This window comes from Anabrus simplex, chromosome 6, assembly GCF_040414725.1.
Source record: "Anabrus simplex isolate iqAnaSimp1 chromosome 6, ASM4041472v1, whole genome shotgun sequence".
In the NCBI taxonomy this organism is placed as follows: Eukaryota; Metazoa; Arthropoda; class Insecta; order Orthoptera; family Tettigoniidae; genus Anabrus; species Anabrus simplex.
Genome location: NC_090270.1, coordinates 174,530,075 through 175,106,790, shown reverse-complemented (window position 1 = coordinate 175,106,790; position 576,716 = coordinate 174,530,075). Strand labels below are relative to the sequence as shown.

The 576,716-nt window shown below is 39.8% G+C and overlaps 3 protein-coding genes and 2 non-coding genes across 7 annotated transcripts; 3 read left to right on the top strand and 2 right to left on the bottom strand.

Moving 5' to 3' along the window:
* Positions 1 to 57,808: 57,808 nt before the first annotated feature.
* LOC136875623 (uncharacterized) lies at positions 57,809 to 149,101 on the bottom strand. Its single transcript, XM_067149161.2, has 3 exons — positions 148,095 to 149,101; positions 101,902 to 102,081; positions 57,809 to 57,957 (listed from the first exon to the last, which is right to left on the bottom strand). Exons 1-2 carry the CDS (start codon positions 148,912 to 148,914, stop codon positions 101,912 to 101,914), a joined length of 990 nt encoding a protein of 329 aa, XP_067005262.2. The 5' UTR covers positions 148,915 to 149,101; the 3' UTR covers positions 57,809 to 57,957; positions 101,902 to 101,911.
* TRNAA-AGC (transfer RNA alanine (anticodon AGC)) lies at positions 131,600 to 131,672 on the top strand. Its single transcript has one exon. It is a non-coding gene; the product is annotated as a tRNA-Ala (tRNA).
* Positions 149,102 to 250,041: 100,940 nt separating the features above from the next.
* Positions 250,042 to 250,123, top strand: TRNAS-GCU (transfer RNA serine (anticodon GCU)). The gene has a single exon. It is a non-coding gene; the product is annotated as a tRNA-Ser (tRNA).
* Positions 250,124 to 323,925: 73,802 nt separating this feature from the next.
* On the bottom strand, positions 323,926 to 407,117 carry LOC136876263 (ubiquitin-conjugating enzyme E2 J2). 3 transcript variants are annotated; one of them, XM_067150069.2, is made up of 6 exons: positions 406,378 to 407,117; positions 388,984 to 389,109; positions 388,496 to 388,604; positions 368,290 to 368,418; positions 356,852 to 357,079; positions 323,926 to 324,229 (listed from the first exon to the last, which is right to left on the bottom strand). In XM_067150069.2, exons 1-5 carry the CDS (start codon positions 406,494 to 406,496, stop codon positions 356,855 to 356,857), a joined length of 708 nt encoding a protein of 235 aa, XP_067006170.1. In that variant the 5' UTR covers positions 406,497 to 407,117; the 3' UTR covers positions 323,926 to 324,229; positions 356,852 to 356,854. The 3 variants fall into 3 exon arrangements, with proteins under 3 accessions (XP_067006170.1, XP_067006169.1, XP_067006171.1); XM_067150068.2 differs by having other exon boundaries at positions 356,886 to 357,079; XM_067150070.2 differs by lacking the exon at positions 356,852 to 357,079.
* Positions 407,118 to 407,295: 178 nt separating this feature from the next.
* On the top strand, positions 407,296 to 546,998 carry Pink1 (PTEN-induced putative kinase 1). Its single transcript, XM_067150067.2, has 9 exons — positions 407,296 to 407,866; positions 421,229 to 421,385; positions 445,254 to 445,476; positions 465,985 to 466,164; positions 481,944 to 482,066; positions 498,997 to 499,171; positions 515,216 to 515,461; positions 525,248 to 525,349; positions 544,646 to 546,998. Exons 1-9 carry the CDS (start codon positions 407,465 to 407,467, stop codon positions 544,847 to 544,849), a joined length of 1,812 nt encoding a protein of 603 aa, XP_067006168.2. The 5' UTR covers positions 407,296 to 407,464; the 3' UTR covers positions 544,850 to 546,998.
* Positions 546,999 to 576,716: the final 29,718 nt, after the last annotated feature.

The following is a 576,716-nucleotide window of genomic DNA, read 5'->3' as shown; positions in this document are numbered from 1 at the left end:
CAGTTGCCGCACTTGGAATCTCTGGAGGTCAGTTCTGGTGCTGTTCAGATTGCTGGAGATCTATGAAGTCACGTTCATGAGTGATATGACATATCAGGTCATTCGGCTACCAAGAAATGAAAAACCAATTTCACAATTATTAGAATGTTATACGCAGGCCATATAGTTTTACGTTGTAATAATTTGCATTCCATGAGCCCAGAGCCTTGTTTTAACGACGGTGTTGTAATTCCACTTTTAAGGACAGGAAGAAGAACATTTAAATGAGAGAAACTCTGAAGTATACCTGAACAACCCTGAATTTGCATTTTTGGAAGGATGAAGGGTGTAATAGAATAGAATAGAATAGAATTTCATATTGCCTGAAGCTAGGGGGAGAGCACTCTTTTGTTGCAATTCATTAAAGTTTGATACATGCATTACATCTTGCTATCATAATCATTTGACTGTTACTACACTATATAATTCATTTTGTCCCAGACGTTAACTATGCTATATTCCCTTTCCTTAGCTTATTTAATGCTTATTTTTGTGACACAAGTCTTTTTGGAGTATCCTACCATTAACAACATCCTTAATCTGCTCACCCTCCAAGGTTGGCTTTTCCCTCGGACTCAGCGAGGGATCCCACGTCTACCGCCTCGAGGGCAGTGTCCTGGAGCGTGAGACATTGGGTCGGGGATACAACTGGGGAGGATGACCAGTACCTCGCCCAGGCGGCCTCACCTGCTATGCTGAATAGGGGCCTTGCGGGGGGATGGGGAGATTGGAAGGGATAGACAAGGAAGGGGGAAAGAAGTGCCCGTGGCCTTAAGTTATAATTACAAAATTATTATTATTATTATTATTATTATTATTATTATTATTATTATTATTATTATTATTATTATTATTATTATCTGTTTACCCTCCAGCGTTGGATTTTCCCTCGGACTCAGCGAGGGATCCCACCTCTACCGCCTCAAGGGCAGTGTCCTGGAGCTTCAGACTTTGGGTCGGGGGATACAACTAGGGAGAATGACCAGTACCTCGCCCAGGCGGCCTCACCTGCTATGCTGAATAGGGGCCTTGTAGAGGGATGGGGAGATTGGATGGGACAGGCAAGGAAGAGGGAAGGAAGCGGCCGTGGCCTTAAGTGAGGTACCATCCCGGCATTTGCCTGGAGGAGAAGTGGGAAACCACGGAAAACCACTTCCAGGATGGCTGAGGTGGGAATCGAACCCACCTCTACTCAGTTGACCTCCCGAGGCTGAGTGGACTCCGTTCCAGCCCCCGTACCACTTTTCAAATTTCGTGGCAGAGCCGGGAATCGAACCCGGATCTCCCGGGGTGGCAGCTAATCACGCTAACCACTACACCACAGAGGCGACGATATTATTATTATTATTATTATTATTATTATTATTATTATTATTATTATTATTATTCCTCTATTTAGCATGATTAGCTGCCACCCGCGGAGGTCCGGGTTCGATTCCCGGCTCTGGCACGAAATTTGAAAGTGGTACGAGGGCTGGAACGGGGTCCACTCAGCTTCGGTAGGTCAACTGAGTAGAGGGTGCTCGATTCCCACCTCAGCCATCCTCGAAGTGATTTTCCATTGTTTCCCACTTCTTCTCCAGGCAAACGCTGGGATGGTACCTAACTTAAGGCCACGGCCGCTGCCTGGTGCAAAAATGCAAAACCACCGAATATCATCTTCAGAGTTGCCGACAGTGAGGTTCGAACCCACTATCTCCCGGTTGCAAGCTCACAGCTGTGCGCCCCTAACCGCACGGCTAACTCGCCCGGTGCGACTGTTCATTCCTCGCGGCGCTTCTCCAGCTACTGTACTTCTTCTCAAGTGTGTAATACCTATGATCGAACTCTTGGTTTGAAATTGTAAACTTAAAAGAACAGGTTTAACCTCTCGTGATAATGAAGAATAACATTTTGATTATACTAATCTCGGTTAATATGTGAGAAATGCCATTGCTTTCCCGCTAACACGATTCTTCCTTGAATGCTCTGCATTGAGCGAAGGAGACCGTGAATGGTGTGATGGACCAGTTGCGTGCAAATTTGAACCACGGAGTTGCGACAGGCAGAAGTTAAATAAAATGTGAAACCCGAGGGCAGTGTTAAACAATGTACAGACCGGATATTGTGTTTGGCAGTTGTCAGCCTCAGGCTAATGGCTTCTTGTCATTCTTCTAAATATACTAGCGAACAACAACAATTGGTTCCTCAAGCCCCATTCATTGGTGATGTGGACTGGAGGCAAGCCAAATGCTAGGTCCCATTGATGACTATCGACTAGGATTACCTTCCCATATAAAGTTAGTCTCCCCTCACTCCATTCATTCATTCAACATTTCCGCCATCATTTCTTCCTTTCAGTCCTAACTTCCTTCCTTCCTTCCTTCCTTCCTTCCTTCCTTCCTTCCTTCCTTCCTTCCTTCCTTACTTTCATCTTCCTTTTCTTCTTCCTTTCGTTTTCTTCTTATTTACTCCATTCCTCCTTTCTTTCCTTTTCTCCCTTCTTTCCTATTCCTCCTCCTTCCTAACTTTCTACTTTCTTCCTTATTACCTTCGCTCACACCCTTTTCTTCATTCCATCCTTATGTAGTTCTCTCAATTTTTCTTTCTTTCTTTCCTTCTTTGTTTCTAGCCTCCATTATTCCCGTTCTTCCTTCTATAACGGAAAAGAAACCCAAAAATGTAAACATGTGGAATCCGTTTTCATAGACATGCCTCACTTCCGTTGGTGAGTAACTAAATCCAATGAGAGGCGGCATCTTCTAGATATTGAAGACACAATTCCAGTGCTGGTAGTGGTTTTCTTTTAATTGTTTCACAATCTCACTTTAGATAAACGCCGCTGCAGTATCTTGAGGGAAGTTCCGAGGCCATCTATCGTAATTCCAGACTAAAAGTACAGTTACCCTCCTCTTATTCTTATTCTTCATCTGCTTACCCTCCAGGGTTGGTTTTTCCCTCGGACTCAGCGAGGGATCCCACCTCTACCGCCTCTATGGCAGTGTCCTGGAGCGTGAGACCTTGGGTCGTGGATACAACTAGGGAGAAGGACCAGTACCTTTCTCAGGCGGCCTCGCCCGCCATGCTGAATAGGGGACTTGCGGGGTATGGGAATATTGGAAGGGATAGACAAGGTAAGGAGAAGAAAGCGGCCGTGGCCTTACGTTAGGTATCATCCCGGCATTTGCCTGGAGGAGAAGTGGGAAACCACGGAAAACCACTTCCAGGATGGCTGAGGTGGGAATCGAACCCACCTCTACTCATTTGACCTCCCGAGGCTGAGTGGGCCCCGTTCCAGCCCTCGTACCACTTTTCAAATTTCGTGGCAGAGCCGGGAATCGAACCCCGACCTCCGGGGGGGGGGGGGGGCGGGCAGCTAATCACACTAACCACTAGACCACAGAGGCGGACACAGTTACCCTCACTTACTCTAAACCACAAGGACAGAGATCAAAATCAGTTTTGCACTCAGAAGATGACAAAAAGTATGAATCATGCAAACCATCAATATTATCTCTTGACTTGTCGAACCATACAAGAAAACTACATCAGAACTAGTGAGATTAAACATTTCCCATGTCAGTGAACTCGCAACTCACTAACTCACAGTTAGTCGGAACTGAACAACGTTCCACAGTAACAACAAACAAATCATGTTTAGTTTGCTTTATCATCAGCAAAGTGACGATGGTTTTAATTACAAAAGATTAAACACAAACATCCGGAAACCTAGCTCGTACTGATATTAACTCAAAAGACTTATCCTGCAGCTGGATATGAGCGTACTGGACCGCAACAATGTTGAACACAGGCATTTAAACACAGAAAAGCATAAGAAGGCATCCATCCTAACCAGCGAATGCTATAATTATATGAATAAAGAGAGAATTTCAGCCTTCTCGTTACAACATTTATAGTACAAGAACTTTCATCAGAAAATTTAGCTGCCTTTCTGTCATTTCTGAATCTTCTTAGGAGAAATCTAGCTTCCTTTTTTTCTTTTATACAGAGTTGACAACACTGCGAACATTTCGGAAGAAATTTTGGCAAATATTAACTTCAAGTAATTCGTGTTCCAAAAAATACCGAAAGGTAGCGCCGCATACATGTTTACTTCAACCCGGGGACAATCAAGCAACATTATCCAAGAGGCACATTTTAAATATTAAAACTGATGTATACTCGAAGTACCTACTACCACAATCCTTTTACAAATAAAGAGATGTACAAGCAAGCGTAAACCCACCATCCTGGGCCCAATGTTTGGGAAGCCAGGCTCAGCCTGTCACAAGTCAGGACAAAGGGCGAGTGATAGAGGAGTAACACCTCTTTAAAAAACCTTGGTCCAGCTGACCCGGCTGGTAGTCCCATGTAAGGGTCTCTTGCCAGGGTTACGGTGAAGACCTCAACGACAGTGAAGGTGGAGAAGAGGGACTTCGGAACGGTGGAACTGACGGACGAGGCAACCCTCCTATGCGGGGAAAATAGAATAGGAACTGCTGCCTTGTGGTCAGAAGTGGGAACTTCAAAGGCTAAGGGAAGAAACCCCAACAGAAAATCAGTAGGCCTGGCTACTTAGAAGGCAGCCCCTTCACCAGGCTTTGGGTGCTGAAGGCCAATAACCTACACACCCGAGATTAACCTATTACAGAAACATCAACGAATAGAAGCCGGATGGATAAAATGGATTTGACTTTTAGCATGAAATCGGACACGAGAATTGGAATGTGGAATGTACAAACAATGTGGCAGGCAGGAAGATTGGCTGAAGTATCTAGGGAGATGAAGGGTTGGACATATTAGGCTTGAGTGAGATGAGATGGACTGGATTTGGTGAGATAAAGACCCAGGAAGGGGACACGCTGCTGTACTCAGGAAGAGAAGAAGAACATAGAGAGGGTGTTGGATTATTGAACACTCAAAAGACAAGGAAGAGTTTGATAGAATGGTACCCAGTCTCAGAAAGGATTCTAGTAGCTCGATTTGCATCAAGAGTAAGACCATTTACAGTGGTGCAGTGTTGTGCACCAACAGAGGCAGGAGAAGAAGAAGAAGAAAAAGAGCAATTTTATGGTCAGCTACATCGATCCCTGTTAAAGGCAAAGAAAAGGGATAAAATGGTCGTGATGGGAGACCTGAATGCGAAAGTTGGCAATGATAACCAAGGAATATAAACTATAATGGGAAAACATGGTATAGGTAATAGAAATGAGAATGGTGAAAGGCTTATTGAATTTTGTAGTAACCACAGGTTGGTGATAGGAGGCACTATCTTCCCCCATAAGAATTGCCATAAAGTGACGTGGGTTTCCCCTGACCATAGCACGGAGAATCAGATCGACCATTTCACTATAAGCAAGACATGGCGAACCTCCCTTTTGGACGTGAGGAACAACAGGGGGGCAGATGTGGGAAGTGACCATCACTTAGTAGTAGCTACGCTCCGACTTAAGATTGCAAGTACTAGGCACATTCATCAGAAGAGGAGGATAAAGTATAACTGGGATAAACTGAAGGACAAGGAGGTGCAACAAAATTTTTCACTAGAATTGAATAACCGATTCCAACAGCTAAGAGAGGAAGAAGGACAGGATATTGAACATAATTGGAAGAGCATAGAGAGTACCTAGATTAATACCTGTGAAAAGGTCTTGGGCAAAAGGGAGAGAGGAAGAGAGGAATGGATTACTTCTGAGACATGGGAAGCCGTGAATCAAAGGAAGGAATGTAAGAAAAGACTCAATACCGCAAGAACACAAGAAGAGAAGGCACAAGCTAGAACTAACTTTAATGAACTTAACAAAATAGTGAAGAGGAGATTTCGACGTGACAAGCGAGCATTTATCAATAATCTTGCAACACAAGCTGAGACAGCAGCACAAAACAATGATAGTAAGACCCTCTACCACATTACCAAGAGACTAACAGGAAAGTTTTCTAGATCTGACAAGCCAGTGAAAGCCAAAGAGACCGGGCAAGTTGGCCGTGCGCGTAGAGGCGCGCGGCTGTGAGCTTGCATCCGGGAGATAGTAGGTTCGAATCCCACTATCGGCAGCCCTGAAAATGGTTTTCCGTGGTTTCCCATTTTCACACCAGGCAAATGCTGGGGCTGTACCTTAATTAAGGCCACGGCCGCTTCCTTCCAACTCCTAGGCCTTTCCTATCCCATCGTCGCCATAAGACCTATCTGTGTCGGTGCGACGTAAAGCCCCTAGCAAAAAAAAAAAAAAAAAGAAAGCCAAAGATGGGAGATTATTGTCCACACAAAAAGAACAGCTAGAAAGATGGAGAGAACACTTTCTGGAGATCTTGAATCGTGAAGCAATCGAGGAAGAAGAGACAGAGGTGATGACCGTAGAAGAGCAGGAAGATGTTGCTATCAGTACAGAACCGCCATCAAGAACAGAGATCCAAAGGGCCATTAAACAACTAAAGAATGGCAAAGCGGCAGGTATGGGCAATATCACACCAGAGGCCTTGAAAGTGGACTTGGGTACTTCAGTCGAGATTCTGTTCCCACTTTTCAAGAAGATTTGGGAAGAAGAGAAGATCCCCACAGATTGGAAGAAAGGATTGTTGATTAAGCTTCCGAAGAAAGGAGATTTATTGGAATGTGATAACTGGAGAGGGATTACCCTCCTTTCGATACCAACTAAGGTACTCTCACGAATAATTTTAGAAAGGATCAAAAAGCGAGTTAACTCAAGGCTGAGGAAAGAACAGGCAGGATTTAGAGAAGGTTACTCCTGTACAGACCAGATCAACACACTGCGCATAATTATAGAACAATCCTCGGAGCTGCAGTCGTCACTGTATCTGCTATTTGTAGACTTTGAAAAGGCATTTGATAATGTAATGAGGAAGAAGATGTGGAAAGCCATGAAAGAATTTGGGATTCCAAAGAAAATTATAAAGATAACCCACGAAATGTATGAGAACTACACATGCCAAGTTTTACATCAGGGGATGTTGTCTGAGCCCATCCCAGTAAACACAGGGGTTAAGCAAGGATGTTTGCTGTCACCAATACTATTTCTGATGGTGCTGGATCTTATGATGAAGAAGGCAATGAATCGCCGAAGAGGAATTCAATGGGGACTGACAGGCAGGTTGGAGGACTTGGACTTTGCGGATGACTTGTGTTTGTTAGCCAACAGTTTTAAGGATATGGAAGCAAAGCTGAATGATTTAAAAACCAAAGCATCAGAGGTGGGATTGAAGACAAATGGAAAGAAAACCAAGGAGATGCGTTATAATAACCGAAACAAGGCACTATTATTTTTAGGAAACCAAGAGATCGAACAAGTCAACCAGTTTTGCTACCTGGGAAGTATAGTCACCCCTGAGGGAGGAACTATAGAGGATATAGGAAATAGAATAAATAAGGCTAAAGGAGCATTTGCAATGCTGAGACCAATCTGGAAATCTAAGGAACTTAACACCTATACCAAACTACGCATCTTCAATACAAATGTCAAGTCAGTACTGCTCTATGGGTGTGAAACATGGAAGACTAACAAACAACTGATTAGCAGACTTCAAACATTTGTGAACAGAAGTTTGAGGAATATCCTGAGGATACGGTGGCCACAAGTAATCTCCAATGAAGAACTATGGAAAAAAAAAACATCAAACACTCATTGATATTGAGATGCGTCGTAGGAAATTGAAGTGAATCGGGCATATATTACGGCGAGATAAAGACAACATAGCAAGACAAGCCCTGGAATGGAACCCACAAGGTAGCAGGAGAAGAGGCAGACAAAGAAACACATGGAGGAGGAGTGTAATAGCAGAAGGTATGGAGAAAGGAGGAAAGACCTGGACAGAGATCAGGACGATGGCGCAGAACAGAGTCCGGTGGCGGAAGTTCGTTGATGCCCTATGCTCCACTTAGGAGATACAGGAAATAAGTCAAGTAAGTCAAGACAAGCAAGCGTGGATTTTAGTTATAGATTATGTGACTCACGATCAGTTTTCATGAACTGAGTCGCACAGTCGGTAGAGGGTTATCCCTCTGAACTCAAGCTGAAGGGTTCGATCCCAGCTCAGTCCATTGCTATTTGAAGGTGTTGAAGGTGGTCAAATGCGTCAGTCTTATGTCGATATATTTACCGGTACGTAAACAAACTTTTGCGGGACAAAATTCCGGCCCCTCAGCGCCTCCAAAACCGTAAAAGTAATTCGCGAGATGAAAAATCAACACTATTATTATTATTATTATTATTATTATTATTATTATTATTATTATTATTATTATTATTATTATTATTATTATTATTATTATTATTATTATTTCTTTCCTAATCTGTTTACCGTCCAGGGTTGGTTTTTCCCTCGGACTCAGTGAGGGATCCCACCTTTACCGCCTCTATGGCAGTGTCCTGGAGCGTGAGACTTTGGGCCAGGGATACAACTGGGGAGAAGGACCAGTACCTCGCCCAGGCTGCCTCACCTGCTATGCTGGACACAGGCCTTGTGGGGGATGGGAAGTTCGGAAACCCATCCTTCTTATTAGGAAAAAGATTCATAATGGACATTTTCATCACAGCGTTGAGGCCTCGGAGTCACCTCTATAACAATTAACTTCTCTTGGCGTTAATTGAATAGGTATTTATAGTGTACCCATATTAGTGTTGAAAGTATACTTACTTGTCACTTGGCAATACCTGGCGTAGAGAAAGTATTGATAAATCCATTAATTGATATCGGATTTATTTTAAGAATCATATAAGCGACCTTTTTCTTTGGATTCATATCTGCTCCATCACAATTAACCTGCCAGTGCCACTTACTGTACTCTATACACTCCGTAACAATTCAGAAATCTATGCTGACATGTACGACCTCATGATTCTGAACGCAAAACTTTCCTTAATTTTACACTAAATTATGTCGTACAATAATCTGGCAGACTCTCGGCCCTAATATTTTAGAACTAATTTGTAGCTGTTGCCCTGGAATTATAACTAGCAAAGACTAGTTTTATCATTAAACCCCTCCTTCTTGTTGGGGACCAAAATTATGATAGATAACTCTTTCATCGCCTGCGTGCGCGACGTGACCGTGTTTTGTTTGCTTTGCAGTGACTCTCGGGATATAAAGCGCAGTGACGACATCGCCGCGGCCCGGAAGACATATTTCTCCTTGCCAACAAGCAATACGCGCCCGTGCCAAATACAATTCATCTAAATTTATAAATTACTTAGCACACTTCCCCCCTCACGCTCTTTCTTAAAATTGGCTACAATTAATAAGAAAAGCAAAATGAATATAGGACACGATATAAGTTTCTTTCGCCTGATCTCCTTTTTCACTGATGCGTAACCTTAGTTAATTTATAAAATAGAATGCGATGTCAACAAAAATTTGAATGTTCAGCCACCTTTTGCTCGTAAACGAAAGCTTTTAATACTGAGAAACAGACACAAAAGGTAAAGGCCAGAATAGCAGAAACATACGATTGAATAATTGCTACTGCCGATTCTAATGTTGTGAGGAATATTTGAGCAATAAGTAGGGTGGAAAGTGATGAGATGACTAGGGAAGGACCAGTATTTCCAAGTAGAATAAGAAGTAGATGACCAGCAATTATATTGGCTGCTAAGCGGAGAGCTAATCCTGGACGTCAGAAGTTAAAGAATCCTACTCTTTAAAGAGAACTGAAAAAGCATCATCTGTTTGAATATACTGTAGGCCTACTTATAACATAAAACACGTGTTAATACTACTTTCTTTTTCCCACAAACTACCTACTTTCAGTTTAAATAATGCAGCAACTAATTTGAAAAAAAAGCACTGTATGTCATTCTCAAAGAATTTCTTCGCTAAAAAATGAAAAGATACTCGGAGGAATTGTTCAAAGGGAAGATGTTTTCTTTCAGCTTCAGTTTCCTTTCTTACTTGCCACTGCAAAGACTGAATGTCGCAGGTGGTTAAATGTTTGTCTTTAAAGCTCAGTATTCTAGGACTGAAATCCCAGAGCAGACAGTTCACTTGTAAGAGTTAGAAATCTCATCAGTTCTTAGACATTGTCAAGCTGTAAAATGAACTATTCTCTTTATCTCACAAATTGAAGACCTGTAACGTGAACTATTTTCCTTCAACTACCAGCAGCAGTAAATGAACTATTCACTATATCACGTAAATTGAATTTCTCAAATAATTTAAATCAGAATAATATGCAAGAACCTGCAGTCGCTTAAATGCGGCCAGTATCCAGTAGTCGGGAGATAGGAGGTTCGAACCCCACTGTCGGCAGCCCTGAAGATGGTTTTCCGTGGTTTCCCATTTTCACACCAGGCAAATACTGGGGCTGTACCTTAATTAAGGCCACGGCCGCTTCCTTCCAACTCCTAGGCCTTTCCTATCCCATCGTCGCCGTAAGACCTATCTGTGTCGGTGCGACGTAAAGCAACTAGCAAAAAAAAAATGCAAGAACCGATACATTGACATTAATATAAGCAAGTAATTCAATCTGAAGAATGCCGCGTAACCATACCCTCATGCTTGACCCGCCATGTTGAATCTCTAGCCTATATGACATCGTCCGTTCGCACCGTATTGGATCTTTAACCACAATGACATCGTCCGTCCGCGAAGGCTCGATGGAAACTTAACCTCCATTCACCTCCACAGAGTTGGTGTCGAACATGGTAAACGGATATAATTGCTCGTAATAATAAAACTCGTAGAAGTCAGAATAATAACGAAACTCTGGTGAGTGTAGCAGCTGTAATATGGCGTGCCTTTTATCACGTGGTGACGGTTGAGCTGAGATTCTGGGAATCGGACGGTCTATGCAATATGACTGTCGATCCTCTTGTTATTAATCCGAATTATAGGAGCAACAGTAAGAAAGAGGGGAGACCACGAACCTATTACGCTGGCGAAGCAGGGGGAGAGGTGATACTCCCACGTGGCGCCTCCCAGGTGGCGGATCGGGGGGTCCTAACCGGCTTGCCGGCGGACTTGAGCGAAACAAAACAGCTCTCGCAGACCAAACACATATCCCCCTGTGGGTGTGGGACGCAGGCGAAGAATACACCCACGGTATCCCCTGTCTGCCGAAAGAGGCGACTAAAAGAGGCAACCAAAGGATGGTCGAATTAGAACCATGAGACTACTTGTAAATAGTACCACCACGTGGGGAACACCATGGATCGCCTTTACTTGCGCGTAGTACGACTATGTTAGGTACACAATAGGTTTGTGATTAGCAGCAACAGTGTGTGAATCAGGGTGGGTTTTACAGAACTTGTGATTAGTACCACTATATGAGCGACACCATGGGTGAACGATACCATGGGTCTGCCTTGCCTATGATTAGAACCTACTATGTCAGGAACACCACGGGATATTACGAGTCCCTGTGATTTGTACTCCTATGTGAGGAACGCCATTAGGTTTGCGTTGCCTGTAAATGGCACCGCAATATGAGAAACGCCATAGGTCTGTTATATGTGCCATTATGAGGGGCCGATGACCTAGATGTTAGGCCCTTTTAATCAACAAGCATCATCATCATCATCATGTTCGACTCGTTGGCTGAATGGTCAGCGTACTTGCTATTTGCTTTACGTCGCACCGACACAGACATGTCTTATGGCGACGATGGGATACGAAATGCCTAGGAAGTAGAAGGAAACGGCCGTGGCCTTAATTAAGGTACAGCCCCGGCATTTGCCTGGTGTGTTAATGGGAAGCCACGGAAAACCATCTTCAGGGCTGCCGACAGTGGGGCTCGAACCCACTATCTCCCGATTACTGGATACTGGCCGCACTTAAGTGACTGCAGCTATCGAGCTCGGTGGTCAGCATAGTGGGCTTCGGTTCAGAGGGTCCCGGGTTCGATTCCCGGCCGGGCCGGGGATGTTAACCTTCATTGGTTAATTCCAGTAGCTCGGGAGCTGGGTGTTAGTGCTGTCCCCAACATCCCTGCAACTCACACACCACACATAACACTATCCTCCACCACAATAACACGCAGTTACCTACACATGGCAGATGCCGCCCACCCTCATCGGAGGGTCCGCCTTACAAGGGCTGCACTCGGCTCGAAATAGCCACACGAAATTAATCATCATCATCATCATCATCATCATCATCATCATCATCAAAGAGGGGACAGAGAGAGAGAGAGAGAGAGAGAGAGAGAGAGAGAGAGGAATTCGACCTGGAACGAGTTCGTCCTTAAACAGATTCTAATTAGGTAAAGTGCCTTTTTAAATTGTCTTTCATATTGCCTTTTAAAAACTTTATTTCCCTTATAGAGTTTAATTTAATTTAATTATTAAATGTCAAAAGTGTGAATTTTTCCTTATATGTGTTGCTGTGAATGTCTACAGTATTACGTATTTACTGTACATATTCGGCATAACCTCAAATCCATCAACCTATATCCAGATGTGATGCATGTAGTTTATTCCTCGCGGACAGTGAATATATTTTGTTTCGTATCCATAATATCATCATTGTTCGGCTCCACGGCTAAATGATTAGCGTGCTGGCCTTTGGTTACAGGAATTCGGGTTCGATTCCCGGCAGGGTCGAAAATTTTAACCATCATTGGTTAATTTCCCTGGCACGGGGCTGGGTGTATGTGATGTCTTCATCATCATTCCATCCTCATCACGACGCGGAGGTCGCCTACGGGAGTCAAATCAAAAGACCTGCACCTGGCGAGCCGAACCCGTCCTGGGATCTCCCGGCAGTAAAAGCCGTACGCCATTTCATTTCATCTGATAATATTGCACCCCAACATCATCTGCTCCTCCTCAGTTTTAGAATGCGCCGTGATCTCTATAGAAAAGCCCTGAAGTCTATGTCTGAGAAAATTAAGTGGTGGAAAATAAATCAGCATTTTACCCAGCTGAAAATCTCACTCGGCCCTTTAGTTGTACAACATGGACAAAATATCAACGAGGCCTGGACAACAATCACTGAACACATAAAGACTTTAGCCATGACTATTGTGGGTACAACAAAACCTGGATGTCGTTTCAGCAACAAGGAGGTTTGGTGGTGGGAAGAACATGTACAAGATGTCATTAAAGCAAATAAATTAGCCTATAAGACCTGGCTGAATTCGGGAGCTGATGGTGATCGTCAACAAAACAGACGACTATAGTCATTAGCAAAACAGGAAGTTACAAAAGCTAAAGCAGAACATTATAGAGACGTGTATGATAAACTCAAGATCCCACAGGGAGCAAAATATATTTACCAACCAGCGAAAAATCTTCACGGTTCCACAGAAGATATTGGACTTGTCATGACCATAAAAGATGAACACCAGAAACTACTACAAAGACTAAGTGAGATCCTTGACCGATGGAAGAAACATTTTGAAAAAATCTCCAATTAATAATTCCTACACCCACCAGTACCAACAGTAGATTCTGTGCATGGTCCAGCTCCACCCATCACGGTTGCTGAAGTATGTAGAGTTCTTCATTAAGAAAATGAAAAACGGAAAGGCTACTGGACCGGATGACCTTCCATCAGAGGTGTGGAATATGCTTGGACCACAAGCAGCTACGTTCCTGGCAGACTTATTCAACAAGATCATTAATGAAGACTGTGCCCCTTCCAGTTGGCTTACCAGTGTTACGATTCCCATCTGGAAAGAGAAAGGAGATGTCAAAGACGGCTCCAACTATCGACCAGTTCGTCTGCTTTGTTCTAGAATGTAGATATTCTTTTATCTGGTTTTTGTTTTTTGTTTTTCTAGGGATTTTCCAGGTATCAAATTCTTTGGTACCAATTTTCAAGTTTTTAGAATACCGTACCTGGAAAATGCCTTATTAATTCATAAATGTTTTCATTTTATACCTTTTTATACGCTTTTCGTGACATAATGGTACTGAGACGTGAAGGTTCTGTACTCGATCGTGTCCTAGACGCACACCTTCGTGACATAGTCCAGATTACCCCAAACCAATGGAGCTTTGTGAAAGGAACTAGAACAATCGACGCTATACATGCAACACGTCTTTTGATAGACCGTCACAATGAAAAGAAGAAACCACTCCACATCGCTTTCTTGGATCCCGAAAATGCCTTTGACAGGGTGCCTCATGATCTTATATGGCATGCACACAGGCTGCATGGTGCACCAGAAGTATATATTCGATGGATCCTGCTTCTGTATCGGAATGCCACCAGCTCTGTCCGATGTGCTGCTGGAATGTCTGCACCATTTCACATTCAAGTTGGCGTTCATCAGGGATCGGCTCTATCTCCGCTTCTGTTCATCCTCTGTCTCGAAACCATCATCACAGAAGTGTTAACACCACACCCATGGACTCTACTCTATGCTGATGACGTTATGGTCGCCTGTGAATCCCGCCAAGATTTACAACAGCTAGTTCAACATTGGAAAAACTCCTTGGACAGATATGGCCTGCGACTTAACGTCGGGAAGACTGAGTACCTAGAGTGTGGGGTACAAAGTGATGGGTCAATTAACATGGACGGAAACATCTCAATTTAAATATCTGGGATCACCTATCCAATCGGATGGTGACATGCTCCCGGATGTTCGAAGCAGAATAAACGCTGCCTGGATGAAGTGGCGTCAAGTAACAGAAGTCCTTTTTGATCGGAAGGTGCCAATGTACCTGAAATCCAAAATATATAGAACGATCATTAGACCAGTGGCACTGTATGGAACCGAGTATTGGCCAGTTACAAGGGGGCACGAACAACAGCTGCATGTCATGGAGATGAAGATGCTTCGCTGGCCATTGGGACTCACTAGACTGGACCATCAGAAATGAGGATGTTCGGATGGCATTTGGTGTGGCCCCAATCCCTGAGAAAATGAGAGAGAATCGTTTGCAATGGTATGGCCACGTGCTACGCAGAAACGTTCTTTAGTTGCGAGAAGGGCATTACACTTAAGTCATGAGGGCCAGAGACCACAAGGGCACCGAAGAAGCTCTGGCTCGACACTCTGCGGGAGGACATGCATGTGGCGAAAGTTTCTCCTAAAGATGCACAAGACCGCATCAAGTGGAAACAAAACTGCACAACAGCAGACCCTGCAATTAAGCGGGATAAAAGCGAAGAAGAAAAAATTGCGAGGGTATTTAAGGAGGGCTTTGACTAACTTACCTAGCACAGAAAACTTCATAAAGATGGAATTTTATGTGGCGTCTAACTTTAAACTCCCTTCTTGGAGGCATTCTTTATAACTTTGGCTCCCTTCTTTTTGTCATTATCTTCTAGTGGTTATACGTCGCACCGACACAGATAGGTCTTATGACGACGATGGGATAGGAAAAGCCTAGGAGTTGGAAGGAAACGGCCGTGGCCTTAATTAAGGTACAGCCCCAGCATTTGCATGGTGTGAAAATGGGGAAACCACGGAAAACCATCTTCAGGGCTGCCAACAGTGGTATTCGAACTCACTATCTCCCGGATGCAAGCTTACAGCCGCGCGCCCCTAACCGCACGGCCAACTCACCCGGTCATTATCTTCTACTGGTCTTCTAAATCTTAGGTATCTGGAGCTTACACTGGGAGGTTTTGTTTCTATACCTTTCATTTCCGTATCTGCCTGCGGGTCTGTTGTTTTCGCGATCGTCAATGCTTGTTCTTTAGGTACGAGAATTAAGATGCCTTCAATGAAACCAACTCAATCCTGTGAATTTTTCAGTTCCAGAAAAATTCCTTTTATGACGTTCCAGAGCTTTCTATAGTGACAGTAAATCAGTACATCTGGGCCTGGCGCATATCTACTGCTAGCTTGTTGAATAGCTTCATAATTGGTCGACCACACACCATAGCAGACTTCCGTCCAACAACGCTTCTTATAGCGAGCAGGATACGACCTCGCCTGGGAGAAAACAGGTTAGGTCAAACATGTGCTATTCCGAATAGGACAATAGCCCATATCTACAGGCGATAAGGAACGCATTGTTATATAGTGAAACAAAATTTGATATACCAGGAACAATTTTAAAAGCACTTGATAGAGTGCACCATGGATACCAACTAAGTGTAGTGCAACACATGGGCTCCCCCTACTCGCTGTGTTAGGTAATTGAAAAGTAATATCAGTTTGCTCATTCTCGTGTTTTGGCGAATGGCTACTTCACTCGACCAATCCCTATTAAAACATCAGTAAGACAAGGATGCCCACTACCAATGATCCTTTTCACGTTAAGTGCAGAACTGTTTATAAAAGCTGTTCACAACATCCTGGAAACTGTTCCCAATGAGAATAGATTGTCCACAATCAGAGCCTACGCCGATGAAATAACTCTATTATTACAGACTCCAGTCGTTGTTCCACAGCTAACACAGATAATAAATACGTATGAAAAGGCTTCAAACTCGAGCATCAGTTACAGCAAATCTGAACTCCTACCACTCGGAAGTACACCTCAGGCAAGTAATAATAATAATAATAATAATAATAATAATAATAATAATAATAATAATAATAATAATAATAATAATAATAATAATTTCGTGTGGCTATTTCTAGCCGGGTGCATCCCTGTAAGGCAGACCCTCCGATGAGGGTGGGCGGCATCTGCCACATGTAGGTAATTGCGTGTTATTGTGGTGGAGGATAGTGTTATGTGTGGTGTGTGAGTTGCAGGAATTTTGGGGACAGCACAAACATCGAGCCCCCGAGCCACTGGAATTAACCAACCAAGGTTAAAATTCCCGACCCAGCCGGGAATCGAACCCGGGACCCCCTCTGAACCGAAGGCTAGTATGCTAACCATTCAGCCAACGAGTACAATAAAAGAAATAATCGAAACTAACTGCACATCGATTATTCATAATGTTCGGTACACTCTGTTGATACAGTTAAGTAAGAATATGAACATTACAGTATACAACGAGTACGGCATGTACATTTATTTGCCCTTTCCAAATTATGGAACACTGCGCAAGTCTTACCGATGCCAGAAAGTATAGTCCAAAGAATCGAGCTTTTTATCAGTTACCGTTTATAGCGGGACTATATCCTCCGTCTAGGGAGGCCGCAAGTGTGAAAGGCAGCGGATCAGGGAGGTTTAGGCTACATACATAGCTGTATCAAAGAAATGTAAATCACTCCCCATCAGAGAAATGCTAAGAGCGATCAGAGGGACATAAGTTGAACACGATATTCATTTTTGGTCCTCTATGCAACAGAACCGTACGCCGCTTCCACGCTGCTTCTGAAACGTTATGACGGCGACGGACAAATTAGGATTCACAGACGACTCTTCTCCCATCAGGCAGATAATTTACAAACATTTAATGGCGAAGAATGATATAACACCGCACATTGTTCGAAAGTATCCCAGTAAAAACTGGGAGAACATATGGACACAATTCAAAACAGCATATATCCCAGCGGAGTGGACGGTGGCCACATGAATGAATGAAACCATTCCCATAGAAGAAAGTTTCGCCATAATATGACACAGTCTCTCCTTTGTAAAAATGTTCGTTACTGAATACACAGTTGCATAGACTTACTAACTGCGAGAGTAATTCTGGAAGTGGATCAGTACATCGTTCAAGCGCTTGATCGGATCGGATAATCCCAGTGATGTACATCGAACAGTGTTGGTGTTGTACATTGTTTGCTAAAAATGGCTTAGCAAGGAACACAGGAATATTGTTCACTGACATTGTTTAAACAATTTCTAAGAACTACGAAATGTAAGTTGGCAAAAAGAAATTTCCCATGTGCTCAGGAATATCTTCAGGAATCCCCCCTGTAGACTGTGATCCTCAGTAGTGTCGCGCGTTCAAACCCGGCAGAGGGAGTCGGATTTTTGAAGAGCCGAAAGAAGTTCATTCGACACTACTTGTACGATGTCGGCATGTAAAAACATTTCTGGTGACACATTTGGTGTTCTCCGACAAAATTTATTAAAACGCAGCCATGGACGCCCACGAGAGTTTCGGTTTACTTTTGCCATCTAGTAGGACTAAAGTAAAATGGAACGTCAGAATTGACGAGTAGACAGCCAGATTGCGTCAAATTTACACGGTAGCTGAGGCCATACGATTATTATTATTATTATTATTATTATTATTATTATTATTATTATTACACAATATTGTCTAAATTATAGGATGTGATTTGTGAAGATGATGTAAAATAGTGAAATATTAGTTTATGATAGTGTAAAATTTTAAGTGAATCTCGTACGGAAAGCTAAACAGAAAAGTACACTCTTCTAGTCAAGTTTATGGGCGTCTATCAAACTAAACTTTTTCACGTCTTCCTTTCGTATTTTTAATAAATAGTCAAAGAACAGTGTCGTTTATTTCTTAAAATTGTATTTGTAGAATAGTACAAAAAAAATGTGCACATATAGTAGCTCTGTAACGAATGTCGTGAGATAGCTGGGTGACGTGAAAGAATCTAAAGAGGATAAAAGTGACAAACTGTTATGGTTGGTGAAGTGCAGTGCAGTGTTTAAGGTTATATTATGTGAAAACAGAATGTCGTTTTTACTGTATAGTTTATCAAGCCCATCTCTTTTTTTTTTTCGGAAAAGTGGCAAGTTCCATTCCTTTCCTGTAATTATACCTTTCTAATTACAATATCGAACGAGCAAGTTGGCCGTGCGGTTTGGGGCGCGCAGCTGTGAGCGAGCGTACGTTCGGGAGATAGTGGGTTCAAACCCCACTGTCGGCAGCCCTGAATATGGTTTTGCGTGGTCTCCATTTTCTCATCAGAAAAATGCTGGGGATGTACCTTAATTAAGGCTACGACCGTTTCCTTCCCATTCCTTGCCCTTTTCCATCCCGTCGTCACCATAAGACCTATCTGTGTTGGTGTGACGTAAAACAAGTTGTAAAAAAGTACAATAACATTCTTTGCTGGATCTCGAACATGTTGTCTAAAAGTTGTGTATTTTTAACAAAACCAATAAAAAATTAAAGGAAAAGAACAAGAGGTGACCAAGCGAGGTCGGATAGGAAAGTTTTAAGGACGAGGCGCCTGGTACAAGTAAGCGAAAGAAATGCCAGGCTGAACTAGGGAACCTGCGGTCGCCAACCCACGCTCTCAATGTGAAAAGTCCCACGGTATCCTCTTAGTTGCCTTTTGCGATAGGCGGGAGAAACCGTTCTGTATTCTAGCACCTCCACCCATATGGGGACCACCGCAGGGCCTGATGCAGGTCTTTCGAGGTGACCACCCATGGTCCACCTGAGCGTCTATGAGGGTAAAGCTCTAGCCAGGATGAAATCTAACGTTGACACAAACCCTCAGTCTTCGAACCAGAGGAAATAACCAAAGAAGGTTAAAATCCTTAATCCGGTCGGGAATCGAAACCGGGATCCCTTGAACCAAAGACCAGCTAAATAACCAATAATATATGGAGGCGGACAAAGTAGCAGTGGCCAAGCCTTTACCAACGAAAAATCGATCTCTACGCTTAGATTCAGCACAAACATTAACGTTCCGGTTTTACGTGTGAAGTCCCGTAGAGAAACGCCTCGTCGAAAGAAGGCAAGCGACTTTCGGGAGGAGATCGTACAAGGGCGACGACAACTTGAACTGTGGGGACAGAGTTGTAGGTCATGTAGCCTTTGTGGGACTGGGGATGGGGGGTGAAGCTATCTACACATCAACGATCGTCTGTCTCCCTCGAGGCTAGGTCGCAGTCCTTCTCTGCAGAACCCTGCAGAAAGATACTGGGTGTATGTGAAAATGAAGACACGACAAAGTTCCAAGATCGCCACTACGATATTATGCTCCACAACGATCTGCATCAAATAAAATCTCATCTACTTTACGACTTTAGGGATGTACGGTAGAAACCCACGTATCCAGACTGTTTATCTACATAATATTTCAACATTAAACTCACTCTTAAAAATAATTTCAAATCTAATATGAATGATCTTTTATGTTAAGGGGATTTCATTGACAAACCGAAAATTATTTCATTCTAAGATGATTATTCTGAAATTCTTTGAATATTATGAAATTATTTGAAATTAAAATCAATCATCTTAGAATTAAATATTTTGATTTTGTCGATGATATCCTCTTGATGTAAAACAGTCGTTTTAAGAATACTGCTTTGTTATGCTTGTCTATGAAAAATAAGCGTGGATGCGTGAATCTGAATATACTTTGAAACAAAATATTATTTCCCTTTGGAGAATCTATTTTGATTTAACAGGTATAACTGTTTTGATTTAATATTATTACGTGCCAGCCCCGTGGTAGCCTTTTTTCAGTACTTCCAGGTAGGGGCTAGTGACTCAGGCGACCGGTGATCTCCCAGCCGGCTTGTGGGATGGGGCCGGCCTCTCCGTGTATTGTTCTCGTGAGCTCATTGGAGATTCAACGAGAATGTTCTGCCTCCAGTCACCTGGCGAAAATTCTGGCTCAAATCACCCGAGCTATAAAATGGGAGGCTACCGAGCTCGATGGCTGCAGTCGCTTAAGTGCGGCCAGTATCCAGTATTCGGGAGATAGTAGGTTCGAACCCAACTGTCGGTATTCAACTGTATTCAAAAGCAGGACGATACTCACAACAGCAAACATTTACCTTCACACTCGCGATAGCGGCTTCCCTCGCTGACGCACGCCGAGCTACAATCCACAGAAATACACGAACACACAGTACAGTCTTCCGTTCCGTAGTCTCCAGCCCACCCACTCACTGGTCTCTCCGACACTGTTCCTCGTTCAGACCTCGGTGGGACACTAGCAGCAGCCGACACCTATGTCGCCCTCAGCCCAGCCACCGAACCTTAATACATTGAGTCTCTCACTGACTTCACCACGGAGTCCAATGCTGACCGTGACTCTAGCACGGAGCCCAACTGTGACTTCGATTCCAACACTGACCGACTGTCCGCGGCTAGCCTCCTTTTTTTTTTTTTTTTTTTTTTTTTTTGCTTTACGTCACACCGACACAGATAGGTCTTATGGCGAAGACGGGACAGGAAAGGGCTAGGAGAGGGAAGGAAGCTGCCGTGGCCTTAATTAAGGCACAGCCCCAGCATTTGCCTGGTGTGAAAATTGGAAACCATGGAAAACTATTTTCAGGATGGCTGAGCTGGGAATCGAACCCACCTCTACTCAGTTGACCTCCCGAGGATAAGTGGACACCGTTCCAGTCCTCGTACCACTTTTCCAATTTCGTGGTAGAGCCGGGAATCGAACCCGGGCCTCCGGAGGTGGTAGCTAATCACACTAACCACTACACCACAGAGGCGCACTTGTTGTAATTTACGTACTATTTTGTTCGGTACTCTTAATAGATTGTAAAAGTATTTACAATGTGTAATAAAATGTACATAAACTGCGTGTGGCCGTGGCCTTAATTAAGGTACAGCCCCAGCGCTTGCCTGATGTGAAAATAGGAAACCACGGAAAAGCATCTTCTGGGCTGCCGACAATGAGGTTCGAACCCACTATCTCCCGGATGCAGGCTCACAGCTCCGTGCCCCTAACCGCACGGCCAACTCGCCCGGTGGTGCACGTCTCGTTCGAGCCGGATGAACGGGATTCGGCTGTATAAGTAAGACGGAAAACAATTTTTGTAACAACTTCGATCATGCTGCAGGTAACTGGTTCTCATCAGAGAGAAACTGGTGTAGATTGAAGAGTAAAGTGTGGTGCCTCATCCAAGGCAGGGCGTTGACGGTACGATCAAAGTCTGCAGCTATGCTAGAAGATTACTGAACAGACATCATGAGCAGAAGTTTACATGCGGTAGGGTGGCTAGTTTCACTCCGCTGATCCCCAGCCAATACATGTGCTATGTGCCGACAGCTACGTTGTTTGTTAGGGCTAGCCGGGTAAGAAGCAGGCACACTACTACAACAAGGACTGCCTGTATATTTCTTCTTCTTCTTCTTATGCCCGGTTTCCGGAACGTGAGATATCGAACCTATAGCGGTATCGAATGGTTAACTTGTGTTTTGGCGTTGCACGAACGTAAGATACATCTATCGGTTCGATAAATCGCTTGCTAACTTAGAGGACCCTGAGCGGGAGATATCTATTTGTTAACTTGGTGGGCGCGTGCGCAGTATTTCAGTATCAGCAACTAACATTGTGTTTGTTAAAATTTTATATGGCTTCCTCATCTTCTTCCGACGAAGAAATTATAGAAATGGTCAACATTCTAGAACGACCTCGAATCATTGTCGGCCTAATGTTCTAATGAAGTATACAGTAGTGCAAATGAATTGAAAGACAGATTGAGGCTAAACAAATTACTGTCATAAGTTTGGTAGAGGTTACAGGCGACAATTTGCGTCCTGTGACAAATAATTTTCCATTGTCCCCTGTTGATCAATTATTAATTATGATACCCTTTAAGATTCAGTACTACTGAGTCTTATCATATTTGTATCTGTGACTGCATTCGTGTCCATAAAAGCACTGGTACCAGTAACTGAGTATAACCGATAATTGCACATTATCGTAGTAGGCCTACTTGCATTGGCACTTTTATCGTGGGATTGTTTTTAATTAACGATATTACATTACAAGGAACGAACAGGTTATATAATTATGTTAATTACCCGATATATATTTTGTAATAACAGGAAGGATATACGGTATACTTATAAGCCTCAGTGCAAACTGGATTGCGCGTGACATGTGTCACTCGTGTGCATATTTCATTAGAAATCCTCAAACAATGTCAAATTCTTCTGACAGTTCTTAAATACCACGAAACTGACACCCACGTCTGCAAGAACTAGTTGAATACCCATTTCTCGCTGCATAGCAAAGATGGGATAATAGGAGCTGCACAGAAAGCTCACATGCGATGCATTACTTGTGCGCATGCGCCTGACCATCTAGGAACACACCTAATGCACAAAAACAAAGCAGTACGAGGGGTGGCATCTAGTGTGTATTCATGAAACTTGATCAACGAGCCAATAGTTGACAGTTCGATAAGTTAGCTGTTGTTCCACTGTGCAACGCAGCGAAGATTTATCGAGTCGACAGCTCTAACAAAGCAATAGCTATCGGAAAGATATTTCACCATTCCAGAAACCGAGCATTAATCTGTTTACACTCCAGGGTTGGTTTTTCCCTAGGATTCAGCGAGGGATCCCACCTCTAACGCCTCAAGGGCAGTGTTCTGGAGCGTGGGACTTCGTGGGTCGGGGGATACAACTGGGGAGGATGACCAGTGCCCCTTCCAGGTTGCCTCATCTGCTATGCTGAACAGGAGCCTTTTTTGGGGGGGGGACGGGGAGATTGGAAGGGATAGACAAGGAAGTGGCCGTGGCCTTAAGTTAGGTACAATCCCGGCATTTGCCTGAAGGAGAAGTGGGAAACCACGGAAAATCCCTTCCAGGATGGCTGAGATGGGAATCGAACCCTTCTCCACTCATTTGTCCTCCAGAGACTGAGTGGACCCCGTTCCAGTACTCGTACCACTTCTCAAATTTCGTGGCAGAGCCTGGAATCGAACCCGGGCCTCCAGGGGTGGCAGCTAATCACGCTAATCACTACACCACAGAGGCGGAAACCTGTATATTTTCTTTCTTTCTTTCTTAATCAGCTTACCCTCCAGGGTCGGTTTTTCCCTCGGACTCAGCGAGGGATCCCACCTCTACCGCCTCAAGGGCAGTGTCCTGGAGCTTCAGACTCTGGGTCGGGGGATACAACTGGGGAGGATGACCAGTACCTCGCCAAGGCGGCCTCACCTGCTATGTTGAACAGGGGCCTTACGGGGGGATGGGAAGATTGGAAGGGATAGACAAGGAAGAGGGAAGGAAGCGGCCGTGGCCTTAAGATAAGTACCATCCCGTCATTTTCTTAGAGGAGAAGTGGGAAACCACGGAAAACCACTTCCAGGATGGCTGAGGTGGGAATCGAACCCACCTCTACTCAGTTGACCTCCCGAGGCTGAGTGGACCCCGTTCCAGCCCTCGTACCACTTTTCAAATTTCGTAGCAGAGTCGGGAATCGAACCCGGGCCTCCGGGGGTGGCAGCTAATCACGCTAACCACTACTCCACAGAGGCGGACTATTCTTATTAATAACGTACGCAAATAGATAAAATGTTCTTTGTTAACAAGATGTGGGCATCCCTTGTAAGGAGCGTATTTAGAAGTGAGTCCAGGGGTTCTACACCCAACATCCTACCCTAAATGTTATCTCCCTTATTGAATGCTCATTGTACTTACAGATACTTCATGCTGGAAACTGATCAACATAATATTAATAATGGATAATAATAAATAATGTTATTGGTTTTACGTCCCATTAAGTACTTTTACGATTTTCGGAGAGGCCTAGGAGCCAGAATTTTGTTCCGCAGGAATGACTTTATACGCCAATAAACCTACTAGCCCGAGGCTGACGTAGTTCAACACTTTAAGTATCACAGGACTGAGCAGCGATAGAACCAGTCAGGGTGGGCTCACAGTGTGAGTCACTCGGCACTGTCCTCTATGGTTACCGTTGCCTGTATAACGATTTAAAAAATGACACTTATATTCAAAAATTATGTTTCCAGCAGGGAAATACAGGCTCTTTCCTTTAGCTTGCTCGGCAGCACCACTCATAGCACGGCACGGCTGGCGCAATGACACTCCGTCGCTAGCCGGTATAATGCGCGCTTTTCCTCCCCACTACTCACGGCAATTCACACTAATAGAAATCCATTTCTAGTGAAACTATTAGTCTAAAACCTACCTGGCATTACATTTGATGTTCAAAATGTTGTCCCTCAGCCAGTGGCGGCGCGTGGATAAAACGTCTGGAGGTTCACCGCTGTGGAAAATAACGTGTTCAGATTATTATTGTTACTTGATGTTTACATAGATGTAAAATAGTGACATTGCTTGATTAGAAACATGACTTTGCTTTGCAGAGACACGGCTACAGCTCGAAGAAGTTACCAAAACAATGAAGAATGAAAGGCAGAGGATATGAGGTGCAATTACTTTAAGCTGATCAAATTTCCCCACATTTTGAAGACGTTGCTTACGTAGGAATAACTTCTTCAAGAACGTGTTAGGCAGACTACCGTTATTTATTTGTTGACGTATTTTGCTGTTTACTTTTCATAAAACACGTATTACTAACGAAAAGTTTCATTTGATTACATAAACTTAGGCTACTTACGCCTATTGATGCTATACAAACCGTAGTTAGCAAAATATTCTGGCTCATTGCGGTTAATTACATCAGAATGGCAAAATCGCCAAATTAAATTCCCTTCAAAACCTACCACATACGGCAAATTTTAACCGCGCGCTCTGTCAATGCTTCGGCTAATTTCGGTACTGCTCGATGTAACTCGTGTCTATCGCTGGTCCAGTTGCCAGCGATTCCTGGGCTATGTTTTCCCTGCACCTCACAGCCCCTCGCCATACGCACCCTCCTTACGTCTCACGGGCCCGCGCGTTCAGTTCTGAAATTGAACCTCTTGCGGAGAGCAACCGAGTGTTGATGTCAAAAATACCGCTACGCGCGCTGATATACAGAGCAAATTTAAGGAATAGGCTCTGATAAATCATTTTACCTAGACTTATGTATTTCTAGGGGGTTCACTGAACCACTGAACATATAGAACGCGCCGCCACTGCCCTCAGCTGTCAAACACGCCTGACACCTCGTAAATAGGTTTGCAGACACTCGACGAATCTCAGCTCGTGTGATGTTCGCAATAACTTGTGTAATGTTCTCTTGTAGTTCTTCTCTTGTGTGAGGATTGTTCACATACACTTTTCCCTTCAGCATCCCCCATAAGCAATAATCACAGGGATTTAAATCAGGAGATCTAGGGTGATAATTAACCACACGATCTTCGAAAACTTCCCGTATTACCTCCATAGACCGATTAGCAGTGTGTGCCGTCGCATTATCTTGCATTAGGTAACCATTACTCCTTTCTTCTTCCGTCAACTCTTGAAAGAATGGTCTGAGAATGAGGTCTATATATCGATCAGCATTTATTGTTTCATGGAAAAATATAGGCCCTATAATTCTGCGAGCACTTATTGCGCACCAAACTCCTATTTTTACATCATGAAGTGGACGGACATGCAGCTGATGGGGATTTTCTGCACACCAGTAGCGATTGTTTTGACTATTTACATAGCTACTTAAGTGTAGCCATGCTTCATCACTATAAAATAAAAGTTCTGAGTCAACATACCCATCGTGAACTGATTGAAGCAACCAGTCACAATACCGAACCCTAGCGAAACTGTCAGGTCCTCTAAAATATTGGGCAGGGGTGGGTTTGTACGGTTTTGCTTTTAACAGTTTTGTTGCTTTGTGGGCAGAAGATAATGACACATTAGCTTGTACGGCGAGACGTGACAGGGATTGTGTTGGAGTTCTTTCCAAGATAGCTCCTATTTCGTCAAGCTTTTCCTCTGTTAAAACGGTTCGTCTCCTGCGTGATTTCTTGTTAAGTGTACCGGGAGGTACACCCCAACGCCGCGCATTTAAATCTAGCGCCTAAAAGAACTCCTCTACTAGAGAAACCGTGAAACTACACCAACTTATAAATTTACTCAGAAGATGTCACCACAGAAATCTGATGTAATTTTATCATTGTGAAGTTTCCTGAACTGACTGTATTTCTACTTGTTTTGTTTGCCATTCATCAAGAAGCTTGGACTTTCTTCCATAGATGTCACTACAAAACAACTATGATCATGCACCCTGGTGCGAAGTGAAATAACTTTTGATTTAAAGGTTTTTTTTTAATAATTGATGTTCATTTATTTTTGGGTTGGCAATATTTATCTTTTATTTCCGCCAGTTTTGAATCTAGCCAATCCCTAATTTCTGTGATTAATTTTCTACCAATCACAGTCTTCTTCTTCTTCTTCTTCTTCTTCGATTTTGAGTGTAACTTTCAAACTGACCAATAAACATGGCGGGGTGTGGCTAGTTTAATCTTGAATGGTCTCGAACTTTCCCCAAAGGTTTATAATTTGCGGATTTTCTCGTCTCTTGGCCAATTGATCGTAATCTAACCTAGTGTGTGTGTCAAAGCAGGAGGCGGGCGGCGCCTCTTTCATCAGGCAGCAGTACTTCGACAAGGTAATGGCCACATAACATCTTTATTTCTTGCTAGCTCCGCAGTTTAACCTGAGAAAAAGGTCCGAATCATTAACTATGTAACCTAGTTTTCCTAAAAATGTAACTTTCTGCCGGCTAATATAAAAATTTCATAAAATATTTAACTGTAAATCGGGGATTGATGTAGCCTCTCGAGCTCCCCTTCATATTGGTTTGAGGTGACTACGTTTTGTAACTGGATTTCTTCCTTTCCGTAATGCATTAATTTATTATACGAGTCACCTCAGTAGTTTGGGAATAGCCCCTGTTTCACCGGCCTAGTGCCCTTTAGGTTTTAAGTGCTCATATCTAGGAGTGCAAGCATTCACCTCTATTCATTTTGTGTTCGGCCATTTATTTAACCGTTTTTCCTTTTACATGAAGGCCCAGTAGGTTGGGTATTAAATACCCCTGTATAATCATTTTCCTATTGTAAGTTGTGCCTTCAGAGGCCAGAATTTGTAAGTTGATGTTGCCTTGAATAGGCTTGAAAAACTGAGAGCTCTTTTTCAAAGTAAGATTACTGTATGCCTCTTGAAGGCTAGATGTTGTATTTTGGGAGCAAGTGCTCCATGAATTTAGGGGATTTCTGCCCTTTGAACAAATGTATGCTCATCTGTAAAATTTGAGCTGGGAACTCAAAAATTGTAAAACTAGGGGCTTGTAGCCCAAGAGTGTTAAAGTTCTGAAATCTTGGATTTTCCTAAGTCTTGTTTCTAAATTGCTATGTCATTGTTATCTCATTAAGTGAAAAGTTCTTTACATTGTAGTTAGACCCATTCACCCCGGCACCTTCTTTCACCTCCGCGTTCCACATATCTCCGGAACATTAAGAATGGGCCCGGTAGTGCGGAACTTCTTTACTAATCTACGTACCGTACTCCTATGGGAAGGGAGGATTCCAGGAAATTTGCGAATGAATCGAAAGCGGCAATCTGAATAAGAAGAATGCTTCGCATAGCACAACACAATGAATACATGCTGTTCTACTGTATACATCACTCGTTAAACACACAATTAGTATTCCTACAGAAACTACGCTATTTTAAAGCGAACACATTGAACACGCTACCAATGCCGCAGATGAACTGAACTATTGCTGTGAATCAATGGTTATCGCTACCATACTGCATTAGATCATCTTAGCCAGTCATGAAGCAATATATCTCTCGGCAAACGAGTCACCCGGCCGAGCTATCGCCTTCCGTGCGTGTTCTCCTGACACACGGAGCAGGCCATAAAAAAGACCCTGCATAATTTACATTCGACCTTGCATTCAGGAGGCAGTGGGTTCGAACCCCCACTGTCGGCATCCCTGAAGGTGGTTTCCCGTGGTTTCCCATTTTCATACCATGCAAATGCTGAAGCTGTATCTTAATTTGGGCCACACCGCTTCCTTCCCACTCCTAGCCTTTTCCTGTTCCATCGTCGCCATAAGACCTATCTGCGTCGGTGCGACGTAAAACAATTGTAAAAAGAAATACATTCACTGAATAATACTATTCAGTCTGCAGAAATTGAAAGTATTCATGATTTTTCAATAGTATAATATCCAGCGCTGGAATACCACACCTCTCCAAGATGCTGGCTAGGGCTCTGTTCAGACACCACTACAAGCAGAATGTAATGACAGTGCACTAGGGTAGAAAAGTATCTCCATTGCCACACTTATAATATAAAAAGAGCAATTTAGAAATATAGGTTGAGCTTCTATTGGCAGTCTACAGTGATCTACACTCGAAATGGGAAATGTATCTTCTCTTCGTTTTTTATGAGCCGGGGAGGTCTACAGAGGAGATGATATTGGATGGAGAAAACACTGTACTGAGAACTTCAGAGTGCGTGATAGTCGAGAGGCATACTCACTGGATGCTCAGCAACGTGGCTGCGGTTCGAACCTCGGTTAATGCAAGTGAATGTTTAAATGAAAAGGCACGTCCCTATGTATCGTATTTCACATAAAACTGGAGGTCCCGTAGCTAAAATTAGGGTATCAAGAGTCGCTTATAACTAGAAGCTAGCTTCCGTGCTTTTTGACAATTTTAGTGGTAGAATATTTATACAAATACGTTAGCAGATGTATATTTTGTTATTTACAAATCCACACAATATTTACATAATAATAATAATAATAATAATTATTATTATTATTTTAAATATTATTATTATTATTATTATTATTATTATTATTATTACAACTTCCCCCATGCGGATGATACAGTAGAACTTGCTTAATTGGAATTCGTGAATAATTCGAACTTTTCTCGAGGTACCTCAACATTCCTATACAACACATTCTAAAACATACGTGTTTAATTAGGATATTATTTTGTTTAAGTCGAACTCTCATGTAATCAAAAAATTGTGTTTAAGGGTGATTGAACGCTGTCTGTGTGGAAGGGAAAAATAGTATATAATCGTGCTGATGCTGGAAACGGAACTGTGGTTTGTCGTGACTCACCTTGTCCCGAGATGTTCTGGACGATTTGTTCTCCCGAGCGGCTTGGAGAATCTGTGGGTTGGGTGCCCTGAACCATTAAATGAAGTACTGAGTCCCATTTAATATGATATATATTTGAATTCAACTCTGACTTCCCAACTACCGTACATATTTACAATGTCTATTTACAGCATATTTCAGTGATGTGCCTGCTCCGGAAGCTTTTAGAATACTGACTTCCGACCTGGGTAGAGTCTATGTTGAAAACCTGAGAGTTGCCCTCTAGCTTGTCTCTAAGCCTAAGTCCGCATCTCCCACTACTGTCTGAGAGACTAAGTCTTTCCAATATCACTTCTAACGCGGCTATGTCCTACTCCTCTCTCATTCTGAATGTAAGCACCTCCAGTCTTACCACCGACGTTCTTGACCTACGTAGAGCGTTCTCCTGTCCAAGACTAAAGATATCCCTTAAGCCTCTGCAGCTTGTATATATATCCTGGTCTGGCCCTTGCTAACTAGTGAGAGGGGGAACTCCCACCCTAGTACTAGTCTACCCCCAACTGGGATCCCTCTCCAGTATGTGGTGCTATAGTGGTCAATCTCAGAACCACTTATTCTCTGTCTCACTCAGCCTAACTCATATCTCTCACTGAGTGGAATGTTTTGCCATGAAGTGGAGATTTTCCGATGCTCCATCCTTCCATGAGTCATGTATTCTTTCCTTGTCTCTCCCAATGCTAATTATTCTGAATGCTGGATTTGTGCTTGTAGCTAGCCACTGTTCATTTACTCAACCCTTGGTCAGTTTCCATAGATAAGATTACAACTCAATAACAAGTTACTCATAAGCCTTCCGTAGCAGGACTTGAAGAACAAGTAATTTCACATATCCAATTCTAAATGTTTCAAATATAAAGTAGCACATTTTACACAATTAATAACCATAATTCTTCTTGTAAGAAAACTCTTTATCCTTTCGTTTATACATTCCTAGTGGTCTCCTGTACTGGGGATCCACTAGTTCAATTCTAATCTCCTTAACTTAATATATGCTATGGGACTTAATATACCTTGGTTCGATTCCCGGCATCGGTGCCATCACGACACCTCCCTTACCCGGGAAGAAATGGGCGCAACACATTTGCGTCCATTTCGACTATGAGGAACTCACAGCCTCGCTTCTGATGACCTTAACGGTCTCCTGGCTATTGGTGGTGGCGTGCCTCGTTCTCTTATCTCGTGTGAACTTGCCTCGATAACTACTACTTCTCGGGATTCCACAGGTGAACTGAGACGTCTCTCAGTGAGCCTGGGACTTTCCAGTCTCAAAAGCCCCGCAGGTGAGTCAGGACGTCTCCCAACAAGCCTGGGGTGCTGAAATATCACATTAACATTCTCTTCCGAGGTTTTCGCCTTACCTTCCTTATTGATTACAGTTTGTTTGATACAGATACTTGGACAATGCTCCTTCGCATCGTCCATACATTTACTGAAAGAGTATCCTACCTTTCTACAGGAATTACAACAACAACAATTACAACAATAACACCATATGAATAAACCCACTATACTCACCATGGTCCAGACTATGTATCTATATATATTTACATGTTGATACATGGCTTTTTGCCTTATTTCTTCCTCTTTTTGTCTGACCATGTTTTCTACTTCCTCTGTCTTATGGGTAGCCCAACGTAAGTCATCGATGTGATTTAACAAGTTAGTTGTTGCTACTTTATTTAACTCAGGGACCTGATCTAACCTTAATTCACTGTCTATCTGCTCACAGCAATCATACTGTAGTGCTATCATTGGCACTAAATCCTTGTCTTGCGTACTATTTATTTTCCCTACTCCCTGAATTTTACTATTTGGGCCATACAGTGTACACATAGGACTTATTTCTATCGTACCTGTACCCTTAAGCATGATATCACTAGTAGTATCTTTGCACATGCAAGTCACCTTTTTCTCTTCAGGGGACACATATATATATTTATTATTCTCTATGAGAATCCACATCAAGTCTCTAACGGGCAACACGCGTTTGGCACAATTTTCAGGCATTTGATTGACTCCACTAATTAATTTAACAACACAATTATTTTGCGTGTGCACCGTATTAATTGGAAACCTTACCTTGCATAATTTCCACATGGAAGTTACCTGTTTGCATTCGTTTAATTGTTCTTCACTCAATTGCGCGAATGTTTGTTTTTCCTTATCCATGATTATATAATTCTTTTCCTCGTTCACATACACGTAATGATTAGGGTTATTTATCACTTGAGTAGGAAAAGGTATCACTTTATACAATAAATAGGTTGTCTTATCTGTTAAGGGTGTTTTCATTACATACACTAAGAAATTTTTACTTAAAAACACTTCTGCTGAAGCTACCCTGTATATAAGGTAGCCATAAGTCGACTTTAATTCAAATGGCAAGGAAATACCTCTTGGAAAACCTCCCTGCGCTTTTCTATAGGCCTTAATGATCTCATCTGGTGTAATTATCTGAGGATGTATTATCCCAGACTGAGCATTCATAATACCTTCCAATACTATACTATAATGATCATGCAACTGCATTAGAAGACCTTCAATTTCAATTAAGTGTCTATTAATAGCTATCTCCAATTCTGCTTGCCTAATCGCTCCAGCTACTTGGAGTGTTTCATTCTGTAATTACAATCTAATTTCATCTAAATTCTTACTGATTCTAAGTTCATTTGCATTTACCTCGTAGATGGTGCTGTTCATGGTTTGTAGGGTGGACTTAACAACAATCATCTGCTCTTTAGCAATTTTCATAATAGAGAGCTGCTCCTTCTCTAGCTCAGAAATCTTTCCCTCGTATCGTTCTGCATCGTCTTCGCTAAGTGTTCCAAATAACGTTTTCGCTATTGATCCTACGGCATTAATTAATCCTCTCCTTCGTCTATTCCCTTCTTCCCTTGCCACGCCTTTTGTGATCCTATTAATAACATCTTTTGATCCCTTTATTCTTTCCAAATGTGTCTGCAGCATATTTACGTCCTGCTGGCAAGTAAAATTTGAAGTAACTTCTAATTGCAAACATAGCAACCTCGTTCGTCTCACATATCTCTGAGCTAGAGCAAATGTTTCTGTCAGCTGATTCAAATTTACATACGTTACTAGGGTCCATTCTGTAGTATATAACTGCACTTCGCCCTGGTCATCGAAATATACACCAGGTGTATTCTCATATGGCGTCACTCTGACGTCTGTCACCTCTCCACCTGCCTCGAGATGAGACGACATCATCATCCACAGGGTTACTACGATGTGGAACCAACTCGTTATTTCCGCCATCGTCTTCTGTCAACTGTAAGGTACGACAGGAAATTCGTTACCTAACAATTATAAATTTCCCCAAACTTACTATTACTTAACTGACTGTTTACATTCCCGCATTATTAACCTAGCTAATTTCCTTTATTTGTCTACCTCTTTTGCTATCCCACTTAGCTCTCACAGGAACATCCTTAGTCTATTTTTGTGAACCTTTGTTCTCTTTCCCTTTTTGTTCATTTGTAAGGTGCAATTTACACCTGATACGCCTACTATAATGTATGGACCTTCAAAAGGTGGGCTCAATTTCCTGGATTTCCCTCGTCGCAGTGCGTCATTACGTAACAAAACTTTATCTCCTACTTGGAAGGTTACTTCGTTTTGCTTCTTGTCATAGTCCTGCTTCTCTCTTTCTTTTCTCTCTATTAAGGTTCGTCTTGCTGCCTCGTGGTTTCTCCTTAACTGCTGGGTTAGCTCCTCAACCACTGTCTGATACTCGTTATAACCTGACTCAGGTGGTTTTTGCAATACTCCTGGGATGTTTGCCTTCTTACCGAATATCAATTCGTAAGGCGTGAACCCCGTACTTGTGCTCTTGGTCGTGTTGTAGACAAAAGCTGCCGTTGGGAGATACCTGTCCCAATCGTTCTGTTCATTGGCACAAACATAGTGCCTAAGTTACTCCACTAACACTTTATGGGATCTTTCAATGCTCCCATTTGACTGTGGCCTGAACGCTGTGGTGTGAGTTTTCTGTATCCTCAACACCTTACAGAGTGTTTTGAACACCTCGCTCATGAAGTTACTACCCTGATCAGTCAATATCTGGTTCGGTATCCCGTATATACTGATGACATTATTTATTAATGTACGTGTCACCGTATCTGTTTCTTGATTTGGCATTGGACTTGCCACTAGATACTTGGACAGCTGGTCCTGGCAGGTGAGAATGTACCTGTTACCAGCTTCCGTCAAAGGCATAGGGCCTACTACGTCAAGCGACATCTTCTCGAAGACTGTGCTTGGAGTATCTGTAATTACCATGGGGGCTCTGATGTCTGGCCGAGTCCCCTTATTTCGCTGACATGATGGACAAGAGCGAATGTACTCTTCTACGTCCTTTTTCATACCCTTCCACTGTATTCGCTCGCTCAGTCTTGCGAATGTCCTCGCAATCCCTTGATGGCCTCCTATTAATGAGTTATGACACTCCTTCATTATGGCTAATTTCTCCTCCTCTCTTAGCCCTTCTATTTCTCCTTCCGGTGAACTACCTTCGGGCTTGGATTCCTCTGCCTTAGCGTCCTCGGAGCCCTCGTCCGTGGTGTAGCCGACTTCGATTCCCTCTACCTTGGCGTCCTCGGGTTTTGAACTCGCTACTCTAACCTTAACGTCACCAGGATACTGAGTGTCTCTTCTGACCTCCGTCTGGGGTCCTTTCCGAGCTGAACTGACCACTCTAGTTTGGCTCTTCTCTACAATGGGATTACGACTCAGGGCATCGGCGTTACAGTTCCGCTTACCCTGCTTGTATTCTATGACAAAATCGTACTCTGCCAGCTTTAACCTAAACTTCAGCAGGCGTGAAGACGGGTCCTGCACATTGAAAACCCACTTCAATGGCTTGTGGTCCGTCACTACAGTGAAATGCCGCCCAAATAAGTACGGCCTGAAATACTTCACTGCCCACACTATTGCCAATAATTCCTTTTCGGTTACACTGTAATTTACTTCTGCCTTGTTAAGCGTCCGGCTTGCATAGGCAACTGGAAGATCTTTCCCAATGGGTCCTTGTGACAGTACTGCTCCAACCGCCTCGTTGCTTGCATCAGTGGTAACAACGAAGGGTTTTTCAAAATCTGGATATTGCAGTACAGGCTCCTCTATTAGCCTTCGCTTCAGTGTTTCAAACGCTTGCTCCTGTCTGTCTCCCCACACAAAGGGAACGTCTTTCTTTACTAATTCATAAAGTGGCTTTGCAATTTTACTATAGTTAGGGATGAACTTCCTATAGTACCCACTCAGCCCGCAGAACTGCTTGATCTGGCGGCTAGTGGTCGGCCTGGGAAAATCCCTGACTGCCTGGACTTTTTTTAGCACCTGGGTGGACTCCCTCTTCCGTGATTACGTGCCCTAAATATGCCACCTCGGCCCTTAAAAATTCGCACTTATCAGGCTGGAGTTTTAAATTATTCTCTCGCAGCCTCTGGAGTATTACTCGTAACTTGGCATTGTGCTCGTCTACTGAGCTACCATACACAATTATGTCATCCAGATAACATAAACATTTAATGCCAGTTAACCCTGTTAGCACAGTGTTCATCAGCCTTGTGAATGTGGCTGGGGCATCTCTGATACCCATCGGCATTCTCTTATATTCATACTTCTGCCCTAGTGCTGAGAAGGCGGTCTTGGGCCTATCTTCAGGCTTCAGTAGCACTTGGTAGTACCCACTCGCTAAATCTAGAGTCGAGAAATATTTAGCCTTTCCAAGGGCATCTAACAATTTGGAAATTAATGGTAGGGGATAACTAACTCCTATTGTAACCTCATTTAATTTCCTATAGTCTATAACGACCCTCCATTTCTGTATGCCTGAGGCATCTAGTTTCTTTGGGATTAAAAGTAACGGCGCATTCCAGGGTGACACACTGGGACTGATTATGTCATCCTCCAACAGCTTATCTATTTGTTTTCGTATCTCTCCCTTCTGTGCTTCTGGGAGCCTATAGGGCCGTACGTTAATAGGAGGTTGTTCCCTAGATATTGGAATCTCATGCTGTATTACCTTCGTATGGGTCAACTTGTCCCCCTCTAAGTGAAATACATCATCATACTCTGTACAGATGGCCAATATTTTCTCTGCATCTACCATGTTCAAATGGTCTATCCGCAGCTGTTCGGTCACTCTCTGTGAGCGCAACTTTCCGAAACCTAAACCATTGTCTTCGGTCTCCTTGGTTAGCCTTACCCTTTTCCCTTGTGACAGGCATGTGTAATCAACCTCATGAATGCATACCACAGGGCTCTGTATCTCTACTTCTTTCTCGGTGGTGTTAATAATGCTTACAATAGCCTCATTTCTCTGGGACCTGGTTAAACATTCGGCTAAATACACCCCTGGTGCTACTTCTGCTCGCTCTATTACGCCAACAGGTAGATTCTTATTTACCTCAATGGCCACTACCTTCTCGGTCCTAGGTTCGAGACGGATCAGCTTTGTCTCTCGAGCCCCCATTGAGTACCTGGTCCCTTTTAATATGACGTAGCCTTCCTTGTAATTTATTACGCCATCTGACAAGAGGTCCTTCCCAATAATGCCATCTTGGGTCAAGTTAATGTCTTTACCCACTACATGGAAGGTGTGACTGGAACCACTTATCCCAAACCGTACCGTACCCTTGGTATATAGCTTGCCTTCACTGACCCCGGTGAGTTCTATGACATGTCCCCTCATAATTGCGCATACTTTTGGTACGCTTCCTTCTTTGACCAGGCTAATTTCTGACCCTGTGTCTAACAAGAATCGAAGTGGTTTTCCTCTCTGGACGATGCTAAGTAACATTGTGCCTTCGTCATCTGAACTTTCGAGACTTATCTTTCTACGGGATTCCGAGGTTGTCTCCGGCCTTCGGTCCCTGCTTAGTTTGTTGCTAACCTGGTTTTCATAGCCTGTCCTTGGCTACGCACTGATCCAAACGGGCCCTCCTCGGTTTGTTGCGACCCCCTGTCACCCTCGTCTCCAGACCTTCGGAAGACTTTCATGTCCGTTCTCCCTGTCTGTTGACCCATTGTTTTCGTGCGACAGTACCTCTGTAAGTGCCCCGCTTTCCCACAAGCATAGCACTGTTTAGTGGACTGTTTACCAAGTACATTTCTCCAACAGTCCCTTTCCAAGTGACCATCTCTACCACACGAATAGCATCTCGTTATTTCGGTATGTTGTCTGTTAATCGGTAGCCTGCAATTTTCTTGCTCATGCCCTTTCCTGTGGCAATTGTAACAAGTTCGTGTACCCCTGGTACTCTCCCTCATGCCCGCCTTGACTGTGCGGACCGTTCGCGTTTCTACACCTACTTGGTCCCTTTGCTTCTTTCGGCAGTCTTTCTCTATGTGCCCTTGTTTCTTACAATACCGACACGTTAGCGTTGTCGGTGATCTTTTTAATTCTGACTCTCCGATAGGTTGACCCTGTGTTTCCTTTCTCGGGCTTGTACATTGCCTAGCTAGGTGGCCCTCTTTATTGCAATTGTAGCAAATCACCCTAACCATTGCTGTTCTAGGCTTAGGATGCCACCTTCCTTCTGGTTTTGCTACATTAGGCTTGTTAGTTTCAATTCTCCGTGTGAACCCTAGTGTGTTCCGCCTACTTTGCAATCCATCCTTAGCCTGTTTGGATATAATGACTGCTTCTTCCTGCCTAGCTATTGCCACGGCTCTTTCAAATTTTAAAGGTTGCTGATCCTGCACTCTACATTGGATTCTTGGGTTGTTTAACCCTTGTGTGAAACTAGCCACTCCTATCTTTCTCACGCACTTCAGCTGTGCCTGCCTATCCTGTAGGCATTCGCCCTCTAATAAAGCATCCCTGAAAGCTGACGCCATCGTGTCTACGCGATGCGCCCAGGATGCTACACTCTCTCGCGGTTCCTGACTGCTTTGGAACATTTGGCAGATATATAGATCTAACGTGCCCTGCCTACCATAATATTCATTTAGCGCTACTTTAGCGTTCTCCCAGTTAGTAATATCAGCTCTTACCAAGAGCTTCTCTCGGGCCTTGCCTGTAATTTTTGTCAATATATATTTAAAGAAAAGTGCCTGATCATTCTCCCTGATCATGCGTACAGCCGCATCTACGTTGGCAAGAAATTCTCGTAGTCTGTCTGGCTGACTACCGTCAAATTCTCGACCAATCAGTCTGTGTCCCTCTACTACAGTTACATACGGTCCTTCTAAGCTACGTGCATCATCATCATCATCAGCCTCTGCTATCTGAAATTCTGGCCTTCCTGCATTTAAATCTACATCCTCCTCCTGACTTGCCATACTGAATTAAAGTGGACTCACCCTACGATGTCTTCTGTACTGCTGGGCTTGTTGGCTGCGATCCGTGTAGGCTGCTTAATAGGCTGCTGGGCTTGTTGGCTGCGATCCGTGTAGGCTGCTTAACAGGCTGCTGGGCTTGTTGGCTGCGATCCGTGTAGGCTGCTTAATAGGCTGCTGGGCTGCTGGCTCCCTGCAGCTGGGCTGGATTGTGGCTCCTACGATGCGCGGTTCGATCTTCTGCGATGCGCGGTTTTCGAACAATCTTCTTCGGTGCGCGGTTCAATCTTCTGCGATGCGCGGTTTTCGGACAATCTTCTTCGGTGCGCGGTTCAATCTTCTGCGATGCGCGGTTTTCGGACAATCTTCTTCTCGAAGTGCGCGAACATCGGACTGATATGGTTCTACTGTTCGTCGGAGTTCGAACTAAGGGCACCCCACATACCTGACACCAAAACGTAAGTCTGTCGTGACTCACCTTGTCCCGAGATGTTCTGGACGATTTGTTCTCCCGAGCGGCTTGGAGAATCTGTGGGTTGGGTGCCCTGAACCATTAAATGAAGTACTGAGTCCCATTTAATATGATATATATTTGAATTCAACTCTGACTTCCCAACTACCGTACATATTTACAATGTCTATTTACAGCATATTTCAGTGATGTGCCTGCTCCGGAAGCTTTTAGAATACTGACTTCCGACCTGGGTAGAGTCTATGTTGAAAACCTGAGAGTTGCCCTCTAGCTTGTCTCTAAGCCTAAGTCCGCATCTCCCACTACTGTCTGAGAGACTAAGTCTTTCCAATATCACTTCTAACGCGGCTATGTCCTACTCCTCTCTCATTCTGAATGTAAGCACCTCCAGTCTTACCACCGACGTTCTTGACCTACGTAGAGCGTTCTCCTGTCCAAGACTAAAGATATCCCTTAAGCCTCTGCAGCTTGTATATATATCCTGGTCTGGCCCTTGCTAACTAGTGAGAGGGGGAACTCCCACCCTAGTACTAGTCTACCCCCAACTGGGATCCCTCTCCAGTATGTGGTGCTATAGTGGTCAATCTCAGAACCACTTATTCTCTGTCTCACTCAGCCTAACTCATATCTCTCACTGAGTGGAATGTTTTGCCATGAAGTGGAGATTTTCCGATGCTCCATCCTTCCATGAGTCATGTATTCTTTCCTTGTCTCTCCCAATGCTAATTATTCTGAATGCTGGATTTGTGCATGTAGCTAGCCACTGTTCATTTACTCAACCCTTGGTCAGTTTCCATAGATAAGATTACAACTCAATAACAAGTTACTCATAAGCCTTCCGTAGCAGGACTTGAAGAACAAGTAATTTCACATATCCAATTCTAAATGTTTCAAATATAAAGTAGCACATTTTACACAATTAATAACCATAATTCTTCTTGTAAGAAAACTCTTTATCCTTTCGTTTATACATTCCTAGTGGTCTCCTGTACTGGGGATCCATTAGTTCAATTCTAATCTCCTTAACTTAATATATGCTATGGGACTTAATATACCTTGGTTCGATTCCCGGCATCGGTGCCATCACGACAGGTTGTTGGGAAGCCAGAAAAACGTTAAAGATTTTGGCCGCCTCAGGGTATGTTCCTTAAATAGAGTAGCGAACTCTTGAGTTTCGGGAACCGGAAAAATACGTTCATTAGATCTAATACCACAAATCTATGTAATGTTGACTGACAGCTGCCATCAGATGAAAAGAGAAATATTGAAGGTATGCCACCTGAATTAAACATTTTTATGACGCCCTTTTCAATCAATTTTGAGCAGGCTCCAGTCAAATTTTTATGATATCGGAGCGAGAGTAAAACTAGGTCGTGGTTGTTCGATGTTGCGTTGAAAGCAGTGTTATGCATTCATTCTGCTCAAAGAATTTTCTCTGACATCTCTAAGTTAGTCATAAATACATTTTATTGTGATATTCCTAAAAGGCTGATTAAATTATTGAATATTACTTCTATGTCTCACAACACGTGCTGTCCATACACCTCACTCCCCTCCATCTCTTTCCCAGTGTGTAATACCCGAAGTTCGGTTGTAGCTTTCGCTCGCTCGGCATCGCCGCCCTGCCGATCGCCCCTCAGAGTAAGGAAGCGCTCGCTTTTATGATACGTGTAAGCTGTACCACAAATACAGTCTCTGCGGAAAGATACGTGTAAGCTGTACCACAAATACAGTCTCTGCGGAAATATGTATGCACGTGCAGTACAAGCTAACAGAAGCAACAGAGCGTAAAATATATCACTGTATTTATTTATGTATTTAATTCATTTTATTTATTTATTTATTTATTTATTTATTCATTCATTTGGAAGCCTCTGTGGCTCAGGCGGCAGCGCGCCGACCTCTCACCGCTGGATACCGTGGTTCAAATCCCGGTCACTCCATGTGAGATTTGTGCTGGGCAAAGCGGAGGCGGGACAGGTTTTTCTCCGGGTACTCCGGTTTTCCCTGTCATCTTTCATTCCAGCAACACTATCCACTCCACATTTCATCTGTCAGTCATTAATCATTGCCACAGAGGAGTGCGACAGGCCTCGGCAGCCGGCACAATTCCTACTCTCGCCACAAGTTGGGGGCTTCATTCATCCCATCCCTGACGGTCATTGACTGAAAAACAGGTTGTAGGTTTTCATTTTTCATTCATTCATTTATTCAATTATCTTTACTTTCAATTGGCCTTGTTATGTGTACTAAGTCGTAGAGTCAGTTTTGTTTTATGTTATTCTTTGCGAAGCGTCGCGTCGCTTCCCAGCTGAATAACCGCAGTTTTCTTTTAATCAACTTCTAAATCATTCCTGGCATTTTTATAAATGCCATCTCATGGATACAGCAGAAAATATACTTTCGCTATAAAATGATGCATGCACCGGGCGAGTTGGCCGTGCGGTTAGGAGCGCACAGCTGTGAGCTCGCATCCGGGAGATAGTGGGTTCGAACCCCACTGTCGGTAGCCCTGAAAGTCGTTCTCCGTGGTTTCCCATTTCACACCAGGCAAATGCTGGGACTGTACCTTACTTAAGGCCACGGGCGATTCCTTTCCATTCCTAGGCCTTTCCTGTCCCATCGTCGCCATAAGATCTCTCTGTGTCGGTACGACGTAAAGCAACTAGCAAAAAAAATTATGCATGCAACGGACTGTTAGAGTCAAAAATGTTTTAATGGTAATCTTCTGCCTGCAAATTAGTAATAGCAACTAAAACTCCTTTTTCTGCCATGTTTAATATTTCTGGCATTATTTCCTTTCTAATCATGACACATCGGGTCTTGGCTCGTGATGTTGTTAGGTCATTCAAAAGGTCAACAGCATCAACATTACCATATTTTGCTCCAAAATCAATAGCTTTGTGACAAGTGTGTGAATTGTGGTCTATTGAAGATATTAAATGGTCTTATATATCCGCAGCACTTACTTCAACGCAAGCATCTCAACAAATGTACCTCATCTCAGGCGTTACACGAACTTCATTCGTACTAAAACTCAATTGAGAACGCAAATGTCTTGCAAGATCGGAGGACCAACCTGTCTTCTTAAGTTTATTGTACAATTTGCTTTGTGTCGTACCGACACAGATAGGTCTTACGGTGACGATGGGACAGGAGTGGGAAGGAAGCGGCCGTGGCCTTCATTAAGGTACAGCCCCAGTATTTTCCTGGTGTGAAAATGGGAAGCCACGGAAAGCCATATTTAGGGCTGCCGACAGTGGGGTTTGAACCCATTATCTTTTGAATGCAAGCATACAGCTGCGCGACCCTTAACCGCACGGCCAACTTGCTCGGTCTTAAAAAATGTAATTGTTTTATATGAGATGTACTGGACAAATCCCATGTATTTTAAAGTACAGTATTATTATCACTTACTTCTTCGTTCAAGCAGAGCTTGTAACTGCATTTCCCCCTTTTTCCCCCTATAAATTCTTATGATTTATTTTGAGCATATAATTGCCGGGCTAAGTTGCTCGGACGGTTGAGGCACTGGCCTTTTTACCCCAACGAGGTAGGTTCGATCCTGGCTCAGTCCGGTGTTATTTGAAGGGGCTGAAACGCGTCAGGGGTATAATGAATAGGGTTTTAACGTTTAAGGATCTTGGTATAATTTTGACGGTAAGCTAAAGTTCAACAATCATATCAATACAATAACAAAGAATGCTAACCGAAAGCTAGGATTTTTGATAAGAACTTCGAGACCATTTACTCAGCCCTCTGTACTGGATAAATTATATATTACCTTGGTACGAAGCATACTGGAATATTCTGTAATAATCTGGAGCCCGTTTACAAAACAACAAGTGAATGCCATTGAAATTATACAAAACAAATTCCTACGTTACCTTTATTTCAAAACTTTTAAGACTTTTTGCCCTTTCGACACATCAACCCAGTTATTAAGGAATATTTTTCAATTTACTTCATTGAAAATCAGACGGTCCCTAATTTCTATACAAATACTAAGAAAAATTGTAATAGGACGATTTGATTCCTTGGACCTGTTAAGATGCATTTCATTCCATGTTCCGCAGACAAGATCACGTCAGCACCAATTATTTCACGTTCAAACGTCAAGAACATTGCATCAGTCAAATTCACCTTTCGTAAAAATGACAACGCTTTACAATACCGTAACAAAAGAAGTCGATATATTCACCAAATCGGATAAAGAATTCAGTAAGAAACTAGACGCCTGCCTTTACAATTTGTAAATTTTTGATAATTCCTTCTTTCTGGTATTCTTCATATTTCCCAGTGTACTCATTCATGTTTTAAGTTTCTTTGTTTTGCATTGTCTTTTGCTTTGTATTACAGTGTGATTTCTTAGTGAATTTTTCATTTATTATCAACTGTAAACGGTATCATATATAATGTTAATTTTGTTCTATTTTGTTTTTTGTTCATTTTTAACTTTGTTTTTGTTAAACTTTAACTTCATAGATACAGATTGTTACTGAATGTCAAGAAGGTACTTAATTGGGTGTAAAACCTGTGTGTATGTATGTTGTATGTTGGGTATTCAGCCCGAAGGCTGGTTGGATCCTCAACAGGTTCACCATTAGCTGTCATAGATGGCCTAGGTGTCACTGAAGAGGCGTACTAGGGAAATGAGGAGTGAGGTAGTTTCCCGTTGCTTTCCTCACCGAGCCAGAAGTTGCTATTGCACATCAGCCTGCCAAGCCCACTGAAATGCATGCACCAACCGACCCTATGAGCGACATTTTCACACCATTCATAGCAGGGACTGGCTGCATAAGGAATGGCATTACTAGCATCACTCATACCTCAGCCACTTTCATATTGTCAAAGCCAAGGAAGAGACTGAGACAGGTCAATGAAAGTAACAATTTTATTCTAGCCCATACCAGAAGACATAGCGCACTGTAAACACTACATCTTGCCAGCAAAGGCATAAAACCTGTGTACTTTCAGATAAATAAATAAATATGGAAAAGTTTCCGCAGAAGCGTTTCATAAGAACCCAGTTTGTAAAAACTACTGATTTTAAGTACGTTCCAATACAAGTCAAATACAACGTAAACATCTTTTTTAATGCCACGCGTTGCACATGTATGTTAAGACAAAATGTGTCGGTGTTTATGTTAGACCTAAGTCTGTAAATGAAGAGAATGTATTTTTATAATGCAGTACCGTATGCTTTTCTTGACACGTGCCCTGTATGTGTATGTTCAGTCCTCAGCCCGAAGGCTGATTGGATTCTGAACAGCTCTGCCATCAGCTGTTATATATGGCCTAGGCATCACGGAAGAGGCGTACTAGGGAAATGAGGAGTGAGGTAGTTTCCCGTTGCTTTCCTCGCCAAGCCAGAAGTTGCTATTACATATCAGTCTGCCAAGCCCACTGAAATGCATGCATCAACCAACCCTATGAGCAAGATTTTCACACCATTCATAGCAGGGACTGGCTGCATAAGGAATGGCATTACTAGCATCGCTCATACCTCATTCACTTTCACATTGACAAAGCCAAGGATAAGACAGAGACAGATCAATGAAAGTAACAAAATTGCTCTAGCCTATACCAGAAGACATAGAGCATTGTAAACACTAGGTCCCGCCAGCAAAGGCACGAGTATGCCCTAATAACCTAATATTACTCTGAAGTAATAGAACATGTTCAATAAAGTCATTCATTAAATTCATTCATTCGTATGACCATGCATTAATTCTAGAAAACCACAAGACGCAACTTCCGGGATACTATTACCTGGTGTCACAACTTACGGTTCCGGAATAAAATATCTAGAATCTTCACTTTGATACGTATGTTGCTATTGTTTCTAGCTGTCAAACTTGGATTAACCGTACTTCTAACATTTAAGAATTGTATTCAGTGTTTTGTGCCTCCTTTATTTTTTAAATTTGGAGCTGTTTACTTACTTGCGCCGGGTTCTTCAATTGAATAAAACTAATACTGTACTTTCCCTCACTGACAAGAAATTAGCTCTAAAGATTCGTATGCCCATTTAAGCACTTCCCATTTCAACCAGGAAGCAACCTTCATTTATGTTGACACCCAACAACAAAAAGTGGAAACAGAAAGCAAACATTGATGTTCTGCTGAATCCTGTCTGTCAATGAGGCTGGATTTGTTTGCTGTCGTGACCTCGTTAAAACTGTTCACTTGCAACACTTCCTGCACTGTTCCATATCAGGAGTTTGCAACGATAACACAAACCTACATCTATAACCGTACGCGCACGAAGAAAAGGACCATGAGAATATTTTTAATTAAAACTTTCAAAATTCATTTCTAAAATAGAAAGTTATGTGAAAAATGTAAAGCATTATAGTCATTTGATTACACAAATACTAATCATTGTGTAAGATAGTATGCCGCTCTGGCGTACCTCCCAGTTGAAAGGTTGACGACGCATCGTTCATTACAATGGAATACTCTCATGTGAATGAAAAATTGCAATCGTTCCTGGATTACTTTACTGATCAATGGATGGATAACCCATCTATACCAAAAAGTACCTGGAAATCACTTCGCCAAAGATATAGAACAAATAACCCGGTGGAAGGCCGGAATTCAAAATGACACGAGTCTATCATCCCAATGTATATTTTTTGTACAAAAAATAAAACAGGATGCAGAAGAAATGACAACAAAACTGATGACTATGGATATCGGTCTTCCAGCAGAAAAAAGAAAGAAAAAGGTTGTTGACTTGGACAAAAGAATCAAACAGTGTATAGAGAAATATTTATAACAAGACATTTTCAAATGCCTTCGTCTGCTAGCCTATATAGCGAAATTTGAATAAAAGAGAAGAAATTTACATACAGGCTTGTATTGCAAATATTAAACACATGACAAAGTCAATTAAGGCTGCAAAAGTAATGTATATAGGCCTATTATAAATATTAAAAATGCTGCAAAACATGTAAATAGTACACATTTTGACGACCCTTACAAGGTAGATGACAACGAGATTGACAAGGCCGAAAGGCCGCTTATTTATTGCCAGACTTGGTTTGTAATAATTTATACCAAATCGGTTTAGTGATATACACTGACTGACAGAGCAAATGCAACACCAAGAAGGAGTGGTCAGAACTTTATGCCAATTGCAGGGTAGACTGACGTCACTGAGGTATGCTCATGATGTGAAATGCGCCGCTGTGCTGCGCACGTAGCGAACGATAAATGGGACACGGCGTTGGCGAATGGCCCACTTTGTACCGTGATTTCTCAGCCGACAGTCATTGTAGAACGTGTTGTCGTGTGCCACAGGACACGTGTATAGCTAAGAATGCCAGGCCGCCGTCAACGGAGGCATTTCCAGCAGACAGACGACTTTACGAGGGGTATGGTGATCGGGCTGAGAAGGGCAGGTTGGTCGCTTCGTCAAATCGCAGCCGATACCCATAGGGATGTGTCCACGGTGCAGCGCCTGTGGCGAAGATGGTTGGCGCAGGGACATGTGGCACGTGCGAGGGGTCCAGGCGCAGCCCGAGTGACGTCAGCACGCGAGGATCGGCGCATCCGCCGCCAAGCGGTGGCAGCCCCGCACGCCACGTCAACCGCCATTCTTCAGCATGTGCAAGACACCCTGGCTGTTCCAATATCGACCAGAACAATTTCCCGTCGATTGGTTGAAGGAGGTCTGCACTCCCGGCATCCGCTCAGAAGACTACCATTGACTCCACAGCATAGACGTGCACGCCTGGCATGGTGCCGGGCTAGAGCGACTTGGATGAGGGAATGGCGGAACGTCGTGTTCTCCGATGAGTCACGCTTCTGTTCTGTCAGTGATAGTCACCGCAGACGAGTGTGGCGTCGGCGTGGAGAAAGGTCAAATCCGGCAGCAACTGTGGAGCGCCCTACCGCTAGACAACGCGGCATCATGGTTTGGGGCGCTATTGCGTATGATTCCACGTCACCTCTAGTGCGTATTAAAGGCATGTTAAATGCCCACCGCTACGTGCAGCATGTGCTGCGGCCGGTGGCACTCCCGTACCTTCAGGGGCTGCCCAATGCTCTGTTTCAGCAGGATAATGCCCGCCCACCCGTCCACACACTGCTCGCATCTCCCAACAGGCTCTACGAGGTGTACAGATGCTTTCGTGGCCAGCGTACTCTCCGGATCTCTCACCAATCGAACACGTGTGGGATCTCATTGGACGCCGTTTGCAAACTCTGCCCCAGCCTCGTACGGACGACCAACTGTGGCAAATGGTTGACAGAGAATGGAGAACCATCCCTCAGGACACCATCCGCACTCTTATTGACTCTGTACCTCGACGTGTTTCTGCGTGCATCGCCGCTCGCGGTGGTCCTACATCCTACTGAGTCGATGCCGTGCGCATTGTGTAACCTGCATATCGGTTGGAAATAAACATCAATTATTCGTCCGTGCCGTCTCTGTTTTTTCCCCAACTTTCATCCCTTTCGAACCACTCCTTCTTGGTGTTGCATTTGCTCTGTCAGTCAGTGTATAAGCGGTTGAACCAAAACGACATCTATAGATTCTCTAGTCTAAATTATAAAAGAGTTTGCAATCTTTTTTTTTTTTTTTTTTTTTGATGGTTTCTTTAATGTTGTGAATGTAATACATTGCGTACTGTGTGGCGGCTACTAAAATGGTTTTCAGCAGGGTGACCACTAACACGGTGGATTTTTTCAATGTTGTGAATGTAATACGTTGCAGGCTCTTCCTAGCCACCACACGGTGGCTACTAACACGGTTTTCTGCAGTTTGGCAACTAACACGGTGGCTACTAACACGTCACCAGTAAACAAACAAGTATATTAACACATTGGAAGTCTTCATACAAACCAGTTTCCGTACTTGTGCTATAATAGTAGCCTAAGTAGCTTCTATGTCGGCTTAATTTAGCAGATACTGTAACCGTATCGCCAATATACGGCGTGGTGGTACGGTTCAAATACTTTAATCTCTCGGTATAGAGTTCAATAAATATTTTGAGCACTGTCTGCAAATAGCAGCAATGAATGCTCTATAAAACCATAGATAGACGTATATGTTAAAATGTTTATTGGCTGAATGTACAGCGCTGAGGCCTTCGGGTCCCGAGTTCTATTCCCGTTCGGGTCGGCGGTTTTTAATCGAGTCCGGTTAATTCGTCTGATTTGGTGACTGGGTGTTTGTAATTGTCCCAACACACTCCCCTTCATGTTCATACATCACACCACACTATCAATCACCGCAGAGAGGCGCAATAGTGAATACAAACCTCCACATAGGGCTGGCGTCATTAAGGGCACCCGGCCGTAAAACAAGACCAAATCCACGTGGGTATAACACCATTTGCACCTGGGACCCAATTAGGATGTGGAAAAGCCGTAGAAGGAAAAGAGTGAGAGATAAATTAATATGTTTTCAATCTGTTTTACGTCACACCGACATGACACAAATAGGTCTTATGGTACTCTAAGAGTATCATGTCTTTAAGTACGGGCCGTGAAAGCATTAATGATAAGGTCTTATGGTGACGATGGGATAGGAAGGGCCTAGGAGTGCAATGGAAGCGGCCGTGGCCTTATTTTCCTGGTGTGGAAATGGGAAACCACGAGAAACCACATTCAGGACTGCCGACAGTATGGTTCGAACCCACTATCTCCCGGATGCAAGCTCACAGCTGCGCGCCCCTAACCGCACGGCCAACTCTCCCGGTTATGACTATTTTCTACAGACGCTGACGTCAAGAATTCTAAAAATACTCACCGTTAAATAAGTATACAGTTTAATCAGTGTTCATTAAGCACTGAATAACTGTAAACTTTTTTTTTTTTTTTTTTTTTTTGCTAGTTGCTTGACGTCGCACCGACACAGATAGGTCTTACGGCGACGATGGGACAGGAAAGGGCTAGGAGTGGGAAGGAAGCGGCCGTGGCCTTAATTAAGGTACAGCCCCAGCATTTGCCTGGTATGAAAATGGGAAACCACGGAAAACCATTTTCAAGGCTGCCGACAGTGGGGTTCGAACCTACTATCTCCCAAATACTGGATACTGGCCGCACTTAAGCGACTGCAGCTATCGAACTCGGTATAACTGTAATTATTATAAAGGCAATGCTATTAAATTACCACGATGACATTATTATTATTAATTATTATTATTTTAGGCCTACGATAGAGATGACTTTGCATCGCTTTTTGGTAATCCCAATTTATTAATGAGTTGTACACATTGTAAATCTGTTTCAAAGTAAAAAGTGTTTAACTAACCATAATTTTAGAGTGTTTTTGTTCATTTTGAGGGACTGGGTATTTTTATGGCTTTCATTACATGTTGAAATACTTCCGGAAGTTTTATTGCGTATTTATGGATTTTTAAATACCTACATCTTAGGCATATTTTTTTTTAAAGCAGACTTCAACCATACAATTTTAGGATGCACTAGATACACATCACAAGTAACCAATTTATATCAAACGCTTATAAAACTGAAAGTTCCACTTCCCACGTCCATTTCGTTGTTGTTAAGCACCTACGACATTCATATACATCAAGCAATAGCCAAATTTTTAAGTGAAGCTATTTTATCATTGTGATACATTTGTTCTATAGAAGTAGTCACAATGCCATGACAGGTCCCATATTGTAAAGATGTTGCTCCTTGACCTTCCTGTTTTAATAAACCTACGGAGCTGGCAGCATGGTCTTCCAGACCGAATACCAAAATGTTAATTAAAAAAAAAATGTTTTCAAGAGAAGCCCTACTGTGCTGATACTTCATGGCTGTCCACTCTTCACCTCTTGTGTTTCCTTCAGCCTTTTCATTTAATCCTTGCGCAAAATGATCCTTGAAACATCCCCTCATTCTCTTTCCCTTCAACTTGTCTAGATCCCATCTCCTTACATTCCTTCCTTTGTTTTCATTTTCTTCAAGTTCAGAAGAAATTTCATGACCATTATGTTGTGGTCAGAGCCCGCGGCTGTTTCTGGGAAGATCTTTCATTACAACACCTGGTTCCTGAATCTCTGCCTAATCATAATGGAGTCTATTTGATGCCTTCCAGTGTCTCCAGATCTTATCTACATTTATAGCTATCGTTGGGGGGGTGTTTGAAGTAAGATTTAGCAAGGACTAAATTATGATCGGTGCAGAATTCTAAATTCCTTTGTGCCAGTCCGTTCTCGTACTGCATTACCTTCTCTTTGTTGGCCTTCCGCTGTATTCCAGTCTCCCATCACTTAGATTCTCATCCCCTTTTACATATTGTACACGGCCGGAAAAAAAATACATGCATCATCCTCATGGACTGTGTTGAGTGGCACCGGGGTATAATATGAGCATACTGAGCGGTTATTGTGTTAGTGATTCATTTGTCACGGACATCGACGATCAGATGGCGCTCAGGAGGCCTGTCCGTGTGCACTCTGTTTTGACTCTGCAGGCAGAAACTGTGCTGAAGTTCGAGGTGAACAGTGTTTGCAACATTCATTCGAGGGTACAACCATGCCCCGCCGACAAGTATGTGCCGCTATTGAACAACTTGAGCCATTTGAAGGGGGTCGCATTGTGGGCCTGCGGGAAGCTGGATGGACGTATCGACGGATTGCTGCACATGATGGGCACAACGTATCGGTGGTGTGTCGCTGCTTTCAGCAGTCATCTGTGGAACATCCCCACACCCGACCAGGCTCCGGACGTCCGCGTAGTACAGACACAGGCCAAGATGGACGCATTGTTTGAGCAGCAGTGGCCAACCGAACATTATCAATCACATGTTGTACCTGTTGTGTCACCAAGGACCATTGGGAACCGTCTCCTTGCAGCAGGATTGCGGTCATGTGTGCCTCTGGTCAGGCTACCACTGACATCACGACACCGCCAAGCATGGCTACTCCGGTGTCGTAAAAGGGTTGACTGGAGAGGGGAATGGCGCTCTGTTGTCTTCAGTGACGAGAGTAGGTTCTGTCTGCATACAAGTGATGAACGTACATGTGTACGGCGTAGACTTAGTGAGCGGCCTCACGACACCCAAGTCCCACCCGAGGCTTCATGGTGTGGGGGGCCATCAGTTATAACTCGCGATCACATTTGATGTTTCTGCAGAGTAACGTAACCAGTGCCCGCTCCATTGCACAGGTTGTTGTCCCCGTGCTACTGCCATTTCTTCGAGAGGAAGGTGATGTGATTTTTCAGCAGGACAATGCACGTTCACATACAGCTGCTGCGACGCAACATGCTCTACGTAGTGTACAATAGCTCCCTTGGCCAACAAAATCACCGGATCTCCCCCCAGTTGAACACGTATGGGACATGATGAAGCGGGAACTTAGGCGTTCTCCAGATCCTGCAAGAACCATGATCGAATTGCATCAAAAGGTGCAAGATGCTTGTGACTATCTATTGCAGGATGCCATCCGGCACCTTTATGATCGTTTGCATGCGCGAATACACGCCTGCACTGCCGCCGGATGAGGGGGGTATACGGTGTATTGATGCTAATGTTTGGGTATCCTTTACTGTGACATCTGTGTTTCATTTGGTCTGAATTTGTAATCATATACTCCTGCAGCGGTGAACTACCTGCCATATCGCTTGCGAATACAATGACCTTGTCCTTGAGGAAGTTGCACGCCCCCCCCCCCCCCGGCAGTGTATTAAATCTTGTATCTCTTCATAGGCCTATATTCTTTCGATCCCTTCAGAATCTGCTAAACTAGAAGGCATATAGACCTGCACTATTGTAGTGGGCATTGGCTTCGTGTCTTATCTTGGCAATAATAATCTGTTCACTATGGTGGTCGTAGTAGCTTACCCGCTGCCCTTTTTTCTTATTATTAAACCAACTCCTCCATTAACCCTGTTTGATTTTGTGATAATAATTCAGTTGTCAACTGACCAAGAATACCACTCTTCCTGCCAGCTGTCACCCAAGTATCAGATGTCCTATCAAATGTTTATCTAGTCCTTGATCACGTGAGTTACAATGGCCGGAAAGCACCCAGATTATTTTATTTTTGCTAGTGGTTTAACGTAGCACTAATACATCGAAGGTTTTCGGCGACGCATGGATGGGGAATTGCTAGGATTGGGAAGATAGTGGCTGTGGCCTTAATCAGTGTTTTTATTTTTAGAAAATGTGGCTGTACTCACCAGAACTACTTCATAAGATGAATCTCACATTTTGTTCTTATCTCCAGATGTGCCATTTTCTTCTCTTAGAATCTGAATAAATTTTCACTTCCATCTGATATTCTTTTCCTAAACTTCCTGGCACAACTTACAGCCTACCAGCTTAGTTTTCGCATAAAGCCACCCGTTTCTCTGGAAAAAGTCGTTTTTCTGAGTTACTGTCCAACAATCAGGCCCATCTTGAAGTACAATAAATCTATCGGTACTTGCGATGTTTTCTCATAATCACTTAATTCACTGTTCGCAGGTTCAGGAGATACTTCAAAAATTCGCTATGCTTTTTTTTACTGTGCACTGGTACAAAAGAATTAGTTACTTTAGTCATTTCACTTTAATTTGTGAACCAAGTGCACTCCTTGCTCCTACTAAAACAAGTGTTTTATGCTTTTCAAATTATTACAATGAAAACAGTTCACTCTAAAAACTTTATATGTTGGTATTAACAGCACTAGTTGCAATACGGATACCGTTAGATTGTTCTTAATAAGAACAGTTTGTCTGCTGAAGTGTGAGAAAACCAACCCCTACACTACTTTTTTCTAGAAGCCAAAAATGTGGAAAGACAAGAAAGAGCAGGACGAAGATTACTTTTTTAATTCCGAACTGACAACACGAAATGGTTAAACGGACACGAACGATAATTTTAGAACGGCAGTTTACAGAAACGTCAATCATACGCTCGTACGCATTATATGTAAAGAAACGTAAATTAAAGCAGACAAGCAAGCTTGATTTTGTGATTGGAATGTACGAATAATATACTATCCTTTTCCTTAGACATGATATGGGCTTTTTGGGCTTATGCCGTATCAATACGTCCAAATGCCCATATGTCCGGCTCCATGGCTAAATCGTTAGCGTGCTGGCCTTTGGCCACAGGGGTCCCGTGTGCGATTCCCGGCAGGGTCGGGAAATTTAACCATAATTGGTTAATTTCGCTGGCACGGGGGCTGGGTGTATGTATCGTCTTCATCATCATTTCATCCTCATCACGACGCGCAGGTCGCCAACGGGAGTCAAATCAAAAGACCTGCATCTGGCGAGCCGAACATGTCCTCGGACACTCCCGGCACTAAAAGCCATACGTCATTTCATTTCAATGCCCATGTCATGTCTACAAGTACGGGCCGTGAAAGCATCAATGTCAACATATCCATTGTTTGTTTCTTGAAAAAAAAGGTGCCGAAACTGCGTACCGTTGCGTACCGCCACAAAAATAAAGCTTTATATCCTTCCTTCTTTCTTTCTTAATCTATTTAACTCCAGGGTTGATTTTTCCCTCGGACTCAGCGAGGGATCCTACCTCTACCGCCTCAAGGGCGGTGTTCTGGAGCGTGATTTTGTGTCGGTGGCACCATTGGAAAGGAGGATCAGTACCTCGCCCAGGCGGCCTCACCTGCTATGCTGAACAGGAACCTTGTGGGGGGATGGGGATATTGGAAGGGATAGACAAGGAAGTGGAAATGAAGCGGTAGTGGTCTTAATTTAGGTACCATCCCGGCATTTGCCTGCAGGAGAAATGGAAAGCACGGAAAACCACTTCGGTGATAGCTGAGGTGGGAATCGAACCCCGCTCTACTCAGCTGACCTCCCGAGGCTGACTGGATCCCGTTCAGCCCTCGTACCACTTTTCACATTTCTTGGCAGAGCCGGGAATCGAACCCGGGTCTCCGGGGGGTGGCAGCTAACCACACTAACCATTACACCACAGAGGTGGTCACAAAAATAAAGCACTGACCTTAATTAAGGTATAACCCCAGAATGTTCCTGGTGTGACCCATAGAAATTAATTATATTAGGCCTATCAATACAGATGTTAATACATAATAGACGATTACTTACCTAGTGTTCACTCACGCGTTAATAGAGATCAGACGTGTCTCCGTACATCTTCAGTCAGTATCAAAATGAAGATGGGGTTTTCCAATGAAGTATTCGACGCACAATACAGCGTAACAATAAGCATATTTAACATCATAAAATTCTGCTTTTAAATAAGTGTCTTTTTCAGACATAATCCGTAATTTAGGCTAATGCTTCCTTTGGCAGGTATTCTCTAAATGTATTTTATCTTGAATTAGTTTCCGACAGCTTGAAGAACTACACAGTTATAAATTAACTAAATCGAAACTGAAAAGGAATGGCTTCCACTACAACAAATGATTGTGACTGATCGTAATTTTCAACGTCGCGACCTAACTTCTTAGCGTAATATTTCTAACCGCATCTACTACAAGTTTGATCATATGCATAATTTTACACGGAAAAGTATCCTACAGCCGTTTTCTATTGGAGCTTTCCTACGAATGTTCATGCAATTCGAAGCGTTCGAACACAAATACTTCAAATAGTTCAATACAAAGAGCCTTGGAGGCGTCGAGAATCGAACCCGAGGCTTCCGGATTACAGAAAAGACACGCTACCCCTATACTACTGGGCTGACTGGAATGGAATCCGAAATATTATATTAATTACAGGACACTGAAAATTGTCATTAATCTGCTGCTAAGACTGCTCCGTGTCCGACAGTCGTTGGCTGTCTCGAGCATTCACGCTACCGCAGGTTGACACGATGAGAACATCAGCAGCAAAAAGTGAGGCTGTGAAGTGACATTCTCCACGCAAGTGTTCAGTGAGCACACCGCTCTATCTCAAGTGAAGGTTACGTTTGTTGCTCGATGTTACACCAGCCGTTCGCCGAAAAAAATTGCACGGTACTGCTTTCAGCAATTTTCACCGCTGAAACTATCGTTATGCCTCTTATAAATTGAGAACTTACCTGCAATGATCATTGTCCTTCATATTCACAGCAAGCGACAAGCACACAAGTCGGAAAATATTTATACTGTCGGGGCTCTTTCTTTCTTTCTTTCTTTCTTTCTTTCTTTCTTTCTTTCTTACCAATATTATTTACCACTCATTTACGGCTGTCGCGTAGGTGGCAGATACCCGAGCAATTGTTTACCTAGCCTTTTCTTAAATGATTTCAATGAAGTTGTGAAAGTACCGAACATCGCCCTTCGAAAATTATTCCAGTCCCCATTTTCTCTTTCTATAGGACTAAAAGAGTATTTTCCCCAATGTCTTTATCTTCATACAATCTGTCTGTCGGTTAGGTCATCAGCCCAGAGGCTGGTTGGATCCTCAAATAGCAGCACCAAAGGTTATGCGGTTATAAGGAAACCCCAAAAAACCAATGGCAGCACCAAGATGAGGCGTACTAGGCAAGATGAGGGGTGAGGTAGTTTGCCATTGCTTTCCTCACTGGGTCAGAAAGTACTATTGCAGCACGACTGACCCTATGAGCAGCACCTTTCATAACACTCAGATGCACTAGTCGTGTTCCGAATGTCATTACTCAGCACTACCCATACCCCAGCAACTTCCATATTATCACAGCCATGGGTCTTGACTGGGACTTCGGTGGAAGCTACACTTTACTCTAGCCTGTGCCAAGAGATGGATGCAAAAGTACTGCATCCATCAAGAAACGACAGCAGGCAGACTTCATACCATAACGAATAGAAAAGAAATGGTATCACTGGCGAAGTGTGCCTGGTCCACCGCAGCGCAACGCTGGCTCTCGCCTTGGATTCAAGTTAGCACCAGCGCTTATGAGACTTCAAAACTCTTGCGACCTGTTTTACATGTTAAAACACCGTCACCGAATCCACGGGACCTCCACTTTTACGTGAAAACCGAACCGCAGCGATGTGACTTTTCATTTCAAAAATCCACATGTATTAGCCGGAATTCGAACCTCGGCTACCTTGGTGAGAAGCCTGTGGCGATGCTAATCGGCTATTATGCCTCCCACGAACGAAGCGTCCGTGACCTTAATCAAGGAACAGCTCGCGCAGTTACCTTATGTGAAAACGGGAAAGCATCTTCAGAGTTGTCGATGGTGGCGTTCGAGCCCACCACCTCCCGAATGCAAGCTGACAGCTACATGGCCGTACCGCAGAACCAACCCGCTCGGTACCTCAATATGAATTCTTTCCATCATTTCGACACCCACTCCAAATAATTGCTCGGACAATACCTTATTTCCAGTCCTGGCGTATCTTACCCAACCCTACACCTGATTCAAACTACTCTTTCTGCCTGTGACTGCCTAACGAGTCAATTTATTCAAAAGGGCATGAGTTCAATTCCTTGTGAGGAAGATGAAATACCTGATCGTATTGCGGTTTACGGAGGGAGTTTCAGTACTGGTGTACTGCTTACAGATTGCACAACATCATACATGCAACCAAAAGTTTTGGAACATTTCCCCGAAGAAAGATCCAATGTATGGAATATCCTCTGGAAATGTGCAAGGTATGAAAGGACTAGAATTAACGGCGTGATGAAAGGGGAACTAGATTTTTACATGAATCTGCCTGACAGGTATGCTCATTTCGAAGACTTTTAGACAATGTGATCCAACCGTTGAGAACAAGGTGTACCTTCAAAATAAGTTCGCCAGTCGGCGCAAATATTGTTTTATCTACATTAAATATATAAATGCTATGATATACATACATACATACATACATACATACATACATACATACATACATACATACATACATACATACATACATACATACGTACATGTATTCGTACATACATATTCACTATAGACTGTTATGTCTATCGACGAAGGTTTTCGAGAAGAAAACGCACCAGACACGAAATTTAGAAGAAATCTCCATGCAAATGCGGATCTAAAGAAAAATTAAACATTGAATATTCTTAAATGTTAAAATGTAACTACTGTTTATATTAGTCTGGCCAGCCCCGTAATGAAGGAATAGCGTGCCTTCTTCTTTCTTGGAGGAATCAGAATCGATTCCCGCTTAGTCCAGCGATTTTAATTCCGGACTGAGAGTTGGAACGGGGTTCACTTAAGACTCGTGAGACCAAGTGAGGAGTCGTTTGATAGGAGAGACAATGGTATGGTCACGGAAGCGAAGCAATACGGGTGAGGCTATCATCATGCTGACCACGTGACACTTCAAAATCTGCAGGCCAAGACCACTTAATGAGCTGTCTGTAACGGATTTGTTTTGTTGATGTTGGTCTACCAAAATCAATTCTTCCAAATACGTTGTGGCCTCACATTTGTGGATTTTAAAAACAACAAAGTTTGTAGTTTTACGTGTGTTGATATCAGGATCATAGCCACGGGACTTCCAGTTTTACATGGAATTCAAACCGTAGGAATATGACTTTTCGTTTCAAAAATACTACAGAATGCAAGTGGAATTCAGGACATAAAAAAGCAGATTGAAAACAGTCCTCCCTGTAAATAGCATCGATGGACTACAGTAAGACTAATGATATAACAGTTTATGATAATCAAACAACGGAGAGGTCGTTTTAAGTACAACCATGCATTAAAGTAATATCCTTTCATATTCCAATTAATTTTTTTTTTTTTGGCATAGAATACCGGATACATTTTTTGCGTTAAAATGTTACGCTAGAGCGACAGCTCTTTCACGCTTGTGCTAAGGTCACAAAATAATAGTTTTTGAGGGACATAAAGAATTAAACGATGATAGAACTAGGACTTGAAGTTAAGTTCTTTGTAAGTCGAAAAAGAGAAATCGCTACGGTGCTAAGACTGCAAAGTAAAAGGTCTTTGAGTGACCTCAGTATTGCTAAGACTTGATGTAAAGGTCTTTGAGAAATTAATAATAATAATAATAATAATAATAATAATAATAATAATAATAATAATCGTATGGCCTCAGCTACCGTGCGTAGACATTTTAAGTTGTCGCCATCTGGCTGTCTGCTCGTCAATTTCGACGTTCCGTTTTACTCTAGGCCCACCAGATGGCAGACCGAGTAAACCGAAACTCTCTTGGGCGTCTATGGCTGAGATTTAATTAATTTTGTCGGGTTAACACCAAATGTGTCACCAGAGATCTTTTACATGCCGACATCGTACGACATGGAGTGACGAATGGATTTTTCTCCGCCCTTCAAAAATCAGACTACCTCTGCCGGGTTTGAACCCGCTTTCTTGGGATCCGGAGGCCGACACTCTACCACTGATCCACAGAGGCAGCTAGAAATTAAGAATTAAACCTGCGAAGCAAATTTCACAATGAATTGAGGTAATATGGTATTGTATTACACAACATTCATTTGAAACACTGCCACATTAATATAAAGGGCTTGAATAATAATAATAATAATAATAATAATAATAATAATAATAATAATAATGAAGAGTCTTCAAGACTTATTTTAGTTATCGTTTCGAGGATTCTTCAGGACTGTTCATGAAAGAAACCCGTTATATAAGGCGATATTTTATTACATTTTTCTTATAAAATACAAGTAAGAATCTCATCTTTATTTGGTACACAACTTTTCTGCTGGGAAAAGTCCAATAAACGCTGGAAGCTGCTCGTTTGATATCAGGTCACTGCTGTTGTCGATACTCTGGAAAGAAACAACAGGAGAAAAATTAGAAACAGCACAAAAGAGAAATATGATTTATTTAACCATCAACTTTCAGTATATACAGGCTACCAACAATGGACAAAGCGTACAATAGTCAAATGTAAAATAATGTACCGAATAATGTACAAGCGACAAAGCTGACAACTAACACGCGTCATCCGTAGGCTGGTTAAAGGCAGGCTAAAAATCTATTACAAATGACCTTCACAGGTTATAGATATGAGATTTCACTATTCCCACTGAACCGCGTTTTTATAGATATAAGGTCTGAAATCCTGTCCTTTGGTAAACTGAACTGTTTCCAGAACTTGATGAAGAAGGCTGGCACAGTACCTCGAGTTCGAAGCATTAGCGCTATTACCTCGATCTCATCAAGATGGTAACAGAGTAACAATCTCTGAATCTAAGGCTCATACACATGTCTGTGTCCATGCATCGGGTAGCTGAAAGTTGCTGAAAGACTAGGCGTAGACTGATACGCGTAATAACACCCAACTTTATCTTGAACTTGCCTTATATTTTCCGAGTGAGGGGGCGGTGCGGTTAGGTGTTGCGTAGCTGTGAGCCCGAATTCGGGAGATGGTGGGCTTGAATCACACCGTCGATAATCCTGAAAGTGGTTTTCCACGGTTTCCCATTTTCACACAAGGCAAATGTTTTGGGCTGTAATTTAATTAAGGCAACGGCCGCTTCCTTCCTAATCCTAGCCCTTACCCACTCCGGTATCCCCGAAAACCTCCCATGTGTTAGTGCGACGTTAAACCACTTGCAATATAAAGTCTTACATTTGTGCAGATATTCATCTCTTTCATTCTGTCATCCCCATGGTGTAGGGGTGTGGGCTAGTTCGAGGTCCATTCAGCCGACGAAACAACTGAGGAGCAGTCTGATGGTGAGATCGATCCCGGTCTAGAAAGCTAAAAATAACGACCAACAGGATTGGTCGCACTGACTAAATGTCACATAATCTGCAGGCCTTCGAGCTGTGCAGTAATCGGCTGATAGGCCAAGCCCCATCAGGACTTGCAGTGGCAAGGGGTTTGTTTGTTTTCGTTCTGTCACTAACATAAAAAAGAATTGGAAAGTATAATTTGAAACATGGTATAGTATTAATTTATTAGTTGTGAGCGGAAAGTTGAGTGGGGAAGGGGCTGTAATTATTAGCACAGAGGCTAAGCTATTGACTTTCAATTCGGACGGCCGAAGTTAGAATTTTCACCTGAGGAATTCGATCTCCCACCACTGGTCAAAACCTAAAATGAGATAGGATGGATTTAGCAAACACATAAATGTTTAAGATAAGCTTAAGATTCTTACAATACGTATGCAACATTTAGTATACCATCTCAGGTTTCAAAAAAATTCAGGTTTCGCCCGGCCTCAACTGTGTAATTGGTTAATCGTTGACCTTTTGAAGGGAGTTTCACTCCGGCTGATAGGAGAGTTCAGTGTCGTTCCCTTTCATCACGTTAAATATGTACTGTAGACAAAATACAGTCATCCTGGTGACTCCTAAAATGTATTGAAAGTACGTTGAATATAACATCATTGCTATTATTAGAATTGTTGCATTATAATTATCATTAGTCTTATTATCATATTATCGTTTCGGCAACTTAGAACCACGGTTAAGATTCTTGATTTAGAGTATTCTGTCATCTTGGTGAAGAATTCATTCATATCTTCTTCCTTTGGACCACTTTGCGCCTGTTGTTATTATTATTATTATTATTATTATTATTATTATTATTATTATTATTATTATTATTATTATTATTATTATTATTATCGGGTTTGAAATCAATAAATGTCATTTATTGTTGTCTTGTGCCAGGTTCAGACGGTAGAGAGCTGGTTGTCTGAACCCAGGATGGTGGCTTCGATCCCGGTATTTGAAGGTGCTCATATATTAAACTTCAATCTCATGACGGTGTATTTACCGGCTCACAAAAGAACTCCTGTAATACAAAATTCCGGCACTTCGGTGTCTCCGAAAACTGTAAAAGTAGTTAGTGGGACGTAAAATCCCGGTCTAGAAAGCCAACAATAACGCTCGAGAGGATTTATCCTTCTGATCACACGAGACCTCGTAATCTGCAGGCCTTCGAGCCGAGCAGCGGCCGCTTGGTAGGCCATGGCTCTTCAGGGTTATTGCGTCATGATGTTTGGTTTTGGGACGTAAAACATTTTCCTTACCAAGCATAACTAATGACTGTTATGATTATTGCAATTTAAAACCTGCATGTAATTACGCCAACGGCGTAGCCATGTTGAAACATGAGATTTCCGAAGTTAAGCAACATTGGACGTGGTCAGCAATTTGAATAGCTCACGTGCTGTTGGTTAGAGGAGGAGAGGAAAGGAATTGGCCACCCTACCGCAAATAAACTATGGCTCAGGATGCTTGATCAATGGCTTCTGGCTTAGCTGAGTACTGACTAGGTCGCCAACGCCCAGGTTCGGATAAGGCCCTTGGTTCCTTTTACATATTACAAAGTATATAAAGTCAAGTAATCTCAAATTATCTTATCGTGTAATTTAACCTACAGTATAAACTTACACCTACGGAGTTGATAACTTCGCTGTTGTTAAAATAAAACACAAAGTATGCAGTCATTATGTAGATTAGATATAATGGATATTGTCAAAGAAAATAAAAGCGTAAATTTACATCCACAAACTCAGAACAATATGTAATTTCAAAGTATCCATGCAATCAGTAAAAAGTAATCTTATTTCTGAATATATTGAATGGCAGTTCTTTCAGATCTGATGGTCGTTTATTATGCATTTTTAACTGAACAATGAAATGGCTTGAACCTGTCTTTTGTAACCTATAACGAGGTACATCGAATTGGTTAAATGAACTCGTATATATTTGTTTAATTTTTCTATATTTTATTTTTATTTTGTTTTTCTCGAGAAGTGCATTTTAAATATATGTATTCACAACAAACATGACAAAAACTTCAATAAAAAGACGCCTACATTGGGCAATCATGGGCAATTTTGTAATACGGAATACCGTGTTCTGGAAAAGTAAAACTTCAGAAATTCGTCAGCATTTTTACCACAGTAGACTTCCATATTGAAGAATACTGCGAAAGAGTGCAAAATAGGCCCTGGAAGGACATTTACTGGGAACTGTTCTTCTTGCTCTATTCGCTTTAAAATAACAATCACCACCACACATGCATCACTAACTTGGCGTATTACATCACTAAATTTATTGTCTGTTTTCCTACACCAGTACTGTAAACACATCTTGCTTCAAAGACCCAAACCACAGAACAGCACAAGAGAAATGTATTCACATCCCGAAAACAAACTACTGTACTTAGAGAGCTGTGTGTCAACTGCGACTGAGTATACAAACATGAGCCAATTAGCTGATGAGAGTGATGGTATGGATCGAAGTAAGATGATGAGTTCAAAATCAGGTTGATTTCAGTTCTTGTCTGTCGTCTGTCTGTCACTGCATCATGTGAAAACAACTATAGAGAGTTCTGGATCAAATTAGGAATTCGCAGTGTGCGTACAAATCTTTGCCCTCGCAAATTGCAGGGAAGTATCCTATTTTGGTCACATTCTGATGTGACAAATCCTGATGCAACTGATAATCCCACTCCGGGAAGCGCAAAATAGGAAAAATCGTTCCATGGTGGCCGCCAACCTTCAGTGAGGAGGAAGAACCAGGAGAAGTAGTCTGGGTACACAGTTTCATGTGCTGAAAGGAAGGAAGTTTTGAAGAAGATTGGAACTTATGATGAAAAACATTCGCTTTCTGTTCGTTTCTGGGAAAATTAAAACTTGCTCCAAATATAATTTAGAGCAAATTATGTTCTAACGTATTCCTCTCAGCGACCACTATTTGAACAGCCATGTAAACGCGAAACTTATATGTGGCAAATGCTTCCCTTATAAATCCGTATAAAGTGTTATAGTTTCGTTTATGCCTTTTATGTGTTCACTATTTTGATGTAGGTAGTTTCGTTTGTGTTTTTTGGGTGTTCACTATTTTGATGTGAATTTTGTGACTTTTCAAGAGAAATTATCCGGTTCATTCACTTCTGTAGTTCGTTGCACTTGACTCCAATCTACTCTCAAAACCTTCCTGTAATATTTTAACTTGTTTGCATTTCTGCTTTCGTTCGAATAACTTCAGATGTAGATGGGTGTCTGAAGGGCGGAAAAAGGTTCATTTGGCATTTCATGTCGTACAAAGTTGATATGTGTAATATTTATGGTGACGCATCTGTTTATTAGAAAGAAAGAAATTATAAACTCAGCCAAAAGTCGCTTGCCCAACAGCGGAGTTCCGGTTTCTTTGCCAACTGATAGAGTAAAACGGAACGTCAAAATTGACGTTAGGCATCATAAATGGCGTCAAATCAAAATAGCTGTGACACAGAGGTGAGAACACATTATTATTATTATCATCATCATCATCATCATCATCATCATCATCATCTTCCTGTTACGGCCTGCTAGGGACCATTGCCAATTTCAATTTCTTAGCCTTTGATGTTTCCTCTTCCTTTTTATTTTCCCTTTTGTCCTGAATTCCTTCCATATGTAACACTTTATTTCTAAAAAATACCTCTATCTCTGATTTTTCTCTTATATTATTTTTCCAAATCTTTCTTGATTTCTTGAATCCAGGTTGTTGACTTTTTCTCCCGAAGGTATTTTAACTTCTGTTTATTTCTGCATTTGTTCGAATAATTTCAATTGCAGTCGGTTGTCCGAAAGGACTGTTGATCTGTTTTTGTACATCCTAAAAATATGCCCAAAAATTACAGTCTCACTTTTTTCCGTTGTATTTTCTATGCTCTGATAGATTTCCTGATTACTTCTTAATTTTCACAATTCTGCCCTTTTCAATGGACCCAGGATTTTTCTAATGATTCTTCTTTCTAATATTTCAAGGTTATCTAACCTGCAGTGTAATACTAGGCGTCCGCTCGCGTATAGACATACCGGTTTCACTACTGTACCCGCTCGCGTATATATACCGATTTCACTACTGTATCCGCTCGCATATAGATATACCGATTTCACTACTGTACCCGCTCGCATATAGATATACCGGTTTCACTACTGTACCCGCTCGCATATAGACATACCAGTTTCACTACTGTATCCGCTCGCATATAGATATACCGGTTTCACTACTGTATCCGCTCGCATATAGATATACCGGTTTCACTACTGTACCCGCTCGCATATAGACATACCAGTTTCACTACTGTATCCGCTCGCATATAGATATACCGGTTTCACTACTGTATCCGCTCGCATATAGATATACCGGTTTCACTACTGTATCCGCTCGTGTATAGACATACCAGTTTCACTACTGTACCCGCTCGCATATAGATATACCGGTTTCACTACTGTACCCGCTCGCGTATATATACCGGTTTCACTACTGTACCCGCTCGCGTATATATATAACGATTTCACTACTGTATCCGCTCGCATATAGACATTCCGGTTTCACTAATGTATATAGTACAGCACCTTATTTTAAGACTTTTCTCGATAAGCATTTTTTATTGTAAAAATATTTGTAATACCATATGCCCTTTCCGAGCCTCCGTGGCTCAGCCGGCAGCGCGCCGGCCTCTCATCGCTGGGTTCCGTGGTTCAAATCCGATTCACGCCATGAGAGATTTGTGCTGAACAAAGCGGAGACGGGATAGGTTTTTCTCCGCGTACTCCGGCTTTCCCTGTCATCTTTCATTCCAGCAACACTCTCCGATATAATTTCACTTCACCTGTTGTCACTAGGGCTTCATTCATTCCATTTCTGACCCAGTCGAATGACTGGAAACAGGCTGTGGATTTTCACTTTTCATTTCCATATGCCCTTTTCGTCTTGCGTATCCTTTCTTCTATAGCCGACTTTTCTAAACCATTTTCTTGAATTACCACCCCCAGATATTTGAATTTCTTCACTTTCTCTATTCGACCAATAGATTTACGACGTACAACATCGTAAAGAGAAGATTAAATAGGACGTATACGAGCAACTATTTATCATTCGAAAAGTATTCGGAGTCATCTTTTACATTAACGTTAGGGATCATGTTGTCACTAGGGTACTAAATAATTTCTGAGCAGTTTTACGTTCGTAATACATTTGGTATTCTCTACAGAAATTCTCAATCCTGTTTTGCTGGCTTTTCTTCCAAAAGATTTGTTTGTATTGCTGCATTTGTTAGGTTTCCGAAATTATTATTATTATTATTATTATTATTATTATTATTATTATTATTATTATTATTATTATTATTACTTATCTGCAAAGAGTTTTAACGAGTATTCAGCATTGCAACATGAAATCTCATGGCAAACAATTTTGTATTTACGACGTACAACATCGTAAAGGGAAGATTAAATAGGACGCATAAGAGCAACTATTTATCACTCGAAAAGTATTCGGAGTCATCTTTTACATTAACGTTAGGGATCATGTTGTCACTAGGGCACTAAATTGGCGCGATATGAAGGATGCTAGGTATCTTTAAATACTCGTGTCGATATCAATTCGCCAAGAATTCCGAACAGTAAGAATACATTATACAACTTCTTAAAAGTAATTATTTATTGTTCAACCGACAGTTAAAATTTAAAAAATGTTGTATTTCTCCTATTCATAACAATAACAAATTGCATTTACTAATTGGTACGTAAAGCTTAGAAATTTCGCAAGCTAGAGTGTGAAATAATTAACGTCCTTTGAAGCAGCTTGAGATATGACTAGCCAGGAGGCCGTGATCAGCGTGCTAATAACAATCACGACAGAAGGGATGTGGCAACAGTGGGCGTGCAGCTGCTAATGTCATTCAGGAGGTTTTGGTCTGCAGCGCGTCCTTCCCGCTCATCCTCACACGACGGCGCGGCGGCAGGCACCTGCACAGCCCAGCCACGCTCTCCTCATTTAACTCTGGGCCTCAGACAGGCTCTATCTTACTGTGAAAATTCTTGCAAGTAGCTCTCTAGGACTTCCATCCAAGTCGAATTCGCATTCTGCACAATTGTATTATTTATTTATTTATTTATTTATTTATTTATTTATTTATTTATTTATTTATTTATTTATTTATTTTATTTATTTATTTATTTATTTATTTATTTATTCACTCGTTTTGTGTCCACCGTCGATGGGTTAGTTCCCGTAATATTGCACGGTAATACCGACTACCAATCGGCAGCAGATGAAAAACAGCATGCCTCAACTAACAACTATAGGCAGTTATTGTTAACTGCATTCGGGAGATAGTGGGTTCGAACCCCACTGTCGATAGCCCTGAAGACAGTTTTAAGTGGTTTCCTGTTTTCAGGCCAGACGAATTCTGCTGCTGTATCTTAATTAAGGCCACGGTCACTTCCTTCCCATTCCTAGCCCTTCCCTATACCATCGTCACCACAAGACCTATCTGTGTCGGTGCAATGTAAAGCAAATCGAGAAAAAACTTGCTGTTAATAAGCTTTAGAGGCTTAGGACTTTGTAGGCCAGCGCATTTAGTTTCTTCCGACTCAGCGATATTATGGCGTTCGATGTCTAGGCTTGCAGCCGTCCGCTCCTTTAATAATCCCCCCCCCCCCCCCATCATTGGGAGGAGAGATCATTCTTTCACGTTTTTTCTCATTGTTTCGATTATCTTCATTACATTTCTAAGCGAAAGGAGCTAAAAACCTCGCGGTGTTGCAGGTTATAGAAATAATCATGACAACCACCATCCAGTTAATTCATAACCATGACGACTGTCCAAATCGTTGGCTGAATAGTCAGAGTACTGGGCTTCTGTTCAGAGCGTCCCGGGTTCGATTCCCGGTCGGATCGGGGATTTTAACCTTCATTGGTTAATTCCAGTGGCCCGGGAGCTGGGTGTTTGTGCTGTCCCCAAAATTCCTGCAACTCACACACCAAACATAACACTACCCTTCACCACAATAACACGCAGTTACCTACACATAGCAGATGCCGCCCACTCTCATTGGAGGGTCTGCCTTACAAGAGCTGCACTCGGCTAGAAATACCCACACGAAACGAAATTATTGTTATTACCATGACGACTAAGCAAATTTTCAAGTCTGTGATACTCACAGTGGACTTCGGTAACAATCTACAGTATATACATAAGAGTTTTGTCTGTACATTGCTCAGAATTTAAAAGGAATGGTATTTCTGTATCGGTCGTGTCCACGGTGATAAGGAAACGCGCTTTTTAATTTTCCGTCATTTCTGTCTGTCTGTCTGTCTGTCTGTCTGTCTGTCTGTCTGTCTGTCTGTCTGTCTGTCTGTCTGTCTGTCTGTCTGTCTGTCTGTCTGTCTGTCTGTCTGTCTGTACGCGCATCACGAGAAAACGGCTCAAGAGAATTTAATGAAAATCGATATATAAAGTCGGGGAATACGTCTCTACAATCTAGGCCATAAATAATTTTATTCACGCTGAGTGAAATGGTAGTTTAGGGGAAGGCCTAAAATTTAATTCTCAAATATTTATGTTATTAGTGGTCCTATCGATAAATACTTCATAACTAAAGTGATATAGTTTTAAATTACCGATCATTTATGTCTTATACATTATTGCCGTACCGGCTGTGAAAGAGATATTCATGAATTTGGATTTTTGTTGCTAAGTCCATATCAGCACCGAGTCGCGAGAAAATGGGTAAACAGAATTTAATGAAAATTGGTATGTAAAGTCGGGGAAAAAGGAACTACATTCTTTACCCTGTAAATAATTTTATAAGATGCCCTAATATCACAGAGTCGGAAGAAAACTAAATGTGAAGGCCTACAATATAGAAAGCTCATAAAACTGATCAACAATAACATTACATTGATCATTGTTTGTTGTGATGTGCTTTGCGTCTTCTGCTGCCATTCATCTCAGATAGATGGGATTACTGCAACGTACCGAATATAACAACCTGCCTGAATATTGGCGGTAAGTAGCTGGGGAGTTAGATCTCTCTCTTCTTTAGCATGCCATTTCTCTGGTTCATAAATTTTCTGATACTACTGGTACGTAACACACTGGTTCATGATAGCATTCCAGCTATTCAATCCCCACTCTGAGGCACTGATTGGAATAAGCAGTGTGCACATTTAACGTAATAATGGCAGAGGAGTGTTCGCGGCTCTCTGCGGCCTGGTCATTCCAGCACTGGAACTTTGGAACTGTTAGATCGGCACCGTAGTACTGTTCGTTAAAAGTCAGAAAATGTGCGGTTTTTCATTTGATCGGGCATTTTATATGATAACATTGCATTCGCTACATTCCTACTGAGGTCATTGTAATTACCTATGCTTACTTCAGTTGGGAAAACAGTCTTTCTGAGAATTCCGTAGCAAAGCACTGGTACATCAGCTAGGAAACCCTAAATTCGTGATTATCTCATCTATTTCAACTCACACGGTGAAAATGCAGATAAGAATATCGGAAGTTAGATTTTCTGTCATTTTTGGTTACGTACACTTTCTTAATAGATCTAATATGTCTTGCGATATTTCGAAATTGGTGAATAACGGTAATAATCGTGAATATCTCCCTCGTACAATAAAAACAGCTCAAGCATAAAAAAATTGAAGTTTGTACAACTTCTATTATTTACTTATTTATTTATTTTCGATACAGGTTTGTCCGCCTTAATATCGTTACGTCACTGCATACTAATCAAGTGAGTACTAATCAAGTGATACATAGCATAGACATAGTGTACAACCCGGCTATCTCCGAACTTCAATATCGAGTTTGGGCAAATTCTGTTTAAGCCGATTCCCCGTGATGTCGTAACAGACATATTGACAGACAGAAAAAAAAAGTGAAGATAACAGCGAAATAAGAGGCAAAAAATTAGAAGTGCACGCTGTACAGAACAAAACTATAATGTTACTTATAGAGATAAATTAATAGTGCTACTAATAATAATCAGACTTCTGTAGAAAATTAACATAACGACACAGCAATTAAATAGAAAATTAACATAACGACACATCAATTAAATAACACAAGCAAGAAATTAGATTTCCTGTCATTTTTGGTTACGTACTCTTTCTTAATAGATCTAATGTCTTGCAATATTTCTAAATTTGTGAATAACGGTACTAGAAACTTCGACTGTGATTGAATAACATAAATGAACTAATATGAACTATAAGTGAAACTGAAAAGAAAACCTACAACCTATTTTTCAGTCAATGACCGGGTCAGGGATGGAATGAATGAAGCCCCCCATCTTGCGGCGAGGTTAGGAATTGTGCCGGCTGCCGAAGCCTGTTGCACTCCCCTGAGGAAATGATTAATGACTGACAGATGAAACGAAATGATAGTGAAGAGTGTTGCTGGAATGAAAGATGACAGGGAAAACTGGAGTACCCGGAGAAAAACCTGTCCCGCCTCCGCTTTGTTATTATTGTACCGGGAGGTACACCCCAACGCTGCGCATTTAAATTTTGCGCCTAAAAATAACTCCTCTACAGGAGAAACAGTGAACTTGAAACTAGACCTATTTAAACCTTTACTCAGAAGATGTCACTACTGTAATTCGACGTAATTTTGTTATTGTGAAGTTTCCAGTACTGTGTGAATTTCAACTTGTTTTTGTTTTCCGTTCATCAAGAAATTTGGACATTCTCTCATAGATGTCACTGCTAGAAAACTATGATCATGCACCCTGGTGCGAAGTGAAAGAACTTTTTTGAAGAAGTTTTGTATTCATAAGTTTTTTTACTAATTGATGTTCATTTATGTTTTGGTTGGCAATATTTATCTTTCTTTTCCGCCAGTTTTAATCCAGCCAATCCCTAATTTTTGTAATTAATTTCCAACCAATCCCGGATTTCTTCTTCGATTCTGAGTGTCACTTTTAAATTTGACCAATAAAACTCTGTGGGTGTGTCTTGATTATTCATGAAAGGTTTCGAACTTTCCCCGAGGGTTTATAAACTGCGGATTTTCACGTATCTTGGCCAATTGATCGTCATCTAACTTAGTGTGTGTGTCAAGCAGGAGGCGGGAGGCGCCTCTTTCATCAGGCAGCAGCTCTTCAGCAAGGCAATGGCCGGCCATCTAACATCTTACTTTTTGCTAGCTCCCAGTTTAACCTGAGGGAAAGGTCCGAAGCCTTAACTATGTAACCAACTTCTCTAAAATGTAAGTTCTGCCGGTTAATGTAAAAATTTCATAAAATCTCTAACTGTAATTCGGGGATAGAGAGTGATGTAGCCTCTCGAGCTCCCCTTCATATTGGTTTGAGGTGACTACGTTTTGTAACTGGTTTTCTTCCTTTCCGTAATGTCTTAAAGTATTCTTATACGAGTCACCTCCATGGTTTGGGAATAGCCACTGTTTCATCGGCCTAGTGCCCCTTAGGTTTTCAGACTTCATATCTTGAGTACAGATACACGCCTCCATTCTATCTGTGTTTCGGGCCATTTACTTAACCTGTTCTTTTCTACTACGGCCCAATAGGTTGGGTACTATTTACCCCTGTTTCAAATTTTGTAAGTTGTGCCTTGATGGCTAGTAATTGTAATTTTCTGATATTGCCTTGAGTAGGCTTGAGAACTGAGAGCACGTTAGCTCTTTTTCTAGTGTTGTAAAAGTGCCTCGGGGAGGCCTGATATTGTACTGTAATTGCTGGAACTAGGGCTCCATGTATTAGGGGATTTCTGCCCTTAAGTAAAGTTATGATCTTTGTAAAGTTGAGCGTGTAGCTCAGGAATTAAAGTGAGGGCTTGAAGCCCAAGATCTGTTTATACCACCAATCTTGTCTTTCCTAGACTTGTTTATTGCTACTGGTACCTATTACATTGTTATTTGTTGATTTTTTAAATTCAAAAATATATATAACCTTTGTTACAGTTTTAATTTAACTTTGATTTTATAGTTAGACCCATTCACCCCGGCACCTTCTTTCACCTCTGCTGGTCCATGGGTATCCCCGTAACAATTATTATTATTATTATTATTATTATTATTATTATTATTATTATTATTATTATTATTATTATTATTCAACTTCGCTAATCGGCCAACTAGGGACCACGATAAGCATCCCTTTACATTCTGGCATTTGTTTTTTTTCGCTTGACCCACATCGTCTTCATCAGCTGACTGTATTTAGCATGACGTTATTCCGTCCTCGTCGCACCAGTTGCCCGTTTTTCGTCCCAGAAAGTCCCAAAAGTCTTGATGGCTGTTCTGAAAATACATAGAACTTATGCATCTTCTGCTTCTATGCCCAGTTCTTAAATATCTTTCTTGACATTAACTTACCATGGTATTATTATTATTATTATTATTATTATTATTATTATTATTATTATTATTGTAGTATTCCTACGCATATATGCATTTTACCGGGCGAGTTGGCCGTGCGGTTAGGGGTGCGCAGCTGTGAGCTCGCATCCAGGAGATAGTGTGTTCGAACCCCACTGTCGGCAGCCCTGAGATAGTTTTCCCTGGTTTCCCATTTTCACACCAGGCAAATGCTGGGGCTGTACCTTAAGGCCACAGCCACTTCCCTCTTCTAGCCCTTTCCTATTCCATCGTCGCCATAAAACCTACCTGTGTCCGTGTGGCGTAAAGCAAATTAAAACCAACAATAAAGTGAGCGATAGTTAGACTCGGTATTAATTACCTTAAGCGTATTTACTCACAAATTCAGGAACATCAGGCCCATATTATTTTAACCCCAAGTCATAAATAGACAAAATGATAGCCAAAGCCCAGCTGCTAGAGCACTGAGGGTCATTGAGTGCAGGCATAAAAATGAGTTTCTGGCAAGGGAGATGGATATAAGCAACTACTGTCACAAATGTATTTGGAAATAGAGAACTGAGGAAGCACAGTTCATTCACAGAGGCTTGAAGACTGAACGCTCAAACGCAGGGCTGCCGACAGTGGGGTCCAAACCAACTATCTTCCTAATGCAAGCTCACAGCTGCGCGACTCTAACCGCACGGCCAACTCGCTCGGTACATTTAAATTTAATTTATAATTAAAACATTTTCCATTACATGAACATCCACGTGATGATTCATATTCACGGCTTGGTTCAACCTTAAATGTCCATTCCTAACTTCGCTTTTATCTTCGTACGGCGAATACCTTCTTACAACAGTTCCCGCATGTCCATATCAGTTATAATTGCTGTCACTTCCATATCAGTTGCAACCAGTCGTCGTCGTCATCATCATCATCATTATAAACATACATATGCACAAGACTATTACGGATTTCAGCGTTCACTGCCTACAGTACCTTTGGCAGGACAGAGTGTTCATCTATACCTCTCTTCACTACGTCCATCTGTCTAACCAAAGCCTGTTTCTACCTTTGGAGTCACAGTTTCTTTCTCACATCAAAGTACACTAGTTTCACAAGCATATTCCTCAAAGAAATCGAGTCATGGATCGTTAAGATGATTGACATAGACTACTCCCCTTACATTACTTTAGAAGTATATATTCTCTGTCCCTTGGATGTTATCCAGAATAATTTGTAAAAGAGTAATTCGCCATTTGGGCTACCTTTCATGTCATTAGTTCTTACATCTATCTTCTGTATCGGCGACTTACATCTGTTGTGGGGGATTTCCACATCCTGCAGGGAGGACTCGCTACTTTACGGTAAATTAACTATCTCTTCTTTGTATCTCTGCTCTTTGATTTTCATCCAGAACTGTAAGGCGCCACTGGACTGGATAATTCAGTCAACACTTCAAACACACGTATGAAATATTGAAGGAACGTTCTGTTAAAAGTGCCTGAAAGAAGAGGTGTCTGTGTGTTTGAACGTCTGACGCATGTCTGTACTCCACAACCTAGTTTCATACATATAGGCAATAGTGGGTTAGGAAGAAGGATGTTTTGGCTAGATATGTCCATAGATATGGATCAAAAATAGCATGCAATGGTCCACAACATGGTGTAACAAATATACGTAGGAATTTTATCGGAGCCACAGTCACTGTTGTTGCTGTTTTATTTTGCGTGAATATACCGCATGGGTGTTAGAAATAGGCTAAGTGAATGTCCAGAATTTGGGTATTTTGCGTAGTTCTCCTTTTGCGAATGCTGTCAAACCACACTATTTCCAATCCTCTGGATGTATGTACTTACATGGACTAGACGGATTACAAGTTACGAATGTTTATTAATTTTTTAACAAGACAGGTACTGAATAGGTGGACCCATTAATAAAATTATCTTATGAGAATTGAATTTATATGGGTTAGACGGAGGCAGTAGAGGGACTCGACTGAGGCTCGTGGCGTTCAGCCCCCTCGACTTTCTCAACGTGTATGTAGGCTCTCTTACACTCAGCCTTGGATATTTCCCTCTTCAGTAGACTTCAACCTTCTCTAAATTAAGATACTGAGACATTTCGGAAATAGTCCACACATATTTCACATTTTTAACGTATTTAATCAAGATTTCTCGTCAATATTATAACCGATCTTGATAGATATCACGTAGACGACTATGAAGTGATAAACATGCTTTTATCTGTAGTTTATAACGATTAGTACTATCTAGAAACAACAGATTTACCAAGTACTTAGAACCCTCCACATTTCAAATTGTTTTAGGAGAACAAACATGCAATAGAATGTTGCCAAATTATGCTGAGTACACATTAAAGTTAATTATGATAAAACTTATAACGTGAATGAACAGATCATAAATAACATTTTCAATTTATCTTTATTTAATTCTCAGGGGAATAGACTACAACCTTTCAATGCGGTTTGCCGCTTGAACTTACTACTTGAAGAAACATAAGGCTGAAAATTTGAAAGAAGAAAATAGTCAGTGAGAGTGTTCGGTACAGGCCACATAAGCTGATATAAGATGTGAGGAAAGGGAAAGAAAGCAAGAAGACAAGAGGGGGATTAATAAGTAATGAGGATAGATAAGAATATGGACAAGAATACTTGCTGATAGAATTACATTTACATGAAAGGCCACTCAGTTGGGGCATGCAAATTTATTATATTTCCTATAATAGTCACACAAAGAATAATATGATTAATTACTTCAGATAAATTTATTTATTTATTTATTTATTTATTTATTTATTTATTTATTTATTTATTTATTTATTTATTTATTTATATCGTTTCAGAAGCATAAATAAGTTTAAAATTAAAGATAAGGAAAAAACATGAAACTCCAATACTCCAATGGCGAAGAGCCACATTAAACTATGTGAGCCCAAAACCTTGCAACATCAAATGCATTCGGCTTCGCTTTAACCACGTCTTCTGTTGTGCAGCTGAATGGGCATGAACTGCATTGCAGCAAATGGGCTGTGGTCTGCTCTTCTCCACATACACACAAGGTACTGTCCACTTCGAAACCCCATTTCTTCTGGTTTATCCTGCACCGCGTAACACCAGAGCGCAGTCTGTTCAGAGAAATGAGATGCTACGAAAGGGAGAACAGTATGAGATATTGGTATTTATACGTTTCACCAGCAACTTTTGCGGTTTTCGGAGACACTGAGGTGTCGGGTAGTTTGTACCATGGGAGTTTTTTCAGATTGCCGGTAAATCTACCGACAGAGGTTGGCGTATTATACGGGTAAAGCTCCTTCAAATACCACTGGATTCAGCTCGAATCGAACCCATAACCTTGGGCCCTATCGTATGAACCACTCAGTCTGACAACGAGAAGAACGGCGAAAGAGCAAGACGAAGAAGGAAGAGCACATGAAAATGAAGGATTGAAGCAAGAGAAGAAAGTAGAGAATGGTGGCTCGTTACATGAATGGGAAAAATCAAGAAGTATATTAAAAATAACCATGGCATATATTATAATTTAAATGCCTATCAAGACGACTGTTGCCTATCCAGATGACCTACAAGCACCAGTGTGTCACGTCAACGACACGACGACACCTTCAGTCGTACTGCTTGGTTGCCGTGAATGGCTGAGCTGAGTTGCTTAGGCGAAAGAGCTCTGACCTTCTGAGTGCTAGCTGGCGGGTTCGATTCTGGCTCAGTCCGGTGGTATTTGAAGGAGTTCGAATATATCAGCATCGTGTTGGTAGATGTACTGGCAAGTAAAAGAACTCTTGTAGAACCACATTCCGGCACCCAGGCATCTCCGAAAATCTAAAAATATTTAGTGGATCGTAAAACCAATAACACTATTATTATTCGTGACCGGGTCTACTGCCTCTATTTTCTTTTAAACCACTGCCTCTAATATACAGTTTCTCCGTTGACTCACGGGGCTGAGTGAACACTGTTCTGTCTTTCAGTCTGGCCGAGTAGCGAACCCTTGACCTCCGGTAAGAAGCATGCAAAGCAACCCATACACTATGGGACTGGCCATTAAGTATATAAGCCTCTCGTTATAACAAAATAAAAATGTTCAAGCCCCTCGAAGAATAAGAATGTCGGGTAAAGTACGGGAAGAGTCATAAGTGGAAGACTCCGTAGGAGTCACAAACCTAATATTATAGGGTTAGAAAGAGAACAAGACTTGTCCAAGCGAGACTAGATTGGAGAGATGAAAGAGTAGCCAAACTCAAGCAGCCTAAGTGAAAGCCATGTCAGACTCAGTTGGAGCCACAGGGTAATTCCTACGTCTCACAAGCTGCGAAGCCGGGAGGGTAGAAAAAGAGGCGTAAAATTATTATTTTAATGAAATAGAACAGGAGAAGAAATGATGCTCAATGACACTAATACAGGTTGTTTTTCAGTAATAATAATAATAATAATAATAATAATAATAATAATAATAATAATAATAATAATAATAATAATAATAATCGTATGGCATCAGCTACCGAGGTGCAGAACTTCTGAAGTGGTGCCACGCAGGCGGTGTGACTATCAATTTCGACATTCCAAGTGTGCTCCTATCTAGTAACGAAATCGGAATTCCACTGGACGGTTCCTATGTTTGGTAAAGTGATTGCACCACCAGAGATCTTAAACTTATCAACAACAATGCCATGGTACTACAAGATTTTTAACTACCTTTCAAAAATCGACTAATTCAGCCTGAATTAAATCTGCGAACTTGTGATCATTAAAGTCGAATACTTTACAACTGATCGACCGAGGCAGCAAGATCTTCTGTGACGGTGCATAGGTAAAAGACAGGGACTAGCAAATTAGCAACCGTGGATTGCATTAAGGTACAGCCCCGGCAATCGCCTGGTGTGAGAGCTGCTGGCGGTAAGATTGGAAATCACCATCTCCCAAATGCAACGGCCTCTACCGCCTTGCCAACTCATCCAACACGCGAAGACGACTGAGGAGGGAAATGTATGAATAAGAAGACGACATGCTGATGATTCACTTACCGTATCTCAGGAACAAAAGTCACTCCCGGAAGCATAGACTTTAAAACTTGTTGCCAGATTTGATGACACACAATTACGGTTCCAGTTAACTTCAAGATTTACTTGGCACTCGTCTGAACTCCATCCGCAGCGAGGTTCTTAAGAAAAAGGCTGCTTTTATCTCCCGACTCTAATGAATGAAGAGACTGTGTTCAGCTTTAGCTAGCTTAAAAGGACCATGAAATTTGTGAGGAAGCCGATCTCTAGGTAATATAAAATATTATGAATTGCTTATGTATTTATAAAGTGCGAGCAACAGTTTTCCAGGAACTGACGTCAAAAGTGTTACAACATTAATAACAAACAGAGAGGACTCTTTGATCTCTCCGTCTTGGGTTTCAAAGCAGTTGACTGACAGTACACACTTATAGGCTGCCAGCTACCGCGGTAGAAAAATATGCACCAGGGGCTTTACTACCGATAGTACAGCACCAGGTGTATCTATACATGTAATTGTTTGAATAAAAATATCTAGTCTCAATGGATAAAGTCCTCAAGGAGTCCGTGATCATCATAAAAGATGCCTTTCTATATGGATGCCCTTCCATTACTGTTTTATTCACTCCTGAGTGTTTGTAGCGAAGTTGGCTAATCGCTTGCTTCCTATGCTCTCAAGCACAAGTATTGTTTGAAGGGAAAGTACAACCGAAAAACCATCCTCTCGTGTTCAAGATTACGGTAAGGATTCCCACTGCAGTTGACTGATGTATCAGACTGGATAATTACGAGAGTCGCGGGTCAGTATATTTACTGGCACGTTAAAGAATCCCTTTTCACTGCAGAATTACGGCTCTCTGGCGTGTCAAACTCTGTATCTGTTTCAGGAGTATTATTATTATTAGTAGTAGTAGTAGTAGTAGTACGGTAGTTTTTCCTTTTGCTATTTGCTTTACGTCGCACCGATACAGATAGGTCTTATGGCGACGATGGGATAGGAAAGGCCTAGGAATTGAAAGGAAGCGGCCGTGGCCTTAATTAAGGTTCAGCTCCGGCATGTGCTTGGTGTGACAATGGGAAACTACGGAAAACCATCTTCAGGGCTGCTGACAGTGGGGCTCGAACCCATTATCGCAGGTTTACTGGATACTGGCCGCACTTAAGCGACTGCAGCTATCGAGCTCGGTAGTAGTAGTAGTAGTAGTAGTAGTAAAAATCCCGCTGAAAAACAAGCAGCTTTATTTATGTCCGTTTAATGTCTCCCATTGGCATTTGTAGGACGTTAATAGAAAAGGGGGTCATTTCCATGGCTCTTGATATCAAGTAGATAGTTTTCATTTGAAGAATCCTTACAGGATTAAATTACTGTATTAATTATTTTTTTAAACATATTAAGTAAATAATGGGAGAATAGACATCCTAAATACTTGAAATGATCGACTTGATCCAGTGTCGTGTTCTCGGTTTCTTCTCAACTGGCATCACTTAGGAAATGCTAATTTTCACGTCATACTCGCAGCACCTCTTTCCAGTATCCATGATATTAGAATGAAACTGTTCAGCAGGCCTAGAAATCGGCAGGAGTAAATTACTTACTACATTTCCACTCCCTTCCATGTTATACCATTTTTTATATCTTTTATACCCATGTTGTATACTATGAACAATTACAGCCTTGTCTAACCGCTGTGACGACTTTGAAACAAGAACTCATTCTACAATCAGTTCTCACTGAGGTACTTGTCAACATAAATGTGTTTGATTGCCTGGAATAATCTACCCCTAAGCCTGTTACCCTTCAGTATGACCAACATAGTTTCCATTGCTATTATATTATATGCCTTTTTGAGATCTACAAAATAAACATAGCCTAACTCTCTATTCCTCTCGTAGCATTTTTCAGATACGTCAGGTATAATGAAAATCTGATACTGAGAGCCCCTCTGTGGTCTGAAGCCGCAGCACTGGTTGAATGTAGATGATTAAACTTTAATCGAAACCTAATTCTAAAACTTTTTCTACGGATGTTTTCGACAAGGTAAGTTAACAAGCAGACTTCCCAGCACGACGTCAAGTGAGTGTGTAACCTGTAGAGGTCGCTGGCTCACCCTGTATGTTCACTGGGTTATATATTTTGGATTGTGTTTTTGAGTGTTACCCATTTCATGAAGCATAAGCTTTCTGCTTTGCTAACGACCGTACCACTTCAGCATATCACTACAATCAGATTTCCAGCGTCATATGAAACTATCTCTTCATTGTTCTTTTTTTTTTTTTTTTTTGCGTTTATAACACGAAGCGTGGGACGTTTTCAACAACTTTATTTTTGCTTTACGTCGCACCGTCACAGATAGGTCTTATGACGACGATGGGATAGGAAAGGCCTAAGAGTTGGAAGGAGGCGGCCGTGACCTCAATTAAGGTACAGCTCCAGCATTTTCCTGGTGTGGAAATGGAAAACCAAGGAAAACCATCTTCAGGGCTGCCGACAGTGGGGTTCGAACCCACTATTTCCCGGATGCAAGTTCACAGGTCCGCGCCCCCAACCGCACGGCCCGGTGTTTCCAACCCCTTTTGGGACGTTTCCATACCATATATTATCTTCCAAACTTATTTCATCCAGCCCTTCATTTGTTTTCTGCGTTTATAACATGTAGCATGGGACGTTTTCATCACATTTTGGGACGTTTTCAACACCTTATGTCATCTTCCTGCTTTATTTCATCCAGCCCTTCAGTCATATTCTTGATTTCAAACGTATTACATTGGACGTTTTGAACATTTGCATCGACTTCCCGCCTCATCTCTTACCAGTTTTTCGTTCATTTTCTGCTTTTTAAACGTATTCTATCGGATTCTTTAAACACATTATGTCGACTTCCCATCTAATCTCCAACCAGCCCATTTTTCTGCGTTTCATATGTATTACCGTACATCGGAAGTTTTCATCGACGTTCTGTCCGATCTCATACTAGTTCTTCGTCTGTTTCTAGGTTTCCAACATATTGCATCGGACGATTTCAACGCATTACATCGACTCTTCCTTATTTTTGTGATTTGCCTGTTAATTTATAGGAGGCATAAACTGGAGTGATTTCTGTAAATGAACTGGATTTAATTTCGTTTAGTCTAAATTTGAATGAGGGCGTTCTAAACGGAAACTTGAACACGTAGTGGTTCTCTCATACAAACCCAAACCGAATGCACGGTGCTTGTACTCTGCGCTGCGGCAGCTACAGTATGGGAAACGCGCGCAAGCAGCGTGCACGTGTTCGACCTGGCAAGCATGAGTCGCCAGGCTGAATCTCAGCTGTTAACATGCTGAGGCAGTTATCATTGTAACACTGTACTTTCGTATTTGTTCAGCAATTTTCTGGTGAAGTGCCTGCCACCTTGATAAGCACAGATTCACGTAATTGTAAATTTGACATTACTGGCTCAGTGCTCAATGAAAATGCGCGCGCACGAACAGTTTTAACAGAGCAAAAGCTAGATGACATTAGTGCAAATAAATCACTCACAAAATTAGCACAAGTAGGAGTTTTGCTTTCTTCTGCACACAGAGCTACAAAGCTGTTACATATCAAATCGCACAATCTTGGCTTATATCACCAGTAAACCAAGATGATACTGGTGATGATTATTGTTTTAAGAGGAAGTAGGCTACAACTAGGCAACCATCATCTATAACAACACTAATCAGATAGAAAAATGGAAAGGATCCGACAGTTTGAAAAATGAAGGTATCGGCTAAAGAAAGAGAAGGGACACGAAGGGCGTGAAAATGAAAGACTCTCTCGGCCTCGCAACCTAATACTGTCAGGGTCGGAAAAGAACAAGAGTTGAACAAGGGAGGTCAGAAGGGTAGATGAAAATGAGCCTGGCAGAAGTAAGTTGAAGCAATGGCAGGACTCGTCTCAGTGCCCCATGTTCGCTAACACACGCTCCCAAGTTGAGAGCCCTGGGAACCCTTTTAGTCGCCTCTACGACAGGCAGGGAATACCGTGGCTGTTATTCTACCGCCCCCACCAACAGGGGTAGTAAACAAAGATTTTGCTAGTCCATCTTAACAGAGATTTTTAAGAGCACATGAAATAAAAAAGTAAAAGGAACAAGGAGAGAGATAGTATGCAAATGACTGCGAATATTTGACGCTTTAACTCGATCACTTTCAGCAAAGAAATTTTCTTCTCTCACATTATTTTCACTTCTTTTATCCATTTTCATATGTATTGAAGTCACAACAACGAAAATATCAAGTGAGCCTTTTGCACATGTGGATTAATAGTCGGTTGTAGTCAAGCATTAGCCTACTGCTAGGAACAAACCCAAACCAAGAACATATGCAACAGACCGATTCTAACCTCCATTTGTATCAACTGACTAATGAACTAATATTATTAGTGAAGATATTTTATTAGTCATGTGTAAATCTTTGTGAAACAGAATTTGGTTAACTAATAATTATTTTTATGAGTTCCAATATTATTAGCTAATATTATTAGTTAGTTTTATGAAACAGTGCCCTGGTCGTGTAAACAGTCACAACTCTGGTATGCAGAAAATCCTAATGGTGTTCATGAAGTCCCTCATTAAGATAGGAAGATCGGTGTTTGGTGTGCTGTTAGCACAAGACGAATAATTGCACCAATTTTTTTCGACACAACAGTAAATACAGGAAGCGGTACCAAGATGATATTTTGAGCCGTTTTTCCATCAGTTAACGGAAGAAGAAAAATCGCGTGGGTGGTTTCAACAAGATTCAGCCTCTGCTCATGCAGCAGAATATTCCCTTCTTACAATCTCGGAAGTGTTCGCTGACAGAGTGATCAGTGCTGGTCTATACCACCCCCTCCCCCCTCGTTCTCCAGATATAGCAGTGTGTGATTTTTTTTACTTGTGGAGTAAACTGGAATAAAAAGTGTATCGAACAAATCCTCACACATTGGAAGAACTGAAAGAAAACATTACGAATGAAATCAGAAATATTACAGTGGTTACCAGATACATTGCCTGTATAAGCTAGGAAGGACGCCACTTCCAGCATCTTTTATAAGGTAAGATTTCGTATAAGATTGTATACACGCTTAAAGTTCGGCTGAAGCAGCTGCCGTAGCGCAGAGTACAAATACAGTGCGTTCGGTCTGGATTTATAAGCAATTTGCTTTACGTCGCACCGACACAGATAGGTCTTATGGCGACGATGGGATAGGAAAGGCTATGAGAGGGAAGGAAGCGGCCGTGGCCTTAATTAAGGTACAGCCCTAGCATTTGCCTCGTGTGAAAATGGGACACTACGGAAAACCATCTTCAGGGCTGCCGGCAGTGGGGTTCGAACCCATTATCTCCCGAAAGCTGCGCGCCTCTAACCGCACGGCCAGCTCACCCGGTGGTCTGGGCTTATATCAGAGACTCTATTACGAGAGGTTTCAAGAGACTAAGAAGAATTTTAGTCGGAGTAGCTGACTCGCAGTAGTTCTAAATGATTGGATATATGAATTAATTCAACTGATGAACTGATCATCGAAGATGAACTTAACTTCCCATCATTTGTACAGACTATTGAAAAATTTTTAACTCGTTTATTTCCGTACCGAGCTCGATAGCTGCAGTCGCTTAAGTGCGGCCAGTATCCAGTATTCGGGGGATAGTAGGTTCGAACCCCACTGTCGGCAGCCCTGAAAATGGTTTTCCGTGGTTTCCCATTTTCACACCAGGCAAATGCTGGGGCTGTACCTTAATTAAGGCCAAGGCCGCTTCCTTCCCACTCCTAGCCCTTTCCTGTCCCATCGTCGCCATAAGACCTATCTGTGTCGGTGCGACGTAAAGCAACTAGCAAAAAAAAAAAAAAAAAATTCCGTATTGAATTATTTCTGGAGCACGTACTTGAGAAGAGCAGTTTACAAGCTGATGATATCCAGAAGACGAGAGAATAATATATCTTCAGCCAATAGGACGTTACTGACCATTACCCGGCGTGCCAAATCCCTTCACGGACATCATCAGACTGGTGCAATTTAAGCGACCGCTCTTGGTTTATGATAGCAGCATCAAGTTGTAAATAGCGGGCACTGTTGAAAGATGGGACAGCCGCTGTGGAGATTAGACTAGGCTATATCTGAGCACAGAGTATGGCAGTAGAAACAAATGAATCTCGCGCCGCGGTACTCACACAGTTAATACCCGCCATACTTCTAACATAGCTGGTCTATTTCTGTCATTTCAATCTTGCAGTCAATTAATAAACAAACACTTACATCAATACTAGGAGCTTCTAGCAGGATTATTTCACTGTGTACGGCGAGGGCCCCCCCCCTCCCCCCCACTTTGTGGAGAAAACATTACACTTTATTCCATTTTAGCCAGCTGAAACTAGGATAAAAATATAAGCAATTTGTACGATCCCTCTTGTCTTATCAGATAATTCTTCCGTTTAGCGGAAATACGCGTGCAGCAGCGTATACCATGTGCTATGAGAAATGGTAGCAGGGTAATATTTATTTATTTATTTATTTATTTATTTATTTATTTATTTATTTATTTATTTATTTATTTATTTATTTATTTATTTATTTATTTATTTATTTATTTATTTATTGCCAAGATAATGGACACTGAGGTAGGATTCACCCGCTTGCCGCGCGCGTTCGTCAGTCGTCTCTTTGGTGTCAGCTAGTTTCTTAGTGTGTAGTCAAATACTAAATGATTTTTTGTTATATAATCACGCCCTAAGTCTATTTAACTGTAATACGTGTGTAGGCTAATATTGTTCCTTTGGTGAAAGGTTCATTGTATGGTATTGAATCAAAATCTCAAGAAACTTTTTTTTTGCTATTTGCCATTTGCTTTACGTCGCACCGACACAGATAGGTCTTATGGCGACGATGGGATAGGAAAGGCCTAGGAGTGGGAAGGAAGCGGGCGTGGTCTTCATTAAGGCATAGCCTCAGCATTTACCTGGTGTGAAAATGGGAATCCACGGAAAACCATCTTCAAGGATGCCGACAGTCGAGTTTGAACCTACTATCTCCCGGATGCAAGCTCACAGCCGCGCGCCCCTAACCGCACGGCCAACTCGCTCGGTAAGAAACTATTAATACCGCACTTAGGTTGGTATACTGTAACCTTTACCTCTCTGTTGAAATTCGCCCAGAGAGCATCAAAAAACTTACAATTTTGTAGCTTTTTTAAAAGTTTTGATGTAGGCCTATATACCATCCCGCCCCAGCCCCGCAAACCCGGAAACTTTTTGTTGTCTGTAAAATTGTTGCCCCCCCCCCCACTTCATATTCCAGTCGTCGCTACTGTATATTACTAAGTAACAATACGAAGCAGTTCATAGCCACTTCATGTAGACTATGAAAGTTCAGTGGATGGTTAAGTTTTCATTACTTATCACCTTACTAAACCTATGCACGGGCTTAAGAGAATCCCGCGGACCAATATCTGAAATTTGCATGCGTTCGTCGAGTTGGGACTCTAGAAAAGAAAAATACATTTTATATTATTTCACTCTATACATACGACACATTATTACCTAGCCCTTTCCCAATTACTTGGCGTTGGAACTGCATGTGGATCAAGTCTAGTTTTACAGTCTTTTGTGAAACTAACTCTTATGATGATGTACGTATTCACTATCATGTGATTCTGAAGTGGTTGGGAGTATGGTGTGTTGTGTGTATATGAAGATCTGTAGCCCATATTAAGACGACCAAACATCCAGTTCCCAAACCTAAGGATCTAATCAGATATGCCTAAAATATAACCGAACCAGAGGCTCTGTGAACCGAAAGCTAATACGCCGACCATTCAGCCAAAGAGCCGTATTATTATTATTATTATTATTATTATTATTATTATTATTATTATTATTATTATTATTATTATTATTCCTCTCGTCTGTTTTAGGATAGATATTACGCTACATACCGTTCTGCATTTCATTTTACTGTAGTTATTATTATTAATAATAATAATTAATAATAATAATAATAATAATAATAATAATAATAATAATATCGAACCAATCTAGCACAAAGGCTCTGGATTCTCCCTAAACACCGTAAGTGTATGAGGTGATAAAAGGGCAAGAATTGCATTGCCTAGTCTTCTTAATATTATTCGAAGGAGACCAAGTGAAAGCGGTTCTACATCTCGTCTGTCAAAAAAAAAAGGGAAAGGTAAACCTTATACCGGTGGGGGTCGGAAGAGAACAATAATTAACCAAGAGAGTTCGGGAAGGAAGGAATAAGGAGTCCAGAGTAATCTCCGTGCAGTCTACGAAGTGAAAGAACAGCTTCCAGTTTCCGCAACCTTGACTCTAAGAAGATAGCCTAGAGTGATTAGAACTACGCCCGACCGCCTTTGTCCTAGGATTTAACGTAATTCTCATTTCTGATGTAGGCTGGGTGAACCCAGAGCCATGTGACTCTTCAGGAGTGAAAGTCTGAGGCGAGAAAATGGAAGCAATGTCAGACTTATCTTGGACTCCACTGTCGTCACGTCACGTTTCAGAAGTTGGAGCCTCTTTGTTTTCAGTTGGGCAACTAATGAGGGCACCATGCATAGATAACAAGATGAGCTATAGGTTCTTATATTTTAAAGCATACATGAAGTGCAAAATCCTGGCGCATGGCACAGTAATAAGAACAGTACTGTAACTATAGTCTGTTTTTTCCAACAAAGAAAATAACAATACAGATTTGGCGAGAGTGAACAAACTGGCAGTTTGCTTATTTCCTGTTGGTGGGATTGCCAGCTCTTCCAAAATGCCCGGGAGGCAGGTGAGGTGGCATGGCCGAGGTAATGGTCCTCCTTCCCAGTTGTATCCCCGACCCACAAGACACTACCCTTAAAGCGGTAGAGTGGGATCCTTCGCTGAGTCCGAGGGAGAAACCAACCCTAGAGGGTAAACTGATTAAGGAAGAAAGAAAGAAAGAAAGAAAGAAAGAAATGAACTGATAGTGTGCTTGTAAATTGAGTTTGAAATTAAATGTTTCGAACTGCACACATCCCGTAACCATGATCGTCGTCGTTAAACGTCATTGAATACTCAGCTTGTGTCCGCCTCTGTGGTGTAGTGGTCAGTGTGATTAGCTGCCACCCCTGGAGGCCCGGGTTCGATTCCCGGCTCTGCCACGAAATTTGAAAAGTGGTGCGAGGGCTGGAACGGGGTCCACTCAGCCTCGAGAGGTCAGCTTCTCCTTCAGGAAAATGCCGGGATGGTACCTAACTTAAGCCCATCCCCCACAAGGCTCCTGTTCAGCATAGCAGGTGAGGCCGCCTGGGCGAGGCACTGGTCCTCCTCCTCACTGCCCTTGAGGTGGTAAAGGTACGATCAATCGCTGAGCCCGAGGGAAAAACCAACCCTTAAACGGATTAAGAAAACAAAATGCAGGTTGTAAGGTTCCCTAGTTGCATTGCTGTAGATTATTTATTCAAAGAAAGTATAAATATATTCTGAAGTAATAATAATATGGCCTCGAATACGGCGTGCAGATAGTTTAACTTGACGCCATTTAGGCTGCTTGCATGTCAGTTCTGACATTCCGTTTCATTCTACTAGATGGCAGAGTAGGCCTAAACTGGACCTCATTTGGACGATCTACGGCTGAGTTGTAATAAATTTTGTGGAGTAAATAACAATGTGTCTGCAAGCCATCACACGATATGGAGTGCCGAATGAACTTATTTCCGCTCTTCAAAAATCGACTACCTCTGCCGAGTTTGAGCCCACAATATTCAGGTCCGAAGGCGAACACTCGACCACTAATTCACACAGGTGTGTTTATTGAAAACGATTGATAAATCCAGTTTTACAGCCATTTTTAAATGTTGAAGCGACGCAGACAGGTCTTAGTGTAACATTGGGATTGGATGAGTAAAGGAAGCTCTACCGCTTAGCATTTGCCTGGTGTGAAAATGGGAAACCACGGGAAACCATCTTGAGGGCTACCGACAGTTGAGTTCGAGCCCACTCCAGTACCTTCCAATTGTGAACTCATAAATGTGTGTGACCTAAACCACTAAGCCTACTCACTCGGTTTGTATAATTTTGTGTTATTGTACGTTTCGTCGACTTTGAGCCATGAGTAGTGAATGATTCTTTATTACTTGAAACAATATGCAGTTTAAAGTACTGTATGCTCATGTTGTGAATCAGTGTGCGAAAGCAATTACCTTCAAATCAGCTAAATTGATTTGGCAATGCAGCGCAGCTATTTGACTCACGTACCATATTTGCCATGTTCTTACTTACGAAATTCCAACAATAACTGCCCACCAAGGTTATCTACTCACTCTCAATGTAACACTATCACTAGAGGTAAACCAGTCACATCTTTCTTTCTTTCTTTCTTTCTTTCTTTCTTTCTTAATCCGTTTACCCTCCATGGCTGGCTTTTCCTTCAGGCTCAACGAGAGATTCCACCTCTACCGCCTCAAGGGCAGTGTACTGGAGCGTGAGACTTTGCGTCGGGGATAAAACTGGACAGGAGGACCAGTACCTCGCCCAGGCGACCTCACCTGCTAAGCTGAAAAGGGGCCTTGTGGGCGATGGGAAGATTGAAAGGGATGGACAAGGAGGAGGGAAGGAAGCGGCCGTGGCCTTAATTTAGGTACCATCTTGGCATTTGCCTGGAGGAGAAGTGAGAACCACGGAAAACCACTTTGAGGATGGTTGATGCGGTAATCGAACCCCCTCCTCTACTCAGTTGAGCTCCCGAGGCTGAATGGACCCCGTTACAGTCCTCATATCACGTTTCAAATTTCGTGGCAGAGACAGAAATCGAACCCGAGCCTCTGCGGGTGGCAGCTAATCACACTAACCACTACACCACAGAGGCGGGACCAGTCACATACAAGGACAAGGTCTAGAACTTTATTTTACAAGTAATGAGCAAAGAACGAATTCCTCATGTACAGCATTGGTTAGTCACCTGACGTCCCTGACTGATGGAGCTGTAAGAACGGCTCACTGGTACTACTCGAGCCTTAACCGAACTCTATGCGCCTCGCTGGTCCAGCCAGCTGATATCTCTGCTGCTGAGAGCCAGAATGAAAGCGCCTCTTGTTTTTTGTCTGGCCACAAGCAAAGTAAACATGAGAACTTCACAAAGAGAACACGACGAAATCTCCCCCCTAACAAGTGTTTATGTGTTTGAAAATAGTGTGTGAAAGTTTATAACGTGGAGACCCGTGTAGGGACGGTAAATGTACGTGGAAAGTAAGGGGTGAGTGAGCTACCCAAACAAACAGCACCCCACCTAATGTAATGTAAGTCTACTGACGACAAACAGAGCGTCATGTATAATGAAGAGTTTATCAACAATGAAGAAATTATCAAAGTATGCAAAATAAAGCAATTAGGTCCACTATTTATAAAATAATTGCATCGACTAGAATGGTCAAGAATGGTAAATTTCCTGGAAAAATCACTTAATTAACAATTTAGAGTATATTTATAAGGTTTTTGCTTCTGGAACGTCCATTAAAGATGTCACAGAAGCAAGTAGTGGACTTACAGAAAATGTTACAATCTTGTTAGACTGCTTTAAAAGTTTATGGCTTACGGGATTCCAAGAACTAATGGAGAATGTTTGATCACTGTATTTAAACAAACAACTAATTCAGACTCCATTTGTAAAGAAAAACATGTTTATCACAATAATATATTGAATTATATTGCTCATCAAGTCAGCAAATCATTCACATTTCAGTTAGAATAAAATGTTCTGTGAAACTTCAGAACTTATGCGTTTGATGGAAGCCACTTAATCCTTAATTTTCCCTTTTCAAATCCTCCATTTTTTTTAATGCATTAAGACTGTGCAAGAATGCTCGTCTTTCTGGTAACACAATGGCACGACTCGCAACAATGTCTAAGAAGTCGCAAGTCGTAGAGCTTACAACACCTTTTCTTTTAAAGCATGGCTTTTTGTTCGAGAACATATATCGGCTTGCCAGTTCTGTGATTTTTTTTAACAGTACACCCCATGGGGGTGAGTTACATGTACCGTTGTGTGAGGGTGTTGTCTGGTGTGTAGGTGTAAGTGTACCGGCTAGGAATGGGGAGGAAGTGGCCGTGGTCTTGAGAAAAGTTCCATCCCGGCATTTGCCAGGAACTGAAATGGGGAGCTACCGAACAACCGAAAAAATTTCTAGGATGGCCGACAGGGGATTCGAACACATGTGTCGTCGCCACCGCCCCCCGAGTACAGAGCTAACAACCATAACTGGTCGTTCCGCAACACACTGAACTAACCTGTATGGTACAAGACCATTAATTCATTTTAATCCATACATTCTGAAATGAATATAACAATATGAATGAAGAAGATATTCTTATATGCACTCCAGAATACTATCTAGGTTTTTCCGAAGTGAATGTAAAAAATTATATGTCAACACACTCTATTTATACAAATCCACAGCCGCAGTGTCCTTGGCGACCAAGGCCTACGGTAACGACTAATGTGACGTCACTTCCTTTACACATTTTCACACATTACACACATTTTCGGATGGCGCCCAACCATAAGACACATTCAAGTGAAAACAAGACGTCTTTTCTATAAAAATCAAGAATGTCATATAGAACTTACACAAGCAAGATTCGATCTAACGACGTCTCGCATAACATGAGTAAGCTATCCCATTTAAACGAGCGCTCTTCGTTTATCTGGTCTATGTCCAATATGTCGACAACCGACTGCAGTAACACAGTCGGTTAGTCGCTTCGTTCTGTCGTTATGATAACGGGCTCGATTCTGACTGAGGTCGGTGGTTTTTAAATACGATTCCATGTTGTTGGCTTCGGATACGTTAAAGAAATGCTGTAGGACAATATTTTCAAATTAAAATCTACAGCAGAGCTTCCCGAACTATTCAGTCCGCGAGCCCCATGAAAAAAAAATCACGGACGCTCGCAGAGTTCTTAAATAACACAAAAAATTTACAAACTTACAATCAAAAGGCTAAATTATACTGTAATATCAGTACCATCAAACACAGTTTAATATTCGCAAATCAACTCCGCAATGCGGGGTTTAATGTCTGATAATTTCAATAGTAAATCATTCTGAATCTTGATTTCTTAATTTCGATATCAAATACATCAGACGGGAGAGAGTAGTTTCAAAAACTGAGGAAAATATTTAAGCACTACAACGTCTTTCTTGAGAGTTCAGGATAGTCCGTCATTATGACATATAACCACAAGTCAGCAAGTTATACTTTAACTGTGTCCGACTCGTTGGCTGAACGGTCAGCGTACTGACCTTCGGTTCAGAGGGTCCCGGGTTCGATTCCCGGCCGGGTCGGGGATTTTAACCTTCATTGGTTAATTCCAGTGGTCCGAGGGCTGGGTGTTTGTGATGTCCCCAGCATCCCTGCAACTCACACACCACACATAACACTGTCTTCCACTACAATAACACGCAGTTCCCTACACATGGCAGATGCCGCCCACCCTCATCGGAGGGTCTGCCTTACAAGGGCTGCACTCGGCTAGAAATAGCCACACGAAATTATATTATAACTGTGAAAACTGTGAATTAGCAGTAAAAAGTCCCTCCAACAAACCTTCTTCCTACAGTATGAGAGAGGCTGGTTGATATCCCATCAGCAAATGGATTCCTTATCCACATTTCACTTTTATTCATCATCGGGAAATACTGCATTAGCTTGCAACCGCTACGCAACCAGCGATGCCAACTCGACACTACTTTTCTTGACATGTATCAAAATCTAGCTACTTTGGTGCCAAATCAGCTACATGTAATACTTTATGAATAAACGCATGCGTCGCCACCACTAGTTAGACCAAGAATGTGTGAGAACATTACAAAATTAAGAAAATGACTGTATATTCATTTTTTCTTAAGTGTGTCTGAGGACCCCCTGACCCCATTTTGAGCACCTCTGATCTATAGCAATAGAAGGGACGTCGTTTAATAATAATAATAATAATAATAATAATAATAATAATAATAATAATAATAATAATAATACCAAGCTCGATAGCTGGAGTCGCTTAAGTGCGGCCAGTATCCCGTATTTGGGAGATAGTAGGTTCGAACCCCACTGTCGACAGCCCTGAAATTGGTTTTCCGTGGTTTCCCATTTTCACACCAGGCAAATGCTGGGGCTGTACCTTAATTAAGGCCACGGCCGCTTCCTTCCCACTCCTAGCCCTTCCTTGTCCCATCGTCGCCATAAGACCTATCGGTATCGGTGCGACGTAAAGCAATAATAATAATAATAATAATAATAATAATAATAAATGTCATTATCCACCCCTGTGGTGTAGTGGTTAGTGTGATTAGCTGCCACCCCCGGAGGCTCAGGTTCGATTCCCGGCTCTGCTACGAAATTTTGAAAAGTGGTACGAGGGCTGGAACTGGGTCCACTCAGCCTCGAGAGGTCAACTGAGTAGGAGCGGGGGGGGGGGGGGGTCGATTCCCTCATCAGTCATCCTGGAAGTGGTTTTGCGTGGTTTCCCACTTCTCCTCCAGGCAAATGCCGGGATGGTATCTAACTTAAGGCCAGGGCCGCTTCCTTCCCTCTTCCTTGTCTATCCCTTCCAACCTTCCCATCCCCCCACACGGCCCCTGTTAACCATAGGAGGTGAGGCCGCCTGGAAGAGGTTCTGGTCCTCCTCCCCAGTTGTATCCACCGACCCAAAGTCTCACGCTCTAGGATACTGCCCTTGAGGTAGAGGTGGAATCCCTTGCTGAGACCGAGAGGAAAACCAACCCTGGAGGGTAAACAGATTAAGAAAGAAGAAAGAAAGAAAAAAGTTATTCCTGATGTTTTGTGTGGATAATAGAAATAACTGATCTGTATCATATTTTCAGCCATTGACGAATAACTGTAGATGACATGGGCTGTGGAAGAGCTGTACTAAAGTACCGTATACAACTTGGACGGCGGCTTTAGACTGATAGTGAGTCATAACCTCATAAGCAAGGGAGATGGGTTATACTCTTTAAACAGCGCAGAACTGTTCGCATCAGAACGATACACACCCACACCACATTATCTTCGTAGTAAAATGATTCTTCTGATACCTAGCGCCATCTCCATGTGTTCGATGACGTTATCTCTGACGTCAGTGTGGTGATATTGTGTTTCTTCCCCGACTGATGGCTCGCGGATATGTTCTCCTTTCGCGTGTTCTTGTTAACGTAGTCTAGTAAGTCTTCGGAGAACAGAACAGGAGCAAACTGAATAGACCATAACATCTTCAGAATGTTCTTAATACAAGACAATTTTTCACAAAATCTTCTTTTATCCCAAAGGAACCAATGACATATACTAGATATCTCTCTTCTTAGAAATTGAGTAATAATTAATGCAATTGATAAAAGGGCGTAAGTCCATTGAACCTAGTTCTGAGAAAACTGAGAAAAGGGGTTTGTATCCTGCGTTATTCCATTACGGAAGCAAAAACCTCTTGTAATAAGTTTGGCTACTTCTGACCGACCTATGTAACTCCAAAAATTGAATATAATTTTTATGCTCAATGTGAATTGACTTACGTTCTTTTAGCAGTTCAATCGCTTTTGCACCGAGCTCGATAGCTGCAGTCGCTTAAGTGCAGCCAGTATCCAGTATTCGGGAGATAGTAGGTTCGAACCCCACTGTCGGCAGCCCTGAAAAATTGTTTTCCGTGGTTTCCCATTTTCACACTAGGCAAATGCTGGGGCTGTACCTTAATTAAGGCCACGGTCGCTTCCTTCCCACTCCTAGCCCTTTCCTGTCCCATCGTCGCCGTAAGACCTATCTGTGTCGATGCGACGTAAAACAACTAGCCAAGAAAGTCGTCTTTGCTTATTGCATTTGTATTTTAAAAGTGCCATTCTTTGAAAATTAGCTTTTATTTGGGATATTAAATAAAGTATTTATTGGTAATTGTAGCAATAATGCGTTTACATTAATAGAAACACAGTCAGTCTCTGAAAATTAAAAAACAAATTATTTTTCAAAGTATGAAGTTTATCTAAGCCAACAAGTGTTTACATTATCATATACTAATACTAAAATATCCCCAGAAGACATAGAAAGGAATATTTACATTAGCCAATCCCCCTGAATATCAATGCAGAATGCTTTTTAGTGTTACCCTCTTTATTCTTTTAAAACTGGATAGTATAATCAGTGTTCATCACCCACATCCTACAAACAATCCACATTGTTCCCTTTTAGAACATCTTTACAAAAATCGTCTTCTTCCTTATCCTGCTGAATGTATGATAGGAACCGCTCAATATCCTTCAACCTTTTGGTGTAGATGGCAACAGAACCCTCAGGGTAGGCCAAGTTATGTGGAAGCGTATTGTCTCCTGCACCTGGCTGAATTAGCTTAAATGTGTGTTTCACAAAACTCCCAATGTAGGGAGAAACAAAACATCCAGGACTTACTGCCTTTTAACACTCCATGAAAAAACTGACTCTCCTGAATAAGCTCGAGATTGTCCAGGATTGAATGCCTTTTACCACTAAAGGATGGGTATAACCCAGTGGAACAGATTCGTATACAATCTGTGACAATAAAGTTCGGTGAATAGTCCTGTACTATCAACACAGATGAACAATGCACGACAGTAACCTTACTGTCCTTCGAAATAGTCCCCTCCCATAACTATGCACTGCTGAGATCGGCGATACATGTCCTGGAAACTTTGCAAGAAGGCTTACTTTGGGATGGTATTCAAAAGCCTCGTCACGTTTCGTTGGATGTCAGGAATATCGTCAAATCTCTTTCCTTTCAAAGCGAGTTTGATGCGTGACTTTTCGGCTCTGACCTTTTTCCGACGAGGGGATCCCGAAGAACGCCATTCCATACTTTGCCGTTTCGTTTCAGGGTCGTACCTGAGACACCAGGTTTCATCCGCAGTGACAATACAGTTCAAGAAATTTGGTGTCGCATCCACCGTTTCGACAAAATCCTGTGAAGCCTCTAAACGTGCCTGCTTCTGATCGTCAGTTAAATGATGTGGCACAAGACGGGAACACGTTTTCCTCTTCCCTAACTTCTGGGTAACGATTTGTCGCACGGATTCTCGGTTAATCTGCAGTTCATCGCCGATCGTTCGTTATTAATGTCCTCACCTTCTCAATGATTTCGTCACTAACAGCGGTCGCCGGTCTTCCGCTACGGGGGTTGCCAGAAACGTTTTCCCGGCCTCCTTGAAAACGGGCGAACCACTCGTACACACACTTCAAGGACAGTGCTTGATCTTCATAAACACGTACCAGGGTCGCATGCGTTTCTTTCGGTGTCTTGCCAAGCTTAAAACAAAACTGTACATTGATCGTTTGGTCATTCATGTTCCTGTTCGCAGTTCAGAACCAACGCACTAAACATGCGCTGTGTCAAACAGGTCTTACACGGCACACATACGATGCTCAACTGAACAACGTTGGAAGCAGGTGGTCAAAACCTGCTACTACGCAGGTGCACGTTGTGTGTCGCCAGTGTTGCCGGATCGATCGTTCTGACTTCATTCACCGAACTTTATTGTCACAGGTTGTATATAAGTGAAACCCGTCAAAATGTGGACTTTCGCCCTTTTTACAATTCACGATTCAACCGTCACTGAAAATGCCACATCACAACATGAGTGAAACATCTGACAAAGGAAATAAATCGTCGCGGCCCACAAGGAGAAGGCATTAATAATGACAGTGGATTTGTAAACCTACGAAAGACGCTAAAAGCAATGCTGCCTCAAATTCTGAGGATGGCTTAAGTAAATATAATATTGAGTAAAGAATGAGAAGTAGGCCCATTTATGGGAATGAGAAAATCAAAGCCTCCCTGTGCCTCACAAACCTATACCTTCGGAAGGGAAGAACAAGCATATCAAGAGAATTCCGATAAGGAACAGAGAAGCCTTCCAGAAGCAATTAGTGGCAGCTGTGCTAGACAATTGGTTGGGTGCTGCATCCTGTGCACAAGATTTTGGGTTCGAAACTTAACGTAGATATTCAGAAGAAGTTTGTTTCAGTAGGCTTTATATCCCATTTAAATAGCCCTTTTCTGCCATTCCAATGTCTTCGACAATCAAATACAGATTATTATTACAGTATTATTATTATTATTATTATTATTATTATTATTATTATTATTATTATTATTATTATTATTATTGCCATCCATACTTGACACAGAGTCCCATGGTCAGTATGCTTCGAACCACACTGTGTACACCACTGGACGGAAATCAACTACTGTAATATGAATCTACAATAGCTAAGAGTTTCTCACATTTCATATACTCGTTTGTCGATAATTCAATGTTCTTTCAATATAACGAACAAAGCTGATAACTTCGTAGTTTTTATCTCAAAGGCTCTCAACTCTGACACGTATGTTGATGACCTCGGATCCCCCGAAAGAGTCTGGTATTGTCAGCTCTTCTCTGTCAATCTTCCTATCCAACCCCTCTTGATTAACTCTTACTCGTTTCCGAGTTAGACTCCCCGTCAGCGAGCCCTCTAAAGAAAGCGGGTAGTCTGCGTTTATCCCCAGAGATTCAGGATTCGATTTCCGGTCAGTCCAGGGGTTGTAATCCTAGACTGAGAACTAGAAAGGAGTTCAGTCAGCCTCGGGAGTCCAATTGAGGAGCTGTCTGATACAAGAGGCCACGGACCTGGTCACGAAAATCAAGCAGTAGGCTGAGTATATCACCACGCTGACCACGTAGTATTCGCAATATCTGCAAACTGGGTGGCGGTTATCTTGGTAGGGACTACACGTGCCATGGATTCTTTTAGAATTTCCTTTACGTCGCAGTGACACAGATAGGTCTTATGGCGACGATGGGATAGGAAAGGGAAGGAAGAGGCCGTGGCCTTAATTAGGGTACAGTCCCAGCATTTGGCTGGTGTGAAAATGGGGAACCACGGAAAATCATCTTCAGGGCTACTGGCAGTGGGGTTCGAACCCACCATCTCCCCAATGCATGTTCATAGCTGGTCACCCCTAACCGCAGAGCCAGGTCGCCCGGTACTTCTTTCAGGGAGTCTTTCATCCTCATGGATTTCCATGTTATCCCTTCTTAGTCCGATAGATTCATTCTTTGGTGGCCCAGACCTCTTCCATTTAGGAATGATCACGTTGAAATTTTTCTTAAGAATATAATCACGTCAAATTTACTAAGGGAGATGAGATGTTCGATAAATTTTCAAGTTCTTTGAAAATGTTTAAGACTGGATAAATAACTGATAGAGTCACGCTGGGCTACAGCCGTAAATGCATACCAGTGGTAAATGAATGAATGACTAAATGAATTAATGAAATAAACTTGTTGTCTTAACTTCAACAGTGGAGGCAATCATCCGTGGTTGCAAGGGCGCACCCAGGACATTTTCTTACGAGGGATCCTTTTATTTATTTATTTATTTATTTATTTATTTATTTATTTATTTATTTATTTATTTATTTATTTATTTATTTATTTATTTATTTTGCTAGTTGCTTTACGTCGCACCGACACAGATAGGTCTTATGACGACGATGGGACAGGAAAGGGCTTGGAGTGGGAAGGAAGCGGCCGTGGCCTTAAATAAGGTACAGTCCCAGCATTTGCCTGGTTTGAAAATGGGAAACCACGAGGGATCCAATGAACAACAAGTTCTAAATACAAATTATAATGAACATTATTTCTTGTATTTCTGAATATGTTATTTCAGTTGCTAGTTGCTTTACGTCGCACCGACACAGATAGGTCTTATGGCGACGATGGGACAGGAAAGGGCTTGGAGTGGGAAGGAAGCGGCCGTGGCCTTAATCAAGGTACAGCCCCAGCATTTGCCTGGTGTGAAAATGGGAAACCACGGAAAACCATTTTCAGGGCTGCCGACAGTGGGGTTCGAACCTACTATCTCCCGAAAACTGGATACTGGCCGCACTTAAGCGACTGCAGCTATCGAGCTCGGTATATGTTATTTCAACATCAGCATTAATGCAATGTCGACATTTCGAAAATATATTTGTAGATAGTTGACATACTATGAAAATTGTGGTCTTTCAATGGTATACCACAATTGTTTAATCAATTTAATCTATAAATAGCTTTTAACCCAGTGTGAAAAGCATTACATTATACTCATTTCCTCGTTTACTTATTTTAAATGCATTGTATTATTCTTAGATTCTTCAATCTGGCCAAACTAATTCATGGATAAACAATACATTTATAAATAATACATTTAGAAACTATCTGAAAAGGAAACGATGATAACAAAATTATACCCAAAAAGAAACAACTAAATTAAAAAATGAGTGACATGTTTCGTTCTTAAATCACGCTCGAAAATATTTATGTTTAAATTCTGTTTTAATTCTTAAATACTTAAAGTTTGGAACTTATCTTAATGAAGTCCTCACTTCTCTTCACTTTGGTACAGAATGCTACGAAACATGCAATTCTGTTTTCAATGATTTCCTTTCAGTTGATTTCTAAAATTACTTATTCATAAATTAATTCTGACAGGCTGAAGAAAAAATGAAAAAATAGCTTCAAATATTACAAGAAAAGTAAAATTATGACAAAAATGTATGTTTGGCTTTCTGGCTGAGGAGGATCCAGACCCAGTGGACCACTCCTGTCGGTGTGCTCGCGGTTGGCTTGATACATCAGATACATCTTGATAAATCTGTGACACATCTTACCTCTAAAAGAAAAATGCCCAACTGATCATAAAAGTACCTGGATTTGAGGGTTGGTCCGAGGTCTACTCAGCCTACACGACAACAATTGCAAAAATCGGTGATCTCCAATTTTCTTAAATAATTGATATTTTATGTGTACTGGGTGGAGAAATAGATGTGACACATTTGGTAAAAAAACGTTCACCTTTAAATAACATCTCTGCCGTAGAGACGGACTTCACTGGATCACGAATTTGCATTTTAAAAAACGGCCAAGTCTAGATGGCAATAACTTTACCTATGTGTCAGTTGTGAGAAAGGAAAGTACGAATACAACTGAGGAGCGCCGGAACAAAAGCCGATAAATCCACTTTTGTGTTTCGGGGAGGAAATTTGGGTTAAACACACATGTTGCTACAAAAATAATTAAACAAAACTAATTAAATATACATTTACAAGTCTTCTGAAACGCATCGGTTGGATCACAAACCGATAAATCCTGCAAAGTATTACCGGTATTATAAAAATTAAGAATATGAACAAAATGTAGAAGGAAAGTGGAAATGTGCTTAGTAAAGTATTATGTATTGCGGAACATCACATCTCCTGGAGAATCATACAAAATCGTGATTGGTATAATGGATGTCAAACTATGTAATTTACAGAAGTACAGAGGATTTCAAGGAAAAGGGCAGAGAGGACGAACAGAAATATTATTCAAGTAAAATACTTTGTAGGAAAGAATTTATTCAGAAAATAAAGTGTTTTGTTTAAAGAGGGGAGGAAATCGTCCACAATCTTTGAAGACATGTAGTCCACTAGCTCAAAATAAATAGAAGGTGATAGGTTTGATGGTCAAGCAATTTGGAAAAGACTGGACAAATTCTGATGATTGTTCTGGTACAGAAACCTGTTTTAGGATAATATTAAACAATGAAGAAATGGCAAACAACGAAATGAAGATGAAGAGAGTGATTGTTTGAAATATGACATTTCATCTTTAATATAATAAAACTGCATTTGTTTGCAGTAACTAAGTGGTATTCTCAAGTATAAATGCTTTCTATTAGCGACTTGACTAAGTATATCCGCTGCGGTCTGATCAAAATCCCATAACTCCAGACAGTCGGATCAAAACCAGGTAACTCCGTTCTTGAGTCGAATAACTGGATAATTAACATGGATATTTCACTTTTTAATGAACTCTCGGAATAGTATTACCTGTTGCTCTGTCTGGTATAGTTTTATCCTTTATAATTTGATTAACCACAGCTTTATGAATGTTTATTAGATTCTCTAATAAAGGCTTTTCTGGATGTATCGGGTTTTGTTCTGATGCTACTAAACTCCCTGTTGCACGTGTGAAATCGTAGCCTACCAAGGTCCAATGCCAATCAAGATAGTTAAACGTAAAGATGTGCAAAAGCTTCCATAACAATGCGTGCTAAAGTGTTAACAGGGTATTATATAAACATTATCCGTAAATCATGTAGAATTACAGAACAAGATTTGATTTGAGTGAGACTAAAGACCATAACAATGGCAAGATGGAGAATAACGATGTTCCATTTGTCATTTTTGTGTCGTTTAAATTAGCCTTTTTTTTCTGTATTATCTTTAACATGGAAATAAAAATTAAATATGTGTATATATGCATATACGAATATATATAAGACTTCCACATTTGCAATGGTTAACGATACAGTTGTCTTATTTGGAAAGTAAGCCGAGAGGAAAATGGGTTTCATTGTTTTGTTTTCAAGTAATTAACAAATAAATACCATTTTAGTATGACTAATACGGCACCAGATCTTTTCGGGTAAAGAGATAGTTAAGTCCATCATTCTAAAAAGTGTGCATGTGGCCTACAATACGAAAAGCACAAAAAACAGGGCGCATTGGCCGTGCAGTTAGGGACGCGGGGCTATGAGCTTGCATCCGGGAGATAATAGGTTCGAATCCCAATGTCGGCAGCACTGAAGATGGTTTTCCGTGGTTTCCCATTTTCACACCAGGCAAATGCTGGGGCTGTACCTTAATCAAGGCCACGGCCGCTTCCTTCTAACTCCTAGGCTTTTCCTGTCCCATCGTCGCCATAAGACCTATCTGTGTCGGTGCAACGTAAAGCCACTAGCAAAGAAAAAAAAGTTGGTAAACCATACAACACTGCTGATAATTACCGTATATTTTATGTGAACAATTTGATTTGATATTCATGCACATTTGGAAGTTAGGGAATGATTTTATTGTCACCTGTAAAATTTTACGTTGTAGACTTGACCGGTTTTTGCACCGAGGTAATCAATTGAGGAGCTATCTAACAGTGAGATGGCAACCCCGGTTAAGAAAACCAAGAATAATGGCCGAGAGAATTCGTCGCCCAGACCATGCGTCACCTCGTAATCTGCAGGCCTTCGAGCTGAGAGGTCGCTTGGTAGGCTAAGGTCCTTCAGGGCTGTAATGCCATGTAGGTTGATCATTCGAGTGCACAGAAATCTACAATTCTCAGCTAGGCGGTAGCTCAAAGGAGACTTCTGTACTGAGTATGACGGTGTTCTCCGAAGTGGGTGCGCTCTGATTCATGCTCAACTCTTGAGTAATGCCGCTCAAGTGCCACGGAGATAAAGTACTTGTGATGATCTTCAAGAGCGGCGTGTGGGAACCGATCGGTCTTACAAGCTATCAGCAGATGCCCAGCTGATCAGCATACCATCAGGAGGCAAGCTCGAATCTCCAAATGTCATGACATTACGTACGTGTTGTTATGGTGTCCGACATGTTCGTATGTAGCCAGAATACAACTGTTGATAGGGACCACGTTAGAGGAGGATAGCTCCGTGAAGTATTGTCCAACATATAGTCGCCTACCTTTTTCAATGAAAAACTTGATCTCGTGGGGTTGGATAATAATAATAATAATAATAATAATAATAATAATAATAATAATAATAATAACCAAAAGTATGTAAATTCAGAACCTCCACTTCCACTAAAACTAAATAATACCCTCACAGCTCACCAAATTTCAACAGTTTTATGCAAAACAACCGCGTGTTTGTATTACTCAAAGGCACTGAGGTTTTAATATTGCAAGATGTGCAGTACGCAGCTCGTAAATTTCACAGTCTTCAAAATAATCAAGCACTGAGATCGTTCCTACAGTAGTTATTCACAAGAATGTTGGTAAAGTCTAGTTTCAGATAATGGCCTTGATATTTACACACTTTGATTTTTGTTTTACACTTAATATTAACAGCGAGAGCAGAAACACATGTGCAAGATGATCGAACTTTGACTAAATTCGAATCTTGTTCTTGATTAATTCGGCATTTTCAAGCGAGTATAGGCAGTCAGCGAATCGCTTTTATGGAATCGTTTTCTCATCTTTGTGAATAAGCCACGTATATTATTATTATTATTATTATTATTATTATTATTATTATTATTATTATTATTATTATTATTGTGCCGTACATATTATTATCGGAGAAAATTTCAGGGTGCTCACTGTTTAACTTGCTACGAACACACCTCATTTCATCATTTCACTTGTGTCAGTGGTACTGACTTAGCCGTTAGTGCACGACAGATTTTCGATATGGGAAGTACGCCCTGTGGTCCGATTTCACCGCTAACTGTAGGTACCGTGACTTCTCCTCAGAAGATTTTATGCCAGTAGCCAGTATCCAGTATTCGGGAGATAGTGGGCTCGAACCCCACTGTCGGCAGCCCTGAAGATGGTTTTCCGTGGTTTCCCATTTTCACACCAGGCAAATGCCGGGGCTGTACCTTAATTAAGGCCACGGCCGCTCCCTTCCCACTCCTAGCCCTTTCCTGACCCATCGTCGCCGTAAGACCTATCTGTGTCGGTGCGACGTAAAGCCAATAGCCAAAAAAAAAAAAAAAAAAAAAAAATGGAGGAGTTTAAATGGCATAAGACTACAACCTTGTCTGCTTGCTCCTTAGCCACTCGTGCCTCCGTCCGTAAGTGAAGAGGCTAGTGCCGGAAGAAAAAATACAGAGAGCATGAAAGCAGTCTGGCGAATAACTCTGTCTCACACAAAGCACACAACGCTCCCTCTCATCCACCTCTTACGTGCTGCTTCCTAATACAATTTAATTGTGTTGCGAGAACGCGTATGAGAGAACAAAATTCAACCATGTTCTATGATTTACTTCAACGGTGGCACTGATTCATGACCATAACTTACTATCTGCGTCTGACAGGAAGTCGCGGCAGGTTGTGCGTGACAGACAATGAGATCTCTCTCAATCAATGCATGTTCCTCATCAAACTGTTCATTATGCAGTATATAGAGTAAATGTTGAATAAAGGCACAATTGCACGAGTACTCTGAAACTTTACGACAGCACCTCAATTCGCAAGTCATCGTGGACGGAACAGATGTTTACTGCCAGGCCTTGAGACTTGAGACAGGCGCGTGTGCGGCAGCCATGCTTATCCCTCTCACCTCTTACCCCGCAACCCTCGCGACTTCTCGTCAGAAGACCATAGTAAGTCAATTTAGTATACAGAAACACCGGATCCCGTGAGATCTCCGAAGTTAAGCAACATTGGGCGTGGTCAAGATTTTGATGGGTCACCACGCGCTGTTGGCGAGGGATAAGGGAATGGAGGAGCGGAAAGGAACTGACCACCCTACCGTACGTAAACTCCTGCTCAGGCACACCTCTGCGGAGGTTCGGACCTGCCTTCGGGCAGAATACACCCTTACTTACATATGAACATGGGTACAGAAACGCTTTATTTCCATGTCAGAACTCATTTTCAACAACTCTACAGAGTACATTAATCTTGGGAAATACTCAGGAACAGAACGTACCGGTATACCTCACAGGGGGCCGATGACCTGAGATGTTAGGCCCCTTTAAACAACAAGCATCATCATCATACTACATGAAACGCTTTTATACTTGAAATGTTCAAAATGCCCTGCTTTAGCACTGATACATGCATCAACCCACCGTGATGATGATGATGATAATAATAATAATAATAATAATAATAATAATAATAATAATAATAATGAGCAAAGTCATCTCCGTACCAGGCCATGAAGGCCCTGGGAGTGGGGGAAACTAAAGGCTCTACGCTCCACCGCCTTTGCCCCCCCCCCCCAGCAATTAACCTGGTACTCATTTTTCGTGTAGGCTGAGTGAACCACAGGGCCATGTGCACCGAAGTGGAAATCTCGTTTCTTAATTTTTTCAACTTCCTGACGGGGAATCGAACCCACGTCCTTCCGGGTGAACCGAGCACGCCTTTATCGCTTCGGATAATAATAATAATAATAATAATAATAATAATAATAATAATAATAATAATAATCGCTGAGTGATTGCGTGGTGGTCGAGGTTCGAACCTGCACTAGGCTTCTCCGGAGGCCATATGCCATGATTATACCAAGGGATATTAAAGGATGAAGGACAGGCCTATATGGAGAGGGGATTAGAGGTATTGCCGGCAGTAAAGGAAGATGACAGCGAAACGGAGGAAGAATTATTATTATTATTATTATTATTATTATTATTATTATTATTATTATTATTATTATTATTATTATTATTATTATTATTATTATTACAGGTTGAGTAGCTCAGATGGAAGAAGCGCTGGGCTTCTGAGCCTAAGTTGGCGGGTTCGATCAAGCTCTGTCCGATGATATTTGAAGATGCTTAAACACGTCATTTTCGAGTCGGTAGATTTACCGGCATTTGAACAACTCCTGCAGAACAAAATTCCGGCATCTCGGCGTCTCCGAAAATCGTAGAAGTAGTTAATGGGACATAAAACCAATTTTAAAAATACTGAATTTATCTTGGCACCCTTCTTTTATAGCATTGAAGGTACTCCGAATATCAGTTGTACAGACTCCACTGACTTACTGTTTTCTATGATCGAGTAATAACTTGTTTGCCTACCTGTGTGAGATCAGACGTGCCCCCCTCCGCCATTCCAGTCCCCTTCCATTCTCCACACGCTGAACGCGTAGCTCAGGCGCTCATGGGCCATGTACGTGCACGATGACGTCACTGCAGCCGCCGACATGAGGGCCAATCGCGTGCTGGGACTGCATGGACCGGAAGTTCGCTGCTCACTTGCTATACAACACACAACAATTGATTATATTGTTGCTGAATTATTCGCTGCGTGGAGACTACAGAAACATTGCCAAACTAGAAATATGGAAAAGGAAACGGGGGAGGGGATGGAGGCAAATTGCCCGCGATATCGAATTTCTTGTGTAGTTCGCGTGATTGTTGACTTGGAAGCACCATGAAATAAATATATACCAGAATATCACACATTAATTATTAAATTTAAAATGCATACATTACTAATATGTGGCGGGCAATTTTTGCATTGACAGCTTTTCTGTATTTAAAAATATGTGTAACATAGCTTTACATGCTTTATGGAAGTGTTATTTCCCAGTTACACAAACACTGGGATGGAAAGTATTCCTGAGTCTCATGCAATGCTACTCGTAATACTACTCTACTCTTTCTCCGGCATACGCAAGAGGAAGGTATAATGTGTAGCTGAACCACAGTAACAAACAATGTTCACATACAGTGTTGAATGAGATAGAAAGTTGAGCTGTAACTGCTCTGCTTTTCGGTTCAAGGGGAACATTACCAGAAAACATCCTATAAATTAGAAAAAAATTTGTTCAACATGATGAAACAACAGTTACAAAATATTCTGAAGAAATTCTCAAAAATAGTTTGAATGAATTGCATGGGAATAGTTAGTATTAATAAAATTTCTTATCGTATTTTATCAGTAGAATTATTTTGGAAAAAACAACTCTATTTTTAATTCATTCTGTGTTACTTTGGCAAACCTAGCTGCCATTATGTAGGTTAATGGGTCTATTGGGTTTTGATAAAGAAATACTGTAAGCGTAATGTACACAATACTAAGCACAGTGGATAACTGAATTTCTTTGTACAATTTGTACTTTAGCAAATCGAATAATCGGCTTTCAAATAGCATTGTCGGTGACGTCAAAGATATCACATTGAACTGGAAAAGTGAACAAAACATGCTACAACAATGACGGGATTATTTATTTATTTATTTATTTATTTATTTATTTATTTATTTATTTATTTATTTATTTAATTTATTTTTTATTTATTTATTTATTTATTTATTTATTTATTTATTTATTTATTTATTTATTTATTTATTTATTTGTGTTAACATTGCCTTTTACGGAGCTTCGCTACAATTACAAAATCGAGTACATAATACATACATACATACATACATACATACAACTTTAACAAACAATATAAAGAGACTGACAGAAAGGAAGAAAGCAAAGGAATGTCTGTCTTGCAGAAAAACTAAGCATCTTGAAGTATAAACATTATTTTTTATAAATTCTAATTAGTACATTTAAATAATAGCATCAGTAATGAAACTACAGTAAACAGAAATACTCTACGCATTACACAAAATGCATAAATAAAGACGTCAGGTATAAATGAATGTACTAGACATGCAGATAAATAAATAACCAGATATTCTGTTCTCTCTATCCCACTGTTGGTTCTTAATTAATTTTCAGTCCGTCAACAAAACCTGTTTGCGATTTCAGATTATTTATGCATTTATTTATTTATCGTATGCCTTTTAGAGCCGAGAGTGTCCGACTGTCTGACACCTATGGGCGACTTGCGTGTGTGGGTGTGAGATGATGACGATAATGGCGAAGGGAGAGGGTGAAACCGGCTGTCGAATAACACGATAGGGTCTGCCCGTCCGACGGACGAATCACTATCACCAGCGTCATATGCCGTTCTCCAAATTAATAGAGTCGAACTTCGATATCTCGAACCTCCATTACTCGAATTTTCAGTATTTCGAAGTAACTTCAACTTCCTGGCCCTCTGTGCTATTCTTCGGGGGTCTTTATTTCCCTATTGCCCGAAATTCGATAAGACGAATTTCTCGATTTCTCGAAGCAAACGTTCCTCCCCTAGAAGCTGAAAATATCTGTAACTCGAATTTTGTACAATTTTGACTGTGCAATACAGCATTTAAGGTTTGTGTGTCATTGTTCCATAACATAACAGCTTCCGGGCCGGCCTGTATGTTTATATGGCGGCATATCTGTTTTAACAGCAATAACTGCTATTGAAAACTATATGAAGGAAAATAAGTTTAAGAGAAATAAAAAATAAACTGATATTTTCCCAGGTATTAACGGAGGTATGCATCATGTTCCTTTACTGTATATAGTGTATACAGAGTTGCTTCGATAAGTGTTGTAATTAAAATGATAAAATACTTCGAGTGTGTTTTCATGTCCGACTCATTGGCTGAATGGTCAGCCTTCGGTTCAGAAGGTCCCGGGTTCGATTCCCGGGCGGGTCGCGGATTTTAATCACGTGTGATTAATCCTTCTGGCTCGGGGACTGGGTGTTTGTGTTCGTCCCAACACTTTCATCTTCATATTCAGACAACGTACTACACTACCAATCACCACAGAAACACGCAATAATGATTACTTCCCTCCATATAGGGTTGACGTCAGGAAGGGCATCCGACTGTAAAACAGGGTCAAATCCACATGTGCGACGCAGTTCGCACCCGCGAACTCACAGATGTTGGAAAAGCGTCAGTAGAAGAAGAAGAAGAAGAGACTTCGAATGTGTTTTTATAGGTCTATGCTTAAACAACACTGTATACGGTATCAACCCGCAGATTCATATTATTCAATTACGTGGAATTGTCTATATCTCGAAATTTCGATAACTCGATATAAAATGATTCGAGATATCGAGGTTTGACTGTACTGCGGAGAGGTTTGGAATTGGACCCAAGCTATTGGCACGCAACCTGGTGATTAGTATACAACCACCTCTCCTACCATACCGGCCATCATTCTGATGGTGACTTCTTTCCACCAGCGGGACTCGAACCGGCTAACTACGGTGCCATACCATACAGACTTAATGATCATGGCCACCAGGCGAACTGCGATTTCAGGTAAACACATGGAAATAGCAGTCTTTCTGTTGGCGCAACTTCACTGGTTCACATGGATGCTTTTGTGAGTGAGATTTGCTCGATAACACTGATATTGATCTTCAAAGCCGCAATGCTACCATGAAGCTTCATGCACGCATCCACTATCACTTAGTGCTGCAATGTTCAATAAAATGATGCAACACGTCTGGTTGAGAACTATTTCCAGTCTTTTAGCTCCGGACAATTTTTATCCTGAAATGCTCTACTCTACTCTCAAGTCATTCATACGTCATTTATACTTACAATATTTCTTTATCACGTCTCATAAACTTGTTTAATTACTGGGATAGGCAACTAAAATTAGTGTAATAAACGCAGTTTACAAGTGAACTTCCTGTCTTACAGCTCCCCTTGTACATGGGGGATGGGAGGGGGTGGTAGAGTGTCACCATCGGATCCCGAGACCACGGGTTCACATCCGGCGCAGGAAATCGGATTTTCATGGAGTGGACAAATATCCATTCGGCCCCCTATGTTGGAAGATCTCAGCTATAAGAGATCTCTGTTGACACATTTGGTATTTATCCGATAACATTAATTAAAACTCAGCCGCAGATCACCATACAGAGATCCGATTTCCTCTGCCACCTGGTAAAGAAAAATAGAACGTTCTAATTGACAAGCAGACAACTTAAATGGCGTCAAATCAAAATGCAGCCATATGGTAGTTGAGACAATGTTATTGATATTATTATTACTGTAGTTGTGGTACTGTCTTATTAAACACCATATTAATATATATTACGCAATTGCAGAACTAACATTCTAAAGGGGCTATGTGCCGCTTTTTCAAATTACCGAGCTCGATAGCTGCAGTCGCTTAAGTGCGGCCAGTATCCAGTAATCGAGAGATAGTGGGTTCGAGCCCCACTGTCGGCAGCCCTGAAGATGGTTTTCCGTGGTTTCCCATTTTCACACCAGGCAAATGCCGGGGCTTTACCTTAATTAAGGCCACGGTCGCTCCCTTCCAATTCCTAGGCCTTTCCTATCCCATCGTCGCCATAAGACGTATCTGTGTCAGTGCGACGTAAATCAAATAGAAAAAAAAAAAAGAAACTTTTTCAAATTTCGGTTGGGGTCATGTAACGTCAAGACATGTTCTCCTTTCCTCAGATGTGTAGGTTCGACTGCTCTAATGTATTGATTTAATGCAAGGTAACAGTGAAGAAAAAGCTGTCGGTTAACATTCATCTAAGAAGATTAAAGGTCACAACAACAAAGTGATAGGTTTACCATATACATGTTCGGCAAAGAAATCCCTGCTAAAATATGTCTGTTTTTAGAGGCACACGCAGTGTTGAATGCATTGAGCATAAATATTTGGTATCAGATCATAGTTTCCTGGCCTGTGACCACCATTTCGCTTTAACCGAAAAGCGCAAGAGGATACTGAAATCATATGTACCTGATGATGTAAAGGAAGTGATTGCATCATCCCAAACTTCTCACCCCTTTAAAGTACAGACGACATCGCGTGACTTCATTAACTTCCAACAGCAGCTGATAGCGTGTTAAATTTATAAAGTATTACATAAGGTATTCGAATTACTCGTCCCAGTATTGTGTATGTTAAAAGCATTCAGGCATAGACGATTCCAAAAGTGATAAAACCATTTTTTAAATCATGAGCATACATTACAGAATGTGACGAAGATCACAAGAATTCCCCTGACAAAATAAAGCAGGATCAGGAAGAAATGATTCAATATCTCCCAAAAGAACATCGCCGGGTTGAAATGAAATGAAATGGCGTATGGCTTTTCATGCCGGGAGTGTCCGAGGACAAGTTCGGCTCGCCGATGCAGGTCTTTTTGATTTGAAACCCGTAGGCGACCTGCGCGTCGTGATGAGGATGAAATGATGATGAACACACATACACCCAGCCCCCGTGCCAGCGAAATTAACCATTTAAGGTTAAAATTCCCGGCCCTATCGGGAATTGAACCCGAGACCCCTGTGACCAAAGGCCAGCACGCTAACCAATTAGCCATGGAGATCGTCGGGTTTATGGTGTTTTGTAGTGAAAGAAGATAGAGATATGTTCCTTTAGTGAAATAATATATTGAATTTACGTTATTATTATTATTATTATTATTATTATTATTATTATTATTATTATTATTATTATTATTATTGTATTATTATTAATTTAGAAACATTGAAGTTAATACCATTTACATTTAATTTTGTCAGATACTGAAGCTGTATATAGAGGATGGAGCCCATGTTGTTGCTTGAGGCATCAGTCCATAGACTAGTGTGATACAGCACTCCATGCCATCCTATCCTGTGCTAACATTTTCACTTGTACGTATCTACTGCATCATACATCTGCTTGTCATTTTCATACCTTGTTCTACCCCTACCATTCTTACCGCCTTCACTTCCCTCAGAAACCAACTGTACAAGTCCTGGGTGTTTTAAGATGTTTTTTTTATCATTTTCTCTCTTTTTCTGCTCAAATTTAGCCAAATCGATCTCCTCTCATCAATTCGATTCAGTATCTGTTCATTCGTGATTCGATCTACCTATCTCACCTCTTCTGTAACACCACATTTCAAAAGCTTGCATTCTCTTTCTTTCTGAGCGAGTAACAGTCCCTTTTCACTTTCATGCAATGCCATGCTCCAGACGAAATTCTTCAAAAATTTCTCATTCCTATAGCAATGTTCGAAGTGAGCAAATTTATTTTCTTAAGAAAGGCTTTCCTTGCTTGTGTACGTCTCCATTTTATGTCCTACTTACTTCTGCCATCGTTAGTTATTTTGCTCCCCAACATAATTAATTTACTTTCTTTAAGACTTCATTTCGTAATCTAATATTTTCTGCATCACCATATTTGATTCTACTGCACCCCATTTTGTTTTGGACTTTTTTTCATCTTGTACTCATTTTCTAAGACTTTATCCATACTATTTAGCAATTTCTCCACATCTTCTGCAGACTCGGATAAAATAACAATATCATCGGCAAATCTCAGAGTTTAGATTTCTCCACCTTGGACTGTGATTCGCTTTCCAAATTCTTCTTTTATTTTCTTTACCGCCTGTTCTATATAAACACTGAAAAGGAGGGTGAACGAACTGCAGCCTTGCCTGACTTCTTTCTGGACTGATTTCTTTTTCAAAGTCCTCGACGATTCTTATCTCTGCAGAATGGTTTTTGTACAGATTTTAGCTAATTATTCTTTCTCGGTATCTGACCCCTATCAGTTTTAGAACACAAATAGCTTGGTCCAATCAGCATTGTCGAATGTCTTTTCTAGATCTACGAATGCCATGTACATGGACTTGTTTTTCTTAATTCGATCCTCCCAGATCAGACGTAAAGTGAGGATTGCTTCACGCATTCTTACATTTCTTCTGAAGTTAAACTGATCTCCCAACTCATCTTCAGCTTGTCTTCCATTCTTCTGTTAATAATAGGAGTTAAAATTTTCAAGCGTGAGATACTAAACTAATGGTGCAGTAGTTTTCACACTTGTCAGCACCTGCTTTCTTTGGAATAGATATAACAACCTTCAATCTAAAATCAGATGGCACTTCTCCTATATCATACATCTTACACACTAAATGGAATACCTCGCCTGGTTGCCTAGTTGTACTTCCTCTTTAAACAATAATCACCACCACCACCACCTAGGGTTGCCAGATTTCCGGATGGCAAATAAGGAACAGTCGCTCGATTCCAGATAGCAAATAAGGAACACTTCCATCTCCTTGCCATATAGCGCTAAATTAAGGCACCATAGCCATGATTAAGAGAAGAGACCAGGGTTATATCAACAAATAAATACCGGTAATAATATAACAGCGTCAGCGTGAAATATGTAGGTACTTAATTTATTACAAACTAATAATGCGTTAGTCTTTACATTGAAATTAACATTTCACAAGTACTTGTCATTTGAAGAAGCAATTTGTAACAATTTCTTATTCAACAAAACTTTCTTGAAAAATTCCTTACAATTCTCATCATAGTTGAAGTACACAAGTTCATTTTTTATTAAATCTACTGAGCATCTGTTTTTCTCATCTCTCCACTTTATTGCCATTACTGAAAATACTCTTTCAGTATATACATTCGATAGAAATATACTTAAGACAGACTTAAGTACCATCAAAATGTTCTTCAGTTTTTCTGGGCCAATTAAACCGGTGATATATACCCACCTATCTGGCATTGTTTTACTTAGGATAGCTAGTTTTAGCTTTTCACCAACACCACTCTCACTAGAAAATCAAATTGACTATTTCTACAAATTCTGAACACATATCATCAATATTCATATTTTCCTGTAAATCTAGTGTCTCCACTACCTTTAAAATCTTGCTGAACTGAGGTGAGTTTTTTTTAGAGTTATACAATTCATCAGTGAATAAACATTACAATCATCACTAAAATCAAATCATTTACATAGATACTTAACACAAACCTCATAGGCATGTATAAAATCATTTTCACAGACCTTAACTTCCCCAGTAAACAAATAATTCAATTTACTTAATGTGCAAGTCACTTTGTAACCAAAAATGTATTTCCCCATTCTCTGTTCCTGTTGCATTTTCAAACTTTAGTAGACTAACAGTATATACCTCACAGATTGTCAGATCACTCTTTTCAAGACTAAGAACTGCCTTATTGAAAACATCTGCTAAATGTTTCGAAAAATGTAGATACAATTCTACTAGAAGTGTTTGCTTACCAGAATCTGATTTTGAGGAACCTAACGAATATTTCTTAATGAATACTGGGCAGTCTTTAACACTTGAAAAATAAGATACTATCGCTGGGAGGTTTCTCAGCAGTCTTTCAATAACAGGCTTTATAGAAAGCCATCTTGTTGGCACATGTCTTAACAAATTAGCGTATTTAATATTAAGAAACTGAAATAATTATTTTAAGTGTAAAACTCTTTTTGCTGAATTTGAAAAGTAATCGAATACCGGTACTTTAATTATCAACATTTCAATATCAATTGACATAGAATTCATCCCAGCTTTACATGAATTGCGAACAACATGTGCACAACAATTAAGACTTGACCAAGGTTGGATTTTCTGCCTTTAGGTGTACATATACAGAATGTTTTTCCCAAAATTAGAAATTGTGTTGTCAGCAGTATAGCTTGAAATATGGGACAACATTAAACCATGTTCCGAAATTCTGTTATAAATTTGTTGAGACATTTTTATAGCACTTTCGTCCGCATCTTCATATAAGTCTGTTACAAATGTATAGTTTTTCGTCGAAATACCTCACAGCTAATGGGAAACACTATGAGAGAGCAATTTCTTGTTTACCGCACACGTCCTGCTTCCGATCACAATGCAGGAGACTCATGCTCTACATGTCTGCTAGTACCGCTAGCACACTGCCAGAGGCGCTGTTCTCAACTGTGATGGCAGATCATTGGTCAGAAATCAGAATACAGAATATTTTCATCATAACCGCGCACTTTTTCGATACTATACTATTGTCTAAACCGCGATATTAAAAAAAAAACGGAACATTGGGCGTACGGTTTGAAGGGTGCACCGTACGCGGAACAAAATGAGGAAAAACCGTATTGTTCCGGGCAAAACCGTACATCTGGCAACCCTACCACCACCACCATGCTGGTTTCTTCTAAGGCAGTCAGTAATTCTGAGGGTATGTCATCAATTCCAGCTGCCTTGTTCCTATTGAGGTCACTCAATGCTCTCTCAAATTCCGACCTCACAACTGGGTCTTCCATTTCATCGGCATCAACAGCCTCTTCTTGTTCCAGAACCATATCATCTACTTCTTTACCTTGATACAACTGTTGGGTACGTTCCTGCCATCTTTCTGCCTTGTCTTTTTACCCTAGAAGTGGTTTTACATCTGAGCTCTTAATATTCGTACACCTAGTTCTCCTTTCTCCAAAAGCTTCCTTGATTTTCCTGTATGCAGCACCTGCCTTTCCGACAACCATACGACATTCAACATCCTTGCACTTCTCTTTCAGCCACTCTTCCTTAGCTGCCCTACACTTTCTATCTACTTCTTTTCTGACCTCATTTTTTCATTCCCGTACTTTCGTCGTTTGTCAATCAGGTCTAGTATATCCTGGTTATACCTTGATTCTTAGTTGATCTTTCCTTTCTTCCTAGCCTCTTTTCAGCAGTCCTACTGACCTTATTCTTCACGACTGTCCGTTCTTCTTGCATTGTGTTTCCTTCAGCCTTTGCATTAAGTCCTTGTGCAATATATTCCTTGAAACAATTCTTCACACTCTTTCCTTTCAACTTGTCTAGATCCCATTTCCTTGAATTCCTTCCTTCCTTCCTTCCTTCCTTCCTTCCTTCCTTCCTTCCTTCCTTCCTTCCTTCCTTTCTTCCTTCCTTCCTTCCTTCAATTTCTTCAACTTCAGATGTCATTTAATTACTAACAAGTTGTGGTCAAGAGTCCACGTCTGCTCCTGGGAAAATCTTGCAAACCAACACCTGGTTTCTGAATCTCTGCCTAATCATAATGACGTCTATTTGATACTTTCCAGTGCCTCCAGGTCTCGTCCATGTACCTATACATCCGTCGTTTGTGGTGTTTGAAGCAAGTATTAATGAGGACTAAATTATGAATGGTGCAGAATTCGACCAGCCGACTTCCTCTTTCATTCCCTTTCATTCCTTTTACGGGAATATTTTACAATGAGTAACAAGAACTCAGGCGTGATTTTTTCAAACCTTATTGCATCGTTGTTCAAACGTCTTCCTTTGTATACTTGTTTCATGTGCTGTTTTCATATTTACGTTTTACACATCTGATCGGGAAGTTAAGGGGAACGTGCTAACTATACGCTGCCTGGCTGCTGGCGCAGCTCGTTACAGCCTGGTTGGTCCACGTCCGCTGCTTCGCTCCTCCCTATCTCTCCGCCACAGCCCGATACTCCCGCGGCACTTCTAATTTTACGACTATTTATTTGTTCAATTTTGACGTTTAAACTTGTGCTGGGTACATGCAGTTTTCACCTTAGAATTCTACTGCCTCCCACGAATATTCCTACCAAATTTCAATCGAATCCGAGTGTAACACATGTATGTGTTCCCTCGTGAGTATCAACAAGTTTCGTATAGCTGCTGTTGGGCCACACTGGAGAGCAAAACTCAGATGCTGAGAAGACCAAACTGAGGGCGGTTGTGCATAGAGTGCCAGCCGAGGAGCCCCATGTAGTGCCACACAGCTTCTGAAGTTTGTTATTTCTAGATTTCAGTTTTTGTTCAGATGTTTCTTGAAAGACACAATTCTGTCTAAAATGATCCCCAGATAGTTGGATACATTGTTGTGGTTCAAAAGGTTGTAGCTTATTGCATAGGTGGAAGTAAGACACTGTAGCTGTATTTGGGTTTGCCGTCAGCCTCCAATTGCGGAAATACTCATCAAGAGTGGCTAGGTCATTAGTTAAGGTCTGTGTTGAGTAGCAAATGCCCAGTCAGCCGCATACCCAAACCGTAACGATGTAATATTACTCGTATGAAAAGTCAATTGCTTTCAAAACAAAAAGGATAGTGGGAAATTCTTGCCCCCCTTCCTTAGAGATGCGTGTAATAGGCAATATTTTGATAGTTCTATGCTAGGGTTTAACATTGGAGTAGTAGCAGTCGTTAGTGCCGTAAGTTCGATGGTAAAAAACGATCTACGAACGAATGCAATTTAATTCACAGTTACAGGTCCATTAAGTTTAAACAAGGCCATCTTAAATTCCAGTCTATGGCAATAATAGATTTGGCAACATGACGGCCATCCACAAGACACGTGTCCATCAAAGTACAGTAAGTGTCGTGGCCTTCTCGTTATTTTTCGGACTACACTTCATGTATTTCTATACAGGCACACCTTAAATTGTTCCTCTTACGCTAGTAAATATACTGTATATTTTTCAAAGCTCCTGCAAGTAAAATTAGGACCATAGTGAGACAAGTGTCCGATCGACTCCTTGGCTGAATGGTCAGCACTGAGGCCTTAGGTTCAGAGGGTTGCGGATTCGATTCCCGACCGGGTCGGGGATTTTAATCATGTCTCATTAATTCTTCTGGCTCGGGGACTTGGTGTATGTGTCTGTCGCAACAATCTCCTTTTCATATTCGGACAACACACCACACTACCCACCACTACAGAAACGCGCAATAGTGAATATCACATCCCACCCCATGGAGTTTAGCGTGGTAGAATAACATCCACGGTTTCCCCTGCCTGTCGTAAGAGGCAGCTAAAAGGGGGACCAGGGGCTCTGAAATTTGGAGAGTGGATTGACGACCGCTGTTCTCTTAGCTCAGTCTGGCATTGCTTCCACGTATCAGGCTTCTCGCTTTCATCTTTCATCCGACCTCCTTTGGTTAACTCTTCTTTTCCAGTCCTGACGGTGTTGAGATTGCAAGGCCTAGAGAGTCTTGTCATTTTCACTACCTTCATGACCGTTGCCTTTCGTTTGCCGATACCTTCATTTTGAGTCTCGGATCTCTTCCAATTTTCCCTCTGATTAATGTTAATAGAGGACGGTTGTCCAGTTGTACTTCCTCTTAAAACAATAATCGCTACCACCACCCCATATAGGGTTGACACCATTACGGGCACCCATTCGTAAAACTGGCCAAATCCACACCAGGAATAGACTTCAAGAAACTGAGAAAAGGCCAGACAGAATAAGAAGTGTTTAAAGTACGCAGATAGATAAGCGGAGCGTGCGATACATAAAGAGGCATATTTTCACACACTATATGACTCGATAACGCGGTTCGGTTCACCCGGAAGGACGTGGTTTCGATTCCCCGCCAGGAAGTTGGAAAATTAAGAAAAGAGATTTTAAGTTCTGGAAAGTACTCAGTTCATTCAGCCTACACCAGGAATAAGAATTGGTTAAATCCTGGGATCATAAGTGGCTGGGTATAGAGCTAAGCACTCCATCGCCTTAAATGCCGAGATTACACATAGAGGAAGCCTTCCATTCCTCCAGAGGCCTTCGCAGCCTGTACGGAGGTGGACTTGGCTCTGGTTTAAATTGAATTATTGTATCAGTATTCTGTTTAGGATCGACAGTATATCATCCTTACAAGCTAGTTATCAACTTGACCACACCAGTCCTGTACATTAGCAGAAGTGTGTCTCCTCTCTTTTCAGCTTATCCCAGTTATTTCTGGAGTCGCTGGAGCCCCCTGGCTCATTTTAGGTTTTTGGTCAGAGGTTTAAAGGCGGATGCCCCTTCTGACACCACGTGATATTTCAGTCAAAATTAGAACTCGGATGCACCAAGGTCGAACCTCGTCTACACGAATGGACAGCCAGCAGCTAAGGTAAACTTCCTTCATCTTATTCCAGAATTCTATGAGGTTCACTCTCCTACATCAGAAATAGGTATCATGTTAATTCCTGACAACAAAGGCAGCCAGTCACAGAACTTTTTTATTGCTTTCATTCCTCCCCCTGAAGGGGTGAGACGGGCCACCCAGAGGGCAACATCTCCCTCTGGCCAGGAGAGGGCATGATAAAGGAGAGAAATATAGGTGAAGAGGGTGGAAGGCTATCGGTTTTGTGGGCAAGGGGGCATGATAAGAGGGTATACTACAGAACTGTTCACTGTATGCCATTAAGAGCTATTCTGACTCATTTTGGGTTTTTGTGAAGAGTTTAAGACGGATACCTTTCTTGATGCCACATATTCTTCAGTTGAAAATTCCAACTCGGAATCGACAGGGATTTAAACCTCAATCGTACGCGTGGAAAGCTGAATCTAAATCTAAATCCACAGCACGTTTCGAGTCACTCGACCGGGTCAGGAATGGAGGGTAGGAACTGCGCCGGCTGCCGAACGGAGCAATGATTAATGACTGACGGGTGAAATAAAATTATATTTAAGAGAGTTTCTGGAAAGAAAGATGACAGGGAAAACCGAAGTATCCGGAGAAAAATCTGTCCTGCCTCCGCTTTGTACAGCACAAATCTCACATGGAGAGACCGGGATTTAAACCACGGAACCCAGCGGTGAGAGGCCGGCGCTCTGCCCCCTAAAAATGCCCAAAATGAGTAGTCGTTATCAATCTCTACTTCAGACTCTTCATAGTGATGTTCTTTAACATGCGGCTCCATGTTTAAACACCTCTTCAACAGATTGTGCCGGGACTCGGTTCCGTAACTCTGAACACAAGGGGCGCCGGTCTGAAGTAGGCTACTAGGAACTATTCTGTGGATGACAATAATTAAGACAAGGAACAGTGGACTGAAGTTAGCACTGTATCTACTTTATCAAAGCCTGATGTTCATCATCGCCGCCGCAGTGAAGTGAATAAGAGGCGTGAAGACACCAGCAGTAGCAGCAGGGCCAAGGAACCATAAATATTTGGACTGGAAGACTCCATCTGAAAACCTTGAAAGCCAAACAAAATACTGGAACACTTTTTTGCTCTCGTATTTTTTCTTTTTGTTCTTTAGGGTTGAAGACGAGCTCGCATATGTTTTATATAACGTGTCTATCCCCTTACAAGGAAACTTTATCCCAAATTCCTTATACGTTTTAGTCAGTCATGCACAGTACCGTTGTATTGCCAACTATCATTCGACTGATTCTGTACGACTTAATTAACAAACTCACAATCATCGATTGTTTTTGGTCCGAACAAGTTGGCCATGCGGTTAGAGCCGCGCAGCTGTGAGCTTGCATTTGGGACATAGTGGGTTCGAACCACCCTGTCGGCAGCCCTGAAGATAATTTTCCGTGGTTTTTTTATTTTTACACCAGGCAAATACCGAGGCAGTGCCTTAATTAAGGCCATGGCCGCTTCCTTCCCACTCTTAGACCTTGCTTATCCCATCGTCAGCATAAGACCTATCTGTGTCGGTGCAACGAAAAGCAAAACATGTTTTTGGAGGTGAAAACAAGCTTCCATGTGGTTATTGAGGTAGTAGTAAGTAAACTTTCGTCAGATTAGTCCTAATAAGTATGAAACTTGCCGTTCTGAGCTGCTGGAAATATAATCTTTTTTCATTACTCCTGCACGCAATTGTAAATGTAGAGTGGGTTATTTCTATTCGATGGACAGATGAGAGAAACAGAGTATGATATGATTTTAGTTAACTAAAACTTCAAACTCTTAAACAGCTTTAAGTTTTGTGATTATTTTTAAACAGGCCAGGCATTTTATAAGAATATGCATGATGTTTTACAGTAAGAATAGGACTAATTATGTTCTCGATATATTTAACGTGACAATTACATGTATTAAATATTGTTTGTTTCAATATATTGTTGCTTTCAGTGTATAATTTCTCGCATAATATATCGAGGTGGGGGTCGTAATTAACTCAGTAGCCTAGTTCTTGGGTTCCCACCTGGAAAGCTGACGTTTGAATTCCACTCCATCCTGGGTTGAGATTTTCATCTCAGGAACCATGAGGCGTCAGGAAGGAAATCCGTCTTAAACCGAAACCAAACTGAGCCTGGGTGGCTCCAGCGATCGCAGAAATAACTGGGAGAAGCTGAAAAAAGTTTCATCCGGCTCCTTGGCTTAAGGATTAGGTACTAGCCTTCCATTCAGAGAGCCCTGGGTTCGATTCCCGGACGGGCCGAGGATTTAAATTGCGTATGGTTCATTTCTCTGCCTCAGGGAGTGGGTTTTTTGTGTTTCACTTATACTTGTATGTTCATCTGTACACAACATAGTCACACACTAGGGGACCAGTGAATACATCCCCGCCGGGCTGAGTGGCTCAGACGGTTAAGGCGCTGGCCTTCTGTCCCCAACTTGGCAGGTTCGATCCTGGCTCAGTCCGGTGGTATTTGAAGGTGCTCAAATACGTCAGCCTCGTGTCGGTAGATTTACTGGCACGTAAAAGAACTCCTGCGGGACTAAATTCCGGCACCTCGGCGTCTCCCAAAACCGTAAAAGAGTAGTTAGTGGGACGTAAAACAAATAACATTATTATTAATACATCCCCTCCAAAAAGGGCTGACGTAAGGAAGGGCATCCGGTCGTGAAACAGGGCCCAATTTGTATCACGTGCGTGCACCAATAAATTGAAAAAAATGGTCAAAAAGAAGTAGGTAAATGTATAATTACACTTCTTCTTCTTCTTCTTCTTTTCTTCTGCTTTATCTGTTTACATTCCAGGGTCGGTTTTTCCCTCGGACTCAGCGAGGGATCCCACCTCCGCCGCCTCAAGGGCAGTGTCCTGACTATAATTACTCAATGTCCTACATTTTAAATCTTTAGGTCCTACATTGCGTTAAAAACATCTGGTTATCCTCTGTAGCCTACAGTATGTGTCTAGGAACAAAACACTTGCATTAGAACTTAAGGAAACAAACATTTGTAGAAAATAAGTCTTACTGGATGTATTTTGGCTCTTTAATTTATTTTGAAGAACGTGATGATGCGATTCACCTGTTTATCGTCCATGACATTTGTATAGTCCGCCTCTGTGGTGTAGCGGTTAGTATGATTACCTGCCACCCCCGGAGGCCCGGGTTCGATTCCCGACTCTGCCACGAAATTTGAGAAGTGGTACGAGGGTTGGAACGGGGTCCACTCAGCCTCGGGAGGTCAACTGGGTAGTGGTGGGTTCGATTCCCACCGCAGCCATCCTGGAAGTGATTTTCCGTGGTTTCCCACTTCTCCTCCAGACAAATGCCGCGATGGTACCTAACTTAAGGCCACGGCCGCTTCCTTCCCTCATCCTTGTCTATCCCTTCCAAACTTCCCATCCCCCCCACAAGGCCCCTGTTCAGCATAGCGGGTGAGGCCGCCTGGGCGAGGTACTGATCATCCTCCCCAGTTGTATCCCCGACCCAGAGTCTGAAGCTCCAGGACACTGCCCTTGGGGTGGTAGAGGTGGGATCCCTCGCTGACTCCGAGGGAGAAACCGACCCTGGAGGGTAAACAGATAAAGAAGTGCTAGGGGCTTTACGTCGCACCGAAACAGATAGGTCTTATGGCGACGATGGGATAGGAAAGGCCTAGGAGTTGGAAGAGGCCGTGGCCTTAATTAAGGTACAGCTCCAGTATTTGCCTGGTGTGAAAATGGGAAACCATGGAAAACCATCTTCAAGGCTGCCGACAGTGGGATTCGAACCCACCCACAGCTGCGCGCCTCTAACCGCACGGCCAACTCGCCCGGTCGGATAAAGAAGAAGAAGAAGGACATTTGTCTAATAATATGCATTTATCGTTTGGGTGGTGAGGGAACGATAACTCGCTCAGTCTGGAAGTCACACGGCGTTGGAGGATAAACTTAAAAATTCCTTCCTCTGGGTTATTCCTTATTCGTTCAGTCTTACGTTCTTCTTCAGAAATTTTTTAAAAAATGGAATGGAGGCGCCAGGTATCGATACCGGTACCTCTCGCATGCTAAGCGAGCCCTCTACCATCTGAGCTATGCCCCCTGAATACTTGTCTCTTTATTGTCATCTTGTTTACATGATTCATGAACGTCTTTTAGACGATGGAGGAGTGATGTGTTCATTTCTGAGTCAGCATAATTCAGACACTGACGTTTCTCGCGCGTAGTTTGTCCTAAATTGGCATAAGGGATAGTTGGTTTCCGGGTTCCTTTGTTGTTGGAGATGGTCTATGGAGAACAAAATTATTTCTACCCTGGACTTTCAGACATTGGAAGAGATATCATCTCAACTCTTCCCACAGTCTGAAAGAGGAAACCACGTGAAGAAGTTTGAAGGATTAATGATGACGTGGTTCGATTGCAGCGTTTCCCTCATCCACGAGTGCTGAGTTAACAGCATAGCTGCAAGCTATAATCTACCTGAAGGAAGTGTGTATTTTCACCATTGGCTACACGTTATAATAAAATACATCTGAAGGCTGAAGGAAAATTGTATTTTTGCTGTTGTCTATACGTTGTAATAACATAGTTCTTCCAGCGCAATATTTGAAAAAAATTATTTCTCTACCTGTACTACTATGAAGAGCAGACGTTTGTAAGTTCGTTGGTAGAAGCTAATATTGGGCACCATTCTACCACAGAAAATCTACCACCATTAGAAACGTACTTTCTCCTGACTATAGGTTGAATATAAAAAGCTAGCTTATTAGGGCAGCAGATAGATTTAAAAATATGGAGCAAATTGGAAAAATTATGCGTCCAGTACCATTAAAGGTGCGTAAGCTGCCTGAACCGTTAGTATACTTAGAATTATACTTTCTACCAAAAAAAATGTCCACATGCATTTTCTTCGCAACTCTCGTGTAGTTCTTTCTTAATCTGTTTATCCTCCAGGGTTGGTTTTTCCCTCGGACTCAGCCAGGGATCCCACCTCTACCGCCTCAAGGACAGTGTCCTGGAGCGTGAGACATTGGGCCAGGATAAAACTAGGAAGGAGGACCAGTACATCGAGCCCGGGACCTCGGATGTGTCAGCTAACTACACCACAGGGGCGGACGAGAAGCATATACTGTATGTCCACATATAATTTCTTCATACCTCGAATAGTTAGAAAATGCATTTTTACATGTTAGAGGAGCATTTCAAACACACGTCACGAATGGCTCCCACGTCGAGCGTAGTGCAGCTGGGTGAAATAGTGACTATTTAGCTCAGGGCTCCAATGACCAATCCGGTATAACAATATCAGGAACTTCAACCTATCAACAACAGACTTTCGCCAAAGTACGAACATCTGTTTTCATTATTTATCGGAATAGCCGCTCAAACATCTTAATAGCGCATTTGATCCGAATATCGTGCTTCAATAATACATTTTCGTAATTGTATTATTCTAATGAAGGCGACAGCTGGGATATTTTAGATGGTGGCTCAAGGAGTTTAAATACAAAAATAAAACAGTACATTTCCCTCCTGAAAGTTTTGTTCACTGTAGTCTATAGGTTAAAAGAATACCTAGGCCTATGCATGTATTTGATTTTTTAAAATATATTTATGCACTTTTATTCTCATTATTTCATTCTGTAGTTATTCACTAGTCCGCTTCTGTGGTGTAGTGGTTAGTGCGATTGGCTGCCACCCCCGAGGACCGGGTTCGATGCCTGGCTCCACACGAAATTTGAAACATGGTACGAGGACTGGAACGGGGTACGCTCAGCCTCGGGAGGTCAACTGACTATAGGGGGGTTCGATTCCCTCCCCAGCCATTCTGGAAGTGGTTTTCCGTGGTTTCCCAATTCTCCTCCAGGCAATTGCCTCTTAAGGCCACGGCCGCTTCTTTCCCTCTTCCTTGTCTATCCCTTCAAATCTTCCCATCCCACCCCCACAAAGCCCCTAATCAGCATAGGCCGCCTGGGCGAAGTACTAGTCCTCCTCCCCAGTTGTAGTGGTTGTTGTTTTAAGAGGAAATACAACTAGGCAACCATCCTCTATATAACTCTAATCAGGGAGAGAACATGGAAGGAATCCGACACTCCGAAAAATGAAGGAATCGGTCAAAGAAAGACAAGGGCCACAAAGGCGTGAAAACGAAAGACTCCCCAGGCCTCGAATGCTCTAATATCGTCGGTGTCGGAAAGAACAAGAGCTGACCAAGGGAAGTCGGATAGGATACTGTAGATCAGGGCCTCTCAGGGTGCATGCACCAGTGCATTGCGCTGTGCACGGTGCAAAAGACGACTTCGCTTGGCTGACCAAAGTGCAGACCCCCACTCGTCGATTTGGAGTAATAGCGCTGTCTCTCTCTTTCCCCGCGCCTGTCTCGCTCGCTCCACCTGTCTCCCTCTTCCTCACTTGCTCCGTAGCACTCAAAATCCGAGCCGAGTTGAGCCGAGCTTAGCCGAGGAGCCCAGAGACGAAGCGTTGGTCCGAGCCGAGCGGGACCAATGCACTGTGCACAGGAACTCTGCGCTTTAGTTTGCATGCGTGAGATTTTGGGCGTTTGAGAGGCCCTGCTGTACACGAAAGTGATGAGCGTGGCACAAGTAAGTGGAAGCAATGCCAGGACACCGCTAAGGGCCTATTGGTCGCCAAACCAAGCTCCCAAGTTAAGAACACCTAGGGCCCCTTTTCGTCGCCTCTTACGACAAGCAGAAGATACCGTGGGTGTTATTCTACCGCCGCCACCCACACGGGGTTAATTGATGCAAAGGCTGGGAAGATGTATATAGTGTAACAGTCAGTCGATTTAATAACATCCTGGATACCTACAATAAATTATGAAGGACCAAGTGAGTGGCTATGCAGCTTTGGACACTTCGCTGATAGCGATTTTAGTCAAGCAGATGTGAGTTTGCATTCGGGAGATAGTTGGTACGAACTTAATCTGTTTACCCTCCAGGTTTGGTTTTCCCCTTGGACTCAGCGAGGGATCAAACCTCTACCGCCTCAAGGGCAGTGTCCTGGAGCGTGAGGCGTTGGGTCGGGGGGATACAACTGAGGAGGATGACGGTACCTCGCCCAAGCGGCCTCACCTGCTATGTTCAACAGGGGCCTTGTGGTGGGATGGGAAGATTGGAAGGGATAGACAAGGAAGAGGAAAGGAAGCGGCCGTGGCCTTAAGTTAGGTACCATCCCGGCATTTGCCCGGAGGAGAAGTGGGAAACCACGGAAAACCAATTCCAGGATGGCTGAGGAGGGAATCAAACCCGCCTCTACTCAGTTGACCTCCAGAGGCTGAGTGGACCCCGTTCCAGCCCTCGTACCACTTTTCAAATTTCGTGGCAGAGCCGGGAGTTTAGTATTTAGCCCACCTTTCCCTTACTGTTTTAAACAGATGAAGACAGAAAGCAGACACAATGGATAGGAAAAAATTAGGTCTCAAGTGGGAAGAAAAAGTAATACCTTATCGCTTTCTAGCTATGATCATAAACGCTCATTTCTCAAGAGCAGATCTTGGCTTTTTAAAGGGTTGTGAAAAGAAGGAATGGTTGCGACGTTGCGTGAGTATCTGTCATCAACATAAAGGTGCTCAAATACGTCAGCCACATGTCGGTAGATTTACCGACACGTAAAAGAACTCCTTTGGGACTAAATTCCGGCACTTTGGTGTCTTCGAAAACCGTAAAAACAATAACTTTGCTATTAATCAAATTTAATGAAAATAAAAGTAGTGCAGCTCTTATTTCAAAACGTAGGCCTACTAAGACTGACCCTCTCCCACTGATCGCCTTTGCCGAAGTGATCCGGTGGAATAATAAAACCAAATATCTGGGAGTTACCCTAGACAGAGGACGCATCTTCAAACATTATATGAATTCAATTTCGGCCGAAGCGAACAGACGCTTATTCTTCTCCTCATGAAAGCCGACCAAGGCCTTAATCTAGAAAACAGACTCACGCTGTACAGTACAAGACCTCCCTTAGACCAATTCTCGAGTATGCCAATACGGTCTGGGGAATGGTAACCAAATCCCACCTGGATAAGACGCAGCCCATAAAAAATCGTGCGCTGCGTCTTATATCTCAGGTGCACACTGGTTAGAATTGATTCGTGACATCCATCAATCCCTCAAGATTAGCACCAGAATCAAGAAGACGTCCCGGAAATTCTACTCTGTACTAATCCACAAACCCAACACCCTCATCTGCACTTTGGGAAATTACCAAATCCTTTTTTTTTTTGCTAGGGGCTTTACGTCGCACCGACACAGATAGGTCTTATGGCGACGATGGGATGGGAAAGGCCTAGGAGTTGGAAGGAAGCGGCCGTGGCCTTAATTAAGGTACAGCCCCAGCATTTGCCTGGTGTGAAAATGGGAAACCACGGAAAACCATCTTCAGGGCTGCCGATAGTGGGATTCGAACCTACTATCTCCCGGATGCAAGCTCACAGCCGCACGCCTCTATGCGCACAGCCAACTCGCCCGGTGACCAAATCCTTGGCCTTCACTATAAGCGTCCCAAGGTCATCTTAGATTAGTCACCCCCAAAAGGGTGCAGGTCATATTTTGACCAGTCCGATTCCGTTTTAACAGATTCTCATCCTCTCACACCAACGCAGCTCAGTAGACTGTATTCTGAAATAGCACCCAAGATCTAATTCCGGTCGGAGGGCAAAAATCCTCATCAGATTCAGCGAGCCCGAATTCTGTTTGAGGCATGGTGGCCAGTATTCGAATCGCCGTCAACCTCGGCGGTGAAACGGGTAACGCTATTAGCTGACGTCTTCGGAGACCCGGGTTCGATTCCCAATCAGGAGGGCTGATATGTGGTTAAAAAGGCACACACAACTAACCTCCTTTGGGAACAACAACAACAAATGGACCGCTAATTCATACTTAACAGCGGATATGTTGATAAGAAGGAAGCAATACCATTTACTGTTGTTTGTCACATCTATTATAGTAACTAACACGTCATAAAACTGATAAGATAATGCTCCTCGTGATTAAATTAATCACATCCGGAACATCTTATTCACGATTTGCTCTAGGGGGTTTACACTCACGTGATGATTTTAAAAAAAATATTATTTGGCTTTAGATCAGTTACAGGCCAAACAGCCACCTGGATATTACAGTACGCTGGTTTGAACTTTACAATTCAATACAAGTCATTGTCACAATGTGAAATATACATACATATAAAAGACATAGATGTTGCGCATCATTACATTAAAATCACATACATTTCCATTGAAAATCAATCAAATTTGTAGATAACTTGTTGTTAAATAGTTTCCAATAATAGTATACACTTTTTTTTTTTTTTGGTCGCCAGTAGTGTATTTACACACGTTGGTAACTGTTGCTTAGCGTGAAGCAGAGCTGTAATAAACACATTTTGCTGTTGGTGGTAATACACTCACGTGATGATGATCATCATCATCATCATCTGTTTACCCTCCAGGTTCGGCTTTTCCCTCGGACTCGGCGAGGGATCCCACCTCTACTGCCTCAAGGGCAGTGTCCTGGAGCTTCAGACTCTTGGTCGGGGGATACAACTGGGGAGTATGACCAGTACCTCGCCCAGGCGGCCTCACCTGCTATGCTGAACAGGGGCCTTGTGGAGGGATGGGAAGATTGGAAGGGATAGACAAGGAAGAGGGAAGGAGGCGGCCGTGGCCTTATGTTAGGTACCATCCCGGCATTCGCCTGGAGGAGAAGTGGGAAACCACGGAAAACCACTTCCAGGATGGCTGAGGTGGGAATCGAACCCACCTCTACTCAGTTGACCTCCCGAGGCTGAGTGGACCCCGTTCCAGCCCTCATACCACTTTTCAAATTTCGTGGCAGAGCCGGGAATCGAACCCGGGCCTCCGGGGGTGGCAGCTAATCACGCTAACCACTACACCACAGAGGCGGACTCACGTGATGATAAAACACATAAAGGAATCCTGCATCTCGAGATTTAATAGAGCCACGTAAAAGCTAATAAGACTCGTTTTTATTTTTCCAACTTTCACACGGTGAGAAGAAAAGAATACGCCAATGATGATGGCAGGTTTCTCGCACAACCAGTCTAAGGTAACACGCTAATAGGCCAATACTTCGTTAGTTTCAATATACTAGCAATAATCTTGTCGGAAAATGAGAAATGTAAAACATATTGTGGAAACTCAAATTTACGATCTACTTCAATGTAAGGGAGTTAAAGAATGGGTAGACTCGATGTAAATAAGATCATTAAGGTCTGTATATTAATAACTACGGCAACATTTTCTCACTGTTATCTGTTTCATGAGTTGCTATTAAATAAAATGCCATACCTTATGCTAATTTTACTGTAGGCTTCGTCAAACTCGGAAACCTCCAGTTGAAGACAAAGTTTATTTTAAAAATTAGTTATCTAGAACAGTAGAGTACAACTGTGTTCGGCGTTCAGGCCAACTTGTAGCTTCGGATATGTTTGAAGGCAGGAGTAAAATTTCATCATCATCATCATCATCTGTTTACCCTCCAGGTTCGGTTTTTCCCTCAGACTTAGCGAGGGATCCCACCTCTACCGCCTCAAGGGCAGTGTCCTGGAGCTTCAGACTCTTGGTCGGGGGATACAACTGGGGAGTATGACCAGTACCTCGCCCAGGCGGCCTCACCTGCTATGCTGAACAGGGCCTTGTGGAGGGATGGGAAAATTGGAAGGGATAGGCAAGGAAGAGGGAAGGAAGCGGCCGTGGCCTTAAGTTAGGTACCATTCCGGCATTCGCCTGGAGGAGAAGTGGGAAACCACGGAAAACCACTTCCAGGATGGGTGAGGTGGGAATCGAACCCACCTCTACTCAATTGACCTCCCAAGGCTGAGTGGACCCCGTTCCAGCTCTCGTACCACTTTTCAAATTTCGTGGCAGAGCCGGGAATCGAACCCGGGCCTCCGAGGGTGGCAGCTAATCACCCTAACCACTACACCACAGAGGCGGACGAGTAAAATTTACTATTTAATATTTAATATTTTTCAGTTTGAAACTCATATTCGTTTATATACTGACGAAATTAGTATGCATGCTACGATTAAAACTGATATAGGCTACATTTCTGATAACGCCTTCTACCCCTTCTACGAGCTCACGGTGGATAATAATAGCACCGCTAATTGAGGAGAGTGGAAATAAGATGATGAATCATATTGACCTTCGGTTACTACCAAGCTGCCTGTTCATGCTTAGTGAGGGTATTATATCTGATATAAAACCTTAGTTCTTTCTTTATTCTTTTTTATTTTTTATTTTATTAAGTTAATTTAGAGTCACTTTAACCCTATTATTCTTTCTTAATCCGTTTACTCTGCATGGGAAGAGTGGAAGGGATAGATACGGTAGAGGGGAGGAAGCGGCCATAACGGTATTTGCCTGGAGGAGAAGTGGGAAACCACGGAAAACCACTCTACACAGTTGACCTCCAGAGGCTGAGTGGACCCCAATCCAGCCCTTGTACCACTGTTCAAATACTGTTCAAATTTCGTGGCAGAGCTGGGAGTCGAACCCGAGCGTCCGAGGGTGGCAGCTTATCACACTAACCACTACACCAGAGGGGTAACTTCCTCTTAAGCGGATTAATATATATATATGGACAGGAAATGGTCTGAGGACCGCCATTTACACTGACTGAAATTTCGGCTTTGTATGTTTTTCTCGCCGCCTCTGTGGTGTAGTGGTTAGCGTGATTAGCTGCCACCCCCGGAGGCCCGGGTTCGATTCCCGGCTCTGCCACGAAATTTGAAAAGTGGTACGAGGGCTGGAACGGGGTCCACTCAGCCTCGGGAGGTCAACTGAGTAGAGGTGAGTTCGATTCCCACCTCAACCATCCTGGAAGTGGTTTTCCGTGGTTTCCCACTTCTCCTCCAGGCGAATGCCGGGATGGTACCTAACTTAAGGCCACGGCCGCTTCCTTCCCTCTTCCTTGCATATCCCTTCCAATCTTCCCATCCCTCCACAAGGCCCCTGTTCAGCATAGCAGGTGAGGCCGCCTGGGCGAGGTACTGGTCATACTCCCCAGTTGTATCCCCGACCAAGAGTCTGAAGCTCCAGGACACTGCCCTTGAGGCGGTAGAGGTGGGATCCCTCGCTAAGTCTGAGGGAAAAACCGAACCTGGAGGGTAAATAGATGATGATGTTTTTTCTCTCTTCTGATAACGGAAAACCCGTCACACTTATTTTACCAAACTTCACATTTAGAGTCCGCAAATTAGAATAGGTTTCAGAATGCATGAGATTTTGAGCAACACCCAGTAAACCGAGAACTTATGCCAGTAAACTTTTCTACAATTAGGAGATACGAATAGTGTCAACTTAAACCGAAACATTTTCATTTGCATGCATGTCTTCGATAACTGAGTCGAGTAGCCACGGATATTAACGCGCTACAGCTAGGGAGCCATGCTCTGCATTCAGGAGACGTGTGGGTTCGAACCCCACCATCAGCTGTTCTGAGAATGGTTATCTTTATGGCTTCTCATTTCCACTTTCGGGCAAATACCAGGAGAGTTCCAATTCATAGGCCACAACCAATTCCTTCCACCCAGTTTCATTCTCCAGCATTCAATTCATCTTCATTAGCTCCTCAACTTAAGTGGCGTCAGGAAGGGTATCCGGACGTAAAACATGTCATGTAAGTTTATCTCACCTCATCCCCGACTCCTTATTAAGGAACAGGACTAAAGGACTAAAATGGGTCGGTATTTTATGCGTGTCGACCAAGTCCAGCGGGATGTTACGGGAGCGTGTAGGCCTGCTCAGAAGCAGCCACCAAGCGTGTCGACCGTCCCAGCGGGATGTTACGGGAGCATGTAGGCCTGCTCAGAACCAGCCACCAAGCGTGTCGACCGTCCCAGCGGGATGTTACGGGAGCGTGTAGGCCTGCTCAGAAGCAGCCACCAAGCGTGTCGACCGTCCCAGCGGGATGTTACGGGAGCGTGTAGGCCTGCTCAGAAGCAGCCACCAAGCGTGTCGACCGTCCCAGCGGGATGTTATGGAAGCGTGTAGGCCTGCTCAGAAGCAACCACCAACATCCGTGTTTCAAATTTATACGCCTTTTCGTCCGGCTCTATGGTGTGCTGGTCTTTGGTCACAGGGGTCCCCAGTTCGATTCCCGGCAGGGTCTGGAATTTTAACCGTAATTGGTTGATTTCGCAGGGACGGGGGCTGGGTGTATATGTTGTCTTAATCAGCATTTCATCCTCATCACGACGCGCAGGTTACCTACGGGAGTCAAATCGAAAGACCCGCATCTGGCGAGCCGAACTTATACTCGGACACTCCCGGCACTAAAAGCCATACGGCATTTCTTTCTTTTTTTTTTTTTTTTTTCATATGCGTTTTCATCATATTGGAAATATTTCGAGTTACAGAGATGTCTATGCGATTATATTCTGACAGTCAAGAGCTTAGAGTACATTTCTGTTCCAGAGGTATAGAATAAGTTAACTATTAAAATGTTAGATCGGATATTAAATCTCCTCAGTCTTTGTGATACCTAGAAAAAAAAAGGAAAAAAAACTAATCTTGGTTGAGAATCAGTGAATGCCAAAAATAAACTTGCTCGAATGTCTGAGAGCAAGCCTGTAAGAGAGAACCGATGGAGTGAACCGAAGCAGCGTCGTCTAGAGCCCGAAGTGCTCCTCAGTGGAGCTGAGCGGGAGGCGTGACAGGATTAGGAAGAGTCTGGCAGAGCCTGTGAAAACCAACAAGAGCTGCATAGCCTACAACGAGCTAAAAAGTCCTCTTTCTAGCTCTAGAAAGGCAACTCAGACCCAATGGCATTCTACACCCCGGACAGCTGAAAGTGATGATAAGTTGACGAAACTAGCCTCAGCCTCTGAGAGTGAATCTAAGTAAGGAACAGATTGCCGACAAGTGCCTCGAAGTGTTGAATATGGAAAACCTCGTCAACAGTGCCTTCAGGCTGATCAAATGCGTTGCACCCAATCAAGAGGCTCCCAAAGGGATCAAAAAACACAGAATTAACTGGAGTTTTAAAATAAGATCTGTACATTCATTTTACTTTTCTGCCACAAAATTGATTTTGCAAGGCTGGTGCAAAAGAACAATTACATTCAGTAACCTAGTGTCAGGCTCCATGGCTAAATGGTTACCGTGCTGACCTCTGGTTACAGGGGTACCTGGTTCGATTCCCGACAGGATCGGGAATTTTAACCATCATTTGGTTAATTTCGCTGGCACGGGGGCTGGGTGTATGTGCCGTTTTCATCATCATTTCATCCTCATCACGACGCGCAAGTCGCCTGCGGACGCCAAATCAAAAGACCTGTTCCTGGCGAGCCGAACTTTTCCTCGGACACTCCCGGCACTAAAAGCCATTTCATTTCAGTTAGTTAGTATTTTAACCACCGCTATCACCACCACCACCACCACCACAACAACAGCAGCAGCAGCAGCAGCAGCAGCAGCAGCAGCAGCAGCAACAACAACAACAACAACAACATCCGGCCGTAAAACTGGACCAGATCCACACTTATGCCATACATCATACCTGCGATCTCACGAGGGCCTAATATTTCATAAACCGATTTATAAAGAAATTCGTTTGGAATCAAATTACCATTGATCTCCCTCTGTGCAAAACGTGGAATTTGTACCGGCCGTCACAATGCTCTGCTTACACATCATTGCACAATCAAGCAGTACTAAAGAACGCGTGTATGTGCGTTCATCGCTTCTTTCTACGTTTTATCCGTTGTAGGTGTAATTTCGATAAGTAGTTTTTAGGTTAAGTACCTGCTTGTATCTCAGCTTCACTCAATACTCGTCTCATACATTTTCCCGACAAAACCAATAGGCTACTTATCGTAAAAAGTAAATGTTTTAGTCCCTCAGTTCACTGATTTTCGGAATAATTATATAGGCCTCCTACATCTCCAAAAAGTAATTAATGAACCGATATTATTTCAAATACAAGTTCCTATCGTCTGGTTCCTTGCTTCAACGGTCGGCTGCGAGGCTTTCGATTCAGAGGGTACCGGGTTCAATTCCCGGCCAGGTAGGAGATTTTATCTACGTCTGATTAATTTACCTGGCTCCGATGAAGGACATTCCTCTTAACACACGTCACACGCAACATGTCACACGATCAACAACCACAGAAACGCACGTCAGGAAGAACCAGCTCCTAATGTGTGACACACATCCCACAGAGAACAACGAGTGTCAGAGGAAAAATATTATGTCAAGACTGTTGGGTTCACTGATCTTCACAACACAAACTATTCTGAAGCTGAAGACGCTGAAGCTGAACCTGCTAAAAGAGGAGAAGTTCTAGATCAGTCTGTACTGAAGTTCATGCAAGATCTGGAATTAAACATGAACAAACGCGTTGGAATCTGTTTTGAATACGTCTGACATGTGAAGTGCAGTAACAGAGGTACAAAAGGTGACATCAAATGGTACCAGTGGCATAAGCAGGATCGACCGATATTGAGTTCGCAGTACCGGTACACTACAGCATTTGCAGGAATGGTAAGTTCAGATTACAACATAAAATCCAACTATAGAGGTTTCTTAGAAAATAGATTCAAGACATCTGTTGGTTTTACAATTATTTCTGTGAATATTCTTCTTCTTTATCTGTTTACCCTCCAGGGTCGGTTTCTCCCTCGGAGTCAGAGAGGGATCCCACCTATACCGCCTCAAGGGCAATGTCCTGTAGCTTCAGACTCTGGGTCGGGGATACACCTGGAGAGAATGACCAGTACCTCGCCCAGGTGGCCTCACCTGTTTTGCTGAAAAGGAGTCTTGCGGGGGGATGGGAAGATTGGAAGGGATAGACAAGGAAGGGGGAAGGAAGCGGTCGTGGCCTTAAGTTAGGTACCATCCCGGCATTTGGTCGGAGAAGTGGGAAAACGGAAAACCACTTCGAGGATTGCTGAGGTGGAAATCGAACCCCCTTCCCGCCCGACTTCCCGACTCCGTTGCAGTCCTCGTACCACTTTTCGAATTTCGTGGCAGAGCCGGGAATCGATCCCAGGTCTCCAGGAGTGGCAGCTAATCGCACTAACCACTACAGCACAGAGATGGACTTAGTATTTATTTTAGTATTTTTCTCGTTGTCCGAAATTTGAAAAGTGGTACGAGGGCTGGAACGGGGTCAACTCAGCCTCGGGAGGTCAACTGAGTAGAGGTGGGTTCGATTCCCACCTCAGCCATCCTGGAAGTGGTTTTCCGTGGTTTCCCACTTCTCCTCCAGGCGAATGCCGGGATGGTACCTAACTTAAGGCCACGGCCGCTTCCTTCCCTCTTCCTTGCCTATCCCTTCCAATCTTCCCATCCCTCCACAAGGCCCCTGTTCACCATAGCAGGTGAGGCCGCCTGGGCGAGGTACTGGTCATACTCCCCAGTTGTATCCCCAGACCAATAGTCTGAAGCTCCAGGACACCGCCCTTGAGGCGGTAGAGGTGGGATCCCTCGCTAAGTCCGAGAGAAAAACCGAACCTGGAGGGTAAACAGATGATGATGATGATGATGATGATTTTTCTCGTTTAGTGGTTCGAAATGTAATGCACATTATCAGGTAAGAAAAAGGAGTACGGTATTTTTTATTCCCCCCCCCCCCTAAAGTTGTGTAATAATACGGTATTTCGCTGTTACATTAAAAAGGGAAATCCAGGGAAGGAGCGTAGCCCTATTTCACTAACAGGTGCGCAGCCCCCCCAAACTCCCGCCCCAAGACAAATCCTTGATCAGTCCCTGAATAGCATCAAGGGGTCTGTTCAATGCCTAACGTCATCATCCGACAGACGAATCACTATCAACAGCGTCATGTTCCCTCACTCCATATGAACACTGCGGAGAGATTTGTAACTGAATCCAGACTTTTGACACGCAATCTAGTGATTAGAAATGGTATACTATCACCTCTGCTAGACTGCCGGCCAACATTTTCATGGTTAACATTTTCGACCAACAGGACTCAGACTCGCACTCGAACCGGCTAACCACGTTACCGATATCAGACAATATTATGACGCCGTAACGATCACGGCCATCAGACGACGTGTGAAAATTCAAGGAGTAATAATAACAGATTTTCAATGTCCCTCGTTCTCGCGAGTTCTATCAAACACTAAATACAGTAAAAGGTGAGAGAGGGGGGAAAAGGGTTTGACATACTTGCTTATCAATCAGTATTGATTGATACACCGAAAGAATATACCAGTCCCATACAGTCGCATGCACTTGACTTTATATGTGCCTAGGTAGTACATTGCTTCCTCGCCGGGGGCGTAGCTCAGATGGTAGAGCGCTCGCTTAGCATGCGAGAGGTACCGGGATCGATACCCGGCGCCTCCAGTTATTTTTAATGGTAGTTTATTCAACGGCGCGAAAGCTTCGCATTAGAACATCCATTTATGAACAACAAAATTCTCGAATAGCGCAATTCATTTGCTTTAAAATAATTATTCATTGTCATAATGAAAGCGATTTCTTCACGCTAGTGTCTTGTATAGTGTAGCCAATATCGTCTGCAAACTTCGGATTCTGAGTGATTCGTACAGCTTTCTAAGTGCACTGGAGTGTAAGGGTTTCATTTTTAATGTTTTTACAGTTTGCTTTAGGTCGCGCCGACACAGATAGGTCTTATGGCGACGATGGGGCAGAAAAGGGCTAGGAGCAGAAAGGAAGCGACCGAGACCTTAATATTATAATAATGTTATTATGTTACCTCCCACTAAGGTTTCCGGAGACGCCGAGGTTCCAGAATTTAGTCTCGCAGGAGTTCTTTTACGTACCAGTAAATCTACCGACACGAGGTTGACGTATTTGAGCACCTTCAAATACCACGGGACTGAGCCAGAATCGAACCTGCCAAGTTGGGGTCAGAAGGCCAGCGCCTCAACCGTCTGAGCCACTCAGCAGGTACAGTCCCAGTATATGTCTGGTGTGGAAATGGGAAACCACGGAAATCTATCTTGAGAGCTATAGACCATGGGGTTCAAACTCACTATCTCCCGCTTTCAGGAACGTAACTTAACTACTCGCGTACGAAGATAGCTTACGTGAGAATTCTGAAACAGCACATTCGTTTTAGTAGGCTTATTGCATATTTTTTCCGCAGTCTGAGTTAGCACGATAATTTACTTCTTTACATAGCCTCCACATGTATCAGCCTACGACTAACAATTAATTTGTCTCTAATTTGCATATTATCCGATAAAACATGCGTCAGAAAGACGAAACATTCTTTCAGGTAAACTAAATGGGTATTTTCGTAGGAAAATTAATTCAGAATCTTGAATGCATGCTCATCATTTTACTGATCTCACCGCACAACAGATGGTACAGAACATACGTAACCTTTACAAACATTCATAAAGGTCAACGATAAATTATCAGAGTGGAAAACAATAAACACAGGAGTAAGACAGGGTTGCGGTATTTACCCTCTCCTGCTCATAATCTATATGAATGCTCTCATACGAGAATGTAGAGAAAAAAGACATGGTTCCATTCGCATGAACAGAAATCTACAGCTGGACATAATATTATTTGCAAATGACTTAGTGCTGGTCGCCACCTCAGAAGATGATTTACAGCATTCAATCTATAACCTAAACCTGTATGTATGTTCAGTCTTCAGCCTTAAGGCTGGTTGGATCCTCAACAGCTCTGCCATCAGCTGTCAAAGATGGCCTAGGCATCACTGAAGAGGCGTACTAGGGAAATGAGGAGTGATGTAGTTTCCCGTTGCTTTCCTCGCCGAGCCAGAAGTTGCTATTACATATCAGTCTGCCAAGCCCACTGTCATGCATGCACCAACCGACCCTATGAGCAACATTTTCACACCATTCATAGCAGGGACTGGCTGCAGAAGGAATGGCATTACTAGCATCGCTCATACCTCAGTCACTTTCATATTGTCAAAGCCAAGGATAAGACAGAGACAGATCAATGAAAGAAACAAAATTGCTCTAGCCCATACCAGAAGACATAGTGCACTGTAAACACTAGGTCCTGCCAGCAAAGGCATAACCTAAACCTAGTCCCAGAAAAGTACTCATTGGAAGTATCCCCTGAGAAAACTAAGATAATGGCTTTCTGTGGCAAGGAACCAGTAAGAAGCAAGATCTGCTAAAATAATATTTTGGAAAGAGTAAATGATTTTAAATACCTCGGCTACAAACTGTCTTTCTTTGAAGAACTGGACATACCCGAGAAAATCTCCAAATTCAACAGATGTTTGCGAATCATCAATAAAGTTTTTAAACCATCATTAGTTCAAAAACACACTCGTACAAGAATCTACAAAACCTTGGCAAGACCTGTAGTTTGCTATGGAAGGAAGTGAAGCGTGAACCCTGAGGAAATGCGATGAGATAGAAGAATAACTACAGCTGAAATGAAATACATGCGGCGAACAGCAAGAGTCACGAAGTGGGAACACACAGGAAATACAGAAGTGCTGAATGATCTTAAAAGCAGACCTGTATTGGAATACATACCACAGAAATTGGCTAGAATACCTAAACAGGATGGACAGAAACAGGGTCCCCAAAGCAGTCATAAACTACTGCCCCGATGGGAAGAGATTTCTGGGACACCCCAGGAGGAGATGGCGTGAAAATGCAAATATTTTGTATAGTTCTTCTATAGGACTAATACATGAAAGGATGATGAAAGGATGATGATGATGATGATGATGATGATGATGATGATGATGATATAACAATAATAATTTCGTGTGACTATTGCCTGCTGCAGCCCTTGTTAGGCAGACCCCCCGTCGAGGGTAGGCGGCATCTCTAGTGTATAGGAAAGTGCGTGATTTTGTGGTGTTGTGTATAAACTGCAGCAATGTTAAGGAGAGTACAGGCGCTCAGTTGCGGTAATTAAGATTAAAATCCCCGACCAGCCTGGGAATCGAACTCGGTGCCCTCTGAACCGAATGCAACTACGCTGCCCATTCAACCAATCCCTTTGTTTTTCTCGGATAAAGCGTGCGCCAAGACACAGAAAAGCTTTTTTTTTTTTCACTAGAACTCTGCTAGGAAGAAAATGTTTATGAACTGTTTTTTTATATAAATTGAATTCTAAGTAGATTTTGCTTATATATATTACATTTGGTGGTAAGAAAATATCCAACCTACGTTATGCAGACGATACTGCACTAATTGCCACTGGTAAGAGGAAAATGACTGGGATCATTTCGCTCAGTGCTCATCTTTAATAAAACTAACAGAAAATGCAGCGTATTCACTTTTGAGGATTCCCGACACACAATACCTACGACTTGCTCTACTCTTTTTTAGATTATCTGCTCCCTTGATAATCTTGAAGAAATAAGATTTCTGGAGGTGAAATATTTGCTGAATTTGGTTGGGAGATTCCCATGATTAACCTGTACATACGAGCAAACTCACAAACTTTCTCTCTTTATTATATTACAGTTCAGATTACGTTTCCTAGCCGAGGTGGTAAAGCCATGCTCGATTCACCCGGAAGGACGTAGGTTCGATTGCCCGACAGGGAGTCGAAAATTTTAAGAATCGATATTTCCGCTTTCGGAAGTGCACATGGCCCTGAGACTCGTCCAGCCTACACCAAGAATGAGTACCGGGTTAATTCCTGGGGGGCAAAGGCAGCCAGGCATAGAGGTAACCACAAAGTCTGGAGGTTACGGATAGTGGAAGCCTTTACCTTCCACCCCTCTAAGGACCTTCAGATCACGTTTGGTGATAAAAAAAGTAAATAATGATTGCTGATAGAGCCGAGAAATTAGTCAACACAGACATCTTCAAGGAATTGAAGAACGTCTCCAACCTTGGTTCAGTAATTTCCAGTTCAGGTAGCTGTGCTCCTGAGATTAAGAGAGTAACACCCATGGCCAAAAAATTCCATGACGAATTTGTCACATTTATGGCAGGTTCCCTCTACCCTGTTACTTCTGAAAATGAGAATAGTATCTAGTATGGTATTTTCACTTTTCCTCTATTGAACCGATACGTGGCCTCTTCGTGCTACAGACCTGAAGAAAATCGATCCTTCTGAAATGTGGAGCTGGCGAAGAATTTTACGCATACCTCGGACAGCATTCCCATTATAAACCCCTCAACCAGAGAATCATATTAACATCAATATGCAAACAAAGAGTTTTACAGTTCTTTGTAGACACAATGTGACGTGGAAATGGCAGCATAGAAAATCGTTTTTACAAGTTGTTTTACGTCTGCTTTACACAGATAGGTCTTATGGCGACGATGGGACAGGAAAGGAGTAGTAGTGGGAAGGAAGCGGCCGTGGCCGTAATTAAGGTACAACCACAGCATGTGTGTAGTGTGAAAATAGAAAACCACGGAAACCATATTCCGCCACTACGGCATTCCTTAACATAGTTTACACCAGGCAAATGCCGGGGCTGTACCTGAATTAAGGCCGCAGCCGCTTCCTTCCCATTCCTAAGCCTTTCCTATCCCATCGTCGCCATAAGACCTATCTGTGTCGGTGCGACGTAAAACAAATTGTCAAAAAAAAAAAAAAAACATAGTTTACATTAGCAGATACAAAATGATTAGCATCGGAAGATATTTAAGGTCTCCCACTCTGGGGTCCATTTCGGCACTTTCACTTTTATAGGGTCTTATTTCATGACTATCATTATATATTCGGCTTGCAGACACTCATCGGTTCATAATCAAAGATGAACTCTTCAGACTTAACGAACATTTGAGTTTCATATCGGTGAAGGTTACTATTTCGCGACCACTAGTACAATTATTCAAGGCGTTATGTTCAGTCCGTTCACAAATTAATAATAATAATAATAATAATAATAATAATAATAATAATAATAATAATAATAATAATAATAATAATAATAATAATAACCGTGCCCGGTCAGCTTGCGTGGGGGTCTAGCTCTGAACTGAGTAGGAGTTAGGCATAACTCTATGTAAGACACTGGGGTGGGGGCCCTCAACCCCGACACGGCGCGTCCCAATGGCTGATAGGGAAAGTTCCTGTAGATATGCAGGACAGGTGCGAATAAGGCATAGCCAAATAAGCACCCGCGGATCAACTGAGGGAACAAGGAAAATGGTCAACGGCCTCGATGGCATAAGAGGATTCATCCCGATGGCGGAGAGGGCGGAAGAACTGACTGAAATCCACTTCGCGTCTGACTTACAGCAAGCGGCAAAGTGGTCAGCGTCTGTTCACCAGAGGTGCGGCTGGAAATGTATGTTCTGGAACTATCCACTCCAGTCCTATGAAACTGGACTACGGTCCAATACTTGGATAATCAAGTACCATGATGCGTGGCAGAAAACAAATTTGTACCCCAGGTGGTAACCAATCCACTGCTGACATTAGCAGCACAACCAGACTATCGGATTCTGGGGAGTCTGGCTGGACACGCAAACAGAGGGAGTCGGAGACCTCTGGCCAACTTCGCCCAAACAGCAAAACATTTTTCGGAACACTGAACATAAATTCTCTCTTGCGGGCAGGGAAGTTGTACGAACTAGAGCAAACCCTAAATGATAAAAAAACAGAAATACTGGCACTCCAAGAAACGAGGCTGACTGACGAACACGCAATGGATTTCGGGAACTACAGACTCATCAAAAGTAAAACAGACAAACGGATTCTCAAAAACACACCCCATTTAGGAGTTGCATTTGCAGTCAAGAAGAGCATACTTAACTCAGTAATAGGTGTGAAATGTGTAAACAATAGGCTAATGACAATCACCCTAAAGTGTGCAAACAAATCATACACACTGATCAATGCACATATGCCAGTCAATGAAGACAATAAAACAGATCGCGAGAAGGTAGACAAATCCTGGGAAATACTAGAAGAAACAGCATCAAAAATTCCTCAAAACCACGTCAAAATTCTGTTAGGAGATTTCAACGCTCAGCTAGGCAAGGAAAGGAAATACAGGAAAACAGTTGGAAAATTCCCAGCACATAAATGGACGAACCAAAATGGACGGAGATTAGTCGAATTCTGCAGGGCATTCAACCTTAAAGTCATGTCGACTCACTTCAGGAAGAAACCTTCTAAACAAATGACATGGAGGTCACCCAACTCCCTCTTGGGCGAGTTTCAAATTGACCACGTGGCAATTTCGTACCCAAACCACAGAGAAATTATGAATGTCCAAGTAAGGAAGGGTGCAAACATAGACTCAGACCACTATCTGACAAGAGTCAAACTACAGTTGATACCCCAAAGGTTCAGAAGAAGGAAGCAAATAATTCCGAAATTTGATACCAGTCAGATCCAGCCATCTCTCACCGAAGAATTAGAGAAAAAGCAGTCCAACAATTGGCAGCAACTCAAGACCAAACTAATTGAAACAGCACAAACACTGATTCCTCTGCAGAAAAGAAAAAAACACCCTTGGTGGAACGCAGACTGTGAACAAGCCATCCAATCCCGGCAGAATGCATACAATAAGTGGAACAGCAAAAAGACCGATAAGAATCACAAAATGTTTTTGGCAGTCAGGAAAGAGGCAGCGAAATTAATCCGACAGACCAAAAGGAAATTCGAGAAAGATCAACTACTGGAAATTGAAAAGGACTTCGAAAAAAACCACACACGAAATTTCTACAAGAACTTCAAAACAAAGCTAACAGGGTATCAGCCACAAAACCTTTGCTTTAAGAAAGTAAATGGGCAATTTGCACTGAACAATCAAGAAAACTGCACCGAACTTGCAAGGTATTTTGAAGAACTGCTTAACTGCCCAGAGCCAACACAAAGATTTCCACCGCAGGAACCTGACTTCACAAACCCAAATTCAGTACCACCGGATGAAGAAGAAATTACCAGACAGATAAAACGACTTAAAATGAATAAAGCTGCAGGTGAGGATGGGATCATAGCAGAAATTCTCAAATCAGCAGGCCCAAATACTATAAAAGAATTCACCGGTATCATCCAAGAGATTTGGGAAACAGAACAAATTCCAGAAGATTGGAAAAGTGCACTAATTCATCCTTTACATAAGAAAGGAGACAGAACAGATGTAAATAACTACAGAGGAATCTCATTGGTATCTGTTGCCTACAAAATTTTATCTCAGTGCCTTCTCGATAGAGCCCAACAGCAACTAGAACCAAAAATTGGAGAATATCAAGCAGGTTTCAGACCAGGCCGTTCATGTCCAGAGCAAATTTTGAACCTGAAGTTAATCCTAAGGCATCAGAGAATTTGTAGCAAAAATGTAGTTTGTACTTTTGTTGATTTCAAAAAGGCCTATGATTCAGTTGATCGTCAATCACTGTTTCAGATATTAAAAGAACAGGGTCTAGACCGGAAAACACTCGCAATTGTAAAAGAGACATTGACAGACACAAAATCTAAGGTTAAATTCATGGGGGAAATCTCAGACCCTTTTCCGATCAAAACAGGAGTAAGACAGGGAGATGGGCTCTCTCCACTACTCTTCAACTGCGTCCTTGAAAAGGTAATACAGGAATGGCGCAAACAGAAGTCTGCCCTCAAGATTGACCAACCAATCACTCTTGGTAGGGGCAAATTAGCAGTAGACTGCCTGGCATTTGCGGACGATCTGGCAATCTTAACTCGTGACGTTTCAACAGCCATAAACCAGATCGAACTCCTGAAAGAAACAGCGGAAAAAGTCGGCCTCCAAATATCGTTTGAAAAAACTGAATACATGACCTGCAGCAAAGAAGCCCCTAAATTCATGGAGACAAAATATGGCAAAATAAAACGGGTCCAGCAATTCAAATATCTCGGTGAAATAATTCAGGAGAATGGAATGGAAACAAAAGCCAATGAAGTTAGATGCCAAAAAATGGAAACTGCGTATAGACTCACCCAAAATATCTATAACAAAAAGTGTCTCTCCAAGCATGCTAAACTAAGACACTATAATACAGTTATAAAACCAGAATGCCTCTATGGATCAGAGACACTAATTTTGAACAGGAAAACTGATCTAGAAAATATTCAGAAAAAGGAACGCAAGATCATTAGAAAAATTTTAGGCCCAAAACTCGTAGATGAACAGTACCGCCTTAGAGGGAAACAGGAAATCAAACAATTTTCTAACATTCACAGCGACATCAGAAAACGCAGATTAAGATTCTTTGGACATATAAAAAGGATGAACCCAGATAGACTTACCAAGCAAATAGTTGAATTTTATGAAAACCGAAGTAAAGCTGAAACGGACACAATAAAATGGATTGGCGAAATTAAAACAGATCTCAAACTGGCAGGAATTACACCTGAAGACATCCATAGCCGGGTTATCTTCAGAACCAAAGTTCATAAGTGGCAAGTTGACCAAGAGGAAAAACCAAAGAAGAAGACCGGAACAACATGGTCTCAAGAGAGAAAAGAAGCACACAGCAAACGAATGAAGGAAGTGTGGGCACAAAGAAAGGCAAATGCCTGTCTCTAAGTACTTTGCGTAGTCCTAATGGGCTCATTCACAATATATATATATAATAATAAAGCACCATGAGAAGATGATATAGCAGCTGAAATGTGAAAAATAGGTGGTGATAGCCTAGCTCAGTAATTTCACACCATTATTGAAGATAACTGGATTAGAGAAAAGGTGGCGAGTGGAAGAGTGCATTAATACATCCCTTGCATAAGAAAGGGGATAAAACTGATGCCAATAACTACAGAGAGATATCACTGTTACCAGTTACCTTAAAAATTCTCACCAAAGCACTGTTCACAAGACTTGAGAAGCAAATAGACCACCTAATAGGTGAATATCAGTCAGGTTTCAGAAAAGGAAGATCATGTGTAAAGCAAATTTTTAATCTCAAAACCACCTTATAAATACGTAAAACTAGACAAACTGTGACAGATTTTGTAGATTTCAAAGAAAAACATATGATTTATTAGATACACAAACACTTTTTGATGTCCTGGAAGAATTTAGAGTAGATAAGGAAACAAGAAATTTGATCAGACAGACACTGACTGACACTACCTCGAAAGTTTAGCTCAGGTGAAATTTCTGAACCTTTTGATATTAAGACAGGGGTCAGACAGGAGATGGCTTATCTCCATTATTGTTCAAACTTGTGGTAGAGAAAGTAGTCCGAACCTGAGAAAAGGAAACAAAAGGGATTAATATCGGCAAGGTAGATAAAGATAAAATTCATATAAAATTTTACCTTCGCAGATGATCTGCTAATTCGTTCTAACAATAGGAAAGAAGCTGGAAAATCTTCATGCAATCGCATCTCATATACGAAAACCTAATACATGGAACGATCTCCTCGATACTTGGATAAACAGCCTCTGGTAACTCAATCTGGCAAAATCCCTCAGGTAAAGGATTTTAAATGCTTGGGGAAATCATCCAACCATCCCGATTAAAGCATGAAGCAAACAAAGAGAAAATTTCTAAATTACAAAAGGCCTACAGGATCGCATTGAACAGGTACAACAAAAATCCGATATCTCGCAACGCTAAAACACTATAAGACGTTGATTAAGCCTGAAGCATTATAAGCATCAGAAACCTTGATAATTGGAGGCAGATCACTAAATCATTGGCCCAGCATGCATAGTAGTGTGGATGAAAATAAGGTCCCCGGAGTTATACCAGCATTCTGATTAAATATTAGACACTATAAGACGATTGAAAGTTTATGGCCATATTAAAAAAATAGACAATGAAAGACTTACTAAAAGGATATTTTGGCCTTTGCTGACAAGATGTGTTTACAGTGCACCATGTATTCTGGTATGGGCTAGAATAAAATTGTTACTTTCATTGACCTGTCTCAGTCTCATCCTTGGCTTTGACAATATGAAAGTGGCTGAGGTATGAGTGACGCTAGTAATGCCATTCCTTATGCAGCCAGTCCCTGCTAAGGTTCGGTTGGTGCACGCATTTCAGTGGGCTTGGCAGACTGATGTGCAATAGCAACTTCTGGCGCAGTGAGAAAAGCAACGGGAAACTACTTCACTCCTCATTTCCCTAGTACGCCTCTTCAGTGACACCTAGGCCATCTATGACAGCTAATGATGAATCTGTTGAGGATCCAACCAGCCTTCGGGCTGATTACCCAACATACATATAAAAGATATTTAATTGTGCCTCCTCACTAAAGGTCAATAATAGGTTAATTGTAGAATCAAAATTGAAAAGTACCTTCAAGACATCAACATAACAAGTGAAATTATATGGGACAGGCATAGCTTTAGAATGTTGGTGAACAAAATAATTTTACTGAAAAATCCAACATGAGAAACAACCCCACATGGAAGGAAGAGTGGAAGAAAATTCATAGCGACAGGATGAAGAAATTCCAGGAAGAGTAGAAAGCAAATTCATCTGCTAAATAAGTTCAATCGCACTCCTTAGTTGGGCACAACGTTGTGAAAAATGAACATAATAATAATAATAATAATAATAATAATAATAATAATAATAATAATAATAATAATAATTAATAATAATAAACTTTGTTTTATATCTCGCTAATTATACGCCGGAAATATTTTTCCGAAGGATGTATTTTACGTATTCGAATAACTGCTGAACGTACTTAGAGGGCCACACCGATTTAAATGGTCACGTTTATGAGGTTCACCACTTACTGAAATACAAACTTACAATCAGTGAGCAAAGTGTGAACAATTTATTTTGGTAAATGGTTTTGTAAAATGAGACTGAAAGTATGGCTTTGAGTTACGAGAAAATAAACGGGCTTTCGATGTGGTCCATGATCAGTTCTCACATGAGAACTTAAGTCCTCTGTTATCGTTATTTCTTTTCTTCTCCATCTCTTGAAAACTTTGACATTTTGTATCAATCTTCTGAAAGTTGGTCCGTCTTATTTTATCTTCTGTTATCCCGATAGCTGCGATATATTTATTTATTCCTCGGGTCCACTGGTCGCCATTTTTGCTCTTATAAACATGACTGAAAATTCGTTTGATAAGTGACCTGTTATCCACCTTCATAAAGTGACCAAAGAACCTCATTCTGTTCTTTCTGATCGTGTCCGATATCCATTCGTTTTCTTCGTCTTTGTATAGCTCTTGATTCCTCCTACGCCTTAAACTCTCCTTTCTCCATTTGCAACGGTCGTAAATTTGCCTTTCCTTTTTCTCTTCTATTCCTCCTCTTTTCATGAGCATACATTATGTAGCGCAGAGGCTCTTTGGTTTAACTATATTACATTAGGCCTATTTGATTTTTGTTTTGTTTCAGAAATTCGTTTTACTGTAGTTATCCTTAGTAGGTTATCAGTTTCAATTTTCTCGCTCATGATTGGTTTGTTTCTTCGTCAAGCCTATTGATCTGGATTACTTCACCTAGGTAGTCAGTTTAATACCGTAATTGTTATTTACGTATTTAATCCGTCCATCCTCCAGGGTGGTTTTCTCATGGCTGGAATCAGTGAGGGATCCGACCTCTACGCCTCAAGGGCAGTGTCCTCGAGCGTGAGACATTTAGCCCGGGATACAACTTGGGAGGAGGAACAGTACCTCACCACGCGGCCTCGCCTGCTATACTGAACAGGATTCTTGTGCGAGATGGGACTGGAAGGAATAGACAAGGAACAGGGAAGGAAGCGGTTGCGGGAAGCCATGGAAAACCACTTCAAGGACGGCTCAAGTGGGAATCGAACCCCTCGACTCAGTTGACCTCCCGAGGCTGAGCAGACCCCGTTCCAGCCGTCGTACCACTTTTCAAAAATAATCACACTAACCACTACTTTATTTTCACTGTCAACTTCTTTTACCACGGAAAACCATTTCAAGATGGCCGATGGGGAATTCGAACCCACCTATTTCCCAGGTACAGAACTAGCAGCCATAGCTGGCCGTGCCGCAGCGCATTGAGTTAACCTGTATGGTCGGTGCTGTACCGTAATTAAGACCACGATCGCTTCCTTCCCAATTCTATCTCATGGTTGCCATAAGACCTGTCTGTATCGGTGTGAAGCAAAAATAATAAAAAGGCATAATGGGTGAAATTGTGCGGGCTAGGAATAGGAATAAAGCGGCCGTGACCTTTAGAAAGCATTTGCCTGAAGTTGAAATGAGGAAACCACGGAAAACAATTTCAAGATGGCCGAGGAGGAATTCAAACCCATCTATTTCCCAAATACAGAACTAGCAGCCATATCTGGCCGTGCCGTAGCATACTGAGTTTACCTGTACGGTCGGAACTGGTAAACCCATTGTACTGTACTGAAAATGAAATGGCGTATGGCTTTTAGTGCCGGGAGTGTCCGAGGACATGTTCGGCTCGCCAGGTGCAGGTCTTTCGATTTGACACCCGTAGGCGACCTGCGCGTCGTGATGAGGATGAAATGATTATGAAGACGACACATAGGGCCTACACCCAGCCCCAGTGCCAGTGAAATTAACCAATGATGGTTAAAATTCCCGACCCTGCCGGGAGTCGAACCCGGGACCCCTGTGACCAAAGGCCAGCACGCTAACCATTTAGCCATGGAGCCGGACTGTACACGTACTGCCCCTCAAATACATAATCGCAGCAAATATCTTTCATTCGCCTCATTCAGTATGTCCGAACTTACGCTCGCACGTTTGCTCCAAACTTTAGTCTCTGAATAAGGTGGCCATGTGGCTTGGCTTACGTAGCTGTGAGCTTGCACTCGGGAGATATTGTGTTCGAACCCCACTTTCAGCAGCACTTAGGCCCTAAGGTGGTTTCCCGTGATTTCCTATTTTCACACCAGGCAAATGCTGGTGCTGTACCTTTAAGACCACGGTCGCTTCCTTCACAATTCCAGCCCTTTTTTATCTCATCGTTGCCGTAAGACCTGTCTGTGTCGGTATGAAACAAAGAGAATTTTAAAAAAGCATAGTAGAAACTTCGCTCTTCGCTCGTAACCCCAGTCGACCTGGCTACTGTCATGTGTGTTATCTCCAGCATTCTTCGCAATAGGCCTACATACCCCTACAGGCTGCCAGCATTGCAGTGTCGTAGGAACATTTTCAAATGCGTAAAAATCTAGTCTTTTTCTATCAAATGTAAATTAAGTTATGTGGAATTTCTACATTGTAGACAATTTACTTTTAATTAAAACATACCAAACTGGCAGAAAATATCAATAGCGGGCTATCTCTAATTGTTACGCACGGTATAATAATAATAGTAATAATAATAATAATAATAATAATAATAATAATAATAATAGTTCATTTTCTCATATTCATATGGGATCACAGTAGCGCCAAGTCTCTTCAGGAGACGTAAGACCTGATACGCTTCCTGTTATTACACGCTAGTTATAGGGAATAATTCAGTGGACGTCGAACCGAGGACACTCCGATTGAGAGCTGAATGGCTATACCACTACGCTAGTGCGTACTTAATAATAATAATAATAATAATAATAATAATAATAATAATAATAATAATAATAATAATGGGGCTGGTGACCTTGATGTTAGGCCCCTTTAAACAACAAGCATCATCATCATCAATAATAATAATAATAATAATAATAATAATAATAGTTCTACATCCCAATAACTACTTTTACAGCTTTTGGAGACGCCGAGGTGGTGGAATTTTGTCCCACAGGAGTTCTTTGACTTGCTGGTAATCTACCCAGGATGACGTATTTGAGGCGCTTCAATTAATTTCGGGATGAACCTAATCTGAACCCGCCTACTTGGGCTCACAAATCCAGCTCTCTACCTTTAATAATAATAATAATAATAATAATAATAATAATAATAATAATAATAATAATAATAATAATAATAATAATTTAAACATGTCTGTGCAAAAGATGAAAGTTTTGACACACTAGGTTTTTTTAAATTAAAACATCTTCGTACATAATCAATTAATCGAACAAGTAGACTATCTAATTGTAACACCTAGAGTGTTGATATGATATAATATGACAGAAAATGTACATATTTTTTGAGATTAATTTAGGAATTTCTGTAGCCTGATAAAGAGAACTTTAAAGAATTTTAAGAACGAAAACATAAATTAAGATTTACAAATCCCTAGCTATCCCAAAACTTCTGTTTAAATGTGAAGTAATTATAAACAAGGATAGGCAAAAAATATAGACAAATTAAATTAGATAGGATCTATTGAAAATTACACTAAATTAGACCTCTACAAAGCAAGCAAATATCAGGCACGATCAGGGAGTCAACCCCATTTTATGAATTACTGACCGAGCTCGATAGCTGCAGTCGCTTAAGTGCGGCCAGTATGTTAACCAGTATTCGGGAGATAGTGGGTTCGAACCCCACTGTCGGCAGCCCTGAAGATGGTTTTCCGTGGTTTAATATTTTCACACCAGGCAAATGCTGGGACTGTGCCTTAATTAAGGCCACGGCCGCTTCCTTCCCATTCCTAGCCCTTTCCTGTCCCATCGTCGCCAAAAGACCTATCTGCGTCGGTGCGACGTAAAGCAACTTGCAAAAAAAAAAAAAAAAAAAAAAAGAATTATTGAGAAAACAAACACAACTGGTAGGAATATCTTTAGCTTACAGAATGTCCGATAGTAGTATCTATAAGCTAGTTAGTTCCTTAAATTCAGACTAGAGAGAAAGACTGGTCCGGCTCCTTGGCCTGGGGTTCAGGTTCAGAGAACCCCGGGCCGAGGATTTTAAATGCGTAAGTTTAATTACTCTAACTCGGGGACTAGTTTTGTGTTCGTACAAACAACACACCACTGACCACAACAGAAATGCGCAATAGTGGACAGGGGTGACGTCAGGGGCGGCAGGTGATCCAGTCGTAAAACTGGGGCAAATCCACAAGTGCCGAGCCCAATCAGTTGGGAAAAAGGCAAGGAAGAATAAACAAACTATAGTGGATTTAGTACTGTTTTACTGCTGGAAGCCCTTCCAGACGTCAGTCCTATATGAGGGATGTATTCACTATTGCGTACTTCTGTGGTTGGTGTAGGTGTGTTATGTGTAAATGAAGATGTATATTAAGATGATGACAAATACACAGTTGCTGAGCAAACAAGACTAAAATCCCTAAACCGGCCGGGAAGCGAACTCAAGGCCTTCTGATCATTCAGCCAAGAAGCCAGATTATTATTATTATTATTATTATTATTATTATTATTATTATTATTATTATTCAATTGGCTTTACGTCGCACCGACTCACATGTCTTACGGTGACGACGGGATAGGAAAAGGCTAGAGGTGGGAAGGGAGCGGCTGTTGCCTTAAGCCCCAGCATTTGCCTGGTGTGAAAATGGGAAAACACGGAAAACCATCTTCAGGGCTGCCGACAGTGGAGTAACTCACTATCTCCCGAATGCAAGCTCAGAGCTGCGCACCCCTAACAGCATGGCCGACTCGGTCGGTATTATTATTATTATTATTATTATTATTATTATTATTATTATTTTCGTGGTCCTTTCTTCCGACTAGTATTGATTCATGCCCCTCCGAATTCATGCATATATATATTTATTATGCCTAATATTCTATCATCTTAATAGTTTTCATACCAATGAACACAAATAATTTTGCATTTCCTGTCATTATTTCAACTTGAACCTAATAATAATAATAATAATAATAATAATAATAATAATAATAATAATAATAATAATAATAATAATAATAAGTCAAAATAATCATCACACATCACGCACTCAACACAAAGGGTAACTTCGATACCAGTTGTACAGAAATGTCAAGAATAAATAAATAAATAAATAAATAAATAAATAAATAAATAAATAAATAAATAAATAAATAAACAAATAAATAAATAAATCAATCAATAAATAAATAAATAAATAAATAATACTTCTTAATCATTATTTTTGCGTGGAATTGTGCTAATGCACCAGGCATAAAGTCTGTGAGCTAAGATGATCAACTGGTTAAATGGAAATCTCCTATTCATTTGTAAACCTGCTCTCATGAGGGGATTTTATCAGAAACGTTTCCCCAATAAGGCGATTTTGAGAGTACAAGGTGAATTGTACGGCACAATTCTTCATGAAAGAAAGATTACATTTAAGTTTTATATTCAATTAATTTTCTGAAATTTGCTGAAATTAATCTCCGCTGTAACGTCCAAAGATGTTTAGTTCAAATCCCGACACTGGCGGTGTCTATTTATTTCCCAGGGTTGTCTCACACAAACTCTCCAGTGGAAAATGTTAAAGGAGAACATTACCTAGATTCCCTGACATAGGTCTGAATTCCTTTGTGGAAAATATCAAGGGAGAACATTATTTTGTGATCTCTTAAATCTATAGGCCTGCCACGCTAACCACATGGCAATTACTGTTGCACAAACAACTAGGCTATAGACCTTGCAATAATGTCAGAAATCGGACGATCTCTACATAAACAGGTACTGTAGATCTATACGGATGACTCAATCTAAATTTATTTTTCAAAATATTTCAGAAATAAATGTTAGCTCCAAGCAAGCAGACCTTGTCTGATTCAAGCAGACGTCATAAAGACGGTACCTAAAGTGACCACCGAAAATGGTGTTAAAAAAGTGGTATTGTAAATCTGGGCAAAATGTATAATTGCACTGCGAACTTCTTCATTAATCCCAGCAAAAAATATCTAAAACCTTCGATGCTCTTAGATGATTCAGACTAAAGAAATACTCGTCTTGGAGAAAAGCAAAATGAGACACAATCCAAGTTTCTTTTTTGCATCTTCTTCAGGTTAAGATCAAATAAGAACAGCTATGAAATAAATATTAAATATTAAAAATACAGATCCAAGTAACTTCAATATTTGAAGTGTGATAACTTACCCGTCTCTTCGGGGTCTCCTTCCAGCTCCCCTTCGTCGCAGTGCAACACTTGGTATAAGAAGTCGATGTACCTGGCCGCGAGTTTGAGTGTCTGAATTTTGGACAGCTTATCTGAAGGCAGTGTGGGGATGATCTTCCTCAAAGAGGCAAAGGCCTCATTAAGGCTCTGGGTCCTCTGACGCTCCCGAACGTTCGCCATTACCCTCTGGCTCTGGAGTTCCTCCAACGACTGAGACTTCCTGCGCACTTTGCTGCTCAAATGTTTCCCCGACACCTCACAACCCTCCTGCTGCCCCATGTCAAACGGATGCTTCCGTTTTCTACTCCCACCTTTGATGACTGATTCATCCGCGTCATCAGAGTCAATCATTTTTGATGATGTAGGCTGTTGTAACTTACCGTCGTGTCGATGATGTTTTTCTTGATGGTACGGTAGTGGATTGAGTAAGTAACTGCTAGCTGAGGGGTGCTGACAATGGGCGTTGAAGTGAGAACTGAACATGAAAGGCTGTTTCGCACTGGAATGGTTTTCCAGGGAGTGATTTGGTCTGCTCAGATCTATTAGCCGAGATGAGGGATCTGATAGTGTATATGACGTAGATGACGGATAATCATACCGAGATGGTGACGAGGAAGCAGAAGATACATTTCGGATTACGTTATTTTCAAGATTTTGTCCGTGATATTGCATTTTGTTACGCAGGTTGTTAGAGTTTATTGTTGCTGAACTGTTACACGTGGTCATAGACAGCATATTATGATCACCACTGTCTAAACCTTCACAGCTGATACCTTGATCTTCGATTTTGATTAAATGCATTTGAAATGTTCATAACACGTCAACCAGTGAGTAACAGGTTACGCAGATTAAGTTCTGCAGAGGCACACACCAAACTACAAACACACGGCAGGACAACTCGTCAACTGACAGACACTGCTCAAGCGAAATAATTTTAAAGGCAGTGACACCACCAAGAAAATAATCCAGCGTAGCGTTTCTATTGGCCTATGATTCAGTCAAGATCCACCTTCCGTGAGCGACTGTAGGCCGTAAGAACCGGACCTCTCTGTGTTGTAACTGCTCTTCTCACAGGCGGTGCCTTTGGGGAGAGGAATGGTATGAAGAAGGGTGGGGAGGGAGGGGGCGGGGCTCAGTGTCAGACAAGGCAAGGGGAGAGGAAGCTAGGCGCAGAAGCTTTCCCGCCTTACGTTACTGCATGACATGATGAAACCACATCTCAACCCATTCATAAGACCTGAGATCTACGATGATTAGGCCTATACCTTTCGGTATGTCTAACCATTCTATAACTAATTCCTTTCAAAACACTATCAGTGTTGAGACACGGCGGAGTGCCAGCATTTGATCTTAAAAGAAATTTCTAACGCGCTAGTACATCTCCTGACACAGATCTCTTGAAGTTCAGCGCTCTTAAAATCTTAAATATCAGCGGTTTGGTCGGGTTCTCTCCTGCAGCCTTGAGCACAACATAGAAGTATATAACCAACTAAGCAACCAGCTGGCCTCTGGCAATTTTCGGAAGTTAGAGGATGTATGTTAAAATATAGGGGCAGTTTGTGTGTACTTCCCGGTCTAAAAGGCCAAGAATAATGGCCATAGCACCTCCTAATTTGCAGGCCTTCGAGCTGAGCAGCGGTCACTTTGTAAGCCAAGGCCTATACGGACTTTTTATTGTATACTTCATTTGTATTTCACACACAATAATCGTTTAGAGACATTGCCCTTGTTTCAACCCCCCGTCTCTTGTCTCGTTTATTATTATTATTATTATTATTATTATTATTATTATTATTATTATTATTATTATTATTATTATTATTAATTCGCTCCATTACTTAAAATAGTTTTCTTTAAATTTCTTACATTTAACGGCGTTGAAACCCTTGTAAATTGAAAGAGTATAAAAAAGTTTTTCTTTCTCCTCTCTCTGCGCGCGCGCGCGCGCGCGCGCGCGCGAAGAGTGTGTGTGTGTGTGTGTGTGTGTGTGTGTGTGTGTGTGTGTGTGTGTAAGTGAGCTAGTGATTATCCCATTGAATTAGAAGATATGTGTTAACGGGATCGTTCACAGGAGTTACGCGTATACGTAGTCTATGTAGTAATGCTAACAAGGTGTAAAATTGAATTATGTAACACACGCAGATTTTATTGTGTTCAGTAAATTATACATATTTAATCCACGGCGATATGGACACTTCTGTGTAAGTGGGGCTTGCTCTTTCTCCATCTGCCATCCACAAATTGTAGCAACATTTTTTGTAAAATAAATAAATAAATAAATAAATAAATAAATAAATAAATAAATATTATATTAGCCTATATTATGTAATATATTAATAATATATTATTATTATTATTATTATTATTATTATTATTATTATTATTATTATTATTATTTCTGAAGCTAAAATTAAGAACTTTTGCTACCTCAATATCTCATTGATCGTACAACAGTAAGCTATGTACAGCCCCTCAAAAAGAAATTAATGTGAACATGGTAGACTATAGTAGACCTACAAGTTCTTTGCAGATAGGTCTACAGTTTTCTCAGAAACAATTGAATTTATGGATATGTTTGTTGCGGATATCCACAGGGTTTGTAGGCCTATCTTACAGTAGGCCTACATGTAGGTGAACTACATTTTGATAACAATTACAATAATAATAATAATAATAATAATAATAATAATAATAATAATAATAATAATAATAATAATAATAATAATAATAAGAAGAAGAAGAAGAAGAATGTTATTTGTTTTACGTCACACTAACTACTTTTTAAGGTCTTCGGAGACGCCGAGGTGCCGGAATTTAGTCCCGCAGGAGTTCTTTTACGTGCCAGTAAATCTACCGACACGGGGCTGTCGTATTTGAGCACCTTCAAATACCACCGGACTGAGCCAGGATCGAACCTGCCAAGTTGGGGTTAGAAGGCCAGCGCCTTAACCGTCTGAGCCACTCAGCCCGGCGATAACAATTACATGTCTGATAAAAATGTTAATGCGAGGAATAAACAATACCATATTCCTTGAGCCTGCGTTGATGTTTTTTATTTATGTATGTAACTTATGTATTTATTTATTTTAAGAGAATGCTAACAGAAAAAAGCATAGGCCTGCTTATCTATTTACTAAAAGCATAAGCTAAACTATTACAGCACTTACTAAGTAACACTATTGTCTGTTCGACTTTTTACCTATTTACTACAGACTAATACAAAATTATTATTACGCTATACAATTCATGCATGGATAAAGTAAGAGTGGAACTAGAAATTGGAGTAACTACTCACGGAGAAAAACTGACATGTTAAAAAAAATGGCGTATGGCTTTTAGTGCCGGGAGGGTCCGAGGACATGTTCGGCTCGCCAGGTGCAGGTATTTTTTTATTTGGCTCCCGAAGGCGAGGATGAAATGATGATGGAGATGACACATACAACCAGCCCCAGTGCCAGCGAAATTAACCAATGATGGTTAAAATTCCCGACTCTGCCGGGAATCGAACCCGGGACCCTTGTGACCAAAGGCCAGTATGCCTTGGAGTCGGACGACATGTTAAGATTTGCCGATGACATAGCTTTAATTGCAGAGGAGAGCGAGGAAGATGTACAAATGATTTTTCATATGATGAATAAAAAACTCGGTCCACCTCTGTGGTGTAATGGTTGGTGTGATTAGCTGCCACCCCCGGAGGCCCAGGTTCGATTCCCGGCTCTGTCAAAAAAAATTAAAAGTGGTACGAAGGCTGGAATGGAATCTACTCAGCCTCGGCAGGTCAACTGAGTAGAGGGGGTTCGATTCCCACCTCAGCCATCCTCGAAGTGGTTTTCCGTGGTTTCCCACTTCTCCTCCAGGCAAATGCCGGGATGGTACCTAACTTAAGGCCACGCATCTTGAGGTGGTAGAGGTGGGATCCCTCGCTGAGTCCGAGGGAAAAACCAACACTGGAAAGTAAACAGATTAAGAAAGAAATGATAAAATACTGAAAAAAATAATTAATGAATGAAAAATGAAAATAAATAAAGATAATACAAAAATTAGTATGCAGCAGACGAAAAATAAAACTCTACAGAGATAAAATTGGGAAACCAAACATTACACGAAGTGTCTGAATTTACATACTTAGGAAGTAAAATCACGAGTGATGGAAAAATTTGTCGTGAGATACTGAGTAGGATGTCCGGCTCCGTAGCTAATTGGTTAGCGTGCTGGCCTTTGGTCACAGGGGTCCCTGGTTCAGTTCCAGGTAGTCGGGAATTTTAACCATAATTGGTAAATTTCGCTGGTACGGGGGATGGTTAAAATTTTTGTATTATCTTTATTTATTTTCATTTCTCATTCATTAATTATTTTTTTCAGTATTTTATCATTTCTTTCTTAATCTGTTTACTTTCTGGGGTTGGGATGTTGTCTTCATCATCATTTCATTGTCATCACGACGCGCAGGTTGTCTACGGACGTCAATTAAATTGAAATAGGAAATAGCGTGGTTCAACCTATTCAATACAAGTAAATAAGAAATGTAGTGTTACATTGTTATTTAATTAGAAGCGGAAGCGGTACCGGTTTCGACCACCAATCTGGGTCATCATCAGCCGAATAAAAACACAACAACAATGCATAGGAAAACAAGAAATTAAAGGATGAGTCTTTCACAAAAACAGATGAAGAAGCAATATAAGATAATGGGAATTAACACTGCGCGATTTTAAATCGTAAAATCTAGAAGAAGTAGAACGTCAGTCTCATACTTCAAAATCTAGAAGAAGTAGGTCAGTCACATACTTCAAAATCTAGAAGAAGTAGAACGTCAGTCTCATACTTCAAAATCTAGAAGAAGTAGAACGTCAGTCTCATACTTCAAAATCTAGAAGAAATAGAAGGTCAGTCACATACTTCAAAATCTAGAAGAAGTAGAACGTCAGTCACATACTTCAAAATCTAGAAGAAGTAGAACGTCAGTCTCATACTTCAAAATCTAGAAGAAGTAGAACGTCAGTCTCATACTTCAAAATCTAGAAGAAGTAGAACGTCAGTCTCATACTTCAAAATCTAGAAGAAATAGAAGGTCAGTCACATACTTCAAAATCTAGAAGAAATAGAAGGTCAGTCACATACTTCATATAAGTGACTGACCTTCTACTTCTTCTAGATTTTACGATTTAAAATCGCGCAGTGTTAATCCCCATTATCTTGAATTGCTTCTTCATCTGTTTTTGTGAAAGACTCATCCTTTAATTTCTTGTTTTCCTATGTATTGTTTTTGTATTTTTATTCGGCTGATGATGACCCAGATTGGTGGTCGAAACCGGTACCGCTTCCGCTTCTAATTAAATAACAATGTAACACTACATTTCTTATTCACTTGTACTGAATAGGTTGAACCACGCTATTTCCTATTTCAATTTAGTTGCGATACAGTTCAATACGGAACATCATGAAATTTTTATCTTTAAATACGGGCGTCAAATCAAAAGACCTGCATCTGGCGAGCCGATCTTGTCCTCGGACACTCCCGGCACTAAAAGCCATACGACATTTCATTTCATTCAATAGGATTGCTCAAGCTAAGAATGCTTTTAATGAGGAGGAAAACCTATTTACAGCAAAAACCACAAGTCTTTGTGTGAGGATACAACTGTTGAAGAGCTATGTATGGAGTATTGCTTTATATGGAAGCGAAACTTGGACATTAGGTGAAAGGGAACAAGAAGAGACTACTTGCATTTGAAGCTCGGTGCTATAGGAGATGATTGAAAATCAGTTGAAGAGAAATCGTCACGAATGAAGAGATGTTTAGAAGAGCGGGAGAGAGAAAATGTTTTATGACAGAAATAAAAAGACGGTGGAATCATCTAATAAGTCATATTCTTTCGACAAGATGGGTTGTTGAAGAAAGTAGTAGAGGGTTTCCTAGAGGAAAGAATTATAGAGGACGACCAAGATTAGAGTATGCATACATGACGCAAATATCAGATGACAGGAAATGTGATTTCTACTAGAGATGACGGAAAAATAAACGTAGCAGTTACTTTGTCACAATTACATGCCCGTCACTGTTACAAATGTAATGAGGACAAAAAATAACTGGTTGCCGAGTAACGACAAGAGAATAACGTACTAGTGAAAACAGTAACTGGGAAGTGGTAACTGTCACTAGTAGCAGCTTACAGACGCAGAATGTGACCTTCAGAGTTCAGATCGTACGCATGTCTTCCAAGTGACAGCACTTTCGTAGGAGATTGCTTTAAGTCAAATACGCTATAGTGTATAATATACTCTATAGTGTATTTGTTTAAGTTGCTGCAGTCGTCTTGTAACTAAAGTGTAAACTGTTACGACATATTCAACTGCTCAGGGGTAATCGTCGACTCAGACATCGCGCAGGGCTACCTACATTATAATATTATTATAAGTTTCACCCGTATAATTTTTCTTGTAGGCCCTACCATAAATAAATTAGTACGCTAACTTTCCGTATTGATATTATAGATAACATATTATAGATAACATAACATTACTTCATTTTACTTAATCCTCTTTTACCGATTTATGTCGAGGTTTGGCAGGCATATCATCATGTTTTCTTGTCTTCTATCCTTGATCGGGGCATTGTCAAACTCACTCCTCGAGATGTCAGAAAGACGCTACCGTATGTTGTCTTCTCATTTCATCCGTTGTCTGTCTCTCGTTAACTTTAGACTATAGCAAATAGCAATGCGTGTGTTGCTGCACCGACTTTCAACAGTGTACTGATGCGTGCGCGCATATGCGAGTGAATGAATGGGACTTCGCAACACAGCTGTAACGAGGAAAGCTTGAAGCCGTGACCAGGCTGTGACCAGTAAAAGGTGAGTAATGTTGGACGTTATTTTTAACCGTTACTTTTCACAGTTTCTTTACTGTAGCAGTGACAGATGTAGCAGTTACACAAAAAATAACTGTTTGTCACACCTCTAATTTCTACTACGAATTGAAAAGGAAAGCAGAGAAACGTGGAGAATGGAGAGCTGCTGCCAACAAGCCTCACGGATTATGACTAGAGAGAGAGAGAGAGAGAGAGAGAGAGAAAGATATACAACTCATAACAGGCTTTCAGTCTTACAGTAGAACCCCAGAGATGAAAGCAGTGTGGATTCAGATTAGCAAGCAGGAGATGGGTGTGCCGAGAATACTGATCTAGCTTTAGTCTCGTGCACGCTGTTTACTCGGGTGAAAATAGCGTGTGGCCTCCGGTGAGGACTAATGCAGGTATTTCGAGTTGACACCCTGTACGCCTGTGAGGATGACACCCTACCTAAGATAAATTCTAATGTTGAAAATGGCACAAACACCCAGCCCTCGAGCTAGAGGAATTAAACAATGAAACTTAAAATCCCCGTTCCGACAAGGGAATCGAATGCGGGATCCCTTGTACTGTACCAACGGCCAGCATGCTAACCATTTAGCCATGGAGTCGGACTGTTTATTCGGTGAGGTGGTAAGACACACGATGCCTGCCTGTCTGTCTGTTAGGTCATCAGCCCAGAGGCTGGTTGGATCCTCAAATAGAACCACCAAACGTTAAGCGGTTATAAGGAAACCGCAAAAACCAATGGCAGCACCAAAATGAGGCGTACTAGGCAAGATGAGGAGTGAGGTAGTTTGCCATTGCTTTCCTCACTGGGTCAGAAAGTGCTGCACGACTGACCCTATGAGCAACACCTTTCATAACACTCAGATGCACTAGTCGTGCTCTGAATGTCATTACTCAGCACCATTCGTACCCCAGCAGCTTCCATATTGTCACAGCCATGGATGAGACTGGGACTTAGGTGAAAGCTACACTTTACTCTGGCCTGTGCCAAGGGATGGATACAAAAGTAATGTATCCATCAAGAAATGGCAGCAGGCAAACAGTATGCCTATTGATAACAATTTCTCTTACCAGTGACGGACATAAAATATTACCGTAATAGGCTTATAGACATATTTCAGTACGTAAGTTAATATTACATTACTGAAAACATAATAAATTATAATTTTTAATAAAACAGGAAAACTAGGCATCCGAACAAAATCTGTCCGGACACCGGGACAACAAACTAAAGAACAGTACTGACCCGTTCAGAACGAGACGCCTGTTCGCTTTAAATAATAATACGTAGGAGTTATGAGATTTTTGTATTTTAATGACATCTTCCTGTTCACCATAATAAGCCTTCTGTTCTGAAGCTAGCGGGTTTGATACCGGCTGAGTTCGGTACTATTTCAGAGTGTCTTTGTCTTTCAATAGACAACGGTACATTAAAAATATACTTGTGCAACAAAATTCCGACGTCCAAGTCTGTTAGTATTGTTAGCGGTTAGAATGAACTTAAAATAAACAGTTATTATTATTATTATTATTATTATTATTATTATTATTATTATTATTATTATTATTATTATTATTATTATTATTATTATTATTATTATTATTATTATTCCAAGAGTTCTTGAGAACAAGAGAATCAAGAAAAAGCAAAACAAATTACCATTACTATTACAACAAATCTGTTTCTTTTAACTGACACCTATTTTATCTCATTTTGGCTTTCCAAGATAATTGTGCAGAATCTTAAATTATATATCTCCTGGGCCTATGTTCTTTTATTTGTGAATAGCAAATACAACTAGTGCTAACTGGCAGATTTCGATCTTCTTCAAGACAATACGTTTCCTTGACGAGGACTATGTAACACAGTAGTCAAAATATCACCTTATTTACCATGCCAGCACGGAAGAAGAACACAACTTGTCAGTTGGTAATGGCCTGTGTAAAAGATAGAGGTAATGTTTGAAGTTCAAAAGTCGATATGGTTGTAGGCTATACACGTTTTATCAGGGAATTCATGAACATTACAAGTGTAGTTCAGGTAATACAGAAATAGGTTCCAGTAAGTTTCACAGTCCCATTGATATTAACCTGCAGTACTATTCCGAGTGGTTTTATTCTTCTTCTTTTGGATGCTAGCACGTGAGATCATGCGTTGTTCTACTGTAGGCCTACGTGAAATATTTGTAGATGGTCTCTGTATTAGTATGGTAACAAAATGATCAACACCATCTTCCTACAAGCTCATATTAAGATGTTGTTGGGCCTATTTTCACTAATTTGACAACACCGTGCAAAACCGAGCCAATGATGCTTTCACTTCGTGTATTTCTCAAAGAAAAAAATTGTAAACCTTTGTACAATTTCCCTTCCATGGTGTAATAAATATACTGTGATACGCAATACAGGTTCATATCATGAGACTTTGTAAATCTTCCAACACTTTCTCTTTTAGTTAGAACACTGACGTAACACCAGAAGCGAAGCGGTTCTGCTCTCCTCTTACGGAACGTTTTTTGTCAAGTCTGGTCGGGTCCCCTGGAAACAAAGTTTTGTTGTTGTCATACCCGAAAAATTCTCCTTTTTTCTTCATGGAAGTATGGTACCATATCATCGTGACAGAAAAAAAATACTGGTCCTATCTACCCTCTCTGATCTACTCCTGTGAACTTACCCGAATATACTGGTGTACAAAACTAGACCAGCAATTAGGAAATGCTGTTCGTAATATTTCCCTGTTAGAGATTTTAAAGATCAGAATATCGGAATTTTGTTCTAAATAGTATTCTTTAACGAGTCCCTAAATCTACTAACATGTGTCTCTTGCATTTAAACAGTCTTAAATGCCAACCGACTGTGCTGAGGATCACACCTGCGACCTTCAGCATAGGATGGAACCATTAATCCAACTACGGAATATGTTATTTCCATGAATTTATTCCAAATTCCGTGGCTGAATTCACACGGTAATGGTGACATGTTAAACATATTTTTCTCCGGAAGCATATGACAGAAGTATGAAGTACGATACAACTGAATCAGATCGAGACACAATGAGGAAGATTTACGAATGCATAGCCGACGGTACAGTTTCTTGTCCAAATTTTTGCGAAATTGCATTCGATTCTCGGTTACAAACTGTATTCCCGTAGGACTAAACATCCAATTTGGTCTCTCCTCTTATCGTACGATAAATATGTAGGCCTATACGGCTTACACGATCGGAAACTGCAGTCCTACAACTTTTGTTATACAGGCTACAATTTTTCGGTAGCCCTAATATCAACGGAGATATTTAAGAGTAACCGTTTTGATTTTTGTATAAATTCCTATTTCATGCGCCATATGCACCTGATAACACAACACTGAATGAGGAGATTCCAAACACGCAGTCTGCTTGCAGATGACCAGCCATTTTAAAGTTTTAGGAACATAAGCATACACACATACACCTTCCGATGATCTGTACCTATTACTTATGAAACAAATAATTATCAAGAAAAGTTTCTGAAATAGTAAATGTACAGACACACGCCACCCATACAGTTTTATTTATGCAGTGTAGATAATGTTATTGGCTTTACGTTCCATTAAGTATCGGAACTTTGTCCCGCAGGACTCTTTTATGCACCAACAAATCCAAAATACCAACACGAGAGCCTACATAATATTTTGAAATGTGGTGTTACAGAAGAATGCTGGAGGACAAATGGGCCTATCAGACCACAAATGAAGAGATACTGATTGGAGTCGGTGAGATAGGAAAGATATGGCGAAATCTGATCAGATAGGTAGATAGGACGCATCTTGAAATAGGCCTACTCGGGAATATTTGGTGAATTTTTGAAGGAAGTGTAGACGGTAAAAACAGCAGATATAGATCGAAGCATGAATACGACAAACACATTAGAGTAGATGTAGGATGTAGTAGTTACGTAGCAATGTATAACACTGGTTAGGGTGGCATAGGGAGCTGCATCAAACCAGTAGCCTATATGGACTGACGACCCAACAACAACAATAGATTGTATTATTATTATTATTATTATTATTATTATTATTATTATTATTATTACCATAGATATTCGATGAAAGCCGGTCGCGTTGTGTAAGGGTAGTGTGCTGTCTCTTACCCGCAGGCCAGCCCAGAGATGTTTACCTGGATCTGTGGGCTGGTTCGAGGTTAATTCAGCCTACGTGATTACTAGAGGTGGGAATTTGCCTATTTGCCTATTTTATTCGTGTGTTCAGAAACGCATCTTTTGAGATACCCCAACAACAACAAAACAACAATAATAGAATAGGGTCTCTTTAGCTAGATTTTGTTGGTTTCATTGTGCTTATAAATGTTTATTTCAGGGGTTTGTGCCTGTTTGGAGTAGAATTGCCTATTTGATGCCTTTTAACTGTATTTGAAAGAAACCGGTTTCCTTCCAATGCATTATATTGTAGCTGGGTGTGCTCGACAGAATTATCTCCTCGATTCTCAATATCTGTTTTCCCCACGAACAAAAACGGGAATTCTCAGAAGTCACCAGAAATAGTGCTTTTGAAATTTCCATCAAGAGAAACAAGGAACAATTTGACCCCGAAGCCTTCAACCCCTCCAACGTCCTAAGAAATATGCCAGAACCAATCAGCGTTGAACTATGTTGCACAACCTATATCCCCTGCCTCCCTCTCAGTGCGAACTGTTGTACACGTACACTTCATCTTCAGAACGCGTTGTGATTTATTGTGAAGAAGAAGAAGAAGAAGTAGTGTGTCCGCGGCAATGCAAAAAAGAAAAATCGTCAAAGTCCTACTGGCTAAGGCAGTGGATCACAGGGGATCCCAATTTCACTACGAATTGAAGGGTGGTCTTCTGCCAAGCTTGCTGTAAACAGGTACGTTCGTTTGTTCTTTTTATCTTTTTTGTGATTGAGAATTACGATCGCATTTCATTGTACCATTTATATGCCTATTAATTTATGTCAATCAATCAATCAATCAATCAATCAATCAATCAATCAATCAATCAATCAATCAATCAATCAATACTGATCTTCATTTAGGGCAGTCGCCCAGGTGGCAGATTCCCTATTTGTTGTTTTCCTAGCCTTTTCCTAAATGATTTCAAAGAAATTGGAAATTTATTGAACATCTCCCTTGGTAAATTATTCCAGTCCCTAACTCCCCTTCCTATAAATGAATATTTGCCCCAGTTTGTCCTCTTGAATTCCAACTTTATCTTCATATTGTGATCATTCCTACTTTTATAAACGCCATTCAAACTTATTCGTCTACTAATGTAATTCCACGCCATCTCTCCGCTGACAGCTCGGAACATACCACTTAGTCGAGCAGCTCTTCTTCTTTCTCTCAATTCTTCCCAACCCAAACATTGCAACATTTTTGGAACGCTACTCTTTTGTCGGAAATCACCCAGAACAAATCGAGCTGCTTTTCTTTGGATTTTTTCCAGTTCTTGAATCAGGTAATCCTGGTGAGGGTCCCATACACTGGAACCAAACTCTAGTTGGGGTCTTACCAGAGATTTATATGCCCTCTCCTTTACATCCTTACTACAACCCCTAAACACCCTCATAACCATGTGCAGAGATCTGTACCCTTTATTTACAATCCCATTTATGTGATTACCCCAATGAAGATCTTTCCTTATATTAACACCTAGATACTTACAATGATCCCCAAAAGGAACTTTCACCCCATCAACGCAGTAATTAAAACTGAGAGGACTTTTCCTATTTGTGAAACTCACAACCTGACTTTTAACCCCGTTTATCAACATACCATTGCCTGCTGTCTATCTCACAACATTTTCGAGGTCACGTTGCAGTTGCTCACAATATTGTAACTTATTTATCACTCTATAGAGAATAACATCATCCGCAAAAAGCCTTACCTCCGATTCCACTCCTTTACTCATATCATTTATATATATATGAAAACATAAAGGTCCGATAATACTGCCTTGAGGAATTCCCCTCTTAATTATTACAGGGTCAGATAAAGCTTCACCTACTCTAATTCTCTGAGATCTATTTTCTAGAAATATAGCAACCCATTCAGTCACTCTTTTGTCTAGTCCAATTGCACTCATTTTTGCCAGTAGTCTCCCATGATCTACCCTATCAAATGCTTTAGACAGCTCAATCGCGATACAGTCCATTTGACCTCCAGAATCCAAGATATCTGCTATATCTTGCTGGAATCCTACAAGTTGAGCTTCAGTGGAATAACCTTTCCTAAAACCGAATTGCCTTCTATCGAACCAGTTATTAATTTCACAAACATGTCTAATATAATCAGAAAGAATGTCTTCCCAAAGCTTACATACAATGCATGTCAAACTTACTGGCCTGTAATTTTCAGCTTTATGTCTATCACCCTTTCCTTTATACACAGGGGCAACTGTAGCAACTCTCCATTCATCTGGTATAGCTCCTCCGACCAAACAATAATCAAATAAGTACTTCAGATATGGTACTATATCCCAACCCATTGTCTTTAGTATATCCCCAGAAATCTGATCAATTCCAGTCGCTTTTCTAGTTTTCAACTTTTGTATCTTATTGTAAATGTCATTGTTATCATATGTAAATTTTATTACTTCTTTGGCCTTAGTCTCCTCCTCTATCTCGACATTATCCTTGTAACCAAAATTCTTTACATACTGCTGACTGAATACTTCTGCCTTTTGAAGATCCTCACATACAAACTCCCCTTGTTCATTAATTATTCCTGGAATGTCCTTCTTGGAACCTGTTTCTGCCTTAAAATACCTATACATACCCTTCCATTTTTCACTAAAATTCGTATGACTGCCAATTATGCTTGCCATCATGTTATCCTTAGCTGCCTTCTTTGCTAGATTCAATTTTCTAGTAAGTTCCTTCAATTTCTCCTTACTTCCACAGCCATTTCTAACTCTATTTCTTTCCAGTCTGCACCTCCTTCTTAGTCTCTTTATTTCTCTATTATAATAAGGTGGGTCTTTACCATTCCTTAACACCCTTAATGGTACAAACCTGTTTTCGCATTCCTCAACAATTTCTTGAAACCCATCCCAGAGTCTGTTTACATTTTTATTTACCGTTCTCCACCGATCATAGCTACTTTTTAGAAACTGCCTCATGCCTGCTTTATCAGCCATATGTATTCTGGCAAGTTTTTTTTGTTGCAATGATGTATTAGTCGTGGACTTTCAATAATTTATTTTGCTAAAATGTAAATAATCATTTAATTATTGTACGAGGAGTTAGGACACCGGTAGTCTCTTATCACGGATGGGATGAAAATTAAAAAAAATCGGTATTCTGCACTGTGATTCATTTCCTGTGAAAACATTTACAGCTGAAATGCAATTTTTGAAACTCTTTTATTTTTCAATCGTTAGTAACTTTCATCAGACATAGGTCCTATGTAGGCTCTAGTGGACTCTATTACGCTTCCGCTAAGCCTTCGCGAAACATAGGTTGTAGATCCAATGTGGTGCAGCTAGGAGGCTACACATAGGCCTACAACATGGCGCGGCTCGGACGATGTCACAGTGTGTTTTATAAGGCTGCCAAGACTATCTTTACAAGACCAGGCCAGTGAAAAGACCGTTGGTCTGCGAGGTGAGGACCGGTTAGTAACCGTTGTGCTGGGGGCACCCAAAGAGAGTCTGTGGGGCTTAAGCTTCCACACCCACTAGCATCTCCTAGTCCTGCTAAATTATGACAAAAAGTAAGGTTTTGGGCGCATGCCACGACAATTTCAAATTACGCAGTTTTCTAATTTTCAACGAGGGTGGCAGCCTTGTGGGCACACATGATGCAGGATCTATTGCAGGTAACAGAAAATAGTCTTCATGACAGCTGACCCAGCTGACAATAGCCAGCGAATAGCAACAAATAAAATGTTCACAAATCTGAGATTTATAGTGCCTCCGTTTTAATTTTTCTATATAAGTAAGAATACTGCTAGGGGCAGCTGGATTGGTCCATGAGAAGTATAAAGGAAGGATCTCTCCACTACGCTACTCAGGTATCGTTTCACGTCATTTTTTTTTCATCCGGTGAACTCGACACGATACTGCCAAATTATAATTGAAAAATCTTTCCATATTTCCATGTAAATTGCGAATTCCCTTGTTCCTACAATAAATTTTTGTACAATGGAAATATCATATCTAATAGCTTTTTCTTTTCTTTATGAAACAAATGCATTATGTACTAAACATTATTGCCAATTAGCCCAACTGTAGAAATTTAAGATATAGGAACATTGTGATTTAAGTCAATTTTACTTTTTTTCGGATCAAATGTGAAAAAACCCATATAGATCAACATAAGAATACTGCGATGTATCTGACACGAGTACAGAAAGCTGTATCAATTCAGACTTTCTACCAGTCCACTGTGAACAGTTTTCTTCAGACCTATGCATTGCAATGGTGGGAGCTAATATCCTCCTTCAAAAACTGAAGCATCCAATATTCAAAGAATTTTTAAGAAAATACAAGAGTAAAGTAATACTATATCCCTCAACGCTACAGAAGAATTACCTGCAGTCATCGTACTTATCGATTCGTTTAAAAGTTACTTTAAACCAGTAAATACCAAGTTAGATTCAACCTATGTTTCAATCTTCTCTGTGAATGAGAAGTGGTTACACTACTGTTCAAATTTTGAGAATTTTATTGCACTGCCCTGACAGTTGCCCAGTGCCTGTAGGTCATTCTGACAATGGATAAAGAGGATGCTGTCTGCATAAGAGAAGCTAAGAAAGCCTTGTCCTGCCCATCGGTTCCATCCGAGTTGGCATTCCTGAAGACAAACTGCAACAAGTTGCCGGGAGCAATCACCGAGTTGGAGAAGAGTGGCATGCCACTGGTGGAGCCATTTAGGATTGTGAAAGAAGTCAGGGGAAGTTTTGACCGAACTCTGGGAAGGTAGCCGTTGTCAGCGAAAAGTTCGCTAGGGCCCTGCAGCGGAATTCGGGATGGAATGCGATGGTAAAAGTAGCCAGGATCCTACGAGGTGAGGTAGATGAAACAATGGAACTATAACCAGATATAGTGGCTTCAATGAAGTTTTGTCGGATCACTTCATGTGATGTTGAGTGATCTTTCTCTCACTTATCAGTACAAAAACATTCTGCATGACAGGAGAACAAAAATGTTACCGGAAAACATTGAAAAGTTTCTTGTTGTAAAATCTTTTCATAGTAATTGAGTGTGTAATTATAAGTACATTTTCATGCCTATTTTGTTGCCTATTTTACTCGTTAGTGCCTAATTACATGCCTATTTTGGCTATTTTAAGAATCTATATGTGTGCCTGTTTTAACTGTTTTTAGTACCTATAATTCTCAATTCTAGTGATTACAATTGAGGAGCTATCTGACGGTGAGTTAGCGGCCCCGGTCTAGGAAGCCAAGAATACCAGCTGAGAGGGTTCGTCGTGCTGACCACACGACATCTCGTAATCTATAACCCTTCGTGCTGAGCATTGGTCGCTTGGTAGGCCAAGGATCTTCGGGACTGTTGTACCATGGGGTTTGGTTTTTTAATATCCGGTGAAAAATCAACGGGTTTCTTTATGACCGTAAAATTGGCCACATTGGCATTTGTTGGACATTTACGTGGCCCTTGGTATCCAGAAGACGGTTTTCATTTCAGTAATCTCTATAGGAAATACAGTATTAACTCGATTGGATTGTTAAGCAGGAAATTGCACGTTAATGAAATACGTCCATGTAAACGATATTTTTGTAAATAGCCTTTCACGTCCTATTACGTAGCCTCGTTGCACGCTGTACTTAGCTTCACAGGTCCTTCCAGATACCCAGACAACACTTATCGATAGGTCCATCGGGCCTTGATTACAATTAATGACAGTTTAGCTACGCTGCATAGATGGGTTTGAAAGTGGTGCGCTTTTTGAACGGAATCGAGTTGGCCAGAATATGATCTGGACCCCGAAGTGGGAGTGTTTAGGTAAGTAAGGATCTGGGCATCTTGTACCTTAGGTCTTCAGTAGTGTAGTTTCCCAATGAGAAGATGAGTTCATTGGAATTGGCATTTACACCAGAATAGAATTTCCTGGATGTCTTCTGGATTCTGGAGAAAATTTCTTCTATGCGTAGATCATCATGGATTTCCCCATTCCGTTCTACCATCGCGTGCCAGATATCATACGTAAAGCTTTATTCTGAACGAGCTGTATTCTGTCAATGTGAGTTTTTGCTGCGATCCCCGAGATGGGACTTGCATATGCGTATGGATGTTTTGTACTACGTAGGTCTGTTTTCTAGATTGAGCCCATTGTCGGCTTTCTTGATTGGAATAATTTCTGATAGACGACGGATCGCCTGGGCCGAAATTCTGATGTCATGGTCTTTGAATGTAAGTCCTCTGTCCAGGGAAATACCCAGAACCGGGCGAGTTGGCCGTGCGCGTAGAGGCGCGCGGCTGTGAGCTTGCATCCGGGAGATAGTAGGTTCGAATCCCACTATCGGCAGCCCTGAAGATGGTTTTCCGTGGTTTCCCATTTTCACACCAGGCAAATGCTGGGGCTGTACCTTAATTAAGGCCACGGCCGCGTCCTTCCAAATCCTAGGTCTTTCCTATCCCATCGTCGCCACAAGACCTATCTGTGTCGGTGCGACGTAAAGCCCCTAGCAGAAGAGAGAAATACCCAGATATTTGGTTACATTTGACCATCTGATCACATCGCCGAAAAAGATCAGTAGTTGGGGGCCATCTCTGGTGCGTTTTGAAAAGTGTGGCACTACTCTTGGTTACATTAATTGTGATTCTCCACTTTCGAAGGTTCGAAGGTTCTGGCGGAGAGAGCTTTCTGGAGACAGATTTGAACTCTGGATGTTCGGCCGATATCTTCCTTCTATAAAGGGTCGGAACGTTCCCATGCTCTGTTACGTTTAGTTTTAAGAGGGACTGGTGATTACTTTGCTTAGTCTCTTAGAAAGACAGACACCACTACAATCATCATAATCATCATCATCATCAGCAGCAGCAGCAGCATCTTATTCTTCTCCTTAACCTTTTTACAATCAGTTGGGGTTGGTTCTTCTGGTTGTTCTCCTCCAATATCTCCTGTCTTGGACCTTATCCTTGGGAATTTGTGATCTCTTGTCAGCTGTTCGACTCTGAGCATAACGTAACCCTCAGGTCTCTTCAAAGTCTGAACTGCAACGCTATTGCGGATTCTATCCAGGCGAGTTATTCCACGATCTCACTGCAGCTTTCGCATTTCAGCAACATTCAGTTTCTGCTCGCCTTTCTTTTCGGTTGCCAAAGATTTAGAACCAAATAATAAAGGTGGGTGAGCCAACATTTTGTAAATCTTGCCTTAAAGTACAAGGGCATCTTCCTGCCGCATTAATCTTACTAATCAGTCTGTCTGTCATCTTGTACCCCTGAGCCTCTATATACGTGAAGGTACTGTACTTATTTTTAGATCATCATTACAATCACCGGCTTTCCTTTGTTAAAACAATAATGTTGACGAGTGCCACCCCTCCTCCCCCGCGGTGTAGGCAGCGTGCCTGCCTCTTGAGTGGAGGACCCGGATTCGATTTCTGGTCAGTCCAGGGGCTTTAATTCTCGAGTGAAGGCTGGATCGGTGTTCACTCACCACGTGAGACCAACTGAGGAACTCTCTGAACCGAGAGGCAACGGAACTGGTCAAGAAAGCCAAGCAATGATCTTCGTCTGAGGATGTCGTCACGCTGACCACGTGGGACTCCAGGATCTAGCTGGGCAGCAGTTTCCTGGCAGTCTGTTGTGCCACGGGTTTATTTGTTAATGTGTACTTTATTCATGTGTCATTAATTCACAGAATGATTCGACAATCATGTTCAGTCAACAAACGAGTATTTCCTATACTCAACAGTTTATGAAGATTTTAAGAACCGGGCGAGTTGGTCGTGCGGTTAGAGGCGAGCAGCTGTGAGCTTGCATCCGGGAGATAGTGGGTTCGAACCCCACTGTCGACAGCCCTGAAGGTGGATTTTCCGTGGTTTTCCATTTGCACACCAGGCAAATGATGGGCCTGTACCTTAATTAAGGCCACGGCCGCTTCCTTCTCACTCGTCAGGCCTTTTTTTATCCCATCAACGCCATAAGATCTATCTGAGCCGATGAGACGTAAAACAAGTAGTAAAAAGAAGTTAAGAATCATTTCCGCCACACAGTTACATATTCCATTTGTATGTATAGATGCAGACTAACAGTTACACGAAATGTAATCTTTGTGTTATCTAGTAAGAAAGAAGGCTGGCTTCGTAGGCCAACTAGAAAAAAAAAAGTAAGGGGTGGATTAGTTGAGTGACATCATCGCTAAGGAGATTGCTTGCTGTTGATGCTTGTTGTTTTAAGGGGCCTAACATCGAAGGTCATCGGCCCCGCTAAGGAGATTCTAACCCCGACTAATGTACGGCAGAATTTTTCAAATCCATTATTCTACTTACGATTCTGTGCTCCGTTATCCAATTACAACTGCAGCTCCCCCTTTATTTTTCTTTTAAATTAAATGCCTTTTCCAAACCTGGACGTTAACTCAGCTAGGCCAGACACCTCTGGTCAAGCATCCTTAGATAGAATTTACTTGCAGGCTGACCAGTTCACATTCACTCCTCCTCTAGCCAACAGCACGCGAGCTGCCCATCCAAGTGGTAACCACACCCAATGTTCCTTAAGTTCCTAGATTTCATAGGATCCCGTGTTTGAACATGGCTCATGGCAATAGGAGTAAGAAAATAAATTTTGTCTTTTCGTTTTGTAAACTCCTCAATCAATCACCTCTGATCTGAATTTAGGGCTGTCGTCCAGGTGGCAGATTCCTAATCAGTAGTTTACGGTACCTAATCTCTTAAATTATTACAAGGAATTTAGAAATGTATCGAACACCTCCCTTGATAAATTATTCCACTCCCTAATTCCTCTTCCTCATACGTGGTGGAATATGTTTGGTGATTACCTAAGAGCTTTCTTTTTTGCTAGTGGCTTTACGTCGCACCGACACAGATAGGTCTTATGGCGACGATGTGATAGGAAAGGCCTAGGAGTTGGAAGGAAGCGGCCGTGGCCTTAATTAAGGTACAGCCCCAGCATTTTCCTGGTGTGAAAATGGGAAACCACGGAAAACCATCTTCAGGGCTGCCGACAGTGGGATTCGAACCCACTATCTCCCCGATAGCCGCGCGCCTCTAACCGCACGACCAACTCGCCCGGTACCTAAAGACGAACAACGCTAGTGGCATGTGATTGTAATGATTGCAGTGGACGGGTGTTCTCTTGCACGGTTGTTGGTCATCCGTGACTGGGGGCGAGGGATCCCACCTCTACCACCTCACGGCCATTGTCCTGGAGCTTCAGACTCTGGGTCGGGGGATACAACTGGGGAGGATGACCAGTACCCCGACCAGGTGGCCTCACCTGCTGTGCTGAACAAGGGCCTTGTGAAGGGATGAGAAGATCGGAAGGGACAGGGTAGGAAGCGGCCGTGGCCTTAAGTTATGTACCATCCCGGCATTTGCCTGGAGGAGAAGTGAGAAACCACGAAAAACCACTTCCAGGATGGCTGAGGTGGGAATCGAACCCACCTCTACTCAGTTAACCTCCCGAGGCTGAGTGGACCCCGTTCCAGCCCTCGTACCACTTTTCAAAGTTCGAGGCAGAGCCGGGAATCGAACCTGGGCCTCCGGTGGTGACAGCTAATCACACTAACCACTACACCACAGAGGCGGACATGTAGTATAAATACGGTTGTATAATATGCACTGGGTATACAAAATATACTAACATTATTGTACTATTTCAGGAATTGGAATATCTTTGGATTTATTTTCCTTTTTATAGTACAGTAGGCCTACTTTCAACTAACTCCATATAATGATTTAGATTACAATAAACGAATACGCTCTCCCCAGTTGGTAGCCATCCGAGCCATTCATTCAATTCCTCTTCGTATAAACAAATATTTGCCCCAATTTGTCCTTTTGAATTCCAACTGATTCGTCATATTATATTTGCTACTTTTAAAAACTCCATTCAGGAAAAATGAAATGGCGTATGGCTTTTATTAGTGCCGGGAATGCCCGAGGACAAGTTCAGCTAGGCAGATGCAGGTCTATTTTGATTTGACTCCCGTAGGCGACCTGCGCGTAGTGATGTTGAAATGATGATGAAGACGACACGTACACCCAGCCCCCGTGCCAGAGAAATTAACCAATTATGGTTATAATTCCCGACCCTGCCGGGAATCAAACCCGTGACCCTTGTGACCAAAGGTCAGCACGCTAACCATTTATCCATGGAGCCGGACATTCCATTCAGGCTTATTCGTCTACAGTTTTAATGTCATTACACGCCATCTCTCCACGAAACCTGTACTCTTTAGTCGAGCAGCTCGTCTCCAGACTCTCAAGTTTGTCTAATGTTGTACCGAGCTCGATAGTTGCAGTCGCTTAAGTGAGGCCAGTATCCAGTATTCGGGAGTTAGTAGGTTCGAACCCCACTGTCGGCAGCTCTGAAAATGGTTTTCCGTGGTATCCCATTTTCACACCCGGCAAATGCTAGGGCTGTACCTTAATTAAGGCCACGGCCGCTTCCCTCCCACTCCTATCCCTTTCCTCCCACTCCTATCGCCACCATAAGACTTATCTGTGTCGTTGCGACGTAAAGCAACTAGCAAAAAAAAAAAAAGTTTAATATTGTGGTGGTGGTAATTATTGTTTCAAGTGGAAGTACATCTACTAGGCTCCTATCTCCTTTTAACGCTAATCAGACGAGAAAAAGAAAGAGGTCTAATGTTTAGAGAAATTAAGGTATCGGCGAAAGAAAGCGGGCCGGACTGAGTGGCTTAGACGGTTGAGGCAATGACCTTCTGATCCCAACTTGGCAGGTTCGATCCCGGCTCAGTCTGGTGGTATTTGAAGGTTTTCAAATGCGTCATCGTCGTGTCGGTAGATTTATGGGCACGTAAAAGAACTCCTTCGGGACAAATTTCGGCACCTCAGCGTCTCCGAAAACCTTCAAAGAGTAGTTAGTGGGACGAAAAAACAATAACATTATTATTAAAAGAAAGCGGAAAGCCACGAAGGACGTGAAATGAAATACCGAGGGGGTTTAGGTTTGAGCAAGAGTGGTCAGACAGGAGAGATGAAAGTGAGGAAACTGTCACAAGTATGTAAAAGCATGCCAGAGTTAGCTAGGTGCCCGATGGTCGTCCCCCAAGTTGACAGCCGCTGAAGTTTAACCCTTGTAGTCACCTCTTACGACGGGCCGGAGGTACTATGGACGTAATCTTATGCTACACCCCCACGCACTGGGGAATTAAATGCTATGGGATGTGTAGGAAAAGCCACCCTACAGCACTTCAGTAAACAGTTGATGTATCTGGAAGACATTAATCAAGTCACCAGTGTCAAGGGTTGGGCAAATGCCGTATTCGCAGGTCTCGTTATACACAATTAAGTGGATTTGACTGGAAATTTCAGCATGAACTGTAAGCTCTGACTTATTCCATAATGTAAAATATCTTCGCATGATACACTCAAGTGAATCATTTGTTCCTCCGTCGGGACAACACTATTTCAGTTGATTTTTTTTTTTTTTTTTTTGATCGTACTGCTATTTTCACACAGATCAGTTTCGTCCCAAGCTCATTCCCACATACTTCCTCAGTGGGCCTGGCGGTCCTTTCCAAAGGAAACAACCGCAGTTTAAAAGACGTCACAAACTCTGACAAGAAATAATTTGCAAAGTAATTACTGTAAAGGTTTTTTGTTTGTTTCGCAACCGAAATGCGGTCGCCCGTACAGATGGGACTGTTACAAAGGCAAGTCGCTTCAGAGATATTGTTTTGGCAGAACAGTTTCTGTTACTGTGTCTTTATTTAGTGTTTCTGGTCATCAGCTCTGTCTCTTTATGCGTGTGTGAATTCAGATTATCGTGTACTACTACGCTCTGAGTACTTTAGTGACCTGTGGTGTAGCGATAGTGTAGAGGCCCCCGCTCAGGCCTACAACTGTTATGGGAGGTAATGAACCGAGTTACAGAAAATTAATCATTGCAGACGAGGATCGCTGACCATGTGGCATTCCAACATCTGCAGGCAAACTTCAGTCTCTGTAACCTGCGTCTGCCTAGGGGAACGTGACTTATATAGTGACTTAACTGCTCACTTTCAACCCGATTCCCGGTCGATCCTGGCTTGGATTTGTCCTCTGAAAAATCACGTGATGTGAGGAAGGGCATCCGGCCACAAACTCTCAGTTAAAATCCAAAATGAGCCAGGGGTGTTCAGTGACCCCACAAATACCCACAAACACCGGGTATAAGTTGAAGAGAGTAAACCTGCGTATGCTTAATCTCCATGTAGGTTATTTGCGACGGTCGCGAGATCAGACTTCATTTCCTCCTAGAAACGCTCCCTGCTTCCTATTTTCTAAATTCTTAATAAAATGGATGGTTGGTTTTCGTTACACAATTTGTTATGAATTTATTTTTAGATGATAGGGTAGGGGGCCCTACATCCGGACGATTCAGATGTTTTGGATAAGCACATAGCAGTGAATATTTCTACCACTGAAATATATACAGTTTCATACACTATGCTTTAATGATACTAGTGGGTTTAATAACATTTAATAACGTTTAACCAGCTTTGAATATATCGTTGGTATGTATTAATGTCAGGAATTGGGAACAATCGAGCGTACTGAAATAGGAATAAGTCTGCCCATCATTCAGAATTCGCGCCATGATCACAGCTGCCGTGACCTACTACTGCCCACACATTGCCTGGTTAAGCCTTTCGTCTTCCATACTACAGATTCTCTTACTCTCAGGTTGTAGGCTACATTTTCTCAATTTAAGTGGAACTAAAGATCAGAATAAATATACAGTTTCTTTTGATATTGTCTGGAGCAAGAACCGCGCGACTCCTGCCATTCGCTACCGTTTCACTGCACTGCAAGAGGGTGCTGTCGTCTAGTTATCTGTTTCAAAAACACATCTGACGCTCATTTCAAACTAACTGATGTACCCGTGCTTCGCTACGGCATTCTCAGACTGTCTTTGTAACAAACTTCCTAACTGAAGTCAACTTAGGCCATTACAAAAACGTCAGTAGGATGTAGCTATTAAAAGCAATGTTATCATATAAAATACTAGATCAAATGAAAAACCGCACATTTTCTCACTTTTATCGAACAGTACAACGGTGCCGATCTAACAGTCCAAAGTTCTAGTGGTGGAATGACCAGGCCGCAGACAGCCGTGAACATTGCTCTGCCATTATACCGTAAAATGTACACACTGCTCATTCCAATCAGTGCCTCAGAATAGGGATTGAATAGCTGGAATGCTATCATGAACCAGTTTGTTACGTACTAGTAGTATCAGAAAATCAATGAGCCAGAGAAATGACATGCTAAAGAAGAAAGTTATCTAACTCCCCAGCTACTTCTCGCCAATACTCAGGCAGGCTGTTATACTCGGTACGACCGGGCGAGTTCACCGTGCGGTTAGGGGCGCGCAGCTGTGAGCTTGCATCCGTGAGGTAGTGGGTTCGAACGCCACTGTCGACAGCCCTGGATATGGTTTTCCGTGGTCTCCCATTTTCACACCAAGCAAATGCTGGGGCTGTACAGTAATTAAGGCCAAGGCCGCTTCTAGCCCTTTCCTATCCCATCGTCGCCATGAGACCTATTTACTGTATGTCGGTGCGACGTAAAGCAAAAGAAATAATACTCGGTATACAGCAGTAATCCCATCTATCGCAGATGAGTGGCAACAGATACAAAAAGCACATCACAACAAACAATGGTCAATGTAATGTTATTGTTGATTAATGCTATGAGCTTTCTGCATTGTAGACATTCACATTTAGTTTTCTTTCGACTTTGTAATATTAGGGCGTCTTACAACATTATGTATAGCGTGGACTGTAGTTCCTTATTCCCTGACTTTACATACCGATTTTCATTCAGTTCTGTTTACCCATTTTCTCGTGACTCGGTGCTGATATAGACTTAGCAACAAAAATACAAATTCATGAATATTTCTGTTATCATAAAAATATTTGAGAATGAAATTTTAGGTCTTCCCCTAAACTATCATTTTGATCAGCGTGAATAAAATTATTTGTAGTCTAGATTGTAGCGACTTATTTCCCGACTTTTCATACCGAATTTCATTAATATAGGACCACTAATATTTGAGAATTAAATTTTAGGCCTTCCCCTAAACTGCAATTTCTCTCAGCGTGAATAAGATTATTCATGGCCAAGATTATAGCAACTTATTCCCCGACTTTGAATACCGATTTTCATTCAGATAAGGCCACTAATAACATAAATATTTGAGAATTAAATTTTAGGCCTTCCCCTAATCTACCATTTCTCTCACAGTGAATAAGATTATTTATGGCCTAGATTGTAGCGACTTATTTCCGGACTGTACATACCGATTTTCATCAAATTCTCTTCAGCCGTTTTCTCGTGATGCGTGTACAGACAGACAGACAGACAGACAGACAGACAGACAGACAGACAGACAGACAGACAGACAGACAGACAGGCAGACAGACAGACAGACAGACAGACAGACAGACAGAAAATACGGGAAATTACCGATACCGAAATACCATTCTTTTTAAATTCTGAGCAATGTACAGAAAAAACTCTTATATATATATATATATATATATAGATAGACTAGCAAGATACCCGTGCTTCACTACGGTATCATACTGAAATTTATAATTGGATGCTTTACGTTTTATATATAATCTGCCGAAATTCGCGATCTGACTCGTTTTCTGAGAGAATCCACCAAAATTTGCGATCTGACTCGTTTTCTGAGAGATTACGGCAAAGTTCCTCCCATTGTATTATTATTATTATTATTATTATTATTATTATTATTATTATTATTGTTGTTGTTGTTGTTGTTGTTGTTGTTGTTGTTGTTCTGGACCCCACAGCAAGATGCGAGACGGCTACTGGGCGGTAAATTACATCTGCTGCCATTGCCATTGCTGAAAATGTGACCAGCACCATTATCGCGGTCAGGCAAGTGCGCGGGATTTCTGGCGATGCGAATGACATACTTTCGTGCAATACTGACGTTACTATAGAGGTGAACAATTGCACGGTCAACCTCATTCCTATCGTTTATTTCAAATGTGTTTAAATTTTTATTTATATGCCAGGAGAATCTACTGTAATCTAAGAACATTCTCCAAAGGAAAAGATGGGTCTTGAAAACGAACCCAGGAAAGAATAAAAATGATCTGTTTATGATCAGAATAAGTACATTGAAAATCCACAGCCTGTTTCCAGTCATTCGACCGGGTCAGGAATGGAATGAATAAAGCCCCCATCTAGCGGCGAGGATAGGAATTGTGCCGGCTGCCGAGGCCTGTCGCACTCCTCTGGGGAAATGATTAATGAATGACAAATGAAATGAAATGATATTGGAGAGTGTTGCCGGAATGAATGATGACAGGGAAAACCGGAGTACCCGGTGAAAAGCCAGTCCCGCCTCCACTTTGTCCAGCACAAATCTCACATGGAGTGACCGGGGTTTGAACCACGGAACCCAATGGTGAGAGCCAGCGCGCTGCCGCGTGAGCCACGGAGGCTCCTTATAAATACATTATGAACTGTACAATCAATTGGTCTCACCTCTTTTTTCATCCCACCGCCGTTGATTTACACTCCCCCCCCCCCCCCAAAAAAAGTGGCGCGTTCCTTTTTGTTTAAAGGAGATTCCAAATACCAATGTTCACGTCTGTTACATTCAGTTTTGAGATATAAGAATCCCCATAAACATAATTACCTGTTTTTCACTTCCTTTCACCCTACCCCCTTAAGTGAATTTTTCGGCAAAAATACTTGTTTCTAAATATTCTAAATACCAATTATCACGACTCTAACATCTTCAGTTTTTGAGATATGTGCCCTCATGAAAGGAGTTTAACTTCTTTTCACTCCCGCCCTCCAAGATGATCCCCACCCCCCAAAAAAACGCGTTTTTCTTTGTTTTTAAAGGAGATCCAAATACCATTTTTCACGTCTGTAACAACTTTAGTTTTTATTAGATGTAAGTATCCCCATACAATTAATTCAATTCATTTTTCAATTCTTTCACCCCCTCCCGCCCCCCCCCCCCCTCCTTCATTGGATTTTCCCAGAATACGTGTTTCTTTACTTTTAAAGCAAATTCCAAATATCAGTGTTTACGTCTGTAACATTTAACGTTTCTGAGATATACTGCAGATATAATCTTTCTAAAAATTAACCCCAATTTGTCACTCCTGTTTAACCCCCATTAATTGGATTTTCCTAAAACAAAAAAATACATGCTTCTTTATTTTTAAAGGAAATTCCATACGAATTTTCAGGTCTGTAATATCTTCAGTTTCTGAGATATAAGTATCCACATTAAAAGCATTCAACCCCTTATTCACCCTTTTTCACCCCTCCTATTGGGATTTTCAGAAAAAAAAATACATGCTTCTTTATTTTTAAGGGAGATTCTAAATATCAAATTTACATCCCTAAACTTTTAAAATTTCACCCCCTTTTTCAGCCCCCCCTATTTGGATTCTCCAAAAACAAATACAGTAGTACATGTTTCTTCTTTTTTAAAGGAGACCCCAAATACCAATTTTCACGTCTGTAATTCTTCAGTTTCTGAGATATAAGTATACTCATTAAAGGCATTCAGCCATTTTTCACCCCTTTTCAACCCTCCTATTAGGATTTTCCGAAAAACCAAAAATTACATGTTTCTTTATTCTTAAAGGAGATTCCAAATACCAATTTTTACATCTGTAAATTTTTAAAGTTATGAGATATAGATACACTCATTTTTCAAAATTCACCCCCTTTTCACCCCCATTATTTGAATTTCCAAAAACAAAAAATACGTGTTTCTTTATTTTTAAAGGAGATCCCAAATACCAATTTTCAGGTCTGTAATACTTTCAGTTTCTGAAATATAAGTAGCCTCATTAAAGGCATTCAACCCTCTTTCACCCTTTTCCACCCCTCCTGTTGGGATTTTCCGAAAACAAAAAAATACGTGTTTCTTTATTTTTAAAGGATATTCTAAATGCCAAATTTTACATCTGCAAACCTTTAAAGTATTGAGATATAGATACACTCATTTTAAAAGTTAACCACCCTTTTCACCCCCTTAGCGACGGAATATCCAATAATCCTCCCTTAATGAGCACCTACATGTTAATATGTATGTATCCCCAAAATTTCATTTCTTTATGTCCAGTAGTTTTGGCTCGGCGATGATGAATCAGTCAGTCAGTCAGTTAGGACAAGTTCTTTTATATATATAGATGTAAACCACATAAACGTTGCAAGTGTCCGGAAATAGGAGCTGTCCGGATATTGGGCCTCCTATCCTATTCTTTTTTCAAAGTGTAGTCTTCGTATTGCTTTGACTTTTAAAATGTCGTGGAGTCATTTTCACAGAAGTATAAAGGATTTATTTTTCTTCTTTCCTAATCTGTTTAAACTCCAGGGTTGGTTTTTCCTTTGGACTCAGTGAGGGATCCCATCTCTAGCGCCTCAAGGGCAGTGTCCTTGAGCGTGAGACTTTAGGTCGGGAGCATACAACTGGGAAGGAGGATCAGTATATTGCCCAGGTGGCCTCACCTGCTATGCTGAACAGGGGCCTTGTAGGGGATGGGAAGTTTGGAAGGGATAGACAAGGGGAAGCGGCCGTGGCCTTAAGTTGGGTACCATCCCGGCATTTTCCTGGAGGAGAAGTGGAAAACCACGGAAATCACTTCGAGGATGGCTGAGGAGGGAATCAAACCCTCCTCAACTCAGTTTACCTCCCGAGGCAGAGTGGCCCCCGTCCAGTTCTCGTACCACTTTTCAAATTTTGTGACAGAGCCGGGAATCGAAACCAGGCCTCCAGGGGTGGCACATAATCACACTAACCACTACACCACAGAGGCTGATATAAAGGAATTACGTTATTAAAATATGGAAGTATCTTACTTACCGCTGTTTAGGCCTACTCATCAATTTCTTGCTGAAATATCGTTGAGAACTTCCAGAATCATATAAAAGTGAGAGAATAATTTGTAAACAATAGGCCAACGAATAAATGATGATGATGATTATAATGATAATAATAATAATAATAATAATAATAATAATAATAATAATAATAATAATAATAATAATAATAATAATAATAATAATAATAATAATAATGTACTTCTTCAGCTTCTTGTCCTTTTTCCCAATTGGATAAAGATCTGATAATGTTTTACGACCGGGTGCCCTTCCTGACGCCAACCCTACATGGAGGGACGTTTCTGTGTTTCTGTGATGGTTGATAGTGTGGTATGTTGTGTGTACATGAAGAGGAGTGTATTGGGACAAACACATATACCCAGTTCTCGAGTCAGGGAAATTAATCATACGTGGCTTAAGTAACAATCCGGTTGGGAATCGAACCCGAGACTCTCTGATCATTCATCCACAGAGCTGGGCCTTGGTTTACCTTGAGTACGGACTGAAAATGCTTGAACATCGTGGTCAACCAACTGAGGGTAGAAGAAATAGATCCCTCGTTCCTGTAACTATATGGTGATGATGATGATGATGATTATGATGATGATAATTGCTGTTTGAAGGGGGCAACATCTAGGTCATTGGTTCCTAGTTAACTATATTTGTTCATGTTATCCTACAGCACAGAACCAAAGAAGTGCTGTTAACACTTATTCCTATGAACCCGTTATCAACCAGTAGCCACAGCTGGTCTTGACATACTACGACAGATGTGAGGACATTGACACTGGCGAAATTCTACTGTAGTTAAGGACATTGCCTCTGTGGGAAAGAGAAAAAATTCTTGCATAGGATTATCCTCAAGGGTAGGCTTACCTCACAGTACAATATTATCCCGAGAACTAGGGGAAGTGAGCTCCTGAAAACACAGGTAGCGCTCGCCGACAATAGGCTTCCGAGTACCGCAAATGGCAGGGAGTTTCCCGTGTATGGACACCTGACATAGTCACCCTTGGAGCGGAGCGGCACTGATAAAACATGACAAAGGAGGTAAGAATTCCTAAGTTGCCACTTTTCAATCGTTACCCAAGTACAATGATTTCTAGGACGTAAAGTAGGAGTTCAGCAAAAATATTCGGGAGATGGTGAGTTCGAATTCCGTCAGCAGTCCTGAAGATGAGATGTGCTTTCGTTAAGTCCACGGCCGGTACCTTCCCATTTCTAGCCCTCCCCCATCCTTGTGTCGCCGAAAGTCTTCGATTTGTTAATGCGACATAAAACAATTAGCGAAAAAAAAAAAGAAAGAAACAACATTCAGTTAAATGTCCGCTACCTCGAACGATTTTAGCAAATCGTCATTTTGCTTGTAAAAACTACCACGTGAAAAATTAAAACACACGACTGATGTTACCTGAAAATTTTACCAGTAACATCGAAGCATTCACGCACAGTATGGTAGAGTCCGGTTCCATGGCTAAACGGTTAGCGAGTGGGCCTTTGGTCCACGGGCTCCCGGATTCCATTCCCGGCCGGGTAGGGGATTTTAATCGTAACTGGTTAATTCCTCTGGCTCAACTCCGTGCGCACGCCGTCTTCAATATTATTCATCACAGGTACGGTCCGATCATCACAGAAACGGACGTCGCCTTTAGGCCTCTCCGGAGGCCATACGATAGTATCATTATTATTATTATTATTATTATTATTATTATTATTATTATTATTATTATTATTATATTTACAGTATCGTATACGCCCTAATATGTGTCATGGGTAGTAGGCCTACTTTTTTGAGAAGTTCGTCACAGGCGCCGCGACAATGAAGTCCATTGATTATGTTAAATTTAACGTCATAGTTGAATATGCATTTATGATTCCAATTCTTCTTCATTATTATTATTATTATTATTATTATTATTATTATTATTATTATTATTATTATTATTTCTTTATCTGCTTACCCTCCACGGTTGGTTTTTCCCTCGGACTCAGCGAGGGATCCCACCTCTACCGCCTCAAGGGCAGTGTCCTGGAGCGTGAGACATTGGGTCGGGGGATACAACTGAGGAGTATGAAAAGTACCTCGCCCAGGCAGCCTCACCTGCTATGCTGAACAGGGGCCTTGGTGGGGGATGGGAAGATTGAAGGGATAGACAAGGAAGAGGGAAGGAAGCGGCCGTGGCCTTACGTTAGGTACTATCCCGGCATTTGCCTGGAGGAGAAGTGGGAAACCACGGAAAACCACTTCTAGTATGGCTGAGGTGGGAATTGAACCCACCTCTACTCAATTGACTTCCCGAGGCTGAGTGGATCCCGTTCCAGCCCTCGTACCACTTTTCAAATTTCGTGGCAGAGCCGGGCCTCCGGGGGTGGCAGCTAATCACACTAACCACTACACCACAGAGGCGGTATTATTGTGGAAGCGTGCTACCGTCTTAGTCAGAGGACCTGAGTTCGATTACCAGCCAGTGTAGGGATTTTAATGCTGGACGAAAGACCGCGACAGGGTTCACTCAGCTTCGTGAGATCAACCCCGTCACGAAAGTTAAGTAATATTCCTGAAGATATCGTCACGCTGACCACATGACACTCCAATATTGTCAGGCCATCTAGCTTGGAAACAGTTGTCTTGGGAAGTGAAGGCCCAAGATGGGTTGTTTAATAGTAGGCCTAATGGTAGTGGTTCAATTTTGCTCAGGCTACGTCGCAGCATGGGCGCCCGCAGGATCTTTTCCAGGAGGGGGGGGGGGGGACACATTAACAATTTTCTTGAATATAAAAACCAATATAACGTCAGCAACATTAAATTGTTTAGATAAACTTCCAGTTATAACATACGCTAGATGACTGTCAGTAATTTCAGTTTATGAAATAATCTGGTATGATATTAAACAGTTGAACAACATCTTTAGAATTCCAGGGGGGAAGGCAAGTGCCCCCCCTTGCCCCCCTCTTGCGGGCGCCCATGCGTCGCAGCGACACGGATGTGTCTTATGGCGACGATGGGATAGGAGAGGGCTAGGCGTGGGAAACATGCGAGCATGGCCTTAAGTAAGGTACAGCCCCAGCATTTCCCTGGTATAAAAATGGGAAATTGACCGGGCAAATTGGCCGTGCGGTAGGGGCACGCAGCTGTGAGCTTGCATCCGGGAGATAGTGGGTTCGAGCCCACTGTCGGCAGCCATGAAGATGGTTTTACGTGGTTTCCCATTTTCACACCAGTCAAATGCTGGCGCTTTACCTTAATTAAGGACACAGCCACTTCCTTCCCACTCCCAGGCCCTTCCTATCCCTTCGTCGCCATAAGACCTATCTGTGTCGGTGCTACGTAAAAAAAATTGTAAATAAAATGGGCAACCACGGAAAACCATCTTCAAGGCTGAGGTAAGTGGGGCTCGAATCCACTATCTCTCGAATGCAACCTCACAGCTAAGCAACCTTAACTGCACGGCCAGTTCGCTCGATGGTGGTGGTGGTGGTGGTGGTAGTAGTAGCAGAAGTAGTGGTATAAAGAGTTTTAACTTATGCCATGATGGCGCCCAGTGCACCAATCTCGAAGGGAAGCACGGGACTGGGTGATTTCTAAGATTCAATTATATTTTTATCGGGTGAGCGGCGAGTACGTCATCAGATGCCACAGTAATAATGAGCTACCTCGGTCCGGATCATACCCGAGAACTTCCGCTCATGAATGAGACAACTGTTGATGATTCACTAGGTTTGTTCCAACAAGAATGGGGACAGTTTGCAAACTGGCTGACGCATGCGCAGTAAGGAAAGAGCGTTCCAACAAACTTCAAACTCAAACGCGGACTCGGTTGTTCCAACAGACTATGGACCGTTCATGAACCAGTTTGCGGACTGGCAAAGCAGTTCGTGCTCTAGAACAAGTACTGTTCGTCAGAGCCATGCGCAGTACACCAAAATAATGTGAGCTGTGCATTGTGGTCCATAGCTGTCACTTGGTGAAGCGTGAACAGCTGATCGGTATCATCTGGAGCGAGCAGACGACATGTTACACGTACAATTAAATAGAAGTACGACGTTGTTATACAATTAGACAGTAAAAGTTAAAGTTATACAGTTAAAAAGTCATATTTGACTACAAACTAATAAAGTAAGAGGCACAGATAAAAACGAGAATGATGCATGACGATTTTGAAGGCGGTTCCTTGAGCCACTAGCTCACTGGGACATTCTATAACCAATAAATAAATAAATAAATAAATAAATAAATAAATAAATAAATAAATAAATAAATAAATAAATAAATAAATAAATAAATAAATAAATTCTGATGATGATCTTATGAACTCGGATATCTAGGGATATATTACAATATTGCAAAAGCGACAAATGAAGATTTAGGCAAGTCATTATTTATTTATTTATTTATTTATTTATTTATTTATTTATTTATTTATTTTCACTACATGTACGAGTAACTCATAATTTAGTAACCAAAATTGTCTTTCTCTCTCGCTCTCCGCCTATAGAAGGAACAGTACCTCGCTATGACAATGAAACGTTCAAGGAGCATTTTCGCGTCAGTAGGGAGATAATGGAAATATTGCAGAACGGTATGAAAGAAGTGACCAGTACAGTACAAACATCAGTCTGGCCAATATGGAAAACTTTCTGCACTGAGTCGGGTTTGTCTGCAGCTGCTGCAGTAATAATAATAATAATAATAATAATAATAATAATAATAATAATAATAATAATAATAATAATAATCGTTAAGTGTTGCTTTTCCAATAAAGGTTCAAATTTTCCTGTGGTTTACTGGGCATTAGACTGCAAGTTTCCGGGATGTTGCAGATCGGTTTGACATTTCTTTGAGCTCTCTACATAGAATTGTCAAACGATTGACTGTCTTCATTAGCAACTTATCTCCACAAGTGATCACTTGGCCTACAGAAGCTGAGAAAGTAAATGTTGAGCATCATTTCAGGGAAAGTGGATTTCCAGGTGTCATTGGTGCCATAGGTGGCTGTCATATTGAAATTGATAAGCCTGCAAATGATCCTGACTCTTACATAAATAGAAAAGGACACTATTCCATACAGGTATATTTTATTTATCAACATATGTCTTCATAGTAAACTACTGTTGTTATTAATGAATGCAAGCTGTTTGTCGCCCCAGGCGAAAACTTTGGATGTGTTTCTGAGTATTTTTTAAATGCTATTTGTTCGGGGCGTCGGTCCATGTGGATCTTTTGCCCCTACTGGCACCATATTGTATGTGAGGAAAGGAAGATTAAGGGCATCATTACAATTAAAGAAACCCTGACCCGGTCGAACCCGGGGCCGCCGGGTGACAGGCGGACGCGTTGCCCCCTACACCGCGGGGCCAGACTAGCAGAGTATTTAGAAGTTCACCTCTTGGCAATTTAGAAGAACAAATGTGATCAGTATTTTGTTTTAGGTGACAGTGGCTATCCTCTGAAGGGAATCGTCTACATCATCGGTTTTTACGCGGCCAGTACTCGTGGTAGAATTATAAATTCACGTAATTCTGGAATAAAGTAATTATTATTTTAGAAACAGGTCCATTAGTCTATAATTTTATTAGTTGAGTCATTTTAATGCAAATTATCTTCCATTGAATAGGCCCAACAAGTTGTTTAGCAGAGATGAACAAGATCAGCTGTTTGTTTATCCTCAAACAGGAATCTCCCACGTAATTGTGAACGCACGCGCATTGTAGTTTTTCTTGACCGTTCACGAACTGTTCCAACAGACTGCTGTTTAGCGACAGTTCCCAACGAGTACATAGCTCGAGCATGCGCTTACATCAGTTTTGACTTAAAGCGTGATTCAGTTTCTGCAACGTGTCTTCATAGAGTCGTGCACTGACGGTAGCCCCATGCTCGATCACATTCGAGAACATTGGTTTGCATCGAACGATGGCGTATATTCGTTCGATAGGCCTAGCCCGTCAGCTTTTTCAAAAATGGGATTGACCATCTCATAATCCTGTGGGATACACGCCTTAACAGTTCCGGTGATTAATTTTGAGGTACAAAATGTTAATTACACTATTTGGGCAGGTGAGCCGTTTTCATTTTACTATCCCTTATAATGTCAGCAGTGCCTGCCTCTTACTCGCAATCTGTGAGTGGGGCGCTAGAATAACATCCAAGGTACCCCCTGCCTGTCGTAAGAGGTGACTAAAGTAGGCCCCAAGGGCACTGAACTGGGTGGGTTGACGACCACGGGTCCCTTAGCTGAGTCCTAACATTGCTTCCACTTACTTGTACCAGGCTACTCACTTTCGTATATCCTATCCGACCTCCCTTGGTCAACTCTTATCCTCTTCCGACCTCGAGTGTATTCGGTTGCGAGGCCTAGGGAGTCTTTCTTTAGCCGATATCATTTTTCGAAGTGTCGGATCCCTTCCATTTTTCTCTCTGATTAGTGTTATATAGAGGATGGTGGCCTAGTTGTATTTCCTCTTAAAACAATAATCACCACCATCACCACTCTTACCCGGAGGCCCCGGGTTTGATTCCCGGCCAGGTGAGGGATTTTTACCTCTATCTGAGGGCTAGTTCGAGGTCCACTTAGCCTATGTGATTACAATTGAGGAGTTATCTGACGGTGAGGTAGCGGCTTCGGTTTAGAAAGTCAAGAATAACGTCCGAGAAGATTCGTCGTGACGATCACAGGACACCTCGTAATCTGCAGGCCTTCGGGCTGAGCAGCGTTTGCTTGGTAGGCCATGGCCCTTCGGGGTTGTTGCGCCATGTTTTTTTTTATATGTCAGTGATGGTGGAGGTATTGGGTTTCGACCAACTTTCAGGATGAAAACTCAATATACGTACACGAGTTTTCAAATGAATGTTTATCGTACTTACGTAACTACAAAGCCTAAGTCCTCTATGGCAAAATCAAGCATTTACATTGCCCTATATCTTTATATGTGGGCTAGAACAGGTGTTTTAAGGGGAAGTACGACGAGATAAAACTAATCAAAACAGAAAATGTAATTGGCCCAGTCGTTCGAAGAATGAATGTAATGGGAAAAGTAAGAGAACTACGAAAAGCGTTAAGATGAAAGGCATTCTAGATCTCGCTAACCTAATACCATCGGGGTCGGAAATGAACAAATGCTGACAAAGGGAGGCTGGATAAGAAAGATGAAAGTGGGGAGCCTGAAAAAAGGAAGTGGAATCAATGCCTAACTTCCGAAGGGGCACAGTGGTCGCTAACCATGCTTCCAAATTGACAGTCCCTAGGAGATCGCCCCGTTTATTTACCCTTTACGACAGGCAGGGGATACCGTAAGTGACGCTTTATTTACCTTCAGGAAATAGGTTTTAAGTAGCAATTTTCTTTCATAAAATAGGAAGGTTCTTCCTGCCTTCATACATCGATATTTCCTTTCTACACTATATCGAAATATTCGTATTTAGAATTCGACCGGTATTCATCAGACACATTCTTAATAACTGTTGAGACAATTTAATACAGTTTTCAGCTTATCCTATTTAATTCTTAGTCAATCGGGTCTCGCTGATTCATTTAAATATGGGTGGGAGTTTCCCTCGCTCAACTCGGGGTTTGTCCAGGGATTTTAGGCTGCCTGTACTTCCTGCGGCCACTGGCTCCTAGAGAAAATTCTTACGAAGTTTTAAGGATTCGATCTCGGGACACTTGGGCTGAGAGGCTGTGCTCTGTGAGAATCTGCCTGCCGAGTTAGCGAAAGCGCTCTTTGTTTATCCGGAAGGAAGTGAGTTTATTTCCGCGTAAGAATGTAGTGGAAATTTGGAACGAGACTTTCACGCAAAGAAAACTACATTGTCCTGTATTCTCTCTACTTAACAGTAGTGTAACGGGTTCATTTTTCGGCGACAAATGCGGCTGGCCAAAGTTACAGTATATGATCATTTTATCCGACTTACTGCCGAGGTTATGAATAGGAACGAGCCTTTGCCTTCCACTTCTCGGGGCATCCACAGCCTTACAACAGACATGTCAAGGACGCTGGCCGCTAGAAATGGGTTGCATCAATCGTGGCAAACGGCTGGGTCAGTGTCCTGTACTCACATACAGTATAAATTATACTGTATCTATTGAACAAACAGAACAATACAACCTTGCAATCAGTCGCGGTGCCGCGTCTGTGGTATAGTGGTTAGTGTGATTAGCTGACACCCCCGGACGCCCGGGTTCGATTCCCGGTTCTGCCACGAAATTTGAAAAGTGTTACGAGGGCTGGAACGGGGTCTACTACGCCTCGAGAGGTCAACTGAGTAGAGGGGTGTTCGATTCCCACCCCAACCATCCTCGAAGTGATATTGCGTGGTTTCCCACTTCTCCTCCAGGCAAATGCCGGGATGGTATCTAACTTAAGGCCAAGGCCACTTCCTTCCTTCCTTCTTCCTTGCCTATCTTTTCCAATTTTCTCAGATCCCCTCCCCCTTTCCACAAGGCCTCTGTTCACCATAGCAGGTGAGGCCGCCTGGGCGAGGTACTGGTCCTTCTCGCCAGTTGTATCCTCCGACCCAAAGTTTTTCGCTCCAGGACACTGCCCTTGAGGCGGTAGAGGTGGGATCTCCCGCTGGGTCCGAGGGTAAAACCAACGCTGGAGGGTAAACGGCTTAAGAAAGAAAGAAAGAAAGAAAGAAAGAAAGAAAGAAAGAAAGAAAAAAGAATGCAAGTTAAATAAAATAAAAACGGGGGCAGAAAGCAGCCTGGCTTTTAGTTAGGTACCATCCCGGCATTTTCCCGGAGGAGAAGTGGGGAAACCACGGAAAGCAACTTCGAGGATGGGTGAGGTGGAGATCGAACCTCCTTCTGCTCAGTTGACCTCCCGAGGCTGAGTGGACCCCATTCCAGCCCTTGTACCACCTTTTTCAAATTTCGTGGCAGAGCCGGGAATCGAACCCGGGCCTCCGGGGGTAGAAGCTAATCACACTAATCACTACACTACAGAGGCGTACTAACTTACATTCACAAGAACATATTTGATATTAATAAATTAAAGGCCCCAGTAATGACAAATAAACAGGTTTTCACTTTTATTTTGTCAGATAATAGAAAACGTAGGTAAACACAGATTAACAAACAGACCTTATAAAAGTGAACACATACATTCAAAACATGAAACCTACTTTTCCCTTGCATTTATTGTGATTTTACTCATTATGTTTCGATTGTCTTGTCTCTACAGTTATGTATTATCTTTCTTCTTTCTTTTTTAATCTGTTTACCCTTTAGGGTTGGTTTTTCCCTCGGACTCAGCGTGGGATCCCACCTCTAACGCCTCAAGGACAGTCAGTGTTCTGGAGCTTGAGACATTGGGTCGGGGATACAACTGGGGAGAAGGACCAGTGCCTCGCCCAGGAGGCCTCACCTGCTATACTGAACAGGGGCCTTGTTGGGGATGGGAAGATTGAAAGGGCTAGACAAGGAAGGGGAAAGGAAGCGGCCATGGCCTTAAGTTAGGTAGTCTACCATTCCGGCATTCGCCTGGATGAAAATGAAAATTAAAATCCACAGCCTTTTTCCAGTCATTTGACCGGGTCAGGATTGGAATGAATGAAGCCCCTTTCTAGCTGCTAGGATGGGAACTGTGCCGGCTGCCGAAGCCTGTCGCACTCCTCTGAGGCAATGCTCATTTAATGATTAATGAAATGATGTTGGAGAGTGTTGCTGGAATGCTTTTTGCTACGGGCTTTACGTCGCACCGACACAGATAGGTCTTATGGCGACGATGGGATAGGAAAGGCCTAGGAGTTGGAAGGAAGCGGCCGTGGCCTTAATTAAGGTACAGCCCCAGCATTTGCCTGGTGTGAAAATGGGAAACCACGGAAAACCATCTTCAGGGCTGCCGATAGTGGGATTCGAACCTACTATCTCCCGGATGCAAGCTCACAGCCGCGCGCCTCAATTGCTGGAATGAAAGATGACAGGGAAAACCGGAGTTCCCGGAGAAGAACCTGTCCCGCCTCCGCATTGTCCAGCACAAATTTCACATGGAGTGACCGGGATTTGAACCACGGAACCCAGCGTTGAGACGCCGGCGCGCTCCACCTAGCCACGGAGGCTCTCCTCTGGAGGAGAAGTGAGAAACCACGGAAAACCACTTCGAGAATGGTTGAGGAAGGCATCGGACCCCCCTCTACTCAATTGACCTCCCGAGGCTGAGTGGACCCTGCTCCAGTCTCGTACCAAGTTTCAAATTTCGTGGCAGAGCCGGCAATAGAACCCGAGCCTCCGGGGGTTGCAGATAATCACACTAACCACTACACCACAGAGGTAAGGTAAGGGTTATTCTGCCCGAAGGCAAGTCCGAACCTCCGCAGAGGTGTTCCTGAGCCGGAGTTTACGTGCGGTAGGGTGACCAGTTCCTTTCCGCTCCTCCATTCCCTTACCCCCCCCCCCCCCACCAACAGCGCGTGGCAACCCATCCAACTCCTGACCATGCCCAATGTTGCTTAACTTCGGAGATCTAGCGGGATCCGATGTTTCAACACGACTACGGCCGTTGGCGGACTATTTTTATTTTTTAATTATTTAAACAGTCATCACAACGTGCAACCTTCTTGTCCCACCTGTCATTGCCCTATGGTGTTACGCTAAAGCTATAAACCAAACCATCCACGTTAAAACAGTGGCCACGGCTATGGTCAGTGAACATTCTGACATGCCTTCTACAGGGAGATGGCTCTCTTTGGAGGGCACTGCAGTTCATCATCGATTCTCCACTCCTGGAGGCCAGATAACGGAATGAGCAAGCTTCCTCCGAGGCTTGTTCTATTGTTGTTCATTTTTCTCTTCTGCTGACTTGCTATACCTAACACAGTCGAGAGTTTTCCTGAAATTCCGAACTCCCTTAGTCTCCCTTAGGCAGCACATCAAGTACTTGAATGCCTCATACTCGAACCGCGCCGTTTCAATGGTCTCCTACCCCGCCGGAGCTGCCATTAACTTCAGCGTAACCCTGGCAAGGGGCCCTTCAACGAGCAACGAGCTGGACTAAGGTGTTTCATTGTTTTTAAGAGGTTTCAATCCTCCATCATTTACCCTTTGTCTTGGCTTGTGGCCTCTCATATATTGGGCCAAGGTTGGCGAGTTCAATGCAGTCATATGTTAGAATTAAAAATCTTATTTTCTCCAGCATAAAGTGTCCTCCAGCCCACTATACAATTCTGTACACATGTCTGCACAGGTAGCAAGGAGTTTTAAAAGGTTATACTTCAACATTTATGAAAATCACTTTTAAGCACTTAGTGTTGGCTAGCTAAAAGACCCTTCAAAATTGTAAAATATGTAAATGATAATTGGAAAGATTGAAGTAATAATCAATTCTTCAATGGTTATTATAATAGAGTCCAGTTAATAATAATAATAATAATAATAATAATAATAATAATAATAATAATAATAATAATACCCGTGTGGGGATTTACCGGTTACCTCCATCGGGCGCGTCCCATTGGAATTGGGGAAGCTCGCTGGCTCTGCCGCCAGCAGAGTCAGAGGGTAGTAGGGAAATAAAATACCACCGTGAAAAAAAACTGGTCCCTTGCTAGGGTTACGGCGAAGACTGGTAAATGACCAGAAGCCAGAAAACATCTTCAGGCAACCTCTAGGGCTAACAACCCTAGTTGTAAAAGGATGGGTACCCGTCCAAAGCAAAGTCAAGTCAAAAAGCATGATGGCACAACATTTCAAGAAACATACCCCAGGGGGTAAATCTTCGGATAAATCCCTCGTTGTGAACGCCACGGCGCACGAGTCTCGTTCGGATTCTGGGGGAGACTCGACATCATGCAAGAGACGAGTCGGAGCGTCTCGGTGTACCCCAAAGAGTCAAAAACTCAGGCCAAAATCTAAAACCTTGCTAGCAACTTTCAACATAAATTCACTTACACAAACTGGCAAGCTGAAAACCCTCACCAAAGCTCTTCACGAAAATCAGATATCCATAATGGCCCTACAGGAAACAAGGTACCCAGATGAAGAGATTTTTGAATCCGAAGGCTACCGATTTTTCAAGAGCAAAGCGCAAAGAGGAATCCTCAATGGAGCTGTGATGCTTGGAACCGCGTTTGCTGTTAGGAACCAAGATCATTAAATCGGTTGCAAATTTCGAACCTGTGAATGACAGATTGTCTATACTCACAATTAAATGCGCGAACAAAACCTACGCCCTAGTTAACACACATGCTCCTACAAACGATAAGAACAAGTCTGATCCAGACGAAGTTGATAATTTCTGGGACCTACTGGATGAAAAATTAAACAAAATCCCCAAACACCATGTCAAGCTTCTTTTGGGTGACTTTAATGCCCAACTAGGTCGTGAACAGAAGTACAAGAAAGTTATAGGAAATTACCCTGCTCACAAAAGAACCAATCCCAACGGCAAAAGACTGGTGTCCATTTGCGAAAATCACAACCTGCAGGTCATGTCGACCCACTTTCGCCATCTATCCAGAAAGCAAATGACTTGGCGTTCTCCCGTCCAAGCTCTCGCAGAGTTCCAAATTGATCATGTTGCAATCTCCAGGAGAAACAGCCCTGAGATTATGAATGTCAAGGTAAAGAAAGGCATCAATGTGGCCTCAGATCATTATATGTCTCTTATCAAATTCAAACCAATTCCCACACACACAAGGAAGACAACCAAACAGATCACACGCTTCGACAATGATAAACTTCGGCAAAGGGTTGAGGAGTTCCAGGAGAAGGCTAGACCAAATGACTGAGAATTTAACAACGCCAAAAGTCTCCTTGTTGAGGCCGCCAAAGACGTTGCAGAAATCAAGAGAAGCAAAAAGCATGCCTGGTGGAATGGTACCTGCGAATCAGTCCTCCAAGAAAGACTCAATGCGTGGAAACAGTACTACTCTACGAAATCAGAAAATGATTGGGAAACCTACAAAACCCAACGTACCGAAGCTGCTAGGATGTTCAGAACTGAGAAACGTAAATACGAAAAATCTCTCATTGAAAAGATAAAACAAAACTTTAGGAAGAATGAAAGCAGAGAGTACTACAGAGCCTTCAAACGGAAACTCACTAGCTATAAACTACCATATCTATGCCTTGAGCGAAAGGACGGCTCACTGGCGACGTCAAATGAAGAAGATTGCAGCATTCTGGCAGACTACTTCAAGAATTTACTTAATTGCTCTAAACCGCAAAGCCCCATTGAAACCAAGGACCCCTTACTCAGGTACCCAGATTCTAGACCACCCGACAGAGATGAAATCAAGCGCCACATTGCCCGTCTCAAAAATAACAAAGCGCCGGGGGAAGACTCAGTAGTAGCAGAACTATGGAAATATGCCCCAGAGGAATCACTTGATATCTTGCAAAAGCAAATAGAAGAAATTTGGAACAAGGAGACCCTACCCGAAGATTGGAAAATAGCTTTGATCCATCCATTACACAAAAAAGGCAGCATGAAGAACATCAACAACTACAGAGGAATATCTTTGCTAGCCGTGACTTACAAAATTCTATCACTTGCCATCCTGAAGCGTTTGGAAGCACAAGTCGAACATCAAATAGGTGAATACCAAGGAGGGTTCAGAAAAGGTCGCTCAACAGCTGAACAGATACAAAATCTCAAAACGATCATCAGATATTGTACACTAAGGTCCAAGCAGTATGTATCTGTTTTTGTGGACTTTAAGAAAGCGTACGACTCCACTGACCGGGAAGTCCTGCTAAACATCTTAAATGAATTTGGAGTTGATTTGAAACTGCTGGCATTAATTAGAGCCACCCTGACTGATACAAAATCCAAGGTGAAGTTCCACGGATGTCTCTCGCATTCCTTTGACATCAAAACAGGAGTCCGACAAGGTGATGGGCTATCCCCGATACTCTTCAACTGTGTTCTTGAAAAGATCATCAGAACCTGGCGGGTGAGATCACAGGAAACCAACTACAGTCCATTGAGAATAGGAACCAAATCTAAGGGGATCGCAACAGACTGCTTACCATTTGCCGATGATATTGCTGTTCTCTCAAACGACATAGAAACCGCTAGAGCTCAAGTTGAAATTTTAAAGGAAATTGCCGAACAAACTGGTTTGCAGATATCGTTTGAGAAAACAGAAGTAATGACTAACATCAACGAGGCTCCACAAAAAATCCATACAAAATATGGGGACATCACCCGAGTAGACAAATTCAAATACCTGGGTGAGATCATCATGAAAAATGGACTGGACAAAGAAGCACTTCAGGAGCGAGTACGCAAACTGGAAATAGCCTACCAAACATCCCGCACAATCTACAACAAAAAATGCCTTTCCCAAAACACCAACATACGTCACTATGAAACAGTTCTGAAGCCAGTAGTTCTATATGCAGCCGAAACCCTGTCTCTAAATGCCAACAAAGGACTCCTTGAAGAACTGGAGAAAAGAGAACGCAAAATTGTGAGAGGAATCTTGGGATCAAAGTACAGAAATGGAGTCCATCAAAAGAGATCCAACAAGGAAGTCTACAGCAAAATAGAGAAAATTACCGACACAATCAGAAAAAGACGGGCACGATTTTACGGTCATCTGAAAAGAATGGACGGAAGAAATTTAACTAAAGAAATATTTCACTTTTTTGATTCAAACCCCAAAACCACAATTCCCTGGTTTAGGAATACCGAAGAAGACCTTCAAATGCTACATATCTCAGCTGAAGACGCCCTTAACAGAGATCTCTTCCGCAAGAAAATATTGACGAACGGGCTAAACCGAGACGAGCAACCGAAGAGAAGACACGGTGCCCCTTGGACAGAGGAGCGTAAGCAGGCCCACTCACAAAGAATGAGGGAAATTTGGGCTCTAAAGAAGGCCAAATTCAGTGTCAAATGCAACAAGACTTAACGTGGTCCTTGATGGCCCCAGCGAATTATATATAATAATAATAATAATAATAATAATAATAATAATAATAATAATAATAATAATAATAACACCACGAACCTACTACGCTGTCGTAGCACGGGGAGAGGTGATACTCCCACGTGGCGCGTCCCGGGTGGCGGATAGGAGAAGTCTTAACCGGCTTGCCGGCGGACTTGAGTGAAATAAAATAGCTCTCGCGGACCAAACATATATTAGAGGCGGCTGACAAGCAGAAGCCTTAGCTCAGCCAGATACCGTCTTGAGGCAACCTCTAAGGCTCATTTCCTTAGTTATAACATCGGATCGACAATTGGCGGTCTCCTCATTACTTTCAATCTTTTAGCGTGATCGAAATGTCAGCTGGCAAAGAAACTACCCCAGGTCCTAGTGATTGCACTAGGTTTTCTCGGTCAGCGGATTCTGGGGAACAGGGAACATCATGCGGGAATGTATCGGAGCTTCCCAAACCTCTTCGTCCCAACTACAAGCATTTTCTTGGCACCAACAACATCAATTCAACATCAATACACTTCTCAAAACTGGAAAATTGAAGCAATTAACAGACATGTTGGACAGACTAAATATCTAAGAAACCAGGTATACGGATGAAAATCACTTCGAATCAGGCAACTACAGAATATACAAAGGTAAACCAGCAATTCCAGTCCTTAACACAACACTACAATTTGGCACCTGGTTTGCAGTAAGAAAGAATATCATAAATTCAGTTATGAGTTTCACATCTCCCTCTGAAAAAATGTCAGTGCTAACAATCAAATCAGGAACAAAGCCTATTCACTAATCAATGCTCATGCACCTACAAATAATTACAACCAAAAAGGACCCAGAAAAGGAAGACTTCTTGGAACTTCTAGAAGAAACAGTACCCCAAAATCCTAACCATCATGTCAAAATTTTGATGGAAGATTTCAACGCACAAATAGGCAAAGAAAAGAAGAACAAAGCCACCGTAGGACTCTACCCTGTCCATAAAAGAACAAATAACAATGGAGAAAGATTAATCAACTTCTGTGAGATCTTGATCTGAAACTAACGTCAACACATTTTATAGTACGCCCGCAGAAGAAAACAACCTGGAGTTCCCCGAACATCCATTTAGGAGAGTTTCAGATAGAGCATGTGGCTATTACAAAAATAAACCAGAAGGAGATCATGAATGTAAAAGTCAAGAAGGGTATCATCGACTCTGATCACCACCTATTTCTAATCAAAGTGAAGTTTCAACCTAACAGACGCAAATGTAAATCACGGAGAAACCCACGAATCGACCCAGAGATTCTGAAGCAAAACTCAAGCTCTTTCCTGGCCAATATCTTCGAGCAAAATGCTACTTGTTGGTCAGAACTTAAAGAAGAACTTGTAAAAGAAGGCAAGTGCACTAACATGCCTCCGAGGAAACGTAAACATCAGTGGTGGAACGATACTTCGCATAAAAGCGTGGCAAGACTGAAATTCAGAAATCCACAGAGAAGTGGCATGTCTTCATTAAAAACCAGAAGGAGACATCAAATTATAGGATTCCAAAAACGTCACCACGGTCAGGTCAGACTATAGAAATAGAGCAAGAGTTCGAGAAAAACGACGCTAGGAACTTTTACAGAACCTATAAAGAAGAACTGATGAGTTATAGAGCACCCACTCTATGTTTTAAACGACCGGATGGGACTTTAGAAAGACCTTCTAAATTGAGAACCTCCTACTGACCGACTCACTATTGAAACATCAGAACCAAATCCAGATTCAGAGCCTCCAACAGTAGAAGAAATTGAACAAATAATACATGAGTTATTAAACAGCAAAGCTCCATGGGAAGATGGTATAACTGCCGAAATGTGAAAAAAAAAATGGCAGAAATCTCGCTCAGAAAATCCATAAAATTCTTGCAGATATCTGGACCAGTGAAATAACTCCTGAAGACTAGAAGTGTGCAATAATTCACACATTACATAAGAAAGGGGATAAAACTAACATAAATAACTACAAAGGTATTTACTGTACCTTCCAGCAGTCACCTAAAAAATTCTTTCAAAACTCCACCTCAAGAGACTTGAAATGCAAATAGTTCATTTGATTGGGGAATATCAGGCAGGGTTCAGGAAAGGCAGGTCGTGCCCACCTCAAGACCGCCCTACAAATTCGTAAAAGCAGGCAAACGGTGATTACTTTTGTAGACTTCAAAAAGTCATATGGATCTATAGATAGACCGAAACTTTTCCTTGTACTGCAAGAATTCAAAGTAGACAGGAAAACAAGAGAATTAATCATGCACACACTAACAGGCACCACTTCCAAGGTTAAATTCTTAGGGTAATTGTCTGAACATTTGATGTTTAAACAGGAGTCCGATAAGGAGATGCGTTATCCCTTTTATTATTTACTCTTGTTTTGGAAAAAGCGAATAGGGCTTGGAAAAAGAAGTTAAAGGAATAACCCTTGGCAGATTACGTGAAAACAAAATTAATTTACAGTGTTTGGCCTTCGCTGATGACTTAGCAGTGTTATCCAATAACAGGCAGGAAGCGATTCCATCCATTGAAAAACTCCATGAAATTGCATCGAGATCAAGACTTCAGATCTCATATCAGAAAACTCACTAAATGGAAGGATCACTTCGATACCTAGATGGGCAACCAATGAAAACCCAATATGTCAAAATATCTCAAGTGTCTAAATTCAAATACTCTTGGAGCAGTCGGTCGAACCTTAAGGACTCAATCATGAAGCAAACAAAGAGAGGGTCTCTTAAACTACAAAGAGTATGCAGGCTCACTTGGAGCAAAAATAATAAAAAATCTATATCCCGAAATGCAAAATTAAGACATTATAACACTGCAATCAAGCCTGAAGCACTATATCATCTGAAACACTGATCTTTGGGGGCTGATAAATGGCGTGTGGACTCCGAAGAGGCCTGGAGCAGGTTTTTTGATTTGACACCCGTAGGAGATCTAGATCATTGATTCAAGATGTAGAAAAGCAAGAAAGAAAACTCTTAAGGACAATTTTTGGACTAGTCTCTACAGGGGGAATTTTTATGATAAGGAAGTCTCATGACCTGTACCAACACTCAGAGGAAAAGACGTTTGAAATTTTATGGACATATTCTCAAAATGAGTAATCAGAGAGTGACCAAAATAATTCTGAACCTAGCCCTATCAATGAAAGTAAAAAAACTATCGGCTGCTCGAAGTTGGAAAAGATCTTCAGGAAATAGGCATCACAGATGACATTGTGTTAGACGGATATAAGTTCAGAAAATGAGTCGACAATCACCGCTTTAAACATCATCCAAACACTACCACCACCAACAATTGGTCAGAAGATGGCAAGAAAAGCCACAGCGAGAAGATGAAGAGAAAAAGGCAACATCAGCTAAATAAGTTCAATCGCACTCTTAAGTTGAGCATAACGAAGAAAGAAATAATAACAATAATAATAATGTTATTTGTTTATTTAATTTCTTTACTTACAGATTCAAAGAGACGTCAGAGAGTCGGAATATTTCCCCACAGGAGTTCGTTAACGTGTCGCAAGGCAATAACTCCAAATATCCCATTTGAACATTCCTAAATGTTACTGACCTCAGCCAGGATCAAATCCGCTATCATGGGAGCATAAACAGGACTAATCTACTGCACCTATAAAGTTGGCTTGTCACGTGTGTATCCATAACGAGACCAAGATAAACCCTCCATTTCTTGGCTTACGTCCTTACAGCTGTTAGTCTTGGCAGCACAAAGAACAGTTCAATTCAAGTTCTGCTACGACATCGCCTTGGCTATTAAACTTTACAAGAGTCCAACTATACAGTTCGTTCTCATTTCATTTTCTAACAATTTTACCTGTTTTTGATTGGTCAGTTATTGTACAATTCCAGAAAACGCACGTAATAGTCCCTTCAGCAGTAATGCCCTCTGACGGAGAAGTATGGTAGCGGAAGAGAGGCAGGTGGTGGGAATTTTGTTTTAAGAGGAAGTACATCTTGGCAACCATCCTCTATTAACACTAATCAGACAGAAAAATGGAAGGGGTCTGACACTTCGAAAAATGAAGGTAACGGCCAACGAAGGACAAGGGCCACGAAGAGCAGGAAAATGAAGATACCGTAGGAGTCGCAAACCTAATACCGCCGGGGTCGTAGAAGAACAAAAGACGGAAGGGACAGAACACACTTCAATTAATGTTAGGTAATCTTTTAAAAAAATTTGTTTTACTTCGCAATGACGTAGATATGTGTTATGGCGATGATAGAATAGAAAAGGTCCAGAAGTGGGAAAGTTCCTTTTGGGGATCATTGTAAGTACCTAGGTATTAATATAAGAAAGGACCTTCATTGGGGTAATCACATAAATATGATTGTTAATAAAGGGTACACATCTCTGCACATGGTTATGAGGGTATTTAGGGATTGTAGTAAGGATGTAAAGGAGAGGGCATATAAGTCTCTGGTAAGACCTCAACTAGAGTATGGTTCCAGTGTATGGGACCCTCACCAGGATTACTTGATTCAAGAACTGGGAAAAATCCAAAGAAAAGCAGCTCGATTTGTTCTGGGTGATTTCCAACAAAAGAGTAGCGTTACAAAAATGATGCACAGTTTGAGCTGAGAAGACTTGGGAGAAAGGAGACGAGCTGCTCGATTAAGTGGTAGTCTATGTTCCGAGCTGTCAGTGGAGAGATGGCGTGGGAGGGCATCAGTAGACGAATAAGTTTGAGTGGTGTCTTTAAAAGTAGGAAAGATCACAATATGAAGATAAAGTTGGAATTCAAGAGGAAAAATTGGAGCAAATATTCGTTTATAGGAAGGGGAGTTAGGGATTGGAATAACTTGCCAAGGGAAATGTTCAATAATTTTCCAATTTCTTTGCGATCATTTAAGAAAAGGCTAGGAAAACAACAGATAGGGAATCTGCCACCTGGGCGACTGCCCTAAATGCAGATCAGCAGTGACTGATTGGAAGGAAGTGGCCGTGGTCTTAATTAAGGTACAGCCCCAGCATTTTCCTGGTGTAAATGCTTGCTTGTTGTTTAAAGGGGCCTAACATCGAAGGTCATCGGCCCGCCTAGTGTAAAAAATCGGAAACAACGGAAAACCATCTTCAGAGCTAACGACAGTGGGGTTCGAACCCACTATCTTCCGAATGCAAGCTCACAGCTGTGCGACCTTAATTGCACGGCCACTTGCTCAGAATTTTTAAGTAATCAGCCAATGTAATTTGGCTCCTTGGCTAAATGAATAGCTTAGTGGTCTTCGGTTGAATGTGACCCGGGTTCGATTCGCCACTGGGCAAGGGGATATAACTGCGAAAGGTTAATTCCTCTGACCTGGGCTCTGTTTATTTGTGTTCGTTTTGATAAATTTCTCTTTATTTTCATATTGTAGGCCTACCACACATCACACTACTAACCACTACAGAAATACACAACAGGGAAGACATCCCTCTACATAGGGTTAGCGACAGAAAGGGCATCTGGCCGTAAAACTGGAAAAAAGCCAGAATGAAGAATATTCTCGTTATTTGGAACGGCTTGGTTCCACATCTTGCATCCGGGGGATAGTGGGTTCGAATTCCACTGTTGGCAGCCCTGAAGATGGTTTTCCGTGGTTTCCCATTTTCACACCAGGCAAATGCTGGGGCTGTATCTTAATTAAGGCCACGGCCACTTCCTTCCCACTCCTAGGCCTTTTCTATTCCATCGTCGCCATAAGACCTATCTGTGTCGGTGCGACGTAAAGCAAATTGTAAATATATTTAAAAAGGTCCACTTCGTGTAGTTTCCCGAAAAATTGGCTTTTTAAAAAACGTGCTGTGCGTCGCACCGACACAGATAGGTCTAATGGCGACGATGGAACAGGAAAGGACTAGGAGTGGGAAGGAAGCGGCCGTGACCTTAATTTATCTAGTATGAATATGGGAAACCACGGAAAACCATCTTCAGGACTGCTGACAGTAGGATTCAAACCCACTATCACTCAAAAGCAAGCTCACAGCTGCGCGATTCTAATCGCACGGTCAACTCGCTCGGTGGCGATTATACTAAAACTTAAAATTCAGCGTTCGCCTCGTAGGTGTAGTGGTTAGTGAGATTAGCTGCCACCCCTGGAGGCCCGGGTTCGATTCCCGGCTCTGCCACGAAATTCCAAAAGTGGTACGAGGGCTAGAACGGGGTCCACTCAGCCTCGGGAGGTCAAATGAGTTGAGGTAGGTTCGATTCCCACCTCAGCCATTCTCGAAGTGATTTTCCGTGGTTTCCCACTTCTCCTCCAGGCAAACGTCGGGATGGTACCTAACTTAAAGCCACGGCCGCTTCCTTCCCTCTTCCTTGTCTATCCCTTCCAATCTTCCCATCCCACCGCAAGACCCCTGTTCAGCATAGCAGGTGAGGCCGCCTGGGCGAGGTTACTGGTCATTCTCCACAGTTATATCCACCGACCCAATGTCTCACGCTCCAGTACACTGCCCTTAAGGCGGTAGAGGTGGGATCCCTCGCTGAGTCCGAGGGAATAGCCAACCCTGGATGGTAAACAGATTAAGAAGAAGAAGAAATTCAGGTAAGAATTATTTTGAATTCAATAATGTGAAATGTATACCCTTACTATATTTCCGTTCAGTATGTCCAGCCGTACTTGCGCTAACTTGTTGTAACAGAATGTTATCTATATATATAAAATAATTTGTCTTGACTGACTGACTGACTGACTGACTGACTGACTCATCATCGCCGAGCGAAAACTATTTGACATAGAGAAATGAAATTTTGGGAATACATTCATATTAATATGTAGGTGCTCGCTAAGGGAGGATTTTTTGATATTCCGTCGTTAAGGGGGTAAAACGGGGGGGGGGGTGAATTTTTAAAATGAGGATATCTATATCTCAAAAACTTAAAAGTTTACAGACGTAAAAATTGGTATTTGGAATCTTCTTTAAAAATAAAGAAACACGTATTTTATTGTTTTCGGAAAATCCCATTAAGGGGGGGGGGTGAAATGGGGGAAAGTGGTTGAACCCCTTTTATGAGGAGACTTTTATATCAAACACTGAAGATGTTACAGACATGAAAATTGAAATTTAAAATCTCCTTTGAAAATAAAGAAACACGTATTTCTGTTTTTTTTTTTTTTTTGGATAATCCGATGAATAGGGGGTGAACGGGAGTGACAAACGTGGTGAATTTTTGAAAATACTATATCTGCAAATTATCTCAGACACGTAACATATTACAGATTTGAAAACTGGTATTTGGAATTTCCTGTAAATTTAAAGAAACATAATTTTTTTCGGAAAATCTACTTAAGGGGAACTGAAAAAGGGGGTGAATTTTTAAAATTAGCATATCTATAGTATACCTCAAAAACTTAACATGTTACAAACGTGAAATCTGGTATTTGGAACCTCCTTTAAAAAGAAAGAAACACGCATTGGGGTGGGGGGTGGGGAAATTAACTTGTAAGGCGGGGGGGGGGGTAGACGGAGATGATTCCTTTTACGAGGATACATACGGTACATCTCAAAACCTGAAGATGTTACAGTCGTGATAATTGGTATTTGGAAGCTCTTTTAAAGAAACGGGTATTGGTTTTTTTTCTTTTTTGGAAAATGCACTTGAGGGGAGATTGTGAAAGGAAGTGAAAAAAATTGAATTCTTTTTCTGGAGAACTTATATATCAAAACTGACGGTTACAGACGTGGAAATTGGTATGTTGAATCTCCTTTAAAAAAATAAAGAAACACGCATTTTTTGGGTGGGGAGAAACCAACTTCACGGCCGGAGGTGTAGTGAATAAAGGAGTTGAATTTCGTTTATGAGGACACTTATATATAAAAAACTGAAGATGTTAGAGGCATAAACATTTGTATTTGGAATCTTCTTTCAAAGTAAAGAAACACGTGTTCTTTTGTCTTCGGAAAATCCACTTAAGGTGGGTGAATGATTTGAAAAATTAGTTGAATTATTTGTACGAGGATACTTATATCTCAAAAACTAAAGATGTTACACACGTAAAAGTTTGTATTTGGAAAATCTTTTAAAATTAAAGAAACGCATTCTTTGGGTGGGGAGAAACCAACTCAACGGGCTGGGGTGAAAAAGGATTTGAATTCTTTTTAGGAGGATACTTGTAACTCAAAAACTGAACATGTTACAGACGTGAAAATTAGTATTTGTAATCTCCTATAAAATAAACACGCATTTTTTTTTCAAAATCGACATAAGGGGTGTGGGGTTGAAAATAAATAGGGATTTGAAATATGTTTATGAGGATACTTTATCTTAAAACCTGAAGCTGTTACAGACGAGAAAGTTGGTACTTTAAATTTCCTTTCTAAATAAAAAAATCGTATTTTTTTGTTTTTGGAAAGTCCACTTGACGCAGGAGAGGGGTGGAAAGAAGTGAAGGAGAAGAAGTTGAATTATTTTTATGAGTATACATTTATCTCAAAAACTGAAGGTGTTACAGATGTACAGACATGAAAACTGGTATTTGGGATCTCATTTTAAAATAATGAAACACGTATTTTTTTGTTTTCGGAAAATCCAGTTAAGGGGCTGAAAGGAATTTGAAAATCCTGTGAATTTATAAAATGAGTACCGGTATATCTACATTCTATGTCAAAAACGTAACATGTTGGTGACAAGAAACTTGGTATTAAGTCCTTTAAAATACAAGAACATGTACCTTTTTGTTTTCGGAGGAGACATTTAACGGGGGGTGAAAGGAAGTGAAAAATAGTAGAATTATTTTTTATGAGTACACTTATATGTTAAAAACTGAAGATGTTACAGACGTGAAAATTGGTATTAGGGATCTTCTTTAAAAATAAAGGAACATGTATGGTTGTTTTCGGAAATTACACTTAAATGGGGGTGGGGTGGGGGAATGACTGATCAAGGGGTTGAATTCTTTTTATGGGGATACTTATGTATATCTCAAAAACTGAAGGTGTTAGAGATGTGGGAATAGGAATTTGAAATCCCCTTTAAAAATAAAGAAACATGTATCTACTTTTTGGACTTGATGGAAGACTGTTTCTCACATGTACAGTTCTATGTCGCATGGTCGTCTTACCCCATAAAGTAATACCACAAACATGCTTTACAAAGAATTTCTGAGGTACATAACACTCAATTTTTGGATGAGTTTTTATAATTTAGGAATTTTCAGATAATGTCTTAGCCCAATGCCGAGGAACGATTACTTTGATCAAAATTACGAAATCTATGTATAGTCTATGTATATAAAATAACATGTCCTGACTGACTGATTCATCATCGCTGAGCCAAAACTACTGAACATAAAGAAATGAAATTTTGAGGATATATTTATATTACAATGTAGGTGCTCACTCAGGGACGATTTTTTGATATTCTGTCGCTAAGGGGGTGAAAAGAGGGGTGAATTTTTAAAATGAGTGTACTTGTACCTCAAAAGACGTTTAAAGACGTGAACATTGGTGTTTGCAATCTTTCTTAAAAACAAAGAAACACGCATTGTTTGTTTTTGGAAAATCCTCTTAAGGGGTGTGAAAAAAGGTGAAAAAAGGGGTTGAGTACCTTTTATGAGGATACTTGTATCTCAAAACCTGAAGATGTTACAGTCTCAAAAATTGGTATTTGAAATCTTCTTTAAAAATAAAGAAACATGTATTCTTTTGTTTTCGGAAAGTCCACTTAAGGGGGTGGGGTGTGTGAAAAGAATTGAAGAAGGTGTTTAATTATTTTTATGAGGATACTTATATATCAAATACCGAAGATGTTACAGACGTGAAAATTGGTATTTGGAGCTCCTGTAAAATTAAAGGAACACGCATATGTTTTTTTGAAAATCAACTTAAGAGGAAGTGTTGAAGGGGTGTATTTTTAAAATGAGCATTTCTACAGTATATCAAAAGAACTGACCACATATCACAGACATGAAAATTGGTATGTTTAATCTCTTTTAAAAAATAAAGTAAGACATGTATTTGTTTTTGGAAAAATACACTTTGGGGGGGGGGCGTGTAAAATGACAGAAAATGGGTTGAGTAATTCTTATTACGATGATGGTATCTCCAAAAATGAAGATATTACAGACGTGAAAATTGGTATTTGGAATCTCCTTTATAAACAAAGGAACACGTATTTTAGTTTTCGGAAAATCCAATTATGCGGGGGGGGGGGTGGAGATAAATGAATCGAAAAACGACTTGAATTCTTTGTTTGAGGATACTTATATCTTGAAAATGAAGGGTGTTATGGACGAGAAAATTGGTATTTGGAATCTCCTTTAAAAATAAAGAGACACGTATTTTGTTGCGGAGGAGAGGGTTGTGGAATTAATTTGACGGGGTGTAAAACGAGTTTAATTATTTTTATGAGGATAAAGATAAGAAGTGTATTTTAAACAATACACCCCTAAGGGAATTTTGTCTGGGGGTGAGGAATGATGACAAAACTATGCATTTATATGAAACCGTTTGAATTATGAAGTTAGAATTATAAATGATATCCTAAGTGTTAAATAACAGCAGGTTTGAAACAAATTTAACCGTTCAGATAGTTAAATGGGGGTTAAAATCCGAAAACAAATACATTCATTCCTTCTTCCGAAACGGTTTAACGTACGAAGACAAAATTCCAATTCCAAATCCTTGGTGTGAAATAGGAAATATTTTTTAACGTTCCAGCCCTAAAGTGTTAAATGAGGTTAGCTTCGTAAACGAAATTATTCATCGCTCCAGAACTATTTGACGTACAAAGTTGTAATTTTACGATAAGGGCGTTCTTTTATGTCCTACGTGTAAAATATCGTATACTTAAAAACATTTCTCCCATAAGGGGTTTAGATGGTAGTTGATCCTCAAAAGCACAATATACATTCTTCCGAAACCCTTTCAGGCACTAACATATTTTTTATGAAAGTTGGTCTTCTATACTCTAGATGTTATTAAATTATTTAAAAACCTTCACCTCTTAAGAAGTATTCATTCTTCCATTACTATTCGACGTTCAAAATAAAAATTTCACAGGGTGGTTTCATTTTTACATCGCAGATTTTAAATAAGATATGGTTTAAAACATTCAAATTCTTCCGTATGGAGTTCAAATGAGTGTTAGATCAAAACATTAATAATCATTCCCCCAAACGTTTTGACGAACGAACTGAGGGCGTATTTTACACACTTAGCTGGCAGTGGTCTTCCCAAAATGTAATACTTTGAATTTAAAAAATTCAGTCTAAAGCCGTAGCGAAGCACGGGTATCTTGCTAGTAGAGAAATAAAATTCTGGATGATTTTATTTATTCATATCAGAGGTTTCGGAAGGATGTGCCGTCAAACTTCCTGGGTGTGTTGAAAAAAAAAAAAATTGAAGGACCGAGCTCGATAGCTGCAGTCGCTTAAGTGCGGCCAGTATCCAGTATTAAGGAATAGTAGGTTCGAACCCCTCTGTCGACAGCACTGAAAATGGTTTTCCCTGGTTTCCCATGTTCACACCAGGCAAATGCTGGGACTGTACCTTAATTAAGGCCACAGCCGCTTCCTTTCCATTCCTAGCCCTTTCCTGTCCCATCGTAGCCATAATACCTATCTGTGTCGGTGCGACGTAGAACAACTAGCAAAAAAAGAAAATGAAGGGCTGCTTACATTAACTTTGAAAGTCATTTTTGCAAATCTAAACAAACTCATTGTTTAATATTGAATATGAAAAATTGAATTATTGCATATATCTGCATGAAGATTGGTAGCACATGAAACAAACCGTGTAAAGCGATATTTTTTTTTTGCTAGGGGCTTTACGTCGCACCGACACAGATAGGTCTTATGGCGACGATGGGATAGGAAAGGCTTAGGAGTTGAAAGGAAGCGGCCGTGGCCTTAATTAAGGTACAGTCCCAGCATTTCCCTGGTGTGAAAATGGGAAACCACGGAAAACCATTTTCAGGGCTGCCGATAGTGGGATTCGAACCTACTATCTCCCGGATGCAAGCTCACAGCCGCGCGCCTCTACGCGCACGGCCAACTCGCCCGGTGCGATATTATTCCTGCAAAAACTATTTGTTGAAAGGTGACTTGTAACGTCATTATAGGCAGTCATTAAATTATTACATTGGAGAAATGTGAACGCAAAACGCAGGTAGAAATATTAATGTTATTCATTAGTCCTAAAGAACTGTGGAAATATAATACAAACTGAAAACTTGGAATGTTTTGTCAACAAACTACACTACTGCAATACAGTGGGAAATGCGGTCTTGCTGACTTTTGCCCAATTGATTAATACGTGAAGGAATTGTAGAAAAATGCACGTGTAGTGGTCTACATAATTAAGTCGCTCACATTTTTTATTTTTAATGTTTTTCAGTGCCGAAAGATCCCTATTCTCACACTTGCGTTTTTGGAAACTGAAGTAGTATTGATATGGAATGTTTTGATAACACTTACTACACTCTTTATACTAAAATACAGAATTGAATTAGTGTTACTTTCCTAAATTTGATCTTCAAAGCTCCATCAGCCTGAAGTTCAACAAACTATTCTGCCTCTTCTAATGGTAGATGCTTCTTTTCCTTTCTTGCTATTTGTTTTTCGTTGCTCTGACTCAGACATGCCTTATGGCGACGATGGAATAGGACTGGGAATGAATCGACCATGGCTTTAATTAAGGTAGAGCCCCAGCATTTTTCCACAGTGGGAAACAAAGGAAAATAATTTTCAGCACTTCCGACAGTGGGATTCGTACCCACCATTTTCTGAAATTTATTTATCCGTGTCCGAAACAGTTATAAAAGAAATATATATATATATATATATATAATTAATACATGTTTACACTATGCCTATCCTGTGATTAGCAACCTTAACAGCCCTGTTATTTGCCTCTTTACCGCATGATTCACTAAGGTGGCCACAGACCAGCAGATGTAATGAATCCCACCTCTTGCCACATTTACATTCTTCGGAGGTAGTGACTATAAAGATAATATTGGTGTTCAATTTAATAAAGACTGTTCATGTGACCATTCCATAACATGTTCCATGCCATTTACCTTCGGTCACCGGTGATATTGTCCTCTTTGATTTTCTTGAACCAGCTGTACTGTGCGCAAATGTTAGATAACAAAGCTTTCTTTCCAGGCGAGATTTCGTCAAAATTGACCGTGATCGTCACAAGGGTGGCATTGAAATACGCCGTTACGAGGAGTCGCCAGATAGTGTTTCGCTAGTGGAAGTTTCAGCCACTGAAGCTGAAGGGTACGCCCGACTGTTTGCCACAATCCTCGGAATCGGGAAGGCATTTTCCGATTACCCCATCTTTCGAATTCAAGTTAACAGCTACATGATTCAAACTGCGTAACCAACTCGTTCGGTATTATTATTATTATTATTATTATTATTATTATTATTATTATTATTATTATTATTATTATTATTATTATTATTATTATTATTATTATTATTACAAACCCCATATTATTCGAACAGTGTGCCAGCCTCTTACCCGGTGGTCACGGAGCGATCAATCCAGGGATATTAATTCTGGAGTGAGGACTGTAACTGGATTCACTCAACCTTGTGGGACCAGCTAAAGATCTGAACGCTGACCCGGTTTCGAAAGCCAGGTAATAAAGCTGATAATGTCGTTACGCTGACCATGTTGCAGTTATCTGGTTGGGCAGTGGACGTCTTGGAAACACATGCTTATCTTGCACATACCATTCTTATGAGTAGAGCCAGGAATTTCATGCAATACAATTAGAGATAATGCAGACGAGTCCAGTAGCATTCTCTTCCCCACTCTGCAGTTGATCAGGGAGAGTTTCATAAATAGATTAAGTGTATTACCAGGACTATATCAATGCCAGTCTCAAAGAAAAATTGTCGTGCGAGCAAGAGGATACTTGAATTTCTGACAGTAATAATGAGTAATGATTTATCCGTCATAAGGCTCACAGTGCTTCTAGGACACATCTTTAGCCGTTCTCTACGTTATGACCGTACTTTATATTTCGAAAATGTGTTCTGTAAAATGACGTTGAACCGTCTTCTTCTTCTGCTACTTCTTGATCAGTTTACCATCCAGGGTCGGTTCTGGAGCGTGAGACTTTACTATGCTAATAATAATAATTTCGTATGGCTATTTCTAGCCGATTGCAGCCCTTGTAAGGCAGACCCTCCGATGAGGGTAGGAGGATAGTGTTATGTGTGGTGTGTGAGTTGCAGGGATGTTGGGGACAGCACAAACACCCAGCCCCCGGGCCATTGGAATTAACCAATTAAGGTTAAAATCCCCGACCCGGCCGGGAATCGAACCCGGGACCCTCTGAACCGAAGGCCAGTACGCTGACCATTCAGCCAACGAGTCGGACATCTGCTATGCTGAGCAGAGGCCTTGTGGATGGATGGGTAGATTGGAAGGCACAGGCAAGGAAGATGGAAGGAAGCGGCCGTGGTCTTAAGTTAGGTACCATCCTAGCATTTGCCTGGAGGAGAAGTGGGAAACCACGGAAAATCACTTCGAGAATGGCTGAGGTGGGAATCGAACCCACCTCTACTCAGTTGACCTCAGTTGAGTGGACCCCGTTCCTGCCCTCGTACCGATTTTCAAATTCGTGGCAGAGCCGGAAATCGAACTCGGGTCTTCGGGGGTGGCAGCTAATCACGCTAACCGCTACACACAGAGGCAAGACTTTGAACCGTATCTTACGTTATTATTGAAGGCTGGGAAACAGGGCCGCGCTGGTCGTGAAACTGGTTCTCGTTCGGGCTCGTGTAATTAAGATGTGTTCCTCATTGTAAATCAAAGGCCGCGGAAGGATATGGTGTTTCATTTCATAAAAGAAAGAGGATGAACTTAAAAAGTAGTCTGAAAATTTCTTGTCAAGGTAACAGACTGGGATCTCTCTTGTTTAATTTTAGTATTTGTATTTTTGCTGGTGATTTAACATCGTACTAACTCGGATTGATTTTCGGTGACAATGGGATAGGAAAGGAAAGGAAGGAAGGAAGGAAGAAAGGAGGAAGGAAGGAAGGAAGGAAGGAAGGAAGGAAGGAAGGAAGGAAGGAAGTGGCCGTGTAGCCCTGGTATTTGTCTGGTGAGGGAAAGAAGAAACTACAATAAACCCTTCAGAGCTGCCGATGGTGGGGTTCGAACTAATCATATCTCGAATACACATTTGCTGCTCCGCTACCCGTACCGGCTTGAAAGCATAGGCTGAATCAAACAATGACGCACATTACACATCATGACGCTAAAGTTCCGAGAACAATGTCGTAAAAGTCCTTCCGTTCCCGTTTGGAACTGAAGCAACAATTTACTTGTCCTTTGACAGACGCTGAAGGGGGTCCGTGGTCCGCGGGGTGCTAACACAACACGAGACATGCACAGCTGTGCGCCGCAGGAGCTGACAGTAATACTCTATCGTCCTGACAACTACCATTAAAACTTCTACCATCCTGCTTATCCACAGACCTAAGGATGAAACTACCCTAAATCTACGAGGACAGAATCTTCAGAATATTTTCTGTATTATTATTATTATTATTATTATTATTATTATTATTATTATTATTATTATTATTATTATTAAACCATAGATGACGCAAGTAAAACTCGATCTGGAAAGGGCGCAGGTAGATTTAACGGACATTGCAGACAAAAACATCTATAGGCACACGATATACAATTGGGAAGTAATGCCAGAGAATGCAGCACCTAAAGCACCAAGGCCGAAGTGGACCGAAGAACGGAAGAGGGCCTTTAGTGACCAACTGAAAGAACACTGGAGAAACAGGAAGAACAAGCAGTCATACTATTATTATTATTATTATTATTATTATTATTATTATTATTATTATTATTATTATTATTATTATTATTATTATTATTATTATTCATGGACTGATGACTAAAACAACAACTACAATCCTACTATTTGATGATGGAAGATAAACATTTAGATGTCAATATTTTAGGTGTTTGATAAATGCTTTGTTTCATTCAAAAATTGTATTTTCTGCTCTAATTTTACTAAACACGTTTACAAAACCGCCTCTGTGGTGTAGTGGTTAGCGTGATTAGCTGCCACCCCCGGAGGTCCGGGTTCGATTCCCGGCTCTGCCACGAAATTTGAAAAGTGGTACGAGGGCTGGAACGGGGTCCACTCAGCCTCGGGAGGTCAACTGAGTAGCGGTGGGTTCGATTCCCACCTCAGCCATCCTGGAAGTGGTTTTTCGTGGTTTCCCACTTCTCCTCCAGGCAAATGCCGGGATGGTACCTAACTTAAGGCCACGGCCGCTTCCTTCCCTCTTCCTTGCCTATCCCTTCCAATCTTCCCATCCCTCCACAAGGCCCCTGTTCAGCATAGCAGGTGAGGCCGCCTGGGCGAGGTACTGGTCATACTCCCTAGTTGTATCCACCGACCAAGAGTCTGAAGCTCCAGGACACTGCCCTTGAGGCGGTAGAGGTGGGATCCCTCGCTAAGTCCGAGGGAAAAACCGAACCTAGAGGGTAAACAGATGATGGTGATGATGATGACGTTTACAAAAGTGAAAAAAAAAAAATGTAAGGTGACAAATTTTAAAACGAACTCACAGGGACGTAACTAAGGGATGGGGAGCATGGAAGATGAGGTGTGTGCCTATACCCATTTGTTCATTTAAAAGTACCGTTGAGGCGCCAGATGTTTTCCTGGGACGTGCGCCTCAGCATAGGTCCCAGTATTAAGTGACTACCACAAGAACAGTACGTGCCTCTTGAGGCAGTTCTTATCTTAGGACATTTATTGCTGCCCAGCCCACCTTGCAATCTTCTAGGAAGTACTGAGTAAGAAGAAAATTGCCACTGCAGGTATTGTCGGCAAATTAGTAGTATGAGGTGGTAATCCCTCAAGACGGCAGGAAGAACCGAAGAGGGTGGGTTTGTAACAATCATATTTTATATGAGCTATATAAGGCTTACACAGGCGCAAACTTTCACATTTAAAAACAAATGCCGACAAGAACATCCCAAAGTTCCATAAAGTTATTGTCAGAAGTTACCAAGGGTCCTGAGTGAACCACCATGTCAAACGACAGTATAGCCCTCTTCCAGGAAACGAAATATTTTGTAACATGAATAATAATAATAATAATAATAATAATAATAATAATAATAATAATAATAATAATAATAATAATAATAATATAATGGCGTCTGGTACAGGTCATTCGAGTTGACGCCTACAGGTGCCGTGCACATCTGTGAGGATGGAATCCTACCTAGGATGAATTCTAATGAAGGTAAAGTTATATTCAAGAGGACAAATTGGGACAAATATTTATTTATAGGAAGACTCATTGGCTGAATGGTCGGCGTTGAGGCCTTAGGTTCAGAGGGTCCCGGGTTCGATTCCCGGCCGGATCGGGGGTTTTAATCGTTTCTGGTTAATTTTTCTGGCCCGGGGACTGGGTGTTTGTGTTTGTTCCAACACTTTCTTCTTCATATTCAGACAACACACTAAACTACCAACCACCACATAAACACGCAATAGTGATTACATCCCTCTATATAGGGTTGGCGTCAGGAAGGGCATCCCACAGATGTGGGAACACGCGGTAGAAAAAGAAGAATATCCATTTATAGGAAGAATAATTAGGGATTGGAATGATTTATCGAAGGAAATGTCCATGATGATGATGCTGGTTGTTTAGAGGGGCCTAACATCTAGGTCATCGGCTCAGGGAAATGTTCAATAAATTTCCAAGTTCTGTGAACACATTTAAGACAAGGCTAGGTAAACAATTAACGACTAAAGGTATAAATGCTCGACCCGGCCGGGTATCTAACCCGGGACCCTTTGGACTAAAAGCTAGCATGCAAACCAGTTAGCAACGAAGCCGGGAAATTCACAATGGATCTCTTTATCCCGAGATAGAGCAGCTCTTTAGGCAGATGAGCTGCATGTACATTTTTAACCACGTACCAGCCTTCCTGCCAATCTTAAATCTCTAGCAAATGCTGGGGCTGTACCTTAATTAAGGCCACGGCCGCTTCCTTCCAACTCCTAGGCCTTTCCTATCCCATCGTCGCCATAAGACCTATCTGTGTCGGTGCGACGTAAAGCCCCTAGCAAAAAAAAAAATCTCTAGCAGTACCGGGAATCGAATCTAAGCCACCGAGGACAGCAGCAAATAGTGCCAACCGTTCCGCTATGGAGGTGGGAATAATAATAATAATAATAATAATAATAATAATAATAATAATAATAATAATAATAATCAGAAGAAGAAGAAGACATAGGTCTTGAACAGCTATGGCGAGGCATCCATTCGGTGAGGAGCAATCCATTTTATACCATTGTCCCACAGCCTATGTAAACGGATTATGAAGGCATGGTCTATTGCGCTGTTCTCTGTCGAATCCTGCATGCTCATAGGAAAGACATGAAGGGACTAGAAGCTGCTATATACAGATGCTGTTGGCGTCGAATGTAGCTGCTTTCACGTTATGTAATAACAAACGTACATAAGTACATTTTTTTTTTTTTGTTAGTGGTTTAACTTCATACTAACACATCGAAGGTTTTCGACGACTGGAGGATGGAAAAGGGCTAGGATTGGAAAGATAGCGGCCGTCGCCTTAATTAAGGTACAGCCCCAGCACTGGCCTGGTGTGGAAATAGGAAACCACAGAAAATCATCTTCAGGGCTGCCGACGGTGGGATTCGAGCCCAGCATCTTCGGAATGCCAAGCTCTCAGCTACAACATCCTAACCGTATGGGCAACTCACTCGGTTTGAATTTCTTTTTGACCTTTGAGTGTCCAGCCTGAGATGTAAGCTTTGTAGGTCAAAACGACTATTTTTTTTGAATTAGCGAAATTATTGGGATGGCTTGGATGAAAGCATTACCTAACAATAACTCACACATCAGTGTTTTTGTTGCTGTTGTTGCTTGAGTCATCAGTCGATAGACTGGTTTGATGCAGCTCTCCATGTCACCCTATCCTGTGCTAACCTTTTCATTTCTACGTAACTACTACATCCTACATCTACTCTAATCTACCTGTCATATTCATACCTTGGTCCACCCCTACCGTTCTTACAGCCTACACTTCCCTCAAAAACCAACTGAACAAGTCCTGGGTGTCTCAAGATGTGTCCTATCATGCTATCTCTTCTTCTCGCCAAATTTAGCCAAATGATCTCCTCTCACCAATTCGATTCAGTATCTCTTCATTCGTGATTCGATCTACCCGTCTTACCTTCAGCATTCTTCTATAACACCACATAAAAAAAGCTTCTATTCTTTTTCTTTCTGAGGTAGTTATCGTCCATGTTTCACGTCTATACAACGCCACGCTCCAAACAAAAGTCTTCAAAAACATATTTCTAATTCCTATATCAGCTCGAAGTGAGCAAATTTATTTTCTTAAGGAAGGTCTCTGCTTGCTGTCATTTCTTGATGGATACAGTACTTTTGCATCCATCTCTTGGCACAGGCCAGAGTAAAGTGTAGCTTCCACCGAAGTCCCAGTCAACATCCATGGCTGTGACAATATGGAAGTTGCTGGGGTATGGGTAGTGCTGAGTAATGACATTCAGAGCATGACTAGTGCATCTGAGTGTTATGAAAGGTGCTGCTCATAGGGTCAGTTGTGCTGCAATAGTATTTTCTAACCCAGTGAGGAAAGCAATGGCAAACTACCTCACTCCTCATCTTGCCTAGTACGCCTCATTTTGGTGCTGCCATTGGTTTTTGGGGTTTCCTCATAACCGCATAACCTTTGGTGGTGCTATTTGAGGATCCAACCAGCCTCTGGGCTGATGACCTAACAGACAGACAAGAAAGGCCTTCCTTGCCGTGTTAGTCTGCATTGTATGCCCTCCTTTCTTCTGCCATCGTTAGTTGTTTTGCTACCCAAGTAACAATATTCATCTACTTCCTTTAAGACTTAATTTCCTGTTTCACCTGACTTGGTTCTCCCTGCTCTCGCTAAACGTAGCTCTATGAACGTTAATCCCCGCTCCTCCCCATACTTTCTTTCTTTCTTTTACATAAAAGCCTAAAGCCAGGGGTAGCGAGCCTGCCTCTTACCCTGAGGCCCCGGGCTCGGTTTCCGGCCAAGTCAAGGAGTGTTTACCTGAAAGTGAGAGGCGGTTTAATGCCCACTCAACCTACGGGATTACAAGTGAGGAGCTGGCTGACGGTGAGATGGTGGCCCCGGTTTAGAAAGCCCAAAAGAACGGCCAAGAGGATTCGTGGCGCTAACCACGCGACACCTCATAATCTGCAGGCCTACAGGCTGAACAGCGGTCGTATGGCAGGCCAAGGCCTTTCAGGGCTGTTGCGCTAAGGGATTTGTTTTGTTCCTTATAAAAGTGTGTGTGTAAAAATAATTTGGTTTGTTAACGGTCTGTTTTGAAATAGTAAACTCAGCGTTTCAACAGATTCGTTCTCTAGTTGAAATGTTTAAGTATTGCCTTTTATGCTTTAATTTTATTAATGAAACATTATCCGGAAGACTAAAACAGTGTATGACTAAATCCAGTTATTTCAACTCATTTAGGGGTAGTAGAGGGCACATACAAATTCCCTGTAAGGATATTCCTCCCTTTCAAACTGGTGGATATGCTGGAGAAAACTATCAAACTAGATTAGGTTACATCAGTATTCCCATGCCATTTATACATCACAACCGTTACTTAAACTTCAATTTATTTTAGAACAAACTCAACTCTACTTTTTTTTTTTTTTTTTTTTTGTATGAAATTGTCGAAATAAGTGGTCTTTGTTCATCATCCTCATTACCACAAGATTACAGATGGCAAAACTGTACGAAATGAGTACCTGGATGATATGGATACCCGCTTCTTATTACCCAGGTAGTTGCTATTACGACCGAGCGAGTTGGCCGTACGGTTAGGGGGCGCGCAGCTTTTAGCTTGTATTCGGAAGATAGTGGGTTCGAATCCCACTGTGGGCAGTCTTGAAGATTATTTTCTATGGTTTCTCATGTTCACACCGGGCAAATGCTGGGACTGTACCTTAATTAACGCCACGGCCGCTTCTTTCCAACTCTTGGCCCTTTTCTATCCTATCGTCACCACAAGACCTATCTGTTGTCTCCTTCCTGCCTTCTGCCGGTGATATATTCATTTCTCTGGTGGGAATCACTGCCAAACCAAATCAAACCCTACGGCACTAAAGCCCTTGAAGGGCCTTGGCCTACCAAGCGACCGCTGCTGAGCCTGAAGGCTTGCAGATTACAAGGTGTCGTGTGGTCAGCACGACGACTCCTCTCGGCCGTAATTCTTGGCTTTCTAGACCGGGGCCGCTATCTCACCGTCAGATAGCTCCTCAATTCTAATCACGTAGGCTGAGTGGACCTGGAATCAGCCCTCAGGTCTAGGTAAAAATCCCTGACCTGGCCGGGAATCGAACCCGGGACCTACGGTAAGAGGCAGGCACGCTACCCCTACACTACGGAGCCGACAGTGTGTCATAAAGCCAATAGTAAAATCAAAAGTTGTTATTAATCGAATGTACCGGGTAATATTCGGATAATGGGATACCTCACTACCCGAGTATTAATAGCCCTAGTTAGAAGAAAGCAAGACAAGAAGAAAAGAACAATATAAATATAACTGAGAATAACATATAATATGCACTTTCAGCTCCAGTAAGTCTCGAACCCCTGAACTCATGATAATAATACGAAGATGATCCACTGCCGTTATCTTGCTTCTCGGTTTCTCGCTTTCGCTGACAGATCTAAGCACTACTGGGACTTGGACGAAGATTGAAGTGGAAAATGATCTTGTGGTGTGGCAGTGATTCCCACCAGAGCAATGAATATATCACCGGCAGAAGGCAGGAAGGAGAGCAATAGGGTGGGCGAGAGGTTCACAGGAAGTGGCTGGCCCACCCATCACTTGTCAATCTCACCTCATTAGAGGCAGGTGTCACACAACATGGGCAATAAATCTTGTGCAGGGGCTTAGTCTTGCTGGACAAACCAAGAACCTTAATTAAAATGTGTACCTCTCTCTCTCCTTCTGGATCTCCGGGAGCTCACTCCGTTTGTAAATCAATGGTAGAGTGCCGCAGTCCCAAAACCGCTGGTTCAAATCTGGCACAGATAGATACATTTTCGAAGGGCAGAACAAAGGAAAGTAGGAAAGATCAAAAATATAAAGGAGGTGTTCGACACATTTTATCTTCTTTGAAATCATTTGATGAAAGCTAGGTAAACAACTGATGGGGATTCCGCTACCTCGGTGATAGTCGTAATAGATCAGTGGTGGCTGATCATTGATTGAAGTAAATGCAGTAGAGACAATACGCGACACTTACGGATTTAGCCTTGCTAAAATGGATGACAATTCGACGGTGGCGCTCCCAGTGAATTGACCTGAAAAAATCGCGCTAAATTCAAATATCAATGGAAATGTATATACGGAAATGGATGAATAAATTACGTCTAGAAAGAAAGTGTTATTGAGATATTAATTTCGAAGTTGCTAAAGCAATTCTGGATAAATGATTGAAGAATCATTTAAAAGGTTATTATTCAAAGACTGAAATTAGACATATAAACAAGATGTGAAATGGACTGCTGTGAAATGGCTTGATCCTTCATTTATGCATTACTTTTTTTGCTTTAGCATTCCTGCCTGAACTCTTACGGTTGGATTTGTCATTTTTCTCATTTAAAAACATTGTATCATCACATTAAGACACTTGTCAATAAAAATATCGGCACATTCCTTACACATATGATGCAATGAATTAACATTTAATAGCTGGACAATTTTCCTCTTAACATGAAGCCTACTAACAGAAAGAAAATCTATAAAATCCCGGCTTTAATCTGAGAAGAGGGATAAAAGAAAGACAAGTATGAAAATGTTGTCGATAGTGATGCTTTGAGGAATATTTACGTACACTTAGAGTAAAAATTTAACATACCCTTGGCTGTATAGTCGAGGATTTTTAAAGTCGCTGGCCTGGAAATGATCTGAACAGATCTTATAATTCTTATATAAGCGTAACGTCCCTTCTTTCTTGTACACCTTATCCAAATCACTTATGTGACATTTTAAAACCCAAAGATCACCCCCACAACAACACATCGGTATTGAAGGTTAACTGCTGCACTATACAATAAAATATGCGTATTACATTTTAAGGCAGTTAGAATATGGGTCGAGTAGGTCAGAAGATTATGAAGTACTATAAAGATCTCTGTGACTGGAAGAATATATATGCAAACACAATATTACTTACATTTTCTTGTCACGAGGGAACCTGAAGAACGACCGCGCATTCTTCTCTACTTCATAGTTACTACAGCCAAACACAGCACATACCTTTCCCCTCATGTTGGGAGGAGATATCAAAGAATGACACACGCTACTATTTAATTACGTCAACTCACTGAAAACGCATAAATAACACCAAAAACTTCACACAAAAATACACGTGCTCTTATGACAGAATCCGTAGTTTTCAGGTCTACTCGCTAGAGGGAGCTCCAATAGCTGTCCCTCGATATCTCGCTCAGTGTCGCGTATTGTCTCTACTGTATTTGATTGAAGTCAGTTCGGCACTCTACGATGTGCGCAGTGTTGCCAACTTATATTTTCAAGATCCGCTAATTAGTACTAAAAATCCGCTAAAATTCCGCCAAGAAATCCGATCTCAAATAATGAGCAACAATAATAAATAAAGGTCTGCACTCACCTGATCTGTGAGTTTCACTGGAATTAACCCCCTGCCTGAGAGCCGGCGAGTTTAAACTTGTAGGCGTTTTAGTGCCGGGTGCAAACTAGGTGAATCCCCTACCTCAAGGGCCACAAAAAGAACAGGCCAGTTCAAACAGTCTTCCTTCATAGCATAAATATAAATGCTACTCTCTGTTTCATTATCCGTCGTTCTTCGTCAACGAAGAGATAAGTATGCTTTCCCCACGCATTACAAATTTATGATACCATGATCTCATAACATCAAATCCAAATAAAGTGTTTTCCTCATGTGACTGCTAGCTCCTGACGAGAAATACGGAATAGCTCCGAGACAGACTGGAGTACAAATTTTTAAAAAACGTCAAATGGATAAAACAGTGAATTCCGCTATAATAAATCTAGAATTCCGCCAAAAAATCCGCTGTGTGCTAAATGATATATTTCTCCGCCGACAGTCTTCTGATTCCGCCAAATTTAGCGGAGAATCCGCTAAGTTGGCAACACTGGTCGTGCGATGTCTGCATGTGAAAGATGTTTAGCGACACATTTGGTGTCTATCGGACAAAATTATAATTAAAGATTCGCTTCTCTGCAATCTGGTAGATCGAAACGAAACGTCCAAATTGACACGCAGGGAACCTAGAAAGAGTCAAATAAAAATTTCTGCACACGGTAGCTGAGGCCATAATAATAAGAAGCCGGGCTAAGTAGCTCAGGAGGTAGAGCGCTGGCCTTCTGAGCTCAAGTTGGCGGGTTCGATTACGGCTTAGTCCGGTGGTATTTGAAGGTGCCCACATACGTCAGTCTCATGTTGATAGATTTACTGGAATGTAAAAGAACTCCTGCGTGACTAAATTCTAGCACATCGGCGTCTCTGAAAACCGTAAGATTAGCTGGCGTGATGTGAAACAAATAACCTAATAACAATTAATAATAATAATAATAATAATAATAATAATAATAATAATAATAATAATAATAATAATATAAATGCACGCCGGCAGTCATCTCATCCCTTCCTTTTAATATGAATATGCTATAGGCCCTACACGTAGAGACTCCGTGGCTCAGACGGCAGCGCGTCGGCCTCTCACCGCTGGATACCGTGGTTCAAATCCCGGTCACTCCATGTGAGATTTGTGCTGGCCAAAGCGGAGGGGGGACAGGTTTTTCTCCGGGTACTCCGGTTTTCCCCGTCATCTTTCATTCCAGCAACATTCTCCATTATCATTTCATAGTTAGCATTTATCAGTCATTAATAAATAACATTGGGAGTGGTTCATTCATTACATCCCGGACCCAGTCAATGACTGGAAAACAGGTTGTAGATTTTCATTCGCATTTCCATGGTATACACGTCCTGGACCGTCCGGCTGCATGGCTAAATGGTTAGCGTGCTGACCTTTGGCCAAGAGGGTCCCGGGTTCTATTCCCGGCCGGGTCGAAGACTTTAACCTTAAATGGTTAATTCCCTTGGCTCGGGGACTGGGTGTTTGTGCTGTTCCCAACATCCCTGTAACTTACACACCACACACAACACGGTATCGTCAACCACAATAACACACAGTTACCTACACATGCTGCCCGCCCTCATCGGAGGGTCTGCACTCGGCTAGAAATAGCTCCACGAAATTAATTAACGTACTGGATCAGGATATTCCAGATTATGATGATGATCACGATAAAATAACGAGAGAAGGGCCACTTATAATTATTAGTACAGAAATGAAACTGCAGTGTTACTGTAAGAATTGTGATATGAAGAAAGAAGCTGCAATTCGGCCTCAACCAATTTCAATGTATATATAGACTTATAGAGCAGACGGTAAAGGAATCATAGAGGAATTTTGAAAAAGAAATGTCAGTTCAAAGAATGCAAATAAAAACAAACTGAGAATTATTTTATCTGAGTCTGTAGAAGATCTTGATTTTTGTTAATAGCATACATCACTATAGACCATTATGCCTTTCAGTGTTTAGTCTGCAAGCCTCTGTTAATTTACTAAACGCCGCCACAATCCTCTACTTGCAACTAGTGCTGTGGCCTCATTTAGTTCTGTACCTCTTATCTTTAAATCGTAAGAAACTGAGTCTAACCATCGTCGTCTTGATCTCCCTCTACTTCTCTTACCCTCCATAACAGAGTCTATTATTCTCCTAGGTAACCTATCATCCTCCATTCACCTCACATGACCCCACCACCGAAGCCGGTTTATGCGTACTTCATCCATCGAGTTCATTCCTTACTTAGCCTTTATCGGTTAAGAAATGAAATGGCGTATGGCTTTTGGTGCCGGGAGTGCCCGAGGACAAGTTCGGCTCGCCAGATGCAGGTCTTTTAAGTCGACACCCGTAGGCAACCTGCGCGTCGTGTCAGCGAAATTAACCAATTATGGTTAAAATTCCTGACCCTGCCGGGAATCGAACCCGGGACCCCTGTGACCGAAGGCCAGCACGCTAACCATTTAGCCATGGAGCCGGACATCGGTTAAGATATAGTGAACCCTTGACTTACCATTCCATCGTTGGTCGCCACAGCTGCTACAGTAGAGCAATATTGAACTCTTAAATCTTGGGGTCGTTGCGGGAATGTTTCGGTCACGATCTTAACCAAACGATGGGGTTCAGAAGAGAGCCTAACTACTTGAAATGAGGAGCAAATATGTGTTTACTAACTTTTATTGAATTATTAATGGCACAAAAAAATTATTTATATATATATATCCTTCACAAAAAAATTATTAATTATTAAATATTTCCAACGCAGTCACATTGCATAGCATATGTAAGTTCCTTTTACAATATCGAAGAAGTTTCTTCGGAGAAAGTAGGAGTCTCATAAATTAGTGGACAGCGAAACTGAAAAAGTGAAAAGAAAACCTGAAAATTCGGGCACCTATTAATCCAAACGATAACTGAGAATTAATCCACACGATCCGTGGAAAATCTGACCTTCAGCAAGTAGAACGCCTGATTTCCTCTTAATTCAGGTTATCCACCAGTCGAATACCCTTTCGGATACGGAACACCGTACGAATGGACCCTTAATCGAACCAAATTGACCATCAGTTGCTTTGGATAGGTTGCGAAATATTATTGGAAAGCATGGTGTTCACTACAAGTTAACAGCAGCATTCACAATTGAAACAAAATTCCACCATGTATTTATCATTTCATGACACCTTTAAGTGATAAAATAAGCCCGATGCTAAAACGTGCATCACCCAAACAGCTGTTCAGAAGGAACCAACAACAACACGATCTGCGAGGATCCTACGTTACGTCGTTCTGAAGGAACAAAACTGCGAAATGCAGGAAACACTTATTCATCACGTATTTAGAAGAAATGCCAAATACTGAAGTTAATTAAAAAGTGGTAAATCACTTGAAAAATATTATTATAGAACCGACTTTCAGGTTATAAATGGTTACGTTACGCTTAATAAAATTACAAGTCCACGTGGTAAAATAAAACAAAATACAGAATTCTTTCCTATTTAACAATGACTACCATCACAGATCCATCTACTTATTGTTTGTCCCAACACATTACCTACAAAGTTATCCATTGACCAAACTCAACTACGTATAAAATGAAAGAACGACAAAAATTGAAAATAAAATATATTACCGGCTGACGAATCGAATCCGCATTCGTAACTCAGGTCTCACACACATACGCTAAGTGTCAGCACGCACACTGCCAAAACAAAAACGGACGTCAGAACGACAAAACAATTAGGTCTGTAAAATAAAATAAAATACTGAAGTTCATTGAACTCAAACACTCATGGCGAACTGCAGTAAATAGTCAATCACCGCTAGCTCAGTACCCAATGATGGACAACCCTCGCCATTAGTGATTCCATAATCTTAGGTAAACACCTTCCAGCTGGTAAAGGGATGCGCATAAGCTTGGCCTCGTTATTACCGAGCTAACACTCTTCGCATTGCGTATACTACTGCAGACACTACCATCGATCAAGTCACTTCGCAAAAACATCTAATCTAAGACTTGAGTATGTACAGCTGACATCCCAGACCTATCGTCGGACCTACTTAACGTCTGTACACCCTAACACTAACCTCTATGTACACATACCTTCCTAATTCTATCGTTGAGCGTAAAGTAGGACGTCTCATCATCAGCATACTCCTAGGATAACACGTGACGTCCTAAATCTATTGTCGAGCGGAAATTGGGTCGTATACGCTTCCCCTAGCATATCAGACAAAATCGTAACTTCAAACAAACTCTGATATTTTTAGCTGTAAATCTGGTCGAAACTAATAACACACAACGAAACAAATCTTGCCACAGAAAGAACGTAAGTCGGGAAAATGCAAAAGTCCCTATCTTGTTACTAAAACGTGAAAAAGAAATATAAATAACGCTTTGCGAACAATCCAAAACTCAAACACGATCTCAGCATGCGCAATGAAGTTTGGAAAAATGATGACTTCCAACACACGTCTGACACTACTTGACTATCGCCCAACAATAATCATCACCATCGCAAAAATCCACACTGCAGTTTTAGGGTAAAGTCCTCAAATCGCCTACCGTCATTTTCGAAATATTCACATCCATGACTATCCAGTGAAACGAAACCCAATGAATCTACACAGCCAAACGTCTCGCTTTAATAACGTCCAATATCTCATCCCACAATGTTTCCGATTTAATGATAAATTACTGCCTTGTAATTTATGAACTTTACTGATTGGAAACTTGTCAATACATTCAAATAACACCAGCCGTGTATTCAAAATGCTCTTCTATCCTTGAGGTCATATTATTCTAATATTCATTATACTGGCTTTACGTAACTAGTCACTTGATTTTTTTCTTTTACTATCATGATTTACAATCTCCACCATAAATCGTTTTTCACTTGGGATCTTACTTGAAATTTACTGTGCCTCACACAATAATAATCTCGAACTAACCTTCTCCAGGTCTCAGCTTTCGGACTGTTAGCGGAATATACTACAGCCTGCTACATAAATCTCACATTTTATATACAGCCTGTCTCAAAAATTCTTCGCTCTCGGCAAATATAGCCTGTCTCAAAAATTCATTCTCATCGCCTTCTCATGGCGGTATTATATGAAATATCCAGGCTTTTTCTGCTTTCAAAATTTCTACAACTCTTATCTCCACATATATAAAGTCTTCGCTCTCAATCCATTTTCTTATATTTCAAGACTTTTTCAAACCTCAATCCTCTTTATATTTTACTGTTACTACAACTTTCGACCTCGAGAATACAACAACACACCGTGATTTTCTATATCATCGACATACACGATGTCACAAAATTTTACTTCCCATGAATAAAACATAACTTTATCGGATTTCACTGGAATTTTCTAGACACCTGCAAGCCTTGTAGAACATACTAGTCTTGTTAAATCCACTTTCAACATAGGGAAATTTTATCCCGCGGAAGACATTATTATTTTTATTATTATTATTATTTCGACAAAAATTTCCTGAATTCAAACGATATTCGAAATTAAGACATTCGCCACGACTACGTTATCGTTATCACCTTCCTAATATTTCTCAATTCGGACAATATCTCAAAGAATATTAACACAATATTTAAACTTCGCATTTTATAGTTCCTTGATGTGAACTTTACAACACTAAAGATTTTCACACGCTGACCAGAAATATAATACCTTCGCCTGAGCATTACAAAATATCAACCCAACACACGCAATGAAAATTGGTAGGGACAAACAATAATCTAACTACAACATTGATACAAAAATATTCACAGACCTGTGATCGTAGCCATCGTCCTGGATTCTGGCTGCATCTAACCAGCAGACCTCGTTTATTTAGCCTTCCATGGCTAAATTTACCACATCTTCTCATACATACAACTTAAATTACACAACACTTTCCAGCGCACTTTCAAACGTTTAGCAGGCGACGAACACTCTGCTCAAATGACCACATCTACTGCGTTCGCACGACCGCTGCTTCCTTTCACCCTACTGAAAGTCCAGGTGTTCCAATAGATAAGAAACCAGACCCTGTAGTTCACATCCAGACTCTAACAAATATTATACGCACACACTGAATACAAAGAGAAACTCAATTACTTATTCACCCAAATATCTAAACTTTCAAAGTTCCCATTAGCGGCAGCTCAGAAAATTTCTACCATCTTCCATTCTAACAGTATATTTGAACCATAGACACGACATATAATAAGTTATTTGGAGACTAAATTTTCACACTTTTCTGCTGACGAGTGACGCGGGCTCCGCTGCTCCAGTAACCAGACAGAGACTGTGTAATGTTCGAAGAGAGATTTCTTTTATACGCTATGGGGTGACGCTACTCACACCATGAAGCTTGATTGCACAATCTGCTAATTCCGCATCCAATAGACCAATTTTTCTGAAATTTGTTCCATAACGTCGGACAGACGATTTATTACGGTGTTAATTTCATATTTTTACCATACTCGCAACAGGCGAAATAAATTATTTCTGCCCGGGCGTATCGCGGGTTTTCTTCATCCATCGACCTTGGCACGTGCCGCTAGTTCGAGAGCCGGGCGCAAATTTTTCTCTAGGATTACCTGCATTTATTTTTACCCTGGCGGTTCTGTCTTCCCGTAGGGTTTAAGAATAATTTAGATTCTTTATTTCTGGATTTACTGTGTTGCCAAAATCTCTCGTTACGAAGAATTCCGTGAATTGGAAAAATTGTTGAATATTCGAAGTCCACCGAAGTGTCCCGGCGTTTCACGAGTTCGCAGCTTGCTTGCCGCGGGGAGCTCGCTCCCACGAAACAGAGAGGCTCTTGAAATGCAAACATGGCTGCTCTCTAAAAAGTAGTTTGTAGCTGAAATAAATATTGGGAAAATAAAGAATAATTTTCTCATCGTAGAATTATGGGTTCAATAGTATATTATGGATCTGGTACACCTACCCTTCCATGTGTAGTGGTGAATAGCCTTATGCTTGAAGAATGTATTCGTAACCGCTAAACTCATACTAGCACAGAAGTCCAGCAAACGCTTCCAATTCCTATTAGCTTCCATATTTTCCCCACATTTTCCAATTACCCTTTCGTATCCTTCAGTTCTATTTTCAACTCTCACATTGGAATCGCCCATTAGCACTGTCCTATCCTTACTGTTGACCTCAACTACGATGTCATTCAATGCTTCATAAAACCTGTCGTCCAAATCGTTGGTCGAATAGTCAGCGTACTGGCCTTCGGTTCAGAGGGTCCCGGGTTCGATTCCCGGCCGGGTCGGGGAATTTAACCTTTATTGGATAATTCCAACGGCTCGGGGGCTGGGTGTTTGTGCTGTCCTCAACATCCCTGCAACTCACACATCACACATAACGCTATCCTCCACCACAATAACACGCAGTTACCTTCACATGCTCTGGCTCCATGGCTAAATGGTTAGCGTGCTGGCCTCTGGCCACCGGGGTCCCGGGTTCGATTCCCGGCAGGGTCGGGAATTTTAACCATAATTGGTTAATTTCGCTGACACGGGGGCTGGGTGTATGTGTCGTCTTCATCATCAGCTCATCCTCATCACGACGCGCAGGTCGCCTATGGGTGTCAAATCAAAAGACCTGCATCTGGCGATCCGAACTTGTCCTCGGACACTCCCGGCACTAAAAGCCATACGCCATTTCATTTCATTTCATTTCACCTCCACATGGCAGATGCCGCCCACCCTCCTCGGAGGGTCTGCCTTACAAGGGCTACATTCGGCTAGAAATAGCCACACGAAATTATTATTTATATGAAACTTGTCAATTTCATCCTCATCTGTACCCTCACATGGTAAATACACTGAGCCAATTCTCGTTCTAATTCCTCCAACTGCCAAATCTACCCACATCATTCGCTCAATTACGTGCCTAACAGAAACTATGTTGCGTGCAATAGTATTCCTGTTAAGCAGCCCTACCCCACACCCTGCTCTTCCCTTTTTAACACCCGTCAAGTACACCTTACAATCTCCTATCTCTTCCTTGTTATCTCCTCTTACCCGAATATCACTTACTCCTAGCACATCCAGATGCATCCTCTTTGCTGACTCAACCAGTTCTACTTTCTTTCTTCCATAAGCCCCATTAATATTGATAGCTCCCCATCGAATTCCATTTCTTTCGACAAGTTGTTTCTAACGAGCCCCTTGCTTAAAATGTTCTGAGCTCGGTAAATTCGTGAAGCAGGATGCTACCCTACTTGCACATAGTCCAATTGAGGATCTCTCCTCTAAAGCAGACCCTACACGGTCAGTAATACTGTCAGTACCGAGAAATATTGACAGTAATACTGACCGCGTGTGAACTGGAATGATGGAATGAAGGCCAGTACTGAAGCAGATCCGGATTTCCTGATCTGCGAGCGTCAGTACTGTAGAGTGGTGGGGATACTGACAGTTATACTGACCGTGTGAGTGCGCTCGTCATTATTTCTCTCAGTATTAACGGAGCAGCGATGGACGGCAGCTGTGTTTCTAACCAAGGCCAAGTAGAGGTGCCTGTGGAACAGCCAGCTGATCGCGAGGTATTGCAAAAGTTTATCGAGCTGTATGAAACGCTGCCAGAACTGTGGGATGCTTCCAACCCAGAGTACATGAATAAGAATAAGCGGAATAGGGCGCTCGATAGACTGTTGGTTGTATACTCGAAGTTAAAAGTAAATGCAACCCGTGAGGATGTGAGGAAAAAATTAATACTTTACGGTCAAATTATCGCAAGGAATTAAAGAAGATAGTGGAATCAAAATGCTCAGGGATTGGGGCAGATGATATATACCAACCATCGTCGTGGGTATTTTATGCGCTTCAGTTTCTCAATAAAGCAGAAGTTCCTGCCGTGCTCAGCGTGCAAGAGAATTCACAGGAGGTTAGTACAGTGTTATTCGTATTACAGTAAATACTGGCACACCATTTAATTTCGTTAACAGGTATAAGTTCCAAACAGACCCCTGTTAAAGTCTGAGTCTTTTCAGCGCGTATGAAACTAATGTTTACAAACCTCTTTAACTTGATTGTTGACTGCATGTCAGAACATTGTCTATAAAGTATACCTGTACAACCTTGTCATTGTGGAAACCCAAGATGCAAGTGCTCAAAATGTACATTCCATAGATTAAGAATGGCAAATGTGCCCCACATTGTGGTACATAATCCTCCATTGCGACATTTGTAAATGAAAGGAACATGGTATGACAATAGCATACCTTCCATCTTCGTTTTCAATAGACCACTAACTTGCATAGTTATGTTTGTGTGGTTATTGTAGTACGGACTTGTACAAGGGTCTTTTCGGTACATACACCATTGTTAACCTTTTATTGAAGCTTCCCTTCATTACAAAAATATTTACACAAGTTGTCTCTTACTGTCTTGGCATTTGTCGAGGTATTCCTATTCAAAGTACCTCTCAGTTCTAAAAGTGTGCATTCACCTGGGTTTTCAGTACCACTTGATTGTAAATAGGTTTGATTAGTTTCTTTTACCAGAAAATTATGTAAATAACAGCAGGCCATTGTTATTATGGCTGCTTTTTTTGGCTCGAGACATATAGACTTTTGAAAGATTCCAAATCTGCTTGACAGTACACCAAAAGTGTTTTCTACTACACTTCGCGTCCGAGAATGGCGATAGTTAAATTGCCGCCGTTCGTCATTCAATGTTTTCTGTGAATAGGGTTTCATTAGGTGCACATTTAAGGCAAACGCTTCGTCGGCTATAAACACGAATGGGTGCTTGTCGGATGAATATGGCAGTGTCGACGGTTCTGGTAGGTTTAGAGTATTATGCTGGAGACATTCACCAAATTGAGAATGGAAAAGCACACCTCCATCTGATATGCGTCCATTAATGCCAGCATCTACCATGATGAACTCCTTGTTTGCATTAACCACTGCCAGGAGTACAATGCTAAAGAATCCCTTGTAGTTATAGTACAGGGACCCAGAATGAGAAGGCTTCTTTATAGCAATGTGTTTTCCGTCGATGGCACCTACGCAGTTCCAAAACTGATATTGTGAGCCAAAACCATGTGCAATGCGATTCCATTCTTCATGTGTTGAGGCAACTGAAACAACGAAATAATATACACGTAGTATGTGTTTAAGTTTTGAGAACTTCCTAACTCTCTTACTAACTTTACAAACATATGTAAAACTACATTTAACTTGGAAATTGGAAATCTGCATTTAAAATGGAAATTATGAAAGTTAACATTCATTAAATAAAATACACACTTGTTGAACCTTGTACTCACACTTACTTGTTACCTGCTTACTTACACATACATTATTTGAAGGGCGCCAGCTGTCACTCAGTACAGCAATAATACAATGAGACTCTTGACTATCTCTAGGGTGTGGGGTAATAAGCTTACTTTTGACAACATACCATATAAGTTCTGGGAAAAGGAGATTGGCGTTCGGTTTCCCCATTAATTTTGAGGTTAAGATATTTTACTGTCAATGAAATGAAACTATGAATTCGTTTGATAGAACAATATATATTCTTTAAAAAATATATCAAAAATAGTGAGTCTTGTTGCGATAAAACAGTTGAGAATATGAAATTATGACATTGCAACTGAAAGAAACTAGGCATGAATTTGAATTCTTCTTGACCGGACATTTAACAATTTATACAAAATATTTCCCTCACTGATTCACTTGACTGTACCTTAAACACTTTTAGTGTAATTACGACGTATTCCTTTGCTCTGGTGTTTACTGTAGATGTGTCACGCCTAACGTGGTGATACATCCTTGCGACTGCTTCTTCTCCATATCATCTGACTTCTTTGTAAGTCAATATGGTATGACCTCTTGGCAGGTCCAGGGTTGCCCTCTCTGACTCCTTGGTAAGCCTTGCGTCCGCGTCTTCCACTAAGTGACGGACCAACTATTTGGTCTCACTCTCTCAATGACCAATAATGGCTCACTGAGTCTTCACCATCTCTCGTTCACTGGCCAACTAAGGCCTCTTGATCTAGTAGACTACTTCACTGTACTGCATCCGTATAAGTAATGACTGACGCTACAATATGGAGCTACCTTATATAGACGTTGGGTGACACAACTACGTAATCTCCAGAAATAACAATGACATACTCCCACCTACGCGACAGATATTACATACAGTGGTGAAATAGCCCCGCGGCTATGACACCGTGCGCGCATATTCTAAATAAATACAATGACGTAGCCATGGCGCGGCGATGACTTGGCAGAATCGCCATATCTTACACAAGGTACCAACGTCACATCCCATCTCTGATATATACAACAATTCTCACTGTACAGGTATTGAGTGTTATACTACACATACGTATATATGTATACATCTAAGTGCAATCTTGCAAGCAACAGGCAATTGCAAAATTGAATAAAACGGATAATTACAATAATAGTACAATATCACAGATAACATAATAATAATACTGACATAATAATAATAATAATAATAATACAGATAAAATCATACAATAATAAAAATACAGATATCATCTTGTAACGGGATTTGAACCGTTACAATTCGCCTCCCTCATAAATAAATCGAAGAACAAAGAATCGATTGATTTATGAACAAAATTATATATATATAACACTGACACATATAAACACTTTAAATAAGTATACAACAATAATTTTCTTTTTCAGTATCCATACATTTTATAATACATCACATATATGAGAATTCTTCTCGCACATTGTCATCGTAGATAACTGTTCAGTGTCCCATTCTCATACAATACACAAGAGCATAGCCCTTAATTTAACACACAAATAATTTTCAATCAATATACAACATTCTTCTTTTTTTTTAACATATCAAAACATTTTGTGAAAATTCACTTATATGAGAACTTTTCTCGCATATTGTTATCGTAGATAACTGTCCAATGTCCTGTTCTCCGTTTTTTTTTGTCACACAGTACATGACAATGTAGCACTTATTCTTCCAATACACCAATACGACACTTGGTTCACACGCAAATCGCAGATGTTAGTTTTATTTTGCCAGTTTCTCACAAAATTTTATCATCTTACTCTTATTTCAACAAATCTCACGTGAAATACTTCTTTACATATATAATACTACAAATACCGACAATATCCCCTTCCTGATCTTTTAAGGAATATGCACACTTCCCGATACGGTTCACAATAGTGAAATACCCCTGATACAAAATATAACTTCAACATATTTTCCGCCTCTGCAGATGATGAAATGGAACTCTGAGTAGCACTCCGTCACTCAAACTGAATCAATTTTGCCCTTATAAACTTACATATCTCAGAAAATCACATCCTTCTTGGCAACAATAATAAAAGAATCAATACTATGGCTACAAGATGGTTCAATTATTCCGTAATCCAGCATAATGTTTATTTGTTCTTAGACTTCACTAGCATTTTTAAGTTGAATGGGGTACTTACCTCCCACAAACGATCAATGGTCATTTACTACAAATTTATGTTCATATACGTGTTCTTCCTCACTTACCACTAAATACCTCTCGATGCTTACCTAACATCGAACACAATTACTCCTCCTGTAATTCACTCAAATTACCTCACGTCACTGCCTCATACCGACGATCCCTCAGATCCTGGTCGTTATGCACACCTGACACACTTCAACACATTTCCTCTCACTAGGAACAACTTCACTTACCTCCCATATATTTCAAAGAACACACGTTACCAACACACTTACCTCAGACCATCATAATTAACACGTACTTCTTTGCTAGTTTCCTCCCAGAACAAACACACACTACCTAAATTAAAGTCTATTCTACTTCCATGATTTGCAACCAAGTCAGCTCCTAAAACAACTGAATACACAAGTTTTGGTACAACAAGGCGTGGATGAAACTTACAATTATCTTTACTTATGATCGGTACCGCTATCATTTTATTTACTCACTTTGACTCACCCAACGGCTGTTATAAGATCTGATAGTACCTTCACTTACCTTCTTCATATCACAATTTCCATCATCGGAGTTACTACCTCACTACTTACGTCATATTCTCGGCATTACAAGTACTTACATCACTTAACAGAACACTTCTTACGTCTAACTTACCGCTACCATTAATTACTGCATTATATATGACTACGTCATTACTTAAATATCTCACTTAACATTACTTAGGTCACAATCACACTACTCTTAAATCTACTTTCACTACATAACTACTTATACTAAATACCTGTTCATTTTCTACCTTCAGCCTGTCCATTTACCGGTAACTTACCCGATTCCCTGTGAATCTGAAATACTCTGACTCGATAACGACACCTGGATAACATTCATATTAAGACTGTCATAGTCTCTCTGATAACTCAAACCCGTACGCCTCCCATCTTCCGATTCTCTCTGATTACTCCTCTGATACTCTCTCTCACAACTCAAATCCATACGCCTCCCATCATCCGATTCTCTCTGATTACTCTTCTGACCTTCTCTCTCATAACTCAAATACATACACCTCCCATCTTCCGATTCTCTCTGATTACTCCTCTGACCCCTCTCAGCATTGACACAACTATTAATCCTCTGCGGATCATGATCACCCCCTCTCCTCTGATACACGGCTAACATTTTCCCCCTTCTCTCTACAATACCACTTTCCCCAGACATCATGCGCTCTCTCTCTCTCGCGCGCCCTTGCACACATTCTTCCCAAAGCCTGTCAATGAACTCTTTAATCTCTCCTAAATTAGACATATTATCCCAGTACACTCGAAACCATATTTTACTTTTACCGATAAAAACATTAGACAAAATCTCCAACACGCATTCCCATTCTATAATATTATCCCTCAACTTATTTGCAAATCTTTTCTCAACTACTTTTACAAATTCTATAGAATTAAACTGTTTTCCAGAAAACTCGGTTAAATCACGATCCCTACTGAACAAACCACTCGCTATTACCACTTCTCTCGCCGTCTTACCTCTACCTTTCTGCCGTATCACTTCCTGGCAGTTTACATCTTCTTCTTCTTCTTCTTCTTCTTCTTCTTCTTCCGCTGCTCTTTCAGCATTCTCTTCCACTATTCTCACGTCTTCCTGCAATTCTTCCTCTCTCTCTCTCTCACCTGTTGTGATAGCATTTCCTGTTCGTTCCGTAGTTCAGTGACCTCCACAAGTTTGCTTTCAATTTGTTCAATTCTACTAATCTGTTCCCTCGTATCTTCCCTAACTGCATTGTAAATTTTGTCCAATCTTTTCTCGACTACCTCATGAATTTCTTCCCGATTACTCGCAATCTTATTACTTAACTCTAAGATATTCTCTGTACATGTTCCTTTGACATGCTCGATTTGAGTATGAAGCTCGCTCCGACTCGACTCCATTTCTTCTCTAAGGTCAACACACTCTTTATTTAACTTATTTTCTAACTTGCATATTTGACTAGTTACCTCTACTATCTTAGTATCTATTTTATAATTTAGTGATTCACTCAACCCATCTATTTTATCATTGATCACATTAAGATTTTCGTTACAACTACCAATCATTTCCTCCATTTTATTACTTATCTCTTTTTTACTGTTTTCGTTACTACTAATTATTTGTTCCATTTTACTACTTAGAGAGTTAATCTGTTTATTACAATTTTCATTACTACTATCAATTAATTCTTTCATCTCTTTCTTATTATTTTCACTCATCTTTTCCATTCGTTTATTACTATTTTCATTACTATTACTAATTAATTCTTTCATCTCTTTCATCTCTTTCTTATTATTTTCACTACTCTTTTCACTGAGCTTCTTATTTTCATTACTGAGCTCGGTAAATCTGGCCATCAGCAAATTTAAAAAATCTTGGTTCATTCCCCCCGCGATTTCCTTTTGAGTTTCAGTGTGCTTCTCAATTTCTGCACTTTCCTGAATTAATTCAGAAGCTTCCATCGTATTCACCTGTTCCCTACTCTGAATTTCACCTTGGATGTCCGCAGAAGCAATGACCTCGTCCTCACATGACTTGTTATTGTCTTCCTTGTCCATCTTTGGTTCACTAGTGATAGTACGCGATCTCAAATTAATTTCCCTCTTCAAATCCCTTGACATATCCCCAAAATACAAATATATATCACAAAATTACACTCTTGACATTTACCGGTAATAATTTCCGTTGGCTTAAATGCGCACACTCCTCCCAAAATGAACCTATGATATGCTGTCATTCAGAAAAAATTCTGAATTTATTCGAGTCCCACGTTGCGTCGACACTTTGAGACATATTTATTACTAAAAACTAACAGGGTGTGGGGTAATAAGCTTACTTTTGACAACATACCATATAAGTTCTGGGAAAAGGAGATTGGCGTTCGGTTTCCCCATTAATTTTGAGGTTAAGATATTTTACTGTCAATGAAATGAAACTATGAATTCGTTTGATAGAACAATATATATTCTTTAAAAAATATATCAAAAATAGTGAGTCTTGTTGCGATAAAACAGTTGAGAATATGAAATTATGACATTGCAACTGAAAGAAACTAGGCATGAATTTGAATTCTTCTTGACCGGACATTTAACAATTTATACAAAATATTTCCCTCACTGATTCACTTGACTGTACCTTAAACACTTTTAGTGTAATTACGACGTATTCCTTTGCTCTGGTGTTTACTGTAGATGTGTCACGCCTAACGTGGTGATATATCCTTGCGACTGCTTCTTCTCCATATCATCTGACTTCTTTGTAAGTCAATATGGTATGACCTCTTGGCAGGTCCAGGGTTGCCCTCTCTGACTCCTTGGTAAGCCTTGCGTCCGCGTCTTCCACTAAGTGACGGACCAACTATTTGGTCTCACTCTCTCAATGACCAATAATGGCTCACTGAGTCTTCACCATCTCTCGTTCACTGGCCAACTAAGGCCTCTTGATCTAGTAGACTACTTCACTGTACTGCATCCGTATAAGTAATGACTGACACTACAATATGGAGCTACCTTATATAGACGTTGGGTGACACAACTACGTAATCTCCAGAAATAACAATGACATACTCCCACCTACGCGACAGATATTACATACAGTGGTGAAATAGCCCCGCGGCTATGACACCGTGCGCGCATATTCTAAATAAATACAATGACGTAGCCATGGCGCGGCGATGACTTGGCAGAATCGCCATATCTTACACAAGGTACCAACGTCACATCCCATCTCTGATATATACAACAATTCTCACTGTACAGGTATTGAGTGTTATACTACACATACGTATATATGTATACATCTAAGTGCAATCTTGCAAGCAACAGGCAATTGCAAAATTGAATAAAACGGATAATTACAATAATAGTACAATATCACAGATAACATAATAATAATACTGACATAATAATAATAATAATAATAATAATAATAATAATAATAATAATAATACAGATAAAATCATACAATAATAAAAATACAGATATCATCTTGTAACGGGATTTGAACCGTTACAGTTTCCTTCCTAGTCTGAAAATAATTTTTATTTCAACCCAGCTACAACCATGCTCTTTAATAATATTAACAATTTTATATATTGCATTATAAATAATGATAGATACACACTTTGCAAGAGTAGGTCTAATTTTACTTTCAGAGGGTAGAGTATGAAACACGTGTTTACATAAAGCAGAGTTTAAGCAATCATTCCTGTCTGTTTTCAGGGGGCCCAGCATGAATCATCAAATGATCTACGCGAGTCACCTGTTGAAACAGGCCCGATGACGTCATCACCTACCCCTACAACATCCATGTCATCAATAAATAAAATGCAGCCACCAATTAAAAAGCGGAGAGTTCAAGGAAAGGCTTCCAAACAAAACGAACTGCTTGCTTTAGCGTGTGACTACTTGTCACGACCCTCAAATGAGGATGACAAAGAATATAATCTAGCAAAGGTATGGGCACAGCAACTGAAAGAATTAGAACCTCGACAAAAATTGTACGCCGAAAAGGCAATAAGTGACATTCTATTTGAGGCTAGGTTGGGTAACTTAAATAATAATTCAGTGCAAATGAATGTTAACACTAGGCATTCATATGACACAATATACTCTCCATCGTGTTCTACATCTACATCTGCAAGTCCAAGTATTTCGGTGCATGTTCCGAGCCTCCAACCTGAAGTTCAGTACATTGAAACATCTGAAGACGTTCCTATAGACAGAAATATGATCACCCTTTTCACAACTTTTAAACCTACCGGGGAATGAACGGACTAGGTTTAATATTCTGGATAATAGCCTACTATGTACTTGAATGCTGTTCAGTTTCTGATTATTATTATTATTATTATTATTATTATTATTATTATTATTATTATTATTATTATTATTATTATTATTATTATTATTATTATTATTATTATTATTATTTGGATTATTTGACAAAACATAGACCTGATATTCTGTAACTTCTGTTTATAATAAGCAAATGTTTGTAATGAATGTCTTACCTTTATGAGCTCTTGCAGAACGTAACACAATACTTCACATGTTTCCACGACTGCTGTGCTGATCGAAACTGGTGACATTATAGCGGAAAACTTTAAATCTTCAAAATTTCTACCAGTTGCAAGATACCTCAATGTCACCGCTAATCTCTCTGCGACCGATAAACAGCACCGCATGTTTGTATTTTGCCTTATTAGAAAAGGCTCTACCATTCCTAGTAATTTTGCGAATGTACCCTCACTCATTCGGAGATAGTTCTGATAATCTTCTGCTTCGGTATATTGTATTTCCCACAACAACTTCATATGAGAATACTCTTCTCTTTTTCTAAGCCAATATTTAACCCATCGTTTACGTTTAACATTGCGTTTCGTGCCGAGTGCTAACACGATAGCTACACATGCCCGTCTTTTACGATCCATTTTGATAGAATACCGCAATGGTAAGCAAGTACACTAGTACTGACGAAAATATTTCTAAGCCAATCTTTAACCCATCGTTTACGTTTAACATTGCGTTTCGTGCCGAGTGCTAACACGATAGCTACACATGCCCGTCTTTTACGATCCATTTTGATAGAATACCGCAATGGTAAGCAAGTACACTAGTACTGACGAAAATATTGACAGTAATAATGATCATGTAAGGTCACTACAGTACTGATGCGTACTGTCAGTATTATTGACTCAGTATTACTGACCGTGTAGGGTCCGCTTAACGGGTTATGGACCACCGGTGGATTGTATGGGGCCGATAACCTTCGATGTTAGGCCCCTTTAAACAACAAGCATCATCACCGGTGGATTGTATAGTCCTAGCCGCCTGAGCACAAGGAGGGCCATGACTCGGAATACGTCCGAGATGCCCACTTCCATTCCGTAGCAACTGGTATCCCGACTCTCAGGACCACTTACTAGGCCACTCAGCCGTTATCTATGGTTCACGAACTAGGACGTGACTACTACCCACACGATGAACCACGAACGCAAGATAAAAATAAACATACACAAACGAGAAGTAACAAATACAATGCAAGAGAATAAAACTAAATGATTCAGAACATATTAGACTAGGATATGAAGTCTTAAATGAAGTAGGGGGATATTTTTACTTGTGTAGTAGAATAACAAACGAATGTATGAATGACATACAATGCAGACTAACACAAGCTACGAAGACCTTTCTTGGCAGGCGCTGGCCTTCTGACTCCAACTTGGCAGGTTCGATCTTGGCTGAGTCCGGTGGTATTTGAAGGCACTGAAATAAATCAGCTTCGTGTCGGTAGATTTACTGGCAGGTTAAAGAACTCCTGCAGGACTAAATTCTGGCACTTTGGCGGCTCAGAAAACCGTCAAAGTAGTTAGTGGGATGTAAAAACAATAACATTATTATTATTATTATTGTTACGGAGTTTCGTGGATTTGCAGAGGTGAAAGAAGGTGCGGGGGTGAACAGGTCTCAAAATACGAAATTAAAGTTAAGATAAAATTTAGCAAGGTTATATTTTCTTTCCAAGATTAAGAAATAACAAGAATGGCAGGTACAGAGTAGCGAAGCAACCAATCGAGAATGTACAATTACAGAGTTACAGGATTTGGGCTCAGAGAGCCAGACACATAATTCTTGAGCAATAAGCCCAACCTTACGCTATACAAGATTCAACAAAGGGGCAGAAGACCCCAATCATGCCCAGGAGATCTTGCTCCCAATTACACAGTGACGCCTCCTCGAGGTACGCATAAACAAATTTTAAGAAAGAGCGACCCGCTCTTAAGTTCAAGCCTATCAAAGGCCACACCAAATTCCACCTTCAAGCTGTCCCCCAAGGACACATACACAGGGGTAAAAATACCCAACATATTGAGGCCTATTCAGAGAAGAAACAGAAATATTACATGGCCTCTAAAATACCAACATGAGCGGAGGCGTTCTTGCACTCCTAATATACATTATATAAAACCTACTTGGCACTAGGCCGTTACTGCAAGGGCTAATCCCATACTAAAGAGGTGACTTTTAGAAGGAAACAATTTACATTACGTTAAGGAAGAAACGGTTGTGAAAATAAGTTCACCTCAATGCAATATGAGTGGGAGCTCGAGAGGGTTAAGCACTCTCTATCCCAATATGTAGTTTAAAAGATAGAATTGATACTAAGTGTCTTTACATTTTAGGGAAAAGTTACATGGTGGAAAGACTTCGGACCTGCCCCGAGAGTTAAACTGCTGAGCTGACAAGAAAAGAAGTTATTAAACGGCCATTACCTGGTGGCTGAACTGCTGCCCGAAGAAAGAGGCGCTTCCCGCCCCCTGCTACGTACTTTACGCACTGAAAGATGTTACTGAAGTGGCCCGGAGACCAGAAAATCAGCAGTTTATATACCCTCGCGGAACATTCGAGACCTTTCATGAATAAGAACACCCGCCCACAAGCTTTTTATTGGAGGCCAAAAGATTACATGTCAAAACTGAAGAAGAAACCCAGGATTGGTGGAAAATTAATTACAGAAATTTATGATTGGCCAATTTCAAAACTGGCGGAAATAAAGGGTTGACGTTGCCAACTTAAACAATGGCAGAAAGAAATTTAATAAAGAACAAACTTATAAATACTAAATTTCTTCAAAAAAGGTTCCTACACTTCGCACTAGAGTGCACAATTGTAGTTCCTAAGAGGTGCCATCTAGAAGAGAATGTTCGCTCTTCTTGCTACGGAGAAAACAAAAATGCATCGAAAACGACACAGTTCAGAACGCTTCAAAATTTACTAGTAGGGACATCTTCTGAGAAACTTGAGAATTAAACCGGTAGTTAAAGTTCAGGCTTCCTCCAGTAGGGGAGTTTCAACTGGCGCAAAGTTTGAATTAGCGACGTGGAGGTGTACCACCCGGTACAATTATTATTATTATTATTATTATTATTATTATTATTATTATTATTATTATTATTATTATTATTATTATTATTATTATTATTATTATTATTATTATTATTATTATTATTATTATTATTATTATTATTATTATTATTATTATTACCGTGGTTTGGTGGACCAGCAGAGGTGAAAGAAGGTACCGGGATGAATGGGTCTATACAAGGTCAAAGTTAATTTAAAATTTTAACAAAGGCTATATTTTCAGAAGAAACAACAAAATTATAACAACTTTTCACTTGGTGAAATAACAATTTGGAAAAGAGACTTAGAAGGATCTAAGATTTCAGAATTTTAACACTTTTGGGCTACAAGCCCTAGTATTATAATTTTGAGCTCCTAGCTCAACTTTTACAAGCGAGCACAAATTGTTCAAAGGGCAGAAAGCCCCTAATCCCTGGAGCACTTGCTCCCAACTTCAAATATCAAGCCTCCCAGAGGCACAGTTACCACACTAGAAAAGAGCTGACACGCATTCAGTTGTTCAAGCCAATTTAAGGCAATACCAGAAACTTACAATTATTTGCCATCAAGGCACAACTTACAAAAAAAAAGAAACAGGGGTATCTTGTACCTAACCTACTGGGCCTTAGCAGAAAAGAACAGGTTAAGTAAATGGCCCGAAACACCAAATTGAATGGAGGCGTGTACTTGCACTCCTAAATATGCATTTTTAAAACCTAAAAGGCACTAGGCCGATGAAACAGGGGCTATTCCCAAACTATGGAGGTGACTCGTATAAGAATAATTTAATACATTACGGAAAAGAAGAAAACCAGTTACAAACGTAGTCACCTCAAACCAATATGAAGGGGAGCTCCAGAAGGTAAATCACTCTCTATCCCCGAATTACAGTTACAGATTTTAGGAAATTTTCACATTAGCCGGCAGAATTTACATTTTAGAGAAGTTGGTTACATATTAAAGTTTCGAACCTATCCCTCGGGTTAAACTGCGGAGCTAGCAAGAAATAAAGATGTTAAACGGCCATTACCTTGCTGAAGAACTGCTGCCTGCAGGAAGTGGCACCTCCCGCCTCCTGCTTCACATACACACACTTCGTTAGATCTTGATCAAATGGCCAAAAGACGTGCAAATCCGCAGTTTATAAACCCTCGGGGAAGGTTCGAGACCTTTCATGAATAATCAAGCCACACCCTCTCAATTTTATTGGACCATACAAAATTTACACTCAAAGTCGAAGAAGAAATCCAGGATTTGTCGGAAGTTAATTACATAAATTAGCGATTGGCTGGATTCAAAACTGTCGGAAAGAAAATATAAATATTGCCAACCCACAAATGAATGAACGAAATTTAGTACAGAAAAAACTAATGAATACAAAATTTCTTCAAAAAAGTTCTTTTACTTCGCACCAGGGTGCATGATCATAGTTTTTGTAGTGACATCTGTTGTAGAAAGTGAACTTGGAACTAGACCTCTTTAAACTTTTACTCAGAAGATGTCACTACCTTAATTTTGTGATTGTGAAATCTCCAGGACTGTGTGAATTTCAACATGTTTTGGTTACCATTTATCAAGACGTTTGGACTTTCTACAACAGATGTCACTACAAAAACTATGATCATGCACCCTGGTGCGAAGTAAAAGAACTTTTTTGAAGAAATTTTGTATTCATTAGTTTTTTCTGTACTAAATTTCGTTCATTCATTTGTGGGTTGGCAATATTTATATTTTCTTTCCGACAGTTTTGAATCCAGCCAATCGCTAATTTATGTAATTAACTTCCGACAAATCCTGGATTTCTTCTTCGACTTTGAGTGTAAATTTTGTATGGTCCAATAAAATTGAGAGGGTGTGGCTTGATTATTCATGAAAGGTCTCGAACCTTCCCCGAGGGTTTATAAACTGCGGATTTGCACGTCTTTTGGCCATTTGATCAAGATCTAACGAAGTGTGTGTATGTGAAGCAGGAGGCGGGAGGTGCCACTTCCTGCAGGCAGCAGTTCTTCAGCAAGGTAATGGCCGTTTAACATCTTTATTTCTTGCTAGCTCCGCAGTTTAACCCGAGGGATAGGTTCGAAACTTTAATATGTAACCAACTTCTCTAAAATGTAAATTCTGCCGGCTAATGTGAAAATTTCCTAAAATCTGTAACTGTAATTCGGGGATAGAGAGTGATTTACCTTCTGGAGCTCCCCTTCATATTGGTTTGTGGTGACTACGTTTGTAACTGGTTTTCTTCTTTTCCGTAATGTATTAAATTATTCTTATACGAGTCACCTCCATAGTTTGGGAATAGCCCCTGTTTCATCGGCCTAGTGCCTTTTAGGTTTTAAAAATGCATATTTAGGAGTGCAAGTACACGCCTCCATTCAATTTGGTGTTTCGGGCCATTTACTTAACCTGTTCTTTTCTGCTAAGGCCCAGTAGGTTAGGTACAAGATACCCCTGTTTCTTTTTTTTGTAAGTTGTGCCTTGATGGCAAATAATTGTAAGTTTCTGGTATTGCCTTAAATTGGCTTGAACAACTGAATGCGTGTCAGCTCTTTTCTAGTGTGGTAACTGTGCCTCTGGGAGGCTTGATATTTGAAGTTGGGAGCAAGTGCTCCAGGGATTAGGGGCTTTCTGCCCTTTGAACAATTTGTGCTCGCTTGTAAAAGTTGAGCTAGGAGCTCAAAATTATAATACTAGGGCTTGTAGCCCAAAAGTGTTAAAATTCTGAAATCTTAGATCCTTCTAAGTCTCTTTTCCAAATTGTTATTTCACCAAGTGAAAAGTTGTTATAATTTTGTTGTTTCTTCTGAAAATATAGCCTTTGTTAAAATTTTAAATTAACTTTGACCTTGTATAGACCCATTCATCCCGGTACCTTCTTTCACCTCTGCTGGTAGAGCAACCATCTTCTATTAACACTAATCAGAGGGAAAATGGAAGAGGTCCGATATTTCAAAAATGATGGTATCGGCATAAGAAAGGCAATGGCCAAGACGGCGTGAAAATTAAAGACACCCTAGGCCTTATGAACCTAATACCGCCGGGGTCAGAAAAGAACAAGAGCTCACCAATGCATGTCCAATAAGATAGATTAAAGTTTTTTTTAAAATTTGCTTTACGTCGCACCGACACACATAGATCTTATGGCGACGATAGGATAGGAAAGCGGGGAGGAAGTGGCCGTGACCTTAATCAAGGTACAGCTCCAGCATTTGTCCGGTGTGAAAATGGGAAACCACGAAAAACCATCCTCAGGGCTGCCGACAGTAGGGTTCGAACCCACAATCTCCAAAAGGAAGCTGACAGTGGCGTGCCCCAAACCACGCCTCCTCGCGCTCGGTAAAGATGAAAGTGAGGAGCCTGGCACAAATATGTGGAGTCAATGATAGGACACAGGTAAAGACCCCGTGTTTGCTAACCCAGGCTCCCAAGTCAAGAGCCACGGGGCCTCTTTTTGTCACCTCTTACGACAGGCAGGGGATACCGTGGGTGTTATTCTATCACCTTCACCCACAGCGGGGATCGCCCGGAAGGACCTGGGTTTCGATTTCCCCTAAGGAAGTCGAAAAATAGAAACGAATTTTCCACTTCTGAAGCAGCACATAGCCCTGAGGTTCACTCGGCCTACACCAAAAATGAGTACCAGATTAGTTTCCGGAGGACGAAGACGGCCGGGCGTAGAGGTATCTACTACTCTATTGTACTAAGTGCCGAAGCTAAGAATATAGGACGCCTTTACCTTTCACTCCTCCATGGGCCTTCATGGCCAGTTCGGAGATGGCCTTGCTTATTATCTTTGTGGTATTGTTTGGAAGTGAAATATGAGCAATAAGCAAGTAGCACAGAAACAGAGAGAAATAGGGCTTTTGAAATGTATTGTTACAGGAGAATGCTACAGGTAAGTGGATAGATGGGGTCAGAAAATCGAGCGGTGAAAGAATGATTTGGCAAAATTTGACCAGAAGAAGAGAGGGACAGTTAGGGCTTACTTAGGAAAGTTCAGGGGCTAGGAACGGTACAGGTACACTCAGGCATAAATATGATAAACAGAATAGAGTAGATGCAGCATGTAGTAGTTTGGCAGAAATGCAGGAGAACAAGATAGGATAATATGGGAAGCTACGGCAAACTTGTGTACGAGCTGATGACCCAAGAAATGCCGCCGCCACCACCACCAGCACGAACACAAAAATCAGCAACAACAACAACAACGTGTAATCGTACACAAACCTCCAATAGTTAAAACTATATTAATCTATACGTTTTCCATTATATGGAAATATCTGTATTAACAGGTACCTACACACACACATATAGGCCTATATAAAGATAATATTGTAAAGTTTGTATAGGCCTATTGTTTACTCGGTCAAAATTATCCTTTTCAGATGCAATAATGTCTTCAGCTTATCCCACTTATTTCTAAGGTTGCCCGAGGCACTTTGGTTTAGCCTATATTGTATTTATATTTATATAGTATTATATTTGATTTATATTGGAAATATATATATATTTTGCTTTACGTCGCACCGACACAGATATGCCTTACGGCGACGATGGGATAGGACAGGCCTAGGAATTGGAAGGAAGCGGCCGTGGCCTTAATTAAGGTACAGCCCCTGCATTTGCCTGGTGTGAAAATGGGAAACCACGGAAAACCATCTTCACGGCTGCTGACAGTGGGGCTCGAACCCACTATCTCCCGATTACTGGATACTGGCCGCACATATTGGAAATATAAGGCCGCATGCACTTCCTTACGTCACGTGATTTTTCAGGTAAAAATGCCACCCTTGATCCACCGGGATTCGAGTCTTTGCCATCTGAGTGGAAAGCCAATATCTCACTAAACTTATTACACTGCCCATTCCTTTGTCCCATTTTTAGTGTAATAATTATTATTATTATCTAGAAGATTCCTAGATTTGGCACCTGCCTGCCAGTCTGTCACCTTCGTTTCTCATTATGAGAAAATTGTTGGACAAACTTCATATAGAATTTGCCAGTAAAGGAACAGGTCTTAGGAGCTATGATTTCAAACATTCCTCAGTTGAGTGGCGGTTTAGAGGGAGATCTAAATGGTTATTTCACCTTATACCAAGTAGTTATTTTAGGAGAAATATTTACATGATTAGCTTTAATCGAACTTATAAATAGCCTACTCTTTTTTCGAAAAGGCATGTTCTTAAAGACAATAAGTGTGCATTCATTTTCTATGCCCATATTTTCGCAAAATTTTGCGAATGGTATTCGTTTCGAGCGTGTCTTCTGCGTTTAACTATTTTGAGCGACTCAACGTTTTCTGAATTTTCATTGGCTTTTCTCTTCTCATATCAGACGAGCTGTTCGTTTATATCAGACGAGCTGTTCGTTTCTTCCTGCGCAAGAAATGTATTGCACCGATTTCATGTTAGTTGTTCGCTTTTTTCGTTGTATAAAGAGCTTTCTGGTCAGTGTATCTTCAATGGAAACAACAACTTATTTTCCCAAAACTAAAAATTAACAGAAGCATCGAACTTAAATAATTTTTGTAAGAATACATGCTTGTTGCTTTCTTGATGTTAGGGGTCTACATAAGAGACCGAAACTTTTGCATGGATGTTTGCTTCTTGGCTTGGTAATATATTGTTGGAAATAGGTCACAAGTATAATAATAATAAGAAGAAGAAGAAGAAGAAGAAGAGGAGGAAGAAGAAGAAGAAGAAGAAGAATACATCTATGGCCTCAGCTACCACGCGCAGATAGTTTAATTTGTCTTTGCTTATGCTGCCTGCGCCTCAATTTTGATGTTCCGTTTTATTCTACCAGATGACAGAGAAACGAATCTCTCCTGGGCTATCTATGGCTAACATGTAAAGTTATTTATGTAGGGTAAACACCAGATTTGTCACCAGAGTTTTTTACATGCTGATGTTGTAGAACATAGAGTCAAGAATATTCATTTCAGCATTGTAGAATCGAAAGCACATTTCAAAAAGTCTTCAATTCAATTTCTTTCTTTTTTTTTTTTTTTTTTTTTTTGCTAGCTTTCTAATGCCAATTACAGACAACAAATCGTAGGAAAAATTCTTCAAAAGTATTGAAATGTGTTAAAATAATAACATTTACTGGTTCTCTTTCCAGAAAAGAAAACCTTAAACGCACTGGACTATAACTGTTAAGAAGAGGGTCAGTCGACCGATGGCTTGTTCCCGCAGGGGCGGAGTTGAACATGACGGAGCTAACGCATCAGTCCTTATGACCACTGTCGGCTTTTTTGATCAGGGGCGCTATGTTCTCAGATCATGATGCACTACAGTCGTACTCACACCACCCTGTTCAAGACTTTGAAACCAGTATATCAGAGCCTTAAAATGAACCTCTTGCTTCGTGGTCAGCAACACGTGTTTATCACTGGTCTGTTTCTGTTTCAAATCACGGGATTTATTGTGCAAGCAGCAGCCATATTCAATCAAATGCCAGATTGAGTGGCTCAGACGGTGGAGTGTTGGCTTTCCGAACCTAAGTTGGAGGGTTCGATCCCAACTTAGGCTAGTGGTATTTGAGGAACTAAAACACATCACTCTCGTGTGAACAGATTTCCTGGAACGTGAAAGAATTCCTGAGGGTAAAAATTCCAGAACTTCGGCATCTCAGAGAACCAAAAAAAAATTAGTGGGACGTAAGAACATTATTATTATTATTATTATTATTATTATTATTATTATTATTATTATTATTGTTACGGGGTTACCTGTGGAGCAGAAAGAGGTGAAAGAAGGCGTGGGCTTGAATGGGTCTAACTACGACATCAAAACTGAATTAAGACTTTTAAAGGTTATATTATTCTTTTCTAAAAACAAACTTAACAATCTTTTTCACTGAGTGAACATAACAACATGACAGGTACAAATAGCAATCTTGAAAGAAGACTAGGAAAATCCAAGATTAGTGAATTTTACAGATTCTGGGCTGCAAGCCTCTAGTTTACAAATTTACAATTTCAAAGTGGAATAACTGAGGCAAGGGCAGAAATCCCCCAATTCAGGAGCACTTTGCTCCAACAAATTTACAGCCTTCCAGAGGCACTCCTCAAAATTACAGCAACTTCGAAAAGAACTTACAAGCTCTCCAACATTCATCCAATTTTAACCGCCCGCTTAAGGCAACATTGTGCACAACTCTTACATTCTCTGGCCTTTCTAGGCACAATTTACCATTGAAATTGCCTTTACAGGGGTATTTATTACCCAACCTACTGGGCCTTCATGGAAAAAGAACAGGTTAGATAACTGGCCCAAACACAAAATGAATGGAGGCGTACACTTGCACTTCTAGATAATGAAGAATAAAATCCTAACGGGGCTCTCGGCCCAGTGATACAGGGGCTAATCCCAAGCTACTGAGGTGACATGAATACAGGTTAAATTAATGCATTACGGAAAGGAAGAAGAACAGTTGCAAAATGTAGTCACCTCAAACCAAGATGAAGGGGAGCTCGAGAGGGTAACTCACTCTCTATCCCAGATTTACAGTTAAAGCTTTATGAAATGTTTACATTAGCTGAAAGAAGATTTACCGTTTTAGAAAAGTTTGTTACATAAGTAAGGATTCGGACCTTCCCCTCGGAATAATTTGCGGATACAGCAAGAAAGATGGAATTATGTGACCATTACCTTGTAGATGTTCTAGCTGCCGACGACAGAGGCCGCCCGCCTCCTGCTTAAACACACACACTCAGAAAGACGACGATCAATTGGCCAGGAAACGTGGAAAGCAGTTTATAAACCCCCAGAGAAGGTTCGAGATCAATGAAAACTAATCAGGACACACCCTCTTAATTTGTTATGGTTAACACAAGGTGAACAAGAAATGCGGGATTGGTTGAAAATTAATTACCAAAATTCCTGATTGGTCCGATTCAAAACTGGCGGAAAGAAAAGGAATTGTTGCCAATCCAAAAATAAATGAACATAGATTCAGTTATGGACAACCTAGAAATACAAAACTTCTTTAAATTATAAGTTCTTTCACCTTGCACCAGGGTGTATGCTCATAGTTTTTAGTAGTGTCATCCGTAGAAAACTGTTCACACTTCTTGATGTATAGCAAACAAAACAAGGAGAAATTCAGTCAGTTTAGGAAACTGCACAATAACAAAATTACTTCATATTTCAGTGGAGACATCTTCTGATTAAAGTTCCAACTTGTTGTTTTATCAGTTTCACTTTTTGACCGATAGAGGCGTTCATTAAGGCGCTTATTTTGAATGCGTGGCGTTGAGATGTACCTTCCGGTACAATTATTATTATTTGCGTATGGACCCTGTTGGATCACGCGGAGATTGTATCATTCATCTTTCTGGTCTTCCATATGGCTTTCATTTCTTCACCGTGGGCTCTCTTCCTTTCTTCTGTCCACTTGGTTCCTGGTCTCCTGGGAACTTCGTTCTCTGGCTGTACTTTTTTTTTTTTTTTTGCTAGGGGCTTTACGTCACGCCGACACAGATAGGTCTTATGGCGACGATCTGGCTGTACTACCCATCTGTTTAGGTTTTACGGAACTGATTTCTGTCTAATATTTTTGATATATCTATCTGGGCTTTTGACTTCTAGGATCCATGATAGACTCTTTAATTTTCTGCTGTAAGTGTGTGTAAGCCTTGTTGTTGGGAGTCTTTGAACGTGTCCATAAAATGTCATACTTCGTTTTCTAACATCTGCTACCAGGTTGGGCAGTTTCTCTCTTGCTTTACGCGATTTCAGTCTGTAACCGCCTTCCCTTTTTTCTGGACGAAGAATTGTCCTCATTATCTTTCGTTCTTCCTTCAGAATGTTCTCTAGATCTCCCTATTTTTTATTGAGTACCAGCGTTTCGCTCGCGTATAGAACTTCAGGTTTGATCACAGTATTATAGCAACTGAAGGCTGCCTGGCCGAGGCAGTAAAGGCGTGCTCAGCTCGCCCTAAAGGACGTGGGTTCGATTCCCCGTCAGGAAGTCGTAAAATTTAAGAAACGAGATTTCCACTTCCGGAGGTGCACATAGCCCTGAGGTTCACTCAGCCTACACCAAAAATGGGTAATTCCTGGGGGGAAAGGGGGCCGGGCGTGGAGCTAACCACTCTACCCCATCAAGTGCCGAGGTTACGGATAGTGGAAGCCTTTACCTTCCACCCCTCCAAGGGCCTTCATGGCCTGTACAGAGATGACTTTGCTTTGCTACTGTAGCACCTGATCCTTATGTGTATAGACATGCACACTTTGTGCATCCACAGAAGGTCCCAGGTTTCAATTCCCGGTTGGATCGGGGATTTTAACCTTCAATAGCTCGGGGGCTGGGAGTGTACCGTCTTCATCATTAGAATTCTTCTTCTGTATCCGTTTACCCTTCAGGGTCGGTTTTTCCCTCGGACATAGCGAGGGATCCCACCTCTACCGCCTCAAGGGCAGTGTCATGGAGTTTCAGACACTGGGTCGGGGATACAACTGGGGAGAAGGACCAGCACCCCGTCCAGGCGGCCTCACCTGCTATGCTGAACAGGGGCCTTGCGGGGGGATGGGAATATTGGAAGGGATAGACAAGGAAGAGGGAAAGAAGTGGCCGTGGCCTTAAGTTAGGTACCATCCCGGTATTTGCCTGCAGGAGAAGTGGAAAACCACGGAAAACCACTTCCAGGATGGCTGAGCTGACCTCCCGAGGCTGAATGGACCCCGTTCCAGCCGTCGTACCACTTTTCAAATTTCGTGGGAATCGAATCCGGGCCTCCGCGTGTGGCAGTTAATCACACTAACCACTACACCGCAGAGGCGGACTCATTAGAATTCATCGTAGGTAAAGAAGCCCCATCCTGACAGGAATGCAGGTCGCCTATACAGCGTCTACTCGAAAGAGCTGCAGCAGGCCTCTCCGGAGGCCACATGTCATTAAAAATGTATTATTATTATTATTATTATTATTATTATTATTATTATTATTATTATTATTATTATTATTATTATTATTATTATTATTTACAGTGATACAGTGCAGCTAGTGGACATTTGATAGAAACATACAAAGCAGTAAATTGTTTCCATTTCTTTATCTATTTAACATCGCACTGACATCGCCTTCGGTTATAAAGCTGGGATAGGATAGGGTAAGAACTGGGAAGGGAGCGGCAGTGGCGTTGATTAAACTACGAAAAATCATCTTCGAAACTGGTGACTGAAGTTCGAAATCACCATCGTCCAAATAAGAGTTCTTATGGCTATACGACCCATACCGCGAAGCCAACTAGCTCGGTATTATTGCCAGTGTCGTAAACAATGTATACTCCAGTACATGTGCGTATATTATGAATTTATATTATAATATTTACAAAAATGATCCATCCCTCTATATATCCACGTTTCAAAAAAATTGCTTTCAGAGACGGATCTATGTAGGCCTATGTGTTTATTTACATTTGCGAACAACAAAAAGAACCTCCATGGCGCTACAGTACTGACTGCCCTTTGCCTACCAAGTGACCGCTGCTCATCCCGAAAACCTGCATATTATGAGGTGGCGCGTAGTCAGCGCAACAAATCTTCTCGGCCGTTGTTCTTCGCTTTCTAGACCGGACTCGTTATCTCACTGTCAGATAGCTCCTCAATTGTTCTCATGTAGTTTGAATGGAGCTCAAACCAGCCCTCAGGTCCAAATAACAATCCCTGACCTGGCCGGGAATCGAAGCTGGGGCCTGCGAGCAAGAGACAGGCTCACTACCCTTGTACTGCCGGGCCAACATATTTGCGAACAGTTTTTTTTTTTTTTTTTTTTCAAAGTGAACACAACCAAATCGCGAAAAAGAATCCACTTAACAGATACCAGTCTTGTTATTCAGTTAATTGTTGCTACTTTTGATTTAACCTCGAATATGTTAGCCTGTAGTGTAGTGGTTAGTGTGATTAGCTGCCACCCGTGGAGGACCGTTTCGATTCCCGGCTCTGCCACGAAATTTGAAAAGTGTTACGAGTGCTGGAACGGGGTCCACTCAGCCTCGGGAGGTGAACTGATATAGGTGGGTTCGATTCCCACCTCAGCCATCCTCGAAGTGGTTTTCCGTGGTTTCCCACTTCTCCTCCAGGCAAATGCCGGGATGGTACTTAAGGCCACGGCCGCTTCCTTCCCTCTTCCTTGCCTGTCCCCTCCAATCTTTCCATCCCTCAACATCTGCCCCTGCTCAGCATAGCGAGGTACTGGCCATTCTCCCCAGTTGTATCCCAGGCCCAAAGTCTGAAGCTCCAGGACACTGTCCTTGAGGGGGTAGAGGTGTTATCCCTCGCTGGGTAAACAGATTAAGAAAGAAAGAATATAGGATAGCCTTGTTAGGTAATATTATTTTGTTCCTAGTAAAGAAGGAATTGAAGAATTATATGAACCGCTAAACATTGGTGAGGAAACGTTATGAACAATAAACGAATTACGTTGTTTTCTTTCTTTCTCGAAAATAATCAAGGAGGATGTTGACAACCTACTTCAGGAGACGAGTGCACAGTACTTATGCTTTTCACCTCTTTGCGTCGTGCTAGCAGAATTATAATTACATCACCAATTTTTGTTGATGGCGACCACTATTGTACTGTGCGAAACTTAAGATTTGTATCGAGAACAGGTAAGATTCCCTAGTGTCTGAGTATCGAAACAACGCGAATACAACATCTAAGTACCATGTTAAAGGGATTATGTTGGCGAGGGTGTCAGGATGTTTGTGCCTGTCCTAATTCGATAAATCAAGCGACAAGCCATTAACAGAAGTACGGGTCAGCTTGCCTTGCCCCCTACTGAGGCACTGTTTGCTCTTCAGACAGGCGCACGTGTTTCTTTTGTTCTCCACTTACACTCCCCAATGCTCAACAAATACTTCATCCGACGGTCAGCGCATTGTCTTACATCGGGAGGGCCTTCTCGGTCTACGGGATATGTCTCTGCGCTTAAGCAGTGTCACAAATTGTTAGGTGTAGTGATTTTTTGCTTTTTTGCATTTTTTACGCTTTGAAATTAAAAATTTAGCAATTTTGCATTATTTGATAGTATTTAGACTATACATTTTTTTTTTTTTTGCTTTACGTCGCACCACCACAGATAGGTCTTATGACAATGATGGGATGGGAAAGGCCTAGAACTTGGAAGGAAGCAGCCATGGCCTTATTTAAAGTACAGCCCCAGCATTTACCAGGTGTGGAAATGGGAAACCACAGAAAACCATCCTCAGGACTTGCCGCAAGGCCACCTCGCCCGGTACTATACATTTCTAACTTAGCATATAGCGTTTTGAAAAAAAAACAAAACATGAAGTCTGAGTTAATTCCGAGGTGGCCTCACCTACTATGCTGAACAGGGGCCTTATGAGGGGATGGGAAGATCGGAAGGGATAGACAGGCAACTTCCCTACTACCAGTCAAAATTGAGTCGTGCAGTTATCATTATAATGACAGGCCCTTTTTCCTTCTGCCAGCCAGCTTACTGCCAGTCATACAGAGTTGGTGAGTTTACATTAAAATAACAGGCCACTATGCCTTATGCTAGTCACATTTTAGATGGGCACATTTGTTTATAATGGCGAGCACCCTGGCCTACAGCCAAACACAATCGGGTAGGGGAGTATTGAACAAAATTGAACGCTCCCTTGCCTTCTGCAAGTCAAATCGAGAAGTGAATTATTCATTACAATGGTAGGCCCTCCTTATAAATGCCAGTTATACAGGAGTTGGAGAAGGGCCCAATTCCTACTGCCAAAGTCGGTGGCGAGCACTGATTACAATAGCAGACACACCCTTTCTCGATCGCTACAAATCGACATCAATGAATATATATAGGCTGACATACCGCAGGAAGAGGGAAAGCGGCCGTGGCCGTAAGTTAGGTACCATCCCGGCATTCGCCTGGAGGAGAAGTGGGAAACCACGGAAAACCACTTCCAGGATGGCTGAGGTGGGAATCGAAACCACCTCTACTCAGTTGACCTCCCGAGGCTGAGTGGACCCCGTTCCAGCCCTCGTACCACTTTTCAAATTTCGTGGCAGAGCCGGGAATCGAACCCGGACCTCCGGGGGTGGCAGCTAATCACGCTAACCACTACACCACAGAGGCGGACCATTATTATTATTATTATTATCATCATCATCATCATCATCATCTGTTTACCCTCCAGGTTCGGTTTTTCCCTCGGACTTAGCGAGGGATCCCACCTCTACCGCCTCAAGGGCAGTGTCCTGGAGCTTCAGACTCTTGGTCGGGGATACAACTGGGGAGTATGACCAGTACCTCGCCCAGGCGGCCTCACCTGCTATGCGGAACAGGGGCCTTATGGAGGGATGGGAAGATTGGAAGGGATAGGCAAGGAAGAGGGAAGGAAGCGGCCGTGGCCTTAAGTTAGGTACCATCCCGGCATTCGCCTGGAGGAGAAGTGGGAAACCACGGAAAACCACTTCCAGGATGGCTGAGGTGGGTTCGATTCCTCCCGACTCAGTTGACCTCCCGAGGCTGAGTGGACCCCGTTCCAGCCCTCGTACCACTTTTCAAAATTTCGTGGCAGAGCCGGGAATCGAACCCGGACCTCCGGGGGTGGCAGCTAATCACGCTAACCACTACACCACAGAGGCGGACATTATTATTATTATTATTATTATTATTATTATTATTATTATTATTATTATTATTTAAGGAATATCTAAATCTTTAGAATCGGGAAGACGGTTCTAATCTTATCACCATTAAAACGCACTCTTGAAAGGAATTTGCTGGCTTCAGTGAAACACACGGTTAGCGCAGTCCTTTTATTCCCAAGGTGGTGGAAACGACCTGGCCTGAGTACTGTGGTATTTTCGAAGGATTGAAAAATGCGACATGTTTGTATCGTTGGCTTCTGGCACGATAAATCACTTCCTCAAGACGAATTTCTCACACTGTCACGCGAATACAAACGCCGATGTTTGACAACTTTCGAAGATTTTATTTCTAAAACAGTACTGCATTTGTCTCGACTGGTACAACACGACGAGGTGGCCGAGTGGTTAAGGCGTTGGACTGCTAATCCAATGTGCTCTGCACGCGTGGGTTCGAATCCCATCCTCGTCGGATAATTTTAACGATATTCTTGCTTGCGGTGTAGTATGTGCCGTCATGAACAAGCAACTCACGAACGACGTGTTATGTGCTGAACTTGGCCTCGTAACAGAATATCTAAACTTGTGGATTCATGAGATAAGATATAGAATTGCAACATCGGTCGTTAATGCATTTGTTTTCCTGTAATTGTTATTTGAATTCCACCGAAGTTTGAAAATAATTAGTGCAGTGTCTCAGCCATCGGATTTCCAGCTAGATGATAGAGTTTTGTAATAAGGGTTGTAATTTTCACTTCAAAAGGCACATGGCACAAGGAAGAGTATCCGGTCTTAAACCCCTATCCACATTTATTTACATGCATAGGAACCTGATAAAGCAAGCAGCGAAGGTTCCACAAAATAATGGTCTTTTAGATAGTTGTTTTCTTGAAAGGAGTGGGCATTTCAAAATTATTTTAACACTAACACTATTTGTGTCGCCTAGTCTATATGATTTAAACATACTGTACACTATTTAACTGTTATTTACATTGGTTCACATTTAATACAATTTATTTTCACTACCATTGCTTTTTAAAAGTAATTAATTGAGCTCTACTTCTTTCAACACAGTTTTGTTTAAAATTTCGTTTTCCAGACACTTTCTAAGTGAACAGGAATAGAATTCTTAATAATTTCTATGTTAACTAACCCTTCCTCCAGTGACATCGAATTCTGTACATGCAGTTCTATGCCGACACAACCATCGTTTACATCATCATCATCATCATCATCATCCAGCGTCTTGTATAGATGTAGTAATCCAGTTGGTGAGCCCGATGTCACTCTGGGGTGAAACGCTGGTAAATTCTCGACTGAAAAAGCACAGAGGTTGATTAATTTTACAGCATTGGCAATCGGTAAAATAAAGTTATCGTCCCCTTCCAGTAATTATTATTATTATTATTATTATTATTATTATTATTATTATTATTATTATTAAGAGCCTCCGTGGTTCAGACGGCAACGCAACGGACTCTCACGCTGGATTCCGTGATTCAAACCACGGTCACTCCAAGTGAGATTTGTACTGGACAAAGCGGAGGCGGGATAGGTTTTTCTCCGGGTACTCCGTTTTTCCCTGTCATCTTTCATTCCAGTAACACTCTCCAATATCATTACATATCATCCGTAATTCATTAATCATTGCCCCATAGGAGTGCGACAGGCTTCGGCAGCCGGCACAATATTGCTATCCTCGCCGCTAGATGGGGGCTTCATTTATGCCATTCCTGACCCGGTCGAATGGAAACAGGCTGTGGATTTTCATTATTATTATTATTATTATTATTATTATTATTATTATTATTATTATTATTATTATTATTATTATTATTATTATTCCCTGTGGGTGGGGGCGGTAGAATAACACCAACGGTATCCTGTCGTAAGAGGCAACTAAAAGGGGCTCCAGGGTATCTCAACTTAGGAGCGTGGGTTGGCGACCAGAAGGTCCTTAGAAGAGTCCTGGCATTGCTTCCACTTACTTGTGCCAGGTTCCCCACTTTCATCTATCCTATCCGGCCTCCCTTGGTCAATTCTTGTTCTTTTCCGACCCCGACGGTATTAGGTTTCCGAGGCCTAGGGAGTCTTTCATTTTCATGCCCTTCATGGCCCTTGTCTTTCTTTGGCCGATGTCTTCATTTTCCGAAGTGTCGGATCCCTTCCATTTTTTCCCACAGATTAGTGTTATATAGAGGATATTTGCCTAGCTGCACTTCGTTTTAAAACAATAATCACCACCACCACCACTATTATTATTATTATTTTTCACAACTGTATAGTTGATAATAGACCCGTATATCGATATTTTACATTTAAATAGAACTTAACCATAATTTACGAAAATTTACAATATACGTCTTCATTATTCTCTTGCCGGGCTGGGTGGCTCAGACGGTTAAGGCGCTGGCCTTCTACCCCCAACTTGGCAGGTTCGATCTTGGCTCAGTCCGGTGGTATTTGAAGGTGCTCAAATACGTGTCGGTAGATTTACTGGCACGTAAATTCCGGCACCTCGGCATCTCCGAAGACCGTAAAAGTAGTTAGTGGGACGTAAAGCAAATAACATTGTTATTATCATTATTCTCTTCGCTATGGACTATAGAAGTTGCAGCATTTCTTATTCTCTTCGCTATAGACTGTAGAGGTTGCAGCCTTTCCTATTTATTCAGCATTCGGGAAAGTTCTGACGTATTCCAGGTTTTCAAAATTGCAGTCTTTTGTGCCGTTCTATTAAGGAGTGATGACAATAATACGCTCATTTTCTAAGTACCGGTAAACTTATTATCAAATAAATATATATACATGTCACCAGAATTATTTATAATCTAAACTGTCTGTTATAGAAACTAACGGCGAATAGGATGTTGAAACCAAGTAGCCAAGTCAATAGTTCTTCACAATGTCACAGATTGTGCGGAAGATGGAGTAAGTGTCGTCAGAAGCGGAAGAGCAAGGTAGTCATTTGTACTAGGAGATATATTCAGTAGCAAAGGCCGTAAAAGCTGTGCACCGTAACTTTCTGGAGAGAAGAGATGATCTTGTGTTGGAGTCACTGATCGCACTTCCGGGTTGTAAAGATGTGAACCGTTATACAAGGATTATTTTGAAAAAATAACAACTTTTCAGCACATATCATTTTCGATGTTTGTTTCCACGGCTCGGAAATCTAGACACGATATTATGTTTTGGGTTTATGCCGCGTGGAACGAGAAAAAATCGAAGAAAATCTCACGTTTCAGGAAGCCCATGCTCTCCTTTCTCAGAAATAAACCACTTCCGTAGCCGATGTAATAATGCCGACAATTTTAAATTAAATTTCACAGTTACTCTATTGATGAAAGGCGCCATCGTTCCACAATGGATGGCTCTCGATGGCCCATTAAGTAAACAGAGTCAATGTAAGCAGAAAAATACAAGACCATCAGATTGATATAAAAAGGGTGCATATTTCATGGAAATACTATCAAGAGTAGAGCCTCCGTGGCTCAAGCGGTAGTGCGCCGGCCTCTCACCGCTGGGTTCCGTGGTTCAAATCCCGGTCACCCCATGTGAGATTTGTGCTGGACAGATTTTCCACCGGGGTCTCCGATTTCTCTTGACATCTTTCACTCTAGTAATACTCTCCAATATCATTTCATCTGTCAGTCATCAATCATTGCCTAAGAGGAGTGCAACAAGCTTCGGTAGCTGGCACAATTCCTATCCTCGCCGCTAGATGGGGCTTAATTCATTAAATTCCTGATCCGGTCGAATAACTGGAAACAGGCTGTGGATTTTCATTTTCACTATCAAAAGCACTGTGGTAGTGGTGATTGTTGTTTTAAAAGGAAGAACAACTGAAAAACCACCCTTTCTTAACACTAACCAGATAAAAACATTGAACAACGCAGACTGTTCGAAGAACGAAGGTACCGGCAAGAAAAAGACAAGAGTCATGAACATGCAAGACTCACTTCTTAGGCCCCGTAAACCTAATACTGTAGTAGTCAGAAGGGAACTATAACTGACCAGAGGAGGTCGGATGGAAAAGAAGACGATGAGGGGCCTGGCACAAGTAACTGGAAGCAATGTTGAACTCAGCTAGGCGCACCATGGTCGCGACCCTCTCCTCCACTCTCCCAAGTTGAGAGACCTCGGGGGTCCTCCCTTGTAGCCGCCTCTGATGACGGCAGAGGCTAGCGTGGATGTATTGTACTGCCCTCACCCGCAGAGGGATCAGAAACACTGTAAAGTATGCGGAAAAGAAATGATAAATAAGAATTTGAATCATAGGTGCGTGAACGGATCGATAGATATGACGAGATCTTTTAAAAAGGATTTGCCTTGAAAGAAATACGCCAGCAGGTTTGCACACAGGACTCCAGTAAGTAAATAGATGCGCAATTATTATTATTATTATTATTATTATTATTATTATTATTATTATTATTATTATTATTATTATTATTATTATTATTATTATTATTATTTGCTAGTTGTCTAACGTCGTCCGACTCATTGGCTCAATGGTCAGCGTAGAGGCCTTCGGTTCAGAGGGTGCCGGGTCTGATTCCCGGCCAGGTCGGGGATTTTAATCGCCTTTGATTAATTTTTCTGGCCCGGGGGCTGGGTGTTTGTGTTTGCCCCAACACTTTCCTCTTCATATTCAGACAACACACTACACTACCAACCATCACAGAAATACGCAATAGTGATTGCATCCCTCCATAATTATAGGGTTGGCGTAAAACAGGGCAAAAACCACATGTGCGTCGCAGTTCGCACCCGCGACCCCACAGGTGTGGGATAAGCGGTAGAAAAAGAAGAAAAGAAGAAGAAGAGTGGTCTAACGTCGCACTAATACATCCAAGGTATTCGGCGACGTAAGGATGGGGAAAGGCTAGGACTGGGAAGGTAGCAGACGTGGCCTTAATTAAGGTACATCCTGGTGTGAAAATGGGAATCTACGGAATGCCATCTTCAAGGCTGCCGACGGTAGGGTTCGAACTCACCATCTCTCGAATGCAAGATCACAGCTATGCGACCCCAACCGCACGGCCAACTCGCTCGGTAATCCATAAGATTATATTCATCTCTTATAGATCGTTTGCATATGAGAGTGGCTGCTTTTTCAGTCCCTAGAAGCATCTTTTTTTTTTCTTTTGCTACTTGTTTAACATTGCACCGACACAGATAGGTTTTATGACGAAGATGGGACAGGAAAGGGCTAGGAGTGGGAAGGAAGCGGCCATGGTCTTAAGATACAGCCCCAGCATTTGCCTGGCGTGAAAATGTGAAACCAAGGAAACCATCTTTAGGGCTGCCGACGATGGGTTCTGAGTCCACTATCTCCCGAATGCAAGCTCACAGTTGTGCGTCCCTAACCGCACGGCTAACTCGCTCGATCTTAGAAAAATCATGGCATCGACTAAAGAAATAAAAAGCTTAAGAAATGCTGTACATCGAATCGATAAACGTCGCAAACTGAACATCTTCAGGATCAAAGAAGATCAGGAATTGGCCAAACTAAGTTAAGAGTAAAATAAACAGTAATCTGGCACAATTTAGGTTCAAGTAGTTCGAGACAATAGCCATAGCGTATATGGTAGAGCTTGACTGGAACCCGGAGTTTACCACACATGTCTCACGAGAAAGAAGAATGAACCACTTTCCCGAGATCGAAAATCAGCGGCACGAAAATTTAAAAATGTCAATGAATGAACTAGATTTGGTCCGAGGGCGGTAAACGTCGTCACAGCAATCCATCACACCGCGCGGGTCGGCTTCTGAAGGCCCCTCACATCATCATTCATGTGGCGGGTCCGCTCTTCACTGGAGCACGTCCTCCTTCCCTCATCCCTTAATGAGAACATGCCGACTAGCACCACGCCTGATTCTCAAAATCACACCGCATATTTTTACAAAGGAAGCCTCTTCTCAGATTCTGCATCTGAAATATTGCTTGAGAAATTAAAATAAAGTCACTGACATCTTGCAACATCGTAAAAAAAGAGTATGGCTTAAGCAATATAGCAGTCCGGCCTCGCGGTATAGGAGGCAACGCGTCCGCCTGTCACCCGGTGGCCCCAGATTCGATTCCCTGCTGGGTCAGGGGGTTTTGATTGTAAATGATTAATATCCGTGGCCTGGGGACTGTTTGTTTGTGTAGTCCTTAACGCTCCTTTCCTCACATTCAACACTCTACACTTCCTCCATATCACATGGTGCAAGTAAGGGCAAAAGATCTCTATAGGTCGACGCCCAGAACAAATAGCATTTATAAAAGCGATATAACAACATTATTTGGTCTATACTGCCGTAAAAGAAAGAAAAAAAGCTGGCAAGTTTGTGGCTTTACGTGATTTTTGACATTCCGACTTTATACGAAATCCAAACCGCGAAAGAGAAATTACAGAGAGGGAAAACAATTTTAAATAACATGTATGTATATGTGTATTTAAAACATCGCTAGGGAAATTAATAAATGTCTATTAGAATACAATAGTAATATTATACGCGCATTGTAAATACTGTAGTTGTGTAGTATTAATAAAACTATAACATCCGAACGTAATCACCTTTTAGCGGATACTTGAGATTAGTGAAAGTTAACTTAAAAAGGAGTAGCATCGGATAATGAAAGACGAGGCCATCCAGAAATCTTTCCTTTAAAAAAAAGAACAACATAGTTGCATGAAAAGCTTTACTTGCACCCGATACAGAAATGTTGGAGCTATTTGTCGACATAATCACCACCAGAACTGAGACACTTGTCATATCGTGGGTTCAACTTTTGTGTGCTGGTGTCGTAGAAGTCTGCCGCCTGGGAATGGAACCAGCGTGACATTCGTCTTCAGCTCTTTGTCCGAGTGAAAATGCTGACAGGAATTTCTCGAGGTGCGAGGAAAGATGAAAATCACTTGGAGCAAGATCAGGACTGTACGGCGGATGATCGAACACCTCCCAGACGAACTCCTGCAGAACAGTCGCTGATCGCCAAGCATATGTAGGCGAGCATTACCATGGATCAGCACACCACCTGCATTGAGTATTCCACCCCTCTTGTTTTGAATGGCCAATTACAGTTTCCGTAGAAACTTTTTCACAGACCGAACCTCGCAGGAGGCGGGAGAAAGAATACGAGTCGTCGTTTGGAGCCACTGCTGCTGCGCTACTGACGCCAGGAGGGAATTACTTACCCAGCCGGAATTCGTACCTCAGTCACTCGGCTATTGCCAGGGCAGTTCCTTTGTGTGCGATTGTGTTTTAGGAAAGTTACCAATTATCTGTGCTGCTGCAGTGAAAATCATATAAAATACGTCATCTGCATTATGTGGAGTGTGATTGTTATTTTTAGAGGTATGACCATCCGAATAATGAAGAAAGGGAGAGGCCATAAACGACGGGAAGGTGAAAGATTCTCCACCAGACCTTAGAAATGAATTACAGCTAGAAGTGAACAAGACTTGACAAACGGCAGTGGGTTAGGAAAGATGAAATAACATACGGTAATTGAATCGCTCGGAGCAAAACGGCACTTTACCATTCCTTGCAAATTTTCACAAGAAGGAAAAATATGTTTTAACAGTGTTTTTTGTACATGACATTAACTGAATGTTACGAGCTAATGGAAAGTAATGCATTATGAGATAATAGAGACATACTACTACTTTCCGAATGATTTATAATGAGATATTTTACAAACGTAACAAATTTCCTTTTAGCTCCGAGCTTGATTTTCCGTTTTTAATTTATCTCAAAACTAATTATAGGCTACATCTTGTTTGTTGCCTGAAAGGTAACACATTGTCCTTAGAAAATTTGCTACAGTATAGTCAGTTGTTTTACCAAGCTCTTGTACCTTAAAAGTCCAGCAAAAAGGAAAGATCAGAGACCCTGGTCCCCCTCTTAGCCGCCTTTTACAACTGGCAGGGGATACCGTGGATGTAATCTATTACCCTCACCCACGAGGGATCAAGGTTGGGACATTTCACTTAAAAATACTACACCCATTGTCTGGAAGTCGAATCACGGTCGCCTTGATTGTTTAGGGAGTCTTTAATTTGTACTTTCACTTAAAACAACGTTCGCCTGGCTGAGTGGCTCAGGCGGTAAGAGCGCCGACTTTCTCAGACCAAGTTGACAGGTTCTATCTCGGCTCAGTCCTGTGGTACTCAGATATTATTTTGAAAAGAGTTATCGGCACGCGAAAGAACTCCTGCGGTATTAAATTCCGGCATTCGAAATCTTCGAAAACAGAAACAGTAGTTAGTGGGACGTAAAACAATTATTATTACGATGGTTAGACTCAGTTTCTATTGATTTAAAGATAAGAGGTATAGAACTAAATGAGGCCACAGCACTAGTTGCAAATAGAGCATTGTAGCGACGTTTAGTAAATTCACAGAGGCTTGCAGAATGAACGCTGAAAGGCATAGCGGTCTATAATGCTGATGTATGTATGTATGTATGCATGCATGTATTATTATTATTATTATTATTATTATTATTATTATTATTATTATTATTATTATTATTATTATTATTATTATTATTATTATTATTATTATTATTATAGAAGTTAGGAACTTTCAGCAATATATAGTGTGCATGACCATGGTTATAATATTGTGGTTTCAAAACGTGAAACCTCACTCAGAATTCAGAAATTGTCTATAATTCGCTGATATTGCAGTGATGCCTGTTGACGATGGAGCGGGTGGTGAGTGCGGATGGACTAACCTTGTTATGATCAATAAAAAGGCTAGGTCCGCCTCTGTGGTGTAGTGGTTAGTACGATTAGCTGCCATCCCCGGAGTCCCGGCTTCGATTTACGGCTCTGCCACGAAATTTGAAAAGTGATACGATGACTGGAACGGGGTCTATTCAGCCTCATGAGGTCAACTGAGTAGAGGGAAGGGTTCGATTCCCACCTCAGCTATCCTCGAAGTGGCTTTCCGTGGATTCCCACTTCTCCTCCAGGCAAATGCCAATCAATCAAATCAATCAATCATTACTGATCTGCATTTAGGGCAGTCGCCCAGGTGACAGATTCCCTACCTGTTGTTTACCTAGCCTTTTCTTAAATGATTTCAAAGAAAATGGAAATTTATTGAACATCTCCCTTGGTAAGTTATTCAAATCCCTAATTCCCCTTCCTATAAACGAATATTTGCCCCAATTCGTTCTCTTGAATTCCAACTTTATCTTAATATTGTGATCTTTCCTACTTTTAAAGACAGCACTCAAACTTATTCGTCTACTGACGTCCTCCGACGCCATCTCTCCATTGACAGCTCGGAACATATCACTTAGTCGAGCAGCTCGTCTCCCTTCTACCAATTCTTCCCAGCCCAAACTTTGCAACATTTTTTTAACGCTACTCTTCTGTCGGAAATCCCCCAGAACAAATCGAGCTGCTTTTCTTTGGATTTTTTCCAGTTCTTGAATCAGGTAATCCTGGTGACGGTAACATACACTGGAACAATACTCTAGTTGGGGATGAACAATACTCTAGTTGGGGTCTCACCAGAGACAAATATGCTCTCTCCTTTACATCCTTACTACAACCCCTAAATACCCTCATAACCATGTGCACAGATCTGCACCCTTTATTTACAATCATATTTATGTGATTACCCCAATGAAGATCTTTCCTTATATTAATACCTAGGTACTTACAATGATCCCCAAAAGGAACTTTCACCCCCATCAACGCAGTAATTAAGACTGAGAGCACTTTTCCTATTTGTGAAACTCACAACCTGACTTTTATCCCCGTTTATCACCATACCATTGCCTACTGTCCATCTCACAACATTAACGAGTTCATTTTGCAGTTGCTCACAACCTTGTAACTTATTTATTACTCTGTACAGAATAACATCATATGCAAACAGCCTTATCTCTGATTCCACTTCTTTACACATATCATTGATATACACTGACTGACAGAGCAAATGCAACACCAAGAAGGAGTGGTCAGAACTTTATGCCAATTGCAGGGTAGACTGACGTCACTGAGGTATGCTCATGATGTGAAATGCGCCGCTGTGCTGCGCACGTAGCGAACGATAAATGGGACACGGCGTTGGCGAATGGCCCACTTCGTACCGTGATTTCTCAGCCGACAGTCATTGTAGAACGTGTTGTCGTGTGCCACAGGACACGTGTATAGCTAAGAATGCCAGGCCGCCGTCAACGGAGGCATTTCCAGCAGACAGACGACTTTACGAGGGGTATGGTGATCGGGCTGAGAAGGGCAGGTTGGTCGCTTCGTCAAATCGCAGCCGATACCCATAGGGATGTGTCCACGGTGCAGCGCCTGTGGCGAAGATGGTTGGCGTAGGGACATGTGGCACGTGCGAGGGGTCCAGGCGCAGCCCCAGTGACGTCAGCACGCGAGGATCGGCACATCCGCCGCCAAGCGGTGGCAGCCCCGCACGCCATGTCAACCGCCATTCTTCAGCACGTGCAAGACACCCTGGCTGTTCCAATATCGACCAGAACAATTTCCCGTCGATTGGTTGAAGGAGGCCTGCACTCCCGGCGTCCGCTCAGAAGACTACCATTGACTCCACAGCATAGACGTGCACGCCTGGCATGGTGCCGGGCTAGAGCGACTTGGATGAGGGAATGGCGGAACGTCGTGTTCTCCGATGAGTCACGCTTCTGTTCTGTCAGTGATAGTCACCGCAGACGAGTGTGGCGTCGGCGTGGAGAAAGGTCAAATCCGGCAGTAACTGTGGAGCGCCCTACCGCTAGACAACGCGGCATCATGGTTTGGGGCGCTATTGCGTATGATTCCACGTCACCTCTAGTGCGTATTCAAGGGACGTTAAATGCCCACCGCTACGTGCAGCGTGTGCTGCGGCCGGTGGCACTCCCGTACCTTCAGGGGCTGCCCAATGCTCTGTTTCAGCAGGATAATGCCCGCCCACCCGCCCACACACTGCTCGCATCTCCCAACAGGCTCTACGAGGTGTACAGATGCTTCCGTGGCAGCGTACTCTCCGGATCTCTCACCAATCGAACACGTGTGGGATCTCATTGGACGCCGTTTGCAAACTCTGCCCCAGCCTCGTACGGACGACCAACTGTGGCAAATGGTTGACAGAGAATGGAGAACCATCCCTCAGGACACCATCCGCACTCTTATTGACTCTGTACCTCGACGTGTTTCTGCGTGCATCGCCGCTCGCGGTGGTCCTACATCCCACTGAGTCGATGCCGTGCGCATTGTGTAACCTGCATATCGGTTTGAAATAAACATCAATTATTCGTCCGTGCCGTCTCTGTTTTTTTCCCAACTTTCATCCCTTTCGAACCACTCCTTCTTGGTGTTGCATTTGCTCTGTCAGTCAGTGTATATAAGAAAACATAAAGGTCCAATAATACTGCCTTGAGGAATTCCCCTCTTAATGATTACAGGGGCAAACAAAGAATCGCCTACTCTAATTCTCTGAGTTATATTTTCTAGGAATATAGCCACCAATTCAGTCACTCTTTTGTCAAGTCCAATTGCACTCATTTTTTTTTTTCAGTAGTCTCCCATGATCTACCCCATCAAATGATTTAGATAGGTCAATCGCGATACAGTCCAATCGACCTCCTGAATCCAGGATATCTGCTATATCTTGCTGGAATCCTATAAGTTGAGCTTCAGTGCAATAACCTTTCGTAAACCCAAACTGCCTTCTATCAAACCAGTTATGAATTTCGCAAACATGTCTAATATAATCAGAAAGAATGCTTTCCCAGAGCTTACATGCAATGCATCTCAAACTGACTGGCCTGTAATTTTCGGCTTTATGTTTAGCACCCTTTCCTTTATACACAGGGGCTACTATAGCAACTTTCCATTCATTTGGTATAGCTCCTTCATGCAAACAATAATCAAATAAGTACTCCAGATATGGTACTATATCCCAACCCATTGTCTTTAGTATATCCCCCGAAACCTTATCAATTCCAGCTGCTTTTCTAGTTTTCAACTTTTGTATCTTACTGTAAATGTCATTGTTGTCATAGGTAAATTGTAACACTTCTTTAGTATTAGTTACCTCCTCTATCTGGACATTATCCTTGTAACCAACAATCTTTACATACCTACTGCTGACTGAATACTTTTCCCTTTTGAAGATCCTCGCATACACACTCCCCTTGTTCATTAATGATACCTGGAACATCCTTCTTAGAACCTACACATACTGTTCCATTTTTCACTAAAATTTGTATGACCGCCAATTATGCTTACCACCATGTTATCTTTAGTTGACTTCTTTGCTAGATTCAATTTCCTGCTAAGTTCCTTCTATTTCTCCTTACTTCCACAGCCTTTCCTAACCCTATTTCTTTCCAACCTGCACCTCCTTCTTAGTCTCTTTACTTCTCTGTAATAATATAGTGAATCCTTACCATTCCTTACCACCTTTAAAGGTACAAACCTATTTTCACATTCCTCAAAAATTGAACCCATCCCAGTATGTTTACATATTTATTTACTGTTTTCCACCGATCGTAGTTACGTTTTAAACTTCCTCATGCCCACCTTATCAGCCATATGGTACTGCCTAATAGTCCTAATTTTAATATCTTCCTTTCTTTCCCATGTATTTTTAACCACCATAGAAACAGCTCTGTGATCACTTATACCATCTATTACTTCGGTTTCTCTATAGAGCTCATCTGGTTTTACCAGCACCACATCCAGAATATTCTTCCCTCTAGTTGGTTCCATCACTTTCTGAATCAGATGCCCTTCCCATATTAAATTTGCCATTTGTTGGTCATGCTTCCTGTCGTTCGCCTTACCTTCCCAATTTACATTTGGTAAATTGAGATCACTTGCTACAATCACGTTCCTTTCCTTATCGTTTCCAACATAGCTTATCAAATCATTCTAAACCAGCGTCAGCGCTACTCTTTCCCGGTCTGTACACTTCAAAGACATCAAGTTGCCTTTTACCTTTAGAGATGAGCCTTACACCTAGAATTTCATGTTTGTCATCTTTGACAATTTCGTAGCTTACAAATTCTTCCTTCACCAAAATGAATACTCCCCCTCCTACCATTCCTATCTCTACGATACACACCCCAGTTCCGTGAGACAATTTCTGCATCCATTATATCATTTCTCAGCCATGATTCAACTCCTATTACAATATCTGGTAAGAATATATATCTATTAAATTACTTGATTCTATTCCTTTCTTTGCAATACTTCTACAGTTGAACACTAACATTTTTATGTCATCCCTACTTGATTTCCAGTTCCCTGTTCCCTTATCACTGCTCCCCAGGCCACCCTGTTTCCCTGAATATACCTCCCTATAACCATTCTAAACAAATTTCCTAACTTAGATGTACCACTGCGGTTTAAGTGAAGGCCATTTGAGTGCAGATCCCTATCTCCTACCCACCCATTAGGATCTAGAAATCTCACTCCCAGTTTCCCACATACCCACTCAATAGTCTCATTTAAATCACCAATCACCTTCCAGTCAGTATCCCTCCTACACAGTATTCCACTGATAACAATCTCCGCTTCCTTAAACTTTACCCGTGCTGCATTTACCAGGTCCCACACATCCCCAACTATGTTGGTACTTATACCTGCTTGTCTTACGTTGTTAGTACCAACGTGAAACACTACCACCTTCTCCTTTCCCTCCTCCTTCTCTTCTACTTTCCTCAACATCTGCCTTACGCTAATTCCTAGATAACACTCTATCCTGGTACCCTTTCTTCCAGACACTTTCGCGACATGTCTAACAATGGAATCCCTCATGACCAGAGCCTCAACCCTACCCACCTCGTCCTTCCCTCTTCCTTGTCTATCCTTTCTAATTTCCCATCCCCCCACAAGGCCCCTGTTCAGCATAGCTGGTGAGACCGCATGGGCGAAGTACTGGTCCTTCTCCCTAGTTGTAGCCCCGACGTAAAGTTCTACGCTCCAGGACACTGCCCTTGATGCGGTAGAGGTGAGATCCCTTGCCGAGTCCGTGGGAAAAACCAACCATGCAAGGTAAACGGATTAAGAAAGAAAGAAAGAAAGAAAGAAAGAAAGAAAGAAAGAAAGAAAAAGCTTAGACTGACATCTAATTCGCTGTCGAGATATTATTTGCCTTTAGATAATACCAATTTATACATTATAAATATTTTAAATATGTCGAAGTCTTGGGAGTCCGGAGTGAAGAAAGGAGCGGAAGCCGTAAGTGCCCACATTACACCTGGCAACATGAACCTCAGTACGCAGCAGGCGGAGTAGGGAGAGTGGGTGTATTCCTTTGTGCGGACTGCATCTCGCCGAGGTTTATGGAGCAGAAAGTGTCTCCTCGAGTCCCGCCCACTTCCTCTCTTAATGAACAGGGACGACCTCATTAAGACACGGTAATGAGATGAACTGTGAACCCTCAGCTGCTGTGTCTCAGCCAATGAATGGACCGCTGCGCTGACTGGGATCACACATGCGAATGTGCAATGCACACATGTGGCGGAACAAGGAGAATGCACTTAAAACTACTGTTATTTATCGCGGAAATGAATCGACGTTGGTGAGATTTTTTCGTTTCCTTCGTACATTGAATGATAATACTAATTGATAAGACAAGTTTGAGGAACCAAGAATGTGTTAAATGTTCGAACGGGGCTGTGTCGGGATCAAGGCCGCAAGTTTTGGCATAAAATACGAACCGCGTGATATATATTGTCGAAATACAGCATCTAGTCAGTGTGGGTTAGAAATGTAATTGTCTAGCTCCATAGCTAAATGGCTAACGTAATGATCTTTGATCTAAGGGGTCCCGGGTTCGATTTACGGCCGGGTGAGGAATTTTAACTTTAATTGGTCCATTCTTCTGGCTCGGGGACTGTGTATGTGTGTGTGTGTGCCGTTCTCAATATTAGAATTTATCATAGGTTGTGTCTAATCTTCACCGACGCGCAGGTTGCCTATGGGTGTAAGTTCTAATGCTCTGCACTAGGCCTCTCCGGAGGCCATCCGCAAAAAATAAAAATAAAATAGAAAAATCATTTACATTTTATTTTCAATCCTAAACAAACTTACACTAGTGGCCTGTAGCAGCAATTCATGCTTGATGAATATTGTAACAATTGTAGGTACAATGATAATAATGATAATAATAATAATAATAATAATAATAATAATAATAATAATAATAATAATAATAATAATAATAATGCACGTCCACCTCTGTGGCGTAGTGGTTAGTGTGATTAGCTGCCATCCCTGGAGGCCTGGGTTCGATTCCCGGCTCTGCCACGAAATTTGAAAAGTGCTACGGGATGTCAACTGAGTAGAGGGGGTTCGATTCCCTCCTCAGCCATCCTCGAAGTGGAAAGTAAATAAACTCGTGTCCTCATCCCGAGGTGGTGCAGCTCTTTTCATACACACTCCCAATGGAGGTGACCTGCATGTACCATTTCAGCCACATACCAGCTCTCCTGCCATTCTTAAATTTCTGGCAGTACCAGGAATCGAACCCGGGGCCCCCGAGGACCTCGGTATGAGGACACCAGTTTTACTTCGAAGTGGTTTTCCGAGGTTTCCCACTTTCCTCCAGGCAAATGCCAAGATGGTATCTAACCTAAGAGCACGACCGCTTCCTTCCCTCCTCCTTGACTATCCCTCCAAACTTCCCATTCCACCGGGCGAGTTGGCCGTGCGCGTGGAGGCGTGCGGCTGTGAACTTGCATCCGGGAGATAGTAGGTTCGAATCCCACTATCGGCAGCCCTGAAGATGGTTTTCCGTGGTTTCCCATTTTCACACCAGACAAATGCTGGAGCTGTGCCTTAATTAAGGCCACGGCCGCTTCTTTCCAACTCCTAGGCCTTTCCTATCCCATCGTCGCCATAAGACCTATCTGTGTCGGTGCGACGTAAAGCCCCTAGCAAAAAAAATAAAAAAAAATAAACCTTCCCATCTCCCTACAAGGCCCCTGTTCAGCTCAGCAGGTGAGGCCACCTGGCATAGGTTCTGGTCCTCCTTCCCAGTTATATCCCCCCCGACCCAATCTCACGCTCCAGCACACTGTCCTTGAGGCGGTAGAGGTGGGATCCCTCGCTGAGTCCGAGGGAGAAACCAACCCTGGAGAGTAAAAGAAAGAAAGAAAGAAAGAAAGAAAGAAAAAAATAATAATGCACCATGAATAAGTTGTTGCAGCATCCACTACGAAGTGAAGTGTACGTTGACGATACAACCACAACTCTCATTCATAGAATAGAACAGAGTAGAATACTCCCATCCCCTAGTTCCGGATCGGCTGGAATTGGGGAGAGAGTAATCATTTATTGCAATCCAAATAATTGTTGATACATGCGTGATTTTCTTGATTCAATTATAATTTTATATATTACTACATTAAAAATTACAATTACGCCTAATTACTATTTACACCCAGTCTCTAAATTGTAGTTTTTAACGTCCTAGTACAACACGAACCCCTGTATCTTACCCTCATTAATTTGAATTAGTGCAAGTATTTATTTTTGAGGGGCTGCCTGGCCGAGGCGGTAAAGGCGTGCTCGGTTCGCCCGGAAGGACGTGAGTTCGAATCCCCGTCAGGAAGTCGTAAAATTTAAGAAACGCGATTTCCACTTCCGGAGGTGCATATGGCCCTGAGGTTCACTCAGCCTACACCAAAAATGAGTACCAGGTTAATTCCTGGGGGCAAAGGCAGCCGGGCGTAGAGCTAACCACTCTACCCCTTCACGTGCCGAGGTTAACAATGGTGGAAGCCTTTACCTCCTACTCCTCCAAGGGCCTTCATGGCCTGTACGGAGGTGACTTTGCTTTGCTTTGCTTTGATTTATTTTTGTCACGAGTCTGGAGAGATTTATCCTTAGCTTACAATAGGCATTATGAGTCAATGGACGAATTGCATGATTGAATTGTATTCATGCATGAAAGCATACACACTCCTCTCTCCCAGTTACGGACAGCCACCAACTGGGGAGACATCTCTCATTCAATATCATTTTAGTGTTGTATTATACTGTCTTCACTTAGACTTCATGTTGTGATGCGTCGTTTAGGTTACCAGCGTCATTTCTCGACAATCAATCAATACTGATCTGCATTTAGGGCAGTCGCCCAGGTGGCAGATTCCCTATCTGTTGTTTTCCTAGCCTTTTACTAAATGATTTCAAAGAAATTGGAAATGTATTGAACGTCTCCCTTGGTAAGCTATTCCAATCCCTAACTCCCCTTCCTATAAATGAATATTTGCCCCAGTTTGTCCTCTTGAATTCCAACTTTATCTTCATATTGTGATCTTTCCTACTTTTATAAACGCCACTCAAACTTATTCGTCTACTAATGCCATTCCGCGCCATCTCTCCGCTGACAGCTCGGAACACACCACTTAGTCGAGCAGCTCTTCTTCTTTCTCTCAATTCTTCCCAACCCAAACTTTGCAACATTTTTGTAACGCTACTCTTTGTCGGAAATCACCCAGAACAAATCGAGCTGCTTTTCTTTGGATTTTTTCCAATTCTTGAATCAGGTAATCCTGGTGAGGGTCCCATACACTGGAACCATACTCTAGTTGGGGTCTTACCAGACACGTCAGCGTCTTTCATTTCTTAAAGCACTAACATTTCTGTAAGTTCTATCACGTTTCCTTGGGTAACCAGTGATACTCATCATTAAAAACATACAAAACCCAGTATCACAGGCATAATAGTTCCCTCCAAATTTTCATACGAAGTTCAAATTACAGTAAACGTATAGAAGCAGTAATATGGTCGTGTCGAGCACTTCATCAAGCGGGCAATGCATTTATTAAGTCGTAGGTTTTAATGTTGTCGGGCACTACCGATAGAAAGGGGTGTCCGATACCAAGATGACAGTGCCTGACATCCAAGCGTGCTAAACACACTTCGATTTGAACGTCAGAAATTTGAAAGAAATGCGACTTTCCCCGCAATCGGGGGATTAACTGAAACGGTAAAGCTCGCAAACCTAATACCGTCGGGTCGGAAGAGAACAAAAGTAGACCAAGTGAGGGCGGACAGGAAATATGCAGGTGAGGAGCCTGATAAAAGTCTTTGTTTATTGGTTTTTCGCCGCACCGACTGACAGGTCTTATGGTGAAGATGGTAGAGGACAGGGCTAGCACTGGGAGGGAAGCGTCCGTAGTCTTAATTTAGGTACAGCCCCAGCATTTTCCTGGTAAACCACAGAAAACCATCTTCAGGGCTGCTGACAGTGGGGTTTGAACCCACCACCTCCTGAATGCAAGCCCACGGCTACGCGACTCGAATCGCGTAGCCAACTTAACACAAGTAAATGGAAGCAATGCCAGACTCTGCTAGAAGCCCAGTAATCACCAACCCACTCTCTCAAGTTTAGAGCCCTTGGGGGTAGACTTTTCGAAGATTAAAACTGTCGGCGGAAGGAGGGAAGGGCCATGAAAGAGGGGGGGGGGGAAATAAAAGACTCTCTAGGCCTACTCGCAAATGTAATACAATCGGGGTCGGAAGATAACAAGTGTTCAGTTGCGTATGCTGGGATCAAGACGTGGGCTACCACGTCAAGCCTTCAGCGTTTTGAGCTGCAGCCAATAGCCAGCGGAGAAGCCTACTGTGTTGTGAAGGCTGCTTCATAAGCTACTGCCCTGGCTTCTGCTACTGCCAATGTTCAACACCTGATGAGTGGAGATGGTAGCCGAAGGTTTAGAAAATTAGAAGTCCGGTTTTGTGGCTAAATGGATAGAACGCTTGCCTTTGGTCCGATGGCCCCGGATCAATTTTCAGAATCAACCCTCTCAGTAGAGGATCTAGAAGAAAGCTGGACCAGAGTTTCGATAGAAGAATTCTGGACCAGCGGCAGCCACTGCGCATGCCCCCGTGCGCTTCACTCCCTGAAGGGGCCTCTCACTTGGCAAGGCACGTGCGGAGGGGGGCCCCTCTCGCTGTCAAGGCTACACACAAGTGTGGAATGTTGCTCCTTGCGGTGGCTTACTACTGCTATGCTTAGGGTGGGTGGGTGTGATAGGTGACATCACTTGTTTTGGTGCGTAATTGAGTATCTTTTTACTGAAAGGTATTGTAAGAGCAAAACAAGTTCACTATTAACCTCACTCTTCTAGTAGAGATTAAAAAAAAAGATCCTGTATTGAGTGTAATAAAACTGCTTAGCTCAATTATCAAAAAAAAAAAATATTCTACCCTACTTGCCTATGTGATTACCTCTTGAATTGTTTATGTTGGTGACAGGAAAGACATATTGACAAAAATCATCATGTTAGATATGGTACTAAATTTATATATTTTTTTTTTTTGCAGAGTTCTTTTTACTTGTTAGGGTGCATGTAGGAAATGTTAACTACACTTACCCAGAGGTCTTTATGTAAGAGGTAAATATTTCTTGAAAGGCAAGGTTCTGTGAGTAGATTTGCTTCTAAAAGTTATTTGCTGGAGTTCCTCTCACTGCTCAAGGTGAGACAGCTACATGTTAAATAATTGCAGCAACTGGATTTGCTTGACAAGGTTACTTGCTGCCCAAAAGGTGAACAGGATATGAGATTTTTTTTTTGGTCTGTTGAAGGTTAGCGAGTAACAACTCTAACCAACTGGTTGGTGATGAGTGAAGGGCAACACAAAAGTGCTTAGTTTAATTAAATAATAAAAATATTTTTCATGACTACTTACCTTTAATTATTTTTTCAACAGGATGCACATCTAGCTGTAATTCTTGACGATAGATACACGCATTGTTTACTAACCTTACATCAATAAATGTCATCTATGAAATATCATTGTACTAGGTAAAAAACAAATAAAAAAAAAACTCGGATAAAGTCTGAAATCAGAGGATGATTAAGACATTCCGTTGTTACGAACGCGATAGTATGAATTTTTACATACGGAATAAAACAAAAACATCTCGCCATTTTTGTTGGATACGTCGGCAACTGTGTATACTCATCGAGGTCAAACAGCTCATACATGAGAGTGTCATGTCTGTGATTTCTTATTATCTTTGTCCAAGATGGCTAACACAAAACAAAATGCATTATGATCTCTGAACTAATAAATTAGTTAGGCAAACACATGATGTGCTATCTCATCAAAAATTATATCGAATATATATGTTTAGCACGGAAGATGAAATAATAAATCGTCTAATGAATCGGTTAGGGGCGCGTGAATTCACCGCAAAGAACAACAGCAAAAGAACTTCAGTGAACAAAGACATCAAACACGACAGTGTTTTAACAAAACAAAAGAACGTGCTGCCACGTAGCTGAAATATTGGTTGACAAACTGTAAAGCATGGTTTCTTTTTAAATAAAATATTTCGAATTATTTCTTAATCAACCTCTGAATTGAGACAGTGTGTGAGTGAAAGCTATAATTTGTCACACCTACACAGGTTGGTGATTTGAGGATAGAAAAAATAAAATCTGGTAAAGGATTCAAGGTTATAGCATTTGGATGGTGTAAAAACAAAAAAACAAAAATATGTGTATGCATATATAGGTTAGGATGAATTATTCAAGCAACTCGAATAATAAGTGGAACATCACACTGTTTTATTTACCTGTTAGTTCAAAATACATGATTAAATTCTTTCTTACATGCTTCACAGTCTTTAATCATTGGATTCGCCCCGTCAAAACCATCAACTTCATCGTGTCCTCTGTAGCAAAAATGTCTGACACATGGGCTGCAGACTGCTATTTCCAGTTTTGCTTTTACATAGTAGGGTAGTTTCTCCCATGCTTCATCTAAATCTTTAGCGGCATATGTTGAGAGAAACCCAGATGGTAAATAGCGAATTAGATGTTGTGGCATTCGAAGTAAACTGCCATGTGTATAGTATGATGTAATAGCCTCACTTACTAATGAGAAATATATTGTACGTAAAGGATCAGGTTTAATACTTGGTGTACAAAGTTCACATTTACACTGGATGTTACGGTTTCTCTTCTCACCAAACTCATTCTTTACTTGTCGCTCCATGACTGATGACACGCACACACTGTTGTCAACAAAGACAATACCTTAATATTTATTCACACACTTTTTTAAATAGTGTGCTACAGTTTACGTTACGTCACACTGACATGGTGTATACTCCAGTTAGCTTTAAAGTACACTTCTCTTAGCAGTTACCTAGTGTTAAAATAGCGAACTAGAGAGAATAATTTTATGATTGCTAACGAGGAGGATCGAACTTGTACTCATCTAGATGTGAGCGAATTCACTTGCTTTATATAAAAATTTTAATGCTAGGTGTAAGATAATCTCACATTATATTACCAGACGCAACTTTATTGTGTGTAAAATTATTATTTTGTAGACATATGTTTGAACATTCCTTTGTAGTGTATATCTATCCCGGATGTTTTCTGCAAGCAGCTTTCGCATAAACCGGTTAACGCCTTACTTCTTTCGCGGTCATTGCTGGTCATGGTCGTGCTTTGACCACGGTTTCATCAAGGCTACAAAAAAAGAGGATGCGTGATCTCAAGTCCGGTTCGCTACGCAGCTTACTAGCAGATGTTGTACCCTGGCAGGTTTTTTGAAACTAGTTGTTTTTTTTTTCAAATTACATATCACCGTTAGAACAGGTATATACAGCGATCGCTTGCTGTAGGTACGTTACAGTTTCAAACTGCCTTCGAAATGCCGTCCGTCCAAGAAACTCTCTTTGAAAAGCTTCTAGCGTTGAGGGAAATAGTTAGACTAATGGAAATGAGTGAGATAAATAATATAGTAGAAGTTCAGGGCTCATTTGAAAGAGCGATTGTTAACAGAATTCGGCATATGACTAACGAAGAGTTTCGGCTTCTCGTTAGGCTGCATACACGTATTTTGTTACGGCGCGAAAGCCCGAACTTCAATATATTATTTATCCACAAATTTAGTTTTTTTCGTGCAACGCGATGTTAGCAGAACTAAGAGAGCTAATGGATGATCACGGAAGTGATGGCGATATTTTTGGTGAGTTTTAACTTTTTCTAAATTTCAAGACTTCGTCTATTGTCGGATAGCGAAAGATTTTAATCTTACATTAACTTTTTCTTTCTATATAGGAGAAGATTAAGAAGTGAGCCTAGAGGAGGAGGAGAATTTAATTTATTTGAACTGTTATAGGTGAGTGCAAAAATATATTTTATTTATCTTGCTTTCTTTTCTGCTCTTAGGAAGATAAACTAATTAAATATAATTTTTTTTACGTCGCACTAACACAGATACGTAAAGGAGTAGGAAAAAGGATGGAATTTAATATTTAAAAAATTACAAGAGGTTAATCTTTAGTTAAATTTTGTTTATTATAATTTATTAAGATACATGATTTACACAAAATGTTTCGAATTAATTATGCAGAGTTGAGGTAGAAATATCTTCTTGCTTGAGGTAATGTCCAACGTTGTCATCAACAAAACAAACAGCACAGTTTCTTGAGCAAGGGAAGTCTGCAACAATAGAGAGAGGACACTATAAGATGGTAAATCTATCAGACATTAGAGTAAAAAATTAAAAATATATTATACTAGCGTACTTACTATTGAATTTTTTTTTAGAATACATATTCCTTCGGAATCCATGAATTATGCGTGGCGTCGAATCCTAGCCACGATACGAAAACTTTGTCGTTCTTTCTTTTTAAAATTTTATCAATGAGGTATATTTTAGGATGTTTTGTCTTCTGCAGTTCTTGTTCATAGAACACACCAAATATTGGTTTATTTTGATAGTCGTGAAGCAAGTAAGTTCTCGGTGATGTTTCTTTTACTTTTCTTACAGTAAATAATTCATTACTCCAATTAGGAGTATAGCCCTTTGTAAAATATCGCTTAATTTTACTTATTCGTACTGTGTCACCTACTTTAAATTTTGGTGGATAAGGTGACTTCTTTTTCTTCATTTCCCGTAATTTGTACACAGTAGCAAGTTGTTGTAGATTGTTTGTGACGTCTATAGGTTTCATACCAATCGTACGATGTTTTCGATTATTATATTCATCTAATAGTTTTGGTAGCATGCGAAGCCAGTGGTATGATCCGCACGCCGAGAATTTCCTCCACATCCACTGCTTCAGTGTTCGATTGAAGCGTTCAACTACGCTTGCCTTCAAGCTGCTCCCTGTCGAATAGTGCTTAATTTTTCTTATTGTAATCCACTGTTGAAAAATCTTATTATAAAATTCTTTTCCCCTGTCAGTTTGCAGATGTTTTGGATAGCGTTTACATTTTGAATAGATGCGTTCCATATTCTCCACTACTTCGTTTCCTGTTTTTGTTTTAAGTGGAACTGCCCAGGCATACTTTGAATAAACATCAATAACAGTTAACATGTATTTATATCCACTATTAACTTTCGAAAACAGAGACATATCAACAAGATCCGCTTGATGTAAATCATCTCTCCCCCGGCTAATAACGCTCCGTCTTTCAAAATTCTTTCGCACTGGAGCGTGGAGTTCTTTCGCTATTTCTTCTCTGATATTGTTCATAAAGTATAGGTAAAAGAATTCGTTCTGTGTCGTCTATTCGTTTCTTGAATCGCAGTCGATCTATAGCCAGTTGTTGCCAGTTGCTTCTTCTGTCTTCACATCCAATTTCATAGATTACTGAAATATCCTTTGAGAATCTAACCGCTTTAAATATATTTGCGAACGGAAGTTCGTCCCACCGCGCAGTGTTCATTTATTCGATGTACCTCGACTTTCGAAGTTCTTCTTCGATTGACAAGATTTCGTTTTCGTGTGACGAATGACCAGCACTTCTAGATGCTATTAACTTTTTCAGTCTCTCCACTAGACTGTTTGGATCATTCCAGTGAACTAATTCGATCTTCTTTCTTTGTTCATTTTTCCACTTGGCTACTTTTGATCCTCTTCCTGTACGTTTGTATTTGTGTACACTTACAAATTTTGGTGTGCTCCTTCCTTTTTTCACTTTTGCATCTTCTACTAATGGCTTGATAATTTTTTGAAATTTGAGCGATTTCGTGCCTCTCATTGGCTTGCCTGCGTCATACTGTTTCCTGTGCACGTTAGTGTAATTTAATATATGACTGTAAGCTGACAGATCCTTATCATCATACAACTGTGCGTCCGGATCTTTCTGAAATATTAATTCAAGGAGACCTTCAGTTAAAGGATAGTTAAAATTGTCAATTATAAGATTGTTATCGCGAAACAGTACTTTTTTACTCCCTAAATAGTGTTCTCCATGAACTACTCGAACCCCGAATATTCTATCAACTTTGTGTCTCAATTGTGGGTTAAGATAATTTTGCAGGAGAGTTGTAACCTTTCTGTCCAGAGTTTCTTCTTCTTCTGATTCTTCTTCTTCCTCATCACTTATATAACTATTTAATTTTCGATTTTTCTTTGCAATTAATCCATTCGAGTTAACTGTAAGCTGCTGTAGTTTATTTAATGGTGCAGTTATTGGTTTAAATGTTTCTTCTAACTTTAGTTGGTTTAAAGCCATATCTGCTTTAAGAGAGTTATATTTTTTTTTTACATCTTTTCTTAATTTTGCTAGTTTGTCCTTTACACGACTTTTTTCCACTATGTTCGCCTGCATTTTTTAAACTGAAGCGTAACGTCTATTGTTTTACTCATATATAGTATATTCAAAGAGTATATGGAGCGGAAGATCGTTAGTATTCCATTGTTCTGGGTCTTTTAGGCGGAATTGTATTTCATCACCTTCCTTTACAGCAATTGGTGTACCTACTTCTAATTCGATTGGATTGTTCACGTGATTAATCATCGCATATACCAGAGAACCACGTGTACTTGTTAACGGTGTAAGTGTACCTGTGTAGGGAAGCTTATACATAAGACGAGAGTTTTGTAGCATATATATTGGTGACTGATTTGACGGTAGACTGTTAATTTGAAAAAGAGCTTTTCTTGGTTTTTTGTGCAGTTCCTTTTTCATCACTTCAAACTCTTCTTTTGCAGTAGCAAACGTTTCTAAATACTGTTTGTTAACAACATCTTGCTCGTGGATAGGTGAATCAACATTTGTAATTCGTTTGTTCTTCATATTTAATTCTCCGTTAGATTCTACTGGTAGAGAATTTTTCTGAAGTTTAGATATGACAAGTTTTAATTCGTCAACTTCTCTCCGCGCAGCTGCATACTGTTCTACAAAGACTTTATTTGCAACATCTTTCTCATTTAACGGATTATGTACGTTAGTAATTCGCTTATTTTCCATACTCAAAGTACCACCTACATCAACGTTTAGTTTCTGTTGATTGCTTATTTCATTCTTCAGTTTTTCGAGTTCTTCACGCGCTGCTGAATGTTTTTCTAGGTATGCTTTATTAATCGCATCCGTCGAATGAATAGGTTTACCGATGTTTGTTACTCGTTTATTTTGCATATCTATCGATCCATCGTCATTCACTTGTAGTAGTCTACCTTTTGTATGCTTTTCTAAAAATAAAAGCGAAATTGCATCTTGTTCCTCTTCAGGATCTGCCACACCCGATATTCTCTTGTTGTTCATGTTGAGGTTATTGTCAGTTACAGGAAGGTGATCATCCACAATATCACGTAAAAGAGAATCAACATATTCTATGCGTGCAGAAACGTCGTTAACTCGTTTCTCTAAATTTCTCTGCACATGGTTAGTGTGCGTACGCATTGTGTCAAGCGAAACTGCTTCGTTTCCATTCATCGCAGGAGCTATTCCTTTCAGCCTTTTGTTCTTAAAATCAACTGCATCCTCTTCTAGTTCACATATGTCATGTATTTCATTTTTAAGATCTAAAATGTCACGTTGTATTTCTTCTTTATTAATACTGTCCTTAACGGTTTTTAACACATAATTTTTATTACAAGCATCCTCCATGTTTATAGGATTGCCGACGTTCTTTAAACGTTTACCATGAATACTTAAGTTTCCGTCAGATGTTGATGTTACGTAATTTGTATTAACCATCATTTTTTCATCTACATATGATTTAGTAGCAATATCATGACGTGATGATGGTCGCGTTATATACACGTTACTGGTTCTGTTGTTTGATGCCATCGTGATGTTCTTTCTCTACTCAACAATTCGAAAATGAGTTCGTTAATGTATACACTCTCGTATTTATATCACATAAAATATATCGAATCCATTTCGATATCGACCTTTGCTTATTTCGCTATCCTTATCGATAACGAGAAAGCTGAATTTCGACTGTGACCAACAACGATAACATAAATCAGTGAACTGGTTGTAACTCATATCGGTGTTCACGTGATCGTCGTAGACATGCCGAAGATTTCTTGCATCTTGTTTAAACAGAATAATGAAATTAGCGTTGTCTCTAATAAGTTGTTTGGGAATGCAGGAATAGGTCTGACATAAGTAAAAAACATCCACGATATGGTGTCGGCCTCTACTAAAGTAGTCTTTCATGTGCTGCTGTTTGTCGCTTGCTACATCGTCAAAAATAAACACGGAATTTCTTTGAGCTTTTTCTGGCGGTATTACTTGCTCACGATCAGAGTAAAACTCGCATTTTATTTCTTTAATAGATTTTAAAAGCTTCTCTAGCTCAATATATTTCTTCTGCGACAATGATTTTGAGTAAACATACACATTCTCAAAACGTAACCCGTTCGGTTGCAATAACAAATTAATCATTACATTAGTCTTCCCTGCATTCGATGGTCCGCATATGAGACAGCGTATTGTGTCCGGCAACAGTTTACTATGTTTATTTTTCTTTCCTACTGAACGTTTTGTGTCGTTCAGATTTGCAACAGGTAAAGATATCGATTGTTTTATTGTCTTCACCATCACTTTCTTTTGATGTTGATAATTTTCAACGATCGAGTGCACAGTGGATTTCTTTTTTCTCAAAGTTATTGTTGATTACTAAATAAACACGAACTTTTTTTACCTTCTCTTTTTACTTATCTAGTTCCAAAATGGTTCGTGCATCACACTACACGTAGTATTAAGAAGTGCTGGAAGAGCTGTCCTGTTATAGTGATCTAATACTATGTTGCCAACTTCACAACCTCTCATATACCGACAAGAAGGCGACCATTTTCTATGTTCTGTTAACGGGTCATCATCTTTATCCCACGAAAATAATTCGATTCCGCAAAAAATACATTTAACTGCGTCTAGGTATCCCGTGAAGTAAAATCCAGCTTTAGCTAAACTTAAGGGGTCTATCCACGGTACACGCCATCTAGCGAAAGTCCTTATCCGATCTACCTCAGATTTTAAATTTAACGGACGAGGAATGTACGCCATGTCGCTGTAAAATGAGGAGAGCAGAAAAATATCTCTCTTATATATATATCTTTCTACCTTTCAGAAAAAAAAAGAAAAAAAAATAAACTTACATACATTTTTAGTACTCAACAGTTGCACATCGTGTAAAAATGTAATTCGTATATAACATCACACTTGATAGCAGGAGCTCTTATTTGAGTATGCTGCGTCGAAGACGCAACGTTGTAGCAGCTCCATGTAAACGAGTAGGGAAAGGAGGAATAATAGGCAAAGTTCTTAATAAAGCTATAGATAATTTACCAGTAGAATTGCACATACCAGGTTATGAATTCTGTGGACCTGGGACAAAGTTAGAAAAACGACTTAAGCGTGGTGATCAAGGAATAAATCCATTAGATAAGGCATGTAAAGAACACGATATCGCTTACGCTACATACAAAGACCAGAACAGAAGGAAAGAAGCAGATGAAATCTTAGCCTCTAAGGCTTGGTCTCGTGTAAACTCTCAGGACGCATCATTAGGAGAAAGAGCAGCTGCACTAGCAGTTACGGGAATTATGAAAGCGAAAACTAAAGTAGGTGGTGGTAGACGAAGAAGAAAATCAAAACATCGAAGAGAACGAGTAAAACCAAAAAAAAGACAACATGCTGTAAAAAAAAAAAGGTGGTTTTCTTCCACTCCTTCCGATATTTGCAGCCTTGTCGGGCTTGGGCGGTCTAGCAAGTGGAGCTGCGGGCATAGCATCGGCTGTAAACAAGGCGAAAGCCGCACAGGAAGAATTAAAAGAAATGAAGCGCCACAATCGAATGCTAGAAGCGATGCGTGGGAAAGGGCTTTCTACTCGAAACAAAGGAAAGGGCATTTACTTAAATCCTCCAGCATACAAAAGATAATGGAAGGTCTGCCGAATAGAGCATTAACTAACATAGATCTGTATCGTTACGCATATCGTTTAAAAATTCCCTACTTCAGAGGTGTGTTTATGCGAGATACGTTACCGAAAATTTCTCGTAAAAATGAGAGTTGTATTTTGAATTTAGATCCGATAAGTAAATCTGGTTCGCACTGGGTAGCGTTCAGTAAACGAGGTGCGTATGTCTACTACTTCGATAGTTTTGGTAATTTACGTCCCCCAAAAGAGGTATTAGAATATTTAAGAAACTGTTACATTCGATATAATTTTCATTCTTATCAAACTTTTAATTCATCAATTTGTGGTCATCTGTGTTTACTATTTTTATACTGTATAAATAAAGCAAGACCTTAGTATTTGTGTTCAGTGTGCACGATGCCGTATGAAAGACGGATTACACTCGAGGGTAGAGGCTCGAAGATTGATGTAGTATTAGAAACTCCGATTTATTTGAATAGAGCCTCTTTCTATGAAATAGGTCTTGCCGCACTATTTACATCTAATAGTATTCGTAATGTCACTAGTAAAAATAATAAGTTTGCTATATATTTGAATGGTAAAAAAATTCTTTTGAGTGTAGCAGAAGGCATTTATGAATTCGAAGATCTTGTTGCAAAAATAGAAAGTTTGCTAACTATTAAAAATGTGAAACTATTTCTGCGGGAGTACACTCCAAAACTTAGTTTTTTTATCTCGACTATTAACAACAAACCTACTATGCATTCTCCGTTTGACATTGATTTCAATGTACCGAACAGTGTTGGCACTAGCTTAGGTTATCTGTTAAATGTATATGAGAAATATGCTAACCATGAATCACAGCTGAATGAAATAGGTAACGTAATCGTTAATAGCACAAATAACCAGATTGGTATTAAAATGAAGGGAGACAAAACAACTGTACTCACATTACCGGAAGGTAGTTACACTTTTTCGGAAATAGGAGCTCTAGTTCAAGAAGCAATAATTAACAACTTTCCTATTCTCGAAGAGGAGAATGACCCTCTAGATGGAGATAGTAAACTTATTACTATTACTTACGAAAAGACCTATCTTCGCTGTAAAATGTCCTCCAACCTAGACGTAGACTTTGATGTTTCCGATTCAATTGCTGATTTGTTAGGATTTTCACGCCGAAAATATGATGCTAATAAATTACATATTTCAGGAGAGATTATTAAAATTAATAACGTGAACTCGATTCGTGTATGTTGTAATCTCGTGTTAGGTTCCGGTTCCTACCTCAACGGTAAACAAACACATTCGTTATACAATTTTAAACCGCTTGTTCCAGCAGGCTATCCTATCGTAGTTCAACCGTCAACTATAAGCTTCTTACCGGTAAACACTAGTGTTATTCAACATATATCTGTCGTACTCGAAGATCAGTTCGAAAACCCAATCGACTTACAAAATGAGGATGTAACAGTAGAGTTAATTATTCGTCCAGTAAAAATACAGTAATCATATATAACATAAAGCGTACACTTATGTACTATCATTCGAGTAAGGAACAGTTGATCATCAACATCATGGTAGTAATTTACAACAACCAGTCAAAAAACCGAGGATTAAAAGAGGCAGCAGCTAGAGTAGTAAAATATAGAGTAAAGCTAAAAAAACAATCTCATCGTGTACGCGACAAGAAAAAATTAACCTCAAACAATAAAGACTTTTTACAATCGCTAGGCTACCGACTACTATAAGTTCTATTTCTCCTACAGAAACTACTTTACTCTCTTTTCGTGTGCGTAGTCAAGGTAACATTACTCTCTTTTTGTGTGAAATCACTTTACAATGCTACCGACTGCCCCCCTAGGATAAAGCATATAAATTCTAATTCTCTATGAAAAACTACTTTAGTCTCTTTTTGTGTACAATCACGCTAACATCAAGGAGAAATATGTTCAACGTAACGGACAAAGTTATATTTGACAACAGAGTTGCTAGGCGGGAAGTAAGGAGCTATCATCCATATGCTGGCACGAAATATGAAAACAACGATGAAATTCGAGTTCCTGTACACAACCAAGAACATATATTTTTACCCTCTGAAGCTGATGTTCACATCGAAGGTGAAATAGTTAGATCAAGCGCAGATAATACACCTTCAGCTACAGCCGTTCCCGATCAAAACTTTGCAGCAAATCTCTTCGATGAAATGCGTATTGAATTGAATGGGAAAGAGATTGAAAGAACACGACGTGTAGGCACGACTAGTGCTATAAAAACTTTCGCCTCTTATTCTAAAAATGAAATGTTAGCGCTGCAAAATGCTGGCTATTTTCCATCAATTTCTACACCACCAAACGAAGCTAATATTATCCACGCGACTACAAAGCTGTTCCATGCAATTATCCCACTGAGTCTTCTTTGCGGATTATTTGAAGACTACAGGAAACCATTCATAAACTGTAAACTTGAATTTATCTTTATTCGTTCTAGAGATGACAAATGTGCACTGTTTTCAGCCAACGCGGAAGATACAGCTAAAGTCAAAGTACGAAAAATGTATATAAAGCTACCAACTCTAATACTGTCCGACGAGGAAGAAGTTAAACGCATAAAGTTAATCCAAAAAAATCCTTCTATTCCTGTAGCATTTCGATCGTGGAGTTATCACGAGTTACCTACTATTCCAAATTCAACGAAAATTAATTGGACTGTTATGACTACGTCACAAATAGAAAAACCGAGAGTTTTTATGCTTGCTTTCCAAACCGATCGTAAGAAAATTAATGTTTCTTCTTCTCTGTTCGATCACTGTAATATTCGATCCGTTGGTGTATTCTTAAATTCAAACTTTTATCCCTCTGAAAAGGCTGTAGCTAATTTTAACAATGGCGACTACAGTGAATTGTATGATATGTTCATCAAGTTTCGTAATGCGTACTATCAGCTTGATGATAATCGTTCCGAACCGAACATATCACGAAGTGAATTTCACTCGCATTGTCCTATTGTTGTTGTTAATTGCATGGAACAGGTTGAATCGATAAAATCTTCCTCTGTAGATGTTCGCGTTGAAATTGAAACAAACGAACCTATTCCAGCCAACACTACTCTGCATTGCATTATTATTCACGATCGCATAATAAATTATAAACCACTAACGAATGAAGTATTTTTCTTCCAATAATCTTGCGCGAGTTTTTCTTCCTTTTTTTTCTTTCTAATAGTGTATATAAACGAGAGAGTGAAGATTCTCTGCTTCAGTTCTTCGATATCAAGCACACCATGAGTGCAAAACCCAGAGGAGTGATAGTTGACATTCAGAGGTTACCTACTGGAGGTTACGAGATAGCCTGTTGTAATATAGATTCGTCTACAAATGTGTTATCTACTGCTCTATTAGGTATGAGTGTACCTAATTTAGATTTCACGCTTACGTCGTTTTTCAATCTTCTCAGTGAACAACAATACCAATATCTGGTTGTGTGCAACTGTGTTAATGAGTTACGTCTATTAGCACTGCAAGAGTATCCTCGTACATGCATAATTGACTTGAACACTATAGAAGGTGTACCTGATTTAAGAACAATGCGTAACGAGTGTTTCCCTGTTGAGTGCCCGCGCCATTTACCACATGTTGCAAGACATTCAGGCAGCTGTGCTATGTTCAACGTTCACGCAGTTCATAGTTGGCTAAAATCGTCAGATGGTGTGATGAGAATAGTGTGTTCAGTGATAAACAAATTTAAGAAAGAAGGTGTGAGCAGATTCAATAAATTTGAGTGGACTTTCTTCCCTGAAAACATATTATCTATTTACGAACAACATCAGTTAAGTGCGCTCTGGCAGTATCTACCAGATCATCTGAAGGCGAACTTACACCAGGCTTGTCAGGATTCAGGAGCTAACAACAACGACATCGTGCGAGCTTGATATCGGCTACTAATACATCAATTATTAAGGTGAAAAAAAAAGATATAATACCATCCTTTTTCCTTGCTTGTTTTTTCGGTTTTATTCTGCTTCTAACTAATTTATTTATTTTTTCTCCTCTGCAGGTGTCTCCTCATAGTGGGATCAACAACAACAACAACAACAACAACAACAACAACAACAACGTCTGAGCTTGATATTAGATACTATTTCATCAATTATTAAGGTAAAGAAAAAAAATAGTTTCCTTTTTTTTTCTTTCTTGCTTGCTTTTTTTCTGTTTTATGCTGCTATCAACTAATTTTTCTTTCTTTTTTTCCCCTCTGCAGGACTCTCCTCTGGTAGCGGTCGAAGATTCAGTCTCTGCAGATCTCTCCTCGTGGTTGCAGTTACAAATTCAATCAGAAGTTTATATTTTGAAAAACCTCTGTAGTTTCCTATTCAATAAACTTGATTGTAAAAAAGAAATATGTTCTCTTTTTTTTCATTCTCCTACTCCTACTTTAGTTAAGAGTACAAGGAATAAAAGGAGAGGCTGCGCAGGATAGTTTGAAAGAAAATCAACTTTTTGATCATCTAGTGTAGAGTTTTTTATTTTTTTCGAAAAAGAAAAAAGATTAAATAAAGGTTTACAATGCACTTTAATATATAAATGATAGAAAATTAACTTACAGTTCAATACTAGTTAGTACAATAGTATACAATGTACTTAAACAGCGAGTGTAATTCTATAAGATTCCTTTTTTTTTTCATAATTAAATAATTATAGTATGCAATGTACTTTAAAAGTATAAATACAGTACAATACATTGAATAAAAGAAACAGCGAGTGAAATGTTTATCTAGTTTGAAATTCTATAAGATTACATTTTTTTTTAATTAATTACAGAATGAAACAAAAGTTTCTCTAAAATAAAAATGATTAAAGTAATCATAGGAGCTTCTCCTCTTATTACTTAATATTCACCTTCAGAGAAAATTACATTATTTTACATACAGTGGGGGGGTAAACTGATGACAAAGTAGAGGAGGTGTTCACAAAAAAAGCAAACCTACTTTGCAAGATAGCTATACATTAGTTATACTTCTTTTCTCTGCAAGACTGTAATGTCCAAATGGTAATGTATTAATTTTGTTATCTGTGATGTACCTTTTGTCATCATTAGCTGTGAGTGCTAGTTTGTATTGACGAACCGTGAACACAGAATGAGAATTGGAAGTAATGCACACTTGTAGTTTGGTCACTTGTTCACCTTCATACAGACAACGTCTATACTGATCAATTGTAAGGTGATCGACAACATTTTTTTTGACACCCTTAGCTTTACATGTAGGTTTCTCTTTTTCACACAACTTAATAGCATACATCTTTGGTCTCAAACCTACAAATTCTTCAACAATACTTCCACCGTTTTCATCCTTCATCAAACCTATTTCACCTGAATTTTTTCTTTCAATTTGGAAAGGATTATTTTCATCATAATTTCCTGTATCAAACAAAACTGAATTTTCCTTCATAAACTCATAGATATCAAATGAAAAATTGTATATTAAACTGTCGGTGTCAGTGTAGAGTAGTTGTGAGTTTGATTCTGTGTTTCTCAAAATAACGTTGTAGTGAAAATCGTTCATTTTCATTTTTGACAAATCTAAAATTGTAGCACCGAGGTAAACCGGTTGATTGTGATGAATTTGAAGTTTCTTCATTTCGATAACCATACACTGTTCGTCTACTATAATACGACGTTTGAAGTTTGCTCTTGAGATCAACGTACCAGCACCATAACGTCCCTTCCACTGTGTGACCCATCTGACGTCGCGCAGCTTCCTTACGTTCATTAATGAACGACCAAAAATTGCGTTATTCATTAATTTATAGAAACTTTTCTCGAACTCATTTTTTGCTAACTTTCGTTTCTCTGTGTTCAAATCAATGTAGCATTTTAACCATGCGCTCTGATTAAACTGAATCGCTCTGTAAATGTGAGCTACTTTCATACCTAACTCTACACACTGTTTTAATAGCCTATAATGAAGAACATACCGTTCCTTGTTGTAAAGAGTGCTCATTAGTTTCGTAGATTTACTATACACATGGCAGTTTACTTCGAATGCCACAACATCTAATTCGCTATTTACCATCTGGGTTTCTCTCAACATATGCCGCTAAAGATTTAGATGAAGCATGGGAGAAACTACCCTACTATGTAAAAGCAAAACTGGAAATAGCAGTCTGCAGCCCATGTGTCAGACATTTTTGCTACAGAGGACACGATGAAGTTGATGGTTTTGACGGGGCGAATCCAATGATTAAAGACTGTGAAGCATGTAAGAAAGAATTTAATCATGTATTTTGAACTAACAGGTAAATAAAACAGTGTGATGTTCCACTTATTATTCGAGTTGCTTGAATAATTCATCCTAACCTATATATGCATACACATATTTTTTTTTTGTTTTGTTTTTACACCATCCAAATGCTATAACCTTGAATCCTTTACCAGATTTTATTTTTTCTATCCTCAAATCACCAACCTGTGTAGGTGTGACAAATTATAGCTTTCACTCACACACTGTCTCAATTCAGAGGTTGATTAAGAAATAATTCGAAATATTTTATTTAAAAAGAAACCATGCTTTACAGTTTGTCAACCAATATTTCAGCTACGTGGCAGCACGTTCTTTTGTTTTGTTAAAACACTGTCGTGTTTGATGTCTTTGTTCACTGAAGTTCTTTTGCTGTTGTTCTTTGCGGTGAATTCACGCGCCCCTAACCGATTCATTAGACGATTTATTATTTCATCTTCCGTGCTAAACATATATATTCGATATAATTTTTGATGAGATAGCACATCATGTGTTTGCCTAACTAATTTATTAGTTCAGAGATCATAATGCATTTTGTTTTGTGTTAGCCATCTTGGACAAAGATAATAAGAAATCACAGACATGACACTCTCATGTATGAGCTGTTTGACCTCGATGAGTATACACAGTTGCCGACGTATCCAACAAAAATGGCGAGATGTTTTTGTTTTATTCCGTATGTAAAAATTCATACTATCGCGTTCGTAACAACGGAATGTCTTAATCATCCTCTGATTTCAGACTTTATCCGAGTTTTTTTTATTTGTTTTTTACCTAGTACAATGATATTTCATAGATGACATTTATTGATGTAAGGTTAGTAAACAATGCGTGTATCTATCGTCAAGAATTACAGCTAGATGTGCATCCTGTTGAAAAAATAATTAAAGGTAAGTAGTCATGAAAAATATTTTTATTATTTAATTAAACTAAGCACTTTTGTGTTGCCCTTCACTCATCACCAACCAGTTGGTTAGAGTTGTTACTCGCTAACCTTCAACAGACCAAAAAAAAAATCTCATATCCTGTTCACCTTTTGGGCAGCAAGTAACCTTGTCAAGCAAATCCAGTTGCTGCAATTATTTAACATGTAGCTGTCTCACCTTGAGCAGTGAGAGGAACTCCAGCAAATAACTTTTAGAAGCAAATCTACTCACAGAACCTTGCCTTTCAAGAAATATTTACCTCTTACATAAAGACCTCTGGGTAAGTGTAGTTAACATTTCCTACATGCACCCTAACAAGTAAAAAGAACTCTGCAAAAAAAAAAAAATATAAATTTAGTACCATATCTAACATAATGATTTTTGTCAATATGTCTTTCCTGTCACCAACATAAACAATTCAAGAGGTAATCACATAGGCAAGTAGGGTAGAATATATATATATTTTTTTTGATAATTGAGCTAAGCAGTTTTATTACACTCAATACAGGATCTTTTTTTTTAATCTCTACTAGAAGAGTGAGGTTAATAGTGAACTTGTTTTGCTCTTACAATACCTTTCAGTAAAAAGATACTCAATTACGCACCAAAACAAGTGATGTCACCTATCACACCCACCCACCCTAAGCATAGCAGTAGTAAGCCACCGCAAGGAGCAACATTCCACACTTGTGTGTAGCCTTGACAGCGAGAGGCGCCCCCCCGCACGTGCCTTGCCAAGTGAGAGGCCCCTTCAGGGAGTGAAGCGCACGGGGGCATGCGCAGTGGCTGCCGCTGGTCCAGAATTCTTCTATCGAAACTCTGGTCCAGCTTTCTTCTAGATCCTCTACTCCTCTCATACTGTTAATTCCCCTGGCTTGGGGACTGGATGTTTATGATGTCTTCGCCATTCATTTTATCCTCATTAGGACACCACGAAGCCTATACAGATGCCATGCACCATTGTTATTATTATTATTATTATTATTATTATTATTATTATTATTATTATTATTATTAAATACAAATGCTGAATTTTACAGCGCCCGTGCCCATCGTTCACTGGTTTATTAGCTTCACGGATTCGATTCCAACCAATAAAAGAGAACCTGAAAGACTGCATTCCATTTTAGCAGATCTACCTATAAAAAGAAAACTATATTACTGCTATAACAGCAGCCCTGCAGTGTCTTCCTACAAGGATGTAGATGTAAACGGAAGTGAAATACCAGCACTCTGTTATCTATATGAAGTATGAGGTGAGGAAGTATGTACGATGAGTAACGCATGGTTGACAGTTAGGTTAGCAGTGGCGATCTGACTGACCGAAGCCTAGAGCATCCAGCGTTAAGAAAAGACTACAGGCCTTATGGGCTTTTACTTCTATTGGTGTTACCCACTTTAGCTCTACATGTATATAAAAATTATAATGAATTCCTATTAAAATATATAATTTTTCTTATCAAACAAGCATAGGTTGTGCCATACAATACTGAAGAAGACGTAAAATCATTTTGATATCTTTGAGTTTATCCTTTTAAATATCGTATATGCGGTTCAGTACACGGAACAGCCGGCCATGCTTGTCGCATTGCGCGCCGCATTTCAGCGTGTAGTGCGGAAGTGTGTACAGTAGTCAACACGTGTAATAACTCAGCTTAACCACTGCGAGTCATCATTGGTGAAGTCAGCGCGGCATGTTTCCCTTTTTGTGTGTGTCACTCATTACAGTGATTGCTTATGTAAGGGAGATATTCGGCAGAGTCAAGTGATCGTCTTCCTCAGGCGCATAGCGTTTTGTTATAAATACAGTACGGTATATTGTGTTTCATTTTTCGTGCATTGCATTGCTTTTGGTTGTTTGTATCGTGTATTGTTTTTGTTTGTTTAGTATTTTATATAATCAATCAGCGAGTAATACATTTAAATTATAGCTGAACATGTGAAAAGGAGAAGTAGTGAAGTTGTCAGGAGAAACGAACGGCAAATGGTGCTTAATTCATTTTCATATTTGAAAACAAAGCATCCAGGACGAAGTGTAAACTGGGTAGTAGATAAAGCCGTTTTAGGAATTTCGAGGTTTTCCGTCTTCAAAATAAGGAAGGAAGCCAGCGAAGGCCACTCCAGAGTCCCAGCAAGAAGCGGGAAAGAAAAAAGTTCATTCGCAGAAATTCCAGACTCATTAAATACGATGATTTTGTCAGAAGTGGAATACGGCGCACTGTTCATGAATTCTATTTTAGAGATGAACCGCCAACTCTGAACACAATCCTCACTTCCGTAAAAAGCAACCCCGAACTACCTGATTTTAAGAAATCATACGAATAGGTCATTCAGCATTCTGTATTTTATGTTGCGGAAGAATATTTAAATGATCGTATTTTGTGATAAACATCAAGCCCTTGCATCTGTTGTCACATACGAGTAATTTTATCTGAAATGAGCTGAAGGATACATCACCGAGATAGAGATATCTTGCCGTCAGCTTCCTGTGTTGTAACCACATAGTATTTGCCTTAATAATGAAATATTTCTGGGGGCTAATACAGTCAGCACTGCGCTCCCTTAAAGCAACAACGATCATGAAACTTTCTCAGATATAAGAAACAAGACAATCATTTCGGTTTCTGGACATGCATGTTATTATTATTATTATTATTATTATTATTATTATTATTATTATTATTATTATTATTATTATTATTATTATTATTTAGTTCGCATCCCTGCATGTTCAAACTCTTACGAAATTTCATGACTGTAATTTCATGAATGACGGGAGATAATCTGGCATTTATATTATTATTAGTCTTGCAACAGCTGTACCAAGCGATGTATAATTTTGTGTCATCACTGTATTTTACAAGCAGTGTCCGAGCCGCGGTGAGTGAGCGAGTATGGCAACAGTGGAAGGCAGCAGGTCCATAAGGCCTGTAGTCTTTTCTTAACTCTGGATGCTCTATAGCACAGCTATCCCCCCGGTCCCAGCTCCTATCCGATATACAGCAGCAAGCCTCCCGGGGCGAGTAGAGGGGAAACGGACGAGTGTCTGGGCTGCGATTTCAGTCTCCGATGCCTAGCTCTCAGAAATACGTGCGACGTTTTTTTTCACCGATTTTAAGTTTTGTAAATGGAACAAATGTGTCAGATGCTTACATTACAATGTTCTTTATACTTCCATCATTCTCAATTGAGGTTTGGGCTTCACCGATAGCCTTGGTAGCCCTCAGTATACGCCACTGCAAGAGTTGACCAGGGATAAGCAAATAGGAAAGGTAAAAACGAGGAGCCTGACACTAGTAAGTGGAAGCAATGTCAGATTCAACTTGTGACCAGTGATAGCCTTTCCATACTACCAGTTGACAACCACTGAATGAGCAAGCCCAAGAGAGGAAAACTCACATCCTTGACCATACCAAGAATATCAGTGTGTACAAGACAAACAAATCCATGCATACTGAAGGAAAAATGAAAGGCACCAACGGTCTCATATAACAGGGAAGAATTCACACATAGGAAGAGTCTGTCATAATTGAAATCCATCACAGGTTTATAAGTTATGGAACTTCACAGAACCACGCACGCTTCATACGTTTCTTCAAATAGTGAACAAAGGCACTTAACCTCTATGAAAGAGGTCTTCAGGCTATTCATATTCGATGATCATTTTAAATCACAGAAATATTTCAAAAACTTTTTCATAAGATGAATACAACTAGTGCAAAATGCACATACTACGGTATTTATCTTCTTAGAACTGAAAGCCTTTCACAATCGTGTTGCCCATTTCGACATTACTGACTGCAGGTAGTTAACAACTGCCGGATGCACTTAGTACAATCTAAGGACTTCCACGAAGTAATCCTGTGGTACTGAAGGTTATTCGCGACTGGGAAAGGAAGTTTTTTTAATCATTCATGCATGCATGAATTCAGTTCAGTTCATTCTTTCATACATACATACATATATACATAATGTCTGTTATTAGAGGATAACTCTGTAGAGACATATGACATAAACACATAAATATAGGCCTAGGAGGTGCTGTATTTCTGTTTTGAAAAGGAGGGTGCGAAAAATAAATCAAACGCCGCATCATTCTACGACGTACAGCTATGGCAAAATTAAAGAAGATCTGGCAAGATAGAGCAATATCTATGAATACGAAGAAAATATTAGTCCATTCGCTTGTATTCTCGATCTTTCTGTATGGATGCGAAACTTGGACCATAAAAGCTAAAGACAGGAACCGAATCAACGCCTTTGAAATGTGGTGTTGGAGAAGGATGTTGCGAATACCATGGACAGCCAGGCGAACAAATGATTCTGTCATCCGGGAGATTGGAATACAAGAAAGTTTATGCCAAATTGTGTACCAGAGAATCCTGCAATTCTTTGGTCACATTATGAGAAGAGAGGATGACAACCTGGAAAAAGTAATTGTCCAAGGAAAAGTTTCTGGCACAAGGACACGAGGACGGGTCACAAAAAGATGGGTTGATCAAGTAAGAGAGATTATGGACTTACCATGGAGAGTTACTGTCCGGAAAACGCAAGTACGTACAGAATGGTATCAGCTTATAAAAGAAACAACAAAGTCCTTGGGTCACGATACTCAGTCATGAGTGGAACGACTGGAGAGAGAAGTTGGATGAAAAATAATGTAATTTCAGATCACAGAGGGACTGTTAGGATCATTTTTCAGTATGCGCCAGATAACAGAAAAATGATACGACTACGAGCGGAGTAGTTAGTTAGGTTAATGTTTCGCAGATGTAGAGAAGGCAATATGATTGAGTAACGAAGGAAAAAATGTTAGCTGTACTGAGGGATTACGGGATTAAAGGCAGATTATTAACAGCAATCAAAGGCATTATGTTGACAATTGGGCTGCAGGAGAATTGACTGTAGAATGAGTTCTTGGTTCAAGGTATTTACAGGGGTTAGACAAGGCCGTAATCTTTCACCTTTGTTGTTCATAGTTTATATTGATCGTCTAATGAAAGGTATAAAGTGACAGCGGGGGGCGGGCCAGTTAGGCGGATATGTAGTAAGCAGTTTGGCCTATGCCGACGACTGTAGACTGAGCTGAAAGCCTGCAATCTAATATATTGAAACTTGAAAATACAGTTTCTCTCATCTGTTGGCCGGCAGGCGTGCCCAGCTTATCTGCCTCCGTTGACTCATCACTGCCCGCTCCGCGGCAACAAGGACAACACTTCGCTCACTTTATCCGTGCATGACATGAGATAACAATTAAAATTAAGAATTAAGAAAATAAGCTCGTACCTTATAACACGAGATGTTGGAAATGTTCTCCTGCTGTATCCATGTATGTATGTATGTATGTATGTATGTATGTATGTATGTATGTATGTATGTATGTATGTATGTATGTATGTATGTATGTATGTATGTATGTATGTATGTATGTTGGGTATTCAGCCCGAAGGCTGGTTTGATCCTCCACAGCTCTGCCAACAGCTGTCGTAGATAGCCTAGGTGTCACTGAAGAGGCATAACTAGGGAAATGAGGAGTGATGTAGTTTCCCGTTGCTTTCCTCACTGGGCCAGAAGTTGCTACTACATATCAGTCTGTGAAGCCCGCTGAAATGCATGCACCAACCGACCCTATGAGCGATGTTTTCACACCATTCATACCAGGGACTGGCTGCATAAGGAATGGTATTACTAGCATCGCTCATTCCTCGGTCACTTTCATATTGTCAAAGCCAAGGATGAGACTGTGACAGGTCGATGAAAGTAACAAATTTATTCTAGCCCATACCAGAAGACATAGTGCACTGTAAACACTACATCTTGCCAGCAAAGGCATCCTGTATCCATATTTTTCAATTTTAACATTTTCTTAGCCCGCCATGCTGAGCTCTTCAAAACCCCAGCTTCTTGTCCAAGTCGTCTTAAGGATTTTGTAGGCGTATGTTCTAATCTTTCTGCAGTTTAATTCATTTTTTCCTCGTTATGTCTAATGGCCTATGCCGACGACTGTAGACTGAGCTGAAAGCCTGCAATCTAATATATTGAAACTTGAAAATACAGTTTCTCTCATCTGTTGGCCGGCAGGCGTGCCCAGCTTATCTGCCTCCGTTGACTCATCACTGCCGATGAGTCAACATTATCAGACATGTTTTGACTCACGTTTTATAACACTTCGCTTCTTATCGAGTAAAGAACTAGTTCCTCTCAATTTGTTTACGACTTGCGTACATCTTGAAATTGTGTTACAAATCGTCTAACAACTTCCCTGCAAGACTCTGTTTTCACATAATTATCGTACATAAATACCCTTTTTCACATGAGGAGGCATTACACTTCACAACTCGAGAACATTTGAAGCGACAGATCAACATTTAATACACGTTCTAAGCACGGACCTGAACTGCGAAGTGCCGGCATTCCCGTGCTATCACTGCGATGTGTAACGGGAAGTGATGAGTCAACGGATGGCAGATATGCTGGGCGCGCCTGCTGGCCAATCAATGACAGAAACTCACTGTGGGTGCAGTGAGCATGATATGAAAATTAGTCTTTCCAAGACTAAAGTGATGTCAGCAGGTAAGAAACCTAAGAGAACTGAATGCCATGTTGGGAATACAAAACTGAAGCAGGTCGATCATTTCACGTATTTAGGATGTGTATTTTCCCAGCATGGTAACGCACAGTAGTAAGTAAGATTGAATCAAGGTGCAGACAAGCTAATGCAGTGAGCTCACAGTTGTGATTAACAGTACTCTATCAGAGATAAGTCAGCTCCCGGTCTATTTCCAGACCAATTTTTCAGTACGGGAGTGAAAGCTGGGTGGACTCGGGGGTATCTTCTTCATAAGTTAGAAGTAAAAGACATGGAAGTAGCGAGAATGACCGCTGGTACAAACAGGGGTGAACAATGGCAGGAGTGCACTAGGAATGAGGCTAAGTTACGACGAATAATAATAATAATAATAATAATAATAATAATAATAATAATAATAATAATAATAATAATGGCGTGTAACCTCCGAAGGGGCCTGGTGCAGGTCTTTCGAGTAGACGCCGTATAGGTGACCTACGCGTCTATGAGGATGTGGCCCAACGTAAGATGAATTCTAATGATGAAGACGGCACACGAATCCAGCCCCAAACCATAGGAATTAACCAGTGAAGGGTTAAAATCCTTGACCCGGCCGGGAATCGAACGCGGGACCATTTGGACCAAAGGCCAACATGTTAAACATTTAACCATGGAGCCGGAGAAGTTAAGAATGAACTCGATCGATGGAGGGGTTCGGATAAACGGGCTTCGGTTGTGAGGTCAAGTGAGGCGAATGGAAGAGGATACCTAGGAGAATGATAGACTCGGTCATGGAGGGTAAGAGATGTAGAGAGAGACCAAGACGACGATGGTTAGACTCATTTTCTAATTATTTAAAGATAAGAGGGATGGGACTAAACGAGGCTATGGAGCTAGTTACAAATAGAGGATTGTGAAGGCGTTTAGTAAATTTACAGAGGCTTGCAACTGAACGCTGAAAGGCATAACAGTCTGTATGTATGTTTACAAGTTGCTTTAAGTCGCACCCAAACATATAGGTCTTATGGCGACAATTTTGCTTTACGTCGCACCGGGGAAGGAAGTGGCCGTAGCCTTAATTAAGGTAAGGCCTGGTGTGATAATGGGAGAACACAGAAAACCATCTTCAGGACTGCCGACAGGGAGGTTCGAACCCATTATCTCCTGAATACTGGACACTGGCCGCACTTAAGCGACTGTATGTATGTATGTATGTATGTATGTATGTATGTATGTATGTATGTATGTATGTATGTATGTATGTATGTATGTATTACACCCTTCCGGGCCTCGAATGGATGACCCACGCATAAGAATGCATCCACGTAACGGGGTAAACACCTACGGATGAGATTGGATTGAAGAGCGGGCCGAATTGCTTAACGAGCTACGAACCGGTCCCCTTCTTACTTTCTGTGCTGGCCCGGCAGCATGAGCACTTGGGGAGTGGTACGTTCGAAAGAAAGAAAAAAAAAAAAGAAACAAATACTTAAGATGGAGCCTTATGTATACAATATGAAAGTAGGATCTCTGGGTTCAAATGCCTACTGGATACTGCTTAGCACTGCTACAAATGACAAGAATCATAAAATAGGGGTTACGAATACTAATTTATTCAAATATGACATATTAAAGAAATTGATACAACTCTATACAATTAACTCTCCGCATATGGGAGGAAAAGAAAATAATGATCACTTTAAAATATGAATCGCCCATGGGCGTCGTCTGCATAACGGTGTAATTGAGGTTTTGCGATTTCTATCGTTCATCTTTCCTCATTAGTTCATACCGTTCATGACATTTTTATATTATTCTGTCGATCACACCGTGAGATGATCTGATGTCCCTACTCACATATTACTTCCTGTTCTTAGCACGAAAATAACCGGGGCCTACGCTACATAATTACCATATTAAAAGAAACATTTGCATAATACACAGACAAACACACATACCATTTAGCTAAACCCCGGACTTCCTCATCTATCACCAAGACCACACAACGTTGTACAAAGGTTCTGTTTGAACTCAAAAATATATGCACATCAATTATTAAACATACACAGATATATATATATATATATATACACTTCATGCATAAAGGAGAGCCATTCCTGGAAGGAAACAGCATGGTTATCACTCTCTCCGGCCCAAGGCGCAAGCTTGGGGCAGCTCGCTCAAGGGCGCCATCCTGATCCAGGGTCGAACTGGCCGACTCCCGACCGAGAGGTACTGTGGATTCCTGAAAATCCCTAGACTAGCTACAGTCTCATATTGCCGGATATTTGGGGGAGATCCCTACTCGTTTATTAATTACCTTCTACATCACCGTGAGATTATCATTGACGGCAGTGTTTTAGTTGAACCATTTACACAACAGTAATTTACGGGGGAAGCCCATAGCCTCAAACCTTAACTATAATAGCAGAGCGGGACCAGCTCTGTCGTGAGGGGCGAAGAGCAGACACAAAAAAAAAGAAGGGAAGGTCATTCGCTACTCCAGCCATCACTCATTCATTAGCCACGGCAGATTCTTGACCCCTCTCAATTACCATGGCCAGCCGGGGCACATATCCCTGGCCCATTTCATTTGTTTATATCATCTTACCGCTGAGTTCCCAAGAAATACACTTTTATTCTCTCCCTTCTCATTATTACCGCTGAGCGCCGACTGTGGGCACGATCACTTCTAACTCATCTCATCGTAAATTCCTCGGGCATTCGGCCCTCTCATTACGTCTCATATCGCGTATCTTCTTTCCATGGGCATAGGGCTCTCATGACTCCTCAGTCAACCTTTTCCATACTCCTCGTTCCTCGCACAGGAAATATACATATATTTAAATCTTTTGACCAAGGATTAGAGACTCCTGCCTCTGTGTCCCACCCCGGCTATAGATTTAAAAAAATACTCCAGACATTCTGGCCAATTAATCAAAAATCAAGGGAGACTCGCACATGGTCTCTCACAACTACCTAAATAACACAGCATATACCTCTCCCGGCCGGGATTTCTTCTCTCTTGCTGTACATGCACTGATTATATGTGTAAGCTAGGCATGCATTGTCTGACTGACCCATGAGTTTCCCCGGCATATACGATAGCCACGTGGGACAGTAACTAACAACATTTTGACATGGTTTTCCCTGCTCGCCAGCATTATTGTTCCAGCCACCCCTAAGGGGAACTCAAATATTCTCCTAACCTTGTTCCCATATTTGCTAGGACATTCTACATATTACTAAAATATAACCCTCACGATAAGCTAATCATTAAGAAAAAATGGGTCGTCCGGGAATTCAGCTCCCTTGAATTTACTTCAACATTATAAAGATCAATAAAATTTCCATATTAGGACATGCATTATCTTACAACATTTTGATATTTACAAAAGAAAGCTAATCCTATCCCCGGTTACATTATCATGCTTAAGAAATTAGATTTGGACATCACTCATCTGTTTGGTGGCCGTTGTTTTTCCTTCCACGGGAGACCCATGGTGGAGTTTACTGCTGCATGACCCCGGGGCTGGAGGCGGGTGTGCAGTCCTTCATCCCTGGTCCATACAAGTCCGACATCCTGGGGAACTCGTTCACAGCTGAAATCTTACAGTAATCCAAAATGGGTAACACTTCACCACTCGTCACACGGCCTCTATTTCCAGAGTTTACACCACGAATAAGCAGGTCCTTCTAATCACGGCGGGCGCGTTCACAGCAGGGATCGGGTGGCTCACGAGACTCGAGCACCCTGATTCAGAGTAACACTTTGGGTGACATCAATTTATTAACATCACTGACTCATTTAAGCCGGCACTGTCCCAGCCGAGTTCCGCTACTCGTTTGTGAATTATGCTCGCGGATTGACTAGTTTGACACGCGGTACAGAGACAATTCACCTAGGCTCGTTTGGCCTCCCGTTTATACTTCACAAAGGCTTTGTACTTCACGGCCGCGATGGACACAATAACACTCTTAGTAAGCGGTCGATGGGTTCGGACTGTAAAACTGGAGCACCACGGGACACACTGTCCCTTCTCAACGACCCGCAAAGAACTGTCTTCTGCGATGGCCAGCCCGGCCTATATTATTTTCCCCGCCGGAAGCCTGGGGGCGTTAACGTTCACGGTCCATTAAGGACAAGAGCTCCTTTCATACCAAGAATTGAAGACATTTAAATAGTGCATCTTGTGGCCCTCTATCTCCTCTTAAATTTGAGCAAGGCGTGCTGGACCTACGATCGGCAGTTTTTATGCAATTTGCTTCCCGCCTTTGATTAATTCATTAGCGTCCCTTGGGGGTGGAGTCATCTTTTGAGCGCGACTCTTAGCTTGGGTGACGCTGTTGTATTCACATGTGTTTGCAATCTGTTAAATCTGGACAGCTGGTGACCTCATTTCTTCCCCTGAATAAATTATTACATATTTTTAGTCTGGGAAACGCAGAAAATTCAGCTCTATTCATTGGTGTGTCTCACATAATTTTCCTATGTCTGGATCAAAATATCATCCCATTTTTACGCGCCAAAATCCGACGTTGGCACCCGTAACACGTGCATAAAAAACCGGAAGTTCCTTATGTTAGTTTGGAACTCTGGGAAGCTAAGCCACACCTCGGGGCGTATCTGACTACTCCAGCATCGCGTCCTCTTCTAGCTCTCTCTGCAAGTTGAGAGGGTCTCTTCGCAGGGGCTTGGCTCCTGCTCTGTCTTCCCTTTGTTTTCCAGGCGCTCTTTCGCGGGTTCCATTCTGGCCGGACGCCGCTCGATCCCCATCGCCCATACTACTACCAATGACGCAACCTTTAGGGGTGATTTTAATGAAGTCGAAAGGCACCTATAATTCCAATGCGCTGTACAGGACACTGTACGGTTTCAGTATGTATGTATGTATGTATGTATACTCATGTTCATAAAAACATAACTCCTTGAAAGACTAGAGATAGTGCACCCGCCCACCTCCTGAGTCCCAGACTAGCATTTATCTCAGGGGTGATCAGTTCGAAAACGAATTAAAAAAAATTTATATCAAAAAAATATATATATCGGCGCATCAAATGAACACAGGGATGAACAGGGCATGAAAATTTAAGGTTACGGGGGACGACTCATTCATGGATACAAAATTCTGACTCCACAATAGGAATGGGAAGTGACAACTTAAATTCCATGGGCATACTAGACTAACTACAATGAAAAGATATGGAAGCTGTTTCCTATTGAAATTGCAATGAGGAGCAATTTATTCACTTATTTTGCATACTACACATGATGACAATTTTACATTGGGACACTTTAATCCTGAAAAATAAATGACATAATACTTGGATTTTACCTCACTACTCTGGTAGTGTAAAACATCTGGTGAATTCGTCCCAATTGGGTACTGGGGATCGAATTCACATCCGTATGATTGGACGTTTCACCGCTGGAGATCTTCTTTCGGCGACGAAGGCACGACAGTAACTTTTTACTGTCGTCTCCTCGTTCCGTTTGGACATGAGACACTTCCGGTATGTACATTCTGGTGAGCCGGACACCCACCGTAGAAAATGTTATCGCCTCGAAAAAACGGGAATTTATAATACGGACAAACTCTAGCCTATTATTTCCAGATTCACAAACACACCAGGTAGAGTTCATTAACTCAAAAGCTACTTTAATATTTACACTTGTCAATACGACAAGACGTACGGAAAGGTTCATTGCTCTGACCCTGCAAACATGTGCCGTCCGTGGGTTATTTACGGATCTACCGCTATCTCCCCGTGAAAACCCAACATCTGGTTCAGAGCAATTCGACACAGGATGACTGTCCCTAGCATATCCTCCTATTATTATTAGATAATATCATTACCATTCTTTATCTGATCATTAGCATATACTTTGACTACCATCAATTAATTTTATTATATCATTAATTTCAATTATAATCCGGTATCTGATTATTATCATTTGTCATCCGGGATGATTATATGCCAACCCTTGCCGACGTTTCAAACGAAGGTTAGTTCTTACTCCTAATTTATCCGCACAATATAATGATCAGCTTCCTCATAAATATTTTTATTATTATTATTATTATTATTATTATTATTATTATTATTATTATTATTATTATTATTATTATGATTATTAGTGTTAATAGTGGAAATCGTGATTATCGTAACCCGTAATCAACCTTGCTATAATACTTCAACTTCTCGCTCTTATTAATTTCATCAAAAAAAATAAGTTTAAAAAAAAGTACCTTCATTGGTTATTCTTCTTCTCCTTCTTCAAATATTTTATTTATTATTATTATTATTAGTTAAAAATCTCAAATCTTTCATTTCATCTCCCAACTTCATTATTATGTCCAAAATATAAAAAAATTATTCTTCAAAAAAAAAAGTAGCTTAGTTTTTATTATTATTATTATTATTTTTAAAAAAAACTTAAATTCGCCTGTTACACGGTAGTTCACTCTTAATATGTTTAACGCATAACCCCTTTTACAATTCCGATTTATCTTGGCACTAAGCACTCGATTTAAGACAAGATTCACTTGGAGTATGATTATTGTTATTATTATTATTAAAAATGGAAGGATGATATTTTAATATCCACTCTTTAGAATTTAGTCACATATGTTAAATCCCGTTATGAACCACTAAGATCTGCTTTATATTAGTCGGGACAACATGGTATTCGGGACCGTACCTTCAACTTCGTACTGCCGTTAATTTTATATGGGGACACCTGTCCTCCCAAGACACCTCTCACAACCTATGGCACATCGCGGCTGGGCAAATACCTCCAATGCCGGCGATTGCTAAACTATTCCTTCAAATTTGAAGTCCATTTCCTTTCATCGGAACTCTTCAAACATTTAATTCATAAAATAATCCTCGGTGCGTGGATTCTACCACTAATAACACCGGCATATGCATTTATATCATCTTAGGCCTTGAGATTCATCTATTTCATCATTACAAACAATACGGCTCAATTTATTTCACGCCGGATATTCGTCCCTCATGACTTCCAACTCTAAATATGGGCTCAAATCATTCTGGGCTTTTAACATATCGTGACCATTCTAATTCACGTGCCTATATCGCTTTTAAACAAAATTTTAATGGTTAAATTAAAGTCCAAAAACGTAAAATCAACAATTTACGTAAAATCAAACTGACTACGCGAATGAAAGTCTTTAACGCTACATGTCATCTCCACATTGATTATTATATTTGCACTGGCTAACTCGCGAAGCACCGTCATTATTATTATTATACTTTAACTTGCACACGCCCAAATATTATTATTATTATTATTATTATTATTATTTTACTTTCCTTTGTCGACTCACAAACATGATTATTATTAGTATTTTAATGACCTTCCGTACGCAACACAAATCTTCCATACTCTGGCTCTTTCATAATCTGGCTGTCTAATAGAAATTATTCCTAATTAAATTACAAATGATCACCTCAGTGATTGAAGATCAAATAAATGGGTTAGCACAAAAAAGGAATTTAACACTTGAAATGAACTTAAGTCAAAGTATTACAAACAGCATGCATTAATTGAAAGAAATATATCCCATATTTACATTATATACAACAAACAATTACTCAAATTAATTAATCTAACCCATTATTACGTTAATATAAATTAGTTCGTCCGTCTAACAAAAAAATAAAATCATGGACTCGGGAAGCGGACCATGTTCAGTAACCATAATTAATTTATACTGAACCCCGTTTAGTCGCGATAACATCCCCTAAATATCAAAATTGTGTACTCATTCCTGTGTAGAATTCCATTGTCTCGTAGCGGAGGAGATATAGGCTTTACGGCCCCATAGTGATTTACTCGTTCATCATGTCGCACAATACAAATTTTACACAATAAAACACTTCTGGGTGACTACCCATGATTAATACCTTATTACACTATTTTACACAAAAATATTAATAACAAAAAAAAAACACTTATAGGTGCTCCTAGACCCATGACACTCGCACAATATACTCTTCATATACGCCCGAAACACACGTCGTGACACATTACGGCGAAATGTCGTTCATTTGAACCGGCGCGTATCGCGTCTTCAACCGGCACTTCCTGGTTTATTTTCAAGCCGTCTTGATCATCGCCTAGCTCCTATAATTCCCTGCTCGGATAGTTATTCACCGTCTATCTTGAGGTGTTTACTTCAGGCTCCGCACACTGCCTTCCAAAGGTACTATCGGCGTTCCGTTAGTTAGTTATTATTTAAACACATGACATTCATTAATTTCAACTTACAATTGTACTGATTATACACACTCGGTACTATGGATAATTTCACTGTTCGTATTCATTCTCCTAATAATTCACGTACTTTCAGCTCTAATTGACTTCGAATACGTCCCGAAGTACTGACTTACAGAGTCAACGTGTCAGAGTCTCAACTACTTCATTACGACTGACACGACTGGTGACCGATAACGACTGGTGACTGGTAAGAACTGAGTACTGGTAAGAACTGAGTACTGGTAAGAACTGAGTGCTGGTAAGAACTGAGTGATGTGAGGTCCGCTCGGTCACAACTGGTGACTTCAAACGACTGAGTACTGGTAGGAACTGAGTACTGGTAAGAACTGCTACTGGACTTTTATGGACGATATGATTTCCCGCCGGGGTCATCCGCGGTCAACTTCTGGAGAGGGGGGTTGGTTATCCTAAATCGGCATATGCAGGCGGAGTTGGATCTCTTGCTTTATCCTACTTAATACACTGGTGATACACATTCATGTGTCGTATTCTGAACTCATATCGTTCGGTGATCATGGAAATATCACTTAATTTCTGTCCTCCACCTTTCGCGCGCTAACTCGGCGTCCCTGATGGCGTGCTCATCTCGACCAATGGCGAGATAGCGTGGGTCATTTCCACGAATTCATTACTTTAATTTATTACGATTACCATTATTCAACATGGGAACGATATCACAAAAATCCCCTCTATTCAATCATGTGGTTGGAATAATTTAATTATTGTTATCGGAGAAGCTAACTGGAGTTCACTCTGAGTTTTTCTTATGTTGGTTCATCTGCGGCCTACGATAAATTTTCTCATTGGTCAACACCGCTTTGGTTAGTTTTAAATCTCTCCCTGTTAAACGTGGCCACACCAAATGCCTCGGGCGTGAAAATACCCGGTACGTCATATTCTCGGTATTGGCGATACACCTGCTCGGCCTTGGTCCGAAATATATACTCTTTCACTTCCTTGTAGTAATTATTCTGTTGTTGTGAGCTCTAGATTTTAATCCTCTTGTCTTTTGACCAGGAAACCTTCTTCCCCTTAATGACAAGCTTACGGTGGCGCCGGACTGTCGCGAACATGTGGAAATTCTCCCGTCCACACAAAACTGACACTGTATTTATTTAATATTCCAATATATCTGTATTTCTCATATCAAAATCAAATCATGAAACTAGGGCCTATCTCATCAGGGTACAATAGGAAGTTCACATTCATAGGACATGTTCAATAGTACGTTCTGCAGGAACGATTAGTATTTCAGTCACCTAGGCTCAGCATGTGACCTGTTGCCTAGTAGGCACTGGGTCCTCCATGGGCACTGATTTGTTCCGTGTGTGATGGCATCTACGCGTATAAGGCGTGAATAGCGTCCTGGGGTATAGCCATCCATGCTGCATTCACCTGGTTCCACATTTCATCTTTAGTGGTTGGTTTTGGGTCACAGCGCCGCACCCGTCGTTTCACCATATCCCACATACGTAGGTGGATCAAAAGGTTAGTTACACTCATGCGCCGCAGCAGCGCGCTGTGTGTCGCAAACGTGGGTACAGCGGAGGAAGGGACAGACACTGCCCACACGTCTGTTAGGCAGGTCGCTGTGGTGTCTCGTCTAGTATTGTGTGAATAGCGGCCAAATGCAATGGCGCGTCAACTGGACGTTCACTCCAAATATGAGGTGCGTGCGACAATCCGATTCCTATGGGCCAAAAGGAAGAATTGCACGGACATTCATCGTGAAATTAGTGCTGTGTATGGGGAGCGGGCCATTTCCCGGAAAGCTATCGTAAAGTGGTGTCAGCAATTCGAAGCCGGACGCACGGATATCACGGACAACCATCGCGAAGGCAGGCCCGCAACGTCCAGGACCCGTGCAAAAGTCAACAGTGTGAATGCGATCATTAGACAGAACCGGCGCATTAAACTGAGAGAAACATGTCGTATGGCAGTGTGTTCGCCATTGTTCACGAGGACCTTGGATATCGTAAACTGTGTCAAAGATGGGTCCCACGTCTTCTCACCGATGAGCACAAGGGACAACGTTTCCAATCCTCCCTGGCATTTTTGCAACACTATGCCGCAGACGGCAACGGGTTTCTGCGGCGAATCGTCACAGGCGATGAAACGTAGGTCCACCACTTCACCCCCGAAACGAAGCTAATATCAATGGAATGGGTGCACCCCTCATCACCACAACGAAAGAAGGCCAAGGTTCAACCTTCATCCGGTAAGGTTATGACGACAGTGTTCTTTGACATGGAGGATTTTCTGCACGTGGAATTCATGCCGAAAGGAACGACGATCAACACGGCGTCGTATTGTCAAACGTTGCACCGGTTGCGTAAAGCGATTAAAGAGAAGCGCCGGGGGAAATTGAGCGCCGGTGTGATTTTGTTGCACGACAACGCAATACCTCACAAGGCCCGCCAAACGAGAGAACTGCTGCAGTGTTTCAAGTGGGAGGTCTGGCAAAAACCACCCTACAGTCCCGACCTAGTGCCATGTGATTTTCATCTGTTCGGAAAGCTCAAAACGGAGCTCGGTGGCCGACGTTTCCAGACCGATGAGGAGGTGAAGGCCGCTGTTTCTGAGTGGTTGCAGAACGCTGGAGGAAATTTTTATGCATCCGGCATCGACAAGTTGGTTGTGCGTTCGCAGAAATGTTTGGAGTCTCTTGGAAACTATGTGGAAAGGTGACGTTATAGTGTATGTCGTTATAGTCGTGTTGCTGTTGTATAGGTGGTGTAATAAATAGCCATAACTGGGAAGTGCAACTTATATTCTGATCTGTCCTCGTATTTTCGATTGGCAACAATTCCGGTAATCGGGCGGGCCAGGGCAACAGTCTGACATCCTGTGACAACAAGAAGGCACGTGTTCATTCAGCAATATGTGGTCGCGCATTTCCTGCTGAAATATGGCGTCTGGGATGTCGTGCAGAAAGGGATCGCACCCAAATAGATAGGTCTTATGGCGACGACGGGACAGGAAAGGGCTAGGAGTGGGAAGTTTTTTCTTACAATTTTGCTTTACGTCGCACCGGGGAAGGAAGTGGCCGTGGCCTTAATTAAGGTACAGCCCCAGCATTTGCCTGGTGTGAAAATGGGGAAAACACGAATCGCAGGATGTCAATCACGTAGGTCAAACTGGTCACAGTGTCCTGGACACGCACCAACTGTGATTTGTCGTTGTACCCAATAGCACTCCACACTATAAGGCCTTGAGTTGGCGCTGTATGTCTTGTGCGAATGCAGTCAATGTGATACCACTCCCCCTATCTGCGGCGAACCAAAATGAGGCCATCATTTTAAAACAAACAGAACCTGGATTCGTCCGAAAACACTATCTGCTCCCATTCCTGTCCCCACTAACGTCATTCCATACACCATTGCAGTCTAGTATGTTTATGCACATTAGTCAAAGGTAGGCGGAGAAGTGGACGACACGCCGGTAACCCAGACCGTAATAAACGGCGACGGGCGGTCACTCATGATAGTGTACGATGTGTTACACTGCTCCGCTGTTGCGCCAGAGCCGAGGAGGACGCATATCTGTCCTGTAATGCCATGCGGATGAGGTGTCGATCTTCTCGGGGGCTGGTCTGGGGGGTGCGACCAGACCCATTTCGTCGTGTTCTACGGCCTTCTGTGAACCATTTCGTACACACCCGTTGCACTGCCGACACACTTCGTCCCACACGAGCAGAAATTTCCCGGATGGATGCATCACGTTCTCTCATGCCAATAATGCGCCCTCTTTCAAACTCACTCATTTGACGGAGCGGTTCTCACATACGTCTGCAAGGCATCCTGCACGTCTGCCCAAGTCACACTGATCCATTAGCTTCGGTTTATAGCGACAACGAGAGCCGCTGGCACATTTTATCAGTCGGTGGTGGTGCGCCGAGATATCGATGTGGACTTTGAACCTGAGGGCCGACAAGACTCAAATGCTAATCATTTCTTCAGAACATACTAATGTGAATATGAACTTCCTATCTCTAGTCTTTCAAGGTGTTCTGGTTTTTATGAACATGAGTGTATGTATGTATGTATGTATGTATGTATGTATGTATGTATGTATGTATGTATGTATGTATGTATGTATGTATGTATGTATGTAATGGTATACAGAATAATTTCTTAATAAATAAAATATCACCATGGACAACGAAAAATAGGCTACATCGTTTCTACAGAGCTGATCCAGCAGCTCCTAAATAACACGGAATAGTGGTATTATGAAATGTTTATGCCCTCCTCATCTCCATTCGGAGTTGGTTCCGAAGTCGTACTTCCGAAGTTCGAGTTGATTCTCATTGATTTTGGGCTTTGAATGATGTCAGCTGTATTGCAATGACTTACAGATGCAGTAAACTCGTCGTTTGGTGGATTTTTATTTTGTCTCCTCTCCTCCATTCTACTTTGTTTACCATTTCCCTATAACTACAAATAGGGAAATATCACTCACTGCTGTATAAGATGATGCTTATTATTAGTTCTCGAGGTAACTTGCCCCGACAGAGTGAGTAATAATAACCAATTCAGATACTTTTATCAGTTTCATTGTTTTAACCTTAATTTGCATGGGCCTAAACTCATACAGCACAAAGTTCACTTGCTTTGAAGGATACATTAAGCGTGTTAATTCTCCATTTCATATCAGGTCTATTTTAAAGCACAGGAAATGTAACATAAAATGATACATGTAATTTCAGGCTCGTGCAATATATATTTTACAACCATGATCAGTGAAAAGGTTAGAAAAGAAAACTTCATAGCACTTGGTGGACATATACTCGGGATCTAGAAAACTTTATATGGCAACGTGGAAAGATATTCGTGTGGAGAAAAGAAGCTGCAGGTGTTCCGTTAAACTCGATCCAATAAGTATCACAATAGAAAGCAAAGTAAATCATAATCATGAGGGCTGTGACACTTCAGTTTTAAATTGTCAGGAGTTTAGCAACTCTGTTAAACCGGAAAGCATGTGTTGAGTTTCATGAGCATATTTCAAAAACATTTCGACGAGAAATTCACCTCCAAACGGGGGAATTAGTTTTGTTATTGTTTAACAACCATACCTACTGCAGTAGTGGTAGACAGTCCTCAGTCTGCTAACAGTAGGAATGAACATCGTGTTTCCTGGGTAGCCAACTCCTTTACAACTTTACTGACCCTTTTAACAGTTTGGGAACCAACTCGAGTACAACCTCTCCCTTCGCCCCCTGTAAATTTAGGTTAAGCTGCTTCACTAACTACAAGTATTTACAATAGTTAGTGAAAAATGTAAATGCTTCAAATTTTGAGAAATATAAAAATAGTCAAACAGCAAATTAGAAAGGATCCTAGATATAACTGCAAAATAATACATCATTTTCAAAAGAATGTTTTCTTTACCAATGGTCGACGTGGGTGGCGGGCAAGAATTTGGACTCCATTACTAAAGGAAGTGGAAGCACGTAAACAGTTTAAAGGAGCCTATGAATGTCTCTATTGTGAGCTGATGTAAACCTGTGGTAATGGAATATACAAAGCAACATTCACACACGTGTTCGACATTGTTTATGCTCGTATCGACGGAAGTGGATACTCACTCGTTGGCTGATGCTAGTTTATTAACAGTGTCTAACGGAGATGTGCAAATTCCACCGTTTTTCAATAAGTTATTTGTTCCAACTTAGTAATGTACTATCAAACAATGAATGCACTGACCGTTTCAATGTTGAATTTGATCAATGTGGCTGTAAAGGTTAATATATTTACCTTTCGGCTATTAATCCTGCTTCTTGGCCATTGCGATTAGCAAGTGATGAGTTGGTAGTAATGATTCGGAAATATCGTTGGGGCAGAATCCAAACTTCCCGTGTAAATTTTTGACGTTTTTACATTAAGGTGAACATATTACTCATTTTTCGTTGAATCTGTCACACAAACACCCTTTGTGAATTTCTCTCCTAATACTTCTTCATATAAGATTATATTTCTAACTGGTCCGAGTAGTTCGGACGGTAGAAGTACTGGTCTTCTAAGCCCAAGTTACTGGGCTCGATCTCGGCTCAGTCCGGTGGTATTAGGAGGTCCTGAAATACACAAGCATCGTGTCAGTAGATTTGCCACCACCTAAAAGAAATCCTCCGGGACAAAATTCCGGCATTTAGGCGCCTCCAAAAACTGTAAAAGTAGTTCATGGGACGTAAAAACAATGACATAGATTGCTACGCATATCTTTAAATAGTATGTAAGCCTTCGACAGGCGTAGTTACTATGTGAAATGTAACTGAAAATTTTAATGAACCTGACATCTTATGAATAAATGTTACACTTCCCATGGTATATGCCGGTAGATTTTATTTGTATAGAACAGGGGTTTCCAAATGGCGGCCTGCGGGCCACATGTGGCCCGCGAAGCCATTTTTGCGGCCCGCGAGAGCACTGTAAGAAATAAAGTGAAGGAAAGTCACAAAAATATTTATTAGCTCGTTCAAAAACGTATTAATTTGTATACACCTTACAGACCCAAGTCAGAACTAATTATTCTTTAATACTAGTTCCTCTTTTCAAGTATTCACTTCTTCTCAACAAATTATTTTTGATTTTAAAACATTTAAAATCCAAATTTCAAGTAATAATGTTATTATTTTTGCGACCCACTGACTACTTTTGATGGTTTTGGGAGACGCCGAGGTGTCAAAATTTTGTCCCACAGGAGTTCTTTTACGTGCCAGTATCTACTGACACGAGGCTGACGTATTTGAACATCTTCAAATACCACCGGACTGAGCCAGCGCCTCAACCGTCTCGGCCACTCAGCCCGGCTCCAAATTTCACTCTTTTATGCAATTTTAAAATAATGTTTTAAGCAATTAAAATGATCAAACCCTCATTTCAATTGAACTATGCATATTATTTCATAATGATGCTTCTGTACTATTTGCAGAATTTAAAAAAATTTACCTAGTCAAGTGTGGCCCGCGAACATGACTAAGGTTTCCAAAATGGCCCTCGAGCCCTTGCAAATTGGAAACTCCTGGTATCGAATCATAATGCTTATTATAAAATTTCCTTACAAACCATATTGTATGTAGTTGTAGACAGGAGTTGTGCTCTGAGCTATTATCATGAAATGAACAATGTACAGTTATAGGACATGTAGGCCTATTCAGAAAATGTATTTATGAAGCAAGGTTTACCTTGTTTACTTGTGATTATTTTTGATAGCTTCGTACATAAGATATTCCTTCAAAAATATATTTATGAATCAAGTTCTATTTTTCTCTTTCCTTGTGAATATTATTGAAAACTCTGTACGTTAGACTCGTTCAAAAATATATTTGCGAAACAAGCTCTATTATTATGTTTGTTTGTGAATATTGATAATATATAGGAATGTTTGTATTCATAGTTGTTCCTCGTTTCATATTCCTGCCCCCAATAATTACCCGAGGTCGGCGCGCCTGAGTCAGGTTTGAACCTGCGATCTCGGGATCCGGAGGTCGACAGTCTACCACTGATCCACTGAGGGAGCTTTATGATACCGATAAAAGTAGTATACGAATAGAACTCCACTCGCTTCTCTTTCATATTCCTTCGTATGATGTAACTAAGTACAATTTTTCTTTCCGGTCAGAAGAGAACATGAACTGACTAACGGAGTCGGACAGGGAGGAGGAAAGATTGGCACAAGAACGCTCAGACAATTCTCATCACTGCCCCCAACCTATAGATATGTCATTTACATACTGAAATAAATCTATTGTTACGTGCCAGCCCTGTCGTACCTCCCTTCGTTACTTTCTGGAAGGGATTAGTGAGTCAGACCGGAGACCTCAGGCCTGAAGAGCATGGTTGGCCTCTCCTTGTAATGCGCTTTCGTCGAGAGGGTCTTCTGGAACGGGAAACGAGAAACTTCCCTCTCTAGCCGCACCGCGAAAATTCTAGTTCTCTACCATCAGGGTAAAAACAATAAAAAAAGAAAAGAAAAGGAAGCTAGCGCAATAATGGGAGTAGTTGGACAGACGAGAGTAGTGCTGACTGTCGTCAATGTCCCACCAGAGTCTGAGTTGTTGTTGTTGTTGTTGTTGTGTCGGAGTGAGTAGATGGACCAGTACGGCAGTAATGCTGGCTGTCGTCAGTGTCCCACCGGAGTCCGAGTGGTTGTTGTTGTGTCGGAGTGTGGAGTGAGTGGATGGACCAGTACGGCAGTAGTGCTGACTGTCATCAATGTCCCACCGGAGTCTGAGTTGTTGTTGTTGTTGTTGTTGTGTCGGAGTGAGTAGATGGACCAGTACGGCAGTAATGCTGGCTGTCGTCAGTGTCCCACCGGAGTCCGAGTGGTTGTTGTTGTGTCGGAGTGTGGAGTGAGTAGTTGGACCAGGGCGGCAGTAGTGCTGACTGTCGTCAATGTCCCACCGGAGTCTGAGTTGTTGTTGTTGTTGTTGTTGTGTCGGAGTGAGTAGATGGACCAGTACGGCAGTAATGCTGGCTGTCGTCAGTGTCCCACCGGAGTCCGAGTGGTTGTTGTTGTGTCGGAGTGTGGAGTGAGTGGATGGACCACGGCGGCAGTAATGCTGGCTGTCGTCAATGTGCCACCGGAGTCTGAGTTGTTGTTGTTGTTGTTGTGTCGGAGTGTGGAGTGAGTAGATGGACCAGTACGGCAGTAATGCTGGCTGTCGTCAATGTCTCACCGGAGTCTGAATTGTTGTCGTGTCGGAGTGTGGAGTGAGTAGTTGGACCAGGAGTCAGTAGTGCTGGGTGTCGCCGGCGCCTCATCGGAGTCTCGAGTATCGTGTGTACTACCAAGACCTGCAGACCGTCGTGGAGTCAGTGTGCAGAACAGCTGAGTTGTTGCGGTTCTGTGACCACTGTTTAATTGTCATTGTAAAGTAGTTCACTGTGTTGAACGCGAGAGTGGTGGACTTTTTCTAGGGTCGAGCCAAGGAACAGTCGTGTGTTGTGGTGGCCAATGGCCCTGTGTTCGTATCTGTCCGCCAGCAGCTGCTGGACTTGCGAGCGAAAGTGAAAGTAAGGCGAGCTTTCAATCAGTATTATTGCCTATCTCAGCGAGACGGTCTACCTACTGTGAGGGTGGGCAGAGAATGTGCAAATAGACAGGAATTATTAGGGAGTGTAGTCATGCGTGACTGAATATAACTGTGTGTACATACTGGGAAATCCTGAATAAATTAGATCGATAAAACAGACAGTGTTTTATTCGTAACACTATAAAAGATGGAGCATAGCCATTGTAAAACACATTATGGGCCCCGCCTACGGAATGATTTGATAACCCAATTTCGTTTTAACAATAAAAGGAATGAAAGGGAACGTTCTGGGCAAAAATAGTGTATCGTGTCTCCGCCAGGTCATAAACACGTCATTCAGACAGTGCTACTATACACTGTAAGAAGATACGGCGCCACTCACTGGCATTTATGACCATTTAGCTATTCATTTAAGCATTCGAACACATTTCAGTGTTCTAAGTTAAAGTACATATAGAGTCACTGTAAGTTAAAGGAAGAACCAGTAGTTTGATAACTCAAAAACTTTAGGCTGTAAAGCCTAAATGCCTTGTTTTCTTTTAAGACCAGTACAATGCGCCTTTCATTATTGCGACCGACCCTCTAGCTCAGGGGTCTTCAGCCTTTTAGACAACGTGTACCGTATTAAAAATGTAACTGAAGGCCGCGGGCCACTAAGCTTTACTGCAGAATTTCCAGTTGCTAGGTGATTTCCAGATTCACAAGAACACTGAGTATTTAATACTTTACATAATATCCTAGGAAAATATTATTACTGTAAATAGATACGCTTACCAAACCATTTACCAGCGGCAATCGTTACATAAGTAAGTACCACCTACCGGTACCAGTTCTAATGTTGCAGGTAGATGGCTGAAGTAGTCGTTCATCAGAGTGCGCTGACTAGAACCTGCCATACACGTATGTTGGGTATTCAGCCCGAAGGCTGGTTTGATCCTCTGCAGCTACGCCAACAGCTGTCATAAATAGCCTAGGCGTCACTGAAGAGGTGTACTAGGGAAATGAGGAGTGAGGTAGTTTCCCGTTGCTTTCCTCACCGAGCCAGCCTCTGCTATTACATATCAGTCTGCCAAGCCCACTGAAATGCATGCGCCAACCGACCCTATGAGCGATATTTTCACACCATTCATAACAGGGACTGGCTGCACAAGCAATGGTATTACTAGCATCACTCATACCTCAGTCACTTTCATATTGACAAAGCCAAGGATGAGACTGAGACAGGTCAATGAAAATAACAAATTTGATATAGCCCATACCAGACTGTAAACACTACATCTCGCCAGCAAAGGCATCCATACACGTATAGTCGCACAAAAAGAGAATGAACACATAGAATTGTATGTTTCTCGCATTTAATATTTTATATTTTTGATTTAGGACCTACTAACTACTTTTATGATTTTCGGAGACGCCAAGGTGTCGGAATTTAGTCCCGCAGGAGTTCTTTTACGTGCCACTAAATGTACCGACACGATGTTGACGTATTTGAGCACTTTCAAATACCATCGGACTGAGCCAGGGTCGAACCTGCCAAGTTGGGGTCAGAAGTAGCCTAATATTTTATCAGACTTAATTTTAATTACTATCAAAATATAATCCACCTTCCATGTAAACTCAAATCCTGTGTATGCCCACAACAAACATTATAGCTGTAGGTTAAGTTGTTTGTGAGAAAAAATGTATCTGCGAGGAACTAATACAATGCATGCTGTATATGCCTATGCCGGCAAGACCTAGTGTTTAGGCCTACACTGCACTACGTCTTCTTGTATGGGCTAGAATACTTTCATTGACCAGTCTATCTCACCCTTGGCTTTGACAATGTGAAATTGTCTGAGGTATGACCAATGCTAATAAAGCCATTACTTATGCAGTCAGTCCTTGCTATGAATGGTGAGAAAATGTCGCGCGCAGGGTTAGTTGGTCCTTGGTGCGTACATTTCAGTCGGCTTGGCAGACTGGCAACTTCCGGCTCGGCGATGAAAGCAACAGTTAACTACCGTATCTCACTCATTTTCCTTGTACGCCTTTTCATTGGTGCTTACGCCATGTGTGGCAGCTGATGAGAATCCTACCAGCCCCAGGCTGAATACTCAAGATACATTCAATACAGTGCATTCATACCATTATTATTATTATTATTATTATTATTATTATTATTATTTTGAGTGACTGTACATCTTGAACGTTCTCGATGCTTCATTATAGATACGAGAGAATCTCATCCACCATCTGTCAGCCCTGAATACAGTTGTATTCGTGTATCGGTGCACGCAGGCTCGCCGTGTCAACAATAGCCTATAGCTGTGGTGTTATACATTCGAATCTCGATATCACGAACCTCCCTTACTCGAATTTTCAGTATCTCGAAGTAACTTCAATTTCCCGGCCGTTTGTCCTTTTCTTCACGTGTATTTATCTCTCTATTAGTCGAAATTCGATTACACGAATTTCTCGATTTCTCGAAGCAAACGTTTCCTCCCTTGAAGCAAAAAATACTCTGCAACTCGAATTTTGTACAACAATAACTGTGCAATACAGTCTGGCTCCATGGCTAAATGGTTAGCGTGCTGGCCTTTGACCACAGAGGTCCCGGGTTCGATTCCCGGCAGGGTCGGGAATTTTAACCATAATTGGTTAGTTTCCATGACACGGGGACTGGGTGTATGTGTCGTCTTCATCATCATTTTCATCCTCATCACGACGCGCAGGTCGCCTACGGGAATCATATTAAAAGACCTGCATCTGGCGAGCCGAACTTGTCCTCGGACACTCCCGGCACTAAAAGCCATACGCCATTTCATTTTTTGTGCAATACAGCATTTGTGGTTTGTGAAGAAGAGTTGTAAAGGTTAGTGATACGACGGGAACCGAAAACCTAAAACTTCTAGTGATCGGAAAATCAGCGAAGTCTCGTTATTTCTCGGGTAAAAATTCATTACCGTTCACGTACGAAAGCAACCCCAGAAGTTTTTTTTTTGCTATGGGTTTTACGTCGCACCGACACAGATAGGTCTTATGGCGACGATGGGATAGGAAAGGCCTAGGAGTTGGAAGGAAGCGGCCGTGGCCTTAATTAAGGTACAGCCCCAGCATTTGTCTGGTGTGAAAATGGGAAACCACGGAAAACCATTTTCAGGGCTGCCGATAGTGGGATTCGAACCTACTATCTCCCAGATGCAAGCTCACAGCCGCGCGCCTCTACGCGCACGGCCAACTTCGCCCGGTAAAACCCCAGAAGTCGTGGATGACAAGCTCCATTTACGAATCTTGGCTGCGTGGTATTGACGAGAAGTTTCAACGTCCATTAATGTCCTGCTCATCCCAAGACGCTCGTTCAGGAGTTAACGGCAGTGCGCTTGATTTTCTTGCCACTGAACTTAACATCGAGACTATAGCCCATGGACCAATGGGTGATTGTGATTACAAACTTGAAGCATTTTCATAGGAAGAGCGCTATTCAGAGAATTCTGAGAGGAACTGAATCCGAGGAGTCATTAAGAGATATTAATCTACTACAGTCGATAAGAATGCTGAGTAGGAGAAGGTGGGAGAATGGCGCCACTCGGGGGAATTCCGCCACCCTTCAAATCTAACGTACTGCAACTGTAAAGTACAGTGACATGTAGACGTGAGCCGATAGGTGCGAACTCTGGAATGAGATGTAAACATAGTGCGCTCGCTTCCGGTCGGCCGCGACAGAGTTGTTTATTTATAGTTTTAGCACTGCCTTCGTGATGTACAGGCCGTACTGTACCTCTGATGACGTCACACAAAGAGGCGAACTGTTTCCTTCGTCCGACCCGTGTAATGCAAGGACATGATGTGTGTCTGTACCTTTCGTAATTGTGAAATATTTACAAATATTGCATTAATATTACAGGTGAGATCACTTGTAATCGCATCACAACTCGTAAGTCTGGTCTATGTAATTTTGGGAGAAGTAGGTTTGAAGTGCGATCTACGCGGTCAAAGCTTCAGTGTTTTACTCATCAATGTACCCAACAAATAATTATCATGCATTAGTACAAATATGGAGACAACAAACGTGCAATAATAAACTTTACTTCCATACCTCTAGATTGCCACAAATACAGAGCTTTCTTGTTTTGTTGTTGTTGTTGTTGTTTGACACTTCTGGCACTATCCTTTGAACATTTTCTTGAGACTCTTTCTTCTATACATTCTGTGTCATTTTTTGTTTAGGAATAACCCATGTTTTCCCAAATATTAATGCACAAATCAGCCCGATTTATTATTTACTTTCCACATTCACGGAAACTGCCGAGGAATGGCTTTTACTCGCATTAATTTTGGGGAGAAAAGGCAGCGCGTACTCAAGAAATAGCCATATGTAGGTTCCATTGGTTACCGTCCACTTTTATACTTGTTCTGTATCAACAATAAAGCGCTCTGCTTTAAATCTGTGAAACAAGAAAGTTAAAAGCAGAACTCATCATAAGCTGTGGAAAATGAGTGAAACATACACCTTTATTCTTCATAACGGGTATTTTTTTGGTTAGGATTTTCGTTTTTTATAAAGGTAACCTGTCCCCATACGAAGAAAATGAAAATATTGTCTATTTACATGTATAGTTGTATTTTAGCCGTGGACGCACAAGTTCTTAGCATTGTGGCAAATGCGAACTTTCACACACTGTGTTTAAATTTGTACCACATTATATTTCCACAAAAACGTGTTATACGATAAAAATTAAATGAGTATACTACACGAGAAGTATTACGTCCCTTGAATTTACATTACTCACCACGTGTAGATACCATGCCTAACCTAAACTATGAGGTCTCATTATCTTAATAGCAGCGGTTTACGTAAATCCCGATGTGATACATTTAAAGAAGAAACATTCAATATACTTAAATATAAATTGTTGTCTCTCAACGGTCACAATTATCCTAAGAATGCCCCCAATCTTTATGGATTACATTCACAAGTACAATTTGTAACATTCGCTTAGCTCGCCTCAATTGATCAGCTGATTGGCTTGGCGCGCTTTCTACAGTACGGCCTGTATATTACGAAGGTAGTGAGTTTTAGTATACATAATTTCATCTGTTTTGATGTAATTTCTACAATCTAATTAAAGAGAGGTAAGCGAGCTTGAAATTCAAGTTATGAATAGAAGCAGGTGAAATGTCAACTATTAAAGAGTGTTTTAAGATCTTATTTTGTGTTGATAGTTTTATAGTTTATGTGAAAATGTGGAGCGAAATAGTTCATACAATATGGGGCAATACTGCCACTCCTACATGAGAAAACGCCGCCAGGGTGGCGGTATTACCCCAAAATGAATTCGCAGGGAAGTAATCGGAATTATTTTTTTCATATGCCACGCGCTAGGAAAAGGACAACAGAAAAAGGAAATTGGACAGAGGAAAGTTTGAAAGAAGCTATTAATGCTGTGTGGAATGGCAATTCAGTAAAAAGCACAGCGAATAAATTGAACATCCCTAGGTCAACTTTGAAGCCGGCCCCGTGGTGTAGGGGTAGCGTGCCTGCCTCTCACACGCGGAGGCCCCGGGTTCGATTCCCGGCCAAGTCAGGTATTTTTACCTGTACCTGAGGGCTGGTTCGAGGTCCACTCAGCCTACGTGATTAGAATTGAGGAGCTACTGATGGTGAGATAGCGGCCCCGGTCCCGAAAGCCAAGAATAACGGCCGAGAGGATTCGTCGTGCTGACCACACGACACCTCGTAATCTGCAGGCCTTCGGGCTGAGCAGCGGTCGCTTGGTAGACCAAGGCCCTTCAAGAGCTGTAGTGCCATGGAGTTTGGTTTGGTTTGGTTTAGGTCAACTTTGAGAGACCGACTGAAAACAAACACAACAGACAAAGCAATTCCTAAAGAAAGCCTCTATTCACTCCAGAGCAAAAAAAGGAAATTGCTGATCATGTCTTATTGCTGTCAAAGTTATTTTTTGGCATTTCTCTTACCGAACTTAGGCGTTTGGCATTTGAATTAGCGGAAGAAAATGGCATGCCACACAGCTTCAATAAGGGAACAAAATTAGCTGGCCCTGATTGAGTCTATAGTTTCTTGAAGCGAAATCCAGGAATAAGTCTGCGTAAACCAGAAGCTACGAGTCTTAATCGCATTTCCGCATTTGACAAAGTTGAGGTGGACCTTTTCTTCACAAATCTGGAAACAGTACAGGTCAAATTCAAATTCCCAGCATTCAGAATGTATAATCTAGATGAGACCGGCATTTCAACAGTACAGGAAAAAGTGCAAGTGGGAGCAGCTTCAAGTTGGGAGAGAGGAAATAATGTGACGGTAGTTTGTGCTATGAGTGGTACAGGAAACTACATCCTTCCTATGTTTATTTATCAACGCCAGCGAATGACACAGCAGTTACAGAAGGGAGGACCCCGTAATGCATTTTACGGATGTTCAAAGAATGGATGGATAAATAAGGAACTATTTATGGAATGGCTCCAGCATTTCCAAAGGCACACTCGACCAACCGCTGATGACTCTGTATTGCTTATATTGGATAACCACTCCAGCCACAAAACTTACGGAGTGTATAATTTCTGCAGAACGAATCACATCCATATTGTGCCACTTCCACCCCATTCATCTCGACTCCAACTCTTGGACATCTCCTTCTATGGATCTCTGAAGAACGCCTTTAATAGGGAATGTGAACTCTACATGAAAACCTACAGCAGCCAGAACGAAAAAAGTCACACCACATGAATTGGCAGAAATTTTCAACCGAGCCTACATTCGTGTGGCTACGTTGGAGAAAGGCGTCACAGAATTTTTGACAGCAGGAATTCATCCTTTAGATCCTAATAAATTTGAGATGATTTTGTTGCTGCACGTCACACTGATTTCACAGTTTGCATTCAAGATGATGAAGAACAGCAAAATTCATGTAGACCTGAATCAGATCAACCTCCAGTGCCAGAATCAACACCCCAAAAAATACACATGTAGAAACGGAACCTGCACCTTCAACATCTGGAGGAAATGATAAAGAGCCAGTCTTCTTGTTCTCACTGGACTGTAAGTGTAAAAGAAATCTCTCCAATTTCTAAGCCATGTTCATCCAAATCAGGACTTAGAAGGGCCACAAGAAAGCAGCACTCGGAGATCATAACTTCGACTCCAATGAAAGCTCACTTTCAAGACATCGTCAAGAAGAAAGCCGTTAAGAACACAGTCATACAAGAAAGGAAGAAGAGGAAAATGTCCAGGAAAACTTCAAAGCATACGAAGAAGACATGCAGTACAGGTCTTACCTTTGAATCATCATCGTCTTTTGATGAGGAGGAGATAGGGGGAAAAAAGGATGTGTGATGGCGACGAAGATGATGACATTGATCCTGTGTGTATTAGTGATGCTATTAATGTTTGTGTTATTTGTGAAGAATTTGGAAAAAAAATAATGAATTGTGGTTTCGATTCACTGTATGTTCCAGATGGGCTCATTCAGAATGTAGTGGCAGGGAAACAGCTGAAAATGATGTGTGTGCTTTTGTTGCTAGGGTAGGCCTGTAGTGGCACTAAAATGACAGAATGCTATATAACCTATGCGACTTTAATCTATGTTCTTAGTGTAGGCCTAAAAGCAAATGATAATCAGAAATTTACAAATTCTAATAAATATTATGTCTTATTTGCATGTAATGCGTATATTTGAACTAGGTGGCGGCATTACTCCAACTAGCGGGGTCATTCCGCCATTTACAGGAGTTTGAATATATTGTATTTACTCCTACAAAAGTTCATTTCCTAAACTTTGAAAGGTGAGTAGCCACCACTAAGACCTCAACTATGAAGTATAGGCCTAATTGTGTACTAAAAGTCAGCCATAACTATGTCTAAAGCTATAGTTATTTTCCCTTAAGGTGGCACCATTCCCCCATCCTCCCCCTAAATCGTGGGCTGATGTGAAGCAGGTAACAATTAAACTGTTTACGCAAAGCAGGACTTTTGAAAGGTGACTTACGAGGTTCAGAACACGAAGAGGGGGAAGTCACTCCTATTTCTGACGAATGGATGGAGTATCAGAAGCTTGTTAACTGCGAAGCTGATTTTGAGGCTTGTGTAAATGTGGACTCAGACGTTACAGTGGCCAAACCTCCTACGGATACCGTTACGCTGCTGCCGAGCAAGAAGAAGAGGAAGAATAAGAATAAGAAGAAGGTTCCCAACAACAAGAGTTGGAGCTGGTTTCTCCTGTACCGTCAGCAGACCAGGCGTTAAGAGCAGTGACTATTATTTGATTGTACATACAGAGTCAGTCGAATGTAAATGACCAAGACGTGATTTCACAGCAATAAATGGTGTTGAAAAGTATGTGGAAGAAAAGAAGGCTAACAGTAAAAACAACCAGAAGAGACTAACGACTTTTTCCAGAGGTGTTAACGGAGGTATATTTCTTGTTTCACTATTGTATGCCCTGTATTCAGTCTTCTAGTAAGTTATTATAATAAGGATTATAATTAAAGTGATGCCGTAAAATACAAGTTTGTTGGTATATTTTTAAATACCGGTAGGCCTTACTGTATTCAGTATACGTCCGTAGATACACATGACTCAATTATGTGCTACACAGTCTGGCTCCATGGCTAACTGAATAGCGTGCTGGCCTTTGGTCACAGGGGTCCCGGGTTTGATGCCCGGCAGGGTCGGGAATTTTAACCATCATTGGTTAACTTCGCTAGCACGGGGGCTGGGTATATGTGTCGTCTTCATCCTCATCACGGCGCGCAGGTCGCCTTCGGAAGTCAAATCAAAAGACCTGCACATGGCGAGCCGAACATGTCCTCGGACACTCTCGGCACTAAAAGCCATACGGCATTTCATTTCAAGCTCAAAAACGGTATTTTCTATATCTCGAAATAAAATTCAGCTCCCGAGGTGATTCGTGATATCGAAGTTCCACTGTATCGAAAAATTTCTTTCGTTAGTGTGATCAAATACAGTAGAGATAATACGCGACACTGAGCGAGATACCGAGGGACAGCTACTGGAGCTCACTCTAGCGGATAGACCTGAACAGTACTGATTCTCTCATAAGAGCACGTGTATTTTTGTGTGAAGTTTTTGGTGTTATTTATGCTTTTTCAGTGAGTTGACATAAATAAATAGTAATGTGTGTCATTCCTTGATATCTCCTCTCAACACGAGGGGAAAGGTATGTGCTGTGTTTGACTGCAGTAATTACGAAGTAGAGAAAAATGCGCGGTCGTTCTTCAGGTTCCCTCGTGACAAGAACATGTAAGTAATATTGTGTTTGCATATATATTCTTCCAGTGACAGAGACCTTTATAGTACTTCATAATCTTCTGACCTGCTCGACCCATATTTTAACTGGCATAAAATGTAATACGCATATTTTATTCTATAGTGCAGCAGTTAACCTTCAATACCGATGTGTTGTTGTAGGTGTGATCTGCGGGTTTCGAAATGTCACATAAGCGATTTGGATAAGGTGTACAAGAAAGAAGGGACGTTACGCTTATATAAGAATTATAAGATCTGTTCAGATCATTTCCAGGCCAGCGACTTTAGAAATCCTCGACAATACAGCCAAGGATATGTTACATTTTTGCTCTAATTGTACGTAAATATTCCTTAAAGCATCACTATCGACAACATTTTCATACTTTTCTTTCTTTATCCCTCTTCTCAGATTAAAGCCGGGATTTTATAGATTATCTTTCTGTTAGTAGGTTTCATGTTAGGAGGAAAATTGTCCAGCTATTAAATGTTAACTCGCCGGGCTGAGTGGCTCAGACGGTTAAGGTGCTGGCCTTCTGACCCCAACTTGGCAGGTTCGATCCTGGCTCAGTTCGGTGGTATTTGAAGGTGTTCAAATACGTCAGCCTCGTGTCGGTAGATTTATTGGCACGTAAAAGAACTCCTGCGGGACTAAATTCCGGCACCTCGGCGTCTCCGAAAACCGTAAAAGAGTAGTTAGTGGGACGTAAAACAAAAAACATTATTATTATTAAATGTTAATTCATTGCATCATATGTGTAAGGAATATCTTTCTGTTAGCAGGCTTCATGTTAAGAGGAAAATTGTCCAGCTATTAAATGTTAATTCATTGCATCATATGTGTAAGGAATGTGCCGATATTTTTATTGACAAGTGTCTTAATGTGATGATACAATGTTTTTAAATGAGAAAAAAGACAAATCCAACCGTAAGAGTTCAGGCAGGAATGCTAAAGCTAAAAAAGTAATGCATAAATGAAAGATCAAGCCATTTCACATCAGTCCATTTCACTTCTTGTTTATATGTCTAATTTCACTCTTTGAATAATAACCTTTTAAATAATTCTTCATTCATTTATCCAGAATTGCTTTAGCAACTTCGAAGTTAATATCTCAATAACACTTTCTTTCTAGACGTAATTTATTTATCCATTTCCGTATATACATTTCCATTGATATTTGAATTTAGCGCGATTTGTTCAGGTCAAGTCACTAGGAGCGCCACCGTCGAATTGTCTCCCATTTTAGCAAGGCGAAATCCGTAAGTGTCGCGTATTATCTCTACTGTATTTGGTGTGATATAACTAACCATTACACAGACACTTTGGATCATTTCTTCGGTTCAGCCTCCATCAGTCCGGCGTCTACGAATAATAAGTATACCGTAGATCAAATTATTCTTGTCGGGTTTTTAATGTAAAGTGGAGCAATTTGTACTTTTACTTGTCCATCGACGATAAGCCAGTACCGGTACGTTTAATTTGTCGCGGGTCAGTGTCGGTATACACATATACAAACAAACAATAGGCTATAAAACGATTATCTGAGACAAATCGTGCGTTCAATTTTGGACAATTTTAAGGGTAGCTTGAAGTGAACATGAAGATTTACTGGCATGTAAAAGAAATCCTGCAGCACAAAATTCTGGCACCTCGGCGTCTCCGCAAACCGTAAAAGTAGTTAGTGGGACTTGGAACAGATAATATTATTTATACAAAGTGAGCCGTCCCCAAATTGATTTAAAACGCCAGCAGGGTACACTTAAAAGACAGAGGGAAGAGAGAGAGAGAGGCAAAGGCCAAATTAAGCTATGTAATAGCTGAAAATTTGCCTCTTACATATGAAGCTAATGACGAAAGCCACTTATATCACTGAAAGCATCTAGAAAACGCTTCAGCTCCAGCAATATGTCCTCAATTTAACCAATATCGAAGGTGTGGTAACTGATGGTATATTATAAAAGACCCTGGTATAGTGGACAAGAACGAAGGTTTCGTTGCACTGTGATGGAAAGAATGAGAACTATAAGGAAAATGTTTCGTCCATTATCAGTGTTTAATCCACCATGACAGTTTGTGCACGGAAACGATTGGATCTGAGAATGTTATGAAAGTTACTGTGACTGTTGTCAACTTTATTAGGGAAAAAAGATTGAATCATCGTCAGTTCCAAGAGTGGAACGCAGGTCACTCAGAGAGAAGTCGATTGCGGAGTTCACCGATCCGCAGTAAATACAATCGAAATATCAACTAGTGCATAGGCCTACTTTGCTTCATCACATAAAAGCTTTTGTGGCCAAGCTCAAACTTCAGCAGACTTCTTTAGACTATATTTTTCAGTGCCATTCACTGTCAATGCTGCTGAAATGCTCGGTACAATACGGATGAAGCTGGTGCACTTGCTTACAATTTGCGAAGCCTACATTTCTGAAGAACGCTATTTGTTTAACGTCGCACGTCACACTAACGAAGTTTTCGGCGACGGTAGGATGGGAAAGGGCTAGGCTTACGAAGGTTGCGGCCATGGCCTTAAGGTAGAGCCTCAGCATTTGCCTGGTGTGAAAATGGGAAACCACGGAAAACCATTTTCAGGGCTGCCGACAGTAGGATTCGAACCCACTACCTATGAAACCGGAGTCCTACCTACACTCTTAAAACTGAGTATATTTTTATGTAGAATAATATGTGAATATGGTCAGTATCTTACAATACTCAATATCGCAGTACAGCCCGGCTCCATGGCTAAATTGTTAGCGTGCTGGCGTTTGGTCAGAGGGGTCCCGGGTTCGATTTTCGGCAGGGTCCAGAATTTTAACCACCATTGGTTAATTTCGCTGGCGCGGAGGCTGGATTCATCATTTCATCCTCATCACGACGCGCAGGTCGCCTACGGGTGTCAAATCAAAATATCTGCATCTGGCGAGCCGAACATGTCCTCGGACACTCCCGGCACTAAAAGCCATACACAATTTCCATTACCGCAATACAGTCCGAGAAACTTTTAGTGTTACCTCGATTTACTGGGGTGGGGAGTAAGGAGGCAGCTACCCCGGTTCTGGTAATACTGTCAACTGAATAGAAATGAAATCTGAATTGAATCGATCTATGAATTTTTCTAAACGGTCGTTTCCGTGTAGGAGTTCCAGGTTGTTCCTGTGTTGTGCTTAGTATTGAAGTCTTCTTGTTGTGTGGAGCGTACATTTTCCTGCTATAAGAATATTTTGAGAGATAACAGAAAAAGTTTTACTCTGAAAAATCTGGAAATGTATTTAGTTGTACAATGTAACAGCAAATTAAAACTGTGTTCTGTGCTTCTGAAAATGTTTCTTGGTGCATTGGAAGTGACAAAAATTTAACCTACATTGAACCATTCATTGTATTTGCGCATAAATATTTTATGTTATTTTTAATTTCAGTTGGTATGATGTGTTTGAAATGCTTTCATTAAGCCATTCTGTCCCATATTTTTAAATGAGTGGTATAGTGTTGTACTAGAGAGGAGTGAAGGTTACAATAAAGTACAAAAAATTTGAATGAATAGTATAACTTCAGTAATGATGGAAATGATCATTAAAAACTATTTCAGGAAGATAAAATCCTAAAAAAAACTATTTTGAGCTATTAAAAAAACTAAAACGTGGTTTTTAAGAACCTAAAAATCCGGGCCCTAGTAATTAGGCTGGACAATGTGCTGCAGCGCGAGAGGGTGAGGAACATTCACTTGCTGGTTGCTATGGAAGTGTTCACGTCTGCTCTTCGTAATTGTAACTGTATTGCGGGTTAAGATCTCAAGAATGCAGCACAGCAGCAGTTACTACCTCCACTATCTTCCTGAGTCCATGGCTCTGCACAGGTGCACAAGTTTGTGCCATCACATAATAATCTACCTTAAACACTGCATTAAAAGTTAGCAAGAAAAATTATGTTTGTTAAGAGTGTGGAAATCATGGGCTTCTGTCACTGTTTGCTTTCATGCATTACTGAGCCCGTGTTTGGAATGTGAACTACAGAGTCAGAACATGCTTGGCTCTACCTTGACTACAAGGATCGTGTGCAAATTAACGTAGCCAGTCTCATGTACGGTATCATATGTTTGGAAATTGTGTCAATCTGAATTGCCCCAAAGCTTCAAAAAGCGCACTGATTACTGCGCCCATTCAAATGAATGAGTATACACATGCTGAAACAATCTTTTATACACCATTTTTAAGGATTTCTCTTTCCTTCATCACTGGTGCCATGGCACACTGGCTTTACCCCATCTTACTTGATAAGTGGTACCAGGTGTATGCATAAGTTTTTGCCAGTTTTTGTGATAAAGAAAACACATACCGGTAATTTTCACAGGAAATCCGCTTCTTGCTTATTCAAAACATTGGCCATTGGCTTCTACACATTTCGCCCATCTTCCACGTAAGTTATACATACCATGTCAGAACAACTGCTTGTCTTTTGCGGCACATCATTCGTTGAGCCATTTTCCAACTTCCTAGAAATCGTTGAAGTGCTGCTCTGCGAGTGTGTGCCTCATTGATGCAAAGAGGTGATAGATGGTGCTAGGTCGGGGTAGTACGGCGAGTGCGGAAGGATGTCCCATCCAAGTGATTTCAAGGTGCCCTTCACTGGTTTTGCTGTGTGCGACGGCGCATTGTTATGTAACAAAATGTCTTTACCATGTTTTCTGGACCAATCCAGCCGTCTTTCAATCAATGCACGATTTAAATTAATCATTTGTTGCAAATCCAAGGAAGGAGAGGCCGTGGACGACCACGATTGAGATGGAAGGATACCATCCAACGCAGCATTATAGAAAGAAACCTGGACTGGGACACAGTGTTGGAGGAGGAGTGGTGGAAAGACCGAAGAAAGTGGAGAGGAACCATATTTGCCACTACCTGGCTACAGCTGGATAAAGGGAAATGATGATGATGATGATGATGATTTGTTGGCGATAGCGTTGTGCATTAACGGTTTCGCCAGGCTTCAAGAGCTCATAATACAACACCGCTCTAGTCCCACCACCGCCTTTTACATTGAAATCACCATATTTAAATTGTCAAAACCATGTCTCACATGTTCTAATCGATGGAGCGTGTTAATCATAGGTTTCTAGCAGCAAACAATGACTTTCCACAGTCTTTTCTTTTGATTAAATAAGAAAAGCAATGTGTGCCGCAAATGTTCTTTTTCAGGCACAAACATTGACGCGATCACTGAACGATACAACACAGATGCTGGTGTTTGGCGGACTCAACTTGTGTGCGTTGGTAGGTTAATGTCAGACGAACAAACTGACATATGTGTCAAATTCATACGCAGCGTAGTGTTCGCTGGTGCCACGTCTTAGTGAAACTGGAAAAGACTTATGCATACACTTGGTATACTGTAGAACTCTATGTTTAAAGTAAATTCTTAACACAGTAGATGGGCTGAGTAGCTCAGGTGGTAGAGCATTGGCCTTCTGAACCCTACTTGGCAGGTTCAATCCTTTCTCAGTCTGTTGGTACTTGAAAGTGCTCAAATATGTCAGCCTTGTATTGGTAGATTTGCTGGCACGTAAAATAACTCCTGTGGGACAAAATTCTGGCAACCTAGTGTCTCTGTAAAACAAACATGTAGTGAGTGGGAAGCAAAACTAACATTATTATTTATTTTTCATTCATTAACACAAAGACTTGCTAGAAGAAAACTGTCCCACTGTACAACAAAGTCTTGTATTACTTTGTAACTCATGATTGTGCATTACGACTCAGTAAGAAAGAGGGTCAGGAAAAAAAAAAAAAAAAAAAAAGATTTGTGAAAAGAAACAAATTTAATCTGTGTTAGACATAACACTATTCTATTTCCTCATATTCTGAGCAAAAAGAATTATTAAAAATATGACCAAAACAAGAAGAAAACACAATACAACAGCAATATATATCAGCAGATATTTTATCACAAAGCTAGTAATGATTAGTCCATCCCTTTAACACACAACCTGAACTCCACGTTGAGGTTATGTTCATTTAAAGGTATTCTTTGCTAAGAAGTTGTGCTGGGGTCTGTGGAAATCACAGAACTTCACTCGTTCATCCAAGAGTTGTAACAGACCAACCTGAAAATCAATGTGGAGAATGAACAATGGTTAATAATAATAATAATAATAATAATAATAATAATAATAATAATAATAATAATAATAATAAAGCACATTACAAAAAAAAGATGCCAAAGACCACACTACTCACACCAGATTTCTCAACTTTGGAATATTTTTAATTAGAATAACTTATGAATTTAAACATTTCAGAAAACATTATATGGTTTGAATGAATGGTGAAAAATAAAATAAACATACAGGTAAGATAAAGAGAGGCCAAAGAAGACTCAGATTACAATCGAGCGACTTTGTTAATAACAAATGAGACATAATCCATATTGGAAATGGATGAGGAGTGGTTGAAAAGAGCCTTGATAGTTGAGAAGTAGTAGAGAGAGAAAATAGGGAAGAAATGTTTCTGCATCTCCTTCAGGCTGCATCTTCATAAAGGGAAACGACAATGATTTTATAAAAGACGTATACATTCTTCATAATTCTTTTTCAAATCTCTAGTAAATATTTTAAGATATCAAACCGATCATGTGTAATTGCATTCTGACTAAGAGAGAAATTACCATAGTAGTATTCAACATTCCTCATATTTACTGTACATGAGCAAAACACAATCAAGTATAGTATCTTATTTAATATAGTAACTTGTTACAAAATATGTCTTGCAATATATGTGTCCAGTAATATTAGTATTCTTATTCAAACAAGTTCTTCCTGATAGGTCATCGATCCTTTGGAGTGTGTTAAATATCACCATAAGCCTAATTAGCAAGAATTAGTATGCCTTCTGTATAGGATCTCTTCTCCAGTGGCACTGAAACAGATGAGCAACTACAGACTAATCTTCTACAGTGAATGTTTAGAAAAGAATTTAGTTATTTCTTTGCTAGGGGCTTTTAACTCCTAAAGACTAGTCTTCTTACAATAAAGTTGTACCTCATACAAAGTCATAATAGCACCTCACCAACATGACAAATTTCAATGAAGATTCTGCTCAGCCTTCTACACTGGCTTAACCATTAAAACACTCCAGTTAATTGACCACATGGTCACTGCAGTACCTATAAAACCCACGATGTTGATATTACAGTTTCCATTCACATCTAGATCTGACAAACCATGATTAACAATTACTTCACTGTTAATGTCCTTAAACACTGAATCCACGTCCTCCTACTCCTTTGCCTGGAGTAACTTCAAAATTTGACAGTAAGTAGTGATCAGAATCAGGGTAGCATCCAACCTCAACATCTGACAATCCTTTCTTTTTTACCATTCTTCTGAGCCCCCTGGTGTTAACAGCTATAATTTAAAAAATAAAATTAAAAATTCTTATTTACAAAAAAACTCAATGATTAATGGAATTTCAAAAACTATTACTTAAAGGGTATAAAAATTTCAAGTCAAAATTTAAATTACAAACTAGATTAGTACAACAGAACTGTGACCTGGAATTTTGCAAATATGTTAAAAACTATAAATCAATCTATCAAAGAGTTCTTAGAGCAGCTAAGACAATGTACAATAATTATAAAGTTGAAAAGTCATGTAATAAATTACAAACAAACTGGAATGAAATCAAGTGAGAAACCAACAAGACAAGAGAGTTAGAAACAAAGCTGTTACCACAAAAAATGATCAGGGAATACTAATGATCCTCAGCAGGTTAATTATATAAATGACTAACAAGATACCCGTGCTTCGCTACGGTATTATAATGAAATTTATAATTGAATGCTTAACGTTTTATATATAATCCGCCGAAATTCGCGATCTGACTCATTTTCTGAGAGAATCCGCCAAACTTCGTGATCTGACTTGTTTTCTGAGAGATTACGGCAAAGTTCCTCCTATTTTTCAATCTTTCTTTCCAGCAATCGATTTCGTACTTCCCGGGACTAGGTCCAGGTATTCCACCTGGCCATTTGGGTCTCTAAATCTTTGCCATCTTTTCCTATAAGCATTTAAAAATGGATCAAATCCTTGAGGAGATCCGACGTGGTGTCGTCTTCGGTGCCTTGGCGGTACTGAACCCGCGGCCGTACTGCAATCGTAGTCATTACCCAGCCAGGACCCGTTTCCAGCGTGGTCCGCACATTTTGACGACGGTCCAGATTATTATTATTATTATTGTTGACGGTCTGGAACCCACAGCAAGATGCAAGACCGCTACTTGGCGGTAAATTACATCCTCTGCCACTGTCATTGCTGACAGTGTGACCAGCACCAACGTCGCGTGTAGGAAAGTGCGCGAGTTTTTTGGCGACACGAATGATATACTTCCGTGAATTATTGACCTTATTATAGAGGTGAACAATTGCACGGTCAATATCATTCATATCGTTTATTTCAAATGTGTTTAAATTTTTATTTATATGCCAGGAGAATCTACTGTAATCTAACTTTACGTACTCCAAAGGAAAAGATGGTTCTTGAAAACGAACCCAGGAAAGATTAAAAATGATCAGTTCATGATCAGAATAAGTACATTATGAACAGTAAAATCAACTGGTCTCAACTAATTTTTCACCCCACTGCCGTTAAGTTGATTTACCCCCCCCCCCCATAAAAGAAGGCGTGTTTCCTTATGTTTAAAGGAGATTCCAAATACCAATGTTCACGTCTGTTACCTTCAGTTCCGAGATATAAGTATCCCCATAAAGAGAATTCACTTTCTTTTTCACTTCCTTTCACACTCCCTACCCCCTCTTAAGTGAATTTCCCATTAAAAATACTTGTCTCTTCAATAGTAAATGATCTTCTAAATCCCCAATTATCATGACTAACACCTTCAGTTTTTGAGATATGATTCCACATAAAAGGAATTCAACTCTCTTTACCAAAATGATTTCGCCCAAAAGCTCTTTTTTCTTTGTTTTAAAGGAGATCCAAATATCAATTTTTACGTCTGTAACAACTTTAGTTTTTATTAGATGCAAGTATCCTCGTACAATTAATTCAATTAACTTTTCAATTTTTCATCTCCCCACCCCCTTCACTGGATTTTCCGAGAATACATGTTTGTTTAATTTTAAAGCAGATTCCAAATACTAATTTTCACGTCTGCAAAATCTTTCGTTTTTGAGATAGTAGTATCCTCATACAAATAATTTGGCTAATTTTTCAATTTCCCTCCTCCCTTTAGGTGGATTTCAGGAAACAAAAAATAAGTATTCCTTTATTTTTAAAGGAAATTCCAAATACCAAATTTCACGTCTGTAACATCTTCAGCTTTTGAGATATCAGTATCCTAATTAAAAGAATTCAACCCCATTTTCAGTCACTTTTACCCCTCCACCCAAGTGGTTTTTCAGGAAAAAAATACATGTTTGTTTATTTTCAATAGAGAAAAAAAAATATTTTTCACTTCAGTAACATGTTAAGTTTTTGAGATATACTGTAGAAATGCTCATTTTAAATTTCATCCCCTTTTTAGTTCCCTTTAAGTGGAGTTTCCAAAAACAAATAACCTATGTTTCTTTACTTTTACAGGAGATTCCAAATACCAACTTTTACGTCTGTAACATTTAATGTTTCTGAGGTATACTGTAGATATAGTCTTTCTAAAAATTCACCCCAATTCGTCACTCCTGTTTAACCCCCGTTAATTAGATTTTCCAAAAACCAAAGAAATACGTGTCTTTATCTTCAAGGAGATTCCAAATACGAATTTTCAGGTCTGTAATATCTTCTGTTTCTGATATATAACTATTCTCATATAAGGCATTCAACCACTTTTTCACTCCTCCTATTGGGATTTTCCGAAAACAAAAAATATGTGTTTATTTTTAAAGGGGATTCTAAATACAAATTTTTACATCTATAAACTTTAAAAGTTTAGAGATATAGATATACTCATTTTAAAAATTCACCCCCTCTTCACCCCCACATTAATCGGATTTTCCGAAGACAAAAAATACATGTCTTTTTATTTTTAAAGGAGATCCCAAACACCAATTTTCAGGTCTGTAATATCTTCAGTTTCTGAGATATAAGTACCAGTATCCTGATTAAAGGCATTAAACCCCCTTTTCACCACTGCTATTGGGATTTTCCGAAAACGAAAAAATACGTGTTTCCTTATTTTTAAAGAAGATTCTAAATACAAATTTTTACATCTATAAACTTTAAAAGTTTTGAGATATAGATACACTCATTTCAAACTTTCACCCCCCTTAGCGACGGAATATAAAAAAATCTCTCAGCGAGCACCTACATCTTGATATGAATGTATCCCCAAAATGTAATTTCTTTATGTCCAGTAGTTTTGGCTCGGCGATGATGAATCAGTCAGTCAGTCCAAGTTATTTCATATATATATATATACCAGGTGGCTCACGGACGCCGCACTTTCTACTTATACATGTCCCGCATGCATAAGTGATGTGTGGGGTGTCTACCAACTGAGTTTAACAGGGGAACTACTGCCAGCGGGCAGATTATGTCAGAATATGAAGAGATAAGGAACAGTCACACTCGCAGCATGTTACTCAGCGCTGCCGGTCGAATGCACCCCTTGCATTAGTAAACACTGTTTTCGACCGCATAGTTCTAGGCTGGTGTATGCTACAGCCACACTATATTTGCTGTCTGCATATCGGCAGTAGCTAGTGTGATCAGCAGTGGTGAATACACAGACATTATAATAATCTGGACAACCTAGTCGGAATGCAACAGAAGCTCCAAACAGACGTATGCCTTCTACATACGTACTTTACCGAACAGTATTAGTTTTTGTTTTATACATGCAACTCTTCCATCGAGTGGAATGTCTACACGTGTATAAATAAATTTATTAGATATCCTTTTCTACACCTTTGGCGTGTCTACAAACAGTAGCGGTGATTAAGGGGTGCGGCGAGGAGGGACAGTCGCTTCCCCCTCCACTTTGTGGAGTACACATTACATTTTCATTCCACTTTAGCCAGCTGGAACTAGGAATTATTTTAAAAAGCTGTTTGTACAAACCTTGTTATCTTATCTGCTAATTCTTTCGTTTATTTTCTTTAATTATTAACATAATTATTGACGGAAATACGCATAAAATGCTGTTCGTCGCTGCTAACCAATTTGTATAGCACTACAGCAAGTAATGGAGACTTTGCCTGTGCTGTGAGGGAGAGTAGTAGGGGTATATATTGTTTGCCGAGGTCGTGGCCACTGAGTTATAATTCACCCACTTGTCGCGTGCATTGATCAGTCTGGCAGTCTCTTTAGCGTCTGTTAGTTTCTTAGCGAGTATTCAAATACTAAATTATTTTTAATTGCATAATCATGCTGTACTTCTATGTAATTATACCGGGCGAGGTGGCGGTGGGGTTACGGGCGTGCAGCTCTGAGTTTGCACTCGGGAGATAGTTTCGAATCCCACTCTCAGCAGCCCTGAAGATGGTTGTCCGTGGTTTCCCATTTTCACACCAGGCAAGTGCTGGGGCTGTCCCTTATTTAAGGCCACAGTCGCTTCCTTTCCACGCGTAGCCCTTTTCTGTCTCATCATCGCCATAAATCCTATCTATGTCAGTGCGACGTAAAGCCAATTGTAAAAAAAAAAATCAGTTGTAATCGTATTTCAACAGGAGCTAATACCAACGTTCATAAGTTATTTCTTTGTGTTATGTTATTTATTAAGTAAATGCCCCGTAGTATGTTTGTGAGACCTGGTGAAAATTTTATTATACAGCATTGAATCAAAATCTCAAAAAAAAATATATTATTACGAATAGGCCTAATCCACGGGGCTGATTAATTACATTTATTTATAAAAAAGCATAATACAAACGAAATAATTTAGTCTGGTGAATGTAAAGTTGGTATTCTCTCATGTTGAAATTACAATTACATATATCTGTTTTTACAGTTGACTATGTCGCACTGACAAAGATAGAACTTATGGGAAGGAAGCAACCGTAGCCTTAATTAAGGTACAGCCTCAGCGTTTGCCTGGTATGAAAATAGGATACCACGGAAAACCATCTTCAGTGGTGTCGACAATGGGATTCGAAACCACTATCTCCCGAGTGCAAGCTCACAACTGCACGCCCGTAACCCGTAATTCTTCACATCTAAAAACGGGATGACTTCCACCACACAGATTACAGCTTGTCTGTCCTTCGGATTTGCCTTAGTGTTCAATGCCTTGGTTTTGTTGTGATTTAACAGCATATATGATTGGGAACATTTGGTTAAAAATTTCAAGAAATCATCCAACGTTGGCATGTTCTCTGGAGTGTTGCCCTGGCAATCTCTTTGTTCAAAGAAATCCAGCTGCTTCTTCGCTAGATGAATAACCAATGTACCGCTATCCCAATATTGTACTGGTTGCTTCACTGCTTTTAATGAAGCCATGTGAGTTTGAATATGAAATTGTAATTGCCTGATATTTTTGAATATTTGTTAGTTGAGTATCATTATGAATGGTTGACTCAAAACTGTTTTTAAAAAGCATAGACTCAAATAGCTCTGCTCACCTTCACATTTCTCTTGAAACTGTTGTGCAGCTGTTTCATCAGTGATCTCTGTTTCCTCTATTTTAATCTGTACTACTTCAAAAGAATTCCATAGCCCTTCACATTTTTTAATTCTAACCTTTGCATCTGATTTTGACATGTCAGCTGTAACCGACTTCATTATTCTTGTTAAAGGAGAACACAACACAAAAATCAAGTTGCTCAGAATCAAAGAGTGTATCAGACAGTGTTCAACTACATATTTGCTTTTGCTGTGCGCCGCTCCGCAGGCCGGTGAACTAAGAAAACATGAGTAGCTGTGATGTCACTGCACTGTAAGCGCTGAGCGAGCCATCCAGTTGATTATTGCAGTACGCGCTCAGCCGCTCTTCCATTTACTTGAAGTGTTGTTTATTATAATAGTGCGGTGAATGTTTGTCGAGATGCCTTCCTGTAGTGTATATGGTTGTAACAGCACAGTGAGCAGATACCGAAAGTGTAGAGAGAAAGAAATGCATGTCCATAGGTTTCCAAATCAAAGTAAGTCGCCTCGAAGGTTTAGCAGTTGGGTACAATTTTGCAAGAGGAAACACTTTTCTCCTGATAAGGGAGCTACTGTGTGCTCAGTGCATTTTAAAAATACAGACTATGATGAAAAGCAACTTTTGAAAATGAAGGTGATGCCTACGGAAAAGCTGCAAGGTCTGAAATTGAAGCCAAGGTCTGTTCCTTCAATAAGATGTCTGGCGTCGATAGATGGAGATACTTCTCAGGCAGGAATGCTAATTCATACGGAAGCCGTTTCACAAAATACACTGTGGGAGTACTCTTCAGAAACTAAAAAGAGCAGGACGGAAAGGTATGAGGCTAAAAGACGAAGGGAGTTTGTTGACACAGTATTAAACGGAAGTGATAACGATAATGATGTACACGACGTTCAGAATGATACGAGTGAAATATTTCACCAGACAGACACGAATGTAGTGTAGAAATACAGTGCGAGTTAGGAAGTGAAATAGCTAGAAAATTCTTCGACATTGCAACTTCCGGCACAGCCTTGAACAGTGACGTAATGGGAGAACAGTTAAATGACAGTTTCTATGAACCAGATGAAAGTGACAGTGAAAGTTATATTAGTGATACTGATATCTAACACACTCAGGACGATGTACATATTACAGGTTCATATTTCTTTGTAGCGGGGACAAGTTTGCTCACACTCTTTGAAATTTGTTACATTTGTAAAAGTAAAGTGAAAAACATTTCACATTACATTAAAGGGACTATGTTGTGCGTAAAATCACTTTGTAATTGTGGTAATAAAGTCCGTTGGTATTCTCAACCTATGGAAGGAAAGAAACCGGAAGCAAATGTCCTAATATCATCAGCATTATTGTTGTCAGGCATTCTGTTTGAACCTTTTCGGTCATTCTGCAAGTCCATTAACTTACATATGATGTCACAAACTGTATATGATAGAATTATTCATAGGGTAACTGGTCCGATAGTGGAGGGTGCTTAGGATCAAGAAAGGACTAATGTTATTGATTGTATGAAAAGCAGAGCCAAACCCATTTGGTTAGCCGGAGATGGCCAGTACGATTCTCCCAGCTTTTCAGCCAAATATTTAGTGTATTCACTAATGGATATAAATACAGGCCGCATAGCTCATTTGGAACTTGTTCAGAGAGTGATGGTGAAAGGTGATCTTGAAAGGGCTGCGTGTGAAATCGCGATGAGGAAGATTGTACAGGAAGAAAATTGTAATATAAAACTCTTCCTTTCCGATAGACACAAAGGAGTAAGGTATTTACTAAGAACGCAGTATTCTGATATTGAACATGAATTTGATGTTTGGCACATATCAGAAAGTCTAATGAAAAAGATGAAAGCTCTCGATAAAAATCCTCCAGGAGTTCAAGCGTGGGAGGCCAGTATAAATAATCATTTATGGTGGACAGCACAAACATGTCATGGAAACAGTTCTGTGTTAATCGATAAATTTACGCCAATTTTGCACCATGTAAAAAATGAGCATAAGTGGTTAGAAAACGGTGAATGGAAATCCTGTGAGTACGATACATTAACGGAAGAGGAAGAGAGAAAGAAAATGTGGATTAAAGGAAATTCAAGTTCATATGAACCCTTAAAGAAAATAGTTTCACACAAATCTTTTTTAAAAGATGTGGAAAATATAAAACACCACGTTCACACCCGAAAGCCTAGAAGTTATCACAAGCTTAGTTTGGAATACGCTCCTAAAAGAGTTCATTTCTCGTACAGAGGCTTAAAGATCAGGTCAGTGATTGCTGCATTGGACTATAATTGGAACATCAGTAAATTGAAAGCTAGTATCAAAACTCAGTACTCAAATTCAACAGGAGCCTGGGTGATAAAACAGAAATATGAGGCGTCAAGCGATGGATGGAAGAAGGCAATAATGAACAAAATAAATCTCTTGCAAACTAAATATAGTAGAGCCTCACCTGAAGACCAAGCAATGAATCTGTCACTGCCTAAAAACATCGCTCCAATACCTCGAACTTCCAATGACGACCTGATCAAGAAACACTTCTCAAGATTTCACTTGCAACAATAAATGAGGTACCGTACTTCATGTCAAAATAATAGATTATATTTATCATACAATAAAGCTAAGGAAACTCTTACATAATTCTGTTTTAATTTCATTTTTTCATTTACAGCTTGAAGCCCACATAGATGCCATCAGGTTCCAGAAATATGTTCCTTATGGTGTTGACAACACATGATGGTATGACAACTCTGTTCTTTTTACCAATCGCAGTCCATGAATTTACCCACGAAGTGAACTGTTTGTAACAAATAAAATGCCAAGTTCTATTTGACGGATTTAAAGCCATCAGTAAATGTTTCCTTGCTATGTTCTTTGTTTCTAAGCTCATGTTATGCTTTGTCATTGTCAATAATTCACGGTCTAAAATAAGCCTTGTAAATGAGGGATTTCTTGTTATACACATACATTTCTCAGATTTCACTGCTTTTTAATTCACAACAGCATACACTTTCTTCATCCGTATCCGTGATGGTCCACTCATTACATTTACACCAAATTCGCATGCAGGCACGGCATGTAGCGTTTAGTATATCCATGTCAAGATCGCTGTCTGAATGGACATCAGCAAACGTCGTTCGTTCTGGCTCATACTGATATGGACGAATGATATTTACATCCATTATAAATAAAAATAAGCCTACTAACACTGGCAACAGAAGAACACGGCAGTAGCAGATGGAGTGCGGGAGAAGACTGCACGAGTTTACCCCCAGCGTCAAGGCTGCCAGGTAGACTCTACGGCGCAGTGACGTCACGACCAGTTACTACTTCCACACATAACTTGAGAATGGTTGGACATAGAGGCACCAGATTAACGGCATTGTTATTACATTCCCATAATACATACTTAGCAATGAGTAATGAAATATGTGTTTTTGTGATGTGTTCTCCCTTAACGTGACTTTTACCAGACCACATGATTGCTTCAATTTTGTTAGTTGTGATATACTGAAATTGAGGTTAAGCTGTGAAAGTTCGAAGGGATTGTGTGAAGGTTACGTATAAATTCAAAGGAATTATAATAAATACTTAATTGAGGTTATATGACTAAGGAAACTAGATCTCTTATATTTATGACAACAGGAGAAACAATGGACTTAAATTATTTTCTTAATGTTATTAATTATACGAGACATGCTTTTGCACAAACTGTCGGCATCGCCGGTGTTCGCGGATTTTGCTTCTCCACACACTGCCTGCTAAGTGATATAAGGCTGAATACAAAAGAATTACGATTTCACTCGAACTTAGCAAATATGAAGCACACTGTAGACACACCGAACTGAGTGAAAATACTGAAATCTACACCAGCATGTTCCGGAAGACGCGTTGTATCATTACGCGGATAAATTTTTAATTTAAATTACTCTGAAAAAACTATTTTTTTAAATATAAAGGGAGTTTGAATTAAAAGTCTGAATTTCGGTAATGGGACCGACATTCTTCGAATTACAAATTAAACAATTTAAATAACATGCGAAACCGTACCTCATGTTTCCGGGAACGAGAGAGTCTTTGAATCAGGCGGGACTTTGAATTAACCGATTTCGAATTATCGAGGTTCTATTGTAACTTGGAAAGGCTAGGTCAAGCAGCAGGGAACCCGTTTCTGGACAGTAATAAAGAATCTTAGGAAGGGAGGGAAAAAGGAAATGAATAGTGTATTGGGTAAATCAGGTGAACTCATAATAGATCCCAGGGAATCACTTGAGAGGTGGAAGGAATACTTTGAAAATCTTCTCAACGTAAAGGGGTATCTTCTTTGTGAGTTCGCAAACAACCAAGCTCATGGGGAGGAGGACAATGATCTTGGTGAAATTATACTCGAGGAAGTGGAAGGGATGGTAAATTAACTCCATTGTCAAAGCAGCAAGAATAGATGAAATCAGATCTGAAATGGTGAAGTATAGTAGAAAGGCAGGGATAAAATGGCTTCATAGAGTGATAAGATTAGCATGGAATGTTAGTAATGTACCTTCAGATTGGACAAAAGCAGTAATTGCACCTATTTATTAGCAAGGAAACAGGAAGGATTGCAACAATTATTGAGGTATCTTGTTAATCAGTATACCAGGCAAAGTGTTCAATGGCATCTTGGAAGGGAGGGAGTGATCAGTGGTTGAGAGGAAGTTTGATGAAAACCAGCGTGGTTTTAGACCACAGAGGGGTTGTCAGGATCAGATTTTCAGTATGCAGCAGGCAATTGAAAAATGCTATGAGAGGAATAGACAGTAATGTTTATGTTTCATAGATCTACAGAAGGCATATGACAGTAGGCCTACTGAGTGAAAAGACGTTTGCTGTACTGGGGGACTATGGGATTAAAATTAGATTATTAAAATAAAAGGCATTTATGTTGACGATTGGGCTGCAGTGAGAATTGATGGTAGAATGAGTTCTTGATTCAAGGTACTTACAGGGGTTAGACAAGGCTGTGATCTTTCACCTTTATTGTTCATAGTTTACATGGATCATCTGCTGAAAGATATTAAGTGGCAGGGAGGGATTCAGTAAGGTGTAAATGTAGTAAGAAGTCTGGCCAATGCTGACGACCTGGTCTTAATGGCAGATTGTACCAAAAGCCTGCAGTCTAATATCTTGGAGCATGAAAATAGGTGCAACGAGTACGGTATGAAAATTAACCTTTCTAAGAAAAATTTGACGTCAGTAAGCAAGACGTTCAAGAGAACTGAATGTCAGATTGGGAATACAAAGCTGCAACAGGTAGATAATTTCAAGTATTTAGGATGTGTGTTCTCCCTGGATGGGAGTATAGTGAGACTGATTCAAGTTGTAGTAAAGCTACTGCAGTGAGCTCGCAGTTGCGATCAACAGCTCCTGGACTAACTATTTTCACATCGGTCTGTTTTCTGACCAAGTTTGCTTTATGGGAGTGAAAGCTGGGTGGTCTCAGGATATCTTATTCATAAGCTAGAAGTAAGACATGAAAGTAGCAAGAAAGATTGCTGGTACAAACAGGTGGGAAAAATAGCAGAAGGGTACTCAGAATGAGGAAATAAAGGCTTAGTTAGGAACGAGCTTGAAGGATGAAGCCGTACGCATAAACTGACTTCGGTGGTGGGGTCATGCGAGACGAATGGAGGATAGGTTACCTAGGAAAATAATGGACTGTTATGGAGGGTTAGAGGGGTGGAGGAGATCAAGACGACGATGGTTAGACTCATTTCCCAATGATTTAAAGATAAGAGGTATAGAACTAAATGAGACCACAGAACTAGTTTCAAATAGAGGATTATGGCAGCAATAAGTAAATTCACAGAGGCTTGCAGACTGAATGCTGGAAGGCATAATAGTCTATAATGAAGATGTAAAATTTATAAATGAACAGTGTGTTCTTGACATTCAGTTCAAGACAAGTAAAGAGTTGAATGATAAACAATACGATCACACTCGTTCTAGTGTAAGTTCTCAAAGTTTTCCTCCAATTTGAAGAATACACTTTCCAAAACACCAGGTCAAACACTTAAAATACTAGCACTTGAGAATCTTCCTGAATTCAGTTCAGCTAAAACAAGTGTGAACAGAATAATGTTGATGGTAAAGTGTTGATGTTCTCCAGTATTTCAAGTTTTCAACCTGGTCTTTTGTGAGGTGCATTCTTCAAATTGGAAGAAAACTCTGAGAATTTACACTAGAATAAGTGTGATCATGATGAGTGTTTATCATTCAACTTTTTTCTTGTCCTTCACCAAAATGTCAACAACACACTATTATTTTATAAATTTTATTTATTATAATTTTTGTTTGCCTTAACTTTATGATTTTGACTGATGATGGTCTCTAGCAAGACTAGTTTCAAATATATGTAACATTTTTAGGTTACAATAAATTATTCAATAGGTGGAAACTTTTTAGCTCTTGTTTTACATTATATTGCTCTTCAATATGGAAAAAATATGAAATTTTTTACCTATGATTGTGATAATCTGTACATAATTACAAGATTCTAACTCAGGCGCTTACAATAACCTGGTGTTCTGTATACTGTATTACTGATGGTGGTTACGATAATTTCCATTTTACGTTGTTTTTACCCTCTAGATTCATTTGACGCTAACGATACTTTGCCAGCATGGCAGTGGAGTACGACTGACGTATAAACATCGTAACCTCAATTTTGACAAAAATGTCTCTTATGATACTTAGCCTTTCCAGGGATGATATATTTCATTGCCTGTTTAGATGGAAGAGAAGGCCTGAAGGCCTTAATCTTGCCCGGTAAAATAAGACATTATGAACACTCAATTGTTATACGTGTACTACCAACATACAGTAGCAGATTTACTGAATAAGGTGTTAGAGCATATGTAAGTTTTCATTCAGAAGTCAATATATTGTAATTAAGATTTATTCTATCCCAATATAGCATAACCTCAATATAGCAGCCACCTGTTCTAAAAGGAATCTACTAAAGAATAGCATGTGACTACATAAGACAAGTTTCACTGTATTTGCGATTTTTTTTTTTTGCTACTTGCTTTACGTCGTGCCGACACAGATAGGTCTTATGGCGACGATGGGACAGGAGAGGGCTAGAAGTGGGAAGGAAGCGGCTGTGGCCTTAATTAAGGTACAGCCCCTGCATTTGCCTGGTGTGAAAATGGGAAACCACGGAAAATCATTTTCAGGGCTGCCGACAGTGGGGTTCGAATCTACTATCTCCCGAATACTGGATACTGGCCACACTTAAGCGACTGCAGCTATCGAGCTCGGTATTTGCGATTTTGTAAAGTTCAATCTATGGGGTCACAGAGTCGGAAGAGACTAAACGACTAACAACAAAATTCAATCTACAGCAAACACCATTGCAGTAAGATTAAATGGCTTCAATCAGTCGCATGTGCCATAGCTAATTATTATCTAGTCTACGAAATCTAAAAAAAGTAAAAATTTGCAACTGTCTTATATTTAAGTATTGTCCAGTTGCCACTTTTGATTCTTAAGGAACCTTATATGCCCGTAGGCTTAGTTGTCATTGGGACGAAATGGAACAACAAAGAAAATCACAATTATGAAACCTTTGAGGGTTGAAAGTCTACTTGTTTTCCCTTAAAGCATAAATCTCCATTAAAATTTCCAAGTATTTTGCTTCCATTAGCTAACTCATCATACATTTCACAATGGTCTGATCAAAGAAAATGAAAAATAGATAAATCTGCAGGTGAATAGGATTCATAGGGTACATTAGTGTCCAAAAGTTAAGTGTAAGTTATGAGTAAGCAGGGCAAAAGGAAATAGATGGGAAATCGCACGACATATGCACTTACCAACCTTACATGTTCACTCTGTATAGGAAAGGAGTGTTCCCTGCTTTGACTAGCGGCGTAACTGCAAGGTAAACACAGCCAGTGCCTGCGCCCCACATTTCCTCAGTCGTGTTTAACCTCTCATAGTGTGCGGAGTGTAGCCTCGTGGTGAACGTGACAACATAATGGCACGACGCCATTTGGACCACGTTTTGCAGGGTACAATACTCAGCTGCCTGGAAGCAGGCCAGACACAGACGGTAGTCGCCGTATCTTTGAATGTGCCACAAAGTGTCATTTTCAGGCTTTGGAGACGATTTCGAGACACAGGAGATGTTAGTCATAGGCCAGTACCACATCGACCAAGGGTAACCACCCCACAGCAGCACTGATATCTGGCCTTAACCGCCTGACGAAATCGGAGTGCACCTGCAAGACAAATGTCGCAGAGTTTGCAGCCGTCTCAACGGTTGCAGTTTCCCGGCAAACTGTGTACCGGAGGCTCAGAACAGCAGGGCTGTTTGCCCGACATCCAGCTCACTCCAACACAGAGACGGGCCCGTTTACTGTGGAGCCGTCAACATCTAAACTGGACCATGAACGAATGGAGGCATGTGCTTCTTCACAGATGAATCCCGCTTCAGTTTGCAGAACGATTCCAGTCACACATTAATCTGGAGAGAACCGGGTAGCCAACACAACCACAGGAACATCGTGGAATGGGACCAGTATGGTGGTGGTGGCGTCATGCTGTGGGGCAGCATCATGTTGAATGGCCGTACGGACCTGCACATATTCATGAGTGGTCTGAGGAACACTGTTAATGCTCAGCGATACAGAGATGAGGTACTGGGACCACTGTTTAACTCTTCAGAGGTGTGGTTGGTCCAGACTTCCTCTTACTGGACGATATTGCCTGACCGCACCGCAGTGCTCTGGTGGATGAATTTCTGGGATGGACTGGCCAGCGAGGTCTGCGGATATGAATCCTATAGAACATGCCTGGGATGCATTGGGGAGGCAAATTGCATCCCGTCAGCCTCCACTAAGGACCCTCCAAGACCTTCGCATTGACCTTTCAGAGGAATGGGATCGACTGCCACAAGAGCTCTTAGACCATCTGACAGAGAGCATGCCATGTCGCTGCGAAACGTGTGGCTGTTAGGGGCAACCATATACCCTGTTAACAGCATATTTTGTTGTGGAAGCGATAGCCAAGTTTTGTTAGTTGTTGTCAAAGGTGTACCTTTAGCTATCAGAACCTTTCTGACACTTTTTTTTGGACAAGTTGTGTGACATACGGTGTGCGAGTCAGCTTCTACTTGTTCAGCAATCCGCCTGACAGGAATGTCAGGCGGTATGGCCTCGTTTAATGAATATGCTTAACTTTTGGGCACTAATGTAGTCTATTCCAACTGCGTTCTATGTGTTGTATTATTATTATTATTATTATTTTAAATATCATTACTGTTTTATTGTATTAGTATGCTTCTGAAACAGCTTAGAGATTAGCTCACAAACGCAAGAAGGAAAGAAAAACAAATGTGCAAGTTGGCAAAAAATGTAAAACATACACTAGTGTCCAAGTTCAAACTCGCCTCTGAAATTCTTCGTATGTTCTTCAAACTGATACTTAATTGAGATTTATTGGATTTCTGATTATTTCCTGCTGCAAGTATTTGTCCCTTCTGATCCACTACACACTAAATTACATTAATTGCAAAATATTATTATTATTTAGGTATTATGTAGATATCTGGAGAGTAATACTTCTGATATAATCTTCAACCTGCGTGCACCAAACGTCAACCTGGATTCTGTTATATTGCAATAGCAAAGAACCTTCTAAGACTGTTGACCTTGTTGAAATCATCTACTGTTTGCTATTAAACAAACTACCTTCCTCCTTTTTTGAATGTTTCTGTTGGTTAAGACTGTTCTCCAACAATGACTTCTCTTCAGTACGGCTCCAAATTTTGCAGATGGAGACTCGTTGCAGAAATGAAAAAAAACCTAGCATGAGTGAAGAAAAGCATGCTATGGCATATGCCTACAAGACGATTGGTCAAACCGGCAGATTGCTGCAAAATAAGGGATTTCTGAATTTGGCATTCGCTCTGCTTTGAAGCAAAAGTTGTGGGATGAATTCTATCGTAAGGCAAAACTATCTTCTGTCAACAGTTGTGAAAATCTCTAGCAATGCATTTTGCAAGCATGGGGAACTATAATCACAAAGATACCTGAAAAGCTAACTAGAAGAATGCCGAGCAGTAATCAGAGGAAAAGGGGGAGATAGATGAACACAAGAGTGAACAGTGTAACTTTAAAGACATTGTTTCCCATTATTTAAAGTATAAATTGCTTTATAGTGCGTCAGTTTGTGTATAATGGATGCCTATGTTTGTATTTTGATTTCATTTGATATCGCTGATCTTCTACCTAATAAGTAACAAGACTGGAGTTTTCTTAATGAGGGTTTAAACTTTTTTTGATACCAGTGTATTTGTATAGATCCTGACACCATGCCTCAAACAATTTCCTGAATGAAGGATCAAATAATAATAAAGATGGCGGAACGCTGTTAGTGCTGTGTGTGTGTGCTCCCAGTTTTCGATCATTAGCAGGTGTAATAAAGGCGTAATTCGTTACAAAAATAGTGAATTTCAACTTTAAAAAGTGTGTGTTGCTTACTTCACATCATCACTCTGTACTGTACAGTTGATTTTTGCAAATATAAACAAAATGTAAGTATGGGAAGAGACAAGAGGAATGCGGCCAGCCGGGGAACCAGGACCGAGACGGGACCTGTAGCCGGCAGCGGAAGCGAGGCGACCCTAGCGGACAGCATTGTTCAGCAGGTAAGAGAAGCCCTACAGTCGAAAGACATTCTCTCGGCTATCGTTGAGGCAATAACTGAAAGTGTCACAAAGGCCGTGGCTGAACAACTTAAGGCCACCCTGGACTTCAACACTGAGATTATCAATGAACTTAGAATTGATATTAAAAATAGGGAAATTGAACTGAAAGCAGTGCAAGATGAACTCGAAAGGAGTACTGATGCTTTGGAGCAATATCAACGTAGAGGAAGTGTGCGTGTGTTCGGAATTCCCGAATCACCTAATGAGAATACGGACGAACTTTCAGTCAGGTTGTTTAAAGATAAACTTGGCCTTGACATTGCCGTGCAGGATATTGATAGGTCTCACCGAGTTGGCAGGCCGGGGCTGGGAGTGAAACGCCCTATAATAGTGAAATTCGTAAGCTATAGGAAAAGGGAGGAAGTCTTCCGTAACAAGCGTAGGTTAGCAGGCACTGGAATCACTATCAGGGAGGACCTGACTGCGGCTCGCACTCCCATATTAAAGGCGGCTGTAGATAAATTTGGAGTGAGAAATGTCTGGACCATACAGGGACGCATTGTTGTAAAAAGAGGGGAAACCAGACACAACATAACAACAGTGGATGAACTGAACGCTCTCAAATAAATTAGGAATACCATAGTGTAGTATCTCACCATGTGTATGTAGATACTACTGTGAAATAGCTTTCTAGTTCCTCAACTATTTCTTCATTTGTTACAAATTCGTAAAATAGTCGTATAGCATTCACCAGTTCTACCCACACGTACAAACTCTTTCTCTTCTACTTATTTCTGAAATTCTCGCCGGCAGGTGCACTTAAAGCCTGGAGTACAGCACCTTAGCTAAACGCTACTCTAGACTAACTCTTCAACTGTATATTAGTGTAATTTTATTAGTATCCTTATTTAATTATTATTATTATTATTATTATTATTATTACTTATTTTTCTATTGAAATGTTCAAACATATGCTATGTGAATTTAATTATCTGCGTGTGTCTGTCAGTGTGTGTGTGCTATCAGTGTTTGTTCCAGGAATGAGTCACCTACTCTTTAAACATTGTCAGCAGCTGGTGTCCTTAAAACTACTGTTACGGTAGATGAGGCATTCCTGAGTGTCATTGATCCGAGTGTATTCCAAGACGAAAATAACCCTCGTGTACCTTCACCGACTGTCCCCAACCCTCAGCCTACTGAACTGCTATTGAAACAATCTCTGTCTCAGTTCTCGCGAAGTCTACAGTGTTGCCATATCAATTCTCTCTCACTCCTCAGTTACATAGATGAAGTTTGTTCGATAATATCAACGTGTAACATGCATATTATGTGTATTACTGAAACCTGGTTATCCGATAAAATTAGCTCTAACCTTGTAAATCTAGAAGGATATACTCTCTATCGGCATGATCGCACTGCCAGACGTGGTGGTGGTGGTGTAGCAGTTTATTGTAGAGATGATATTAAATGTAGAATAATTATCAGATCATCTGGCATCACTCCACATACAGAATATATGTTTGCTGAGACCATAATTAACCGTCAAAAAGTATTGGTAGGAGTTGTCTATAAACCACCGAATGTTACTAATATCTCTGACCTTGAATCTGACCTTCTCAAACTAGTACCAACCTACGAGCATATACTACTTCTTGGTGACTAACTCAAATATCTTAGCCCCGACTGGCAAATCAGAACGAATCAGCAACCTACTTACCTCCGTTGACATGACTATCTTACCGCTTGATGCAACGAATCATGTTCATACACTTAAATACACAAGCCATACTGGAACTGACCACCTAGTTACAAATAACCCGCATAAAGTTCTGAAGTACGGTCAATTTCCTGTACCTGGCATATCAACTCATGACTTAATTTACCTGTGCTACTCTCTACGTGTACCAAAATACAGAGCTAAATACATTAGTTATAGGGATCTGAAAAATATCGATCTATAACAACTCCAAAATGATGCGTACAGTTTACCTTGGGAAGATATAAAGCAGGTGCAGGACACAGACATGAAAGTGAGAAGATTTAACTCTCTACTCATAGGACTATATGACAAACATGCTCCAGTTAGGCAAGCTAGAGTCACTCGCTCGCCTGCACCTTGGTTAACAAGCGATATAAAAGCAACAATGGCTCGCCGTGACGCAATGTTCCGCCGATACAAGGAAACAAATAATGAATTAGATTTCGAACAGTATCGTCTTTTACGTAACAGAACAAAGCAATTAATTCGCAATAACAAATTTAATCACATTAAAAATGTAACACGGAACTTAAATGCACGTGAAACCTGGAACGAACTTCGAGCTATGGGTGTTGGAAAATGTAAAGAGCCACATATGCCAACTATATCTCGATACACTTAACTCTCACTTCGTAACTAACCAAATAAAGGAATCTCAACCTCAAAATCATATCAATATAAATAAAATAATCAGTGACCTTACAGAAAACGAAAATAATTTCTCTTTTCACTCTGTCAGTGTAAATGATGTAAAGCGTATTTTAAATTCAGTTAAGTCACAAGCTAAAGGAGCAGATAACATCCCAATAGGCTTTATAAAAAACATTATTGGCGTGGTCCTACCAATTATTACCCACATTGTAAACCACTGTCTCACCACAGGGACGTTTCCAACTGCATGGAAGGATGCTCTAGTAACCCCAATATTAAAGCATACCGGTACCACAGCAAATGCGCCATCTGATTACCGGCCTATTTCGATTCTTCCCCCTCTCTCGAAAGTCTTGAACGAGTTGTACACGAGCAGCTAGTAGAATTCTTAACCAGACATTCTCTTTTTGACCCATTGCAATCTGGCTTCAGAAAGGGACACAGTACTACGACTGCACTTCTTCGGGTAACAGATGACATAAGACTAGCAATGGACAAACGGCAGGTGACTATACTGACACTCCTTGACTTTAGTAGTGCGTTCGACACGGTAAATATAGACATACTATTATCCAAAGTACGCTCTCTGCATATCGGCCCGATAGCCCTTAATTTTTTTAAGTCGTACCTTACAAATCGTCGCCAGTGCGTAGTGGTAAACAATCAAAGATCCCAATGGGCTGTAAAATCATCCGGTGTCCCTCAAGGGTCTGTTCTAGGGCCCTTACTGTTCATCTTGCATATTAATGACATATCTTCCACACTCCAGTATTGCAACTACCACTTATATGCTGATGATAAGCAGATATACAAACACACCACTACAAACAACTTACATGAAACAGTTCAGCACATTAATTCGGATATTGAAAGGCTTACCGCCTATGCTAAAAACAACCACTTACTCCTAAATCCTCGTAAAACACAAAGTATTATCATAGGAAACTCTAAATTATTACATGTAATAAGCAATATCAATCCTCCTCCAATCATAATCAATGACATTGCTGTACCGTACCTTAAAAATGTAACTAATCTTGGAATCTCCATCAATGAGAATCTGACCTGGAATGCACACGTAACAAATGTATGTAGAAAGGTTCATGCAGCTCTATATCCCCTGAAACGTCACAAGAATTCTTTTCCTCAAAAACTTAAATTAAAATTAATCCAAGCACTACTATTCCCAATTTTAGACTACTGCGATACAGTACTAGTCAATCTAAATGCTGAACAAGCTTTGAGACTTCAGCGAGCACAAAACTCATGCATACGATATGCCTTCCAACTGCGACATGACACTCATGTTACACCATATTTCAAAACATTGGAATGGCTACGCATAAATGAACGAAGAAATTATCACCTAATGACACTTGTTTACCAAGTGCTCTCGACGAACACTCCTACTTACCTCTCTTCTAATTTTAGTTTCCTTTCCTCATTCCATGAAATTAGTACCCGTTCTGGTTCCTTACTTGAAATTCCACTAAGTTGAATGAATTCCTACAATCATTCCTTTTTAGTTACCGCATCGAGACTCTGGAATACACTCCCAATGGACATTCGGCACCTTACTTCCTCTCATAAATTCAAATCTGCCTGCAGAAAGTTTTTCCTGGTAACATAAAACTGAGTTGTGTGAGTCATTGTGTGTATGTTGTGTGAATGGGTTTTCTTCATTTATTATTATTATTATTATTAGTAATTATCACATTCATTGCTGTACTGATATGTAGGCCTAACTTACCGGTAGTCTTAGAATTATCTGTCTGTAGTATTATTTCTTTTTAGAATTTCTATGTCTTACTTTTATGTTTACATTTTTAAATTCTGTTTATAGTGGTTAAGTGTAAGAGAGGGCCGTGAGCCCTAACTTCGCCACAAATGTAAGTCAGGAATAAAAAAATTAATAAATAAAATTACATCTTTCAGACAAGTTTCTGATACATTTTAGAAATCTATTCATAAATAATAGAAAAGATAAGTGATGGTCAAAAAGTATATTTTTAAAAATGGAATTATTTCCTTAAGAGACTATTTTAACAAACGAACATATTATGTTACCGTGTCTGCATACACTTGACATTAACTTAACATACAAACTACACTGTTCAAATAAAGATGTCTAAACAAAGAAGTTATTTACATAAACTGGATGGTTTTTGAAACAACCCCATTTTAGTCTAGTAGCAGAAGTAACTGCTGTAACACCACCACAGCAGATGTTTAAAATGACTATCTGTAGATACAGGCATACCCGTCACTCCATGCTTCTGGCAGTTTGCTGAAACATTTCCTTGTCCATTCCACTGATTTTAGTCATGATGTTGCTCTTCAAATGTCCGTGGTCAAATAGTTTAATTTCGTGTGGCTATTCCTAGCCGAGTGCACCCCTTGTAAGGCAGACCCTCCGATGAGGGTGGGCAGCATCTGCCATGTGTAGGTAACTGTGTGTTATTGTGGGGGAGGATAGCGCTGTGTGTGGTGTGCGAGTTGCAGGGATGTTGGGGACAGCACAAACACCCAGCCCCCGGGCGACTGGAAGTAACCAATGAAGGTTAAAATCCCTGACCGGCCAGGAATCGAACCCAGGACCCTCTGATCCGAAGGCCAGTACGCTGACCATTCCGCCAACGAGTCTGACGTGGTCGAATATGATAGAATAAGTTTGAAATAAACCCACAGGAAATAATCAGGAGTTGTTAATTCTGGTGATCTTGGCGGCCACAAATTCTTAATTACTCTGTCTTCAACGAAGCTGCTGAGTAAGAGACTCAGTTGAAGTGTAGAAAGTTGCGCCGTCTTGTTGAAAATTACACTGAGTCAGCTTAATGTTATCTACTTGCTTGACAAATTGCAGGAAAATGTCCTTGTACTTATCTATGTTCATCCTATCAGGGAAGAATGGACCCACTATTCTTTTGTCGAGACTGCATATCACACTCAGACCTTCTGTGGGTGCAGGAGCTTACATGAATATTGTGCGGGTTGTGTGCATCTCAAATGCAGGTATTTTGATACTCGCGCAACCAGTCAGACGGAATCAGGCCTCATCTGTGAACCACGTGATGTTCACAATTCTCAGTACCCGTACAGTAAAATGCAAGAACCATGGGCCGTAACGGACTCATTTTTCCTTTCTAGCTCCAGGAACTCTTAAATGGCGGTCACTTTGTATGGCCACAATTTCTTTACCTTGGCCGCTCTGACATGGAATACGAATACTGCGCCTTCTGAGACAAACGATGCAATGATTTCTTGGGAGACTTAAGCAAACAACACTTAACATCTGCCACGTCTCCCAAATTGAAGTACGATGCTTGCTAGACATGTTCAACAAAGAAAAAGATTTTTCCAACTTTCTCACTATAACCAGTATTGTTTCTCTCTTAGGAGGATAGCGCACACCATACTCTCTCTTTGATGCCCTTTGATGGCTATGATGGACTTCGTAATCCAGCACTTTTTCACTAAAAACATGCGCTGAGGTAATGTGTACTGCATCTTCAATGAATGTATGGTAAAAAACAAAAAGCAAGCCAGCAACAAGCAAACTTGAGAAAACTCTATGTCTTACAAAGAATAGTTTGCCTATAGTTTGCACATGATGGTAAGTGAATCTCTCAGAGTTTCTTCACATTCAAAAAGGAATCATATCTTCTTATCTGCAATCAAATAGAAATGGAGTTGTTTTGAAAACCACCCTGTTGATATATATCACCCAGAACTATATTGTCGAATACGGAAGGAAAGGTTCAAAATGATTAAGGCTGTCGAAAGTCAGAGTTTTACACAAGAGATGGAACATTTATTTATAAGATTATGAGCTTAAATCACTAACCTCAATGTTATAATCACTTCTCAAAAGCATTTAACAGTTTGAAAACTTTAAATAAAAAACAAAATATGAAAATATAATAAAAAGCCCACTCAACAAACAGTCCATGTTTAACAGAGGTATCATGAAATACAGAATAACCAATGAACAAGAGAGAGAGAAAAAAAATTAACTCATTGCATGGAATTAATACAAAGAATGTGGCAATTATTACCACACAAATTGTCTACAACTCTGCATTTAGGTTCATTTCATTGGTAGCTAAAATTACTAAGGTGATTATAACGTGATTTACAAGCATAAAATGAAATTAATTTCTCTAGATAAGCATCATATAACCCAAAATCACTAAGCACTGCAAGAAGTTTACATGTTTAAATAAGTGACAAATATATTTTAAGGCCGCACTCAGAAACCACTAAATGACCTTGAACGTTGTGAAGTCACGCACGGCTGATAAGGCAACCCGTCTCTAGTAAGACCATGACGGGTGCCGCTGTAAGACTTGCTAGCGAGTTTTTAAGTCCCTTATCAGTACTACTGCGCATGCATGACGGCTTGTTATGTAAGCTTGTGCAAGCTGTGGCTTGCTTATTCCGAGCGGAGCTATGGCATGGTACAGACGTATACGTTACCCTATGTATACTCCTTCAGGTAATTGGAATTTTAAAATGACCGAAGTGCCAGCCCCATGGAGTAGGAATAACATCATCTGTATCTCCTACAGTAACTGCAAGTTTCATACTCTACTCCTAAAGGTTAGAAGTTTACTGTAGTAGGTGAACCCCATTCTAACATGAAAGCAGCAAACCTGATCAAGAAAGGCAAGCAATATGACAGTGCTTATAGTGACCAAGTGATACTCGAAAATCTGAAAACTACTGTGAAACTGCAAAAGAAATGAAAGAGAGGTCGAAGAACACCTAGTAGGGTAAGGTTGCCTATCTCCGTGGTAGCCTTAATTCCGTGATACTTTCTGCGATTGAATATCGCGGCAATAGGCATCCCTCGAGCACGTTGTCTGAACTCTCAAGAGATGGCGTGAAGTTAGCCTTTTCAAACGTGAACACCAGCGCTTGGGTCGAGGGTGTGGTGTATGGCCTACTGCGTCATTTCTGAACAGGTGTGAGAAAATAGCTGTGTTTCTGTCCTGTGTGCCTGTAAGTTGGGAAATCATCAAGATTATTAGGTAAATATTACAATATATGCTTTGATATTATGTCTGTGCGGTAGATGAAGATGTAGGCTTTCCAGATCTGTTATTATTTTCACTCGCAGATTTCTCTATAGAACAGTAAACTCTTTCGAGTTTCGTGATTTATTTTCGTTTTATCTGCCTTGTTCTCATTCATGTTATCGTCAGAGTATAGCTCCCTACACATAATTCCCTTTTAATGCTGTCTATTGGAATAGAATCTGTTATTTCGTAAACATATAATTTCACCTAGCGTCAATATGAATTTCAAGGCGAATTTACTCCACTACAGGGTGTGTGAAAATTTTATAACCTAAAATTAAAATTGTAACATTAAGTACGTGATGAACTCCTACATGCAAGCCTACACACGTCTATATTACATTTATTTTATTTTCAGTTACAACTAACAAGGGAGGCGTTATGGGTAAAACCAAGAAATCGCACATCACTAAAGCAGGAGATACGAAGACTTCTGAAAAAAAGTATGAAAAGCAGGCTGTGGAACTAGCTGTCAAGAAAGTTCTACAGGAACACTGGACTATATATAGGGCTTCAAAATATTTCAAAGTGCCTTGGTCTACTCTCAAAGACAATGTAGTGAAAGGTAGTGAACATTTTGATGTGAGGAACAACAGTTTAATGAAATTCGAAGTTGGAAAAGTTGGCAGACCCTTTGCTCTGTCGTCAGAATTAGAAATTAGATTGGCGAAATACATAATACGAATGCAGGAGATCGGGTTTGGATTGACAGTATTGCAAGTGAGAAAACTGGCGTATTGTTTTGCTAAACAACATGGGTCAGCAGAGAGGTTCAATGTTGAGAAGGAGATTGCTGGCAAAAAGTGGTATCGAGGATTTCGAGAACGCTTCAATCTAACTCTCAGACGACCAGAAAATTTATCAAGATATCGTGCTTCGTGTGCAAATCCTGTTTTAATTAATGAGTATTATGACTGTTTGGAGAAGGTTCTTAAAGAACATGGCCTCATGGACAAACCTCACCAGATCTGGAACTGTGATGAGACCGGTCTAATGTTTGTAACTGCAGGATCCAAAGTTGTCACTAGCGTAGGTAAGAAATATATCTATAGGCGTGTTTATGCGGAAAAAGGAACGACAACTACACTGCTGTGCTGTGCAAATGCAGCAGGAAAATCTGGTCCAATTCTGGTTATATTCAAAGGAGTGCAGAACATTCCAGCCTTAAAGGAAGGTGCTCACCTTGATGCAATGGTCGCAGTAAGCAAGAAAGGTTGGATTACAAGCGAGCTTTTTGTAAAATGGTTGGAAATGTTCATTAATAATCTTCCTCAAGCTCGACCAGTAATCCTCACTATGGACTCACATGCTACTCACCTATCACCAGAGGCTTTACAATTGGCGGATGAAAACCAGATTATCATCATCACTTTTCCATCACACACGACCCATCTTCTACAGCCTCTTGATGTTAGTGTCTATCGCTCATTGAAATCTGCTTGGAATAATGAAATAGATGGACACATGAGAAGCAACCCTGGGAAAACTCCAAGTCGATACAACTTCCATTCTCTGTTCAACCCTAGCTACGAAAAGAGCTTCACGCCCCAGATAATCAGAGCTGGTTTCCGAAAAACTGGCATTTGCCCGTTTAATAGGAATGCTATTTCTCCTGAGGCTACGGTCCCGTCTACGGTTTCCGATAGAAATTCAAACGGAAACAGTGGAGGTGAATCATGCCTACAAATTCCATCCTGTGACCCATCCAATGTTCCCACCACTCGTAGGAAAGCACAATCGGCTAAAATCCATACTAAAGGCGTAGGCCTACCTTCTACGAAGAACTCTAAACCTGGTCCCCCTCACAGTCCTGACACTTCGGAAATGAGTAGTGCGGAGAAACATACCAGTGATGACAACTCCACTTGCTCCATTTGTGAAAGAGATTATGCTCATGACTTAAAAAATGGCACCGGTGCAAAATGGATTCAGTGTTGTTTCTGTTTGAGGTGGTACCACAATAAATGTGAAGATATTCCTGATGATTTTGACGAAGACATTTACATGTGTTCTCAATGCGAAGATTAGTTGTTTGTGAGAAAAAAATATTTCAGGCGTGTGAATTACCATTACTTGGAACATAGTTGACCATCCATTTTATTCCTTGTATGATGCTTTTATATATATATATGTGTGTGTGTGTGTAATTGAATGTATTTTGTAACATAAAACTGCAATTCAGTTATAGAGTCGCCTTTTAATGATTATAAGTACAATTGATATATAACATTTAGTTATTTATGTAAGTATCACGGAATAAGGAAACACCTCACGGAATTAGGATACCACTACCACGGAATTAGGGCACATATCACGGTATTACGGAACAGTGACATGTTTATGAATTAAATTGAGTAACATAAAAGTAACTCATCCTGTAACCTTCATACATTTCAGACAGGTGAACCATGATGCGAACTTCGACAACTGTAGTCCACTTGTATGAATGCAGAAAAATAATCGTCAAAAATTACATTTGAAAAAAATTGTCACGGAATTAGGCAACCTTACCCTACCCATTGGATGGACTTGGTTAAAACAGAATCAGGCAACGAAAGCTGGACTAGAACAAAGTGATAGAAAATGAATGGTGGGAAAGTATAGTAAACTGGAGAAGAAAAACATCTAGACCTGCCGACAGCTAGTTAAGAGGAAATTACAATGATGTATCAGTATCAATCTTCTTCTTAAGCATTTATCCTGCTCTGATGTGGTGTCCACTACTTTGGTTCTATGTTGCCATATGGTACGATCATGGGCCTGGTCAGAGTTTAGGCCAACAATCCTGAGGTCGTCGTGCAGGGGAACAAGACAGTGATCCTTTACCATCTACATAAAGCCTTCTTTGCCACAGTTTATTCCCCTGCTCAAAGTCTGTGACTAAACCCGAGCAGACTACTGTCCATCTTTTCTACGATTGGAGCTACTCTGTATTGTCCACATACAGTCATAAGTTTGTCATATGATTACAAAGTGTCTGATAACATGCCATTGTAGCATCCCTGTTTTCAGCACACTTCCTTCCTTCCTTGGTAACCAGCCAACATTCGACAACGCGGACTGGCCAGATGACAGACGGAAAGAGAAATTTTTTATGTAAGTTGTTCTGGAAATTTCCTATCACAGAGGACACCAGCCACAGTCCACCTTTAAAGCCATTTTAAAAATTTGCAGTTGGTTATTTCTGGCTGAAGGGTCTCGTTTTCAGGAAGTATTGAGTCCATGTATTTAAAAGTTTTTTTTTTTTTTTTTTTTGTGGCAAGTCAAAACCGTTGATGTTAATGGCATCTTTTTCATGCAAGTCTGTGGTAATATATTCTGTATCAAATACTGTATATGCAGAATATATGAAAAGTACACAACACATACAGACACCTCTCTGGATGGACATATTTAATAGACATTTACTCGCAGGGATGATGCCTGATAGTAGGAGAAAAATTGAGAATTAAAATGCATTTTAAGGGAAGGTCATATAGGCGATCCGAACTCTTATCAAGGATAACCTCTTGAGAACAAAATATTTAAAATATTCCTGAATTCTCAAGAACAAACAAATAAGATTGTCATTAAAAACTGTACAACACAAACAATATGTCATATCTGATGAAGAAAGGGCATAAATAAATAAATAAATAAATAAATAAATAAATAAATAAAAATATTCCTGAAACTTTTGATGGACATTTCTGAACAAGAAATGGAGCCAATGATATCTGAATGCCAATTTGATTTAGGAGAGATAGGAGCATGATACAGGTCGTACCTTACCTTTTGGATGAAACCAAGGAGAACCTAAGGAAACTGACAAATATTATGAAGACCTTTTTGACTCTATGAAGGCCTTCGACACAATAAACAGGGAAATAATTTAAACATTGAAGAACTATATTGTTGAAACACATTCTCTTGTTAAGGTATCAGAAAGTAATACTGATTTATATCACAACCTAAATTGATGAAGACGTCATATCAGACCAATAAATGGAGTGTTGCAGGGCAACCCTGTTAGTCCATCAGGGACATACTAAAGTACTAAACAAAAACTACACTAATTATGCACGCAGATGACATGATCATAGAATCAAAGAATACTAAAGAGTTACAAGAAGCCTTATAAGAACTTTGGATATGGGTAGATAAAAATGATTAAGACATCAATATACAAAAACAGTTCAAATGTATTTCAGGAAAGGCCTCAGTAAAGGATACATTATCACTCAACCAAGAGCCTTTGAAAATAAAGAAAATAAAAAGTACAGTAGAAATCCGCTATAGCGAGTACGGCATATAACAAGAACCCCACTACGACAATTTTTGTTTGTCCCTTCAAAATTCCTGTATTAAACTGTGTATTATCCTTCGGTTACAGCAGAAGTCCTATCAATGACGCATCCGTTATAATGAGCGATTTTTCCGTTACTCATATTTATGCGCCCCAGCGATTATGTTGCACGGGATCGATCACCATCGGTATCGTTTCCTCACACTGTCCCCTGACGAGTTCTCTCGTCGACATTCGAAGGCGATTAGTAATACCCGTCAACTGCTGTTCCGTATGAAAATTCAAAACAAAGGAGAACGGTCTTGCATAGTAAATGCGTAAATAACGTGTCCGATAACAGCTGTTAACTCATTAAAAATAAAGGCTGAAGTAAACGATCTGTTAATTTTAATGTTGGATACTGAAATTAGGTAAGAATGTGATACACCCCAAGATAGGACACAGTACATCACCGATTTCGGAGGATAGTTTATATTTTCTCATGTCTAGTTAAATTTTAGAAATTTTAGCGATAAAGTTATCATTTCTCTACATGTGTTTGAAATATGTTTTTCATGATACATATACAGTTAGGTTAGGTGACTCCGTTTGAAGAAGAAAACGGAAATGTTTGCCATAGAAGCCTCTGGAGTGATACTGCAATTCTCCGAATCCAAGACGACAACTTTTTTCTCAGAACCTCGTGTGAAAAATCAAAGGTCGTCTTGCATTCACGGCCTAACAGTAATAACCACCACTGGCAACTGCTGCAGTAAGCACGCTACTCCTTTTCATCCCCGTGTGCACGCACACAAAACTCGTTGACAGTAAACGATCGTCTCTTTATTATACATCGCTAACTGCGGCGACTGGTTGTCACAGTGCCTAAGTGTAACGTCACTGGATCTCGGGAAATATTAAAGAGTAAATGACATTCTATTAGCCTCTACACAATTGTTTCTCAAATCTGCAGAATGGCATCAAACAATGCGAGGCTACTCAGTAGCAGAGTTATAACGCGTCTACTGTACCTAATGCTTAGTAAAATTAAGTTTTGTAGATAGCAGGAATACTTTCGCGATGGATCGTCATGTTGCAAAGATACATGGAACAGGTATTGCCGGCAAATTTTCAATGGGTTCTCATCAATATTATAATGCCAATTTTAAGTAAGTGGTTATCAAACACTCGGAAATGTAGAATAATTGTTCAGCCGCAAGAAAATACGGCACAGACCTAACTAAAGCCAATATTTGGCGTTAACGTGAAGACAAAGCTTAAAAATGCGTGCTGCACAAAAAATGCATTCAGTTGTCCGCAACATGGACGCATTAAAGAAGTCGAAGATGAAATTGTGAGGTATGTGCACTTAAAACGCAAGGACGGAATTGCCATACTGTGGTGCAATAAACTCGTTCGTTGACTTTCAACGTCTGCGATTAGGCATATACATCGCTAGCCGCTGAAGTGAGTTGAACCCAGCAAGTGAGACGAGCGTATAGCGGCAGTCAGTTATATCTGACACTGAGTGAAAGTAACAGTTTTATAGTATGCAAGAATATTTTCCTGCTGGATCGGCGTATTGTAGAGACGCGTGGAATAGGTATTGCTGGAAAATTTTCAACAGGTTCTGTTCGATTTTATGATGCCAATTTTAAGTTAATGGTTATTAAACGCGCTGAAATAAAGAATAATTGTGCAGCTGTAAAAGATTACGCCATAACTAAAGCCAATGTTTGGTGTCTAAAAATAGTCTAAAATGCGTACTGTATAAGAAAGGCACTCATGATTTTACAAAGCACTTTTCAAGATATTTACATTTTTTGAAGGAAAAAGTGGGGATTGTCATGGATTCGGAGAAATACGGTACTATAATTTTTTAAGAATGAAATTAAACATTCACTTTTAAGCAGTATCGGAATTCGAAAAAAAACAAGTAAGCCGTAGTGTGGATATTATCCGCGAAAATGCAAGTTTTGAACAAACCGATCGCCGTTTCATACTGATTTTAATGTGTATGGGGGTTTTCTTGACTTTTACAAAAAATCGGATATAATGACGTTATAGCGAGTAAATTTTTCGCTGTTATGAATTCTTGGTATAACAGACTTCTACTGAAAATTGTAATTGCGCTGGAGGCTACAGCATCTTTATTCGCTACTATCAACGGGAGAAAACTACACTCTGGCAATGTACAACATATGAAATTTACCATGATATCATTAGATATCACCTATAGTAACATACTGTAGTCTAGAACTCGTTTGGGAAAAATTAACAGCAATAAATCTTGAGGGAATAGGAAAAAGTGAAAGCATTGTAGAGCAGGAAAAACAGCTTCATCAAGACTAATCTATGACCTAGCCCAACTCATCTACCAATCCATATAAGGAACTTTTACGCAGAAGAAAGATGAAGAGATTGGAAATAGAAGAGGACTTTTACAGTTCGAGTGCTAAGCTCGAAAGAAAGTTAAGAGCAGAGAATTAAGACCAAAGACATGTTACCAGATATGCTATGCAAGGGTTTCACCATAAAACTTGTAAAACAAAAACCTTTGATTATCCTAATGACAAAAGTAATGTGAGAAAAAAAGAAAGGAAGATATCATACAACAGACTTGCCATGGGAGAAAATTTCTGCATGACTGCATAATATATTTATTATAAAAGTGTTACAAAAATTCTGAAACAGGTGCTAAGCATGAATGTGCATGCAAACCTTCACAGTCAGGTTAACAAGCATATGACTGCTACAGAGCGCGAGTAGGCAATGGTATGGGTCGCATACACTGACTGAAACAAAACTGGTATATGTGGTAGATTAATGTTTTAGCTCACAGGCAGAATTCCTTAAGGCAATGAGCAATACGTACACATTACCACAGTCTGTGTTTAGATTGGTTTGTTAACAACAGTTTGCAACTCGTGACTCATTACTCCCAGACAGTATATATGTACAGAATCAGTCGCATTACATGCTGCCATACCCTGATCCTCTCAATACTTTCATGATTTACAAGCTCTACATAGAGTTACAAATAGTGCTATCACAAAGTGCATTTCCTGTACATGTGTGAGAGTATTTTGTATTTATATTCATTCACAGAGCACTTTGCTGCAATTTTGAAGTATGTTCTAAGGGAATAGATATCTCGACCTGTGGCACCATTTCTCGGTAACAAGGCATCTCTTCGCAATAGTACAAGTTCTTTTGTCCCTATGTCCTCAAAGGATACCCATTTTAGCATTCACTATTTCAGATACAGCCAGTATATTTATGGATCTCCCTACACGTTATAATATTCCAGGAAACAAACATTCATTTTACAGGCTATCACATCAGTACTTAACCAAATACAACAGGAAACATCATTACAAAACTCATTTCTGCACCTACCAATTTCAAACTTCCATCAGTATTGTTAAAAAAAAATGTTCTGAAGAAAAAAAATCATTCTGAGGACTTTTATGGCAATTTAACCCAATGATACAACCCCAACACAAGCTAAATATAAATAATTAGCAGTGCATTGCACCAAAGTGGCATTAAATTGCTGAATTTAATCGAAGTCTCAAAATTAAGAAAGTCAATTAATGAAATCTATCAAAAATTAAGTTGAATTAAATAACAAAATAATGAGCCACTGGTAAATACAGGCTGCTTTGATGAGTGGGCATTTCTTTCTCTAATCGTGGACACTCACTTATTATTCCAAAGCAATGCTACGAAGCACGTACTTGACGGTGTAGGCGAAGGCAGCAAATCCTATGATGACGCAGATATTAGTTAATGCACTCTGAAGTGGTCCTTGGTCATTGTTACCAAACTGATTCCGCAGCAAGCTCTGCATATCATTGGAAGAGATCGTAGAGGGATTGTTTCGAGCTGCAATCTCTGCTTCTGCTCTTCTTTCCAATTCAGTCTTTATGCTCTGCCAAGTAACAGAGATACAAAGTCAAAATATTACTAGATGTTAAAAAATTATTAACTTGACAAGTGTTGGGCCAGGGGCATAAAGCATAAAAGAGTGAACAGGAACAGACCAGGAAACAAGGTTCATCACACATCGATGGGTACATGTACAGTAATAAGCATTAGGAGAAGAATGAATATTATAGGAACTAATTGTTCGAAATAGCCTTTCTTTCTTCTGATTTGCATGGCGTGACTGGCAAAATGTGAACCCAAGATGTAGTAGGATGACCCACAGGAGGTCCTAGACATTCAAATACTAAGTGATTTACAGTTTCATACAATAAAAAGAAACTCATTTTCTGCATAAACATTCTATAGGCCTATATGAAAAGTTAACATTAATTCATCAATGGAGTCCGGCTCCATGGCTGAATGGTTAGCGTGCTGGGGTCCTGGGTTCGATTCCCAGCAAGGTCAGGAATTTTAATCATCATTGGTTAATTTCGCTGGCATGGGGGCCGGGTGTATGTGTGGTCATCATTTCATCCTCATCATGACGTGCAGCTCGCCTACGGGCGTCAAATCAAAAGACCTGCATCTGCAGAGCCAAACTTGTCCTCGGACACTCCCGGCACTAAAAGCCATACGTCATTTCATTTCATCAACGAAGAATCCCACAGAATAGCTACACATTTTACCTAATCCAGGGAAACATAAGATGCAGTATGTTTGCATCTTTCTCTGAAACTGAAGAGAGTATTTGAAACACCACCAAGAATAGAAATTGTGTGCTCTAGCCTTCCGCAAATGCATTTTAATTGGATCATTGTCATCTTGTTACTGATAATGCTGTTATTTCAAGATAAGAAACATATTAGTCATTAGACAATAATAATAATAATAATAATAATAATAATAATAATAGCAACAACAAGTCAAATGTCAATATAACAAATAAACTTACCAGTTGAACAAAAAAAATTGTAATCCTCGTCTACGGTTCCACAAGTTCCAATGCAAAGTGATTTAATTTGAGCGAATGCTGGTAGTGGTATAGTATGAAGATTTCATTAGACTGTGAAAAAATAAACATCCCTTCATCAACATATGAAGTTGAATGAATTTATTTTGTACACATATCTCTACTTACTGTGTATTAAGATACGTAAGCTGCATATAGACAAAGCCATTGTCCGAAAGAACCACGACTGTAATCTTATAAAGAATTTGGAGATATGGGAAGCAACATAAGCATAGAATGTCTCAGCAAATGACCGGTTCTGAAATATCTTGTTATCTCCGAGACCATCTACAGTCTACTGTCAACCTTTCACTGCTGGAAAGGGGAGGAGGGCAGGGAGAGTTGCAGAGCATGTAATTAACTTAACTAAGTGCAAGTGTACAGTACTCTATTTCCAGGTGTGGGTATAACTTGTTGTCTTACACAATTACCTAAACTATTTTGATGTTACATTTGTAACACTGACTACTAGAAAAGTCCACTGTAAAGTGCAATGCCTAGAATGGTTTGTCGTGTATGTTCAGTTTAATAAAATCTCAACACAATAATTTCATGGACCCTGCATTTTGTTATATTGGCATTTGACTGTAATAATAATAATAATAATAATAATAATAATAATAATAATAATAATAATAATAATAATCATATTGCCAGGTTGAGTGGCTCAGACGGTTGAGGTGCTGGTCTTCCGACCCCAACCTGGCAGGTTTGATCTTGGCTCAGTCCAGTGATATTTGAAGGTGCTCAAATACGTTAGCCCCGTATCGGTGGATGTAAAAGAACTCCTACAGGACTAAATTCCAGCACCTTGGCGTCTCCGAAAACTGTAAATGTAGTTGGGATGTAAAACCATTAACAAAAAACTAACAACAATTATAATGTTACGTTTTGGCAGGGTAGATAAATAACTGCAACAAATTGTAGTAGTCCTTAACTTATAAAATTTATTAACTAACAACTATTTACACAACTACTACACGAGGGTCACAACTTGCACTACACAACACACCAATTACACAATTCACTCTATCAGTGTTCTCAATGTTCAGTCAAACTAATTCACATTTAATCTTCCTTGAACAGTCTACACAAACTATGCTACGCACACTCCTAAAACTGATGCTCACAGTTTTAATCAGTCCCACAGTCACTCATGCTACAGAAATCATAGTCCTCAGGTCACAACCCATACATGACAATCCCACAGTTCAGTATGATGTACACTATCCACAGTCAACACTGCAATTTTCGTTCACTGTCCCATGCAATACCCAGCGTTTTCTTCCACGCTGTTTCAGAACACAAGGTTCGCTACACAGCGGCTGGCCCAAGGAACTCCTCCATAGCGACAGGCAGGCAGAACGAAAACTCAGTTCCACAGACGGATCACTCCACTGACTGCCTCCTCAACTCAGGCTGTCTTACTCAAACTGACCGACAGAGTTAAAACACTGAACTCTGCTGGCTCACCGACAAAGCTCAACTACTCCTCTCGACTGGCAATTCTAGCCTGTCTTATAGAACTGGGTCCGTCTCATCCAGACGCTTTGAGAAAGGAGATGCCTCCAGATCCTTCTCACGATGCCGGAGGCCTCTAATGAGGTAGCAGGGCAATAGAGACAGCAATGATGGAAGCACAGGCCAATACGCACTTGGCTACCTCTCGACAGGCTCGTTGTGCAGCAAACAGCGAGGCCCCAACACAGTGACGCCATTCACTATCCAGTCCCAACCAAGTTGCTCCTCCATGTGATCTATGACAAGGACCCGGATTCTTATGTAGTTACATATTCCATTCCTTTACTTGTAACCAATTGAAAATGACAAATACCGACGAATTGCGGTTCTGATTTCATTATACTGTACCTGCGTTTCATTTTACACATTGTTAGTATATAATTATGTGAAGAATGTAATATTTTTGTACATATCTAGGTAATTATTCATAAAGTGAAATACTGCGTCAGCTTGCTTAATTTTCAGACTATAGTAGAATAATTGGCAAATTTCATCTCATAGTATACTAGCTGACATGCCCATGCTTTGCTACGGAATGAGCAGGCCACAGACAGCTGTGAACACTCCTCTGCCATATTCCGTTAAGTCTGCACACTGCTCATTCCAATCAGCACCTCAGAGTAGGGATTGAATCAGTGAAATACTAAGAACCGTGTGTTCCATACCACTAATATCAGAAAATTTATAAACCAGAGGAACGGCATGCTAAAGAAAACAAAGTAATATAACTCCCCAGCTACTTCCCGCTAATATTCAGGCAGGCTCTTTTACTCGGGACGCAGCAATGCCGGCTATCGGAGATGAATGGCAGCAGAGGAGAAAAAGCACATCACAACAAACAATGGTCAATGTAATGTTATTGTTGATCAATTTTAAGAGCTTCAGATATTGTAGGATTTCGCATTTAGTTTTCTTCCAACTCTATGATATTAGGGCATCTAATGTAAGGAGAGTTCTTCGTTCATGACTCTAGTCTTATTCTTCAAGCGATCTATATTCTTCAAGGGAGCATTCCTGTAAGATATTTTTATAATCACCTTCACAATTTTCCTTATTGATATGGATCAATGACTACGCGGTTTTACACCTTAAGACAATCGTGACAAAAACCTTTGCCATTTAACACGATTGAAGAACACTTCCATGTTAGCAGTACTCGATGTGGACTAAGCAACAAAAGTCTAAATAATGTATTCTCTTATAGTTCGGTAAAACTGTATCAAGACATAAATGATCAGAAATTGTATTCTCTGTAACTTTCCTTATAAAATATCTACTTTTCGATAGGACCAATGACATAGGTATTTAAAAAATACATTTTATACCCCTTCCCCATATACTACCATTTCATGCAGCATGTATAAAATTATTTATAGCCTGGACTAGCGTCTTATTCCCCGACTTCACATACCGATCTTCATTAAATTTTCATCAGCCATTTTCCCGTGATGCACGTACAGACAGACAGACAGACAGACAGACAGACAGACAGACAGACAGACAGACAGACAGACAGACACGACGGAGAATTAGCAAGTGCATTTCCTTGTTACTGTGGACATGACCAATAAAGAAATATTCTTTTTAAAATTCTGAGCAACGTGCAGACAAAACTCATATTTTGTATAGATATTTCAATTGCTAAAGTTGACTTTAAAATTCCATTAAAACTGGGATTTCTAACCCTTCGTCTGTGAAATACGGTACGTCCTTGTGCCTCAACTGCATTTAACAGCACTAATCCTCTTTCAGAATCAGGGATGGCTAGGTGCATTTCATTGGTCATAGTTTCTAACGATCTCCATGGAGTCTTAAAACAAAATCTAGGTTATTCGAGCCCTCTGTTTGCAAGATCATTAGTTTACATACCATGGTATTGAAAAGGTGGAAAACCTAACCTTTAATTTGAATGTAAATCTTTCTTCAATACGGACCAGTATGAAGTTTTTAACACTTAAGATCATTAGTGACGAACAAAAAGAGCCCCTGGAAGATATTACACCCAGCCAGTTTTATATTTTAAAATATGCACCAGTGACTTCCTGCGATGCTGAAGAGTCCTTCACAACTTACAAGAGAATTTTATCGGATCAACGCCAAAACATGGAAAAATACTTGGTGACACACTGCGCATCATGATAAAACTCTTTCCGTACTATTTGCATTACTTAATAGGGATTTAAGGACAGATTCTATATTAAATTTATTTAGCAACATTTATTTGTTTCATTTTCATGGCACAAGGGCAACAGGAAATTAGCTACAATAATACATTGTGTAATATATGCAGCAATTTACAGTGCATAACATTATTTTTAAATATTTGAGGTATTTAAGCAGTAGGCTATACAAATTATGTAAAGCAACAACAATGACTGTCATAAAATATGGAGTTTAAAACAATTTTACTGTCTCATAACCGTAAGTCATAATAAAAGGAATATACAAACTTTTTTTGGGGGTATATTTAGTGCATTAATACTATTACATATTCAAGTTAATTAACTTCAGTCTGCTCCTCAGGAGTACAGCCTTTTGCAACTGCTTCACTATAGACATTGCTGACAGGAGAAAGTTTTCATTTGATTTGCCGTTAGGACTGGGGTCCTCTTCCGGCATCGAAACTGTTGCCCACATTCTCCTTTCTGGTGAATTTTTGTCATTTCCTACACAAATGCTTTGCTTGGCCTCCAAAGGGAGGGCTCCTTTGTCCGTGGCCGTAGGTCCCCCTTTGGGTGTCAAGTTTGGTAATGGCCGTTTGACCCTCGGCCAAACAGTCATAGGTAGTCGTCTTTTCTTTATTCGTGTCAGAAGTACCAACTTTACATACAGATATTAAAAAAAACATCTACATTCCTGCTATACAAATATACAGGTCTATTATACAATCACAGATAAATCAACAATTCGAGAGCTAGACGATTCTTGCCGAGTATTGGGCGATGTCAATAGTGTTGGGGGCGGCTGCAATAAAGTCTTTCATAGTGCACATTGAAGGACAAAGCACACTGACAGATGTTGGATCGTCTGCTGCTCTCTGCAATCACAAAGTGATGAATCGCATGAGAAACCCAAATTTACTCTTGTTCTGCCAACTTCTGTATGGAGTCTGTTAAGGGCTTTACAGATTGTCCACTTCTGGTGTCCACATGGAAGACTTTCCTTCGGCTCTATCCAGTTGGAAAGGTGGTTGACTTTCTTTCCACATTTTCATCCTAGCATTCTCTGCTTTCCCCTCAAGCGTAACTGATGTGCGGAGAAAACTTTTTCTAGAAGTCGCATACGGCAGCAGGATGATCCCGACCAGACTCGTCAACAAACCTAACGAATTATATTATGCGTTAATAAAAACACTGAGACAATGAATGTACCAAATTAACATTACTAATTGAAACCATGATATAGATTATTCCCATAGGGAACCTGGTAATGAGACAAAGTCTCTCATAGTGCATCAGCACTGCCGGAGGCTCCAAATAGCCTACGCAGTGGCCTCCACGGTATGCACTAGCCATGCATCTTGGTGGGTGTGCTATTTACTAACTGATGAGCCCGACTTAGCACACTAGGGCGAAACGCTGGCAACCAGGAAGTAGTTAGCTGGAAAATTTATAATGTCCAATAACGGACCATTAATATTGGTATTATAACTGAAACCAGTCACGACACGACTGTCAATGGGATTTATTGAAGGATTTACTTATATACGACATTCCTTGTACTTCAATATTTACATTTTTCTTTATATCAACCGACACAGGTCTTGAAGTTTATTGATCGTGAAACAAAATTTGAACTAAATTGGAAATTGATGCCTCTTCAAAGAAAATGGAAGTGTTTACTGGGTGTTGTTAAGTAAATTTGAGCGAATAGAGCTCTCTGTTAAGCTTTATCTTCACTTATCATTTCCAAATCTAAACTATTTTTGTACATACTTCTTAGAATTAGACCCTAATCTCATTCTGTTTAGGGGAAACGTTCTGATTTCTTAGGAGTATAACTATGCCTCCAATTATTATGTGTGAAGGCAAAGCATCGATTCCAAGGAATTCAAGAATTATGTAGGAAATTGAAGTAGCTAGCATCTGTTAATGCTAGTGTATGGTTTTGAACTACTGGGTATAAGCCTAATGACTTTCAAATTAAGGCAACTTTCAAGAAAATGATTACATCTTTCGCAGAAATGAACGTTTTGCTATCAATTTCTAAAATTCTAGCTGGTGGTTCAGTACCATTTGATCCGTCACCATCTACAGATGGGTAGTCACCGTTACATATTTCTTGAAAAAAAAAAAAAAAAAAAAAAAAAAAAAAAAAAAAAAAAAAAAAAAAAAAAAAACCAGCAAATTCCATTTTTTTCTGGTTTTGCCTGCGTAATTTTTATAAGGGGCGTGGTATAATAACACAGAATATCTCAGAGGTATTTTATGCGCACCATAATGTAGACCAATGAGTGTCTTGGGATTGTAGTGTTAAGTGCTAGTAAACAAATTGAGGCACAGTCTGTTGGCTACCATGAGTACTATCAAGCAACGCAAGCTTCTAGTAACACTAGATTGTACTGCCCTGGCCATCTAGCCAAAACAATACAGTTAACTTTTCTGTGGGGCCATGGCAGTATCTCAGGGTGATAGGAACTTTTAGTATTTAGTATGCACATTAAACACTTACGTGAAATATCACCTTGAATATTGTTATTGTTTTACTTCTGATTTACTATATGCACAGTAAAAACAGAAAGCTTTGGCCACCGGAAGATGTCTTGCTATGTGTCCTGGCAGTCAACATGTTAAATAGGCTGAGCATAAGAAAAGAAACTCTTTAAATGTTAGGCTGCGTATATAAAATGACTATAGTTTTAATAAGGGCATTTTAATGAAAAAAAAAAAAAAAAAATTAACAACGTTAACATCCCCCAAGACCTCCATGGCTTTATGTATGTAAGGTGCTGTATCCGTTCAGGTAATTCAGGTAATTGTATGTAATGCCTGATGGTGCTAAGAGATTGAGTGCATCACTGAAAACTCCAGTAACTATGAAAGTTTCACCAAGTCAAAATGAGTACAAGCGCAAAGAAACTACATTTCGTAAAGACTTTGTCCCACAGCAGTAAAAATAACTCAATTCATGAGACAAGAGAAATCTTCCATGCATATTGCAGAATCTCAAGACTATTCCTGTCTGATAGCACAGTAAGTAGTGCCTTGAGAGAAATGCCAAAAACGAAGTCTGTCAAAAATAAACATTTACAAGACTTAAGATGTTTTACAGTCTAAACATTTAATGAAACGCATTCCGTCTTCATGCCGAGGTGTCAGAATGCGGTCCATCTCTAACTGTTGTGGCCACTCTGCTTTATGGCTTCCGTGTTTTCCCTAAACAATACCAAGCGCGAATACAATGTGAGGATGATCCTTTAAGCAGGTTCACCACCAATCACTATGAGCGGATGTTAACACAAAAATCTGAAGGCATGACGCTGCCGGTATTGTTTCAAATGCAAGAATCGATTCTCAAGTTGTCAAATTTATTATATTCAATACTGCCGCCTTGAAAATTGTTTGATTGAGAATTTAGTGTTGATGAGGCTAAAATTTCTGAACAGTTGATGTGGGAAATAATTTCCTCAACGAATGGATAATGCTGAATTTTAAAAACATGATTCAATTAGAATATTTGCAGGACCATGTAATAAGAACGAATAATCCAGGAAAACCCTGTTTCTGGGAACAGATAACCAAGGTTCCATTGTATATTTATTTTTATAACCTAATATTAATCACTTATTTTCCATACCTCCTGCAGCTACTGGCTGAAATTTTATGCAATGTGTCATTCCCAGAAATCAATACCGATTTTGTTACCAACTACCACACAAATATCCTAGGCAACATGGGTCAACGGGCTGACATGAAACAGAGCCCGCATGGGTCCCTTCAAAAGGCTCTCTGCTAAGCACTCCTGATGTGTTAGACAAATGTTTTTGTTGTTGTTGTTGTTATTGCTGCTGCTGGTGGTGGTCAGGACAGGTGCAGACCAAAAAGAAAACAATGCCTGGCCACACCACCCCAGAACCATGGTTCTAGAGTTGCACAGTTGGCAACAGTTCTAACTGAAGTATTGTACTTCATAACTGAACCATAGAGTTTGTGATTTTTTGCATTTGTAATAAATGCGAAATACGTCGAAACTTTGTCAGTTTATGTGCCTTCATCTTATATGACCCGTACGAGTGGTTTTTAGCGATTTTGAATTATACAAAATTATGCAATTTATGCGAAATAGATGCGAAACTCTCGGTTTTATACGAAATAAACATACATCTTTTAATAAACGATGCATTAAAAAAAAAAAAAAAAGATATATATGTTGTTATTTATTTCAGGAGGAAGAATTATTATGGCGCCCATTGCGATCGTAAGGCGGTAACATACTTTGACGGACACTTTCGTCATGGTGCACGGAACATGTATAAGTTCATTATCACGGTTGGCTGGTCAGAGATTTATTCCGTTTGTTTTGCAGCCTACCCGATTGATGTCAGATGATAACTGAAGCTATTTTCTCTGTGCACATAGTAACTCGGAGGTGAAGTACGGAAAATAAAAAGCACCTCAGTTTGCCGCTCATTGTAAACAATCATGGCGGCATCCAAACGCGGCATGGATGAGGTTATTCGTAACTGGCTTAAAAATAGTGAGTTGAAAGTAGAAATGATTCTCTGGAGATTGAAAATACTTCTTCTTCAACTGACAGTGAAGAAAGTGATTCTGATTTCAGTTCCGAGATGATAGTGCTAATTGAAACTATATGACAAAACCAGAATGCAACAACAGTGGGTGAAAAGTCTAGTAAAATGATACTTGGAATTATGATCTTGTTGACAATAATCCTGTTTCTGTAACATGCAAACCAATTTCTGAAATTCACCTTATAGTGAGGGGGTGGGGGTGGGGGAATAATCCGAAAGAAATGGACGTAGGGAATGAATTTCTAACCCCACAGCTCTGGGATAACGTTACTAAGGAAATCAATGCCTATGCCTGTATATTTCTTGCTAATTTATCTGCTTCCCTTGAAACCAGTAATATTTACGAGCAAAAACATTAGTTTCCTGTTACTATAGACGAGCTAAAAGCTCACTTTGCTCTGTGTATTCTTATGTATGTGATTAGTGAAATTTATGTTAAAGTGATGAAAAAATACATAATGGTATGCAAGGGAATATTTCCTTTCACAAGTAATGGTGGGCCAAAGGGTTAAATCATTCAATGTGTGGAATAACTTTCACTGGCCAAAGAGCACTGCAAAGAACAATCAAACAGCAAATACACTTTCAAGCACACACGTTCATTCTCTTTGTGTTGACCCTTGATCATAGTCGGTTATTCTTGACATTGGTGTTGAGCAGTAGTTCCTGTTTTAAAGTACGGTAGCGATTTATTTTATTGTCTGGTAGCCATGGGTAGAAGCAAAATGACGAACAAACAGCATGCCGAGAGTTGCAAATCGAGACATTTTCATGTAAGCAATACAGATAGGCCTATATTGATTTGCCGACTTTACAATCAAAGACTTTAAGAAAAAAAAAATGTTTTGCAGTCCTTCCTTTGCCTCGGCAGCATTGCTGTGCATCTGGGCCTCCACGAACAGTGTCGATGTAGAATTTTTTTTAACAAGTACAAGATAATTGTAACTGATAGGAGGTCTCAAATGACGGAGGACACCGTTTAAACAATTGGCATGTTGTACTTCAATCATCATTGAAATTCCTGTTCCTTTGTAGGTGTGTTGTACTGTGATAAATAGATACGTTCAGAATAGTATTTTTCACTTTGAAATAGTTTGTAAATTTGTAAATAGGCATATTCGCCTGTGTGCGTTGATACTTTTTGCAGTCTTATGTTCATATCTGTCTTATTTTCTATAGTGAATTCAAAGGTTGTGGGCTCAAATCCCACTGGTGTCCGGTTGGCCATTTTTGTTCTGTACTTAACATCTCTTCAACACGTACTAAATGTACGTAACACGACCCGATAGGTTGAAAGTCGGTTTCGATTAGCAAATTATGCCTATTTTTAACCAGTTTGCTACAAAACGCTAAATCTCTGATTTTTAAATGCTATAAACCACGAACTCTACTGATCCACTGTTGTACCATGGTATGTTGTTTCTCTTCTCATGAGCAATATTTATTCTTAGGAGTGATAATTTCACCTTGGGTTAGCTTTCTGGACTTGAAATACTATCCTAGTATTATTCAAGAGCAAGTAAAGGCAATTCAATGCATGCACACTGTTTATCAGTAGCCTGGATAAATTATTAGTATACATCAATTGCAGATCATGTCTTTCTATGCTTAAAATTCTCATAGGGAGCATAGGTGTATGTTTCTTACTAAGATTCTCTCTCATCAAAGCTACCGAGTGTAGCAAGCAGGGAAATAGAGGTAAAGGAACTGCCCAACAATATCCGAGATGATTCTTGAAGAAATTTTAAACTAAAATTAGACCTTGCTAGTTGTGCTTAATAAAGGCTACATATGCAAAGGATTATAAACATTTTTAGGAAAAGAAGTGAATTTTTACAGGTCTAAAAACTGGATTTTATATGATACCGATACTTGATAACTAGGAAGTAGCACAAATTTGCTATCATATCATAAGTCTGTTAAATGCACTTACATCAACCAAATCAGGAAAAAGTTCACAAAAAGTCTTATCCTTAAGGTTGAATTCCAGGCTCTGGGAAGCAAACTGCCGCTTTTCAAATTCAGAAGACTCTATGCTTCCTAGGGTAGGGCTCTTCTCAATCTGAAAATGTCAAATACATCAAAACTTAGAGAGGAACAAAATGTGAAATGCAATTTAAGAAATTAAAAGTCTACCAATGTTCACTTAACAGTTACATAGTTGAAAAAAAATAAGCTGACTATAATCAAAGTATTGTATTTCATAACTAATTCACTCTATACTGTAGTTAAGGCTACCTACTTGATTGTTGGCAAATTAAAAATAAAATAGATACAAAAATAATGTACACCTTTTTGAGTGCAATGCAATAATTACACTGAACACACGCACACTAGTGCAATGATCTTCACCCCTGAGGCAAGGAGTAACTACTCCTTGGCTAAAGATAGTGTGCTAAAATGCAAATGAAAACTGCCCATCAACATGGCCAATGGACTCTTATCCAAGTATAAGCATTAGAGAGAAAAAAAAATTCACTCCTTTTCTTACTGTCAGAACAATGTTATGCACTTTGTTTCTTTGAGTTTCTGTTTGAACACCAATTCTATTTAACAATCACAGAATATGCTGCAAAAATTGCGTACTCTGGTGGTGATGGTGGTCATGGTTTTAAGACCAAGATTTAAGCATATTGAAAGTGGATAAGAGGGGCACCATGCTCAACATACTGGAGAACTGTTACATTCATTTAGAACAGTACTTTAACCCTAACCATAATATTAATGAAACAAATGAAAAACATATATTCTGTTTGATATAATCATTCCTGTATACGCAAAGTATAAACAGAAAAAAAAAAGAAAAGACACATTAAGTCCACCAATCACTTCATCCTTACCTACCCGTCCCTCCTCCAACCCCTGCCATCATAAGCTGAACTCCTGCTCCCTCTTAACAGTCAATTCAATCTGGTGTTGGTGTCCGTGCCAAGTGCACACAATTCACGAGCAACATAAGTGTGAGTCTTGTATAGCTGTACATTAATCTCAAACTTCCAGCTTCCCTTCTTTTCTCAATAATTTACTTCAAATATTTTCTTTTCAGGCATTCACTTCAAACCAAATTAAACAATAGATCACTACATCTGATGAAAAGGAATACTTATTCAAGTTATGAATGTTCGCCTTCATGCTACGTACAAACCATTACGCATATTACTATTCAACAAGACAATTTCTAAATCAAGTGGCTCGACTATACAGGTGGGGAATGCCAACTCCCAGATTAACTCAGGAACGTTTGGTTGCTATAGGAGTGAAGACATAGTTCGGCACCAGCCGCAGCAGTTTTGATATGTAATTTGGTTTCAATTTTGGATGTGTTGTCGGGCTTCATCGATGATTTAGAGTGATTTTAAATTGGGACATACCAGATTGTTTTTCTTTATTACTGGGTGTATGTGAGCATATGTTTTCCAATTACATCGTGGCTGTAGATGACCCAATGTATGTGAGGTCAAAACTAGTACTAATTATATAGAACACTATATTAAGCTAATGGTATTGAATAGGTGGACCCTTCTCTACCCTTTGATAGAGATCAATTGTCAATACGGACCATAATGAAATTCATAACTTATGATGGTTTTAAGAGGACGTACAACTGGGCACTGTCAACACTTCTCAGAGGTGGTAAATGGAAGAGTTTTTGAAGAATGAGGTATTGGCAAATTAAAGGGAATGACCATGAAGGGCATGGAAATTACAAACTCCCTAAGCTTTGCAAATCTAATACCGTTGGGATCAGAAGAGAACAAGAGTTGACCAATGGAGGTCAAATAAGAAAGATGAAAGTGAAGAGTCTGAATGCTCACATAGTTGAAAACTTTGGGAGGACTAACAGTGCACACCTAAATCTACTGTCACTGGGTATTTAATTGAACCCATAATATAACTGAGTGGCCAAAAGTCATGGGACGGGGTGTCCGATTAGAAAATGTGCTGTGTATGACCCCTGAGAATGATACCACTCGTGTAAACCGCCGCACGGGAAGACCACAGGTGTTTAACAAACGCATTTCACGTTGCCTCCGCAGAACCATACAGGGTGGTCGATGGGCTACTGTCAGTCAGATCACCACCCACTTGAATGCTGGGAGCCAGGAATCCATTTCTACCAGGACTGTAAGGAAGCAACTGCACCACATAGGCTTCACCAGCCGACGACCAATTCGTGCCCCTTTGCTGACCCCTCAACACAGAGCTCAACGACGTGCGTGTGTGCATGAACATCGGCAATGGACCATGGAACAGTGGCGGAGTATGGTATGGTTTGATGAATCCCAGTTCCACTTGCATCAAGCTGATGGGAGTGCGAGAGTGTGGCGTATGCCCCCATGAAGCTATGGATCCTGCATGTCAACAAGGTTGAGTCCATGCGCGAGGTGGCTCAGTTCTGGTCTGGGCGGCGTTCTCATGGTCGTAATTAGGCCCGATTGTCCGGCTGCAGGGAGCGCTGACAGGTGCATGTTATGTGGCCATTCTTTCAGACCATGTGCATCCCTTTCTGGCCCTAGAGGTGACATGCAGGTGGTTGGAGGAGCACTCCAGTGAAGTTACGACCATGGATCGACCCTCCAGTTAATTCTGTATTCTGACAAGAATACCGACGTCACTCCAATGACCTATGCCGAGTTCAGTTTGACGTTTGCCTATCTGTTGTAGTATCACAGGAAAGTGGATGGGAGGATTTTAATTAAACTTGGTATTTCAGTTCAGAATAAGTTCGAGCAGGATCTTGGCTACAATTTGTCCAAAATATTTCACCAGAAAGGGATGTTTCAGAAGAGACCTAAAGCATATAACATTATGCATCTCTCTTACAGTTGGTTTTGCATGAAAATAGCTCACGGCGAATTTTTGTTGTATGCCTCTTTCCGATGCAGTGAAAAATAAGGGAAATATCAGTGGCAGATATGACAGTTCAAGAGCTGGTAACTAGCTCAATAGACTGTAAGGAAAATTGCTATGGAGATAGATCCAGCAAAGTTTTAAAGGCTTTCCACACGTGTCAGTATTTTAAAAACATTAATCTAATAACACTGGAGGATTTAAAGAAGAACTCAAACAAAGTAAATAAATTAGGAATAGTAAAGTTAGATTTCTACCAAAATGTGACAAAAGAGAAACAACTAAAAGGCTATTTTCAGAAGAACGACAATGAAGATCAGATAGAATGAAGAAATACTGGAAGATCAGAAAAGATAAAAACATAAAACATCATAGAAGACCGGACAGAAATTGACTACAGTGGTCCAAGGCGGCCGTAAAAGCACAATAATAATAATAATAATAACAACAACAACAACAACAACTGGCTTTCTCTTATACCGGAAGGAAGAGATCAAATAAAGATCAGAGCAATAATGGAAGAAAATATGAAACTCTAAAGAGCCACAGAGAGCAAGGAAGTGAGTACATCAGAAGTTGCTAATAGGAAGAGGCATGCCCACTAATGTGCTTCAGAATCTCGGGAACGACGACGGGGGGGGGGGGACAAAAATGTAATAATGCACATGCTACGTGATTGTCCCATCAACAACGGGTACTACAGCTAGTTCATAAAATAAAACCTGATGAACTTTGATCAATAGAATTAGTTTCAATAACAAAACATTGTAAAGTTACACATTTTCTAATTTTGGTACGTTCCATTTGAAGTTATCAGCATTGATGACATCACAAAAATCAAGTACATAAAATGTAATAAAAATAATCTCAACACAAATTCTAAACAATAGCACCGACAATAAAATGTTTACGATTAGATTTATACCTATTGTAATTGAGAGAATCAATATTAATCTATTCATTAAATGAAATTACGCACTAAACTCATCAAAATAAGACGAGTCATATGCTCATAACAAGCATTTTCTGAGCTTGACCAAACCACAGCATCCTGAAGAAAATCTTAAAACTGTTTTGTTAATTCAGCTAAATATAGAAATAACTTCTTGCAATTAATTCACTAGGAGACAGAGTGAGTAGCAAAAGCTATCGAGATGGCCAGCTTAAATCTACAAAAAATTAACTCAATGGTTGATATCTCCACTTTATTAATGCAACTTATTATTAGGTTTTATGAAGTCTTTTCCCAAGATCTGAAGGTTAAGGAGTTCTTTGCTGATTAAAAAAGATGGTGAAGGATGAATTAAGGCTTCAGTTGAAAGTTACTTAAAAATGTACACACACCTGACTAGGAATTCAGTGTATTTTCCTCCATATTCCTTTAAATGAACTTTAAATAAAACTTTTTTACAGACTTTTAAAAAAAAATCTTGCACATTATGGCGTTCTAATTCACAGAATTTCACATGCAGAAATCTTATTTGAGAATGACTGAAATAAAATAATTTTTTTTGCTTGCAGTTTAACAATGCACTAACGTGCAGATTTTTGGCAATCGTGGGATGAGAAAGGGTTGGGAGTCGGCAAGTATGCTGCATGGTCTTATTTTTTTTTTTACCAGTGGTTTAACTTCTCAATAACACATCAAAGGTTTTCGGCGATGCAAGAATGAGAAAGGGCTAGAATTGGAAACGTATTGGCCGTCACCTTCATTACGACACTGCCAACGGGACCCAAGTCTACTTATGTTCAGCCCTCCAAATGTTGCTAACGGGTCCCGAATTAACTCTTGCTCAGGGGACTTGAGCATTCGGCAACATCTGTTGGAACTTCTGAAACTAGCTAGCGGTCAAGGTTTATAGAATCTGTGTTGAATTCAACGCTACCTTTACTTTTCATTCTTTTTTCGGTTTATAATTAACTAGCAAGACACCTGTGCTTCGCTACGGTTTTAAATTGAAAGTTATTTTTCAAATACACCCTCAGTTCGTACGTCAAATGGTATTCGGGGAATGATTATTAATTTTATCTAACATGCATTGGAACCCTGTACAGAAAAATTGGAATGTTTTTAAACACTATCTTATTTAACATCTAGGATGTAAAAGCTATCAACCTGTGAAATTTAGATGCTGTACGTTGAACAGTAATGGAGGAATGTTTTTCAGGCAATGAATGTTTAAAAAAAAAAAATTCTTAACCTCTAGGATATAGAAGACCGCCTCTTATGTAAAATTTTAAGACCATGCCTGAAACTGTTTTGGAAGAATGGATATTGTGTTTTCTGAGAGTTAACCACCATTTAAACCCCTTAGAGGAGAAATATTTTGAAGTATATGATCACAAGATATAGTTGGGACAATCAATCTGGAGCTGTGATTGATTACATACTCGCCGACCAAGAAGTTTGGAAGATTGTAAATGATGTCAAAGTAATTCCTAGTGAAAATTTGGATGGAGACCACAGGCTGTTGGTTGCAGATATCACAAAGAGAAGACCTCTTAAAGTCTACAACAAAAGAACACCAAAAGTAAAAACTTGGAGATTTTCTGAACCAATGGTGAAAGAAATGTTTCGAGAAAACGTTTCGAAGATGTTACCAAAAGATCTGAGACCTGCAAATGAGAAATGGGATAACCTGAGGAGAGTATTGGTATACACAGCTGAGAGTTTGTGGAAGGCAGAGCCAAATAAGAAAATCCAAAGAAATAGCATGGTAGAACGAGGATGTAACAGCTGCTGTCAAAGCTAGAAATGGCGCAAAAAGAGCTCTGTACCATGCCGGAGTGCGAGGAAATCCAACTAAAATCAAGAATAGAGAAAAAAAAAGATTACAGGTTGAAAGAATAGCCGACATTGAGAAATGGAAATGCAAAGAAGATCTTGCCAATAGAAATGATAATAGTACTATCAACACAGTAAAGAGCTTCTAAACGGAGAGATGACTAGAAATGAAAATGAAATATTACACGAGTTCAGTAGATATTTCAATCACTTACTGAACTGTAATATAATTGACAACAAACAAGATGACCTTCTAAACCTTACAAATTATAATGTAGAAAGTTTGAGCTGGCAGGAAGTGGAAACAGCAATATGTAAAATGAAAAACAACAAGTAATATAATGTTATGTACTTTATGTCCCACTAATTAGTTTTAAGGTTTTCGGGGACGCCGAGGTGCCGGAATTTTGTCCCGCAGGAGTTCTTTTTACGTGCCAGTAAATCTACCGACACGAGGCTGAGGTATCTGAGCACCTTCAAATACCACCGGACTGAGCCAGGATCGAACCTGCCAGGTTGGGAGTCAGAATGCCAGCGTCTCAACCGTCTGAGCCACTCAGCCTGGCGAAATAAGTCTGCAGGATTTGAAGAGTTCAGTGTGGACATGATCAAAGCACTTGGAGAACCTGGAATGAAAGAATATGAAATCCCCAGTGACTGGAGGCAAGGAGTGATTATTTCACTATTTAAGAAAGTGACAGAAGTGTAACAACTATGGAGGCGTAACCCTTCTATCTCATGGGTTAAAAATATGTAAGACCATCCTGCCATCCGGAAATTTGTTGAACCTAAACTTGAGGAAGAACAACATGGATTTAGAGCAAACGCTAGACCTCATTTTTTCGAGAGGAATGCTTTATGAAAATTACTGGGATAAGAATAGAATGGTTATAGTTGTATTCTTGGATATTGAGAAGGCGTATGATCATGTACCACATAAGCACATATGGGAATGTCTGAGACGTAAAGAAGTGCCAGATGAGATTATAGCTCGAGTAAAACAACTATATCGAGAGACAAAGAGCTGTGTGCAAATTCAAGGAGGCAGGTCAAACTGTTTTAAAACCAAGAGCAGAGTCCAACAAGGAAGCTGTCTACCACCACATCTCTTCATTACTATAATGGATGAGGTTTTAAAAGCAGTGAAAATGAAGGATCAGACAGCAAATGCACTTGTACTTGCTGATGATGTTATGCTATGGGTTGAGACAAAAGCAGAAGTTCAAGCTAAACTCAATCTTTGGCAAGCAGAATTTGAAAGAATGGAAATGATTATCAGCCGAACTAAAACCATCGTCTTAGCGACGAGTTAAAATCCTGAAGCAGTCCACCTGCGAGTGCAAAATGAAGAAGCAGACATTATCAATAACTTCAAATACTTAGGGAGCTTCATTTCTTCTGACAATACCATAAACCAAGAAACAGGGAAATAGAATACAAGCCACATGAAAATTCTACCACTCTGTTCGTCAATTACTTTGGGATGGTTGATATCCCGATGCTTGCAAGCTCATGCTGTACAAAACATACCTTGTACCAATTCTAACATACGAACTGGAAGCAGCAACGTTGACTAGATCTGCACAAAGTCTCCTACAGGCTACTGAAATGAAGTTCCTTCAGTCATGTCTCCTAAAGACAAGGAGAGACAAAATAAGGAATGAAAGAATTCGGCAACAACTTGGATTGGACAGGAGCCTGTTGGAAACCTTAGAATTAAGCTGATTATGATGGTATTGACATATGAAAAGGATGACTCCAATTAGGACCCCAAGAAGGACCATGAAAGGAACGCTGCTGGCAAGAGGCCCGGAGGGAGGCCTCGTGATAGTTGGGAAAAGCAAATTTTTACAGACCTTGCCAAACATGATGTAAATTGGCAGCAAAAGGTAGAACATTAGCTGTGGATGGACAGGATGAACTGGAAGAGACGAACACCCGCACCCGGCTTGCTGGAGCGGAAAATCGATGATATGATATTTTACATCTAGGACATAAATGAAGAACCTTCTCATAAATTACAAATTTGTATGTCAAGCAGTTTTGGAGGGATGGATAATTTTGTTTGCGGAGATAAACTCATTTAACACTTTAGCAGTGGGATGTTTAAAAAGACTTCCTAATTCACACCTAGGATTTAAAATATATACCGCTATTTGGAATTTTGTCTTTGTACGTTAAACGGTTTCGGAGGAAGGATTGAATATATCTATTTTCGGATCTTAACCCCCATTAACTCTGAGGGGTTAAATGTGTTTCAAATGTTCTACTATTTAACACCTAGGATACGATTTGAAATGTTGACTTTGTAAATCAAACGGTTACACAGAAGTGAATATTTTCGTCATTATTCCTCATCCCCCATTCGAAACTCCTTAGGGGTATATTGTTTGAAGAACACCTTATTTAAAATCTAAGACAAAGAATTTAGTGTGTATAGCAGGCAGCATCGATCTTTGATAAAAATCGAGATGAAACCTCCTTTATTATTTAGGCCTACTATATGCATTAAGCTTGTGGAAAGTGGTTAGTAATTTGAGAGGTTTAAATTTTTAAATATTATATATTCAACATCCGCAAGAATTCGTAGGTATCGTTAATGGTTTACAGTCTCAAAAAAAAAATTCTTCCAGTTGTGTATCAAATTCAAGATTATTTCAGTTAAACCCCTAAGTTTTACAAATAACTTTCTTTGGCAATAAAGAAAAGGAGAAAAGGATTCGAGACTTCTGAAACAACTAGTACAACACAATCTCGTCTCAAAAAATACCACTGCAGGATGTAAATGGATCAGAGAAGTAAGAGAGGATCTGAAGGAAATAGGCCTTACAACAGAAGACACCACAAATCAAGATAAAATTGAATACAAAACTCAAGAATACAAACCTCTGTTTTACCCTTACACAAAACAAACCAACAACATGCATATTTTCAACTGAGGAAAGGGCACGAACATCGGAGCGTCTGAAGAAGTACTGGGAGGACCGCAAAGCCCGAACAATCCCTTCAAAGAGCCCTGAACGACGGACTGACTAAAGTGATCCTATGTGGTCATAAAAGAAGAAGAAAGAAAGAAAGAAAGAAAGAAAACGAGTCTGAAATTCGATTTAGTACCTTGGCTGTTGTGGAGCCTTAGTTTTACAACTTCAACAACTTCTACATCATTCCAATCCTTATACATGAAATATTTTGAATTGTATCAGATTTGATACCTGTATCATCCAAAGATCTTGTAAAATTTCAAGTTCATACATCAAACTGTTTGGAGGGATGAACAATTTTGTTACAAGTCGTCAGCCCCCAGCCAAAACATCTTAGAGGTGTCTTATTTTAAGACTACTTTTTGTTTAAAATCTAAGATATATAGGAACAACCGTCATTTGAAATTTCAAACTCGTATGGCAAGGGCTTTGAGAGAAATGAATATTTATGACGTCAAGACCCCACCCCCTTGTCAACCACCTGCCCCCTTAAGGGTGTACTGTTTAAGACCACTTCTTAGTCAAAATCTAAGGACAGCCATCATGTGAAATTTCAAGCCCATATGTCCCAAACAGTTGGAGAGAAATGGATATGTGTGTCAGCCCCCAGCCCCAGTCAAAAACTCAAGACGTTTTACTGAAAATATAAGACATACAGGAGGAACCATCATGTTAAATTTCAACCTTGTATGTCAAACAGTTTCAGAGAAAAAGGAATGTACTGTATTTGTTTTCAGGTATTAACCCCCATTTTACCTTTAAGGGCTGAATTTATTTCCAAACTTGGCTTATTTAACATCTAGTACATGAAGAAGCAATCATGAAGTGCAATTTCAACTTAGTCTGGTCAATGGTTTCGGAGGAATGAATATTATGGTTTTTAGGATTTTAGCCCAGTTTCATCCCCTTCGGGGTGGAATTATTTGAAACTCTTCCTTAGTGGGTGCCTACTGCCTCCCCCCCCCCCCCCCCCTCCACACACACTCTCTCTCTCTTTCACGTCTGTAATGTCTTCAGTTTTAGAGATAAGTTTTCTCATAAAAAGAATTCAACTCCTTCACTCCCCTTTAAGTGGATTTTCATACACAAAAAAAATTTTTAAAAGCAGTTTCAAATACTAATTTTCACGTCCGTTACATCTTCAGTTTGAGGAGATGTACTGTAAATTTATTCATTTTAAAAATTCACCTATTTTTCACTTCTTTTCACCCTCAAGTGGATTTTCCAAAAATGAAAAAAAAAAAACATTTATTTTTAAAGGAGATTCCAAATACCAATTTTCATGTCTGTAATATTTTCAGTTTTTGATATTTAAGCATCAAGAGAACTGAACCCATTTTTTACGTCTTTTCACCCCCCCCCCCCCCCCCCCCCCACCGTAAGAGGATTTTTAGAAAACTGGAAAACATGTTTTCCTTAATTTTAATGGAGACTCCACATACCAATTTTTACATCTCTAAACTGTCAAGTTTTTGAGATATATACTCATTTAAACAATTCACCCCCACTCCCTTAGTGATGGAATATCAAAAAATCCCCTGTTGGTGAGCACCTACACTGTAACATAAATGTATCCCCAAAATTTCTTTCTGTCCAGTAGTTTTGGCTCGGCGATGATGAATCACTTGCAAGTAATCAACTTCATTTTCCGTATGAAAATTTAATCACTAAATTTTACAATATTTAAAATTCTTCCACCGGTTTAAAATTTTTTTGCCTTTTGGCAAATTTATTTGTCAACAGTACATGTTTCGTTCCTTATTTAGGAACATCTTCAGCTGTTATTGTCGCTTAGGTGAATTGCTAAGATTTTAAACACGTTAATTTGCAGGTACATTGATTCACTTAAAAACTACTAAAAATACTAATTAAATTAAATGGTATTAAAAACAATGTAGGGGTTAGTGTGTTAATGATGTGAGAACGGATGATTACATAGTTGGTCAGCTTAAAAACTATGTCTATTCATTTGAATAGTTGTTAAAAATCTCATTTTGTTACATTAAAATGTCTCATTACTATACAAGACGCAAAGCAGCAACAAACGTCCCTCCAGGGACGCAGTAGAATTGGAGTCTAACAATAGCAAGAAATTGAAAGGAAGCTCCCTTCACAAAAATTGATCAGCAATCAGCTTCAAAGTTCCACATTAGACTCAATCAAAGGCACCATAAGCAAACTCATAATATATAACAACTTACCTGGAAGGAACAGAAGATAAAACATTCAATAATTTGAACAGTATTACGAAGTCAAACATTTTAAAAACTTTTAACCACAAACAGACATTTTAATGTAACAAAATGAGATTTTTAACAACTGTTCAAATGAATAGACATAGTTTTTAAGCTGACCAACTATGTAATCATCCGTTCTCATATCATTAACACACTAACCCCTACATTGTTTTTAATACCATTTAATTAAGTTAGTATTTTTAGTAGTTTTTAAGTGAATCAATGTAGCCTACCTGCAAATTAATGTGTTTAAAATCTTAGCAATTCACCTAAGCTACAATAACAGCTGAGGATGTTCCTAAATAAGGAACGAAACATGTACTGTTGACAAATTTGCCAAAAGGCAAAAAAAAAGTATCAAAACGGTGGAAGAATTTTAAATATTGTAAAATTTAGTGATGATGAATCAGTCAGTCAGGACATGTTGTTATATATATATAAATACATATTTCTTAGTTTTCTGACCTCATGTTAATGTCGTTCAAAGAGCCATTTGGTGGGTAAGATACCACTTCCCAGACTGACTGCATGTTTAGATCCAGACAACATATTTAATGAACTGTAAGTGGATAATTATTCAGAATGCCCAAGTAACGTTGAAGAAAGTGAGTTCAATACTGAATGCTCTTCTCATGAAAGTGTGAGTAGTGATGTCAGTAGGTAGCATCACAATTTAATATGGATCAAAACCATGAAGTTTATATCCTATGAATAGGTAGCATTGAATGAACAAAACCTTCAACACAGATATTCTGTAAATCTTGACCGTTAGCTAGTTTCAGAAGTTCCAACAGATGTTACCTAATGTACAAGTCTCCTGAGCACGAGTTAATTCGGAACCAGTCAGCAAAGTTCGAAGGGCCAAACACAAGTAGACTCGTCAGCAAACCAATATGAAATCTGTGTTAGTTGCTGTGTGCCCCTTTGCCAAGGTCACTGATACACAACTTACCACACCAGAAAACATTATTAGGACTCCATTAGAAGGTTTTCAGTGAATGTTATGACAATCAGTACGAGGTTAGTGAAACCCAGACTTATTAGTTTCTATGCATACCCTTTCTCATGAAGTTGCTCAGGAAATGGCCGGGCAGAGGGGAAGGGCAGTGTGAGGAACACCCGGTCAACAATGTGTTAAATGCAGCCGCAGCATTTGCCTAGTGCCAAAATGGGAAACTACATACAGTAAAAACCTCGTTAAGACGTTTCTGCAGAGGACAGGGAAAGTGAACGTGTTAACCCTTTTGCACTGAGCCTATATGCAGGAGGTTGCTCGAAGAAGCTCAAACTAATTTCTGTGATCTTCCAACCAAATTACAAAAAATCAACTCGTAAACAGTTTAACACACATTAAAATAAAGTAAATCACACTAATACAGGAAACTATAAGCATTTCAGAAATGAATAAACCTTGAATGTATTAACATTGGTAAAGACAAAAAAAATTATTAACCTTTACAGTGCCAAGATGCCGATGCATCGGCACTTACATTCTGTACGAAAAATGCCAGGATGCCGATTCCATCGGCACTCTCTTATAAGTGGTGTAGTTATGTAGTAAGATGCTAGATTGCACCACAAATCAAGTAGAAACAAGGTAGAATGTTTGTAATTCCTTCTTATGTCATTAGATAGCACTGACTAAGCTTCATTTTTGCTAGTTTACAGGTCGATTGCGAGTGTATGATCTGTGAGCGCGACATCTATGATCCAATTTGGCAGCCTCCTTGTTTATGTCCGCTTGTTGTGACTTGTTTTCATTAATTTTACGTTGTAATTGACGCATTTGAGTTATTTATCGTAATATATTAAGTTTATTATTATTTCTACTGAAGTTATAATTACCTAGCAATTTATTTAGGTCGTAGTCAAGTTGTAAATAGTAAATTTATCACAAGGCATGTCGTCACTTAGGCCTAATTCGGGAGAAGAAATTGAACTTTTGGGTTGCTTTGAAGATGTAAGCGAATCTCATTTTATCGAAAGTGATGATTATGATATTTTTGGGGTCTTCAGTTAGTGCACCAGAGAATGATGGAGCCGTGCCATTGGCTAATGGGCTTACAACATTTCGTGCAATGTCAAAGTGTTATAGTGACAGTGCTAATGAATATGACAGTGACTGAATTAAGATGATTCTTGGTCTGAATGCATATTCCCTGAAAGTAATGTTGTCCAACCCCACCATTTTTATCAAATCCTAGGGCCTAAACACATAGGCCCACCTCAACCTGACGCTCCGCCCATAGAATATTTCAATCTGTTCTTTACACTTTCATTTCTGACACTATTAGTTGATTTTGTATGTTGTTCTGATCTTCTGAACTGTTCTGTAGTAACAAATACTGCTACTAGACACAGTTCCCTCAAATGATTACTATTACTCTCCCAAAATTCATAAAATATTCAATCGTTGACAGGTTACACGGTTCGTCTCTTTCTCTCCACATGTTTAATGTTTTTGGAAATTAGTTTATAAATTGGAAAGTACTACATTAACAATATAAAATGGTATATATGATCCCAGGTATGAGTTAAGATTAAATATCTTCACTTAGTCACTTTGGGTTTAGTGTAAAATGTGCTAATTAATTTCAAATTATGTTTTTCCTTTTTTAAATAAAAAATAAAATATTCTTGTGCACATTATTCCACGAAATTTTGTTTTTTGAAATGTAAGTCACATGTTTATATTCCTTGGAGTATATCAAGCTCACATAACACATTTTACCTCCATATCTTTTAAACTGAGACTAAATAAATAATTTTATACAGTGATGCAAAATCCATTGAAACATGCTTGACATTCTACGCATATGATGACCTATTATGGGTTGGCATCCAAAGGGTTAAACTTAGAAAAAAAAAATTATGGTTTTCAATGACTGAAAGATCAGACACTGAGTCTTTCTTCTTTACTCTTAGACCTGAAAGAAAGAACATTTAATTCTGAAAAATTTGATATCAAAATGATGTGTGTGCTGTAATTCACTCGTGAAGCATGGCACAAAGTTATTCACTGTACACAAAACTGTCATCGATGTCAGGTCCTCGCGGTCCGATGCATGGCGAGAAGCTGCGACTGTCACTTCCCTCACAACGGGAATTACTTTTGGCAAAAGAAGGCCATTATTACTGTCTAAATCATCTGAAAATTCAAGGATGTCTGCCTCATTCGGCCTAGCCATTACGATAAAAAGATGACGCAAGCACGTGCAACAACAGAGTAATGAGAAGGAGTAAAATTATAGTCCGCGAAGTACAGTGAACACACAATATACCAAAGAAACAAACTCTAAACTAAACCGATAGGAAGATCAAACTGTTGTATTCATAAGGCAACGAAAACAGATCCATGCAATAACAACTCTGAATAACCACAACATAAACATTCACGGTCAACAGATTTCATTTGTCGAAAATAAAAATATTTTGTAGGGCTGGTGGATATATCTGTAGAGTAAAACGCAAATTCAATGTTTTAAGTTACTGTCATGAACAACTGTTACCATTTAACAGCCACGCAAATGACCAAAATCCCTAAAAAGGACAGAGCCAATGTATCGGCGCCATGAGCTTTCTTGCCATAACCTCGTGTGAAAGGGTTAAGCAAGGAAACTTACTATTGAATACACTAATAAAAACTATTCAATAGGAGATGTAAATACTTGATGTTTTTTCCCCCCGACATGTATGCATTTTACATCGATATATACGGACTAGCAGTTACCCATGGCTTCGCTTGCGTGGATTTCATCATCTGATAAAAGTAATTGTTCCCCGGTACTGTACTAAGACATTATCTGAAAATCCCTGAAGTATAGAAACTCACCGAAGAACTGAGTTTCATTTACCCCAGAAAGTCTTTGTAAACCATGTTTGTTCTATTGCCTTTTGGGACTAAGATGCGACTTAGAACTGTAGGTGTGAGAAATAGTCTTCTCTCAAGTCATAAAAAATGTTTATTTTTAAAGGAGATTCCAAATACCTATTTCCACGTCAGTAACATCTTCAGTTTGAGATATAAGTATCCCCATAAAAATAATTCAATCCCTTTATCAGTTCTACCCCCACCCCCAATCCACCTAAGTAGATTTTACGAAAACAAAAAAGTAAATCTTTCTTTATTTTTAAAGGAAATTCCAAATACCAATTTTCACGTTTATAACATGTTCAGTTTTTGAGATGCAATTATCCTCGTAAAAAAATAATTCAACGAATGTCTCAATTATTCCCACCTATGTGGATTTTCCAAAAACGAAAGAATCTTATTTTTAAAGGAGATTCCAAATACCAATTTTCACATCTGCAACACCTTTAATTTTTGAAATATAAGTATCCTCATACAAAGAATTGAACTAATTTTTCAATTCTTTCACCCCCTTAAGTGGGTTTTCCAAAAACAAAAAATACGTATTTCTTAGTTTTAAAGGAGACTCCAAATACCAATTTCCACGTCTGTAAAATCTTCAATTTTTGAGATACCAGCATCCTAATAAAATGAATTCCACTCCCTTTTCAGTCCTTTTTACCCCCCTCTCTTAAAGAGTTTTTCCAGAAACAAAAAATATAGGGTTCTTTATTTTTAAAAGAGACTAAAAATACAGTTAAACCTGACTTATATGTATATCAAGGGGAAGAGAAAAAACTACTTGTAACTCAGAATTACTTAGAAATCAGACTTACGCAATACATTACATAGTTACTGAAAATCCAATGGAAGAGACCTACATGTGTAGATCCTTGCAAAATAATAAATACATTAAGACAGAACATATTATTTTGAACTTGGTCCAGCCTTAAAGAAAGCAAATAGTTTGGCTTGTTTCACTTTCCTTGCATTAAGAGTATAAACCTCCTTTTGCAAACTTAGTAATGAATTGAAAGCATTTTCACAACAACTTTTCGCACTGATGTAACGGCTACACACATCGATTGCACATAACACTTTACTCAGTTCAGGTGTTTCAAGATTCAAATCGCTATCTCCATCTCCATCACTGTCACTATCGCTTGTAGCTGGTCCATCACCACCGCGTTGTTGGCATACGTCAGCAATAATATCTTCATCCGGTTGTTCTCCACATACAGCCAGATTATCATCGAAATACACACAAAAGTTTCAAATTCTACACCCATCGGTAGCATTAGCTCATTGCCAGACAAAACTTCATCCCCATAATCATCATTAGAGGCAGCCTCTTCTAGTAAGACACCAGCTTTGCGGAAACAGTTGCTGATTGTGGAGAATGACACCATGCCTTGTAGCAAATTAATGGAGAGAGGTTCATTTCCTGCATCACTCAGTGTTATTAAATGCTGAACCAGCATTTTGCTATAATGCAGTTTGTAATTTGCAATGATGCCCAAATCAAGCGGTTGTAGGACAATGGTACAGTTAAAAGGAAAAAATTCCACTCGGACATTCTCGAGAACGATTTTAAGTGGATGTGTTGCACATCGATCCATAAGAAGAAGGTTCTTCTTCTGTTTCTTTTTCATTTTAATGTACAGCTTTTTCAACCACTACTCCATTAGAAGTGAAACATCCAAGAATTTCTGTTGGATTCATATTCAGTAGGTTTTGTTTTCGCACCCTTATAACACCTCGGTTTCTTTGATTTTCCTATCACAAGTGGAGGAAGTTTGTCAGATCCATCTACATTGGTGGCGAGAAGTACTGTTACACGAATTTTACTATTCTTCACTCCATGGCAAGATTGACCTTTTTCAGCTATTGTTTTATTAGGAAGGAGATTGTAGAATAGGCCGGTCTCGTCACGATTGTTTTCTGGAGGGTGACAATCGCTTATGATACCCGGCAGAACCCCTTCTTTCCAGTGTTGCACCGTGACATCGTCCACAGCTTTTGATTCACCGCAAATTGTTCTCCCTGTGATTCCATGACGATCTTTAAATCCTTGCAACCATCCTGATGAAGCCTTGAAATCGGCAGCGATACTCATCATTTTAGCTAAATCTATCGCCTTTACCTTCAGCATGTAACCACTAATTGGTAGAGCTGCAGCCCGCTTTTGCTGGAACAACGTGAAAACTGCTTTCTACTAATCTACGTACTTTACGTGGTATAAGCAATCCCTAAGTCTGAAGCAATTTCAGTTATTGTTTGGTGTGGATTAGCGTCCACTTCTCATATACATTTTACTTTTTCATCTAGGGTATAACTTTTCCTTTTTCTGTTCTCCATGGCTAATCAAAACCAACTGAATTATAAAACGACTGTTCAACAGTGAACACCAGATACCAGCACTATGGACATTTCACTTCTCCGTTGTTCCCACGAAATAAATTCTCATATTCAAACAAATTTGCTGTATTTTCTTTTTTCTCCGCACCGAAACCGCCCACTTTGCTTGTAATGTATCTTAATCTTTGGCGGCATTGTGAAGGTAAAAAATGACGAAGGTAGAGGAAAAGCGAGATAGAGAGCGAAGAGGACTAGCTCGGTTGGCCTTTGTTAAGCCGCCAGTAAGTAAGGGTCAACAATGTCACTCGGCGAAACTCTGTTCTGTTACAGCACCGAAACCCGACAGCTCTACTTCCGCCTACGCCGACAAAGAGGCAACTTCGCAAATACAGTAGTTTATTTTAAAAAAGCACATGCTCATTACAATTACGCAAAACTAAGTTATATTTCACTGATACTTAATACGTATAACAGCAAATTACGCAGAAACGGATCACGTATAAATAAGGTTTAATTAACATGCTTTTAAATTACATTTTGCCGGGACCTAAAGGAAATTACGTACAAATACGAATTACGCAGAACTGAGTTACGAATAAAGCAGGTTCAACTGTACCAATTTTCACGTCTGTAACATGTTAAGTTTTTGAGATGTACTGTCGATACACTCATTTTAAAAATTCATCCCCTTTTTCAGTTCCCCTTAAGCAGATTTTCTGAAAACAAATTACCTGTGTTCCTTTACTTTCACAGGACATTCCAAATACCAATTGTCATGTGTGTAAAATGTTACCTTTCTGAGAAATAGTTTTAAAAAACTCAACCCCTTTGTCAATGCCTTCCAAAAATAAAATAAAATGTGTATTTTTAAAGAAGATTTTAAATACCAATTTTCACTTCTGTAATATCTTCAGTTTTTAAGATATAAGTATCCTCGTAAAAAGTCTTCAACCTCTTTTCCAGAAACAAAAATATACACGTTTATTTATTTTTAAAGGAGATTCCGAATACCAATGTTCAAGTCTTTAAACTGTTAAGTTTTTGAGATACAGATACTCATTCTAAAAATTTGTTCCCCTGTTCACCCCCTTAGCGGCGGAATATCCAAAAATCCTCCCTTAGCATGCACCTACATCGTAATATAAATTTAACATCCAAAATTTCATTTCTTTATGTCCAGTAGTTTTGGCTCGGCGATGATGAATCAGTAAGTCATATGTTTACCATACCGATTGGGAACGAACTATGACTTAAATGGCATTCAGAGTGTCGCAGTTCATCTCAACTACCCCAAAGACTATGAATTCATCACTAATATCGTCATTTTCTTATTTTTAAGTTTGCGAAATTTTCTCACCTTCTCACCCCCTGTGTCATGGGGACAGAACTTGGACTTTTCATTTTTATACAGTATAATTATATAGAAGATAAAAGCAGAAATAAATTTTAAGAAACACATAATCTTCACATACTGTTGGGTAGGCAACCCGCTGATCAGATTTGTCTTGCGGTTTGCTTATCTTCCCCTATTTCCTTTTTCACCCCTTAGTGCCGAACGACCAATCAGATTTCGTTCAAACCACTTCATAATCCTTCTCAGATATAATAAGAACAAACTGCGAATTTTCAGCGAAATCGGTCCAGTAGTTTTTGAGTCTATTAATTTAAAATATACCAACATCTACTTTTATACATAAAATACAGTGAAAAATATATGCTACCTACCAGTTCTAAAGATGAGGTGAAAGTATTATGAGTGAAAACAAATACAAAAATGTCTTCCAATGAGGCTTATTAAATAAGTGTATTAAAAGGTGTGTAAAACATCAGGCAACAAATATGAAAACATTTGCCCTCGGCCCCATAAAAGTATCAACGTATTATTGCAGATCACACTCATTCTAAACCAGATGTTAACTGAAGCCTTATATTTAGGACTGGTGGGTCATAAAACACTGTTTTCTGGTCACGCCCTTCGACAGTGAATTATTTGGAGGTTAAACTCGGCCATGTGCGAGAAAATACCTGACAGCCATTTTGAATGTGATATTACTTCGATTTGCTTCTATTGACTCGAGTTGGAACACGAAGGTGCAAGTTTCGACATACATGCACAGCTGAAAGATGAGGATGCCCGCCAACTTCTTGGATTTTAATTTTGTCTCCGTTATAGTAAGCGATTTCTTGAATTCTTCAGTATCAATTAACGGGCTTATTGGATTATTCAGCAATATCAATGAAAACCGGCAATCAAAATAACTTTACCAACGGCTTGCTCCCCAAAGGTGTAATTTGACCCATGCAAAGTTCAGGAATTCAAGGCCATTCCCCGGTTCATGCAACTTTCCCGACCTGCCTCTTGTGGTGAGGATTGTTACATGGATTGGAAAGATTATTTCTTTCACAAGGGATGACAAAGTACATTTTCTAGGCTAGGAAAAATGTGACCGTACTAATCTGCAATAGCGAAAATTTGCGACTCGATAAGCGAGGTATTTTGATGTAGATTTAATACGATGCAAATCAGGACTTTGATTTTACGATGTGCTAAGCAAGAAAACTTCTTAATGACGTATACACAAACGAGGTTTCACAGTAAAAAAATGTTCAGGGCTGCTGACAGTGAGATTCCAACCCGACATCTCCTAAATGCAAGTTTACAGCTACACAATCCATACCACACAGCTAATTTATTCAATTTGAATGACGTTTATAGTCAACACAGAAAAGGGAGATGGAATTAAAATATTATTCATTGTTAAAACCAAACAGAGGGAGAAAAAAAAAAGCTAGTAGTCTGAAGTAACTATAGGACCTCTTGTTTTATGTGGAATCCAAACAACAGGACTATAATTTTCCATTTCAAAAATACTATGTGCATTGGATGAGATCTGAACCACAGCCAACTTGGTAAGAACCCAGTGACTATGGCTATCATGTCCCAGGTAGTAAAGAATTAGAACTCAAACAGTTCAACTTATTCAACCTGAACTACCCTCTACAGTTTCTCTTATCTTATTACAGAAATAGTTTCTTTTGACCACAAATGTTACACCGAGGAAGAAGTTGTAACTCACCATAAAACTGAGAAGACCAGTGAGGATAGTGGATACACTCCAGGCAGGGTTCCATGTATCCGGATGGAAGTCGCTAATTGACAGGCACAGACGAGTATTGGTCTTGAACCTAAGACAGGAAATCACACCTGAAGGTACAAAACAGATTGTATTCTGGAAAGAAACAGATTACTGAAATAACAGCCAAGTAAGTCTCATTAAACTCTTTGAACATCCTTCTTTGCAGCAACAGTAAACAAAACATTGAATTATTCTACACGATCCTGTATGACTACGAGGTTAAGTCATGGGAAATGTGTAGACTATATCTAGCTGAACACCGTAAACAACATGCAGCAGAAGCAACAGCAACAAAACAAGAATGTTGATACAAATATAACCACCCATTAATCTATTCTCAAACAAAGAGGATTTGATTACCCTGATTCTTCCTCAATAAGAGGATTAAGGTGAAAACCTAGCAATGAATTCCTCAGGAGCATACTCACCTTCCATTTGGCGTAGTCATGTAGATGCTAGGAGGTTTGAAAGGAAATTCTCGAGGAAAGACCAGCTTCCCATGGTAAACACCCCCTTCGTAAGGAGTACCCTCTGGGCCTTTGACAGCATAGTGCCTACAAGTAAAATAAAAACAGAACCTGAATTCTGCACAATCGTGTAACTTAAATGCAAATACATTATTGATAACAACAGAGAGATTTATGTTTATGACAGTGTTGGGGTAAAATTAAATTACTGAATACCAGTTTTAAAAAAAATCTGCTACAAACAGAACACACAGATATGCAAATAGAAGAAATTTAAATTATATAAATAAATGACAAAAGAATTGTTTTTCTAAACCTAGAATTAACCAAGGGATACAATAAATTATGATCTTTTCTACCAAGTGTCATACAAATGATTCCATACTTCATAATTAGCAAAAGATTAAAAATCACATGGAACACTGTATCAGCAGTACTTTGATGCTAGTTATGCAGTGCCTCTTCTGAATGACATCGAGCTTGAGGTCTAGAACAAGCAAGCAGTGTTCAGGAGCAATGCTGTCAGATGGAATTATTTTGGCAGTCATCATCAATTTCAGGTTATTTTGAGGAGAGCAGGCACAAGTCTATTTTGAGAGGTTCATCGACTACCATAATACATAATTAGATGGGCTGACTGTTTCTTGAATAGACTTAAGCAACTATGAGATCATGCATTTTCACGCAGTCAAGGATACGGTAGCAATCAGTATTACAGTTGCCTCTTATCCTTAACACGATTTCACATGTTATGCTTTGTGTACTTCAAAGTGACTTGTACATTAACTGTAAATTTGTATGTTTTCAACTCCAGTATAAGCACCAACATATTAGATCACAAGGTTTCAACACAATCTGCCATTAAGATCAAGTCGTCAGCAAAGACCAAGCAGCTTACTACACTTCCATCAAAATGAATCCTCCTCTGTCATACCCTACAGTAAATGGCCCATGTAAACTATTGTTACGTGCCAGCCCCATGGTAGCTCCTTTCGGTATTTGCAGGAAGGGGCTGGTGACTCTGGCCCTTCCGTGTATTGTTCTCGGTGGCCGGCTTACCTGCGTTTCTTTGAGATTCAACGGGAATGTTCTGCCTCCAGTGACATCGTGAAATTTCTGGATCAAATTACGCAAGCTATAAAAAGGGAGACGAGCCCCGGAGAGTCGGTCAGTGTTGGACTCTGAGTCAAGTGTTTGACTTGGAGTGACAGTTGGGCTCCGAGGTGGAGTCAGTGAGTTTGTGTTCGGCGGCTGGGCTGAGGGCGACAGAAGTGTTGGCTGTCGCCAGTGTCCCACCGAGGTCTGAACGAGGAACTGTGTTGTAGTGTCGGAGAGATCAGCGAGTGTGTGACTGGAGGCGACAGAACAAAAGACTGTACTGTATGTGTGTGTGTACTTCTGTGGATTGAGGACCACCGTGAATCAGCGATTGAAGCAGTTATCGCGAGTGTGAGGATAATTGGACGTGTGTTAATATTCGCTGTTGTAAGTTTCGTCCTGCTGTTGGATACTGTTGAGCTGTTGTTGATTGTTGTTCACTTCATGTGATTGTGCGAAGTACCGGACTATCATTGGAGTTCGAACCAATGAGCGGTCGTCGTGTGTTGTAAAGCCAGCGACACTGTGTTCAAATCCAGCTATCTATGCACAGTTGCTGTATGATTTTATTGACTGGACTTGGGGAAGTGAAAGTGAGGCTTAAGCATCCGCAGGTAGACGAGCAGGCTAGACCTCCTACTGCGTGTACAGAAGAGAGATTTGTAAATAGACTGTAATTAGTGCGGCCATTCATAACTGGTTAGAACTGCTTGCATTTAAATATGTATGTGCATTTATTCAGTCATTCTGAAATAAATTACGAGTAATGAAACAGATGGAGTTTTATATATGTAACACTATGAACAATAACCCTCATAAATACTCTGAACCAAAAACTCGTACAGTGCTGTATTGATCATGCTTTGATTAAAAGTAGGTTGAGAAATGACGACATTCTGTCTATCATCTCTCAAAGTAAAATTTCAGATCATTATCCTATAATAGTAAGTCTCAACATTCAAAATGCCTCGGTCCCTAATAATATACAAAATTTTCGACGTAACTGTTTTAAAATAGATCATTTTGAGCTTAAAAATCATTTAAGTAAAATAAATTGGGGAGACATCTTAAACAGCAGTGATTTAGATATCAAACTTGATAAATTCGTCAATACAATTAAAAGCTGCATGAGCCTGTCCACTGTTAAATTGAAATCAAAGGAAGTCAAAAGAACAGAATGGATTTCTTACGGTTTGGTAAAATCTATTCACACAAGAGACCGACTTTATCAACAATATTTAAAAAATAAGGATAACTTGGAAATTAAAGAACAGTACAGGAAATATAGGAACAAACTAAATGGTCTAATTATGAAAACGAAAACTGAGTACTATAGGAATCTGATCAATCGCAATTCAAATAACCGGGGTAAGGTCTGGGGCATAGTCAATGAAATAACACAAAGGTCAGTTAGAAAAGAAGAGATCAAGGAAATCAGATATAAAGGTGAAATCTGGAAAGATGACAAATATTTCTAATAAATTTAACAATTATTTCATTAACGAAACCACTGAGAAAGCAAAGCATCACAGACAGATTTCCGACTCCACATTAAATATCGCTCGCAACCCTCATACTTGCTTCCTTGCATCGGTAACAGAATACGATCTGAAGAGATGTTTGAGTGAAGTACATGAAAACAAAGCTGTAGGAATAGACAATATTTCGGCTCGAATTATTAAAGAAAATATAGTCATTAAAGGAACCGTTGCTGAATATTATCAATGATTCCTTCACCTTAGGTTACTTTCCAAAACAGCTTAAAACAACAATAGTAAAACCTCTTCACAAGTCTGGAAATATTAGTGACATTAGAAATTACAGACCCATTTCGATAACTACAACAATATCAAAAATATTCGAGAAATGCTTAAAGAACAATATTTACCAATTTTTAGAAAAACACCAAATACTTTCGCTCAGACAGTTTGGATTCATTAAAAATCTCGGAACGAGTGATGCTATATCCGCCTTAACAAAATATACGAAAATCTCAATTCTTCTCTGCTCTCCATAGGGATATTTCTCGACCTTGAAAAGGCATTCGATAGTGTGTCACACCGCTTGCTCCTCCAGAAATTGGAAAAATACGGCTTTAGGGGTAATGTGCTGGATTTGCTTGAGAGTTACTTGACAGATCGAGTACAGTATGTCAAAATTAATCAACATCTAAGCACACCAATGAGGATAATAAAGGGTGTCCCACAAGGCACAGTATTAGGTCCTTTATTGTTTATTCTATTTATTAATGATCTAGAGAAAACAATAGCAAATGCCGAACATACGCACGTTGTAACATATGCAGATGATACAGTCATTTATGTTGAGGGTGATAGCTGGAATCTCGTCAGACAGAGAGCAACTCGAGCACTGCTTAAAGTTAAAGCATGGTTAGATAATAATGAATTATTTCTAAACATTAAAAAGACAAAATTTATGAATTTTTCTGTAACAGATACACGAAACGATTTTAATGAATTAATTAATTATACACAACATCAACTGTAAATTTAATTGTAACTGCTACAAAATTTATAAAGTAAATAATGTTAAGTATTTGGGATTATTAATTGATTCGAACATGAAATGGAAAAGTCACATTACCGATTTAAGAAAGAAAATCAGAAGAACTGTTTATATATTTCATAATTTAAAATACATATCCAGTATAAAATTGTTAAGAGAGGTTTATTACGCTTTAGTTCAGTCTATTCTTAGCTACGGAATTTTGGCATGGGAAGGAGCCTACAAAAATGTAATCAATAAAGTACAGGTTGTTCAAAACCTTATATTATGAATAATGTACCAGAAAGGAAGATTATACCCAAGTAGTCAATTATATGCTGAAGCAAATATATTTAATGTAAAACAGCTCTATGCCCTTGAAATATACAAATATATTAACAAAAACAAAAATATAATTGAGAACATTAAACATGAATATTCAACACGCAGTAAGATGAACCACCGTTGTATGTTATACAAACCCAAGCTTAGCATAACAAAGCGCAATTTCTTGTACTTCATTCCAAAATTCTTTAATGTCCTTCCCGGTTCTTTACAAACTACTTTATTAGGTCAGAAAATGAGTCTGAAGTGTCTTAAATCCTTTGTCAGGGATAATGAAACTGTTATGGAAGAAATAACTAAATGAGAATATCACGTCACCATATCCAATTTCTATTCAATGCTCCACCATGTGCTGTTGATCATATCCGTCATTCACTCATACCCATACTCGTATTTCAGGCATCATTTAAAATATATTTCTCACTATGTAATTAATATTCTAAATTACCACACACAAGGTTTCACCTTATGTGGTATTTTACTGATATCTACTCGACTGTTGAGGTTGGTGTGATTTTGTATTATAATAATAATAATAATAATAATAATAATAATAATAATAATGTATTTAATGTGTGCAAGAGACAGTTAGAAATTCAATTTATTTTAAGTATTAATATGTTGATAATAATACTACTACTTCTGTAATATATGTGGTTTAGTTATAAGATTAATATTTTTCAAGTAATAATGTTATTAGAAGAGTTATGTATATATAAAACAGAGTCCTGTAAATATGCAAAACGACATGATGAATGAATAAATACTACTACTATATATATGAGTTTTGTCTGTACATTGCCCAAAATTAACCCGGCAACACCGTGCGGTACCGTATATTACCAGTGTGCCTTACTTCTGACTGTCTCACACCGATCCTTATTCGCGCCATAAATCTGGCAACTTCGCTTCATATTGTCAAGGAGATACTCTCTACAATGCCCGACATCAACAGAGGGTTTTATTTGAGTGTTTGTTTGCGGTAACAACTGCTTGGAATTTGAGATCGTGTCAAGAGGAATAAAAATGACTCCCCGTCTATAGTAAGTTGCTTTATTTCGTTTATAAATTTTGACAATACAATTTTGTATCATGTGGTTTATTATCTTGGAATATAAATCCATGAATTGAAATAACAAGCAATTGGTCAGCATTTCTGTGTTAGCTGTTATGACACTAATTATTCTGTTGGTACAGTATGGTACCGCATGGCGCTTACCGTACCTCTCGGTTCCTTTTCTCCTCTTCACTTCTAAGGGTGATTCTAAAGTAACAATTCACACTGTAGTTGCAAATAATGATTTATATGTGTCATACAACTGCATAATTGTAGATTTTTTTTTCTAAAAAATTCATCATAACACACTAAACCACTGGAATCTAATGTATTATCTGGGGAAGATGAAGTGGGTCTCGCAGATAACCTTACGGGAGGCCAGTTCCGAGCACCAGCAGAAGTAGCGCTAAAGCAGCAAATCCAGCACAGGAATAGAGAATCCATGTCCGATGATTCACGGCCTGGGAAGAGAGCAAAATCATCACCTCATCCACCAGCTACCTGGATGGCAGATGACCCACAACAGTCCACTTCTCTAGTGCAAAATTTTCCACTTTTCGATATATGATGCAGACCGATATATTTGATTTTTTTAACGATGAAATTGTGAATTTCTCGTGCTCTGGAGCCAGCACGGATGCGCTTTTTTACAAACAAAAAATAACCCCCAATAGAAAATATTTATCGCCATTTTGCTTCTAAGTGGCTATGTGTAAGTGCCACCATGAGAAAATGGTAGCTGCAAAATATTTATTACAATATATATATTTGGGTGGTATTTTGAAGAGAAATAAATACAGTTATACAGTTATTCAACTTATTTTCTTTTTAGAGTACCTGACACCTTGATATTCAATGGCCTACATTACTACGTATATCGCTCCAACAAACCAACTCTGGCGCTGTGCAGCCAACAGATGCGAATCCCATGGCCGTAGAGAATGCTTCAGGTGTAGTATGGGAGTTTGTGTAAACTACATTTTGCCATTCTAAACTAGTGAAGTGGAAATAGGTGACTAAATCAGAAAAGCTGAAGTCTATAGTAATCTCATTCCTATTTCCTAAAGATATGTCACGTCTCAGCTAATGCTACTTTTTGGAATTCCCAAAGGGATGTCACAAATGAACCTATAAACACAGTTTGTTCTTTTCTTTATTGCCAAGTAATTTTTAAGTGATATTCTATAACAACATTAAGCATTAAATTTCATGGTATTCTAACCAGATAATTTTTATGTTCCATCCAAAAGCTATGTCAAGCGCCATGCGGTACCGTACGGTACCAAGCCCTCACGTAGAAATCAACAATCCAATTTTTAGAAAAATAATTTTTAAATGTTCTCCAATATGTGAATGCTGGGAATATTAAATAAAAATAAAAAATTGAAAACTCCGACATTCCCAGGTTAAAAAATAAAAGTATTTCTGTATCGGTCGTGCCAACGGTAACAAGCAAATGCGCTTTTAAATTTTCCATAATTTCTGTCTGTCTGCATGTACGATGTACATGCATCATGAGAAAACAGCAGAAGGGAATTTAATGAAAATCGGTATGTAAAGTTGAGGAATAAGTTGCTATAATCTAGGCCATAAATAATTGTATTCATGCTGAGTGAAATGGCAGTTTAGGGGAAGGCCTAAAATTTAATTCTCAAATATTTATGGTAGTGGTCCAATCAATAAATACTATGTAACTGAAGTTATATAGAATTATATTTTCGATCAATTATATATTACTAGCTGCAGTACCCATCGTAGACGGGATAATCACATAGCACGTGCAAACTTATCTAATTCCCCAGCTACTTTCTGCCAATATTCAGCCAAGTTGTTTTACTCTGATCGCAGCAGTCATTCCATCTGTCGGAAATGAGTGACAGCATAAGAGACTAATCACACCACAACACTGATCACTGTAATGTTATTGTTGATCATTTTCCCTCCTCCCTTCTTCAAGCAATCATTCCTTTACATGATCTCATTATAATATTCTTCACAATTTTCCTTGTCAATACGGACCGATGACCATACGATTTTACACCGTAAGAAAATCATGACAAATACCATCGCCAGTTAACATGATTAAACAAGATTTTCATGTTACCCATGCTCGGCGTTCATACAGACTAAGCAACAAAAGACTAAATTCACCAATTCTATTATCATAATCGGTATGGTAAAACTGTATGACATTAATAATTGGAAAATGTATTACCTCTTGTTATGTAATAATTTTCAATAGGACTAATAACATAGGTATTAAAAAATTTAAATTTTAGGCACCTTCCCCTGAACTACCATTTCATCCAGAGTGAATAAAAATTATTTAAAGTCGAAACTGTAGTACCTTAATCCCAAACTTAACATATCGATTTTTATTAAATTCTGTTCACACATTTTCTCGTGGTTCGGCGTTGATATGGACTAGGCAACAAAAATCGAAATTGCGATCATGGAATGGGAATCTAAAGACACAGTGGAACCAAAACTTGAGAGGAAGAAATATGGAATACAAAAGAAAGAAGGAATGAAGACAGAAGTGTGGGAAAACTTCCAGCTAATAACAGCTGCCAACAGTCAACATGTATGATTGAATTGTATGAATGCTGTGCTTCAGTATTGATGCTTGCATTTACTACAGCACTTATGAAAACACACTTGTGTAAAGTGCGGGCTAATACAGTACGTACCCCTGTGGAAGAGGGTGGTGGAATACATTCATGGTATTGCCGTAAAAGGCGACTAAAGAGGGACCAGCGGCTCTGAACTTGGGAGCATAGGTTGGCGACCACGGTTATCCTAGTTGATTCTGGCATTGCTTCCACCTAGTTGTGTCAGGTTCTTCACTTTTAACCTTCCTATCTGACCTCCCATGATCAACTCTCTTCATTTTCATGTCCTTCGCGACTCTTCCCTTTCTTTTGTATATACTTTCAGTCTTCAAATTGTTTGAAGTCTTCCATTTTCCTTCTGATTAGTTTTAATACAGGATGGTTGCTCAGTTGTGCTTCCTCTTGAAACAATAACTGCCACCACCTAATATAGAATGCCCATGAAATACAGTACCACATGTCAAACAACGCCTTCAAAATGGCAAGTGGAAGAAATTTCAGTTCAGCTGGTAGCCTAATCAGTGAATAAAAAAAAAAACACCACAGCTTGCTTAACCCAGATAAAGTAAATGACACTCATTTGATTTATTCTGTATTACAAGAAATAAAATAGGAATGGTGAATGTTTGTAACGATGTGAAAGACAGTACAAGATAACGCAAAGAGTTGATCTTCCAGTGTTTATAGTAAATTTGTAAAGAAACTCCCTCCAAATATATAGCTTGGTTCATATTTCATTATAATATTCACGTGCCCACGTAAGCGAATGAAGTGGGTAGTTTCGAGACCTCTACTGAGTACCCCCCTGCCATTGTTCCCACCTGTTTGTACCAGTGATCATTCTCGCTACTTTCAAGTGTTACTTCTAACTTATAAGATATAAACGGGCGAGTTGGCCGAGCGGTTAGAGGCGCGGCTGTGAGCTTGCATCCGGGAGATAGTGGGTTCAAATCCCACTGTTGGCGGCCCTGGAGATGGTTTTCCGTGGTTTCCCATTTTCACACCAGGCAAATGCTGGGGCTGTAATTAAGGCCATGGCTGCTTCCTCCCACCTCTTAGGCCTTTCCTATCCCATCGTCGCCATAAGACCTATCTGTGTATGTGCGACGTAAAACCACTAGCATAAAAAAAACTTATATCCTTACACCTAATACCGGTATATACTTAATGAGACTTTGGTACAATGTAGTACCTGTCCAAATACCCATAGGAAAGCCTTAAACAGTATAAAGGTAATAGATATTGGTCTGTTATTGGACATGACAAATTTTCCAGCTAACTCAAAGGTAATTCGAGTCTGCACAACCTTCACTCCTGCACAACAAAATTGGTCTGAAAACAGACCTGTATAAAGATAGTTTCATCCGCGAGCTTTCTTACAGAATACTGTTGTTCGATTAGCTTTGCTGCACCTTGATTCAATCTCACTACCACCCTGGGAGAATACACATCTTAAAAACTTGAAATGATCTACGATTTCCAGTTTTGTATTCCTGATCTGCCATTCAATTCTCCTAGGTTTCTTCCCTACTGACATTACTTTAGTCTTGAAATTACTAATACTCATATCATCCTCACTGCACCTATTTTTAAGTTCCAAGCTATTAGATTGCAGGCTTGAAGCACAGTTTGTCATTAGGAGCAAGCCGGCATATGTCAAACTGCTTACATTTCCACCAAACTGAACCCCTTCATGTCACTTTATACCTTTCTGTAGATGATCCATGTAGAATATGAACAACAAAGGTGAAAGCTTACACCCTTGTAAGTATCTGTACAAACTCATTCTACAATCAATTCTCACTGTCGTCCGGTTGTAAACAGGAATGCCTTTGATTGCTTTTAATAATTTACCCTTAAACCCATAATCCTCCAGTACAGCCATCTACTTTTCCCTTGGTATTCCGTCATATGCCTACTCAAAAGATCTACAAAACTAGAACGTAACTGTCTCTTCCCCTCGTAGCACTTTTCAATTACCTGGCCCATACTGATAAATCTGATCTGACAGCTCTTCTGTGACCTGAAACCACACTGGTTTCCATCCAGCTTACTCTCAACCATTGACCACACCCTCCCTTTCAAAATGCAAATGAACACCTTGCCTGGTATACTGGTCAATAAAATACCTTGATAGTTGTTGCATTCTTCCCGTTCCCCTGCTTAAAGACAGGTACAATTACTACTTTCATCTAATCAGAAGGTACAGAACTAACATTCCAAGCTAATCTTATTACCCTGTGAAGTCATTATATCCTTTTCCTTCCCACTATTTCAGCTCTAATTTTTTCTATTCCTACTGCTTTATGAATATGGTGTTTATCATTCTTTCCAGTTCTTCAAGCACAATTTCATCAACATCATCTTACAGATTTGTATAACAAGTCATATTTTTTTCCTTACCTCCCTTGGTGCCAGGCAGTAGTGCAAGCATCCGCCCTTTAAATTGCCAAAGCCGATCAGGTCAGCCTTTAAATATCCATTCGGAAGTTGCCAGAGCTGATTACATCGGTCGGCTTAAAATTCTGTGATATACATAATTTTGAGGCAACCTATAGTGATGTGCATACTTTTGTTACAACTTGTAGTAAAGGGGCTACACCTTATTGTGTGTGTGATCTTGCTTTGGCAGTTCTAAGAGGGTGTTATAGCTTTCACAAGATTCTTTTCCTGTGTTTACAAATATCGTTAACCTGTCAGTACGAGATTGCAGTGAGTGGATTTGTGACAGCAAAATGGCAAGTTCTTCATGTGATATTTTCTCAGCAGTTATTGATGACGATGAATTAATGCAGTATTTGGAACAAACGAATTGTTGCATTTTAATAACCTGGCAAAAAATTGCCCCCTTAATACTTTTGGCCCACGCAGATGATTTATGGGATAGCGATAGTAAATTTAATTCAGAGAGTAGCGACGTAATTATACCGTACACGCCCGCGGAATCGCCACAGCTAAAGAAGAGACGTTTAATTGTTTTTAACGGCACTAAAGCTACTCTGAATATGGTGGTAGATGAAACTAGTGATAACAAAGATGATGATAATGTCTCTGGAGAACATTTTGTGGAAATTTGTCCCAATGAACCCGACAATATTCCTCAACCTCCTGACTCCTTCAAAGAAATTCTTGGATCTAAACATGCCCTCCGTCTGATTCTCCGCACATATACTTCAAATTACTTTTCACTTTCTCTCTGCTAAACCTTATAGTCACATAGTCCTCTATCTTTACGTAAATTCCGGTCCCCGCGGGCCAAGTGTAGAGTGCCTGCCTCTCACCTGGAGGTCATGGGTTCGATTCCTGCCCAGGTCAAGAATTTTCGCCTGGTCCTGAGGGTTGTTCGAATTTCACTCAAACTAAGTAACCCTAAGTGATTGCAATTGAGGAGATATCTGAGGGTGAGAGGGCAACCCCGGTCTAGAAAACCAAGAATAATGACAGAGGATTTGTCTCACCGATCATGCCTCACCTCGTAAACTGCAGGTCTCCGAACCGATCAGCGGTCGCTTGGTCGGCCAAACCAAATCAGGGCTTTAGCGCCATAGATTTCTTAATTACGTATATTCTGTTGTATTGTAGAGTTCTTTTTCAAATATATACTAGAACCGAAAATGAGAAAATGATTTTGCTGAAAACAAAAACTATAATATCAACTGTTATTTTTTATATTTTTAAAAATTCAGAATTATTTTTATACTATGTTGTTCGCATGTAGAAAATATCTTGTCAGCATATGCCATACATCGATGCATAGGCCTAGATGTGACTTATCGGTGAGTAAAATTGTCTTGTTTTCACTAGTAACATATGTTTGAATTTTTACTTTATTTTTCTCGTTCAAATTGGTTATTCTATAGAATTGTATTTAGGAATACATTATATATAATTATGTATATTCCTTTATATGATAAATGATTTTTACAATGTAGATATTGAGAGAGAAATTGCAAAAATGCTTTTCTCTTCCTAAAAATAAATGATATCGACAACTGTAAATCAACAATGAAAATTTGTTGACTCTTTGTATCACTCTAAACCAGTTGTTTAGTCTATGTAGTCGATATGTAGAAAATTTCATGGGGATATTTGGTATACACCGGTAGATACACGCGAATTTTAAAATACATGTATTTCCACTTAAAACGGCCTGGCACTTTACAGTAGTAGAGTGGAAGCGGAGCTCTGGCCTCTTCAAGCTGGTGGTGAGCGGCTGACCAGATCGGCTCCTGGCTCCAAGAGAGTTAACGTTGTAGTCTCATATTTTCAATAAGTTGCCAAGTATGATGATCAAAATTAAACAGGTTTTATTGGGCACATAAATGCATATTCAGCCTCTTTTTAAGTATTGTGGCATATTTTGGTGATTTACATTTGAATTTGGTTTATAAAAACCAGAAATAAGCTCTAGAAATTATTTTTCAGGATAGACTAATATAGTTCTACTGAACAACCATTGGAAAGTAGTGTATAGAATGTTCCTCACAGGTAAGAGCTATTGTTTGCTGGTAAGGTCAGTTCCTGGAAACCAGGCTAGTGTTTACATGGAAGCAGAGGCAATTCTGCAATTATTTGTCTTCTTATATGTCTCTTTTGCCCTTCCCTCTTACTCCAACACACTGAATAACCTTGGTTATTGAGGGAGCTTCAGTCATTCAGTTGCCTTCAATATGCCTAAAACGAAAGTCTCGGTTAGTGAGGATTAGTGAAGTTTTGTTTGCTAGTTCGGTGAAAACATATCCAGTACACATGGTGTGATATTATTCTGTAAATTTTGTGAGGTAAAAGTTGCTGCCAAAAGGCGCTTCACTGTGCTACAACACTGTAATACTGTGAAGCATAAGAACTGTGTAACTAGACATTCTGCACTCAAAAATAGGCAACGTCTGCTATTCGAAACCCCGACATCAAGTTCACAGTGTTCACAATTTTCACAAGATCTCTGCAAGATGATGGTTTCGTCGAATACCGTATTCCTTTAAAGAAACTTAACTACCGAAGCTTCAGACACTTTCTTGAAAAATATTCAAAGCATCCTGTCCCCAACAAATCTACTCTCAGGAAGGACTATCTGACCCCTTGTTATGAACTTAATAAACTTAATAAGGCGTGGTGTGGGAGACCGCAAGATATGGGTTTCAATAGATGAGACTACAGATGTGAATGGAAGATATACAGTATAGCAAATGTGATTATACAGTGGGCACACTGAATGAAGACCGGCCTGGAGACACGTTCCTTCTGACATGTGAAATGCTAGAGAAGACAAATCATTCCACCACTGCAGTTTCTTCGAAAAAATTCTATGAATCTGCCGTGACCAAATGGGGCAAAGAGAGAGCACATTTTTCTATTTGTAACTGACGCTGCTCCGTATATGGTGAAGGCAGCCAAGGGACTTAAAATGCTATAGATCTACCCAGAAATGATACATGTGACGTATTTTGCACAAGCCTTGCAAAGGGTAGTTGAACCCTTGCCCATTAGCCCATGTTATATTCGCCTTCAGTTGTAGTTATTTTTATTGCTCGATTATTGTCGCTGTCAGAGATGTTTCGACAGTTTGCATTATTAGTGTATTCATGATTGAATGGTGTGAGAAGTGTTATGTTTTAAATACCTCGGTCTTTATCGCTATTGTGCTATAACGTAACGTATATCAGTGCGGGAGGAAACTACCACATCATGCCCTCGTGTTACCCGGCTGCAGATCTGGATATGACCGATCGTCTTCAGGTAGGCATTTCTTTAGGCCCCCTAAAGAGAGTGGTGTTTTACTGAAATGGGAGAAGGCTATCCATAAAAAAAGACCGAAAATTAACTCATAACTGTTTCATGTGCGACATTCATTTTTGCGATGACTTTCTAGTAAAAGTAGACTCGTTTATGGTGAAAGAGTAGATATACCAAGAGGGCGCTGGAAATTAAAACCAGAAGCATTTCCTCACATATTTCCTAATCTATCCAAGTATACTACATTTCTAAGGCAGTTAAGAAATGCAACTCCCCCATCAATAGACAATCCACACGAAGAGATTTCTCTAATAAAAGCCCTGAACAGATTGGTAAATATCAGTGATGTTGATCAAACTGTATACTCAGCAGTTGAAGATAGCTCTAATGTCGCAGATGCTAGGAAAACAACTGCGCCATTAAAGAGGAGATAGAAGAATCAAACGTAATTTCATTAGAACGCAGAATCAACTCAAAGTCGCTAAAGTTAAGATACATTTGCTTGAAAAAGACACTTCTGATATAAAATCAAAGAGAAATTTCACTCAGTCAAAACAATTCGGTTCTCTCAGCAAAAATTAGAAAATTATAGTCAATGCAATGTTAAAGAAATGTCAAGCGAAAAGTAAAAAAGGAATGAGATATAGTGATGAATTTCTTTTTGATGCACTTCTTTTAAAAATAAAGTCTCCCAAGGGTTATCAGCACTGTTTAAATCATGACTGGCTGCCTTTGCCTTCTGAATCCCACTTAAGAAATTTGGTGAAGGGCCTAAAATGTTCGTACGGCATAAACGAGCATGCTACCACTGCCATAGTAAATTATTTTAATGGAAAGGAGGAACACGAACGCTTAGGGATGTTGATATTTAACAAGGTAAATTTACGAGAAGAAATTCGCTTTCACTCGGAATCGTTGCAAGTAAATGGTTTTGTTGATTTGAGGAAATTTACTGAAGATAAAAGCAAGGGTCAGTTGGTAAATCATGCTCTAGTTTTCATGTTTGTTCCTTTGCTATATAACTGGATACAACGATTAGCGATGTATGCTAGCCGGAACGCCACCCCTGGTGATATAATTGCAAACATTCTCATTCCAGTCATCATACAATTAGATCAGGTAGGTGTCCGAATCATTGGTTTCACATCGGATGGTACCCTGTTGAATAATAAGTTGTGGAAATGCTTAGGAATATCTGGTAACAAAAGAATCTGAAGTGTTATATTTCCAAACCAGCTGACTCCAGCAGAAAATTATGGGCATTTTCAGACGCGCCACATATATTTAAATGTGTATGAAATCATTATCATGACAAAGGACAGGTTAATTATAATGGCAATATTGTTGATTATTCATTCTACAGGAAAGTTTACGAATGTGACTCTTCTCCTGAATTTTCCAGATTGAAAGTTTGCTACAAACCGACCTCTGCCCAATTGGATCCTAATTCGTTACAGCGAATGAATGAAAGACTGGCATTTCAACTATTCAGTAGATCAGTCGCTAATGGTATAGCATTCTCTCGGGGTATTAAAACACAAGGTTTAAAAGACAGTAAACAAACGGAAATTTTCACAAGCGATTTAAACTGTCTGATTGACGCAATAAATTCGGCTATTCCCATTCACGCACTGTATAAAGGATCACAAGCACATGAAACTTTAATGAAATGGCAGAATGTTCTCACAGATACTAAAAATTAATTCGTTTCACAAAGGACACTGGAGTCTTTAAGTGTTACCGTGGAAAGTACCTTAGAAGTGTCTGAATATTTGTGGGAACACAAATATAGCTAAATTTTGACAGGAAAATTTAATCAAGATCCCCTAGAACATCATTTCGGTATCCTGCGATCACTAAGATGTGATGATCATCCGTCCACTATTGACTTTCTACATTTACACATGTTGCAGTCTATTTACGTACCAACTAAACTTGCCTTATCGTCTGGCGGAAACTGGGTACAGAGCTGAATCCCCATTGACGTCTCTTATTAATCAAATGCGTATTCTTGCAAGAGAAATTGAAAGTAAAAATTGTGCAGTAAAGACACAAGCTGTAGATGAAATCAGGGAAAAAATTGTGAACATCAAAAATGACATTCTAATACCAGACTGGGAAAACAGTTTACTTGAGTTGAGTGGGCGGAATTGTAGCAAAGAGTACTTAGTGTATCATTTAGCCGGTTACATAGTGCGGAATATTTCAAATGTGATTCAGTGTGATTTATGTCGTACTTTCCTTTTCGGCAAACCGACTGATAATGTGCCTGCTTCCCTAACACTAATTAAAGATTACGGCTCAATGCAAAGCACCACATCTCACATATGCGCCGGAAAGTGTTTATAATGTGTTGTTGTGAGTGGAAAATAATGTTGCGGAAAAGCTATCGTGTATGGATAGTTTATGGGATGATACTTTCTTCGAGTGCTTGGATAACTTAGATGTTATTAAAGTGAAGTCTTCGCAGTTGGGGTGCTGTGAAAATCATGTGCTGTGTTTGCTACCAAAACTCGTATTTCACTACTTGAAATGTTGATTATTCTTCCGCACGAAGGAGAAAAGAAGGGAGCTGGTTACTTCGAAGGCAGCGAAATCATCCAGAAAATATTCCAAAGTGTACAGCAGATGATATAATTTTCAAACGTAAGTTGCATGCTTGAGTTTCTTAGTAGATTTTGAAGTAGTAGTCCCGATAATGCCTCTGTTATCCTCGCGCTCAGTCATCACTGTGGATGGCAGTGCCATCTGTGCGGCGGTCCACGGTAACTGTGAAGATGTCGCACTTCCTCTTCGATTCGCTATGATATAACTGAGAATACTTCTAGGGGTAGATTTGTGGGTCCCCAACCAGCATAAAGGATGGATCTCTCCTCTCATCTACTTTAGATATTGTTTGCATGATTTTCACCTTCCTAAAACTGCAAACGAGTTAGTAAGAAAAAACCACATTAGAATCTTTTACATTTTGCTATTATTAACATTGCAGGACATTTAGCCGGATGATACCCAAGATCTGCACGACATAAAAATACAATTTTACCTGCAGTAACTGCACTTATGAACAATGTAAAAGACACGATGGAAGGTAAAAGGGCAATATTCTTCAGCAACTTGTAGGTTTTTCCCACCTGAAACTCCTACTACCCAAGAGGTCCTGTCATAGCTGTGCCAGCGGATTCTGGCTTTGTTCCTGCCGTTTCTACTACTACTACTACTACTACTACTACTACACTGAATAAGAACACCACTCACTAACAACAGATTCTAAAGAGAGAGTCAAGACAACCTGTGCTTCAGCAGACATGTTACCTCAAGGGCACTCACAAACACCAGGGTTTCATTATTTTTATGGAATGCAGTAGCAGTGGGCCACACATGATGCAAGCTCTATCAGAGACAATAGCAACTGCCCTGCAGCCAATAGGAATGGTGTTTTATGCTCAAGATGTAAATGCAGAACTATTCGTTAACACCAATGGTTCCAAGTTACAAAGTTACAAATTATCATACAATGTACGTGCATAAACATTCACGTGGAAAAATGTAGGTTGGGGATTTAATTAAACTGGACTAAGCTATTATATTGTCTAGCAATCTTAAAGTTCAAGGGCATTAAACTTGTCACATACTAACTTCCCTCATAAGAGTTTTTAGACTTGACAATTAGCTGCAATCCAGGGCAATGTCCATGTGGAGCAGTGTTATTCATCTGCTTTATGTGGGCTAAACCCTTTACACACCAAGCAAAGGTTAAGTTTTTCATTGCGTTTGTATGCCTTTCTGTATGTATCACGTATCTCCAGGTATCTTATTTACAGCAGAAGCACTCGAATTAAACCACAGCGTTCATCCCTACTGTGAGTTCACTTTTTTTCTTTGAGGTTCACAGAAGTTTAACTTACTTGTATTTATTTTTTCCCCTCTGCAAAAGATATAAGTCAGCATGCTAAATTATACATATAAATAGAAAAAACTTTAAATAAAACCTTGAAGATATCTTACCACTCCAATATATTCGATGGCAATGGTTCTGCCACTACATAGGGAACCGGATCCCTCTTTAATCTTAAATAGTCTTGTTTGAGACGTGCAGTTGCTGTGTTACTTTTACGAACTGACATTTTCACACGTCATTAACTATTCATAACGAAGCCATATAATCACTCAACACTAGCATGCAATTCAAATCAGATCCACGATTGAATTAATACATCACTTCCATCACTTTGCATTTCAACATTGTCATTCAAGACAGCTGACGTTGAAATGCTACGTCGGTATAACACGGAATCAAACGTCTCACCAAACCCTGAATAACAATTACACTCGTTAAATTTTAACGCAAAGAATAATATTAATAATACCATACACGCCCAACCCCAACAGAAAACAATTGCATCATAGCAAAATGACTGAATGCTATGGCAACTACGGTTTCACACACATCGTGCGTGTTGCCCATCACTGAAGGTTACGTGAAGTCATCAAGTAGATGGCGACTAATTTCAGATATCTGAGGTTTCAGTTGTCACATACACGAAGTTAATTTATAAAATGCACCCTCAGAAAATGTTTCCGATTGCTGAAAAATTGTCACAAGTTAAATACACGGAACAGTACTGGCTAACAATTTCCGGATGTATGAAAGTAGGACATTAACGTCACCTACAGATTTGAGACAAAATAGAATATTTATTTCTGGCAGCTTGCTGTACAACTCACACGCTAAATATTCCTTTTCTTTTAGAGTCTAAATTTTGCTTTGATTTTTGTAACGATTGAAATTCATTTGGACATATTCAGAAAAAAGTAAATACAGGTCTATTTATGGAGAGCCATCATCAATCGTACGTCATGTCCGTAAACAGCTGCTGAGCAATTGCGTATTTCTATGACATCTTGCCCTTCAGTGATTGGTTCATTGCGATCTGCGAGAGATGCAGTTGAAGTGAATATTTTTTGTGATTGGAAGTTGGTTTGACGTTGAGTTGTCAGTTCTATTGCCAGAAGGTTTTACAAATCCAGCAAATTGAAGCTCCTCTTAGTAAGATTTGCGTCCCGTTGGGCGCAGTCTGCCCAAGACAGCGAAATGTCTATACGAGCAATTGCAGTTAGATTGATACAAAATGGTCGCATTTTACTGCGGAGTTACAAGCCCCATCAGAATTATTCGGAGGTAGCTGAAGGAGTCAAATTAAATATTTTTCCAAAGGGAGTAGCAATTGAGTCGAGCCCAAACCCTGGAAGTAGAGCATCAGCAATAAGAAATGTTGGCTATCAAGTTCATTTGCATGCCCGCCGTCTTTTCGTTGACAATGTCCTTAAACGGGTGACTAATTCATTGGCAGCTGATTTACGTAGAAAAGCAGCGAAAAGATTGTTATACGGAGACTCTGCACCATTTTTTGCACTCGTTGGAGTTAGCCTTGCATCTGGGACAGGGATTCTAACCAAGGATGACCAGTTGGAAGGAATCTGCTGGGAAATTAGAGTAAGTATACTTTCTGGCTGATGGTTATCATTGAGTACCTTTTATAGTATATACGCTAACCTTTCTTGATACAAAGTTCCGATTCAGCACTAGGGAGCTCAGGTATCAAGAAAAGGTTCACTTACTATAATGTTTGCCTCAAAGTTAGGGCAAAGGTGTTAAGAGACAATAGTAGAACTGATCTCTCTGTTGAGTGTTTGAATCTGTGAAACCTGTAGCAAAGCATTTAGGTTGGTTGGTGGCTGCTTTATGAAGATTATAATAGCTTTATTGCAGCCAAGGGCCATATTAATGCGTACATGAACATTTAACACCTATTTGTGAGTAGACCTTTCTTCTTCACTGCAAAAGAGTTAGTGTGGCCTTTGTTTACACCACATCACATGATATCTACCACACTGCCCTCCACACAGCAAGCAGATGCAGTGCTATAGATCTGGCTGATGGAATTCATTTTTGCTGCACACTGTGTGGTGAAAACCATGTAGGCATACCCAAAATGTTGTTACTATAGAAAGTACTTGAGAATAATAAATTTCTTTTTTTTTTTTTTTTACGTCCCTCTAACTATTTTTCAGTTTTCGGAGATGCAGAGGTGTTGGAATTTTGTCCTGCAGGAGTTCTTTTATGTGCCAGTAAGTCTACTGACACAAGGCTGACGTATTTGAGCACCTTCAAATACCATCGGACTGAGCCAGGATCAAATTTGCCAAGCAGGGGTCAGAAGGCCAGTGCCTCAACCGTCTGAGCCACTCAGCCCAGTAATAGTATTTGATTCCCTTTGTCTGCCAATAGTAGGGATATTTCTTTGGACTGATTCAACCACCTTCTTGGCTTGGTTGCGTGCTTGCCCTACAAGCTGGAAAATATTTGTTACCAATGGAATAGCAGAAATACAGGAAATTGCTCCTGAAAACTGCTGGCATGTTAAATCGCAGGATAAACCTGCAGACTTAATTTCAAGAGGATTTTAACCGAATGTTCTCAAGAATGCTTTAAGATGGAATGAACCCGCTTGGTTATGCTACGACCCTTCATCTTAGCCTAGTCGGGAATTTCCTACTAAAACTATCAAGATCCCAGAGCAGAGGATGTAGACGTTGATCATCATTGCCCAAGATGATTCCTTTCTTAGTAGATTCTCATTGCTGAATCACTTACCGGTACTTAGAACAATCAGTTATTGTCTAAGATTTGCCTGTAATTGCACCAAAAAAAAAAGGCACAAGAGTGTGACGCCTTGGCATTGAAGCCTGAAGAAATAACTAAAGCTCTCAAGAAGATTTGCATTAAAATTGTCCAAATTCTTATTTTAAAGATCATCTCAAAATTTTACTACTGGTAAATGTACTATAATCTATCAACTTCACAGTCCATATTGATAATTTGAGCACACAAGTATGAAGGAAAAGTTGTCCACCTAATTGATACTTTATTTTACAAAGTGTCTAGAATTATTTACATTAAAATCAGTACTGATTTTGACCTATAAATAGGTTATCAGCTGTTGATGAACCTGCTTAATAGTGATTGTGCAGAATAAAACAATTCTAAAATTAAACAAGAATGCCACTATTCTGATAAAATACATAATGTTATATTTACATATGGTACAATAAACAGCTTTGACTTGCTGGGGTCCTGTGAATGCCATATTTTTCAAAAACAGTATTGCCAAGAGGTACATTTGGTATGCTGACGTTCGGATCAGTAATGGAGTTTTAATTCCAGCTACCTTAGCAAGGGCTAAGAGGTTAAAGATAGGGTAGGTACCATTTTTAGAGTTCAAAGAGTTGCTGAGGTTTTGGTGTCAGGTTCAAAAATCTATGCTGTATGCCAACATTGTCATACGAGATATGTAGTTCCCTATATATATGGTACAATTAAAGGGCTTTGGCTTGCTGGAGTCCTATGAGTGCCAATTGTATTGCTAAAAGGTTAAAAATAGGGTACAATTCTTAGAGTTCAAATGATCGCTGAGGTTTGCTGTCAAGTTCAAATATCTATGCTGTATGCCAACGTTATGTCCTTCTTTAGATATATTCAGGTGCATTGTTGGGCCGCAAATATGTGGGGAACATTGCATTCGGTAGAAATGAGGTTCTTTAGCTTGTTTAACAGGTACTAGGTTCATTCTTAGTCTATATCGTGCTGATACATTCTAGCTTTATAGAATCCTTGTTGAGGCATAATATGCTGTGTATGATAAATTGAATTATATGAAAGTAGGTTGAGAGAACTCCCCTCTTCATACTTGCATTCCCGCTCAGTTAAATTCAAAAGATCTGAGAAATAAGAAAAGGAAGGTAGGAATTAGAATGACTGATAGAGAGATAATCACTTTTAATCCATAGGGCAACATGTCTAGAATCATAAGCATAAGTTCACTAAAATTGAGAATGACACGGAAATTTTAAATATGAACCCCACAGGCCCATTGCTCAATATAATGGAAGATTTTTACATCAGTATGGACCAGTACGCTAATCCTAACTTGAACTTAAATTAAATCACAGATAAAACAAATATTCTCTTCAACACAGCCATTCCCATTCTAAAAGAGACATATTTAAAAAGAATCAGCAGATGCAAACCCACACACAACCCAAAAGACATACCTCACCCCCTCCACAAGCTGCTTCCCCCTCCCCACTACCTCTCAATCTGAACGCTACGACAGCCACACGACATAAACGCAACAATGTGCAGCACGCTCCCGACCATACTCGAAGACATATCCAGCCCACACGTAATACACATGCTATAGCACACAAACCATTCTAATTCCTACCTTCCTTTTATTCCTTCTCAGATATTTTGAATTTACCTGAGCAGGAATGCAAGTATGAAGAGGGGAGCTCTCTCAACCTACTTTCATATAATTCAATATATCATACAAAGCATATTATGCCTCAACAAGGATTCCTTTTTTTTTGCTATTGACTTTACGTCGCACCGACACAGATAGGTCTTACAGCGACGATAGGACAGGAAGGGTCTAGGACTGGGAAGGAAGCGGCCATGGCCTTAATTAAGGTACAGCCCCAGCATTTGTCTGGTGTGAAAATGGGAAACCACGGAAAACCATCTTTAGGGCTGCCGACAGTGGGATTCGAACCTACTATCTCCCGAATACTGGATACTGGCCGCACTTAAGCGACTGCATCTATCGAGCTCGGTAAGAAGGATTCTATAAAACTAGCATGTATCAGCAAAATATAGACTAAGAATGAACATAGTATCTGTTAAACAAGCTACAGAACCTCATTTCTGCTGAACGCAATGATCCCCGCATATTTGCAGCCCAACAATGCACCTGAATATATCTATACAACAGTTGGACATAACGTCGGCATACAGCATAGACATTTCAACTTGACACCAAACCTGTGACCATTTTGAACTCTAAGAATTGTACCCTATTTTTAACCTTTTAGCAGTACAATTTTTGGAGTATGTGACACTCATGGGACTCCAGCAAGCCAAAGCACTTTAATTGTACTATATATATATCGTATGACATAATGTTTGCACAGTCCGGCTAAATGGTTAGCGTGCTGGCCTTTGGTCACACGGGTCCCGGATTCGATTCCTGGCAGGGTCGGGAATTTTAACCATCTTTGGTTAATTTCCCTGGTAGGGGGCTGGGTGTATGTGTTGTCTTCATCATTTCATCCTCATCATGACGTGCAGGTCGGCTACGGGAGTCAAATAAAAGACCTGCACTTGGCGAGCTGAACCTGTCCTGGGATCTCCCGGCACTAAAAGCCATACGCCATTTCATTTTTTTCATGTTGGCATACAGCATAGTTTTTTGAACTCGACACCAAACCTCAGTGTCCATTTTGAACTTTAAGAATTGTACCCTATTTTTAACCTTTTAGCAGTACTGTTTTTGGAAAATGTGGCATTCATAAGACTCCAGCAAGTCACAGCCCTTTATTGTACCATATGTAAATATCATAACATTATGTATTTTATTAGAATAGTGGCATTCTTATTTAATTTTAGTAGTATTTTATTCTGCACAATTGCTATTCAGCAGGTTCATCAACAGCTGATGACCTATTTACAGGTCTAAATTGGTACTGTATTTTAATATAAATAATTCTAGACACTTTGTAAAATAAAGTATTGATTAGGTGGACAGCTCATCCTTCATACTTGTGTACTGGTAAATGTATTCATCCAGTCAGTATGATGGAGAGTTTGGATCAGATTTTGAATCAAAATGGGTACCTACATGTTGGAGGGAGATTACTAAATGCATTCATATCTTATGATGCTATGCATCAACTTATCCTACCACCTGATCATCACTTTACTAAGCTTATAATAAACAATGAACATCAAAGATGACTACATGCTGCACCACAGCTACTAATAGCATCACTGAGTCAAAGATACTGGATATCAAGATTATGTCAACTTGTGAAAAGGTGCACTCACTCTTGCGTTTTCTGTTTTAAGTTAAAGGCGTAGACTCTTCAGCAAATGAAAAATGCAGGAATGAGACAAGTTTTACCGGCAGAAAGTGCAAAAAGTGAGTGTGTGGTTCTTGCTCAAAGGAATGAGTCATACCAGCAAGGCCATTCCTTAACACTGGTATAGATTATGCAGGGCCTTTCTTGATAAAACAGGGCCGATGACCTAGCTGTTAGGCCCCTTTAACACTAGAACCGCCGGAGCGGTCAAAATGACCGCTACACATTTTCAAAGCCTTATTTTGACCACATTTTCTGTCGTATTGCAAAGGGCTTCAGTGGCTTTTCCTGATTACCGTTCAGAATCATCCGTGTTAAATTTAATTAATTTTGCATCATTGGTTAGAATCTAGGTAACGAGTATACCTAGAACTGCTGAAGTGGTCATTTTGACCGCTGTATATGACCGCTGTACTGATTATCATAATAAAATGTGTTAGAACATGTGCTTATTCCTCTGGTTGAGATAACATTTGTTTATAATTATTCTCCCTGCAATAATGTAAGCACAACAAGGAAACTCGGATAGTTTATGTACGGCCATTCCATTCTTCATTCTCTTCTTTATTCATGTATCAAAAGGCGGCTACGAGAACTAAAGAGCCACTCTCCTCTGGAAGTAGCGAATATCTTCCGCTGTCGTGATTCCCTAACGATATACGTTATCTTGATGTCAACATTTCAACTTTGGTACTGAAATTCAGCATTTAGACTGCAATTATACCCGGAATAGGCCGAGAACTGAAAGTTTTCAACTATTCTATTATAGTAGTAAAATAAATGTAATATGGAAAGCTGGAAATAAGAGGGGACGCATCAACACAAGTCTCTCAGGACCAAGTATTACCGGTACGTTACTAGGTACAGATGGCATCACAGAGTGGACTGTAGGAGAGTTTGGGAATACTACACCTGGCAGGATGGCTTGTCACAACATCTTGAAAGCAAATCCAGAACCCACTCCATATTCAAAGCGGTATGTTCCTGACGACAGTGTAGCGAGTGCATGGTGACTTTTTATTGATGAATCTGTATTGAAACACATCAAACACTGTACGGAAACGGAAGGAAAAAGTGTTCTAGGAGATAAATTGTAGAGTGTAAGTTTAGAAAAACTGGAGGCATTCATTGTCTTAGTGTATGCTCGTGGTGTTCTTGGAGCCAGTAGCACTAAACCTGATGAACTCTGGTCTAAAAAGTGGGGGCCACCTTTCTTCAATGAAACAATGGGAGGGGAACTGTTTTCGAGAAATCCGAAGATTTTTGCGTTTCGACATCAGAACTACAAGATTAGAACATTTGAAGACTGATAAATTTGCGTTAGTAACAAAAGTATGGAACAAATTCATTGAAAATTGTCGATTGACTTTTATTCCAGGTGAAAATCTGCCTGCTGATGAGCAGCTTTTTCCAAGCAAAACAAGGTGTCCATTCTTACAGTACATGCCCAACAAACAAAATAAATTTGGAATTAAGTTTTGGCTTCTCGTGGACGTTGACTCAAAGTTTCCGTGCAGTGGGTATCCTTACCTAGGAAAAGACAACCTCAGACCACGTGACGACTCTTCCCGAAAGTGTAGTAATGAAGTTGATAGAGCCGTTTCAAAAGAAGGGACGAACAGTGACTACAGACAACTTTTTACAACAGAGAAACTTGGTAAGAAGTTGAAAAGTAATTGTACGAATATTGTTGGAACCATTAAACAATCAAGGAGGAAATTCCCAAAGCTGTTAACGCTATGAAAGCTAGTCTTTGACTCAACTCTCCTGAAACATTCCAATGACACACAGTTTATCAAGGTAAACGAAACAAGAATGTCATTCTATACTGTACAGTACTTTGCACTCAGAAGTCGAACTTGAAGCTAATCCAAAGGATTCCCGAAAGAGAAGACTTCTTCAACAATACGAAATATGGTGTGGACGTGCTGGATCAAATGGGAAGAAAATGTACTGTTCGATCCACTACACAAAGATGTATTTCATAATATTCTTGACTCGGCAGCTATCAACTTCTGGATCATTTTCAGAAAGTGACAGGGAAGAAGATCAGTCGCCGAAATGACATCCTGAAGCTAGCACAGGAATTTCGTATGGGGTACATGGGATCTAAACCTAAGTCTGTGGATACAGAACCCGAATTTCGGGAGCCTGTGCAAGGAAAGGTACAGAAGAGGCAATCCCAAATGAAAAATGCAGGAATGAGACAAGTTTTACCTGCAGAAAGTGCAAAAAGCGAGTGTGTGGTTCTTGCTCAAAGAACATAGCTAAAGTCGTGGTACGCAGTTCCTGCTTTTAAAGACGCAGAATTGCATCAGCGTGTACAAATACACTGAAGAAAAGGAAGACACAAATATGTTGTGGTACGTGGATTTGGCAAACATGTCTTAGGTCATAAATTACACCAAATGAAATGTTAAATTTTCTTTTCTGATAATGAGTAATAGGCTAACTATTTTACCGTTCAGACTAAAAGAATTTGAAGTAAAACAATGTTTATTAGATAAGTATGTTTCATAGTGACGTTTTTGTGTTTGTAATAAATGAGGAAAATATTACATTTGCAATACAATTAAATAATTTGTTTCTGTTCCGTGTTAGATCCTATAATTAATGTTTACACTTAGTAATACATATTTAAAACGATAATGCGTTACTATACGTATTGAGAATAAAAATAATAATTCCAATACAGCGGTCAAAATGACCGCATCGGCGGTTCTAGGTATAGAGTATGTTCCGGCGGTCCTAGTGTTAAACAACAGGCATTATCTTGATAAAACATGGCACGGGATGAAGTAAGCACGTTTTTCTACTAGAGCAGTTCATCTTGATGTAATAACAACTCGCAACCAAAACCTTTGTGTGCCCTTCATCAGTTTACATCACTGAGAGGATTACCACTTAATATTCATATACATAGCAACAACAGTACCAATTTTGTCAGCACTTACAAGTAACTGAAATAAACTTAATGGTTTTTGATCAATCCAGAAGAAAGGAAGAGGATTACTGAAGCTACATGAATGGAGTAACTGAAATAAACTTAATGGTTTTTGATCAGTCCAGAAGGAAGGAAGAAAATTACTGAAGCTACATCGATGGAAGGGATCATATGGCACTTTATCCTGCCATCCGTACCTCACTTTGGCGGTATTTGGGAATCAGTGTTTAAATCACTCAAGCATCATCTTCGAAGAACAAGGGGCAATACAATACTCATACCAGTAGGCCTATTTGAAGAGTTGACTACTCCTATGCTCTATTGGGTACTTTGTCATCCCATAAAAGCTCTCTGACTTGATGATGAAATGTACCTTTACTTAGTCTGTTAATTTCAGGTTTGATTTCATTACTTCAAAATAATGGTACCCAGATATGTAAACTGTTCTACATTCTCGAACTGTTCTCCATCTATGTTCACTTGGCTTTTCTTTTTCTCTTTTCCACAGTGCATGACTACACTTTTCTTTTTACTAATTACCATTTCAAACTCTTTCAGATTTTCATTTCAAACGCCCAGTCTCCTTTCTACTTCCTTTTCTCCCTTTCCCCGAATCACCACATCTGCAAATACCAAAGCATTCACTATATCACTACTGATACTCTGTTTTACACGTTTTATGATTTCATCCATCAGTATAATAAACAATAATGGCGACAGTGCACTTCTTTGCTTGAGAGCTGTTTTTGTATAAAATATTTCAGTCACCACTCCAAATACTAACACGTAAAATTGATGTGCTAAAATGCTAAAACCATAAGCAAACTCCACATTACGAAGTATCATTTGTATTATGTTGTTAGTAAAGTGTAATTTAAAATGCCTAAGTGGATCAGCTTCTATATTTGGCTTAGGTCCTGGTTGGATATGAACTATGTTCATTTTTGGGAGGGGGGTATTTTCCAGTTTGAATCAGTTGTTTTCCATATATGCTCATCCTTACAAAAGAGGTTAGCCACTTTACAGTCAACAAAAAACTGCTCTAGAGGTTGAGAGGCTGAAGCTGAACTGTTTGCAGTAGTCGCTTCTGTTATTCTCTTCCTGGTTTCAACCCCACTTGGCAGACCTGAAAATGGTTTTCCGCAGTTTCCCATTTTCACGCGGAAGCAAATGCTGGGGCTGTACCTTAACGAAGGTCATGGCCGCTTCTTCCAACTCTTGGGCCTTTCTTATCTCATCATTGCCATAAGACCTATCTGTGTCGGTGCGACGTAAAACCAGAGTTGTATTCTCTTCCTAGTTCCTTTTTGAGATTTCCCTTTCGATGGCTGCTCAATTTGCTGAATTTCAACAGAAGCTCAGAAATCTGGATCACAGTCGAGATTATCTTCGGAACCATAGTCACTGGGGGAATAGTTCGGATCGCCATTGGAGAGTCTTCGTGCTCAGAGTCAGTTTCTAAACAGTTGTGGGTTTGGATCCCACTGGTGTCCAGCTGGCCATTTTTGTTCTGTACTTAACATATCTTCAACACGTACTACATGTACGTAACACGACCTAAAACGTTGAAAGTCTGTTTCGATTAGGGCTTGTACTTGTTTAAAGGAAGTCGTTGACTTTCACTGATAATGCGAATACTAGATTGAGTTAGGTCCGAATGTCAGCTAGAATCGAACACTTAATTACTAACCTTGTAGAAACGTAGAAAACTTAGTTCAGTTCAAATATCCATCAGAATCGAACTTGTGGTTACTTGCCACACAGAAAGGAAATTGAACTGTTCAAATGTCCACTAAAATCAAACTTGTGGTTACTTGCCACACAGAAAGAAAAATTTAACTAATTTAATTTGTTAAATGAAAGAGTTTATTCATAGAAACACACTGCCAGTTAACACTAAAGAAGCAAGTCTTATATCGCATGAAGTTCTACAACAAAGTTCTGATACACATCAACACTTGTATTGTGTCCTAATGCATGGGAGGCACTGTTTTTATTATTAACAACCTGTGATTTCACTCGCTGTCATAGGAATCTATTATAATGTTCCCTTACGATCGCAAATATTCACTCGTTGAATGGAAATAGTTGATTCTATTAAAGTTCTGCACTTCAAGAAAGAAGTGATGTTATTTCTTACAAGAAATGTTCAGAGTTCTTTGCCTGAGGAAAATAAATGAAGTTAAAGTTCTCAGGACTGTTGAGATATAGGTTCATGTCACATAGAGAAATTCAAAGTTCTCGAAGAGTTTAAGTCCCACTTCGCATCCGTGGAATTCTAAATTCGTAGTAGCGTGTAACTTCGTCCTGAGATGGGATGTCGTCACAGTGTTCACTAGTGAGCCTGCTAGGCAGAGCTCTCAATAGCGAGTAAGCTGATTAATGCCCTGGCTGGGTCCCTTATGTACCACTAGATGAGCTACGTCACACGATTTTGTCAGTTTACATTATATTAAATAACTTCTGTATCCATGAAGGGATTTGAATGAGATTTGAATTTATTGAGGTTCATGAGACTACACACAGGGTGGTGTCATTCATTCATCTTTATCTCAGTTTAGAATTGATCAAGATCAGCAAGCAGTCGGATGATATTCAGCGACGTGGCTTAGCCTTGGCAGCTAGCAACAGAGCTTATGTCACGTGCTACATGTCAGCCAGGATGGAGCAGATTGCCTAACTGCACCCTGAAATACTTCATGATTTTGAAGTACCGGTAATATTTGCTGTATCGGCATTCCTGGTAGAGTATTAATGAATTAAATTTCCTTATTTTTGTACCTTCTGGATTTTAAGTGTTATTTCATGGAAGACTGGACATTGTATCTTAATTGAGTCATTTCCAGGGGTGGGAAGTAATAAAGTAAAAGTAATTGAATTACTAGTAACAATTACTTTTTTTAGTAATGTTCATTCATAATTGAGGAGCTAGATGCAATAACAGCGTAAGTCTACTTGCACTGTTATTGCATAAATACCGTTTTTGGATTTCTCGGTCCCTTCACTACAACCTAGTCCAGGTCTTAGTTCGCTAGGGTGCCGATAAAGGTCAGGAGCTCACTAAAACCAGTACCATGCGCTACGCTGTTATTGCATGAAGCATGCTTCACGAGCTGCACGTTCAGTTGCTGCCAGTTCTTTGGCTAGAGAAGATGTCAGCGAGCGCAAGAGAAGGTTTTGTGGCTAGTGCAGACAAAAGGGTTGATGTTCTTTCACTAATGAAATACTTAAAACCTGAAAATTTTGAGTGGTGTGTGAAAGTCATGTGTGCGTAATGATTCCCTACAGTCCGCTAATGCAGCATGTGAAAGGTGAATCATCCTGATTTTGGTCAATGATGCGGTATTTAAGTATTTTAAACAAGTAAGACATACAATGTCTAAATCCTAATTATATACTTTGTGATATGTTTTTGGTTTCTTTTCATTTTTTAAGTTTAGAGAATCACTTTTTAAATGAAAATAGGAATAAAAGTTGTTCAGAAAGCAATGTTTCTAATTTTGTAACATTTCAAATATTTGTTGGGGAAGGTGGGGAATTACCGTAGCCTAATACTATAGTTGGGGAGAACACTGTTACAAACCTCTCTCGGCCCTTTGCTCAGTAAAGAACAAAAAAGGTGAATATTATATAACGAATAAACTTATTTTTTACCTTTCTTAGTTGACAATTATTTTAATGAATTTGTTGTTAATTTGAGTAAGTTTAGACATTTTTGAGAACTGAGGTGTGATAAACTGCCACTTTTGTTCCTCTATAGTGGGTGATCATGCTTTTCTATCTCCCTGATCAATACTGGTGTATGGCAAAATATAATATTCCTGCTCTTCATGCAATAACAGCGTATAAAAGGAAATTTTAAATAACTCTGTCTTTCTTATATGCTAACAGATCAATAAAATTCTTTGGGAAATACATTTCCTGGCTGTTTCAAACGTCTTTTAATGAAATTCAGGTTGATTCCTAATATTATTTTTAACTCAGAACATTTATAAACTTCAAGCTTCTGTTTCTCAAAATAACGTAAATCTACTTACGCTGTTATTGCATCCAACTCCTCAATTGTTACTTTCACAAAATGTAATTTTTACTCTTAATTTACTTCTGGAAATAAAATTGTAATAGTTACATTTTAGTTATTGTTACATTTTAGTAATTAATATATGTAGACTCGAGAGCCTGGCAACTATGGGGCCCCAGCACGCGTAAGGTATCGCATCAAGGGTATAATTCCAAGATTCGTTGCGCACTTGTTCATTTACTCACAGTAGTTGTGGTTACTGGTTGAGATTTAGATAATTGTGTACTACGTTGTCGAGACGGTAGTGGTGGTGATTATTATTGTTTTACAGAGGAAGTACAACTGGGCAACCATCTTCTATTAACACTAATCGGAAAGAAAATAGAGGAGATCCGACACTTTGAAAAATTAAGGTATCTGCTAAAGAAAGGAAGGGCACAACAGTGAAAGACTCCCTAGGTCTCGAAAACCTGATGCCGTGGAGGTCGGGAAAGAACAAGAGTTGCCTAAGGGAGGTCAGATGGGAAAGATGAAGTCAAGAACACAGATACAAGAGTGGAAACAATGCTAGGCTGTCTTAGCGGAACCGTGATCACCAACCCACACTCCCAAGTTGAGTCCTTGGTCTCCCTTTTAGTCGCCTCTTAACTACTATACCCCCACCCACAGGATTACGTGGTGGAATAAACATGAGATGGTGATGGGGTTAAGACATTTCCACTTCCCTATTTGAATAAATATTAATTAGGTATCCTGAAAATAATGCAAACTTGAAAGTTACATTCTAATTTTGCTTGGGAGCAATCATGCTTTGCACAGATGGAAGTACAAAAATTCTGGTTAGTATGCTGGGCTGTATCTAGTTGACTTGGTGTCCAGCGATGCCTTATAAGTCGGCAAGAAAGCATGCAGGAATGCTGCCTCAGAAACATGACTGCTTCTATGGCAATCTGTAAATTTGCACTTGACTGCTGTTTAGTGATCCAAACACAAATTCATTGGAGAATATAATATTTTCTTGTTACAAGCAATATCTTAATTGGCAATGCTAGTTGAATGAAACAATGTCCATGACAAATTCTCTTTCATAACTGCACATTTACATTATGCTCCATTAACATTGAACTGAACATCTTTCATATTGTACCTGTATCACTTTGTTTTTGAAACAGGTTTTGCCATGATACATTTAACAGCTCATTATCCTGGACTTGTTACTGAAATTTGCCAAAGTCTAGTTCTGAAATACCTGCTAAATTCTCCAGTTTCGTGATACCTTTTGATCCATTATCGAGCACTGCTTTTGAAGATACCACACATTATTCCACCTTTAGAAGTCATGAGAGCATTTACTGTACATGCATCCTCACTTGAATGCACTCTGGTGCTGCAGATCAGCTAAGTCTCTCGGTTTGATTTTTATATTATACCTTCATTCTTAGTGGCCATGGGCTATTATTAATGTATAAACTTATTGAAGCATTCTGGATCCTTGCAATAAACTGCAATTTCAGGCAGACTGTTTTCAATTTGATTGTTAGGGATTTTAGATCTCTTGTTTCATAGCTGAGAACATGTAATTGCAGAATTATATTTCAATTTATGGTGGTTTTTGTTCTCCTCTTTAACTCTGAATACTCTTCAGTTCAAAAGAACAGTCCTATAGGTCTAGACAGCTTTCCTGTTATATTTGCTCATTACCGTAGTCTCTGTGAGAACGAAGATACAGTAAAAGATAAACACCATTTTTGGATTACATCCTTCATTCTGCATATTAACATTTGCTAATTGAATGAACCAATGTTAGTGATTAAAGTTCTCCATCATGAGTGAAATATATGTGTGTGAGAATCTGTTTTTGAGCACCTGAAAGTTTAGATAAAATCATAACTTTACATTCTGTGTGTTTGTAGGAAGCAGTATCAAAATTGCAGTGGGATGCAGTTGAAACTGATTTTGGAGTTGAAGGCATCTCTGAAAATGAAGTGGTTGGTTTGAGCAGTCTGATACTGGGGCCAGCCATAGCTAAGGGATGCAGTGCTGTTGTGTATGCTGCTCGCAAGAAACCAAGTGAGTCTTCCAGTGAAAAAATTTTCCTCTTATTGATCATGGGTTCGATTTTTAGCCGGATCTTCTGTTTGAATTGCAGTAAAACCTTGAGACATTTCTTTTTTTTGCAGGTGACAAGGAAAAGAATGTGTTAAAAGAGAAAACATACTATTGAATTTTCAGTTTAAAACTAGCGTTTAAAACTGGCCAACAGGGATATGGAAACAGTATGTTTTATTTTCAGACATACGTGCGTTACATGTCCTGTAGGCTATATACGGGTACATTGAAAGCTGTGTCTTACCATTCCTGAAGATGAGAGCAGAATATTAAAAGTTGTGAAAACACAAGAGAACAAATAAGAAAACTTTTCAACTGGTGCTTATAAAATAGCAATATATTAAAGGATGTGAAAAACACATGAAAGCAAATATAAAAAGATTTGTACTAGGGCACAGAAATGTATTGACATAATTTTTCTACAACAAATTTATTGTTGAACTGTTAGTTGAAACCTTGTATTTCAGATCATTGGGTAATTAGACATTGTTTTCTGGTCACACTTTTAGACTATGAATTACTCTGATATTACACTCGCCCACGTGCAAGAGAATGACTTTGGTTGCTGCAAGCTTTTGCCATCATGTAGATTCAGGCCTAGTTTCATGAACAGTTGTTAACTGTAAACAAGTTGATATTTAAAGTTTTATGATTCTTGTGTTTCTTCAAGCTTTTCCTGACAATTGCTATAGTTGTATTACATGTTAATTCTTGCGAGTGTTACAAATAGTGCAAAATAATCTAGGAGGCAGTTAAGTGGCTTTGTAGCCCAGTCAATGCAATTTTGTTTGAATTTCAATGCATTTGTAAAACCTGACTTGTGAAGTCTGCATAAAGAAGTTGTCTCAACATTTGAATATTTTGAATCACAATTCCCAGTTAACAGGAAATGGTCTTTCACATACTTCTTTCATTCTTTCCACTCTGTTTAGGATCCCTCTGCAACTTGTTCATACTTCAAACTGTGCTCGGGTATGGGAGTTATTAAATATTCTAGTGTTTACAGAACCTGGTCAGACTACTCCCTGATTTGGGGGTTAGGATCATTAGTCATATGAACATTAATAGTAAAACGATCCGTTCTGATTGCAACATATTTCAGCTTTATTGCCTCCAGGTGGTTGCATTCTTGCACTTTACGCACTAGCAAAATGGCATATTTCATAGAAGTCTTGGATATCTGTTGACCTTCTTCTGAAGGAAAAGCTAAGTAATCGTCATGAATGCTATCACTGCAGAAACTCTGCTAATTATTCTACTAACTGAGGCTTTTGAAATTCTAGCATTGTCTCCAAACATTACATTAAAATTCATCAGTTTTGGATTTAAAAAGTGTTCGATGTCGAGTGCTTGACAGCACGGATTATGATGTGTACGAAGACAGTGACATAGAAATAAGTGAAGATGACTCTGAAACATCTGGCGGTATGACAGACTAATTAAATGGCATAAATTTTATTCCTAATGCTTTGTGTGCTTAATTTTTTTTAAATTTTCGTATCTGATTTCTCGGCAGTCGGCTTACAATCGATGTTGGCTTATCGAATAAGTACAATACCTGCTGATGAAAACAAGTGCTGTTTAACAGTTGTGTGATGGTTACGAAGACAGCTTATAAGTGGAATCAATTGCTTTTTTTGAAGGGTATTTGTGGAAGGCCCATCCAGAGTGTGAACAAAATCCTTAAAATGAAAACCAGAGGAAAGCTAGTGTTCAACGATGAATGCTAGTCGCATCTTCCCCAAATCCCTGGTTTCTGTTGGATTTTTCTGAAGAAAGCTTCAAGGTGGAAAATTAAAAGCTCTTTAGCAAGTATGTTGAAGTTCACAACGTGGTTTCTCCACTGTTTTCAGTATCTCCAAGCTTTCTGGGAAACAGGTGACCAGTTATATTAATGCGAATTTCACATTTTCTAATTCTAAAGTCAATTTTGGGTAGTAGTTTTTGGTTTAATTTCTGTAACTTAATATCTTTAGCTGTTGAGCTCTATGCCGTTATGGAAACTATAGTTCCATTTTTATGAGTTTCGACTTGACAGTTAGCCGGAAGTCAGCTGGTGGTGCCAAATTGCCACGAATACAAACAGCTGATTTACGACACACAACACGAACAGAAATGTAAATACTGGAATATTTATTTATTTATTTATTTATTTATTTATTTATTTATTTATTTATTTATTTATTTATTTATTTATTTATTTATTTATTTATTTATTTATTTATTATTTATTTATTTATTTATTTATTTATTTATTTATTTATTTATTTATTTATTTATTTATTTATTTATTTATTTATTTATTTATTTATTTATTTATTTATTTATTTATTTATTTATTTATTTATTTATTTATTTATTTATTTATTTATTTATTTATTTATTTATTTATTTATTTATTTATTTATTTATTTATTTATTTATTTATTTATTTATTTATTTATTTATTTATTTATTTATTTATTTATTTATTTATTTATTTATTTATTTATTTTATTTATTTATTTATTTATTTATTTATTTATTTATTTATTTATTTATTTATTTATTTTTATTTATTTATTTATTTATTTATTTATTTATTTATTTATTTATTTATTTATTTATTTATTTATTTATTTATTTATTTATTTATTTATTTATTTATTTATTTATTTATTTATTTATTTATTTATTTATTTATTTATTTATTTATTTATTTATTTATTTATTTATTTATTTATTTATTTATTTATTTATTTATTTATTTATTTATTTATTTATTTATTTATTTATTTATTTATTTATTTATTTATTTATTTATTTATTTATTTATTTATTTATTTATTTATTTATTTATTTATTTATTATTTATTTATTTATTTATTTATTTATTTATTTATTTATTTATTTATTTATTTATTTATTTATTTATTTATTTATTTATTTATTTATTTATTTATTTATTTATTTATTTATTTATTTATTTATTTATTTATTTATTTATTTATTTATTTATTTATTTATTTATTTATTTATTTATTTATTTATTTATTTATTTATTTATTTATTTATTTATTTATTTATTTATTTATTTATTTATTTATTTATTTATTTATTTATTTATTTATTTATTTATTTATTTATTAATTAATTAATTAATTAACAGGCATTTCTGCCCACTTACAGAACATTCCCATTTCTTATTTCTAATTTTATAAATTTACAATACAAATTAAAATATAAACCTAACATTATACTTATGAACTATGGACAGTGGTAAGTGTGTGTTTCAAATTATTTTAATTCCTCCTAAAATATACATTATTAATCTAAGGACTAAATTATTCATGGTACACAATAATGCTATTCTATTTACTTTGTCTTCTCTCTGTGCGAGTTCCCTTCTGACTGACCTTAACAAGATACTCTCGTCGTGAAATATGTCCACGTTTGGCATTTTATTAATTAACTGACATATTCTGTTTAATGGCGAATTCGTATGGTGATTTGTGTTTGACCTTTTAACAAAGAAAGTTAAATTATTTCTATTGCTTCCAAACGGTGCATATAAATTTATTTGGTGGAGTAACTCTCGGTTATCTGCTTAACCTTTCAGAATTCTATGTAGGTATTTTACACAGGTTAATGTTCTCCTCGTATGCAACCTATCCATCCCAAAATTTGTTATTAAGTCACTATATGCCACATATTTTGCACTAGTTTTAGACATACAGAAATACAGATATCTTAGAAATTTAGCTTGAACATTTTCTATTTCTTTTGTACGTTTCCGACATGATGGATTCCAGACTATAGAGGCATATTCTATTACTGTTCTAACTAGTGAAATTGTATACCTGTATTATCGCTTTGATATTTTTGAATTTGTTTGTGTTTCTCATTATAAATCGTAGGTTCCTATAGGCCTTATTTACGGCATTATTTATGTGTATATTGAACTGAAGTTTACTATCAAATATCACTCCTAAATCCTTCTTTTCTCAACTCGTTTTAGGCTGATACCGTTCATTTCATAAGTGGATTTTTTGGTTGTCTTTTTCTAGTAAAGGTCATTGATTCATATTTCTTAACATTGAATTGAAAGGAATTGTGCTTTCCCCATTCAACCAGTTCTGTGAGGTCTTGTTGTAATTTTTTGCTATCTTTGTTTGAACTAATCTGCCTGTAAATTTTCATGTCATCGGCATATAACTGAAATTTAGAATTCAACACAGAGCCAATATCGTTAACAGATTGAACAACAGTGGACCTAATTTTGAACCTTGGTTTATGCCTGAAGTTACCCTGTACATGGATGAAGCTACCCCTTTGAAACTAACAAATTGAAATCTATTCCTGAAGTAGGAGTTAAAGAATTCGACTAGTTTAGGACTAAAACTAAAACTGTGAAGCTTGTTTAGAAGTTTATGATGATCAATCCTATCGAATGCTTTTGTCATGTCTGTGTATATGTCATACACTTGCCCTCCTTGATCTAAAATAGATGACACATAGTTTGTAAAGTTTACTAAATTCAAACTTGTTGATCTCCCTTGCATAAAGCCATGTTGTTGCTCTATGATGACTTTCTCAACATGTCGATAGATATTACAGTAAAGTATATCCTCAAACACTTTGTATAAGACCGATAGTATTGATACTGGTCTATAATTACGTATATTTTCGATATTACCATCTTTGTGAATTGGACACTCTTGCTATCTTCCACAAATCAGGAAATATTTTTTGTTACAGCGATTTGGTAACAATTATACAAAGTGGATATGCAAGAGCGTCCCCGCATCCTTTCACTACATATTGAGGTATATTATCTGGACCAGCACTTCTTTTAGATTGTAATCTTTTTATAGCACATTTAACATCATCAACAGATACCACTGAAATGTTCAGCATGTCAAGTTCCTTATATTGAAGTTCCTCTAGAATATACTGCTCATTATTTTCAGTGCTATTTTTTGTGAATGTACTTTTGAAGTAAGAGGCAAATCCATCGGCTATTTCTGTCTTAGAAGTTAAGGTGCTATCATTCAGAACATATCTGTGACATTCTTAATTATTGGTCCTCTTTTGCTTTAGAAAGTGCCAAAAGTTTTTGCTATTACTAGCTATACTACTTTCTATACCTTGAATATATTCTTTATATGCTATTCTTACTTTCTTTTTAAGGATTGCTCTCTTTGTTTTGAACTATGTCATACTATATTCACTACAATGTTTTCTTTTCCTATGATACTCCTTATTTCAAATTAGTTGTATTATTTCTTTATTATACCATATTGGATAAGTTCTTTTACTATACTTAGTCAGAGGAATGCAATAATCAAGAATCTCATAGAATTCATTATAGAAGCAATCTAAAGCACTGTTAACGTCTTCAATGTCATTCAATTCTGACCAATCACAAGTGTTTAGTAATTCAAAGAGTAATTGAAAATTAGCTCTATTGTAATTATGATGCCTAAAAGTTGATCTACTGTCCAATGTAACAAGTTTTCTTAGATTAACTTCTATTGAGAGAATCAGTGCAGGATGATAGTCATCTTCAGGTAACAAAGGCTGGTCATCTCGCTCAATGTGAATTTGCTCTGTTGTAGAGGCCAGAACTAAATCTGAACAGTATCCAAATTTATTCGTGATAGTATTTCTAGACGTTAGATCCATGAGATTTACGAAGTTTTGAAGCTGCATTGCTGCCGGTCTTGCTTTACTTGTACCATCATCCTGATTTGTTTCTCTCAAATTGAAGTCTCCTACAATACAAATAGGACTTTTATTTCCTAGATTTACTGCTGATTCAACTATTTAAAAAAATTCACAGTATTGATCAAGGTTAGAATTTGGTGGAAAATACACTACTCCTATAAAATATGACTTACATTTAAACTGAACTTTAACCATTACAAATTCAAATTCATGAGAGTAAGAAATAATCTAATGAGTTTTAAACATTTTATCAACGGCTATTACCACCCCACCTCCCCTCCGTTTACTTGTTACTTTATGTTCTCTATCTGCTCTAAACACACAGTAATTACTAGGTATGATTTCATTATCGTATATAGACTTAGTGAGCCAACTTTCGGTTATGCAGATTATCTTATGGTTATTTTCAGAGGCAGCTAAAAATAGTTCTTGAGTCTTTGTCCTAACTCTTCTCACATTCTGGTAGCTAATAGTTACCTCTTCTTTACTACTACTTTACCTATCTATACTGTTATTCATGTTTTGTTTTGGCATTTTACTTTATCTTTTCAATGTCTTCTGCACGTTTAATCTGTAAGACCGGATCGCCTGGCTTCCTTCTAACAAATATCTTGCAATTCCACACCCAGCAGAACTGGTAATTGGCCTCTTTCCCCTTTGCTCTTACCTGTGCAAAGAGCTTCTTTCTGGAAGGGGAAAGGCATTCATTGATGAATACCGGCTGGCTTGTTGTCCACCCAAGGTCGAGGGTCATTGTCTGCCCTCGTTTAGCTCTGGCATCCATCAGTTTCTCCTTATCCGCTCTCCGCACGAATTTCACTATGATGCTACGAGGTGGTGGTGGAGTACCCGGTCCGGCAGATGTTCTTGAGGGAAGTCTGTGACATATGTCGATCATTGATGAATCGATATTTACCCCAGTGGCCTCCTCTGCGAACCATGTGACCTTGCCGCGGTGGGGAGGCTTGCGTGTCCCAATGATGCAGATAGCCGAGCCACAGGTGCAACCATATCGGATGGGTATCTGTTGAGAGACCAGACTAACGAATGGTTCATCGAAAGGGGGGTAGCAGCCTTTCGGTAGTTGCAAGGGCGGCAGTCTAGATGATTGACTGATACGGCCTTGTAATAATACTCAACATGGCTTAGCTGTGTTGATACTCCTACACGGCTGAAAGCAACGAGAAACTACAGCCTCAGCTAACTCCTGAGGACATGCAGCTCTCTCTGTATGAATGATGTACTAATAATGGCTTCCTCCCGGGTAAAATATTCCGGAGATAAACTAGTCCCCCATTTGGATCTCCGGATGGGGACTACACGAGAGGGGGTGATCATTAGGAAGATGGATACTGACATTCTGTGAGTCGGAGCGTGGAATGTTAGAAGTTTGAATCGTTGTGGTAGGTTAGAGAATCTGAAAAGGGAGATGGATAGGCTAAAGTTAGATGTAGTTGGTATAAGTGAAGTACGTTGGCAGGAAGAACAAGATTTTTGGTCAGGAGACTACCGAATTATCAACACAAAATCAAACAGGGGAAATGCAGGAGTTGGTTTAATAATGAATAAGAAAATAGGGCAACGGGTAAGCTACTACGACCAGCATAGTGAAAGAATTATTGTTGTCAAGATAGACACCAAACCAATGCCCACCACAATAGTGCAGGTCTATATGCCTACTAGTTCAGCGGATGATGAAGAAATCGAAAGAATATATGAGGAGATAGAAGATTTAATACAATATGTAAAAGGTGACGAGAATCTAATTGTGATGGGAAACTGGAATGCAGTGGTAGGCCAAGGAAGAGAAGGTAGTACAGTAGGAGAGTTTGGATTGGGACAAAGGAACGAAAGAGGAAGTCGGCTGGTTGAATTCTGCACTGATCATAATTTAGTCCTTGCCAATACTTGGTTCAAACACCACAAACGACGGCTGTATACGTGGACGAGACCTGGAGACACTGGAAGGTATCAGATAGAGTTCATTATGATTAGGCAGAGATTCAGAAACCAGGTGTTGGATTGCAAAACTTTCCCAGGAGCAGACGTGGACTCTGACCACAACTTGTTGGTCATGAAATGCCATCTGAATTTGAAGAAATTGAAGAAAGAAAAGAATGCAAAAAGATGGGATCTAGACAAGTTGAAAGAAAAGAGTGTGAGGGATTGTTTCAAGGAACATGTTGCACAAGGACTAAATGAAAAGGCTGAAGGAAACACTATAGAAGAAGAGTGGAGAGTCATGAAAAATGAAGTCAGTAGGGCTGCTGAAGAAATGTTAAGAAGGAAGAAAAGATCAACTAAGAATCAGTGGATAACTCAGGAGATACTAGACCTGATTGATGAACGACGAAAATACAAGAATGCTAGAAATGAAGAGGGTAGAAAAGAATACAGGCGATTAAAGAATGAAGTGGATAGAAAATGCAAGGTAGCTAAGGAATGGCTGAAGGAGAAGTGCAAGGATGTCGAAGGCTGTATGGTTCTGGGAAAGGTAGATGCTGCATACAGGAAAATCAAGGAAACCTTTGGAGAAAGGAAATCTAGGTGTATGAATATTAAGAGCTCAGATGGAAAGCCACTTCTAGGGAAAGAAGGCAGAAAGATGGCAGGAGCATATCCAACAGTTGTATGAAGGTAAAGATATAGATAATTTGGTTATGGAACATGAAGAGGCTGTTGATGCTGATGAAATGGGAGACCCAATTTTGAGGTCAGAGTTTGACAGAGCTGTGAGTGACCTCAATAGGAACAAGGCACTTGGAATTGATGACATTCCCTCTGAATTACTGACTGCCTTAGGAGAAACCAGCATTGTAAGGTTATTTCATTTAGTGTGCAGGATGTATGAGACTGGAGAAGTCCCATCTGATTTTCGGAGGAACGTTATTATACCTATTCCCAAGAAAGCCGGTGCTGACAGGTGTGAAAACTACCGCACCGTTAGTTTAGTATCTCATGCCTGCAAAATTTTAACACGTATTATTTACAGAAGAATGGAAAAACAAGTTGAAGCTGAGTTGGGAGAAGATCAATTTGTCTTCAGAAGAAATGTAGGAACACGTGAAGCAATCCTGACTTTACGTCTGATCTTAGAGGATCGAATCAAGAAGGACAAGCCCACGTACATGGCATTTGTAGATCTAGAAAAGGCATTCGATAATGTTGATTGGACCAAGCTATTTATGATTCTGAAGATGATAGGGATCAGATACCGAGAAAGAAGAATTATCTACAATCTGTATAAAAATCAGTCTGCAGTGATAAGAATCGAGGGCTTTGAAAAAGAAGCAGCAATCCAGAAAGGAGTGAGGCAAGGCTGCAGTTTGCCCCCTCTCCTTTTCAGTGTTTACATAGAACAGGCAGTAAAGGAAATTAAAGAGAAATTTGGAAAGGGAATCACAGTCCAAGGAGAGAAAATCAAAACTTAAGATTTGCCGATGATATTGTTATTTTATCTGAGACTGCAGAAGATCTCGAAGTTGCTGAATGGTATGGATGAAGTCTTGGGTAAGGAGTACAAGATGAAAATAAATAAGTCCAAAACAAAAGTAATGGAGTGCAGTCGAACGAAGGCAGGTGATGCAGGAAATATTAGAGTAGGAAATGAAGTCTTAAAGGAAGTAGATGAATATTGTTACTTGGGTAGTAAAATAACTAACGATGGCAGAAGTAAGGAGGACATAAAATGCAGACTAGCACAAGCAAGGAAGAGCTTTCTTAAGAAAAGAAATTTGCTCACTTCAAATATTGATATCAGAATTAGAAAGATGTTTTTGAAGACTTTCGTGTGGAGCGTGGCACTGTATGGAAGTGAAACATGGACGATAACTAGCTCAGAAAGAAAGAGAATAGAAGCTTTTGAAATGTGGTGTTACAGAAGAATGCTGAAGGTGAGATGGATAGATCGAATCACGAATGAAGAGATACTGAATCGAATTGGTGAGAGGAGATCGATTTGGCTAAATTTGACGAGAAGAAGAGATAGAATGATAGGACACATCTTAAGACACCCAGGACTTGTTCAGTTGGTTTTTGAAGGAAGTGTAGGTGGTGAGAATGGTAGGGGTAGACCAAGGTATGAATATGACAAGCAGATTATATCAGATGTAGGATGCAATAGTTACGTAGAAATGAAAAGGTTAGCACAGGATAGGGTGGCATGGAGAGCTGCATCAAACCAGTCTATGGACTGATGACTCAAACACCACCCCAGTGGCAGCAATAACTTTACTGACCACCTCCTCCGTGCTTTCACCATGTGTTTCTGGAACTCCGTGTATTTGTACGGAATTCAGTCTAGAGTACTGCTCAATGTCTTCCACTCGTCCCTGTAAGTCATCCACTTCCTGTTTCAGTTTGTTGTTTTCCGATTTTAGAATGTCGATTACCTGTAGCAAGTCCACTAGCGATCTCTTTTGGTCATTCACTGCACACTGTGTCTCGTCTAGTTTGCAGTGACAGACTTCCAGAGAGTACGCTAGGTCTTTTTGCTCACTTCTTAGTTCTTTCAGTTGCTTATAGATGTCCTCCATTGTAACTTTAGAAGGTTTATCACCCTCTCCTGTTTTCGTTTCTCCTTTGTTACAGTCCTCGCAACTCCATGTCATACTTTTATTTTTCACAATTGCATCACTCTCACTTTTATTAAGTTTTACTCACTTGGTATGGTATACAGTTCCACACTTACCACAAGTCACCTTCTGACCTCCTGTGATAGTCTTCACAGATCTTGCATGGGGCCATGTTAGAGGTTAGGTCTCCGTGTAGTTCTTTATAACCGAGCTCGATAGCTGCAGTCGCTTAAGTGCGGCCAGTATCCAGTATTCGGGAGATAGTAGGTTCGAACCCCACTGTCGGCAGCCCTGAAAATGGTTTTCCGTGGTTTCCCATTTTCACACCAGGCAAATGCTGGGGCTGTACCTTAAGGCCACGGCCGCTTCCTTCCCACTCCTAACCCTTTCCTGTCCCACCGTCGCCATAAGACGTATCTATGTCGGTGCGACGTAAAGCAACTAGAAAAAAAAAAGTTCTTTATAAATATCCGTAAAGCCGTTAACCACGTTACTTTCCAGAAATTACACTTTACACTGGCCACTTTCCTTAATTTACACAAATTTGCTATATTTATGGTAATGTCCTCATTGGTGTCGCCTTACTTTGTCCAATTTACGGAGCTTCACTCGTACACACTTCTACACGATCGCCATTTACATATAAGTCCATAATTGGTTATTCTTTTTAGCAACATACATGATTCACGTAAGATCAATAATGCACAACACATTTAGGATAAGGCTACAAGATAAAAATATGTCAATGCTCGAACAGATAAACCGTGAGAAAATTAAATCAAATTTCTACTCACCATGTAAAAGATCTTGCGTTGCTGTTAGATTCAGTTTCCCGTAACGAAGGAAATAATCCTACAAAGCGAATATACCACTCATTTCTCAGTCACTATCGGCATTGTCATCGTCCGTTGAGGTTTCGCTCTCGCTTGACCCTAAAGAGATAATAGTCTTCAACATTATCATCTGAACTACTTTATGCCGGTTCCTTCTGGCTATCCACCACATAAACTGGGTATTGGGGCTTGTTTTGTTTCAAGAGATGCATAAGATCCTCCTTCCCCATGTCATCGCGAACCGAAATATTGTGCTCCTTCAACCACTTAATCAACTCATTCTTTCTAGCCGCCATTGTTGGTGCTTTGTCAAGAATGACTCTCTAACGTTACAAATAATTTCCCAGGCCCAGCTCCTTAGTGGAGTACCTCGTCCGAAGGGCTTTCTTCTCTTGGGAGCTTCATCCTTAAACATAGGCGTCGACATGACAGAACATCAAATACACACACAGGGCTAAAATTAACCTACTATATAACTACCGAACGAAATGTTAAACTAAGCTACTATATAAAATAGATCACCTGTTACACACTATTTACTACAATATAACGCGCTATACTATTAAAAATACTAAACAATACATTTATAAACTCTACACTGCAAAACATAAACGAACAACAACCTAGCACAAAGACACACAAAGACCGCGAAGAACTGAGCACAATACAACACACAGCTGATAGCATGTGGTTACAGTAAACAACAAATCGACAACACTGCTAACCGCAACTGAGTCTAACGCGTTCTATCGGAGCGATCGGCTGTCTATGATTGGCTGTTGATTAATTCACTTACCCTCCGCCAAAAGGCAGCGCTCAAATGTTGAGTCAAAACTCATAACTGAACTATATGCAGGATGCACAATCAAATTTTCAGTATTTTATAGCATGTGTAAATCTTTGAGTTTGCTGTTGTAAGCAGAGACAACTTGATCATCCTGGTGTTTTGCCCATAAAATCAAAATCATGACCTTGTCAGACATATTTCCTGCAAATCTTCCCGATACAGCTTGTTAGTGGCATTCTAATCAAATTGTACAGCACTGACGCTAATGTTGAGTTCCAACCTCACCACATTTCATAAGCGCCGTTGAGTAAGTGTATTGTTGTACTACAGGCTACAAATTTTCATTCTATTACGTTTTCTTTCTTCATGTTTCCATCTCTTATGAGAGTTCAGGTATCATATTTAACTGAATTTTTTAAAAGTGTCAATTTTCCCTTGTTTATTTAATTGGAGAAAAGGGGGAGGGAGGGAATTTCACTACAGAGACTTTTCAGAGAGTAGGCTCTCTTTGGGCACTCCAAAGCATGGTAACGGCCACAAAGTCTATTGCACCATCGACATACACAGTCACTATTCGGATCGTGAAAGCGGAGAGTAGCACAAGCCTTGTGGTGAAATCCGTGGACCGCTGCACGGGTCACCGCGTGTCTCAGTTCAAAACAACTTTGTTGCCAGTCAGTTGTAGTCATTGTGTCGGTTGTGTAGAAGTCACTCCATATTTCGGTCTTTTTAAATTTCAAATTACGCAGGAAGTCTTGGTATTCTGTCGTCGATTGCAGGGTCATAGAAAACCGTAGGTCTTCGATGAAAAACAGTTCTCTTGTCAGTTCGTAAACAAGTCTTGAAGGCGTGTATTTGGACACACAAAGGATTCGTTTAAGGAAGGTAGCTTTAACCCTTTCTAATTTCTTTAGGTCTTTCTTTTTCAAGAAGGTCCATATTAGTTCTAAACCGTAAGTTGCAATTGGAGTAACCTTTAGATGAAACAGTTTCATTGCTGTCTCAATTGATAATTGGTCGATGTGCTCTATATCATTTATTGCTATTATTGCTGCAAGAGATCTTTCTTTCACATGAGCTGAGAATGTTTTGCTGTTCATTTGGAGAGTTATTCCAAGGTATTTGAGAGAGTTCACAGAATTTAGAAGAGAATCTTCAAAGTAGAAAGTATCTGCAGCTGCTCGTTTTCCTCCTCTTCTAAAAACCATCACTACTGTTTTCTCTTTGTTAACTTCCAAACCGGCCTCTTCACACCATTTTGACAGTCTATCAAGTGCTGTTTGTAGTTCTTCTCTACAAGACGCGACAATTACCATGTCGTCTGCGTATAGATAGATACTTGTCTGCTCTGTGACGATGGCTTTCGTTATGTCATATGTTGCGACATTAAAGAGTAGTGGACTCAAAGGATCTCCTTGAAGAACTCCTACAGTCTGTAGGATTGGCTTAGACTTTGTCATCATCAATTCTTAAATAATTTTCCGATAATATATTTTTTATCAATTTTATGTAACAGTTTTCACCGCAAATCTCTCTTAATTTCTGGAGGATCAATTTTCTACTTGTAGAATCGAATGCTTTGCGAAAGTCAACTAACACCGCATACAATTTTCCTTTCTGTACTTTAAGTGCCTCTTGAATGTCTTCCATCAAACAATGTACTGCCTGCAACGTTGAACGACCTCTTCTGAACCCGAATTGTTCTTCCGGTAATTTGTCATCTAGTAGATCATTCAGACGGTTTGCTAGAGCCTTCATTAATATCTTCAAAAGTGTACACTCTAAAGCAATTCCTCGGTATGCATCTGGGTTGTTCACATCTCCTTTGCCTTTATACATCACCTTTATAGTTGATTCTCTCCACTTATCTGGAATTTTCCCTTGTCTGAGACATTGATTCAAGAGTTCTGTAATTGAGTCCTTTAGTATAGCCCAGCTGTCTTTAATATGTTCGTAAAATATATTATCAGGTCCCCCTGCTTTACCGTTTTTACTGTTCTGGACGATGTCTTCTAATTCATCTGTCGTAAAAAGTTTGATTGGAGCTCTGTCATTGCCGTCTTCGTCGATCAAGTCACGCGTCTCTTTTGCTTGGAGTAGTGAGGTGAAGTGATCTTCCCAGACTTCCAGTGGGATCTGTCTTGTGAATTTCAGCTGCCTCTGCTTCAGAATTGAAAAAGGCTCTTCTTCGGCTTTCTTTAGTAGATTTTCCTCAGATATTTTCTGGAACTGTTTCTTTGCTTCTTTAACTACCCTTTTGTATTCTTTTCTTCTTACTGCATATTCTATGAGTCTTTCCTGAGTTTGGCTTTCCATTACTTGATGAAGGGCCCGTAACGTTTCTTTCTTTTTAATGTAGCAAGTTCGGTTAAACCAGAGCTTAGCTTTCCTTTCCTGCAAACTTCTTGGTATAACAGAATCCTTGATGATATCTTCTATAGCTCGAAGGGATCCATTCAGGTCGCCGAGATGTATTATTTCCATAATCGCTTTCACCGAATCAGAGTAAGCCTCCAGTTTGAACAAATCCAGTTTCCGCACCGGTGGTTTCAGGGGGGCGATGATGATAGGTGGGTCGATGAAGCCTGAGAGAGTAATTTCTACAGTTTCCTAATTGCCACATCTCTTAATACTGAGGGTCTTATTATTCTTGGTCCAATCCTTTTACTGAAAATCAGGTCGATCGTGCTACTTCCACTGGGGCAGAAGTATGTTTTCTCGGTCCGTTCATTGAGTAGTGAGAAACCTCCCGACTCCAAATAGGATATTACAGCATCTGCCTTTTTATTTGAGATATCAATCCAACAGTTAAGATCGCCAGCAAGAATAAGATGATCTGTTTTCCTTATTTTGGATAGCCCTGACATCAGCTCATTAATAATGTCCGTCTTTCCACTCAGGTTGAAAATACACACACGTAACTGCGAGAAGCACTGTTTGGATAATTAACACATTGTCCGACTTATATAATAGCTTAAAAGGAGACATTCTCGTTGACAATAGGCAAGAAAGACCACCCTTTGGCCTCCCCAAATCACCCTTTGTAGCTAGCACATGAACTGCGTATCTCATATTAATGCATGGATCCTTGATTGCAAGAATCTCTGAAAGCAACGCTAAATCATACACAGAAAAAATGTTGAATGGCAGTGCTCCAAGTACACTTTCCAGTCCTTCTACGTTCCATACTAAGCATTTTATGTCAGGTCCTGCATCAATTGTCTTGCTTGTTGTCATGTCTTTTATTATTGTTCCATGCCTTCTATCTTTAGTAGAATCTATAGGGATGAAAAGTCACTCCTTCTGGCCAAAAATCTTCATTATCGAGCTTATCCTTGTCGGAAAACGGAATTCCAATTCGGAAAGCTTTCGTTGTTGTAGACCTGGAGTTCAGGAGTGTGCATTCCCTGATGTTTGCAATTCCATTTTCTTCTAGATATGATATTAAGTCTTCTCTTGTTGCAGCCGTGTTCACTTTTCCGACATAGAACCATGTCAGACGTTCTGCTGCACATAATTTCCCAACATTCTTTTTGGTACCTATACCATGTCTCTTTTCCCTCAGTTGTTGCTGTTCCCCGCCTTGATCATACCTTTTCTCGAACGATGTATGTTCGTATCCTCTATTTTGAAAACTACCTTCTGAAAGTTGTATTCGCTCCTTATTTTTTATTATTACTGTTTCAAATGACAGTGCTAAAATTGGGATATACATTAATTAATAACATTGACGTCCAAAACAGTAATATCTTCACAATAATGAGATTTGGCTAAAATTCTCAAGTTCTTTGTTTTTTAAAAACAATTATTGCTCGTCAAATTAAAACCATTTCGAGGAAACTACCAATAAGTTGCATTTCACCGGTTACAACTAATAAATTACAGAAGCATGCCTCAAACCAATACATGATGCAGAATATTTCCAACGCATTTAAGACTTTAAGCTTTAGACACTTCAGTTTCAGCAGAATTTACAACTCAAATTTCAATACAATGAGTCAACCAATATTTGTTTATAAAAAACAAAGAACTTAAGAATGTTTGAGGCCCTGAGCATCTCACTGAACAAAAGTGAACTCTTATAGCAGCTGAAAAAGGCCTTCCTGCTGGTGACAGGGCAAAATTTCATAGAATAATTTCAAATTTCACGTAAAAGGCACTGTCCAGACATCACTAACTTAAAACACTGCACCAGGCAAAAATGCTTACTGAATACCATATGAAATTGAACAGAATGGTCTCTAAACATGCTAACAAGGTTTCTACTCTAGCTGCAGACTAATTTACTCATTAAAAAGGGTTACAAATATGCCTCATCTTGACCTGATGTTAACTTATGACTCTGGTTAACCTTACTTCATGAAACACAACATATTTGCCTTGTATAAGAGAAGGATGATACTTGAACACTCTACTAGAGAAATAAACTCTTAAGGGATACACTTGTCATCACATGTAGTACTTCAGGGGATATACACGTAGGATTGTTTGCAACACATCCTTCATAAGAAAATGTGGCCTATTACCGAAGACTCACAGACAACTCGTATCAACGTAAGAGGGCACATATTTCCTCGAAGTCTCCTTATTCAGCTTAACTCTCCTACCACATTTATATTTCATTAAAGACATTCTGTCACTTAGTTACTGGCCGGTATAAAATATATTTCATCAAAGATATTACAACCACTTATCTATTGGCCTGTATAACTTATATTTCATCAAAGACATTATTTGAAATATCATAAAGGCATGTATTATATCGAACACTGGAATAAACACTAGCCTCCTGCTTCAACCTACAAGGTTCTACACTGAATTAACACGATAATAACCTCCCGAGGGGTCACACTACAACATCATGGCAAGAAGAAAAAACAAACCTAACCTGAAAAGTATTTAATGAACATGACATAACTGAAAACAGCTTTAGAACACACAAATCTTGGTCGTAAGTCACATGCACGTGCACACACATACACTGATGCAGGATTGCTTAGCCTGGGATTATAGCATGTTATAACATTTATCTTCACACTAGTTGCATGGAAATTACCTTGGTGGAGACATAAATTGGCCTTGAAACTTCACCATTAGTTAGCTGACTACACAATCACACGACACTTCAAATATTTATTAGACTCGTCTATCATTAAAAAACAACACAGAATTTGCTATGTTTTTCACAAGACTTCCACTTCCAAATTTGTAGATGGCACCTTAATAAATTCAATCGATCTGCTGGCGAGAGCGCGGGCTATCCTCCGACAAATGTGTGCTATAGTCTGTTGACTCGCCATGAAGATCACCTGGATCATCATTTGTTGATTAGGAAAGAAACAATAGAATGTTCAAATGAACAAGAACAGAATGGTAATACACATATTTCAGCACTATATTGTTCTCACTAGTAATAATTGTCACTGATAATAATTACCAACCTCATGGAGCCACTTATTGGGTTTTGCATTAAATTATTTCAAGACATCGTAAATCGATATTTCATTTTAAAACTTTCATTAGCCAGGAGAAATGGACCACTCTGTCTCTTAAAATGTTCAGTTTTGTGAACTTTTCCGGGCTCTATAACCTCCAAATGTTCTATTACTTCTGCATTAAAATATTGTGGAAATTCACTGCATTCTTCTCTCATGGATAAGTTGGATATTTTACTGCAATTATATTACTGCAGACTGTAAATACCACTAAAATAATACACTGATCACTCATTTCTTTTTCGTCACTCGCCCCTGTACAACGCTTATACAGCGGCCCTGGTCTGTTTAAGCAATCAGTGAATAACTTTAACAGGTGTACACACAGGAGACTTATACATGTTTTATTAGTAACAAATTGCACATGAACGGTGTATAAAAACTATACACTGTTTATTAGTAAGACTGTAAATAAATATGCTCACTGGGAATTGCATTGAATTCATTTTCAATTATTTTCCAGGTCTCCAGTTTCTTCTTTGCGGTATCTCCATCAGTCTTCTTGTTTTCAACAACATCCTTATATTTGACAACTAATTTAGTCAAGATGTCTGTCTCGAAAATCAGTATAATTTGCACATCTCTTCCTTTTCTTCCATTTTGAACTGTTTGCTTATATGTGCACTTTTGACATGCGTGTATTCGTATTCGTTTCTTCCCACAAAAACAACTGCCGAACGACATACAAGGCGTTCAGTATCGTGTTTTCATATGATCATTGATTAAATCCCACGCTAACTAAACAGTACTAAGTAATCAATGATTACGGTTGGTGCACCGCAATCTTCTTAAACAAAGGTTAAATTGCAAACGAGCATTAAGTAATCCATGATTAGCAGCTCGTTAATCGAGATTGATGCACTCAGCCATCAGTATGTTAACTTTACGTAAATATCACACTTCCGAAACATTAGGGGAACATGTCTTGTAACGTCTGGTATGTGAACATTAATTTGGTACATGGGGTTCCAATGGTCTTGCAGCATACCTTGAGACCTTGATTACTCAGGGTATGTCAAATCTAAGTTATACTCCATCTGTAGGCAGAGCCATGTATAAAACTGTCAGGTTACCCCACAAAACAGTGAATAGCGGTGCGTCCGTGTCTCGTCGTGAGGTACACAGTCTACTGTGGTCATTTGCACACGTATGTAAACCAGTACATCCCATGAGACATTTTAACGAGGTTCAAGTTGCAAGGGCCGTCACTTCGATCCAGGAAGGATGGACTTTTTGTCGTGTTGCTGTGGATCTCAATGTGTCTCCGTCAGTTATTCAATGCTAGTGGAATCCCTACAGTGAGACAGACCAGTTCACAAGGAGGGTTGGACAAGGTAGTAGACGCATGACAACCGACAGGATGACCGATATCTGACCGTCTGTGTGTTGCGGCGGTGTCCAGCAACTGCTAGAGAATTGCAACAAGACCTCAAGAGGGTCAGTGGAGTCACAGTGTCTGACCAGACAATAAGGAATAGGTTAAGAGAAGTGTCCTTACGACCCAGACGTCATGTTAGAGTGCCCCGTTTAACGCAGCAACGTCGACTGGCAACTTCGCCAATGGAGACCTGTGTTGTTCACAGACGAGTCCAGATTTCCCCTGACACAGCGTGATGGACGTCATCGTGTATGGAGATGCTGTGGTGAGCAGTACATGCCAAATGTTGACCAGGAAGGCGACCGATTCGGACAAGGTACTGTGGGGGTTTGGGGTGGCATCAGTATTGATGGCCGTACTGATCTTGTCGTCCATGGTAATCTTAACCGCTGCGGGGTACATGGAGCAGATGCAGCTGCAGCACGTGTTGGTTGCTGCATACGGTGTTGACCTTGAATTCATACTCGTGCACGACAATGCCAGGGCTCATGTAGTGCGTATCACCAGAGCTGTCTTGCGAAAACTGGACATTCAAGAGATGGAATGGCCAGGAGTGAGTCCCGACCTTAATCCCATCGAGCATGTGTGGGATAGGTTTGACAAAAGTTTTCTTGGGCGTCCTGTTCCACCGAAACTCTCAAAAATCTCGAACAGGTTCTCATTGAAGAATGGGACCTGATACCGCAACATGACCTCTGTCGACTTATACGGAGCATGCCACGTAGGTGCCGAGCTGTAATAAATGCTCGTGGAGGACATACACCATACTGAAGCTCTCCAACTGTAATAGAAATTCACCGTGGAGGACTGTTATCACTTTGTTTTTGCCCCTATTTGGGTATTTTCATTTATGTACTGAAAATGAATGCAAATCCATCAATATTCTTATGTATACTTCAACGGTAAAGAATAAAGGTTTAGTTGGTAATATATTTGGGTGTTTCGTGGAGCATGGCATACGTTCAAAAACATGTTCCCCTAATTTTTTTGAACTGTGTATAAAACTCGGAGATATATTTCAAATCTTGTGGTTATTTTGTATTTTATTTAGATAAGTAAAAACTGCCAAATATGGCTGCCACCACAAGAATTAACATTGCCAATTATAGGGTTAAAGGACAGTTTCAATTTTCCCCAAACACATTTACTGCCAACTTCAGGTCCCTTTACTCTTTTAGGTCTATACCTCAGATCTTTATTTTGTTTAAGCTTTGCAGTTTGTGTTGCTGTCATGTTCCTCGTTCACTTCCTACTTTTCTTGCTGCGGAGTGTTTGTGTGCATTTTCTTATTCTGCATAGTCATCCTGCAAGTATGAAAAGTTCTTTTAAGAAATGATGCAATGAAACAACATCAAATGGTAGGTTGGAGATGTGATCATAATGACATTTTAAAGTTCACAACAAACGTCATATACTATTCTTATTAAGATATTGTAAACAGAAGTCAGCGTGAAAGCAACGTTAGCATATACTGTAGTCTGAGGACAATGTTAAGTACACGTATCGAAGGAGTTGGCTGTGCGGTTAGGAGCGTGCAGCTGTAAGCTTGCATTTAGGAGATATGGGTTCCAACCTTGCTGTCGGCAGCCCAGAAGATGGTTTTCTGTGGTTTCCCCATTTTCACACCAGGTAAATGTTGGGGCTGTATCTTAAGGTCACGGCTGCTTCCTTCCCACTCCCAGCTCTTTCCTGTCACATTGTTGCAGTAATACCTATCTGTGTCAATGCAACGTAAAGCCAATTATAACAACAAAGAAGTACATTCAGTAAACATTTTCTTCATGTAGCCATTGATTTGTAGGTTAAGATCATTGTTTACTTATTTAAAGAATAGTTACTGTTGGATGTATTATCAACATGTACATGTACTATGTACTACTTATACCATCAGTCAGATTTTAAAGTTTCAGCTAATGCAGCAATGTGTTTTTCCTTTAATTTTCAGACATGTGATGGTACCTTCTCACTTGACACCGTTTTGTAAACTTCACATTGTTTTCATGAAACAGGTGCTAGTTGACATGTGTATCAGCATTTGAAATTACATAACTAAAATATCTCCTACACAAACTAAGATTACCACTGGAATGAGCATGTAACATGACATTGTATTCATCAATAACATAGATTATGTGAAAACCTTTCTTAACCCTCTTGGAGCCAGGAGCCGATCTGGTCGGCCGCTCACCATCAGCTGGAAGAGGCCAGGGCTCCGCCTTCACTCTACTACTGTAAAGAGCCAGGCCGTTTTTAGTGGAAATACATGTATTTTAACATTCGCGTATATCTACCGGTGTATGGCAAATGCAGGCAAGAAATTTTTTACACATCGACTACATAAAATAAACTGATCCAGAGTGATAGGAAGAATCAAAGTATTATTGTTGATATTATGGTTGTCGACATCGTTTATTTTTAGGAAGAGAAAAACATTTTTGCACTTCCTCTCTCTATATCTACTTTGAAAATATCACCTACGATGCAAAGGAATATACGTGATAATGTAGAATTTATTTATAAATATAATTCTATAAAATAATTACGTTCAACGGGAAAAATAAAAATATAAAAATTCAAACGTATGCCACTAATAAAAATAAGACAATTTTCCTCACCGATAAAATTCATGTACATATCGATGTATGGCAAATACTGAAAAGAAATTTTATATGTGCGGACTAGATTGTATAAAAATTGTTCTGAGTTATTAAAAAGTAAAAAATAATAGTTGAGCTTATAGTTTTATTTTAACGGAAAACCCTTTTTCTCGTTTTCGGTTCCAGTATCCATTTTAAAAGCATTTTACAATACAATTCAATATGTGTAATTGAAACATCTATGGCGCTAAAGCCCTGATGGTCCTTGGTCTACCAAGCAACCGCTGCCCAGAGACCTGCAGTTTACGAGGTAACGGATGGTCAGCGAGACAAATTCTTTCGTTCATTATTCTTAGTTTTCTAGACCAAGGTAGTTCTCTCAGCCTCAGATATCTCTTCAATTGTAATCACTTAGGGTCACTTAGTTTGAGTGGACCTCGAACCAACACTCAGACCCTGGTAAAAATTGTTCACCTGTCCGGGAATCGAACCCATGACTTCCGCATGAGAGGCAGGCACACTACACTTGATCCGCAGGGACCGGATTTACGTAATAATAGAGAATTTATTTCTGAACCAAATTATAATAATTCAAATTTATCATGTCACTAGTAAAAAGAAGGAAAATGACAAAATAAATGTACTCGCCGAAAATTGTTGAGAAGACGCATCACCAGCTATATAATGTTGTTCAAAGTTTGAGACCACTGTTGAAGCACTTAAGGGTATTTATACTAACACTAATCACTTATCACTAACACTGATTACTTATCACGTCTCTTCTTTAGCTTTGGTGATCCCGGGGGCATGTCTGGTATAATTTCCTCACTACTCCCTGAACTAAATTCACTATCGCTATCCGACAAATCATCCGCATTAACTTTGCATTGTTCCAAATACTGCATTAATTTATTGTTAACAATACCTGCTGAAAATATATCACGTGAACCACTTGCCACTCACTGCAAGGAGCAATCTCGTACTGACCAGTTAACGGTATTTCTAAACACAGGAAACAACTCTCGTGAAAGCTAGAACACCCTCTTAGAAATTCCAAAGCAAGGTCAGACACACAATAACTTGTAGCCCCTTTACTATAGGTTGTCACAAAAGTATGCACGTCACTGAAGGTTGCCACAAAATTATAGATATCATAGAATTTTAAGCCGGCCGATGTAATAGGCTCTGGCAAGTTCAGACTAGATATTTAAAGGCTGACCTGATTGGTTCTGGCAATTTAAAGGGCGCGTGCTTGCAGTACCGCCTGGTTCCAAGAGAGTTAACACTGTCTTCAACCAAGCAACTCATTTATGGAGTATAGTCTGACCAGTAAATTGTCATATACCTATATCTGTAATGTAGTAATTAATAATCTAATAGCTGGGCTAGCTTGACAGGTTCGGTCCTGGCTCAGTCCAATGGGATTTGAAGGTTCTCATATACGCCAACCTCATGTTGGTAGATTTACTGACACGTAAGGAAATCCTGTGGGGAAAAGTTCCGGCACCTTGGTGTTCCCAAAATGTCAAAATTAGTTAGTGGGATGTAAAATTATTATTATTATTAGTAATATTATTATGATCTAATACATAAACAAATATAAAGCTTGGCAACAATATATTTTAAAATGTGGGTGATCGGGCTTCAAACCAGAAAGTACTTCATAAAAACTTGTGTTACTAGATACTGCTGCAAGTATTGCAAGGTGAATTGCATCCATATAGAAAGTGTATTTACCTTTATGGTTGACTGGCTGAAGTAGTTAATGCACTTGCCTCCTTACTGAAGATTACAACATCAAATTCTGGCATGGTCACTTAAGTTTTAAAAGCGAGGCATGTAAACGTGTGACTTAAGTCACTAGAGTAGCTGACCTTAGAGAATCTTTTTCAGGTGCTCCAACAGAATGTTGTTCTTCATATTTATTTTCATTTTATGGCTTTCATTGGACCACTTTAGTGAATTGTATAAAAAACGGTTTTTCTATTGTCAGCCCAGTACTTTATTCTCTTGGATCTTAACTTTTTTTTTTTTTTTAATGTCTGAAACCACCCGTCCCATTGTCAGTCTGTTGATATTGGTTTGTAGTCTGGTTTGTGAGTTTCGTGATTTTTTGTTTTTTAAATCTTCTGTTGAAATTTATAGTTCCCTCATAGCTTCCTTGATTTCCTTAATCCATGTAATGTTACTGTCACTGTTCCAAATTTTTTCAATAATTATCCTGGTTGTTGCAAATTTTAATTTGTATATTTTGTCCTAAACAGTTCAGGTAATCAACATTGTTTTAAAGACACCATTGCACTTCCAACTTCGTACTCATTGTTTTCCTCCGGCTATGATAAATGTTGTGTTTTCATGTTACTTTTGCCTGGATAGATGAGTATAAACCAATTTCATGTTAATTAGGTGTAAAAGAGTAGATAAGAAATAAAGTTCGAACTTCTTGATCCTAATTTCAGTCGTACTATCTGAAGTAAAGGATGACGACAAACGGACGACCGAGAATTTTGCCAGAGATCAGACTGACAGCAAAACTGAGGAGACTTACCCCCTAGCTGTGAAAATGATGTTCAATTATGATGCAGAGTCAAATGCCACATGTATTCTGCGTGCAATGTATCGTGAAACAGTGCCTGCCAGATCACACTTTACCAACGAAGAGTTAAGTTCTTGGGAGCAGAGGTGAGTCTGATGTAGCAAATCTGTTGGTTTTGATTTTAAAAAAGTCAAATCTTGTTTCAATACAGATTATAGTTCTAATTAAGCTCAACAATGGGGCATCTTTGTTATTAATTTCAACGAACCGTCCAAAATATTTAAAAATGACACCACAAAAAAATTTTCTCTGACGGTATTTCATAAATAAACCCTTTTCTCTGAACCAGGTTCTGCAGTATCTCTGGATAAGAGTGCTGTAAGTTTCAAGTAAAGAGTTTCCTTCAAATATTATAAACCTACAAAAAGATTTATGTTGAAAGTTTTTGTTCTAATGTATTCCTGGTAGTATCAATGACTACCGTATTTACTCTTGTTCTGGACCCCCTTTTTTCCTCCCCCACATTTACAGGCATAAAAAGTAGGGGGGGGGGGGTTCCAATATGTGATTACTCAAGTTTTCTGCAGCGAACACATGACTTCTAGGCTATAAAGAGCTATAAATTGTACATGTTAACATTTTCTTTAACAAACTTATGAGTGTATTCAGAGTTTTACTGGCTATTTTTGTTGGAAGGCAGCATTTCTAAATTTAACATCCACCCGTCCTATGCACAGACATTGCTATTAATCCACCAACTTGGCGTTGCAAGCTTTTGGTTAAAACAGTATAATGGGTGGTCGACTGCACGTATTATCACAGGACCTGTTTTATATAATTGAGAAATTCCACACTATTGCTCATGAGACAAAAAACAGAACAATACAGAAATATAACACATCCCTTTGAAAACTTAAATGTTTCATTAACTTATCTTACCTCGGATGTTCTTCAGTGTGTAGTGTGGCTGGAATGCTCCATACAAAGTGGAACTTTACACTGATTACACTGCCAGGTGGTCTCCTTCCTCTGCTTGTGTTTCAGGCATGCACACACTGTTTTGTTGTTCAGGAACCCTTTGCAGCAGAGGGCTCTACTTTGCTTGGGAAGTGGTGGTCAGTCAATCTTGATGGTAACTCTCCAGGTGTGACAGAACGTCTAGCTAAAAAACCCTTCTTGAAATGGAAAACCAATAATTTCTTCTGCCAATTTCTGTTTGAAAACATTAAATGTTCTGTCCTGTTTCCCATTGACAATTCAGTGCAGAATGTGGGAAATCAGAAGGATCATATCGAAAACATTAAAAAAAATATTTTTGTCTACCTTGTATGTTTTACGCATAACATGAAATTAACTAAGAAGTTGGTCTAATAAATCTACACCTTCCATGTTAGCATTATAGGATATAATAGCTGTGGGTTTAAACAGGATAACTCCAGTCTTCCAGTCAATCTTGCCAGTGCAAGCGAAGTCCAGTCCATGCTTTGTTGAGAGCACCGTAACGTCTTTCTTGTCTTTCCATTTGATCGCACACATATTGTTGCAAGAATATATAGTTGCCTCCCCTTTCTGGAGCTGTACCTTACCTATATATTTGGCCATATTTTTGCCATTAGCCCTGACAGTTCCGCATACATTTGTCCGTTTTGAGTGTAAATAAAGATACAGATCCGGTGATGAATACCAATTATCTATATATAAATAATAGCCCTGATCCTGTAAATTACAAAGTTACATCATATCTATCACTGTCTTGTAGCTAGCTGGCATATCGACTTTATCTTGATGTACATAAATTTTGAAGGAATGTATGTAACCATTCTTTGAGTCCGAGGGTTTATAAAACTTTACACCAAACTGTGCTCACTTAGATTTGTTGTACTGAATGAAATGAGGGCGACCTCTACATTTCATCAGTGATTCATCTAATGAAATATTCCTGCCAGGTGTGTACAATGTTACAAATTTGGTTTCAATCATTTCTATAACTGGGCGCAACTTTCTAAGAGGATCGGAAGTATCAGCTACCTCATTGTTAGCCAGATGTAAATATTTGCTCAGTTCGAGAAATCTGCCGCGAGACATGACAGTTCTAAAATAGGGTGTATAAACACATCTTTGCACCAGTAACTATGAATTGTTGGTTTTTGTATCAGTCCCATTAGAATGCAAAGAGCAATATATACACATATTTCATTCGAGTTCGTCTGAGAAAAGTTGGGATCAGCACTGGTATTGATGAAAATTATTACATTACACATTTAATACCTTCACACTTATAAAAAAATCATTACAGCATTTTCTTTTAACATCTTTTGAAAAAGTTCTTGATAGAGGTTTGTTCTTGGCCTGATTAATTTTCACGCAGAGCAGTGCAGTTTCATTATCAAAATAGTTTGCTGCTCGCTGCTGTTGATATTGTGAGCATAAATGTAGGATTGAGCTGTTTCGAATGAGCTCAGAGCTTCAGGAGAGTTAGACGGTGGTTTGACCTAATCTTCACTCTTGCTGTCTTGTAGGACACATTCATCACTTGACCTGTACACTGAGAGAACACATGAGGAATTCACTGTTTGACACACATTAAATTTCACATTCACGTTAACCTATTTCCAATCATTACATTTAGGTTCCTCTTCAATGGCATTGTCAATACATTCGACACTTTCACTTCTGGAAACAGTTTCCGATTTTGACTAACAAGATCTGATGCCAAGCAGATGTTATGAAATGATTTTGATGGTGTTAATTTTAATTTCTGCTCTCTTTCCACAGTCCATGAAAGACACGGCTCTTTGTACTAGTTGTTTCCTGTAAGACTGCTCGAAACACCTTATAATATCTGCATTTAATGGTTGCATTATGCTAGAGGTGACGAAGGAATAAAACGTGCTTTGGATGGGCAGCACAGTTGTCTATAAACAATATTATCTTCCTTCTCAGAGTCCCCATGGAAATGTTAAACCCGCGAAGAAATTCTACAAAAATGTCGGTCACTTAAGCTTTGGTGTTGGAAAATTATTGAAGGTTTTAAAACACCTGGGTTTCTGAAACTTTCCTGTAACAGTAGGTGTACGTTTATCAGATCAGTCAATGTTACAACACAACAGAACAGTCGTGCAATATTTTGCTCTTTTCCAGCCATTGCACGATTCTCCTCTGACTGCTAGAGTTCAGTCAGGAAGACTATTGTTTTGTAAAAGAGGCCTGTTTCATCTGCACTGTATGGGATGGGCCAGAAGTTACAGTCGGAAATATTTAATGTTCTTGTATTCAAACAAGAAGAAGCATGAAAGGCAAACAATTGTATTCAGCAGAAAACAGTATGTGCAGGAATGGAATAAGATGAATGTTCTTAGGTATTTCAAACTTTCTCGGCGCAGATTTGGATCCGCTGTCGTGTGTCTGCTTGCCCAGTGCAGCATTTTGGGAGTGATCATTCTCAGGGTATAGGTAATCTCTTCTTTCAACTCTTCAGCGAAAGTCATATGAGTTGCAAAAATCTTGTCCTTTAAGAAGGACCAGCCAACTATCGCACGTTGTTAAGTCCAGGCTTCTGGGCGGCCGTATGAGACCCTCCAACTTCTAATCCATAACAAAAACTGGTTATTCAACCAGTCTCGAACAGGAGTCCAGTAGAGTCCAGGGGCACCATCCTTTTGCACAACTTCATCGTTCAGCAGGGCAACTCGGTCAAGTTCTCCTAACAGCCAGTAAGTAACATCTGGTTGTACAGTTCCACTGTTACAGACCCTTCGAAGAAATACATCCCATAGCGTAACATGAGGAGGGTGTTGTTTAATGCTTCCGTAATAATGAGGGTTGTCTTTCGCCCAAATATAAACATTTCGAGACGTGAGCTAAGATACACAGCACATTCATCTGTCGTCATAACCCTATGGCGAACCACTAATGTTGGAAAGCTGCAAGTAACTCTTCTCACAATCACGTCACATTCATATAATGATCACTTAATTCATTGATGCCGCCGGGTCGAAATGAACGGTAACCTTCATTCTTCATCCAAGGGCACATGGAGGTTCTGGGAATGCCCATCTCTGCTGACCACTTTCTTGTTGATTTTGCTGGTGAACGAAGCAGTAATGCATTTAAGCGTTACATTGACGTCATTATCGTTGTATCTCTTGGGACCTCCACTGTGTGGTGCATCTAACAGAGCTAGATGCAGAGGTCTTTCTTTCCAGTTTCTGAAGATTAGCCTCTGGGGTTTCTTTATTGAACAAATTAAAAAGGTTTTCCCTATTTTCATCATGTCTCACCCATTCATTCCTTTTCGTGCACCCATACGCTAAGACGACGACGTTCAGTTGTGAATCTACTTGTATCCGCAATTACAACACAAATGTTTACAACATCACCTTGATAGCAGTTGCCAGAACCACAAGCAGAACAGAAAACTATCACATGCCGTGTTTTGATGGAGTGACGCATAGCAATTATCACCTTTATTGTTGTAATTTGAGTGATCTCTACCAGAAGACAGACTTACTACGGGCAGGGATGAACATTACTCTCAACCTAGAACGCATTTTCAGATCCATGTAACCACAAAACTACAATGTTAAGTTACTTGAAATAGTTTCCGATCGTTACTTCTGGCCTACCCTGTAAATGTCTTCGGGTTCATATATCTTGAGCAGCGATGGCAGGTTTTCCAACTACCGTTCCATACATGATGTATCTACAGCAGCATTCTCACCTGCTAGCTTCTTACACACTAGCCAATGCCCTTCCTTGAAGCATTTGTTGTAAGCTGAGAAATTCGCGATATTCTTTCCGTGACCGCGAGAGCTTTCTCTCCTAAGATGCTAATACTCAGGCTTGTTGATATCAGGCAAAGAGTATAACCTCCAACTCACTGTATGTAGATTCTTTAGTCTTTCATTTCTTCAGACATTCTGTGTGTTTCTATTTGGTCACATTATTTTGAGTTTCTTATGATTATGACTTAACACATTGGGGACCATGTCCTTAGGTGGCAAATGGGGAGACAGACTGCCATATTTTGAAGGTTTTTAAACAAATTGTAGAAAATTGTAGGTAGGTTGCAATTGTAAATCATCAAAAAATTATAAGTGTCTATTCTACAGATTAAAAAGTTGCATTAAAATCTATTGAATACTTTTCACATTACACAATTTCTAATGGTATGCCTTTTACAGCAACAACAACAACAACGACAAAAAATCTGACAACAAAATCTTACCATAATGAGCTTGAGTGTGGAATAGTTTGAAGCATTCAGGGACTCAAAGTGCTACAGAACACATTGGACACTGCCGGCATGTCTCTTTTCTCGTTACTTCCCCATTTTCTGCTTTTCCTTTATCTGCACAGACTTTGTAACTGCATCCAAATCACCAGAAGTACCCGGCGAATGTGAATCATTCCCTGACTTTGAATTATCATCGCTTGCATCACTTTGTACTAAAATAAAGAAAACTATATTACTAATTTATTTCTGAATAAATATCTAGTCATATGAAGATCATGAAACATTAGTTAAATAAACTACAAAGTGCAAAATCAAACTTGGGTAGAATAGGTTATAAATACTTTCATCACTAACATGAAGTTCTAAATCAGGGTCTAGATCTGAATCGTCTACCTCTTCTTCTGAACTATTGTCATGTAAAATCTCTTCTAACATCTATTCCACTTTCATTCATTGATCCACTCATGATAGCAGAAACAAATCACAGTCTAAATATTTTACATGATGTAAACAAAACTCTGCCTTCAGCAGCTGGAAGCATGGAGTGTAGAAGCAAACATGTGCAAAAATAAGCTGCTATAAGTTTGAGAAAATGACAGAGGACATAAGCGTACGTTATAGCTGTTTTAAAAGTTCTACAAAGTGGTATATATAGTTTCTGCCCGATCCTCGTTCTGGCTGTGTTGAGAATGCAATAAATATGCGGGCCCGAGTTAGCCTTGGGCGCAGTCAGTCGGCACTGTTACCCCACTTTATTATTTATAAGTTTCATTTTCCATACTGATTGGATTCACTGTACAGACAAGAAATGTGTTCCACCTATCAATACTTTATTATAAATGGAATTACATTAAGTACCAGTTTTGGCCTTCCATGGCCAACATCAGCTAGTACATTATTATATTACATCCATTAGACAATATCACAAAGATGTTATATTTAGATCATCCGGATGTCTAATGGGGATGAAAATAAAATATATTGTAGTAGTGTTTTGTCTATGTGGGGTTAAAATATCTGTGATCAATGTGGTAATGAAGGCTACAGTACCTATTGAGTGTACATTGGACATATTGAGTACATTAAACATATTAAAATACATAAGGCACAGTATAACATAACCAAAGATTTCTATATTTCTCTGGACCAATACGCCAATCCCAGTCACAATATTAATGACATTACAGAGAAAACCAGCATTATCTTTGATAAAGCCATTCCTGCATTAAAAAATGACTACCTCAAAATAGTAAAGAAACAGAATATACCACGCCCTAATAAACCGACAAATCACAAGCCTAACCCCACCCCTACCTCCACAATAGCCACTCCTCCTACCCCTCCACCTGCATCCCTCTCCACAGCTAACATAAGTCCCAGACACACTCTTAGTAGAACACAGCAAGCTTCCAAACATAACGCTACATGACCTCCACAACAACAGTAAGTACTCGTTTAATTTCCATACACAACCCAGGCATTCCTTCATATGCACACTATACTTATATTAGTTTATCTCTACAGATAACTACAACACGAATACAGACGAGAGAGGTGTCGCCATCAACAGCTCCTAATCAATATTTAAACTCAAGACTTGCAGTCTGTCATAAAACTTACTGAAGTACATCAGTGGTTGAATTACACAGTACTTAAAAATTTTCATGACAAGGGTTTTCACCATGAATCAATATGACATATATCAGCCATAGAATATTCTCTCGAAGATCACTTTATGCAGCTAAATTAACATGGATATAGAAGCACAAGAACTGTAAAGAAGATTAAAGAAGGAACTCCACGCAACACAAACTCTTAAATTTTTAACAAGTGTTTTAACATACATGTACCATATTTTAGTGTGTTTAACTTAAGTGTTTTATACTGTGCCTTATGTATTTTAATATGTTTAATGTACTCAGTATGTCCAATGTACACTCAATAGGATGTAGTTTACTGAAGCCTTCATTACCACGTTGATCACAGATATTTTAACCCCACATAGACAAAACACTACTACAATATATTTTATTTTCATCCCCATTAGACATCTGGATGATCTAAATATAATAACATCTTTGTGATGTTGTCTAATGGATGTGATATAATAATGTACTAGCTGATGGCCATGGAAGGCCGAAACCGGTACTAATGTAATTGCGTTTATAATAAGTATTGATAGGTGGAACACATTTCTTGTCTGTACACTGTTACCCCACTCTGATACACACCTGCGCTCTGTCTCCAATGTGTTAAAAGGTTGCATCATTTTTTAACTAATAAAAAAAATCCACATAATATGACAATTCAATAACTACTATACACGGCAAATGCACACACAGTGAAATTCTGTACTGTAAGAATGTAGGCTACTTTCCCAATCTTGCTTGCCTTGAATACAATCAGCTCGAACATCTGGTAAAAGTAATGGAACAGCTTGGACAACGCCACAGCAGCTAGTCGTGCAATGTAGCTTGGCTCGGACGATGTCACAGTGGTTAGTGATTCAACATGGCTCAGCTGGACAAATGTCACGTGACATCAGATAGCCCAGGAGCAAGACAGAGGAGGCAAGTTTGTATATTGGTATGATGATTGATTGGGGTTTAGAGTCAGAGACCGAAATTAACCCTTTCACTCCGGCGTAGCAAGTACGGTAGCGTGACCCTCTGGATGCAAGCAGCGAGTGGCTCACCGAGCCCACTGTACGGGATACTTGTCTTGCTCCGCTATCCCGTCCGCATACGGCTCGTGACGTGAGGAAAGAACAAGATGTTAAATGTGTTTTATTTTTAATGCAGAACTACACCTGCAGTCACCTTCTGAGAAAAGTATGTTGGTCTCCTCTCACTCATGTTAAAAAACAGCTGAAAGAAATTTTAACTTTTCAGTCCCAAATTATCTGCATAGAAATTTTCTTTGGATTCAGGGTCTTTTTTTTTTTTCAATTTAGTTTTATGCTCGGTGGTTCAGGAACCTGTCTTCATTCTCTTTATCTTCATCTTCAGTCGAATGGTCGAAGTAGGCTAACCTTTTAGACAAAGAAACGGCAACTGATGTAGAAAACGTGCCTGAAGCAGAAGGTATGATTGAAGTCTTTCCGTTACCAGAATCAATGATAAATCACTATCATCGTTATCTTCTTCAGAGTTAACTACCCAATGAGGGCAAGAGCTTCCTCGGCAGTATATGTTCCTCTGTCATCAGGCCTTTCACAATTTAAAAGCGATTGGAAGTTAAATCGAGAACAAGCACGTGAGCACGGGGAAGCAACTAGGCGGGAAGTGAGTAGCATACTGGACACATTGCTTTTATTATAACTCAGGGCATTTTAGAGTTAGCTTTACCAAACTTTGTATACACATAAATCTATGGTTTGGTTCTAAAAGGGCCAATGTCAAAAAACCTGTTTTTGAGCTATGGACATTTAAAGTTTTGCATGTAGTTTTCCAGTTATTATTTTCAACAACTAACTTTAAATAACTTTATACTTTGTTTGTGGAAGTCACCTTATTAAACGCTAATTTTTTCTATCGTATTCTTTAAAAATTGCCAGGTCTCTAATCTTTATTGGTAATCTAATATTATTGGCAAGGGCTTATTTAATTAAACATTAACTGTTTGTTTAGTACTTAACAGAGACATTGTTTTTTCAATATAAACATATATGGATAAAGGAATACTAAAAATACATATCTAGATAGAAATGTTTATATTGAAAAAACAAACATTTTTAATAACAATTCGTTTAGTACTGTTGATAAAGACCAGACATCACGTATTCAGAGGGATCTAAAAAAACTATTAAAAAGCACGTCTTTCTTGTTTAATGAACATGATGCGCAAACATTAATAAATATGAACCCTAAACTCCGACTGCGAGAACACTGTCGAAATTACATAAACAGGGAGAACCGATTAGACCTATCATAAATTTCTAAATAGCCCCATTTATAAAACTTCTAGATTTATACATAATTTCTTATCAAGTAAATACACATTTCATTGTAAAACACCTATCAAAAATTCAGTGGATTTTTGCAATGTAGTTAAAGATTTTAAACTTGGATCATCTCGCACGACATATTCGTTTGACATAACCAACATGTATACAAACATTCCAATAGAAGACACTATCAGAATCATTAAGAAGAATTTAATGAAGAACAAATTCGTAAGCATACCAGAAATTGAAGATTTTATTAATGTTTTAAAATTTGTGTTAAATCAAAATTATTTTGTTTAATAATAAAATGTACCAACAAAAAGGACTCTCAATGGGAGCCCCAGCATCAGGAATATTGGCTAATATATACTTACACTATTTGGAACACACAAAAATTATTAATCAAATAGAGGGTTTGGATTTTTGGACACGATATGTGGACGATGTTTACGCTATAATAGATAACACTCACCAATAGCAAAAAAGTTTCAAATATATTGAATAATTTGGATTCCAATATAAAATTCACTTTAGAAGAAGTGGAAAGATCACTGAATTTTCTGGACAGTCACAACGAGAGAAGAAAAAGGATTTTCTTTCAAAATACACAGAAAATCCACTTTCACACTGACTACTATCAAGAACAACTCGTTACACCCTGAGGCACAGAAAAGATCAGCATATTATATTTATGTTAACAGAGCGTTTAATATTCCTTTATCCAAATCTGAAAGGAATAAAGAACTGTTGTTTATCCGACAAAAAGCCCTCTTGAATGGTTTCAACAATAACATGATTGATAAAATAATTAATAAATTTTCGGACAAGCAACAATCTAAATTAGCAATCGAACGTAGTAAAACTGAGAAATACATCAAATTCACATATAATAATCTAAACATACACGTAATAACAAATTTATTTAAGAGAAAAAATTTTAAAATTGCATTTTCCACCAATAACAACATGAAACTAAGTATTTTCAACCATAATACAATAAATCTCTCGGAAAAAGATAAATTTTTTGATTCCGGAATATATGAACTCACATGCTTTGAGTGCAAGAATACATACATAGGACAATCTGGCGGCAATTTCAAAGTTAGATATTTAGAACATATGAATGCTGAAAAACATAGAAGATTCTCAGCTATGGGATCACACATGACTGCCACAGGTCATAAATTTACCAACATAGAACAAGACCTGACCATCATAAAAAAATTAAAAAAGGGCAGCTTAATGAACACATATGAAGATCTATACATTCATCTAGACCAACTTGTAAAGAAAAATTATAACTATTTGGGTGGGAGCGCCACGCAGTATTATCCGCCTGACGACACAGGTCCCTGCACAGCCGAATGCCAGGAGGACATATTTTTATTATTTTTTTTTTTAACATCTGTACTTATTACTCTGTACACAATGTGGGGTACATGCTATTGCGGGTGATTGGAGGAAGGGAATCCTAGTGTTCATTGCCTCAGTCATTCCGTATTAGGCATCGCCAAACATTGGACCCCGGGCAATACCGGCTACGACCAGGTGGGTATTTTCTTGGTTCGGTTACAGAGGTCCCTGATCGGAGTGGGTAGCATTCAGGGAGGATGATTTCGGGCATGGCTTCGAAAGGTCTTCGACCTGTCCAAGATGGTTCCCAACTAAAGTCTTCAACTTTTGATTCCTTGTAGGGTTCAACCCCCGCAGCGTGAAGGAATGGGATTCAGCTTCCGTAGGTTTCTGGTTGCTGCCAGAATCAATCAGCACGATTTTAAGCTGGTTAAATTGATCCTTTTTGGTAGACACATTGAAGGCGTCGATGGCAAACTTGAGGATCTCAAGAAAATGCGTAATGGTAGTTTGCTTTTGAAGACTCGCACAGCAGTCAGAGTCGATCACTTTGGTGAAATCCCCATCAATGTGGAGGAGCACAAATCCTTGAATCTGGTTTGCAAAGTCATCTTCCACCGCAACTTTATTTTGAACACTGACGATGAGTTGATGGAAGACATGAAGAACCATGGCGTGACACACGTCCGGCACATTACGCGCAAAGTCAATGGTGAAGACGTTGCCACTGGTGCCTTCATTTTCTCTTTCAGGTTGTCAGTGTTACCAGAAAAAGTCAAGGTAACAACTTAATGTTGCAATGTGAGGCCATACATCCTGTCTCCTATGCGATGCTATTAATGCCAGAGATTCGGACACATTGTATCTCGTTCGATCAGTCTGTGTATGGTACATGTGAAAGAGAAGCTCATGGCACGGAAGAGTGAAAAACTCCGTACAGCTGTACTAACTGCTTTGGTCTTCATTCTCGAGATCGGAACTGTCCAACATATCTGAGCGAGGAAAAGATCCAGGAGATCAAGACCCTCGATAGTCTTTCCTACCAGGAAGGGCGCCGTAAGTTTAATTCTTGAATATACCTGCAAATACACTAGACTACAGCATGATAGCTCAGTCTTCCAGGTTCATCATTCATGACATCTATACCAGTGAAGATTGCTGCACCCGGGGCGGCTGTTGCTCCTGAGAACAATGTTGCAAAGATGAAAAGTTTGAGGGAGGGGGGGACCACCCAACCTTCGACCACTAAGAAGTCTGTGCTGACTGGGAGTCCTAGGCCGACACAGCAGGGGGGGAGGCCAAGTCTTCCGTCACTGAGGTCAGCTAAAGCCGTTCCCAAGCCGGCGGAGGTGGTATGGTCAACCAGGGCTGGAAAATCATCTCCCAGCCCGTCTAAACAAGAAGAGAAGGCAGAGAAGAGGAACGGCCTTTATCGGGTGCTTCCACACTTCTACTGCGAAAGGGAAATCATGCCTTCCATCTGGAGGGTGAATTTGTGATGATATTGCCTGCAGTGGAAATTCCTAGTACTAAAGAAGATCCTTGTATACCCGAAATACTTTCAAGTTCAGCCGCTAAACTTGAGTGCTCCCCTCGTTGGATAAAATCCCATCCCCAAGGTATGTTGAAAGTCTGGGCATCAGTCCCGTCATCTGTTGTTGACAGAATAGATGTTGAGCTGTCATCTTCATCTACGGATGTAGCTGTTGATGTTGATAGTTCTTAGGTTTAAGAGCATCTTGTCGCTCATGACCTAATACTCTCTCTTTTAGTCCACACTATGGCACTGTTACAGTGGAGTTGTAACTGTTATGACAGGAATCTTGCTGAGCTGTGCAAGCTAATTAGTGAGTTTGTGGCGAATATAGTCTGTATTCAGGAAACTAATCTCAGACCAGGTCATCATACGGTCTTGAGAAATTTCAGACTATACTCCACAGAATAACATGCTAACTGGTTGTGCGGTGGTGTTGGTATTTTTGTTCGTTCTGATACCTATAGCAAAGAGGTTCCTCTAAGAATCCCGCTGGAAGCAGTTGCGGTGCGGGTACCGCTGCCTGTCACAGCAACGATGTGTAATGTTTATTTTTCACCAGGCCAGCTTCTTATAGATCAGCTTCTACCTCAATTCCTCTTATTGGGCGATTTTAACGCCCATCAACCTATGTGGGGCTGTAATACGCCTTGCCCCAGCGGAAGTGAGTTGGAAATACTAAGAGAGCTGGATTTGTGTTTTGAATACAGGTGAACCCAATCATTTCAGCGTACGTTACGGCACATACTCGTGCATAGACCTTAGTGTATGTAGCCGACCGCTGGTTCCCCTGCTTCAGTGGAATGTACACGCTGATCTCTGTGACAGTGAACCTTTCCCTGTTATTCTTACTTTGTTGAAACAAAAATCTGTCAAGGCTCCTCTTCAATGGATTCTTGCCAAAGTTCATAGCACCAACTATCCTTACTGATGCAACTGGCCAGAACGTAGACGGCGATATAACTTACAGAACACAAGTTATTCTTGCTGCTGCTGAGGAGTCCATTCCATCCTTTTCAGGGACTCCTTGCTGAAAACTCGTTCCTTGGTGGAATGAAGAAATTGCAGCTATAAAAGAACTCCATCGCACTCATAAATGCTGCCATAAGCAATCTACTGTGGCCAACTTGGTTACATTTAAAAAACCTCCGCGCTGCGGCGCGATTTCCTATTCGACTCTGTAAGACAGCTTCGTGAGAGAGATGTCTATGAAGTCACATACAGTAATCTCAAGTGTGGACTAAACTTCGACGTATTTCGGGTATACAGGGACCTTCTTTAGTACCGGGAATTTCTATTGCAGGCAATATCGTTACAGATTCACCTTCTGTTGCTAATCATCTAGTCAGTCATTTCACGGATGTGCCTGGTTCTGGGAATTACCATAAGTGATTTCTTAGCTCTGAAGCGGCAGGCAGAACAACATCAACTCAGTTTTGCCACTCAAGCCTCAGATGACTAGAAGGTGCCCTTTATGGAGTGGGAACTCCCCAGCGCTTTGGCGTTTGCAAGGAAACTGCTCCCAGACCAGATGATGTCTATAACCAGATGTTGAAACACCTTAGTGAGGATAGTCTTTTATATCTCTCTCGTGTGTTCAACTGAATCTGGGTAGAGGGTGAGTTTCCGTCACAGTGGCGAGAGGGCATAGTAATTCCTGTCCTCAAGCCTGACAAAAATCCTATGTGTGCAGGAAATTACTGACCTGTTTGTCTTGCGAACTGTTGGTGTAAGCTTTTTGAATGGATGGTGAATCACCGACTTGTGTGGAGTCTGGAGAAAAGGGGACTTTTGTCCGAATACCAATTTGGTTTTCGAGCCGCTCATTGACCACTGACCAGTTCTCTCCAGGACCGTTTTCTCCAAAAACCATTTGGTGGCTGTTTTCTTTGACTTAGAAAAGGCCTATGACGCCACATGGTGAAACGGCATCCTTTCAGTCCTGCATCAGTGGAATTTCAGAGGTAACTTGCCGGTATTTATTGCAATTTTTTTGTCCCTCCGTCCATTTATTGTCCGAGTAGGGAGGGCATATTCGCAATACCATGTTCAGGAAAATGGAGTCCCACAGGCATCGGTTCTCACTGTCACTCTGTTCGCGATTGTCATAAACTGTATTGTCAGTGCTGCTGGTTCAGCAGTAATACCATTTCTGTATGTAGACTATTTTGCTCTGCACTATAGCTTGCACAATATGGCCGTTGCTGAGTGACAATTACAGCAAGCAATTAGAGTGGAACAGTGGACCTTAGAACATAGCTTTCAGTTTTCAACCACAAGGACTTCTGTTGTACACTTCTGCCGGAAGTGCACTCTTCACTCCCATCCTGAGCTTTATTTAGGGGAAGTCGCTCTTCTGTAGTCTACACTTAACAGATTTCTTGGGCTCCTTTTCGATAGCAAGTTATTGTGGGAGCTGTTCGTGCGGTAGTTAAAAGCGAAATTCGCTAAGATGCTGAATATTTCAAAGTTTCTTACCAGCACTACTTGGGGAGCAGACTGCACGTTGCTCCTATGATTTTATAGGGCACATATTTTATCCAGGTTAGACAAAGTCAGTGCAGCATATGGATCAGCATGGCAAAACATCCTTGCAAAACCGAATAGTATTCACCTCAGCAGAGTTAGGTTGGCAACGATAGCTTTTCATACAAGCCCCGTTGCCAGCCTGCTTGCTGAACGTGGAGTGCCGCCTTTACACCTGAGGCGTCAGCATATGCTTCTGGCCTATGCTGCAAATTTGCGACAGATGCCACTTCGAGATACAAATGTTGATTGCCATAGGGAATCTGAAATATTTCTCCCGGATGAGTAAATTTATAATACCAATATAAATGGTCTGTTATTGGACATTATACATTTTTCAGCTGACTTATTCCTGGTTGCCAGAGTTTCGCTCCAGTGTGCTATGTTGGGCTCATCAGTTGGTAAATAGCACACCCACCAAGACACCGTGGAACCCACTGTGTAGGCTACTGGTAGCTGCCGGCACTGCTAATACACTATGAGAGACTCCTTACCAAAAAAGAACGCCTGCCTGGCCTCCACGGTATGCACTAGCCATGCGTCTTGGTGGGTGTACTATTTACCAGCTGATGAGCCCAACTTAGCACACTGGGGCAAAACGCTGGCAACCAGCATTGAGTTAGCTGGAAAATTTATAATGTCCAATAACGGACCATTTATATTGGTGTTATAGATGCCACTTCACCCAAGTTACCCTTGCTTATTCCACAATGGAAACCATCCGCTGTATGATGCTTATCCTTGAGCAACGCAGCCGGTTGGAATACGCCTGGATAGCAGTCGTAGATTGATGTACCTTCGGTTCGTTGTCTTGTCAGACGATCATGTAGGGTACCTCCGTGGATAATACTATGACCTGAAATAATTCTGGATTTGCACACCGGCCTGAAGGAGAACACGGACCCTTCCATTTATCAGACTTTCTGTCCATTGTTGGCCAGTATCCCGATTCGGTTGTTTACACGATGGTTTGATGGCAGAAGCAGGAGTAGGCTGTGCGTTCATTGTTAACCATAAGTTTTTTTTCCCTGACTGAATCTGTAGTGTGTACACAGCATAGCTCTGTGCTATCTGTGAAGCTCTGCAGTACACACTGCTCAATGAGTGCCGGGACTTTCTGCTGTATACCAACTCTTTGAGCGCTCTACAATGTATAGATATGTTTCCCTTGGCACCCTCTGGTGCAGCGGATCCAGGACCTGTTGGCCGGGTGTTCGGATGCCGGCACCAGAATTACATTTATGAGGCCCCCAAGTCACATGGGTGTAGAGGGAAACAAGCTAGCTGACTAGGCTGCCAAGAAGGCTGTTACATTGCCCCCGTTGCCTTTTACAGGGTTCCAGCCAGTGATATTTGCTCTCAGCAGAGACATTTGGTTATGTCCCATAAGGAGATGGAGTCGCAGGCCATCCCTCTCCCAAATAAGCTGAGAACGATAAAAGGAATTGCGTAGGCATGGAAGATTTAGTTTCGGGCTTTTCAGAGAAAAGCAGTGGTATTATGTTGTCTTCGAATTGGTCATGGCATAGTAAGGCACTCCTACCTACTGAAGAGTAACCCCCTTTCCCCCCCTGTGTGTACTTGTGGCGGTCATCTAACCGTGGTACACATCCTTTCGGAGTACGTGGACCTGGCCGATCTGCGCCATAGTCTAAAACTCCCGAGTGCCATTTCCCTCATCCTACGAGATGATGAACAATCAGCAGACCTTGTCATCCGTTTATTGACGTATAGTGGTGGCCTTTTTTATCGTGTGTAAAAGTGTATTTTGTATTAGTGTAATTTTTGTGAATTACACTTTTATCCCATTGACTCTATTTTAGTTACTGTTTGTGTAATGTGTTGCTTTTTACTTCCAACTTGAATGACATATATATATGCACTTCAAGGCAATGCCTTATTCCATTGTAATCTAAATTTCCTATAATTGTATTAACAAATAAGGCATTGCGAATTAGATCCACTGATTATTTTAATTTCATAACCATTTTTCATCATCATTTGTCTTAAATTTTAGTCATGGGATATATTTTAAACTGTTAATGATCATGTCTTTTCGTTCCATCTCATACCATTAGGGGCTGATGACCTAGCTGTTAGGCCCCTTTAAACAACAATCAACCGGGCGAGTTGGCCATGCGGTAAGGAGCGCACAGCTGTGAGCTCGGACCTGAGAGATAGTGGGTTTGAACCCCACTGTCGGCAGCCCTGAAGATGGTTTTCCATGGTTTCCCATTTTCACACCAGGCAAATGCTGGTGGTGTACCTTAATTAAGGCCACGGCTGCTTCCTTCCCATTTCTAAGCCTTTCCTGTCCCATCGTTGCCATAAGACCTATCTGTGTCGGTGCAACGTAAAGCAAAAAGAAATCAATCATCCTCAATTTTATGACGAGTGGCCTTTGTTCATTGCATGTGTTCTTAGTGATGTATTGTTCTCTGGGGTCAGTTTATTTATTCTGCTCTACCATGTGTGTTTTTGTTCAGGTTATGTGTTATTTCTCCTAAGTATTTAAATTTATCAATGCTTTTGATTCCTGTTCTATTGTAATTTTTCATAAGAGTGGTGGTTAGTTAACGTTTCTCTTTTCAAAGGATATTCAGAGGCTGATATTCTGTGCTATTTCCTATGATGATTTAACTTGTCGGGCTTCCTGAGCATTGATGGACTGGAGAGCAAGGTCATCAGCGTATCCCAGGCATTTTAATCTCATGTTGTCTTTGTATCTTCCTATTTAGATGTTCTTGATTTATCTGTGTACAATTCTCTCATTATGTATTCCAAGGCACAGTTGAACAGCAGTAGTGACGGACAGTCTCCCTGTCTTAAACCTGTTTTTATGAGTAATTGCTCAGAAAATTCCCTTCTGAACTTGACTTTAGATTTTATGTTGGTTAAGGTGAGTTCTATCAATTTGATTAATTTTGGTTGAGTCCAAAATTTATTATTATTATTATTATTATTATTATTATTATTATTATTATTATTATTATTATTATTATTATTATTATTACTGCTACTAAATATGTGACCCGTTGTGTGTAAAGGGGACCTAATGTTGGATTTATCATTTTTGAGATTTTTGTGGTTCTAAATTTGGCGTAAGATGCTCGACATTTAAAAAGATACTTTCATGCTTCTAGGTACAATACTCCAGAAAATATTGACTGTTGCTATTAAGACCACTATATTGTGAGAAAAACGCAGTTACAGTTTTCACTAATTTTCTTACCAAGTGTACAAAGTTTTCATGGCCTTGAGTAGTGAAAACTTGTGATAGTACATATCACACCCCCGAATTATATGTAGAAGGTAGAGATATTATTGTCAGTATTCGATTTATTATTATTATTATTATTATTATTATTATTATTATTATTATTATTATTATTATTATTATTATCGGTATTTCATTTGTATGTTTTGTCATTTATATTTATAAGCTGGAAGATATCCACATATGTAGGTATGAGTAATTTGTTTTGCACGAGTGGGAAAACATTGCTTTAATAACTCTGGTAATTCGAATGAGTCATATGGCTACCCCAGTGTCTGTTGTGATGTACTTGTGTCGGGAAATTCACGAGTCATGTATATATCCCAGCCTGATGAGATGAGCTTGTTGTTGTACCAGGGAAATTTGATGATTCATGTAAAACTCCCGAGAGTTTGTTATTGTCTTGGGAGGAAGTAGTAGTTCAGGGCTTGGTCTTGACAAGAGGTTCACTCATGATTGGTGGGCAAGCACCAATCAAGACGTCTCATCTGAGAGGAGGGGGATGTTGATGTCTATAAAGGTTGATCATACGGCGGCAACCGAGGACATTGTATGGAACATTGTAAGGGTGATTGTAGAGGTGATTGTAAAGGAACGAGAAGGAAGATAACTACAACTACAACTGACGCACTGTCCGGGAAGGAAGTGGTGCAGATACACGGTACTGGAGTGACACGGCTGCAATGGACTGGACTTCAAACGTTCGTGGAGCGTAGTCTACTTATGTTCGTGGAAAGTGGCTGATTGTGGAGAGTGCTTGCGCATTAAGTATTGTAGCACTTGTGGCGGCCTAGCATTATATGTTGGTGAAAGCTATCTTTCCATATTTATGTTGAGGATCGACAGACGTGTGTGTATATATCTTTACAACAAGTGTTAAAATATGTGAACACAGTAGTACAAGGTACAGTATCTGTGTGATGTGATAACTGCCGATTATGAGGATCGGTAAATCGAATTAATATAGAGACAGTGAAGGGTGTTTATCTTCATACATGTACATTGTTCATCGGACCATCTACAAATGGTAGCTTAGTTCTCGCTTTCGTTTTCCCACGGTTTTCATTATTGTTGTTGTAAATATGGAGTCTTCCAGCAATATTTTTATGTGTGTATTATATGTATAATGTTGTATGTTGATGAGGTGCTCATGCACGGAATTTGTTCAGAATATAGTTAGCTATTTTAGAATCAGTGTTATTGATAAACCTAGGTGCAGTTCCTACCTAATTAGTCGTTTTCAGGAGGTTAGGTAAGGCCTGCAGCAGATGTACCAGTACGCAGCATTATGTACACGCCCTGGGATATAAAGTCTATCATGCTCTTATCTAAATTTGAGGGATCCATTCTGGTGAACTCTGGCGCCCATACTACGGACATTTCGGTTAATTATGCTTATTAATTTTATTAAGTTTTTGAGTAATTTTATTTATATATTTTTATTCATGATTTTATTTATTATCATCAAAAAGTTACAAACTTGAACTGCTGAGTAACTGAGTTTAAGAAGACCCATAGGTATTCCAAGAAGTCAAAACATTGAAGTGCAATTTTTACCACCCCAGACACTTTTGTTCAGCTCTACTGTAAAATATATGTTGCAGACTTTGGGCCCCTTTCTGTGCAACAGGTCACATATGAGAAAGAATTAACTCTCATTGTTATCTTTGAAACTACCATTACAAACTAGAAGCAACATGACACAAAATAACATAAGAAACAAATGTACATTACCACATGCATTCACTCCCAAGATTTATTCAACCTGGCTACATGCATCGGAGTCTAACAGGTGACTTAAAGGAATTAAATCTATGTTCAGCTCTAATGTTATTCTGGCTCCATTTACAACAAAGGAATGACTAAATGCTGCCAACCTGCCGAGGGGGATAACAGTGGAGCATCTGATGTACTGGTGGAAAGAGAATATGAAATTCTAACTGGAATGACAAATAGAAGCATGAACAGGCTCACTGTTATTTGCAGTAATGTAACTGCTAACCAGCAAAGCTGAACTTTAAGGCAAACAACAGCTTGCTTTACTAGGTGCAGTTTACCTGTGAAGTTCAGGAATTTAAGGTCATTTCCCCGTTATCACACCACTTTCAATGATCTGCTTCCTGTGGTGAGGGCTCTTATCAACATTCCATTCACAAGAGATAACAATGAACATTTTCAGGGCTTGAAGAATATGACCATACTAACTGGTAATAGCATGAATTCTTGATGAGATAAATGAGGTATTTTTATATTGATTTAATAGGAAGGGAATCAGGTCTTCAAATTTATGACATGCTAAGTGAGGAAAAGTCTTTATGAGAAACACACCAATAAGGTTTTATCGTATTTCATATTGATATTAGTGAACTATATTTTGCCTGATTATCCACAGTATGATTGTATCATCGACTGTTCTTTTAGTAGCAGACGGAAAGTTAAACGTTTTGCCTTCAGACCATTCGAAAGTTTACCTTTTATTCTTGAACAAGGTATGTTGTAACTTCAAGGGATATTTGCATGATTTTTAGTAATGTTTTCAACAGTTCTGTTAATTTATTTAATTTTGAAACATTTCTGCTGCCTACAACGATAAACTACTGTCACATCTGACGGATTAACATAAGACATACTGGAATTCATAAAGTTAAGAAAATACGGCATAAGTACAAAATACACAATTATTTTATGGTTGGTCTGTGGATGAGTTCATGTAGTTATTCAGGGTAAATAGTTTCAGAAAACTTGTTCTGTCAATACTATGTGTGTGTGTTCTTTGTTACAGTCTGGCTGATCGCATGCGCTCATTACCTCCACATCCCAACATTGTGGAAATGTACTGTGTGTTTGCTGACCGTATCCCTTATCTACCAGAGTCTCTCTCTCTCTACCCCGATGCTCTTCCAGCTCGCATCAACCCACAAGGATATGGTCGCAACATGAGCCTCTTCTTGCTCATGAAGAGGTGAGAGTTTGGATTTTTTTCTCTTCATTTCCTGTTTCCAGTTCTCTGCCGCATCACATTATGAATCATGGACTCCCATAATTACCTGTCTCATATCACAGTTCAAAATTTCTATTTTTTTAGTTTATTTACTTTATTACTTTTATTATTACTTTATTTTTTTTAATGTATGAAATTGGAAAGGTGTAAATGATATAGGTGGGACAAGGTGTAAATCTTCGTTTGCAATCTGTATAAGCTGGAAAGATTAATGTAAACAGGAATAGGATGGGGATACATATTTTACTCATTTTCTCTGAATCTGCTGAATTAATTACTAAATTAACATTACCACATTAACATCCATATAATTTTTTCAGTTTCTAAAGAGATTTTTGTAAAAAAATATTTAAGGTAAATTATGTATTAGGAATGGGTCATGGTGTAGGTTACTGTAGTTACATCCTAGTTCGTGAACCATGGGCAACGGCTGAGTGACCTAGTAAGCGGTCCCGAGAGTCAAGATAACAGTTGCTATGGAATGGGAGTGGGCATCTCGGATATATTCTGAGCCGTGGCCCTCCTGGTGCTCGGGCGGCTAGGACTATACAATCCACCGTGGTCCCTAACCCGTTTGAGGAGAGATCCTCAATTGGACTACGTGTAAGTAGGGTAGCATTCTGCTTCATGAAATTACCGAGCTCAGAACATTTTAAGCAAGCCTCGGTCCTATGGGAGTAACTGAATTCCACTCCCATTTGACAGGCGAGGGACTCCTTGGAAACAACTTGGCGACAAAATGGAATTTGATGGGGACCTATCAATATTAATGGGGCTTATGGAAGAAAGTAGAACTGGCTGAGTTAGCAAAAAGTATGCATCTGGATGTACTAGGAGTAAGTGATATTCGGGTAAGGGGAGATAATGAGGAAGAGATTATAAAGTGTACTTGACGGGTGTTAAAAAGGGAAGGGCAGAGTATGGGATAGAACTGTTTATCAGGAGTAATATTGCATGTAACGTTATTTCTGTTAGGCATGTAAATGAGCGAATGATGTGGGTAGATTTGTCAGAGTAATTAGGACGAGAATTATCTCGGTGTATTCACCATGTGAGAGTGCAGATGAGGATGAAGTTGAAAAGTTTTATGAACCTTTGAGTGACATCATAGTCAGGGTCAACAGCAAGGGTAAGATAGTGCTAATGGGCGATTTCTGTATGAAAGTTGGAAATAGAACTGAAGGATACAAAAAGGTGATTGGTAAATGTGGGGAAGATATGTACCTGTTCCAGCTTTTTATCATCAATCTGACATTCAATTTTGTTGACTTTCTTGCCTACTTAGTTGTGAATCAATTTAGTCTTCAAGAGGATAATTTTCATACCATACCCATTGCACTTATTTTCAAGTTACAAGATATTAGACTGCAGGCTTTTGGCACAATCTGCCATTAACACCAAGTCGTCAGCATAGGCCAGGCTTACAACATTTACAACATTTCCACCTAACTGAATCCCTCCCTGCTACTTTATACCTTTCAACAGATGATCCATGTAAACTACGAACGGCAAAGGTGAAAGATTACAGCCTTGTCCTACCCCTGTGAGTACCCTGAACAAAGAACTCATTCTACCATCAATTCTCACTGCAGCACAATTGTCAACATATATGCCTTTGATTTTAATAATCTACCCTTAATTCCATAGCCCCCCACAGTATGGCGAACATCTTTTCCCTCGGTACCCTGTCATATGCTCTCTTTAGATCTACGAAACAAACACAACTGTCCATTCCTCATAACGTTTTTCAATTACCTGACACATACTGAAAATCTGATCCTGACAGCCCCTCTGTTGTCTGAAACCACACTGGTTTTCATCCAACTTCCTCTCAAACCACTGATCGTACACTCCCTTCCAAGATGCCAGTGAATACTTTGCCTGGTATACTAATCAATGACATACCTCGGTAGTTGTTGCAATCCTTCCTGTTCTGTTGCTTATAGATTGGTGCAATTACTGCTTTTGTCCAATCTGAAGGTACCTTACCAACACTCCACGCTAATTTTACTACTCTATGAAGCTATTTCATCCCTGCCTTCCCACTACACCATTTCAGATCTAATTTAATTTATTCCTGCTGCTTTATGACAATGGAGTTTATTTACCATCCTCTCCACTTCCTCAAGCATAATTTCACTAACATAATTTTCTTCCTCCCCATGAGCTTGGTTGTTCGTGACACCCCCAGGAAGATTTCCTCTTACATTGAGATTTTCAAAATATTCCCTCCACCTGTCCTGTGATTCCCTGGGATCTATTATGAGTTCACCTGAATTACCCAAAACACTGTTCATTTCCTTTTTCCCTGCTTTCCTAAGGTTCTTCATTACTGTCCAGAAAGGTTCGGCTGCTTCTTGACTTTACACAATTAATGTGAAATTTGGCACTGTATGCTCGTGGCAAGTTGAGGAAAATCTGGTGTATAACTGGAACAGGCTGCTCTTAATTAATCATCCAGGTGTGAGTCTGTCAGGTAGGATCAGAATTTGTTTTTTATTATATTCACAGTCAAAAACGCAACTTCACAAAGATGTGTTGAACTAGAACAAAAGATTTTCAGAGCAACACTGAGGACAATGGGGTATTTTTTTACTGTGCACCAGAGTCCAGAAATTGTCACATGTTGTGTGGGAGGATTTCAAAGAAACGTCTGAAGATTTAAAATTTCCATTTCTAATTCTAATTTCTAATTCTTCAGGACCAATATTCAAAGCTTTCACAAATCTAACCTCCAAGGTCACAAATGTCAACAGAAGCAAAGTGATTATTAACAAACATAATCACTGGTTCAAGCATTGAAAACTGGCTAAATCTACTGCCAAATTTGGACTCGAGAGTTTCAAGATGTTTGGCAAGAGATGAAAAATAGTGCTTGCTGCCATTTACTGTTTCTGCCATATGTTTCGAATTTGGAAAATGTGAAAGGGAATTTCCATTATAATGGATAATCCATAACTTTAGTTTCTTTTCTAATGAATTAACATACCTGAAATATTATCTTTTTCTTGCAATTTGAGATTTAACTCATTTTTTAGGTGATATCTGCCAGGAAAGCTAAATCTATTAGCCATGATATCATAAAGTTTGTAATAATATTGCCCAGGAGATGATTTCATAAACAGACAGCAGAACTATATCCAAAGTATATCTCAGAAATGTAAAATGTTAAACGTAAAAATTGGTATGTGGAATTTCCTGTAAAAGTAAAGAAACACAGGTAATTTGTTTTCGGAAACTCCACTTACGGGGAACTAAAAAGGGGATGAAACTTTAAAATGAGCCTGTATACAGTATATCTCAAACTTAACATGTTACAGAAGTGAGAAATGGTATTTTTAATCTCTATTAAAAATAAAGAAACATGTATTTTTTATTTTCAGAAAAACCATTTAGGTGGGGAATAAAAATGACTAAAAAAGGGGTTTAATTATTTTTGTTACGATACTCGTATCTCAAAAACTGGAGATGTTACAGACGTGAAAATTGGTATTTGGAATCTGCTTTAAAAGTAAAGAAACACGTATTCCTTTGATTTAGTAAAATCCAACGGATGGAGCAGGGGTAAAAGAATTGAAAAATTAATTGAATTAATTGTATGAGAATACTGACATCTAATAAAAATATAAGTTGTTACAGACAGGAAAACTGGTATTTGGATCTCCTTTAAAAACGAAGAAAAACTCATTTTGGGGGGGAAAATCATCTTGGGGGGCGGGGGTGAAAAGGAGTTGAAGTCCTTTTATGACACATATCACATATTTAAAAAACTGAAGATGTTACAGCCGTGTTTCGGAAAATTCGCTTAACGGGGTTGAGTGGAAGTGAAAAAATGTGAATTCTTTTTATGGGGATACTTATATCTTAAAACTGAAGGTAACAGACATGAACATTGGTATTTGGAATCTTCTTTAAAAGTAAATGAAACGCCTTTGGGGGGGGTAAATCAACTTAACGGTGGTGAGGTGTAAAAGGAGTTGAGACAAATTGATTTTAGTGTTCATAATGTACTTGATTTTGATCATAAACCAACAATTTTTAATCTTTCCTGGGTTCGTTTTCAAGAACCATCTTTTCCTTTGGAGAACTTAACACGTTGACTGCCAGGACACATAGCAAGAAATGTCCTAGTGGCCAAAGCATTTTTTCTTCTATGCATGTAGTAAATAAGCAGTAACGCAAATTTGGAAGTGATATTTCACTTAAGTGTTCAATGTATGTACGAAATGCAATAAAAAATTCCCAGCACGCCGAGGTACCGCCATGACCCCACAGAAAAGTTCACTGCATGGTCTTGCCTAGACGGCCAAAGCGGTACAGTCTAGCAGTGCTAGAAGCTTGCATTGCTTGATAGTACACATTGTAGATAACAGAGCGTGCCACGATTTGTTTAATAGTACTTAGGACTACAATCGCAACGGAGAGGTTAGTTATAAAAATGAAACAGTTTTCTTCTCGAACTCGGAAGATAATGACGCTAGCCCATCAGTATGATAATTTTGGTAGGTAGTGTCCATGTCAAACTGATCTATTACGTTTTGCAACACAAAAACACTTCACCAAATCAAATTTGAAATATATTTCCTATCTACTCCTTGCCAAATGCTCAGTGGTAATGTAAAATGTTGCTATGTTGTCATTTAGGAGATGCAAATACACTCATGTTTATGCTATATTTATTGCGATAAGCGTACAAATCAGCTCGGGTACAGGTGCAACAACTTAGAAGGAATCAGTGTGCCTATTGATTAGGTAAGCATAAGCTTGGGGTGAAAATGGGAAATCTCAGAAAACTATAACCATGTTTCCAGTAAGTAGGATTCAAACCCACAGTCTCCAAAATCTTGAGCTTGCGGGATAACTAACCCGGCTCACCTAAGCACATGGCCTAACTGATTGGATAAATACTCACATATTGCCAATAAAAGGAGTCTGGATTAATAAAAAATAAGGACTATATTTTGGAAACCAAGCTCACCAAGATTTGCTTCGAGGCCATAGTGGTGCGTTAGCATAGTGAATTCAACAGCTCAGCGGTCCACCGGCCCGACAGGAAAAGTCATATAGCAACACTTGTCAGCGGTACTTTGTACTGCCATGGCCTCGTGAGACACGTGTTAGTTAGATTACAGTAGATTCTCTTGGCATATAAATAAAAATTTAAACATATTTGAAATAAACGATAGGAATGATATTGACCATGCAATTGTTCACCTCTATAATAATGTCAATAATGCACTGAAGTATATAATTCGTATCGCCAGAAATCCCGCGCACTTGCCTACGCGCGACAATGGTGCTGGTCACATTGTCAGCAATGACAATGACAGCAGATGTAATAATTTACCACCAAGTAGCAGTCTTGCATCTTGCTGCGGGGTCCATAATAATAATAATAATAATAATGTTCTGGACAATCGTCCAAATGTGCGGACCGCAGTGGAAATGGGTCCTGGCTGGGTAATGACTACGAATGCAGTCCGGCCGTGGGTTCAGTACCGCCAAGGCACCCAAGACGACACCACGCCGGATCTCCTCAAGGATTTGATACATATTAAAAATGCTTATATGGAAAGATGGCAAAGATTTAGGGACCCAGCTGACCGGGCGGAATACCTGGATCTATCCCGGGAAGTACGAAATCGATTGCTGGAAAGAAAGATTGAAAAATAGGAACTAAGAGGTATTCTCTCAGAAATCGAGTCAGATTGCAAATTTTGGCGGATTCTCTCAGAAAACGGGTCAGATAGCGAATTTTGGCGGATTAGATATAAAACGTTGAGCATTCAATTATAAATTTCAGTATAATACCGTTGCGAAGCACGGGTATCTTGCTAGTATAGAATAAAGATGAAGGCTAAAGAAGTCATTTACAAGGAATATTACATACCTATAATGAGATGCAGGAGAAACATGGACAGTGACTCCGAGAGATTAGTAGAGTACAGGCAACTGAAATGAAATTCCTAGGAGTATGGTACAGAAGACAAGGAGAGATAGAGTAAGGAATGAAAATGTATGACAAGAGCTAAATGTGCAGAAATTAAGTGACAAACTGGAACAGAACAGATTGAGGTTGTTTGGACATGTCAAACAGATGAAAGAAGAAAGGCTGCCAAGGCAAGCACTGGAAAGACAGATGACTGAGAAGAGAGGGCGAGGAAGACAAAGATTATGATCGATGGACTATGTGAAAAACAGCATAGGGCAGTGGAACCTGGACTGGAACACAGTGTAGGATGAGGAGTGGTGGAGAGACAGGACAAAGTGGAGAGGAACCATATTTGTCCCCACCCCAGTGTCTGCTCGAAAAAGGGGGGAAACGATTATATTTCTCTTAAAGCCATTAAAGATAGGTCTCAGGGTTGATTCTGGTGTACAGAGTGGCACTTGGGTTCTGGTGAGGATTAATCAAACTTAATTGAGAAAAACAGTGGAACTTCCATTCTCCATTCCTGGAGGGACCACGGGGGAAAAAAACGTCCAACACGGGAAAACAGAAAATCCAGGAACAAATGGAAACAGTCAACAATTTGGCCAAACATCACAAAAATGAAATGCGTATTATAATATTACATACACTCCTAAGCCAAGCCAAACCAAACCAAACCACAGCCCCTGTGGGCCTTGACCTACCAAGCGACCGCTGATCAGGCCGAAGGACTGCAGATTAAGAGGTGACGCATGGTCACTGTGACATCCTCCTGACTGTTATTGCTGGCTCTTTGGACAGGGGTTGCCATGTCACCATTACACAGCTCCTCAATTAAAGGTAATGATGTAGGCTGAGTGAACCTGGAACAAACTCTCATATCCAAGTAAAAATGCCTGAACTGGCCAGAAATTGAACCTGGGCCCTCTGAGAGGCAGGAAAATTATACCGCAGGCCGGCTTCAAACATTACCAGTACGATAGTTAAAATTCTGTATACTTTACATTCAGTTTTACCTGGGAAACTTTGTCAATTTCCCGTGAAAACTTATTTCAGTTCAGCAACTTTGATCGGCCAATTTCTTTGAAAAATTTAATAATGCCAAGGCAAATAATCGACCACTAATGGTAGGCCTATTCAGTTCTCTAATCAAATAAAATAAAGCACATTAGATATAAGAGCACCCAACATGATGGCAAAACCCCTTCTTTTTTTTAATCTTCCATTGTAATTTGGTCACTGGTACTTGCACTGTTCGTTGTCAGTTTCTGGAAATCTTGTACCGCGTATATTAGGTCTGCATAGACTTTCAAAGTTTGTGTTGAACTCGAGAATATGGTTTTGAATGTGAGCATAGAGTCCCAAAAGTTCTCGAATGCATTATATTCAATATTGCCCATCACTAATCACAGTCAAATTGGAAAGACAAAAAATATAATAAGAACTTCAGAAATTATGGTTATTTGCGACCTTGAGCTCAGCTGGAGAAGTGCTCGCTGCACAAGTTGGTACGAATGGGAAATGATACAAACTTTTTAAATGTAATGTTGCGCAAATAAAATGACAGCCCATGCCTTTATGTAAGATGCAACATCTGTTCTGGTTTAAATTTAAGAATTTCATTTTTAAGCCTGTATAGAAAAATCCACCTTTTCAATACTAATGTTAAACTAAACAAGTTATAACATTTACTTGGAACTAGTTTCGACGCTGGTGAGAGTCATCTTTAGCCAAATATGAAGAGAGGCAATCGTAAATAAACATATATCACTGCACATATAAACACTCTTAATATGGGACTTACGATGCCCCTAATAGTATCTGGAGAAAACTTCAAATGATCACACATCTTGGGGCTCTAAGCAAGACGATGAAAATGGAACTAAGGTCTCAGAATGGGCTGAAGTAAACAACCTTGCACTGATATATGTCCGCAAAGATAAGGGAACGTTTCACTCTGGCCGTTGGGAATGTGACTACACACCAGATCTTTGCATGTCTCGCACAGTTTTATGTCCCCATTTGCCGTCTTAGGAGACAAGTGCTCAATAACTTCCCACACAGCCAGCATAGACCTGTAATCTACCAAATAGGAATTCAGATCCCAGTTATACAGTCTACACCCAGACCTCACTGGAACTTTCAGAAAGCAGACTAGGTTGCTTGTGTGTCGTCTACTGATGCCAACATCATATGGATTAAGCCAGTCCCAGAAAACTACACGAGGTTTGTTGGCTTAATAAAATCAGCAGCAAAAACATGTATTCCTTGAGGATTCCATAAAGACTACATACCGGGATGGAGTGAAGAGTTCAGCAGACTGAGTAAGGAATTTGAAGGAAATAGCAGCCACGAGAAAGCAACAGATTTACTACAATCACTTGATCTTACTAGAAAAGAGAAGTGGGTAAAACCTGTAGGACGTGAATTTCACCCATTCTAGCAGAAAAGCTGGGTCGCTTATTCGGAAATTAGATTTCACATCCATACCACCAAAGCAACATTCCCCAATCAAGGTAGAAGCAATCGAAGATCACCTCGTTTCTACCTTTAAAACACAAGGAATAAGCTGACCACAAAAGGGGTTAAAACTGAGCTTAAACAAGCAAAACGAGAAACCAAACCACACTCCACCTATTCACAACCTTTCCTATCACAAGAAGTCGATGGGGGATTAAAATCACTCCGAAATGGCAAAGCTGCAGGACTAGATGGAATCTGCCCAGAACTGCTAAAAAGCTGTGGTCCAGCTACAAGAAGATGGCTCGTTGCATTCTTCAGCTCCATACTTCAGTCAGGAAGACTTCCCCAATCTCCAAGAAGTCAAAAATTATTGCCCTTCTGAAACCAGGAAAGGATCCAACTCTCCCACAAAGCTGTCAACCTATAGCTCTACTCTGTGTCACCTACAAGTTATTGGACAGATTGATACTGAACCAAATAGCACCGGCCATCGAAACTTTCCTTCCAGTTGAGCAAGCAGGATTTCGACCTGGCCGTGATGACAGTGACAAAGTACTGTCCTTGACACATATCTGGAGGTTGGTTTGGAGAAGAATTTGAAAAGCATCTCTGTCTTAGATCTTACAGCTGCATATGACAGTCTGCTTAAACTGATTAAAGTTGTACCTTGCATAAAAATTGCTACACTGATTGACAGAATGTTAAGCAACCGACTATTAAAGATCACTCAGAACACAACAGAAGCAAATTCCACAAAGTCAACAATGGTCTGCCTCAAGGGTCAGTTCTATCTCCTACTCTCTTCAACTTGTACACCCACAACTTATCTGAAAGTGTCCCGAAAGTTCACATATGCGGACGATATTTTCTTTATAATTCAATGACCCAAGTTCACAGAAGCTGAAATAGTTCTTAATTGAGACCTTGAACTCTTGGAAGACTACTTTCAAAAATGGTATCTTCATCCCAACCCACAGAAAACATTGACATCTACATTCCATCTGAACAACGCAGAAGCGAACTATCATCCAAGGGTATTCTTCAAGAGTCGTGAGCTACATTATTGTGCCAATCCCAGTTATTTAGGAGTTACATTGGATATGACTCTTACGTAAAAAAAAAATCTGCAGAAAACCACGTACAGACTAAAAAGTCGTAATAACATTCTCCAACGATTGTCGGGAACTTCTTGGGGAGCGGATGGAAACACGTTTCGGACAACATCTTTGGCCTTGGTCTATTCTGCAGCAGAATACTGCTCTGGTGTCTGGCTTAACAGTGCTCACACACAGCTAGTAGACTTAAAACTTCACCAAACCATGCAGATCATAACTGGTACACTTCGTGCTACACTGCTCTAATGGTTACCGGTACTCAGCAATATAGTACCTCCACACTGCAGGAGACAGAAGGCCTTTCTTCAGCTATGGACCAGAATGCTGAAGAATGAATATCTACCTGTTCATAAGGATATGACACAAATGCACATGCCTTAAGTCTCGCCAGCCTGCTTGGAAGACTGCCGGGAAGATAACATCCAGCGACTTCAACTCCACCTCTAAATGGTCTACAGAGTGGTCTTTATCCCCACCTCGAGCAATAGTGGATATTAATAATCCATCCACAAAACTGGCAGGCTTTGATCTGCCACGCTGCACCTGGAGTAGACTAAATTGCATGAGATGTGGAGTAGGTAGAACAGCATCTACTTTACACACCTGGGGCTGGTCAGTTTCTCCATACTGTGATTGTGGGGAGGTTCACCAAACAATGAAACATGCAGTGCAGGAATATCCACTCTGTGCTTTCACTGGCACCATGGAAGACCTCAACTCAGCAACACCCGAAGCAGTGATGTGGGTGGCAGATTTGGACATTCACATTCAGTGAGATGTACATCTCTTGCACTCAGTGTGTATATATGAACAGTCAGAGTTGATGGATGGATAGTGATGCAAATATATTGTTTTCTTCTTGTTCTTTCAGACTTTGTAAATTGTTTTGTCTGTATAGATATGACAATTTGTATTTACTTAGTACTTACCTTTCACTGATCGTGTAAATAGTTTACAGGTTGTCGTTATTCATCATGTGCCTCTGCAATGCGATTGTATTTTACGTAAATATCACACAAGAACTCGTTCACTTCCTTATATAAATCACTTTATTTACACTGTACATCACAACACACAATTATATACAGTAGCAAATGACACTGCAACACTCCATAGCGGAGTACCCTGAAGTCGATTCTGACAAGTACAGATATCAACAACACCGACTTGCGCATTATAACATGCACTCTTGAATTCACCGACTCCGCCTCGGAGCCGAATAGTTGCTCACAGTCCATCACTTACCTGAGTCCTAAGAATTAAGAACTGACTTCACTGACTGACAGCTCGATATATATACTATTCGATCAATCATCTAGAATGATCAACTTCTAGAAGGGTTCTTACAACACGCTAATGTAACACACTCGAAACACCGATCGACCAGTTAGTCTAATGCGTACTCAAACTTTCGTTTTCTGTTTACTAATACACATGGAAATATCTACGACATTCGTAACGTCTCTACATGTATCTAGATAATAAAACCTTGCAGTAAGTTTCCAGAACCCCTCATATATACCAAATTATAGTACAATAAGTCTAACGTACGAACATTATGGAATTTTCTACCGCTTTCGACTATATAGATTTTGAGGTTAAACTTATACACAATACGTATTTAAGGTTATACAAATTTATACTACATATTTACAGGGAAACCATGTACTAGTCATGTTCAACATTTAATAAAAGATAATTTAGCATAATAATTGAAGGTTTTATACCAGTTACGATGTATTTACGACACTCCAAATAAATAAATAAATAAATAAATAAATAAATAAATAAATAAATAAATAAATAAATAACAAAAATCTGGAAGTCACGATTAGAATGACGCTTAACACAACATAATTCTTTTCACTCCAGTTAGAACTTTGAAAGTGAAAAGAATTATGTTGTGTTAAGCGTTGTTCTAATCGTGACTTCAAGATTTTGAAATTGTCATTATTTGAAGTTTTCTCCAGATACTTTTCGGGGCATAAGTCCTATATTAAGAGTGTTTATATGTGCATTGATATAATGATGTTTATTTACGATTGCCTGTTCTCATATTTGGCTGAAGATGACTCTCACCAGCGTTGAAACTAGTTCCAAGTAAATGTTATAACGTATTCAGTTTAATATTAATATTGAAAAGGTGGATTTTTAATTTTACTGATCTATCTGTTCTGGTCTCGATAACATAATCGTATATGATAATATTAAAATACTAAATTTGTATTAAGAAGGAGTTTTGATTCCTGCCTGAAAGGCCAGTGACTATACAGTGTGCTGAGGGAAGTGCTGAAAACTGTTTGGCGATACAATCAAAAAAATATTATTAAAAATATACATCTAACCCTTTATATAATGTAGATGTTTTACAACTACGAACATTTGACATAACTAGTTCCATCTTCAAGTAGAGCTGTCGAAATGCACTCTGCCTCCTTCCAACACCCCCTGTGGGTGGGGGACTCAAATGTAGAATACACCCCTGGTATCCCTTGCGTGTCGTAATAGGCGACTTAAAGGAGCGATTTGGGTGTAGACATGAATTGCGGTTTGGTATCGTGTGTTGGACCCCCTGTGGATGGGAGGGGATGAATACATTCACAGGTAATATCTGCCTATCGTAGAAGGCGTCTAAAAGGGTCATGTGGCCATCGGTCGGTCCCTTAATTTTTATTCCTTTTGAGGGTTAGTTGTAGACAAATTCAAAATTCTTGATGTGCGTGTTGCCCGGAGATGGGCCTCTTATGTGTGATAACGCTCAAAATACTGTTGGTGACCCCAGGAAGCCTTCGGGTGTGAGTGCCATGTACCCATGCAGTAGTGTCCGCCTGACAACACAGGTCCTCACACAGCCGAATGTCAGGACATATTATTGTTTTTTAAATTTTTTTTCTCTATGTTACTCCATACACGTTATGGGGTAGATGCTATTGCAGGTGATTGGAGGGAGGGCGTTCTAGTGCTTGTTGCCTCAATCGCGTATTGGGCATCGTCCAACATTGGACCCTGGGCAATACCTGCTACGACCAGGTGGGTATTGCCTTGGCTGCTTGGTTTGGCTACAGAAACCCCTGATCAAAGTGGTTGGCATTTTGGGAGGATGATTTTGGGCATGACTTTGAAAAGTCTTCAGCCTGTCCAAGATGGTCCCACACCAAAGTCTTTAACATTTGATTCCTTGAGGGGTTTGAAGTCCTTGGGAACAAGTGCAGTGTGAAGGAATGGGATCCAGCTTTCCTAAGTTTCTGGTTGCTACCAGAACTGATGGGAGTGACTTCAGGCTGGTCAAGTCTATTTTGTATAGTAGGCAAATAGGTGTCTGTGGCAAACTGGAAGATTGGGAAAAAATGTGCAACAGTAGTTTGTTGCTAAAGACTTGCACTGCCAAGCAAGCTGATTGGTTGCTCAAGTGCGACCACTTTGGCGATATTCTCGTCAAAGTGGAGGAGCACAATCTGGTTCGTGGAGTCATTTTCCGCCACGATGTCATCTTGAACGTTGTCAATGAGTTGATGGAAGACATGAAGCACCATGGTGTGATACATGTCTGGTGCATTATGCGGAAAGTCAGCGGCGAGGATTTTGCCACAAGTGCGTTCATTGTCTCCTTCAAATTGTCGGTGTTACCAGAAAAAAGTCACGGTAACAACGTATCGCTGCGATGTGAGGCCATACATCCCGCCTCCCATACGCTGTTATCAGCGCCAGAGGTTCGGGTATGTGGTATCTCGTTGCTCGAATCCGTCTGTATATGGTACTTGTGGCAGAATAGGTCACGGCGTAGAAGAGTGCAGAACTCCTTACAGGTGCACTAACTGCCCTGGTCTTCATTCATCCCGAGATCGGAACTGTCCGGTGTATCTTGGTGAGAAGAAGATGCAGGAGATCAAGACCCTGGATGGTCTTTCCTACCAGGAAGCGTGCTGTAAGTCAATTCTGTGAATGCACCAGCCAAGACGCTAGACTACGCGAAGATAGTACAGAGTCCTCCAGGTTCGTTGTTTACATCTTCTAAACCTGTTACCATCGCTGTGCCCAAGGCGGCTGTTGCTCCTGTGAGCAAAGCCGCAGAGTAAAAGCTCGAAGGGGGGGACCATCCTACCTTCGACCACAAACAAGTCTGTACCGTACCGCCTGGAAATCCCAAGCCGGCACAGCAGGAGGGGCAAGGCCAAGCCTTCCCCACAGAGAGATCGGCGAAAGCTGTTCCCATGCCATCAGAGGCAGCATTGTCGACCAGGGCTGGGAGAATATCTCCTAGCCCATCTAAACAAGAAAAGAAGGCGCCCTTACCAGGTGCTCCCGCAGTTCTCCTGCAAAGGGGGAGTCGCCCTACATCTGGAGGGTATGAATCAGCGCCAGCAGACACCTCTGCTTCTAAACCTACACGCTCCCCTTGTAGGAAGAAATCCCGCCCTCAAAATAAGTCGAAGTTTTGGGCATCAGTCCCCTCGTCCTGTGACGACGGGATGGACGTCCAGCTTTCCTCTAAATCTACGGATCTAGATGTTGATGTTAGTGCTTAGTTTTTAAGTATAACCTAACACTCTTCCCTTTTAGTCCACACTATGGTACTGTTACGGTGGAATTGTAACGGTTATGATAGGCATCTTGCTGAGCTGCGCCAGCTAATTAGCGAGTATTCAGTGAGTATAGTGTGCATTCAGGAAACTGATCTCAGACCAGGTCATCATACGGACATGAGAAAGTTTTGACTATACTCGACAGAACGACATTATGCCAACTGGGCTTCCGGTGGTGTTGGCATTTTTGTCCGTTCTGATACCTACAGCGAAGATTTTTCCACTAAGAACCCCGCAGGGGGCTGTAGCAGTTCGCGTTCCGCTGCCTGTCATAGCAACAGTGTGTAATGTTTATTTTCCACCAGGCCAGCCTTTTAATATAAATAATGTAACTGATCTTATACAGTAGATCAGCTTTACAGTAGATCAGCTTCCACCTCCATTGCTCTTAGTGGGAGATTTTAACGCCCATCACCCTATATGGGGCTCTCTGAAATGCATTGACCCAGGGGAAGGAAGTTGGAAACATTAATAAGAGAGCTGGATTTATGTATTTTGGATACAGGTGAACCAACTCATCTCAGTGTATGTTACGGCACATACTCTGCATAAACGTTAGTCTATGCAGCCTAACGCTGGTTCCCCTGTTTCGGTGGAATACACACGATGATCTCTGTGACAGCGACAGTTTTCCCATTGTTCATACCTTGTTGAAAGAAATCCGTCGAGGCTCCTCCTCGATGGTTTCTTGAACATGCTGATTGGCCGAAGTTCACATTACTAGCTGTCTTTAACGACATGACCAGTCCGTTCCATTCTATTCAGGGTCTCCTCACTGAAAACTCGTTCCTTGATGGAACGATGGAATTGCTGCAGCTATCAAACAACTCTATCATAGGCAGCCTACTGTGGCTAATTTGGTATTATTTTTAAAACTCCGTGTTAAGGCACAGGTTCTTATTCGACAGAGTAAGAAAGCTTCATGGGAGAGATGTGTCGTCTATGACGCCACATACTCCGTCATCTCAAGTGTGACTAAACTTCAACATAACTCAGGTATAAATGGATCATCTTCACTCCCGGGAATTTTCATTGCAAGAGTTTGCTATTTGTTATTGAATTTTTGTGTGTGAACTTGAAGAATTACAAAAATGTATTCTCCGCCAGAGATCTTGTTTTGATAGTACTTACAGCAGCTGAGAGTACGAAGTAAACAGTGTGATGGGGAAGGCATTTAAGACAGTGCACCAATAGTGAGAGGTGTTGGAAGTTATTGGGACTGTTTTTAAATTTTAGAATGTGAACAATGTGGAATCTTGTGTAGATTGAGTTCAAACTGTAGAGAAAGATCTGTAGAAAAACATTGACAATGTTGCAGTATGCAGCAAACTACACAATGCTAAATATGATACTTGTACAGTAAAATTGATACTGTTTGTTATACTGTATCTTTATTTAAATAATAAATTGTCAATAAAATTGGTTGTGTTTAGATGTTTGATTGCTTTTTGCCACTGTTCTAGTCTGACAAGGTTAAGAGGACGTTTTGGTTTTGGAAACTTAGAATATTATGAACAAATTGAGTACATAAAATTTAATTACCGGTATGACCGTTATAACTATTTTCTATTTATATTGTATACTGATAATGTTTCAGATTGACTTTGTGTGTACAATTTCCTTGTGATTTTTTGTTTATTCTTGTAGGTATGACTGCAGTCTGAAAGAGTACATTCAAGAAAGGCAACCTAGTGTGAGAGTAGCAGCATGTCTGCTGGCTCAACTTCTGGAGGGTGTGGCACACATGAATAGACATGGAATTGCTCACAGGTGTGTATAAACCCCTCTGTCACTGGTTTAGCATTGTAGATCTGGCTGGATCTGTGCCCCATTATTTGGTTGATGTATGCCAATTGGTCTTCATTTAGAGTTACACACAGAGCCCTCCAATATTTATTGCAGAAGACTTTCATGTCTTAAGACATGCCCCATCTGGCTCATTCTTTGAGCCAATGTACTCCACATGCATGGCCTCTCTCCAATCTTTCTTGGAGTTTCTTTGTTTGTCACCCATAAAATTTCCTGCATCCTTCTGTACCATCTCGTTTTGAATGCCTCAACCTGTCTCCTACCAGCCAAAACAAGGGTACATGCACTTGTGTTCACCAGTATACCCTCACGAGGCATTCCTAAGGCTTGCATTGGTGATCAGTGGGAAGAGATTTCCTTTGTGAATGTGTTTTGGCATGACTGATTTGACTGATATGACTGACCATTTCTCTACTGCTGCTTCATACCTACATAAAATTATGGACATTGCTGAAAAGTTATATAAAATTTATAAACCACTTAAAAACCTTGTTATCGGGCGAGTTGGCCATGCTGTTAGGAGCACGCAGCTGCGAGCTCGCATCCAGGAGATAGTGTGTTCGAACCCCACTGTCGGCAGCCCTGAAGATGGATTTCCGTAGTTTCCCATTTTCACACCAGGCAAATGCTGGAGCTGTACCTTAATTAAGGCCACGGCCGCTTCCTTCCCATTCCTAGGCCTTCCCTGTCCCATCGTTGCCATAAGACCTATCTGTGCCAGGATGACGTAAAGCAACTTGAAAAAAAAAAATGTTTTTGATAAGACCACAAAAACATCTTTTTTTTTTCTTTCTGAATATTGAATTTTCACGACCGCTTTGTAATCGAAACCGACTTTCAACCTATTAGGTCGTGTTACGTACATTTAGTACGTGTTGAAGAGATGTTAAGTACAGAACAAAAATGGCCAACCAGACACCAGTGGGATCCGAACCCACAACCTCCCGATTTCGCGTCGGTTGCTCTACCAATTGAGCTATGGTGGCCTAGGCCATTGGAATTAACCTGTGAAGGTTTAAATGCCCGATCCGGCCGGGAATCGAACCAGTGACCCCTTGGACTAAGGCCAGCACACTAACCATTTAGCCTTTGAGTCAAACACAAAAATAAACTGAATAGTTCAGCAAATATAATGTGCAAAGCAGATAACTGACTGACATATTGGTAAATGAAAATTAGTTTCTCGTAACAGAAGAATGATGAAATTATGACACAGGCTGTAAATTTTTTCCCTTTTTTTCCTGGCACATTGGTGGGGTTCTGTGATGTGGCTGAGTGACCTAGGCCTAGTAACTACCGTATTTCACGGCATAATCGTCGCCACCGCGTAATCGTCGCATCCTTTATTTTCAATACAAAAATCGGACTTTAAACCTTTAATTACATAATCGTCGCACGTCCAAATTTTGTTCACTAATCTGGTTAAAAGGTAAATGGAACTGCAACGTAAGTTGCACATGAATGCGCAATTTAAATACGTGTATGGTTTATGGGCAATTTGGCAACACAGTCACGTTTGCGACATGTTGCACAACGTATAAATAAATAATACCGGTATATAATACGACGCATGGCTTACCGGTAGACTATCGGCAGTTTGACAACGTGGTCGCGAGACAGTGTACTATTTATTCACCACCTACATATTATGCTTACCGGTAGGCTATCGGCAGTTTGACAACGTGGTCGCGAGACAGTGTACTATTTAATCACCACCTACATATTATGAGTTCCCATTTGAAATACGTAAGGCTGTAAGTTATCGCTTATCGGCAACGTCGCCAGGAAATACCGGCTAGGTAGGTTGAATGGACCTCGAACCAGCCCTCAGATACAGGTAAAATTCCCTGACCCGGCCGTGAATTGAACCCGAGGCCTCCGTGTAAGGCTCCATGGGGCCGGCTCCTGTGTTATTGCGCACGAAGTGAAATCCAAGACGATAACGTAGATTTCCACGGAATTATTCAGCCGAATTATTTACGATGTCTCAGTTGTCATCGCTAAACTCTTATCTTACTACTACGTCATAAGTGTCCGGGCATGGGATGAAAACTTTTATCCAAGCAGTCAAGATAATTATTATCCAATGCTATTAAAGTTTTATTTTATAAACTCGTCAGTAATGTAATGTAAAATCATCAATAACTGGGAAGAAATATTAACCTAATTACCGTATGTTTAAAAGAAATTGAAAAAAATGAATGTTTGTTACTGACGTCTCGGAATACAGTCAACTATACAGTAGATGTACACCGCGCTAGCCAGAGCGAGCTTGCGAGCTTTGCGCATGCGCAGTAGTGTGTCGCAACCAACGAGCTAAACTGATAAATTGTTGCATGCTTCCTTGCTGCCTAACAGTATTGGCTGCTCTGGAATGGACAGATCACAGATGCATTTATTTGTTTCAGATTTACGTGATTACTGTAGACATGTGTGCGTGAGAATTTAAGTTTTTAATTTGTGTTTTGGGTGTTGGCAGAAATAATTTGTTTTAATAGTGAACAATTACGGAAAGTCATTTATATCGCAAAACATTAACGTGTGAAGCATTTATAAGCGATTATGGGTAAATATAGAAACTATTTTGCGGGCTTCAAGCTAAGCGTAATTGCCTTCGCTGAACAGCACGGGAACAGAGCTGCAGAAAGAAAATTTTCTGTGAGTGAAAAGTTGGTGCGTGACGGCGGAAAGTAAAAAAACAAGCTAAAAAGCACAAACCCTTCTAGACGCGCGTTTAGAGGTCCTAAAACAGAGAAGTTTCCTATAATTGACGAAGAAGTGTTTAGGTACGTCAGTGAAATACGTAACAATGGCTGCAGTGTATCATATGAAATGTTACAAATTAAGGGACAGGAGGTAGCGCGCAAACACAACATACCGGTAACTCAGTTTAAGGCGACTCGTGGGTGGATTAAGGGGTTCATGCGACGACACAATCTGTCAGTGCGAAGGAGAACAACACTAAGCCAAAAGTTGCCTGCTGATTACACGGACAAGATTGTAAATTTTCACCGATTTGTCATACGTTTGCGCAAGGAAACTTCGTACTTGCTTTCTCAAATCGGTAATGCCGATCAGACTCCAATCTTTTTTGATATGCCTCGCAACAGCACTATTGCGCTAAAAGGATCACGGAGTGTATTAATGAAAACTAGCGGTAGTGAGAAGATGCGATGCACGGCAATGCTGGCCATTACAGCTGACGGGAGAAAGTTGCCGCCTTACATCATTTTCAAGGGGAAAACGATGCCTAAGAATATGCACTAGACGGTTCCGAAGATGACGCAGTGTGGCAGGGAGACGAAGAATCTGATACTGGTATTAACAGAGGTGAGGACGGCGCATCAGATAGCGAAACCTGCGATAGCGACACCGAAGATTTGGAATAAATTGCGTACCGGTAAGTCCGCATTTCACAACAAAGCGATAATTTTTTGCAAGTGTAATATTTTAACTTTAATACTCAAATTAATGACAAATTAACTTAATACGTTCATTTTTATTTTCAGGTTGGAAAAACGTTCGCCGAATTGTTGCGAAAAATTATGAATTTTGTTTTAGACTATTTTAATTATTTTGATGTATAAACGCGAGTATTACGTGCATCTTAAATTTGTATCAAATACAATTTAGTTATAAATACATTTTTTGAGTAATACAAATACTGGTATTAAATATTCATCGTATAATGGTCGCACCCTACAATTTTTTTCGAAAATTTTGGTATAAAAAGTGCGACGATTATGCCGTGAAATACGGTAGTCTCGGGAGTTGGGATACCTGTTTGTATGGAATAGAAATTTCAGAGCTTTTTTCAGTCATGGGGACTATATGTAGCACCCAACATCACAGAAATTTACCTGGCATGCTTGGAGGGTTTTTAGCCTGCCTTGTGGTTATGGGAGTGATGGAGTCCTACTTGCATTTGATTTGCCAGGCGGTCCTTGCAAACACCTTGGCAATCAAAATGGAATTTGATAGTGTTATCACTATTACTGGAGGTTATGGGGAAAATGTAGGATTGGCCAAATCATCTAAGTTGATGATGGGTTTGGTGTTCAGATAAGGGGAGAAAACTAGAATGAGAGGCATTACACGACAAATATGCACCACGCTGGTCAATTACGTTCCTAATCCTGATATAGGCTACTGTAACACAACAAATATTAATATTCTTTCTACCTTTTCTTAACAAGTGTAAAAAAAAGGGAAAGGGCAGAGTGTGGTCTGGAATCAGGCACATAAATTAACAAATGATGCGGCTGAATTTGGTGGTTGCAAGAATTAGGATGAGAACTATCTCATGAGGATGAAGCAGACAAGTCTTGCAAAGCACAGAGCAGTAATGTAGTCATGATCAACCACAAGGAAAGGATATGATGGTGTTAATGGATGATTTTAGTGTAAGACTAGCTGATGTACCTGTGCTTTGCTACGGGATTCTCAGAAAGACTGACTTTGTGGTTTTCCTAACCTGAAATCAACATAGGTCATTACAAAAACGTAAGTATGAATGTAGCGATTAAAAGCAATGCTATCATATAAAACACTCGATCAAATGGAAAGCCGCACGTTGTATCACTTTTAACGAACAGTGCTGCGGTTAGATTGCGGTGCCAATCTAATAGTCCAAAGTTCCAGAGCTGGGATGACCAGGCCGCAACACTCATCTGCCATTATTCCGCTAAATATGCACACTGTTCATTCCAATCAGTGCCTCAGAGTAGGGATTGAATAGCCCGAATGCTATGATGATCCAGTGTGTTATGTACCAGTAGTATCAGAAAATTTATAAACCAGGGGAATGGCATGCTAAAGAAGAAAGTTATCTAACTCCCCAGCTACTTCCCATCAACATTCAGACCGGCTGTTACACTATGTACGTCTGAGCGAGTTGACCGTGTGGTTAGCGGTGCGCAGCTGTGAGCTTGCATCCGAGAGATAGTGGATTCGAACCCCATTGTCGGCAGCGCTGAAGATGGTATTCCGTGGTTTCCCACTTCCACATCAGTCAAATGCCGGTCCTGTACCTTAATTAAGGAATAAGGCACTCCTAGCCCTTTCCTATCCCATCGTCGCCATAAAACCTATCTATGTCGGTGCAACGTAAATCAAATAAAAAAATACTCTGCACGCAGCAGTAATCCTATCTACTGGAGATGAGGGGCAACAGAAAACACAAAGCACATCACGACAAACAATGGTCAATGTAATGTTATTGTTAATCAATGTTATGAGCTTTCTATATTGTAGGCCTTCACATTTAGTTTTCTTTCGACTCTGTGATTTATAAAATATTTTATACCATAAACTGTAGTTTCTTATTCTCTGACTTTACATACCGATTTTCATTAAATACTGTTTACCTATTTTCTCGTTACTCGGCGCTGATATGGACTTAGTAACAAAAATCCAAATTCATGAATATCTTTGTGATCATAGCCAGTACGCTAACAGTGAATAAGACATGAATAATAGGAAATTTAATACTATATAACCTTAGTTATGTAGCATTCATCGATTACACCTCTAATAAGAAATTTTTGAGAATTTCATTTTAGGCCTTCCCCTAAACTACCATTTCACTCAGCGTGAATAAAATAATTTACAGCCTAGACTATAGCGACTTATTTCCTGACTTTGCATACCGATTTTCATCAAGATAAGACTACTAATAACAATATTTGAGAATTAAATTTTAGGCCTTCCCCTAAACTACCATGTTTTTCAGCGTGAATATAATTATTGATAGCCTAGATTATAGCAACTTATTCCCCAACTTTGCATACCCATTTTCTTTAAAATACGACCACTAATAACATAAATAGTTGAGAATTCAATTTTAGGCCTTCCCCTAAGCTACCATTTCATTCAGCGTGAGCAAAATGATATATAGCCTAGATTGTAGAGGCTCATCCCCCGACTTCACATATCGATTTTCATTAGACCACTAATAACATAAATAGTTGAGAATTCAATTTTAGCCCTTCCCCTAAACTACCATTTCACTCAGCGTGAGCAAAATGATTTATAGCCTAGATTGTAGAGGCTCATCCCCCGACTTCACAAACCGATTTTCATTAAATTCTCTTCAACCGTTTTCTCGTGATGCGTGTACATACAGACAGACAGACAGACAGAAATTACGGAAAAGTAAAAAGTCCATTTTCTTGTTACTATGGACATGACCGATACAGAAATACCATTATTTTCAAATTCTGAGCAATGTACAGACAAAACTCTTATTTTATATATATAGATTTGGAATTAGAACTTTCAAGGATATGAGAAAATAATCAATCTAATAATATGTTGAAGATATGGAAGTTAATAGAAATGGGAAGCGTTTACTGGACTTCTGGATTAGTATTGGATTAGAGATTTCCAGTTCATTCTTCAGGCTAATCTCTTACACATGGGAGGTTAGGACTCCAAATCCAAAATAGATGTATCATAACTGACTTGGAATTTGGGAATATGTAGGTATTTAGAAATGTGTAGGTATTTAGGGTTTTTTTGGATAGTACAGGTTATAGTGACTGTATGTACAGTGTAGTCAAGTGCAGTCCAGCTGCCATGTTTTAGCCAAGTACTCAATTAGCTGATACACAAAGGAGAGTGATATGATTGTTCCTATAAAGAACAGACTAGTTCATTGATTTAAGATGATGCTTATTTTGCTTATACTGTATATATACTGTGTGTGTATATATGTACATATATATAAACTTAAGATGTTGTTTCAAGGAACAGGGAAAAAGAACGTGTTAAGAGAGAAAACGTACTGATGAATATACGAATAAAAACCAACCAATAGGAATATGGAAACGCTAGATAAATTTTTTTTTTTCCATCATGAGGGCATTTTACGTCTTGTATCCGAGGGTGCAGTGAAAACTATAGGCCTATCGACCTTTTCTAAAGATGCGAGGAAAGTATTAAAAGGTGTCAAAAACACAAGAGAACAGATATGAAAACTAGTACACAGGGGCTAACAAAAATATTGAAATACTAGCTGATGTACCCGCGCTTCGTTGCCGAATTCTAAGAAAGACTGTTTTTGTGGTTTTCCTAACTGCAGTTAGTTAACTTAGGCCGTTTCGAAAATGTAGGAATGTAGGGATTAAAAGCAATGTTATCATAAAATACCCGCTCAAATGAAAAACCGCACATTTTCTCACTTTTAACGAACAGTACTACGGTGCCGATCTAACAGTTCCAAAGTTCCAGTGCTGGTATGACCAGGCTGCAGACGGCCGTTAACACTCCTCTGGCATTATTGCATCAAATATGCACACTGCTCATTCCAATCAGTGCCTCAGGGTAGGGATTGAATAGCTCGAATGCTATGATGAACCAGTGTGTTACGTACCAGTAGTATCAGAAAATGTATGAACCAGAAGAGTGACAAGTTTAAGAAGAAAGTTATCGAACTTCCCTGCTACTTGCCACCAATATTCAGGCAGGCTGTTGTACTCGGTACAACCGGGCGAGTTGGCCATGATGTTAGGGACTCTCACCTGTGACTTTGCATTTGGGAGGTAGTGGGTTCGAAAACCACTGTCGACAGCCCTGTAGATGATTTTCCATGGTCTCCCATTTTCACACCAGGCTGATGCTAGGGCTTATAGTTATGAATTTCATTGGTTCCGTATTGAAGTGGGATTACAACAAAATTAAATTCTTTCAAGGTCCACCTATTCAATACAATGATGTTTTATTGTGATTTAATCACATGTCAAATAGTCAAATGGTACTAGTTTCGGCATCTATGTGCCATCATCAGCCTTGAGTACAAATTAAAACAAGATATATATTCCTAAAACATCTAAAACACATTTTAACACATTATAAAATAACATACAATTAATGTGGTGATACATGAAATACGATAAAATTATGATACAATTGGTGTGATATAAAATTCTTAAAGTTCCGGCTGTTCGTTACATAATTTCAGTCTGTGTGCATCCGGGATAAGTGAATTTTTACAGTTGTATGCTGTCTATGTGAATGACATTTGTTCCTTTAGATATTAGGTGGTTCCAGGGAAGTTTACTTTGATCATGTAAGATCGTGATGTATTTAGAGATGAATTCCCACTTCAATTTGAACCTGAAGGAGAAAATAGCTAAGTTAGATGTTGGAAGCAATGTATGGAAGTTACTAGAAACATTAGAATCGTTAAATGATGATTGACTCACCTTGAGCAGCATGTGAACGTGTTGTTACACAGACGGAGCCGGACGAAGTGTGTGAGCAACGGTAAAGGAGGCTAGGGGAAGGCGAGGGGAAGGAAGGAGGCGGAGCACTTGCGGGGGAATGGAACTAAGGCGGGGCGGAAGGATGGGGTAGTGGGGGTAATTGACGGGAGTGTGTATTCTGGATTACTTGGAAAATCGAGCTGTTTTTCGATAGTTTGGTATTTTTAAGCCGATCGATTAAAAGATCAAAAAGGATATTGGGTTTCTCGTAAATCTCATTTAAATTATAATTGGGGTTAAAATATTGGTCGCAGTTGATGTAACAACTTTCAATGATATTCATTGTGGGTCCCTTGTTTACTGTTTGAAGAACTTCCATATCTTGTTCAATGTCGGTAAATTTGTGATTAGTGTCATGCATATGTACACCCATGGCAGAGAACTTATTGTGTCTCATCGCGTTGACGTGTTCCGAATATCTAATCACAAAGTTGCGTCCTGTTTGACCTATGTAGGAGCTACTGCATTCATTGCATTTTGGTCTATATATTCCAGATTTGGAGTAGATACTGGGGGTATTGATCGATGCAGAGTTGTGTAAAATTTCGGAAGTTCTATTGTTAGTTTTGAATAAAATTCTTACGTTGTGTTTTCGGAAAAGGTTGGTGATTTTGTGGACGTCATTATTATAAGTGAAGGTGGTTCAAATATGAGTTTTTTCTTATTCTTTTATGAGTTTGGTTTTAGGCTGGTACCTATATTTGTTTATTATTTGTTCTATAAACTGCCTGCTGTACCCATTGAACTTAGCAATTGCCCTTATGGTATTAAGTTCATTATTTAGATCTTTCTTTGCCATGGGTATGGCGAAGGCTCGATATACCATGCTATTGTATACTGCACGTTTGTGCATTATGGGATGTATGGAATCTTTGTGTATAGTGTTAGCAGTTTGTGTAGGTTTCCTGTATATTTTGTAAGACAGGCCAGATGTATTTCTAATAATAGTTATATCTAGAAAATTGATTGCTTTATTGGTTTCTGACTCTAGTGTGAATTTAATGTATGGGTCAATATTATTCAAGTCTTGAAGAGTGGATTCCGCGTTCTTGATTGATTCATCCATAATGACGAATGTGTCGTCCACATATCTAGCCCACATTAGAATATTTGGAAAGTTGTTATTATTGATTTTTGTATGTTCTAAGTTATCTAAATAAATATTAGCCAAAATTCCTGATGAAGGTGATCCCATCGCCAGTCCATTCTGTTGATATATAATTTTGTCGAAAACAAAGAAATTATTGTTGATGACCAGGTTTAGAAGCTGAATGAAATCTTGTATTTCTAGTTTGCTAAGAGAACTATATTTACTTCGATTATTTTCAATGATTTTTGGAAGTTTAGAAATTGGTATGCTCGGGTACATATTTTCTATGTCAAAGGAGCGGAATACACACTCCCGTCAATTACCCCCACTACCCCATCCTTCCGCCCCGCCTTAGTTCCATTCCCCCGCAAGTGCTCCGCCTCCTTCCTTCCCCTCGCCTTCCCCTAGCCTCCTTTACCGTTGCTCACACACTTCGTCCGGCTCCGTCTGTGTAACAACACGTTCACATGCTGCTCAAGGTGAGTCAATCATCATTTAACGATTCTAATGTTTCTAGTAACTTCCATACATTGCTTCCAACATCTAACTTAGCTATTTTCTCCTTCAGGTTCAAATTGAAGTGGGAATTCATCTCTAAATACATCACGATCTTACATGATCAAAGTAAACTTCCCTGGAACCACCTAATATCTAAAGGAACAAATGTCATTCACATAGACAGCATACAACTGTAAAACTTCACTTATCCCGGATGCACACAGACTGAAATTATGTAACGAACAGCCGGAACTTTAAGAATTTTATATCACACCAATTGTATCATAATTTTATCGTATTTCATGTATCACCACATTAATTGTATGTTATTTTATAATGTGTTAAAATGTGTTTTAGATGTTTTAGGAATATATATCTTGTTTTAATTTGTACTCAAGGCTGATGATGGCACATAGATGCCGAAACTAGTACCATTTGACTATTTGACATGTGATTAAATCACAATAAAACGTCATTGTATTGAATAGGTGGACCTTGAAAGAATTTAATTTTGTTGTATTGCTGGGGCTGTACCATAATTAATGCCAAGCCCGCTTCCTTTCCACTCCTAGCCCTTTCCTATCCTATCGTCGCCATAATACCTATCTGTGTCAGTGTGACATAAAGCAAATAAAAAAGAAATACTCGGTATATAGCAGTAATCCCATCTATCGGACATGACTGGCAACAGAAGACACAAAGCACATCACAACAAACAATGGTTAATGTAATGTTATTATTGTTCAATATTATGAGCTTTCTGTATTGTAGGCTTTCACATTTAGTTTTCTTTTGACTCTGTGATATTGGGGCGTCTTTTGAAATTATTTACAGCGTAGACTGTAGTTCTTTATTCCCTGACTTTACATAACAGATTTTCATTAAATTCTGTCTATCCGTTTTCTCGTGATTTGGTGCTGATACGGACTTAGCAACAAAAATCCAAATTCATGGATATCACTGTTATCATAGCCAGTACGGTAAAAATGTATAAACCGGGCGAGTTGGCCGTGCGCGTAGAGGCGCGCGGCTGTGAGCTTGCATCCGGGAGATAGTAGGTTCGAATCCCACTATCGGCAGCCCTGAAAATGGTTTTCCGTGGTTTCCCATTTTCACACCAGGCAAATGCTGGGGCTGTACCTTAATTAAGGCCACGGCCGCTTCCTTCCAACTCCTAGGCCTTTCCTATCCCATCGTCGCCATAAGACCTATCTGTGTCGGTGCGACGTAAAGCCCATAGCAAGGAAGGAAAAATGTATAAGACATAAATGATCGTAAATTTAATGCTGTACAGTATAACTTTAGTAATGTAGTATTTGTCGATAGGACCACTAATAACACAAATATTTGAGAATTAAATTTTAGGCCTTCCCCTAAACTACTATTTGTTTCAGCGTGAATAAGAATATTTATGGCCTAGATTGTAGCGACTTGTTTTCCGACTGTACATACCGATTTTCATTAAATTTTCTTCAGCCGTTTTCTCTGATGCGTGTACGTACATACATACATACATACATACATACATACATACATACATACATACATACATACATACATACATACATACAGTAGAACCTCGATAATACGAAATTGTTTAATTCAAAATCCCGCCTAATTCGAAGAAGCTCTCGTTCCCGGAAACATGAGATACAGTTTTGCATGTTATTTAAATTGTTTAATTCGAAATACGGATAATTCGTAATTCGAAGTACAATGTCGGCCCCATTACCGAAATTGACTTTTAATTCGAAACTGCCTTTACAGCTTAAAACAATAGTATGTTACAGAGTAATTTCAACTCTTAATTTATCCGCGTCCTAGTAGAACGCGTGTTCCGGAACGTAGCTTTCCGCACCTACTTTGGTGGGTCTACAGTGCGCTTCATGATTGCTAAGTTGAATGAAATGGGAATTCTTTTGTATTCAACCTTTTAAGGAATGCCATAATATCACGCAACAGGCAGTGTGCGGAAAAACAGAATCCGCGAACACTGGCGATGCCGACAGTTGACGAAAAAAAGTGGCTCATATACGGTAATAAATTCGTAGGCTCGAACGATATTGTCATTGCCGACAAAACTGCATTGCTTTATTTTAATGCGAGCCCAAACGGTCTTAGGTTTTAAAGGAGAAATTGCCAGCTGGGGAATCTTACAAGGGTCGGGGATGGCGGTCATTGTAGTGCGTTGCAATGCACATGGAAGCAAGAAACTTTATCCCCTCGTCATAGGAAAGTTCGATAAGCCACAATGTTTTAAGCGCGCCGGGCACTTTCCATGCCAGTACAAAGCATCTAAACATGCAAACAGTACAGAAATCCAAAAAATAATGCATTATGTCTATCCGTTTTCTCGTGATTTGGTGCTGATACGGACTTAGCAACAAAAATCCAAATTCATGGATATCACTGTTATCATAGCCAGTACGGTAAAAATGTATAAACCGGGCGAGTTGGCCGTGCGCGTAGAGGCGCGTGGCTGTGAGCTTGCATCCGGGAGATATCCTAGTCTTCGAATTGTGTGATTTTTTCTTTCGTTGCATGAGGTTATGTTTGTCAGTGATTTATCCAAGTGCATTATTTGAACATTGTAAATGCACCTTGTTGGATTCATTTCGGAAATAGTTGTTTACATGGCATTCGAAAGGTTTAAATTGTGAATCGAGGTGATTGCATGTATTAATGGGTCTTAGAACACTTTGTGACGCAGCAAGTGTTTACATTTCTGAAGTACGAGAGAAGTGCCATGGCGGGAAATCGTACAAGGATAGAGTCATAGGAAAGTTCGATTTTAAGGGCATCGGGTGCTTTCTGTGTGAATACAAGGCATCTAAAATGCATACATTATAATCTAATGAATAAAGCACCTGCACATGGGAGCCAGCATAGATTTCTCCTCTTCTGTGAATCATGCATTTTTTCTTTCTTTCTTTCTTTCTTTCTTTCTTTCTTTCTTTCTTTCTTTCTTTCTTTCTCTGCATGAGGTTATGTTTGCCAGTGAGATATCCAAGTGCATTATTTGAATACTGTAAATGCACCTTCTTGGATACATTTTGGAAATAGTCCTTTTTTCATGGCATTTGAAAGGTATAAACTGTGAATCAAGGTTAACTGCATGCAGTAACGGCCCTTAGAACATTTTGTAACGCGGCAAGAGTTTGTACTTCTGAATTGCGAATTGACGGTTAATTCGAAATCACGTAATTCGAAGTCCGATTTTTGAGTCCCAACGACTTCGAATTAACGAGGTTTTACTGTACATACATACATACAGACAGACAGACAGACAGACAGACAGACAGACAGACACACACAGAAATTACGGAAAATTAAAAAGTGCATTTTCTTGCTACTATGGACACGACTGATACAGAAATACCATCCTTTTTAAATTCTGAGCAATGTACAGACAAAACTTTTATTTTATATATATATATATATATATTATTGCAGATCACACTCTTTCTAAAACAAATGTTAGTAGGAGTCTTTTATTTTGGAGCAGTGGGTTATTAAACATTATTTTCTGGTCACAGTCTTAGACAATGAATTGGCGGTTACACTCGACTATCTGCAACTGCGAGGAATGACTTTGGCCGCCATTTTGAATCAAACAAAACTTCGACTATCTTGAGTGATAGTCAAAACTCAAAGGTGCGAGTTTCAACATTCGCGACCTCTGCACGCTTATACCAGTCCACTTTCTGGCAGATTTTAATTATGTCTTCATTATTAAGGAATTTTACATTTTCCATATCCATAAGTAGGCATTACACGCTAAATATGGACCACACTAGTCAATTTCACGTAATTACGTTCCTAATCCTGATATAGGCTACCGTTATGCACGACAAATATTAACTACGCTTCACTATACCACTCAACACACAATACATTTCTACCTTCTGAATGGAACGCAAAATAAAAGCACAAACAGGCTCACTCTACTATTCAGCAATCTCGTTGCTAACCAGCAAGCAAAACTGAACAATTCTGAGGTTAACGGGTTGTTCCCCGAAAGTGCAACTTATCCTTTGAAGTTCAGGAAGGCCTTTTCCTGTAATCACGCAACTGTGGCGACAGCTCTTACCTGAGTTGGAAATCAGGTTTGTTTCAGATGATGATGATGATGCTTGTTGTTTAAAGGGGCCTAACATCGAAGGTCATCGGCCCTGTTTCAGAAGAGATGACAAATACAGTAATATTAACAGGTGTAGGAAAAGTGTGATCATATTAAGCAGTATTAGTGAAAATTCGTGACACGATAAGTGAGGTATTTTTTTATATAGATTTATTACGATGTGAATCGGGACTTCAAAATTACGACGTGCTAAGTGGGAAAACTTGTTAATGAAGAACACACTAACAAGGTTTTGCTGTGTATATGTTAGTATTTGTTATATTCAGTCTGACTACCTGACATAAGGTTTCAAAATTTAATTTACTGTACTTCTCCAAATCCAAGACAACCCTGAATGCAAGATGACCCCCAACTTTTTCCTTTAAAAAATTAAATCAGGCTTCAATGCTTTGTGAAATCATATGAACATCTTTTTTATACAGAACACATTTTTGCACTATCTCTGTCTTCACGCCAACGCTGAACATTGGCTTTAGTTATGCCATATTTTCTTGTGGCTGCGCAATTATTCATTTCCACATGTTTAAATCATTCAGTTAAAATTGGCATCATAATGTCGACGAGAACCTGTTGAAAATTTGCTGGCAATACATATTTCACGTGTCTTCATAATACAACAGTCCATTGCAAAAAGCTTTCTATAACACTGTTAATATTACTAAGCATCGGGTACAGTAGACGCGTTATAACTCTACCACTAAGTAGCAGTGCCTTTCTAAGAATTTGATGGTTCACATGTTTTGATGACATTCTGCAGATTTGAGAAATGTTTTTGTAGAAGCTAATAGGATGTTGTTCTCTCTTCACTATTTCTCGAGAACAAGTGATGTTACACAGAGGCACTGTACAACCGGTTGCCGTGACTAGCGATATATAATAAAGACATGAATGATGGAGTTCATGTGTGTACGTACGGGGTGGAGGGAAGCAGTGTGGTTACCATGGTAGCTGCCAGTGTTGTTCAGTACTGTAAAATGTCTTAAGATGCACTCATTAAAATTATATCTTTTTCAGGTAGATTTTTTTTTTAAAAATTACATTTACCGGGCAAGTTGGCCATGCGGTTAGGGGCGCGTGGCTGTGAGCTTGCATCCGGGAGACAATGCAGTGTTCTCCCCAGAAAATTTCGTCAGCTGGGTTGCAGGAATAAGTAGCCGGGCGGGGAATACTACGTACAAAATGATTGATAACATTTCGATTTAGTTCCCTCAAGGAATTATTAATATCAATGCCAAAATTAAACTACGCAATTTAGTGTTATCTCAAATTAAATCATAACGGAGTATTTTGAACGACTAGTGTTCTACTGTTCATTCACAATCGTATACCACCGGGGCTTACTACTCGGTTTGTGCTCTCGGCGGGAATCGAGTACCCGCATGCGATTCGATGCTAATACAGACCCCGCTCGCACACAACATTCAGTCATAATCAAGCTGAACATTCAACCAAGATGAACATTTGAATTCTGATGTAATTATGCGGACAAGAACATAGGTTTATAATTCGAATAAACAATTTTATACTATTTGCATTTCCAGTATTTGGGAGATAGTGGGTTCGAACCCCACTGTCGACAGCCCTGAAGATGGTTTTCCGTGGTTTCCCAGTTTCACACCAGGCAAATGCCGGGCTGTACCTTAATTAAGGCCACGGCCGCTTCCTTCTCACTGCTAGCCCTTTCCTGTCCCATCGTCGCCATAAGACCTATCTGTGTCGGTGCGACGTAAAGCAAATAGCAAAAAAACAAAAAAAAAAACCTATTTGCATTTTAATTTGGAACATCGAATGACTGAAATATGTATTAATATTATGTGACTAGCTCTAGGTTATGTTAGCCGGGCGGTCTGTAAAAACAGCAGGGCGGTGCGCCCATTAAAAAGGTCGTAGGGAGAACACTGCAATGGGTTCGAATCCGACTATCGGCAGCCCTGAAGATGGTTTTCCGTGGTTTCACATTTTCACACCAAGCAAATGCTGGGGCTGTACCTTAAGGCCACGGCCGCTTCCTTCCAACTCCTAGACCTTTCCTATCCCATCGTCGCCATAAGACCTATCTGTGTTGGTGCGACGTAAAGCCACTAGCAATATATATATATACTGAATTAGTTTTGACTGACTGAAAGAACCTCGCAGTTATAGATTAAATATTTACATGCATTTTGCTTATTCACTAGTAAGTTTTCTTGTGTAATGAGTTTTCTTTCCTATTCTCCTGCAGAAATGTCTCAACGAGGTTTTACTGTATTTGATCTCAAAAATATGACTTGCCTTTTGTGGTTATGCTGTGCCAGTGAAATTTTTCAGGAGTGTTCACCAGTTAGTTCACTGTTGGGCTCACAGTTGATGTAAATCTGAACATTATGTAGCCATTTATTTTAATCAAACTTTACCGAGCTCGATAGCTGCAGTCGCTTAAGTGCGGCCAGTATCCAGTATTCAGGAGATAGTAGGTTCGAACCCCACTGTCGGCAGCCCTGAAAATGGTTTTCCGTGGTTTCCCATTTTCACACCAGGCAAATGCTGGGGCTGTACCTTAATTAAGGCCACGGCCGCTTCCTTCCCACTCCTAGCCCTTCCCTGTCCCGTCGTCACCATAAGACCTATCTGTGTCGGTGCGACGTAAAGCAACTAGCAAAAAAAAAATTTAATCAAACTTTCAAAAATGTCATTTGTCTTTTCAAAGAAAAATCACAAATGTATCTATTAATCAAAAGTAATGAATCCACTAGAGTCCACTAGGAAATATGTCCTTAAAATTGCTAATTAGGATCTTCCTGCAGTTATATATCAAAGGTTTTGTTGCCACAAATTTCATAAAATCAGTGAGAACTTAAGGCAGTTCCAAGTATTGAAGAACATGCTGATAGTTTGTTCTTGAATGTTTTTTTGTTGCAGAGATCTCAAAAGTGACAACATCTTACTTGATCTATCAGAGGGTGATAGTGTTTGTCCACTATTGGTTGTAACAGACTTTGGATGCTGCCTAGCAGATCGTGTGCACGGGCTTCAGTTACCATATCATTCCCCTGATACTGACAAGGGAGGAAACACTGCACTGATGGCACCAGAGGTTGGTTGTACATTTTGAATTAAATTAGAACTGTTATGCGGATACTGTGAATTGCAGAGGTGTAAGAAGGTGCTGGGGTGAATGGGTGGACAGAGAAAAGTTCGAAGTATAATTTAAAACACTAAAATTTGAAATTTTATTTCTTTCCTTTTTTTTTTTTCCTTGACATTAAACTTTGATAAACAACAACAATTGAGGAACTTGTCAACTCGAATAACAGGAATGATTAAAATTCAGGTACGCAGTAAGTTGCAGAATGAGTTTGTTGCTCCAACGTTACACTACTGTATTCAAAAGAGCAACTGTGCTCTATTCGATTACCACTCTAGGAGACTGCGCTCCAAAACTTATTACAATCTAGTCTCTCCAAGGCACAATTTTCTTATTCAAACAGTAGGTAAACCTCAGAAACAGAATTCACTGTCTTTACTGCTCGACAGTCTGATCCACAGTAGACTGTGAGTAAGAAAAGGATTAAACAGAAGCAGTAAGTGCCCATTCTAAGTGGCCTTAGTGGTCAGAAGAAAAGGTTTAAAAAATCGGCCATAAACAAAATGCTAGGAGGCTTAACTCTTGCACTCCCTTTGAAATATATTCTGAAACACTTAAGATTCTATATGGGCCTATGGTCATCAGTTACAGAGGTTAAGCCTATACTGGAGAGGGTGAAGAGACAGAGAAAAATATTAAGTTCCAAAAGGAGAGATAAAATTTAAAGTTTTACAAACTCGTGGTTGCCCCAATACAAAGTTGAATGGGAATTAAAAGAAGGTTAACACTCTTTATTCTCTTAAGTTACATTTTTCCCAGGAAAGATTTGAATAAAGCCCTTAGACTTGCTTCAAAATTTACATTTAAAAGATATTGAACTTCAGAAATTTTGCATTAAGAATGAATTTTGAAACCTTTGCTCAAGTCAGTTATTTTTAGCTATCACATGTTTAAAAGATGTCAGCCATTACCTAGAGCTGGTGGGCCTTCCCATGGCGGGCAAGGCTTTCTGCTGCCTCTACTACTTATGCACTCTAGACCGGAGAGATGAAGAAAAAAACATGGCCCCAAAACCCCTAACTTTTATAGCAGAGGAGAAAGTTCCAGAACTCTCTGGGCCAATGGTCTGTACACACCCTCACTTTTCTGATTGGCTAATAATTTCATGAAGAAGGAAGAGAGAGAAGTGCTTAGTAATCTTCGAACACACAAATCTACAAATACTTCAGTTTAGAAAACTTAGAAATACCAGAATTCCTTTGAAAATTGTCTATCCTCCCACCAGATTAAAGTTCAGAACTTCTTCTAATACACAGTTCCAAGGTTCACATCACAGATGGCCTTGTGAAAGGCGCTTAGTTTAAATGTACGGAGAAGGTGTACCTCGGGTACAATAACTATAATTATTAAAAACTAAACGGTGAATACAGTGGAACCTCGATAAATTGAACCCCTATTATTGGATAACTTGGATATAACTTATTTCTCAAATGATCTGGCTATTCATTATGCAAGTCAAAATCTTGTAACCTCAATTTATTGATATCTTAAAGCTCAATTTGTGTCCCAGTTATTAAATATATTCTACTTCATTCTTTAAGCAGACACTTACTAGAGACCTATTGCAGTGCAGATTGTCCTCAGAGTGTCAGTTTTCTTCCATCACAGTTATTATCCCTTATACCAGTCAGTAATGTGAAATAAATTTACCATGTCAATTCATTGCAAGATGGAGAAATGAAAGAGAAAATTAAACATACATGTGACAGTGAAAATTATCGGTTTGAGGCAGGAGCTGGGTCTTCTGTACATCTACATTCCGTTACTTAATGTTCACTAACCTGTTTAATTATTTATTTACAGTAGAAACCCGCTATAGCAAGTACGGCATATATAGCGAGTACTCCATTGTAACGACAACTTCTTTTCTGTCATCTAAAAATTCCTGTATTAAACTGTGAATTATTCTTTGGTTACAGCGATAACCCTATCACTGATACATCCATTATTACAAGCGATTAAGCGTGGGTTATTTTTTCTGTTATAGATATTTATGCACTCCAGCGAATATATTGAATGCGAACGATCAACTTCGTTATAGTTTTCGTGCTATGTGCATTAGCAGGCTCTCTCGTCAACATTCAAACTCAAAAGTGATGTCAGAGTCGATTAGCAATACTCGTCAACTGTTGTTCTGTAAACACAATACGTTTCCGTATTAAATGCGTAAATTGTGTGGCTGATAGAAGTAGTTAACTCTTATAAACAGAGGCTGAAATAAACTCTCGCTTACCGTATTTCACGGCATAATCGTCGCCACCGCGTAATCGTCGCATCCTTTATTTTCAATACAAAAATCGGACTTTAAACCTTTAATTACATAATCATCGCACGTCCAAATTTTGTTCACTAATCTGGTTAAAAGGTAAATGGAACTGCAACGTAAGTTGCACATGAATGCGCAATTTAAATACGTGTGTGGTTTATGGGCAATTTGGCAACACAGTCACGTTTGCGACATGTTGCACAACGTATAAATAAATAATACCGGTATATGTACGACGCATGGCTTACCGGTAGACTATCGGCAGTTTGACAACGTGGTCGCGAGACAGTGTACTATTTATTCACCACCTACATATTATGCTTACCGGTAGGCTATCGGCAGTTTGACAACGTGGTCGCGAGACAGTGTACTATTTATTCACCACCTACATATTATGAGTTCCCATTTGAAATACGTAAGGCTGTAAGTTATCGCTTATCGGCAACGTCGCCAGGAAATACCGGCTAGGTAGGTTGAATGGACCTCGAACCAGCCCTCAGATACAGGTAAAATTCCCTGACCCGGCCGTGAATTGAACCCGAGTCCTCCGTGTAAGAGGCAAGCACGCTACCCCTACACCATGGGGCCGGCTCCTGTGTTATTGCGCACGAAGTGAAATCCAAGACGATAACGCAGATTTCCACGGAATTATTCAGCCGAATTATTTACGATGTCTCAGTTGTCATCGCTAGACTCTTATCTTACTACTACGTCATAAGTGTCCGGGCATGGGATGAAAACTTTTATCCAAGCAGTCAAGATAATTATTATCCAATGCTATTAAAGTTTTATTTTATAAACTCGTCAGTAATGTAATGTAAAATCATCAATAACTGGGAAGAAATATTAACCTAATTACCGTATGTTTAAAAGAAATTGAAAAAAATGAATGTTACTGACGTCTCGGAATACAGTCAACTATACAGTAGATCTACACCGCGCTAGCTAGAGCTCCGGTTTGTGAGCTTTGCGCAAGCGCAGTAGTGTGTCGCAACCAACGAGCTAAACTGATAAATTGTTGTATGCTTCCTTGCTGCCTAACAGTATTGGCTGCTCTGGAATGGACAGATCACATGCATTTATTTGTTTCAGATTTACGTGATTACTGTAGACATGTGTGCGTGAGAATTTAAGTTTTTAATTTGTGTTTTGGGTGTTTGCAGAAATAATTTGTTTTTATAGTGAACAATTACGGAAAGTCATTTATATCGCAAAACATTAACGTGTGAAGCATTTATAAGCGATTATGGGTAAATATAGAAACTATTCTGCGGGCTTCAAGCTAAGCGTAATTGCCTTCGCTGAACAGCACGGGAACAGAGCTGCAGAAAGAAAATTTTCTGTGAGTGAAAAGTTGGTGCGTGACTGGCGGAAAGTAAAAAAACAAGCTAAAAAGCACAAACCCTTCTAGACGCGCGTTTAGAGGTCCTAAAACAGGGAAGTTTCCTATAATTGACGAAGAAGTGTTTAGGTACGTCAGTGAAATACGTAACAATGGCTGCAGTGTATCATATGAAATGTTACAAATTAAGGGACAGGAGGTAGCGCGCAAACACAACATACCGGTAACTCAGTTTAAGGCGACTCGTGGGTGGATTAAGGGGTTCATGCGACGACACAATCTGTCAGTGCGAAGGAGAACAACACTAAGCCAAAAGTTGCCTGCTGATTACACGGACAAGATTGTAAATTTTCACCGATTTGTCATACGTTTGCGCAAGGAAACTTCGTACTTGCTTTCTCAAATCGGTAATGCCGATCGGACTCCAATCTTTTTTGATATGCCTCGCAACAGCACTATTGCGCTAAAAGGATCACGGAGTGTATTAATGAAAACCAGCGGTAGTGAGAAGTTGCGATGCACGGCAATGCTAGCCATTACAGCTGACGGGAGAAAGTTGCCGCCTTACATCATTTTCAAGAGGAAAACGATGCCTAAGAATACACAGTTTCCCCGTGGAATTCATGTACGAGTGCAACCAAAGGGTTGGATGGACGTAGAACTCATGCTGGACTGGGTTAAAACTGTGTGGAATAGAAGACCTGGTGCACTACTAAAACAACCAGCTCTGCTTGTTTTAGATAGTTTCCGAGGTCACCTCGTGAACGAAGTGAAGCAAATTCTCACTACAAATAAGACACGACAGTTAGTCAATCCTGGTGGCCTAACATCTGCTTTGCAGCCACTAGACGTATGTGTTAATAAACCCTTTAAAGACCACTTACGTCGATTTTACAACGAGTGGATGATGAGCGGCGATCAGCAATTGACGCCCGCCGGAAATATCAGGCGTCCACCCTTGGACTTGTTATGCTCGTGGGTGAAGAAGAGTTGGGATCTTATACCACCTGAACTAGTCTCCAAGAGCTTCAAAAGGACTGGGATTTCGAATGCACTAGACGGTTCCGAAGATGACGCAGTGTGGCAGGGAGACGAAGAATCTGATACTGGTATTAACAGAGGCGAGGACGGCGCATCAGATAGCGAAACCTGCGATAGCGACACCGAAGATTTGGAATAAATTGCGTACCGGTAAGTCCGCATTTCACAACAAAGCGATAATTTTTTGCAAGTGTAGACCTAATATTTTAACTTTAATACTCAAATTAATGACAAATTAACTTAATACGTTCATTTTTATTTTCAAGTTGGAAAAACGTTCGCCGAATTGTTGCGAAAAATTATGAATTTTGTTTTAGACTATTTTAATTATTTTGATATATAAACGCGAGTATTACGTGCATCTTAAATTTGTATCAAATACAATTTAGTTATAAATACATTTTTTGAGTAATACAAATACTGGTATTAAATATTCATCGTATAATGGTCGCACCCTACAATTTTTTTCGAAAATTTTGGTATAAAAAGTGCGACGATTATGCCGTGAAATACGGTATTTTAATCTTAAATACTGAAATTAAGTAAGAATGTGATACACCTCAAAATACGGCACAGAGTGGATGACTCGTTTTAGAGGTTAGTTTATTCAGTAAAACCTCGTTTGGACGTTTCTGCAGGGGACAAAGTAAGATGGTGTATCAAGGTACTATTGAATACACGAATCAAAACTATCAAACATGTCCTGTGTGTTAATGTGACTTAATAAACAAATACAGTGAATTTTGTATTGAGAAGGTGGACTCTCAAGGACCTTTAATTTCTTCACAATTAATGAGTCTCAGTACAGATCAAATAATTTTTGTAATGTACAAATACAGGCATGTCTGAAAATAACATATCAAGTGTTTATTGTTCACTTATCTATAAAATCTGTATCTGAGTTTGTCATTGGTATTTACCTATTTCAGCACATTTCAAATTTAAAATATTTGCCAATTTCAGTTCATATTATCTGGGTTTTTGGAATAGTGGGCTTCAGATTAACAAGGTTCCACTGTATATGTCAGAGAAAAAATAATTCTCTTGTGAGAGATCCCTTTGTATTTAGTCCTTTCGAGTATGAGGACCTCATGAGGTCATTAGAGTTCTCATGAATTTTTACACATTACAGTAGAAGTCCGTTACAGCGAGAATTCATAACGGCAAGAAATTTACTCGCTGTGATGAATTGTCGTTATATCCAGTTTTTCGTAAAAGTTGGGGAAAAGGCCCATACACATTAAAATCGGTATGAAACTGTAATCATTTTGTTCCTAAACTTGCGTTTAGGCAGATGATATCCACACTGCGGCTTGCTCATTTGTTATTTTGTTTAATCCAATATTACATGTAAGTGCATGTTCTATTTTATTCTGGAAAAATTATAGTATCAGTCCAGAGGCCTCTGTGGCGAACGTTCCAGTATTCTTCTCCAAACAGTGCCGGCTAACCTAACCGTGTATGTATCATAAAAACATATTTCAAGCGCACGTAGAGAAATGATAACCTCCTCGGTACAAAATTACATGGGAACAACCTTTCCAAAATTTAACTAGATGCGAGAAAATATAAACTGTCCTCTGAATCATTGATGTACTCTGCCATATTTTGAGGTGTATCACAGTTTTGCTTAATTTCTGTATATAACATTAAAAATTAAGCGATATATATTTTTTTTTACATTAGCCGTTATTTCTAACGAGTTAACTGCTATCGGCCATTTTATTTACGCATTTATTATAAAAACGTGTTATCCTCTTTTATTTTGAATTCTCTTTTCGAGAACAGCAGTCTACGGGCATTACTAATCTACTCAGACATCGCCTTCGAATGTCGAGAGCTCACAAGTGCACATAGCGAGAAAACTATACCGAAGGTCGTATTTTGTGGCAAACGCTTCAGTTTTCTTATTCAAACAGGGTCGCCTACCCTACCCTAACTTAACCCGTCTGTACCATGAAAACATATCAAGCACCAGTAGAAAAGTGACAACCTTCTAGCTATAAATTTACCTTGGAATAGCCTTACCGAAATTTAATCAGACATGAGAAAATATAATCTAACCTCAGAAATCAGTCATGCATTCTGCCATATCGTGAGTTGTATCGCATTCTTACTTAATTTCAGTGTAGGGTATTAAAATAGTTTAAAATGGTTTACTTAGCCTTTGTTTCTAATGAGTTAACCGTTATCGACCACGTTATTTATGTATTGGTTATGAAAACGTGCTCTCGTCTTTCATTTGTGATTTTATTTTCGGAACAGCAGTTGATGGATATTACTAATCGACTCAAGACACCACCTTTGAATGTCAACGAGAGAGATCGCAAGTACACATAGCAAGGAAACTAAACCGAAGATGGTCGATCACGTGCAAGATAATTGCTGGGTTCATAAATGTCGGTAACGGAAAAAATCGTGCACGCTTAATTGCTTGTAATAACGGATGCGTCAATGATAGGGCTTTCACTGTAACTGAAAGATAATACACAGTTTAATACAGGAATTTTGAAGGAACAGACAAAAACTGTCATAATGGGGTTCTCATTATATGCCGTACTCATTATAGCAAACTTATACTGTATTTATTATTTTTAATCTCACTAGTACATTTTCCGGTTAAGAATTGTTGGTAAACCTTAAGACACTGAATTAAAATTTAACTTTAAAGCTTGAAATTTTTGCCACCAATGCAAAGAAAAATAATTCATGTATGAGTTGGTTAATGCCCGGAGGTTGTTCCACTGACTTATTTAGGTATATTTTGATTTGGGCTTTAGTGTAGCTTAGGGGCGATTCGTTGTAGGTAATTTCTATATTGGATGAGGAGGTTGCTTTTGCAAGGATATCTGCCTTTTCATTTCCAGGAGAACCGGTGTGTCTTTGGATCCAGGAAAAAGACGTGGGGGCACTGCTGTGCTGTAGATCTTGTAGTAGTAGTAGTAGTAGTAGTAGTAGCTATTGGGTTGACATTGTGCTTATCGTTGATTGAGCTTAGTGCAGCTTGCAAGTCGCTTTGTATCGGAGCATTACTGTTGTTGCGTTCACACCACTCCACAGCAGACTTGATGGCCAATATCTCAGCTTGAAATGCTGAGCAGCTGGATAACAATTAATACTGGGCTGAAAACACTTCACTGTTGTTGTAGACCACAAATGCTCATCCCCTTTTGTCAGATTCAATGATAGGTGTACGAGAGCCGTCTGTAAATATAGTCCTGGTTGAGCAAACAGCTATTGCAAACATAAATCTTGATGATGCTAGGGTGATCGGATTCTAGGAAGTGACAGTTCTTCACAGTGGTTTCAAAAATTGGTGCAGGAGATGTTAACTTTTCCTTAATTTACGTAAGTTTGGCTGTTCCGATGGCAGATAAGACTAGGGGCTCTATTCCAGCGATGACAAGTGCGGCTTGTGTAGATATTGAACCCTTTCTGGCCTGGGATACGAAGCCACAGTGAAAGCAAAGTTCAAGTATCCATGACAACAAATGTGGCAACGCCCAGGGCCTGTGCAGGATTCAAACACACTTCTCTGCACCCTTGATCTTAACAACTGGATCTCCTGGGGTGGTTTGTCTGTATCTATAAATATATATCTAGCTTACAGGCTTAAGGGTGCGGAGGAAATTCAGGGCGCACCATTCTGCAGCAAAATTAAATTCTTCCAATAGGAACAAAATAAAATAATATTTTAAGATAATATAATATACAAGTCTTTGGGACCATACCACAGATTACATGTAACTACGAAATACATAAATTAACAAAAATATTATTAATTTCCCAGACAAGATGATTGTTAGTCTTTATTCAGATAAATGCATCCCGAATATACCGTAGTATCTATTAAATTACTGTAATTACAAATGCATCGGCGAAACCTACATGACATTTCCCTCGACACTGGGAACCAAATTACAACTAAACGAGAAAAACACTTGAAAGTAGTTGAGTGGTAAATGCCCTCCCTTTTACAATTAATAAACAAAGCAAAAAAAAGAAATGAAATTATAGACATAATAGAGTGGTCCACTACTCACAACAGAGAAATACAAACCCAATATCATTACGTGAGTAAAGTCAGATTTTACTCATAACGTAATCAAATCACTTGTATAAGCAGTCAAGAAACACAAAGGAAAACAAAAGAAAGTATACATTCAATCACTGGCTGTATGAATACATTTGTCGAGGTTAAAGGAACCCGGGCGATTCCACGTTGGATGTGCCGGGATTCAAGTCATGGGTTTTCTGGTATCGTAGTGGGTTGCTGAAAGAAAAACCCTATCTATTTTATTTGCAAAGGGATCCTATCACCTAAATTCATTAATAAATTACCTGGCCCTACGGCTGAACAATTTATTTGTATACGACGCAAACTGCTTGTGACAGAGAATACGATTCTGGTCACGGGTCGGTCTTTACTGTAATACAGTCTTCCCTCAGCCACACATTTCAAAGTGACAGCCGAAATAAATGGGACACCACGCCCACCGGTCTTCTTTCGCTCACAACGTCCTTCTTTAAAATCCCTGTGTGACCGTACACAGTATTCTAAACTTCTCATTCTATTGGAAACAAATCACATGCTTTTAACTTCTCATATATATGTGACCGTATCAGTACCCTATGGTAAGACAGCAAATCACAACTTCAAATAACTAGATCATTAACAGGGATTTAACTCACACTGACACAGACTCAAGAAATACATACCCGGGTTCGTGACCTGAGCACGCCGAAGAATAACAAAGAAACAGTGCTTTTAAACTCGATAATTAGTCATAAGAAACATTGTACTTCTTTACTTTTCAGGGGAATAGAAGAATTAACATAAAATGCTTCCTTACTGAAGCCCCTATCCAGATGGAGGATGTAGATTTGAATCCCAGTATTGAATAGGTGGAATCTCCTTATCAATTATTTCAATTTTAATTGTGATATTCTTCAATGCGGAACAATGAAATTTTTAACTTTAAACATGCTATGCAGCGAATTAACTTGTCTCAGATTTTGTGAGTCAGGGAAAATTTTCTTAGTTGGTGAGGGAAAGTCGGGGAAACTTGAGCGAACATTTCTGTGGACACTATGAATAGAATATGTAGTGCTGTGTTTGTTGGAGTGCTTCAATTAATAAAAGCATGTCATGAGCATAAGCAACAATTTTGCAGTCCATAATAAGAGGTACATTGAGAAAGTTGTTATAGAAGATATTCCAAAATCCTAGGTTTCAAGTAGATACCTGGGACTATCCTCTTATGTGTTTAGTTGAAATTGCTGTTCCCACTTGACGTTTTACTTTTTTAGCTGCTTAAGTATGATTGAGTGATTTTGTACACATTACGTGGACATTCTTTTCCTTCGGTTGATATAGAATTTTCACTCACCAGGCATTATCAGTCTCACCAATGATGTCCAAAGAGATTAATATGCCAATTTTTTCCCTTATGAAAATGTCCTAAATCCATTCAGTTGCATATAGAACAGATTCTTCAGTTTGTAGAGTAAAACCATACTGAAATTGGGAGAACAGGCTGTATTGATGCATGTAGTATATAACTCTACTATTATTGACTTCTCCAGAATCTTTCCTAGAACTGGCAGCAGGCAGATGGGTCTAAAAGACAGCTGTAAACGTAAAGGTGCTTTCTTTAGGAATTGCCTTCACTATTGCAGTTTTCTGTGAGTTAGGAAAAAGGTTCAAAGGCATTTATTGAACTTTGTAACAGTGAAGGATGGAAGAAAGAGAATGTTGGCTGATGTCATCCCAGCCTGGTGATCATTTTGTTGTAGAATGATGTGCTTGATGTGTTAATAGGGGAGGGGGGAATCGTGGATGAAATTCTCACTGCTTTGTGCTTCTGTATCCCCTGTTTCATATGTTTAGTAGAGCATATATGGTATGGGAAAAGCTTTAAGTATATCCATATTCAGTCTGTCAAGGTTAGGTTATTGAAATATTTTTGTTACCTGGTAAGTTTCAGAATAAATTTCCCAGGTTTAGCTTTCGTAGCCGGGCTGAGTGGCTCAGATGGTTGAGGCGCTGTCCTTCTGGCCCCAACTTCGTAGGTTCCATCCTGGCTCAGTGTGGTGGTATTTGAAGGTCTCAAATACGTCAGTGATGCGTTGGTAGATTTATTGGCACATAAAAGAACTCCTGCAGGACTAAAGTCTGGCACCTCAGTGTCTCCGAAAACCGAAAAAGTAATTAGTGGGGCATAAAGCCAATGAAATTGTTGTTGTTGTTATCTTTTGTAGGGCTTGAACAAAATTCTTTCCAGCGTTCTGATTTTCTTTTAAGGATTAAATTTTTGTATTCCTCTTTCACTGCTACATAAATGTCATGATATATCTGACATAGGACTGGGCAGCAGCTTCTTTTGTCTGCTGTGAAAGGCCAGTACACGCTTTTGGATAATTTTTAATTCTTCATTCTACCTGAAGTTTTTGCATGGCTTTTGAGAAAATGTTGATAAATTTACTTTTGCCAGTTAGTCTATGGTGTCGGTTAATTTCTCATATAATAAATTTCATATTGATCTGTAGAGACAGCTAATTCGAACATAATGGGGTAGGAGTAGGTCCACCTATTCAGTGCACACATGTTTGCGTGTACACCAGATCAATATTTTTTACAAAACACAACCAAAAAACAGCCTATAAAGCTAGTAACAATTCCTACTACTGGACATAAAGAAATGAAATTTTGGGGATACATTTATATTAGGGTTTAGGTGCTCACTAAGGGAGGATTTTTGGATATTCTGGTGCTAACGGGGTGAAAAGGGGGGTGAATTGTTAAAATGAGGATATCTTTATCTCAAAAACTTGAGTTTACATTCGTAAAAATTGGTATTTGGAATCTCCTTTAAAAATAAAGAAACGCTTTTGTTTTCAGAAAATCCCATTAAGGGGAGTGAAAAATGGGGGAAAATGGGTTGAACATCTTTTATGAGGAGACTTGTATCTCAAAAACTGAAGATGTTGCAGACATGAAAATTGGTGTTTAGAATCTCCTTTGAAAGTAAAACACGTATTTTTGTGTTTTTGGATAATCCAATGAATAGGGGTTGAACAGGAGTGACAAACAGGGTGAATTTAAAAAAGACTATATCTGCAAATTATCTCAGACAGGTAACATATTACAGATTTGAAAACTGGTATTTGGAATTTCCTGTAAAAGTAAAGAAGCAAAAATATTTTTTTGGAAAATCCACTTGAGGGGAACTGAAAAAGAGGGTGGATTTTTAAAATTAGCGTATCTACAGCGGGGGGGGGGGAATCAGCTCAGAACGGTAGAGAGGGATGAAAACGGAGATGATTCCTTTTATGAGGGTACATATATCTCAAAACTGAAGATGTTAGTCATGATATTCGTATTTGGAAGCTCTTTTAAAGAAACTTGTACTGTTTATTTTTGGAAAATTCACTAAGTGGGAAGTGTCAAGGGAAGTGAAAACAATTGAATTCTTTTTCTGGAGAAACTTATATCTCATAACTGAAAATTATAGACGTGGAAATTGGTATTTGGAATCTCCTTGAAAAATAAAGAAACATGCATTTTTTTTGAGTGGGGTGAAACCAACTTTACGGGCGGGGGTGGAGTGAAAAAGGAGTTGAATTCTTTTCATGAGGATATTTATATCTCAAAAACTAAAGATCTTAAAGACGTGAAAATTGGTATTTGGAATCTCCTTTAAAAATAATCACGCACTTTGGGGGAGGGGGACCAGCTTAACAGTTAGGAGGAGGGTTGGGGGTGAAAAAGGAGTTGAATTACGTTTGAGAATACTTATATCTCAAAAAATGAAGATGTTACAGACGTGAAGAAACTTGTATGTATTTGGAATTTCTTTCAAAAATAAAGAAACGCGCAATTTTTTTCAAAATCGACGTAAGGAGTGTGGGGTTGAAAATAAGTAAATGAGTTGAGATATGTTTATGAGGTTACTTTATCTTAAAAGCTGAAGCTGTTACAGACGTGAAAGTTGGTACTTTGAATTTTCTTTCAGAATAAACACGCATTTTTTGCTTTCGGAAAGTCCACTTGAGGCGGGAGGGGGTGGAAAGAAGTGAAGAAAAGAAGTTGAATTATTTTTGAGTATACATTTATCTCAAAAACTGACGGTGTTACAGACATAGACATGAAAACTGGTATTTTAAATCTCCTTTAAAAATAATGAAACTTTTTTTTTCTCAGAAAAATCCAGTTAAGGGACTGAAAAGAATTGGAAAAATGGGTGAATTTTGAAAAGAGTACTGGTATATCTACATTATTTGTAAAAAAACTTAACATGTTAGAGACAAGAAATGTGGTATTTAGAAAGTGTTTTAAAAATACAGAAACATGAACCTTTTTGTTTTTGGAGAAGGCACTTAAAGGGGAGTGAAAAGAAGTGAAAAATAGTTGAATTATTTTTTATGTGGATACTTATATCTTAAACTGAAGATGTTACAGACGTGAAAATTGGTATTTGGAATCTCCTTTAAAAATAAGGGAACTTATTTTTGCTTTAGGAAAATACACTTAGATGGGGATGGGAGTGGGGGAAGGACTGATCAAGGGGTTGAATTCTTTTCATGGGGATACTTATGTATATCTCAAAAACTGAAGATATTACAGATGTGGGAATAGGTATTTGGAATCTCCTTTAAAAATAAAGAAAGGTGTATTTATTTTTTCGACTTGAGAGATGACCGCGGTGTTAGGCCCCTGTAAACAACAAGCGTCATCATCATCATCATCATCATCAAGTACATCTGCACTGGAATTGCTTATGGTTCTGAAGATGAAAATGTCATTTTAAGGGGAAGTATGTTTCAAGAAAACCTACATTGAAAAGCAGCTGCTGGATGCAAAATAAGCTACAAAGAATTTTTTATTGCAGAACTAACAGGTAATGAACAAATTTTGTGTAATAAATAGGAAAGGGCAAACAGGGTGCTTTGGATTTGACTCATAAACGTTCTGACGGTTGGGGGAGATAAAAATGGGATTACTGATAACCCACTTCAAAGGTTGGCACCTCTGGACTTGGCATATGTATGCCACATCTTGACATTTGTATCAGTCAGCTGGACAATGTTACTACTGGACAATGTTACTACATCCATGTATGAAACCAGAAAGTCATGAATGGATGGACAATGTTTTATTTTTCATACTTATATTTGACAACAGAGACTCAAGATTTTAAAGTGGTTTTCTCTCACCATATTTTTAGATGTACATATTTTGTTTCAGTTTTTATTTTTAATATTTTACCATTTGAGGCGTCCAAAAGCAAAACGCTGTGAGTGCATCAGAACATTTTTTTCAGGAAACACGAAAAACGTATTACTTACTTTGGCTCGCAGATATGCAAAATTCCTTTTCATTGTAGATTTATATTCACTTATGGACTATTTTTATGACAATCTTTAAAATATTGCGGTTTTACTTTTTTAGTTATTACCTAAAATGGTTTGGATTCACAGAGTTTTGCTCCTGTTTTCATGGATCTAGGTAGGTTTGCTTCTGTAGAGGTAGTATCATAACGTAATTGGAAAGAAGATGCCTTAATGCTGGTTCAAATGACAAAAGAAATTATTTATTGACTACAAGTAAGTGTGATTACATAGTATACGACATCAAATGAAAGTCTGCAAGAAGTAAAAGGCTGCAACCTTGCAAGTCCTGTCCTGTTCCATCGAAATTACACAGGCAACTCATTGTCTTCTGGATGAATTTCAAACTCTGAGTCCTCCTCTGCATTGTTCATAGCTGTTTGAGAATCCATCAGATTCTTGTAGAAAACAGGATCTTCGTTTTCTTCACAAGTCTCCCCGAAATGCTTTCTAAGCAGAAAATCAATGTCCGTAACTTTTACTTCCTTTAAGGGTCTTCCAATCTGGATAACATTCAGCTTCATATCTGAGTAGGCTTTGCCACGTCTGCATATCCCTCTCCCTTCACCAGCGTCCATTCTGTAGGCCACTTCACCTCTTACTAGTGCGTTTCCATGTTTACTCCTGGTGATCACAACCCTTTTTACAGGAGCAAATTAGAAGTGCCACTGACCACAGGGCTTGATGACATCTGCTCCCAGCTGGAAAACTATTCCGTGATCCTTGAATACTTCATGGTACTCACTCGGTAATATGACAGTAACTTTCGACTGAGAACCTTTTCTATTCGAACAAAAATTCCGTCGGGTGGTAGAAAAGAATGTCCAACCATTGGATAGAAGATCTTCACCCGTTTCACACTGACAGGAGCCTCTTGTGTTCGCCAAAAGCACAGCATACCCAGCATTGTCTGATTCTTGTTTTTCCCTCCACAACTGTCCGACATTAGGCGGATGGTGTGGATGCCATTCAAATCTGTTAATGTTAACCTGTGATGCACACAGGACACAATTTCATTAGATCCCTTTGCAAAATCGGTTTCTTGACACAAGCTCAGAACTAACATCCATGGAGAAAAAAGCTTGTAAAATAGCATTATTCAAATGCAGGACACTATGTGTATTAAGCTAGTTTTGCACCTGCAAACCACCTTAAGTAATGGCACTTAGTAAGGATATACCAAGTTCTGCTTCTTTATGATGAAAATGGATTCACTCAGTTTTGCTTTGCAAACAGATGTGGATACACACACTTTTGCATCTGTAGGCTGTTTTCAGGGTGCGATTTAAAGCAGACGGAAGCAGTTTTGCTTGAGTTTTAAGGGTCTAATCAACAGATGACAGCATAGAGAACAAAATGGTGGCAACAACTCATTTTCGAGCAAAAGTGGATTTACTGCATTTTGCACCTGGACGCCTCATTTATGGTGTTAATATAATGGCTGAGGATGATCTCTCAATCAAGGTCGAAACTAGTCCCAGTGAACGTTCTGTGAAAATATAGTTACATCATTTTTGTGTGTGTTGAATAGGTGAACCTATTCCTATGCTATTATATGAGAATGAATAACGTTTGGCGACCGTTTGACATTTCTTTTGCTCTATAGGTTCTGGTTGAGTAATTATTCAAGTTTATTAACTGTTCCTGTAGTCTATTTTAAGGTCGTTATAATTAGAGGGTGATTGGAGAGTGATGGTATGGCACTAATGTCCTATTCACAGATGAAAGGAAGAAGTGCTAGGCTGCATATATGTACATCTAAATAATTATTTGAGTTTCATCACTATTGTTAAATTAGAGGAGTTGCAAACACTTCTTATATGAAATTGAATTGTTTCTTATATGAAATTGAATTGTTTTCATAAATAAATGTTTTGAAAAATAATGTTTGATACTGTTACTCTGAATTAACTGATGAATGACAGAACCATGTTAATATTGTATGTGTTGACAGGTTGCGAGTGCCCAGGCAGGCCCTTTCACAAGTATTAACTACTCCAAATCAGATCCTTGGGCAGTTGGAGCTATTGCCTACGAGTTATTTGGCCAGACGAATCCATTCTATTCCAGTACACGGGACAAGCAGCCACCTTTGAGGAATCTAACTTACTCTGAAGATGATCTTCCCCAGCTACCTGAACCTGTTCCACCCCTTCTTGCTAATGTAGTTATTGGTCTTCTCCACCGAAACCCAGCCAAGGTAAGTTTCTGTTCCATTTCTTTTATCTAATGTGGAAATAAGACTTGGGTAGTCCATTGTGTTTTATAACTTGGTTTTCCCTCAGTAAATACTCTTCCCTCTCAGTCATACTGCTTATGAAATTTCTGGCAAGATTTGAGTAGTGATTAGCTAACATTACCAAACAGATAGAGAGCTGCAACTTGCTGCGTAAGCATGCATGGATAGAGTACACACGGATCATCTTACAATGTTATTGTATCCTCCACTGAGGAAGGCTGCAGCTGAAAATTTTGGACCCATTTAATTTTTTTAATATGCACACTATCCACGCATGCTCTCCATCCGTCTCCTATACTTATACATTTTACTCCTGTTTGATTTCTGTCCTGAGCATTTACCATTGTTACCACTGTTCCTGGAACTGCCCCATAAACAATATATTATGATAATGACGATGATGATGCTTATAGTGTAGTAGATTGATTGAAGTTAATGAATTGTTTATTGTATCTGTCAACCCAGATGATGATACCCTTTTAATCATTTGGTGGATAGGTTTTCTGGCTTCTTGCATTGTGTATGTTTTCAACTCATGGGTTTCTGTTGTAGCTTGCATTTTTGAAATTACACAAATTAAGGAAACTTATGAAAAGCAATCGTGTTTCTGTGAAGTAGTGATGGGACATTCGATTCATTTTACTGAATCGATTCATTTGATTCCATTCACATTACTGAATCTATACAGTGATCCAATTCACGGCACATTAGAGTCACCGCTCCTACTGCATCTGTGTTGTATGTACTGGAAAGACAGCACCAACAGCATTCATTGTTCGCTGCTGCCATCTGGTCTTCATACTATGAACTCCTTTCTTAGAAAACAAATGCTAGTCACTCTAATACATCGAAGGTTTCCGGCGACGCAGGATGGGAAAGGTCCTGGATTAGGAAGGTAGCAGCCATGGCCTTAATTAAGGTACATTCCCAGGATTTACTGGTGTAAAAATGGGGAAACTACGGAAAACCATCTTAACGGCTGCCGACGGTGGGATTCGGACCCACCATCCTCCGAATGAAGCGCATAGCTACACGATACTAACCGCACGTCCAACTCGCTAAGTCATTTTTGAAAATATGTACTGTATTTTTCTATCAGCAGAAGAATTTTTTTAAATCGTCATATTTTGTATAGGCTACTCGATGTACAGTAGCGCACTGGTTTTCTGATTCAACATACTGTTGGTTAAGTTATTGCATCAGTCGGCTCATTTACTGTCCACATATTATTGAAGTCTTGTGCAACGATGTTACATACGAACTGAGAGAATACTGAGCCGTTCTTCCCAATATGAAACAGGTACTTTTGAGTGGTCATGAGCATGACTCATAGGGCAGGCTAGAGTTGAGTTTAATTAATTGTCAAATGTCAACTAAGTTATAATACTAAGATTCATTAAACTAATAAATAGTAGAACCTAATAGCCTACCTACTTACTAGCTACTTTAGAATTATGTTTTGACTACCTTTCTAACACTGAAAATAAATCCATCTATTATTTAAACCTCCCTGTAAGAAGAGGACAGTGAATGCAAGTGGGTATTATTTTTATTATTTTCAAATGAGCTGAGCTTGGGAGTCCATTTAGCGTAAGATTCTTTTGGTGTACCATGGCTCACTGTATGTCTCGCTGCAGCGGAAGCTCGGCTCTCCGCCACCCGCCAGTGTCTAGTGAACCGATAAGGAGCCGTGTTTGTCTTGTGTCTCACTGAGCCGCGCTCGTTCATGATTCTTTCGATGTGCCATGATTCACTGTCTCGCTGCAGATGAAGCTCGGCTCCCTGTCAACGTCCAGTGCGCCACTCAGCACTGTCCGCTGGGAGTAAGCTGAATCTTGTGCCATGAGCTCGCCGTTCCTGTGAATCGATTCACTCGGACACTTGAATGAATCGATACACTGCTTCAAATCATGCATTCAGTAGCCAACACTACAGTGAAGGGGACATTTGATAACACTTAACATATTTACGTGCGTATTAGACCCCCCCCAGTATGCAATAACCTCAGATTTGTGCAGTGAACACATGACTTGTAGGCCATGAAGAGCTATAAATTGTACATGTAAATATTCTACACTATTCTTTAACAAACTTGTGAATGTATTCAAAGTTTTACTGGCTATTTTTGTTGGAAGGTATATTTCTAAATAAAAAAAAAACAGTGGTAAACAAATGATATTAGGCCTTCTTATAAAGTAAATATAGTCAGTTTTATTTACTCTTATATCACTTCATTCGTTTCATCTCATTAACTCCTTGATGAGATTGACATCAGAAAGGGCATCTGGTCATAAAAACTTGCTATGAAGATTAGTCTCGCTTCATACTCGACCCCATAGAGAAAAGAGATATGGGTATCGTTTTATGCAATATTAATACAAAAGAACTTAATGGCCAGTCATTTGTCTCCATCAGTTGAGCAGTAGGCCTAGCACACAGTAAACCTGATCACTACTTTCATTTGAATTATCGTTGTCTTGTGCTGCCGACTTCTGTACAACCAGCGTGTCATCATTCCACATGATGTATTCATCACTGCCATTAAGTCAGCCATGCACTGTTATTGAGAGCTTTTGAGATCCAGTCTTTTTGAAACTTTTAAAAATTGTTTCGTTCCCAACTATAGAGTCCAAACAGTGAGAATGTATTCGCAAATGGTTTATGGAGATGGTCTCTGTTATTCCTAGTTAATGTATGTGTAGCAGTGTTTAGATGAAAAATTCATATATTGACAAAGTATCAATGCTTGAGAGGAAGTGTCCTTAAAATTAACATTTAAGCTTCCTCCTGTACAGACTGGCCCAAAAATTTTCCTTAAGATTTTTCTTTCTTGCTTTTCTACATCTTTAACCCTTTCCTACAGATATTCTTTGACTCTCTATCGAAATAAGGAATAATAATTTGCTTATAGGAACAATTGTGGGGTATCTTCACTAAATAATTTATTTTGTAAAAACTGCATTAAGTTATACCTTGAAATTTTGCAAGAGTAATACATGTACTATACTAATTCTAAAATGATACAAAGATCTTACCTAATTACACACAGAAACCCCCAGATCAGTATAGAACATCAAAAAGCATCCAACATGGCACAAGGTAATGTCATATTGCTTGCACTGAAAGGGCAGACTGAAGTGCTTTACCTGATCAGGCTCTTCTTTTCTTGTTCATACAGAGAACACAAGACTTCACCCTCCCATCAATCTTGATAAGAGTGTGATTATTTTCTGGTAAAGGGCATGATAAGGGAAGGGACTGTTTCCTGCCCTGCCATTTCAGTGAAGAAAAAGTTCCAATCATTTCCTGTACAAGACTCTTTCTAAATTCCAGCAGTCTATGGCCATGCTTTACCCTAGATGGAGAGTTTGTTGCATCAAATAATGTAAAGCTATTTATGATGCAGACATTGATTACAAAACCACACACATACTTCCACCACTTCTTACAAGCCCTACCAACTGTGTAGTAGCTCCTCTTCTGGTCTGTTCGATCAACCCCTCCCATGTACTGGTGGGAAGAGCCCCATCAGGGGGTCTGCGTTGCTTCATATCCGTAGGTGTAACCACAACACTGCCCTACATGTGTCCCCCGGGTGGTGCTAAGAAAGCAACAGTGATAAGATGATACCGAACTGTCGGAAACTACCTCTTGGTCAAAGAGTGAACAAGATGATGTGTGGTCCTTTTCAGGACCCTCAAGTTTGTAGAATTGGACCATCGCTGCACATTTGTCAATTGAATATCGAAGGGATTAGTCGGGCGAAATGTATCTATTCAGGATTGCACTGAAATATGCAGTTGATGTCATTGTGCTTCAAGAAACACACACAGCAGATGAACTACAGTTACAGAGTAAGGGGAAAGTTCCAGGCTTTAAATTGATAGCATCTATCATCAAAATTACTGCCGTGCAACTTATGCCAGGAATTATATACCAAACTTGACAATAGTTAATGTGTACAAGCCACCGGATATTACTTGGCTTAATCCTCCTATACCTTCTCTGCAATATCCTACTATATATCTCGGTGATGTCAACAGTCATCATCATCTTTGGGGATATAACAAGGATGACCCTAATGGTGACGGTTCTTGTGGACTGGTTGGAAACTGAAAATTTGAATCTGTTTTTTGATGCTAAAGACCTGCCTAGATTTCAGTCAGCTCGCTGGTCTCGAGGCTACACCCCAGATCTTTTTCACAAGCCTTATATGCTTCAGAATGTTTAACAGTCAACAGGAAAGGACTTATGGAAAAACTTGAAATCTGGGAAAGAAAGATAATGAGGAAGATACTGGGGCCAGTCAAGGAAGGTGACAGTTATAGAAGACGGCCTAACCAAGAGCTCTACAAGTACTGTGAAAGAATAACGAATGTAGCAAGGAAGAGACGCCTAGCATTTCATGGGCACATCTATAGGATGCATCCGACCAGGTTGACCAACCGGATTCTCAGCTACTGGCAAAATAGGAAGACCAAGTCGCCATGGTTGATGGAAGTGGATAAAGATCTACAGGAACTGGGAATAACAGAAGGAAACTTAAAGGATTGAACAACACTCAGGAATATACTTAAACATAAGGAGTTCCAGGACAGACTACCAATGAAGAAGACTGGCGCCCTTTGAACAAAGGAGAGGAAGGAGCAACACAGCCTGAGGATGCGCAACTACTGGGCAAACATCAAAGCCCATTCCAAAATATAATGAATGTCGTGGTCCTTAGCTGGCCTATTCGAAACAAGAAAACATATTTTTGTGAAGGGGAAAGTCAGATCTTTCTAATTATTCCAACAGTGTTTACAACCATCGCTTTACTTAACCATTAAGAAACTTTTTAAAATGTTAAAAATCCTGCAATTTCTGGAGGATAGCATGTTTAAATATGGCAGTCTCCAATGTGTAGACTTCTTTTTTCCAAGTCATAATTACTTTTTCCAAAACTAGATTAAACAATAAAGAGGGCAATCCATCTTCTTGTCGGACTTCTTTTTTAACATCATATGGTTCAGACAATTCCCGTAAGAATTTAATCTTGGAAGTGCCTGTTAGTGTTTGCATGATTAATTCTTTTGTTTTCCTGTCTACCTTGAATACTTCCAGTATACGGAAAAGTGTTAGTCTGTCTATAAAATCATTTGCCTTTTTGAGGTCCACAAAATTAATCACCGATTGCCTGCTTTTATGAGTTACAGGATGGTCTTCGCGATTAAATTAATAATATATTGTGATTCCACCTATTCAGTACAAGAAAACTTATTAATGCAAGGTTACATTATAAGTCAATCACAATTCGGACCGATTTCGACCTTTAATCAGGGTCATCTTCAGCCTGTCGTTGAAAAGGTGCGAGGTAAAAAAATTCACTAGCAAATAAAAGATGTAGAAAACAAACTTTTCCACATGACAAAAGTTTAATATCAAATAAGAAAGGTGCACTGGGTAATCAAAGGTCTTTTAAATCTTGATGTGGATATAAATAATTATCTCTATTTTGGATCTTGTAGTCATATGTTTTATAGATTAAGAAGCAAATAGCTGGTTGTTATTGTTTTTATGCAGAAAAGTTGAAGTTAAGCACCAGTGTGAAGAGAAATAAGTGCTGTTTTCACTTATTTCTCTTCACACTGGTGCTCAACTTTCGTTATGTGAAAAAGTTTGTTGTTTGTCTTTTATTTGCTAGTGAATTTTTTTACCTTGCATGTTTTGATAAGACTTTTGAACACCCAGTGCATCTTTCTTATACGATATTGAACTTTCATCATGCGAAAAAAGTTTGTTTTCTACGTTCTCTTGTTATTTGCCGGTGAATTTTTACCTTGCACCTTTTAAATGGCAGGCTGAAGATGACCCTGGATTAAGGTCGAAACCAGTCCCAGTTGTGATTAACTTATAATGTAACCTTGCGTTAATAAGTTTTCTTGTATTGAATAGTCAGAACCACAATATATTATTAAATTGTAATCTCAATTCAATACAGACCAAATGAAATTCTTATCATTTAGTGGATGGTCTTAAGGTTAAGAATCTGTTCCACACACAACCTGCCTTTCCTGAACCCTGCCTGATATTCTCCAATCAAATAATATGAGGCATGTTTTTTTAGTAAGTACTGTTTTGATATTCTGCCAACGCAGTGCTGCGGTCGGCATTCCCTGCATGCAACTGTGTACCTGCATCTATTGGCAAGGCTGAGACGCCATTACGGCAATAGTCGCCCTTGTGTACGTTTGTTGGCAAGCATTTGAAATGGCCTCGCTAATTTGGGAGTCCCGCCGACTGAAGTCCGGTCTGTTATTCGTTTTGAGTGCAAAAGGTTTGAAAGCTATCGATATTCATCGCGAGATCTGTGCAGTTTACGGACCAAACATTATGAGCTGTGGAATGGTTAGGAAATGGGTTCGAGCATTTAAAGGTCGCCGCAAAGATGGGCATGATGAAGAACGGAGTGGGCGACCTTCAGTCATTAGTGAAGATTTGGTGCAGGCAGTTGACCGAGTAGTGAGAGAAGCTTTCAAACGTTTTGCACTCAGAAAACGAATAACAGACCGGACTTCACAGTCGGCGGGACTCTCGAACGCAAGGCCATTTCAAATGCTTGAAAACAAACGTACACAAGGGCGACTATTGCTGTAATGGCATCTCAGCCTTGCCAATAGATGCAGGTACACAGTGCGCATGACGGAATGCCAACCGCAGCACTGCATCAGCAGAATATCAAGACGGTACTTACAAACATACGAGGCATGTTTTTTTTAAGTATTTCGAGTCTCTTGAGTAGGAGTTTTGAAATAATTTTTTTTGGTAACTGCTAGTAGGGAAATACCTCTATAGTTATTTGTCAGTTTTATCCCCTTTCTTATGTAATGGGTGAATTGTTGGACACTTCCAGTCTTCAGGAATTGTTTCACTGGTCCAGACATCTGTAAGAATTTCATGGATTTTCTGAGTGAGATTTCTGCCACCTAGTTGCCACATATCGGCAGTCATACCATCTGCCCCTGGAGCTTTGTTGTTTTTTAATTGGTGTATTATCTGCTTAATTTCTTCTATTGTTGGAGGCTCTGAATCTGGATTTGGTTCCTATGTCTCAAAAGTGAGTTGGTCAGTAAGAGCTTTGCAATTTAGAAGGTCTTTGAAGTGATCTGCCAAAAGTTTGTGGTTTTCTTCATTATTTGTTTCTAAAATCTCATCCGGCTGTTTAAAACATAGTTCTTCTTTAAAGGTTCTCTAAAAGTTCCTAGTATTGTTTTTCTTTAACTTTTGCTCGTATTCTGCCAGTCGGATCTGACCATAGCAACGTTTTTGGAATCTTAATCTTTGATGTCTCCTTCTGGATTTTAATAAAGGCATCACACTTTTCTGTGGTTTTCTATGAATTCCAGTCTTGCCCTGCTTTCATGTGGAGTTGTAACGCCTTATCGCAGGTATCGTTCCACCGCTTATGTTTTTCCTCGGTGGCATGTTAGTGCACTTGGCTGCTTTTACAAGTTCGTCTTTAAGTTCTGACCAACTAGTAGCATTTTTCTCAGATATTGGCCAGGAAAGAGCTTGAGTTTTGCTTCAGAATCTCTGGGTCAGTTAATGGGTTTTGCCGTGATATACATTTGAGTCTGTTAATTGAAGCTTCACTTTGATTAGAGATAGGTAGTGATTAGTCGACGATACCCTTCTTGACTTTTACATTCACAATCTCCTTTTGATTTCTTTGTGTAATAGCCACATGGTCTATCTAAAATTCTCCTAAATGGATGATTGAGGACCTCCAGGTTGTTTTCCTCTGCGGACGTGCTAGAAAATGAGTTGACATTAGTTTCAGATCAAAGGTGTCACAGAAGTTGATAAATCTTTATTCATTTTTATTGGTTCTATTATGGGCAGGGTAGAGTCCTACAGTGGCTTTTTACTTCTTTTCTTTGCCTATTTGTGCATTGAATTTTTCCATCAAAATTTTGATATGATGCTTAGGAATTCGGGCTACTGTTTCTTCTAGAATTTCCCAGGCTTCTTCCACTTTTTCTGCGTCTTTTTGGTTGTAATTATTTGTAGGTGCATGAGCATTTATTAGTGAATAGGATTTGTTTCCTGATTTGATTGCTAGCACTGAAATTGTTTCAGAGGGAGATGTGAAACTCGTAACTGAATTTATGATATTCTTTCTTACTGCAAACCCGGTGCCAAATTGCAAGGAATTGCTGGTTTACCTTTCTATATTCTGTAGTTGTCCGACTCGAATCGACTTTCATCCATATATCTGGTTTCTTGAAGAGCTAAAATTTGGATATTTAGTCTGTCCAACACGTGTGTTAATTGCTTCAGTTTACCAGTTTAGAGAAGTGTATTGATGTTGATGGTGCCAAGAAAATGCTTGTTTGGGACAAAGAGATTTGGGAAGCTCCGATACATTCCCGCATGATGTTCAGTCCCCCAGAATCTGATGACAAAACCTAGTGCAATCACTAAGGCCTGGGGTAGTTTCTATGTCAGTTAACATTTCCATCATTCTAAAAGTTTGAAGGTAATGGGGAGATTGCCAATTGTCGATCTTGATGTTACAACTAAGGTATTGGGCCTTAGAGGTTGCCTCAAGATGGTTTCTTCTTCTTCTGATTATTATTATTATTATTATTATTATTATTATTATTATTATTATTATCATAATTTTTTAGGTACGTTGGTGAGTAAAGCAGTCATTATGATTGGATTGCTTTAATCACATTTTAAACCTGCTTCTCTCCAAAAATTACTTATTGGCCCGAGTTAAGAGATGTTAAACGATCATTTTTTAAATGATTTCTCCTGCTATATTAATAGCACCAACCATGAATATTTAACTGAAGTAGTGGTTTCACCATCCCAAAGTAGTGCAGCTCTTTTTTAGGCACACCCCGAATGAAGGGGAGCTGCATTACCATTTTTACCGCATATCAACCTTCCTGTGATTCTTAAATCTCTAGCAGTACAGTACTGGGAATCAAACTCAGGCCCCTGAGAATGGCAGCTAATTGTGGTAACCATTACGCTAGAGGACATTCGTAACTACAAAACGGACATAAAACATGACTGATGCTTGGTTTCAATGCGCGGGTCAGACAAAAAATTATTCACATATTTGTGCTAAGTCATCAGAGCTGCAGTAGGCCTATGCTACAGAGGCGGACATTTCTTAACTACGAAACACAGATGTACCGCATGATTTTGACCCGCGTTTTCATTGCGTGGGTCGTACGGACGAAACTATTCACAAATTTGTGTGATGTCATTGGATCTGCAGTAAGGCCGTACATAGTGGGAGAGTTGTTCTCTCTGATAAATTACGAGTGGGGGGGGGGTTCTTGTATGCGAGAATTATTTTTTCAGTTTCTTTGTCTCGAAAAGCCAGTGGGGTCTAATGAGGGGGTCTAATACACTAGTAAATACGGTATATAAAAAATGCTGCAATGGGGGATATGGTAGAGGGGACAGAATGAAGGATAAAAGACATGTAGGAGTGTTGTCATATGTTCAAGCGTGGGTATTTCTTTGGATTTTAACATCTGCGAATATCAAACTGTACTTCTGATTGAGGATGATCTTTCTTGACAAGTTGCTGCTGTCTGCTTGTTTATTGCTTTTATGTGCATAATTTTATTATTAACTTCTGTACCTGAACATTTATTGTATCTCTTCTGTGGTTGCACTTGCTGTGTAATACTCGTATGCAATACTTGTAATTGCTTACAACATTCGTTTTTTTTTTTTTGCTAGCGGCTAAGTGCCGAGATGGCTGCCACAGTTTGTCAGCTGTTCCTCTGGGCTCCCAGTGCGTGGTTGAGGAAAGAAGCTCCAGACATGCCATCTAGTAATGAGGTGAGTGAATGCGTTTTTAAAATTGAAAATTATTTTTTCCTCTTGTTACCAGGCGAGTTGGCCATGCGGTTAGGGTCGTGTAGCTCTGAGCTTGCATCCAGGAGATAGTGGGTTCAAACCCCACTGTCTACAGCCCTGAAGATGGTTTTCTGTGGTTTCCAATTTTCACCTGAGGTAAATGCTGGGGCTGTACCTTAATTAAGGCCATGGCCCCTTCCTTCCTACTTGTAGTCCCTTCCTATCCCACGTCGCCATAAGACCTATCTGTGTCAGTGCAACAAACCTAAAGCAAATTCTTATGATTATTTGTTTTGGTGATTGAAAAGTTTTTAGATAATGTCATTAAGTTAGTGTTATATTTAAGTAAGTAACCTTTCTTTTCTCCAGATCTTACAGTTTTTCAACCTAATGATCTCGAGAGGAAGAAAATATAAAAACAAATAAAATCATGCAAAACGAGTAAAATACAAGCAAAAACAAAGGCAGACATATTGAACAATGCACTAGAGATACAAATAATAACCCGCAGGTCAGAACAAACATAAGTTAATCGGCAACATCAGCACTTAGAAGAAAATCAATAACGAAAGAATTGTTATGGAACCTGTGACCATTAGGTTATGTAACAAAAGAAAGGAAAGAAAGGAAAAGCAACCTTGTGTTGACCCACATCTAAACATTCATCTGACAGTCAGCTTGTCTAGTATGACAAACCACTCCATACTGACATTGTCAAAACATTACAAACTGCTGAGTGCACATGTACTATGTTACTATTCTTCTCTAGCTGGCCTCCTTATTGTTTAAATTCCAGACCACCTGTGCAACTACGTCTTGCTCTACCAAAGCCTATTGGTTTCAACACTTATTTCTCTTATCCTTAACTAACTATTGCACCCTACAGGTCAGGGTTACCACAGTATTTTCCCAACTAGTCAGTTACATATCTCAGGGTATTCATGCCTCCAGAAAAATGGTTAATTTTTCTATGTTTTGGTTTAACGTGTGTTCAAAGAGAAAGTAACGGTATCATACGCGGTTCAGAATTACGTAATTCAACGCTCAGTAATGGATTTTGCGAAAATAAACTTCAGTCAACCTTTCGAAAAACATGTCCCATAACGAGAACCTTACTCACTAAGTACAACTACTGACTACCATTATAAATGAAAACTCATTCCATTCTATAAAAAAATTAATCAAGAAACACATTTATTAAACTATCAAGATTCGTGAAAGAAATGGTTAATGTCAAATATTGCTCATAATCTTCCAATTATCAACCTAATAAATAAATATTTTAAGTACTGAATCAAGTATTCTAGGTCAGCGCTGCCTTACTCCTAAACTAAGTTTACATATCTTAACATTCTGGGTCGCGTATTCCTGAAATGAATTGTTGCTTTGTTTCATCTTCCCATTAAAATTTACATCTGGTCACTTAAGTATATATTACATCAAAGTCTTCAGACCACGGTCAAAATTCGGTATATCAATAAGTTATTCCATCACTCACGGTGTTAATTATACACCCTCATCAAAAATACAACCATTACATTGTTCAAGTTATCGCGGAAATGAACTGAATTTGAATAAAGTGTCCTGAATACAAATATCAGTGACCTAAGTTACATTGAAAATTATCTGAGTTCGTTGGTGCAGACTACAGTGAAGAAAATGAAATATTGAATGACGCACTAAGTTTCTCGGTCCGATTGCCACTTAAATTATGGCTCCTAACTTCATATTCGCTCTAATAATATTTCAGATTAACAAAACATCCATGATATCCTACGTAAATCTCAAATAATTTCCCTACTCTAGCTAGATAATTTCTTATGTAACGTATTCCAGTTCAGTATACACATAGCCAATAAGCATTTTTCATATATAGATGTGCAAATGCCTACATAAAGATATTTCAACACTACATTATCATACTAGTTGCATACAAGTTTGATCTTCCACGCAATTACCATTCATTCAGAATATGATACAATCATGTATTCATTTACCCATCACCGGTTGTTATTATTGTCAAACCACTTTCACACTTCATTAAAATATGCGTAATTTTATTGTCCATACCTTGCTATAGTTCCTCCCTGGGGCATACTTATATTCCGTAGTTGCTTTACATGTGCTCCTACATCGCACATTATATATATCATATACGTTTTACTCCCTGTTAATCTGCGCAATATATCATTTAAAATACCATATATACTTCCATTATTTCATTATTAACCTTCAATTCAAGCCATATTTAATTCATTTAACATCTATAATTACCGCGTTTAACCTCCAATATTAATTAAACACAACGATACGTACCTCTTCAATAGCGCAGAATTCGTTCCTCAAAACGCATTTTGTCATACAATTCAACATATAACCCCAAATTCAGTATCTATTCTTTCAATATATTCACACAGCAAAGAGTATGGTAATTTAACTTAACCAATTCAAACATGCATCCCTCTGTGATGTAACTGGGTTTGACTGGTATTACATCACTCATGGATCTTTCCAACTAACTGGGATTCTTTGAAAACAGCTGTTACACTATGTCACATTTTTAAATCGTATTCCTTCATCCTTGGATAAAACAATGTAGTAAACCCGTTACCATTCTGTCACGAGATATCGTCTTAAATATTTCACACTGCACTTTCTTATATTCACTGCACACTTAATTATCTCACGCTTAGGCTATTCAGATCTATTGCATATACTGGTAATACTCTACATAAGAAATTATACTACTTAATACTATTACTTAGCTCGCCATTCAATATCTCGGGCCTTAGTTGCTCTTCGGTCTGGTCGCAGGCCTTGGATTGGGAACTGGGCAGGATCTCCACCACTGGTATCTCAGGTAGAGTGACCTCCTCCACACGGGTCGGGTGGTTTTAACAGCCAGGATGACATCTCCCTCCAGGTTGGTCTATGCCGATTTAGCAAGCCATCATCTGTTCAGGAACACAGTAGACAATATGCGTCGATTCTGGAAAATATGAATTCATCATGGTTCTGCGTAGTATATATATATTTTTTATAGTGATTGCTTCTTTATTTAGGCTGTCCTTGCTATTATTTCCATTAAATATAGCTCAACCTCGAGCTCTCACGTCTCAATCAACTTCTTGTTTCCAAACGACTTTGCGTCTAAGTATTTGGACGGACTTTTCAAAACTGGATTTTATTCCCTCTTTACGGTATTTCAACGTTTATCTCTTCGTTTCGTTCAATATTTCCGTCCTTTCAGCTTAAAATTTCACGTTAGATATTGCAAATCTTGCTTATTTTTGAGAGCGATGTTCGGGATATCTTGTCCTTACCACGTCAATTTTTTAAGTCAGTGTTTTTTAATAATAATCTGTTTGAACCTTCTTATTTTTTTAAAAACAATTCTATCGATTCTACACCATTGTACACCGCCTTCATAGTGGTAGGTTTAAGTTAGTCATGGCCTTCTAGCATACATCAATATCGATACCCTATTACACATTTCTTTGCCTTGGCTAGCCTAGCCTCTACCTTCCGTAGGCGCCATTTTTAATACGTCCAGTAAATGCATCGGGTACACTATGTTTGCCTTCAATACCTTTCACTTTTCTTAAACATTATTTTTTGACTGCACATGGAAATTTATTAAAGTTTCCTTCACTGTTCCACTGTTTCACTATCCACACTAAAATATTTTTCTCATTATTAACCTGCATAACTCCTGTTGTTTAGCACTTAAAAACATTCCTCTCAGCTTCTCTGTTTCCTTACAAAACCCTATTAAATGAAGGTCATCAGTCTTACCCGCACACAAGATACACTGAGAGCTCTCTTTACTCCTAATCCATCCTTTGTTTCTATACAAACCCATAAGCCACCATGTTAAACAGCTTTCCATCCTTCTATCCCCACATCTTATATTTATCTTGCAGAATTGGAATACCTTATAGAATAGACTGAGTGAAGCTCTATCCCTACATTTTTCTATCAGTCTTGGCATTTGTATGTCCTTGATTCTCGCTATCATAGCCCTGGCATCTACTATCTTTACCCTTCCGTATCTGTAGCCAAATATAACCCATACCCACACTCTCGACACGGGTTGTAATTTTTGACAACCAACAATCTGCATACATACCTTTCAATTCTTGCTTGTATGCTTCTTGTAAAACGCGGTCCACCCCCCACCCCCCATCCCCACCCCCACCCCCTATTTCAGTCGCATCCAATAATTCAGTACTTTTTTGCTAGTTGCTTTACGTCGCACCGACACAGATGATGCAGAACTTCCCTACTGGTACTTCGCAGAATTCCAGTAGTTTTCCACCATAACTATTAATTTCTTTATCATTACTTCTTCCTCTTATTAGTAACATCTAGTCTTCCTTACTGTACAATGGACTTCGCTCACCTATTCTGGCATTCCAATCTCCCATTAATATTTAGTCCTCTTCATACTTCCCTCTAATGATACTAGTTCCTACTAGTAACTCCTCAAAAAACTTGTCATTAGCATGAAGGGATCCCTTGGGGTGGGAGTAGGCAAAAGCCAAACACATTTGTTTCTCTCCCTTTCTCCCTTCCTGTATTCAGTCTTAACCAAATCACTTCTTTCAAATTGCTCTCAGTATCCTCTGCTAATTTACTGATCTCTTCTTTAATTAGCACCACAATTCCTCCGGGCAAACTCCCCTTATTATGCAATTTTTCTTGACTTGTGCGCAACTGTAAACACCCCCCCAAGTTATCTCCTTGCCTACCTCTATCCATGTTTCCAAAAGTGCCACAATGTCCAAACTTTCTAGTATATTTTTCACTTCTATATTACCTAATTTGCCCAATAAACCTTCGATATTTACAAAGCCTATCTTCAAATCTAGTTACAACTTTCTCTCCCTATCTTTTCCAATTCCTTCCTTATTTTTGCTTCTCGTCACTATTTCCCTCTCCCCTTCTGCCTCCATTCCATCGTACCTTTTGGTGTGTTATTTTCTTTCCTTATCCTCAAAACTTTTGTTTTTCTTCCCCCATAGGTGCTTGAAACTCCTGCTTTTCCTCTTCATCATAGTGTCTCATCCTTTCTCTTCCTCTCTCAAACCACCACACACTAGATCTAATTTTTCTTGAACACTGTAAAACATCACTTTCTTCTCCTGATATCTCGTATTGGAACTTTCACTGCACTGTACTGCCCACTTGACTTCTCTCTTCATTATCTCTTACCCCGTTACCTCGCTCTTCTTGCACAGCATCCTGCCCACCATCTTGCTGTGATGTTAGGTCCTTTTCCTGTTTTAGCTCTTCATCCATAACTTCCAAATTTGCCATTGACCAAACATGTCACCATTTACTGTTCAATTCCACCAACCATCCTCAATTTAATGTTATATATTATTTGATGTACACATTACTATGACCGTATTCATTGGTGTTTGCCTGGTGTAAATAATCCAGCTCCCTTCTTGAAATTTCAGTCATCATCAGTCAATACTGATCTGCATTTAGGGCAGTCGCCCAGGTGGCAGATTCCCTATCTGTTGTTTTCCTAGCCTTTTCTTAAATGATCGCAAAGAAATTGGAAAATTATTAAACATCTCCCTTGGTAAGTTATTCCAATCCCTAACTCCCCTTCCTATAAACGAATATTTGCTCCAGTTTGTCCTCTTGAATTCCACCTTTATCTTTATATTGTGATCTTTCCTACTTTTAAAGACACCACTCAAACTTATTCATCTATTGATGTCCTCCCACACCATCTCTCCACTGACAGCTTGGGCTACTCTTTTGTTGGAAATCACCCAGAACAAATCGAGCTGCTTTTTGGATTTTTTCCAGTTCTTGAATCGGGTAATCCTGGTGAGGGTCCCATACACTGGAACCATACTCTAGTTGGGGTCTTACCAGAGACTTGTACACCTTCTCCTTTACATCCTTACTACAACCCCTAAGTACCCTCTTAACCATGTACAGAGATCTGTACCCTTTATTAACAATCATATTTATGTGATTACCCCAATGAAGGTCTTTTCTTATATTTACACCTAGGTACTTTTCAATGATCCCCAAAAGGAACTTTCACCCCATCAACGCAGTAATTAAAACTGAGAGCACTTTTCCTATTTGTGAAACTCACAACCTGACTTTTAACCCCGTTTATCTTCATACCATTGCCCACCGTCCATCTCACAACAATATCGAGGTCACCCTGCAGCCGCTCACAATCTTGTAACTTATTTATTACTCTGTACAGAATAACGTCATCTGCAAACAGCCTTATCTCTGATTCCACTTCTTTACACAATATCATTGATATATATATGAGAAAACGTAAAGGTCCAATAATACTGCCTTGAGGAATTCCCCTCTTAATTATTACAGGGTCAGATAAAGCTTCGCCTACTCTAATTCTTCGAGTTCTATTTTCTAGAAACATAGCCGCCCATTGTCACTCTTTTTTCTAGCCCAGTAGCACACATTTTTGCCAGTAGTCTTCCATGATCTACCCTATCAAATGCCTTAGATCAATCACAGTGCAGTCCATTTGGCCTCCTGAATCCAGGATATCTGCCATATACTGCTGAAATCCTACAAGCTGAGCTTCAGTGGAATAACCTTTCCTAAACCCAAACTGCCTTCTGTCTAACCAGTTATTAATTTTGCAAACATGTCTAATATAATCAGAATGCTTTCCCAAAGCTTACATACAATGCATGTCAAACTGACTGGCCTGTAATTTTCAGCTTTATCTCTATCACCCTTTCCTATATACCCAGCAGCTACTATAGCAACTTTCCATTCATTCGGTATAGCTCCTTCAACCAAACTATAATCAGATAAGTATTTCAGATATGGTACTATATCCCAACCCATTGCCTTTAGTATATCCCCAGAAATCTTACCAATTCCAGCTGCTTTTCTAGTTTTCAACTTTTGTATCTTACTGTAAATATCATTATCATAGGTAAATTTTAATACTCCTTTAGTATTACTCACCTCCCTTATCTGGACATTGTCCTTCTAACCAACAATCTTTACATACTGCTGACTGAATACTTCTGCCTTTTGAAGATCCTCGCATACACTCTCCCCTCCTTGTTCACTAAAATTTGTATGACCCCCAAATATGCTTGCCATCATGTTATCCTTAGCTGACTTCTTTGCTAGATTCAATTTCCTAGCAAGTTCTTTCAATTTCTCCTTACTTCCATAACCATTTCTAACTCTATTTCGTTCCAGTCTGCACCTCCTTCTTAGTCTCTTTACTTCTCTGTTATAATGTAGTGGATCTTTACCATTCCTTACCACCTTTAAAGGTACAAACCTATTTTCACATTCCTCAACAGTTGCTTTAAACCCATCCCAGAGTCTGTTTACATTTTTATTTACCATTTTCCAGCGATCATGGTTGCTTTTTAAAAACTCCCTCATGTCTGTTTTATCAGCCATATGGTACTGCCTAATAGTCCTAATTTTAATACCTTCCTTTCTTTCACATTTGTTTTTAACTACGACAAAAACAGCTTCGTGATCACTAATACCAACTATTACTTCGGTTTCTCTATAGAGTTCATCTGGTTTTATCAGCACCACATCCAAAATATTCTTCCCTCTAGTTGGTTCCATCACTTTCTGAATCCGCTGCCCTTCCCATATTAACTTATTTGCCATTTGTTGTTCATGCTTCCTGTCGTTAGCATTACCTTCCCAATTGACATTTGGTAAATTGAGATCACCTGCTACTATCACATTCCTTTCCATATCGTTTCCAACATAGCTGATTATCTTATTAAATAATTCTGGATCAGCATCTGTGCTACCCTTTCTCGGTCTGTACACCTCAAAGACATAAAGTTACCTATTATCTTTAGAGATGAGCCTTACACCCAGAATTTCATGTTTTTCATCCTTAACTTTTTTCGTAGCTTACAAATTCTTCTTTCACCAGAATGAGTACTCCCCCTCCTACCGTTCCTATCCTATCTCTGTGATACACACTCCAGTTCGGTGAGAATATTTCTGCATCCATTATATCATTTCTCAGCCATGATTCAACTCCTATTACAATATCTGGTAAGTACCGTATTTTACGGCATAATCGTCGCCACCGCGTAATCGTCGCATCCTTTATTTTCAATACAAAAATCGGACTTTAAACCTTTAATTACATAATCGTCGCACGTCCAAATTTTGTTCACTAATCTGGTTAAAAGGTAAATGGAACTGCAACGTAAGTTGCACATGAATGCGCAATTTAAATACGTGTATGGTTTATGGGCAATTTGGCAACACAGTCACGTTTGCGACATGTTGCACAACGTATAAATAAATAATACCGGTATATGTACGACGCATGGCTTACCGGTAGACTATCGGCAGTTTGACAACGTGGTCGCGAGACAGTGTACTATTTATTCACCACCTACATATTATGAGTTCCCATTTGAAATACGTAAGGCTGTAAGTTATCGCTTATCGGCAACGTCGCCAGGAAATACCGGCTAGGTAGGTTGAATGGACCTCGAACCAGCCCTCAGATACAGGTAAAATTCCCTGACCCGGCCGTGAATTGAACCCGAGGCCTCCGTGTAAGAGGCAAGCACGCTACCCCTACACCATGGGGCCGGCTCCTGTGTTATTGCGCACAAAGTGAAATCCAAGGCGATAACGCAGATTTCCACGGAATTATTCAGCCGAATTATTTACGATGTCTCAGTTGTCATCGCTAGACTCTTATCTTACTACTACGTCATAAGTGTCCGGGCATGGGATGAAAACTTTTATCCAAGCAGTCCAGATAATTATTATCCAATGCTATTAAAGTTTTATTTTATAAACTCGTCAGTAATGTAATGTAAAATCATCAATAACTGGGAAGAAATATTAACCTAATTACCGTATGTTTAAAAGAAATTGAAAAAAAATGAATGTTTGTTACTGACGTCTCGGAATACAGTCAACTATACAGTAGATTTACACCGCGCTAGCTAGAGCTCCGGTTTGCGAGCTTTGCGCAAGCGCAGTAGTGTGTCTCAACCAACGAGCTAAACTGATAAATTGTTGCATGCTTCCTTGCTGCCTAACAGTATTGGCTGCTCTGGAATGGACAGATCACAGATGCATTTATTTGTTTCAGATTTAAGTGATTACTGTAGACATGTGTGCGTGAGAATTTAAGTTTTTAATTTGTGTTTTGGGTGTTTGCAGAAATAATTTGTTTCAATAGTGAACAATTACGGAAAGTCATTTATATCGCAAAACATTAACGTGTGAAGCATTTATAAGCGATTATGGGTAAATATAGAAACTATTCTGCGGGCTTCAAGCTAAGCGTAATTGCCTTCGCTGAACAGCACGGGAACAGAGCTGCAGAAAGAAAATTTTCTGTGAGTGAAAAGTTGGTGCGTGACTGGCGGAAAGTAAAAAAAAAACAAGCTAAAAAGCACAAACCTTTCTAGACGCGCGTTTAGAGGTCCTAAAACAGGGAAGTTTTCTATAATTGACGAAGAAGTGTTTAGGTACGTCAGTGAAATACGTAACAATGGCTGCAGTGTATCATATGAAATGTTACAAATTAAGGGACAGGGGGTAGCGCGCAAACACAACATACCGGTAACTCAGTTTAAGGCGACTCGTGGGTGGATTAAGGGGTTCATGCGATGACACAATCTGTCAGTCCGAAGGAGAACAACACTAAGCCAAAAGTTGCCTGCTGATTACACGGACAAGATTGTAAATTTTCACCGATTTGTCATACGTTTGCGCAAGGAAACTTCGTACTTGCTTTCTCAAATCGGTAATGCCGATCGGACTCCAATTTTTTTTGATATGCCTCGCAACAGCACTATTGCGCTAAAAGGATCACGGAGTGTATTAATGAAAACCAGCGGTAGTGAGAAGTTGCGCTGCACGGCAATGCTAGCCATTACAGCTGACGGGAGAAAGTTGCCGCCTTACATCATTTTCAAGAGGAAAACGATGCCTAAGAATATACAGTTTCCCCGTGGAATTCATGTACGAGTGCAACCAAAGGGTTGGATGGACGTAGAACTCGTGCTGGACTGGGTTAAAACTGTGTGGAATAGAAGACCTGGTGCACTACTAAAACAACCAGCTCTGCTTGTTTTAGATAGTTTCCGAGGTCACCTCGTGAACGAAGTGAAGCAAATTCTCACTACAAATAAGACACGACAGATAGTCATTCCTGGTGGCCTAACATCTGCTTTGCAGCCACTAGACGTATGTGTTAATAAACCCTTTAAAGACCACTTACGTCGATTTTACAACGAGTGGATGATGAGCGGCGATCAGCAATTGACGCCCGCCGGAAATATCAGGCGTCCACCCTTGGACTTGTTATGCTCGTGGGTAAAGAAGAGTTGGGATCTTATACCACCTGAACTAGTCTCCAAGAGCTTCAAAAGGACTGGGATTTCAAATGCACTAGACGGTTCCGAAGATGACGCAGTGTGGCAGGGAGACGAAGAATCTGATACTGGTATTAACAGAGGCGAGGACGGCGCATCAGATAGCGAAACCTGCGATAGTGACACCGAAGATTTGGAATAAATTGCGTACCGGTAAGTCCGCATTTCACAACAAAGCGATAATTTTTTGCAAGTGTAATATTTTAACGTTAATACTCAAATTAATTACAAATTAACTTAATACGTTCATTTTTATTTTCAGGTTGGAAAAACGTTCGCCGAATTGTTGCGAAAAATTATGAATTTTGTTTTAGACTATTTTAATTATTTTGATGTATAAATGCGAGTATTATGTGCATTTTAAATTTGTATCAAATACAATTTAGTTATAAATACATTTTTTGAGTAATACAAATACTGGTATTAAATATTCATCGTATAATGGTCGCACCCTACAATTTTTTCGAAAATTTTGTATAAAAAGTGCGACGATTATGCCGTGAAATACGGTATATATCTATTAAATTACTTAATTCGATTCCTTTGTTTACAATGCTTCTACAGTTGAGCACTAACATTTTTATGTCATCCCTACTTGATTTCCAGTTCCTTGTTCGCTTAACACCACTCCCTAGGCCACCCCGTTTCCCTGAATGTACCAGCCTATAACCCTTCTAAACAAGTTTCCTAACTTACATGTACCACTTCGGTTTAAGTGAAGGCCATTTGAGCGCAGATCCCTGTCTCCTACCCCCCCCCCCCCCGCCCCCCATTAGGATCTAGAAATCTTACTCCCAGTTTCCCACATACCCATTCCACAGTCTCATTTAAATCCCCAATCACCTTCCAGTCAGTATCCCTCCTACACAGTATTCCACTGATAACAATCCCCGCTTCCTTAAACTTCATCCGTGCTGCATTTACCAGATCCCACACAACCCCAACTCTGTTGGTACTTATATCTGCTTGCCTTACGTTGTTAGTACCAATTTGAAACACTACCACCTTCTCCTTTCCCTCTTCCTTCTTTTCTACTTTCCTCAACATCTGCCTCAACCTAATTCCTGGATAACACTCACCCTGGTTCCCTTTCATCCACACACTTTCCCCATATGTCTAATGATGGAATCCCCCATGACCAGAGCCTCAACCCTACCCACCTCATTTGATCCCCTCCTCTCCTGGTCAGCCCTATCTTCTCTCACTGCTGCAGAAGCTACACTTTCCTCCCTTTTCTCCCTCCCATGACCCTGTTCCACCTGTCTTTTCCTTTCCACTACACTACGTTTCTGTTTCCTACCTTTTCCCTTTCTCCTACTTCCACACATTTCAGCAACAGTTCCCTGTTCCTCATCTTCCCTTCGGTTGTTCTACCTGCAGTGGACTAGTACCGATTTCTCACAGACACCTGTCCTGAATTCTGATCCTGAACAGAGCCCTTAGCCTGCAATCTCCTTCCCCCTAAAACATTAGACCACCTGTCTTCTACAATTCCCCCATTTCCTCCCTATCCCTCCTTTACACCTATTGTATCCTGTACATTATTTGAGTGAGGCCTATTTTCCTTCCTGTCCTGAGAGAATCCTAATTATCTCCCTCAAACTCTCCAACTGCTTTATACTCCTTAATGCCTGGCCACACCCACAGTTCCTACACTTGCACTCCTTAGCCATTATTTATGGAATAACGGGAACAAAAGGAAAATTAAAATAACTTTTCTGTCCAAAATAAAAATGAAAGGAAAGAAATATTCCCTATAAAAATGAAAGGAAAGAAATATTGTCCAGGATAGTTTACAAAGATCACACAACACCAAGGTAATTAATATAAGTTACTACTACACTATAATACTACTTAGTTGTACACATTTCTACAATGCCCTAGCAGAATGAAAATTGCTGTTAATTACTGAAAACCGAAAGTAATACACAAGAATTAGGTCTACCCAATTCTAAACTACAGTTAGGTCTACCCTAATTACTGCAACAGAATACTAGTAAGAGAGTTAATACAGATACCACAGATACTATAGATACTACAGATACTTTACTACACAACTCGGCCGGGTCGGGGATTTTAACCTTAATTGGTTAATTCCAGTGGCACGGGGGCTGTGTGTATGTGCTGTCTTCATCATCATTTCATCCTCATCACGACGCGCAGGTCACCTACGGGTGTCGAATAGAAAGACCTGCACCTGGCGAGCCGAACTTGTCTTCGGACACTCCCGGCACTAAAAGCCATACGCCATTTCATTTTCATTTCACAGTAATAGAATAAACACTAATTTATAATAAGGTACCTACTATAATACACTACAATGATTTTAAACTGCATTCAGACATATCGTAATTATAATACAACAGGTTATTACTAAGCACAACTGAAATGGAAATTACAATTAAAGTTTGAAATTTGCAAGACTACTCAAACTCTGATTTCTAATATCACTACAATACACTAAAACAGTTTTTAAACTACATTCAGACGTATCCTAATTACAATAGGTTATTATTAAGCACAAATAGAAATGAAAATTGCAATTAGACCTAAAGTTTGAAATTCGCAAAAACTACCATATTCAAGGATGATTACCAACAAAGTTAAACGTGTAGACAGAAGATTATTTCTTTAGTATTACTTTATCCTACAGAAGATTATTTCTTTAGTATTACTTTATCCTACTATGCTCTAATAGAAATGAAACCTTGCGTTTGGTTAAATGCTTAAGTATCGAAAGGATTGGCGTACACGAAGAAAAACATTAATATAACAGGCAAGATACTATACTATCTAATATATTGTACCTTATCTTCACTACAATTCTCAACTGAAATGTGGTTATGCGATTATTACAGCTGGTGGATTACTATTATTTCGCCCTACTCCACGGCACTGAGAATAAGTGTCCTTAATTAGGCCTACTGAAAAATACGAGGTTGTCTACAATAATTTCTCAAAAATATTTCTGTCAGAACTACTACTACTCTAGGGACTTGAACTGCAATTACTGGGATATATGAACTTTATTATTATTATTATTATTAGCTAACTGCTCATAAATACTGAAAGATCGAGGGAGCGAAATAGAAATTACGGATACTTTAACTACCTACTTGGAACTACAAATGGTTGGAATACAAGATCAGCTGATTTTTATTTGTATTTACTTGACTACACTACACCCTTTGTTCACGACTGTAGCCAACAGTGCAATATTTGAATATGAAGAGCGACAATAATCAAAAACAATACGACTGTTAACTATTATCGTGTAATCACTTTAAATTCTTTTTAAACGGAAGTTTACAGGCATATCGTGTTTTTTAATGTAGTTAATTATTACCTTTGCGATAGTTTGAACGGATATCTATACGGAATACCGGAGAAGTTTCGGCGGAAGTTACGGTACTATTCCTTATGATAATCTGCCTGTGTAAGTATTATACTAACAAACCTACAGATATTTACAAATATTTTTGAAGTTAATATTATTACCTAAAATATTTCCTAAACCTAAATTCGAAACAAGGTACACCTAGCTAGCTTACTTAACCTAGAAAACGTAATTTACTGAAGACCAACTGAATTACTTGTTATAAAATTTAAGTAAATATCACTACTCCCAATTTCTACCAACAAGCACTAAACACCAATATATAAATAGCACTAAATGAATCACAAATGCACAAAATTAAACTGTTTCAATAGGTTTTAACTACTTTATCACTACAATAATGCAAGAGCTCTTAACAGCCAACCGTTCTCAAGCTCATTGCCATTACTTGTTGGACTTAAATGAAACCACTCTGTAATAATAGACACAAGCAAATATATTACAGTTACATATGCTAAGTCAATAAGAATACACAAAGGTCAAGTCAGCAAACCATACCAAAGTCGTGACAAAACAAGGTAAGGTTAGGTTAGATTAGGTTGACCAGGTGAGTTGGCCGTGCTGTTAGAGGCGCACGGCTGTGAGCTTGCATCCGGGAGATAGTGGGTTCGAATCCCACTGTCGGCAGCCCTGAAGATGGTTTTCCTTGGTTTCCAGTTTTCACACCAGGCAAATGCTGGGGCTGTACCTTAATGCCACGGCTGTTTCCTTCCAACTCCTAGGCCTTTCCTATCCCATCGTCGCCATAAGACCTATCTGTGTTGGGGCGCCTTAAAGCCACTAGCAAAAAAATTAGGTTGATAAGGAAATTTCCTTCCGTTTCAACTGAACTGTTCTTTATAGACGAAGTAATGTTGCTTTCCCGTTTGGAGGAGTTCTTGCAGATTTTTCATGCTTGTACATCCTAATTGAATTCTATACTTCACAGTGGACAAAAGAAGACCGTAATATTAAAATACTTTGTTCGTCATGTAACGCAAACTGTTATTAAATGCTCTATTCAAATATGCCACAATTCTACTTACCTGATATTACCCAAACAGATTTTTAATCCTACAGAAAAGAAAATATGCTTTACTTATACCCACAAATGTAATGCTCATGATTTTCATAATACTGTAGTGGCAATACGTCTCACAAGTCACAAAAAAAAAAAAACCATGACTATATAGTGCCAACGTGCGAGATTAGCTGTAAGATGTATCGGCAAGTAGGGTCCCTAACCTGTATCATTAGCGACACTGAATCAAACTCGACAGTTAGAAAATAACTGTAAATCTCTATCTTCAGTATTAAAAGGGAGAAAGAGCGAGGTTGTACCCTTAGTGTATAAGCTTACATGGCAGGGAGTATAACTGCATGCGGCAAGCCATGGCTCACATTCACAGAATAACCACAGACATAACACAGCTTTGCTAAACTTGTGAAAGTTTAGATTTTATAATTCCACCTTTACAATACTGTAATTGTCTTTATTACAAAGACTACATTAAATTACACTCAAAATCTAAACTTTCACAAGTTGATACTTTGACAATACGGGCTCTAATATGAAATTTATAACGTGCACAGCTTTGCTAGCAGTAGGCACTAAGAGACTCAGCAGATACTTTGCGTGTATTATAACACCACAGCAACCTTAGCACAGTATTATTTGAGTAGATTCAATTAGCGTTTACCTATCATTCCCACGAGTACAACAGAGGTCGAATGTTTAATTCTTTGTTAGAATTGGCGCAGAGTTACATGATCTTAGGCATATGCTCCACAGACGGGATGTAGTGTGGAAGAAAGAGTTCCTCAATGAACTGGAGAAACATATTGTTGGAGATGGGATCATGATAATGGGAGATCTGAATGCTCATGTGGGAACTGATAGAATGGGATATGAGAATGTTCTGGGCCCAAATGGGTGTGGCGATAGAAATTAAGATGGAGAGAAACTGTTGGACTTTTGTATCAGAAATAACCTGATAATAAAGAACACATGGTTTATGAACAGGAATAGCCATAAGATCAGCCGATATAGTTGGGATGGACAGTATGGAACACTCATCGATTTTGTAATAACAGACAGAGAATGGAGAAGATACGTCATGAATATGAAGATAATCCCTAGTGAAAGTATGGAGGGTGATCATAGATTATTAATTGTGGAATTAAAACAAGTAAAAAAAAAAACAAGTAAAAAATCCCTAAAATTGTATTGAAGAAGAAACCAAAGATCAGGATCCAAGATTGTATAAAACGAAAGTTGCCCAATACAGAAATACGAAGTGGAGAAGAAGAGTGGGCCAGTTTAAGAAAGGCATTTGTGGAAGCAGCAATTGAGGTGTGTGGAGAAACAAAAGTAAAGGTTAAGGGAAAGGAGACACCGTGGTGGACAGACAAAATAAAAAAAGAAATAAGAGAAAGGGACAAGGTGAAGAAAGAAATGGGTAAAGAAAAGCAAAAAATGTATCAGAGGGATGAGAATAAGATAGAAAGGTTCCATGTGGAATACAAAAGATTGAAACTACAGGTAAAGAGGAGTATCAAGGAAGAAAAGGAGAAATGTTGAGGAGAGTTTACGAACAAAATTGAGCAAGATAGTCGAGGAAATCAGGAACTATTATACAGAGTAATAAAATCAAAAAGAATAAATCAAGAAAAAATCAAGGCATTGGAGAGAGAGAAGATGGATCCATAGTACATAACAAAAAGGGTCTTCAGAAGGTGATGGCAAAGTATTTTGAAAAACTTTACAATGAGGATGACTGCTCGGAGGAAGGAGATAAATGGAAATTATAGATGGAGAAAAAGAAGAGAACCTGATAACATGGTTGGACCTTGAAAGGGCAGTGAAAGCAATGACTAAAGTTAAAGCAAGTGGAAAAGACGAATTCAATGCCGATATGATTAAGGCAGCAGGAAGCATTGGACTGCAGTGGCTATACCAAGCCCTCAATGCCATATGGAAGTATGAAAGGGTACCTGAAGATTGTCAACAAGGAAGCATTATACCATTGTTCAAAAAAAAAGAAATAGGAAGAAATGTGAAAATTATATTATTATTACAACATCGGCTCCAAGTAATGGAGAAAGTCCTAGACAAAAGACTGAGGGATATAATAGAAATGCAGTTAGAGGAAGAACAATATGGCTTTAGACCAAGTAGATCAACAATAGACTTGATATTTACAGTGCAAACTATAATGGAAAAACATCTGGAAAGGAACAAGGAAAACATCTTCGTATTTTTGGATTTGGAAAAAGCTTTTGATACAGTTAAGAGAAAACATGTATGGGAATGCCTACTGAAAGGGAATGTACCAAAATCATTAATTAACGAGATAAAAATGTTGTACCATGACAGTAAAAACAGCGTACAAGTGGGGAGTGGTGACTGTGAAATATTTTAGACAAAAAAAAGGTCTCAAGCAAGGAAGTGCACTGTCTCCATTATTGTTTATTATATTGATGGATGAAATCATAAAACGTGTAAAACAGAGTATTAGTAGTGAATAAGTGAATGCTTTGGTATTTGCAGATGATGTGGTGATTTGGGGAAAGGGAGAAATTACAAAGGAGACTGGACATTTGGAATGAAAATCTGGAGTTTGGAATTGTAATTAGTAAAAAGAAAACTGTGCACTGTAGAAAAGAGGGAAAGAGAAGCCAAGTGAACATAGATGGAGAACGGTTAGAAAATGTAGAAGAGTTTACATATCTGGGTAGCATTATTAATGGAAGTAATGAAATCAACCCTGAAATTAACAGACGAAGTAAAGGTACAGCATTTTATCATCAAGTCAGAGACCTTTTATGGGATGACAAAGTACCCAAGAGAACTAAATGATCATTAGTATTTCATACCAATTGTAACATACAGACTAGAAACGCTGGCAATTAATAAGAGACAAGATAGTAAGATCCAAGCAGTAGAAATGAAATTTTTAAGAACATCGGTTAAAAAGACAAGGGATAGAATTCAAAATATTAAAATCAGAGAAGAGCTGAATATAGAACCGTTACTACAGAAGATACAGAAAGGAAGACTGGGATGGTGTAGACATGTAAAAAGAATGGGAAAGGAATGGGTAGCAAGAAGGGAATTGGAACAAGACCAGTGGGAAGGCCGAGAAGGTGGATGGATCAGATTTGGAAGGACATTAGATAAGCTGGATTGGATGCGGCGGAAGTAATGGAGCAGGAAAAATGGAAGGACAGAAAGGAGTGGAGGAGGCTTGTTAACCACACCCGGGCAACTGGAGTGGGACGACGACGATGATGATGATGATGATGATGATGATGATGATGTAAACTTCGTGCCCTTGTCTGTGATTTAAAAACTAAGAGACTTATAAGGCTTTACAGTAACATTTTAAGGTTGAGAATAACAATTTTAATTTATTTTAAATAATGCTTTAAAAATCCAAGAAAGACATGAGGTTTTATCCAGCAGAAAGAGCAAACATATAACATATTGCAAACCTAAAAGTCGATAATCGGACTTGCAAGATTTTAGAAGTAAGCCAATGCTGTGTTTCCTCTGCTGCCACCACTCATATCCATTAAATAACATTACTACTGCAATGACAGAAATGAACCTGTTGACTGTGGGTATACAACAGCAAGTAAAATATGAATAATATTCATCATTGCTTCATATAATGGACGAATGCCCTCTGCGTGCTTATGGTGGAGACCGAAAAGATTTTGCTGATGTCTCAGTATCTCTAGCGCAGTGGATAAACAATTTAGATATCCATGTGTAATTGTTCCCTACTTACCATGTATTCTTTGCAGGTTTTTCTTTTGTATAATATTGTATATACTTGTCCATTTTGCAAATTCCATACACTTAATAATAATCATTGAAATTAATGCTTAGTTCAAGCCTGCGTCTTCAACAAGTGTAAGAATTGGTGTGAAATACTGGAGTTGCTCATTGCAGATGGGGAAGAGACAAGTAAATGATTGACAACTATGGAATACCAAACCAGGGAAGCATTGAAGAATTGGGTTGGCATGTGATAGCAGTTAGCTTATTTATCTTGCATTGCTAATAAACTTGGGTCTTGTTGCGAAGTCAATTTGGCAGTCATTGTGCATTTCCTTGACCTTACTGAATTAAAATTACCCAATCATCAGCTTCACCCTGTCCTCCTTCCCTTCCCCTCTCTGTCTTCCTGACTTTTCTTTGGGGTTTTTGCTCCTCCTCTGCGATGTATTAAATAATGGTACTTTTTTTTTACGCTCCTCTACTAGTGTATATTTATAATAATTGAACAAAAGTTATACACATACATTTAATTTAGCTTTGAGTGGCCTATGCTCCAGTTCTTGGAGTAAGATAAGCAGTATAGGGGATTATGGTATAAAATATAAAGGCTTGCAAGTCTGTTTGGTGAATTGTTTGGAGATTATTGTTAAAGTATAAATGCTTCCAAATTAGACTTCAAATTACTTTTTTTTTTCTTCCAGATTTTGCAGTGGTTGTTGTGCCTGACTACCAAGGTGCTGTGTGAAGGTCGCCGACTGCCCACTTCTCCAACAGTCCTTGACACATCCACCCTAAGTGGAAGACGTAGCCTTCCAGAGTACCAGCTTATCTCTTCCTTCCTGGGAAGGGTAAAATTGCGGCAGATAAAAGATGCTCTCAGTTGGATCCATAGCTTCAATACTTAAAGGTCCTAACTTGCTGGATGGGTTATTATCTTATATGGCTATGTATTTTGTATAGTTTATTACCTTTGTTTTTATATTTTATTGTTTTAATTAAAGATATACAGGGTTTGGATTTTTGGAAGAAAGTATCACTACAGTAGAAATGATGGTTTCTTGCTTATAGAGAATGTGGATGTTTTTGTTCTGAATTGTTATTCATCTGCTAGAGTTATGTTGCTCTGGCTTTGGAATTTTGAAAATTTAGTACAGTTTACAGTAATACTGAAAATGTTTCACCCGTATTTTGTGCCAGTAAGCTTATTAGGGTTGAATCAGTTGAGATCAACATAGTAAATTTTTCTGCTGGACTACAGCCTTTGATTTGGCACTTTATCTTACAAGCTGTGCCTAATATATTGCTGTATGTGTGAAACAGGTGTCAGAGAGTTTCCCTTTCAGTTTTCACTCAGGGTGGTCAAACTTCAAGAGTTAGGAAAGTCTGAGAAATTGTGAAAAATTAAATTGTAATGTTAGAATCTCAAAATAGCTGACAATTCAGTGTGATTGATAAAAGTAGAAAGAAAGCCTGTTTTAATTCTGTGTTGAAATTTTTATTAGTGTTCCGGGAAGTAGACAGAGGATAATTATTTCGTTAGCATGGCACTCTGTTCCTTCAGAGATCAGTTGGTTCCATTTTAACTTGTAAAGTACCTTTCTTGTAGTGGGTTATGGATTGTCATTGTCAGCTTAGTCCAAAAGACGATGGTATTAGCCTTGAATAAATAATTTTCGTCAGAGTAATTGCTTTTTAACTGATTTTTGTAAAACAGTAAATAGATTTTCCAGTTGCTGATGCTGGGGTAAAGCCAGAACAGGATAGACATGATTTGGATCAAGGTAAAGGAAAATAGTTTCCTTCCAGTGTACACCAGTAAATATTACGTTCAGGTTCTGTTAAGGACCGTATATAACAGAATGTGAAAATGAACCAGGAATTAAGGTGCTGTACTGTATATTTGCAGTATGCTGCTTGTAGCACACTTCAATTTTGTAAAATAATTTTGTACTATTTTCAGAAAAAAGCAAAGTCTGGACATACTGATTATTTCAATGCTGTGTCCTCTGTGCTATTTCTCATCTATTACGTATTTCTGAAAAATTTAATTCTATTTCATCATGTGTTCCTTTCAGACCCTTTTGATTGTTTGCTTAATTTCAGGTATCATCCTATGTAGAATTGACTTCTCAGTCTATTATAGTGTTGTAAACATTTTTCTTTAGTTTTCTAGGATTTTCTCTTCAGTGTCTAGCTCATACTTAATTAGTATGAACTGACTTTGTCTTTTCTTTATTCTGCTTCTCTCTTCATATAATATTTGTATTCTTTGCAGACAATTCTTTCACATCTCAGCTTTTCCTCATGTTCCTTTTGTTTTATTCTGTAATTTGCATTCATATGTTGATAGTTTCATGTGTTCATATTTATTAATGTGTGTTGTCTGTATTGGGGGATCACAAACTTTACTGCGTACTGAACCAAGCAAATTTGTCTGAAATTAATTCATCAATTGATACTGTAGGATACTTTCAGCCATGTCATGGAAGCTGTAGAAAGATTGCTCCATCTTGGTCTCTCTCAAGAGTGTTGAACAAAGAAGTACTTAAAGAAACCACAAAGCTCTTCACCATTCTTTCCTGTTAGTTTTGAACAGGAGTTTGAGTGACCAAAGTGTGGTATAAGCTGGAAGTTTGAGGTTGATGTATTCTATTACAATTTTATTTAGTTTATTCTTACAAAAGTTCTTTGGATTAGCTAGTCATATGTAAATGGTACCTTGTGTTAGTGATGTTTTCTCAATCAACTATATATATGTATATATTTGTACCATACTTATAAAATTACTTCAATCCTTACAGTATTATTGGCTGGTTACCCTTTGTTCTGGGTTGGTCTCTTTTCAGCACAACTTAACTCATGAAGACTGAAGTGGATAAAGCAGTATGGTACTTGCGATTATTGGAAATAATAATATTAACAGCAAGTGCTATTTAGAGTAATGCATATTGTTCAACTAGCTCTTGCTCATGTGTAAAAATAGCTTTATTTGTCCTTCTGTGGTGTAAATACATTTCTGGTTCTTTTAAATAAAAGGATTTGTTTTAACATCTATTTAATATCTTGATAGTCTCTCATAGTTGTAGTAAATGCTGTACAAACTGTTCGGTAGAATTGACAACCTACCAGTTTTTTCTCTTCGATACTACAGTCATTAACCTGTAGAGTGGGGCTCGCTTCAGGTGACGCGGCCGGAGCAAGCCCGCTGGTGGGCGCGCATCATATGAAGCGCGGAAAGTTTTTATTTTTTATCTCCTTTACGAAACAAGCGGTAGGTTTGAAACTTTCTCCGTATGTTCCGAGAGGTGCTGCCATTTGACAATTTTTTTCACCTTCGTGTATCTAAGCAGTTCTCGTCTAGGAATCCCCTTATTATATGCTACATAGCTGCATAGCGCAAGAATAACCTATGTGGCGCTTGGCGAGAAGCTCAGTCAGTGTGCTGCGAAGAGCGTAGTATTTCGTGTCTCGGTGTGCGTGTTTTCAGCTCTCATAAGTTGTTTTGTTGGTGTATAAATTTATCTTGTAATTTATTGTTTTAATTCTACATGTAGCGTTTCCTTTTTGTAATCAACATGTCCAAAAGAATTGTAGATCTTCTGAGTGATAATATACGGGATATTCTCAAGCTCAGTGAGGAAGATAGTTGCAGTGATTCTGGTTTAGATAGTAATGGTCAAACTATCCCGCTGTTAGATGCTCCAAGCAAGAGTGCTTCTGTCGGAGTAGGCCTGTTGCTTAGATGCCATGGACAGGTGTCGAGTTCGAGCTCCGATGAAAGTAGCGAGTCAGAAAGTGAGAGCGATTTGCCTCCTACTCCGCCTAGTGACTGGGATGTAAGGGGATGTAGGAGAGCCCGATTTCCAGCTACATACCAAAGTGGAATTCAGGGCGAACTTTTAAATAAAAAGAACCGGACAAAATATTTGAGCATTTTATTGACGATGAACTGTGCGAACTTATTGCAGAGCAAACTAATCTGTACGTTCAGCAGTCAATACAAGCTGGTATAGGAACAGCTAAAATGAAAAGGAGAAGCAGGGAGAGAGATTGGGTTCCTACTAACAAGGAAGAAATAAAACTTTTATTTGGGATCTTTCTTCTTCAGGGTATAATTCAAAAGCCGAAGCTATCTCATTATTTGTCACGTAATAGATTGTTTGCTACTCCCATGCCTTACAAGACCATGTCCGAGAAACGTTTTTTCCTTCTACTGAAATTTTTACATTTCCTAGATAATGAGGCTTACAATTGGCAAGTATCCCCAAAACTCCACAAAGTGAAGCCAGTTCTAGACATTCTTGTATCAAAATTTAAAATTTCCGATTTACCAGATGATCGTCTATCAATTGACGAAAGTTTACTCCTTTGGAAAGGTCGCTTGGGGTGGAAAATGTACATTCCGAAGAAGAAAGCTCGTTTCGGGATGGAATCTTTTTAAATTATGTGAGGCTAAAACAGGATATGTGTGGAATATCATGTGGTACACAGGCAAGGAAACAGAGTTAGTAAATGAGGTTTGTGGGGTAAATATTTCTCAGTATACCAAGCCCTCGAAAGTAGTGTTTGCTCTAGCCGAACCTCTTCTAAATAAGGGATATCTCAGAGCTCTAGACAATTATTACATTAGCCCGGAATTCTTCGATTAGCTCAACGAGTTTCAGACAGATGCTGTCGGCACTGTAAAATCTAACAGAAAAATTCTTCCGAAGGACGTCGTGGGGAAAAAGTTGAAAAATTGGAGGTGGCTTTTGCCTATAAAAACAAACTCATGGCCTTGAAATGGAAAGACAAGAGAGACGTCTGCATGCTGAGTAGTATTCATGACGCAGAAATGCGCACTGTTCTAAACAAGAAAGGAGAAACCAAAGAGAAGCCGGTCGTATGTATTGAGTACAATGACTCAAAGGGAGGGGTGGACTTATCGGACCAATGTATCGTGCCATACAGTATGGCAAGAAAAAGAATGAAGAAATATTACCACAAGATTTTTAGACACCTACTGGATATAACAGTGTTCAGTGCTTTTGTGATATATAAGAAACACGGCGGTAACTTCACTCAGCTGGAGTTTCGTATTCAAATTGTGCAGAAACTATTTCAGAAGTATGCGAACACTACCCCTAACGCAGCCTTGCCAATTCGATCAGTGAGACCCGCACCCGTTGACTTGTCAACTCGATTCTTGGGAAGACATTTTCGAGATTTCAATCCAGCCTCGAAATCAAGACTGCACGCAAATAAGAGACGCGTTGTTTGCGTGGGAAAGACCAGCGGTGGGACACTCAGTATTGTTGTGTAGTATGCAATGACGCTTTGTGCCCCTCCTTGCTTCAAGCTATACCATACAGTTGAAGTATGAGCACTGCAAATATGCCAGTGAGTCTCAGTTTTCCATACTCGGGGAATCTGAGAAGATCGTAGTCTACACTCGGTGACCACTGTACAATCTGTGTGCCGGCAAAAATCAGTGACCATCCTGAAATAGTTCTTTTCTATTTTTTGCTACAGTCATTTGTTATACCTATTGAGTGTAAATAGTGTTGAACAGTGTAGTATAATTTTGTGTAATGTGGTGACAAAATTGTGATGAATGAACTCGTGGATTACTCGCTGCCCTCTTAAATGGCAAGTTATAGGCCTACGTGGTGAGTACATTTTTCTACTTTATTTCAGGAAAATGTGTTATTTGAGTGAATGTGTCTGTATTATTTGGAGTATATGATACTTTTTTATTTGTGTGTTACGCATTTCAATGTTGAATTAATATAAGCAACACAAATAATACTCCGAATTGGAGTAAATATGAAATGGCACATATGCAATTTTTGCACTGACACTGGATGAATTGAAAAATCGTTTTAATTGTAAATAATAATGCAATTTACACCGCAACGTATAATTTTATGCTAATTTTAACATAATATAATATTTAAGCGGGTGTAGGTTGGCAAAAACTATTCTTTTTTAAAGAAAAAAATTACTAAAAATGATTCCCCACTATGCAGGAATTCCTCGTTTATGACCTCCCTACTTAACGGGAATATCTTGATAGTCTCTCTTAGTTGTAGTAAGTGCTGTACAAACTGTTAGGTAGAATTGACAACCTACTAGTTTTTTCTCTTCGATACTACAGTCATTAACCTTTTGCAAATCAATTCCAGATTTGTAATGTTCGTTAGAAAAATCTCTTCAAAATTTCCTGGGGATGAACCTTCATGTTCAAGCATAAATGTAATATGAAGTATAAACCTTAAGTTTCATCTCCAAGCAAAAATAAAGTAAAAAGTATTTCTCTTTACTTCGAATAGCATATTTACTCTCATATCGGCCACACTTTTTATGTTGATTGTAAGGTCCCAAAATACGGGGTGCAGCTACTACGCATTAAATATTCAGACAGAATTTTTAAAAGACCCAGGTACCGAGCTCGATAGCTGCAGTCGCTGAAGTGCGGCCAGTATCCAGTAATCGGGAGATAGTGGGTTCGAGCCCCACTGTCGGCAGCCCTGAAGATGGTTTTCCGTGGTTTCCCATTTTCACACCAGGCAAATGCTGGGGCTGTACCATAATTAAGGCCATGGCCGCTTCCTTCCAATTCCTGGGCCTTTCCTATCCCATCGTCGCCATAAGACCTGCCTGTGTCGGTGCGACGTAAAGCAAAAAAAAAAAAAAAAAAAAAAAACCAGGGATATTCTGTAGCCATTTAAACTATTATTAGAGAGGTATTTATATTTAATAGCAAAGATATGCTGCAGTATTGCCAATCTGGCTTTTGACTAGTAGAGGGGCTTCAAACCAGGAAGTTGCTGCAATAGGGGAAGGTGCAGAGCCAGTGGAGTGAGGCCTGATACCTGCTCCACTGAGATTATACAATTTTTAACTGATAGGTTCTTCAGTCTGCCAGAACTAATTTTGAATAAATACATTTATAAACTATCTGAAAAAGAAAGAACTTAACATAGAATGTCATGTTTCATTCTTGAAAGATCATCAGATTCTATTAAATTACACTCGGATATATTTAGAAATGTATAAACAGTTATATTTATTTCTATTTAAATCCTTAAAAACTTGAATATTGTATTATTATTATTATTATTATTATTATTATTATTATTATTATTATTATTATTATTATTATTATTATTAACTTTATTGGCCACATTGGACCACTTGAGTCTTCCATGTACACTTTTTTCTTTAAAGGTTATACTGTTTGATTCTTCTTATCTGCCCAGTACTATTTTCATTCGTTCTGATCACAGTGTTCTTAATTCATCTAAAATCTCTAACAGGCTTTCTGTGCATCATTTCAGTTGAATATTTGTGATTCTTAAGAAGGGTGGTAATTATATTCTTGTTCTCTGTGTACCGGGAGGTACACCCCAACCCCGTGCATTTAAATGAAGCGCCTTGAAGAACGCTTTCTAACACATGAAACTTGAAACAAGTATTGCAAGAAGTTGGGGACGTTGGTCAACAGATGTCACTACTAAAGTGATAGAGTAATGTGTTATTTTAAGGTTTCCTAAACTGTTTGGATTTGTTTTGTTTTTTGGTGTACCACATGAGTGTTCTCCCCAGAAATTTTCGTCAGCCGGGTGGCAGGAATGAGTAGCCGGGCGGGGAAAACTACGTAAAAACTTAATAAGAAAACATTTTGTTTTATTCCTCTCAGGGCATTAATAATAATAATAATAATAATAATAAAGACAGTCACCTCCGTACAGGCCATGAAGGCCCTTGGAGGAGTGGAAGGTAAAGGCTTCCACCATTGTTAACCGCGGCACGTGAAGGGGTAGAGTGGTTAGCTCTACGCCCGGCCGCCTTTGCCCCCAGGAGTTAACCTGGTACTCATTTTTGGTGTAGACTGAGTGAACCTCAGGGCCATATGCACCTCCGGAAGTGGAAATCTCGTTTCTTAAATTTTACGACTGGGGATTCGAACCCTCGTCCTTCCGGACGAACCGAGCACGCCTTTACCGCCTTGGCCAGGCAGCCCCTAATAATAATAATAATACGACCTCAGATACCGTGTGCTTTCCGTGGTTTCCCATTTTCACACCAGGCAAATGCTGGGGCTGTACCTTAATTAAGGCCACGGCCGCTTCCTTCCAACTCCTAGCCCTTCCCTGTCCCATCGTCGTCATAAGACCTATCTGTGTCGGTGCGACGTAAAGCAATTAGCGATACCGTGTGCAAACATCTTAATTCGACGTCATATGGCTGCTTGCTCGTCAATTTCGACGTTCCGTTTTACTTTAGGCCTACTACATGTCAGAGTAAACCGCATCTCTCTTGGGCGTCTAGGCCGAGTTTTAGTGAATTTTGTCGGGTAAATATCAAATATGTCACCAGATATCCTCTACATGCTGACATCGTACGACATGGAGTGTCGCCCTTCAAAAATCCGACCACCTCTGTCGGGTTCGAACCCGGTACCTCTACCACTGATCCACAGAGGGCATTAACAGTAATATCAGACAGGTAAACTATTTTAGTGTTATCTCGAACAAGATGTTCTAGCGTTCTACTGCTCGTTCATAATCAAACACCGGGGCATGTGGAGTGCCATACGGGTTTCTGACGTCATGAGGAATCGAGTGCTCCCGTGCGAATCCACATTAATCCAAACACCGCTCGCGCACGACACTACGATATAGTCAAGCTAAACATTTAAACTCTAATGTAATTGATGCATTTATGCTAACAATAATGAAGATTTACATTTAAACAGTTTTACAGTATTTACAGTTTAATTTGAAGCACGCAATGATTTAAATATGTATTAATATTACGTAATTAGCGTGTATCTAGGTTATTATAGCCGGGCAGTCTGTAGAAAAGGCAGGGTGGTGCGCACTAAAATGGTCCTAGGGAGACCACTGCACATTTCTTAACACTTCGATCTCTTTCTGCCAACTTTAAAAGTAACCAATTAGAAATTTTGGGTATTTAGTTTTCAGCCAATCAGGTTTTTCTTGTACATATTTAATTAGCCAATAAAAAACTGAGTGTGTCGAGCATCAGTCCACATCTCTCTCGAACCTTCCTCTCGGGTATAAAAGCTGGCAATTTTTCGGGCTAACTTGTCTTATTGATCGTGGTGTTACGGAGTGTGTGTGATAAGAGGCGGGGACCTCATCCATCGGCAAGCAGAACATCAGCTAACGTAATGGCCACCATTTTTCAAACTCTGTAGGTAGCTCTGTCACCTAATTCGAGGGGAAGGTTTCCAATCTTTACTAATGTAACTGTAAAATTCCAAAAATGTAAATTTGTCTTAATTCTCATGTAAACGTTCAGCTAGTCTATAGCACTTAACTAAAACCAGGGATAGAGAGTGCATTACCCTCTCGAATTCCCCTTCATTTTAATCTTGGGGTGACTGCGATTTTGTAACTGTTTTCACTATTGTAAGTTGTAACCTAACTTGTTCATCTAGTCACCTCAGTAGAATGGGATTAGCCCCTGTAACTTCGGGCCAGGAGCTCAAATAGGGTTTTACCTTGTGTGCAAATTTCAGCCTCCATTGCATTTTGATTTTGGGCCAGTAACTTTAACCTCTACTTTTTCACGAAGGCCCGGTAGTATGGGTACTCGATACCCCCGTATCATTTTTTCTATATAAACATAAGACAATTGATATGGTCTTGTAAATTGTAGGTTATGCCTAGAGAGGCCAGAAAGTGTAAATTTTATTGAGCAAAGACGCTCTAATCACAAAAGTAAAAGTTAAAGGTTGCCTTGAGTACGCTGTAAGGGTTTGGGATCCTAGTCTCCTTGGTAGAACTAGAGAGCATAAAGACTCTTTCTTGTAATTTGTGTAAATATTGAATGGTCTTCGTGTGAGCGCGTTCGGGACAAGACAGTAAAGGCGGGATCAGAAGAATACGCATTCGTAAGAATGTCGCGAAAGTCGGATTCCGAGTTAAATTCCAAATTTATTAGCGTTACAGAGAGCACAAATGCTTGTGGAGAATACTCCACTAAATATAGAGATAAACAATGCCGCGACAACGCAATCGCAAAAATTATTGAAGCCATGGCTATACCAGATTTGGACGAAAAGGAGAAGAAAAGAATCAAAAGACACAGATCGACGCACATGATCAAAGTAAAAAAAAAAAGAAATACAGGGTTCTGTACGGTCAGGCGCTGGTGCTGACAGTATAAAGGCCAAAAATACCTTGGTTCCATCAAATGGATTCATTTATAAAGTACGTGGAAAATAAAACAACACAAAATAACATGGTAAGAATATAATATATATTTATTAAACTGAATAATATACAGATATTCATAGATAATCCTCGGAACATCAAACGAAGTAGGTAGGTACTTGAATACCTATTCTGAAGTTTTATTTTCTAATGGACTATTAAGAACTGAAATTAGAAGTATTAGGATTGATGTACTGTGGGTTGTACATGTGCGTACAGTTTTTACTAACTTATCATTTGTATTTGCCAAGCAACTTGCCCCTCATTTAGGAAATATTCCTGATATTGGTCTCGAATGGTTTTAGCGTTATCTGAATATCGGTTACCTCCGGGCCTAAACACTGGAATATTGGCTCTCCTGTGTGTACGCCAAGTTCCTGGAATAATTATTCCTTTCTTAACGTCTTCCAAGTCCACAAAACTTGGTGGGGTATAACTTTTTGCTGCTATTCTACTCAATCAATTGTGCAGCGTGCATGCGGCCAGCACAACTTTATCATTCGTTTCTACCTTTGTTGCTATAGGTATCTGAAATACGCGCAATCTGCTGGCTAATATACCAAAGGAAATTTCTACTGTGCGCCTTGCTCGTGCCAGCCTGTAATTTTATACTTTCTGGCCATATGTTACTTGAGCACCCGAGTAAGGTTTCATTAGGTAGGTTTTCAAAGAGAATGCATCATCGCCTACTATACCTCCACATTTTGGAAGATGATTATTTTCCAAACCTGAAACAAGGGGACTTTTGTGAAATATTGCTGAATCTGATGCTGAGCCATGAGCACCAATGTCAACGTATGTAAAGCAATAATCATGATCCACTAGGGCAAGGAGGACAATACTGAAATTTTTCTTGTAATTGAAGAAACTGCTGCCGCTACTTGGAGGAGCTTGAATTAGCATGTGCTTCACGTCAATTGCCCCATAACAATTAGGAAAATTCCATCTCCTACGGAAACCTTCAATTCTTTTCCACTCCTCATCGCAAGAAGGGATCTAGAGTTAAGCTCGGGAAAACCCCCTAGTGAAATGTGTACAATGATTACACACGCATATGGAGGCGATGCACTGTCATGAAGTCGTGTGTTCGAGTGGCACAAAAGGTTTCGGGAAGGTATAGATTCAGTGCAAGACGATCCCAGAACTGGCTGCCAGTCTACAGCACATTCCGATGAAAATGTGGAGCAGGTAAGGCAATTATTGCTGGAGTTCCAAACTTTCTGCTCCTTCCATATCTCCGACAACCTCCTTGTCCTTGATTGCCTGTTCCCACTTCTCTTTATTCCTTGAGTGTTCTTTTAGTTCCTGGACGTATTTTCTATTTGCGAATTTCCCTTTGTAATTCTGTCCTCTTCTTCCTTCGAAAAACCGTTTTCTCGGAAACTATTTCGATTTTCGTTCCCCGTATATCTGTTATTCGGCCTGCCATACGGTACATATCTTTCATTCACCTGATATGTTCGCCGACATTCACGACCTCTCTGACATTGGCATCCACTTATCTCTTCTATCCATTTCTTGATTCTTCGCCATGTCTCTCTGCTCTTTCCGTCTACCAGTTTCCGAGCTCTCTGGTGCTATTACATTTATCGACTCATCATTTCCTGTACTCCGCATTAATCTACTCGTAGGATGAACAGTTGTCATATCGATCTGTCTCAACCTATCTTCCATCTCAATTGCCGTCTGTACATTTGCATCTGCCAACAATCTTTGTACATCAGGTGGTAACTGCCTCTGAATGGTCTTTATGGCTTCCAACTCACTTGGTGCAGCATCCAAGTCTTGGAAACGATGTAACTGGAATGCAAAGTAATCACTATATCTTGTTTGCCCAGTGGATGCATATTTGCGCGAATACAGCTCCATTCTAAGCTGCTGCTGAACCTCTGAATTACAATACCTTCTCAGAAATGCTGCTTTAAACTCCTCATAGTCATGAAAACTATATTTAGATGCCTGGTACCATATACTCGAGTTGGAATCTAAATGTTTTTCAATAACTCTAAGTCTTTTCTCATTTGGAACGTTTTCCCTGAAATAATCTTCCATTTCTCTTAAAAACTGTTTTGGAGATAAGCTTCCGGTATTATTGAAATTCTTCGGCCTATTGTCGATAGTCTTAATTATATTTATGACGGCCGGGCTCCCATTATTACTGTTTCCATTTCCTATTGAACCTCCATTAATAGCTTGGCTCGAATCAGTGGTCATTGCTGGTGTCGTTTATCATTAACCTGCATCTCTACAGTTCTTAATACGTTTGTCTTTGTAGTTTGGTTGTCTACTCTTAACTCTTGAATTTCTCTACGAATGGTTCGTAGTTCCCTTTCCGCTTTGTCAATCCTGTTATCGGTTTCGTTTTTGCTTCGCTCAGCTTCCTCTTGCATTATGCTCATTTTATCGGCTTCCTGATCTCGTGCCAGAATGTAATTTGTTTCCATCGATGTATTCGTCGTTTCGAGTGCATCGTTTAATTTGTTTATCCTGTCTTGATTCTGTTCCCATCTCTTCGTAGAATTTATCCTCAGGCTCTCTAAATTATCCGTCAGACTTTTTATTTCTACGACCTTTAGATTTTGTATGACATTTCTGCTCTCCGCCAACTCTTCTCTGACCTTATTTATCTCTTGATACACCTCTTTACTCCTGTTCTCCATAATCGCTGTCATCTCCGTACGTAGAACGTCAATATCCGTTTAATTTGCGTTATTTCGCTTCCTACTTTCTCAATTTCCGTCCTTACAGCCTCTTCTCATTTCCTTCATCATTTCTTGCTGCTTCTCCTGCCTGTCGATCATTTCTTGAAATTTTCCTTCGATCATTTGCCTCTGTTTCTCCTCCTGATTATTAATCATTTCCAGGAGCTTCCCTTCCTGTCTGCTAATCATTTCTTGAAGCTTTTCATTTTGCCTTCTTGCTTCTTCCTGACTTTCTTTTCTTGCTTCCTCATTTTGTCTTCTTGTTTCTTCATTCTGCTTCCTTGTTTTCTCCTGTCTTTCTTTTCTTGCTTTCTCATTTTGTCGTCTAATCATTTCTTGGAATTTTTCTTCCTGCCTGTTGATCATTTCTCTGAAGATCTCCAAGATCCCAATCTGTTCTTCCTTGGCTTCCTCCTCAATTTCCTTCTGGTAACTCTCAAATTGTGATTTCAACTGAGCTAAGTTCGACATTTTCCTTAATATATCGTTTAAAATGCTCTACTATTCCTGTTAAGTTATCTACAAGCCTAACTCTATCCTTCCAACTTTCAGCAATTCAACCTCCAAATCTCAATATAAAAATAGTCGATCAGACATACATCTGCTTATCTGAACAATTTAAAGTTTGCTTTCTTTTCAGCTATATCTTACTTAGTTGGGAAAGACCACCCCAGATTACCATAACTCAGCCAAGACAACACATTTAATCATCACACAAAAATCCAAACGTTTAAAATTATATGTGAATCCCAATTTCATCTATGTTCCTTCTCTATTTACATAATCCATACTTACTCCACTACAAATTAAAATGATATTCCATTACTCTATCTTCACTACCATTAATACATTAAAGTTCTTTCATGCAACCTCAACAGTTGTATGATGATTTCTCTCCTTCTTTAAAATCATAAAATATTGAAAACTCCGAATCCAATTCGTTGCTACTTCTTTTCCATCCACAGACATCAATTCTCTACTAACTGGTCGTCTCCTTCCTCAATTCTCATTATTAGAAATCCATTCCTCATTGCATGCCACCTCTATTTCTTGAAATCTACTAGACATCCTCTCTCTCCAACCTCGTCTCATAGCTGTACTTCAATCACACCAAGGCTATCTTCTAATTGGGATACCTTTCTCTTCTCTGGACCATGTTAGCTACCTTCTCTTTTCAATTTCCAACCTCCCGCGGTATCTTTCTTTTCAATCTAGCTTCGTAGTTGTGCTCCAAAATTTACATATATCCAGGCCCAACGTTTATCGCTCCTCTTCAAACTTGCTCCAGAGTTGAGGCGCCAATTTTAACTACACCCGTCGGTTGGGTGGTTAAATTTAGGTTCTCAGAGTGAATATGACAATTTCGTTCAAAATACGGTTTACAGTATCCGTAGGTTCCGCTGAAAAGTGAGCATAATCGCTTGTAAGCCAATCTAACTCCCGAATGATAGCAGATAATCCAATATCTCTCATATCTCATAAATTATTACTATAACCATATATCCTATCTTAATACTACATATCAGTACCTACTTTCGGAAAGAAAAATGCAGGAATTGGCCTAATACTAGTTTATTAGCATGCTAATGCGGTATTAAACAAAATTATCTTGATTTGGACATGGGGGTGAAGGTGAGATACGAGAAAAGTACAACAGGCCATATCTCAGCTCCAGACCACTTGGAAGCGCTGCAGGGTGTAGAGTCGCGTCTTGATTGGCTGACTTGCCTCGTGGCCTATGCGCGTCTTGATTGGCTGGCTTGCCTCGTGGCCTATGCTCGTAAAATGAAAAATGGCGATTCAGTTCTGTACTGTTTAATACTAAAAAAAATACTGTTTAATTGTGTATGGTTATGAGAAGTTGCGACGAAGAAGGAACAAGTTTTTAGATACGGTACGCTTAATGTCCAAGTGTTGCTGTATGTTTGCGTTCTGTAGTTTTGCAATTTCATTGTAAGCTACATGTAACCAGAACAAAAACATTGTTATTTTCTGCCTGAAGATGCTAAGTACAGCGAAGGTAAGCTATGGAAATATAATTGTAAATAGTGTATTAAAGTATACTTTTTCATTCCTTCCATTTCTTTGTTTTCTGTATTGAAACTTTGTTTATAAACGTCATGTTCTTTATTTCAGGGAGGTAACACCTTGAGGTTAAAGTACTCCTGCAAGTTTTCAGCATGTACAAGTGGCTATTATGTCGATATGACTGGCAATCTCAACATCAAGAATAAGCATTTTTATAAATAAGGATTATCTGAAGCAGTGGAAGCATGTGTGTCGTGTGACTGATGGTGTAAATTGTTCTAGTTTTTATGTTTGTGAAGTTCATTTTCTTGAGAGGGACCTTATTAACTACGGCACACTAGGCACCAATTACATTATAATGTTATTCAATCAATCAATGATCTGCATTTAGGGTGGTTGCTCAGGTGGCAGATTACCTATGAATTGTTTACCTGGCTTTTTCTTTGATATTTTCAGGACATTTATTTAACATTTCCCTTGATAATTTATTCCAATCCCTTACTCCTTGTGCTATAAATTAATATTTTCCCCAATCTGTCCTCTTGAATTCCAACTTTATCTTCATATTGAACATCTGGAAAGTATCCCCTATAATCCCTGTAACTTGGACATGCCTGTGTCAAGTATTAGCATGGCATAAAATAGAAATGTAGGCCTAAATGAAATTTCAGTAATTTCACAAACAGGATTTGTAATCTAGATCTGTCAGTATTAAGTGATGTTGAAGTGGTTGAGATTGGAGAAAACACACAAACTATTATGGATGAAGGTGAGTAGGCCTATCATTTTTTGTCAGTAAATCATTTATATCTGTGCTCAGTTACAGAATACTAACAAAGCTCTGTCTGGTATGTGGTAGAATGAGGATAAGGTTATGGCACTTTCAATTTATAAATGTGGGCCTTGCATATATCAATATTTGGTTACTCGATAATCTTCCCTCTGTCAGGCCTTTGAACTCTTTACCATCTCAAATACCTTATGACACTGGTCTGAATCCATCCATAGTTGAAGTGCTGAAAGTAGAGGTTCCAAAATGTCTGATATTGATAAATAATGTGCCCTCCTATTTGATGAAATGTCATTAGAAAAGGGGTTATATTATGAGGCTAATAAACAAGGTATATGTGGGTATGAAGATCTGGTCCTTTAGGAAGGCCATCTGCTCTAGCAAATCATGCATTAGTTTTCATGTTAAGAGGTATTCACAGAACTTGGAAACACATAGTGTAACTGCCTATTATTTCACCACAAATTCAGTACCAGCATGTAATGTAGCCTTACAACAGCTGATTGAATTTGTTATAAGTAAGGGTTGAAAGTTGTTTGCACAATTTGTGACCATGGCTCGAGAAATCAGAAAGCATTGTCAAGGTAATTTAGATAGACCCAGTCCATTCCATTTTCTTGTGAATAGTGAACCAATTGTTGTCATGTATCATGTTCCCCTTCTGAAAAATACCAGAAGTGCCTTAATTGAAAATAAGATTCAGGTTAATGATCACAGGGTGGTAACATTTAAATACATTCAATATTCAGTATAGACCAAGGGAAAAGATTTAAATCAATCAATCAATCAATCAATACTGATCTGCATTTAGGGCAGTTGCCCAGGTGGCAGATTCCCTATCTGTTGTTTTCCTAGCCTTTTCCTAAATGATTTCAAAGAAATTGGAAATTTATTGAACATTTCCCTTGGTAAGTTATTGCAATCCCTAACACCCCTTCCTATAAATGTGTCCTTTTTGCCCAAACTGAGAAAACAACATTTCAACTTCCAGGATAGCTATGTGAATGAAAGTTAAAGTTGCTGCTGCACAGTTAAGCCATACTGTGGCAGCTGTAATTGAAACATTTGTAGCTACTCAAAGTGTTGCCCTCAGAAGCTATATACACAGCAGAATTTGTAGAAGCAAGTGACAACCTTCTGGATTCTTTGAACAGTTGTAAACCAGAATGCCCATGAAAGTAAGATGTATAGATGTGCCCTTTCAGGAAATTCTCCACACATTGAGTTTTGGAACACTATTCTAAAAGAGATAGGTACCTGGAAAATAAGAGACCTTAAAACTGGTAGAGATAAGACATGCACATTCAGTTTCATTGATGGGTGGCAGATTACTATAAGATCTATTAATATTTTTTTTGGAATACGTAGAAGAAAGTAGGATTCAGGTATTTTAGGTAATATGAAAGCTCTCAATCAGGAGCCCTTAGAGAATGCATTATATTGCATATGACAGCATGGCATTTCCAACACAAATCCACATGTTTTCAGTTTGTAATGCTTTTAAAAACTTGTATTGGAAAAAATATGGCTTTGCCCTTCAAGAATATGGGTAAGTGTGAGAGTGATAATTGTTTTCCCCTTAGCAATTTATATCAGTTTTTAAAAGTGCTGATGATGACAATCCAGGAGTACGTATGTGGCACTGGCTCTGTTGATTGTGAAGGTATAAATTACTGTCTCAAGTCAGACCAGTGAATCCCACTCTGAACTATTAGAGGACAATCAAGCTGTGACATATGTAGAAGGATATATTTTGAAAGTTTTAGGTATAAATAATGAGTGTGATGTGTGCAAGGGAAATCTATATTTACCTAACTTGACTGAAGGCCATTTATTTACATATTTCAAAGAAAACAGTTCATCAGCTAACTTGCAGTATGCCAGTAAACAACTGAACGATTTTTTGCTTCATATTCATGACCCATTGTATATATTTTTGGACAAATATGGTCATACAGAAGCATTAGATAATAGCTTTAAAGGTTTATTCTCCAGGCAGCTTACTCCATTTGTAGGAAACATTGTCTTGAAAATGTAATTTTGCAGGCAGCAATTCCATTTCTCATTTAAGAGTGTAAACATTTGGTTGAGGAAAAGTATTCAGCTGGACATGAAAAAAACGTTTAAAAAAAATTCAAATGCCAGTAACAATTGTGTATGTAAACAGTGTTAATTTTGCTAGAATTTATTATCAGGTTAGCTATACGCAGGCTTAGGTAGTTTTAAGACTTGTGCAGTTGTATAGACTGTATGATTGCTTGTCGCATTTGCTGGCACCAATATATTTTCTTCATTGGTTGATTGTATGCCATGTGTTGGCCTAGGTATTTTGGTTTGAAGACTTGTGTGGTTGTAAGCATTACAGTATATATGTATAGCCTATTGTATACTGCTTCTCCTTCATTGATTAGGTTACACATTGTCGTATGTAGGCTGAGGAATTTTAAGACTTGTGTGGTTGTAAATATTATCTGTATATACTGTATGGGTTCATGGTGTGGGTTTCTGTAGTCACATCCTAGTTCGTGAACCACGGGCAAAGGTTGAGTGGCCTAGCAATTGGTCCTGGGATCCGACACTTCGAAAAATGAAGGAACCTGTCAAAGAAAGAAAAGGGTCACAAGGGGCAGGAAAATGAAATACTCCCTAGACCTCCATATGTAATACCATCTGAGTTAGAAAAGAACAAGAGTTGACCAAGGGAAGTTGGATAGGATAGACTGTGAGGAGCCTGGCACAAGTAAGTGGAAGCAATGCTAGGACTCAGCTAAGGGCCTCGTGGTCGCCAACCCACGCTCCCAATTCCAGGGCCCCTTTTAGTCGCCTCTTATGACAGGGGATATTGTGGGTTTTGTTCTATTGCCCCCACCCACAGGAGGAACTAATGGTTGAAGATGATTCCTAGGAGAATAATGGACTTAGTTATGGAGGGTAAGAGAGGTAGGATGAGATCAGAACAATGATTAGACAGAGTTCTCGGGGATTTTAAGGTCAGGTTGACCTTTGGAGGGGGGGTAGAATAAAACCCACAGTATCTCCTGCCTGTCATAAGAGGCGACTAAAAGTGGCTCCAAACATGGGAGCGTGGGTTGGTGACCACGGAGCCCTTTGCTGAGTACTGGCATTGCGTCCAATTACTTGTCAGGCACCTCGCTTTCATCTATTTTATCAGACCTCCCTTGGTCAGCTTTTGTTCTTTTCGACCCTGACGGTACTAGGTTGCGAATCCTAGGAAGTCTTTCATTTTCATGGCCTTTATCTTCCTTTGGCCGATATCTTCACTTTTCAAAGTGTTGCGTCCCTTCCATTTCTTCCCTCTGATTAGTGTTATATAGAGGATGGTTGCCTAGTTGTACTTCCTCTTAAAACAATAATCACCACCACCAACACTTAAAAGTCAGAGGTGTAGAACTAAAGGAAACCACAGAGCTAGTTGCGAAAAGAGGGCTTTGAAGAGACATGGTTAATTCACAGAGGATTGTAGGGTGAATGGTGAAGGGTATAACCGTCTATTGTGAAGATATATGTATTTTACTGATGCTTGTACTTTTGCTGAAACCATGGTACTGCAGTCTTCATTAACTGATGATGGCCTAGGCAATTTGAAGACTTGTATTGGTGGTAAACATTGTAATGGAACTACCACCTCAGCGACAACTCTAAACGCAGATCGCTGATGACTGGTTGTCTTCTTTCATGTACCTATCATTTCTCTGCTTTTCCTGTTGTCATTTAAAATGTTTGTAGTGTTTTCATTGTATTAATTAAGTTGTAATTCAATAAACTTCAAATATCATGATTTTGTTTTTATTGGTTGATAAGATTATGTTAGTGTTTCTCCCACAGAATTCAATCCACTCAAAGCTCCTCATTCCAAACTGAACACACAATGTCATTGTATGCGACGTTGTGGTCCTGTTCCCAATGACGAAGTTTATTTTTCAGCTTGTAGGTTTCCGAATTTAGTGAGCTGGCCAAGGTGATAGGTATGAGAATCTTAGCTTGCAGAGTACTTCCTGGCATGACAACTTTCGTTTTGTTATTTAGAATATCCTGCGTCCCCACACGTTTCTCAGTACAGTATTTTAACATACTGAATTTCGTTTCATTATGTATACGAAAGTCTGAAAATACAAAGTAATTTATGAACCAGTAGTAAAACATATTGCTCAGTCACGCCATATTCATTATGAGATAAAAAATGTAGACTATTACATGTTATTCAACATGTTAAGATATTGAGAAACGTGTGGGGAGGCGGAATATCCTATATTTTTAAAAAAACGAAAGTTCTCATACCAGGAGGTACTTTGCAAGCTAAGATTCTCATACCTATAACCACGGCCAACTTGATGCGTAGCTCTCGCTAGCGCAGCAAGGGATCCATCCGGCCGTGCTATCACTTAGGATCCAGACCACTAGGAGCGCTTCGGTCATCTTTGTTTCCAAGCTCTAACATGGACTGTGCACTTCTGTTTTATATTGGTGTTCTGTGATTATAGGAGGATAGGGTATTCTTCATATTTGTTTGTTGGAATTTTTGTGTTAGCATTTCGGAATACGAGATAGTTAATAAGTTCCCTTTTATGTGGTATCAACTGACCTTCCACATTAAATTATTATATTCATAGCAATACCAAGCAAATATAATCATATTTATACATTTACGCCAGTGAAAATCAAATATCTTATCATTAAGTGCCATTCATAGAATTATCAATCAGTATAAATTATGCAATTCGTGCCGTATATTCACATATTCATGTGCTACTATCATTGGAGAACACGCATATTATTTACCGCTGTGCCATTACTATATTGTCATTCAATACCAATCATTCAGTACGGCGATGTCTCTTACTATCCCTACATCTACTCCGTTAAATATGAGACTCATATAAGCTTTCGTAAACTTTCACAACATACTACGGTACCATTCGACATTAATTCATTTGGACTGTACCTACATATTCATATAAACATAACTTAACCTTGCAGCTAGCGCCTTATTTACCATACAACATCCATAATTGACTTATGAATCCGAACTTAGCCTACAAGGAATACAAAGCCTGCTCAATAGCCACTCATAGCTGTCCGCCCTGTTGATGCTATATTTGTCGCTAGAGGCGCTGCAATTCAACCTCACATGAACACCTCGGTTGGCGGTATTTCTACACGTTGCATGCTTACTGGTGACGTCTACTACGAAAGTTGAATGTTAATACTGATTGAAATAATGAAACTCAATAATGATTTTGTTTTGTCCGAATCCTTGGCTGAATGGTCAGCGTTGAGGCGTTCGGTTCAGAAGGTCCCGGGTTCGATTGCCGTCCGAATGGGTGATTATAATCAGTCTAATTAATTCTTCTGGCTCAGGGACTGGTGTTTGTGTTTGTTGATATAGTGATTACTAGATCTCGGATTTTTAGGTGCTAAAATGTTATATTAGCTGCCTAAAACAGACTCAAATAGGCTCTACAATATTTTTAGGCAGCTTGCAGTTCTACGTATCTTAATATGCATTATTTAAAACACCATGTTGATTTTGCTAAATTGATAATTATTCGTTGTGGGGAAATATAAAAACAAGTTTCACTCACCTCTTACTGCAAACGTCGCAGAATATAATTTTACCATCCAATGTGAAACGGGTAAACACCTGTAAATTGAGGATGAATTGGAACCTGACACTTTCGGCTTATTTCACACACTGGCCAAATGGGAAAAAGGTATTGTTAAAATACGTCAATCATATTACACTGGTGTACTGCTGCGTTCCGTTTTGTTAACAAGGCTCTAGAAATAAAGTTCCTGGAACTAGCTTCCATGAATTCCCTTGCTAAGAGCCAACTAATTAATTATGGATTAAAGCAATAAGCAGACAAGGTATGGAGCAGTAAATACGCAGACCATGTGACGGCAAAAATTAGGTTACTTATCATTATTGCTCCTGTTCTGATGATAATAATTTCCTTATTCTGTTCTGTAAGTGGTACCAAGGATAAGTTATGGAACCCTAGTGACCGCTCCGTCGAGTGCTGCAATGGCATATATTGGAGGGCATTTGTTAAGAGTTGTCGAAGACCACATGCCATGTAAAAAGTGTGTTGATAAAATGAGTAGTATCCAGAGTCCATCTCCACTAACGTCATTTATAAAAATCAAAGACAGTGGTGGTCTCACGTCTCAGGTATCCAAAGCCAAGTTTTGTTTCACTGCTGATGAAACTGGGGCAAGTAAGGGACGAAATGTTATCGGTAACGCTGGGCAGTCCAAAAATAGCACAAACATTAACCGAAATACTGTTGCCACGTGTTGCTAAAAATCATATTCTACAGTGTGGGAAAAGTGATCATCCTGAGGAACAAAGCAGAATAATACTGCAAAAGTTTCTGCACCCCTCTGTCGCTATCTACGCTAATGGCATGACAGATGAGTATCGCCGAGAATACTTCTCGAGAAGAAAAACAATTTATGAGAAGAAACTATCAAGGAAAATGGTTAAAGTTGTTGCTTTTCACTGAAAATCGACGGTGCCGTAGTAAAAATATCTAGTGCAGACCTTATATCCTTTTAAAAGCCAGACATAAATTTCGACAGTTATACGTGTTATCTGAAATGAAAATCCACAACTGAATTGAACTCCTAGGGGTAAAAGGTGAACATTTATTATTTTCTACTTCATTCTGCCCAGTAACGTATATAATATACAGGAAGTATAGTGTAGAGATAAGTTTGTGCTGATTTTAACTCCCGTTACCAATGCTACCGAGTGCTGATGTGAGGTGGTATACTAGCGCTGCAGCGGTCAAGACGTGCACTGCCTGGCGGACACTGTTTCTGAAGAGAGCACTGCGAGTGAGCAGGCTTTGTATTCCTTGTAGGCTAAGATTCGAAACAACTACTTCCTGCCATTACTCACACAATAAAATATATCATCTTCCCATACCATCATTATTTCACATTTCTCTTATATCTCTTCTTAGAACTTCATTCGCATTCATAATTCTCAACTCATTCCTTCTAAAATAACATCTCTGTTACGGTATTCAAATCCATGGACGTCATATTCTTATTTAACTGCGAATTCCCTATATACAATCCATTTCTTCTTACAGTACAGCCATAATTACCTTGTCTGCCGACCTGGTCTCTTCAATATGTAGGTTTTACTCTGCAATGCAATTATTCCGATGCTAATCTCACCTAGTTCAACGCTAATGACCTTTCCGAGTAGATTGATACATAACCATCAATATGCACATTCCGTTCAAGCTTACAATAACCTAAATTCACATTAGGGATATAACTATCATTCAAATTGGCACGCGTTTGTGGTTAACTTCTCAAAAGTATTGTGAATAACATAATGGCACATACACATTATCTGTAGGCAATTCCACACTCCTATTTTTTTCAACTACGAGTAATTTTAGAATAAAAATCTGGGAATCTTATTACTTATCTCGATCCGATTGTGTCATCTGCTTGCTTCTGCTGGTTTCACGCCATCTCTGCACAATCAGCTCCCGTCTCCGTCTTCTTCATAGCTTGGCAATGGTCTGGGCATCACGGCTTGAGCTACGGCATCCAGGGCGGCCTTCCTCCACCATTTTAAGCGTACGTCATATCGCCGGTTTCCATGCAATAAGAAGATATTAGTTGGGCGAAATGAACAGTTAGATCTTCCATTATAAGTCTTCTAACATATATGAATGGTTATTGGTATTCCTTAATGCTTCAGAAATGTTCTCTAAATATATATCCAATAAGGCTTTTTCTCATAAAATATTTGGTATTTGCTTTACGTCGCACCGACAGAGATATGTCTTATGGCGACGATGGGATAGGAAAGGCCTAGGAAGTGGAAGGAAGCGGCCGTGGCCTTAATTAAGGTACAACCCCGGCATTTGCCTGGTGAAAATGGGAAACCACGGAAAACCATTTTCAGGGCTGCCGACAGTGGGGCTCGAACCCACTATCTCCCGATTACTGGATACTGGCCGCACTTAAGCGACTGCAGCTATCGAGCTCGGTCTCATAAAATATATCGTCAGCTGAGTCTTGAATAAGGCTCCTAACTAATATTTCTGTTGATCTTGATGGTATTATGCCGCTTATTTTCTCAGCTTTATACTGGATCGTATCCTTTTCTGTCTCCGATATCTTAAAATGCGATGTATGCGTATTTCCTTATTCTCGGTTTATCTTGCATGCGTAAATGACTAAATCCAGCGCTAAGATGAATATTATCTCTCGGTTTCTTCTTTCCGTACGTTGACACAACTCTTCTTGATTTGCAGTACAATTTTACTATCTTTTTCAAACTCGATCTTAACTTACAAAGTACTTAAGAATAGCCTGAATTCAACTATTTTTCTTTTGGACCATAGTTATTTCATCAAAGAACCTCTTTTCTCGCCGGTCTTCATAAGTCTACGCCTTCTAATTACGGTCAATTCGCATCTTGTATTCATCTCATAGATATTCGCACTGCTTGAAGCTACTCCGCGCCATTTTCTCCGCTACATCTGCATGTCAACGATCATCTCGACTGTAACGTAATTGTACAGTAGTCTCGTATGGACCATCGTAAATTGAGAGCTTGAAGCTCAAAAGTTGTAACTAACCTTACTGGATTTTTCTTTGTTTTCCTACTTTGTACCTAACTAGCTCTGTACCTGAAATCTTGTTCTGTTAAAATTTAATATCTGAAGAGAAGTATAACCTTTATTTTAAAGTTTTAAATTAATCTTGGTCTGTCGTAGATAGACCCATTTAAGCCAGCACCTCCTTTCACCTCTATGTTCCACGCAAACACGGTAACACTCTGCATCTGTAATTTTGAGTCCAACCGTTTTGAGATCCTCTTGAATTTCTTTGATCCAATGCCCTCCTGTCTTCTTTCCCAGATTTCTCATCACTAGTTGTCATAAAATTGTTTTCTGGTAATTGTAAGATGTGAAAGAAATAAGATTCTTTTCTTCTTCGTCGTGCTAGTAACTGGATCAATCTCTCGATAGACAGTTTCATAAGGGAGGATTCTCCAGACTCCTTCAACCTGGTACTTTATATTTATGCAAGTTCTAATAATTCTTCTTTCAGTTTTGAGGAGCTGATCAGTTCTTTCTTTTTTAATTTGGAACAAGGTTTCGCAAGCTTCGGGCTTAGTTACAGTTTTGTAGTGTTGGATCTTAGTGTATATTGACAAGCTTTTATTATTATTATTATTATTATTATTATTATTATTATTATTATTATTATTATTATTTTAATAAATTGACCAGATTAGAAATTTCACTTTTTTCATTTTGTTGGTTCCATTTATCCATGTTGCTTTCTCACTTAAGTTGTGCATAATGATTTCTCCAAGGTATTTAAATTGTAAGACTATGTTCATTTTTTGATCATTTATGATGACTTTGTTTATGTTGTTACAATTTGTGAATATACTAATAAATAATAATATAAAAGTATATAAATAAATAAAATTACTCAAAAACGTAATAAAATACTTGATATAAATTAAATTAATAAACATAATTAATCGAAATGTCCGTAGTATGGGCGCCAGAGTACACCAGAATATATCCCTCGAATTTAGACAGCATGTATTCTTTATCTCCCAGGGCGTGTAGATAATGCTGTGTACTGATATATCTGCTACAGGCCTTACCTAACCTTCTGAAAACGACTAAATAGGTAGGAAATGCACCTAGGTTCATCAATAACTGCACTGATTCTAAAATGTCTAACTGTATTCTCAATAAAATCCGTGCATGAGCACCTCAACACACCAAAATACACTTATAATACACCAACAAAATATTACTGGAAGACTCCATATTTACAACAACAACAAAGAAAATAGTGGGAAAATGAAAGCGAGAACTAAGCCACCATTTTCAGCTAGTCCGTTGAACAATGCACATATGTAGATCCCCTTCACTGTCTCTGTATCAACACGACTTGCCGATTCTCATAATCGGCACTTTTATCACTCAGGTACTGTACCTCAGAATACTGTGTTCACTGAGTCTAACACGTGTTATAAAGATATATTCACTTGAGCAACACACGCTTGTCCTTCCTGAACATAAATTATGGAAAGTCTGAGATATAGCACCTCCCAGCTTTCAGCAATGTAATACCAGGCCGCCACAAAGTGTTACAATACTCAATGTGTAAGCACAAACAGCGTTCCACGAACATTTGAAGTTCAGTCCAGTATAGTGCAGCAGTGTCACTCCCGTATCGTGTGTCCGCACTACTTCGTCCCCGTACAGTGTGTATGGTTCACTTCCGCTGTGATGTCAAGGTATATAAAGACCTCAGCTCTCACATGATACGTCGAGATTGATCCTGGCCATCCAATCGTGCTAGATCCTCTCGTCAAGGCCACGCCGTGAACTTCTTGGTCCCAAGAAAATAACAAACTCTGGGGTGTTTCACATGACTCATCGGAGATTTCAGACTACAACATCAACAAGCTCATGTGATTCTGGGCTATTCACATGGTTCATAGAACTTCCTGACTACAAGAAGTCCACCTCATCAAACACTGGGATATGCACGAGTCATCCAAATTTTCCAAGTTCAATATAGCAATGTTTTCCCAGCCGTTGTACAAAAATTACTCATACCACATATGGAGACCTCCCAGCTTACTAATATTAACGGCAAAATATACAACGGAAATACTGATGATGATGATAATAATAATAAATATAATAATAAATCGAATACTGACAATAATACCTCTCACTTCTACATGCTAATGTAAATTTATGATTGCTGATTTCCCTGCATTTTTTCAGATTTCTGCAAAGACTAGGTCACTACATATCTTATAATTTTTTAGTTCGTTAATTGGAAATTCTACCTCTTTAATAGTTGGAGGATCTATTAGATCTGGGGTGGTTAAAACAGGTGTGTCAGTACTTACTTCCAACGTTTCCCGTGGGTCATCGCAATTTAAAAGTTTGTTGAGTGTGTCTGCGAGGATCTCTGCATTTTCTTAATTACTATGGGCTAACCTTCCTGATTTATCTCTCAGCATAAACATTGCGAGTTCTCATTTTTTGAGGTATTTGCGAAAGGTTTTATAATATTCTTGTCATTGTTTTTCGTTAAAACTCTCCTCTATCCTTTGTAAGGTATTTTTTAAGATGTTTGCGTTTGGTTTGTCTGATGATTTATCCAAGCTTGGTGTCTTCTCTCAATTGCCTGGTCACATTCTTCATCCCACTATTCATGTTTTTTCCTAGGATTTGTTGGAGCTGACTCTTCTGCTATCGATTTTAGTTTGGTGGTCAGTTCTTCTAATGTATTAGTGTTGACAGATCTTTCTCCTGTTTTCCTGTTATTTATTAAGGTAGTAGGGTCAATTCTTTTTTATATATTCATTTGGAGGTCTTTTCTTAACCCTTGGAGTTAATTTTATTTTGATCTTAACAACACAGTGATCTGACCCTGAGTATTCCCCCCTTAGGACTTTTACATTGTAGATTTCACGATGGTAAAATTTATCCATGCAAACGTGGTCCAGTTGCCATTCACCTTTCTGAAAATCAGGATGTTTCAAAGTTTTTAATTCGTGAGGTATCCTTTTAAAAGTATGTTGATTGTGAGATAAGATTGTGGTTTCTGCATAATTCAACCACACTTCGCCCGTTTTGATTCGTCCTCTTTATGTGCTGGCCATTTTCTAATAATATCTCAGTGTACCTTCTTTCTTGTCCCAGTTGTGCATTGAAATTGCCAAGGGTAATTTTAACGTGTGATGGAGGTATGTTGATTAAAGTTAGATCCAGGAGATCCCAGAATTTTTGTGCTTCTTCTTTATCCTTTAGAGTTTTTTTCTGATTAGTGGGAGCATGTATATTGATAATTATGTAGATTTTATTTGCAGATTTCAGAGTTAGTGTTGCAAGTCTGGGGGATTGTGATTTAAATTCCACGACTGAATCTATGATTTTGAGGTTTATTAGAAATCCATTACCAAACTGCGGACAGTTTTTCATCACTCGTTTTCTAGGGATTCCCTTATATAGTCGGTACCCTTGTGATTCTTTGGGTCTTGATCACTATTCCTTATTTCTTGAAGGGCCATGATTAGAATTTTATGTTTGTCCATGATGTCAGTGACAATCTTTAATGTTCCAATTTGGCACAAAGAGTTAACATTGTATGTCGAGAAGAGATTTGTTTAATTCTTTGAAGTTTTTGTGTAGATGCTGGCTGTTGAGTTTTCAGATGCTCTGATGCATCATAATCTTGTTACATGTAACATCTAACAACTACAATAGCGGAAGCTGAATTAAACAAAAGGAAATTGCCTATAGAAATACAAAATATTAAATTTGAAATAAAAAATAAACTTCCAAATTTAGTAAAAGAAACCAACTCTAACCAGGCTCTTTTAAAGCAAATAAAGGTGTTAAAAAACAAGATAAACGATAACAATGTGATTGTAACCAAGGCAGATAAAGGTGAATCAGTAGTTCTAGTAAATAAGAGACTACGTAAAAAAACTGAAGAGTTCTTCTCAGATACAGCATTAAAGTGTTCCATGTATCTAGTACGAAAGCTGCAGCCAGTTTGGCCAACGTACAAAATAATTACACTGTATGCATAATTATTAGAGTTCGTGGTTTATAGCATTTAAAAATCAGACATTTAGCGTTTTGATTTTCAAATTTAGCGTTTTGTAACATCTATACTTCTGAAATTTAGCGTTTTATAGCAAATTTGTTAAAAGTAGGCATAATTTGCGAAATTGCACAAAACAGTTGGGAGTAAAATCATACTGTTTAATCACAAATTGCTCGTCATGGAGTTTTGAATACACTATGGAAAATAAGACAAACATCAGCATAAAATTACAAGAAATATCAACACACACACGAATATGCATATTTACAAACAATTTCAAAGTGAAAAATACTATTCTAAACATATTCAACTATCACAGTATAGCAGACCTACAAGGAAGAGGAATTTAAATGATGATTGAAGTACAACATGCCAATTATTTGAATGGTGTCCTTTATTCGAGTCTGCCTATCAGTTACAATCATTTTGTGCTTGCTAAAAAAACCGCTCTACATCGACACTGTTCGTAGGGGACCAAATGCACTGCAGTGCTGCCAAGGCAAAGGAAGGAAACTTTAACTTATGTGCCATCAACATTTGAAGAGTGTCAGTGGTTTTGTTCATTCTAATGTTTTTCAGCATCTGTTGGTGATATGCCTTGCAGCCCTCGACAAACTGATCAACAGTGACACTTCTAAAAAATGGCAACTTATGCTTCAAAGACACAAATATTTTGCGTTCCAGAGCACTGTTTTGCCCTGCAACTGCAGGATTAAATAAATTGCACACTTCTCTGAAAAACACTTTAGTATCACTGACGTCCATGTGTTTCGAGACTTTAGTTATGCATTTAAACATACACTGCTTAAACTGCACCTTAATTTCCTCTTTCTTCGTACTGTTTCTGAAACACTCCAGCAGGTTACTTGTTTCCAACGGAAACCATCCGTCAGCACACCTCTTCAATTCTGCACAAATAGTGGTAAGATCATCCCACAGCTTGTGAGAATACGGGTAAGATGATCCCTCCAGTACTGTGAGTGCTGCATTAATTTTTAGATATCTGTGAAACAACCTTTTTCTGAACTTTCAGCAACGGAAGAATATCCTGATCTGTAAACATATCCAACAGTGAATGGCCACTGCTTTTTAGGGAATTCTCATCAAGAGAGCTAAAGAACACTACCGGGGGTGTGAAGTACTTGTTAGATACTGGACTGAGCGAAACCAAGGGTTCCATCGCGTGATGACAGAAGTTGGGAACAACAGTGCATTCAAAACAGTGAAATTATCTTGCAAAAAATTAGATAGGAGTTCTTCAACTTCCTACAGTGGAGAAAAGCCACCTTGTTCAACTGTGACAGTTCCTTGATAATAACATCCCCCACAAGATGCAACTTATGTGCAAAGCACTGGAAGTGAAGAAGATGGTCCCCAATAATCGTCTGTAATGCCTGGAAACATGTACCCATGTATCTGGCAGAGCCTGACACTAAAGCCAGCACGTTTTCATAATCAATATTATAGTCTTTGAGAGCATCAATGATGGCTTGGCTGCATGATGTCCCGTTGGCGGCATCCAAAAATGAACAGTTTGCCAAATAAACTTGTTCTGCAGTTGGATGATCGTTCTGAATAGAACAGCAAAGACACATCTGCCTCGGCTGTCCGACGTCTCGTCCGCGATTACTACAATGGGCTTCCCGTCCAATGCAGAATTCACCTCTGCCTTTACTGAATCCCCGCAACATGGAACATAATCTCTGCTAAGGGCACAGACTTGAGGCAGATCTCCTGATCCTGGGACGTACCCTTGGGGCCAATAACATTTCGTTAGACATGCTAATAATAATAATAATAACAATAATAATAATATTCAGAGGTAAGGACAAATACTTGAAGATTTGGTGTAGTGCTGGCCTAGCGAGTCACTGAATGTGTTTTAAAGCTTTTCCCTATAAACTTCCATTTATGAAAACAAGCTATCATTTTACATCCTAGATGGTCTATTAAATTGTAAAATTTTAAAATAATGTCCACGTTTTGTTTGGTTTTTTGGTTGAAAATTTGAATAACCTAACCTAAAATTCCACATGAAATCGTCATATTCGAAAACGTGCATCTACGTGGTTTTTGGTACAAAGTTTACCTAACCTAAAATTCAACAAGGCCGTATAGCAATAATTCAAAACAACCATCCACGTGGTTCTCTTTGGGTGGAGGAGATGAGGAATATAGGCTAGTTTATGACTATTGCACAGTCATGTAGGCTATACCACTTAAGATGTTGTAAATGTATTAACACAAAAATAAAATATGTCTGAAATCGATACTTACTTTTCGGGGTAGTCTGGGAAAGCAGGATGGTCCAGCTTGTGGATGGGGATAAGTCTGCTGGCGCATCTTCACAGTAACCTCAACGAAAGTTTGTTTCTTGGTTTTTGCTCGTTTTGCATTTCTATCCATTTCTACTATTGTGGCTTGAAGCCACACAGTTCACATACTGGTTGAGATAAAAACACTCCTTTAGTGGCACATGGTTTTTGCTCTTGCAGTGTTTATCCAAAACATCTTTCTTCTTCCATTCAAGTCTTTGATTGCAAAGTCGGCACATCAATATATCTGCAGGCTATCGCTTATATAAAAATGTTCCAGTTTGTAACTCTCAGCACGCTGTTTGATCGTCACTTCGTTTCTACCCATGGCTAACAGACAATAAATCGCTACCGTACTTTAAAACAGAACTACTACTCAGCACCTATGTCAAGAATAACCAACTATGATCAAGAGTCAACACAATGTGAGTGAACGCGTGTGCTTGAAAGTGATGCGTAGGTTCCCTCGTGCTGAATCGGTAGACCTCGGTTATCTTCGAGATTTCGTATTGGCAACCTTTGGAACACAAACTATGAATCGAGTAGATATCGCCGCGCGTACTGCATTAAGGTGTGTGATTGGTTGTTCTTTGCATCGCTCTTTGGCCGTTGAAAGATAGTCCACACATTGTGACGTACCCACTTGGCCCACAGATGTATGACAAAATTATAACGTGGCGGGTCATTTTAATATTAAAATAAATAAATGATATGTCATTGTTTCTCCATAAACAGTATCCCAAGGGCGCCAGTCTTCAAGCTTATGGCTTGAAAACAAAAGTTAGATAATTAATAATAATAATAATAATAATAATAATAATAATAATAATAATAATACGTAAAGAGACTCAAAAACTCCCAGGGGTGAGGTGAACGGAACACAAATCATTAAGTACACTAACTTGGAATTTAAGGATCATTAATAATCATTTCATAAAATACAAATTAAAAAAGCTATTTATTAAGATCAAAAACGTGACGTAACGGCGTCTTAACGAAATCTGAACTTACGGAAGCAAAAGAAAAATTGAATGAAATTAATTTTAAAAATGAACTCTTGCGCGAAGACTTGCAGTAACTTATGGCTTTAGCTCACCAATTGTAGACTCTGTTGTCTTGAAGCTGATGATATGTGGATCTCTCGTGCCGGCTGCTTCATCTGTAGTTGGATTCCAGTCCTACTTCCTGTCTTTAACACATCCTACTGTACTCCTTACATAAAGTCATAATGAGTCCTAATTTTAAATGCAAAACCACCATGGGATATGTTCATGGAGAGAATACACTCGTATTCTTCCGTATTACGGAACAGTACCGTAGCTAAATTCATAATAAAAGCTCTCCTCCCCTAAATAGTCAAAACCGGTCTCCCGTTGACTACCCCTCGTCATTGAGATAACAAGTCCCAATGAGAGTAACTTTTGAGTAGAATATACTCAGATGCGAAGTGAACTATGTTAAAATCATCTCCGACGTGCAGACGTAGAATCGTAGTACGAGTCTCTTCCAAGAGTGAGAATCAGAATGTTCAATAAGAATGTGAATATGAATCTGAATGAGAATAAGAATGCTAAAGTCCTCTCCAGCTCTTGTCGGTGGTATATATCGGTTCAAAAGTCTCCTTCCATTAGCCATATCACATGGTCCAGTAAGATTCGAGGTCTCATCCCTTCTCCGATGTATTGCTGTGAATCCATCACGTTGCTTCATTACGTTCATTCACATAGGCTGAACTTTCCCGCTGAAATAAAGCGTCCCGAAGCGGAGTTTGAAAAGTGGGTGTTAATAATGTATCAACTGTCTCTTCATGAGGTAGAGAGGGTAAGGTCTCTCGTAACCTAGATGACGTACTTTTCCTGGAATTGGGCTGAAATTAGCCTGCTGACTCTGTTCACCTCACAACGGCTATTGGAAAATTTACTGCAAGTTATAAATATGCGTGGTGTTGAAATACTTTACCCAATAATTTGTTCGTTCAGAATACGTTATAGCCGCGATACAAAGAAATGAAATGATGATTGAAATGGATGATACAAACCCTATATATATTAATT

Bases quoted from the DNA above. Each gene is read 5' to 3' on its own strand.
- LOC136875623 (XM_067149161.2), bottom strand. From the start codon at position 148,914: ATGCATTTAATCAAAATCGAAGATCAAGGTATCAGCTGTGAAGGTTTA. The intron at 102,082-148,094 runs GTAAGTTATCAC...TGTGTTGTATAG, and splicing joins AGGAGACCCCGAAGAGACGG to CAAGTGAGCAGCGAACTTCC.
- LOC136876263 (XM_067150068.2), bottom strand. From the start codon at position 406,496: ATGTCAGTTCGTAAAAGTAACACAGCAACTGCACGTCTCAAACAAGAC. The intron at 388,605-388,983 runs GTGAGTATGCTC...TTCCTGTCTTAG, and splicing joins ATGACTACGCCAAATGGAAG to GTTCAAGACCAATACTCGTC. The intron at 357,080-368,289 runs GTAAGTGCATTT...GTTACTTGGCAG, and splicing joins TTTTTCCTGATTTGGTTGAT to AGCATAAAGACTGAATTGGA.
- Pink1 (XM_067150067.2), top strand. From the start codon at position 407,465: ATGTCTATACGAGCAATTGCAGTTAGATTGATACAAAATGGTCGCATT. The intron at 421,386-445,253 runs GTGAGTCTTCCA...TCCTAATTTCAG, and splicing joins TGCTGCTCGCAAGAAACCAA to TCGTACTATCTGAAGTAAAG. The intron at 482,067-498,996 runs GTGTGTATAAAC...TTTTTGTTGCAG, and splicing joins AGACATGGAATTGCTCACAG to AGATCTCAAAAGTGACAACA.